Below are 576,716 nucleotides of genomic sequence, written 5' to 3'. Positions count from 1 at the left end.
TATATGTGATTTCTTAGTTTTTTATTTTTAATAAAATTTGCAAAAATCACAAAAAACTTTTTTCACATTGTCATTATGGGGTATTGTGTGTGGAATTTTGAGAGAAAAAAATGATTTTTTCTATTTTGAAATAAGGCTGTAATATAACAAAATGTGGAAAAAGTGAAGCGCTGTAAATACTTTCCAGATGCACTGTGTATGCACAATAAGGTTTGCATACATCTCTGAATTAGGCCCTATGTCCTTTAATTTTGCATTACTTCTGCCTTGTATTATGATTATCACATTTATTGCTTTACCTTTCTAACTTCTCTATATAGTTCTTATAGTTCCGGACTAGAATGTATTGCTATTGGTTAGATGTAAAGTACTGGTAATGGTAAAACACAAGTGTAAAGCCCCATACACATTACTCGATCCCCGCTGATGCCGATATTGGTGGCGGCGGGGACCCGGCGGGGGCGTCATCGGCAAGTGCATACACACTTGTCGATGCGGCTGGGACAGGCAGCGACGGCTGGGGGGGTGGCAGGTAAAATGACGGATGCAGCATGACTGTCATTAAGGAGGATCTCCCTTGTCTGTACATGTTCAGACGAGGGAGGGGGTCGTTACGATGCGCGGGAGCGTGTATCGTTAACGACATTTAGTGTACACACTGGATGAGATTGTGAAAGATCTCGCTCAGATCGGCCCTTCTGAGCGAGATCTTTCATTTTCTCATCTAGTGTGTATGGGGTTTAAGATTATGTCATTTGCTCCCTCTGGAATGTCTGCTTTAGAAATACAGCATAATAATCCACTTAGTTACTGCTGAGAGTAAACTGATTTGTTTTATTTGTACTTATGTCAAGAAGACGTGCTCGCTGTATAATGTATAGATGTGATGCAGAGAAAAAACAGTGTCAGCGTGAATGAACCTTGAATTCATTTAATAATGTACAGAATTTGATGTTTGGAAGTCAGCAATGACACTAGTCATAAAGATAAATTATGGACATATTCTTAGGTGGTTAAGAAGAGCCTCCAGCCAACAGCTAGGAATAGATTTTAACCCTGAGAACAGCTTAGGGCCAGGTGACAAGAACTTCCAGCCTTAGACACCAGGATTCATGCATTTTTATACCAACCTCCTAAATGGAATGCTGTTCTTGGGCACCATTCAGTTTTCCCAGTTGATAATATTTTACCGTTTATCATAATACCAAAATGTTAATTAAAATTGCTAGAAAAAAAATAACCAATATATTTTACCAGTGAGCCAATAAAGCATTTAACATATTGGTATCACTCTGCATAGGTTCGTTTGGGGTGTATCTGCCTTAAGCATATGGAACACAAAGCCTAGATTTACTTATCAGTCACCTGCTACAAAGCTAGCGTCCCAATAGCTGAAAACTCACAATTACAAGTACAGTGTAAATGTAAGACAGTTGTCAGCACTATACAGTTGATCCACACAAACAGCTGATACAAGCTTTATGACACCCGGCATTTAAATTGACAAAATAACCCGTTGTTTCCAATGAATTTCACACCATCTACACATATTAAGAACACTTTCAGAAAGTAAACTAGCACAATAGCTTCAATTCAGATACATTAATGCATCTTTTCCACCAAATGTCTTATTAGTCTTAATAGAAAACCCTATGTTTTCTCACTGAGGCAGACTACAGAACATGTAATTGTATAATACTTTCTGTATAACGTTGAATGAAAGGTTTGATGTTTCATCGCAATAAAGGAATTGTTTGATGAAGCTTAAAATTTACAGCAGATGCATAGGAAGCCAATAGATGATTTAACAGTAATGTGTTCATACGCCATGCCTCTCAGATAGAGATCTCTGCAGAACACACTGTTGGTTCAGAATTCTATCTTCAGGCACTAATACATTATTCATCTTCTACAATGACATATTTTAGAGGTGAAACAGCACAGAGAAAAATGTGTATATATATCGCATCTCCTCTGTGTTTGCATGGTTACGTGGTAGAATATTTCTCTTAAATGGTGCAGGCGGTCTATGTTCAATTGATGCTTTGTTCACAAATGAATTCTATATATGTAACAAGAGCAAAGTACAAGGTTTGGTACTTCTGTATTGGCGCTGACAGATATAACAAAAGCCCACTAATTCCTTGCTGTTCAATTACACCAATTAAAGTGTACTACATAGCTTTACACCTTTACAGCTGAGCCATAAGCGGTCCATCTATGTAGATGAAGAAAACTGTACAGTTTCTATGGAGCGGGCAAGCTAAAGGATGAAATGTACTGGAATACAGCCATTATTCTTTATAATGAGTCATCAACTGCATATTTAGAAAACTGTTTAAGCCCCCATGGAGCTATTTATTATAGCAGAAGAATCTAAAGTTCAGCTGTGTTGACATTTAAATGGGTCGGTCTTTCTAAGTCAAAGCCCTCATGGCAGTGGCATTTCCATAAATAAAATGTGAATGATTGGCACTTCCTATTATTAAAAAAGAGCCCTTTAAAACTTGTTTAAATGTCTTCTTTTTCAGCAAACAAATGGGTCCCTCTACAGACTCTCTCTGTATGATTATGATATTTCATATGTGCTGTATGTGCTGAAGATCATTTTTCGTTTGAGTTTGAAAATAAATTTTTCACACCGCATTGGCTGTCACTTCCTTACAGGGGCGTAACCAGAACTTTGGGAGCCCATAGCAGCATACTGAAAGAGCACAGTCCAAATATCGCTCCACAACAGTTATTCATTTTATTCCCCGTAATAGTGCCCTAGTTCCTTTTTTGAACCATAGCAGTGCCCTAGTCAATATTATCCCCCATAGTAGTGCCCTAGTTTATTTTATGAATGATTGCAGTGCCCTAGTTCATATTATATTGTAGGGCAAATTCAGGGATCAGTACTAAATGCCACCGGACGGAATCCCGGCGGTCGAAATACCGACGCCGGAATCCCGACCACACAATCCCGACAGGGGTGGCGAGCGGAACGCAGCCCCTTGCGGGCGCGGTGCCTCGCTACGCTCGGCACACTATTATATTCTCCCTCTATGGGTGTCGTGGACACCCACGGAGGTAGAATATGTCGGGATTGTGGCGGTCGGGATTCCGGCGTCGGTATTTCGACCGCCGGGATTCCGGCCGGCGGCATATTGACCGCATCCCCAAATTCAGATGTGGCTGGAGTTGCTATCACTCCCTAGGATGCAACATTGGATCACTCACTCACATTTCAGACGGCTTGCAGCACCCATTGCAGAGGTCAGGAAATCTCTATGCAACCACAGAGATCCATGGCCTCTTCCCTCCCGCTAAACAGTGGTGACGCGCCTCCGTTTTGGGAAACAGAGGTCATCACTTCCCCCTCCCCGCCCTCCCCAAATGGCAGCAGATTGTCAATCACTGATGGTCTGCTGCCATCCTGCTTCATACATCGCAGGACGCATTCTCGCACACTTAGAACAGGCCCTGCACATGCGTAGACTACCAACCATCGGTACAGTGCATGATGTTGCAGATCCTTCGTGATTTGAATGACTCATTATGCCACACAGTATTCCCAATTTACATGTGGATGCGATTCAATTGTTTTGTGCGTCTATTTTACCAGTCTAAATGGAAGAGTATAGACGCCTAAACAATTGTCAAGATTCAATTGTGTTTCTGTGTCAATGCATATAGTGCAAGTCGCGCTCAAAAAGCCTGTGTTTAGCCACGTAAAATGGCTAAACACCTCTAAAGTCCTGCTTTGAGCATACAAACTCCTGTTTGGATGTTGAAATTGCTAACTTAGCCCACATTTCTTCTCGCACCTTAGGAGGCTGCAAGAATAAATGTCACCTCCGTAGCTAGAATGAAGCAACAATGTAATTGACCTTCTAAAAAGTGGAGAAGTGGACCAGTGGAGAAGTTTCCCATACAGATGTGGCCACACTCATTGTAGCTGGTAAGTGACCCCACGTGCACTCCCGCCACGGCTAGGAGCAGTTGGTTGGTTGGTTGGTAGGATATCACTAACACAACCAGCCAATCACAAGTGTATGCCGATTGTCATGATTACCAGTGTGAATTTTGCACCGGGGGTCAAGCACCCACAAGAGAAACACTTTGTGACTAGCGCATACACTATTGAGTGAACATACCCTTACACCCCTTTCACACAGAGCCGACCCAGGTTTTGCATCCCAGGTAGCGACTCGGTTATTTCTGGGTCAGCTGCAGTGTGAAAGGCAAACCTGAGTCATTAATGACCTGGGTCATGCTTAAAAGGCTGCTAATTGGCTGGCTTAGGAGCGCTTGGAGATGACATCATTTCCAAGCATCCTGTGTGAGAAGCAACGATGTGTGAAAGGGATAAATATAGCTGAAGCCCCAGCTCTGACCTGAGTTCAGTATCCTTGGTCGGACACGGGTTGGAGCTGGGCTTCAGCGTGAAAGGGGTATCACTGTACTACACACCTTCTGTCTCTTTTTCTGCCATTTTAATCAGACGGTAAATGTGTAAGTATTGGATGCAACAGAATCAGCATATGGATAGAAGCGTATGCACAATATGCAGATATTTATTTTACACAAAACAAAGACTCATGACCAATTCTGCATGAGCTACTATTGGTAACTCCTGGGAGCCATTACATTGGTGTGCCGCAAGGGTTTGTACTCGGACCACTATTGTTCAACATCTTCATTAATGACCTAACAGTAGGTCTAGAGAGCATGGTGTCAATTTTTGCTGACGATACCAAATTATGTAAGGTTATAAATACGGAGGGGGATGCTGAGTCTCTTCAGAACGACTTTGTTAAACTAGAAGCATGGGCAGCAAAATGGAGAATGAGATTCAATACAGACAAGTGTAAGGTAATGCACTGTGGTAGCAAGAACAAAAATAACACCTACATACTAAATGGAGTAATATTAGGAGATTCTGTACTGGAAAAAGACTTAGGTGTTCACATAGACAACAAACTAAGCAGCAGTACCCAAAATAGGATTGCAGCAAAAAAGGCTAATAAGATATTAGCATGCATAAAACGGGGAATTGATGCAAGGGACGAAAGTGTTATACTCCCATTATATAAATCACTAGTGAGGCCACACCTTGAAATCTGTGTGCAATTTTGGGCACCATACTACAAAAAGGATATCCTGGAGCTAGAAAAGGTTCAGAGGCGGGCGACCAAACTAATTAAGGGCATGGAGATGCTGGAATACGAGGAAAGGCTTGCAAGGCTAGGCATGTTTACACTGGAAAAGAGGAGACTAAGAGGGGACATGATCAACATCTACAAATATATAAAGGGACAATACACAGAACTTGCGAGGGACCTGTTTTAATAAGATCAGCACAGAGGACACGTGGACACTCGCTTAGGTTAGAGGAGTTTCTGCACAATGAGGCGAAAAGGTTTTTTCACAGTAAGGACAATACGTGTTTGGAATTCCCTGCCTGAGAGAGTAGTAACGGCAGACTCAGTTAACACTTTTAAGAATAGGTTAGATAAATTCCTATTGGATAAAGATATTCAGGGATATGGTGCTAGACAAGTTTTATAGTTAATATAACTAGTCCTAAACTAAAATAACTAGTCCTAAAATAAACTGCATAGGAGACCACAATCAGGTTGAACACGATGGCCAAATTGTCTTTTTTCAATCTTAGATACTATGTTACTATGAATACGCTAAATGTCTTTTTTACTTAATTATTTATTAACAGTTTCTTATATAGCGCAGCAAATTCCGTTGCGCTTTACAATTTGAAATAACAATAACAAACTGGGTGATAACAAACAGTCATAGAGGTAGGAAGGCCCTGCTCGCAAGCTTACAATCTATAGGGAAATAGGCATGTGTACACAAGGAAAGGTGCTATCTGTTGCATAGAATGAGAAGACGTGAGGATGTGTGTGGACTGTACAGAGTGGATGCAATTTGATAGGAAGGTTTATGACAGTTATGTGGGTGGTTCTGGAATTTGATATGCTTGCCTAAAGAGGTGAGTTTTCAGGGAACGCTTGAAGGTTTGGAGACTAGAGGAGAGTCTTATTGTGCGTGGTAGGGCATTCCACAGAGTGGGTGCAGCCCGATGAAAGTCCTGCAATCGTGAGTGGGAGCGAGTAATGAGTGTGGATGAGAGACGCAGGTCTTGTGAAGAGCGAAGAGGTCGGGTTGGGAGATATTTTGAGATAAGCGAAGTGATGTACGTTGGTGGAGTTTGGTTAATGGCCTTGTGTGTGAGCAAAAGTATTTTATATTGAATGCGGTAGAGTACAGGTAACCAATGGAGGGACTGACAGAGTGGATCTGCAGATGATGAACGTCTAGCGAGGAAGATAAGCCTCGCCGCTGCATTCAGAATGGATTGTAGTGGTGAGAGTCTTGTTTTGGGAAGACCAGTTAGGAAACTATTGCAATAATCAATGCGGGAGATAATGAGAGCGTGGATTAGAGTTTTAGCAGTGTCTTGTGTAAGGTATGGTCGTATTTTGGATATGTTTTTTAGATGCATGTAACATGATCTTGATACTTAGCTACTGATTTGACCTTGCTTATCAAAAAGGTAGTTTATTAAACAAGTGGTATCCCTTACATAATGGGTGAAGAGCATTGGGGGTAATTCCAAGTTTATCGCAGCAGGAATTTTGTTAGCAGTTGGGCAAAACCATGTGCACTGCAGGGGAGGTAGATATAACATGTGCAGAGAGAGTTAGATTTGGGTGGGTTATTTTATTTCTGTGCAGGGTAAATACTAGAGATGAGCGCCTGAAATTTTTCGGGTTTTGTGTTTTGGTTTTGGGTTCGGTTCCGCGGCCGTGTTTTGGGTTCGACCGCGTTTTGGCAAAACCTCACCGAATTTTTTTTGTTGGATTCGGGTGTGTTTTGGATTCGGGTGTTTTTTTCAAAAAACCCTAAAAAACAGCTTAAATCATAGAATTTGGGGGTCATTTTGATCCCATATTATTATTAACCTCAAAAACCATAATTTCCACTCATTTTCAGTCTATTCTGAATACCTCACACCTCACAATATTATTTTTAGTCCTAAAATTTGCACCGAGGTCGCTGGATGACTAAGCTAAGCGACCCTAGTGGCCGACACAAACACCTGGCCCATCTAGGAGTGGCACTGCAGTGTCACGCAGGATGGCCCTTCCAAAAAACACTCCCCAAACAGCACATGACGCAAAGAAAAAAAGAGGTGCAATGAGGTAGCTGTGTGACTAAGCTCAGCGACCCAAGTGCCCGACACAAACACCTGGCCCATCTAGGAGTGGCACTGCAGTGTCACGCAGGATGTCCCTTCCAAAAAACCCTCCCCAAACAGCACATGACGCAAAGAAAAAAAGAGGCGCAATGAGGTAGCTGTGTGAGTAAGATTAGCGACCCTAGTGGCCGACACAAACACCGGGCCCATCTAGGAGTGGCACTGCAGTGTCACGCAGGATGTCCCCTCCAAAAAACCCTCCCAAAACAACACATGACGCAAAGAAAAATAAAAGAAAAAAGAGGTGCAAGATGGAATTGTCCTTGGGCCCTCCCACCCACCCTTATGTTGTATAAACAGGACATGCACACTTTAACCAACCCATCATTTCAGTGACAGGGTCTGCCACACGACTGTGACTGATATGACGGGTTGGTTTGGACCCCCACCAAAAAAGAAGCAATTAATCTCTCCTTGCACAAACTGGCTCTACAGAGGCAAGATGTCCACCTCATCATCATCCTCCGATATATCACCGTGTACATCCCCCTCCTCACAGATTATCAATTCGTCCCCACTGGAATCCACCATCTCAGCTCCCTGTGTACTTTGTGGAGGCAATTGCTGCTGGTCAATGTCTCCGCGGAGGAATTGATTATAATTCATTTTAATGAACATCATCTTCTCCACATTTTCTGGATGTAACCTCGTACGCCGATTGCTGACAAGGTGAGCGGCGGCACTAAACACTCTTTCGGAGTACACACTTGTGGGAGGGCAACTTAGGTAGAATAAAGCCAGTTTGTGCAAGGGCCTCCAAATTGCCTCTTTTTCCTGCCAGTATAAGTACGGACTGTGTGACGTGCCTACTTGGATGCGGTCACTCATATAATCCTCCACCATTCTTTCAATGTTGAGAGAATCATATGCAGTGACAGTAGACGACATGTCCGTAATCGTTGTCAGGTCCTTCAGTCCGGACCAGATGTCAGCATCAGCAGTCGCTCCAGACTGCCCTGCATCACCGCCAGCGGGTGGGCTCGGAATTCTGAGCCTTTTCCTCGCACCCCCAGTTGCGGGAGAATGTGAAGGAGGAGATGTTGACAGGTCGCGTTCCGCTTGACTTGACAATTTTGTCACCAGCAGGTCTTTGCACCCCAGCAGACTTGTGTCTGCCGGAAAGAGAGATCCAAGGTAGGTTTTAAATCTAGGATCGAGCACGGTGGCCAAAATGTAGTGCTCTGATTTCAACAGATTGACCACCCGTGAATCCTTGTTAAGCGAATTAAGGGCTGCATCCACAAGTCCCACATGCCTAGCGGAATCGCTCCCTTTTAGCTCCTTCTTCAATGCCTCCAGCTTCTTCTGCAAAAGCCTGATGAGGGGAATGACCTGACTCAGGCTGGCAGTGTCTGAACTGACTTCACGTGTGGCAAGTTCAAAGGGCATCAGAACCTTGCACAACGTTGAAATCATTCTCCACTGCACTTGAGACAGGTGCATTCCACCTCCTATATCGTGCTCAATTGTATAGGCTTGAATGGCCTTTTGCTGCTCCTCCAACCTCTGAAGCATATAGAGGGTTGAATTCCACCTCGTTACCACTTCTTGCTTCAGATGATGGCAGGGCAGGTTCAGTAGTTTTTGGTGGTGCTCCAGTCTTCTGTACGTGGTGCCTGTACGCCGAAAGTGTCCCGCAATTCTTCTGGCCACCGACAGCATCTCTTGCACGCCCCTGTCGTTTTTAAAAAAATTCTGCACCACCAAATTCAAGGTATGTGCAAAACATGGGACGTGCTGGAATTTGCCCATATTTAATGCACACACAATATTGCTGGCGTTGTCCGATGCCACAAATCCACAGGAGAGTCCAATTGGGGTAAGCCATTCTGCGATGATCTTCCTCAGTTGCCGTAAGAGGTTTTCAGCTGTGTGCGTATTCTGGAAAGCGGTGATACAAAGCGTAGCCTGCCTAGGAAAGAGTTGGCGTTTGCGAGATGCTGCTACTGGTGCCGCCGCTGCTGTTCTTGCGGCGGGAGTCCATACATCTACCCAGTGGGCTGTCACAGTCATATAGTCCTGACCCTGCCCTGCTCCACTTGTCCACATGTCCGTGGTTAAGTGGACATTGGGTACAACTGCATTTTTTAGGACACTGGTGAGTCTTTTTCTGACGTCCGTGTACATTCTCGGTATCGCCTGCCTACAGAAGTGGAACCTAGATGGTATTTGGTAACGGGGGCACACTGCCTCAATAAATTGTCTAGTTCCCTGTGAACTAACGGCGGATACCGGACGCACGTCTAACACCAACATAGTTGTCAAGGACTCAGTTATCCGCTTTGCAACAGGATGACTGCTGTGATATTTCATCTTCCTCGCAAAGGACTGTTGGACAGTCAATTGCTTACTGGAAGTAGTACAAGTGGGCTTACGACTTCCCCTCTGGGATGACCATCGACTCCCAGCAGCAACAACAGCAGCGCCAGCAGCAGTAGGCGTTACACGCAAGGATGCATCGGAGGAATCCCAGGCAGGAGAGGACTCGTCAGAATTGCCAGTGACATGGCCTGCAGGACTATTGGCATTCCTGGGGAAGGAGGAAATTGACACTGAGGGAGTTGGTGGGGTGGTTTGCGTGAGCTTGGTTACAAGAGGAAGGGATTTACTGGTCAGTGGACTGCTTCCGCTGTCGGCCCAAGTTTTTGAACTTGTCACTGACTTATTATGAATGCGCTGCAGGTGACGTATAAGGGAGGATGTTCCGAGGTGGTTAACATCCTTACCCCTACTTATTACAGCTTGACAAAGGGAACACACGGCTTGACACCTGTTGTCCGCATTTCTGGTGAAATACTTCCACACCGAAGAGCTGATTTTTTTGGTATTTTCACCAGGCATGTCAACGGCCCTATTCCTCCCACGGACAACAGGTGTCTCCCCGGGTGCCTGACTTAAACAAACCACCTCACCATCAGAATCCTCCTGGTCAATTTCCTCCCCAGCGCCAGCAACACCCATATCCTCCTCATCCTGGTGTACTTCAACACTGACATCTTCAATCTGACTATCAGGAACTGGACTGCGGGTGCTCCTTCCAGCACTTGCAGGGGGCGTGCAAATGGTGGAAGGCGCATGCTCTTCACGTCCAGTGTTGGGAAGGTCAGGCATCGCAACCGACACAATTGGACTCTCCTTGTGGATTTGGGATTTCGAAGAACGCACAGTTCTTTGCGGTGCTACTGCTTTTGCCAGCTTGAGTCTTTTCATTTTTCTAGCGAGAGGCTGAGTGCCTCCATCCTCATGTGAAGCTGAACCACTAGCCATGAACATAGGCCAGGGCCTCAGCCGTTCCTTGCCACTCCGTGTGGTAAATGGCATATTGGCAAGTTTACGCTTCTCCTCCGACAATTTTATTTTAGGTTTTGGAGTCCTTTTTTTACTGATATTTGGTGTTTTGGATTTGACATGCTCTGTACTATGACATTGGGCATCGGCCTTGGCAGACGACGTTGCTGGCATTTCATCGTCTCGGCCATGACTAGTGGCAGCAGCTTCAGCACGAGGTGGAAGTGGATCTTGATCTTTCCCTAATTTTGGAACCTCAACATTTTTGTTCTCCATATTTTAATAGGCACAACTAAAAGGCACCTCAGGTAAACAATGGAGATGGATGGATACTAGTATACAATTATGGATGGACTGCCGAGTGCCGACACAGAGGTAGCTACAGCCTTTGTGTACAGGACTACCGTACTGTACTGTGTCTGCTGCTAATATAGACTGGTTGATAAAGAGATGTAGTAGTAGTATGTATGTATAAAGAAGAAAGAAAAAAAAACCACGGGTAGGTGGTATACAATTATGGACGGACTGCCGAGTGCCGACACAGAGGTAGCTACAGCCGTGGACTACCGTACTGTACTGTGTCTGCTGCTAATATAGACTGGTTGATAAAGAGATGTAGTAGTAGTATGTATGTATAAAGAAGAAAGAAAAAAAAACCACGGGTAGGTGGTATACAATTATGGACGGACTGCCCAGTGCCGACACAGAGGTAGCTACAGCCGTGGACTACCGTACTGTACTGTGTCTGCTGCTAATATAGACTGGTTGATAAAGAGATGTAGTAGTAGTATGTATGTATAAAGAAGAAAGAAAAAAAAAACACGGGTAGGTGGTATACAATTATGGACGGACTGCCCAGTGCCGACACAGAGGTAGCTACAGCCGTGGACTACCGTACTGTACTGTGTCTGCTGCTAATATAGACTGGTTGATAAAGAGATGTAGTAGTAGTAGTATGTATGTATAAAGAAGAAAGAAAAAAAAACCACGGGTAGGTGGTATACAATTATGGACGGACTGCCCAGTGCCGACACAGAGGTAGCTACAGCCGTGGACTACCGTACTGTACTGTGTCTGCTGCTAATATAGACTGGTTGATAAAGAGATGTAGTAGTAGTATGTATGTATAAAGAAGAAAGAAAAAAAAACCACGGGTAGGTGGTATACAATTATGGACGGACTGCCCAGTGCCGACACAGAGGTAGCTACAGCCGTGGACTACCGTACTGTACTGTGTCTGCTGCTAATATAGACTGGTTGATAAAGAGATGTAGTAGTAGTATGTATGTATAAAGAAGAAAGAAAAAAAAAACACGGGTAGGTGGTATACAATTATGGACGGACTGCCCAGTGCCGACACAGAGGTAGCTACAGCCGTGGACTACCGTACTGTACTGTGTCTGCTGCTAATATAGACTGGTTGATAAAGAGATGTAGTAGTAGTAGTATGTATGCATAAAGAAGAAAGAAAAAAAACCACGGGTAGGTGGTATACAATTATGGACGGACTGCCGAGTGCCGACACAGAGGTAGCTACAGCCGTGGACTACCGTACTGTACTGTGTCTGCTGCTAATATAGACTGGTTGATAAAGAGATGTAGTAGTAGTATGTATGTATAAAGAAGAAAGAAAAAAAAACCACGGGTAGGTGGTATACAATTATGGACGGACTGCCGAGTGCCGACACAGAGGTAGCTACAGCCGTGAACTACCGTACTGTGTCTGCTGCGACTGGATGATAAATAATGATATAAAATATATATATATATATCACTACTGCAGCCGGACAGGTATATATTATATAATGATGGACCTGCTGGACACTGTCTGCCAGCAGAATGAGTTTTTTATAGAATAAAAAAAAAAACACCACACAAGTGAAGTCACACGACGAGTGTTTAACTTTTTCAGGCAATCACAATATAGTATACTATACTACTAACTATACTGGTGGTCAGTGTGGTCAGGTCACTGGTCAGTCACACTGGCAGTGGCACTCCTGCAGCAAAAGTGTGCACTGTTTAATTTTAATAATAATATGTACTCCTGGCTCCTGCTATAACCTATAACTGGCACTGCAGTGCTCCCCAGTCTCCCCCACAATTATAAGATGTGTGAGCTGAGCACAGTCAGATATGAGTGTTTAACTTTTTCAGGCAATCACAATATAGTATACTATACTACTAACTATACTGGTGGTCAGTGTGGTCAGGTCACTGGTCAGTCACACTGGCAGTGGCACTCCTGCAGCAAAAGTGTGCACTGTTTAATTTTAATAATAATATGTACTCCTGGCTCCTGCTATAACCTATAACTGGCACTGCAGTGCTCCCCAGTCTCCCCCACAATTATAAGATGTGTGAGCTGAGCACAGTCAGATATATACATAGATGATGCAGCACACTGGGCTGAGCAGTGCACACAGATATGGTATGTGACTGAGTCACTGTGTATCGTTTTTTTCAGGCAGAGAACGGATATATTAAATAAAACTGCACTGTCTGGTGGTCACTGTGGTCAGTCACTAGTAAACTCTGCACTCTCTACAGTTCTACAGTACTCCTAAGCTCCAGTAAATCAGGTCAATCTCTCTCTCTCTCTCTTCTAATCTAAATGGAGAGGACGCCAGCCACGTCCTCTCCCTATCAATCTCGATGCACGTGTGAAAATGGCGGCGACGCGCGGCTCCTTATATAGAATCCGAGTCTCGCGAGAATCCGACAGCGTCATGATGACGTTCGGGGCGCGCTCGGGTTAACCGAGCAAGGCGGGAAGATCCGAGTCGCTCGGACCCGTGAAAAAAAACATGAAGTTCGTGCGGGTTCGGATTCAGAGAAACCGAACCCGCTCATCTCTAGTAAATACTGGCTGCTTTATTTTTACGCTGCAAATTAGATTGCAGATTGAACACACCACACCCAAATCTAACTCTCTCTGCACATGTTATATCTGCCTCCCCTGCACTGCACATGGTTTTGCCCAACTGCTAACAAAATTCCTGCTGCAATCAACTTGGAATTACCCCCATTGAGTTTTACCAAGACAGTCTTCAGTGATGAGAACAAAGAACAAAGACAAATAATGGTTACTATGGAAACCCTGCCAGAGAGTTTTACTAACCGGCAATGGTTTTACACTGATTAGCTGGGCAGCAATGTGTACCAAATTAAAAGTAAGACAATAAAGAACAATTGTAGTGTAGTGGGTACATAAAAGATTTGATGCACTGTGGTGCCAGGTTTAAAAGAATATCATGGATGGAGGGGTTTAGAGAAAACATCAGGACTGATGTCGCACTAGGGATGCCAGAAGGTGGGATACATGAATTTCTCCTAACCAGTGCTATTTTCCTAGAAATATAGGCTCAGGAATTCCTGGAGGGTGGGTGGGGGGGGATGGGGAGGGGGATGTGGATAGGGTGTAAGGCATAGGTGGATAATGCTGGTTGAGCGTCAGTTGGTGCGTAAACCAATTTTTTTTTTAAACCGGCAAAGTTTGTGCTGTGGGGGTGGGTGTAACAACACTTAAATCTATCATACTATATATATATATATATATATATATATATATATATATAAACTATACAGATATAGATATACCTGTATAGTAGACAAATTTAAAAACACATACAGAAAACCAAAATCTATATTAATATATAGAGTCATATTACATATGTATAAAAAATAAAGTGGGATTCACATAAAATACATTGAAAAAGTCAGATCCACATAAAATAGGTATTATGGCAATACAAGCACCACAACTTGTGCCATTCATATGAGGAAGCCTTCAATGGCAAAAAAAACTGGCTAATTTTACTGCTGTCAGGGCTGCTTGCTTTGTTGCTTTACATACAAGCATGAAGCAGCCCCATGTTCTCTAATCATGCAGTAACAGCATGCACTGGTATGGTTCAACTACATCAACTGTAATACGAAGGAAAAGCCATGGGGCGCATACATCAACAAGTCTGATTCCCCAATCCCCGACCTGAGTACCTGATCTCCAATTCTTGGTAGAGTGGTAAAGTTCATTTACAGGTTTTTGTCGGAATTTGCGCATGGAAGATTTTTTACACAATTGTCAAAACGCTTAGTTGTGCCGATTAATTGTACATGTATGATCTCCTTAGCAGTGAATGAGTCTTTCTAGAAGATGATGATGATGATGATGATGATGATGATGATGTTGATGATGATGATGTTGGTGGTAGTAGTCCTAAAATTATTTATTACTGTTGATATTAATGTCAGTAGCTGCCCTAACAACAGGGTAGGCAAATGTGTCCAGACAATGAGGAGAGGGGATGGTTTAATGAGAGCAATGCCAAAAGTTTGGAAAGGCTTGCTCCGATGCCCACTGCTACACCCTTGCAGCTTTCGCAGATTTTAATCTGAGGGGTCTATGTACTAAGCATTGGAGAAAGATAAAGTGCAGAGAGATAAAGTACCAGCCAATCTACTTCCTAACTGCCATGTTACAGGCTGTGTTTGGATCTGGTTGGCTGGTACTTTATCACTCTTTATCCGTCCTCACTCTATCACTTTTTAAGGCTTAATACATTTGGACCTTTATCTCTGTCCATGTCATCTCTCTCCAAGGCTTAGTACATGGAGCCCTATGTCACACTTATTCCTCATGTATCAATTCTGCATTTTTCAAACAAGCAGGGCCCACCAATGCCTGTTCTGTCACTTCTGCACTTCATTTGTCTACATTATCCAGTACTGCATGTCACTGTGCCATTTATAACCTGTTGTCCTCACTGTCCACTGCTGCAGAATTTCAGAGAGGACAATATAAATAAGTTAAAATATGACAAAAACAGAAGAGAAACAGAGATAATAAGAGTAGTTCCATTATCCGCTAACTCCAAGAATTAATTCCAGACATAAATGAGGATAAACTGGAAAGTACAGTATGTAAGGACAAAAAAATCTAAACGATGAAATTAATGAAGGATGTTGGCTTAACGAGTTAGTAGATTGGATTTATCACCATGGACAATTATTTCTGTAAATCCAGAGATGTAAGTGCATGCCCCTTTGTGCAGACTCTGTCTGGGCTCCCTCTTCTCTAGCTGTCAGTGCTGTAGATTCTGGCACTAGGGTCACTAGGGGATGGCCATTTTCCCAGAGATTTCCTTACTGTGCATGCACAAGTCTCTGGAAAAATGGCCACCGTGCCATTTACTGGATATTTTCTTAGAGATGCTGGCGCCAACGGGGGACTCTGGAGAGGTGAGAATTTAAACAATGGGTGCAGGGTGTGCAGTGTGGGTCCCCCTGGACCACGGAGGCCCGTGTGCACTGCACATACTGCACCAATTGTAAATACACCAGTGTGGTAACTGGTTGTGAACATTATAATATGCTTGGCATACAATTAGGTGAACTTTCACCAACAAAGCAGGTCTGGGTTAGTATTACTTATGGTAGGCAAATGACCCTGAATGTTGCACAAGCTATTCTTAATAATCATGACCACATTCCCACTTTGTATGGGGCAAAAATATTTCACACGAGTTCTACAGTAAATTGGAAGAAATTAAATGAAATCTTCACAGCCCTAGAGAAACTTGTTTTACAGTGTACAGGCATTTAAGGATAAATAGAACTCTGACTGAAAGTTCCACAGAGCATTAAATGTATGACACACTTAGCACAGTGTCAATAACGTTGAACTCACTAAACTGTTTTTTTAAACTTGAACTTTAGAGGCCAAACTAAGATTAAAATTTTTAAATAAAAACTATAAAATCTATGGGACCTGCCAGTTCAAACATACTAAAGTTTAGGCTGCAAAATGTTGTAGCATCTTAGAGAGTTTTGATACAAAAATAAGTTATTGTTTTCTAGTTCTAACTATACATTTTCAAACTACTTTGAAGAAGCAATTTTGAGCTCCACTACTCTTTTTTTTAAATAAGGTATTTTTATTGAGTTTAAGTTACACAAAAACAAATGCTAACACATATATATAAAAAAAGAAAAGTGTAAATGCATATTAGAAGTCAAAAAATATTATAAAAATTAAAATCCACAATGAGCCTTTAAAAAACATAATTAGCATTATTTTCACAGGGCCAGATTATGGGACCAGAGGTGGAAATGGATCTGTACATGACTTGCCAGCAGAGCTATATGGGGAATCTAACCAAATGCACTAAAAATTCAACAGTATTACAAGAGGTACAGTATATATAAATATCTTATGGGCAACAGTGTTATTTACCAAAACAACCCAGTCATTGAAGACAGGACCTTAAACCAATGCTATGCACAGGCTGAGAAACTTATTAAATTGGCGGTCATCTAGGGTACCCAAAAGACTCATCATTGAGAGAGACACCCCTGTGGAGGATATAAGCCCGGGTTACATTATCCCAGAAATCAGAAACCTGTGAGCAGGACAAGAGGAGATGCCAAAATGTGCCCTCCACTACTGAGCACTTGGTGCATATAGAGGAATCTCTCCCTCCATATCAAAATAAGTGACTTCAATATATTTTCATGTAGTTGCCTTATGGACACCACTCCCTAGCGTCTTCAAGCAAAATTAATCTGCAGGTTCCGAAATTCCCTCTACTTGTCCGGTCCGCATAAAGGAGTATCAGGGTCTAATTAAAGAAGACTAGGACCGCAGGCTACTAACTAGACGCCAACCCACATGACTTGGGAAATAAGAGACAAATCCGAAATCGCAACATGACACCCCCCCCCCCCCGCCCCCCCAAGAGGACCTTAAAAGGAGATTGGCCCAAACCAGACTGGGCAACCAATAACAAAGGTATATCATCTGACTCCCCAACCCGCACCCACTCCTGGAGACGTGCCAACTTTGATGTAACATAGTATAATTTAAAATTAGATAAACCACCAGAAGTACAGGGCCTTGTAAGAGTATGCCATTTAATGCGAGGGCGACGGCCAATCCAGATCAGAGAGGATATATTGCTGTCAATTTGCTGGAATATAAGCAGAGGAAGAAGAACTGGAGAGTTGTGAAAGCCATACTGTACAGCAACTTAGGTTGTATAACCATTTTAACAAGGTTCACCTTACCAGTTAAATTTAGTGGAAGCCTGCGCAAGGCATGCAGTCTAGACTTAAGATGCTACAGTTGCGGGTAAATCTTCAAAGTGATATAGTCAGACGGTTTATTGGAGACCCAAATTCCCAAGTATTTAAAGGTAATAACCCATTGCAGATGTATAGAGCCAGAAGGGGTCGTGGGGCAGCCCCCTCGCAGAGGAATACTATGGGACTTACTCCAATAAATGGAAAGGCCTGAGAAAGAAGTAAATTGATCCATGACTTGTAAAAAGAAAGTAGTGAGCACTTGTTGTCAGCAAGAAATATGAGGAGGTCGTCGGCATAAAGAGCAACTCTGCCCTCCCTACCACATAGACAAAGCCCTTTAATGGAAGGGTGAGTGCGAAGTTTCCACATTAATGGCTCTATGACCAAGGCAAAGAGAAAGGGCACCAAAGGACAGCCCTGTCTCGCCCCCTAGACAAATTAAAAGTTGCAGAGACAAAGTCATTTACACTGACACGGGCAGTGAGAGCTGAGTATAGCAATTTAATCCAACTAGAGCCGACACCGAACCAAGCTCTACTTCTCTTAGTTGCGCAGTAGCCAAGGCATGAAAAGAATGGGGTCAGTAATTATGAGGCCTGTTGGGAAATACCACTTATCTGGCTAAAACTCAAATACATTCACAAAAGAGCCTGAGATCTGTGACACTGCAATGAGTAAACGTTACAAAATATAAATAAAAAAGTTTGAGAGTTATCTGAAGTGCAGCGTAGTTCAAGCATGATAAATGAGAATCATGAGGTTTTCCATGCAGAAAAACAGTCAGTGATAGACCAGCAGAGGAGGCTGGCTAAGATGATTAAGACAGATACCCAAGGAACAAAATAATTAGTTTTTTATTCTGGCTGCCAGACGAGTAAAACCTATGATAATGAAAAAATAAATTGAGTATCAGCAGCCATCTGTACTTTCTGAGAATTTTTAGAAACTCATCTACTTAGGATGGATACATTTTGTGGCGGTGAAATGTCATTCAGAATAGATAGCTAACAGAATATGGAGTTTCACAAAGCGAACCAAGGTTTTGTATTATCTTGGATGAAAATATTTGACATTATACATACTATTGTACCTAAGAAATAATTTACCTTTGAACTCTTCACTTCCTCTTATAATCTACTTACTGTGAGAGCATAAAATCATAATTTCAACCCCATCGGCAAATCATTTTAGGTGACCCCAGCAATACATTATTTTACAATGAGCTTGACTTTCTTGGAGGTCATAACTATATGTACTTGTTTTAGATCAGTGACTGAAGCTGTGATAAATAGAGATAATTAATCTACTGTATATAGCAGCGTGCCAGTACACACTGAAGATTCCTACAATACTTGAAATCTCTCAAAAGTACATATGAGAGCCAGCATAAAAAGTTACCTCCAAAGCAGTGTGTATTATTTCAGTCAGTCCGTTGCTTCTATACTCTTATTTTGTTTGTAGTTTGCACTTGGAGTAAGATGTCTGTTCACAATTTTGGAAGCCAAATATTACACAGGAGTTTAGTTTGATGTTTTTTTATTCAGATTTTGCTTTCAAAAATAGATTTTCACTTTTTTAATTTATAAATAGGCTCTAGGTATTTTAAACAGTAAGTGAAAGAAAATGTACACTGACTTAATGTAGAAATGCCCCACAGTACTTCGAGAAAATTTGGCTACTGAAACACTACTTTGTAACTATCTCATAGAAATTTTCTGAGGTAAAAATAATAAGAATTTACTTACCGATAATTCTATTTCTCGTAGTCCGTAGTGGATGCTGGGGACTCCGTAAGGACCATGGGGAATAGCGGCTCCGCAGGAGACTGGGCACATCTAAAGAAAGCTTTAGGATCACCTGGTGTGCACTGGCTCCTCCCCCTATGAGCCTCCTCCAAGCCTCAGTTAGGATACTGTGCCCGGACGAGCGTACACAATAAGGAAGGATTTTGAATCCCGGGTAAGACTCATACCAGCCACACCAATCACACTGTACAACTTGTGATCTGAACCCAGTTAACAGCATGATAATAGAGGAGCCTCTAGAAAAGATGGCTCACTACAACAATAACCCGAATTTTTTTTTTTTTTTTTTTTTTGGTAACAATAATTATGTACCAGTATTGCAGACAATCCGCACTTGGGATGGGCGCCCAGCATCCACTACGGACTACGAGAAATAGAATTATCGGTAAGTAAATTCTTATTTTCTCTGACGTCCTAGTGGATGCTGGGGACTCCGTAAGGACCATGGGGATTATACCAAAGCTCCCAAACGGGCGGGAGAGTGCGGATGACTCTGCAGCACCGAATGAGAGAACTCCAGGTCCTCTTTAGCCAGGGTATCAAATTTGTAGAATTTTACAAACGTATTTGCTCCTGACCAAGTAACTGCTCGGCAAAGTTGTAAAGCCGAGACCCCTCGGGCAGCTGCCCAAGATGAGCCCACCTTCCTTGTGGAGTGGGCATTTTAAGATTTTTGGCTGTGGCAGGCCTGCCACAGAATGTGCAAGCTGAATTGTACTACAAATCCAACGAGCAATCGTCTGCTTAGAAGCAGGAGCACCCAGTTTGTTGGGTGCATACAGGATAAACAGCGAGTCAGATTTTCTGACTCCAGCCGTCCTGGAAACATGTATTTTCAGGGTCCTGACCACGTCAAGCAACTTGGAATCCTCCAAGTCCTTAGTAGCCGCAGGCACCACAATAGGTTGGTTCATGTGAAATGCAGAAACCACCTTAGGTAGAAAATTTGAGGACGAGTCCTCAATTCTGCCCTTTCAGAATGAAATATTAAGTAAGGGCTTTTATATGATAAAGCCGCCAATTCTGACACACGCCTGGCTGAAAACCAGGGCTAACTCGTCACTTCCATGTGAGATATTTTAAGTATACAGTGGTGAGTGGTTCAAACCAATGTGACTTTAGGAAACTCAACACAACATTGAGATCCCCAAGGTGCCACTGGAGGCACAAAAGGAGACTGTATATGCAGCACCCCTTTTACAAATGTCTGAACTTCAGGCACTGAAGCCAGTTCTTTTTGGAAGAAAATCGACAGGGCCGAAATTTGAACCTTAATGGACCCTAATTTTAGGCCCATAGACAGTCCTGTTTGCAGGAAATGGAGGAAACGACCCAGTTGAAATTCCTCTGTAGGGGCCTTCTTGGCCTCACCCCACGCAACATATTTTCGCCAAATGCGGTGATAATGTTTTGCGGTTACGTCTTTCCTGGCCTTGACCAGGGTAGGGATCTTCAGGATCCGGCATTCAACCGCCATGCCGTCAAACGCAGCCGCGGTAAGTCTTGGAACAGACAAGGCCCTTGCTGGAGCAGGTCCTTTCTTAGAGGTAGAGGCCACGGTTCGTCCGTGAGCATCTCTTGAAGTTCCGGATACCAAGTCCTTCTTGGCCAATCCGGAACCACGAGTATAGTTCTTACTCCTCTCCTTCTTATGATTCTCTGTACTTTTGGTATGAGGGGCAGAGGAGGGAACACATACACTGACTGGTACACCCACGGTGTTACCAGAGCGTCCACCGTTATTGCCTGAGGGTCCCTTGACCTGGCGCAATATCTGTCTAGTTTTTTGTTTAGACGGGACGCCATTATGTCCACCTTTTGTTTTTCCCAACGGTTTACAATCAGGTGGAAGACTTCTGGGTGAAGTCCCCACTCTCCCGGGTGAAGGTCGTGTCTGCTGAGGAAGTCTGCTTCCCAGTTGTCCACTCCCGGAATGAACACTGCTGACAGTGCTATCACATGATTTTCCGCCCAGCTAAAATCCTTGCAGCTTCTGCCATTGCCCTCCTGCTTCTCGTGCCGCCCTGTCTGTTTACGTGGGCGACTGACGTGATGTTGTCCGATTGGATCAATACCGCCTGACCCTGAAGCAGGGGTTTCGCTTGACTTAGGGCATTGTAAATGGCCCTTAGTTCCAGAATGTTTATATGAAGAGATGTCTCCAGGCTTGACCATAAGCCCTGGAAATTCCTTCCCTGTGTGACTGCTCCCCAGCCTCGCAGGCTGGCATCCGTGGCCACCAGGACCCAGTCCCGAATGCCGAATCTGCGGCCCTCTAGAAGATGAGCACTCTGCAACCACCACAGGAGGGATACCCTTGTCCCTGGTGACAGGGTTATCCGCTGAAGCATCTGAAGATGCGACCCGGACCATTTGTCCAGAAGGTTCCACTGTGCGTGGAATCTGCCGAATGGGATTGCTTCGTAGGAAGCCACCATTTTTACCCAGAACCCTTGTGCATTGATGCACTGAGACTTGGTTCGGTTTTAGGAGGTTCCTGACTAGCTCGGATAACTCCCTGGCTTTCTCCTCCGGGAGAAGCACCTTCTTTCTGGACTATGTCCAGAATCATCCCTAGGAACAGAAGACAAGTCGTCGGAATCAGCTGCGATTTTGGAATATTGAAAATCCAATCGTGCTGCCGCAACACTACCTGATATAGTGCTACACCGAACTCCAACTGTTCCCTGGATCTTACCCTTATCAGGGAATCGTCCAAGTAAAGGATAACTAAAATTCCCTTCCTTCGAAGGAATATCATCATTTCGGTCATTACTTCAGTAAAGACCCGGGGTGCCGTGGACCATCCCTACGGCAGCGTCCGAACTGATACAGTTCTGTACCATAACCTGAAATACCCTTGGTGAGAAGGGTAAATTTTGACATGAAGGTAAGCATCTTTGATGTCCCGAGACATCATGTAGTCCCCTTCTTCCAGGTTTGCAATCACTGCTCTGAGTGACTCAATTTTGAATTTGAACCTCTGTATGCAAGTGTTCAAAGATTTTAGATTTTAAAATCGGTCTCACCGAGCCGTCTGGCTTCGGTACCACAATAGTGTGGAATAATACCCCGTTCCCTGTTGCAGGAGGGGTACCTTGATTATCACCTGCTGGGAATACAGCTTGTGAATGGCTTCCAAAACTGCCTCCCTGTCAGCGGGAGACGTCGGTAAAACAGACTTTTGGAAACGGCGAGGGGAATACGTCTCGAATTCCAATTTGTACCCCTGAAATATTATCTGAAGGATCCAGGGGTCTACTTGCGAGTGAGCCCACTGCGCACTGAAATTCATTGAGAACGGGACCCCACCGTGCCTGAACTTGTAAAGCCCTAGCGTCATACTGAGGGCTTGGCAGAGGCGGAAAAGGGTTTCTGTTCCTTGGAACTGGCTGATCTCTGCAGCCATTTTCCTCTCCCTCTGTCACGAGCAGAAAAGAGGAACCCTTTTGTCCGCTTGCCAACCAGGACTGCGCCTGATAATACGGCGTCTTATTTTGAGAGGTGACCTGGGGTACATCCCCTCTTTTAAGGCAATACTTCCAAATGCCGTTTGGAATCCGCATCACCTGACCACTTTACTGGAATAATTGGACAACGCACTTATACTTGATGCCAGTCGGCAAATATTCCGCTGTGCATCATGCATATATAGAAATGCATCTTTTAATTGCTCTATAGGCAATAATATACTGTCCTTATCTAGGATATCATATTTCCAGTCAGGGAATCCGACCACGCCAACCCAGCACTGCACATCCAGGCTGAGGCGATTGCTGGTCGCAGTATAACACCAGTATGTGTGTAAAAAATACATTTTTGGATACGCTCCTGCTTTCTATCAGCAGGATCCTTAAGGGCGGCCATCTCAGGAGAGGGTAGAGCCCTTGTTTTTACAAGCGTGTGAGCGCTTTATCCACCCTAGGGGGTGTTTCCCAACGCACCCTAACCTCTGGCGGGAAAAGGTATACTGCCAATAACTTTTTAGAAATTATCAATTGTTATCGGGGGGGAAACCCACGCATCATCACACACCTCATTTTATTTCTCAGATTCAGGAAAACTACAGGAAGTTTTTCCTCACCAAACATAATACCCCTTTTTTTGGTGGTATTCATATTATCAGAAAAGTGTAAACTTTTTCCTTTGCCTCAATCATGCAATGTGTGGCCCTATTGGAAATCACGGTTGTCTCTTCACCGTCGACACAGGAGTCAGTACCCTTGTCGGTGTCTGTATCTGAGGTAACGGGCGCTTTAGGGCCCCTGTATGAGACGTCTGGACATGCACAAGCTGAGTAGCCGGCTGTCTCATGTCAACCACTGTCTTTTATACAAAGCTGACACTGTCACGCAATTTCAACAGTACATCCACTCAGGTGTTGACCCCCTAGGGGGTGACAACACTATTTCAGACACTCTACTCCGTCTCCTCATCATTTTTCTCCTCATACATGTCGACACCAACGTACCGACACACAGCACACACACAGGGAATGCTCTGATAGAGGACAGGACCCCACTAGCCCTTTGGGGAGACAGAGGGAGAGTTTGCCAGCACACACCAGAGCGCTATATATATATACAGGGATAACCTTATATAAGTGTTTTTCCCTTTATAGCTGCTGTATTGTTATATACTGCGCCTAATTTGTGCCCCCCTCTCTTTTTTAACCCCTTTCTGTAGTGTAGTGACTGCAGGGGAGAGCCAGGGAGCTTCCCTCCAACTGAGCTGTGAGGGAAAATGGCGCCAGTGTGCTGAGGAGATAGGCTCCGCCCCTTTCTCGGCGTCCTTATCATCCTTTTTCTGTATGTTTTGGCAGGGGTTAAATGCATCCATATAGCCCAGGAGTTATATGTGATGCATTTATTTTAGCCATATAAGGTTTTTTTATCGATTTATTGCGTCTCAGGGCGCTGCCCCCCCCAGCGCCCTGCACCCTCAGTGACCGGAGTGTGAAGTGTGCTGAGAGCAATGGCGCACAGCTGCGGTGCTGTGCGCTACCTTATCTGAAGACAGGATCGTCTTCTGACGCCGATTTTTCCAGACCTCTTCGCTCTTCTGGCTCTGTAAGGGGGACGGCGGCGCGGCTCCGGTGACCCATCCAGGCTGAACCTGTGATCGTCCCTCTGGAGCTAATGTCCAGTAGCCTAAGAAGCCCAATCCACTCTGCACGCAGGTGAGTTCGCTTCTTCTCCCCTTAGTCCCTCGATGCAGTGAGCCTGTTGCCAGCAGGTCTCACTGAAAATATAAACCTAAACTAAAACTTTCACAAAGAGCTCAGGAGAGCCCCTAGTGTGCACCCTTCTCGTCGGGCACAGAAATCTAACTGAGGCTTGGAGGAGGGTCATAGGGGGAGGAGCCAGTGCACACCAGGTGATCCTAAAGCTTTCTTTAGATGTGCCCAGTCTCCTGCGGAGCCGCTATTCCCCATGGTCCTTACGGAGTCCCCAGCATCCACTAGGACGTCAGAGAAAATAGATTTTTGGGATACATGTCAACAGAATTTATGTAGCAGGTAGAGTGGGAGAACAATGTGCGCCACAAAGGACATTGTCTAGTGTCACGGGACGTGCCCTGTGCTTTCAGTGTTCTGGAACACCCCACTCTGGTTTCCTTTTCTTTTTTCAAAGCCTGTTAACTACTGTGAGTGGTCCCCTATTGTCCAGCCTATCTCTTTAATGAAGTTCCCATCCAAAAGCTGGAACAGAGACCTCAAATCAGAACAGTTGGTTGGTGCAGATTGAAAGGAACAATTTAAAGATATTGGCGATGTGAATGACACTACGGTCTATGCCAGTGGATCCCAAATGTGTTCCTCAAGGCACCACAACTGTTCAGGTTTTGAGAATCTCCATGCTTAGTAACAGGTGACTTATTTACTAACTCAGACAGTTTGATTATGCCATCTGTGCACAAGCAGGGATTTCCCTAAAACCTGGACTGTTGGGGTGCCTTAAGGACCGTATTTGGGAACCAGTGGTCTATGCCTTCCTGTACCTTTAACACTTCAGTGAAGAAACTGCCACTGACTCCATTGCTTTGATACATGTATTAGGTGTTTCTTGTGTGACCTGAGCAGGGAATGGTTTTGCCCATCCTACTGTGCAATAAAATGCTGGCAAGTTGTAACTCAGTCATCTCTGACCTTCTGCAACATAATGTACAGCTGTAATCAATAATGTCAACTCCTATTTTAAGGAAGGCAATTTCCAGAGCTTTCAGATTATCAGATATTAACCTCTCCATGGACAAAAGGAGCGTTTAGTCAGCTCACAGGAATAAGTAATTATCTACAACCTTGACTAGTCATTGATTGATATTCTAAATATTAAGAGCTATAGACAAATACATACAGGCATAATTTGATTGACATTCAGTAGAACACAGTAGACAGTGTAATACAGCAAGGCAGAGACTATGGTGACATGGATCTGATTTTTTGTACAGCATTTATATGTTGAATGATCAATTAATTAAAGCCCATATCAGTATATACATACATTTTACCATTTTGCTGGGATCACAGCTTTCATGATCCACACCCATAGAGGGAGAAAAGCCTGTGGCGCCGGTATTGCAGCGGCTGCATTTTACCACCTATCGGGATTTCGGCATTGGCATTGTGACCGCCGGGATCCCGACAGGCGGTCTCGTGATTGCCTCCCATATCCCGGTGTTATCAAGTTAATTTAAGATATGGAATTTGAGGTAATTGCACTCTAACCCCCCAAAACAATATATACCTAATTGTGGGGTAAATTCTCCACAACTGGGGGGTGGTGGTGGGGTGAGTTGTATTGATAGAACATAGAGCAGTTACCTCTACCCCCAACCCAGTATTTACATAGTTTTCCCAAAAGATCTGGGATTTCAGTTATAAAGCACTTCATATTATTTTCCAAATGACAGTTTCATCACTGGCAGTCATTTTTTTAAACCTAACTTTTGAATTGGATTCTTGCTCCAGTTGGTCACTCCTGTACATCTGTAGTATTACCTCCATCAACCTACCCACCCACTGCCAACATGACATGCAGCGCATGGTACTGTGTATCCTCTAATTCCTATTGTGACTATCAGTGTAGGGACACTTACTTTCTAGCATGATCAGGCACAGTCAGGGTACCGTGATCAAATGGTAGACGCCAACTGACCACTTGGGCGCAACTGATGGACGCTGGCTAATTTAAAAGTTGCAAAAACAGATTAAAGGTAGAAACTGACATACTCAGTAACTGCAATCTGTACTTTTAAGCAATCAGTTGTCATCTGTCAGTAAATGTTTTATCTGTTAGTAAAATTATGACAAAATTACACAACTGAATAACGCTAGTTGCTGGAGGACTCATAGAAGTACTCTAACTCCGAGATTGCAGATTATGGGAATTGAAGGCACTTCAGACTGTGATATACAGTAGGGGTACATTCAGGTGCGCTCTTTAGTGCGCTATCATGTGTAAAGTGTGCATGTGCAGGAGCCATTCTGCGTGTGTGCAAATGGGTCCTGCGATATGAGAAGCAGAATGCAGAAGAATGTCAGTGATTGACAATCTGCTGCCATTTGATGGGCGGAGAGGGGGAGGCAACGGCCTCTATTTGTGAAAATGGAGGCGTGTTGCTGCCGTTTAGAGGGGGGGGGTCAGGGATCTCCATCGTAGTATGGAGATTTCCTTGCCTCTGCAACAGGTGGCTTGCGCAACACCATACATGCCATAAGCCACCCGATGGTGACTGAGTGATCTGAAGCTGCGTCCTAGGGTGCAGGTCAGATACTACTGCACCCTCCTGCTGCATTACCATACAGGATTATCACTGCTGTTTCTAAGGAAGCATCTCCAACCAGGGGCATTATAACTGAGGAGTGGGCCCGTGTGCAGACTCCAAGTGGGCCCCTTCCTCTCCACAGTGCAGTAGGCCCCGCATTGTGCCGGAGTGTACTACACATGCGCAGGTCTCTGGAAAAATGTCACCAGGGACGTGCAGTCAGAGGAGGCAGTGCCTCCCCTGTCATTAATGATTAAAATAATACAAAGATACTTATGACATATAAGCTGTGTGCTAAGTATCTGCTTTAGCCTTTATAGTATTTTAATTATTTTTTCCTTTTTAAAAAAATGTTTTAATAGTGTTCCAGAGGCACCGCTCTCGGTGCCTCCCGTTGTCAATGGTAAAAGAGCTGAAGTGGGAGGCGGGGCCAAACATCGGGCAGTAAAAGCCCATTCAAAAAAAAATCACAGAAAGCGGTACTAGTACAAGTGCCTCTTTGACAGCGGCGTGCTTTCAGACCATATGAATGCACGCCCCTGTCACTGAGGAAGATGTGATTGGGCAGTGGTGGCTTGGGCGGGGGACACCAAAGCATGCTTTTCATATTTACATTACTATATGCTGCCCGCCCACCCTCTAGCCCATTCCGCCTCGTCATTTTCAGACTTATTAAAATGTACAGTATTTTGTATTGTTTGTGCTGCCGCTGCGCTGCCAGTTACACAGCAGCAGCATGCACGGAGGTGCGAGCTTCCCGGCTGTGAATTGGTGTCAGTCTCTCTCCTCGCGTGACGTGCGGTGGGTGGGATGCGGACCTGTTGAGCCCAGACAGGTGAGAGGGGAAGGGGAGGGGGAGGAGGCCGGCTGTGCCTATGCCGCTGAGAGTCATCCTCTGTGACAGCGGGGGAAGAGGGGATGGAGGGCTGCCTGTGTAGATTGAGGCATGCCCTGTGACTTGTGGGGGTGGGAGACTGTGCTGCTGGGACACCCCCTGTGACGGGAAGGGGGGACGTTGTTTGAGGAGCCTGGCTGTACCCTGTCACCCACTACCTCCATCACCCACTATCTCCATGTCACCCTAATCATGTTACCCGCTATCTCCCTGTCACCCTGACCTTGTCACCCACTACCTCCATCACCCGCTATCTCCCTGTCACCCTAATCATGTCACCCGCTATCTCCCTGTCACCCAATGTTTCCCTGTCACCCTGACCATGTCACCCACTACCTCCACCACCCACTATCTTCCTGTCACCCTAACCATGTCACCCACTATCTCCCAGTCACCCAATGTCTTCTTGTCACCCTCACCATGTCACACACTATCTCCCTGTTGCACAGTGTCTCCCTGTCACCCAATGTCTCCCTGTCACCCATCATCTTCCTGTCACCCTTCCCCTGTCACACACTTTCTCCGTCACCCTTTTTCTGCACCCAATGTCTCCCTGACACCTTCTATCTCCCTGTCACCCAATGTCTCCCTGTCATCCTCTCCCTCTCATTCAATGTCTGTCTGTCACCCACTTTCTCCCTGTCACTCTCACAATGTCACCCACTGTCTCTCTGTCACCTCTGCGTTGCCAGTCACCAACTATCTTCCTGTCACCCTGTCTCAGTCACTCACTATCTCTGGGGGGGCACCAGCCAGAATATTGCCTAGGGCATCAAAATAGTCTGCCCAGTCCCGTACCTTGCGCCCACCTCCACCTCACTTTCACAGCCTGTCTTTGGCCTACTCTGGCAGACTCCGCGGCCAGTAACTAAAATCATGAGCTTCAGTTGTCCCCTAATGCAGTGGCCAGAGGGGTGAGGAGAGGCCACGATCCACGCTCATCCCAGCTCCTCCCCTCTTCTCTCAGTCTACCTCCGACCCTGGATTCCTGGCTGCAATTTCCACCGGCGATCCCTGGAGTTAACATCATAGGAGGAGCCACGCTGCAGTTCTAGGCCCTGGACCAGGTAAGTAAATAGCAATATAATTGTCACTCACTGCCGGTCCCCATCACCCTTTCCTTCTATCTGTCACATTCTCACCCACTGCTATTGCTGTTATGCTTTCCCTGGTATCACCCACTGCTGTCACCCTCTACCTGTCGTCACCCTCTCCCTGTCACCCACTGCTGTCACCCTTGTCCAGGACTTCCATTGACTAAATAGTGCTGCATCCATGGCGCTATTAAGTTAATGGAAGCCCTGTACAAAAAAATTGTATTCATGTCCTCCTTCCACTCCCTCCCCAGTCCCAAAGACTAGTTTTTTTATTTGATAAAATTTTACAATATATTACCCACCTATTCATCACAAGTTTGATGAGCAGGCAGGCTGCAGGCGGCGGCATCATCGGACTGATATGCGAATTAGTGGTGGGGGGCAGTTGATGGTGGGTGATTTTGTAAGCCATTGGTGGGGGTGGTGGCCATTGGTGGCGGGGGTAACAGACATCAGGGACGGTGGGAGTAGCAGACATCGGCTCAGGGGCAGTAGTGGGCATTGGCTCGGTGGCGGTCGGGATTATCGGCGGGACACAGCGGACATTATGGCTGCAGTGCCTCACCAGCCACTGACCTCACCGCACGCCACTGTACGTCACCCACCACTTGGCTGTGATTTTTGCCATGGCTGCAGCACCTGATGTGGGACTGCGGAAAGGCAAGTATTAAAACATGGGTGCAGTGTGGGCCCCCCTGAATCCAGGGGCCCATGTGCACCACACACATTGCACCCATTATAGAAAAGCCAATGCAGGGCTGGTGCTAGGGTGTTTTGCGCCCCCCTGCAAATGATGAATTTGCACCCTCCCTCCTATATGTAATAAAGGGACATTACTCGTTACATAACAGTAGTTCCTCTTGTAATGTGGTGCTACACAGTAGAGCCTCTTGTACACAATGCCCATAGTCATATTTGTCACACACATAATGTCCACAATAGTAGTGCCTCTTACACATATGTCCACAGGAGGGGAGAAAGGGGGAATTGTGGTACCCACACGGGAGATCAGCGCCGAGTGGCCTGGTGATAGAAGAGCCCTTTCACGCTGCCGGCACAGGTGCAGACAGTGAGGAGGAGGGAGGGAGGTAGCGGATGCCTAAAGAGCCCGTTCATGCTGCCGGCGCCACTGCCATCATACAGGTGCCCGCAGCGAGGAGGAGAGAGGAGGGAGGAGGCTGACACCAGAAGAGCCCCTTCATGTTGCTGGCGCCACTGTCATCATACAGGTGCTGGCAACGGGAAGGAGGGGGAGCAGAGAGGAGAGAGGGAGGTAGCGGACGTCAGAAGAGCCCTTTCATGCTGCCGGCCCAACTGCCACCATACAGGTGCCGGCAATGAAGAGGAGGGGGAGGAGGGAGGGAGGTAGCTGACACCAGAAGAGCCCCTTCATGTTGCTGGCGCCACTGTCATCATACAGGTGCTGGCAACGGGAAGGAGGGGGAGCAGAGAGGAGAGAGGGAGGTAGCGGACGCCTGAAGAGCCCTTTCACGCTGCCAGCACCACTGCCATCATACAGGTGCTGGTAGCAGGGAGGAGAGAGGAGGTAGCTGAAGCCTGAAGACCCCTTTTTCACTACCAGCACCACTGCCGTCATGCAGGTGCAGGTAGCAGGGAGGATAGTGGAGGGAGGGAGGGAGGTAGCTGATGCCAGAAGGAAGGTTGCACCACCCCTTACTACACCCTAAAACATAAAAATGCAAACTTCAAAGTACATATCACTGACAACTACAAGTTACATTAATAGACACCCCCCACCCAACCCCACCCCATTTACTTACCTCAGCAGGCAGAACTTGAAAGATCTCTGGTCTCTGCACAGTGTGTATACTACGAAGCCCAGAAGACTGGAGACAGCACATTGGGTGGAGAAAAGGAGGAGGAAGGGACTTGGGGAGGAGACTGAGCAGGGATAGTGAACTGGTATAGGAGGCTAGAGATAAGTTAAAGATGAGAAGGGGTGGAGCCTCGGGGGAGAAGGGGTGGGGCCTCAGGGGAGAAGGGGCAGAGCATTGGTATGGGCTGAGAGTGTGACTGACATGGGGAGGGGGGCAGTCTCTCACAGCACAGTGCACACTGACACGGAGCACTAGCCAGTCAGCTACAGCTGCAGCACGTAATAAAAGAGGGAGCCTGTGTGAGAGCAGCATCTGGTCAGTGCCAGTATTTCCCCCGCTCTCACCCTACACAGTGTGGTGCCACTGGTTCTAGATCCGCAGCCCCTTGCCAGAAACATCTGTGGGCGGGCCCTCCAGTCTGTGCAGATGAATTGTGATTTATTTATGCTGTCTGCGCCGCTACCTCTAATACAGTAGGCGTAGCACAGCTGGCAGCAGCAGTCATGTACAGCAGTAGAGCAGGGAGAGCGCCTCTCCATTCCGGCGCCTCCCTGCTTTGCAGGACTTTGCTGAGCGGGTAGCACCAGCCCTGCGCCAATGCCTCCAACAACATCTGAATTAGCAGATGTAAAAGTCATTTTGCTTTCTAACAAATATTTAAGATGCCAGCTCTATTATATTCTATGGACGCCTGCGCATCTTATTACCATGTGCTATGAATGTGCGCTATACATCGCATAACACTGCATCCCATAAGAGAAAACAATACACCCACACATTATCTGAGTTCCAAAGCTCATTGATGTATATATCTGTTATTAAAAGGATATATATTCAATATATCATGATGTACAGTGTATATATATATATATATATATATATATATATAGTTACATGGTTACAATTTACACAGTAAGCAGTTATTACAAACTAATTCAATTACATACATGGCCAGCAATACATCACCATATTTTGCTCAAATAAAGTCTCCACTCCATATCACTCTCTCTCTCTCTCTCTCTCAGTAAAATCATGCAGCCACTGGACAGTCAGCATCTCCACCATCATCTGGGACAAAGAGGCAGCCGGCTCTGTGTGTGATCACCTATACACTGAGTCTCTTGGGGGCATATACAGATCTCTTGTTACTAGTCTAGGGGAGGGAACTTTCTCATTCATGATGAGTCACTGATCAGTTCATATGCAAGCAATGTCCAGCCTTGATGGTGTAATTACAGGAGATAGCCACTGGTCAGGCATGCTGTCTTCCAGGAAATCCATTGTTCTAATAAGAGTGACTTTAGCTTTCATACATTTAATCATATCTACTAATGGCAATGTGCTACAACTTAATAACAGGCATCAAATGAATCTACACATTAATCTGGTTACTGTGACACCAAGCACGACATGTCCATCTTGCTCCATTTCAATAATACACATACATGACGTTACTCCATTATATAATTTAAAACATTATGATGTCTGGCGCTTGATATGTTCAAATTATGTGCTGTATGAAATATGTGTTGAATATATCTTTGTGGCATGTCTGTGTAAATGCGTATGTTACCATATATGCCCTCATTCCGAGTTGTTCGCTCGCAAGCTGCTTTTAGCAGCATTGCACACGCTAAGCCGCCGCCTACTGGGAGTGAATCTTAGCTTAGCAAAATTGCGAACGAAAGGTTCTCAAAATTGCGAATAGAAATTTCTAAGCAGTTTCTGAGTAGCTCGACACTTACTCTGCCACTGCGATCAGTTCAGTCAGTTTCGTTCCTGGTTTGACGTCACAAACACACCCAGTGTTCGCCCAGACACTCCCCCGTTTCTCCAGCCACTCCTGCGTTTTTCCCAGAAACGGCAGCGTTTTTTCACACACTCCCATAAAACGGCCAGTTTCCGCCCAGAAACACCCACTTCCTGTCAATCACCAGAACGAAGAAAAAACCTCGTAATGCCGTGAGTAAAATACCAAACTTCTTAGCAAATTTACTTGGCGCAGCCGCAGTGCGAACATTGCGCATGCGCAGTTTGCAGAAAATCGCTGCGATGCGATGAAAAAGAACGAGCGAACAACTCGGAATGAGGGCCATATTGCGGTGCGCGCTGTGCGTATTTGCAAGCATAGCGACTCAATATGTGTGGAGTCTGTATGTTCTCTCTATGTAATATTTTTGACTTCAACACAGAAAAAAATGTTTAGGGAGTAGTCCAAACTGGCACTGTGCAGCTTAGATGTAACAGATTTCAGAAAATGTCACCACATTTAGATATGCAAACAGAAACCAGAAATTTGAAAACTGCAATACACCACAAGCGCTCAAATAATTCATACGATATCACCATTACATCCCTTTTGGGTTGAATGTAGGGTTTTCTTTATCTAGGTTGTTTCCTCAATTCAGACCATTTGGATGTGAAGTATCCAATATAGATAACATGAAAGAAAACAAAATAACAAAAGGCGACCAATGTGTAGTAGGTTTTGTTGACACTTTTTATAATCAATAAAGTAAATATTAGTGCCTCTAAAAGACTGGAGTGATTCCAAAGTGTACCCCACTCACATTTTAAATGGGGGCAATAAGCGCATCAGGGTTTCTTTATAGAGGTGATGACTTCTACCACTCGTATTGCACTCAGTGTGGAACTCAAGGAACTCAATCAAACAGAGATAATATTTACTTTATGGATTATAAAAAGTGTCAACAAAACATACTACACATTAGTCGCCTTTTGTTATTTTGTTTTCTTTCATGTTATCTATATTGGAGACTTCACATCCAAATGGTCTGAATTGAGGAAACAACCTAGATAAAGAAAACCCTACATTCAACCCAAAAGGGATGTAATGGTGATATCGTATTAATTATTTGAGCGCTTGTGGTGTATTGCAGTTTTCAAATTTCTGGTTTCTGTTAACATCTGAATTAGGCCCATAAACTTTAAGTTCAACTGACTGATGATTTTAAATATTTTTTGTGTGGTATTACACTCTGGAAGTAATTCAATTGTCTGCAAAAACACCTTACTTTCTTGCAGATCAACTTTTCGCGCATATCGCGCAAGAGGTGCAGTGGAAATGCCTATTCAAGCTCCCATTTTTCAACCTCTCCACTTGCAAAATGGGATTCGCGTGACCATTCTTGCTGGTAAAACCAGTGAAAATGGGGAAATCTGTCTGTACATCAAAAAAAGCAAAACTAATATATAGAATAACAGCATAGACGTGTATTAGTGGTTATAATAAAAGTATTTTGGGTACTTAAATTGGCTCAAATAAAAAAAATTTAAAAAGTGAAAAAATGATAGAAAGCACGTGTTTTACAGCAAAATAAGTGCTCAAATTAAATTAGGGGTACGTAAAATGGGTAAAAGCAAATATTTGGGTCATTGTAAGCTACTTTTTAAAAAAAGTTACAAAAACAATTATTACTTCCACCTGCAGGCCTAAATAAAATCTTGTCCCACTCATAAAGCACGGCAATATGCCTGTTCCATACCTTGTACCCCAATTTCCATCATTTTGCTCTTTTTTACCCCAAAAATGACATGTAATTATTATTGGCCAATTAATGCTTAAAAACTTCTGAGTGCCTAATTAGTAATTCAGGGGGGTGTCCCAGGTGTTCTGAACCAAATCCTGACATTTTTCTCCTGTTCAGGAGGTGACGAAAAGAACTTTGCAGTAAACCTATGGAGAATTATCACCGATCATTTTATGCAGACGATTCAGTAGTGGCTTTGCGTGTTTGAGATAAAACCATCATTATTTTTGTGAAAACAGGATTTCATGGCTAGTTGAATTCCTCCTACAGTACAGTATATTGCTTTTTCTAAACTACTGTTACTACACTAAAAAAAACTCCAACTAATTATATGGAAATCAATGAATAACTGAATTCTTGATTTGAAGACCTTAAAAAGGTGAGCACCAAATTATATTGATATCAACACACAGAACAAACTGGGCCTAACACAGAGTTGGAGTTAAACTGGAGGTTTGTTACTTCAAGATCCTGCTCATTGTGTCTATAGGCAGGCAACAGGTGTCTCTGTTAAGTCACATCCTGTTTTTGCAAACATGATGGAGCCCCAAGTTGCGCAGAGCCTGCAAGTGAGCTGAGGAAGGGGGAGGGTCTCTCTGGTTGGAGTGGACGAAAGCAGAAGTTTGGCTGCAATTAAATCATGAAGCATGGACTGTGCAAAGGAGTGAAGAACATGGCTTGGCAACTGGCACTGAGTATCAAAGTGACTGTGACAAAGACACCAGTTAGGTATAATAATGTATAGTTTGGAGTATAGTGAGCCCCATGATATTTTTCCTATTGTTGTGTGCTGTTTGTGCTTATATGTAATAAAAGGGTGTGTCTTTAACCCACTATTTGTCTAGGTGAATTATTTAACCCACGTCAAGGTAACGGAAAGTAAAGAAGCAATGTTTAGGGCTGACCTATGCAGTAGGCTGGCATTGCTAAAAGACCTAAATATTACTCTGGTATACTCACAGGTATGTGTTTAATCTAATGCTAGGGTGGTTGTAGTGGTGGGGATTGTGCAGTAGAATGGTGAGATCATGGCTGTGACTGATAATTTAAGATGTGGTGATGGGACTATTCATTTAATGTTGGATGGTTGGGGTGCTTAAAATTCAATGTCCTACGTTGGAAACAGGAAGGGCTTTTGTACAATGTGAATACTGTTCATTAGATTTTGGAAAATGCCTAATTATTAAACATAGATGGCTTTGCTATTGAGTTAATGCATGGACTGATTAGGTGTAAGGAGTCCAGGAGCTGAGCAGTTCCTGTCTCTTTACCAAGCAAGTTCCCACATATCAGGATCCTGCAAAGCACCAGGTAGTCACAGCATGCAGGAAGAGCACAGCAGTCAGCCTGTTGTCCCAGTCATGGTGGTTCAGTACTGTCCCACACATGCTAAATAGGTTGGTGCATTGCTCCCCTGTGACAAATTAAATATTTTCATTGTGCAAAATGAAATCTTGTTCTGCATGTGGATGCAAAAATAGGCGAGGTTCTGTTCCTATTGTGTGCTAATAAATGGAGGGACATACCCATTGCTCCATAATTCTCCCAGCAAACTTGTACATCCCCTGAGATGTGACAATATTAATCATTAACACCTGCACATACTCACATAAACAGGTGCAACTCAACAATACCTGCTTCTCTGTCCCATAGTGAGTAGGAGCAGTTGAGATTCTCCACAGCTTGGGTAGTATTTGTTAGAAATTGCCCCAAAGAAACGTGCTCCAGCTGTACTTTACTGTAGATTTTACCTTCAGTTTCAGCTTCTCACTTTCAGCGACAACCCATAAAGTCCTAAATGCAGCTTTTCTGAATGCGACTATGTTTAGTAAGTTACCCTGTATTTTCTTTCATTTAAATGAAAGCTGTTTTATTGTGTTGATGAAAGAATATTTTTAGGTAGTTAGAAGAGAGTGTGCATTTATTTTCTGTGGAGACAAATTTCACATGGTGGTAGTACAGATGTGATGTCTCAGTGGTCGAACTTTCCTTTCTACAGACAGAAGAGCCAGAACAAACAGTCTCACTACAAACATTACTGTGAAGCAGCAACAGAACACGCTGGGAAGCATAATGCTATCATTGTGGCATCATTTCCCTGGCAGTTCTTCATAACAACACTGAAACACTTTGGTAAATTGCTACAATAAAAAAAGATATTCGTCAGCTGAGCCTTTCGAGCAACCGTAATTTTTTTTTTCTCACTCTAAAATGATATTGAGAATATACTACACATAAACTTCTGTGTTGTGTCCTTCCAGTTCTTCATATGACAACATTAGACTATAGCTACTATTACTTGTTAACATACAACTCAAATTTTTATCTTTTGAGAAGAGAAATTATCCTTCTTGCGCTTCCTTGTCCTATAAGCTGTAATTTTGCACACATAATGGCAGTTGCACACGACACTGCCAAAATTTTGCAGGGCTACGATCATGACCATAGACATGCGGGGGGACGCCCAGCACAGGGCTATCCCGCCCCACATGTCAGTGCTGGCCCACCCTCTGCAGAAGTGCAAAAGCATCGCATAGCAGCCATGCTTTTGCACTTTAGGAGTAGCTCCCGGCCAGCGCAGCTTTAGCGTGCTGGCTGGGAGCAACTCGTCGCTCCCCGGCCTGCAGCGGCTGCGTGTGACGTCACGCAGCCGCTGCGGTCCGCCCTGCACGGTCCGGCCACGGTGAAGGGATATGCCTTCCATCCTCCGAGTGGCCGCTCCAGCGGTGGGGCTGCAGCACAGTCTAAAGTTCTAATAAGGGAAACACACCTAAGGGCACCAACTGTCATCCCAAACGGACTCACTGGCAGTTGGTGTGGCTCCCCTATTTGAACTAAAGGTGTGTACACACGGTACGATTTTTTCTTCCGATTCTGACTATATAGTCAGAATCGGAAGAAAAGATAGTGCAGATCGCAAGGTGAAAGTCACCTTGCGATCCCGATCCTATCCCGATGCGCGTCCCCGCTAGGTCGGCATCGCAAGAAAAGATAGACCGTGCTGGCAAGTCAATCCTTGCTAGATCGGTGTCCTATCTAGTTCATATCGCAAGTGTTTCTAGCACCTTGCGATATGAGCTTGCGATGCCGATCAGCGTCATCCAGCCACTCCCCGCCGGGTCCATTTTCAACGCGCGGAGGAAGAAGCAGCAGCAGCGGCAGCACGTGGAGGAGAAGACAATCAAAGGAAACATAAGTATATCAGCAGCGGGGTTGGGGGGCAGCACTGGGGGGCACCGTATCTGCACTGGGGGGCACCGTAGGGGGACATATCTGAAACCGTGGAGGGAAATATCTGGCACCGTGGGGGGAAATATCTGGCACCGTAGGGAGACATATCTGGCACCGTGGGGCAATGTATACTGGCACTGGGGGGGCATATCTGGCACCGTGGGGCAATGTATACTGGCACTGGGGGGGGGCATATCTGGCACTGTGGGGCAATGTATACTGGCAGTGGGGGGCCATGTCTGGCACTGTGGGGCAATGTATACTGGCACTGGGGGGGCATATCTGGCACTGTGGGGCAATGTATACTGGCACTGGGGGGCCATGTCTGGCACTGTGGGGCAATGTATACTGGCAGTGGGGGGCCATGTCTGGCACTGTGGGGCAATGTATACTGGCACTGGGGGGGCATATCTGGCACTGTGGGGCAATGTATACTGGCACTGGGGGGGCATATCTGGCACTGTGGGGCAATGTATACTGGCACTGGGGGGCCATATCTGGCACTGTGGGGCAATGTATACTGGCACTGGGGGGGCATATCTGGCACTGTGGGGCAATGTATACTGGCACTGGGGGGCATATCTGGCACTGTGGGCAATGTATACTGGCACTGGGGGGGCATATCTGGCACTGTGGGGCAATGTATACTGGCACTGGGGGGGCATATCTGGCACTGTGGGGCACCGTATGTGGCACTGTGGGGCACCGTATCTGGCACTGGGGGGCACCGTATCTGGCACTGTGGGGCAATTTATCTGGCACTGTGGGGCACTGTATATGGCACTGGGGGGCACCGTATATGGCACTGGGGAGCAATGTATCTGACACTAGGGGGGGCACCGTATCTGGCACTGTGGGGCAATTTATCTGGCACTGTGGGGCACTGTATATGGCACTGGGGGGCACCGTATATGGCACTGGGGGGCAATGTATCTGACACTAGGGGGGGGGCACCGTATCTGGCACTCTGGGGCAATTTATCTGGCACTGTGGGGCACCGTATATGGCACTGGGGGGCAATGTATCTGACACTAGGGGGGGCACCATATCTGGCACTGTGGGGCAATTTATCTGGCACTGTGGGGCACTGTATATGGCACTGGGGGGCACCGTATATGGCACTGGGGAGCAATGTATCTGACACTAGGGGGGGCACCGAATCTGGCACTGTGGGTCAATTTATCTGGCACTGTGGGGCACTGTATATGGCACTGGGGGGCACCGTATATGGCACTGGGGGGCAATGTATGTGACACTAGGTGAGCAATGTATCTGGGACTGTGGGGCAATTTGTATCTGGCACTGTGGGGCAATGTATCTGGCACTGGGGGGCTCTCCCACATGCGGCTCTCCCCCCTCCTCCACCGGCTCTGTCCTCCCACTGACAGGAGCAGCGGCATGGGCCTGCAGTGTATGCGGCTCTCCCCAGCAGCAGCAGGTTAGTCTCTCTCTCTCTCTCTCTCTCTCCTGTGGATGTGTTAAGTTTAATTTTCATTTTTACAGGTACCCCTACCCTATTGGATTCTACTGGACAAGTGGACGTGATCGGCGTGGGATGTAGGTAAGTAATCTCTCTCTCATTTTTACAGATACCCCTATTGGATTCTACTGGACAAGTGGACGTGACCGGCGTGGGATGTAGGTAAGTACGTGTGAGTGTGCAAGTGTGTTTTAATAAATTTTTACTGTCACGGTGTGCGAGTTGTGTTTTTATTTGGGTATTTTTTTTGTTGTAGAACTACAGGTACCAGCGACCCCGTTATTTCCCTGCATGCTGGTACTTGAGGTTCTCCAAGTACCAGCAAGCGGGGGAGGCTTGCTGGGCCAAGTAGTTCCACAACAAAAGACAATATTCTCTTCTTTACACACATGACTATCAGCCTCCCATCCACCACCCACGGATGGGGGGACAGCCTCGGGCTTCACCCCTGGTCCTTGGGTGCCTGGAGGGGGGGTGACCCCTTGATTTAAGGGGTCCCCACTCCTCCAGGGAACCCCGGCCAGGGGTGACTAGTTGGGGGGGTAATGCCACGGCCGCAGGGACCTCCATAAATGTGTCCCCCGGCTGTGGCATTATGTCCCTGGCTAGTGGAGCCCGGTGCTGGTTTTAAAAATACGGGGGACCCCTACATCTTTTGTCCCCCATATTTTTAGAACCAGGACCAGGACCAGGACTAAGAACCAGGACTAAGAGCCCGGTGCTGGTTGTCGAAATACGGGGAACCTCTGTCCAATTTTTTACCAGTATTTAAACAACCAGGACTGGCTCAAAGAGCCCGAGGCTGGTTATACTTAGGAGGGGGGACCCCACGCATTTTTTTTTTTACTTTTTTAACACATTCAGACCCTTCTCCATTAATTTAATGGAAGCCCTGGACAACAACATTGCATTCATGTCCTCCTCCCACTCCCTTCCCAATCAGTAATTATTATTTTTTTCTATAAAAATGTACAATATATTACTAGTATGATGAGCACGCAGGCCTGGAGATGCAAATTAGTGGCGGAGGGCTGGGTGAGTTGATGGTGGGCGCACATCGGCTCATAGGCAGTAGTGGGCATTGGCTCGGCAGCGGTAGGGGTCATCGGCAGGATTCGGTGAACATTATGGCTGTAGTGCCTCACTAGTCACTGACCTCACCGCACGCCACTGGTAAAAAGTGGACTCTTGCCTGCCGTGATGTATAAAATGGGGACAATTGCCTGCAGTAATGTATAAAATGGGCATTCTGCCCTGATGTATAAAATGGGGACACGTGCCAGCCATAATGTGTAAAAAGGGGGACACTTGCCTGCAGTAATGTATAAAATGTGGGCTCTTGCCTGCCATAATGTGTAAAATGCGGACTCTTGCCTGCCATAATGTGGGGATTTAATGTATCAAGGGCATTGCGGAGTGTGGCATAATATGGTGCAGGGGGCATTACTGTGTGGGGCTTAAGATGGTTGAATTTTTATTTCCCTATGGTGGGCGTGATCTGTTGGTACACGGTCAAATACTGGGGTTTGAGGTAGTCTTTTCAGATGAGGCACGCCCATTAAAATGAGGCCAGCACATTTAAATAATGAGGACACGCCCCCTTGCCGGGGGGATGCTGGCGACACATTAAGGGATGCATTTTTGGGGTAGATAGATATATATAGAGATAGATATATATAGAGATAGATAGATATATAGAGATATATATATATATAGAGATAGATAGATATAGATAGATAGATAGATAGATAGATAGATAGATAGATAGATAGATAGATAGATAGATAGATAGATAGATAGATAGATAGATAGTATTTTTAGGCTTTTTGTATGTGACGGTTGTATTTTGTCGGCTAATTGTGTTATTTTATTTTCAACCAGCAATGTCATCTGAGGAGTACCGCCAATTCTGGTCAGGATTCATTGATCTGTACCATCAGAACGAGTGCCTGTGGCGTGTCAGAAGCCCGGACTATGCCAACAGAATCAAGCGGAATCGGGCATATCAGCAGCTTATTGAGTACAGTAGAGGCAAAAACTCTGATGTTGATGTGAATTGGGTGAAGAAAAAAATTTCAAATTTCCGAACAGTGTTCGTGAAGGAACGCAAGAAGGTGCAAGATTCACAGCGATCCGGAGCCGGGACTGATGAGGTCTATAAACCGACGAAATTATGACCAAATTCAGTTCATTATAGAGCAAGAGGCGCGGGTAAGGTCACGGGACGCTCTAGATCCAGAGTCTCCAGTTCTTGTCGAAGAGGAGGCCCAGGAGAGTCTGGATCTGGTAAGTACACACACATTTGTTTCATATGCCACCCACCAATTTTGACATAGACCTAATTTTTGTTCTTCTTATATTGCAGGATGCTACCCTGGAGCTGGAGGTGGAGCCTACCACAGGCCAAGGGGCAGAAGTGGAGGAGCCGGTAGCGGAGCCGGTGGCACCCCCACAGGCGCGCCCAGGAAGACCGTGGCGCACGGCAAGGAGGACCACTTCTGCACCCTATAGCACCCCCTCTGGCTCCCAGCAGTTTTTTCAACGCGCTGAGGAGGTTTTGCATAGGCCCCCGGATGCCGAACAACAATTTGGCAATTTTATTGCATCGGAAATGCGCCTGATGACGGATGAACAAAAATTCATCCTCCAACGGTTAGTCAATGAGGTTGTCTCACGCGGCAGGCGCCAAACACTGGTGTCGGCGTGTGAGATAGTGCCAACTGACCCTTGGTATCACCCAAATTTGGCCCGTCCCCTCTTCCCAAACAACCCCCACATGGAGCATGCGCCGGTAAACCCCCCTCAGCAACCGTATTTTTTTCCGTCAGGAGCCACACAGCCCAGCCCCTCTCCCCAATGTAGCACCTCGTCCAGTGGCATGTACTCTGACATGCAGAGTACACAGTCCTCTGTGCTGGGCGACCCACGCTTTTTTTATTTATAATTAGTTTTTTGGACCCGGTTTTTTAGTTTTGTTGGAAAAATCTGCTGGTGACCTTATCCTACGCTCTTGCTCAAAGTGAACTGTATTGAGGTCATTAGTACTGCAGCGTCGGTTTTGTGACCTCACTGTCCCGGACTACGGATCGTTGTGAAGACTGCACTTCTTGTGTTCCTTCAAGACTGTTTGGAAATTTGATGATGTTCTTCACCCAAGGCAAAATTGCACTGTTTACCTCTACTGTACTCGGATATGCCCGTTTCCTGTTCTGTTGGCATAGTCCCTGTCCAAAGGCACTCGTTCTCATGGTACAGCTTATGAATCCTGGCCAAAGTTGGCGTTGGCATTTAATATTTTTTTTGGGAAAAAACAAACTGTGTGGTGTATTTTTTTTTAAATGTAAAGGGGCTTATATTGTGTTATCGGCAGGTAGTAAAAACGCCCTATAGCATTTTTAGGTGGGGAGGTGGTGGGTTTTTTTTTTGTTTGTTTTTTGGGGGGGGGGGTGGATGGGAGTTGAGTGTTGCTGAGGTGGGGGGGGGGGGGGGGGATACTGCCGAAAACCACATATTTTTTATGTTTTTTTGTGGTCATGTTTTATTAGAGGCTAATTCAGACCTGATCGTAGCCCTGCATAATTTTGCAGGTCTACGATCAGGCACAATGACATGCAGGGGGACGCCCAGCACAGGGCTAGTCTGCCCAGCATGTCAGGCCCACATAAGTGCAAAAGCATCATACAGCTGCAATGCTTTTGCACTTCAGTAGTAACTCCCAGCCAGCACAACTTTTGCGTGCTAGGCCGGAGCTACTCGTCGTTGGCCGGGTCACATCGGCTCCGTGTGATGCCACGCTGCTGCGGCCTGCCCCCCCGCACAGTCTGGCCACGCCTGCGTTGGCTGGACCGCGCCCACAAAACGGCAGCCAAACGCCGCCGTGCCGCCCCCTCCCGCCTCAGCCTGTGAATCAGGCTGAGGTGATCTCAAGGCCACGACAGCTGTCGGCCATTCTGCGTACTTCTGACCTGATCGCTGAGATGAACTGCAGCAAGCAATCAGGTCAGAATGACCCCCTTACTCAGAAGCATACACAGACCAGTAAGATCCGTGCATGCTTCTGTGTAAAAATGTTAAGTGTTAAAAATAAAAATAAAATTATGTGCAGGTCCCCCCAAAAACATAACCAGCCTCGGGCTCTTTGAGCCGGTCCTGGTTTCAAAAATATGAGGGAAAAATGGAGTAGGGGTCCCCCATATTTAATCAACCAGCAGCAGGCTCTTGGTCCGGTCCTGGTTCCAAAAATACGGGGGACAAAAAGAGTAGGGGTCCCCCATATTTTTGAAACCAGCACCGGGCTCCACTAGCCAGGGAGGTGATGCCGCAGCCGGGGGACACTTTTATACAGGTCCCTGCGGCCGCAGCATCACACACCCTAACTAGTCACCCCTGGCCGGGGTTCCCTGGGGGGTTGGGGACCCATTAAATAAAGGGCCCCCCCACCTCCAGGCACCCAAGGGCCAGAGGTGAAGCCCGAGGCTGTCCCCAGCACCCCTGGGCGGTGGGTGCCGGGCTGATAGTCAAAATTGTGTCAGAAAAGAATATTGTCTTTTGCTGTGGAACTACAAGTCCCAGCAAGCCTCCCCACATGCTGGTACTTGGAGAACCACAAGTACCAGCATGCAGAGAATTAAAAGGCCTGCTGGTACCTATAGTTCCACAACAAAAGAAATACCCCAAGAAAGACAAAACACACACACCGTGAAGGTAAAAGTTTATTGACACACACACCAACACACTCGCACATACTTACCTAGTGTCCCACGCAGCCCCTCGGTCCTCTTGTCCATGTAGAATCCATAGGTTAACTGGAAAAAAATGTAAACAAAAATCAGCCACAGAGCAGAAATGCACTGTTTTAAAAATGGCTGACAGTCGAAAAAGACACTCCCCCCAACCCTGTAATGCCATCCCACTATTATAATGAGATAGTCAAAATCTCACATAAGCCGAAATCTCACATAAGCCAAAATCTTAAGCACACAAACACAGATCTCAAGAAAAGTTAGTCAAAATCTGTCCTATCTGGCCTCCGGGGAGTTCAAGGGAAATCTCAAGAAAAAATAGGACATAGCAAGGATCTCACCGTGTGTACACACCTTAAGAACTGAGCTGCAGCCCCACCTCTGGAGCCACCACTTCATCCTCCCTGTTTCCGAATGGAAGAGAGGGAGAAAGACCCAGGGCTGCCATCAGAAATTCTGGGGCCCGGGACTCGCAAAATAGGCAGCACCCCCCCCCCCCCACCCCCAAAATAAAATAAAAAAAATAAAGAAAGAAAAAACAAATATATATATCTCCATACAAAATAAATATATATACACACACACACTCTTTCTCTCTCCCACTCACTCTCCCTCAACTTACCTATCACAGGTTGGCCAGAGATGTAGTAGCCTGGTCCAGTGTAGCTCCGCCCCCTCCGTTTCATGTACAGTAGCTCTGCCCCCTTCTCATGACCAAGATCTGGCACTGTCGCAGGAGAGGGGAGAGTACGCTGCAAGCTTCTATTGAAAAGATGGTTATTAAAGATACTAGAGGAGGTCCGGGACATATGTGCCCGCAGCACCCCCTTGATGGCGGGCCTGCCCACTACCTCCAGCAGCCTCTCTCCTCCACCGGTCCATCCAGCAGCCTCTCATCTTTCCCTGTGTCCCACCAGGCCTCTAGCTGGTTTTGGCAGGCAAACCAGCAGGAAGCCATGAAGAGACAGCATTAGTGGCATTTTCGAATATGCTGCCAGTCGCAGGCTATTCAGAGCTCGCAGGGCGGAAGCTGGTGGCCTGGTGCCAAATCCACACAGCTGCACCTGGGCACCTTGTCTGGGCCCGGGACTGCAGTACCAGCAGTCCACCCCCTGATGGCTACCCTGGTCAAGTAGATGTTTGAACTGTTTTTAGATCCTAATATTAATTTTTGGACCAAATATGATATGCTCAGTTTCATTGATATATCTGTAATTAACCAACTTTAACATATACAGAAGGATTAATAATTATTGTCTTGACTGTGCACTAATACCAGCTAGGTGGATAAAGAATTTCTCACCAGAGCCTTAACTACTGTAGGGTGGTGCGGATGGTGCTCAGCACACAGCGCATTTGCCATGTGGATGCACCGTCTGCATCCACCCACAATTGCTCACCTGTGTATTTACTGAAGCCATGCCCGCTGTAATGTCGCAAAGTCTATATTTTAAATGTGGGTGGGAGGGAGCACCAATTCTCTTTCTGGCACAGGGCTCCAAAATGCCTTGCTTTGTTTCTCACTGTGTATTTCTCAAAATCCTGTCTTTACAGATGGGTTCTAGATGATAGGTTGACAGTCAATAGGTCGACAAGTTCAAATTAGTGACATGACAATGGTCGACACAAGGTTTTTTTTCCCCATCAATTACCATCCACGTGGACTACCTTGCTCAAAAATGAAACAAAGTGAGGGGACGCGATCCACTAATTGGAGTCACATGTGCTTTAAGACAGTAAAATGACAGTAAAATGACACCCAAAAAAAACACAATTGTGTTGGACTTTTCTGTGTCTACCTTTTGTACCGGTCAACCTTTTCAAGTGTCTACCTAATGACCCTGTCAACATATTGCATGAAGACTATATGGGGTCAATATATTAACTGTTAACCTAATTCTGGTTGAATGTAATGATCCAGGGGAATATTCAATGAAACAAAAAAAAATTTTAATCTGGATATTGTTTTTTTAGCACCATTTTTTTTTTTTGGACTATACAATTAGTCTGTTCTTTTGCGCCCAAATAAAATTGTATTTTTCGGGCAAAGAGACACAGAATTTGAAAAGTAAGGTTACAGATATAGAGGATGTTATGCTCCTAGTAAAGTTACAGGTATAGATACTGCAGTAGCAATTTCCTCTTAACAATAGTCCTATGTAATGGCCCTAGTAATTGGTTTATATTGTACCAATGTGCAGAGGTACCTTGAAAAAACACGCCTGTTTGGTGTCTAATATTGTATTTAAAATGCTTTTGTTTCATTATAGTTATCATCAGTTTGCACCCCCAATGTAGTTATACGGTGTACATTCAGGATACCAGCTGTCAGGATCCCGGCAGCAGGAAAACCAATGCCGGAATCCCGACACCCGTCAGAACACTGATGCCGGAATCCTGAACAGGTCAACATCCAGATGCTGGAATCTTGACAGCCAGAATACCAAAGGTAAGTATAGCAGGGAAGGGTCAGGGTTTGGCTGTGGGGGGTAGGGGGCTTGGGTTTAGGCTCCACACGGTTGGTATGGTTAGGCTGCGGAAATGGGGGGGGGGGGTAGGTTTAGGCACTAAGGGAGAGGTGGTCATGAATACTGATCTAAATTATAAATGTAATAAGACAAATGGGCAGATATAATGGCCAATATTGGCAGATAATATGGTGTGCAGAAGTTTCCTTTGTATTTTTAGCACCTGATTCTAGAGCACCCAGAGTGTTAGGGTCAGTAAAATAGAGTCCACCTGGGGCTCATTAGCATAATTTCCATTAGTGCAGGGGTAGCCAACCCTGGTCCTCGATAGCTACCAACAGGTAACATTTTCCAGGTCTCCCCACAGAACCACAAGTTAAGTAATTAGCTACACACGTTGGTCTTTTAAAATGTTTCAGGGAGTAATGACTACACCTGTGCACCTGCTAGGTGAGCTGGAAAACGTGAATTGCTGGTAGCTCTCGAGTACCGGGGTTGGCTGCCACTGCATTAGTGCATAATTTTTCTGATATAACATGAGTTTGATAAGAAAAAATGACCAAAAAACAACAGGAAATGCAAAGGAGCTAGAGCAGGGGTGGGCAATTATTTCAGCTGAGGGGCCACTTGACATTTCCTGTCAGTATCCGAGGGCCACATACAAAATAGCAGCTCCCCCCACTTGCCAAAAATATAGGGACGTGCTTCATGTGGAAGGGGTGTGGGCAAAAAATAATAGATTCATATTAGGCTGCACAATAGTCTCCATTATTCAAATTGCGTCACACAGCGCCACTTACACACATTACACCAGATAGAGCCCCTTTTACACAGTATGGAAGGTAGAGCCCCTTTTACACATTACAGCAGTTAGAGCCCCCTTTTACACATTAACATTTTATTTAGGATAATTATTGTGCAGCAAGCAAATTATCCAGTGTCTTATGGCCCCTGGGGAAAGGTGTGACACAGTGACAGAACACGGGGAGGGGGGGGGGTGACAGTGACAGAACACGGGGTGTGTGACACGGTGACAGAACACGGGGTAATTGACACGGTGACAGAACACGGTGGGGGTGACACGGTGACAGAACACGGGGGTGACACGGTGACAGAACACGGGGGGGTGACACGGTGACAGAACACGGGGGGTGTGACACGGTGACAGAACACGGGGGGGTGACACGGTGACAGTCACAGAACACAGGGGGTGTGACACGGTGACAGAACACGGTGGGGGTGACACGGTGACAGAACACGGGGGGTCTGACACAGTGACAGAACAAGGGGGGGGGGGGTGACAGAACACGGGGGGGGGTTATACATGACAGAACACGGGGGTGACATGGTGACAGAACACGGGGGGTGTGACACAGTGACAGAACACGGGGGGGGTGACACGGTGACAGAACACGGTGGGGGTGACACGGTGACAGAACACGGGGGGGGGGTGACTAGTGATGAGCGGGTTCGGTTTCTCGGAAACCGAACCCCCCCGAACTTCACCCTTTTTACACGGGTCCGAGCCATACTCGGATTCTCCTGTATGGCTCGGTTAACCCGAGCGCGCCCGAACGTCATCATCCCGCTGTCGGATTCTCGCGAGATTCGGATTCTATATAAGCAGCCGCGCATCGCCGCCATTTTCACTCGTGCATTGGAAATGTTAGGGAGAGGACGTGGCTGGCGTCCTCTCCGTTATTGTTGAACTTGATTGTGCATTATTGCTTAATTGTGGGGAGGGCTGGGGAGCAGCTGTATAATATAGGAGGAGTACAGTGCAGAGTTTTGCTGATCAGTGACCACCAGTTATCCGTTCTCTGCCTGAAAAAAACGCTCCATATCTGTGCTCAGTATATAGCAGTACGGTACGGAAGGCCACTGCTGTACCTACCTCTGTGTCGTCATTAAGTATACTATCCATCTACATTCTATACCTGTGGTGCATTTTAGTTTTGCAGTTTGCTGACACAGTGACCACCAGTATACTATATATAGTAGTACGGTACGGAAGGCCACTGCTGTACCTACCTCTGTGTCGTCATTAAGTATACTATCCATCTACATTCTATACCTGTGGTGCATTTTAGTTTTGCAGTTTGCTGACACAGTGACCACCAGTATACTATATATAGCAGTACGGTACGGAAGGCCACTGCTGTACCTACCTCTGTGTCGTCATTAAGTATACTATCCATCTACATTCTATACCTGTGGTGCATTTTAGTTTTGCAGTTTGCGGACACAGTGACCACCAGTATACTATATATAGCAGTACGGTACGGTAGGCCACTGCTGTACCTACCTCTGTGTCGTCATTAAGTATACTATCCATCTACATTCTTTACCTGTGGTGCATTTTAGTTTTGCAGTTTGCGGACACAGTGACCACCAGTATACTATATATAGCAGTACGGTACGGAAGGCCACTGCTGTACCTACCTCTGTGTCGTCATTAAGTATACTATCCATCTACATTCTATACCTGTGGTGCATTTTAGTTTTGCAGTTTGCTGACACAGTGACCACCAGTATACTATATATAGCAGTACGGTATGGAAGGCTACTGCTGTACCTACCTCTGTGTCGTCATTAAGTATACAATCCATCTAGATTCTATACCTGTGGTGCATTTTAGTTTTGCAGTTTGCTGACAGTGACCACCAGTATATATAGCAGTACGGTACGGAAGGCCACTGCTCTACCTACCTCTGTGTCGTCAAGTATACTATCCATCCATACCTGTGGTGCATTTCAGTTGTGCGCAGTATATATAGTAGTAGGCCATTGCTATTGATACTGGCATATAATTCCACACATTAAAAAATGGAGAACAAAAATGTGGAGGTTAAAATAGGGAAAGATCAAGATCCACTTCCACCTCGTGCTGAAGCTGCTGCCACTAGTCATGGCCGAGACGATGAAATGCCATCAACGTCGTCTGCCAAGGCCGATGCCCAATGTCATAGTAGAGAGCATGTAAAATCCAAAAAACAAAAGTTCAGTAAAATGACCCAAAAATCAAAATTGAAAGCATCTGATGAGAAGCGTAAACTTGCCAATATGCCATTTACGACACGGAGTGGCAAGGAACGGCTGAGGCCCTGGCCTATGTTCATGGCTAGTGGTTCAGATTCACATGAGGATGGAAGCACTCATCCTCTCGCTAGAAAAATTAAAAGACTTAAGCTGGCAAAAGCACAGCAAAGAACTGTGCGTTCTTCTAAATCACAAATCCCCAAGGAGAGTCCAATTGTGTTGGTTGCGATGCCTGACCTTCCCAACACTGGACGGGAAGAGTATGCGCCTTCCACCATTTGCACGCCCCCTGCAAGTGCTGGAAGGAGCACCCGCAGTCCAGTTCCTGATAGTCAAATTGAAGATGTCACTGTTGAAGTACACCAGGATGAGGATATGGGTGTTGCTGGCGCTGGGGAGGAAATTGACAAGGAGGATTCTGATGGTGAGGTGGTTTGTTTAAGTCAGGCACCCGGGGAGACACCTGTTGTCCGTGGGACGAATATGGCCATTGACATGCCTGGTCAAAATACAAAAAAAATCAGCTCTTCGGTGTGGAATTATTTCAACACAAATGCGGACAACAGGTGTCAAGCCGTGTGTTGCCTTTGTCAAGCTGTAATAAGTAGGGGGAAGGACGTTAACCACCTCGGAACATCCTCCCTTATACGTCACCTGCAGCGCATTCATCATGTCAGTGACAAGTTCAAAAACTTTGGGTGACAGCGGAAGCAGTCCACTGACCACTAAATCCCTTCCTCTTGTAACCAAGCTCCTGCAAACCACACCACCAACTCCCTCAGTGTCAATTTCCTCCTTACCCAGGAAAGCCAATAGTCCTGCAGGCCATGTCACTGGCAAGTCTGACGAGTCCTCTCCTGCCTGGGATTCCTCCGATGCATCCTTGAGTGTAACGCCTACTGCTGCTGGCGCTGCTGTTGTAGCTGCTGGGAGTCGATCGTCATCCCAGAGGGGAAGTCGGAAGACCACTTGTACTACTTCCAGTAAGCAATTGACTGTCCAACAGTCCTTTGCGAGGAAGATGAAATATCACAGCAATCATCCTGCTGCAAAGCAGATAACTCAGGCCTTGGCAGCCTGGGCGGTGAGAAACGTGGTTCCGGTATCCACCGTTAATTCAGAGGCAACTAGAGACTTGATTGAGGTACTGTGTCCCCGGTACCAAATACCATCTAGGTTCCATTTCTCTAGGCAGGCGATACAGAAAATGTACACAGACCTCAGAAAAAGAGTCACCAGTGTCCTAAAAAATGCAGTTGTACCCAATGTCCACTTAACCACGGACATGTGGACAAGTGGAGCAGGGCAGACTCAGGACTATATGACTGTGACAGCCCACTGGGTAGATGTATTGCCTCCCGCAGCAAGAACAGCAGCGGCGGCACCAGTAGCAGCATCTCGCAAACGCCAACTCGTTCCTAGGCAGGCTACGCTTTGTATCACCGCTTTCCAGAGAAGGCACACAGCTGACAACCTCTTACGGAAACTGAGGAAGATCATCGCAGAATGGCTTACCCCAATTGGACTCTCCTGGGGATTTGTGACATTGGACAACGCCAGCAATATTGTGCGTGCATTACATCTGGGCAAATTCCAGCACGTCCCATGTTTTGCACATACATTGAATTTGGTCGTGCAGAATTATTTAAAAAATGACAGGGGCGTGCAAGAGATGCTGTCGGTGGCCTGAAGAATTGCGGGCCACTTTCGGCATTCAGCCACCGCGTACAGAAGACTGGAGCACCTCCAAACAGTCCTGAACCTGCCCTGCCATCATCTGAAGCAAGAGGTGGTAACGAGGTGGAATTCAACCCTCTATATGCTTCAGAGGATGGAGGAGCAGCAAAAGGCCATTCAAGCCTATACATCTGGCCACGATATAGGCAAAGGAGGGGGAATGCACCTGACTCAAGCGCAGTGGAGAATGATTTCAACGTTGTGCAAGGTTCTGCAACCCTTTGAACTTGCCACACGTGAAGTCAGTTCAGACACTGCCAGCCTGAGTCAGGTCATTCCCCTCATCAGGCTTTTGCAGAAGAAGCTGGAGACATTGAAGGAGGAGCTAAAACAGAGCGATTCCGCTAGGCATGTGGGACTTGTGGATGGAGCCCTTCATTCGCTTAACCAGGATTCACGGGTGGTCAATCTGTTGAAATCAGAGCACTACATTTTGGCCACCGTGCTCGATCCTAGATTTAAAACCTACGTTGTATCTCTCTTTCCGGCAGACACAAGTCTGCAGAGGTTCAAAGACCTGCTGGTGAGAAAATTGTCAAGTCAAGCGGAACGTGACCCGTCAACATCTCCACCTTCACATTCTCCCGCAACTGGGGGTGCGAGGAAAAGGCTAAGAATTCCAAGCCCACCCGCTGGCGGTGATGCAGGGCAGTCTGAAGCGAGTGCTGACATCTGGTCCGGACTGAAGGACCTGCCAACGATTACTGACATGTCGTCTACTGTCACTTCATATGATTCTCTCACCATTGAAAGAATGGTGGAGGATTATATGAGTGACCGCATCCAAGTAGGCACGTCAGACAGTCCGTACGTATACTGGCAGGAAAAAGAGGCAATTTGGAGGCCCTTGCACAAACTGGCTTTATTCTACCTAAGTTGCCCTCCCTCCAGTGTGTACTCCGAAAGAGTGTTTAGTGCAGCCGCTCACCTTGTCAGCAATCAGCGTACGAGGTTACTTCCAGAAAATGTGGAGAAGATGATGTTCATCAAAATGAATTATAATCAATTCCTCCGTGGAGACATTCACCAGCAGTAATTGCCTCCACAAAGTACACAGGGACCTGAGATGGTGGATTCCAGTGGGGACGAATTAATAATCTGTGAGGAGGGGGATGTACACAGTGAAAGGGGTGAGGAATCGGAGGATGATGATGAGGTGGACATCTTGCCTCTGTAGAGCCAGTTTGTGCAAGGAGAGATTGATTGCTTCTTTTTTTGTTGGGGGCCCAAACCAACCAGTCATTTCAATCACAGTCGTGTGGCAGACCCTGTTGCTGAAATGATGGGTTCGTTAAAGTGTGCATGTCCTGTTTATACAACATACGGGTGGGTGGGAGGGCCCAAGGACAATTCCATCTTGCACCTCTTTTTTCTTTAATTTTTCTTTGCATCATGTGCTGTTTTGGGACAATTTTTTTGAAGTGCCATCCTGCCTGACACTGCAGTGCCACTCCTAGATGGGCCAGGTGTTTGTGTCGGCCACTTGTGTCGCTTAGCTTAGTCACAAAGCGACCTTGGTGCGCCTCTTTTTTTCTTTGCATCATGCACTGTTTGGGGACAATTTTTTTGAAGTGCCATCCTGCCTGACACTGCAGTGCCACTCCTAGATGGGCCAGGTGTTTGTGTCGGCCACTTGTGTCGCTTAGCTTAGTCACACAGCGACCTTGGTGCGCCTCTTTTTTTCTTTGCATCATGCACTGTTTGGGGACTATTTTTTTGAAGTGCCATCCTGCCTGACACTGCAGTGCCACTCCTAGATGGGCCAGGTGTTTATGTCGGCCACTTGTGTCGCTTAGCTTAGCCATCCAGCGACCTCGGTGCAAATTTTAGGACTAAAAATAATATTGTGAGGTGTTCAGAATAGACTGGAAATGAGTGGAAATCATGGTTATTGAGGTTATTAATACTATGGGATCAAAATGACCCCCAAATTCTATGATTTAAGCTGTTTTTTTAGGGTTTTTTGTAAAAAACACCCGAATCCAAAACACACCCGAATCCGACAAAAAATTTTCGGTGAGGTTTTGCCAAAACGCGTCCGAATCCAAAACACGGCCGCGGAACCGAATCCAAAACCAAAACACAAAACCCGAAAAATGTCCGGTGCACATCACTAGGTGTGACACAGTGACAGAACACGGGGGGGGGGAGGGGGGGTGACAGTGACAGAACACGGGGGGGGTTATACGTGACAGAACACGGGGGTGACATGGTGACAGAACACGGGAGGGGTTGGTACAGCGAGAGCTAAAGATCTCTCCCCCAAACCTAAAAACAGACTGACGCCACTGCCCGCACACACAAATACACACACACACCCCTTTCTTTCTCTCACTCACTTTTCCCATTAACTTTACTGATCTGGCTGGCTGGCAGTGACAGGAAGGATGGATCTATTCTGTACAAGTCTGGCTCTTGTCCCGTGTAGCTCCGCCCCCTGAGGTCCTGTGTAGCCCCGCCCCCTCCTCTGCACGTAGCTCCGCCCCTTTTCGGCTGAACCCAGCCGTTGTCACTGGGGACTCTGGAGGAGGGAGGAGGCTGCTACAACGCAGCAGCAGGGGAGAGAGGCACCGCCGGCAGCTTGGAGGTACTGCAGCTCAGAGCAATGACAAGCAGCTCAGCCGTTCGGGCCGCTTGTCATTGCTGGCTGATGGGAGGCAGTGGGCCGGACAGGATCGGTTTGCGGGCCGCATCCGGCCCGCGGGCCGTATTTTGCCCACCCCTAAGCTAGAGGCTCCTAGCAAGAGGAATAAAAAGGAGGATGTATGTGAGGGGAGAGGTGATTATTCCAAAATCTTAGTAGTAGGAGACATTCAGGTGAGTGAGGAGAACAAGACAACCGAGGTGGCTTCAAAGACTAATCAAAAGAAGAGAAAGGGAAGACATCAGATGAGGCCCCATATAAGAGAAGGAGGGTGGAAACGACTAGCAGTAGAAGAATTGACGGTAGAATATGCAGCAAATGGCTTAAGCAAGGCTGGGGAGAGGGTCTAAGGGGTCTATTTACCAAGTCTTGAATGGAGATAAAGTGGACGAAGATAAAGTACTGGCCAATCATCTCCTAACTGCCATGTCACAGGTTGGGTTTGAAAAAGGACAGTTAGGAGCTGGTTGGCTGGTACTTTATCTCCGTCCACTTTATCTCCATTCAAGCCTTAATAAATAGACCCCCAAGTGTCTTACAGGCCCAAAGCCTCTTTGTCAGTGAGACACTCCAGTCAGACGATAGTTGGTCTAAGAAAGCGGCCCTTGGACAGGGGACAGTAGGAGGAGTAACCAAAAAAATGGGAGGAACACCATGACAGTCCAGACAAGGGACCCAGCGTGCCCATCAATATGGTTATGAACTCCCCTGGGTTACAGAGAAATCAAACTTGACAGGAGATTGCAGTGAGCACAAAAGGATGTTTATTGTGGAACACAGCTAACCAAGAAGTGCAGAAAAACCTGTGGTACAGATTTACACTTGATGAGGCAATAGTTTATGAAAACAGGAATACTTGATGTGCAGATGCTGGGCAATATAGATGAACACTGATAAAACAGGAGTCTTGTATACACACAGGTAATGAAGAAGTGCAAATAAACTTAATGGTACAGACTCACACTTGACGAGGCAAAGGTTCATTAAAAGAGGAATACTTGATATGCAGGGACTGGTATAAATAATAAGCAAACTAGAGTCCAGAATCACAGCAGGATGCAATCAAACTTGAATATGCTGGGCTATCATATGCAGATAAATTGGAGTCTTGAAATTAATGAAAACCAAACGAAACATGCAAAAATAGCAGTAGAATGATAACCTGAGCAGTCGCAGGAATTCCTTAAGGATTGCAAACTTGATACAGATGCTAGAGTCCAATATGAATGAATAAATTAATTAATGAATAAATAAAGGAATTAAACTGTAAGCATGAGAGCACCAAATACAGGCCCAACCACAAACCCTCGGACCTCTGGCAGGTAGTGGCGGACTGGGGCATGTAGGGCCCACCGGGGAATGCAGTGGTAGGGGCCCATGTTTAGGGTGTGGCCTGCCACCTCATTGGTTTGACTAACCATTAGAGCAGGCCTGGCCAACCTGTGGCTCTCCAGATGTTGTGAAACTAAACATCCCAGCATGCCCTGCCACAGTTTTAGCATTCCCTAATAGCAAATCTGTGGCAAAGCATGATGGGATTTGTAGTTTTACAGCAGCTGGAGAGCCACATGTTGGCCAGGCCTGCATTAGAGAGTGCAACATCTGGGCCCCTTCATAAATATATACAGTAAATTCAGCTGCTGCATGCATGATAATGTACCAGATTAATAACAGATTAATAACAGCAATGCACTGTAGAAAATACACCATAGTCCAGTATAAGGTAACATATGTATGATGTATAATTCAAGTGCACAGTCTGGAACCTGATCCTTAGAGCAGGAGATGGGCCCCCAGACAGTGGGGCCCACCGGTGGTTTCCCCTGTACCCCTGTGGGCCAGTCCAAGCCTGCTGGCAGGTAACATTAATGACCCAGCACTGACTACTGAGCCTAGGGAGAATAAATAGACCAGGAACCAGGTGTTTCCTATACTAGTAATAATTGGATAAGAATACCTGACACCTGACCCCAATTCCAAGACAGAAATGCAGTGTCTATGCAGAATCCAGAACTGCAGCAGAAAAATAATCTCCCTAGTGACCTCTGGTGGTGAGGCAGCATACAACAGGGACACACTACAAACAGACAGGAATGTTTTAACAAATACCATCACACACAGAGTTGTCATATCGAAGGGCCATAAGAGAGGAAAAAAAAGAAGAGATTAGCAGGTAAAATGCTTTTTACTTGAAAGCACTAAATGTATTATCACAGAGAAGCAGGTGATGTGTAAGGTAGTACTTACATGGGAAATGTGGCATTTGCACCTACTGTGTGTAAGTGCCAAGAACAGGCCTATATGATGCAAGTAACTGTTCTGCACTTGCTCACGAAACACCCTGATTGCGACACATAATAATGCTCTCATGTCTGACTGTAAATCAGGTCCTATGTGCACAGTAGAAACTGGTAACATTTTACACTAAATCATTGTGGACTAGTAGCCAATCTGCTACATTTCTACTATACCTTGGGGCATATTTATCACAATCTGCATCTCCAACCATGTGCTCTGAGCTATTAAATCTACTGCTGACTGATCAGGGCATCACTCATGCCAATCACATAAATGAATAACACATAAAAGCTATTCTGATTCGTTTGATTCGTTTTATTAGAAATCTGAACTTACCTGAATTTAGGGCATCAGCGTTGAACCAAGTCCTGGTTCAGATCCGTTTAGGGAATCCAAGTCAAACTGAGTCCCAAAAGAATAATTTAAGATCTGAATCTTGGGTTTTGGATTGCTTGTAAATCCCTGCCTCGTGATTTCAGGTGCCATTTAACACAGCAGAGCTTGGTCAAAATTGACTGGAAAATGGAAATTACTGGAAATGAATGTTATTGATGTTAATAATACTGTAGGAACATACATATGTCCAAATTACATGATTTTAGCTGTTTTTATCAATTTTTAAGAAAACCAAAACCAAATCCGAACCAAAATACTTGAGCATAATTTTGCCAAAACCCAAAACCAAAACACTGAGGGTAAAAAATAACAAGCTGATGGGTTTATCTCTCTCCAAACTTTGATACATCTCCCCTGGTATCTCTGTAACAATTAACAGCTTTAAGGCCCTAGAGCCTACCTGAAAATGTACATAGATGTTAAAGTCACAATTTAAATTTCCTACTAATTCAACTTATTGAAGACATTCTAAAATAATCAGGAGTAATGTCGTTAAAAAAACATGCCAATTTTGTCACAGCAACTCAAAACTTGTAGAAGTCTTAACAAGGGAGCCTGTGAATTATGTGAAATTCTGAGTTTCCAATTTAGTACTATTGATTTATAAGGTCTTTTCAATTACTGAATTCTACTTGGTGGAACTATGCACAGCACGGTTACGTGAGGATCATACTGTATTGAATCCAGGTACTTATAAAGGGGTAGTTTGTGTCTCTGCTTAAGATTGATGAAGCCACAAATAATGAGGATTTTCTAAGAATAATTTATTAAAGGAGAATCTAAAAATCATTAACACAAGAATGAGTTGTGTATAGAAAAAAGTAACTGAAGGAAATAGGAAGTGCGATAGTTATTGTGAACATACTGTAATATATGAACATATTTGAATTCTGAAGAAAAGCAATTTGGATTCTTATTAAATTTCCTGCATTTATATTGTGTGTTCATGCTTGGCTGACTCCAATGGGAGCTGTGGATCATAACTAAAAACAATTTCAGCTACTCTAACTTGTTTTTGTTATTAAACTGGATGGTGTTTTTATGCATTATACAGGGTATTTTGATTTCTATCTATGTTATAAAAGTTTTGTAGGGGGTGTAATTATGGTACTCTGTCAGCACCCAGGGCTAAACATGGGTAAAATTCCTCCTCTTCTTTTATATGTTAATTTCTTTGCAGCAACTGCCCTGAACAGAGTATACAGATTATTCATGTCTATTTGCTTTATGCTATGAATGGATGGTTTACCAGTATTTAAGAAATGTCATTTCTTTCACCATTGTATTCTGTATAGTCCTGCATATGGTAGGTTTTGCTTTTCACTCTGGGGGAAGTTTACTAAGCGTTGGTGTTTGGCCAAATCGCCAGATTTTGGTGATTGTACTGACGATTTAGTGATCTGCCAGACAGAGAGAAGTATATATTGCTCATGCACTTGGGTCTACTTTCTCCCTTCCAAAACGGGGCATACAGTACATTACAGCAGCATGAAAACATTTTGTAAGGAGAAACGTAGAAAAAAAACGGTAGTATTTAATTAAAAAATGTGAGACTCTTTAGCTAATCCACTCACTTTTGTACATTAAAAGTAGTGATGAGCGGGTTCGGATCGTCGGGATCCGAACCCGCCCGAACTTCACCTTTTTTTCCACGGGTCCGAGAAACTCGGATCCTCCCGCCTTGCTCGGTTAACCCGAGCGCGCCCGAACGTCATCATCCCGCGGTCGGATTCTCGCGAGATTCGTATTCTATATAAGGAGCCGCGCGTCGCCGCCATTTTTCCCTCGTGCATTGGAGATGATCGTGAGAGGACGTGGCTGGCGTCCTCTCAGTTTCTATGTTCAGTGGGCTGCAAATATCTGTGCTCAGTGTGCTGCAAATATCTGTGCTCAGTGTGCTGCAAATATCTGTGCTCAGTGTGCTGCAAGTGCAAATATCTACGTTCTCTGCCTGAAAAACGCTCCATATCTGTGCTCAGTGTGCTGCAAATATCTGTGCTCAGTGTGCTAATTGCTTTATTGTGGGGACTGGGGACCAGCAGTATTATATAGTAGGAGGACAGTGCAGAGGTTTGCTGACCAGTGACCACCAGTATTATACGTTCTCTGCCTGAAAAACGCTCCATATCTGTGCTCAGTGTGCTGCAAATATCTGTGCTCAGTGTGCTAATTGCTTTATTGTGGGGACTGGGGACCAGCAGTATTATATAGTAGGAGGACAGTGCAGAGTTTTGCTGACCAGTGACCACCAGTATTATACGTTCTCTGCCTGAAAAACGCTCCATATCTGTGCTGCATTGTAGTATATAGTAGGAGGACAGTGCAGAATTTTGCTGACCACCAGTATAACTATTTATATATAGCAGTACGGTACAGTAGTCCACTGCTCTACCTCTGTGTCATCAAGTATACTATCCCATCCATACCTGTGGTGCATTTCAGCTTTGCACAGTTTGCTGACCACCAGTATATATAATGTATAGCAGTACGGTACAGAAGGCCACTGCTCTACCTACCTCTGTGTCGTCAAGTATACTATCCATCCATACCTGTGGTGCATTTCAGTTTTGTACAGTTTGCTGACCACCAGTATATATAATATATAGCAGTACAGTACAGTAGGCCACTGCTCTACCTACCTCTGTGTCGTCAAGTATACTATCCATCCATACCTGTGGTGCATTTCAATTTTGCACAGTTTGCTGACCACCAGTATATATAATATATAGCAGTACGGTACAGTAGGCCACTGCTCTACCTACCTCTGTGTCGTCAAGTATACTATCCATCCATACCTGTGGTGCATTTCAGTTTTGCACAGTTTGCTGACCACCAGTATATATAATATATAGCAGTACGGTACAGTAGGCCACTGCTCTACCTACCTCTGTGTCGTCAAGTATACTATAGATCCATACCTGTGGTGCATTTCAGTTTTGCACAGTTTGCTGACCACCAGTATATATAATATATAGCAGTACGGTACAGTAGGCCACTGCTCTACCTACCTCTGTGTCGTCAAGTATACTATCCATCCATACCTGTGGTGCATTTCAGTTTTGCACAGTTTGCTGACCACCAGTATATATAATATATAGCAGTACGGTACAGTAGGCCACTGCTCTACCTACCTCTGTGTCGTCAAGTATACTATCCATCCATACCTGTGGTGCATTTCAGTTTTGCACAGTTTGCTGACCACCAGTATATATAATATATAGCAGTACGATACAGTAGGCCACTGCTCTACCTACCTCTGTGTCGTCAAGTATACTATCCATCCATACGTGTGGTGCATTTCAGTTTTGCACAGTTTGCTGACCACCAGTATATATAATATATAGCAGTACGGTACAGTAGGCCACTGCTCTACCTACCTCTGTGTCGTCATCCATACTATCCATCCATACCTGTGGTGCATTTCAGTTGTGCGCAGTATATATAGTAGTAGGTCATTGCTATTGATATATTACTGGCATATAATTCCACACATTAAAAAATGGAGAACAAAAATGTGGAGGGTAAAATAGGGAAAGATCAAGATCCATCCATACCTGTGGTGCATTTCAGTTTTGCACAGTTTGCTGACCACCAGTATATATAATATATAGCAGTACGGTACAGAAGGCCACTGCTCTACCTACCTCTGTGTCGTCATCCATACTATCCATCCATACCTGTGGTGCATTTCAGTTGTGCGCAGTATATATAGTAGTAGGCCATTGCTATTGATATATTACTGGCATATAATTCCACACATTCAAAAATGGAGAACAAAAATGTGGAGGGTAAAATAGGGAAAGATCAAGATCCACTTCCACCTCGTGCTGAAGCTGCTGCCACTAGTCATGGCCGAGACGATGAAATGCCATCAACGTCGTCTGCCAAGGCCGATGCCTAATGTCATAGTAGAGAGCATGTAAAATAAAAAAAAATAAAGCTCAGTAAAATGACCCAAAATTCTAAATCAAAATCGTCTGAGGAGAAGCGTAAACTTGCCAATGTGCCATTTATGACACGGAGTGGCAAGGAACGGCTGAGGGCCTGGCCTATGTTCATGGCTAGTGGTTCAGCTTCACATGAGGATGGAAGCACTCATCCTCCTGCTAGAAAACTTAAAAGAGTTAAGATGGCAAAAGCACAGCAAAGAATTGTGCGTTCTTCTAAATCACAAATCCCCAAGGAAAGTCCAATTGTGTCGGTTGCAATGCCTGACCTTCCCAACACTGGACGGGAAGAGGTTGTGCCTTCCACCATTTGCACGCCCCCTGCAAGTGCTGGAAGGAGCACCCACAGTCCAGTTCCTGATAGTCAAATTGAAGATGTCACTGTTGAAGTACACCAGGATTAGGATATGGGTGTTGCTGGCGCTGGGGAGGAAATTGACAAGGAGGATTCTGATGGTGAGGTGGTTTGTTTAAGTCAGGCATCCGGGGAGACACCTGTTGTCCATGGGACGAATATGGCCATTGACATGCCTGGTCAAAATACAAAAAAAAAATCACCTCTTCGGTGTGGAATTATTTCAACAGAAATGCGGACAACTGGTGTCAAGCCGTGTGTTGCCTTTGTCAAGCTGTAATAAGTAGGGGTAAGGACGTTAACCACCTAGGAACATCCTCCCTTATACGTCACCTGGACCGCATTCATCAGAAGTCAGTGACAAGTTCAAAAACTTTGGATGACAGCGGAAGCAGTCCACTGCCAACTAAATCCCTTCCTCTTGTAACCAAGCTCCTGCAAACCACACCACCAACTCCCTAAGTGTCAATTTCCTCCTTAGACAGGAAAGCCAATAGTCCTGCAGGCCATGTCACTGTCAAGTCTGACGAGTCCTCTCCTGCCTGGGATCCCTCCGATGCATCCTTGAGTGTAACGCCTACTGCTGCTGGCGCTGCTGTTGTAGCTGCTGGGAGTCGGAAGACCACTTGTACTACTTCCAGTAAGCAATTGACTGTCCAACAGTCCTTTGCGAGGAAGATGAAATATCACAGCAGTCATCCTGCTGCAAAGCGAATTACTCAGGCCTTGGCAGCCTGGGTGGTGAGAAATGTGTTTCCGGTAACCACCGTTAATTCACAGGGAACTAGAGACTTGATTGAGGTACTGTATCCCCGGTACCAAATACCATCTAGGTTCCATTTCTCTAGGCAGGCGATACCGAAAATGTACACAGACGTCAGAAAAAGAGTCACCGGTGTCCTAAAAAATGCAGTTGTACCCAATGTCCACTTAACCACGGACAAGTGGAGCAGGGCAGACTCAGGACTATATGACTGACAGCCCACTGGGTAGATGTATTGCCTCCCGCAGCAAGAAGAGCAGCGTCTCGCAAACGCCAACTCGTTCCTAGGCAGGCTACGCTTTGTATCACCGCTTTCCATAAGAGGCACACAGCTGACAACCTCTTACGGAAACTGAGGAACATCATCGCAGAATGGCTTACCCCAATTGAACTCTCCTGGGGATTTGTGACATCGGACAACGCCACCAATATTGTGCGTGCATTACATCTGGGCAAATTCCAGCACGTCCCATGTTTTGCCCATACATTAAATTTGGTGATGCAGAATTATTTAAAAAACGACAGGGGCGTGCAAGAGATGCTCTCGGTGGCCCAAAGAATTGCAGGCCACTTTCGGCATTCAGCTACCGCGTGCCGAAGACTGGAGCACCAGCAAACAGTCCTGAACCTGCCCTGCCATCATCTGAAGCAAGAGGTGGTAACGAGGTGGAATTCAACCCTCTATATGCTTCAGAGGATGGAGGAGAAGCAAAAGGCCATTCAAGCCTATACATCTGCCTACAATATAGGCAAAGGAGGAGGAATGCACCTGACTCAAGCGCAGTGGAGAATGATTTCAATGTTGTGCAAGGTTCTGCAACCCTTTGAACTTGCCACACGTGAAGTCAGTTCAGACACTGCCAGACTGAGTCAGGTCATTCCCCTCATCAGGCTTTTGCAGAAGAAGCTGGAGACATTGAAGGAGGAGCTAAAACAGAGCGATTCCGCTAGGCATGTGGGACTTGTGGATGGAGCCCTAAATTCGCTTAACCAGGATTCACGGGTGGTTAATCTGTTGAAATCAGAGCACTACATTTTGGCCACCGTGCTCGATCCTAGATTTAAAACCTTCGTTGTATCTCTCTTTCCAGCAGACACAAGTCTGCAGAGGTTCAAAGACCTGCTGGTGAGAAAATTGTCAAGTCAAGCGGAACGTGACCCGTCAACTGCTCCTCCTTCACATTCTCCCACAACTGGGGGTGCGAGGAAAAGGCTAAGAATTCCGAGCCCACCCGCTGGCGGTGATGCAGGGCAGTCTGGAGAAAGTGCTGACATCTGGTCCGGACTGAAGGACCTGCCAACGATTACTGACATGTCGTCTACTGTCACTGCATATGATTCTGTCACCATTGAAAGAATGGTGGAGGATTATATGAGTGACCGCATCCAAGTAGGCACATCAGACAGTCCGCACGTATACTGGCAGGAAAAAGAGGGAATTTGGAGGCCCTTGCACAAACTGGCTTTATTTTACCTAAGTTGCCCCCCCTCCAGTGTGTACTCTGAAAGAGTGTTTAGTGCAGCCGCTCACCTTGTCAGCAATCGGCGTACGAGGTTACTTCCAGAAAATGTGGAGAAGATGATGTTCATCAAAATGAATTATAATCAATTCCTCCGTGGAGACATTCACCAGCAATTGCCTCCTGAAAGTACACAGGGACCTGAGATGGTGGATTCCAGTGGGGACGAATTAATAATCTGTGAGGAGGGGGATGTACACAGTGAAAGGGGTGAGGAATCGGAGGAAGAGGAGGAGGTGGACATCTTGCCTCTGTAGAGCCAGTTTGTGCAAGGAGAGATTGATTGCTTCTTTTTTTGGTGGGGGCCCAAACCAACCAGTCATTTCAGTCACAGTCGTGTGGCAGACCCTGTCGCTGAAATGATGGGTTTGTTAAAGTGTGCATGTCCTGTTTATACAACATAAGGGTGGGTGGGAGGGCCCAAGGACAATTCCATCTTGCACCTCTTTTTTCATTCATTTTTCTTTGCATCATGTGCTGTTTGGGGACTATTTTTGGAAGTGCCATCCTGTCTGACACTGCAGTGCCACTCCAAGATGGGCCAGGTGTTTGTGTCGGCCACTTGTGTCGCTTAGCTTAGCCATCCAGCGACCTTGGTGCACCTCTTTTTTTCTTTGCATCATGTGCTCTTTGGGGACTATTTTTTAAATCTGCCATCCTGTCTGACACTGCAGTGCCACTCCTAGATGGGCCAGGTGTTTGTGTCGGCCACTTGGGTCGCTTAGCTTAGTCACACAGCTACCTCATTGCACCTCTTTTTTTCTTTGCATCATGTGCTGTTTGGGGACTATTTTTTTGAAGTGCCATCCTGTCTGACACTGCAGTGCCACTCCTAGATGGGCCAGGTGTTTGTGTCGGCCACTTGGGTCGCTTAGCTTAGTCACACAGCTACCTCATTGCGCCTCTTTTTTTCTTTGCATCATGTGCTGTTTGGGACTATTTTTTTGAAGTGCCATCCTGTCTGACACTGCAGTGCCACTCCTAGATGGGCCAGGTGTTTGTGTCGGCCACTTGGGTCGCTTAGCTTAGTCATCCAGCGACCTCGGTGCAAATTTTAGGACTAAAAATAATATTGTGAGGTGTGAGGTGTTCAGAATAGACTGAAAATGAGTGGAAATTATGGTAATTGAGGTTAATAATACTATAGGATCAAAATGACCCCCAAATTCTATGATTTAAGCGGTTTTTGAGGGTTTTTTGTAAAAAAAACACCCAAATCCAAAACACACCCGAATCCGACAAAATATTTTCAGGGAGGTTTTGCCAAAACGCGTCCGAATCCAAAACACGGCCGCGGAACCGAATCCAAAACCAAAACACAAAACCCGAAAAATGTCCGGTGCACATCACTAATTAAAAGATGAACAGATAACTGTTAGAGGGGAGTGCACTCCTGTTCTGTCTCCTCTCCGCTGTGTGTCACTGACCCCGGTGAGATAACGTCACTATGGATGAGTGACCCGGTGCACGCAACTGTGTAGATCAGGCCTGGCCAACCTGTGGCTCTCCCAACAGCTAGCCAGGCCTGGTGTAGAGTGTCACAGTGCTGCACAGGGTGAGACCTGTTATCCTGCATTTCCGCTCTAGCGGCTATCACCAGAGACCACAGTTGTATATGTAGCCCCCTACAATGACAACCATCTCAGGAATAAAGGAATGTAAATATCATAGGCCAGATACTATGGGATATAGGGATATGAATAAACAAATGTGTAAATATAGGAATATGACTCTTATATGTATGTTATTAATTAGTAACAACTTTAATCCCCATGAAAGTTAAATAAGGGAAACAAAGGGGGTACATTGGAGCTATGATGCTGGACAATTGCAGGGAGGATTTTTCCAGAATCCCCTCGTGCTGGAGATGTAGGAAGGCAGCGCGAGGAAGGAGACAGTTATTACCGTGAGGGGAGGAGAGCGAGACCGCTGGGGAAAAAAAACGGTAACGTAGATGCGACGGGGAGAGTCGGGACGGAGAGACTCTCCCGGACTCCAGAATCTACCGTAAGTTCAACCCTCCTTTCCGCCGTCCACCAGTCCCGACATCTGAAGACTAAGGCGCTAATTGAAGGAGCGGAGGAGGGCAAGGGGGCGGAACGCGCCGAGATGTGACCCGGCCCATTCAGATATCTCGGACGGGAGGAGGCGGAAGGCGGTCTTAGAGGAGGGACTCCGGACGTCGCCTACACAGGAGGTGGCCAGCCTTCTGAGTGACGGAGCAGAGGCGTCCCTGTGCATCAGGGCCGGGGGAGTGGACCACCGTACCCCTCGGATCAGTGTGACAATTATATCAGAGGTCCAGCTCTCCCCAGCCAGGTTAGTTCCAGATACCTTGGCAGCGGGGTGGCCAGCAGTAGAAATTGAATAGGGGGAGCAGCTCCATGTAGAGAAGAGGGGGACCCAAGCTAAGCAGCCAGAATTCTCCCCACCTCACAGCTATTATTACAAGCTCCTTATTGAATATAGACTCTGTGGTGATTTCAGAGTTAGAAAGAGAGACACTGAAGTTAACTACAGCGGGGCTATATAAACGCTCAGGTAACTACTGTGCGTCATCGGACCCGCTAACCAGATCGTCTGGCAGCTAGCTAATGATGATTAATTGAAGCAATGAGCTACACGTTTAGAGATGTAATTGTCAGCCAGAAATTAATAGTGGGACAGTCATTTATATCTTCACAGATAGAGGACATAGTGGAGATCACCAACAGCTGCCGTGAGGGTTCTAATAAAGGGATGAGGAGCAAACCGGTATCCCTAGTAAACTAGCAAATAGTCCCATTTAGGAAAGACTGACAATACAAGAGAATCATAAATTAGTAGCCAATTGGATATTTATGAACTAGTTAAGAGGCTTAGTGGCAACAGAACGACATCTGCACCGACCAATGTTGTTTCCCTTTGGATAATCGTCTATGGTACCCAACTGTGCACCAACGTAAGCTTACATTCCGATTATATGGATACAATATAACTGAGGGATATTTCTCCTTGTTAGCTAGTATTTTCTGGAACCTTGGGACTGAGGTAACTCTACCTGAGAGATCTAAGGCAGGTTAATGCTAAATTTTTTCAGTAAACCGGTTTTCTGTTATAATTTTTTGTGTAATGCATGCAAGGGAAAATGTAAATAGGAAGGGAAATTTAGAAAGGCTATAAAGCTTAGCACTATTAGAACAGCTAATGTGTTGTATTGTGATATCTTACTATTGTTGAACTAGCCTGGGTAGGAAATTTGTTTTGATTCCAGTGTAATAAAAACTTACCAACATATCCCAACGTCCAGTGAATCCGTAAAGGCACGACCTGTAAAACAAAGACCACAAAGGTAGGGGTGAATGAAAGTGACCAGACTATGTAAAAGTAAAGAGTACTATCAGGAACCATTTGCTGGCTTTCCCAAGCAAGCCCCTCAATTCATAAGCGCTTGGGTGGAGGCACGCCTAGTACAAACTAATAGTAACCTATTTACACAGAGCTATATAGAGGGAAAAAAGGGTTACATCTGGAGGCACTGCTGAGATCCCGGAGGCTCAGACTTAGTTGGTACTCCTCAGGTGAAATATGGAAGTAGTATCTGGTAATGATGTCTACCGCTGGTGTGGGGAAAAGGGAGTAGAGCCCATGTGTAGTTTCGGACTAGGGGGAAACCTGTCTGAGGTCAGTGACAATGCAGTATTAAAAGCCATGGTTAACCTGTATGGTGTTAGCCAGCCCTGTCTGGTTGACCGGTGGAAAGGGCAGAGGGGCGACACGTTCGCCATGCTGGTCAGTAATTGAAATCCACTGGACCGGACGTTAATACCAAGCAGGGTGGTAGTGGGAGATACTCCAGGTTGGTAGATTCAGGTAATATGGCCGGAATGGAACAGTAGTGTTGATGAGGAAGCTACCTCTGGGGGAGACCATGTGATAGATGTACCCACCGCGGGGGAGTGTCTGACTACCTTTGCTTTGGAAATGGGACCCCCAGAGAATAAGGATGATGCTGTGGGAACAGGGGTTGAAAGAGTGGTCGATAAGATGGTCAGTCAGTTGGAACGCTGGCACTATGAAGGTGGCTATCGTAGGTTACGGATATTCTCTGGGATTATCCCTGTGCCAGCTGGTAAAGAGACATATGACACCTGGAGGGAAGCAGCTGTTCAGCATTCGGAGGAATGGCAGTGCCCTGAACATATAAAAAAACAGCGAATAGTGGAAAGCCTCCGAGGACCAGCCATGGGGGTGATTCAGGCTACTAGACGAAGCAAGTCAACCACCACTCTAAAAGATTATATAGAAGCTTTAGATTTTTCATTCGGTACCCTCGAGGATGTGGGGGATTTGATGGCGAGATTGAACCGAACTTATCAAGAGCCTGGAGAGACGTTGACCCATTATATCTATAGGGTCGATAGGTTGATCTACAAAATTGTAGACAAAGGAGGTATAGCCCCTGCATCTGTCGATGAGAGTCGAATGAGACAAGTGTTAAAAGGGGCCTTGACCAACAATCCTGTGGCCCAGAGATTGCGATGTACTAGGACTACCGGACCTCCCCCTACGTTAACGGAATTAGTAAAAGAGGTCAAACTGGAAGAAGTCCAAATTGAAAATAGAGAAACTACCATCAAGAAAGTGAGGGTTGTTTTACCTACTCCTTCCCCTTCCACTGCAGACGAAAGATTGCTAAAATTGCTTGAAGAACAGAACAAAAAAATAGATCAGCTGATTGCGTTACAGACTGATGTCAATTCTAGTCAGTATTGGCCCCCGAGAACGGAACGAAGAATGATGCGGGGGAGTGGAAGCCGACCCCCCATTACCTGTTATAGCTGTGGGCAGATTGGTCAAAGATCCTTCGAGTGCATGGTTACCGGACCAAGAAGGAGGGGGAGCTCCAACAACTCCAATAATTCGGAACAGAGAGGAACAACTTCGTTGGAAAACTCCAATGGGAGTGCTGTGACCCCCTCACAGACTCCCCAATTATAAATATTTATGCAATGGGGAGTGCCCAGTGGTCGGCCACCATACCAGAAAGTCTAATGGGACAGGCACCACTGGTGAAAGCCATGATTAATGGGCAGGACTGCACCATTTTAATGGATAGTGGCTCACAAGTATCCATTGTATTCGAATCATGGTACCGTGAACATTTGTCGGACGTCCCCATACAGCCACTCCATGGCCTTACTGTTTGGGGTCTAAGTGAGCAGAAATACCCCTATTTAGGGTATATAGCCACCCAAATCACATTTGAACCCGGATTGATTTCGCCAAATGATACAGTGCCGTTCATCGCATTAGTCTGTCCAGATTCACCTGGGGACAATGGACAGTTATCTGCAATTGTGGGAACCAATACGAACATGTTTAGAAATCTTTGTCGATGGTGTGAGAGGCAGGACAAAGACAAGTCTGATTCACTAACCCGTCAAACCTGTTACGAGGGACCCAGATGTCTTCGCCTAGAGGGCAATATAACTACCGATGTGGCTGAGGTCTGCCCTGGAGGTACTCTACCACCAGTGTTTACTGATCTGGAATTGTGTTTTCAGGGAAGTGATGTTGGTGAGGGAAATAAACAACAATTATTGGAACTACTTCGGAAGATGGATGCTGTTTTTTCCAAAAGTGATTGGGATTTAGGGACTGCCTCAGGGGTAGAGCATCACATCAAGCTGACTGATAATACGCCGTTTCGGGAAAGATCGAGGAGGTTAGCTCCCACCGATTTTGAGGACGTAAGGGCCCACCTACGGAGTTTAATTGGAAAACATCGTCATTGCCGATTCAGAGAGCCCTTATGCCTCCCCTATCGTAGTCGTCCGTAAGAAGAGCGGAGAGATAAGACTTTGCATTGACTATCGCACCCTGAATAATCGCACGGTACCAGACCAGTACACTGTACCTAAAGTTGACGAGGCATTAGACTGTCTTCGGGGAAGTCAATGGTTTTCGGTTCTCGATCTGCGCTGTGGATACTATTAGATTCCGATGAGTGTGGCTGATCGATCCAAAACCGCTTTTATTTGCCCTATAGGTTTCTTTGAGTTTTTGAAGATGCCCCAAGGTATAAAAGGAGCCCCTGCCACATATCAGAGAACTATGGAAAAGATGGTAGGAGATATGTGCTACCGTGAAGTGCTGGTATATCTGGACGACATCATCGTCTTTGGTAAAGATTTGCAGGAACATAATGAGCGTTTACTCAAGGTATTAGATCGACTGCAGGCTCGAGGACTGAAGTTGTCGGTTGAGAAATGTAAGTTTTGTCGATCCTCGGATAAAAACCTCGGGCATATAGTGAGTCGACAAGGGATATCCACCGACCCAGATAAAGTAGCCACAGTAAGGAATTGGCCCAGACCCGATAACCTTAAAGACTTAAGATCTTTTCTCGGATTCTGCGGGTATTATAGAAAATTTGTGCCACAGTATTCCATAGTAGCAAAACCATTAACTGAGCTGACACGAGGGTATCCTCCGGTCCAGAATAATAACCATCGTAAACCGCAGGGAGATGGGCCCTATTACAAACCTAAGGAGCCCTTTGGAGAAAGGTGGACTGTGAAGTGTGAAGCATTCATCAACTTGAAACATCAGTTAACCCACTCTCCAGTACTAGCCTATGTCAAACCAGGACTCCCTTATGAAGTGCATATAGATGCCTCATTCGATGGGCTGGGGGGGGGGTTTGTATCAAGTACAGGATCAGCAGTTAAGGCCTATTTCCTATATCAGCCGAGGTCTATCCCCTAGTGAGAGGAACTATCCAGTTCATAAATTGGAATTCCTAGCCTTAAAGTGGGCTGTTAGTGAGAAGTTCCATGACTACCTATATGGAGTCCCTTTCACTGTACAAACCGATAACAATCCCTTAACCTATATCCATTCCTCAGCTAAGTTGGATGCTACCGGACATAGGTGGTTGGCTGCTCTAACCAACTATGATTTTAAGATCAAATACCGTCCAGGAGCCAATAATCAAGATGCTGATGCCTTGTCACAAATGCCCCGTGGAGACGAATATTGTGTAAATGATGACTGGATCGAGGTACCAGATGCCACCGTGAGAGGATTGTGTCAGCATATCAGTACCAACCGACACTCAGGGATGGCGGCTATATTAACGACAGGAGCCTCAGACCGAGCCATATCGTCAGCATATTGCTGGCTGAGTAAGGCGCAAATGGAAGGACTGGGGAAGATATCCCGAGAGAGTATGGCCCAAGAGCAAAGGGATGATCCAGACATATATCCCCTATTACAAGTGGTGGAAGACCCTAATCTGAACCTTAATCGATCTCAGTTGTCCGGGGTGTCGAGAGTTTTACTGAGACAAAAGAAAAAGCTGATCATGAGTAAGGGAGTCTTGTATCGGAGAATCCAGAAAAATTATGGGACAGTTAGAATGCAGATGATACTGCCTACCAGGTACAAACAGATGGTGTTGGAATCGCTACACAATAAGCACGGTCATTTAGGGTATGACAAGACACAAGGACTAGTAGCAGACCGATTTTTCTGGCCCTTTATGAATCAAGACATTGACAACTTCTGTCGAACGTGTGGAAGCTGTATTCTCCGGAAGACCCTCCCTACGAAATCTACTCCAATGGTGCATGTTAGTAGTTCCGGTCCAATGGAATTAGTATGCATCGATTTCCTGACCTTTGAGAGTCCTGGAGGACAGGATTGTCACATCCTGGTGGTAACCGATCACTTTACACGGTATGCTCAGGCCTATATAACCACCAATCAGAAAGCTGTGACCGTTGCCAAGACATTATGGGAGAAATTCTTTGTCCATTATGGCTTGCCCGCCAGGTTACACTCGGACCAGGGAAGAGAATTTGAGAGTAGGTTAATTCACGAGCTGTGTAAATGCTGTGGAATCCAGAAGTCGCGAACGACTCCCTACCACCCCCAAGGGGATCCCCAGCCAGAGAGATTCAATCGGACTCTACTAAACATGCTAGGTACTCTAAGCTTCAAACGAAAACATCAGTGGCGTGGTCATGTGTCCCCGTTGGTCCACGCCTATAACTGTACCCGGAATGAAGCCACAGGGTATACGCCTTATTACCTCATGTTTGGTCGGGAGGCCCGATAACCGATCGATGTGTGTTTGGGAACTCAGCCTAATTCAATCTCGGCCCCTTCCCATACTAAGTATGTGAAGCAACTTAAACAGCAGCTAAAGGATGCATATCAATTGGTGCAAACGACTGCACAAAAGATGGGAAGAAGGAATGAAGCCCAATTTGATCGCACTGTGAAAAAGCAGTGTTTACAGCCGGGAGATAAGGTACTAATTAGATCCCTCGGCGTACCTAGGAAGCAAAAATTACATAATAGATGGAGAACTGAACATTATACTGTGTTGAAACAGTTGCCCAACCTTCCAGTATACCAATTAGTCTCAGCGGACGGGAGGGGACCGGTACTGACCTACCATAGGAATCACTTGCTTCCGATTGCGCAGGACATCCGGTGGGAGGAGATGGACAATAAGAAGGATGACATTAGACTTCCAGAGGGTCAGATACCCCGACATAAGATGTCCATCTCGGATCATATTGCTGAGAGGGAAGAGGAGAATGAAGTCAATGCTGAAGGGTATGCCTCGGGATATTACTATCAAAATAATGATGAGCCGAGGGTCCCTTCCGTTGTAACAGGTGGCTCTCCAGAACCCTCAGTACCCTATTCTTCCCCTCCGAGGGAATCAGAGGATGAGGTTGTAGTGGATGATGGGGGATGGGGAGTAAATGACGAATCTGAGAATATAGGTGATTCTGGGGAAGGCTTAATCACTGGGTCTAATCAACCTGTGAGGTTACCTAGGCCTCAACGGGTTCGCAAGCCACCTAGTATACTCACCTATGATCAATTAGGAACTCCAACCGAAAGTCCATTAGTATTAAATCCATACATGGTAGCGTCATGGCCGTACTTTGGGTATATCCCAGGTCATTAACAGATGGAACTATATTGCGCTGGGGTAGATGGTGATGTCCACTATTCCAGTAAGTGTACTCACCAGGAGAAGAGTGTAGCCCCCTACAATGACAACCATCTCAGGAATAAAGGAATGTAAATATCATAGGCCAGATACTATGGGATATAGGGATATGAATAAACAAATGTGTAAATATAGGAATATGACTCTTATATGTATGTTATTAATTAGTAACAACTTTAATCCCCATGAAAGTTAAATAAGGGAAACAAAGGGGGTACATTGGAGCTATGATGCTGGACAATTGCAGGGAGGATTTTTCCAAAATCCCCTCGTGCTGGAGATGTAGGAAGGCAGCGCGAGGAAGGAGACAGTTATTACCGTGAGGGGAGGAGAGCGAGACCGCTGGGAAAAAAAACGGTAACGTAGATGCGACGGGGAGAGTCGGGACGGAGAGACTCTCCCGGACTCCAGAATCTACCGTAAGATCAACCCTCCTTTCCGCCGTCCACCAGTCCCGACATCTGAAGACTAAGGCGCTAATTGAAGGAGCGGAGGAGGGCCAGGGGGCGGAACGCGCCGAGATGTGACCCGGCCCATTCAGATATCTCGGACGGGAGGAGGCAGAAGGCGGTCTTAGAGGAGGGACTCCGGACGTCGCCTACAAAGGAGGTGGCCACCCTTCTGAGTGACGGAGCAGAGGCGTCCCTGTGCATCAGGGCCGGGGGAGTGGACCACCGTACCCCTCGTATCAGTGTGACAATTACATCAGAGGTCCAGCTCTCCCCAGCCAGGTTAGTTCCAGATACCTTGGCAGCGGGGTGGCCAGCAGTAGAAATTGAATAGGGGGAGCAGCTCCATGTAGAGAAGAGGGGGACCCAAGCTAAGCAGCCAGAATTCTCCCCACCTCACAGCTATTATTACAAGCTCCTTATTGAATATAGTCTCTGTGGTGATTTCAGAGTTAGAAAGAGAGACACTGAAGTTAACTACAGCGGGGCTATATAAACGCTCAGGTAACTACTGTGCGTCATTGGACCCACTAACCAGATCGTCTGGCAGCTAGCTAATGATGATTAATTGAAGCAACGAGCTACACATTTAGAGATGTAATTGTCAGCCAGAAATTAATAGTGGGACAGTCATTTATATCTTCACAGATAGAGGACATAGTGGAGATCACCAACAGCTGCCGTGAGGGTTCTAATAAAGGGATGAGGAGCAAACCGGTATCCCTAGTAAACTAGCAAATAGTCCCATTTAGGAAAGACTGACAATACAAGAGAATCGTAAATTAGTAGCCAATTGGATATTTATGAACTAGTTAAGAGGCTTAGTGGCAACAGAACGACATCTGCATCGACCAGTGTTGTTTCCCTTTGGATAATCGTCTATGGTACCCAACTGTCCACCAACGTAAGCTTACATTCCAATTATATGGATACAATATAACTGAGGGATATTTCTCCTTGTTAGCTAGTATTTTCTGGAACCTTGGGACTGAGGTAACTCTACCTGAGATATCTAAGGCAGGTTAATGCTAAATTTTTTCAGTAAACCGGTTTTCTGTTATAATTTTTTGTGTAATGCATGCAAGGGAAAATGTAAATAGGAAGGGAAATTTAGAAAGGCTATAAAGCTTAGCACTATTAGAACAGCTAATGTGTTGTATTGTGATATCTTACTATTGTTGAACTAGCCTGGGTAGGAAATTTGTTTTGATTCCAGTGTAATAAAAACTTACCAACATATCCCAACGTCCAGTGAATCCGTCAAGGCACGACCAGTAAAACAAAGACCACAAAGGTAGGGGTGAATGAAAGTGACCAGACTATGTAAAAGTAAAGAGTACTATCAGGTACCATTTGCTGGCTTTCCCAAGCAAGCCCCTCAATTCATAAGCGCTTGGGTTGAGGCATGCCTAGTACAAACTAATAGTAACCCATTTACACAGAGCTATATAGAGGGAAAAAAGGGTTACATATACTTCTGTTATCACTGTGTGTACCACTGTTACCAATACACCTGCAAGCCTAGTTAAGGACCCGCTGTGTGCAATAACCTCCATTTCACATTCCACTGGTACCTATTGAAACCACCCAGATTCTACACCAATAGGGCTTATCAATAATAAGTCATAGGAGAAAAATGAAGGTTTGAAGCATGCCACAAAAGGTCTCTAGATCATACAATATGAGTCTCACGTTCCACTGCAGTACTTATCCTGAAAGGTTCCCCGATGCTTGTAAGAAAAGCTGCTACTGTCTCCACAATGGGCCTAATTCATGTTTGTATGCTGTGGCTGATGGTCACACAAGTGAGCGATAGGCCTACCCTAACAGTCTATGTTTCTTGTTCTTGCGTATAGGCTGTGAATGTCTACACAATTATTAATGTAATTGTAAGGGTCTCCTCCCCAATGCTTCTAGAGAGACATCTCTCTCCACAGGGGTTGTTCAGTGTATGCTCCAAAGACACAGCTGTTGTACCAACTGCGTCCATCTCTGAATCACGACCTTATTAGTAATTGCTAAAGTCCCAATACTTGTTTGTGCACAATATAATAATATTATGCTGGGGTTTTTATTGTTCCTAGAGAGGTTGTAGAATTCATCTCCGCTGCTACTAAGGTCCTTAGAAACTTTAGAGTTATGATAGTGTGAAATACATTTTAGATGTTTTTTTTAACACGCCTGCCACCATCTGAGACTACAGTGTTAGGTCACATAGAAAGAAATGATTATCTAAGCTATCAGTTATTTTTCTGCCACCACTATGAGTTTTTCTGAAGAAATGTAGCCTTGATAGGCAGACAGTGTCTTGTGCCGGTAGTCAGTATGCATGAGACTGTGTGGTACAGAAGTCTGCGTTGGAATATTATGTAATCTTCATACAACTGAGGTTCTTCCAGATAATACATAGTAATTTTGGGGCAGGGTTGTAAATGCATGCTGTGCATCATGGGAGATGATGTCATGCCGAGGTGACTCACTTCCTGTTTGTCTCCTGTTACTTCCACTTGGTGTCTGGCTCATGCTGAGTAAAGACCTGTATTACACTGATGCTGCAAGTGTCGTCCTGAGTTTGTTGTTACACATCTACATGGTGTCAGAACTGGGATGCCATGGCACAAGGTCTGAGGAGAATAGATCTGCTGATATTTGATGAAAACATGGCTGACAAGTGGCTGAGGTTTAAAAGGGAATGGCACGTATACTCCATAGCAGGCCTTTCAGACAAATCAAAAAAAGTCCAGGCATACATGCTGCTGAACCTCCAGATCATTACTACACTGGGTAACACAAAGTTAAAGTTTACCCGTGCTTTGTGGATCAAAAGGTCAAACCATTGCTAGGCCTCCCTGACAGTATGAAGCTAGGCCTTCTCAAATTGGGGCCTGAGGTACACACAATACAGAGGACCGTCCCGGAAATAAAAGACCTTCAGGATTTATTTGATTGCAGTTCACTTGGCAAGCTCCCTGTTGTGTACCATATGAGGCTGGATGACTCTATTGTACCTACTGTCTGTGCCCCCCGGAGGGTTCCTATCGTAATGAAAGACAAAATCATTAAAGAGATCCACAGAATGACTCAATTGGGTGTCATTGCCCCCATAGAGGAAGCAACACAGTGGGTGTTCGCCATGGTGGCCGCATCAAAAAAAGATGGGACTGTACGTCTTTGCATTGATTCAGTACACTTGAGCAAAGCACTCCTGCGTCCATATCACCCTCTCCACACCATCAAGCAAGTGATTGCTGACATGCCAGGTGCCACAGTTTTCAGTACCCTGGATGCAAAGTGCGGATTCTGGCAAATCCCTTTGGACAGAGCTTCGTCCCTACTCACCGCATTCATGACCCCGATAGGGCGCTATGTCTTCCTTCGCATGCCCTATGGAATCACTACGGGCAGGGAGGTCTTCCAGCACTGCATGAAGCAACTGTTTGCAGGCTATCCCTGTGAAATCATCGTCGATGACATCTTGGTATGGGGCTGCACCAAGGAAGAAAACGACCAGTGGCTGCACCAGGTACTTGAAAGGGCCCGTGCTTTGAACCTCAAGCTCAACCCAGACAAATGCAAGTTTAGATTCACTGAAGTGGCGTACGTGGGCCATGTGCTCGCCAGTCAAAGCGTCAAACTGGACCCGAATAAAATCACTGCCATCCAGAAAATGCCGCTTCTGGCTGACCAACAGGCACTGCAACGTTTCCTGGGGATGACCAACTAGCTGTCTAAATTTGTTCCGCAGTACAGTGAAACCACAGCACCTTTGGGGCAGCTACTCCACCAGGACTCAGAATGGTGCTGGCTGGACACACACACAGCTGCTGTTGATCGATGAAAGACCATGCTAACCAATCCACCGGTCCTGCAATACTTTAACATGCGTGATTCGGTAGTCCTCTCTGCAGACACTTCACAGAGTGGTCTCGGGGCCGTGTGCCTCCAACACTGCAGACCGGTGGCTTTTGCTTCCAGGGCCCTTACTGACACTGAAACCAGGTATGCACAATTTGAGAAAGAACTGTTGGCACTGGTGTTCGCCTGCAACCGCTTCCATGACTTCATCTATGGCCATCCTGTCACAGTGGAAACCGACCATGAGCCTCTCATCACCATACTGAAGAAGCCCATCCACTCTGCTTCTTCCCGTATTCAGGGCAGGATGCTCAAGCTGCAGTGGTACAACCTGGATAAGCGAGGCAAAGAAATGTACGTTGCTGATGCTCTGTCTCGAGCCTTCCTTCTGACTACTGACATGAACACTGCTGAGGATGACTATGAGGTCATGGCTGTGGAGGTGCTCCCTACCAAGCGGCTGGAAGAGCTGCCTGCTGCTACACTTGCAGATGATCTTTGCCAGCGTCTCTCTGCTGTGATTATCAAAGGCTAGCCATCCTCTTCTAAGGAACTGCCACACTGAGTTCGCCCCTTCTACTGTATGAGAGATGAGCTCACCGTGTCTGATGGTGTCATCCTGCGGGGTCATCGCTTCGTGATTCCGGCTGTCCTTCAGATGTTCTACACCCAATAGATGCACCAGGGCCATGCCGGCCTGGAGGCTACCAAGCGTAGGGCCCGTGAAACTACGTTCTGGCCCTCCATGTACGGTGACATTGACCGTGCTGTCTCGTTTTGTGCACCCTGCAATGCCTTGCGTCCACACCTGCCACGGGAGCCCATGCTGCTCCATGATATTCCTGATCTTCCGTGGTCCTTTCTTGCAGCTGATTTATTTGAATGGAGGGGGAAGGAGTACCTGGTACTAGTAGACTCCTATTCAGGATAGTTCGAGATAAACTACTTGCCCAGCACCACAAGTCAAATGGTAATTGCAAAGCTGAAGAGACACTTTACCGCACATGGCACCCCATAGCAGCTGATCACTGATAATGCCATGCAATTCAAGAGTAGACAGTTCAAGGACTTTGCGAGAACATGGGACTTCCAGCACATCACTAGTAGTCCCCACTACCCACAGTCAAATGGATTGGCAGAATTTGCCTGATCAAAAATCCTGGAGAAGTGCCATTCTCCTACATCTCCCCTGCACCCCCCCCCCCCTGCATCTCTACAGTACCATCCCCCCTGCATCTCTACAGTGCCACCTACTCTGCATCTCTACAGTGTCACCTCCTTACATCTCTACAGTGCCACCCCTCCTGCGTCTCTACAGTGCCACCCCCTGCGTCTCTACAGTGCCACCTACCCTGCATCTCTACAGTGCCACCCCTGCAACTCTACAGTGCCACCCCCTGCATCTCTACAGTGCCACCACTATGCATCCTACAGTGCCACCCCCACTGCATCTCTACAGTGCCATCCCCACTGCATCTCTACAGCATCCCTCCCCCTTCATCTCTACATCATCTCTCCCCTTGCATTTCTACAGTGCTACAGTGACACCACCCTTCGACATCGTGCAAGAATCACCCCTCCCCCACATCTCACCAGCATCGCCCCCTTCTCCCCGTATCTCCGTAATATGTACAATATATTTACTGATTTCCTGCCCTAGTCACTGCTGCCCCCACATTCAATGATTACATTCTTTCAGCCCTAGTCACTGATCTAATGCAAGCACCCTGATCCTTTTTTTGTTGTGGACAAGCCTGCTAAACTCTGTCTACAGTCTCTCTGTGATAAACTCAGTCGGCTCTGGGTGGCTTTCATTCTTGTTGTAAGGAAATGAGAAGTATGTGACAATTAATGTAGTTATGCCACATTTCCCACATCAAATATGTACTTTTTACCCCATAGTATTTCCCTGCTCCCCCCATACTTTGTTTAAATCAGCCTTAATATTGTAATGTATGCCTTGTGTTATGTTATCTGTTACAATGTGGGTTATTCCTGTTAGCATTAGAGTTTCCTTTTGTTTACTTACACCACAGTGGACACATAAAGATGAGTCATATAAAGTACCATTGTCCCTTTTGTTTTATTCCCCATTGTCCTACAGTAAAATGGCCAGACAAGGAAGCTGATTTAGACTTGATCGCTGCTGTGCGTTTTCTCACAGGCCGCGATCAGGTCTGAACTGTGCATGCGTATGTACCGCTATGCACAGGAGCAACGGACCGCAGCAGCGGCGATCACAAGGAGATTGACAGGAAGCACGCTGGGGGAAGGCAAACATTAGCGTTTGCATATCAACATTCCTGCTGTTCCGTTAGCATCCACTATTGTGGACACAGCATCATCTACCTCTGAATCAGGCCCACTGTCTCCGCAGTGTTATTATTAAGAGAATGTTGTATTTTCAGTATGAAATATAATTAAATATTAAAACACAAATACAAAATATAAATAAAATCAATTAAATAATATACAGGTATCTGTTTCCCCTTTAACAATGCCATTGGTAGAACAAGTACAAATGTCAAGCAATGGTTTAATTATTAATAATTATTATAAACAGACTCACCCTAATATAATATATCCACCAATGAATTTAGTGCTGTCAGTTATGGTTCTCAGTACGCAAACAACCAATCAGAAACTGCAGGACAGTAATGCTGATAGCTATCGTCACTGCACCATCTTTCAGCTCTGCATGTACTGTGCTATGCCGATGTTCCAGGCTGCTGAGCGATTATTGGCAGACTGTGCACGTGCAGCGATTACATTGCGCATACGCCAAGGTGCAGCTGTGATCTTGCACACAATGAGGATTTATTTGTAATGTGATTGACAGGAAGTGACCGTTTGGGGGAGGTAACGGGGAGTGCTTGTAAAAACACAAGCATGTCATGGCTGTTTTCAAGGCGTTTATCTGACGTCAACCGCAAGCTCTTATGTACATAAGCATGGCGCCTACGTCGCTACTGCTGGGTCCAGTCTGTGTAGTCCTAGGTCTAATCTTATCCCAAATTTCCTTGTCCTTGCGCGCAGGCTGCGAATGTGTACGCAATTGCGAATGAGTTGTGATAGCTTTGGTAGGCATCTCTTCACATTTCTGGGCAGCAGCTTCACTTGCTGATATCTACAGTTATGTTGTAAAGAAATTCGCACTAGCAATTACATAAGAGTACTTCTCTGAATCAGGCCCTTTGTCACAATTACGTGAATCAACTAGAGATGTGAGGCGGAGACTTTTCAGGTTTTGTGTTTTGGTATTGGATCTGGATCTCCGTTCGTGTTTTGGATCTGGATTGGTTTTGCCAAAATCACCCACTGAGTTTTGTTTTTGGATCTGGATTTTTTGGGAAAAAAACTAAAAACAGCTAAAATCACAGAATTTGGGGGTGTTTTTGATCCTACGGTATTATTAATCTCAATAACATTCATTTCCACTCATTTCCAGTCTATTCTGAACACCACACACCTTACGGTATCCGGACTCCAGGTCGACAACAAAAAGGTCGACACACCTTAGGTCGACGCCAATTGGTCGACGCACCTTAGGTCGACATGGACAAAAGGATGACAGGAACAAGGGCGACATGGAAAAAGGTCGACATGAGTTTTTCACACGTGGACTACGATTGGAACGGTAATCTGTGCCGAGCAAAGCGGAGCGGAGCGAAGGCACCATGCCCGAAGCATGGCGAGCGAAGCGAGCCATGCGAGGGGACGCGGTGCACTAATTGGGGTTCCCGGTCACTCTACGAAGAAAACGACACCAAAAAAACCATAAAAAACCCATGTCGACCTTTTGTCCATGTCGACCTTTTGTCCATGTCGACCTTTTGTCCATGTCGACCTACGGTGTGTCGACCAATTGGTGTCGACCTAAGGTGTGTCGACCTTTTTGTTGTCGACCTGGAGTCCCAGACCCCACCTTACAATATTGTTTTAGGCCAAAAAGTTGCACAGAGGCAGCTGGATGACTAAGCTAAGTGACACAAGTCGGCAGCACAAACACCTGGCCCATCTAGGAGTGGCACTGCAGTGGTAGACAGGATGACAGTTTTAAAAACTAGGCCCCAAAGAGCACATAATGCAAAGGGGGGAAAAAGAGGTGCAAGATAGACTTGTCCTTGTGCCATCCCACCCAAACAGGGCATGCACACGTTAACAAACCAATCATTTCAGCGACAGGGTCTGCCACACGACTGTGGCTGAAATGATTGGTTTGTTCGGGCCCCCCACCAAAAAAGAAGCAATTAATCTCTACTTGCACAAACTGGTTCTACAGAGGCAAATATGTCATGCTCATCCTCCGATTCCTCACCCCTTTCAGTGTTTACATCCTCATACTCACATAGTATTAATTCGTCCCCACTGGAATCCACCATCACAGGTCCCTGGGTAATTTATGGAGGCAATTGCTGAAAAAGGTCTTCCTGGAGGAATTTATTATTCATTTTGATGAATATCATCTCCACATTTTGTGGAAGCAACCTCCTATGCCAATCAACAAGGTTACCTGCTGCACTAAACCCTCTTTCGGAGTACACACTGTGTTATGAACCACAAGTAGTGGTTCATTCCTGTTTGCTTTCCGTGTATGTATTTTATGTTATAGTTCTCTTGCAGGCCAGGATTTCCTTTGCTCTGGTTTAGAAAGATTCTTGTTGGCTGCCGGTGGTGAGTCTATGTAATTGCAGCCTGTTTCCATGTGTTTAGCCTCACCTGTCTGTTAATTGCACCTGTCAGTTTGGAATCATGCAGCAGGGCAGCTGCACGACATAATTAATTAGGGTCCCTGCTGTGATTGGAAGAAATCCTTGTTATATTCTGTCTCAGTGCATTACAAAGACGCCGGTGATAGCTTCTGTCTAGCTGCTTCCTGCCTTGAAGCATTCCTGTCCAGGAGTCCTGTGGCTTTGCCTGTGTCTGATCCAGTCTCCTGCCTAGAAGCATTCCTGTCCAGGAGTCCTGTGGCTTTGCCTGTGTCTGATCCAGTATCCTGCTTCTTGGTGTCCACTGGTCTGTCATTTGGAATTCTGCTTGTTCTCCGGTCCTGAGAGCCTGTGTCAGCTACTTTGGGGGTTCCTGTCCTTTTGCCAGTATTCGTACTGGTTTCGTGAGTAGCAGCTCTGCCGCATTCCTCGGCCTAGGCCGCAGCGTCTTGTTATATTTGTTTTGGAGTTTCTGCAGAGTTTCTGCGTTGGCTGTCCCCACCGGTATATGACAGTGTCGTGTAGGCATGTGGACAGCATTGCCTTTGTTGTTAGTCTTGGCGCCTGAGCCGTGCATACTTTCATTTAGTTCTGTAGCGCCCCTAACACTGTATTTCTGTCTTTAGTTAGAGGTTCCCCTTGTCATCATCCCGTCTCAGTTTACGCCTTGTCTCCAAATAAGACCAGGGGGCATCGGAGTTGGGCAGACATAATCCGCCCTTCAAATGCGGCTGCCGTGGGCCCAAGAAGCCATAGTCTCGCAGGCGTAAGCTGACTACGAGGGTGAGACAACGGAGTCAGGTTTCCATAGGGGTTGCTGCTGACCTCCGTATCTTTTGCAGCATCACGTTCCTGTACTTGGGGCTCATTCACCCTGTCTCTGGAGTACCAAGTACAGTGAACGTAACACACTGGAGGGGGAGCAACTTAGGTAAAATAAAGCCAGTTTGTGCAAGGGCCTCCAAATTGCCTCTTTTTCCTGTCAGTATACATACGGACTGTCTGACATGCCTACTTGGATACTGTCACCAATATAATCCTCCACCATTCTTTCAATGGTGACAGGATCATATGCAGTGACAGTAGACATGTCAGTAAATGTTGGCAGCTCCTTCAGTCCGGACCAGGTGTCAACACTTGTTCCTGACTGCCCTGCATCACCAACAGCGGGTGGGCTAGGAAATTTTATTTTTTTCCTTGCAGCCCCAGTTGTGGGAGAAAATGAAGGAGGAGCTGTTGACGGGTCACGTTCCGCTTGACTTGACAATTTTCTCACCAGCAGGTCTTTGCACCTCAGCAGACTTGTGTCCACCAGAAAGAGAGAGATACAGCGTAGGCTTTAAACCTAGGATCGAGCACGGTAGCCAAAATCTAGTGCTCTGATTTCAACAGATTGACCACCCTTGAATCCTGGCAAAGTGAATGAAGGGCTCCATCCACAAGTCCCACATACTTATCAGAATCACTCTGTCTTAGCTCCTCCTTCAATTTCTCCAGCTGCTTCTGCAAAATCCTGATGAGGGGAATGACCTAACTCAAGCTGGCAGTGTCTGAACTGACTTCACGTGGGGCAAGTTCAAAGGGTTGGAGAACCTTGCACAAGATGGAAATCATTCTCTACTGCGCTTCAGGTGCATTCCCCCTCCTTTGCCTATATCATAGGAGGATGTATAGGCTTGAATGGCCTTTTGCTGCTCCTCCATCCTCTGAAGCATATAGAGGGTTGAGTTCCACCTTGTTACTACTTCTTGATTCAGGTGATGGCAGGGCAGGTTCAGGAGTGTTTGTTGGTGCTCCAGTCTTTGGCACGCAGTAGCTGAATGTTGAAAGTGGTTGCATCTCCTGCATGCCCATGTCATTTTTCAAAAAATTATGCTCCACCAAATGAATTGTATGTGCAAAACATGGGATGTGCTGGAATTTGCCCAGATGTAATCACGCACAATATTTGATATCACAAATCCCCAGGAGATTCTAAGTGCAATAGGCCATTTGCGATGATGTCCCTCAGTTTCCGTAAGAGGTTGTCAGCGGTGTGCCTCTTACAGAAACCAGTGATACACAGCGTAACCTGCCTAGGAAAGAGTTGGTGTTTATGAGATGCTGCTGCTGGTGACGCTGCTGTTGTTGCTGTGGAAGGCAATACATCTACCCAGTGGGCTGTCACAGTCATGTAGCCCTTAGTTTTCCCTGCTCTACTTGTCCACACGTCCGTGGTTAAGTGGACAGTGGGTACAACCGCATTTTTCAGGACACTGAGGACACTTTTCTTAATGTTCCTGTACAGTCCGGGAATTGCTTGCCTAGTGAAGTGGAATCTAGAAGGGATTTGGTACCGGGGACACAGTGGGGGAGATTCAGTTGTTTGAAAAGTCAGTTGGGTGTCTGTTTTTTCCTATCTAATAGACAGGGGGAAAAAAGACATCCAACCGACTTTTCAAACATTTGAATTCCCCTCAGTATGTCCATCAACTGTCTAAATCCCACTGCACTAATTGCGGATATCGGACGCACATCTAACACCAGCATAGTTGTTATGGCCTCAGTAATCCACTTTGCAACAGGGTGACTGTTGTCATATTTAATCTTCCTCGCAAAGGACTGTTGGACAGTCCATTGCTTAGTTGAAGTAGTACAAGTGGTCTTTCGACTTCCTCTCTGGGCTGATGATCGACTCCCAGAAGCAACAACAGCAGCAGTAAGCGTAGCACTCAAGGATCCTCCGGAGGAATCCTGGATAGTATAGGACTCATCAGTCATGCCAGTGACATGGCCTGCAGGACTACTTACTGTCACGCCTGAGGGTTGGGTTTGGTTTGGACAGGCGTTTGTGGATGCAGCTGACACAGAGGGAGTATAAATGAATTGAGGAGGCTTTAACAAGGTATGGTGCATGTACTTGAATGAATCGTTGGTGTTCTAGAAGTGACAACCCCAGAGGTAGATATATAAATTAAACTTTTATTAAAGAACAACATCCATGATTCACTGCAGAACTGTATGCTGACAAAAGATACCAAGTTAGCCACAGAGATGATGTCAGGAATGGAACCGGATTGGACTGAAAAGACAAATAATATCCAGAATGGAACTGGAACGGACTGGAGTGCTCACTGGGCTTGATCCAGAATATTAACACTGATAGCAATGAAGAAAGACACAGTTCAAATATAATAGCATCCGGAATGGGACCAGAACGGACTGGAGTGCTCACCGGGCTTGATCCAGAATATTAACACTGATAGCAATGAAGAAAGACACAGTTCAAATATAATAGCATCCGGAATGGGACCAGAACGGACTGGAGTGCTCACCGGGCTTGATCCAGAATATTAACACTGATACAGTAGCATTGAAATATAATAGTATGAGCAGTTCAAATATAATAGTATCCTGAATGGAACCAGAACGGACTGGAGTGCTCACCGAGCTTGATCCAGAATATGAACACTGATCGCATTGAAGAAAGACAAAGTCCATATAACAATGGTAGCCAGAGTAGAATTGGGACGACTGGATCATACAAAGTCACTGGAATGAAGGAGCTCAACACAGAGTTGTTACTTCCTGGATAGAGACTGTTGTACTGACGAATTGGTAATCCCAGGAAGTTACCTTTATACCTTGCAGTGTGGATTCATTGGATGTTGCAGTCAGCTGATGAAAGGGGTTCCAGGATTGGACAGTGGAGGATCAGCTGATGGAATCTAAGATGGCAGCGTCCATGTCCGGACTTGGAGGGAAACTCTGACTAGGCCCAAACACCAAGAAGTGAGCATAATGTGAAATAAACACTGAAACAATGGAAGACAGCGCTGTTAAGTACTATGCACATAAGCTGCTGCAGGAGACTTCATGCTGAATCAGTGCTGGCAGACCTCTGGGAGCGATCTGTGGATACAGCCAGGGCCGGCGCTACCATTAGGCAGCTGCCTAGAGCGCCGGCCGCTGGAGGGCGGCACTTGGTCAGCAGCTCAACATTGAAATGAGAGACAAGCTGCCTCCACTGTTCCCCCGCAACCCACCACAGCACCGTTTTTGTTTATAAATAATTTTGCGGGTTCTGGAGGGGCGAGGGGGGGAGTGAGGATAAGTGCAGGCAATTAATTAGAGCCAGCAGCCGCCCACCCCTCGCCAGCAGCAGCGCCCGCCCCTCGCCAGCAGCAGCTGTCCCCTCCTCGCCAGCAGCAGCCGCCCGCCCATCGCCAGCAGCAGCCGTCCGCACTTCACTTATGGAGCCGGCGGCAGCAACGGCAGCAGTGCCTCTCCACCAGCAGCAGCAGCAGTACTAACCCGGGAGATGATGGCAGCAGCAGTGGGTAGCAATAATCCCTTCATGGCTTCCAGCGGTAAGATGGTAAGGTTTTATTGTGCAGGTGGAAGGGGGTGGATCCCAGTGGCTGGTAGCCAGGCTCAACAGGTTGCAGTAAGAGGCTAAGCTACAGTAAAAGATGGTCGCAGGTTTGATGTAGTGTGGTTCAGTGGCAGGTAGTGTGGACTGAAATGCAGGGGGCTCAGGAAACAAGGTAGTCAGGGTAGATCACAAAGCTGGGATCTGAGGTGCCAGTGATTGACATATATAGCTAAGGGAAGCGCACCTAGAGTAGTGGCTGCCTGGAGTCACACCCGGGGGAAGTGGTAGTGACCAAAGTCTGCCCTGGATGGGGTAGGAGGGGGGCTGGATTTATGTATAAAGACAGTGTTTATATGTATGTAGGCAGTGTATGGCTGTATGTATGGAGGCAGTGTATGGATGGATATATGCAGGCAGTATATGGGTGTGTATATATGTATGTATGTATGTATGTATGTATGTATTTATTGGAGAGGTAGTGTATAGATGTATATATGTATGAAAGGGGCAGTGTATGGATGTATGTATTGGAGAGGCAGTGTATGGATGTATATATGTATGAAAGGGGCAGTGTATGTATGTATGTAATGGAGAGGCAGTGTATGGATGTATATATGTATGAAAGGGGCAGTGTATGTATGTATGTATTGGAGAGGCAGTGTATGATGTATATATGTATGAAAGGGGCAGTGTGTGTATGTATGTATGTATTTGAGAGGCAGTGTATGGATGTATATATGTATGAAAGGGGCAGTGTATGTATGTATGCAGCGCTGTAACTACCTGTGTGCCAGGTGTGCCTGGCACACAGCGCAGTTGCACTGAGGGCGCACGGCCAGCGGCTTGTAATGAGTCAAATTGACTCATTACAAGCCCCCTGTTCTGTGCCATGCTGGAGGAGAGCAGCAGCGCCGAAGGCAGGGAAGGAGGAGGAGGGAGGGGGACTGGAGCCGCAGCAGCGCTATGTTATTGGTAGTAGCGCCGCTGCAGCAGTCCCCTCTCCTTCCGTATTGGCTGCCCAGCGCTACTGTGAATGCTGGGATACGGTTCCCTCATCCCAGCATTCACAGCGGCGGGCAGCCAATGCGGAAGGAGAGGGGGCTGCTGCAGCAGCGCCTCCACCAATTACATAGCGCTGCTGCGGCTCCGGTCCCCCTCCCTCCTCCTCCTTCTCCACTGGCCGTGAATGGATTTGCCTGCACGAAGAGCCTGACTGCCAGCGGGGAGAGATGGTAAGTATCTCGCTCTCTTTCTCTCTCTTTCTCTTCTGTCTGCCACAATGTGTAAAAAGGGGGACGCTGTCTGCCGTAATGTGTAAAAAGGGGGATGCTGTCTGCCGTAATGTGTAAAAAGGGGGACGCTGTCTGCCGTAATGTGTAAAAAGGGGGACGCTGTCTGCCGTAATGTGTAAAAAGGGGGACGCTGTCTGCCATAATGTGTAATAAGGGGACGCTGTCTGCCGTAATGTGTAAAAAGGGGAATCAGTGGCGCGCACTGCCCCTATCTTGCATGGGGGGGGGGGGGGGCGCCGATGTCGTTTCTTGCACACAGCGCTAAAATGTCTAGTTACAGCACTGTATGTATGTATGTATGTGCTGTATGTATGAGAGAGGCAGTGTATGGATGTACTGTATGTAAGTATGAGAGAGACAGTGTGTGTATGTATGTTTGTATGTATGTATGTATGTATGTATGAGAGAGGCAGTGTATGTAAGTATGAGAGAGACAGTGTTTGTATGTATGCATGAAAGATGCAGTGTATGGATGTGTGTGTGTGTGTGTGTGTGTGTGTGTGTGTGTGTGTGTGTGTGTGTGTGTGTGTATGTGTATATATATATATATATATATATGTATGTATGAGAGACAGAATTAAATAGAAAGATAGGCAGCTGGGTAGGGTGCCAGGATCTGGGAACGGGGTGCCGCTGAGTGTACCCATCAAATAATTAAGGATGTCTTTGAGAGATACAGCCTTGTTGTACTCAATGCAGTCAGACGGCTGGGTATTTGGTGGTGTTGGGGGGCAATAGGCAGAAGTTTTGCCTAGGGTGTCAAAAAACCTTGCACCGGCCCTGGATACAGCACGCACAGACAGGAAGAAGGGGATTTAGGAGTCAGTGGACTGCTTATGCTATTACCCAAAGTTTCTGAACTTGACAATGACTTATGATGAATGCGCTGCAGGTGACATATAAGGGAGGATATTCCTAGGTGGTTAACATCCTTACCCCTACTTATTATGGATTGACAAAGGCAACACATGGCTTGACACCTGTTGTCCATATTTGTGGAGAAATTATTCCACACTGAAGAGGTGGCTTTTTTTGTATTTTGCCCAAGCACGACAATGGGCTTTTTCATCCCATAGCCAGCAACTGTCTCCACTGGTGCCTTTTTCAAACAAACCACATCACCATCAGAATATTTATCTTCAACTTCTTCCTCAGCGCCAGCTACACCAATATCCTCCTCATCCTGGGGTGCTTCTACAGTGACATCCTCAATCTTAATATCAGCGACTGGACTGGTGGTGCTCCTCCCAGCACTTGCTGGTGGCATGCAAATGGTGGTAGGAGCCTCTTCTTCCCATACAGTCTTGAGAAGGTCAGGCCTAGACATCGCAACCCGGACACACTTGGACTCTCCTTGGGGATTTGTGATATCTCTAAACGCACAGTTGTTTTTTCCTGTGCTTTAACAAGCTTAATTTTTTTAATTTTTCGAGAGGGAGGAGGGCCTCCATCCTCATGAGAAGCTAAACCACCAGTTATGAACATATAGGTAAAACAATAATACACTAGCGCACCTCATTGAGGAAAGGCTGCTGAATTCAGGTGTGGATCTCACCAATCCCACAAAGACAGATGAACTAATAATAAAAAAATATTCCTGCACTCTCTCACAAAGGTAGATTAAACGTAATTCATCAATGAGTTATAATCTTCAATCAGTCTGCATGGCACAATTAAGTGATAATGATAATAGTTTGTCTATTTAAACAATATGCAGTTCATATAACCTGTTCGCTGTGTCCATGAACAAGTCCAATCAGTCAACAGTAAACATCAATTTATCACAATGGATTTCCGGTTCTTCAATTTCGGTAATACATCCACTGGGTCAAATTCCTTCACCTTTGTTCTATCGACCTCTCAGGGTGAATTATGCAAAACAAAAAGGTGGAAAGACCCCAGAGTATACCATAACACATTTATTGTTTAAAAAGATTACTGAATACCAAGACATGCGTACCACAAATAACCTTCTAAGGAAGGCACAGAACAAAGCATATAGGGTTTTTTTTTAGTAGCTCTCCCTACTAAGCTGTACTTTCTTTTAGTGATGAGCGAGGTTCGGTTTTACTCGGTTTTACTCGGTTCTCAAAACGGCATCTTATTGGCTATCCAAAACACGTGACATCCGTGAGCCAATAAGATGCCGTTTTGAGAACCGAGTAAAACCGAGTAAAACCGAGTAAAACCGAATCCGCTCATCACTACTTTCTTTGGATCACGGGAAGCAGTGGCAGTCAGAACAACAACGCGTTTCAACCTCAATATGGTCTTTTTCAAGGTGTAATTAGGATCTGAAGTACTGGATATTTATGGTGCTTTTACTAGACATACCTACTTCCCGTTAATAGGGGTGTGTTAAGAACATAATATAAAAATATGGTATTTATCCACTGTTTTATGTGGTCATCAAATTGCTTTATATACACTTAAATTGAACTAGGGCACTGAAATGTGGCACAATATGAAAAGAAACCCTATTAGTGTGGTATAATATGAAGTGGGGGCTGCACTGTAATGTGGCATAATATGAACTATAAACATTGTATGTCATAATTTAAATTGGGTGTACTAAGTTGCATAAATATTATTATTATTATTATTATTATTATTATTATTATTATTATCATCCTTTATTTATTTTGGGCCAGAAGGGATCTGCAGCGCCCAATTACAGGCTGCATAAGTGAAAAAATCAAAACGGGACAATAGTGACTTACAGTTGAAGACAATATTGGACAAGTAAAGGGTAAATAAGCATAGTTGCATCAGCAGAGGACACTGACATAAGCATCAGGGTGGCAGAAACCATGGGATTAGGTGCCATTGAGGATGTTTAAGTAAGAGAAGGATAAGCACATGAGGGTTGAGGGCTCTGCTCGTGAGAGCTTACATTCTAAAGGGGAGGGGCAGACAGGCAGGGGTGGCACAGATGGGGTATACAGTGAGCATGGAACAGAGGGCTAGAATGAGATTAGGCTGGGTTTGGTGAAGAAGTATGTCTTTAGAGCCTGTTTTAAGTTTTGTAGAGAGGTGGAGAGGTAGAGAATACCAAAGAAAGGGAGCAGCACGTGAGAAATCTTGAAGGTAGGAGTGAGAAGTAATCAGTCGTCAGGAAAGGTGGCGTGCATTAGCAGAGCGAAGAGGACGGGTGGGAGAGTAAAGGAAGATAAGGTCAGAGGTGTAAATGGGAGAGGAGTGTGTGAGGGTTTTGTAAGTGAGTGTGAGAAGTTTGAATTGGATTCTGAAAGGGAAGGGAAGCCAGTGAAGGGCTAGTAGGAGAGGGGAGGTGGATGTAGTGCATTTGGTGAGGAAGATGAGCCGGGCTGCAGTGTTGAGGACAGTTTGGAGTGGAGAGAGGTATATGTCAGGGATGCCAGACAGGAGAAGATTACAGTACTCCAGTCTGGAAATGACCAGTGAGTGGATAATGGTCTTGGTGGCATCCTGGGTGAGAAAGGGACTAATCCTGGAAATGTGTTTGAGATAAAAATGACAGGTTTGTGAGAGGTGTTGAATGTGCGGTTTGAAGGATATGGAGGAGTCAAGGATTACTCCAAGACAGCGCACCTGGGGGGCTAGAGGAGATAGTCGTGCCATCTATAGGTAATGAGATTTTGGGAGGTGAGGTTATGCAGGAGGGTGGGAAGATGATCAGCTCAGTCTTAGACATGTTGAGTTTAAGAAAGTGCTGGAACATCCAAGAAGAGATAGCAGAGAGACAGTTGGATACACGAGTGAGGAGAGCAGGGGAGAGGTCAGGGGAAGAGAGGTAGAGTTGAGTGTCATCAGCATAGAGATAATATAATGTGTACTGGCAGCGCTACAATGTGACATCATGTAAACTATGGAACTACAATGGTTCATAAATAAACTCGGGCACAACTATGGTTCAGAAAATGAACTAGGGCACTATTATGGGGCATAAAATTAACAACTGCTGCAAAAGAGATTTCTATCTAGAAGCATGTTGCTATGGGGCCCAGAGAGTTCTGGCTATGACCCTACCCCTGCCCACCCATATTCTACCACTCAAGGCATAATGGGCCTAATTCAAACCTGGCCACAAGCAGGCGTGTTTTGCACTGCTGCGACCAGGTAGTCAACGCCTACAGGGGGAGGGGTAATCGCTGTGCAGGGGTGCGAATGCATGTGCAGAGAGCTGCACAAGTCACTGCACAACTCAGGACTTACTCTTGCAGTGCAATGATCCGGCCCGGAGCTGACGTCAGGAACCCTCCCTTCAAACGGCTGGACACGCCTGCGTTTCTCTGGACACTTCTAGGAAACGGTCACTTGACACCCACAAACGGCCTCTTCTGATCGCCGGTGCGATCACTTTCTTCGCCCATCCCGTCGCTGTCCTGCACTCCCCGTCGCTGGGGGGACCTCATGCCTGCGCATTGCGGTGCATGCGCAGTTCATACCCGATCGCTGCTGAGCGAAAACGCACAGCAGCAATCGGGTCTAAATGACCCCCAATGAGTCTAATGTCACCCATATGCAAAACAACATGTGGCTGTGCCTTTTAAATTAACATTTTTATAGTGCATGCTCAATACAGAAATTTGTTATCTTTTGCAAAAGATCAAATATGCTTCCATAAGGTTAGCCCTACAGAAAATAACAAATTGCTCCTGTAGTTACATTCGGTAAATGAGATATCCTGTATATGGTATTACAGCTAGAAATTCATTTAAATTAGAACCTATTCCTGATACATCTAAACCATGGCCATTTTAAGTAGGACACTTCTGCCCTATGTAATAATTGAGATTGGGACTTTCTTGAACCATTTTTTTTTATTATTGGAGGCTTCATTTAGTGTTAGCAGCAAATCCAGCTAAAATGTGCAAATTTGCGATTGAACAAACCATGGGGGTAATTCCAAGTTGATCGCAGCAGGATTTTTGATAGCAATTGGACAAAACCATGGCCCTCATTCCGAGTCGTTCGCTCTGTATTTTTCATCGCATCGCAGTGAAATTCCGCTTAGTGCGCATGCGCAATATTCGCACTGCGACTGCGCCAAGTATCTTTGCTATGAAGAAAGTATTTTTACTCACGGCTTTTTCATCGCTCCGGCGATCGTAATGTGATTGACAGGAAATGGGTGTTACTGGGCGGAAACACGGCGTTTTATGGGCGTGTGGCTGAAAACGCTACCGTTTCCGGAAAAAACGCAGGAGTGGGCGGAGAAACGGGGGAGTGGTTGGGCGAACGCTGGGTGTGTTTGTGACGTCAAACCAGGAACGACAAGCACTGAACTGATCGCACAGGCAGAGTAAGTCTGGAGCTACTCTAAAACTGCTAAGTAGTTTGTGATCGCAATATTGCGAATACATCGGTCGCAATTTTAAGATGCTAAGATACACTCCCAGTAGGCGGCGGCTTAGTGTGTGTAACTCTGCTAAATTCGCCTTGCGACCGATCAACTCGGAATGAGGGCCCATGTGCACTGCAGGGGAGGCAGATATAACATGTGCAGAAAGAGTTAGATTTGGGTCGGTTATTTTATTTCTGTGCAGGGTAAATACTGACTGCTTTATTTTTACACTGCAAATTAGATTGCAGATTGAACACAACACACCCAAATCTAACTCTCTCTGCACATGTTATATCTGCCTCCCCTGCAGTGCACATGGTTTTGCCCAATTGCTATCAAAAATCCTGCTGCGATCAACTTGGAATTACCCCCCATGGGTCTAATTCAGATCTGATTGCAGCAGCAAAATTGTTCACTAATGGGCAAAACCATGGGGGTAATTCTGAGTTGATCGCAGCACTAAGTTTGTTAGCAATTGGGCAAAACCATGGGGGTCATTCCGAGTTGTTCGCGTGTTATTTTTTTTTTGCTACGGAGCGATTAGTCGCAAACTGCGCATGCGCAATGCATGCAGTGCGCCTGCACCAAGTAAATTAGCACAAAAGTTTGGTATTTTACTCACGGCGTAACAAAGTTTTTTCATCGTTCTGCTGATTGTAGTGTGATTGACAGGAAGTTGGTGTTTCTGGGCGGAAACTGACCGTTTTCTGGGAGTGTGCGGAAAAACGCAGGCGTTTCAGGGGAAAAACGCGGGAGTGTCTGGAGAAACGGGGGAGTGGCTGGCCGAACGCTGGGCGTGTGTGTGACGTCAAACCAGGAACGAAACTGACTGAACTGATCGCTATGTGTGAGTAAGTCTCGAGCTACTCAGAAACTGCTAAGAAATTTCTATTCGCGATTCTGCTAATCTTTCGTTCGCAATTCTGCTAAGCTAAGATACACTCCCAGAGGGCGGCGGCTGAGCGTGTGCAATGCTGCTAAAAGCAGCTAGCGAGCGAACAACTTGGAATCACCCCCCATGTGCACTGCAGGGGGGGGGGGGGCAGATATAACATGTGCAGAGAGAGTTAGATTTGGGTGGGTTATTTTGTTTCTGTGCAGGGTAAATACTGGCTGCTTTATTTTTACAATGCAATTTAGATTTCAGTTTCTTCACTCCCCCTGTCACCCGGCTCCATAGCAGTGCAGGCAAATATGGACGAGATCGTTCATCGCTGGTGCCTCCACACTAAAAGATATGAACGGTATCTCGTTCATTAATGAACGAGATTGTTCATATCTTTCATTACTATCGCGCAGTGTGTAGGGCCTATAACTCTCTTTGCACATGTTATATCTGCGCCCCCCTGTAGTGCACATGGGGGTCATTCCGAGTTGATCGCTCGCTGGCAACTTTTTGCAGCGCTGCGATCAGTTTAAATCTCGGCAAAACTGCGCATGCGTAAGCACCGCAATGCGCAGGCACGTCATACGGGTACAAAGAGGATCGGTGCTGGGCGATGGATTTAATGAAGAATCCATTCGCACAGCCGATCGCGAGGTAATTGACAGAAAGAGGGCGTTTGTGGGTGTCAATTGACCATTTTTTGGGAGTGTTTGGAAAAACGCAGGCATGTCCAGCTGTTTGCAGGGCGGGTGTCTGAGGTCAATTCCGGGACCAAAAAAACTGAAGTGATCACAGCGGCTGAGTAAGTCCAGAGCTACTCGGTAAGGGCAACAAACTTTTTTGTGTGGCGTCGGCTGCAAAAGAGTTTGCACACTTGCAAAGCTAAAATACACTCCCCCATATCTGATCGCAGCGCTGCAAAAAGTTGCTAACGAGCGATCAACTCGCTAGCTAGGGTTTTGCCCATTAGAGAACAATTTTGCTGCTGCGATCAGGTCTGAATTATGCCCCATGTTGTGACGCAAGGGGTTATTTGTCTGTCTGTTTGTTTGTTTATTTATTAATGTATATGGAGAGACAATGGGGCTCATTCCGACCCGTTCGCACACAGCGGTTTGTCGCTGCGGTGCGAACGGGTCAAGAATGCGCATGCGCGGCGGCCATCGCAGAGCCGACCGCAAGAAGATTGACAGAAAGAAGGCGTCACCGGACAATTGGAGACCGTTTTCAGGGAGTGGTAAGGAAAACGCAGGCGTGTCCAGAAGAACGGAGGGCAGATATCTGATGTCAAAGTCGGCTCCAGCATCGCAGAGATCGTCGCACAGGGTAAGTATGTCCAGGGCTGGTCTAGTTTTACTTGAATTTTTTTTAGCTTTGTAGGGCTGCACAGGCGTTCGCAGCCCTGCTAAGCTAAAATACACTCCCCCATAGGCTCGTACTAGTTGATCACAGCAGCAGCAAAAAGTTGCTGGCTGCGATCAACTCGGAATGACCACCAATAGCACCAAAAATACTGAGCAGCTTCATCTCCCACTGTGATTTAGAGTTAAGGCAGAAGCTCCCTGCAGCTCAGCATGGTTTTGCTAAGGTGTAAAATTGCCTATTGTAGCTGGATTGAACTCATAACCTGATACTTATGCTCACTATATTCTACCCGCTTGTATAGCCTTACAGAATGTTAGTGATTTATAATAAAATATAAAATATAATTTAAAAAAGTCTCCAGGTGACTTTTTTTTTCATTCTCCTAAACTCTCATTTCATGTGGAATAATTTACATAAATCTGCATAGAATATTTTCCACTTGCAGTATTACTTTCTCTGAGAAAAAATAGCCTTTAATTGTTCCTCTAGGGGCTCAGCTTCTTTATTACTTGGATCACATCTAAAGTGCTGTAACAGGAAGGATGCACCGCTGAGACTTTTCTGTTCTCCTTGGCTTCCAGCTATCAGACATGACTTTTATCTTTTAGATTTTGAAATTATTTATAATTCGCATACTCATTAAAACATATGTATCTAGATACCTATTTTCTTTACCCATGGGAGTAACTACAGTGGGTGCATGAGGTGCCATTGCTATTGGGACCAGAGACTTAGGGGGTCTGGAACCTAGTTGTCGACCAAGAAACAACCCATTGCCTGGCCTGAATAGGGTGACATGATGGGTGCAGTAAATGTTATAATGGTATATAAACTTGGGGCACTGCAATGTGGCATAATATGAACTGGAGGGCAGTGTAATATGGCACATAAAGAACTGGAGGAACTATAGTGTGGCATAATATGGACTAGAGGCACTACAATGTGGCATATTGCGATCTATGGCACTATTGTGGGGTATTAAATGAACTAGGGCACTACTATGTGGTATCACATAAACTAATGTAGGGCCCTATCATGGGGTATAAAATGAACTAGGTCATTACTGTGTGACAGAAACTGAACAACTGCTACAAAATGCAGCTATGGGGACCACATCCCTATAAGTGTTGATTAATTCTGTAGTCAGTGTCTGTTACAGATAACTTAGCTTTGATAAGCATAGATGTGACTTGATTAGAATAGGAATGAGCAGTGGCGGAACTGTGGGAGGCAATGGAGTCGGCTGCCACCGGGCTCCTGACCTGCAGGGGGCTCTTCTCCATTGCCTCCCACTGCCCAACAGTCCATCGCCGCATCTGACTGGAGTAGACGGAGGAGCCAGTGGCGTAAGTTCGCCCCAGTCACCCGGAGTCATGATAAAATGTTGGTGCCCCACCCTCACCCCTATACATATAGGGATATACAGGTTGAGTATCCCATATCCAAATATTCCGAAATACGGAATATTCCGAAATACGGACTTTTTTGAGTGAGAGTGAGATAGTGAAACCTTTGTTTTTTGATGGCTCAATTTACACGAACTTTGTTTAATACACAAAGTTATTAAAAATATTGTATTAAATGACCTTCGGGCTGTGTGTAAAAGGTGTATATGAAATATAAATGAATTGTGTGAATATACACACACTTTGGGGTATATTTACTAAAATTCGTATTTTTCAGAATGAGGTTAAAGTTCAAACACGAATGACATCGCAAGTGTAAATTTGCAACTTTTTGAATTTATTACGACTAATTTACTAAGCTGTCGTATTCTGCATTTTCGTGTTTTCCGATGTCGATGTCATTCGTATTTTTTGGCAGTGTTTTACGGGAGTGAATAGTAAAACACTGCCGACAATAACACAATGAATCTCGGCCGGATCTGTGAGATCCGTGCAGGGCTTCATTGTGCACCTTTAGTAAAAAAAATAACATTGTTACAAATCTAAAAAAAAAAAAATGCGTGGGGTCCCCCCCCTAAGCTAAACCAGCCTCGGGCTTTTTGAGCCGGTCCTGGTTGACAAAATATGGGGGGTGAAGTGACAGGGGTTCCCCCATATTTAATCAACCAGCACCGGGCTCTGAGCCTGGTCCTGGTTCCAAAAATACGGGGGACAAAAAGCATAGGGGTCCCCCGTATTTTTGAAACCAGCACCGGGCTCCACTAGCCAGGTACATAATGCCACAGCCGGGGGACACTTTTATACTGGTCCCGGCGGCCCTGGCATTACATACCCAACTAGTCACCCCTGGCCGGGGTACCCTGGAGGAGTGGGAACCCCTTAAATCAAGGGGACCCCCCTCCAGCCACCTAAGGGCCAGGGGTGAAGCCCGAGGCTGTCCCCCCCATCCAAGGGCGGCGGATGGGGGGCTGATAGCCTTTTGAAAAAAAATTGAATATTGTTTTTAGTAGCAGTACTACAAGTCCCAGCAAGCCTCCCCCGCTGTGTCACTGTCATGACATGCACAGCACACAGCTGATCACAGGACTTAGAGCTGGCCAGCTGAAGCTCTCTCTTCCTCCGTCATGGGGTTGGCAACAGGTAGGCACTGGCACCACCTGCTTCAGGCTGCTGGTGTGTGTGTGTGTGTGTGTGTGTGTGTGTGTGTGTGTGTGTGTGTGTGTGTGTGTGTGTGTGTGTGTGTGTGTGTGTGTGTGTGTGTTGTATAGGTGTATATGTGTGTGTTATGTGTGTGAACATTTTTAAGTGAGGTGTGTATGTCTGTGTTTTTTAAAAGAAAGTTGTGTGTCTAAGTGAAAGAGGCGTGTGTGTGTGTGTGTGTGTGTGTGTGTGTGTGTGTGTGTGTGTGTGTGTGTGTGTGTGTAAGTAAAAGTGGTGTGTGTGTGTGTGTGTGTGTGTGTGTAAGTGAAAGAGGCATGTTTGTGTAATTGTGTTTGTCTAAGTGAAAGTGACGTGTGTGTAAGTGAAAGTGGCGTGTGTGTAATTGTGTGTACGTAAAAGTGGTGTGTGTGTGTGTGTGTGTAAGTGAAAGAGGCATTTGTGTTTGTGTAATTGTGTGTAAGTGAAAGTGACGTGTGTGTGTGTGTGTGTGTGTGTGTGTGTAATTGTGTGTGTGTGTGTGTTTAAGTAAAAGTGGTGTGTGTGTGTGTGTGTGTGTGTGTGTGTGTGTGTGTGTGTGTGTAATTGTGTGCGTGTGTGTAAGTGAAAGAGGCATGTGTGTGTTTGTGTAATTGTGTGTGTGTGTAAGGGAAAGTGACGTGTGTGTAATTGTCAGTGAAAGTGGCGTGTGTGTAAGTGAAAGAGGCATGTGTGTGTAATTGTGTGTAAGTGAAGGTGACGTGTGTGTGTAATTGTGTGAAAGTGGCGTGTGTGTGTGTGTGTAAGTGAAAGTGGCGTGTGTAATTGTGTGTAAGTGAAAGTGACGTGTGTGTATAATTGTGTGCAAGTGAAAAAGGCGCATGTAAGTGAAAAAGGCGTGTGTGTGTAAATGAAAAAGGTGTGTGTGCAAGTGAAAGAGGTGTGTGAGTTAGTGAATGAGGTGTGTGTGTGTGTGTGTGTGTGCAAGGAAAAGAGGCATGTGTGTGTAAGTGAAAGAGGTGTTTGTGTGTGTGTGTGTGTGTGTGTGTGTGTGTGTGTGTGTGTGTGTGTGTGTGTGTGTGTGTGTGTGCTATTGTGAAAGGTACCTGTTCACCCTGTGTACCAGATATCTACACATGGCGTATATAACTATATATATATATATATATAAAATGGAAAAAACGAGGCGGCACTCAGAGACTTTCACTTCTATAATATAATTGTGCAAATGGTGCAAAAGGTCACATTGATGTGACCTTTTGCCCCATTTGCACAATTATATTATAGAAGTGAAAGTCTCTGAGTGCCGCCTCGTTTTTTCCATTGTGTACCACCGGTTCCCGGTTGGGGAGGGCACCAGAGCAGTATCAGTCCAGCATTATAATAATAATAATAATAATTTTATTTATATAGCGCTCTTTCTCCAATAGGACTCAAGGCGCTTAACAGATACACAGCATAATATAGTACAGAAAAATAATGAAGTACATTTTTCATAAAATACAGAAGCATGAAGATACTAAAAGAGACACTATGGAAATGCTTGAGTAAACAGGAAAGTCTTGAGTCTACTTTTGAAGGATTCTATAGTTGGGGCCTCTCGCACTGTGCTGGGAAGTGAGTTCCATAGAGTCGGAGCCGCATGACTAAAAGCTCGACCCCCAGATGAATTACGGTAGATTCTAGGTACTGCTAAAAGTCCTTCATCTACAGATCGCAGTAATCGAGTGGGGCAGTATGGGATCAGAAGCTGTTTCAGGTACCTTGGGCCTTGGTCATGTAATGCTTTGAAACTCAGTAAGCCAATCTTGAAGAGGATTCGCCATTTTACAGGCAGCCAGTGAAGGGAGTAGAGGATGGGTGTTATGTGGCTAGAACGGGGCTGGTTGGTTAATAGCCTGGCAGCTGTGTTTTGCACCAGCTGTAAGCGTTGCAATTCTTTTGCTGGTAGACCAAGGTAGAGGGCATTACAGTAGTCTAATCGAGATGATACAAATGCATGTATGACTTTTGGCATATCATCTGAGGGAATTAGGTGCTTGATTCTGGCTATGTTCCTCAGGTGAAAGAATGAGGATTTGATTGTGGCTGATATCTGATGTTTAAGTGTCAAGCCATCATCCAGGACAACGCCAAGATTCCGCACATGATCACTGGTCTGTAATTCTGAATCCCCGAGTGTAAGTCCAGTTGGTTGGCTATGCTGCAGTCTTGTCCTTTGATGTTGCGGTCGTATTATAAGGACCTCTGTTTTATCCGGGTTCAGTCGCAGCCAACTGGCATTGGACTTTGTGGAGTGCCGGAGCAGCTATACTTATATATATATATATATATATATATATATATATATATATACACACATATATCCCTATATGTATAGGGTTGGGGTGGGGCACCAACATTTTATCATGCCTCCGGGCGACTGGGGCGAACTTACGCCACTGGGAATGAGGGTTTGGTGAGCTTAATTTGAGAGATGGGGTAGTGGGTAGACATAGTTTTGATAGAGGACATTCTAACCTTTCACCAAAATATTCTCTCTATAATTGTATATTATTCACATATTAATTGTACTGTATATAGCAAAGCTTCCGGGTGGGTAAAGCTTACAAGTCACACTATCTTGCACAAAAGTCATTGTAAGTGCTCATACAGTGGGGGTCATTCTGACCCATTCGCTCGCTGCTTTTTATCGCAGCCGAGCGAACGGGTACCCACTGAGCATGCACCGGCGCCGTAGTGCGTCGGCGATGCCAGGCGGCCTAAGGCCGCAGCAGACTGACAGGCAGAGGGGGTCGCTGGGCGGGAGGGGGCAGAACGGTGGCGCTTGGCCGCCGTTGCATGGGTGCGCGGGCCGGGGAGCGACTAGTAGCTTCTGGCCAGCACGCTAAAGCTGCGCTGGTCGGGAGCTACTCTTGAAGTGCATTGTGCGATGCCTCTGCACTTCTACAGGGGGGGGGGGGGGGGGGCGGCACTGACATGCGGGGCGGACTAGCCCTGTGCTGGGCGTCCCCCCGCATGTCAGTGTGAATGATCGTAGCCGTGCTAAATTTAGCACAGCTATGATCATCTCGGAATGAGGGCCTGTGTTAGAAATAGTAGACTGGGCTTTGGGTAATCCAAAAGCACAATGTAATAGCCTGCACCTTGGTAAGCTCGAGGCTATTGCAATGTGCCTAATTTAGGTCTGATCGCAGCAGCAAATTTGTTAGCTAATGGGCAAAACCATGTGCACTGCAGGGGGGGGGGAGATATAACATGTGCAGAGAGAGTTAGATTTGGGTGGGTTATATTGTTTCTGTGCAGGGTAAATACTGGCTGCTTTAGTTTTACACTGCAATTCAGTTTGAACACACCCACCCAAATCTAAATCTCTCTGCACGTTATATCTGCCACTCCTGCAGTGCACATGGGGGGTCATTCCGAGTTGTTCGCTCGCAAGCTGCTTTTAGCAGCTTTGCACACGCTAAGCCGCCGCCTACTGGGAGTGAATCTTAGCTTAGCAAAATTGCGAACGAAAGATTCGCAATATTGCGAAAAGACTTCTCTGTGCAGTTTCTGAGTAGCTCGAGACTTACTCTGCCAGTGCGATCAGTTCAGTGCTTGTCGTTCCTGGTTTGATGTCACAAACACACCCAGTGTTCGCCCAGACACTCCTCCGTTTCTCCAGCCACTCCCGCGTTTTTCCCAGAAACGGTAGCGTTTTTTCACACACTCCCATAAAACGTCCAGTTTCCGCCCAGAAACACCCACTTCCTGTCAATCACATTACGATCACCAGAACGAAGAAAAAACCTTGTAATGCCGTGAGTAAAATACCTACCTGCATAGCAAATTTACTTGGCGCAGTCGCACTGCGGACATTGCGCATGCGCATTAGCGACTAATCGCTCCGTTGCGAGAAAAAAATAATGAGCGAACAACTCGGAATGACCCCCATGGTTTTGCCCATTAGCTAACAAATTTACAGTAAAATCTGTGCGTCCTTCTGTCTGTTAACAGATAGTTCAAAATAAAAAAATAAAAATGTTGTGAGGTCCTCCCCAAAAAGCATAGCCAGCCCCGGGCTTTTTGAGATGGTTCTGGCAGTGGAAAAATGAATAAGGTCCCCCTGTAATTTAACAACCAGCACTGGGCTCTTGGACCAGTCCTGGTTCCAAAAATACGGGGGCAAAAAAGACATAGGGGTCCCCCTTTTGTTTTGAAATCTGTACTGGGCTCCACTAGCCAGGGAGGTAATGCCACGGCTGGGGGATATGTTTATATTGATCTTGATGGATGTAGCATTACCTTCCCAACTAGTCAGCCCTGGCCGGGGATTCCTGGGGGAGTGGGGATCCCCATCCAGGGCACCCAAGGCCAGGCTGAATACCAATGGCTGAATACCAATGGCACCTGTGGGATGTGGGTTCCGAGTTGATAGCATTAAAGTGTTAAATTTAGAAATATTATTGGCTATTACAGGTGTAACTACAGGTCCCAGCAAGCTTCCCCTGCATGCTGGTACTTGGAGAACCACAAATACCAGCATGCGGGATATTAAAGGGCTCGCTGTTCCCAGTAAAATAATTATTTAAAAAAAGACAGTACAGACACCGTGAAAGTAAAAGTTTATTAAAGAAAGCATGCACATTCACATATATACTCATACTTACATATACTTACCTACACCCCTTTGTAGCCATTCAGGTCCACTTGTCCAGTTGAATTCACGGTAACCTGTAAAAAATGAATAAAAATACTCAGCTTTTCCAGTGTAAATCGGTACTCTTTGTTCCAAACTCGGCATCCAGGGGTTGAAGAAACAAACACACCAAAAACCCGAACCACCAGACCGAGAATGTGTATGTGTGTCCACATACACATTTTCTGCGTGACTGAGCGGCACCCGGGTGACTCTTGTCATTATGGAGCCGCCAACCAATCAGCAACCACTAACATAGCAACAGGCTGATGGCTGTGTGCAGCCAGGCTGTCAATCACAGCTTCCCCATTGAAGTGTATGGAGCGCTCCACTCCATACACTTCAATGGTGAGAACCACTACATTAAATCCTATGTGAACCACAAGGGTCACCTCTACTGCCCTTGTGATTTCCATCTCTGACCACAATACTCGGACCCTGTTACACCTAGCCAATCTACTTAAATGCACTTTTCTCTGACGTCCTAGTGGATGCTGGGAACTCCGTAAGGACCATGGGGAATAGCGGGCTCCGAAGGAGGCTGGGCACTCTAGAAAGATTTATGACTACCTGGTGTGCACTGGCTCCTCCCACTATGACCCTCCTCCAAGCCTCAGTTAGATTTTGTGCCCGGCCGAGGTTGGATGCACACTAGGGGCTCTCCTGAGCCCTTAGAAAGAAAGTATAGTTTAGGTTTTTTATTTTCAGTGAGACCTGCTGGCAACAGGCTCACTGCAGCGAGGGACTAAGGGGAGAAGAAGCGAACTCGCCTGCTTGCAGCCGGATTGGGCTTCTTAGGCTACTGGACACCATTAGCTCCAGAGGGATCGACCGCAGGCCCAGTCCTTGGTGTTCGGTCCCGGAGCCGCGCCGCCGTCCCCCTTACAGAGCCAGAAGCAAGAAGAGGTCCGGAAAAACGGCGGCAGAAGACATCAGTAGCACTGCAGCTGTGCGCCATTGCTCCTCATACACACTTCATACTCCGGTCACTGAGGGTGCAGGGCGCTGGGGGGGGGGGGTGCCCTGAGAAGCAATAATAACACCTTGGCTGGCAAAAACTACACAATATATAGTCCTAGAGGCTATATATGTGGAAAATACCCCTGCCAGAATATGGAAAAAAGATGGAGAATAGTCCGCGGAAAAGGGGCGGAGCTATCTCTCACAGCACACTGGCGCCATTTCTCCTTCACAGATCCGCTGGAAGGAAGCTCCCTGGCTCTCCCCTGCAGTCTACACTACAGAACAGGGTAAAAACAGAGAGGGGGGGCACTAAATTTAGGCGCAATATATATTATATAGAAAAAGCAGCTATAGGGGACATAACTCAGTTAGTCCCTGCATTATATAGCGCTCTGGTGTGTGCTGGCATACTCTCACTCTGTCCCCCCAAAGGGCTTTTGTGGGTCCTGTCCTCATTCGGAGCATTCCTTGTGTGTGTGCAGTGTGTCGGTACGGCTGTGTCGACATGTTTGATGAGGATAATGATGTGGAGGCGGAGCAGATGCCTTTAGAAGGGATGTCACCCCCTGCGGGGCAGACACCTGAGTGGATGGGCTTATGGAAAGTAATGAGTGCACGTATAGACTCCTTACATAAGAAAATTGACGACATGCCAAATGTGGGACAGCCGACTTCTCAGCTCGTGCCTGCCCAGGCGTCGCATGGGTCGTCAGGGGCTCTAAAACGCCCGCTACCTCAAGCAGACCCAGATGTCGACACTGATACTGACACCAGTGTCGACGACGATGAGTCTAACCTGATGCCCACTAAGGCCATTCACTGCATGATTGAGGCAATGAAAGAGGTGTTACACATTTCTGATATAACTACAGGTACCACTAAAAAGGGTATTATGTTTGGAGAGAAAAAACTACCCGTAGTTTTTCCCCCATCAGATGAATTAAATGAAGTGTGTGAAGAAGCGTGGGCTTTCCCTGATAAAAAATTGGTAATTCCTAAGAAGGTACTAATGGCGTTCCCTTTCCCGCCAGAGGATAGGTCACGTTGGGAAACACCCCCTAGAGTGGATAAAGCGCTCACACGTTTGTCTAAAAAGGTGGCACTACCGTCTCCGGATACGGCCGCCCTCAAGGAACCTGCTGATAGAAAGCAGGAGGCGATCCTGAAGTCTGTATATACACACACAGGCATTATACTTAGGCCAGCTATTGCGTCAGATTGGATGTGCAGTGCTGCCGCTGCGTGGTCAGATAAACTGTCAGAAAATATTGACACATTAGACAGAGACACGATCCTGTTAACCATAGACCATATAAAAGACTCAGTCTTATATATGAGAGATGCACAGAGGGAAATCTGCCGACTGGCATCTAAAGTAAGTGCATTGTCCATTTCTGCTAGGAGAGGCTTATGGACTCGCCAGTGGACAGGAGATGCAGATTCAAAAAAGCACATGGAAGTGTTGCCATATAAGGGTGAGGAATTATTTGGGGATGGTCTCTCGGACCTAGTTTCCACAGCAACGTCTGGGAAGTCAGCATTTTTACCCCATGTCCCCTCACAGCCTAAGAAGGCGCCGTTTTATCAGGTTCAGTCCTTTCGGACCCAGAAAAACAGGCGTGGAAAAGGCGGGTCCTTTCTGTCCAGAGGCAGAGGTAGGGGAAAAAGGCTGCAACAAACAGCAGGTTCCCAGGAGCAAAAGTCCTCCCCCGCTTCTTCTTCCAAGTCCGCCGCATGACGGTGGGGCTCCACAGGCGGAGCCAGGTACGGTGGGGGGTCGCCTCAAAAATTTCAGCGATCAGTGGGCTCGCTCACAGGTGGATCCCTGGATCCTGCAAATAGTAGAGATGAGCGCCTGAAATTTTTCGGGTTTTGTGTTTTGGTTTTGGGTTCGGTTCCGCGGCCGTGTTTTGGGTTCGACCGCGTTTTGGCAAAACCTCACCGAATTTTTTTTGTCGGATTCGGGTGTGTTTTGGATTCGGGTGTTTTTTTTAAAAAACACTAAAAAACAGCTTAAATCATAGAATTTGGGGGTCATTTTGATCCCATATTATTATTAACCTCAAAAACCATAATTTCCACTCATTTTCAGTCTATTCTGAATACCTCACACCTCACAATATTATTTTTAGTCCTAAAATTTGCACCAAGGTCGCTGGATGACTAAGCTAAGCGACACTAGTGGCCGACACAAACACCTGGCCCATCTAGGAGTGGCACTGCAGTGTCACGCAGGATGTCCCTTCCAAAAAACCCTCCCCAATCAGCACATGACGCAAAGAAAAAAAGAGGCGCAATGAGGTAGCTGACTGTGTGAGTAAGATAAGCGACCCTAGTGGCCGACACAAACACCGGGCCCATTTAGGAGTGGCACTGCAGTGTCACGCAGGATGTCCCTTCCAAAAAACCCTCCCCAATCAGCACATGACGCAAAGAAAAAAAGAGGCGCAATGAGGTAGCTGACTGTGTGAGTAAGATTAGCGACCCTAGTGGCCGACACAAACACCGGGCCCATTTAGGAGTGGCACTGCAGTGTCACGCAGGATGTCCCTTCCAAAAAACCCTCCCCAATCAGCACATGACGCAAAGAAAAAAAGAGGCGCAATGAGGTAGCTGACTGTGTGAGTAAGATTAGCGACCCTAGTGGCCGACACAAACACCGGGCCCATTTAGGAGTGGCACTGCAGTGTCACGCAGGATGTCCCTTCCAAAAAACCCTCCCCAATCAGCACATGACGCAAAGAAAAAAAGAGGCGCAATGAGGTAGCTGACTGTGTGAGTAAGATTAGCGACCCTAGTGGCCGACACAAACACCGGGCCCATTTAGGAGTGGCACTGCAGTGTCACGCAGGATGTCCCTTCCAAAAAACCCTCCCCAATCAGCACATGACGCAAAGAAAAAAAGAGGCGCAATGAGGTAGCTGACTGTGTGAGTAAGATTAGCGACCCTAGTGGCCGACACAAACACCGGGCCCATTTAGGAGTGGCACTGCAGTGTCACGCAGGATGTCCCTTCCAAAAAACCCTCCCCAATCAGCACATGACGCAAAGAAAAAAAGAGGCGCAATGAGGTAGCTGACTGTGTGAGTAAGATTAGCGACCCTAGTGGCCGACACAAACACCGGGCCCATTTAGGAGTGGCACTGCAGTGTCACGCAGGATGTCCCTTCCAAAAAACCCTCCCCAATCAGCACATGACGCAAAGAAAAAAAGAGGCGCAATGAGGTAGCTGACTGTGTGAGTAAGATTAGCGACCCTAGTGGCCGACACAAACACCGGGCCCATTTAGGAGTGGCACTGCAGTGTCACGCAGGATGTCCCTTCCAAAAAACCCTCCCCAAACAGCACATGACGCAAAGAAAAAGAAAAGAAAAAAGAGGTGCAAGATGGAATTGTCCTTGGGCCCTCCCACCCACCCTTATGTTGTATAAACAAAACAGGACATGCACACTTTAACCAACCCATCATTTCAGTGACAGGGTCTGCCACACGACTGTGACTGATATGACGGGTTGGTTTGGACCCCCCCCAAAAAAGAAGCAATTAATCTCTCCTTGCACAAACTGGCTCTACAGAGGCAAGATGTCCACCTCATCATCATCCTCCGATATATCACCGTGTACATCCCCCTCCTCACAGATTATCAATTCGTCCCCACTGGAATCCACCATCTCAGCTCCCTGTGTACTTTGTGGAGGCAATTGCTGCTGGTCAATGTCTCCGCGGAGGAATTGATTATAATTCATTTTAATGAACATCATCTTCTCCACATTTTCTGGATGTAACCTCGTACGCCGATTGCTGACAAGGTGAGCGGCGGCACTAAACACTCTTTCGGAGTACACACTTGTGGGAGGGCAACTTAGGTAGAATAAAGCCAGTTTGTGCAATGGCCTCCAAATTGCCTCTTTTTCCTGCCAGTATAAGTATGGACTGTGTGACGTGCCTACTTGGATGCGGTCACTCATATAATCCTCCACCATTCTTTCAATGGTGAGAGAATCATATGCAGTGACAGTAGACGACATGTCCGTAATCGTTGCCAGGTCCTTCAGTCCGGACCAGATGTCAGCATCAGCAGTCGCTCCAGACTGCCCTGCATCACCGCCAGCGGGTGGGCTCGGAATTCTGAGCCTTTTCCTCGCACCCCCAGTTGCGGGAGAATGTGAAGGAGGAGATGTTGACAGGTCGCGTTCCGCTTGACTTGACAATTTTCTCACCAGCAGGTCTTTCAACCCCAGCAGACTTGTGTCTGCCGGAAAGAGAGATCCAAGGTAGGCTTTAAATCTAGGATCGAGCACGGTGGCCAAAATGTAGTGCTCTGATTTCAACAGATTGACCACCCGTGAATCCTTGTTAAGCGAATTAAGGGCTCCATCCACAAGTCCCACATGCCTAGCGGAATCGCTCCGTGTTAGCTCCTCCTTCAATGTCTCCAGCTTCTTCTGCAAAAGCCTGATGAGGGGAATGACCTGACTCAGGCTGGCAGTGTCTGAACTGACTTCACGTGTGGCAAGTTCAAAGGGCATCAGAACCTTGCACAACGTTGAAATCATTCTCCACTGCGCTTGAGACAGGTGCATTCCACCTCCTATATCGTGCTCAATTGTATAGGCTTGAATGGCCTTTTGCTGCTCCTCCAACCTCTGAAGCATATAGAGGGTTGAATTCCACCTCGTTACCACTTCTTGCTTCAGATGATGGCAGGGCAGGTTCAGTAGTTTTTGGTGGTGCTCCAGTCTTCTGTACGTGGTGCCTGTACGCCGAAAGTGTCCCGCAATTTTTCTGGCCACCGACAGCATCTCTTGCACGCCCCTGTCGTTTTTTAAAAAATTCTGCACCACCAAATTCAAAGTATGTGCAAAACATGGGACGTGCTGGAATTTGCCCATATTTAATGCACACACAATATTGCTGGCGTTGTCCGATGCCACAAATCCACAGGAGAGTCCAATTGGGGTAAGCCATTCCGCGATGATCTTCCTCAGTTGCCGTAAGAGGTTTTCAGCTGTGTGCGTATTCTGGAAACCGGTGATACAAAGCGTAGCCTGCCTAGGAAAGAGTTGGCGTTTGCGAGATGCTGCTACTGGTGCCGCCGCTGCTGTTCTTGCGGCGGGAGTCCATACATCTACCCAGTGGGCTGTCACAGTCATATAGTCCTGACCCTGCCCTGCTCCACTTGTCCACATGTCCGTGGTTAAGTGGACATTGGGTACAACTGCATTTTTTAGGACACTGGTGAGTCTTTTTCTGACGTCCGTGTACATTCTCGGTATCGCCTGCCTAGAGAAGTGGAACCTAGATGGTATTTGGTAACGGGGGCACACTGCCTCAATAAATTGTCTAGTTCCCTGTGAACTAACGGCGGATACCGGACGCACGTCTAACACCAACATAGTTGTCAAGGCCTCAGTTATCCGCTTTGCAGCAGGATGACTGCTGTGATATTTCATCTTCCTCGCAAAGGACTGTTGAACAGTCAATTGCTTACTGGAAGTAGTACAAGTGGGCTTACGACTTCCCCTCTGGGATGACCATCGACTCCCAGCAGCAACAACAGCAGCGCCAGCAGCAGTAGGCGTTACACGCAAGGATGCATCGGAGGAATCCCAGGCAGGAGAGGACTCGTCAGAATTGCCAGTGACATTGCCTGCAGGACTATTGGCATTCCTGGGGAAGGAGGAAATTGACACTGAGGGAGTTGGTGGGGTGGTTTGCGTGAGCTTGGTTACAAGAGGAAGGGATTTACTGGTCAGTGGACTGCTTCCGCTGTCACCCAAAGTTTTTGAACTTGTCACTGACTTATTATGAATGCGCTGCAGGTGACGTATAAGGGAGGATGTTCCGAGGTGGTTAACGTCCTTACCCCTACTTATTACAGCTTGACAAAGGGAACACACGGCTTGACACCTGTTGTCCGCATTTCTGTTGAAATAGTTCCACACCGAAGAGCTGATTTTTTTGGTATTTTCACCAGGCATGTCAACGGCCATATTCCTCCCACGGACAACAGGTGTCTCCCCGGGTGCCTGACTTAAACAAACCACCTCACCATCAGAATCCTCCTGGTCAATTTCCTCCCCAGCGCCAGCAACACCCATATCCTCCTCATCCTGGTGTACTTCAACACTGACATCTTCAATCTGACTATCAGGAACTGGACTGCGGGTGCTCCTTCCAGCACTTGCAGGGGGCGTGCAAATGGTGGAAGGCGCATGCTCTTCACGTCCAGTGTTGGGAAGGTCAGGCATCGCAACCGACACAATTGGACTCTCCTTGTGGATTTGGGATTTCGAAGAACGCACAGTTCTTTGCGGTGCTACTGCTTTTGCCAGCTTGAGTCTTTTCATTTTTCTAGCGAGAGGCTGAGTGCCTCCATCCTCAAGTGAAGCTGAACCACTAGCCATGAACATAGGCCAGGGCCTCAGCCGTTCCTTGCCACTCCGTGTGGTAAATGGCATATTGGCAAGTTTACGCTTCTCCTCCGACAATTTTATTTTAGGTTTTGGAGTCCTTTTTTTACTGATATTTGGTGTTTTGGATTTGACATGCTCTGTACTATGACATTGGGCATCGGCCTTGGCAGACAACGTTGCTGGCATTTCATCGTCTCGGCCATGACTAGTGGCAGCAGCTTCAGCACGAGGTGGAAGTGGATCTTGATCTTTCCCTAATTTTGGAACCTCAACATTTTTGTTCTCCATATTTTAATAGGCACAACTAAAAGGCACCTCAGGTAAACAATGGAGATGGATGGATACTAGTATACAATTATGGACGGACTGCCGAGTGCCGACACAGAGGTAGCTACAGCCATGAACTACCGTACTGTGTCTGCTGCTAATATAGACTGGTTGATAAAGAGATGTCGTAGTATGTATGTATGAAGAAGAAAGAAAAAAAAACCACGGTTAGGTGGTATACAATTATGGACGGACTGCCGAGTGCCGACACAGAGGTAGCCACAGCCGTGAACTACCGTACTGTACTGTGTCTGCTGCTAATATAGACTGGTTGATAAAGAGATGTCGTAGTATGTATGTATGAAGAAGAAAGAAAAAAAAACCACGGGTAGGTGGTATACAATTATGGACGGACTGCCGAGTGCCGACACAGAGGTAGCCACAGCCGTGAACTACCGTACTGTACTGTGTCTGCTGCTAATATAGACTGGTTGATAAAGAGATGCAGTAGTATGTATGTATAAAGAAGAAAGAAAAAAAAACCACGGGTAGGTGGTATACAATTATGGACGGACTGCCGAGTGCCGACACAGAGGTAGCCACAGCCGTGAACTACCGTACTGTACTGTGTCTGCTGCTAATATAGACTGGTTGATAAAGAGATGTCGTAGTATGTATGTATGAAGAAGAAAGAAAAAAAAACCACGGTTAGGTGGTATACAATTATGGACGGACTGCCGAGTGCCGACACAGAGGTAGCCACAGCCGTGAACTACCGTACTGTACTGTGTCTGCTGCTAATATAGACTGGTTGATAAAGAGATGTCGTAGTATGTATGTATAAAGAAGAAAGAAAAAAAAACCACGGTTAGGTGGTATACAATTATGGACGGACTGCCGAGTGCCGACACAGAGGTAGCCACAGCCGTGAACTACCGTACTGTACTGTGTCTGCTGCTAATATAGACTGGTTGATAAAGAGATGTCATAGTATGTATGTATGAAGAAGAAAGAAAAAAAAAACACGGTTAGGTGGTATAGAATTATGGACGGACTGCCGAGTGCCGACACAGAGGTAGCCACAGCCGTGAACTACCGTACTGTACTGTGTCTGCTGCTAATATAGACTGGTTGATAAAGAGATGTCGTAGTATGTATGTATAAAGAAGAAAAAAAAACCACGGTTAGGTGGTATACAATTATGGACGGACTGCCGAGTGCCGACACAGAGGTAGCCACAGCCGTGAACTACCGTACTGTACTGTGTCTGCTGCTAATATAGACTGGTTGATAAAGAGATGTAGTAGTATGTATGTATAAAGAAGAAAGAAAAAAAAGCCACGGGTAGGTGGTATACAATTATGGATGGACTGCCGAGTGCCGACACAGAGGTAGCTACAGCCGTGAACTACCGTACTGTGTCTGCTGCGACTGGATGATAAATAATGATATAAAAAATATATATATATCACTACTGCAGCCGGACAGGTATATATATTATATAATGACGGACCTGCTGGAATCTGTCTGTCAGCAGAATGAGTTTTTTATAGAATAAAAAAAAAAACACCACACAAGTGAAGTCACACGACGAGTGTTTAACTTTTTCAGGCAATCACAATATAGTATACTACTAACTATACTGGTGGTCAGTGTGGTCAGGTCACTGGTCAGTCACACTGGCAGTGGCACTCCTGCAGCAAAAGTGTGCACTGTTTAATTTTAATATAATATGTACTCCTGGCTCCTGCTATAACCTATAACTGGCACTATAACTGCAGTGCTCCCCAGTCTCCCCCACAATTATAAGCTGTGTGAGCTGAGCACAGTCAGATATATAATATATACATAGATGATGCAGCACACTGGGCTGAGCAGTGCACACAGATATGGTATGTGACTGTCTTGTACTCCTGGCTCTTGCTATAACCTATAACTGGCACTGCAGTGCTCCCCAGTCTCCCCCACAATTATAAGCTGTGTGAGCTGAGCACAGTCAGATATATAATATATACATAGATGATGCAGGCATGCAGCACACTGGGCTGAGCAGTGCACACAGATATGGTATGTGACTGAGTCACTGTGTGTACCGTTTTTTTCAGGCAGAGAACGGATATATTAAATAAAACAACTGCACTGCTGGTGGTCACTGTGGTCAGTCACTAAACTCTGCACTCTCTTCTACAGTATCAGCCTCAGGTCAATCTCTCTCTCTCTCCTAATCTAAATGGAGAGGACGCCAGCCACGTCCTCTCCCTATCAATCTCAATGCACGTGTGAAAATGGCGGCGACGCGCGGCTCCTTATATAGAATCCGAGTCTCGCGAGAATCCGACAGCGTCATGATGACGTTCGGGCGCGCTCGGGTTAACCGAGCAAGGCGGGAAGATCCGAGTCGCTCGGACCCGTGAAAAAAAACATGAAGTTCGTGCGGGTTCGGATTCAGAGAAACCGAACCCGCTCATCTCTAGCAAATAGTATCTCAGGGGTACAAGCTGGAATTCGAGGCGTCCCCACCCCACCGGTTCCTAAAATCTGCCTTGCCGATTGCTCCCTCAGACAGGGAGGCGGTGCTAGCGGCAATTCACAAGCTGTATTCCCAGCAGGTGATAATCAAGGTACCCCTACTTCAACAAGGCCGGGGTTATTATTCCACACTATTTGTGGTACCGAAACCGGACGGTTCGGTGAGACCCATTCTAAATTTAAAATCCTTGAACACGTACATAAAGAAATTCAAGTTCAAGATGGAATCGCTCAGGGCGGTTATTGCAAGCCTGGACGAGGGGGATTACATGGTATCCCTGGACATCAAGGATGCTTACTTGCATGTCCCCATTTACCATCCTCACCAGGAGTACCTCAGATTTGTGGTACAGGATTGCCATTACCAATTCCAGACGCTGCCGTTTGGACTGTCCACGGCACCGAGGGTATTTACCAAGGTTATGGCGGAAATGATGATACTCCTTCGAAGAAAGGGAGTTTTAATTATCCCGTACTTGGACGATCTCCTAATAAAAGCAAGGTCCAAGGAACAGTTGTTGGTGGGAGTAGCACTATCTCAGGAGGTGCTGCACCAGCACGGCTGGATTCTGAATATCCCAAAGTCACAGCTGGTTCCGACGACACGGCTACTGTTCCTGGGTATGATTCTGGATACAGTCCAGAAGAAAGTGTTTCTCCCGGAGGAGAAAGCCAGGGAGTTGTCATCTCTAGTCAGAGACCTCCTGAAACCAAAACAGGTATCAGTGCATCGCTGCACACGGGTCCTGGGAAAGATGGTGGCTTCTTACGAAGCAATTCCCTTCGGCAGGTTCCATGCCAGAATCTTTCAGTGGGACCTGTTGGACCAGTGGTCCGGATCGCATCTTCAGATGCATCGCTTAATAACCCTGTCTCCAAGAACCAGGGTGTCTCTACTGTGGTGGCTGCAGAGTGCCCATCTTCTAGAGGGCCGCAGGTTCGGAATACAGGACTGGGTCCTGGTGACCACGGATGCCAGCCTTCGAGGCTGGGGGGCAGTCATACAGGGAAGAAACTTCCAAGGACTATGGTCGAGTCAGGAGACTTCCCTTCACATAAATATTCTGGAACTAAGGGCCATCTACAATGCCCTAAGTCAAGCAAGATCCCTGCTCCTACACCAGCCGGTGCTGATACAGTCAGACAACATCACGGCAGTCGCCCATGTAAATCGACAGGGCGGCACAAGAAGCAGGATGGCGATGGCAGAAGCCACAAGAATTCTCCGATGGGCGGAGAATCATGTACTAGCACTGTCAGCAGTGTTCATTCCGGGAGTGGACAACTGGGAAGCAGACTTCCTCAGCAGACACGATCTCCACCCGGGAGAGTGGGGACTTCACCCAGAAGTCTTCCAGATGCTGGTAAACCGTTGGGAAAAACCACAGGTGGACATGATGGCGTCCCGTCTCAACAAAAAGTTAAAAAGATATTGCGCCAGGTCAAGGGACCCTCAGGCGATAGCTGTGGACGCTCTAGTGACACCGTGGGTGTACCAGTCGCTTTATGTGTTCCCTCCTCTGCCTCTCATTCCAAAGGTATTGAGAATAATAAGAAAGCGAGGAGTAAACACAATTCTCGTGGTTCCGGATTGGCCAAGACGAGCGTGGTACCCGGAACTTCAAGAGATGCTCTCAGAGGACCCGTGGCCTCTACCGCTCAGACAGGACCTGATACAGCAGGGGCCCTGTCTGTTCCAAGACTTACCGCGGCTGCATTTGACGGCATGGCGGTTAAACACCGGATCCTAAAGGAAAAGGGTATTCCGGAAGAAGTCATTCCTACGCTTATTAAGGCCAGGAAAGATGTTACGGCAACGCATTATCACCGCATATGGCGAAAATATGTTGCATGGTGCGAGGTCAATAAGGCCCCAGCAGAGGAATTTCTACTAGGTCGATTTCTGCATTTCCTGCAAGCAGGAGTGGATATGGGCCTAAAACTAGGCTCCATTAAAGTACAGATCTCGGCTCTGTCGATTTTCTTTCAAAAAGAACTAGCTCCTTGGGATCTCAACGTGATGTTGAGTTTCTTAAAATCACATTGGTTTGAGCCACTAAAAACCATGGATCTGAAATATCTCACGTGGAAAGTGGTCATGTTATTAGCCTTGGCTTCAGCCAGGCGAGTGTCAGAATTGGCGGCTTTATCATGTAAAAGCCCTTATCTGATTTTCCATATGGATAGGGCAGAGTTGAGGACTCGTCCCCAATTTCTCCCTAAGGTGGTGTCAGCGTTTCACCTGAACCAGCCTATTGTGGTGCCGGCGGCTACTAGTGAATTGGAGGACTCCAAGTTGCTAGACGTTGTCAGGGCCCTAAAAATATATGTTTCCAGGACGGCTGGAGTCAGAAAATCTAACTCGCTGTTTATCCTGTATGCACCCAACAAGCTGGGTGCTCCTGCTTCTAAGCAGTCTATTGCTCGCTGGATTTGTAGTACAATTCAGCTTGCACATTCTGTGGCAGGCATACCACAGCCAAAATCTGTAAATGCCCATTCCACAAGGAAGGTGGGCTCATCTTGGGCGGCTGCCCGAGGGGTCTCGGCTTTACAACTTTGCCGAGCAGCTACTTGGTCAGGGGCAAACACGTTTGCAAAATTCTACAAATTTGATACCCTGGCTGAGGAGGACCTGGAGTTCTCTCATTCGGTGCTACAGAGTCATCCGCACTCTCCCGCCCGTTTGGGAGCTTTGGTATAATCCCCATGGTCCTTACGGAGTTCCCAGCATCCACTAGGACGTCAGAGAAAATAAGAATTTACTCACCGGTAATTCTATTTCTCGTAGTCCGTAGTGGATGCTGGGCGCCCATCCCAAGTGCGGATTGTCTGCAATACTTGTAAATAGTTATTGTTAACTAAAGGGTTATTGTTGAGCCATCTGTTGAGAGGCTCAGTTGTTTTCATACTGTCAAACTGGATATAGTATCACGAGTTGTACGGTGTGATTGGTGTGGCTGGTAAGAGTCTTACCCGGGATTCTAAATCCTTCCTTATTATGTCTGCTCGTCCGGGCACAGTGTCCTAACTGAGGCTTGGAGGAGGGTCATAGTGGGAGGAGCCAGTGCACACCAGGTAGTCCTAAATCTTTCTAGAGTGCCCAGCCTCCTTCGGAGCCCGCTATTCCCCATGGTCCTTACGGAGTTCCCAGCATCCACTACGGACTACGAGAAATAGAATTACCGGTGAGTAAATTCTTATTTTCGTATGCATGTACGAAACTTAAATGTGCTCAATACAACATGAGTCCCTCTAGGTCAGTGATGGCTAACCTTGACACTCCAGCTGTTGTTGAACTACACACCCCAGCATGCCCTGCATCAGTTTTAGCAAGGCCAAATAGCAAAACTGTAGCAGGGCATGCTGGGATGTGTAGTTCAACAACAGCTGGAGTGTCAAGGTTAGCCATCACTGCTCTAGGTCTTCTGATAACTGCATTGTCGAGTTTGTAAAGTCAGCTCTGAAAGAGGTGCCCTTGATATCATAGATATAATCAATTGTATATCATCACAGCAGTTGTGAGGCAACTAAAGATTTGCTTTGTCTGTCACTAATTAAGGACTTTATAATGATCATGGTGGGACTTCTCTCTCTTAGAGGCCCATTTAACATTGAATATTTATGGCTTATTCCCCAAAACACTCATTTTTGGGAGGTAACTACAAATATTTAGTATAAGTATTTAGTATCTGCTGAATATTTCATAGAGGAACAGCAGCAGATATTTTCAATAACTGAGCACATTTGAGATTTTGCTCTTGATGAAAAGCCCATAAATAACCCATATAATGTATGAATAGGTTCCATATAATGTATGAATAGGTTTCATATAATGTATCCATAGGTTCCTATTCTGTACATTAGAAAAATTCTTAAAATCAAAAGATTATGCTTACCTGCCTTATTGGCGCCCAGTAATGTAGTGTTGGACACAGCTGTACATATATTTGTCCACATCGCTTCTGGTCAGCAGCCACCAGGACACAATCAACTTCAGAAGAAGAGGAGGAAACAGGTAACGGGTGAAGAGAGCAGAAGAGGAATAAGAACGAGGAGCCTAGACAAGGTGCAAGGCAAAAAAGAAAAGTGGATTGGGGGAAGCACAATGGAAAAGTGGTCTTTCAGACAAATGATAGAAGGATGGGGAAAAACAGATGGGGATATATACTGTAGACAGGAGCGGTTCTAGGCGCGGGAAAGCCAGAGGCACCCGCCGCCCAACCGCACAACGCAACCCGGCTGCAGCAGGCGCCATGGGCTGTGTGGCAGCCCGCTGCAGCCAGCGCCATTGTCAGATGCTAGAGGTCCTAATTGACTTCTAGTGTCTGTGCAGCGCTATGGGAGAGACGTCATGACATCTTTCCCATAGATCCGAGGAGCGGGCAGTCAGTGATGGAGGGCTGCAGCAGTCGTGAAGCAGGAGTGGGGCTGGTGAGTATTGTGTGTGGGTTTTTGTGTGTGTGTGTGTGTGAGCGGCGCTACTAGGGGGCATAACTACAGGGGGCACATCCTCAGGGGGTACATCTACAGGGGGAAAATATATTGGGGGCAAATCTACTGGGGGCACAACTGCTGGGGGCATATCCACAGGGTGCACAACTACAAGGAGCACATCTACTGAGGGCACATCTGTTGGGGGCAAAACTACTGGGGGCACAAATGCTGGGGGCATATCTACAGGGGGCACATCTACTGGGAGCACATCTACATGGGGCATAACTACTGGGGACACATCTACTGGGGGCACACCTGATGGTGTAATGTGACTGACGGACACTACTGTGTGGTGTAATGTGACTAACGGACACTGCTGTGCGGTGTAATGTAAATCGGTACTATTCTGTGGCCACACCCCTTCCCTATGAGGCCATGCCCCTATTTTTTGGCACGCACTAACGCTATTTTACCTGTCGGGAGGGGGGGCGCCAAAGGAAACTTTGCCCTGGCCGCCAAAAGGTCTAGAACCGGCCTTGACTGTAGGGATAAGCACATATAGAGATGCACAAAGTGGGGGTGGCAGAGGCATACATGGGGATGAAAGATACAAATACAAAATTGAAGACAAGGAGGAAAACGGAAAGGGGAAACAGACAGGGAAGTGATACATGGAGACATACACAAAGATGAGGGACAAAATGCAGACAGTTGACCAATGCAGAAAACAAGGAGAAGAGTACAGGAGCTGTACACTCAGTGGAACAGTTGTAGAGGTAGGGGGTTTTGCATACAAGAGAGCTTTGAACACTTTGGGGCAGATTCAATTGACGGTGGGAAAATTAAAAAAAAACTTGCAGCGAGAGCTTTTGCCCGCAGCTGCAGAGCTTTGCTGTTCAATTAGGGTACTAAAAATGGGATGCAGTGATTTATATAGAAATCACTGCGTCTTTTTTCTCGCACCCCCAGAGTCTGATTTTTAATAAAAAAAATTAATTTTAGGAGAAATCAGCGGGACTTGCTCTGGGACCCCGGTGGCATCCCCCCTAAGGACCAATAAAGCAATTGGAAGCTTCCAATTAGCTTAATTAGTCAGTAATTACTTACCTTCCGAAGCAGTGTCCTCTCCTCCAACGTCGGGAGCCATGTATTCTGCAGCAAGTTGAGTATGTGAGTGTGTGTAAGATTTTTGAAGTGTACATACGAGCGTGACCCCGAAGCTCCCCCCCCCCCCCTCTGCCATGTCAGTGTTTTCCCACCGAGATCCAGTCACTGGGAGAACTACATATCACAGCAGCCCTTGCACCTCCCTGCAGCCACAGACTCTGCCAGCAGCACCCTGGGACTCCCAGTAGCCCCCTCCACAGTGGATAGATGGAGGGGAGACCACCGGGAGACTGCAGGTATCGGGACCGCGCATGCCCATGGTAATCCAAAATTGGGCGCAGGGTACGCAAGGTTTTTTACCTCGCTAAACCTCGTGCCCAGTTGAATTCCCCTCTTTGTCTACAAAGTATCTGCTTTCTGACAATTGTGGTGGGCTAATTGGCAAATGCTCTGTAGAGAAAGACCGGCATAAACTAGGCAGAGATGGGGAGACACATGCAGGAGAGGGACTGAGAGGAGAAGACACATGCAGGGGAGGGACTGAGAGGGGAAGACACATGCAGGGGAGGGACTGAGAGGGGAAGACACATGCAGGGGAGGGACTGAGAGGGGAAGACACATGTGGAGAGGGACTGAGAGGGGAAGACACATGCAGGTGAGGGACTGAGAGGGGAAGACACATGCAGGGGAGGGACTGAGAGGGGAAGACACATGGTGGGGAGGGACTGAGAGGGGAAGACACATGCAGGAGAGGGACTGAGAGGGGAAGACACATACAGAAGAGGGACTGAGAGGGGAAGACACATGCAGGGGAGGGACTGAGAGGGGAAGATACATGCAGGGGAGGGACTGAGAGGGGAAAACACATGCAGGGGAGGGACTGAGAGTGGAAGACACAAACTGAAGAAGGACTGAGAAGGGAAGACCCATGCATGAGAGGGACTGAGAGGGAAAGACACATGCAGGGGTGGGTCGGAGAAGGGGAGACACATGCAGGAGAGGGAGAGAGACACATGCAGGAAAGGAGGAGACACGTGCAGGAGAGAGACTGAGAGGGGGAGACACATGCATGAGAGGGACTGAGAGGTGGAGACACATGCATGAGAGGGGGAGACACATGCAGGGGAGGGGCTGAGAGGGGGGAGACATATGCAGGAGAGGGATTGAGAAGGGGAGACACATGCAAGGGAGGGACTGAGAGGGGAAAACACATGCAGGAGGGGGACTGAAAGGGGGAGACACATGCACAAAATGGAATGAGAAGGAGAGACACTTGCAGGAGAGGGACTGAGAGGGGAAGAAACATGCAGGGGAGTGACTGAGAGGGGAAAACACATGCAGGGGAGGGACTGAAAGGGGAGACACATGCAAGGGAGGGAATGAGAGGGGAAAACACATGCAGGAGGGGGACTGAAAGTGGGGGAGACATGCCCAAAATGGACTGAGAGGGGGAGACAGTTGCAGGTGTTGTGCAGGGAGGCTGGGAGATATGCAGGAATTGGCCTTGGTGGGGATATAGTCAGAAGACTGACTGAGAAGGAGTGACACATGTAGGAGATGTCCTGAAAGAAGGATGAGACACATGCAGGAGATGACTGAGGGAGGGGGGGTACAGACAGGAGATGGAGAGGCAAATGCTGGACCTGTAGAGGGAGACTGGGAGACACAAGCTGGAGATGGACTAAGGAGGTAGAGACAGGAGCTGGGAGAAACAGAGACAGGAAATGGAGTGTGTGGGGAGAAAAGACAGGAACTGGAGCTGTGGATACAGTGGAGATACAAGTACTTCTCACAGTTCTAAGGGTCGGAGAGCAGCTCCACTCATCAGAGACTCATCCAGCTCAGCACATACCATTGTGCCGAAACTCATGGGAGTGACTTTTCAGTGTGAGAGCTGGAGGGACATCTGCTGCTCTCTCAACCCTTACTGAGTGCAGCACGTACATTCCAGCCATGCTGGGTCCAAGTGCATGGTGGTTGCTGAGTGTATGTATGTACTGTATGCGTTTCACTGTATATTCTGTATGTGTATATGTATGTCACTGTTTATACGTCTTTGTAAATGTAGGCTTAGCATACTATCCCTTTAAACCAGGCCACTCATGAATTACAAAGGTTCTGTGGCTGGTTTAATTCAAGCCTGCATTTCATCTGGTTTTATTCAGCCACGGAACCTGTGTAATCCATGAGACCACTAAGCCCCCTTTTTGCATGCATGCCGAAGGCTTGCACACAAGGACCCGATCCTCAAGTCCCAAATGTTGCTATTTAGGGCACCACAGTTTCAAGTGCCCCGGGGCCCCCTAAAGCCTTAATCCAGCTCTATTTATGGGTTTTCAGGAATACATTGTATAGACATACAAGCAAGCCATGGAGTGTGCATGTGGGTAGTTGCCATTCTCATTGTATGATACATTAGTAACTTCATTTGTTAATCATGTTTTGAACTAAAAGATGTTTCGATGCATCTGAAGAAACAGAAACATGTGCGCAAAGCTGAGGAAATAATACATTGAAGGTCTACAAGGTTACACGTTTGCTACAGTCACAGTGTTGACATACTGTATGTGTGCAGGTGTACAGGTTTATACTGTATTTTTTGTACAATTACTAGGTGTTTTCAAATGGTTTCAGATGCTTAGCCAATGGTAGTCAGGTTTCTAAACCTACAACCATAGAGTGTGGGTTCACACAACATAACACCCAAGAGATCTCGCTATCAAAATGATTGAACTCATTGTTCTAGAACCCATCAATCATGATCACAGATAGATTCATTACCCCTGAGACACTAAGGGGTTTTGCAATGTCATGAGGTCTTTTCTTACCCATGAGCTGTCAATGAATTTCACATTGCCATTGTGATTAGAGAGAAATGGACTTGTATAGAAATGCTGAGTTCAGAAGACCTTTGGACGTAAAACGTCACAATTAATTCTGTCATGCTGTGGTCATTTTCCCAGTAAAGCAACTACAGGCTACAAAATGTAACCCAAAAGCTGAATCAATATTAACCCTAAGATCACACATAAATAAGATACTGTGGAGTTTAAAGTTTCTTCCAGATATACTATATTTCAGGCTTAAAAACTGTAAATATTCAGCTGTTAACTGTAAGTCCCTTGCCTGCCATGCCAAGATGCCAGGACATGCTGGAACCTGTAGTTTGACAGCGACTGAAATAAAAAATGGACTTGTATAAAAATGCTGTTTAGAATAGCTTTAATGTAAGGATTTGTCAAGAGATATTTATTTTATTCTAGAACAATTACAGGTTAGAAAATATAACATGATAGCTGAATTCATATTTAACCTTTCAGAATCAAACAAAAATGCATATTCTAAAGTAGCTTAAAAGTTCAAATACAATATATTCAAGGCTTAAATACCTTGTGGCTCTACAGCTGTTGTGAAATTCAAAAGTCCCAAAATGTCCAGCCAGGATGCTAGGGCATGATGGAACTTATAGTTCTACAGCAATTAATTGGTTACATTTTTTCTGATTTTAAATGCTAATTTCTGAGTGCCAGGTGTAGGAGAGAGGGGGGCAGCTGGAGTGCTGACAGGTGGTTATAGTGGTGAATAAATATGGGGACACAACCTAGGACACTGGGGCTTGGTCATCTTCAGTGTTGGACTGGGGTATGAAGGGCCCACCGGGGGAATGCAGTGATAGGGGACCATACTTTGGGGTGTAGACAGCCTACAAAGGGGGTGTGGCCAGCCTCCACAGAGTCTTGAAATGCACAATAGTCTTGTGCAGTGTAATGCAACATATCTACCATGTATAATACAAGTGCACAGTCTGGAACCTGATTCCTAGAGGAAGGAGTGGGCCCTCAGGCAGTGGGGCCCACCAGTGGTTTTCCCTGTACCCCTGTTGGCGAGTCCGACCCTGGTCATCTTTGTTGTCTGGGTCTATGTAGAAAGTAGGAAGTCTCTACAAGCCAGTAAGAAATGAATGGGAGGATCTTGGCTTCGGGAGACAGAGATAAAATTCCTCCACTTATTAAGCTGAAATCTAAATCATTCAGATATGGAAATCTTAACATCCACACCTTTATGCAAGATGTTTTAAAGCAGGCCTGGCTAACCTGTGGCTCTCCAGTTGTTGTAAAACTTTGAATCCCAGCATGGCTTGCAACAGTTTTGCTATTAGGGAATGCTGAAACTGAAGCAGGGCATGCTGGGATGTGCAGTTTAACAACAGCTGGAGAGCCACAGGTTGGCCGGGCCTGTTTTAAAGTTTGCCAGAAAGTAAGTTATACAGTAAGTACATAATTTTATCTGCAATAGCTACAGGTTGTTGTGCCTCATAGTATACAGATTAAGTTTTGAGCAGCTAATGCTGGACACATACTCTGTAATATCGGGATGCGGTGAAGATCCTGTTAGTCGCAATACCAACGCCAGTATCCCGACACTCATCATCGCTAGTATCCCGAACAGAGACACAATCCCAGCACCGGAATCCCAACTGCCAGGATCCCGAACAAGGCTGCATGGGAGAGGGTTAGGCTGCAGGGCAGGGGCGGTTAGTAGGTTTAGGCTGCGGGGAGGTTAGGATTAGGCTCCCCTAGGGAGGGTTAGACTGTGGAGGTGGGAGGGAGGAGGGTTAGGTTTAGGTTGAGGGATGGGGAGGTTAGGTTTATGCACCTCCTGGGAGGGTTAGGGTCAGGCTGTGTGGGGGGAGGGTTACTGTTAGGCTGCGGTTAGGGAGGTTTAGAGTTAGGCATTTTGAACCCAAACCATAATATCACAGGACAGTATTCAGAGTAAGTCTTAAATTCGTTTTTTACAGTGCATGCAAAATTTTTCATCATCTTTGTCTTTTTTGTCTCAAGTCTGACTTAAGAATTGCTGTGACAAAGGGACAGAGACTGGGGCTCGAATGAGTGTGAAATCAAAGGAATTGGACGTGAACGCAACTGCCTCCCACAACACCCACCTATGCCGCACCACAAACCTCCACTGTGTCCGCTTGGCTGCCCCCTTCCATAATGTGTTCAATATAATTTTAGTGTGTGCAGCAATTTTTAGCATTCCTGTACTGTCCATGACTCTAAATAAGGCTCACAATGCATTTGACACAAAATTATGCAATACCAATAAAATAAAATAAAAGCCAAGTGAAGTCAGTCCACAAAGCGCTCCAACAGTCCAGGTTTTAGGGATATCCCTGCATGTGCACAGATAGTATCATTATACTGACCAAGGTACTAATTAATTCACCTGTACCTAAGCATGGAAATCCTTAAAACCTAGGCTGTTGGGGTGCCATGAGGAATCGCATTTGGGAATAACTGATATAGTATAAAAAAGGTTCTTACTGCAGATGAGTGCTTGTTTTTACAGAGAACCTGCCACAGTTTTGAGAACGTTGTCACTCTGAGGTTGATGCATAGCATGGCTGGCTATCCTAATGGAATGAGTTTCATAAAACGGAAGTCAGCAAGTGTGATGCAGAGTTGGTGGTAGGGCACAGTTTGTGCACAGGAAAAGTGAACACAAAAGTGGCATATTGTCATACGGAGTAGAGCACATCGCTTAGACACAGCTTTCTCCATATGTGACACATTAACGCTAACTGCAAAAATCACAGAAACATGAATATATGCAGAGTAGTATATACAACTGTAAATTGGTAACAGGTGCACCACACTTACGACAACCAAATCTATACGCAAATACACTGTACTGTGTCTTCAATTTGGCTCATTGCTTAATAAACAGTTCTGACTCTTCATAATTAAAGAATAATAAAGGACCTATGTATTACACAAAATACAGTGGATTTCATGAATCACTAATCATATCTGTCACATTCCACTCCTTGACACACAGTTAGCGAGGGAAATATGGGTAATGATTGAAAGGAAAATAGAAAACACCAATAATATAATGATCATCAGATAAGACAACAGCAGTCATATCACCTGAACCATAGGCTTTCCTTTCCATCTGCCTACCCATTCTACAACGTGTGTCTTTGATAGATGTGGTAACCCATTCCTTCTAATATATGGTATCTATAGGAATAATACTCTTTCTGTAACACAATATTACCCAGTTCATGTTTTGCCACATGCTTCTCCTAATTCCAGTCATCCTTGTATTACTTTGGTGCGTACAGAAGTATAGTATGAGGCAATGTCATATATAACCATTGGAATCTACGGGTTTGTGCTACAGCTTCTGGATTAATATAATCACAGCATAAATTTATAACAATGCCTTCTTTCCTTTATTTTCACTGACATATTTATATGTTATATGTATATTTATTATTAACAGCTACTTATATAGCGCAGCATATTCCTTTGCGCTTTACAATTGGAACAACAGTGATAGAACAAAACTGGGTAATAACAGACAGACATAGAGGTAGGAAGGCCCTGCTTGCAAGCTTACAATCTGTAGAGAAATAGGCATTGATACACAAGGATAGGTGCTACTGTGATAAACAGGTAAGGTGTTGTGCTGGTAAAGATGTCGGTGTTGGTAGTACCCGATTCCCGATGATGTCGGCTTCCTCCGGATGTCATCTACCAGCTTCAGGCGGAAGGACCGAGGACCCCAAGAAACAAACCCCAGAAATCACCTCATGTGTAGACGGTGATTCAATATTTATTTATTTGTCTGGCATTTGACTAGTGATCGCAGCAGCAAAATTGTTCTATAATGGGCAAAACCATGTGGGTTATTTTGTTTCTGTGCAGGGTAAATACTGGCTGCTTTATTTTTACAGTGCAATTTAGATTTCTCTAACGTCCTAAGTGGATGCTGGGGACTCCGTAAGGACCATGGGGAATAACGGCTCCGCAGGAGACTGGGCACATCTAAAGAAAGCTTTAGGACTATCTGGTGTGCACTGGCTCCTCCCCCTATGACCCTCCTCCAAGCCTCAGTTAGATATCTGTGCCCGAACGAGAAGGGTGCACACTAGGGGCTCTCCTGAGCTTCTTAGTGAAATTTTTAGTTTAGGGTTTTGATTTTCAGTGAGACCTGCTGGCAACAGGCTCACTGCATCGAGGGACTAAGGGGAGAAGAAGCGAACTCACCTGCGTGCAGAGTGGATTGGGCTTCTTAGGCTACTGGACATTAGCTCCAGAGGGACGATCACAGGCCCAGCTTGGATGGGTCCCAGAGCCGCGCCGCCGGCCCCCTTACAGAGCCAGAAGGCAGAAGAGGTCCGGAAAATCGGCGGCAGTAGACGTCCTGTCTTCAACAAGGTAGCGCACAGCACTGCAGCTGTGCGCCATTGCTCTCAGCACACTTCACACTCCGGTCACTGAGGGTGCAGGGCGCTGGGGGGGGGGGGCGCCCTGAGACGCAATAATAAACACCTTGGATGGCAAAAAAATGCATCACATATAGCTCCTGGGCTATATGGATGCATTTAACCCCTGCCAAAATACATAAAAAAACGGGAGATAAGGCCGCCGATAAGGGGGCGGAGCCTATCTCCTCAGCACACTGGCGCCATTTTCCCTCACAGCTCCGTTGGAGGGAAGCTCCCTGGCTCTCCCCTGCAGTCACTACACTACAGAAAGGGTTAAAAAAGAGAGGGGGGCACAAATTAGGCGCAGTATTAACTATACAGCAGCTGTAAGGGAAAAAACACTTATATAAGGTTATCCCTGTATATATATAGCGCTCTGGTGTGTGCTGGCAAACTCTCCCTCTGTCTCCCCAAAGGGCTAGTGGGGTCCTGTCCTCTATCAGAGCATTCCCTGTGTGTGTGCTGTATGTCGGTACTTTTGTGTCGACATGTATGAGGAGAAAAATGATGTGGAGACGGAGCAGATTGCCTGTAATAGTGATGTCACCCCCTAGGGGGTCGACACCTGAGTGGATGAACTGTTGGAAGAAATTACGTGACAGTGTCAGCTCTGTATAAAAGGCAGTGGTTGACATGAGACAGCCGGCTACTCAGCTTGTGCCTGTCCAGACGTCTCATAGGCCGTCAGGGGCTCTAAAGCGCCCGTTACCTCAGATGGCAGATATAGACGCCGACACGGATACTGACTCCAGTGTCGACGGTGAAGAGACAAATGTGACTTCCAGTAGGGCCACACGTTACATGATTGAGGCAATGAAAAATGTTTTACACATTTCTGATAATACGAGTACCACCAAAAAGGGGTATTATGTTCGGTGAGGAAAAACTACCTTTAGTTTTCCTGAATCTGAGAAATTAAATGAGGTGTGTGATGATGCGTGGGTTTCCCCCGATAACAACTGATAATTTCTAAAATGTTATTGGCATTATATCCTTTCCCGCCAGAGGTTAGGGTGCGTTGGGAAACACCCCCTAGGGTGGATAAAGTGCTCACACGCTTGTAAGGGCTCTATCCTCTCCTGAGATGGCCGCCCTTAAGGATCCTGCTGATAGAAAGCAGGAGGGTATCCTAAAATGTATTTACACACATACTGGTGTTATACTGCGACCAGCAATCGCCTCAGCCTGGATGTGCAGTGCTGGGTTGGCGTGGTCGGATTCCCTGACTGAAAATATTGATACCCTAGATAGGGACAGTATATTTTTGCCTATAGAGCATTTGAAAGATACATTTCTATATATGCGTGATGCACAGCGGAATATTTGCCGACTGGCATCAAGTCTAAGTGCGTTGTCCATTTCTACCAGTAGAGGGTTATGGACACGTCAGTGGTCAGGTGATGCGTATTCCAAACGGCATTTGGAAGTATTGCCGTATTAAGGGGAGGAGTTATTTGGGGTCGGTCTTTCAGACCTGGTGGCCACGGCAACAGCTGGGAAATCCACGTTTGTACCCCAGGTCGCCTCTCAACATGAGAAGACGCCGTATTATCAGGCGCAGTCTTTTCGTGGATAAGCGGGCAAAAGGTTCCTAATTTCTGCCCCGTGACAGAGGGAGAGGAAAAAGGCTGCAGAAATCAGCCAGTTCCCTGGAACAGAAACCCTCTCCCGCCTCTGCCAAGCCCTCAGTATACGCTGGGGCTTTACAAGCAGAATCAGGCACGGTGGGGGGCCCGTCTCAATGAATTTCAGCGCGCAGTGGGCTCACTCGCAAGTAGACCCCTGGATCCTTCAGGTGATATCTCAGGGGTACAAATTAGAATTCGAGACGTCTCCCCCTCGCCGTTTCCTATAGTCAGCTTTACCGATGTCTCCTTCTGACAGGGAGACAGTTTTGGAAGCCATTCACAAGCTGTATTCCCAGCAGGTGATAATCAAGATACCCCTCCTGCAACAGGGAATGGGGTATTATTCCACACTGTTGTGGTACCGAAGCCGGACGGCTCGGTGAGACCGATTCTAAATCTAAAATCTTTGAACACTTACATACAGAGGTTCAAATTCAAGATTGAGTCACTCAGAGCAGTGATTGCGAACCTGGAAGAAGGGGACTACATGATGTCTCGGGACATCAAGGATGCTTACCTTCATGTCAAAATTTACCCTTCTCACCAAGGGTACCTCAGGTTTATGGTACAGAACTGTCACTATCAGTTCAGACGCTGCCGTATGGATGGTCCACGGCACCCCGGGTCTTTACCAAGGTAATGGCCGAAATGATGATATTCCTTCAAAGGAAGGGAATTTTAGTTATCCCTTACTTGGACGATTCCCTGATAAGGGTAAGATCCAGGGAACAGTTGGAGGTCGGTGTAGCACTATCTCAGGTAGTGTTGCTGCAGCACGGTTGGATTCTCAATATTCCAAAATCGCAGCTGGTTCCGACGACTTGTCTTCTGTTCCTAGGGATGATCCTGGACACAGTCCAGAAAAAGGTGTTTCTCCCGGAGGAGAAAGCCAGGGAGTTATCCGAGCTAGTCAGGAACCTCCTAAAACCGAGCCAAGTCTCAGTGCATCAATGCACAAGGGTTCTGGGTAAAATGGTGGCTTCCTACGAAGCAATCCCATTCGGCAGATTCCACGCAAGAACTTTCCAGTGGGACCTGCTGGACAAATGGTCCGGGTCGCATCTTCAGATGCATCAGCGGATAACCCTGTCACCAAGGACAAGGGTGTCCCTCCTGTGGTGGTTGCAGAGTGCTCATCTTCTAGAGGGCCGCAGATTCGGCATTCAGGACTGGGTCCTGGTAACCACGGATGCCAGCCTGCGAGGCTGGGGAGCAGTCACACAGGGAAGGAATATCCAGGACTTATGGTCAAGCCTGGAGACATCACTTCACATAAATATCCTGAAGCTAAGGGACATTTACAATGCTCTAAGCTTAGCAAGACCTCTGCTTCAAGGTCAGCCGGTGTTGATCCAGTCGGACAACATCACGGCAGTCACCCACGTAAACAGACAGGGTGGCACAAGAAGCAGGAGGGCAATGGCAGAAGCTGCAAGGATTCTTCGCTGGGCGGAAAATCATGTGATAGCACTGTCAGCAGTATTCATTCCGGGAGTGGACAACTGGGAAGCAGACTTCCTCAGCATGACCTCCACCCGGGAGAGTGGGGACTTCACCCAGAAGTCTTCCACATGATTATAAACCGTTGGGAAAAACTCGACAGGTATTGCGCCAGGTCCAGGGACCCTCAGGCAATAGCTGTAGACGCTCTGGTAACACCGTGGGTGTACCAGTCAGGGTATGTGTTCCCTCCTCTGCCTCTCATACCCAAGGTACTGAGATTGATAAGATGGAGAGGAGTAAGCACTATATTCGTGGCTCCGGATTGGCCAAGAAGGATTTGGTAACCGGAACTTCAAGAGATGCTCACGGAGGATCCGTGGCCTCTACCTCTAAGAAGGGACCTGCTCCAGCAAGGACCCTGTCTGTTCCAAGACTTACCGCGGCTGCGTTTGACGGCATGGCGGTTGAACGCCGGATCCTGAAGGAAAAAAGGCATTCCGGATGAAGTCATCCCTATCCTGATCAAAGCCAGGAAGGATGTAACCTCAAAAACATTATCACCGCAATTGGCGAAAATATGTTGCGTGGTGCGAGGCCAGTAAGGCCCGACGGTGGAAATTCAACTGGGTCGATTCCTACATTTCCTGCAAACAGGAGTGTCTATGGGCCTGAAATTGGGGTCCATTAAGGTTCAAATTTCGGCCCTGTCAATTTTCTTCCAAAAAGAACTAGCTTCAGTCCCTGAAGTTCAGACGTTTGTAAAAGGGGTACTGCATATACAGCCTCCTTTTGTGCCTCCAGTGGCACTTTGGGATCTCAATGTAGTTTTGGGTTCCAAAAGTCACATTGGTTTGAACCACTTAAATCTGTGGAGTTAAAATATCTCACATGGAAAGTGGTCATGCTGTTGGCCCTGGCATGGGCCAGGCGCGTGTCAGAATTGGCGGCTTTATCCTGAAAAAGCCCTTATCTGATGTTCCATTCGGACAGGGCGGAATTGAGGACTCGTCCTCAGTTTCTCCCTAAGGTGGTTTCAGCGTTTCACCTGAACCAACCTATTTGTGGTGCCTGCGGCTACTAGGGACTTGGAGGACTCCAAGTTGCTAGACGTTGTCAGGGCCCTGAAAATATATGTTTCCAGGAGGGCTGGAGTCAGGAAATCTGACTCGCTGTTTATCCTGTATGCACCCAACAAGCTGAGTGCTCCTGCTTCTAAGCAGACTATTGCTCGTTGGATTTGTAGTACAATTCAGCTTGCACATTCTGTGGCAGGCCTGCCACAGCCAAAAATCTGTAAATGCCCACTCCACAAGGAAGGTGGGCTCATCTTGGGCGGCTGCCCGAGGGGTCTCGGCATTACAACTCTGCCGAGCAGCTACGTGGTCAGGGGAGAACACGTTTGTAAAATTCTACAAATTTGATACCCTGGCTAAGGAGGACCTGGAGTTCTCTCATTCGGTGCTGCAGAGTCATCCGCACTCTCCCGCCCGTTTGGGAGCTTTGGTATAATCCCCATGGTCCTGACGGAGTCCCCAGCATCCACTAGGACGTCAGAGAAAATAAGAATTTACTCACCGGTAATTCTATTTCTCGTAGTCCGTAGTGGATGCTGGGCGCCCATCCCAAGTGCGGATTGTCTGCAATACTTGTACATAGTTATTGTTACAAAAAAATCGGGTTGTTTATTGTTGTGAGCCATCTTTTCAGAGGCTCCTGCGTTATCATACTGTTAACTGGGTTCAGATCACAAGTTGTACGGTGTGATTGGTGTGGCTGGTATGAGTCTTACCCGGGATTCAAAATCCTTCCTTATTGTGTACGCTCGTCCGGGCACAGTATCCTAACTGAGGCTTGGAGGAGGGTCATAGGGGGAGGAGCCAGTACACACCACCTAGTGGTCAAACTTTTAAATTTTGTGCCCTGTCTCCTGCGGAGCCGCTATTCCCCATGGTCCTGACGGAGTCCCCAGCATCCACTACGGACTACGAGAAATAGAATTACCGGTGAGTAAATTCTTATTTTCTCTAGGTTGTCAGGGACACTGAGCATAGCTCTGCCCCCCCAAACACCCGCAAAGCCATGCCCCCGGGCCCTGACTGGCCGCGACTCAATATCAAAGTAAGGGTGACCATCAATGGTTAAAAAACATTGATGGTTCCCTTGCAGATGGTTTCCCACCATCGAGGTTATCCATCACTGGTACCATCGATGGTAACTATTGACGGATAACCCACCGATGGACATCCCTACTTCAAGGCTCTGCTGAGCGGTAACCCTGCCTACTGGCTTGCTGCTCTTTAGGCTCCTCCCAAGTGCAGAAGAGTCAGCCACTCACGCTGCTCCTGTGACTGCAGCTATGTCTCTCCCGGGTCCTGCTGCCCGCTGGATTACTGCTGCAGCAGGCATTACCAGCATGGTAAGAAGGGGCTTGTTAACCCTGCAGCTCTGGTCCCTACATATGGCCAGCAACAGGGGATTCAAATAAAGAATATGGAGCCCAGACTTGTGGCTGGTTAGGGCCTTCAAGGGGGGTACCACAGTAAATATTGCATAATGGTCTTGCCAGTTTGTAAAGGTTCTTAATGAGCTGTATGACATGGTCACTCAGCAATGTTGGCCTGTGGTCTGGAGGATGTGAAAGTGAAGAAAGGCAAAATTTGAGAGGTTTATTTGTGGACTGTACAGTGGGGATGTAATTAGATGGAGGAGGGAGGCACTGAAGGTTATGTGGGTCAGTCTGGAATTTGATAAACTTGTCTGAAGAGGTGAGTTTTCAGGGAATGCTTGAAGGTTTGGAGACTAGAGGCAAGTCTTATTGTGCGTGAGTGTAGCCCAGAAAAAGTTCTGTAATTTTAAGTGGGAGTGAGTAATGCCTGTGGTTGAGAGACGCAGATCTTGTGCAGAGCGGAGAGGACGGGAATGGAGAAATTTTGAGATCAATGAAGAAGTGTATGTTTTGTGATGTTTGGTTAATAGCCTTGTATGTAAGTAGAAGTATTTTATATTGAATACAGTAGAATACCGGTAACCAATAGAGAGACTGACGTCTAGCGAGGAAAATCAGCCTCGCAGCTGCATTCAAAATGGATTGTAATGGTGAGAGCCTATTTTTGGGAAGACCAGTAAGGAGACTATTGCAATAATCAATGCAAGAGATAATGAGTGCATGGATTAGAGTTTCTGCTCTGTCATATGTAAGATATTGTCATATTTTGGATATGTTTCTTGGATGTATGTAACATGATTCTGAGACAGATTGAATGTGGGGAACAACTCAAGAATGACACCTAGGCAGTGAGCTTGTGGGATAGGGTTGATTGTTGAGTTATCAACAGTGATAGAGATATCAGGTTGGTAACTATTATTGACCGGTGGAAATATAAATAATTCTGTTTTGGAAATATTAAGTTTGATGTGGCAAGATGACAACCAACATGAAATGGAAGAAAGGCATTCAGTGACACAGTTCAATACAGATTGTAACAAATCTGGGGGGATAGGAGGATCTAAGTATCATCCACATACAGATGATACTGAAATCAGAAAGAGCTAATTAGTTTGCCAAGAGATGTGGTATAGATTGAGAAAAGCAGAGGACCTAAGACTGAGCCTTGCGGTACTCCAACAAATAGAGGTAGTGAAGAGGAGGTGGAATCAGAGAGATGAACACTGAAAGAGCAATTAGATAGGTAGGATGAGAACCAAGAACGGGCATTTAATGTTTCTGGACCTTCTGTTGTTCTTGTCACTGTTACCACCTATTGCTGAAGTTGATTTCTCCCTAACCAGTTACTTTCCAAAATAGAATATACAGTATGAGATATGAGTCTCCCATATAATAATAAAATGTTTGGGACCAGAAGTATTTTGGATATCAGATTTGTCCGTATTTGTGAATATTTGCATTATATAATATTTTGGGGATGGGACCCAAGTCTACACACAGAATACATTTATGTTTCATATACACCTTATACACATAGCCCAAAGGTCATTTTATACAATATTTTTAATAATTTTGTGCATTAAATACTTTTTGCATACACTTTATACACATGGCCTAAATATAATTGTATACAAAATATTTAATAAGTGTGTGCATTAAACAAAACTTTTGTACATTGAACCTTTTAGAAATCAAAAGTTTCACTATCTCAGTCACACTCCAAAAATTCTGTATTTTGGAATATACTGTATATTAGAATATTGGATATGGGAGACTCAGCCTGTACCAGCTAATTGCTTATTGTTCAGACATGTCATAGGATTGCCCCACCCCTCAGAGAATGTGTTTGTGTATACAGTATGTGTTGGGTTGGCTCAAGGATCTACTCCTTTAACAAACCTTTCACGCGCTTATCAAACCAGGAGCTTGTGGATGGTAATGCACATGGAAGAATAAGGGCAGAACATAACGGGGCTGATGCAGAGGTTACTATGATTTGCATAGCGTATCTTACTGGCACATGCTCAGAAAATGAGTGTGGATACACAATTTTGGTTGGCCTTTACAATTGAATTATTATTACCATTATTATTACCAGTTATTTATATAGCGCACACATATTCCGCAGCGCTTTACAGAGAATATTTGTTCATTCACATCAGTCCCTGCCCCAGTAGAGCTTACACTCTATATTCCCTATCACATGTACACGCACATTCACGCTAGGGTTAATTTTGTTGGGAGCCAATTAAACTACCAGTATATTTTTGGATTGTGGGAAGAAATCGGAGTACCCGGAGGAAACCCACGCACGTACGGGGATAATATACAAACTCCGCACAGTTAGAGCCATGGTGGTAGTTGAACCCATGACCTCAGTGCTGTGAGGCAGTAATGCTAACCATTACACCAACCAAACTGAAATTAGGTGGGAAGATGCATTCTCACGTAGGCAAAGTAAGCTAAAATATGCCCTTCTTATAGATCGACATGTGAACTGCCGACATTCTGCATAATGCTGACATTATGTTTAGAGATAGGTTGCTGGGAGGAGGGATCGGGGTAGGTATAGGGATTAGCATACTCACCATTGGATCTGCTGGATCAGATGACACAGCCAGAACTTAGCATCACCTGGCAGGGGAAGCAGTCAGGATCCCGGCAGTCAGAATCCTGACACCGGAATCCCAACACCATTCTGAATGCCAACACCGGCATCCAGAATGGGTTCACCATCCTGGCGCCGGAATCCCAAAAGCCGGGATGCTGAACGAATAGACACCGTGGTGATGGAGAGGTAAGCCGCAGGGGGTGGGAGGTTAGGTTTAGGCTGCGTTCTGGGGGGTTAGGCTGTATCCCAGGGGGTTAGGTTATGGAGAGGGGGGTTAGGGTTAGGCACCCCCCTCAGTAGGTTAGGCACTAAGGGGAGAGGTTAGGGTTAGGCTGTGGGTAGGGAAGGTTAGGGGGGTTGGGAGGGGGTAGAACACACTTTACCCACCCTGTCAGCTTTTTTATCATGATGATCCCGGTGTTGGTAGTTCAAACACCGGAATCCTTTGCGCCGGGTTCTCATAATGATCCCCCTGGCAGCACTGGACCCAGAAGACACCACTGTAGGGAGCCACAGTTTTGTCTAAGCATGCCCATATTTTATCAGTGTCAACATGTTTAATGTCGACAGTCAACCTAATGTGATCTTAGTCTTATGTGACTATTCAACAGTATTCTAATGTGACACTCCTCAGGATTAAATGCTGCAGGTACCTGAGACAGAGGGGCAGATGTATTAAGCCTGGAGAACTAATAAAGCAGTGATAATTGGAAGGTGATAACGCACCAGCCAGTCAGCTCCTAATTGTCATTTTTCAAACCCATAATGATTGGCTGGTGCGTTATCACCTTCCACTTATCACTGCTTTATCACTTCTCCAGGCATAATACATCTGCCCCAGTATCTCTCTATCCTTTGAGTGATGGATGTGGGTAATATAGTATGTCTGCTCTATCCTCGCTCTCCCTTTTACCCTAGCTGTAGCTGGACACTATTATGGCATAGAATTGTCACTATAGGATTGGTGATAAGTTCTGTCAGTATCTCTGCATTGCTCTGTGGCAGATGCAAAGCAAATCTGCGACTCACACACCTGTCTGTGCCTGTCTGACTGAGGAATACTGTGCAGCCTGTGCTAAAATTATATCTAAGTTAAAGGGGTGTGGTTCGTTTTATCGACAGTATCTAGGTCGACAATGTTTAGGTCGACCACTATAGGTCGACAGTCACTAGGTCGACATGGATGGAAGGTCGACAGGGTTTCTAGGTCGACAGGTCTAAAGGTCGACATGAGGAAATATTTTTTTTTTTGTGTCGTTTTCTTCGTAGAGTGACCGGGATCCCAAATTAGTGCACCGCGTCCCCTCGCATGGCTCGCTCCGCTCGCCATGCTTCGGGCATGGTGCCTTCGCTCCGCTACCGCTTCGCTCGGCACACTTTACCATTCCAATCGTAGTCCACGTGGATCGTTAAGTATGAAAAAATCCAAAAAAAAAAAAGAATGTGAAAAACTCATGTCGACCTTTAGACCTGTCGACCTAGCACATGTCGACCTAGAAACCCTGTCGACCTTCCATCCATGTCGACCTAGTGACTGTCGACCTATAGTGGTCGACCTAAACATTGTCGACCTAGACACTGTCGATCTTCAGACCGGATCCCAAGTTAAAGTCTGTAAAGTGTCAGGTGGGAGACTTTAAAGATGACTCTGCCCCTTTTTCTCTGACAAAATCACAGGAGTCATCCAGTAAACCGATGTAGCCACGCTCATTGTTGCCGCGATGCGTACGCACGCCTTGCGGCAAAATCCGAACGTGCCGCTTTGCAAATGGCTGCAGCGGACATTCGCTTCATAAGCTTTAATGTGCGCTTGTGCGTACACACGCAAGAGCACACAGTTGCGGGCACACTAGCCGCTATGCAACGATGAGCGTGACTACATCTGTAGCTTCAAAATATAGGGGAAGATATAACAACGAGTAATATTCTTGTTATCACTAATTAGTTAGGAGCTGATTGGCTGGAGCACCAATTAACATTTGAATATCACTTGTTGTTAAATCTTTCCCATATTTCCCAGAGTGGTTTTATACAGAGGCATGTGCCCCCTCTGTTAAATGATGCCTCTTCTTACCCTTCCTTGACAATGTCTCTCAGAAGTCTGAACCTGCACTTGCAGAGCTGCGTGTGGAGGAGTGGGGAAGAGAAGAGATGGAGGGAGTGGGGATTCTGAACCTATTGGCTCCCGCATCCTCTGATAGTCTGACCATGTGCCTCCCACCCAAGTGAGTGACAGAGCCACAGAACCTCCCCTGTCCATGACTGCAACAGTGTAACAGCCGAGGCCTCTGCTAAATGCATGATGGCCTCAGCAGTGCTGAGAGTGCACTTAACAACATAAGCCTATCCTCCTTTTCCCCGTGCGGGTAGCTTCATTGGGCGGTTAAAGAATTGTACTTAAAAAAAAGTATTAAAAGATATGCTATTGCTGGATGGCTGACAGGCCCCCTACAACTCAGCGGGCCCTAGATGGCTGCCTACTTGAAGATCCATCCTTGTGGGTGCCATACATCTGCTGCACCCATCCTTGTTGGTGCGATACGTCTGCATGCTCAGTTTGCAATATATCACTAGATGCTGCCACATTTGTACTTGATGCATAGTTTATTATCTTATACTCTCATGTCTATACAGGGTAGCCCAAAAGTAGGTATACAGTATTGTACATTGGCCTAAAGGACAATACATTCAATAGTTTCTGTCCTTTTAGTCTCTTAGGTGCTCAAAATGTCCTCCTTCTCCATCAACATTGCAACAATCCTGCAACCTGTCCTTTACACTGTGACGCACAGTAACACACAAACCTCAGTTAGTAGCAATGTCAATAAAAGCTTGAGAGATGAACTCCTTCAATTCATCCACTGTAAGAGGCTAACGCTGAAATACTGTCCTTTACTACGTCCCAGAAAAAGATTCCATTGGTGTGAAGTCGGATGAACGTGGTGGCCATTGGATCGAGAGAAAAAAATGGCCCAGGACACCATTGCTGGACAGTCCACCCCACACAGTAATGTCTGGCTGGTTCAGTTGAGTTGTGATAGTCAAGTGAGGATTTGTATCTGCCCAGCACACACAATTATGCCTGTTCATCTGGCCTTACAGCTCGAAACAAGCTTCATCTGACCAGAAGATCTTATCAGAAAGATCTGGTTGGTGAGAAATTTGGTTAACAAAAATTAAAGAATAATGAAAGATCATTACTGTATACCTACTTTTGAGCCACCCTGTATATAAAGACCTGTACATGTATTGTACAAAATTCTGCACAGCATGCATTGCTACTGTCAATAGTTTCTGTGTGTAACAGTGACATCTTCTGGATTTTGTTAGTATTACATGTCAACATTATTTTTACATTTCCAGAAGACTGTAATTTGCACTTTGTTCTCAAGAAATAAGAGCTTTTGTTTTAATAAAAAAAATTAGTTGCACAACATTTTGCTTTGTAACATGAGCTAGTATGCAAATGATGCATATATTGGCATATATCAACCTTTCTTGTATCCACACAGGCAAGATTGTGCCCAGTGTATTACTTAATGCCTCAAGATCATATGGTCGGTAGCATAATTTTGCTTCTCCTAATTATAAGAATATGTCTGAATAAAAGGTAGCTCTATGTATTGTGTTTAACTGGACAAAATATTTTTTTTGTGGTATAAAATACTGTGCTGTAATATATATAAAAACGTGATGAGAATACATTTAATGAGGCATACCCAGTTCAGTTGCTGCCCACAAAACCTCAATTGCCCCACAAAGCATAATTACATACTGCTGTCTGGGTGCATGATTCACCAATGTACACACATACCATCACAGTTTCATTGTGTATGCAGCTGCTGTGCGACATTATGTAAGTGTTGCAGCTGCCGGGATTTGTATTAAGATGATCCAATGTCAGCTATCATTTCCAGTAGAGCATCCTGGCATACTCAATATGGGAAGCACATTTATATTGCGTGTTCTCCCGGAAAATTTTGGCAGCCTGGTGACATCAAGTAGCAGCTGTGTGGGAGCCTTTGTGCAAAAAAAGGGGTGTGGCCTCACATGGAAGAGGCGTGGCCACACAATAGTACCAATTCACATTATGTCCACACAGTATGGCCCCTTATTGCACATTATGCCCACACAGTATGGCCCCTTTTACACCACTGCATAGTAGTAGACGCTTCTATCAGGATACATACATCTAAGTAACCTGGTGGCATTGCCAGCGTGAAGAGGGTAGGTAAACCTACGAATGATCCATGCAATACACAACTGAACACACTCAAGGCATCTTACCCTAAGGTGGGGGACATCTGCCAACTTAGCCGTAACACCAGGTCAGCTCTCAGGTCCACCGGGAGCTTCACGCTCCCTTCCAGCTTACTAATATGGCTGAAGAGAACTTTGCACTGGGGTGTGAGGTAGTACCAGAGGCGGATTGGCCATAGGGTTTACAGGGAAGATTCCCGGTGGGCCGACGCACCCGTGGGGCCTGTTTTGTTTGTGGACATGTGGTCCTTTTTATAGACATAATGAATAAGATGCAAAATAATTTGTATATATGAAAATGACTTTGCCACTTAGCCTGTGATTGTAGATGATTAGTGTATGCTCTGTCTGCCTGCTTGGCTGACATATAAGATTGAGTGAATAGTGATTGGGATACGGTTGGTGTAATAAGCAAGAAAATATATCTTTCTAAAGAATGATATAGTTTCCTAAATTCTGAAGGTGTATCATATAATGTGCTCATAATATTTAATTTTATTTCTTTTTAACTTCCCCCCCTTGATGCTGGACATGCCCACTATCTGGAAAGTCTTGGGGGGAGGGTCCTTACATCTCTGGTGCTACCCATGTGGGGCCACTAGTACAAATTTTTCCAGGGCCACTTTTTGTTCCCAATCCGCCCCTGGGTAGTACCTCAGCCTGTCCTCCACCTGCACGACAGTGCTCAGGTCCCTCTTCTGCTGAGCCTGCACCAGCTTGCTGTTGATTTCTGCCACCTGGGCATGTATCATCAAAAACTCAGCTGCCCTAGCAGCAGTGCCCTCTCCCCCTTCTCCAGGGACCCGAAGATCTGGATGAAGTGCAAGCTCTGCAGCTCAAGGGGTGGGGGGCTCATCTCCTTCATCTCATAGGGCGGCAGAGGGGGCACAGACTTGCTTAGGAGCTCCTCCATGACTGTGGGCGAAGAGCTGACCTTCCTGCATGAGAGGTTACATGAGACCAGGGAGAGCCCTTGCAGGGCAACCTCCGCCTGCAGCTTGCTACGGCTGCGATTCCCTGCAAGACGTGTGGCTACAGGAGGTGCATTAGTCTCATCATGAAACAGGGCGTAAGCCAAGGGGCCGGGTTACCCCGCGACAGCCGGGGACCTGTGGGAGAGCAAGGGTGGTCAGGTGGCATGTCTGACATCAGGGCATGAGTGGGGCAGCCAATCGCGGGAAAGAAGTATTGTGTGTCAGCGCCAACGCCACAGTGCAGTGGGACTTTAAGCCATGTAAAAGTGCTGGGAGAACCACCCGAAAAATAAAGCGTGGGGAGAACACTGATGCATAACACTCAATCAAATCAGAACATTTATGGGCCGGTGGGGGTTATTTTGTTTCTGTGCAGGGTAAATACTGGCTGCTTTATTTTTACACTGTAATTTAGATTTCAGTTTGAGCACACCCCATCTAAATCTAACTCTCTCTGCACGTTACATTGCCCCATCTGCAGCGCACATTGGGGATCATTCCGAGTTGATCGCCCGCTAGCTACTTTTAGCAGCTGTGCAAACGCATTGTCGCCGCCCACTGGGGAGTGTATTTTCACTTTGCAGGAGTGCGAACGCTTGTGCAGTAGAGCGCCTGCAAAATCATTTTGTGAAAAACAAGACTCTTCGTGTGCGTTGATTCTAATGACAGAGGGATGGTTTTTGATGTCACACACCCACCCAGCATTCGCCCAGCCACGCCTGCATTTTTCCTGACACGCCTCGTTTTTCTAAGCACTCCCTGAAAACGGTCTGTTGACAGCCAGAAACGCCCCCTTCCTGTCAAACTTCCTGCGTTCGGCCGTGCGACTGTATGCTTCGCTAGAACATGTGCAAAACCACAATGCGCTTTGTACCTGTACGTCGCGCGTGCGCATTGCGGTGCATGCATGTGCAGATTAGCCATTTTTTTCACTGATTGTTGCACTGCAAACAACGGCAGCTAGCGATCAACTCGGAATGACCCCCATTGTTTTACCCAATTGCTAACTTTTTTGGTTAGCTAACAACTCTGAATAACCCCCTAAGCCTTAGAGAGTGATAACGTGGACAGAGATAAGGAACCAACCACACTTGTAGGGAGGACAACCAGTCCAAGGGGACGATGCACAGGTCTATTATGTGATTCAGAACAATTAAAAAGATTAACCAACCAATTTAAGATGATATTGTAGCTATATGCAATATCTACTGGGTTACCTGCAAAACATGCACTGTGTGGGGTCCTGAGGACCCCTGGAATAGAGCAAAGGTTCTCAAACTCGGTCCTCAGGACCCCACACAGTGCACGTTTTGCAGGTAACCCAGCAGGTGCACAGGTGTATTAATTACTCACTGACACATTTTAAAAGGTCCACAGGTGGAACTAATTATTTCACTTGCGATTCTGTGAGGAGACCTGCAAAACATGCACTGTGTGGGGTCCTGAGGACCGAGTTTGAGAACCTGTGGAATAGAGGGTTGGAGGTGCGCCCCTAAGTTATATATGACATATTTTATAAAGAAGATTGGTGGAAACCACTAGTGGGTTTTCACCTAAAGAGACTTAGTGTGTGGCGCACTCTTTTAAATATGTTATTCATATATTACTAAAATAAGTAACAGGTATGAGAGCAGTAATTTGGTAGTCTGAAAGTATAAAAAGTTGAGTAATAAGTTTGTAGTGCCCCCTTACTGACTCATAATTTCATAATTGGGGGCCATTACTTATACTCTATTATGCCAAAAACATTTTTTTATATTTAAAGAACAAATTGAATTTAGCATATGTGAATAATGCGAAAATATAAAAGGAAATTGATGGTATTGTGGTATTAATTACCAATTAATTTAATAACATTGTGGTATTAGTTACCTATTCCAGTTAAATCCTTAAGATCTATTTGTAAATTCTGATCCTTTTAGGTAATCTAATTCCTGCGGCTCCCTGTGGCTCCCTGTGGGATATTCACCTCAACATGTATTAATGATAGTGCACAAGCTTACTTCTATCTTCTGAGGGGATTGTATTAGCTCATATGAGGATAATTATATAGTAACAGTGATTCCCATGAGTCAGTTTGAATGTAGTAATAGACTTGGATAGCACGTGGATATAGAGAGATTATTGGACTGTGGATGACACAGTGATTAGTTTGTTTAGAACTCCTCAATATATTAGTTAGCTATCAATTGTTATTGACACCAACAGATCTATACATCAGATAAAACATATATATCCCTGTCTTACAAATTTAAGTTCTCCTATACAGGAGAAAATGTTAATACAGTACTGTTGAGCTGAATGATATCACCTCTCGCCATAGAACAGCACATATATATATTGCAAACCAGGTGTTGTATAATGAGCACTGGTTCTCGAAACCCTAGCCCTGGCATGTCCAAACTGCGGCCCTCCAGCTGTTGTGAAACTAAATATCCCAGCATGCCCTGCCACAGTTTTGCTGTCAGAGAATGCTAAAGCTGTGTCAGGGCATGCTGGGATGTGTAGTTTCTCAACAGCTGGAGGGCCGCAGTTTGGACATGCCTGCCCTAGCCAATAATCGGTATGCCTCAGGGAAGGTTTGCAAATATATTCCAAGTTCATATGTCAGATACACACTTCTTTTTATATCCCAGACGTTTGATATGATTACCTCCAACTGTCATCAACCGCAGACTTATACATCAAGATGCAATTACATAAATATTTGTTGGTTTCAAAGGGTGTAAAGGCCCATACACACTTGCCAATAAAATGAGCGACGTCGCTCAATTTCCCCTTCCCTGAGCGATGTCGCTCATTTTATCAGCAAGTGTGTATGCCGCCAGTGACGACCGATGCGCGGCCCCGCGGGTCGGCAACGATCGCTGCTGTCTCCAGTGCATGCATGCAGGATCTGGACTGTCGTCCACGACCTGCATGCAGGGCTGGCGGAGGCGTGACGTCACTGAGCGATATGAGCGGTCATATCGCTCAGTGTGTACAGTCGGCTGCCGACCGGCCGGCCCGGGAGGGGAAACATTAGACGACGTTGCTCACAGAGTGACATCGTCTAATGTGTACGGACCTTAACACATATAATCCTTCCTGCAGGTTTGAGGTATCGTACGGCAAACAGAACGATTTTTTCAATTGTACAAATTGAACAATTTACTGTATCCAATTTAGAAACAGCAGGAAATCACAACTGTATGTTAATAAATGCAAATAGCAATGTAATTTCAGTGTGATATTTCTAGAATAGAGAGGATAAAAGTGTCCCGGTGTATAGGCGGACCCCTCTTCTACTGTTGCTCCAGGTGCATTGGCAGTGAATGGAGGCAATGAGAGCGGGGAGAGACGTCTGCACCGGGACGGAAAAACAGTGAAGTGCGAGCAGCTTCTGCTGTCCCTCAACCATGTGCTTGCACCCCTGGTGTGCTGTCACATTGCAGTGGGGACTGGCAGATGGCGGGGATGAGAGAGCCGCTCTGAATGCCTGGAAGCTGCGGCCGCTGACAGTGTGTGGCCGCCGTGTGGGAGAAGCCGTGAGGTGCAGGCAGCCGCTGGAGACCTAGATGCCGGATCGGACGTACACTTTCCTCGCCCATCCGAGGAAAGTGTACGTCCAGGCTGGATTCAAAACTTTGACTCATGTGAATCACTGTTACTATATAATTATCCTCATATGAGCTAATACAATCCCCTCTGGAGATAGAAGTAAGCTTGTACTAATTTCGCTATTCTTCAGCCGAACAGTCACACTATCAGAATTTACAAATAGATCTTAAGGATTTACCTGGAATAGGTAACTAATACCACAATGTTATTAAATTAATTGGTAATTAATACCACAATACCAACAATCAATTTCCTTTTATATTTTCACATTATTCACATGTACTAAATTCAATGGGTGGGATTCAAATCTTCTCTGCCCCAATCGCGCCCTCCGGCAGTATTCAAATGTTACTGCCGATGGGTGCGATATCAGCATTTCAGCTCGCCAACCCCAGGGGTAGCGAGCTGCAATGCGTGAAAAGTGGCCCGTTTGGATGCCCAAACGGGACTTTTCACGGGACGCCCAAACAGGACTTTAGTCGGGTTTAGCTGCTTTACGCAGCTAAATCCGTCTCTTATGGGTGCGATCAGCTCGAAAACGGGGGTCCTTAGAATATCGCCCCGCGATCTCCCATCACTTTAGACGGGAGATCGGGGGCAATAGAAGATTTGAATCGCGCCCAATTTGTTCTTTAAATACAAATTTTTTTTTTGCCATAATAGAGTATAAGTAATGGCCCCCAATTATGAAATGATGAGTCAGTAAGGGGGCACTACAAACTTATTACTCAACTTTTTATACTTTCAGGCTACCAAATTACTGCTCTCATACCTGTTACTTATTTTAGTAATATATGAATAAAAGTTAAGTTTTAACTTGTTTATCATAACATTTAAAAGAGTGCGCCACACACTAAGGGGTAAATTTACTAAGATGGGAGTTCTATTTAAGATGGGATGTTGCCCATAGCAACCAATCAGATTCCAGGTATTATCTTCTAGAAGGTGCTAGATAAATGAGTAGTAGAAGCTGATTGGTTGCTATGGGCAACATCCCATCTTAAATAGAACTCCCATCTTAGTAAATTTACCCCTAAGTCTCTTTAGGTGAAAACCCACCAATGGTTTCCACCAATCTTCTTTATAAAATAAGGAACCAACCAACCAGCTACTAACTGCCATGTTACAGGCTGTGTTTGAAAAATGACAGGAGCTTATTGGCTGATACTTTATCTCCATCCACTTTATCTTTTTCCAAGTCCAAAGGGGTCTACACAACTAGCGATTGGCCGATGAGGTGCCCGAAAGCCGATACAGCCAGCGGGCGACCCGACGGCGGTGGGAGGTGACGGGGGGAGTGAAGTTTCTTCACTCCCCACGTCATCCGGCTCCATAGCCCTGCATGCTATTATGGATGAGATTGTCCATATTGGCTTGCATGTTTAAACGAGCCGGCACCAACGATGAACAAGCACGGGGCCGCGCATCGTTCATCGTTGGTGCATACACACAGAAATATGAACGATATCTCGTTCATTAATGAACAAGATCGTTCATATCTTTAAGTGAAATCACTAAGTGTGTAGGGCCTATTAGTACATAGACCACATGTGACAGATAAAATAAAGACTTTTCTGATGTCCCCTTACTCTCATGATTTATTTACAGTGGAACTGAAGCTCATGAGCAATATTAGCAAAAGAAAAATGTGCAATCGGTTAAAGGGGTGGACCATAGTTTTAACAGTTAGATTATGACATGTACACTGATTCATGAATCACAATTCTGCATACTGTATGTACTCATTAAGGATCTACATTGCATTAGTCGTGTGCACTGGTTGTTATATGTGTGCAAGGAATAATAGGGCTAAGGGCCTAAATCAGACTTTTATGGGCAAAAATTGCAATAAAGCATTTTTTGCACAACTGCGCATGCACGGACACTGGTATGCGCATGTGCAAGGTCCTAAACTACGTTCTCCTCAGAATGCAGTTTAAGACTTGGAGGGGGCAGGAACGGGGCGTCAACGCCATAGTTTAAGGGGCATGGTCCAGACAACGGAGGCGTGTCCGGACTGTTGCTGGGGCAGGTTGCGGCGGCTGTGTGACATCACATGCAGCCGCTGTGACCCTTAACATGGTGGGTAGCTGTCTGCATTCGTAGCTAGGCTGCATAGGCAGAGGGCTACCCTAAACAAATGCGAAAGCACCGCCGCCGTGTGATGCTTTTGCATGTCTGCGGGGGGGGGGGGAGGGAGGGGAAGGCCTGGCATGCAGGGCGGACTTGCCCTGTGCTGGGCGGCCCCCCACATGTCTAAGAATTTGATTGTAGGTGTGCATTTTTTCGCACATCTACAATCAGGTCTACCCCCTAATTCAGATGTGGTTAAAGTAGCTATGACTGCTGCTTCCTTGGAAGCAGCAGTCATAGCTCTGTATGTAAATGCAGGCATCTATTACAATTAGACACCTCCTGCTACAATTCTGCATCCTAGTATGCAATAGGGACGTCATAGGGTCGCGCAAGCCACCCATCGCAGATCATCATAAGAGCCCAGGAAATCTCCATCTAACGGAGATCCTTGGCCTCTTCCCTCTCCCCAAATGTTTTCACAAATGGAGGCCGTCGTCAACCCCTCCCCACCCCCAATTGGCATCAGACTGTCAATCACTGACAAAAAACAAGAATGGAGGCTGCGCTAATTTAAAAGATGTAACAACAATGATCTAAATGTAATAATAACTAGAGATGTGCACTTGAAATTTTTCGGGTTTTGTGTTTTGGTTTTGGGTTCGGTTCCGCGGCCGTGTTTTGGGTTCGACCGCGTTTTGGCAAAACCTCACCGAATTTTTTTTGTCGGATTCGGGTGTGTTTTGGATTCGGTGTTTTTTTCAAAAAACACTAAAAAACAGCTTAAATCATAGAATTTGGGGGTCATTTTGATCCCAAAGTATTATTAACCTCAAAAACCATAATTTCCACTCATTTTCAGTCTATTCTGAACACCTCACACCTCACAATATTATTTTTAGTCCTAAAATTTGCACCGAGGTCGCTGGATGACTAAGCTAAGCGACCCTAGTGGCCGACACAAACACCTGGCCCATCTAGGAGTGGCACTGCAGTGTCACGCAGGATGGCCCTTCCAAAAAACACTCCCCAAACAGCACATGACGCAAAGAAAAAAAGAGGCGCAATGAGGTAGCTGTGTGAGTAAGCTAAGCGACCCTAGTGGCCGACACAAACACCTGGCCCATCTAGGAGTGGCACTGCAGTGTCACGCAGGATGGCCCTTCCAAAAAACACTCCCCAAACAGCACATGACGCAAAGAAAAAAAGAGGCGCAATGAGGTAGCTGTGTGAGTAAGATAAGCGACCCTAGTGGCCGACACAAACACCTGGCCCATCTAGGAGTGGCACTGCAGTGTCACGCAGGATGGCCCTTCCAAAAAACACTCCCCGGCGACTGCCGACACAGAGGTAGCTACAGCCGTGGACTACCGTACTGTGTCTGCTGCTAATATAGACTGGATGATAATGAGATAAAATTAAAATATATATATATATATCACACTAGTACTGCAGCCGGACAGGTATATATTATGTAATGACGGACCTGCTGGACACTGTCTGTCAGACTCAGCACTGCAGACTCCTAAAGTAAGCTACTAGTATCAAGAAGATAGAAAAAAAAAACCACGGGTAGGTGGTATACAATTATGGATGGACGAGCGACTGCCGACACAGAGGTAGCTACAGCCGTGGACTACCGTACTGTGTCTGCTGCTAATATAGACTGGATGATAATGAGATAAAATTAAAATATATATATATCACACTAGTACTGCAGCCGGACAGGTATATATTATGTAATGACGGACCTGCTGGACACTGTCTGTCAGCACTGCAGACTCCTAAAGTAAGCTACTAGTATCAAGAAGATAGAAAAAAAAAAAAACACGGGTAGGTGGTATACAATTATGGATGGACGAGCGACTGCCGACACAGAGGTAGCTACAGCCGTGGACTACCGTACTGTGTCTGCTGCTAATATAGACTGGATGATAATGAGATAAAATTAAAATATATATATATCACACTAGTACTGCAGCCGGACAGGTATATATTATGTAATGACGGACCTGCTGGACACTGTCTGTCAGACTCAGCACTGCAGACTCCTAAAGTAAGCTACTAGTATCAAGAAGATAGAAAAAAAAAACCACGGGTAGGTGGTATACAATTATGGATGGACGAGCGACTGCCGACACAGAGGTAGCTACAGCCGTGGACTACCGTACTGTGTCTGCTGCTAATATAGACTGGATGATAATGAGATAAAATTAAAATATATATATATATATCACACTAGTACTGCAGCCGGACAGGTATATATTATGTAATGACGGACCTGCTGGACACTGTCTGTCAGCACTGCAGACTCCCAAAGTAAGCTACTAGTATCAAGAAGATAGAAAGAAAAAAAACCACGGGTAGGTGGTATACAATTATGGATGGACGAGCGACTGCCGACACAGAGGAAGCTACAGCCGTGGACTACCGTACTGTGTCTGCTGCTAATATAGACTGGATGATAATGAGATAAAATTAATATATATATATATATATATCACACTAGTACTGCAGCCGGACAGGTATATTATGTAATGACGGACCTGCTGGACACTGTCTGTCAGACTCAGCACTGCAGACTCCTAAAGTAAGCTACTAGTATCAAGAAGATAGAAAAAAAAAAACACGGGTAGGTGGTATACAATTATGGATGGACGAGCGACTGCCGACACAGAGGTAGCTACAGCCGTGGACTACCGTACTGTGTCTGCTGCTAATATAGACTGGATGATAATGAGATAAAATTAAAATATATATATATCACACTAGTACTGCAGCCAGACAGGTATATATTATGTAATGACGGACCTGCTGGACACTGTCTGCAGAATGCGTTTATAAAAACACCACACGACGAGTGTTTAACTTTTTCAGGCAGACGATCACAATATACTGGTGGTCAGCAGACAATCACAATACTGGTGGTCAGTGGTCACTGGTCAGTCACACTGGCAGTGGCACTCTGGCAGCAAAAGTGTGCACTGTACTTAAAATATGTACTCCTGCTATAACTGCTCCCCAGTCTCCCCCACAATTAAGCTGTGTGAGCAGTGAGCACTCAGCACAGTCAGATAATGATATACAGTATTACATATGATGCAGCACACTGGGCTGAGCACAGATATGGTATGTGACTGTGTCACACTGTGTATCGTTTTTTTTCAGGCAGAGAACGGATTAATTAAACTGGTGGTCACTGGTCACACTATCAGCAGCAAGTAGTACTCCTCCTAATAATATGCTCCCCAAAATTTGTGTCTCTCTCTAGTACTCTAGTCTAAACGGAGAGGACGCCAGCCACGTCCTCTCCCTATCAATCTCAATGCACGTGTGAAAATGGCGGCGACGCGCGGCTCCTTATATAGAATCCGAGTCTCGCGATAGAATACGAGCCTCGCGAGAATCCGACAGCGGGATGATGACGTTCGGGCGCGCTCAGGTTAACCGAGCAAGGCGGGAAGATCCGAGTCGCTCGGCCCCGTGTAAAAAAAACTGAAGTTCGGGCGGGTTCGGATTCCGAGGAACCGAACCCGCTCATCTCTAATAATAACACTTTTTAATATTAAAAAATAATAATCTAAAATATTGTAGTGAATGCACCATGTGCATGCAACATATTAAAAATAAAGAATAAAAAGCATACAATTTTATAAAATATGCATTAGTAGGGTTACCCAAGTTAGCAGGAATTGGAGAAGATTGGAGAATGGAAAGTCCGTTCCTAAATAGTCCCCCAATTTGTAGTGTCCAGTTCAAGCAATTTTAGGAGATAAGCAATGTCCGATTTAGTAGCAAATTACCGCTAGAGGTTGTAATGCTCCAGATTTGTAAGTGGTGAGCTCCTCATGCGATGCGGTGGAAAGAAATCATCAGTTCAGCTTGCTATTAGAGTCCTCCATAAGCAGATAGTGATCTGGATTAGGATGGGGGTGGTTTGGTCTTCCAGCAATGAAATCCTGGCTTGGGTCCCGGTGTACCTGACGCGTTTTGCTGCTGTCAGCTAGCAGCTTTGAAAAATTTTTAAATGTTTTATCAGTGTGCCCACACACTATACAATAAATGAGGCCGAGCACCCGATTATTGCTTAAGTGATGGTAATAAAGCCCTAGTTCCACCAGTTTGTAACTGGGAACATAGACAGACAACGTGTTCCTGTATAAACAGAGGATCAAGAATGTGGGCCTGATTCAGAGATGGATGTAGTACACACAGCAGTGTTAGGGTCTCCTGCCCTGTGCTGCCACGTCGTCATGGCAACCGGGAGACAAGTGCTAGCGGAGTAACCTGAGCACAGCTGATACTCCGGTTCGGGTCTTTTGCTGTGCAGTGGTTATAGGCTCTGTGCACGGCAGGGGATCCGGTGCTGGTTTTTGTGCTCACAGTCTGTGAGGTCTGAGTGGGGCGTGGACAGCACCTGCTTTATAAGGCCTCTTCTCAGGGTAAGCAGATGCTGCTGAATCTTTGTTGGTTAGTCAGTTCCTGAAAGTTAGCCAGTACTGTGTAGCTTTGTATTTGTTTGTTGCTTACTGCAAATAGGCCTGGGGATTTGGTATTACACTCTGCCAATCCAGACCTAGCAGTAAGACTGGAGTCAGTCGTTTAGCTTGCTGGGGTTCTGTTACTACTCTGTGAACTTAGCAAGTTTGCGGCTGTATTCTAAGACTTGCCTGTCTAATCCTGTCTCACTGTGCTAGGTGTCAGGGGTCAGTTTAGTGGCAGTAAGCTGAACCTGTGCACTGCAAGTGAGAATTAGGATTGTGGAGACTCTCCTTGTGTCTATCATTCCATCTCTGACCAAGGAGTTTACTGCCACACCCGTTGGTAACCTTTTAGGGTTTTGCTGTTGCCCTTAGCAACAGCATTTCGGGTTCTCTACGTATTAAAACACAACATCTTGCTTTTCCCATCTGAGCATTTCTAATACAAGGGAGATACCCAGTTCCTTAGCCTCTGGGCTTCTCTGTTCACTTTGTGTGTATTTTGTTACCCTATCACCTTCTGTGTACGTTATGTCATATTCCCCAGTCTGTCTGTGAGTCCATTTGTTTTGCATAACAGTTCAAACACCAGTACATTCCTGCAGGCACTGGAGTGCATAACAGTTCTGACACCAGTACTTTCCTGCAGGCACTGGTGTGCATAACATATTCAGCAGCCTAATACTCCTGTTGAAATTTTGTGGGAATATGGAGCATACCCCTCAAAATACGTTGCAACAGGTGGTCGATCAGGTGCAGGTCCTGACTCGACAATTTAATGATTTGTCCATTAAAATGCACACCTCCCAGGCTGCTGGCGGAGCTCCCGCAGCAGCAGCACCTGCAGGGGTTAAGGAGCCGAAAGTAAATCTCCCGGATCGTTTTTCTGGAGATCGCTCGCAGTTCTTTTGTTTCAAGGAGAGCTGCAAGCTATACTTCCGGCTTAAGCCTCAGTCTTCTGGGTCAGAGATTCAGCGGGTGGGCATAGTGATTTCCTTGCTACAAGGAGACCCACCGGTCTGGGCATATGGGTTGCAGCCTGACTGTCCGTCGCTTAAAAGTGTTGATGCTTTTTTTACGGCACTGGGCATGTTGTATGATGACCCTGACAAGACGGCCTCAGCCGAGGCTCAGATTTCGATCCTTAAGCAAGGGCGAAGGCCAGTTGAGGTTTACTGTACGGAGTTTCGGAGGTTGGCCCATGATACCCAGTGGAATGACCCAGCCCTGAGACGCCAGTACCGAAGAGGTCTTTCTAACCAGATAAAGGACCAACTGGTACAATATCCCTTGCCTGATAGCTTGGATCAGCTCATGCAGTTATCCATCCGGGTGGATAGACGGCTGAGAGAGCGTAGGCTTGAAAGGGAGACTGAGATTTCCTTCCTTCCCAAGGGAACCTCAGACTCTGAGGAATTTTCCGAGGAGCCTATGCAGATTGGGGCTACCCGCCTCTCCTCGCGTGAGAAGACGCGGAGGAGACAGCAGGGGTTGTGTTTGTACTGTGGGAATAAAGGTCATGTGGTAGTATCATGCCCAGAAAAGCCGGAAAACTTCAGGGCCTGAGGGTGATGGGAAATATCCTGTCAGGCCAGAAGTCAGAATTTCCCAAGAAGACTTTTATCATTCCGGTGACCTTGAAGATCCTCGGTCAAACTGTCAAGACTGAGGCCTTTGTGGACAGTGGGGCCGACGGGGTTTTTATGGACCGCCAATTCGCCCTGAAACACTCTGTTCCCTTAGTACCCTTGGCATCGGAAATTGAGATTTGTGGGTTAAACGGGGAACCATTATCCCAAGGTAAAATTACCTCTTGCACTAGCCAGATTTCTTTGTTTATTGGAGCCACACACTCTGAAAAATTGTCCTTTTATCTGACTGTCTGTACTTTTGCCCCATTGGTGTTGGGGTTACCCTGGTTAAGGGCCCACAATCCTCAATTTGACTGGGTCTCTGGGGAGATTCTTAGTTGGGGTACTGATTGTTTCAGGAGTTGCTTGAGCCTTCCAGTCAGGCTCTCGCAGCTAAGTTTGCCAGGATTGCCAGGGTGTTATGCAGATTTTGCGGACGTGTTCTCCAAAAAAGTTGCAGAGGTACTACCTCCCCATCGCCCCTATGACTGTGCCATTGATTTGTTGCCAAATGCTAAGCTTCCCAAGAGCAGGTTGTACTCCCTGTCACGTCCTGAGACTCAGGCTATGGCAGAGTACATTCAGGAGAACTTGGCTAAGGGATTTATCAGACCTTCACAGTCTCCAGTTGGGTCGGGGTTCTTCTTTGTGGGTAAAAAGGACGGTTCGTTGCGACCCTGCATCAACTTCAGGGAATTGAACCGTATCACGATTAAAAACTCATACCCACTGCCTCTCATTTCGGTCTTGTTTGACCAGCTTCGTACTGCCACCATTTTTTCTAAGATTGACCTACGCGGTGCGTACAATCTAATCCGAATAAGAGAGGGGGATGAATGGAAGACTGCCTTTAATACCCACTCAGGGCATTATGAATATTTGGTGATGCCTTTTGGGCTCTGTAATGCCCCGGCAGTCTTCCAGGATTTCATGAATGATGTGCTCAGGGAATATTTGGATAGATTCTTAGTTGTATACTTAGATGACATCCTAATCTTCTCCCATTCCCTGGAGGAACATCGGAAGCATGTACGCTTAGTCCTCCAGAAACTCAGAGACCACCGGCTTGGGGCGAAGCTGGAGAAGTGCGAATTTGAAGTTCAGCAAATCGCATTTCTAGGATATATTATCTCCCCAGAAGGTTTCCAAATGGAGGGTTCCAAGGTACAGGCAGTCCTGGATTGGGTGCAGCCCACTAGTTTGAAGGCGCTTCAGCGTTTCCTGGGCTTTGCGAATTTTTATAGACGATTTATCGCTGGATTTTCGTCTATAGTGGCGCCCTTGGTGGCACTCACTAAGAAAGGGGCGGATGTTGCTCACTGGTCTAGTGAGGCTAAAGCGGCTTTTGCCCGTCTTTAAAGGGCATTTGTTTCGGCCAAGGTGCTGCGACACCCAGATCCAGAGCGTCCTTTTGTGGTGGAGGTGGATGCCTCTGAGATGGGTATTGGGGCAGTGCTTTCTCAGATGGGAGTGTCTGATAATCGCCTTCATCCCTGTGCTTACTTTTCCCGTAAATTTTCGCCTGCCGAGATGAATTATGACGTGGGTAACCGGGAATTGTTGGCTATTAAGGATGCACTCGAGGAGTGGAGACACTGGCTTGAGGGGGCTAAGTTTGTGGTCTCAATTCTCACTGACCATAAGAATCTGGCATACTTAGAGTCAGCGAAGCGTCTCAATGCCATGCAGGCACGATGGGCTTTGTTTTTTGCTCGCTTTAATTTTTTGATAACATATCGCCCTGGGTCAAAAAACATCAAGGCTGATGCGCTCTCGCGGAGTTTTGCTCCAATCCAGGAGACCACCGAGGAGCCGTTGCCCATTGTTTCCCCATCATGTATTAAAGTGGGCATTACCCAGGACCTCTTATCATTAGTCCTTAGAGCACAGGAGCAGGCTCCTCCAGACCTTCCGGTAGGTCTTTTGTTTGTGCCTCCTAGGTTAAGACAGCGAGTGTTCCTGGAATTCCATGCCAAGAAGTCGGCAGGTCACCCGGGTATTGCCAGAACTCGGGAGTTGCTATCTAGGGCGGTGTGGTGGCCCTCGGTGGCTAAGGATGTGGATCAGTGGGTTCGGGCATGTGACATCTGTGCCCGAAATAAGACTCCTAGTGGGGTTCCTGTTGGCCCATTACATCCACTCTCTATCCCATCTAAGCCATGGACCCACATTTCAATGGATTTTGTGGTGGACTTACCCAAATCCTCGGGGATGACAGCCATCTGGGTTGTCGTTGACAGGTTTTCGAAGATGGCGCACTTTGTTCCACTGGTTGGGCTGCCATCGGCCAGACGCCTGTCTGAATTATTTATGCTGCATGTTGTGCGTCTCCACGGGTTGCCACTTGATGTGGTCTCTGACCGCGGATCCCAGTTTGTGGCCAAATTCTGGAGGGCATTTTTTTCCGATCTCCAGATTTCTGTCAGCTTGTCGTCAGGCTACCATCCGCAGTCTAATGGGCAGACTGAAAGCGTGAACCAGTCCTTGGAGCAGTTCCTCAGGTGTTATGTCTCCAAGTGTCAGACTGACTGGGTTGCTCATCTGTCCATGGCGGAGTTTGCCTATAACAACGCGGCTCACTCTGCTACAGGGATCTCTCCCTTCCTTTGTGTGTATGGGCATCATCCTAAGGCCAATTCTTTTGACCCCCTGGACTCCACGCCTGGTGGTTCCTCTGTGGTTTCGGTCCTTAGAGGTATTTGGCGGAAAGTGAAGAAAGCCCTTGTGTCTGTGTCATTAGTGACCAAAAGGGTTTTTGATAAGCGGAAAAGACCCTGCAGCTTCAAATTAGGAGACTTCGTCTGGTTGTCTACCAAGAATTTGAAGTTGAGACAGCCATCTCATAAGTTAGGCCCCCGGTTCATCGGCCCTTATAAGATCACCAGGGTTATCAATCCGGTGGCATTTCAGTTAGATCTGCCCCGTTCTTTGGGTATCAATAAAACATTTCATTGTTCCCTTTTAAAACGGGCGATTAGTAATCCTTCTTCCAGTGGAAGACCTTCCCCTCTTCTGATACGTGGCCAGAGGGAGTTTGTTGTTGAAAGGATTCTTGACTCCAAGGTGGTTCGGGGTCGGCTGTCATTTTTGGTGCACTGGAAGGGGTATGGCCCGGAGGAGCGGTCGTGGGTGCGCAGTTGTGATCTTCATGCCCCCAGACTGATACGCTCTTTCTTCTCGCAGTTCCCCGATAAACCCGGTGGTAGGGGTTCTTTGACCCCTCGTCAGAGGGGGGGTACTGTTAGGGTCTCCTGCCCTGTGCTGCCACGTCGTCATGGCAACCGGGAGACAAGTGCTAGCGGAGTAACCTGAGCGCAGCTGATACTCCGGTTCGGGTCTTTTGCTGTGCAGTGGTTATAGGCTCTGTGCACGGCAGGGGATCCGGTGCTGGTTTTTGTGCTCACAGTCTGTGAGGTCTGAGTGGGGCGTGGACAGCACCTGCTTTATAAGGCCTCTTCTCAGGGTAAGCAGATGCTGCTGAATCTTTGTTGGTTAGTCAGTTCCTGAAAGTTAGCCAGTACTGTGTAGCTTTGTATTTGTTTGTTGCTTACTGCAAATAGGCCTGGGGATTTGGTATTACACTCTGCCAATCCAGACCTAGCAGTAAGACTGGAGTCAGTCGTTTAGCTTGCTGGGGTTCTGTTACTACTCTGTGAACTTAGCAAGTTTGCGGCTGTATTCTAAGACTTGCCTGTCTAATCCTGTCTCACTGTGCTAGGTGTCAGGGGTCAGTTTAGTGGCAGTAAGCTGAACCTGTGCACTGCAAGTGAGAATTAGGATTGTGAAGAATCTCCTTGTGTCTATCATTCCATCTCTGACCAAGGAGTTTACTGCCACACCCGTTGGTAACCTTTTAGGGTTTTGCTGTTGCCCTTAGCAACAGCATTTCGGGTTCTCTACGTATTAAAACACAACATCTTGCTTTTCCCATCTGAGCATTTCTAATACAAGGGAGATACCCAGTTCCTTAGCCTCTGGGCTTCTCTGTTCACTTTGTGTGTATTTTGTTACCCTATCACCTTCTGTGTACGTTATGTCATATTCCCCAGTCTGTCTGTGAGTCCATTTGTTTTGCATAACAGTTCAAACACCAGTACATTCCTGCAGGCACTGGAGTGCATAACAGTTCTGACACCAGTACTTTCCTGCAGGCACTGGTGTGCATAACAAGCAGCTGCATTTTCGGACTTAGCAGCGATGTGTAGATATGCTAATGCTGCAGGAGGCAGCTGGTGTAAATAGACGCATCCTGTATTCTTCTGTGATCCGCTGCTGCATCCAAAGATTCAGCATCAAATCACTGCAAGAACACTTGCCATCTGAGTAACCCTCAGGTTACTAAAATGGTCATCCAAAATCTGTAGCCAAGGCCAGTAAATCTGTGTTGGAAGATGAAGACACTGGCCACTGCACTCCCAGAAAACAGGGGCGGCACAACCCCATTTTTAGGAACACTGCCCGGCACCACACCCTCCCTGTCCACGCAGCAACAAAATGGATCATGATGCACCGCCCTCCTGCCATAGGGGATGTACGCAAACCATCAGTATAATGTAGTGCAATTGCAGATTAAGGTTCCCTTAATCAAGGGGTGATCCTCTAGCTCTCCTTCTGACAAGACGTTTGGTTCTCCCCGCTTCCAGGCAGAGAGGCAAGGGTTGCCACTACCCAAACACAGTAAATACAGATTTTAAAAGGTATTTATTATTATTTGAATTAACTCTCATCAACCTATGCAATATTTTAACTGGATCAATTTGCTTAAACTGATATCAAACCAATTTCTTTACCATTAGAAGTCTGCACAAAATTACTATTAGCCAGAAAACATCAGTACCATTTATTAAAAAACAATTAGCACAATCTTACATATGTAAGTAGTAGTAAAATAAATAATTTAAGAATGCAAGCTTTACATACAGGGTGCTGCAGCTTTTTAACTACTAACTAAACTGATATAAACCAGTACCTTTTCTAAGAAACTTAATAAATAAGTCTTGCTATTCTGTACTCTTAAATTTCTATCCTAAATACAGGTTAAAGCATATGATATACTAACAACTGTGAACTTGGTGGTGCACGTTGGTGCTACCGAGATTTATTTTAGACCTGTGTCTGTTTCTCCAAGTTTAATTGTAAACCATAACGGTATGAGATCCAGCTGAAATGTTGTTGGGGGAAAATGGAACGTTAACTGCTAACTTATTGATGTCAAATTGATGTCTTAGGGCCTAATTCAGTAAGAATTGCAAATTCTGCTAATTAGCAGAATTTGCAATCCTTCTGAATGCATGCTGGGGGCCGCCCATCACAGCATGCTGACCACCGCCTCCCGCCCTTGATGAAGCAGAAATTGAAATTAAGGTGGTCTCCTGCCGATGCATCTTGGCTACACCCGCAGGATGCCAGCCCCATCTCACTGACTGCGCAGCTGCATGTGACGTAATCACGCCCACACCGCAATCATGCCCATGCTGCACCACCCGTTTCCACGACGCTGCCCGTTTGTCTGCCTTCGCCCCCCGCAACATTCGGTCTCCGTCTATGAAACGGAGCGTTGCCACCCCCACCCCTGCCCGCCTCTACCTGATAGACAGAGGCGTTCGCATAGTCTGCATCCCCCCGCAGAAAAAGGGGCGCATGTGCAGGACGGGTGCTGTGCATGTGCCCGCATCCTTTTAGCATATTTGCGGTTGGCTCGCGTTTTGCTGAATTAGGCCTTAAATCCACTGTCCTGTATTTTCCCATTAGTCAATACAGTATGTTCCAAAAACTTAAATTGAATCTTTCTTGTAGATCCTTCATTAATAATAATTTGCACCCTTTAATAGGTTCAAAAGTAGTACTCCTGGCTGTAACAAGGACTACAGTATGGACTATTTCAGTGAGCTGAGGCTCCTTATTAAGTTTTCCAGGTCTGTGGTGAAACAGGGAGCTCCAAAAATAGAGTTGACTAATTGGCAGTATCTTTCCTATGCAGGATTTCGCTTTATGCTTGTGCCAAGTAATTCTTAATAGACAAGAGAGCTTTTTCTAACTGCATTTCTGCCTTTCCTGAGCTAAATGGTAACCCCTACTTGATAAAGAGTAATAAGTGTTTAAACGTGTCCTCTGTACCTCTCAGTTGTTTGAAAGATTCAGCACCTGGGGGGTGATTCAGACCTGATCGTAGATGTGCTAAATTTAGCACATCTACGATCAGCTTCCCTGACATGCGGGGGGACGCCCAGCACAGGGCTAGTCCACCCCACATGTCAGGCCATACCCCGTCATACAAGTACAAAAGCATCGCACAGTGGCAATGCTTTTGTATTGTAGGTGTAGCTCCCAGCCAGCGCAGCTCTTGTGCGCTGTCAGGGAGCTACTCTTCCCTGCCCGGGGTGCAGCAGCTGTGTGTGATGTCACGCAGCCACCCTGGCCCGCCCCCCAACGGTCCGTGAACGCCTGCATTGCCTGGACCGCGCCCCCTAAACGGCGTACAAATGCCGCCAGCCAGCCCCCTCCCGCCCAGCGAACACCTCTGCCTATCAATCAGGCAGAGGCGATCGCAGGGCTAAGACAGCCTTCGGCTGTCTGCCATGGGCCGGCGTATGCGCACTTCAGACCTGTGTTCGCACAGCAGCGATCAGGTATGAATTAGCCCCCTGGTTAGCTCCTCAGTCCATTCCAGAAGTCATCTGCTGACACCTTGTTGTTATATACATGAGGGAGGGCCATGCTTATTCCTTCCTCCCTCTTAACTGCCAGACCGTCATCCTGGTGGATTTCACAGGATGTAGTCAAGATACCGGCGGCATACTGATGCCGGGACCCTGCCCGCCAGAATGCCGGTTCCTTACAGGTACTTTAGTGGCTGACATGGACCCCTTTCTCTGAGCTCTCTATCTCTTCGGCATTTGCCCATCTGTCCAGCAGGGGTGGTATTCAGCATGCCAGCTGTTGGGATCCCGGCGCTCGGTATACTGGCACCGGAATCCTGACACCCGACACCTATTCTCCCTCTTGGGGGTCCACGACTCCCCTGGAGGGAGAATAAATATGCGTGCCACCGTGCCCGCTGCGTGGTGAGCACAGCGAGCCCGCAAGGGGCTCATTTGTGCTCGCCCAGCTGTCGGTATGCCGGCGGTCAGGATTCCGGCGCCGGTATGCTAGCCGGCGGGATCCCGGCTGCCGGCAGACCATACTACATCCGTCCAACAGCTTTCCTCTTTTATATCTCCTGGCATGCGCTAAGACCACAAGCCCTGTCTTCTTACTGCAGCCATGACTCCTCTGCGGCTGCAGCCCTTCACAGCAGGGATCATCAATGTGTGATACCTCAATGCAACAGGGTATGACATTTATACCATACATTAGGGAACACTTACTTTTTAGGTGCTACTGCCCAGTGCGGTAAAGAGAGGTTTTAATGTGTGCTGGGGAGGACCACCTATGAGTAATGGTGCAAAATCAAGATGTTCTTCTATGTGCATTGGGTACATTTCATAAATAAGATCCACAAAGTGCCCTGCAAGGAAATCATTTATTGAAAGAGTCTTGTTAACTGGCAATCAAAGAGAACTACCATTTATGTACAGTATATGAACAGGAGAATGAATACCCCACCAGGTTCAAAGAAGGATATGCTGGTGCCATAAAAGTGCATCCTTGTAGATAGCAAAAGAAAAGTAAGTAATAGGAGAACCTTAGTATACACTGACTGAGCACCACGGCCTGCGGGACATAGATCTGTTCTCAAGGTCACTTATCTTTGCTCATGCACCTGGAGCTCTGTGCTGCTTTCCGCACCATTTGTCACTTCTGCATTCGGCACACTCTTTTATTTTATTGAGCTTGGTGACACAGTGGTTAAATTTCCATCTATTGCATCGATTCCTTACCTCTTCTACATCCAGCACATAATCCAGGTATGGATATAACAAACTGCAATTCATGTTACCAAAGCTTGTGCTTCCTGTCCTGCTCACTGTTGTCTGGACTGAAAGCATATCCTGTCTCACAACAGCACCAAGGGCCTAATTCAGACCTGATTGCTAGCAAGCGATTTTTGCACTGCTGCGATCAGATAGTCGCCGCCTACAGGGGGAGGGTATGTTAGCTGTGCAAGTGTGCGAACGCATCTGTAGCAGAGCTGTACAAACAGATTTTGTGCAGTCTTTGCGCAGCCCAGGACTTACTCAGCCGCTGCAATCACATCAGCCTGTCCGGGGCCGGAATTGACGTCAGGAACCCTCCCTGCAAATGCATGGACACGCCTGCGTTTTTCCAGACACCCCCTGAAAATGGTCAGTTGACATCCACGAACGCCTTCTTCCTGTCAATCTCCTTGCAAACTCCCATGCAAATGGATCAATCACACAAACCAATTGCTGAGCGCCAATCCGCTTTGTACCCGTGCGACGCGCCTGCGAATTGCGGTGCATACGCATGCTCAGTTTGGACCTGATTGCCCGCTGTGCATAAACGCACAGCAGCGATCAGGTCTGAATTACCCCCCATGGGGGTAATTCCAAGTTGATCGCAGCAGGATTTTTGTTAGCAGTTGGGCAAAAACATTGTGCACTGCAGGGGAGGCAGATATAACATGTGCAGAGAGAGTTAGATATGGGTGGGTTATTTTGTTTCTGTGCAGGGTAAATACTGGCTGCTTTATTTTTACACTGCAATTGGGGGGTAATTCCAAGTTGATCGCAGAAGGAAATTTTTTAGCAGTTGGGCAAAACCATGTGCACTGCAGGGGAGGCAGATATAACATGTGCAGAGAGAGTTAGATTTGGGTGTGGTGCGTTCAATCTGCAATCTAATTTGCAGTGTAATAATAAAGCAGCCAGTATTTACCCTGCACAGAAACAAAATAACCCACCCAAATCTAACTCTCTCTGCAAATGTTATATCCGCCCCCCCTGCAGTGCACATGGTTTTGCCCAACTGCTAAAAAAATTCCTGCTGCGATCAACTTGGAATTACCCCCATGGTTTTGCCCAACTGCTAACAAAATTCCTGCTGCGATCAACTTGGAATTACCCCCCATGTCTGTAAGCTTTACACATATATTTCCTAAGTCTCTATCAAAGTCCAAATGCAACATTTATCTGCAGAACATTACTTTTGGTATAGAATGTCACATGATCCTTGCTCATTTTTACATTGCTAAATTAATGCCAAAATGTGTGATACCTTAAGTGTATAATTACTGTATGTATGAATAGAACCTACAGTTCTTGTTACAGCATTGAATTGCTTCCAGATTGTGCCGTTCATCATGGACTTATACGCCTAATTAGCAGGAATTTGGATTCTACAGGAGTATATTAGTCTCATTTGAATATTATTTTATTGCATTTAATACTGTTACATTACTATTAAATAATATGTCATGTATCACTGATATTATAATTGGCGGAGAATGGCTTTCTATTCCAAGGTCAAGTCTACATCAAAAGATTATTCTTTATTGCCGAAGGATGCAGAATCAAAGGTTAATACAAGCAGTGCAGTAAAGTTGCTTGCAAAATGATTCTCCAGCTCTGGCGGATAATAAGTTGATAAATCTTCTAATAAACCCTTAAGTGGAAACATCCACTTCCTCAGTAGCACAGCAATTTAAGTGACACTTATTTTAAACTTTATTTTTATGCTTTACTTTTGTTTTTAGAAAAATACTTTTTTATCCTTCACTGCCGAGAGCTTTCTCACCCTTGTGCAGAGGCAATTTTTAGACGTTAGCGCTTGACACATTCCAACATCAATATTAATGATTTTTACATACACATATTATACCTTGTTTTTTCAGAAGACTGTGTTTTGTCAGAAAATACCATTAGTCTTTTTACTCATTCTAACCCAAATGGCCCAAAAAGTATTTTGTTTGATCGACATTTCAAGAAAGGGATCCAAAAGCTAATGTTCTTATAAACTCAACAAATAAATACTTTGCGGTTATTTTAATAATAATCCACCTTTCCAAAGTAGTACAAAGCAGGATCCTACGTAGGTTTTGAAAAAATAAATAAATAAATAATATATATATATATATATCTCCTATATATTAGCCCAGATCTGTGACTTTGTGCCTCATTTGCTAACGCTGGGCGGAGTCACATCGCTTGGCGGAGTCAAGCCATAGCTCTGCCCTAAAAGCCATAACTCTGCCCTAATATATATAGGAGATAGCCATAGATATGTGAGAATTGGATACATAACTCTAAACTGACCGCAGGTTAGATAACAGAGTGGCCGCTGGATTGTGCAGACACAGCAGCAGAAAGTTAAGGCTCCGTCGCGGCACCGTTCCCCCCTCGCCAGCCATTGGTTACAGCTCCGACGCGGACCCAGCCCCTCTGCCACCCGCCCGTTTCACACCACTCCAGCACATGAGCGGCTGATCAGCGGCGTGTGGTGCTGGGTGCCGGTAACAGCCGTCCGCCTCCTTCCCTCACCCGGCCTGCCTGCTGCTGCTGCCTGCATGTCCGATGGGTGCCAACCGTCACTCACGGCGGCTGTGTCTCAGGGGCCGCCCGCTCCTACAGGGTAAGCTCCAAAGCCGCCCTCCCTGCTCTGGACACAGAGGGGGGGGGGGGGCTGGAGCAGCACTATAACAGCAGGTATGTGCCTCTGCATGGCTGCCAGCTCCCCCTGTATACTGTGTGTGCATATGTCACTGTGCCCCTGTACACCCTCCCCTCCCTCACCCGCAGTGCTTCTGGACCCCCTCCCCCATCCACCACACCCCCGTTCCCCATCCACAGCAACCGCCCCTCCACCACCCACGGCCTCTCCTTATCCCCTACCCCAACCGCATAACCCCTGCACCTGGCCCTGCTCCACCTGCACCACCCATGCTCCTCCCCCACCCACGGCACCTCCGGACCCTGTACCCCACTCGCGGCACCCCCCCACCTGTGGCATCCCTGCACCCTCACCACCCACAGCGCCCCCTGACCCCATATGCTGCACCCCATGCAACCGCCCCTATCCCACCCGCAGCACCCCCGGACCCCTCCACCATCCACCGCACCTGCCCCTCCACCATCCGCAGCACTCCCCTCCTTCCCCACGTCACCTCTGGATCTTCTACCCCACCCGCATCATCCCCGCAACCTGCCCCTTCCCTCCCCCAGCACCCCCTCCCCTCTACCACTCGCAGCCCCTACAGACCCCCTCCCACATCCGCGGCCCCCACTCCCCCCCCACCTGCATCACAACCCACCCCCTCCCCCATCCGCGCACCCCCCGCTTCCACCCCCACCACCTGCAGCATCTACTGACACCCTCCACCATCCGCGGTCACCCACACACCCGCTACATTCTGTACATCGTCTCCAGCAGGCGCTGTTCACCCCATTGCTAGGAGCTACGCCCCCTTCACCATCGGACGCCCTTTTGTCGTCCAATATTTAACCACTGACAAAACTAGGAACGCAGGTAATACTCCATATAATACAAATATTGACCCCACAAAGGCGTGCAGAGGTCAAGGGGGTGTAGCCCCTTACGACGGCGTAAAGAGCGTGTCTGTAGCTGCATGTGTATGTAGCCCAGTACTGTCTGTGGTACAATGTAAAATTACTCAACATAATAGTATGTAGATGTTTATATATTATAGCTCCACCTCCCTCCGCGCCATTCCCGCACCCACCTCTCCCCCACCCGCACCAGCTCCGGAACCCCTACCCCACCGCCAGCACCCCCGCACCAGCCCCTCCACCAACCGCCTGTCACCAATAGTGTGCCTATGTCCCCTATACTGTCAACTCTGCCGGGCCCCAGCTGGATGCACCTCATGCAATCCCACACCTCCACCAACCGCAGCACAACCGCACCCTCCCCCACCCATGGTGGCTCTGTACCCCCTCCCCCACCGCCGCACCCACCCTACCACCAATCACGCAACTCCCGCACTTGGCCCTTACCCACCCACCGAACCCCCTCAACCACTTCTACACCACCCGCGGCACCACCACCACCATGGTTGATCAGGACTCTGTCCCCCACTCGACGCACCCCAGGACACCCTCCCCCATCTGGCTCGATCCCGCACCCCACTCTCCCCCATCCACAATATCTCCGCCCCCCCCCCCCTTCACCCACAGCATCTACAGACACCCTCCTCCATCTCCAGTACCACCCGCCCACCCCTCCACCACCCAAAGCACCCCTGCAACTTCTCCACCCGCAACACCCCTGGCCCCTCTCCACCATCCATGTCTCTCCCGCACCCGCCACTCCCCCAACCACAGAACCTACTAAGTGATTCATTGTCCCCTGCGTACGCTGTTCACACAGTCACAAGGCCCTTGTCTCCACAATATGCAACCAATGATAAAATTAGGTTTGGAGGTAATACTCCATATATTCAACATATTGCACGCCCAAAGCCCGTGCTATGCTTAAGGGGGCGTAGCCCCTTGCGAGGGTGTGAAGAGCGCCCGTAGGTCGCAATGAATCACCTAGTATATATATATATATATATATATATCGGCATTTAAGATGAAAATAATAATTTACTCACCGGTAATTCTATTTCTCGTAGTCCGTAGTGGATGCTGGGAACTCCGTAAGGACCATGGGGTATAGACGGGCTCCGCAGGAGACTGGGCACTCTTAAAAGAAAGATTAGGTACTATATCTGGTGTGCACTGGCTCCTCCCTCTATGCCCCTCCTCCAGACCTCAGTTAGGGAAACTGTGCCCGGAAGAGCTGACATTACTAGGAAAGGATTTGGAATCCAGGGTAAGACTCATACCAGCCACACCAATCACACCGTACAACTCGTGATAACTATACCCAGTTAACCGTATGAACAATAACTGAGCCTCTCTCAACAGATGGCTCATACAATAACCCTTTAGTTAAGCAATAACTATATACATGTATTGCAGAGAGTCCGCACTTGGGACGGGCTCCAAGCATCCACTACGGACTACGAGAAATAGAATTACCGGAGAGTAAATTCTTATTTTCTCTGACGTCCTAGTGGATGCTGGGAACTCCGTAAGGACCATGGGGATTATACCAAAGCTCCCAAACGGGCGGGAGAGTGCGGATGACTCTGCAGCACCGAATGAGCAAACTCAAGGTCCTCCTCAGCCAGGGTATCAAACTTGTAGAATTTTGCAAAAGTGTTTGAACCCGACCAAGTAGCAGCTCGGCAAAGTTGTAAAGCCGAGACCCCTCGGGCAGCCACCCAAGAAGAGCCCACCTTCCTCGTGGAATGGGCTTTTACTAATTTAGGATGCGGCAGTCCAGCCGCAGAATGTGCAAGCTGAATCGTGCTACAGATCCAGCGAGCAATAGTCTGCTTGTTGGGTGCATGCAGGATAAATAGCGAGTCAGTTTTTCTGACTCTAGCCGTCCTGGAAACATAAAGTTTCAGGGCCCGGACTACGTCCAGCAACTTGGAATCCTCCAAGTCCCTAGTAGCCGCAGGCACCACAATAGGTTGGTTCAAATGAAACGATGATACCACCTTAGGGATAAATTGGGGACGAGTCCTCCATTCTGCCCTTTCCATATGGAAGATCAGATATGGGCTTTTACATGACAAAGCCGCCAATTCTGACACACGCCTAGTCCAAGCTAAGGCCAAAAACATGACCACTTTCCACGTGAGATATTTTAGCTCCACGGTCTTAAGTGGCTCAAACCAGTGGGATTTTAGGAATCCAACACACGTTAAGATCCCAAGGTGCCACTGGAGGCACAAAAGGGGCTGAATATGCAGCACCCCTGTAACAACGTCCGAACTTCAGGCAGTGAAGCCAGTTCTTTTTGAGAGAAAAAGGGATAGGGCCGAAATCTTGGCCTTTATGGATCCTAATTTTAGGCCCATAGTCACTCCTGACTGTAGGAAGTGCAGGAATCGACCCCCTGGAATTCCTCTGTAGGGCCTTCCCGGCCACACACCAAGCAACCTATTTTCGCCATATACAGTGAAAAAGTCTTGCTGTCACGTCTTTCCTAGCCTTTATCAGCGTAGGAATAACTGCATCCGGAATGCCCTTTTCCGCTAGGATCCGGCGTTCAACCGCCATGCCGTCCAACGCAGCCGCGGTAAGTCTTGGATCAGACAGGGTCCCGGTTGCAACATGTCCTGACTGAGAGGCAGAGGCCATGGGTCCTCTGAGAGCATTTCTTGCAGTTCCGGGTACCGAGTCCTTCTTGGCCAATCCGGAGCAAAGAATATTGTTCACACTCCTCCGTTTATTACAATTCTCAGCCCTTGGGTCTGAGAGGAAGAGGAGGGAATATATAGACCGACTGGAACACCCACGGTGTTACTAGTGCGACCACAGCTATCGCCTGAGAGTCCCTTGACCCAGCGTAAAACCTTTTTTATCTTTTTATTGAGGTGGGACGCCATGTAGTCCACCTGAGGCAGTTTCCATCAATTTGCAAAACTGCGTGAAAACTTCCTGATGAAGTCACCACTTTCCCGGGTGGAGGTTGTGTCCACTCCCGGAATGAACACTGCTGACAGTGCGCTTACTTGATTCTCCGCCCAGCGAAGAATTCTGGTGGCTTCTACCCTCGCCACCCTGCTCCTTGTGCCGCCCTGGCGGTTTACATGAGTCCCTGTGGTCTGACTGGATCAGAACCGGTTGGTCGCGAAGCAGGAACTCCGCTTGACTTAGGGCGTTGTATATGGCCCTTAGTTCCAGGATATTGATGTGAAGGCAAGTCTGTTGGCTTGACCACAAACCTTGGAATTTTCTTCTCTGTGTAACTGCCCCCCACCCTCGGAGGCTTGCATCCGTGGTCACCAGGACCCAGTCCTGAATGCCGAATCTGCGGCCCTCGAGAAGGTGAGCACTCCGCAGCCACCACAGGAGAGACACCCTGGCCCTGGGGGATAGGGTGATTAACCGATGCATCTGAAGATGTGATCCGGACCACTTGTCCAGTAAGTTCCATTGTCCTTGCATGGAACCAGCCGAAGGGGATGGCCTCGTATGATGCCATCATCCTTCCCAGGACTCGAGTGCAGTGATGCACTGACACCTGTTTTGGTTTTCAATGGATTCCTGACCAGTGTCATGAGCTCCTGAGCTCTCTCTATCGGGAGATAAACCCTCTTCTGGTCTGTGTCTAGGATCATGCCTAGGCGAGGCAGATGAGCTGTAGGAAGCAACTGCGACTTTGGAATATATAGAATCCAGTCGTGTTGCCGTTTTACTTCCAGAGAAGGTGATACGCTGTCCAGCAACTGCTCTCTTGATCTCGCTTTTATGAGATCATCCAAGTATGTGATAATAGTGACACCTTGCTTCCGCAGGAGCACCATCATATCCGCCATTACCTTGGTGAAATTGGTAATGACAATCCCGTACCGCAATTCTGAGGTACGCCTGATGAGGTGGATAAATGGGGACACGAAGGTATGCATCCCTTATGTCCCGATTCATTTCAGGCTTGCAATGACCGCTCTTAGCGATTCCATCTTGAACCTGAACCTTTTCAGGTATATGTTCAGGGATTTTAATACAATATGGGTCTAACCGAACCGTCTGGTTTCGGGATTATAACATGGTCGAATAATAACACCCTCTTGTTGAAGGAGGGGACCCTTGACCACCACCTGTTGAAGATACAATTTACGAATTGCAGTTAACACTGGCTCCCTCTCTTGGGGGGAAGCCCGCCGGGTCCTCGGTGAGGGGGCATCTTCTCACAGTCCAGCCTGTATCCCTGCGATACAATTTCTATTGCCCAGGGATCTAACAGGGAGTGAACCCACTTGTGGCTGAACTTACGAAGGCGTGTCCCCACCGGGCCTAGCTCCGCCTGTGGAGCCCCAGCGACATGCAGTGGATTTTTGTAGAGGCCGGGGAGGACTTCTGTTCCTGGGGACTAGCTGTGTTGTACAGCTTCTTTCCTCTGCCCCCGGCTCTGTCAAGAAAGGACGCACCTCAGACTTTCTTGTTTCTTTATTCGAAAAGCTGCATTTAATAATGTTGTGCTTTCCTAGGCTGTGCAGGAATATAAGGCAAAATATCAGAATTACCAGCTATAGCTGTGGAGACCAGGCCCGAGAACCTTTCTCCACACAATCCTCAGCCTTCCATATGCCTCTTAAGTCGGCATCATCTGTCCAATGTATATTCTACAGGACACGTCAAGCAGAAATCGACATAGCTTTTGTCTCTAGGACCCAGTATACTCATGTCCCTTTGGGCATGCTTTAAAATTATATATCTATCACTTAAGACAGCATCTTAAAATATTTATATGCATACTAGGGTCTCAATCTCTGCTGATAAGGTACCTGTCCACGCTGCCACAGCGCTATAAAACCATGCCGACACAATCGCCGGTCTGGGTAGTATACTAGAATGTGCACACTATCTGCAGGATCCCTGAGAATAGCTAGTGCAAACAGGACACCCAAGGGGAAGATTCTCAACACATCCTGGCCCTAGTGGGGAAAGGATACAGCCTGAGAATTCTCTTGTGGGAAGCTGCCGTCTCTTGTCTGGAGATTCCCGCTCTTTTTCCTCATGAGAGGAGGGAAATTTACCTCAGCATCCTTCCCCTTAACATGTGTACTCTCGTGTCAGGGACAGATGAGTCATCAGTGATATGCAAATCATCTTTTATTCCAATAATCATATATTGAATATCTTTTAGCCCTCTTGGCTGTAACTTTGCATTATCGTAGTCGACAGTGGAGTTAAACTCTGTGTCGATACTTTGTTATTTTGGATAGTGAACATAGAGAGACTCTGAAGGACTCTGTGACATAGGGACAGACCAGGGTAGATTTCCTTTCTGTTCCCTAACCTTTTGTGCAATAATTTTACCTCAGCACTTACACATATCCAAACAGGTGTCGGCGTTGTCGACGGAGACACCCTCCCACACACATATCCGCTCTATCACCTCCCTAGAGGAGCCTTTTACCTCAGACATGTCGACACACACGTACAGACACACACCACACACAGGGGATGCTCTATTTGAAGACAGTTCCCCCACCAGGCCATTTGGAGAGACAGAGAGAGAGTATGCCAGCACACACCACAGCGCTATATAATACAGGGATGTACACTATACTGAGTGATTTTTCCCCTATAGCAGCTTATATACACAGTTTTGCGCCTAAATTTATGTGCCCCCCCTCTCTTTTTTACCCTTTGTGTACCAGGATACTGCAGGGGAGAGCCTGGGGAGCTTCCTTCCAGCTGAGCTGTGAAGAGAAAATGGCGCCGGTGTGCTGAGGAAGAAGGCCCGGTCCCCTCAGCGGCGGGCTTCTGTCCTTTTATGTACTTTAATGGCAGGGGTTAATGCACATATACAGTTTATCAGACTGTATTATGTGCTTTTCGCCAAGTAAGGTAATCTAATTGCTGCCCAGGGCGCGCCCCCCCCCCCCCCCCCCCCAGCACCCTGCACCCATCAGTGACCGGAGTGTGTGGTGTGCTAAGGGAGCAATGGCGCACAGCTGCAGTGCTGTGCGCTACCTTAATGAAGACCGGAGTCTTCAGCCGCCGATTTTCAACTTCTCTTCGTTCTTCTGGCTCTGCAAGGGGGACGGCGGCGCGGCTCCGGGACCGGACGACCGAGGACTGGGCCTGTGTTCGATCCCTCTGGAGCTAATGGTGTCCAGTAGCCTTAGAAGCCCAAGCTAGCTGCAAGCAGGTAGGTTCGCTTCTCTCCCCTCAGTCCCACGTAGCAGTGAGTCTGTTGCCAGCAGATCTCACTGAAAATAAAAAACCTAACAAATACTTTCTTTTCTAGGAAGCTCAGGAGAGCCCCTAGGGTGCATCCAGCTCTGGCCGGGCACAGATACTAACTGAGGTCTGGAGGAGGGCCATAGAGGGAGGAGCCAGTGCACACCAGACATACTCTCCAACTGTACCTTTTTAATAGGTACAGTACCTTTTTTTTATGGTCTGTACCGATTTTTGCCTCTCCAAACTTCCATTGAAAGTATAGGAAAAGGGGAGTGGCCACGCCCCCTTTACCCGCGGCCACGCCCATTTTTCGGATTTGTACCGATTTTTCTGTGTAAGATGTTGGAGGGTATGCACCAGATATAGTACCTAATCTTTCTTTTAAGAGTGCCCAGTCTCCTGCGGAGCCAGTCTATACCCCATGGTCCTTACGGAGTTTCCAGCATCCACTAGGACGTCAGAGAAAATGCATTATTAGATTTTTTTGCTGTCTTGATTTAAATGCTTCCTATGCATAGGAAGGGTTCAGTATGATTTAACGATGGATGGGATGCTGGGGGTCAGAATAACGACAGCAGCATCCCATCCATCAGGATCCCGACAGCCCCTCTAAAAGTACCCTAACCTCCCTTGTGGGTGCCTAAACCTAACCCTCCCAGGTGGTGCCTAACCCTAAACCTCCCTGGTGGTGTTTAACCCTAACCCTCCCATCCCCGCTGCCTAAACCTAACTCTCCCTGGTCCCTAACCCTTGTTCTCCTGCCTAAACCTAACCTCCCCTCACCCCCGCGGTAGGACGCCAGTGTGTCCCGCTGGATGGACATTTGGGATTCCGGCTGTCGGTATTGTGACGCCGATATCTTGAGCAGCGTTGGTATTTAGCGCTGGGCTTGCAGCGTCCCTTGGGATCCCATCCATCAGGAAGCTAACTGCATTCCCATAGGAAGCTTATTGTAACCCAAAAGAGTGTACCATTTTAGGGCAACCTATTGCATTAAACAAGGGATCAATTAGTTTTATTTATGCGACAACAAAATTGGAGAGATGAGGGCTTTAGATCACCCCATCAATGGAAAATGTTATTTATTTGTGAACTGTTTCAGTTATTGTCTGGTGATCACCAAACAAACAATAACTAATATGGGGGCACATCTTTTGAAAGTGGAGACTCCCCACTGTCAAGCCAGGGTGCCTAAATGTGTGCACAGTGTGGAATCTAACTCTCTCTGCACATGTTATATCTGCTCCCCCTGCAGTGCACATAGTTTTGCCCAACTGCTAAAAAATTTCCTGCTGCGATCAACTTGGAATTACCCCCATAGCTCAGACTCTTCAGTTTTAGTTAACATGCTCAAAGCAGTAGCTGGAGAGGAGAGAAGGAAGGATGGTACACACAGAAAACACGATCTCACAATCAGGAGATGAGAACTGGTGACCGAGAAGAGTAACCCATTAAAGGTAGATGCATCAGGGTGAGGGCACCCTGTGGATCCTACTGGACTTCAAAGAAAAAGAGTTTTAAGAGTTTTACCATCATTCTTATTTTTTTCTTCAGGGCCCATAGTCTCCACAGGGTTACCTTGAGAACTTGGGAATGTTCCAAAGCAGTTGTTATAGGGAGAGTACACTTCTAAGCTGAAAGGAGGACATTGCGGCCAAAGTTTGCATCCCAAGGGGCAAATGTATCAAAGGTATAGAACCTAAGAAACGTGTGGGCAGAAGACCATATTGCAGCCTTGCATAGTTGTTCAGCGGATGCGCCACAGCAGACTGCTCATGGAGATCCCACAGAGCGAGTCGAGTGAGCAGAGACTGTAATAGGTACTGGAAGATCTGTGTAAGCCTATGAGATGGTTAAGCGGAGCCGGTGAGCCAAAGTTTGCTTTATGAGCCGGCCAGCCACACTTGTGGAATCCATAGAGAATGAACAAGGAATCTGTTTTTCTAATGGCACTAGTACAGTCTACGTCGATCTTTAGAGCACGGACCACATCCAATGAACCCCTTCAGGTGAAAGGCCAGGTGTATGGAAGGCCGGTACCACAATTGCCTCGTTGATATGGAATTTGGATACTACCTTGGGGAGGTATCCCTACTTAGTCCTACAGCCATGTTGTGATGAAAAATCAAAAAGGGTGGGGGCGGAAGGAAAGGACCCCCAAGTTAGAGACTTTGCGGGCCGAGGCGATGGCCACGAGGAAATTAGTTTTCATGATCAACATTTTGAGGTCAACAGTATTCAGCGGTTCATAGGGAGGCTGTTGTAAGGCCCGAAGAACAAGGACAAATCTCAAAGAGCCACTGGAGGAACTAAGGGAGGCTGAATCCAGAGTAACCCCTGAAGGAAGGTACTTACATCTGGCAATGGAGCAAGTCTTTTCTGGAACCAGACGGACAGAGATGAGACCTGAACTTTAAGAGAAGCAATGAGGAGGCCCATGTCAAGGCCCACCTGTAGAAATGCCAGGAGTCGAGAAATCCGAAACAACAAAGGATGATAGTGCCGATGAGCACACTACTGAAAGTAAGAGTGCCATATATGGTAATATATGCGAGCTGATGCCAGTTTCCAAGCATGAAGCATAGTTTGAATAACCGAACTGGAAAAACCCTTATACCTTAGGATGGATGACTCAAGAGCCACACCACCCAGGTGTAGACAGGGACCTTGTGATAAGAGGTCCAGTCGAAGAAGTGGGAAGGGCACATCTATGGAGAGGCACTGGAGAACTGTGAACCAATGGTGTCTGGGCCATACAGGAACCACCAGGATGATCGTGCCGACTTACCTCTTTGAATTTGTGTAGCACTCGGGCAAGGAGAGATACCGGAGAAAAGAGATATGCCAGACGAAAGGATCATGGGACTGTCAAGATGTCCACGAAGATTGTGTCTTGCTCCATCGTCCTGCACCCGTACACGGGAACCTAGTGGTGTCTGGAGGCCACAAGGTCCACTTCCGTGAAACCTATTTGTTCACCAGAAGCTAAAAGACGTCTGGGTGTAGAGACCACTCTCCGGCGTGCATATCCTGCCAACTGAGGAAGTCTGCTTCCCTGTTGAGGACCCCTGGGATGAAGATCGTGGAGATGGGCGGAAGATGGTGTTCTGCCGATTGATATAAGGCACTGCCATGGTGTTGTCTGACTGAACTTTCATTGAAGAGTCGTGAAGAAGGTCCTGAGACATTTGGAGGGCACGGTAATCTGCAGAAGTTTCAGGACGTTGAACTACAAAAATATACAGCATTCCTATATTCTATGTGCAACTGCGCACAAAGAATATAGGCATGCCGTATATCACTGTAATCAGCAGAGTCTGCTTGTCTATTTCGTTATGCACAATGGGGGTAATACCTAGTTGATCGCAGCAGGATATTTTTTAGCAGTTGGGCAAAACCATGTGCACTGCAGGGGGGGGCAGATATAACATGTGCAGAGAGAGTTAGATTTGGGTGGGTTATTTTGTTTCTGTGCAGGGTAAATACTGGCTGCTTTATTTTTACACTGCAAATTAGATTGCAGATTGAACTCACCACACGCAAATCTATCTTTCTCTGCACATGTTATATCTGCCCCCCTGCAGTGCACATGGTTTTGCCCAACTGCTAAAAAATTTCCTGCTGCGATCAACTTGGAATTATCCCCAATATCATAGTGTCCCCGGTGCAGCTTTACATGGCTTGCTCATGAGTTAGTAGCTCCAAGCATCTTTTTGTGTTAATCCCTGAAGGAAAAACTGCAAATACGGTTTACAATGAAATTGTGTGATCACTGTGTATAATATAGAACATTCATCACAATACTAGATTGCACTACTGTCTTTGGAAAGTTAGTTCCACTGAGCAATAACAGACATTCAAGTGAGCGAAGCCGCATACAAATGCTAGTAATGGATAAAATACCAGCATATAAACTACTAAAGTCTCAACTCAATATTGATACGAGTCCCGATCTGCACAGTTATATTAATGTGTCAGTTGCTGACAAGTTGTTTCTTTGTAGAAGCAGTGTTTGATCCTGCTAGATGCTGTGGAGATTCAGATGTTGCCGTCAGTTTCTACACAGCCACATAGTGAAAGCAATCAGTTTACAATAGTAAAGTTATTATCTAGTTTTGCTTTTGCTCTACTTTTGCCACCGGAACCAGTAGTGCCGCATGTATAGAGTGGCCGTGGACAGTTGTAGTGATCACTTTTAGGAGCGGGAGAGTAGTCGACGGTGCTCGGAGGAAATTTCCTTCAGTAGCTGCAGTGGCTGGAGCGAAAACAGAGGCTCCAAAGTCCCGATGCTCATCACAGCATTGCCCCGCAGCGGGTATACCTGGAAAGGCTTGTGGAGACAGTGGGAGATGGGTATCAATAGTACATTGGCTGATAAATCTGTATCCTTCAACACATTTCACCGCATCCAGGGCGGCTTGACCAGGCCACCCTGGATGTGGTCATGTGACTAATCAAAATTTTACAATCATTGTAATGGAGAGTCAACAAATCTAACTAGTGTTCATTCTAGCACCCTGTACCTGTTGCAACCTGTGCAGTTCCTCATTCCTGCTTGGGGTGTCGCTCTCTGCTCTGGTGCTTCAAGAACACTCTGCTCTGTACAGTAGCTCAGTGCTGAGCAGAAAGAGCCACCTCAGGCAGGAAAGAGGAACTGCATAGGTTGAGCTGGTACAAAAAATGGTGAGCTGCTCAATCAGATAGTGATGTCACTCAGGTGCTAAAAGGGAGGGGTAATTCTGTGTAGGAAGGAACAATGGTTCCCTAATGCACACCGAGTGAAAAATATTACTACATAATAGTCAGATTATACGGAGATCTTGGTTGCGTATATCTGCAGATATAGGGTTAAGCCCCCAGGCCGATCGACAAGGCCTCTCCGTCACTGGGGGTCCCTAATACTAGGTATGGGTCCGGGGTGCAGGACCCCATCATGTCGGCACAGGTCGGCTACCCCAGGTCAGCACACAGGTGAAAATTAATAAGGGTTAATAGGAAGCACAGAAGTGCTTCCTATTAACCCTTATTAATTGTCACCTGTGTGCTGACCTGGGGTAGCCGACCTGTGCCGACATGATGGGGTCCTGCACCCCGGACCCATACCTAGTATTAGGGACCCCCAGTGACGGAGAGGCCTTGTCGATCGGCCTGGGGGCTTAACCCTATATCTGCAGATATACGCAACCAAGATCTCCGTATAATCTGACTATTATGTAGTAATATTTTTCACTCGGTGTGCATTAGGGAACCATTGTTTTTTCCTACATAGGTTGAGCTGGTGCAGGCTGCTAGAATGAGCACTACTAACCATAGAAAATTTTCAATAGATCAACATTAACATAGGGAAAAACGTTAAGTGACTCCAGGAAGTTATGTTTAGCATTTTGTCATATTGCAATTTAGATTAAATTCCAGTAAAAAGAACTTTACGCTCACCCCCTGATGCCAGCTGAACTTTCCACGGAAAGTAAAGAGAACACTAAACAGAAGTGTTTAAAATGAGAGTAAAAAAAAAAATGGAATACATGTAAATGGTATTGTGTATTATGCTGTTTTCCAAATTGTAGTACAATGCACACATAAATGCAAAAGTATTTCTGTTTTGTTAATAAACTGTATACAGAGCTTACACACTAAAAAATAATGTTCCTCTGCCTTCTGTCTTGCTCAGAGTAATCATTAACATGTTGCTTTTCTGTTTTGCAAAAGTCAAAGAGCAAACATTTGCAGTAATTACAAATATGCAAAAATGGCAAACGCATCTTATTCAGAACATTATGGTAATCTAATTTTAACGTAGGCCAACATGTTCTCACATAACTGGAACCTTCTGATGGATTGCAGGTGGACATTCTTTAAGATGACACTTCCACCTACTTCCATCTGTCTGATTGCCCAAGAATGCCAAAGGCATTACCAAGCTACTATAGGAGAACATTATCATTTTTCCAGGAAAGATTGCATTATAAACAGTGACAATGAGATGTGGGAGAATGCAGGGAGGATGAACCTGTAAATCTGTCCCTGTCATTAATCAACCGAGTGGAATTTGGCAGAAAGAGGAGGACAGGAAGAGTGAGGCTATTGTGTTACAGAGCAAATTAATCAGTCTCTTAGAAGAGGCAGATTTAAGGCGTTGCACCATGTGTGCCATCTAACAGCTAAACATAATGATGGCAACTCTTGAAATGTCATCAATTTGGGATCTACATTATCACTATACAGAATCTTGGAAAACAAGTATTGCATTTAGTTAAAATGTCACGGATACCATTCCCAAGTCATTTCTGAAATTAAACAGATTATCATTCAAACACCATATGTATACTCAGCTATGTCATAAAATATGCTGGAAGAATGTTCCAGTAGAGAAGTATAGGTCTAATATAAAATCTCAGCTACACAATCTGCGCTTAGGAAGAACACACATTTGGGGGAAGTTTTTAGCAAACCTAGAAATTGGCATATTACAGTATAGGGGGTAATTCAGACCTAATCGCTCCTCTGCGAATATGCAGAGGTGTGCAATCAGATAGTCGCTGCCCACACAGAGACCTGTAAAAAAAAATGTGCTGGATTTTTTTCGCAGTTTGGCCTCGCGCGTGCGCACTATGATCTGTACGCATGCGCAGTCGATCGATAATTACCCGATTTTGCGTATTCGCACAGCAGCGTTCAGGTCTGAATCGGGCCCATAATACTTACTGTCAATTCAATTTACCAGCTTTCTGTTTCAGTTTTTATTGATAATAAGCACAAATAAAATGCCATAGAACAAAACAAATAACATACATTTAATAAATTATACCAATAACTTACAACAAAAATTCTACATGGAAACAAAAATAAAAAAAATACCTGGGAAAACAAAATCACAAATGTTTCAGAATATACATAAGACTCCATTCTTTAATTATTTAGTCCTTGAAAAGTAGAAGCATCTTCTGTAAGTTCTTGTCCATTATAAACTCATTAAATGTTCTGTGAACTGTATACTGCACTCGGTGCATACCATGAAATATGGAAACATTGTCTGTACATCATTTATTATAGGTAGACTGTGTCCATGGAACACTATTTGGGGGGCATTAAGAATGCCCCAACTTAACAAGTCTTATGGTGTGTACTGTAAACTCCTATTGTAGTTTCTACATTACAATTGGCATATGTACCCGTAGTATTCTGTATAGCACTTTGCTGAGCAGCAGATGTTGCAGGAAGACGAGATTTATCCTTTGTTCTTAGTCACATTGTTGATCACATGGGGAGCAGCTCTGGGGGGCTTTCTCCATAGCAGTACTTGGCGACTGGATTCCTGTACGTATTCTCATGTTGAACACTCTAAAAGGGGGAAGGCAAGGAAAAAAAGAAACAGCCTGAGAAAGTTTTATATGTAGTGGTAAAAAAAAAAAAAAAAAAAAAGTTGATAGGGATGTAATATTAAGATGTAAAATTCTCTCTCGTAACTATTTTCAAAAACAAAGCTAGCAAGTTGGGATTTTGCCATCAAATAAACACATTATCTTACATTTAACTGGGGATAGTTTTCACTAATTGTAGACATTTGGCAAGAAATCTATGAACAGCATCTCATGTCAGGGCATGGAGGGCTTTCATTAAGTAACCATCTGTGAGCTTACAACCCTGGACAACAACTGCTATAGGTACAGGCTTCTGAAGCATAGGTATTCAGCATCGCACTTTTACACTTACAAGGTGACATAACCATCACACTTGTGTACAATCCTAAATTAGGTCTAAACATAGCTTTTTAGAATCTATTATTATGTGTAGACAGAACTAGAATTTAAAAATACAATACAGAATGTACTTTTGATACATTCTTATTGTAGTGATGGTAGGGGATCAAAATCTTCAGAGCCAGATTGTAGGTTTAATCAAATGAAGAATGTACTTATAAAACAATTAAAACATTATTTAATAAAGCCCAACAGGAAAGAAGAGATGCAGTATAACATAAAAAGAAAAAAGAAAGTAACACACAACATGTAAAAGTAAAGCAGTCAGTATTTACCCTGCAGAGAAACAAATATAACCCACCAAAATCTAACTCTTTGCAAATGTTATATCTGCCCCACCTGCAGTGCACATGGTTTTACCCATTAGAGAAAGATTTTTGCGATCCAAGCTGAATTAGGCCTAATGGCCGTGATATAATGCGGTGCGAGTTTGTAGTCACATTACAACTTGCACCTTCTCGCACTTTGAGAAGGTGCGAGTTGGCGGCGCAACTCGCAAATGTAATGCAATGCAAGTTTTTAGTACAAACCGGAAAAAAAACAGACCACGTAACTGAAGGGGATCCATGTTTACACATGGATCTCCTTTCGCCAAATGCCGTGACTCCTGTCACTAGGGGACTCGCCAGCCAATTAGGCAGTGCCAGGTCATAGTGCTCTCCTGATTGGCTATGCGCTCCTGGCCTGTCAATCAGGCGGAGCGCATAGGCTATAATGGAAGATCGAAATCCCCAGTATAGTCTGTGGTGGGAACTCTGCGGTCGACAGCAGGGTTAATTGTTGTCACCCACCCAGAGTTAATTGAGGTCACAGCATCAAAATTCGCTTCCCCTGCGGCCTGATCTTGCCCTCGACTCGTGGCCTTTTGTACGCAGCTCTACGAACAAAACATCCGAGTGCCCAGTGATACCGTAAGTTTAGAATACAGCTGCACTTACTCATGCAGCAACTCCATTTAGTATAGTAGAATTGACGCCCAAATGTTATAAAAAAACAAGGTGTGATGGAGTTTTTCTAAGACCTGTCTATTTCATATGGTCTAAAGATCTGTGGCGTCACCTGAAGAAAGAGGACAATGGATAAAATACTGAAAGCACAAATCAAAGCATAATGTTTATACATGCTGTGACATCAATAGCACTGCCCCTGTATATAAGTCTACTAAACAGAGCACTGCGTTTACCTAGAAAAGTACTTGGAACAGCCTGTTCTTCCAGTAATATATTATTTAAGCAGTATTTAGTACTGGCAATGTTAAGGCATGGGATAGGGCCATTTTAGGGCACGTAGTAAAGTTATCATGAATAAATTGATAACAGTTTAAGGAAACACTTTCAGAATGGGACACCACAATGATAAATACACTTTCTAATTAGATTTAAAAAAAAATAATCCTAGTCACCAAAATACAGTTGTATATGCAAAAGCAATGCCAATCCACATACAGGCAGTCTCCACACTTTCCCCCGCAATTCAGGAGTACATGACATGCATATTTTGGGATCAATCTTAGAATGGTAAAGGATGACTGTCCCATAGACCTTAAATAAATAGCACCAATATACTTATAGGGGGGATTCAATTATTTTCACCCCTTTCCACACTCGTTCTGTTTCTGCCCTCAAGGGCATGGTATCATTATTTCAGCTCGCTACCCCCGAAGTAGGGAGGCACCAAACCCTTTACACAGCTAAACCTGATTACTATGGGCGCAATATGCGCGATAACGGAGATCATTTTAGAAAGGAAATTGGGCGTGATATATCATTTGAATCCCACCCAGAGAATGAGGAACCGTTTATGTAAAACTACAGAAATGGACAATATAAGTGTGTTCTTAGGACTTACATCTGAAATTCATTTTTGTAAACAATCCCTTTAGTAAATACACGTGGCAATATAAAATAATCAGAAAGTATTCCGGAAAAAAAAATGCAATTTAAGCTGAACTCTTTACCTGTGAGGATGTGCGACATTTGGCCAAACACAACTCAAAGTGGTCTTCTACCGCCATGAATAAGTTCTGGAAACCCACTGCAGCTCGTTTTAAAAAACGTTCCAGTACATGTTGCTGTGCAGCAAGGCAAGAGGAAATCAAATAAATTCATAAAAAGGTAAAAGTTATCAGCAGCCTTAAAAATTCTTATTACATTTAAGGGCAGATCCAAGTAATGTAAACTCCCACATTACATTAACTTGCATATTGCATGAGATTTTAATGAAGTCAATTAGAAACTGCTTTGCACCAATGTCACCCGCTAACTCTGCAGTATTCAACCTGTGTGAAGGTGATGATACAGTGGCGAAATTATCCTGAACCCCAATATAGCGGAAAATAAGTGTAGATGGATGTTAGTAGCCATAAGCACAATATTGGAGCCAATTAAATGGGATCAAATGGTTGCTCTCTGGAATTGTTATAAATAATGGAAAAATGATAGTTGACGTTAAAAAAACCCATTTCCTGTCATTTTGACAACTCAACATACATGTCCTACATCTGATTATTAGAGAAAACTGCCTGTCTTCATTGGCCAGATTTTACGATTTAAAAACCACTAAATATATTATTATTCGCTGGGAAGGGTGCACAGTACTAAATAAGGAATTTCCCCAACAGTACATTTCATCTGCTCTTTGAGACCTAAGTCGCAGCTAATTAAATCTGCCTGTTAGAATTCTAACAACGCAAAAAATGTTTAGCGATAATCTTGCTCATGTGGGTGCAGTACGCCACCAAACCATACAGATCATGTACAAGAAAAGAACTCTGGTACATTGATTTCATATCAGTAAGCATACAAATACAGCAAACGGCAGACTGAGAACAAACCTTGTTAGGCTGCAGGCAACAAGACACACAATACTCATAAACACTGCAACATCCATTGGATAAGCAGCTCTCACAGTTATACTGCCTTGTGCTGGCCACGTTAATGTTGCAGCAGCCATTTGCCAGAAGTTCTTTACGCTCACAGACGTATCCTTTACATGGGAAAGAGAAAAGACATGCAGACACCAATGAGAATATCAGCATTACCTTTTAGTAGGCTACAGAAATAAACATTTTCAAGAACATTTCAGGAGATAACATATCTATAAAAAAATATATGAATTTCACGCTCATTCTGCAGACACGTACAATACATTCAGGCAATATTATTTCTTTCAAATCGCTTTGTTAACCATACATTAAATGATAATAATATAGATCTCATTATGGCATGTAGTACTACTAGATCGGTAACCATGTTAAATTGCTTGATTAATTCCTCGCTGTGTGTCTTGCTATAGTTTTTAATTGCCTTGTACGTGCCATCATACCCATAAAAGTGGCATCAATAATTATTTAACTTTATTTGTAAAGTGCCTTTTATTACAGTATCAGTACAATGATTATATGAAGATATATGTTGTTACCTAGATCATCTGTAATAAGGTGTTTTCCTTGCACTGAGTTGCGACACCGATTACTGATCCTGCTACTGTTTCCAAGATTGAACTGAATTCGCCATTGAATATTTCTATCTTGATCATTCGTCTGAAGGAGTGTTCGGTCTCTCACTGTTCTCTCTTCCTGGTGAAGGCAGAAAACATTTTTATTAAGAAGCGCATTGTGGTCAGTATCCTAAAGTGAGGAGTATGCATTACACACAGAAAAATGACAACACAATCAAATGAACTCCAATGTCTGGGCTATTCTTTGCTGAAGCAATTACTTAGTTAAGCAAGCACAAGCCAGAATCGGAGGACATTTGGTTGCACTTGATTTGTGGTCAAATAATGATATTCAACCTTGATTCCTATTCAGTCTATTCAATCATTATTGCTATAGTAAACACAATGTATACAATACGATGAGTCAGTGTCCAATTAGCAGGACTATCCCTCTGTATTCGGAACAGTTGGTAGGAAGGGAATGATTCCCTGTAAAAATTGTTACCTTAGCCAAGTTCTAGGTCTTTAGTTATACTCTCATTCATTGTTTTGTAGCGAGTGCACTTAGGGCCTAATTCAGGCCTGATCATAGCAGCAAATTTGTTAGCACATGGGCAAAACCACGTGCACTGCAGGGGGAGGCAGATATAACATGTGCAGAGAGAGAGTTAGATTTGGGTGGGTTATATTGTTTCTCTGCAGGGTAAATACTGGCTGCTTTATTTTTACACTGCAATTTAGATTTCAGTTTGAACATACCACACCCAAATCTAACTCTCTCTGCACATGTTATATCTGCCTCCCCTGCAGTGAACATGGGGACTAATTCAGACCTGATCGTAGCAGCAAATTTGTTAGCAGGTGGGCAAAACCATGTGCACTGCAGAGGGGAGGGGGAGGGGGGGGGGGGCAGATATAACATGTGCAGAGAGTTAGATTTGGGTGGGTTATAGTGTTTCGGTGCAGGGTAAATACTGGCTGCTTTATTTTTACACTGTAATTTAGATTTCAGTTTTAACACACCCCACCCAAATCTAACTCTCTCTGCACATGTTAAATCCCCCCTTAAGTGCACATGGTTTTGCCCATCTGCTAACAAATTTGCAGCTACGATCAGCTCTGAATTAGGGGGGTAATTCCAAGTTGATCGCAGCAGGAAATTTTTTAGCAGTTGGGCAAAACCATGTGCACTGCAGGGGGGCAGATATAACATGTGCAGGGAGAGTTAGATTTGGGTGTGGTGAGTTCAATCTGCAATCTAATTTGCAGTGTAAAAATAAAGCAGCCAGTATTTAGCCTGCACAGAAACAATATAACCCACCCAAATCTAACTCTCTCTACACATGTTATATCTGCCTCCCCTGCAGTGCACATGGTTTTGCCCAATTGCTATCAAAAATCCTGCTGCGATCAACTTGGAATTACCCCCTAGGCGCATGGTTTTGCCCATCTGATAACAAATTTGCTGCTACGATCAGGTCTGATTTAGGACCTTAAACATAAGGCATCCTCCTCTACAGTCATGAAAATCTTTCAAACACACAGGTTCTGTAGTATAATAATAACAACCACAAGAAAATAACGGCTTTAGTGTTTCCTTTTAATATTTAAATTAAAACATGTAATATACATTTTTCTGTCTAAACTCAATGGGACAAATTTTAATCTTTTGTGATTTGTGGGAGCAAATCCCACAATTCCACTGAAATAGTCACTAAATGTAAAGTGACACCTATAGTAGTTTAAAGACAGAGCCCACCTGGTTTCCTTTAAAATTGTCGCTTTAAATCTAGTTACTATCTCCCAATAACTGCGACAGCACCCACAAATTAAATGCTATTACATATGTAAACTTATATTTTGAAATCCTGATTTGATGCTTCTTAATAAATCTGAACTAAACTGGCAAACACAGAAATAGACTTAAAGGGCCGTACTCACCTGCTTGAAAGTACTGGTGAGAAAATATATCAGAGAGAGGCCAAAAACCACGCCAAGCACCCATCTCTTTCGTAGGATCTTCCTCCACACCATAGATAATAAATGGACCATTCCAACCCTATATATGACAGTCGAAAAAAGTCTGATTGCAATTACTATAATATGTGTCCTAGATAGATTTATCTTTCACGGGTATATATTGTGAGCTTCAATTATTGTTAATCAGCAAGTAATTCACTGCTCTCATCACTCTGCCAAGTGATGTGTAAAATCTCTCTAGTCTAAAAATGTGAAGTGCTTTTAAGTAGAAAATTATGATTGCTCCAATGAAATGACAAGTTGTAGTTTAACATATTACACTGAAAACTAAATCAGTATTAAAAATATGTTTTAGTTCAATGTAACTAGGGAACCACAGTGTTCATACTTACAAAAGCATCTGTCATGCTGTGAAGCGTTTCAGTACAGTGTATGTGTGTTCCTTGCTTTCCTGTATGCAGTGTGTCTTTCTTGCAGCGTATTATTGCAATACTATGCAGCGTGTGTTGTTTGCCAGCAGTGAACTTATGTACTGGTTGTACTACTATGTGCATTACTTGCCTACAATGACCTTCTGTACTCCTGTGCAGTGTGTGTGTGTGTGTGTGTGTGTGTGTGTGTGTGTGTGTGTGTGTGTGTGTGTGTGTGGCCTGCACTGCAGTGACCTCCTGTACTACTATGTGTGTGCCTTACCTGCAATGACCTCCTGTACTCCCACAGTGTTCGTAAATATATGCCATTGCGCATATTTTACACAATATTGAGGACCAGGGACTCACACTTTCAGAATGGGTGGTTCCCCCGAGGACGCGCTCCACTGGGATTTGCTGCAGGTTAAATGATTAAAGTCTCCCTTGCCCGGCTGCAGAGAGGACTATAAAAGTGGAGGAGGAGCCAGCTGGGCATTGGAGACATCAATCATAGCCAATAGCCAATCCCAGTCCAGTGGAGATTACACAGCCCCCCCAAAATTGAGGAACAGCGCCCTCACATCACCCTCCACCGGTGCTGTTGTTCCAGTACAGTACACAGAGACCATGATTGTGTCCCAGTCCCTAGATGCTAGAGGAGCAGCGGCAGACAGGGAGTGATTGGGGACAGGGTCAGGGTGTGCTACACACACTGATCAGTGCTGCGTGGCCCACTCTGTGCGCAGTGTGCTGTGATCCCTGCTGCCTCTTTTCATGTGCTGTATACTGTGCTTGTGGCAGGTGGCAGTGGTGCTGGTCCCGAGGTCAGTGGAGTGTGTAAGGACAATCCGAGGTGTCTAGCGCTCTCATTAGGTTGTTTTAGCAGGGCGCAGCATCCTGACTATTTTTTACATGCTGATTGGCACTCGCACACCGGGCAGGGTGCATGTTTGCAGGGTACTCGCATCTGCACTTTTCCCCAAGCAAGCTGACACAGACTGGGAGCAGGAGGGGCGAGGGACTGGAGGCGGGACAGACGCTAATCAAAGAATAAGTGGGAGGTCTTTGAATGCCCAGTCCCACTCAATATTGCTGGCGCGGTCCTGCTGCCCCCACAAGCCGACACTGAAGCCTGTACACACGGGGGAGAGACGGGGGCTTCATACACAGACTGGTGTGCAAACTCTGGAGGAGCCCAGGACCAAGTGACTCCTGCCTCTGTACTGTCATCTGGTCCAAGCATATCGGCTCCGGGGACCCTAAGCAGCAGCATGCAGTGGTAGCGGAGATAGTTGAGGAGGAGGTGGGCTGTTGCCATTCCTGATTTGCCTCAACAGCAGTTGTATGGCATGCCCTGTGTGACCCACTACCACCGCCAGCTCCAGAGCCCACCATCTCTTCCAAATTATCTCCTCTGCCCTGCATGGGCCAGGTATGGACAAAAATAACCCCTAGAGGAAGCCCTCCATTAGGGACAAGAAGGAGAGTAAAAACAGTACCATAAACAACGACCAGCACCATCACTGCATGCTGTCCAGAGCAGGTAGGGGTGCATGTTACTTCTGCTATTTTACAATTTGTATAGAGAACTAGCACTGTAAAATATACAGGGGACACAGTTAATTTCCCGTCTGTCGGGATCCCGGCGGTCGAAATACCGACGACCGTTGCAAGGCCGGAAATCCCCACTTGGGTGGTGGAGGGACATGTTGCGCTTGAGGTCGGGATTCCAGCATCGGTATTTCAACCATCAGGATCCCGACAGTCGGGATTTTATACTGAATCCATATACAGTAATGCCTGACAAGTTTACAGTATTCATACAGTTTATATAGTCACTTACTCTGTCTCCAAGTTATGTGTGCGCTGTACACATGAGATCATGGAAGGTAGTGAAGGCTTGAGTATTGGTAAAACTGTATTTGGTGTCAGCAGAGGCATATGGGGTGGAATGGTGGGGCATGTGAGTTTTGAGGGGCATATGCGGTGGTCAATTGCTGGGCACAAGTGGCGTGCGGTGAGGTCAGTGGCTGGTGAGGCACTACAGCCATAATGTCCGCCGAATCCTGCCGATGACCCCTACCGCCGCCGAGCCAATGCCCGCTACTGCCCCTGCTCAGATGCCTGCTGCCACTGCCAATGACTTACAAACTCGCCCACCATCAACTGACCCAGACCTCCGTCACTAATTTGCATCTCAGTCCGATGCCACCAAGTCCCGCTGCCTGCCTGCTCACCATACTTGTGATATATTGTACATTTTTATAGAAAATAAATAAATAAATGTGTTTGGAACTAGGAAGGGAGTGGGAGGAGGACATGAATGCAATTTTGTTGTCCAGGGCTTCCATTAGTCAAATTACGCCACATAGTAGCGCCACTTACACAAATTACGCCAGGCAGAGCTCCCTTTTACACATTACGGCAGGTAGAGATCCCTTTTTTCACATTATGGCAGGTACAGCCCCCTATTACACATTACAGCAGGTAGAGCCAGTGGCGGAACTAGCGAGCGGTGGGCCCAGGTGCAACAAAATGCTTTGGACCCCATCCCATCCAAGTCCACCCCCTCACCCCTGGAGAGGATATGGTGAAGGGGAACTGCTCAGGGCCAGGGAAATGGATACCTAGCAACAGTGCCGTAACTAGACATTTTAGTGCTGTGTGCAAGAAACGGCATCAGAGCCACCCACCTTTATGTAAAACAGGAGCAGTGCGCGCGCAAAATATATAGGGGCGTGGCTTCGTGGGGAAGGGGTGTGGCCACAAAATAATACCAATTCATATAACGGTGCACAGTAGTCTCTGTTATTCAAATTACGCCGCACAGTAGCACCACTACACCAGGTAGAGCCCCTTTTACACATTACGGCAGACAGCGTCCCCTTTTTACACATTACGGTGGACAACGTCCACCTTTTTACACATTATGGCAGACAACGTCCACCTTTTTACACATTACGGCAGACAGCGTCCCCTTTTTACACATTACGGCAGACAACGTCCACCTTTTTACACATTACGGCAGTCAGCGTCCCCTTTTTACACATTACGGCAGACAACGTCCCCATTTTTACACATTACGGCAGACAGCGTCCACCTTTTTACACATTACGGCGGACAGCGTCTTCTTTTTACACGTTACGGCAGACAACGTCCACCTTTTTACACGTTACGGCAGACAACATCCCCCTTTACACATTACGGCAGACAGCGTCCACCTTTTTACACATTACGGCGGACAAATTGCCCTTTTTTACACATTACGGCAGACAGCGTCCACCTTTTTACACATTACGGCAGACAACGTCCACCTTTTTACACATTACGGCAGACAACGTCCCCTGTTTTACACATTACGGCAGACAGCGTCCCCTTTTTTACACATTACGGCAGACAGCGTCCCCTTTTTACACATTACAGCAGACAGCGTCCCCTTTTTACACATTACAGCAGACAGCGTCCCCTTTTTTTACATATTACGGCAGACAGCGTCCCCTTTTTACACATTGCGGCAGACAGCGTCCCCTTTTTTACACATTACAGCAGACAGTCTCCCGTTTTTGTACACATTACGACAGGTAGAGCACTTTACACCCCCCCCCCCCCTCTACCCTTAGGGTGTAGTGTAGTGCAGTGAAGTGCAGTGTAGGTGTAGTGTAGTGTAGTGTAGTGTAGTGTAGGTGTAGTGTAGTGCAGAGTAGTGACAGCCACTTACATGATTTCTTCTTCCGGCTGCAGGCTCCTGACCTGGCACTCCCTCGGTCTGTACATTGCACTGCAGGCCAAGGGGAGTGGGGGGGGCCGCGGGAGCTCAGCAGTCAGCTCAGGGGTCCAGGAGAGGAGGCCGGCCATTGAGCACAGGGGGGACAGAGCGGGGGGCCGAGGCCGAAAACACGGGGTCTAAGGGAGCGGGGGGGAGGGGGCGCGGGAGCGCAGCTGAGTTTGCGGGGGTTAAGGGAAGGGGGTGCCGAGACAGCACAGTACACAGCGGCTCCCACTGGTCCTGTAAGAGCGGATCGGGGACGGGAGGATCGGCTGAAAGCAGTGTGGATATGCGGCCACTAAGAATGGGGGCATCTGACTCTGCCCATCCGTTCCAGCCCATCCGCTGCTGCTGTCAAATGATTGACAGGGGTGTGCCTTGATGTGAGCTCAAGGCACAACCCCCTGTCAATGAGGCAAATCTGCTGTTGCCGCAGTTCATTCAATTTTCAATGGGCTTTTCCAGCCCGTGATTTGGCTCCGCCCCCCTCTTCAGAAACTTTATAATTGTCACTGGGAGGCAGCGCTCTCGCTGCCTCCCATAGAGATTTAGCTGCATTCTCAGGTTAAAAATGATTAAAATAATACAAAGTATAATGTGTTATTATCTTTGTATTATTTTAATCATAATGACAGGGGAGGCACTGCTTCCCCTGCCTGCACGTCCCTGCTGGGCACAGCCCCAGAGTGATGGTCATTAAACTACACAGGTAAAATGTGCCCTGCAAAATGGAAAAGTGCCCTCCTTGTTGATTGCGGTAGCTGCTGGGGCCAATATTGATACATCGGACAGCATTACATCCCCCATAGAAACCTATGAAGGATGCGGTTGCGTGCGTGTGGCAATGGAGAAATCACCTGCTGCGATCGGACATACCTGCTGTGATCCCTCCTTCATACATACCAGGGATACGGCTAATAGATACAAATACTGTTTGTTAAATGAGCAACTTGTAGGTGATGTCCTGGGACATTGTATGTGAGTGATTCTGCTGCCAATCTTCCTGGACCTCAAGATTACTGTCCCCAACCACGCCCTTCCTCGCTCAGCCACAACCCCTTTTCAGCAAGGGTGCCCTCTCGGCACCTCAGCACGCTGCCCTGTCCCCAATCTAGAGTTAACACTACTTGCCTCAGAACTGCTATAGATTGTAAGCTTGCGAGCAGGGCCTTCCTACCTCTATGTCTGTCTGTTTTTACCCAGTTTTGTTGTATTACTGTTGTTCTAATTGTAAAGCGCAACGGAATATGCTGCGCTATATAAGAAACTGTTAATAAATAAATAAATAACTGCTCCAATCTACCCTTTCCTCCTTCTTACTCCTTGTACTGCCTGCACCTAACTACCTCCTTACCTTTGCCCCCTAGTAATACCACAGCTGTATCTACCCTTAGCCCCTCACTACCCCCAACACTGCCTGCCTCTAACCCCTTCCTTGTCCCTCAGCACTATTCCAACTGCTGTCTGCACTTACCTCCTTCCCTACCCCAAGTACCGCCCCAGCTGTTGTCTGCACTTACCCACTCCCTACTCCCAGCACTGTCTGCCCTTACTCTCTCTACCCCCAGCTCTACCCCAACTTCTCCCTGCCTCTACCTCCCAGCTCTAACCAACTTCTCCCTGCCTCTCTACATAAAATGTGATGGGACTCAGAAACAGTGGAGTAGGACTCCAATTTTTTTTTACCTTAATGGGTCCCTGGGACCCACAATTTTTTTCCGATCACCGTGATTACTGCTCCCATGCAGAGTGAGAGTGTGTGTGTGTGTGTGTGTGTGTGTGTGTGTGTGTGTGTGTGTGTGTGTGTGTGTGTCTGTGTCTGTGTCCTGCACTGCAGTGTCCTCCCCCTGTACTACTATGCAGCTATGCGTGTTCCTTATCTGCAATGACCTACTGTACTCCTATGCAGTTTGCAGTACCAGTTTTTATCCCTACAGTATGTAGAGTCTTGTCTGCCTGCAATGACCTATAGTAATACTACCCAGTGTACTGTATGTTGCATGTCTGCAGTAACATACTAAACTACTTTGCAGTGTGTGCTCCATGCCAGCAGTGACCTCCTGTAGTACAGTATACAGTGTGTGCTCCATGCCTGCAGTGACCTCCTGTAGTACAGTATAGTGTGTGCTCCATGCCTGCAGTGACCTCCTGTAGTACAGTATAGTGTGTGCTCCATGCCTGCAGTGACCTCCTGTAGTACAGTATAGTGTGTGCTCCATGCCTGCAGTGACCTCCTGTAGTATAGTGTGTGCTCCATGCCTGCAGTGACCTACTGTAGTACAGTATACAGTATGTGCTCCATGCCTGCAGTGACCACCTGTAGTACAGTATAGTGTGTGCTCCATGCCTGCAGTGACCTACTGTAGTACAGTATAGTGTGTGCTCCATGCCTGCAGTGACCTACTGTAGTACAGTATACAGTGTGTGCTCCATGCCTGCAGTGACCTACTGTAGTACAGTATACAGTGTGTGCTCCATGCCTGCAGTGACCTCCTGTAGTACAGTATACAGTGTGTGCTCCATGCCTGCAGTGACCTCCTGTAGTACAGTATACAGTGTGTGCTCCATGCCTGCAGTGACCTCTTGTAGTACAGTATAGTGTGTGCTCCATGCCTGCAGTGACCTACTGTAGTACAGTATAGTGTGTGCTCCATGCCTGCAGTGACCTCCTGTAGTACAGTATAGTGTGTGCTCCATGCCTGCAGTGACCTCCTGTAGTACAGTATAGTGTGTGCTCCATGCCTGCAGTGACCTCCTGTAGTACAGTATAGTGTGTGCTCCATGCCTGCAGTGACCTCCTGTAGTACAGTATAGTGTGTGCTCCATGCCTGCAGTGACCTCCTGTAGTACAGTATAGTGTGTGCTCCATGCCTGCAGTGACCTCCTGTAGTATAGTATAGTGTGTGCTCCATGCCTGCAGTGACCTAATGTAGTACAGTATACATTATGTGCTCCATGCCTGCAGTGACCTACTGTAGTACAGTATAGTGTGTGCTCCATGCCTGCAGTGACCTACTGTAGTACAGTATACAGTGTGTGCTCCATGCCTGCAGTGACCTCCTGTAATACAGTATACAGTGTGTGCTCCATGCCTGCAGTGACCTCCTGTAGTACAGTATACAGTGTGTGCTCCATGCCTGCAGTGACCTCCTGTAGTACAGTATACAGTGTGTGCTCCATTCCTGCAGTGACCTCCTGTAGTACAGTATAGTGTGTGCTCCATGCCTGCAGTGACCTACTGTAGTACAGTATACAGTGTGTGCTCCATGCCTGCAGTGACCTCCTGTAGTACAGTATACAGTGTGTGCTCCATGCCTGCAGTGACCTCCTGTAGTACAGTATAGTGTGTGCTCCATGCCTGCAGTGACCTACTGTAGTACAGTATACAGTGTGTGCTCCATGCCTGCAGTGACCTCCTGTAGTACAGTATACAGTGTGTGCTCCATGCCTGCAGTGACCTCCTGTAGTACAGTATAGTGTGTGCTCCATGCCAGCAGTGACCTACTGTAGTACAGTATACAGTGTGTGCTCCATGCCTGCAGTGACCTCCTGTAGTACAGTATACAGTGTGCTCCATGCCTGCAGTGACTTACTGTAGTACAGTATACAGTGTGTGCTCCATGCCTGCAGTGACCTCCTGTAGTACAGTATACAGTGTGTGCTCCATGCCTGCAGTGACCTCCTGTAGTACAGTATACAGTGTGTGCTCCATGCCTGCAGTGACCTCTTGTAGTACAGTATAGTGTGTGCTCCATGCCTGCAGTGACCTCCTGTAGTACAGTATAGTGTGTGCTCCATGCCTGCAGTGACCTCCTGTAGTACAGTATAGTGTGTGCTCCATGCCTGCAGTGACCTCCTGTAGTACAGTATAGTGTGTGCTCCATGCCTGCAGTGACCTCCTGTAGTACAGTATAGTGTGTGCTCCATGCCTGCAGTGACCTCCTGTAGTACAGTATAGTGTGTGCTCCATGCCTGCATTGACCTACTGTAGTACAGTATACAGTGTGTGCTCCATGCCTGCAGTGACCTCCTGTAGTACAGTATAGTGTGTGCTCCATGCCTGCAGTGACTTACTGTAGTACAGTATACAGTGTGTGCTCCATGCCTGCAGTGACCTCCTGTAGTACAGTATAGTGTGTGCTCCATGCCTGCAGTGACCTCCTGTAGTAGAGTATACAGTATGTGCTCCATGCCTGCAGTGACCTCCTGTAGTACAGTATACAGTGTGTGCTCCATGCCTGCAGTGACCTCCTGTAGTACAGTATAGTGTGTGCTCCATGCCTGCAGTGACCTCCAGTATCCTACGCAGTGTGTAGCTACAGTAAGTGACCTCCTAGGCAGTGTGCACGCCTTGCCTGCAGTAGGAAACTATTATGATACTAAGCAGTGGCACCTCGTGTAATGTGTAAGACCAGTACACACACGGTGTATAAACAGATATACAGTACTATGCAGCTATTGGAAGCGAATAACGGAGCAGTGCCCGAAAGTACCTGCTGGCAGCGCCTCCTGTCGGCGGAGGACGATGTTGTTAACCGAAAACGTCCGATTCCTGCAGGGGTACGCTTGTTTCCGCCAGGGATCAGCGCCCGGGCCGGGAGTCAGTGTACAGCACGGAGCTCCCTGCAGCCGCCTCCATAGGACATGTATCTGTAGTGTAACATTATTGTGCCCCGGAAATCATCCTCTGAGGTCGTACTTCCTGAGCAGCTGCTGTCTGCTGTTCCTATAGTGACGGGATCGGAGTCGCCGGTCTGTGCAGCGCCCTCCCAGCTCATTTACTTACATTGTCTTCCGCAGCCGCCCGGAAATCATTGACCAGCGAGCCGCCTGAGATGGGGTGAGAGCTGTGGTGGGGACAGTGCTGAGATGGCGTCAGAGCTGGAGAGGGGACAGTGCTGAGATGAGGTGACAGCTGGGCTGTGGACATTAATGAGATGGAATGACAGCTGGGAAGGGGACAGTGCTGAGATGGGGTGAGAGCTGGGGTGGGGACAATGCTGAGATGGGGTGAGAGCTGGGCAGGGGTCAGTGCTGAGATGGAGACAGCGCAGAGATGGGGTGACAGCTGGAGTGTGTACAGTGCTGGGATGAGTGAGAGCTGGGGTGGGGACAATGCTGAGATGGGGTGAGAGCTGGGGAGGGGACAATGCTGAGATGGGGTCAGAGCTGGGGTGGGGACAGTGCTGAGATGGGGTGAGAGCTGGGGAGGGGACAATGCTGAGATGAGGTGAGAGCTGGGAAGGGGACACTGCTGAGCTGGGTTGACAGCTGGGGTGGGGACAGTGCTGAGCTGGGTTGACAGCTGGGGTGGGAATAGTGCTGATATGGTATGAAAGCTGAGGAGGGTACAGTGCTGAGATGGGGTGAGAGCTGAGGAGGGTACAGTGCTGAGACGGGGTGAGAGCTGGGGAGGGGACAGTGCTGAGATGGGGTGACAGCTGGGGTGGGAATAGTGCTGAGATGGTGTGAGAGCTGAGGAGGGTACAGTGCTGAGATGGGGTGAGAGCTGGGGAGAGAACAATGCTGAGATGAGGTGAGAGCTGGGCAGGGGTCAGTGCTGAGATGGAGACAGCGCAGAGATGGGGTGACAGCTGGAGTGTGTACAGTGCTGGGATGAGTGAGAGCTGGGGTGGGGACAATGCTGAGATGGGGTGAGAGCTGGGGAGGGGACAATGCTGAGATGGGGTCAGAGCTGGGGTGGGGACAGTGCTGAGATGGGGTGAGAGCTGGGGAGGGGACAATGCTGAGATGAGGTGAGAGCTGGGAAGGGGACACTGCTGAGATGGGGTGACAGCTGGGGTGGGGACAGTGCTGAGCTGGGTTGACAGCTGGGGTGGGAATAGTGCTGATATGGTGTGAAAGCTGAGGAGGGTACAGTGCTAAGATGGGGTGAGAGCTGAGGAGGGTACAGTGCTGAGACGGGGTGAGAGCTGGGGAGGGGACAGTGCTGAGATGGGGTGACAGCTGGGGTGGGAATAGTGCTGAGATGGTGTGAGAGCTGAGGAGGGTACAGTGCTGAGATGGGGTGAGAGCTGGGGAGAGAACAATGCTGAGATGAGGTGAGAGCTGGGCAGGGGTCAGTGCTGAGATGGAGACAGCGCAGAGATGGGGTGACAGCTGGAGTGTGTACAGTGCTGGGATGAGTGAGAGCTGGGGTGGGGACAATGCTGAGATGGAATGACAGCTGGGAAGGGGACAGTGCTGAGATGGGGTGACAGCTGGAGTGTGTACAGTGCTGAGATGGAATGAGAGCTGGGGTGGGGACAATGCTGAGATGGAATGACAGCTGGGAAGGGGACAGTGCTGGGATGGGGTGACAGCTAGGGTGGGGACAGTGCTGAGATGGGGTGACAGCTAGTGTGGGGACAGTGCTGAGATGGGGTGACAGCTGAGGGGGGTACAGTGCTGACATGGGGTGAGAGCTGGGGAGGGGGCAGTGCTGAGATTGGGTGAGAGCTGAGGAGGGTACAGTGATGAGATGGGATGAGAGCTGGGGTGGGGACAGTGCTGAGATGGGAGGACAGCTGGGGTGGGGACAGTAATGAGATGGAATGACAGCTGGGAAGGGGTCAGTGCTGAGATGGGGTGGCAGCTGGGATGGGGACAGTAATGAGATGGAATGACAGCTGGGAAGGGGACACTGCTGAGATAGAATGACAGCTGGGAAGGGGACACTGCTGAGATGGGGTGACAGCTGGGGTGGGGACACTGCTGAGATGGGGTGAGAGCTGGGGAGGGGACAGTGCTGAGATGGGGTGAGAGCTGGGGAGGGACAGTGATGAGATGGGGTGACCGCTGGGGTGGGAATAGTGCTGAGATGGGTTGAGATCTGAGGAGGGTACAGTGCTGAGATGGGGTGAGACTTGAGGAGGGTACAGTGCTGAGATAGGGTGAGAGCTGGGGAGGGGCCAGTGATGAGTTGAGAGCTGGGCAGGGGACATTGCTGAGATGGGTGAGAGCTGGGGTGGAGATAGTGCTGAGATGGGGTGACAGCTGGAGTGTGTACAGTGTTGAGATGGAGTGAGAGCTGGGGTGGGGACAATGCTGAGATGGAGTGAGAGCTGGGGTGGGGACAATGCTGAGATGGAATGACAGCTGGGAAGGGGACAGTGCTGGGATGGGGTGACAGCTAGGGTGGGGACAGTGCTGAGATGGGGTGACAGCTGGTGTGGGGACAGTGCAGAGATGGGGTGACAGCTGAGGGGGGTACAGTGCTGACATGGGGTGAGAGCTGGGGAGGGGGCAGTGCTGAGATTGGGTGAGAGCTGAGGAGGGTACAGTGATGAGATGGGATGAGAGCTGGGGTGGGGACAGTGCTGAGATGGTGTGACAGCTGGGGTGGGGACAGTCATGAGATGGAATGACAGCTGGGAAGGGGTCAGTGCTGAGATGGGGTGGCAGCTGGGATGGGGACAGTAATGAGATGGAATGACAGCTGGGAAGGGGACACTGCTGAGATAGAATGACAGCTGGGAAGGGGACACTGCTGAGATGGGGTGACAGCTGGGGTGGGGACACTGCTGAGATGGGGTGAGAGCTGGGGAGGGGACAGTGCTGAGATGGGGTGAGAGCTGGGGAGGGACAGTGATGAGATGGGGTGACCGCTGGGGTGGGAATAGTGCTGAGATGGGTTGAGATCTGAGGAGGGTACAGTGCTGAGATGGGGTGAGACTTGAGGAGGGTACAGTGCTGAGATAGGGTGAGAGCTGGGGAGGGGCCAGTGATGAGTTGAGAGCTGGGCAGGGGACATTGCTGAGATGGGTGAGAGCTGGGGTGGAGATAGTGCTGAGATGGGGTGACAGCTGGAGTGTGTACAGTGTTGAGATGGAGTGAGAGCTGGGGTGGGGACAATGCTGAGATGGAGTGAGAGCTGGGGTGGGGACAATGCTGAGATGGAATGACAGCTGGGAAGGGGACAGTGCTGGGATGGGGTGACAGCTAGGGTGGGGACAGTGCTGAGATGGGGTGACAGCTGGTGTGGGGACAGTGCAGAGATGGGGTGACAGCTGAGGGGGGTACAGTGCTGACATGGGGTGAGAGCTGGGGAGGGGGCAGTGCTGAGATTGGGTGAGAGCTGAGGAGGGTACAGTGATGAGATGGGATGAGAGCTGGGGTGGGGACAGTGCTGAGATGGTGTGACAGCTGGGGTGGGGACAGTCATGAGATGGAATGACAGCTGGGAAGGGGACAGTGCTGAGATGGGGTGACAGCTGGGATGGGGACAGTAATGAGATAGAATGACAGCTGGGAAGGGGACACTGCTGAGATGGGGTGACAGCTGGGGTGGGGACACTGCTGAGATGGGGTGACAGCTGGGGTGGGGACAGTGCAGAGATGGGGTGACAGCTGGGGAGGGTACAGTGCTGAGATGGGGTGAGAGCTGAGCAGGGTACAGTGCTGAGATGGGGTGAGAGCTGGGGAGGGGAGAGTGCTGAGATGGCGTGAGAGCTGGGGAGGGGACACTGCTGAGATAGAATGACAGCTGGGAAGGGGACACTGCTGAGATGGGGTGACAGCTGGGAAGGGGACACTGTTGAGATGGGGTGACAGCTGGGGTGGGGACACTGCTGAGATGGGGTGACAGCTGGGGTGGGGACAGTGCAGAGATGGGGTGACAGCTGGGGAGGGTACAGTGTTGAGATGGGGTGAGAGCTGAGCAGGGTACAGTGCTGAGATGGGGTGAGAGCTGGGGAGGGGAGAGTGCTGAGATGGGGTGAGAGCTAGGGAGGGGACACTGCTGAGATAGAATGACAGCTGGGAAGGGGACACTGCTGAGATGGGGTGACAGCTGGGGTGGGGACACTGCTGAGATGGGGTGACAGCTGGGGTGAGGACAGTGCAGAGATGGGGTGACAGCTGGGGAGGGTACAGTGCTGAGATGGGGTGAGAGCTGAGCAGGGTACAGTGCTGAGATGGGGTGAGAGCTGGGGAGGGGAGAGTGCTGAGATGGGGTGAGAGCTGGGGTGGGAATAGTGCTGAGATGGGGTGAGATCTGAGGAGGGTACAGTGCTGAGATGGGGTGAGACTTGAGGAGGGTGAGAGCTGGGGTGGAGATAGTGCTGAGATGGAGTGAGAGCTGGAGTGTGTACAGTGTTGAGATGGAGTGAGAGCTGGGGTGGGGACAATGCTGAGATGGAATGACAGCTGGGAAGGGGACTGTGCTGAGATGGGGTGACAGCTGGGGTGAGGACAGTGCAGAGATGGGGTGACAGCTGAGAAGGGTACAGTGCTGACATGGGGTGAAAGCTGGTAAGGGGACAGTTCTGAGATGGGATGACAGCTGGGAAGGGGACACTGCTGAGATGGGGTGAGAGCTGGGGTGGGGACAGTGCTGAGATGGGGTGACAGCTGGGGTGGGGACAGTAATGAGATGGAATGACAGCTGGGAAGGGGACACTGCTGAGATGGGGTGACAACTGGGTTGGAGACAGTGCTGAGATGGGGTGACAGCTGGGGTGGGGACAGTGCTGAGATGGGTTGACAGCTGAGAGTTAACTATGCTGAGATGAGGTGATAGCTGGTGATGAGATAGGATGATAATACTGCTGAGATGAGGAGGAATCTGGGAAGGGGACATTGTTGAGATAGGGTGGGAACTGGGGAGGTGGCAGTGCTGAGATGGTGTGACAGCTGGGTAGGGAACAGTGCTTAGATGATGTGGAAGCTAAGGAGGGGACAGTGCTGAGATGGTGTGACAGCTGGATATGGAACAGTGCTTAGATGATGTGGAAGCTAAGGAGGGGACAGCGCTGAGAAGGCGTTGTAGCTAGGGAAGGGACAGTGCTGAGATGTGTTGAGAGCTGGGGTTAGGACATGCTGATATGAGGAGAGAGTTGGGGTGGGTGCAGTGGTTTGATGATGACAAGAGTGCTGAAATGAGGTGAGAGCTGATGAGGGGGCAGTGATGAGATGCGTTAAGAGCGTGGAAGGTGACAATACTGACATAGGATGAGAACACTGCTGAGAAGAGAGCTGAGAAGGGGACAGTGATGAGATGAGGTGAGAGCTGGGGTGGGGACAGTACTGACAAGAGTGCTGAGATGAGGTGAGAGCTGAGGAGGGGGCAGTGATGAGATGCGGTAAGAGCTTGGAAGGTGACAATACTGACATAGGATGAGAACACTGCTGAGAAGAGAGCTGGGTAGGGGACAGTGATGAGATGAGGAGAGAGCTGGGGTTAGGACAGCGCTGATATGAGGAGAAAGTTGGGGCGGGGACAGTGCTGACAAGAGTGCTGAGATGAGGTGTGAGCTGATGAGATGTGGTAAGAGCTTGGAAGGTGACAATACTGACATAGGATGAGAACACTGCTGGGAAGGGGACAGTGATGAGATGAGGCGAGAGCTGGGGAGGGTATAATGCTGGCATGAGGTGAGAGCAGGGTAGGGGGACAATGATGAGGTGAGAGCTGGGGAGGGCATAATGCTGGCATGAGGTGAGAGCAGGGTAGGGGGACAGTGATGAGGTGAGAGCTGGGGAGGGTATAATGCTGGCATGAGGTGAGAGCAGGGTAGGGGAACAGTGATGAGATGAGGTGAGAGCTGGGGAGGGCATAATTCTGGCATGAGGTGAGAGCAGGGTAGGGGGACAGTGATGAGGTGAGAGCTGGGGAGGGCATCATGCTGGCATGAGGTGAGAGCAGGGTAGGGGTACAGTGATGAGATGAGGTGAGAGCTGGGGAGGGCATAATGCTGGCATGAGGTGAGAGCAGGGTAGGGGGACAGTACTGAGATGGGAGCTGGGGGAGACAGTAATATTTAATATTTGTGGGACTTTATAGATGAATTATTCAGCACGCATCGCTAATGCAATCGCCTTTTCCCGAATTTTCGGCCAGTATGTGTGCGCAGCCTGTGAAATGCGAACGCCTCTGTCTGATTGACAGGCAGGGGCATTCGTGTGGCGCTCGGGGGCAGCGTTGCGGCGAAACAAGACTTGACTCTGGTGCATCTGCTATAACAGCCAGGCTGCGCAGACAGGGGTCAACCATAGTTACTGCGAACACGATCTAATTAGGATTCAGTCGCAATTAGATTGCGATCACAGTGCTGGACAGCCCCCAGCATGCGATCGTATGCAGTTGCAGTTTTGCTAACAGCAAAACTGCACTTGAAGCTGAATAATGTCCTGAGCTCATTTTCATTCATTAATTTACATTAAGCATTTCACAAGAGTGAATGGTCCACGTCCAGAACAGGTAGGGCTGAATATAAATGGGTCAGCTTGGCATTAGAGTAAATTCACCCTTGTAGTAAGTTTACTGTTTTATAATGCCTCTAGATGACATGTAAGCTACTGATCTATACTTATACTGCAAGTGGATCTTGTTTCAGTACTTTCTGGATATTTAGATGGTTTTTCAGGTCATGGGAACAGTAATTAAGGTTTTCTCTGACGTCCTAGTGGATGCTGGGACTCCGTAAGGACCATGGGGAATAGCGGCTCCGCAGGAGACAGGGCACAAAATAAAAGCTTAAGGATCAAGTGGTGTGCACTGGCTCCTCCCCCTATGACCCTCCTCCAAGCCTCAGTTAGATTTTTGTGCCCGGCCGAGAAGGGTGCAATCTAGGTGGCTCTCCTGAGCTGCTTAGAATAAAAGTTTAGTTAGGTTTTTTTTATTTTCAGTGAGTCCTGCTGGCAGAGCGCCCTGAGACGCAATATAACAGAATACCTTAGGTGGCAAAACAGAATACATCACATATAGCTCCTGGGCTATATGGATGTATTTTAATCCCCTGCCATTTTACACAAAAAAGCGGGAGATAAGGACGTCGTGAAGGGGCGGAGCCTATCTCCTCAGCACACAAGCGCCATTTTCCCTCACAGCTCCGCTGGAAGGACGGCTCCCTGACTCTCCCCTGCAGTCCTGCTTCAGAATCAGGGTAAAAAAGAGAAGGGGGGGCACGTTTGGCAGCAAATAAATATATTAACAGCAGCTATAAGGGAATAACACTTATATAAGGCTATCCCTATATATATATATATAGCGCTGGGTGTGTGCTGGCAGACTCTCCCTCTGTCTCTCCAAAGGGCTAAGTGGGGTCCTGTCCTCTATCAGAGCATTCCCGGTGTGTGTGCTGTGTGTCGGTACGCGTGTGTCGACATGTATGAGGAGGAAAATGATGTGGAGGCGGAGCAGTTGCCTGTGTTGGTGATGTCACCCCCTAGGGAGTCGACACCTGACTGGATGATTGTATTTAAACAATTAAGTGATAATGTCAGCAATTTACAAAAAACTGTTGACGACATGAGACAGCCGGCAAATCAATTAGTGCCTGTCCAGGCGTCTCAAACACTGTCAGGGGCGCTAAAACGCCCGTTACCTCAGTGGGTCGACACAGACCCTGACACAGATACTGAGTCTAGTGTCGACGGTGACGAGACAAACGTAATGTCCAGTAGGGCCACACGTTACATGATCACGGCAATGAAAGAGGCATTGAACCTTTCTGACACTACAAGTACCACAAAGAAGGGTATTATGTGGGGTGAGAAAAAACTACCAATATTTTTTCCTGAGTCAGAGGAAATAAATGAGGTGTGTGAAAAAGCGTGGGTTTCCCCCGATAAAAAACAGCTAATTTCTAAAAAATTATTAGCATTATATCCTTTCCCGCCAGAGGTTAGGGCGCGTTGGGAAACACCCCCTAGGGTAGATAAGGCGCTCACACGTTTATCAAAACAAGTAGCGTTACCGTCTCCTGATACGGCTACCCTCAAAGAACCAGCTGATAGAAGGCTGGAAAATATCCTAAAAAGTTTATACACACATACTGGTGTTATACTGCGACCAGCAATCGCCTCAGCCTGGATGTGCAGTGCTGGAGTCGCATGGTCGGATTCCCTGACCGAGAATATTGATACCCTGGATAGGGACAATATTTTGTTAACTATAGAACATTTAAAGGATGCATTACTATATATGCGTGATGCACAGAGGGATATTTGCACCCTGGCATCAAGAGTAAGTGCTATGTCCATCTCTGCCAGAAGAGCGTTATGGACGCGACAGTGGTCAGGGGATGCGGATTCCAAACGGCACATGGAAGTATTGCCGTATAAAGGGGAGGAGTTATTTGGGGCTGGTCTATCGGACCTGGTGGCCACGGCAACGGCTGGAAAATCCACCTTTTTACCCCAGGTCACTCCACATCAGCAGAAAAAGACACCGTCTTTTCAAACTCAGTCCTTTCGTTCCCATAAGTACAAGCGAGCAAAAGGCCACTCCTTTCTGCCCCGGGGCAGAGGAAGAGGAAAAAGACTGCACCATGCAGCCGCTTCCCAGGAGCAGAAGCCCTCCCCTGCTTCTGCCAAGTCTTCAGCATGACGCTGGGGCTTTACAAGCAGACTCAGATATGGTGGGGGCCCGTCTCAAGAATTTCAACGCGCAGTGGGCTCACTCGCAAGTGGATCCCTGGATTCTACAGGTAGTATCGCAGGGGTACAAACTGGAATTCGAGACGTTTCCCACTCATCGGTTCCTGAAGTCTGCTTTACCAAAGTCTCCCTCCGACAGGGAGGCAGTTTTGGAAGCCATTCACAAGCTGTATTCCCAGCAGGTGATAATCAAGGTACCCCTCCTGCAACAGGGAAAGGGGTATTATTCCACGCTGTTTGTGGTACCGAAGCCGGACGGCTCGGTGAGACCAATTTTAAATCTGAAATCCTTGAACACTTACATAAAAAGGTTCAAATTCAAGATGGAGTCACTCAGAGCAGTGATAGCGAACCTGGAAGAAGGGGACTATATGGTGTCTCTGGACATCAAAGATGCTTATCTCCACGTCCCAATATACCCTTCTCACCAAGGGTACCTCAGGTTTGTAGTACAAAACTGTCATTATCAGTTTCAGACGCTGCCGTTTGGATTGTCCACGGCACCTCGGGTCTTTACCAAGGTAATGGCCGAAATGATGATTCTTCTACGAAGAAAAGGCATTTTAATTATCCCTTACTTGGACGATCTCCTGATAAGGGCAAGATCCAGGGAACAGTTAGAAGTCGGAGTAGCACTATCTCAGGTAGTGTTACGTCAGCACGGGTGGATTCTAAATATTCCAAAATCGCAGCTGATTCCAACGACACGTCTACTGTTCCTAGGAATGATTTTGGACACAGTCCAGAAGAAGGTGTTTCTCCCGGAGGAGAAGGCCAGGGAGTTATCCGAGCTAGTCAGGAACCTCCTAAAACCAGGACAGGTCTCAGTGCATCAGTGCACGAGGGTCCTGGGAAAAATGGTGGCTTCTTACGAAGCGATTCCATTCGGAAGATTCCATGCAAGAACTTTTCAGTGGGATCTACTGGACAAATGGTCCGGATCGCATCTGCAGATGCATCAGCGGATAACCCTGTCGCCAAGGACAAGGGTGTCTCTCCTGTGGTGGCTGCAGAGTGCTCATCTACTAGAGGGCCGCAGATTTGGCATTCAGGATTGGATCCTGGTAACCACGGATGCCAGCCTGAGAGGCTGGGGAGCAGTCACACAGGGAAGGAATTTCCAGGGCTTGTGGTCAAGCATGGAAACATCTCTTCATATAAACATTCTGGAACTAAGGGCCATTTACAATGCCCTAAGTCAAGCAAAACCTCTGCTTCAGGGTCAGGCGGTGTTGATCCAATCGGACAACATCACGTCAGTCGCCCACGTAAACAGACAGGGCGGCACGAGAAGCAGGAGGGCAATGGCAGAAGCTGCAAGGATTCTTCGCTGGGCGGAAAATCATGTGATAGCACTGTCAGCAGTGTTCATTCCGGGAGTGGACAACTGGGAAGCAGACTTCCTCAGCAGACACGACCTTCACCCGGGAGAGTGGGGACTTCACCCAGAAGTCTTCCACCTGATTGTAAACCGTTGGGAAAAACCAAAGGTGGACATGATGGCGTCACGTCTAAACAAAAAACTGGACAGATATTGCGCCAGGTCAAGGGACCCTCAGGCAATAGCAGTGGACGCTCTGGTAACGCCGTGGGTGTACCAGTCAGTGTATGTGTTCCCTCCTCTGCCTCTCATACCAAAAGTACTGAGAATCATAAGAAGGAGAGGAGTAAGAACTATACTCGTGGTTCCGGATTGGCCAAGAAGGACTTGGTACCCGGAACTTCAAGAGATGATCACGGACGAACCGTGGCCTCTACCTCTAAGAAAGGACCTGCTACTGCAGGGGCCTTGTCTGTTCCAAGACTTACCGCGGCTGCGTTTGACGGCATGGCGGTTGAACGCCGGATCCTGAGGGAAAAAGGCATTCCAGAAGAAGTCATCCCTACTCTGGTCAAAGCCAGGAAGGACGTAACCGCAAAACATTATCACCGCATTTGGCGTAAATATGTTGCGTGGTGTGAGGCCAAGAAGGCCCCTACAGAGGAATTTCAACTGGGTCGTTTCCTTCATTTCCTGCAAACAGGACTGTCTATGGGCCTAAAATTGGGGTCCATTAAGGTTCAAATTTCGGCCCTGTCGATTTTCTTCCAGAAAGAACTGGCTTCAGTACCTGAAGTTCAGACTTTTGTAAAAGGGGTGCTGCACATACAGCCTCCTTTTGTGCCTCCAGTGGCACCTTGGGATCTCAATGTTGTGTTGAGTTTTCTAAAGTCACATTGGTTTGAACCACTTTCCACTGTGGACTTAAAATATCTCACATGGAAGGTGTCGATGCTGTTAGCCTTGGCTTCAGCCAGGCGTGTGTCAGAATTGGCGGCTTTATCATATAAAAGCCCTTACTTAATTTTTCATTCTGACAGGGCGGAATTGAGGACTCGTCCTCAATTTCTACCTAAGGTGGTTTCTGCATTTCACATGAACCAACCTATTGTGGTACCTGCGGCTACCAGGGACTTAGAGGACTCTAAGTTGCTTGACGTTGTCAGGGCCTTGAAAATATATGTTTCCAGGACGGCTGGAGTCAGAAAATCTGACTCGCTGTTTATCCTGTATGCACCCAACAAGCTGGGTGCTCCTGCTTCAAAGCAGACGATTGCTCGTTGGATTTGTAGTACAATTCAGCTTGCACATTCTGTGGCAGGATTGCCACAACCAAAATCAGTAAAAGCCCATTCCACAAGGAAAGTGGGCTCATCTTGGGCGGCTGCCCGAGGGGTCTCGGCTTTACAACTTTGCCGAGCAGCTACTTGGTCAGGGGCAAACACGTTTGCTAAATTCTACAAATTTGATACCCTGGCTGAGGAGGACCTGGAGTTCTCTCATTCGGTGCTGCAGAGTCATCCGCACTCTCCCGCCCGTTTGGGAGCTTTGGTATAATCCCCATGGTCCTTACGGAGTCCCAGCATCCACTAGGACGTCAGAGAAAATAAGATTTTACTTACCGATAAATCTATTTCTCGTAGTCCGTAGTGGATGCTGGGCGCCCATCCCTAGTGCGGATTGTCTGCAATACTTGTATATAGTTATTGTTACAAAAATTCGGGTTATTATTGTTGTGAGCCATCTTTTCAGAGGCTCCTTTGCGTTTATCATACTGTTAACTGGGTTCAGATCACGAGTTGTACGGTGTGATTGGTGTGGCTGGTATGAGTCTTACCCGGGATTCAATATCCTTCCTTATTATGTACGCTCGTCCGGGCACAGTATCCTAACTGAGGCTTGGAGGAGGGTCATAGGGGGAGGGGCCAGTGCACACCACCTGATCCTTAAGCTTTTATTTTGTGCCCTGTCTCCTGCGGAGCCGCTATTCCCCATGGTCCTTACGGAGTCCCAGCATCCACTACGGACTACGAGAAATAGATTTATCGGTAAGTAAAATCTTATTATCTGTTTTATGGGCAGTAAAGTGAGACTTGTAACCCTTAGTTTTTTTTTTCATTATTATTGGTTTAGCTAAATCATACATGTCTAAATAATGTTACACTATTCTAACTATATATTATATTAATATTTATGTATGATGTTACTCAGCGGTACCACCATGTTACTGGTTTATCTTGAGAAAACAAATTGATCATTGTTACTCTCTCTTGTTTTGTTCCCGATTACATGTCCAGTTGGCGGGCTTAAGCAATGTTGAAGAGGCTCTGGTATGGTCTCGGAACTCTATCTGCAAAGTCATCAACACGAAGACCACTCATGTGTTCAAGGCCTACTAACAAAAATATTGCAGCCTGCTCACCCTACCCATAGACAGTACCCTTAAATGTATTGTTTCAAGGTCCTGAGGACAATGCAGAGAAGACACAGCAGCCTAACAGACAACCCTCCTCCAGATAGGTAAAATGAAAAGTCACTTGTTTTTTTATGAATATATGAATTATTTCTTGTAAAAGTTCACAAGAACTTGTGTCAAAGTTTTGGTTGTAAATCACTTCCATATTGTTAGCACTTACATCATTCAGTTATTCAGTGGTTTATATTTGTGAGATAATTTCACTTAAGTTTCGATCAGTAGAGGCTAGAAAAATTGCTGTTTTACATTATAAAAAGTCTTCGTAAGATGACTTTACAACATCCAAGGCTAATACAATATTTGTCTAATGACTTTATCATGTGTAAACTGTGCCAATAACCAGAGACATCCACTTTGCATGGACATAAAACCGTTTCAGTATTCTATAAGGTTGGGATGTCTTATAGAATACGTTACCAAGAGAGGGGTGATTGCTATCGTATCCTCAGATATAATTATTAGAATGCATTATAGGGCTGAATACATTATGAAGTTAACCCAGTTGCCATTTCTGTGAATCAGGAGGTATTTTTATATTTTATTAATTTTCTCTAGCAACCATAAGGGATATTGGGGACAGATTAGTACAATGGGGTATAGACGGGTCCAAAGGAGCCAGTGCACTTTAAATTTCTTCAACTGGGTGTGCTGGCTCCTCCCCTCTATGCCCCCTCCCACAGGCAGTTTAGAAAAAAGTACCCTCAGGAGAGGATGCACACTCTGCAAGCTCCAGAGTTTTTCTTCAATTTCATTTAAACTTTTACTTATTTCGGTATGCTGTTTGGGCAACAGCATACCTGCACCGTGGGAATAAGGTGGGGAGACGGTCACCGGCCTCATTAGGTGCAGAGCTGCTTCTCCGCTGCAGGACCACCGTCCTGAGAGGCTGTTTGTTCAGCGGGGCACTGCGCCTTAGCTGCCGCAGTCTACCGCACACCCCTAGCAGAGCCTGAAGGTGATCGTTGTGCTGAGTACAAACCGGGGGCCCCGTTGGGGGGGCCCCCCGGTTCATTGTGCGGCAGAAGCGTGGGTGAGGCATACGGGTCCCTCCTGGGGGGAACCCGCGGGTGCCCCTGCGTGAGACTGGCTGGTGGTGTGTTCTACCAATCATTTAAGTGAGGCTACACAGCCTGTAGAGACATAACCAGTATAAAACTTATTAGTAGCTCCTGCGCCATAGTGAGGGGCGGAGCTACATCAGAGCAGGCTCAGCTGCATTTTGGTGCCTTCCTCTGCATAAGCAGCAGCAGCAGCCTCCTACAGCTCCTCCAAACTGTCACAGGATCACTGGTACCAGGTATAGAGGGGGAGAGTCGCTATTCATGCACAGTTTGCATTCCTCTGGGGAATTTTTTGTACAGCAGTATAACGGTTATATATTACTACATAAAACGCTGACAGTCTCACTGGGGCTGTACAGCACTGGTGTCCTCTCATCTGTGTCTTCTCTCACATGCAGTGGGGCAGGCTTGTATTGTATTCAGTCTGTGTTATATGTGTATTTTTTTCTGTATTTCATTATGGTGAAACAGAAGTCATGCATTGTATGTTATGCCAGATTCTCCCCTATTTCATCGGGCTCCATATCCTGTGAGCAGTGTAGTCAGTCATCACAAAATGCTAATAAAGAGCCTTCCTGTCTGGGGGCTATAAAAACTATGATGTCGGATATGTCATCTCAGCTCACTGCCAATGCCAATAAAACACAAGAACTGCAACAAGCAGTGGCTAGCCTAACTGCTAAGGCTGATGCTTCCTATCGCCCCGCTGTCAGCTACAGGTGCACAAAAATTAGCTTTACCAGCAATTTTATCAGATTCTGATGATGATGTACAGGGGGATGGGGATGATGGGGATCCCATTAGTAGGGATTCCACCCCTACACAGGGTATCGAACCCCTCATGTTGGCCATACGGGATGTGTTAAAGCTCCCCCTGGAAGACGCTACTAATCACTTCCACAAGACAAACTGACAGTCACTTTTCCTGATTCCAAGGAATTGGATGATTTATTTAAAATATCCTGGAAAAATCCAGATAAAAAATATCAGGTGTCCAAAAGGTTTTTAAATACCTTCCCATTTCCCCCTGAAGGCAGGAAACTCTGGGAAGAATCTCCAGCAGTAGATGTCTCAGTCTCTCACCTTTCTAAAAAGGCGGTGCTCCCTGCTCCGGGTTCTTGTACGGTAAAGGACTCGGGGGATAGGAAAATTTACACCACTCTGAAATCTATCTACACTGCTGCAGGTGTAGCTCAAAGACCGGTCATTGCTGGTTGCTGGATGGCACATGCCATTCATACATGGGCTACTCAGATTCAAGCGGGTCTTTCGGGTGATATGACCTTGGTTACTACTGTAACTTTCCTAAAACACATTCTGGACACGGCAAGAATCCTCTGTGACTCCCTTAAAGAGATTGGCAATATAAATGCTAGAACCACTGCTATGGCTGTGTCTGCATGCAGAGCCATATGGTTGCGTCAGTGGATGGCAGACGCTGACTCCAAATGTAATGTGGAGTCTCTTCCCTTCACAGGTGAATGGCTCTTCGGAGCTGAATTGGACGCATGGATCTCCAAAGCTACTGCTGGGAAACCCACGTTTCATCCTTCAGGGGCTCCGCCTGCTAAATGTTCCTACCCGGGACCGTCTACTCCAGGCATGTCCAAACTGCGGCCCTCCAGCTGTTGAGAAATTACAAATCCCAGCATGCTCTGACACTGCTTTAGCATTCTCTGACAGCAAAACTGTGTCAGGACATGCTGGGATATGTAGTTTCACAACAGCTGGGGGGCCACAATTTGGACATGCCTGGTCTACTCAGTCCTTTCGGTCCTCCAGATTTCGATCTAGGGCCCGGGTGCCTCCAATGCAGCCAGAGGCTCCAGAGGTAAGCCTAAGAAACCAGCCGTTGCTGGCTCTCAGGAACAGAGCACAAGTTCAGCTCCCACAAAGGCTTCGGCATGACGGTGCCCTCCCACCCCGAAGGGATCTCATGGTGGGAGCTCGGTTACGTCACTACAGCCACGTCTGGGAGGGTTCCTGCCAAGATGCATAGGTAAGGGACCTTATCTCTCAGGGTTACAAGCTGGAGTTCGACGGTGCTCCTCCCCAACGATTTTTCAAATAAGACTTGCCAGGTTTGGAAGATATGCGTGTTACTCTACTACTGGCCATCAATAAGTTGGTCCAGTCCCAGGTCATTGTTCCAGTACCCCTACTATAGCAAGGACAAGGTTACTACTCCAGTCTGTTCGTAGTACCAAAACCAGACGGGTCTGTGAGACCCATTTTGAATCTGAAGTCCTTGAATCCTTACCTGAAGGTTTTCAAATTCCAGATGGAATCTTTGAGATCGGTGATCGCTGGCCTGTAACAACAGGAATTCCTCGTGTCCCTGAATATCAAGGACGCCTACCTACATATCCCAATTTGGCTTCCTCATCAGGCCTATGTGCGGTTCGCCCTACTGAACGATCACTACCAGTTTCAGGCCTGTCTACAGCTCCGAGGGTGTTCACGAAGGTGATGGCGGAAATTATGTTCCAGCCCAGACTCCAGGGGGTCAACATTGTCCCTTACCTGGACGATCTCCTGATAAAAGCAAGTTCCAGGGAGCTTCTACTGCTCCATATAGATGGCACTATCCAACTTCTGTCTTACCACGGGTGGATCCTCAATCTACAGAAGTCTCAACTGGAACCATCTGAAAGGCTACTGTTTCTGGATATGATACTGGATACTGTAGCTCAAAGAGTGTTCCTCCCAGAGGACAAGGTGAGAACACTTCAAGTGATGGTTCGCATGGTTCTCCGACCTGCTTGAGTTTCCATTCATCTTTGCATAAAATTATTGGGAAAAATGGTAGCCTCGTACGAGGCGATACAGTTCAGAAGGTTCCATGCCAGACCCTTCCAATTGGACATCCTGAACAAGTGGTCCGGTTCACATCTTCAGATGCACCGGATGATTCAACTGGCACCCCAGGCCAGGATTTTACTCCTGTGGTGGTTACGGTCTTCCAACCTGCTGGAAGGTCGATATTTCGGGATTCAGGATTGGATCCTCCTCACGACGCATGAGGAGTCTGCGATTTTCATTCCAGGAGTGGATAACTGGGAAGCAGACTTACTGAGTCACCACGACCTCCACCCGGGGGAGTGGGGATTACATCCTCAGGTGTTTCAACAGATTGTCGACAGGTGGGGATACCCGCAGATTGACATGATGGCGTCTCGTTTCAACAAGAAGCTTCGCTGCTACTGCTCGCGAACCAGAGACCCTCAGGCGAGTGCAGTGGATGCGCTGACGTCGCCTTGGCCTTACCGGCTGGTCTACCTATTCCCTCCAATTCCATTGATCCCAAGGGTGCTCCAGCGGATCAGACAACACAGAGTACAAGCAATCCTGATTGCGCCGGATTGGCCCCTGAAGGGCGTGGTACGCAACTCTACTGGACATGTCCATAGAAGACCTTTGGCCTCTGCCGCTAAGAAAGGATCTTCTTCAGCAAGGGCCGTTCGTCTACTGGGACTTACGGGGGCTTCATTTGACGGCATGGAAGTTGAGCGGAACATCCTATCTCACAAAGGGCTTTCCAAAAAAGTAATTACCACTATGGTGCAAAGACAAAAAGGTTTTTTGGGAGTGTGTAAACACTCCCACTCCTGGCGCACCTTGATTAAATAAATTCAAAGAAAGCTGGACAACAGCTGCAAGCACTGGGGGACTGCTATTTCCCCCAAAAGACAGAAATAAAATATATATACAAGTGCTGCGCTTGAGGTGAGCTAGGTTAATTGGTACTTAGTGAAAAAATAAGTATATAAATAGGTGTCTGCTCCAATCAATCAACAGCTCACACGGAACTTGCTGATAAACAAATTTAATAATACACACAAGATAAATAAAAAGACAATTGTAAAAACAAATGTTTAAAACTAGCTCAAGCACACTGATACATTTGCTGAATGGATCACTGAAATAAAAAGTTTGTAAATAGTGTCACTTCAATGTTGCCACAATAGACCTGATTGTGGTCTCTTTGTATCAATTGGAACTGATAAATGACAGTTAGTACAGCCTGTTGGAGAATGAATGTAAGAAACTCTTGTACCTCTAAGCTACTGGCGTCCCAGTGCAGAGGAGAAGCCGCTGATTATAATTACCCGTCCTGCGGGAAATGCAATGACGCGGCACAAGAGGTACCGGAGCAGCTACCGTGCGTCCGCCGTTGGCACTAGCAAAGTGCAGATGGTAGGATCTTGGCGAGCCGGTAGTGGTGCTGCAGTGATACGCTGGGCTGGCGTTCCGGTTAAAAGTTCTCCACAGCTGATTGAGCAGGTTCAAGAAGCACCACTGCGGGTGAAAGTGACTGGCAACACTCAGTGCGTCCGTGAGCAATACGAAGGAGTGACGTCAACGCGTTTCGTCCCGTATCCCGGGACTTCCTCAAGACGATGGGGCTCACACTATGGAGGCCCGTATTTAACTCCTCAAAAGGACCCACCTCTAAATTCATTAGGGGTCCTGGTGTGCATACTTGATTGATTACTAAGATAAAATTAAATAAAACAAAAGACATGCAAGTTCCGCCTGATTGTAATGATCAAATCTAAAATTAATAATCGTGATACTATATAATAGAATTAAGAAACGATTACCAAAATGAGGTAAATAAAGAGATGGTAGAATGAATTAATTAATTAACCAGGATGATATTTTCTTCTGAGCGTAGTAACATCTATAGTCGGTTTCATACTAAAAGGGTAACATAATAATAAGCTCCACACTGGTCAACAGGTGCACATAATTGGCAATGACCCAAGATTAGTTAGTATACCCAAGAAACAGCAATGTAATAATTTTCCCAATTTATGAAGAACATAGTAAGAAACAGCAAATTATCATTGATTTATATGTGTTTAGATAGATACTGAATGTAAAAATATAAACCTAAATATACTCATAGACATATGTGTATATAAAAATAAAAATAAATAAACATACCTACACATTTATTCGTATTAATTAATGGTTTATAACAGATAAGATGATTCAGAAATAATAATAACTCATAATAATAATAAAGGTAATAATGATCAAAAATAAATAAATGATATATATATATATAAATAAAATCGATAGATACACATATAAATATATAAATAAAAAAATTGTAAAAAAGTATAATTTAGATATAATAATAATGAATACATATATATAATAAAAAAATCTTTTGATAATAAAAAAAAAAAAAAAAAAATATAAATAAATAAATAAATAAAAAATATATATATAAAAATATATAAATAATAATAAAAAAATGTTTTCTAAAATTAATGGAATAAATAAAATGAATAGAAGGCAGAGACATAAGGACCATCAGGCAAGATCCCAATAATTAGAATCCAGCTAGAATAATTTAATCTATGCATGAATAATCGATAGCTTCATTTAACCCTCTAGGGTTGAGAGTATCGAGTTTGAAAATCCATGCAGATTCACCCAAACAAAGCTGTCTAAATCTATTCCCTCCTCTTTTTGTTTGACTGAACTGTTCAACTCCCATCACTGATAGACCATTGGGGTCTCCATTATGACATTTGGCAAAGTGTCGAGAGACACTATGTTTAAAGGATTTATTAAGAATATTGCACCTATGTTCCCTGAAACGGGTCTTTATGGATCTAATGGTCCTGCCTACATATTGTAGTTGGCAGGGACACTGGAGAACATACACGGAGTATGTAGAATCACAATTGAGAAATTGTTTAATTGGAAAACTTACTCCATTGCTAGTAGAGGTGACCTTAGTTGCCCTATTTCTCATGTAACTGCAGGTCAAACAAACAGATCTGTTACATTTAAAATTACCTGCAGGCCTATTGGGGAGCCAAGTATTGAAAGTAGCTTCATTACTCTTAGCAGATTTTTCAGATCTTAAATCACTGGGAGCTAGTATATTGCCAAGGTTGGTATTCTTCTTATAGATCATCCTTGGTTTAAAACCAATGGAATTGCTTAATATGGGATCCTGTTTCAGAATATCGAAATTGGTGTTAACAATTTTCTTAATTGTATGTGATTTGGAATTGAACTTAGAGATGAACTTCAGCTCACCCATAGTAGAGTCACCTCGGTCCAATTTTGCAGAGTGAACACTCCCCAAGGTGTCGGCAGGATTTATTGATGTAGAGATGGGTTCTGAGGGCGTCAATGATGAAACTGACGTGAGGGCTTCAACCAAAAGGTTATGTGGATAGCCCCTTCTTTCAAAATGTCCAATCATAATTTTGGATTGTGCAAAGAAATCTTCATCACGAATACAATTGCGTCTTAAACGCATTAATTGGTTTCTGGGAATATTCTTAATCCATGGTTTAAAGTGGGCACTATCGTAATGTAAATAATTACTCGTGCCCACTGGTTTGGCATAGTTGTTAGAGATAATCAGATTGTTCTGAATAGAGAAAGTGACATCAAGATAGTTGATTGAGTCAAAATCAAAAGTGTAAGTGAAGGTGAGATTGTAAGTGTTGTGATTAAGAAAATTAACAAATTCCTGTGCTAAAGAAGGGCCCCCGTTCCAAATAATAAGCAAATCATCAATAAAGCGGCTATAGAGGACCAGGTTCTCTCTATAGGGGCCGCTCCAAATAAGCTCTTCCTCAAAGCGGCCCATATAGAGATTCGCAAAGCTTGGTGCGAACCTGGTCCCCATAGCTGTGCCCAGTGCCTGTAAATAATAGGTGTCACCAAAAAGAAAATAATTGTGAGTGAGAATAAACAGAATAGAACTATTGACAAAATCACGTCTTTCCTTACTTAAATTGGGATCTCTCCTTAAATAGTAATCAACTGCTTCAATCCCAGCTGTGTGGGGAATATTGGTGTACAGGGCCTGGACGTCAAGGGTGAGGAAACCCCACCCTTCCGTCCAGCTTCGTCCCACCATTTTTTGTAAAATATGCTTGGTGTCTTTAATATGTGACTGTAAATTGGTCACATGATTTTGCAAGTGCTCATCAACAAAATGTGACAAATTAGACGTGAGGGAACCCACACCAGAAATTATGGGGCGACCGGGTGGTGACAAAAGTGTTTTGTGAATTTTGGGAAGGTGATAAAAAACTGGAGTGATAGGATGTGTACACTGTAAAAAATAAAACTCATCTTCTGATATCACCTTCTCACTTCTTGCACAATCCAATAGGCTAATGAAATCTTTCTGAAACGGGACAGTAGGATTAGCCGACAAAACAGTGTAATATTGAGTGTCCTGCAGTTGTCTAAGCGCTTCTGAGGTATAGTCTGCTCTACTTTGAAGTACAATACCCCCTCCCTTGTCTGCTGGTCTGATGACAAGGGAGAGGGTTTCCCTCAATTCCTTGAGGGCTGTTCTCTCTTTTTTGGACAAGTTGGAGGAAAAATTCAAATGGTGGAAATTGGGTTTTTTTGGAGGTTTTTGACAAAGAGATTTAAGATCACTTAGGGTCTTATTATAAAATATAGTGATAGCTGGACTTTTATGCTCAAGAGGAAAAAATTGAGATTTCCTCTTGAATTTGGAAAAATGTGTAGAATCCTTCAATGAATCTATATCAAACAGTTTAACTTCATCATTAGATTCACTGTATAATTGTTCTAAATAATGTAACCCCAATTTGTCAGAATCATCCAAAATAATCGGTATTTGTAACTGATCTTGTTGATCAGAATTACGGTTAAGTTTTTTAGATGCGAAAAAACGTTTTCTGCATAAATCTCTCGTAAATCTATTAAGATCTAAAAAAAGCTCGAAAATGTTGGGTTCTTTAGTAGGGGCAACTAACTATGAATCTAGGGCCAATACCTATCAAGATACTGGTACTAGACCTAAAACCAAGCAAATTGGTGAGGGTACACAATCTGATCAGCCAAAGGATTTTTACCAGTTGTCCAAATACCACCATCCAAATCCATACGATCCCCTCGACAGCTCAACCTCAAAAAAACGCAGAGTAAGAGAGGAAGCAGAGGAGGAAGAAAAAGAAAGAATAAACAGAAGGGCGAGATTCAGATAGCTGAGAGCGGTATATTCAATCTATCACCCCATAAACTTTCTAATGATCAAATCTCCCTTTTACAAAAAGGGTTAAATTTTGCCCCTACTAAAGAACCCAACATTTTCGAGCTTTTTTTAGATCTTAATAGATTTACGAGAGATTTATGCAGAAAACGTTTTTTCGCATCTAAAAAACTTAACCGTAATTCTGATCAACAAGATCAGTTACAAATACCGATTATTTTGGATGATTCTGACAAATTGGGGTTACATTATTTAGAACAATTATACAGTGAATCTAATGATGAAGTTAAACTGTTTGATATAGATTCATTGAAGGATTCTACACATTTTTCCAAATTCAAGAGGAAATCTCAATTTTTTCCTCTTGAGCATAAAAGTCCAGCTATCACTATATTTTATAATAAGACCCTAAGTGATCTTAAATCTCTTTGTCAAAAACCTCCAAAAAAACCCAATTTCCACCATTTGAATTTTTCCTCCAACTTGTCCAAAAAAGAGAGAACAGCCCTCAAGGAATTGAGGGAAACCCTCTCCCTTGTCATCAGACCAGCAGACAAGGGAGGGGGTATTGTACTTCAAAGTAGAGCAGACTATACCTCAGAAGCGCTTAGACAACTGCAGGACACTCAATATTACACTGTTTTGTCGGCTAATCCTACTGTCCCGTTTCAGAAAGATTTCATTAGCCTATTGGATTGTGCAAGAAGTGAGAAGGTGATATCAGAAGATGAGTTTTATTTTTTACAGTGTACACATCCTATCACTCCAGTTTTTTATCACCTTCCCAAAATTCACAAAACACTTTTGTCACCACCCGGTCGCCCCATAATTTCTGGTGTGGGTTCCCTCACGTCTAATTTGTCACATTTTGTTGATGAGCACTTGCAAAATCATGTGACCAATTTACAGTCACATATTAAAGACACCAAGCATATTTTACAAAAAATGGTGGGACGAAGCTGGACGGAAGGGTGGGGTTTCCTCACCCTTGACGTCCAGGCCCTGTACACCAATATTCCCCACACAGCTGGGATTGAAGCAGTTGATTACTATTTAAGGAGAGATCCCAATTTAAGTAAGGAAAGACGTGATTTTGTCAATAGTTCTATTCTGTTTATTCTCACTCACAATTATTTTCTTTTTGGTGACACCTATTATTTACAGGCACTGGGCACAGCTATGGGGACCAGGTTCGCACCAAGCTTTGCGAATCTCTATATGGGCCGCTTTGAGGAAGAGCTTATTTGGAGCGGCCCCTATAGAGAGAACCTGGTCCTCTATAGCCGCTTTATTGATGATTTGCTTATTATTTGGAACGGGGGCCCTTCTTTAGCACAGGAATTTGTTAATTTTCTTAATCACAACACTTACAATCTCACCTTCACTTACACTTTTGATTTTGACTCAATCAACTATCTTGATGTCACTTTCTCTATTCAGAACAATCTGATTATCTCTAACAACTATGCCAAACCAGTGGGCACGAGTAATTATTTACATTACGATAGTGCCCACTTTAAACCATGGATTAAGAATATTCCCAGAAACCAATTAATGCGTTTAAGACGCAATTGTATTCGTGATGAAGATTTCTTTGCACAATCCAAAATTATGATTGGACATTTTGAAAGAAGGGGCTATCCACATAACCTTTTGGTTGAAGCCCTCACGTCAGTTTCATCATTGACGCCCTCAGAACCCATCTCTACATCAATAAATCCTGCCGACACCTTGGGGAGTGTTCACTCTGCAAAATTGGACCGAGGTGACTCTACTATGGGTGAGCTGAAGTTCATCTCTAAGTTCAATTCCAAATCACATACAATTAAGAAAATTGTTAACACCAATTTCGATATTCTGAAACAGGATCCCATATTAAGCAATTCCATTGGTTTTAAACCAAGGATGATCTATAAGAAGAATACCAACCTTGGCAATATACTAGCTCCCAGTGATTTAAGATCTGAAAAATCTGCTAAGAGTAATGAAGCTACTTTCAATACTTGGCTCCCCAATAGGCCTGCAGGTAATTTTAAATGTAACAGATCTGTTTGTTTGACCTGCAGTTACATGAGAAATAGGGCAACTAAGGTCACCTCTACTAGCAATGGAGTAAGTTTTCCAATTAAACAATTTCTCAATTGTGATTCTACATACTCCGTGTATGTTCTCCAGTGTCCCTGCCAACTACAATATGTAGGCAGGACCATTAGATCCATAAAGACCCGTTTCAGGGAACATAGGTGCAATATTCTTAATAAATCCTTTAAACATAGTGTCTCTCGACACTTTGCCAAATGTCATAATGGAGACCCCAATGGTCTATCAGTGATGGGAGTTGAACAGTTCAGTCAAACAAAAAGAGGAGGGAATAGATTTAGACAGCTTTGTTTGGGTGAATCTGCATGGATTTTCAAACTCGATACTCTCAACCCTAGAGGGTTAAATGAAGCTATCGATTATTCATGCATAGATTAAATTATTCTAGCTGGATTCTAATTATTGGGATCTTGCCTGATGGTCCTTATGTCTCTGCCTTCTATTCATTTTATTTATTCCATTAATTTTAGAAAACATTTTTTTATTATTATTTATATATTTTTATATATATATTTTTTATTTATTTATTTATATATTTTTTTTTTATTTTTTTTTTATTATCAAAAGATTTTTTTATTATATATATGTATTCATTATTATTATATCTAAATTATACTTTTTTACAATTTTTTTATTTATATATTTATATGTGTATCTATCGATTTTATTTATATATATATATATATCATTTATTTATTTTTGATCATTATTACCTTTATTATTATTATGAGTTATTATTATTTCTGAATCATCTTATCTGTTATAAACCATTAATTAATACGAATAAATGTGTAGGTATGTTTATTTATTTTTATATACACATATGTCTATGAGTATATTTAGGTTTATATTTTTACATTCAGTATCTATCTAAACACATATAAATCAATGATAATTTGCTGTTTCTTACTATGTTCTTCATAAATTGGGAAAATTATTACATTGCTGTTTCTTGGGTATACTAACTAATCTTGGGTCATTGCCAATTATGTGCACCTGTTGACCAGTGTGGAGCTTATTATTATGTTACCCTTTTAGTATGAAACCGACTATAGATGTTACTACGCTCAGAAGAAAATATCATCCTGGTTAATTAATTAATTCATTCTACCATCTCTTTATTTACCTCATTTTGGTAATCGTTTCTTAATTCTATTATATAGTATCACGATTATTAATTTTAGATTTGATCATTACAATCAGGCGGAACTTGCATGTCTTTTGTTTTATTTAATTTTATCTTAGTAATCAATCAAGTATGCACACCAGGACCCCTAATGAATTTAGAGGTGGGTCCTTTTGAGGAGTTAAATACGGGCCTCCATAGTGTGAGCCCCATCGTCTTGAGGAAGTCCCGGGATACGGGACGAAACGCGTTGACGTCACTCCTTCGTATTGCTCACGGACGCACTGAGTGTTGCCAGTCACTTTCACCCGCAGTGGTGCTTCTTGAACCTGCTCAATCAGCTGTGGAGAACTTTTAACCGGAACGCCAGCCCAGCGTATCACTGCAGCACCACTACCGGCTCGCCAAGATCCTACCATCTGCACTTTGCTAGTGCCAACGGCGGACGCACGGTAGCTGCTCCGGTACCTCTTGTGCCGCGTCATTGCATTTCCCGCAGGACGGGTAATTATAATCAGCGGCTTCTCCTCTGCACTGGGACGCCAGTAGCTTAGAGGTACAAGAGTTTCTTACATTCATTCTCCAACAGGCTGTACTAACTGTCATTTATCAGTTCCAATTGATACAAAGAGACCACAATCAGGTCTATTGTGGCAACATTGAAGTGACACTATTTACAAACTTTTTATTTCAGTGATCCATTCAGCAAATGTATCAGTGTGCTTGAGCTAGTTTTAAACATTTGTTTTTACAATTGTCTTTTTATTTATCTTGTGTGTATTATTAAATTTGTTTATCAGCAAGTTCCGTGTGAGCTGTTGATTGATTGGAGCAGACACCTATTTATATACTTATTTTTTCACTAAGTACCAATTAACCTAGCTCACCTCAAGCGCAGCACTTGTATATATATTTTACCACTATGGTGCAAGCCAGAAAACCTGTGACATCAAAACACTATCATATCTGGAGGAGATATGTCTCTTGGTGCGAGGAAGGCACGTATCTGCCTGCAGAGTTTCACTTGGAACGTTTCCTCCATTTCCTGCAGGCTGGTGTGGATAAGGGCTTACGTCTGGGTTCCGTTAAGGTCCAGATTTCAGCTCTCTCAATTTTCTTTCAGAAGATATTGGCTGTGTTGCCAGAAGTTCAGACCTTTTTACAAGGGGTACTCCACATACTACCTCCCTTTGTGCCGCCTACGGCACCCTGGGCTTTGGATGTAGTGTTGAAATTTCTACTGGTTTGAGCCTCTGATGACTGTAGAAGACAAGTACCTCACGTGGAAGACAGTGATGTTACTGGCCTTGGCTTCTGCTAGACGCGTCTCAGAATTGGGGGCCTTATCGTGTAAAAGTCCCTACTTGGTCTTTTACAAGGACAGAGCGGAGCTCCGGACTAGACGGCAATTCCTGCCGAAGGTTGTCTCCGCATTCCACCTGAATCAACCTATTGTGGTTCCGTCCTGTTCTGAAGCTTTGGCTCCTCCGGAGTCTTTGGATGTTGTGCATGCTTTGAAGATCTATGTCAGGCGCACAGCTCGGGTCAGGAAGACTGATTCCTTATTCGTGCTTTATGATGCACAGAAAAAGGGTTGTCCTACTTCAAAGCAGACCATTGCTCGCTGGTTTAGGCTTACTATCCAACAGGCCTATGTGTTGGCAGCCTTACGTGTTCCCCACTCTACAAGGTCAGGGTGAGCTCTTCCTGGGCGGCTGCCCATGGAGTCTCGGCCTTGCAACTATGCCGAGCGGCTACCTGGTCGGGGAAGAACACTTTTGTGAAATATTACAAATTTGATACCCTGGCCAAAGAGGATACCCAGTTTGGGCAGGCGGTGCTGCAGCAATCTCCGCACGTTCCCGCCCATTCTGGAAGCTTTGGGACATCCCCATTGAACTAATCTGTCCCCATTATCTCTTATGGATGCTAGAGAAAATAGAATTTTAAATACCTACCGGTAAATCCTTTTTTCGTAGTCCATAAGGGATATTGGGCGCCCGCCTCGGTGCGGTGACTTTCTGCAGGTTCTCTGTTATGTGTTACCTGTTCAGCGGTTGCTGTTTCTGTTGCCAGCTGTTGCTGGCCCGGTTATGTTATGGTGTGCTGGTGTGTAAATCTCACCACACTTCTTGTCGTTATGTTCCTTCTCTCAAGTATGTCCTTTCTCCTTCGGGCACTGTTTTACCTATAACTGCTTGTGGGAGGGGGCATAGAGGTGACGAGCCAGCACACCCAGTTGAAGAAATTTAAAGTGCATTGGCTCTTTTGGACCCGTCTAAACCCCATCGTACCAATCTGTCCCTAATATCCCTTATGGACTACGAGAAAAGGATTTACCAGTAGGTATTTAAAATAGAGATGAGCGGGTTCGGTTCCTCGGAATCCGAACCCGCCCGAACTTCAGTTTTTTTTACACGGGGCCGAGCGACTCGGATCTTCCCGCCTTGCTCGGTTAACCCGAGCGCGCCCGAACGTCATCATCCCGCTGTCGGATTCTCGCGAGGCTCGGATTCTATCGCGAGACTCGGATTCTATATAAGGAGCCGCGCGTCGCCGCCATTTTCACACGTGCATTGAGATTGATAGGGAGAGGACGTGGCTGGCGTCCTCTCCGTTTAGACTAGATACTAGAGAGAGACACAAATTTTGGGGAGCATATTATTAGGAGGAGTACTACTTGCTGCTGATAGTGTGACCAGTGACCACCAGTTTAATTAATCCGTTCTCTGCCTGAAAAAAAACGATACACAGTGTGACACAGTCACATACACATACCATATCTGTGCTCAGCCCAGTGTGCTGCATCATATGTAATACTGTATATCATTATCTGACTGTGCTGAGTGCTCACTGCTCACACAGCTTAATAGTGGGGGAGACTGGGGAGCAGTTATAGCAGGAGTACATATTTAAGTACAGTGCACACTTTTGCTGCCAGAGTGCCACTGCCAGTGTGACTGACCAGTGACCACTGACCACCAGTATTGTGATTGTCTGCTGACCACCAGTATATTGTGATTGTCTGCCTGAAAAAGTTAAACACTCGTCGTGTGGTGTTTTTATAAACGCATTCTGCAGACAGTGTCCAGCAGGTCCGTCATTACATAATATATACCTGTCCGGCTGCAGTACTAGTGTGATATATATATATTTTAATTTTATCTCATTATCATCCAGTCTATATTAGCAGCAGACACAGTACGGTAGTCCACGGCTGTAGCTACCTCTGTGTCGGCAGTCGCTCGTCCATCCATAATTGTATACCACCTACCCGTGTTTTTTTTTTTTTTCTATCATTTTGATACTAGTAGCTTACTTTAGGAGTCTGCAGTGCTGAGTCTGACAGACAGTGTCCAGCAGGTCCGTCATTACATAATATATACCTGTCCGGCTGCAGTACTAGTGTGATATATATATATATATATATTTTAATTTTATCTCATTATCATCCAGTCTATATTAGCAGCAGACACAGTACGGTAGTCCACGGCTGTAGCTACCTCTGTGTCGGCAGTCGCTCGTCCATCCATAATTGTATACCACCTACCCGTGGTTTTTTTTTTTTCTATCTTCTTGATACTAGTAGCTTACTTTAGGAGTCTGCACAGTGCTGACAGACAGTGTCCAGCAGGTCCGTCATTACATAATATATACCTGTCCGGCTGCAGTACTAGTGTGATATATATATATATATTTTAATTTTATCTCATTATCATCCAGTCTATATTAGCAGCAGACACAGTACGGTAGTCCACGGCTGTAGCTACCTCTGTGTCGGCAGTCGCTCGTCCATCCATAATTGTATACCACCTACCCGTGGTTTGTTTTTTTTTCTATCTTCTTGATACTAGTAGCTTACTTTAGGAGTCTGCAGTGCTGACAGACAGTGTCCAGCAGGTCCGTCATTACATAATATATACCTGTCCGGCTGCAGTACTAGTGTGATATATATATATATATTTTAATTTTATCTCATTATCATCCAGTCTATATTAGCAGCAGACACAGTACGGTAGTCCACGGCTGTAGCTACCTCTGTGTCGGCAGTCGCTCGTCCATCCATAATTGTATACCACCTACCCGTGGTTTTTTTTTTTTCTATCTTCTTGATACTAGTAGCTTACTTTAGGAGTCTGCAGTGCTGACAGACAGTGTCCAGCAGGTCCGTCATTACATAATATATACCTGTCCGGCTGCAGTACTAGTGTGATATATATATATATTTTAATTTTATCTCATTATCATCCAGTCTATATTAGCAGCAGACACAGTACGGTAGTCCACGGCTGTAGCTACCTCTGTGTCGGCAGTCGCTCGTCCATCCATAATTGTATACCACCTACCCGTGGTTTTTTTTTTTTTTTTCTATCTTCTTGATACTAGTAGCTTACTTTAGGAGTCTGCAGTGCTGACAGACAGTGTCCAGCAGGTCCGTCATTACATAATATATACCTGTCCGGCTGCAGTACTAGTGTGATATATATATATTTCTCTGACGTCCTAGTGGATGCTGGGGACTCCGTCAGGACCATGGGGATTAGCGGCTCCGCAGGAGACAGGGCACAAAAATAAAGCTTTAGGATCAGGTGGTGTGCACTGGCTCCTCCCCCTATGACCCTCCTCCAAGCCTCAGTTAGGTTTTTGTGCCCGTCCGAGCAGGGTGCAATCTAGGTGGCTCTCCTAAAGAGTTGCTTAGAAAAAGTTTTTAGGTTTTTTATTTTACAGTGAGTCCTGCTGGCAACAGGCTCACTGCAACGAGGGAGGAGAAGAAGTGAACTCACCTGCGTGCAGGATGGATTGGCTTCTTAGGCTACTCACAGGCCCAGCCATGGAGTCCGGTCCCGGAGCCGCGCCGCCGACCCCCTTGCAGATGCCGAAAAGTGAAGAGGTCCAGAAACCGGCGGCAGAAGACTTTTCAGTCTTCATGAGGTAGCGCACAGCACTGCAGCTGTGCGCCATTGTTGTCACACACTTCACACCAGCGGTCACGGAGGGTGCAGGGCGCTGCAGGGGGCGCCCTGGGCAGCAATGAGAATACCTTATTCTGGCTAAAAAATACATCACATATAGCCCCTGGGGCTATATGGATGTATTTAACCCCTGCCAGGTCTCAGAAAAACGGGAGAAGAAGCCCGCCGAAAAGGGGGCGTGGCCTATTCTCCTCAGCACACAGCGCCATTTTCCCTCACAGAAATGCTGGTGGGAAGGCTCCCAGGCTCTCCCCTGCACTGCACTACAGAAACAGGGTTAAAACAGAGAGGGGGGGCACTTATTTGGCGATATGATTATATATATTAAGATGCTATAAGGGAAAAACACTTATATAAAGGTTGTCCCTGTATAATTATAGCGTTTTGGTGTGTGCTGGCAAACTCTCCCTCTGTCTCTCCAAAGGGCTAGTGGGGTCCTGTCCTCTATCAGAGCATTCCCTGTGTGTGTGCTGTGTGTCGGTACGTGTGTGTCGACATGTATGAGGACGATGTTGGTGAGGAGGCGGAGCAATTGCCTGTAATGGTGATGTCACTCTCTAGGGAGTCGACACCGGAATGGATGGCTTATTTAAGAAATTACGTGATAATGTCAACACGCTGCAAGGTCGGTTGACGACATGAGACGGCCGGCAAACCAATTAGTACCTGTCCAGGCGTCTCAAACACCGTCAGGGGCGTTAAAACGTCCTTTTACCTCAGTCGGTCGACACAGACACAGACACGGACACTGACTCCAGTGTCGACGGTGAAGAAACAAACGTATTTTCCTTTAGGGCCACACGTTACTTGTTAAGGGCAATGAAGGAGGTGTTACATATTTCTGATACTACAAGTACCACAAAAAAGGGTATTATGTGGAGTGTGAAAAAACTACCTGTAGTTTTTCCTGAATCAGATAAATTAACTGAAGTGTGTGATGATGCGTGGGTTTCCCCCGATAGAAAATTATTGGCGGTATACCCTTTCCCGCCAGAAGTTAGGGCGCGTTGGGAAACACCCCTTAGGGTGGATAAGGCGCTCACACGCTTATCAAAACAAGTGGCGGTACCGTCTCCAGATAGGGCCGCCCTCAAGGAGCCAGCTGATAGGAGGCTGGAAAATATCCTAAAAAGTATATACACACATACTGGTGTTATACTGCGACCAGCGATCGCCTCAGCCTGGATGTGCAGCGCTGGGGTGGCTTGGTCGGATTCCTTGACTGAAAATATTGATACCCTTGACAGGGACAGTGTTTTATTGACTATAGAGCATTTAAAGGATGCATTTCTATATATGCGAGATGCACAGAGGGATATTTGCACTCTGGCATCAAGAGTAAGTGCGATGTCCATATCTGCCAGAAGTTGTTTATGGACACGACAGTGGTCAGGTGATGCAGATTCCAAACGGCACATGGAAGTATTGCCGTATAAAGGAGAAAAAGACAACGTCTTTTCAGCCTCAGTCCTTTCATCCCCATAAGGGCAAGCGGGAAAAAGGCCAGTCATATCTGCCTTGGGATAGAGGAAAGGGAAGAAGACTGCAGCAGGCAGCCCATTCCCAGGAACAGAAGCCCTCCACCGCTTCTGCCAAGTCCTCAGCATGACGCTGGGGCCGTACAAGCGGACTCAGGTGCGGTGGGGGGGTCGTCTCAAGAGTTTCAGCACGCAGTGGGCTCACTCGCAAGTGGACCCCTGGATCCTACAAGTAGTATCCCAGGGGTACAGATTGGAAATTCGAGACGTCTCCCCCTCGCAGGTTCCTGAAGTCTACTTTACCAACGTCTCCCTCCGACAGGGAGGCAGTAGTGAAAACAATTCACAAGCTGTATTCCCAGCAGGTGATAATCAAAGTACCCCTCCTACAACAAGGAAAGGGGTATTATTCCACACTATATTGTGGTACTGAAGCCAGACGGCTCGGTGAGACCTAGTCTAAATCTGAAATATTTGAACACTTACATACAAAGGTTCAAATCAAGATGGAGTCACTCAGAGCAGTGATAGCGAACCAGGAAGAAGGGGACTACATGGTGTCCCGGGACATCAGGGATGCTTACCTCCATGTCCCAATTTGCCTTTCTCACCAAGGGTACCTCAGGTTCGTGGTACAGAACTGTCACTATCAGTTTCAGACGCTGCCGGTTGGATTGTCCACGGCACCCCGGGTCCTTACCAAGGTAATGGCCGAAATGATGATTCTTCTTCAAAGAAAATGGACGATCTCCTGATAGGGGCAAGGTCCAGAGAACAGTTGGAGGTCGGAGTAGCACTATCTCAAGTAGTTCTACGACAGCACGGGTGGATTCTAAATATTCCAAAACCGCAGCTGTTTCCGACGACACGTCTGCTGTTCCTAGGGATGATTCTGGACACAGTCCAGAAAAAGGTGTTTCTCCCGGAGAAGAAAGCCAGGGAGTTATCCGAGCTAGTCAGGAACCTCCTAAAACCAGGAAAAGTGTCAGTGCATCATTGCACAAGGGTCCTGGGAAAAATGGTGGCTTCTTACGAAGCGATTCCATTCGGCAGATTTCACGCAAGAATTTTTCAGTGGAATCTGCTGGAAAAATGGTCTGGATCGCATCTTCAGATGCATCAGCGGATAACCCTGTCTCCAAGGACAAGGGTGTTTCTTCTGCGGTGGCTGCAGAGTGCTCATCTACTAAAGGGCCGCAGATTCGGCATTCAGGACTGGATCCTGGTGACCACGGATGCCAGCCTGAGAGGCTGGGGAGCAGTCACACAGGGAAAAAAATTTCCAGGGAGTGTGATCAAGTCTGGAGACTTCTCTCCACATAAATATACTGGAGCTAAGGGCAATTTACAATGTTCTAGGCTTAGCAAGACCTCTGCTTCAAGGTCAGCCGGTATTGATCCAGTGGGACAACATCACGGCAGTCGCCCACGTAAACAGACAGGGCGGCACAAGAAGCAGGAGGGCAATGGCAGAAACTGCAAGGATTCTTCGCTGGGCGAAAAATCATGTGATAGCACTGTCAGCAGTGTTCATTCCGGGAGTGGACAACTGGGAAGCAGACTTCCTCAGCAGGCACGACCTCCACCCGGGAGAGTGGGGACTTCATCGGGAAGTATTCCACATGATTGTGAACCGTTGGGAAAGACCAAAGGTGGACATGATGGCGTCCCGCCTGAACAAAAAACTGGATAGGTATTGCGCCAGGTCAAGAGACCCTCAAGCAATAGCTGTGGACATTCTGGTAACACCGTGGGTGTACCAGTCGGTGTATGTGTTCCCTCCTCTGCTTCTCATACCCAAGGTACTGAGAATTATAAGACGTAGAGGAGTAAGAACTATACTCGTGGCTCCGGATTGGCCAAGAAGGACGTGGCACCCGGAACTTCAAGAAATGCTCACAGAGGACTCATGGCCTCTGCCGCTAAGAAGGGACTTGCTTCAGCAAGTACCAGGTCTGTTCCAAGACTTACCGCGGCTGCGTTTGACGGCATGGCGGTGGAACGCCAGATCCTAAGGGAAAAAGGCATTCCGGAAGAGGTCATTCCTACCCTGGTCAAAGCCAGGAAGGAGGTGACCGCACAACATTATCACCACATGTGGCGAAAATATGTTGCGTGGTGTGAGGCCAGGAAGGCCCCACGAAGAAATTTCAACTCGGCGATTCCTGCATTTCCTGCAAACAGGAGTGTCTATGGGCCTCAAATTGGGGTCCATTAAGGTTCAAATTTCGGCCCTGTCAATTTTCTTCCAGAAAGAATTGGCTTCAGTTCCTGAAGTCCAGAAGTTTGTCAAGGGAGTATTGCATATACAACCCCCTTTTTGTGCCTCCAGTGGCACTGTGGGATCTCAACGTAGTTCTGGGATTCCTCAAATCACATTTTAAACCGCTCAAATCTGTGGATTTGAAATATCTCACATGAAAAGTGACCATGCTGTTGGCCCTGGCCTCGGCCAGGCGAGTGTCAGAATTGGCGGCTTTGTCTCACAAAAGCCATATCTGATTGTCCATTCGGACAGGGCAGAGCTGCGGACTCGTCCCCAGTTTCTTCCTAAGGTGGTGTCAGCGTTTCACCTGAACCAGCTTATTGTGGTACCTGCGGCTACTAGGGACTTGGAGGACTCCAAGTTGCTAGATGTTGTCAGGGCCCTGAAAATATAGGTTTCCAGGACGGCTGGAGTCAGGAAAACTGACTTGCTGTTATCCTGTATGCACCCAACAAACTGGGTGCTCTTGCTTCTAAGCAGACGATTGCTCGTTGGATTTGTAGCACATTTCAACTTGCACATTCTGTGGCAGGCCTGCCACAGCCTAAATCTGTCAAGGCCCATTCCACAAGGAAGGTGGGCTCATCTTGGGCGGCTGCCCGAGGGGTCTCGGCATTACAACTCTGCCGAGCAGCTACGTGGTCGGGGGAGAACACGTTTGTAAAATTCTACAAATTTGATACCCTGGCTAAAGAGGACCTGGAGTTCTCTCATTCGGTGCTGCAGAGTCATCCGCACTCTCCCGCCCGTTTGGGAGCTTTGGTATAATCCCCATGGTCCTGACGGAGTCCCCAGCATCCACTAGGACGTCAGAGAAAATAAGATTTTACTTACCGATAAATCTATTTCTCGTAGTCCGTAGTGGATGCTGGGCGCCCATCCCAAGTGCGGATTGTCTGCAATACTTGTACATAGTTATTGTTACAAAAAAATCGGGTTGTTATTGTTGTGAGCCGTCTGTTCAGAGGCTCCTACGTTTGTCATACTGTTAACTGGGTTCAGATCACAAGTTGTACGGTGTGATTGGTGTGGCTGGTATGAGTCTTACCCGGGATTCAAAATCCTTCCTTATTGTGTACGCTCGTCCGGGCACAGTATCCTAACTGAGGCTTGGAGGAGGGTCATAGGGGGAGGAGCCAGTGCACACCACCTGATCCTAAAGCTTTATTTTTGTGCCCTGTCTCCTGCGGAGCCGCTAATCCCCATGGTCCTGACGGAGTCCCCAGCATCCACTACGGACTACGAGAAATAGATTTATCGGTAAGTAAAATCTTATTATTTTAATTTTATCTCATTATCATCCAGTCTATATTAGCAGCAGACACAGTACGGTAGTCCACGGCTGTAGCTACCTCTGTGTCGGCAGTCGCTCGTCCATCCATAATTGTATACCACCTACCCGTGTTTTTTTTTTTTTTATCTTCTTGATACTAGTAGCTTACTTTAGGTGTCTGCAGTGCTGACAGACAGTGTCCAGCAGGTCCGTCATTACATAATATATACCTGTCCGGCTGCAGTACTAGTGTGATATATATATATATATATATATATTTTAATTTTATCTCATTATCATCCAGTCTATATTAGCAGCAGACACAGTACGGTAGTCCACGGCTGTAGCTACCTCTGTGTCGGCAGTCGCTCGTCATCCATAAGTATACTAGTATCCATCCATCTCCATTGTTTACCTGAGGTGCCTTTTAGTTGTGCCTATTAAAATATGGAGAACAAAAATGTTGAGGTTCCAAAAATAGGGAAAGATCAAGATCGACTTCCACCTCGTGCTGAAGCTGCTGCCACTAGTCATGGCCGAGACGATGAAATGCCAGCAACGTCGTCTGCGAAGGCCGATGCCCAATGTCATAGTACAGAGCATGTAAAATCCAAAACACCAAATATCAGTAAAAAAAGGACTCAAAAATCTAAAATAAAATTGTCGGAGGAGAAGCGTAAACTTGCCAATATGCCATTTACCACACGGAGTGGCAAGGAACGGCTGAGGCCCTGGCCTATGTTCATGGCTAGTGGTTCAGCTTCACATGAGGATTGAAGCACTCAGCCTCTCGCTAGAAAAATGAAAAGACTCAAGCTGGCAAAAGCACAGCAAAGAACTGTGCGTTCTTCGAAATCCCAAATCCACAAGGAGAGTCCAATTGTGTCGGTTGCGATGCCTGACCTTCCCAACACTGGACGTGAAGAGCATGCGCCTTCCACCATTTGCACGCCCCCTGCAAGTGCTGGAAGGAGCACCCGCAGTCCAGTTCCTGATAGTCAGATTGAAGATGTCAGTGTTGAAGTACACCAGGATGAGGAGGATATGGGTGTTGCTGGCGCTGGGGAGGAAATTGACAAGGAGGATTCTGATGGTGAGGTGGTTTGTTTAAGTCAGGCACCCGGGGAGACACCTGTTGTCCGTGGGAGGAATATGGCTATTGACATGCCTGGTGAAAATACCAAAAAAATCAGCTCTTCGGTGTGGAAGTATTTCAACAGAAATGCGGACAACATTTGTCAAGCCGTGTGTTGCCTTTGTCAAGCTGTAATAAGTAGGGGTAAGGACGTTAACCACCTCGGAACATCCTCCCTTATACGTCACCTGCAGCGCATTCATAATAAGTCAGTGACAAGTTCAAAAACTTTGGGCGACAGCGGAAGCAGTCCACTGACCAGTAAATCCCTTCCTCTTGTAACCAAGCTCACGCAAACCACCCCACCAACTCCCTCAGTGTCAATTTCCTCCTTCCCCAGGAATGCCAATAGTCCTGCAGGCCATGTCACTGGCAATTCTGACGAGTCCTCTCCTGCCTGGGATTCCTCCGATGCATCCTTGCGTGTAACACCTACTGCTGCTGGCGCTGCTGTTGTTGCTGCTGGGAGTCGATGGTCATCCCAGAGGGGAAGTCGTAAGACCACTTTTACTACTTCCACCAAGCAATTGACTGTCCAACAGTCCTTTGCGAGGAAGATGAAATATCACAGCAGTCATCCTGTTGCAAAGCGGATAACTGAGGCCTTGACAACTATGTTGGTGTTAGACGTGCGTCCGGTATCCGCCGTTAGTTCACAGGGAACTAGACAATTTCTTGAGGTAGTGTGCCCCCGTTACCAAATACCATCTAGGTTCCACTTCTCTAGGCAGGCGATACCGAGAATGTACACGGACGTCAGAAAAAGACTCACCAGTGTCCTAAAAAATGCAGTTGTACCCAATGTCCACTTAACCACGGACATGTGGACAAGTGGAGCAGGGCAGGGTCAGGACTATATGACTGTGACAGCCCACTGGGTAGATGTATGGACTCCCGCCGCAAGAACAGCAGCGGCGGCACCAGTAGCAGCATCTCGCAAACGCCAACTCTTTCCTAGGCAGGCTACGCTTTGTATCACCGGTTTCCAGAATACGCACACAGCTGAAAACCTCTTACGGCAACTGAGGAAGATCATCGCGGAATGGCTTACCCCAATTGGACTCTCCTGTGGATTTGTGGCATCGGACAACGCCAGCAATATTGTGTGTGCATTAAATATGGGCAAATTCCAGCACGTCCCATGTTTTGCACATACCTTGAATTTGGTGGTGCAGAATTATTTAAAAAACGAGAGGGGCGTGCAAGAGATGCTGTCGGTGGCCAGAAGAATTGCGGGACACTTTCGGCGTACAGGCACCACGTACAGAAGGCTGGAGCAACACCAAAAACGCCTGAACCTGCCCTGCCATCATCTGAAGCAAGAAGTGGTAACGAGGTGGAATTCAACCCTATATATGCTTCAGAGGTTGGAGGAGCAGCAAAAGGCCATTCAAGCCTATATAATTGAGCACGATATAGGAGGTGGAATGCACCTGTCTCAAGCGCAGTGGAGAATGATTTCAACGTTGTGCAAGGTTCTGCTGCCCTTTGAACTTGCCACACGTGAAGTCAGTTCAGACACTGCCAGCCTGAGTCAGGTCATTCCCCTCATCAGGCTTTTGCAGAAGAAGCTGGAGACATTGAAGGAGGAGCTAACACAGAGCGATTCCGCTAGGCATGTGGGACTTGTGGATGGAGCCCTTAATTGGCTTTACAAGGATTCACGGGTGGTCAATCTGTTGAAATCAGAGCACTACATTTTGGCCACCGTGCTCGATCCTAGATTTAAAACCTACCTTGGATCTCTCTTTCCGGCACACACAAGTCTGCTGGGGTTCAAAGACCTGCTGGTGAGAAAATTGTCAAGTCAAGCGGAACGCGACCTGTCAACATCTCCTCCTTCACATTCTCCCGCAACTGGGGGTGCGAGGAAAAGGCTCAGAATTCCGAGCCCACCCGCTGGCGGTGATGCAGGGCAGTCTGGAGCGACTGCTGATGCTGACATCTGGTCCGGACTGAAGGACCTGACAACGATTACGGACATGTCGTCTACTGTCACTGCATATGATTCTCTCCCCATTGAAAGAATGGTGGAGGATTATATGAGTGACCGCATCCAAGTAGGCACGTCAGACAGTCCGTACTTATACTGGCAGGAAAAAGAGGCAATTTGGAGGCCCTTGCACAAACTGGCTTTATTCTACCTAAGTTGCCCTCCCACAAGTGTGTACTCCGAAAGAGTGTTTAGTGCCGCCGCTCACCTTGTCAGCAATCGGCGTACGAGGTTACTTCCAGAAAATGTGGAGAAGATGATGTTCATTAAAATGAATTATAATCAATTCCTCCGTGGAGACATTGACCAGCAGCAATTGCCTCCACAAAGTACACAGGGAGCTGAGATGGTGGATTCCAGTGGGGACGAATTGATAATCTGTGAGGAGGGGGATGTACACGGTGATATATCGGAGGATGATGATGAGGTGGACATCTTGCCTCTGTAGAGCCAGTTTGTGCAAGGAGAGATTAATTGCTTCTTTTTTGGTGGGGGTCCAAACCAACCCGTCATTTCAGTCACAGTCGTGTGGCAGACCCTGTCACTGAAATGATGGGTTGGTTAAAGTGTGCATGTCCTGTTTATACAACATATGGGTGGGTGGGAGGGCCCAAGGACAATTCCATCTTGCACCTCTTTTTTCTTTAATTTTTCTTTGCGTCATGTGCTGTTTGGGGAGTATTTTTTTGAAGGGCCATCCTGCGTGACACTGCAGTGCCACTCCTAGATGGGCCAGGTGTTTGTGTCGGCCACTAGGGTCGCTTATCTTACTCACACAGCTACCTCATTGCGCCTCTTTTTTTCTTTGCGTCATGTGCTGTTTGGGGAGTGTTTTTTGGAAGGGCCATCCTGCGTGACACTGCAGTGCCACTCCTAGATGGGCCAGGTGTTTGTGTCGGCCACTAGGGTCGCTTATCTTACTCACACAGCTACCTCATTGCGCCTCTTTTTTTCTTTGCGTCATGTGCTGTTTGGGGAGTGTTTTTTGGAAGGGCCATCCTGCGTGACACTGCAGTGCCACTCCTAGATGGGCCAGGTGTTTGTGTCGGCCACTAGGGTCGCTTATCTTACTCACACAGCTACCTCATTGCGCCTCTTTTTTTCTTTGCGTCATGTGCTGTTTGGGGAGTGTTTTTTGGAAGGGCCATCCTGCGTGACACTGCAGTGCCACTCCTAGATGGGCCAGGTGTTTGTGTCGGCCACTAGGGTCGCTTATCTTACTCACACAGCTACCTCATTGCGCCTCTTTTTTTCTTTGCGTCATGTGCTGTTTGGGGAGTGTTTTTTGGAAGGGCCATCCTGCGTGACACTGCAGTGCCACTCCTAGATGGGCCAGGTGTTTGTGTCGGCCACTAGGGTCGCTTATCTTACTCACACAGATACCTCATTGCGCCTCTTTTTTTTCTTTGCGTCATGTGCTGTTTGGGGAGTGTTTTTTGGATGGGCCATCCTGCGTGACACTGCAGTGCCACTCCTAGATGGGCCAGGTGTTTGTGTCGGCCACTAGGGTCGCTTAGCTTACTCACACAGCTACCTCATTGCGCCTCTTTTTTTCTTTGCGTCATGTGCTGTTTGGGGAGTGTTTTTTGGAAGGGCCATCCTGCGTGACACTGCAGTGCCACTCCTACATGGGCCAGGTGTTTGTGTCGGCCACTAGGGTCGCTGAGCTTAGTCATCCAGCGACCTCGGTGCAAATTTTAGGACTAAAAATAATATTGTGAAGTGTGAGGTGTTCAGAATAGACTGAAAATGAGTGGAAATTATGGTTTTTGAGGTTAATAATACTTTGGGATCAAAATGACCCCCAAATTCTATGATTTAAGCAGTTTTTTAGTGTTTTTTGAAAAAAACACCCGAATCCAAAACACACCCGAATCCGACAAAAAAAATTCGGTGAGGTTTTGCCAAAACGCGGTCGAACCCAAAACACGGCCGCGGAACCAAACCCAAAACCAAAACACAAAACCCGAAAAATTTCAAGTGCACATCTCTAATTTAAAACCCTTTTGATTTTCTTTCCTCTGGATCAACACTGCTAGAACATATAGGAATGACACTGTTGTATCTTCGTCTGTCCTCAGCCTTGTTAGAATATCACTTGGTGATACATTTTTTCTTTAAGCCGTTCATATGATAAGGCAAGCTTTGAAGAAATCTACTATCTAGAATGCTGATTGCTGGAGTTTACATAAAATACATAGAAAGTGTCCAAAAAAGATATATACAAACTTCGAAGACTTCTAAACCAGTGTCTTTTTGTATACAGTGTGTTGTCACACACTCTTGCACCCCAGTCATTAGCCCTTTACATTTTATTCAATAATTGTGGTAGAGCACGATACTTTATATGAGTCCATCCCAGTTTCACCACTTAAAAGGCCTAATTCAGTAAGGATTGCAAATTTTGCTAATTAGCGGAATCTGTAATCCTTTTGCTAGCATGCTGGGGGCCGCCTAGCTTGCTGACCGCCGCCTCCCACCCAACGCTGCATCGCCACCCCATTCTGACCTGCAAACACCTCTGTCAATTGGGCAGAGGCGTTCGCATAATGAGATGCAATTGCAGTTCCCCGGCAGGCTTAGTACGAGTCCCGCACGTGCGCACTGCAGCGAGACACGGGGGATTGCGATCGCATATCAGTAGCGACTTCTACTGAACAGGGTCCTGTGGGCCTCATTTAGCTGCAGTTGCGGTTTTACGATTTTAGCAAAACTGCAACTGGCTGCGAACGCATCCTGGGGGCCGCCCAGCACAGGGCAAGGTAGCCCAGCATGCAAATACCCGAATATTCCGAACGCATCACTGATTTGTCCTCAGTGTCTGCAGCAGTGTCTTCATTTTCATCCCCTCCATTTTTCCATTCTATCCCAGTGATTCCCACCCACTGTATAAAGACACATTTATATGTCTTGTTACCAGGCCGAATGTACAGTATAGCAAGCATTGAGAGGTACAGTATCGGGGACATAGCTCTTACAATATGTTGAACAAATGCAGTTGAGATTATACAGTCAGAGCCGGCCTTAGGCATAGGCAAACTAGGCAATTGCCTAGGGCATTTGGTATGCTTAGGGGCACCAGCAGCTTCTGCTGATTAAAATGATATGCGGCATGCCTATATTCTGTGTGTGACTGCGTTAGTATCTGCATACGAAATGCTACGTTGCAGTGTATTCCTGGAAATCACTGTAATGGAGTATTTCGTATGCAGATACAGCCGCAGTCGCACACAGAATATAGGCATGCTGCATATCATTTTAATCAGCAGAAGCTGCTTGTGCAACCTAGCCACATAGCAATGCAAATAAGATGCAGTTTCATAAACAAAAGGCGCCCGACGTTAGCAGAGCTGCCAGCTGACTCATGCCAGGCATCTCCTGCAGAACTAGTGGCGGTGCTAGGGGGCACCAGCCAAAATCTTGCCTAGGGCATCATATTGGTTAGGGCCAGCTCTGTATACAGTACATGAACTATATTGTTTTGTTTTTTAATTTACTTCTTTGTTAGCATTTACATTTCATGTGATACATTTTGGTTATTTGATTATTCACGGGTTTCTTTTTCTCATGGTGCCACTGAACTTCTTTGTTATAGATGCATACTGTGCTCCCTTCAAATGTGTATAATTTGCCACCTCTACTAATGTATACTTTCCAGACGGAGCTGATGGAATGTGTTGGCATTGAAGAAATTACTGAGCCTGTGTTCTCATATTGGGAGCATATCCATCTCTGTTACCCCAGCTGCTGCTGTTACAGTGCTCTTTATACAATGACTGCGTCAGCCCATTAATAGAGAGATAGTCAGCAGCTGCACTACACCCCTCCCCTGCCACTGTCCTACTTTCTGCCACTGCCAATAACCGTCCTGTGTGTTTCTGAAATATGCAGTGACTCTAGCGGCCGGGATATGTCACGTTGTATACACACCTGTACTGTATGTCTTTCACTCCGAGTACCGCCTGAAAAGTGCACTGATTCTAGCGGCCGGTATATCCACTTTGTATACGGAGCTGTACTGTATCTCTCCCAGTCCCAGTACCTCCTGTGTTCCTTGCTTCTGCAGTCACCACACTGTACGTATACTGATAGTACCGGTAGCAGTCAAAAGTAGATAGAAAGGGGAGAGAGTGGTGTTCTGTACAGATATATATTAGACTTGGCACACTTCCCCTTCCCCCTTACATCTTGTACTCTTGGCTGCTGTTCATACACTGGCAGCTCCAGAAAGTGGCATGGGGGGGGGGGGGTATGCTGTGCTGCAGTATATTACATTTGGTATCAAGTCAAGCTTGTCATAGTGTACTGGGTATCAGCCGTGACTCTGCATATTAGATCAAGCACCAGGTATGGCTCTGCACACTGCAGTAAATGCAGTGTGGGGGATTCTCTATTTGGAAACTTGTGACCAGGGGATCTGTTCAAGTGTATGATCAAATACCAACATCTATATAACAAGTTACTATGTTTTCTTTCAAATATTCTTCTTTCTGTACAAATGAATAGTTTGCATTTACATGATTAATATATATGTGTATATGTGTGTGTATGTATATATATATATATATATATATATATATAAATGATTTTTATTGGCAACATTGTTACACCACTCTTTATCCACTATTATTTTTATATATATATATATACACAGAGTATCCTTCCCCACCTGTGGCTCAGGTGTTTTGCGGCGAAGGAACAGGCGGCACTCCAAGGGCTTGTGTAAAAGCTGATTTAGTATTCAAAACATGGTGACAAAAAGCAAAAAACAAAATACAGGTATCTTACAACGTTTCAAGGCATGGTAGCCTTTTCATCAGGTAAGTAAACCCTGGTGCTGTGAAGAAAAGCATAAAAACGTTTTTATGTTTTTCTTCACAGCACCAGGGTTTACTTACCTGATGAAAAGGCTACCATGCCTTGAAACGTTGTAAGATACCTGTATTTTGTTTTTTGCTTTTTGTCACCATGTTTTGAATACTAAATCAGCTTTTACACAAGCCCTTGGAGTGCCGCCTGTTCCTTCACCGCAAAACACCTGAGCCACAGGTGGGGAAGGATACTCTGTGTATACGATTATTTGGAGGGCACCCAGGCAATTTGTCCTTTTAATCAGAGTGCCGGATGCTTTTTTCCTGTGTGTGTGTATATATATATATATATAATAGTGGATAAAGAATGGTGTAACAATGTTGCCAATAAAAATCATTGAGACATTGAGATCAGATGGAAGGTCCAATATAATCACACACATCATTACATAATATATACCTGTCCGGCTGCAGTACTAGTGTGATATATATATATATTTTAATTTTATCTCATTATCATCCAGTCTATATTAGCAGCAGACACAGTACGGTAGTCCACGGCTGTAGCTACCTCTGTGTCGGCAGTCGCTCGTCATCCATAAGTATACTAGTATCCATCCATCTCCATTGTTTACCTGAGGTGCCTTTTAGTTGTGCCTATTAAAATATGGAGAACAAAAATGTTGAGGTTCCAAAAATAGGGAAAGATCAAGATCGACTTCCACCTCGTGCTGAAGCTGCTGCCACTAGTCATGGCCGAGACGATGAAATGCCAGCAACGTCGTCTGCCAAGGCCGATGCCCAATGTCATAGTACAGAGCATGTAAAATCCAAAACACCAAATATCAGTAAAAAAAGGACTCAAAAATCTAAAATAAAATTGTCGGAGGAGAAGCGTAAACTTGCCAATATGCCATTTACCACACGGAGTGGCAAGGAACGGCTGAGGCCCTGGCCTATGTTCATGGCTAGTGGTTCAGCTTCACATGAGGATGGAAGCACTCAGCCTCTCGCTAGAAAAATGAAAAGACTCAAGCTGGCAAAAGCACAGCAAAGAACTGTGCGTTCTTCGAAATCCCAAATCCACAAGGAGAGTCCAATTGTGTCGGTTGCGATGCCTGACCTTCCCAACACTGGACGTGAAGAGCATGCGCCTTCCACCATTTGCACGCCCCCTGCAAGTGCTGGAAGGAGCACCCGCAGTCCAGTTCCTGATAGTCAGATTGAAGATGTCAGTGTTGAAGTACACCAGGATGAGGAGGATATGGGTGTTGCTGGCGCTGGGGAGGAAATTGACAAGGAGGATTCTGATGGTGAGGTGGTTTGTTTAAGTCAGGCACCCGGGGAGACACCTGTTGTCCGTGGGAGGAATATGGCTATTGACATGCCTGGTGAAAATACCAAAAAAATCAGCTCTTCGGTGTGGAAGTATTTCAACAGAAATGCGGACAACATTTGTCAAGCCGTGTGTTGCCTTTGTCAAGCTGTAATAAGTAGGGGTAAGGACGTTAACCACCTCGGAACATCCTCCCTTATACGTCACCTGCAGCGCATTCATAATAAGTCAGTGACAAGTTCAAAAACTTTGGGCGACAGCGGAAGCAGTCCACTGACCAGTAAATCCCTTCCTCTTGTAACCAAGCTCACGCAAACCACCCCACCTACTCCCTCAGTGTCAATTTCCTCCTTCCCCAGGAATGCCAATAGTCCTGCAGGCCATGTCACTGGCAATTCTGACGAGTCCTCTCCTGCCTGGGATTCCTCCGATGCATCCTTGCGTGTAACGCCTACTGCTGCTGGCGCTGCTGTTGTTGCTGCTGGGAGTCGATGGTCATCCCAGAGGGGAAGTCGTAAGACCACTTTTACTACTTCCACCAAGCAATTGACTGTCCAACAGTCCTTTGCGAGGAAGATGAAATATCACAGCAGTCATCCTGTTGCAAAGCGGATAACTGAGGCCTTGACAACTATGTTGGTGTTAGACGTGCGTCCGGTATCCGCCGTTAGTTCACAGGGAACTAGACAATTTCTTGAGGTAGTGTGCCCCCGTTACCAAATACCATCTAGGTTCCACTTCTCTAGGCAGGCGATACCGAGAATGTACACGGACGTCAGAAAAAGACTCACCAGTGTCCTAAAAAATGCAGTTGTACCCAATGTCCACTTAACCACGGACATGTGGACAAGTGGAGCAGGGCAGGGTCAGGACTATATGACTGTGACAGCCCACTGGGTAGATGTATGGACTCCCGCCGCAAGAACAGCAGCGGCGGCACCAGTAGCAGCATCTCGCAAACGCCAACTCTTTCCTAGGCAGGCTACGCTTTGTATCACCGGTTTCCAGAATACGCACACAGCTGAAAACCTCTTACGGCAACTGAGGAAGATCATCGCGGAATGGCTTACCCCAATTGGACTCTCCTGTGGATTTGTGGCATCGGACAACGCCAGCAATATTGTGTGTGCATTAAATATGGGCAAATTCCAGCACGTCCCATGTTTTGCACATACCTTGAATTTGGTGGTGCAGAATTATTTAAAAAACGAGAGGGGCGTGCAAGAGATGCTGTCGGTGGCCAGAAGAATTGCGGGACACTTTCGGCGTACAGGCACCACGTACAGAAGACTGGAGCAACACCAAAAACGCCTGAACCTGCCCTGCCATCATCTGAAGCAAGAAGTGGTAACGAGGTGGAATTCAACCCTATATATGCTTCAGAGGTTGGAGGAGCAGCAAAAGGCCATTCAAGCCTATATAATTGAGCACGATATAGGAGGTGGAATGCACATGTCTCAAGCGCAGTGGAGAATGATTTCAACGTTGTGCAAGGTTCTGCTGCCCTTTGAACTTGCCACACGTGAAGTCAGTTCAGACACTGCCAGCCTGAGTCAGGTCATTCCCCTCATCAGGCTTTTGCAGAAGAAGCTGGAGACATTGAAGGAGGAGCTAACACAGAGCGATTCCGCTAGGCATGTGGGACTTGTGGATGGAGCCCTTAATTGGCTTTACAAGGATTCACGGGTGGTCAATCTGTTGAAATCAGAGCACTACATTTTGGCCACCGTGCTCGATCCTAGATTTAAAACCTACCTTGGATCTCTCTTTCCGGCACACACAAGTCTGCTGGGGTTCAAAGACCTGCTGGTGAGAAAATTGTCAAGTCAAGCGGAACGCGACCTGTCAACATCTCCTCCTTCACATTCTCCCGCAACTGGGGGTGCGAGGAAAAGGCTCAGAATTCCGAGCCCACCCGCTGGCGGTGATGCAGGGCAGTCTGGAGCGACTGCTGATGCTGACATCTGGTCCGGACTGAAGGACCTGACAACGATTACGGACATGTCGTCTACTGTCACTGCATATGATTCTCTCCCCATTGAAAGAATGGTGGAGGATTATATGAGTGACCGCATCCAAGTAGGCACGTCAGACAGTCCGTACTTATACTGGCAGGAAAAAGAGGCAATTTGGAGGCCCTTGCACAAACTGGCTTTATTCTACCTAAGTTGCCCTCCCACAAGTGTGTACTCCGAAAGAGTGTTTAGTGCCGCCGCTCACCTTGTCAGCAATCGGCGTACGAGGTTACTTCCAGAAAATGTGGAGAAGATGATGTTCATTAAAATGAATTATAATCAATTCCTCCGTGGAGACATTGACCAGCAGCAATTGCCTCCACAAAGTACACAGGGAGCTGAGATGGTGGATTCCAGTGGGGACGAATTGATAATCTGTGAGGAGGGGGATGTACACGGTGATATATCGGAGGATGATGATGAGGTGGACATCTTGCCTCTGTAGAGCCAGTTTGTGCAAGGAGAGATTAATTGCTTCTTTTTTGGTGGGGGTCCAAACCAACCCGTCATTTCAGTCACAGTCGTGTGGCAGACCCTGTCACTGAAATGATGGGTTGGTTAAAGTGTGCATGTCCTGTTTATACAACATATGGGTGGGTGGGAGGGCCCAAGGACAATTCCATCTTGCACCTCTTTTTTCTTTAATTTTTCTTTGCGTCATGTGCTGTTTGGGGAGTATTTTTTTGAAGGGCCATCCTGCGTGACACTGCAGTGCCACTCCTAGATGGGCCAGGTGTTTGTGTCGGCCACTAGGGTCGCTTATCTTACTCACACAGCTACCTCATTGCGCCTCTTTTTTTCTTTGCGTCATGTGCTGTTTGGGGAGTGTTTTTTGGAAGGGCCATCCTGCGTGACACTGCAGTGCCACTCCTAGATGGGCCAGGTGTTTGTGTCGGCCACTAGGGTCGCTTATCTTACTCACACAGCTACCTCATTGCGCCTCTTTTTTTCTTTGCGTCATGTGCTGTTTGGGGAGTGTTTTTTGGAAGGGCCATCCTGCGTGACACTGCAGTGCCACTCCTAGATGGGCCAGGTGTTTGTGTCGGCCACTAGGGTCGCTTATCTTACTCACACAGCTACCTCATTGCGCCTCTTTTTTTCTTTGCGTCATGTGCTGTTTGGGGAGTGTTTTTTGGAAGGGCCATCCTGCGTGACACTGCAGTGCCACTCCTAGATGGGCCAGGTGTTTGTGTCGGCCACTAGGGTCGCTTATCTTACTCACACAGCTACCTCATTGCGCCTCTTTTTTTTTCTTTGCGTCATGTGCTGTTTGGGGAGTGTTTTTTGGATGGGCCATCCTGCGTGACACTGCAGTGCCACTCCTACATGGGCCAGGTGTTTGTGTCGGCCACTAGGGTCGCTGAGCTTAGTCATCCAGCGACCTCGGTGCAAATTTTAGGACTAAAAATAATATTGTGAGGTGTGAGGTGTTCAGAATAGACTGAAAATGAGTGGAAATTATGGTTTTTGAGGTTAATAATACTTTGGGATCAAAATGACCCCCAAATTCTATGATTTAAGCTGTTTTTTAGTGTTTTTTGAAAAAAACACCCGAATCCAAAACACACCCGAATCCGACAAAAAAAATTCGGTGAGGTTTTGCCAAAACGCGGTCGAACCCAAAACACGGCCGCGGAACCGAAACCAAAACCAAAACACAAAACCCGAAAAATTTCAAGTGCACATCTCTAATTTAAAACCCTTTTGATTTTCTTTCCTCTGGATCAACACTGCTAGAACATATAGGAATGACACTGTTGTATCTTCGTCTGTCCTCAGCCTTGTTAGAATATCACTTGGTGATACATTTTTTCTTTAAGCCGTTCATATGATAAGGCAAGCTTTGAAGAAATCTACTATCTAGAATGCTGATTGCTGGAGTTTACATAAAATACATAGAAAGTGTCCAAAAAAGATATATACAAACTTCGAAGACTTCTAAACCAGTGTCTTTTTGTATACAGTGTGTTGTCACACACTCTTGCACCCCAGTCATTAGCCCTTTACATTTTATTCAATAATTGTGGTAGAGCACGATACTTTATATGAGTCCATCCCAGTTTCACCACTTAAAAGGCCTAATTCAGTAAGGATTGCAAATTTTGCTAATTAGCGGAATCTGTAATCCTTTTGCTAGCATGCTGGGGGCCGCCTAGCTTGCTGACCGCCGCCTCCCACCCAACGCTGCATCGCCACCCCATTCTGACCTGCAAACACCTCTGTCAATTGGGCAGAGGCGTTCGCATAATGAGATGCAATTGCAGTTCCCCGGCAGGCTTAGTACGAGTCCCGCACGTGCGCACTGCAGCGAGACACGGGGGATTGCGATCGCATATCAGTAGCGACTTCTACTGAACAGGGTCCTGTGGGCCTCATTTAGCTGCAGTTGCGGTTTTACGATTTTAGCAAAACTGCAACTGGCTGCGAACGCATCCTGGGGGCCGCCCAGCACAGGGCAAGGTAGCCCAGCATGCAAATACCCGAATATTCCGAACGCATCACTGATTTGTCCTCAGTGTCTGCAGCAGTGTCTTCATTTTCATCCCCTCCATTTTTCCATTCTATCCCAGTGATTCCCACCCACTGTATAAAGACACATTTATATGTCTTGTTACCAGGCCGAATGTACAGTATAGCAAGCATTGAGAGGTACAGTATCGGGGACATAGCTCTTACAATATGTTGAACAAATGCAGTTGAGATTATACAGTACATGAACTATATTGTTTTGTTTTTTAATTTACTTCTTTGTTAGCATTTACATTTCATGTGATACATTTTGGTTATTTGATTATTCGCGGGTTTCTTTTTCTCATGGTGCCACTGAACTTCTTTGTTATAGATGCATACTGTGCTCCCTTCAAATGTGTATAATTTGCCACCTCTACTAATGTATACTTTCCAGACGGAGCTGATGGAATGTGTTGGCATTGAAGAAATTACTGAGCCTGTGTTCTCATATTGGGAGCATATCCATCTCTGTTACCCCAGCTGCTGCTGTTACAGTGCTCTTTATACAATGACTGCGTCAGCCCATTAATAGAGAGATAGTCAGCAGCTGCACTACACCCCTCCCCTGCCACTGTCCTACTTTCTGCCACTGCCAATAACCGTCCTGTGTGTTTCTGAAATATGCAGTGACTCTAGCGGCCGGGATATGTCACGTTGTATACACACCTGTACTGTATGTCTTTCACTCCGAGTACCGCCTGAAAAGTGCACTGATTCTAGCGGCCGGTATATCCACTTTGCATACGGAGCTGTACTGTATCTCTCCCAGTCCCAGTACCTCCTGTGTTCCTTGCTTCTGCAGTCACCACACTGTACGTATACTGATAGTACCGGTAGCAGTCAAAAGTAGATAGAAAGGGGAGAGAGTGGTGTTCTGTACAGATATATATTAGACTTGGCACACTTCCCCTTCCCCCTTACATCTTGTACTCTTGGCTGCTGTTCATACACTGGCAGCTCCAGAAAGTGGCATGGGGGGGGGGGGGTATGCTGTGCTGCAGTATATTACATTTGGTATCAAGTCAAGCTTGTCATAGTGTACTGGGTATCAGCCGTGACTCTGCATATTAGATCAAGCACCAGGTATGGCTCTGCACACTGCAGTAAATGCAGTGTGGGGGATTCTCTATTTGGAAACTTGTGACCAGGGGATCTGTTCAAGTGTATGATCAAATACCAACATCTATATAACAAGTTACTATGTTTTCTTTCAAATATTCTTCTTTCTGTACAAATGAATAGTTTGCATTTACATGATTAATATATATGTGTATATGTGTGTGTATATATATATATATATATATATATATATATATATAAATGATTTTTATTGGCAACATTGTTACACCACTCTTTATCCACTATTATTTTTATATATATATATATACACAGAGTATCCTTCCCCACCTGTGGCTCAGGTGTTTTGCGGCGAAGGAACAGGCGGCACTCCAAGGGCTTGTGTAAAAGCTGATTTAGTATTCAAAACATGGTGACAAAAAGCAAAAAACAAAATACAGGTATCTTACAACGTTTCAAGGCATGGTAGCCTTTTCATCAGGTAAGTAAACCCTGGTGCTGTGAAGAAAAACATAAAAACGTTTTTAGGTTTTTCTTCACAGCACCAGGGTTTACTTACCTGATGAAAAGGCTACCATGCCTTGAAACGTTGTAAGATACCTGTATTTTGTTTTTTGCTTTTTGTCACCATGTTTTGAATACTAAATCAGCTTTTACACAAGCCCTTGGAGTGCCGCCTGTTCCTTCACCGCAAAACACCTGAGCCACAGGTGGGGAAGGATACTCTGTGTATATATATATATAAAAATAATAGTGGATAAAGAGTGGTGTAACAATGTTGCCAATAAAAATCATTTATATATATATATATATATATATATACATATATATATATACATACACACACATATACACATATATATTAATCATGTAAATGCAAACTATTCATTTGTACAGAAAGAAGAATATTTGAAAGAAAACATAGTAACTTGTTATATAGATGTTGGTATTTGATCATACACTTGAACAGATCCCCTGGTCACAAGTTTCCAAATAGAGAATCCCCCACACTGCATTTACTGCAGTGTGCAGAGCCATACCTGGTGCTTGGGGAAGGATACTCTGTGTATACGATTATTTGGAGGGCACCCAGGCAATTTGTCCTTTTAATCAGAGTGCCGGATGCTTTTTTCCTGTGTGTGTGTATGTATATGTATATATATATATATATATATATATATATATATATATATATATATATATATATATATAATACTGGATAAAGAATGGTGTAACAATGTTGCCAATAAAAATCATTGAGACATTGAGATCAGATGGAAGGTCCAATATAATCACACACAAAATTAAATTCTTCATTCCAGTGCACCAAAGGAGCAATCTAATCAATGGGCCTGAATCCGGTCCCAACGGAGATGTGGCGCATGCCAGAAAAGAACCAATGTTCGGGACTTTGCACATGCACCAGACCTGTACTGCAATGTTGGTTGTACCATGGCATTAGACTGTCAGTGAATTACAGCCTGATGCTGTTTAGGGGCGGGGAGGGGACGGCGACACCCTCCGTTTCTCAAAACGGAGGCGTGTTGTCACAGTTGTTGGGTCAGAATGAGGCCAGGATCTCCGTCAGAGGATGGCTAATTCCTGGCCTCTTGCTCATTCATGTGGCACCTGACTGGCACGACCCTGTAGGTCACGCAGTTGGCTTGGATGTAAGCAGCATCGATAGCTACTTGGCCCACATCTGAATCATACCCCATGTCTGTAGAAAACCTGTAATATCACCATGTGTTGTATTGAGATATAGAAGAGAAATCAATAGTACAGGCATTCCCAACCACGGCCCTCAAGGCACACTAACAGTCCTGGTTTTAGTGATATCCAGGCTTGAGCACAGGTGACTTAATTAGTAGCTCAGTTATTTTGATTTAATCTGTGCTGCAGCCTGGATATCACTAAAACCTGCACTGTTGGTGTGCCTTGAGGACCGTGGTTGGGAATGCCTGCAATAGTATGTGCATGAAACTCTACGACAAACACACATGGCAGCAAGTGGTTCTAAACAGAATTCATAACGTGTCCAGTTCTCCATAGTCAGATAATCAACAGGTGAGAGTATATTAAATATTGATGATGTGTAATAGGCTCACAGAGTTACCCTGATTATTAGTCTAGTCCTCAAGCTAAATAGTTTACTGGTGCAGCTATAATTAAAAAAAATTATAATTATTATCAACTCACATTTTATAATTGACGATTATGAGATAGTTCAATAAACCTGCTGAACTCAGTAAATGTGATGAGACAGTTGTTGTATTTATCAGCCTGATTCAATTATGTAATATGGTACACTGATGGAATGTACTGTATGAGGCTGCCAGCCGCCTCGTTAAATGAGGCCTTTAGACGTTGTATATTTGTACACATTCATGATTTTACAGTGCAGTAATTATAATGGCAACCATTATTATATCAGAAAATTCATCGGTATCCAACAAAGGGAATGTAGTCACAAACCAATAATTTATATAGTAGCCAAATATTACGCAGCGCTTTCCCCTACAGCATCTAATGAAATGTTAAGGCGACTAAACTCTCAGCAAGTAGGTGGGACATTCACTGCATTGAGAACTTCCTCACAGCAGTGCTGTTATACAAGGATATATATTATAATTCAATACAGAAATGTGTACCACATAATGACGGCAGATACTATTTTAAAATAATCTTTTATATAAAATATTATAAAAATTATGAACTCCATATTTTTCTAGAAAATGGTCAAACATTTTTCTATGTAGAAAAAAAGAGAGATAATGAGGAGTATGCAATTAGCTCCGTTTTTTCCTCCTAGGTGAAAGAACAGAGCTTTTCGCTATTTTTAGGGCGAATGGGGATTCACCCTATGCAATAGCAGGGCCGGATTTTAGCCTAGGCGAAAAATGTGGCTGGGGCGGAAAACACGTGGATTGGCGAATCCACATGTTTTCTTTCGAAAACGCAGGCCATTTTTCGACGATTTTGAGGCATTTTTCGCCAATGCCTTTTTACTTAAAAAAAAGGTGAAAAGGCATTGGCGAAAATGCCTTCAAAACAGACGAAAACGTCCCTAATTGTATACTCAATGGGGTGAATACATTAGCTCTGAAATTATCTAATTGTGAGTGAAATACAAATGAATCATTTTATTATAATCTCATTCACTGTTTTCATCTCCAAGGCATATTTCTCTGCAATCCACTTAGATGTTCATCTTGTACCACTGCAGGCATAAACACAATGCGTGCCAAGTAAATGTCCATGGTACAGTATCTACTCCTACACATCCTTGTTTGACCAGACCTTTACTACCCAAGCATAACATGTCAGCAGTGTATTAGAAGTATATACAAACCAGTCATTGTTTCCCTCAGTTATCACACACATATCAATACATAATTCAAAATATTTAACTGCAAGATTACATTGAGATCATATAGACAGTCCATAGAAAATGCTTACATACAATACAGTATAGTTCTATGGGTCAGATATAACATCATACCAATAAGCCACTCTTATAAGTGAGTTAACATTTTAAATTACCAAAAAACGTGTTTCCCCATTCTGGTTGATGAAACTCTTTGTGTTTTATCATTCGTTCAGTAATAAATTCTAGGTTTCTTTGAAGTGTATGCATATAAGTGTGTAATACTGGCAGTGACTGCAGTTTTCCTCATACTTTGAGACATATTCATCATCGCTTTTAAAAATTAAATGTAAAATTGGGTCCATTCACCATGAAGGTAACGCTGTGATATCTCCTGCTTACCTTTTTCTCCCGAGCTAGCGCGGCATCCACATACACTAATATGGGGGACCCTAGTTCACGCAGACGCACTAGTGCTAGCCCTGACAATTTTTTCACTGCTACGAAAGTAATTAGTGGAGACAGTTGATTTTCGGATCAGCTGTCTCTGCGTTAGAGCAATGATGACTTGCTCTGGCGCTTGCTACGAGTCGGAATGTAAATTATCGGGGTCCGTCTGGCCCCCAATAATTAACATGATGAATATGCCCCTAAGTGTAATGGATTTGTAGGACTCATAGCATGGACTGAGGACTGCAGTTAGGGTTAAATAATAGTAATGAAGGATTGCCGGTATAAAAAGTATTGCAGAGTTGGGGTAAACTAATACAAACATATAGATTGCTGGAAAAGGTTGAGTAAAATAACAGAGTGAAGCATTAAATACTAAACAGTATTGCAGAGTTAGGGAAGAAATACCTGGAAGTGGGTTGGAGCATTTAAGAGTTGATACTGCAGGAGTGAGTGAGTGAGTGAGTGAGTGAGTGAGAGATCTGGCCTTATAAAGCTCTGCACTCGCACTCACCATTCCCTGAGACTACGTGTTGGGGGGCCATTCTTGCCCGAACATGAACACATAACTGATGATTCACTACAGAGAGACAGCCATTACTAGCCCTCCATCACTGTAATGGCCATGTCATGCCACCTGTGTCATGGTGTCTTTATTGGCGGCATGTGTAGGCCAATTGCTCCCTCACAATTATTAGCAAATATAATATGGCAGGAAACTCAGTGGTACATTTCCTTAAATAATAAATGACACAAAACAACTGTAATTCACATTAGCTTTAAACATAATTATTTGTGATTCTGGTTTTATTTCCTACTGTTTTTTCTTACCTTGGCGTCACAGAAATGTATATGTATGATGCATGAGAACCACTGGTCTAGCTTTTTCCAACCCGATTAGTCATGTTTTTGTTTTGTTGTTAATTTGAATGGATGATTATAACTTGTACTTCAACAATTTTTACTAAAACTCAGCAAATGTAGAAACTCTTGGATCATAGGATCAATCCTCGCCAGAAACTACTTTTTTTTCGTTACGTTCTCTTAAATGAACCTTAAAGTTGTGAACATTGCACAGAGCTGTCATGAGTTTGATTCCCAATCAGGGAACTGTGTGGAGTTTGTATGTTCACCCGTATATGCATCTCTGTCTTCCTGATGTTTTAGTTTCCTCTCACATTCTGGTAGGTTAAGTGGTTAAATGTTATCCTAATGTGAATACTTGGGTTGCTCCAGTGGGACTAATGTGACTAATATTCTCTGTGTTTCGCTGCCTAGATAAATTGCAGAAGTTGATAATCTTGAACAATAGTTTGAATATTTTTGCATAGAAAATGCAAAGAGCCAGACATCTCAAGTTCTTCCAGAGGAAACTCCAAAGCTGGCCACACACTAAGCTATTAGGATTCCAACTTGCCAACTAAACAGTATTGTGTGGTACCGGCGGCCGGGATGCCAGCTGTCAATATACCGACAGCGGCATCCCGGACGCCAGTGTGCTGACAGTGGGACGACCCCTTTCCCCGAATGTGCCGGGACCCCACGTGACTCCTGTCACTGAGGTCCCTTCAGCCAATCAGGAAGCGCTACTTCCGTGGCGCTCACCTGATTGGCTGTATGCGCGTGTGACCTCAGACAGCGCATCGCACAGCTCCCTCCATTACATTCAATGGTGGAAACTTTGCCGTCAGCGGTGGAGTTACCCGCGGTAAGCCGCTGACCGCGGGTGACCTCACCGCTAACCACAAAGTTCCCACCATTGAGTATAATGGAGAGGCTTTGCGAGGCGCTGTCTGACAGCTCAGACGTCCAGCCAATCAGCAGAGTGCCAGGACGTTGCGCTCGCTGATTGGCTGAAGGGACCTCGGTGACAGCAGTCACGTGGTGTCCCGGCATTCGGGGAAAGGGGTCTTATGTGTAAACATGGGACCCCTTTCAGTACGTGGTTCGGGTAAATGCGGTTTGTTTTTTTGCCAAGTACGTGGATTTATATCTGGACACTGGATTGAGGTGAGTATAATTTTATTCACAGGTACCCCGGATCGTCGGATCAGGAGACGTGGCAGTCGGCGTGTCAACATAGGTAAGTATGTGTGTGTCGGCAGGTGTGTAATAAAGTTTTACTATCAAGGTGTGTGTCTCCTGTTTTTATTTGGGTATTTTTTCCCAGTAGTACTACAGGTACCAGCGGGCCCGTTTTTCTCCCGCATGCTGGTACTTGTGGTTCTCCAAGTACCAGCTTGCGGGGGAGGCTTGCTGGAACTTGTAGTACTACAGGAAAAAACAATATTCTTTACATTTTCTCAAGGCTATCAGCCTCCCATCCGCAGCCCTTGGATACCCCGGCCAGGGGTGACTAGTTGGATATTTAATGCCACGGCCGCAGGGCGCTGTATAAAAGTGACCCCCGGCTGTGGCATTATCTGTCCAGCTCGTGGAGCCCGATGCTGGTGTATAAAATACGGGGGACCCCTACTCTTTTTGTCCCCCGTATTTTTTGCACCAGGCGCAGAGCCCGGTGCTGGTTTTAAAAATACGGGGGATCCCCTGTCATTTTTCCCCCCGGATTTTTAGAACCAGGACCGGCTCGAAGAGCCCGAGGCTGGTTATGCTTTGGAGGGGGGACCCCACGCCATTTTTTACCGGGATTTTACCATTCCATCTAAAAAAATATATATATATATTATTTTTAAAAATATATAAAAAATACTTGTGCCTCCAAAAAAGACAAACCAAGTACCTAATCCCTTCTAATATAAATAGATATGCTATTACCAATAAAAAAAACACAAAAAAAAACATGTTTTAAATTTTTTTTATTAGTTTCACCCACCAAAGTGTGGCGGATTGAAAATGACGAATTTACTGTCTAAAAGCACTGTTGTTGAATTTCCAAACTTCAATTGAATATACTTTGGTCGAATTGCAGCACTTGTATCATTGCAGAAAAGTCGAATTTGACAAAAGTCGAATTTCAAAAAGTCGAATTTTTAAAGTCCGTTTTTTTGACGGAAAGTACTGAATTGCATTGACGATTTTTTTTTTTTTTGGTGAAAAAGTCCCGTTTTTCGCCAATTTCGGGAATTCGACCGCAATTGCATATACCTCTATTTCTCTCAAATGTGCGTCTAAATGGCAATGTGATGCCACAAAACTGCTTCATGAGACTGCACTGATTAATGTGATATGGGTCTGAATACTTGTATACAAACAGCTTTTTTCCACGGAAAGTTCAGTACACAGATTCAGACTCAGTCGCACACAGATATACAGTCTAGTCTCGAGAAGTGGTTTTGTCACATCGCATTGCGATTACTACATGACTCGGCGCAGCTCACTCACAGCAGGTGTATCGCGCCACAGGGCATATTGAGGCTTGGTGTATGAGGAGACATCTGTAATAGCCTGTTTGAAACTTGCTTCTCCCGGTCTCACTCTACAGAGAAGGTAACAGAAAACGGAGTTTGAATTTGGCATGTAGGTGTGTCATACAGTCCCAAGTGTGCGTATAATTGTCTGTTACACTGAGCAATGAAACTATTACTCCACAGAAGGCCAGGCAGTGCTGTATCTTGTAGAGCAGGCATTCCCATCCTTGGTCTGTAAGGCACACTTATACCCCTTTCACATGGCCAATTTCGGATCCCACCCGGTAATTGGAAACGGGTCCTTTCCGGGTGGGATGCAGCATTGGACCCTAACGGCAGGCTTCCCAACTAGGGTTAGCACCTCATCCCTTTAATTCTGGACACATTAATTACACAGGTTCTGTGGCTGATTAAAACCAGGTGAAATGGAGTTTTGAAGTCAGCCACAGAACCTGTGTACTTAATGTGTCCAGAATTCAAGGGATGAGATGGTAACCCTATTTCCGACCCGGTAATATGCCGGGTCAGTTGCCATAGCGGCATGGGGCGGAGCCAGCAGTGAAGGCGGCGCTGGGAGATGAGCTCATCTCCGCGCCACCTCTCCCTGTGCTGTGAACGGGTCCCGGGTCGCAGCAACCGGGAAACCCGTTCACGCTGCCACTGACCCGGTATTGAACCTGGTAATAACACTGCTTTTTTCCCGGGTTGAATTACTGGGTCAGGTGACCCAGGAATTTGACCATGGCCCCTTGAGCCGGCAATATGCCGGGTCGATACCAGGTTATTTGTGCGGCGTGAAAGGGGTATAACAGTCCAGGATTTTGTGCTATCCATACTTGAGCACAGGTGACTTAATTAGTACCTCAGTTATTTAATTTAATCTGTGCTGAAGCCTGGATATCACTAAAACCTGCACTGTTAGTGTGCATTGAGGACCGAGGTTGGGAATGCTTGTTCTAGACTAAAACTCACTATTATTATGGGAAATATGGATGTTTGGGCTTAATGTATTTAATGAAAGCCACTTGTTTAAATGTGAACATGTATTTCAATCTACGTTTACACTGCTACGCACCCATTGCTTTCATTGTGTTTACTTAGGAGTCGAAGCCAGAACTTGAGCTCTGATACCAGTATCGACGATGGTGTGTTTAATGGATTAAAACAAGAAACTCCTTCCTCTCAGCATCTGTTCTCCAGTTTAGCAGGTCTCCAGCCTGGTCCCATCACAGTGCAGTCTGGTTTGGTTTTGGGCTCCAAAGCAGGAGGAGGCGATGTGTTTATTCAAATGCCTGCACCACTTAGGGAGGAAGCAGGTGGCCGCTCAGACACAAGCACTTTTGCTCATCATCATCACCATCATCCTCATCACAGGCAGCAGCCCCAGCCACCAGCACACCATCCTGTGCATCACTTTCAACACTCACATTCCCGACCATCACTGCTACACGCAGCTACTACAGAAAGTAATAGAGAGGAAAACAATGAGGAACCAGGCACCCCGGCTCCAGCTCTTTCTGAACTTAAAGCTATCGTCTCGTGGTTACAGAAGGGGCTACCATTCATTCTTATTCTACTTGCTAAAGTCTGCTTTCAGCATAAACTTGGTAAGTGTACAACTGTTTCCTAATGCAAACTCAGGGCCTCATTCTGAGTCGTGCATAATGTGAGCACAATTCCGGGCAAACTGAATGCTGATGCGACTGTCAGCCCGTATTCCGATAAGTACAAATCTGTTCAATTACACCTCCCCCCCTTCCTCTGTCCACAACAGCAGCTGTCCACATTATCTTAGGAACATATACATACCATATACTCAGTGCAGCAGATACATCTGAGCTTGGTGCCTGTTTTGCATACACACGACTCTGGAGCGCACACACAATAGAGTTCTCTTCCATGTGTATGTATTGCTGCTGACCGTTTGCCACCCAGTGATGGCCATTCAGCCGTTGCAGGGAAAAGTCTGAGCTGCAGTCATAAATTTCCAAAGATGCATCTGCAGCAACATTGGAATATGCACATGTCTCAGAATCAGGCCCTCTGTGGGTTCAGGTTTTGTTTATTTAACACAACAATGCCTTATAGTGTTAAGAAAGAAAACTACATTACCATCTTGGAAAATATTTTACTGTGCGGCATTCGGAGCTTTGAGAAGTAGAACCAAGCACAAATCACAATCTCGGAATGACGGTTGCCTTACTCTCAAGCGCACTCAACACAATTGCAATAAGTATTTTAAGAGGCAAGACAAAGCTTGGCAATTCCATTTGGTGCCTAGGTGCATAAATGTAATACTGAGCATGTGTGCAAATTGTGTGTTTGTGTGTGTATATATAATTGTATTACTAGTTTAGAGGTAGCATATTATTGCTAATAATGTCCAAAATTACAGATACCCAGATTATCCACCAGGTGGCAGTGCATACGTATACTTAACCATAATCCTTACAAAACATTCTGAGGCCCTGTTTAAACAACTAACAAGCAATACTATAGATTCAGTTACAGTAGTTTCATACATATTTGCAATATTGTGATTGCATTGGGTGAAACCTGGAAAAAAAAACAGTATTCTGTATATCACAGTATTGATACTCACTCTCCACTGACTATGGTGTTTTATAGTCGAGTTAAGCATATACATTATATAGATCACTGATGAAGTAGACAATCAATCAAGCTAGCTGAGTAGTATAAAAGCGACCCAAATACTGTTGCACTTAAACAATACAAATGCAAAAATAAACATTTCTTTTGTTAGATGATCTATATTTCTCTGACGTCCTAAGTGGATGCTGGGGACTCCGTCAGGACCATGGGGGATTAGCGGCTCCGCAGGAGACAGGGCACAAAAGTAAAAGCTTTAGGATCAGGTGGTGTGCACTGGCTCCTCCCCCTATGACCCTCCTCCAAGCCTCAGTTAGATTTTTGTGCCCGGCCGAGAAGGGTGCAATCTAGGTGGCTCTCCTAAAGAGCTGCTTAGAGTAAAAGTTTGTTAGGTTTTTTATTTTCAGTGAGTCCTGCTGGCAACAGGCTCACTGCTACGAGGGACTTAGGGGAGAGAAGTGAACTCACCTGCGTGCAGGATGGATTGGCTTCTTAGGCTACTGGACACCATTAGCTCCAGAGGGAGTCGGAACACAGGTCTCACCCTGGGGTTCGTCCCGGAGCCGCGCCGCCGACCCCCCTTGCAGATGCCGAAAAGTGAAGGTCCAGAAACGGCGGCAGAAGACTCTTCAGTCTTCATAAGGTAGCGCACAGCACTGCAGCTGTGCGCCATTGTTGTCAGCACACTTCATAGCAGCGGTCACTGAGGGTGCAGGGCGCTGGGGGGGGGGCGCCCTGGGCAGCAATGATAGTACCTTATTCTGGCTAAAAATACATCACATATAGCCCCTGGGGGCTATATGGATGTATTTAACCCCTGCCAGGTCTCAGAAAAACGGGAGAAGAAGCCCGCCGAAAAGGGGGCGGGGCCTATTCTCCTCAGCACACAGCGCCATTTTCCCTCACAGAAATGCTGGTGGGAAGGCTCCCAGGCTCTCCCCTGCACTGCACTACAGAAACAGGGTTAAAACAGAGAGGGGGGGCACTTATTTGGCGATATGTATATATATATTAAAATGCTATAAGGGAAAAACACTTATATAAAGGTTGTCCCTGTATAATTATAGCGTTTTTGGTGTGTGCTGGCAAACTCTCCCTCTGTCTCCCCAAAGGGCTAGTGGGGTCCTGTCCTCTATCAGAGCATTCCCTGTGTGTGTGCTGTGTGTCGGTACGTGTGTGTCGACATGTATGAGGACGATGTTGGTGAGGAGGCGGAGCAATTGCCAGAAATGGTGATGTCACTCTCTAGGGAGTCGACACCGGAATGGATGGCTTATTTAAGGAATTACGTGATAATGTCAACACGCTGCAAGGTCGGTTGACGACATGAGACGGCCGGCAAACAAATTAGTACCTGTCCAGGCGTCTCAAACACCGTCAGGGGCTGTAAAACGCTCATTTACCTCAGTCGGTCGACACAGACACGGACACTGACTCCAGTGTCGACGGTGAAGAAACAAACGTATTTTCCTTTAGGGCCACACGTTACATGTTAAGGGCAATGAAGGAGGTGTTACATATTTCTGATACTACAAATACCACAAGAAGGGTATTATGTGGGGTGTGAAAAAACTACCTGTAGTTTTTCCTGAATCAGATAAATTAAATGAAGTGTGTGATGAGGCGTGGGTTTCCCCCGATAGAAAATTATTGGCGGTATACCCTTTCCCGCCAGAAGTTAGGGCGCGTTGGGAAACACCCTTTAGGGTGGATAAGGCGCTCACACGCTTATCAAAACAAGTGGCGGTACCGTCTCCAGATAGGGCCGCCCTCAAGGAGCCAGCTGAGAGGCTGGAAAATATCTTAAAAAGGTATATACACACATACTGGTGTTATACTGCGACCAGCGATCGCCTCAGCCTGGATGTGCAGCGCTGGGGTAGCTTGGTCGGATTCCCTGACTAAAAATATTGATACCCTTGACAGGGACAGTATTTTATTGACTATAGAGCATTTAAAGGATGCATTTCTATATATGCGAGATGCACAGAGGGATATTTGCACTCTGGCATCAAGAGTAAGTGCGATGTCCATATCTGCCAGAAGATGTTTATGGACACGACAGTGGTCAGGTGATGCAGATTCCAAACGGCACATGGAAGTATTGCCGTATAAAGGGGAGGAGTTATTTGGGGTCGGTCCATCGGACCTGGTGGCCTCGGCAACAGCTGGAAAATCCACCTTTTTTACCCCAAATCACATCTCAGCAGAAAAAGACACCGTCTTTTCAGCCTCAGTCCTTTCGTCCCCATAAGGGCAAGCGGGCAAAAGGCCAGTCATATCTGCCCAGGGATAGAGGAAAGGGAAGAAGACTGCAGCAGGCAGCCCATTCCCAAGAACAGAAGCCCTCCACAGCTTCTGCCAAGTCCTCAGCATGACGCTGGGGCCGTACAAGCGGACTCAAGTGCGGTGGGGGGTCGTCTCAAGAGTTTCAGCGCGTAGTGGGCTCACTCGCAAGTGGACCCCTGGATCCTACAAGTAGTATCCCAGGGGTACAGACTGGAGATTCGAGACGTCTCCCCCTCGCAGGCTCCTGATGTCTGCTTTACCAACGTCTTCCTCCGACAGGGAGGCAGTATTGGAAACAATTCACAAGCTGTATTCCCAGCAGGTGATAATCAAAGTACCCCTCCTACAACAAGGAAAGGGGTATTATTCCACACTATATTGTGGTACTGAAGCCAGACGGCTCGGTGAGACCTATTCTAAATGGGAAATCTTTGAACACTTACATACAAAGGTTCAAATCAAGATGGAGTCACTCAGAGCAGTGATAGCGAACCAGGAAGAAGGGGACTATATGGTGTCCCTGGACATCAAGGATGCTTACCTCCATGTCCCAAATTGCCCTTCTCACCAAGGGTACCTCAGGTTCGTGGTACGGAACTGTCACTATCAGTTTCAGACGCTGCCGTTTGGATTGTCCACGGCACCCCGGGTCTTTACCAAAGTAATGGCCGAAATGATGATTCTTCTTCAAAGAAAAGGCGTCTTAATTATCCCTTACTTGGACGATCTCCTGATAAGGGCAAGGTCCAGAGAACAGTTGGAAGTCGGAGTAGCACTATCTCAAGTAGTTCTACGACAGCACGGGTGGATTCTAAATATCCAAAATCGCAGCCGTTTCCGACGACACGTCTGCTGTTCCTAGGGATGGTTCTGGACACAGTCCAGAAAAAGGTGTTTCTCCCGGAGGAGAAAGCCAGGGAGTTATCCGAGCTAGTCAGGAACCTCCTAAAACCAGGAAAAGTGTCAGTGCATCATTGCACAAGAGTCCTGGGAAAAATGGTGGCTTATTACGAAGCGATTCCATTCGGCAGATTCCACGCAAGAACTTTTCAGTGGGATCTGCTGGACAAATGGTCCGGATCGCATTTTCAGATGCATCAGCGGATAACCCTATCTCCAAGGACAAGGGTGTCTCTCCTGTGGTGGTTACAGAGTGCTCATCTTCTAGAGGGCCGCAGATTCGGCATTCAGGATTGGATGCTGGTGACCACGGAGGCCAGCCTGAGAGGCTGGGGAGCAGTCACACAGGGAAAAAATTTCCAGGGAGTGTGATCAAGTCTGGAGATTTTTCTCCACATAAATATACTGGAGCTAAGGGCAATTTACAATGCTCTAAGCTTAGCAAGACCTCTGCTTCAAGGTCAGCCGGTATTGATCCAGTGGGACAACATCACGGCAGTCGCCCACGTAAACAGACAGGGCGGCACAAGAAGCAGGAGGGCAATGGCAGAAACTGCAAGGATTTTTCGCTGGGCGGAAAATCATGTGATAGCGCTGTCAGCAGTGTTCATTCCGGGAGTGGACAACTGGGAAGCAGACTTCCTCAGCAGGCACAACCTCCACCCGGGAGAGTGGGGACTTCATCGGGAAGTCTTCCACATGATTGTGAACCGTTGGAAAAGACCAAAGGTGGACATGATGGCGTCCCGCCTGAACAAAAAACTGGACAAGTATTGCGCCAGGTCAAAAGACCCTCAGGCAATAGCTGTGGACGTTCTGGTAACACCGTGGGTGTACCAGTCGGTGTATGTGTTCCCTCCTCTGCTTCTCATACCCAAGGTATTGAAAATTATAAGACGTAGAGGAGTAAGAACTATACTCGTGGCTCCGGATTGGCCAAGAAGGACTTGGTACCCGGAACTTCAAGAGATGCTCACAGAGGACTCATGGCCTCTGCCGCTAAGAAGGGACTTGCTTCAGCAAGTACCATGTCTGTTCCAAGACTTACCGCGGCTGCGTTTGACGGCATGGCGGTTGAACGCCGGATCCTAAGGGAAAAAGGCATTCCGGAAGAGGTCATTCCTACCCTGGGCAAAGCCAGGAAGGAGGTGACCGCACAACATTATCACCACATGTGGCGAAAATATGTTGCGTGGTGTGAGGCCAGGAAGGCCCCATGAAGAAAATTCAACTCGGTCGTTTCCTGCATTTCCTGCAAACAGGAGTGTCTATGGGCCTCAAATTGGGGTCCATTAAGGTTCAAATTTCGGCCCTGTCGATTTTCTTCCAGAAAGAATTGGCTTCAGTTCCTGAAGTCCAGAAGTTTGTCAAGGGAGTACTGCATATACAACCCCCTTTTGTGCCTCCAGTGGCACTGTGGGATCTCAACGTAGTTCTGGGATTCCTAAAATCACATTGGTTTAAACCGCTCAAATCTGTGGATTTGAAATATCTCACAGGGAAAGTGACAATGCTGTTGGCCCTGGCCTCGGCCAGGCGAGTGTCAGAATTGGCGGCGTTTGTCTCAAAAAAGCCCATATCTGATTGTCCATTCGGACAGGGCAGAGCTGCGGACTCATCCCCAGTTTCTCCCTAAGGTGGTGTCAGTGTTTCACCCGAACCAGCTTATTGTGGTACCTGCGGCTACTAGGGACTTGGAGGACTCCAAGTTGCTAGATGTTGTCAGGGCCCTGAAAATATAGTTTCCAGGACGGCTGGAGTCAGGAAAACTGACTTGCTGTTATCCTGTATGCACCCAACAAACTGGGTGCTCTTGCTTCTAAGCAGACGATTGCTAGTTGGATGTGTAGTACAATTCAGCTTGCACATTCTGTGGCAGGCCTGCCACAGCCAAAATATGTAAATGCCCATTCCACAAGGAAGGTGGGCTCATCTTGGGCGGCTGCCCGAGGGGTCTCGGCTTTACAACTTTGCCGAGCTGATACTTGGTCAGGGGCACACCCTGACTGAGGAGGACCTGGAGTTCTCTCATTCGGTGCTGCAGAGTCATCCGCACTCTCCCGCCCGTTTGGGAGCTTTGGTATAATCCCCATGGTCCTGACGGAGTCCCCAGCATCCACTTAGGACGTCAGAGAAAATAAGAATTTACTTACCGATAATTCTATTTCTCGTAGTCCGTAGTGGATGCTGGGCGCCCATCCCAAGTGCGGATTGTCTGCAATACTTGTACATAGTTATTGTTACAAAAATCGGGTTATTATTGTTGTGAGCCATCTTTTCAGATGCTCCGCTGTTATCATGCTGTTAACTGGGTTCAGATCACAGGTTGTACAGTGTGATTGGTGTGGCTGGTATGAGTCTTACCCGGGATTCAAAATCCTTCCTTATTGTGTACGCTCGTCCGGGCACAGTATCCTAACTGAGGCTTGGAGGAGGGTCATAGGGGGAGGAGCCAGTGCACACCACCTGATCCTAAAGCTTTTACTTTTGTGCCCTGTCTCCTGCGGAGCCGCTAATCCCCCATGGTCCTGACGGAGTCCCCAGCATCCACTACGGACTACGAGAAATAGAATTATCGGTAAGTAAATTCTTATTATTTTTTAGTGCAAATTGTTTTTATTGGTTTTCATAAAGAAAGGAGAATAAGCAAAATTCATGCAAAATAATCTTAAAGGCAGTCGCAGTTGCACAGCACATCAAAAATAGGCAAAGCTGACAAGGAATAAATGCCAGGATGGTTAATAAACCTAGAACAAGTGCGAGTAGGACAAGGAATAAACCATATCAATCAGGCCTAGGCAAGGTTAAGTATGTAAGTAAGTAAATCAGTATCCATAAGAAGAAAAAAGTCCTAATACAGGGAAAAGGAAACAAAACTATAGAGGAACAGGTAAGGGATTTGTATGTGTTTTTAATTACAAGCAAATTGCTTTCTATTGTCAGATAGCTGTAGAACACAGATATTTAATTTTCCTGTTGTATTGTCCTTGGTTTTAAAAAAAAGTTATTTTATTTTTCTCTAACGTCCTAAGTGGATGCTGGGGACTTTGTAAGGACCATGGGGAATAGCGGCTCCGCAGGAGACTGGGCACATCTAAAGAAAGCTTTAGGACTATCTGGTGTGCACTGGCTCCTCCCCCTATGACCCTCCTCCAAGCCTCAGTTAGATCTCTGTGCCCGAACGAGAAGGGTGCACACTAGGGGCTCTCCTGAGCTTCTTAGTGAAAGTTTTAGATTAGGTTTTTTATTTTCAGTGAGACCTGCTGGCAACAGGCTCACTGCATCGAGGGACTAAGGGGAGAAGAAGCGAACTCACCTGCGTGCAGAGTGGATTGGGCTTCTTAGGCTACTGGACATTAGCACCAGAGGGACGATCACAGGCCCAGCTTGGATGGGTCCCAGAGCCGCGCCGCCGGCCCCCTTACAGAGCCAGAAGGCAGAAGAGGTCAGGAAAATCGGCGGCAGAAGACGTCCTGTCTTCAACAAGGTAGCGCACAGCACTGCAGCTGTGCGCCATTGCTCTCAGCACACTTCACACTTCGGTCACTGAGGGTGCAGGGCGCTGGGGGGGGGCGCCCTGAGACGCAATAAAAACACCTTGGATGGCAAAAAAATGCATCACATATAGCTCCTGGGCTATATGGATGCATTTAACCCCTGCCAGAATCCATAAAAAAGCAGGAGAAAAGTCCGCGAAAAAGGGGCGGAGCCTATCGCCTCAGCACACTGGCGCCATTTTCCCTCACAGCTCCGTTGGAGGGAAGCTCCCTGTCTCTCCCCTGCAGTCACTACACTACAGAAATGGTTAAAAAAAAAAAGAGAGGGGGGCACTAATTAGGCGCAGTATTAACTATACAGCAGCTATAAGGGGAAAAACACTTATATAAGGTTATCCCTGTATATATATATAGCGCTCTGGTGTGTGCTGGCAAACTCTCCCTCTGTCTCCCCAAAGGGCTAGTGGGGTCCTGTCCTCTATCAGAGCATTCCCTGTGTGTGTGCTGTATGTCGGTACTTTTGTGTCGACATGTATGAGGAGAAAAATTATGTGGAGACGGAGCAGATTGCCTGTAATAGTGATGTCACCCCCTAGGGGGTCGACACCTGAGTGGATGAACTGTTGGAAGGAATTACGTGACAGTGTCAGCTCTGTATAAAAGACAGTGGTTGACATGAGACAGCCGGCTACTCAGCTTGTGCCTGTCCAGACGTCTCATAGGCCGTCAGGGGCTCTAAAGCGCCCGTTACCTCAGATGGCAGATATAGACGCCGACACGGATACTGACTCCAGTGTCGACGGTGAAGAGACGAATGTGACTTCCAGTAGGGCCACACGTTACATGATTGAGGCAATGAAAAATGTTTTACACATTTCTGATAATACGAGTACCACCAAAAAAAGGGGTATTATGTTCGGTGAGGAAAAACTACCTGTAGTTTTCCTGAATCGGAGAAATTAAATGAGGTGTGTGATGATGCGTGGGTTTCCCCCGATAACAACGGATAATTTCTAAAATGTTATTGGCATTATATCCTTTCCCGCCAGAGGTTAGGGTGCGTTGGGAAACACCCCCTAGGGGGGATAAAGCGCTCACACGCTTGTAAGGGCTCTACCTTCGCCTGAGATGGCCGCCCTTAAGGATCCTGCTGATAGTAAGCAGGAGGGTATCCTAAAAGGTATTTACACACATACTGGTGTTATACTGCGACCAGCAATCGCCTCAGCCTGGATGTGCAGTGCTGGGTTGGCGTGGTCGGATTCCCTGACTGAAAATATTGATACCCTAGATAGGGACAGTATATTTTTGCCTATAGAGCATTTAAAAGATGCATTTTTATATATGCGTGATGCACAGCGGAATATTTGCCGACTGGCATCAAGTCTAAGCGCGTTGTCCATTTCTACCAGTAGAGGGTTATGGACACGTCAGTGGTCAGGTGATGCGTATTCCAAACGGCATTTGGAAGTATTGCTTTATTAAGGGAGGAGTTATTTGGGGTCGGTCTTTCAGACCTGGTGGCCACGGCAACAGCTGGGAATTCCACGTTTGTACCCCAGGTCGCCTCTCAACATGAGAAGACGCCGTATTATCAGGCGCAGTCTTTTCGTGGACAAGCGGGCAAAAGGTTCCTCATTTCTGCCCCGTGACAGAGGGAGAGGAAAAAGGCTGCAGAAATCAGCCAGTTCCCAGGAACAGAAACCCTCTCCCGCCTCTACCAAGCCCTCAGTATACGCTGGGGCTTTACAAGCAGAATCAGGCACGGTGGGGGGCCCGTCTCAATGAATTTCAGCGCGCAGTGGGCTCACTCGCAAGTAGACCCCTGGATCCTTCAGGTGATATCTCAGGGGTACAAATTAGAATTCGAGACGTCTCCCCCTCGCCGTTTCCTAAAGTCGGCTTTACCGATGTCTCCTTCTGACAGGGAGACAGTTTTGGAAGCCATTCACAAGCTGTATTCCCAGCAGGTGATAATCAAGATACCCCTCCTGCAACAGGGAACGGGGTATTATTCCACACTGTTGTGGTACCGAAGCCGGACGGCTCGGTGAGACCGATTCTAAATCTAAAATCTTTGAACACTTACGTACAGAGGTTCAAATTCAAGATTGAGTCACTCAGAGCAGTGATTGCGAACCTGGAAGAAGGGGACTACATGATGTCTCGGGACATCAAGGATGCTTACCTTCATGTCAAAATTTACCCTTCTCACCAAGGGTACCTCAGGTTTATGGTACAGAACTGTCACTATCAGTTCAGACGCTGCCGTATGGATGGTACACGGCACCCCGGGTCTTTACCAAGGTAATGGCCGAAATGATGATATTCCTTCGAAGGAAGTGAATTTTAGTTATCCCTTCCTTGGACAATTCCCTGATTAAGGGTAAGATCCAGGGAACAGTTGGAGGTCGGTGTAGCACTATCTCAGGTAGTGTTGCGGCAGCACGTTTGGATTCTCAATATTCCAAAATCGCACCTGGTTCCGACGACGTGTCTTCTGTTCCTAGGGATGATCCTGGACACAGTCCAGAAAAAGGTGTTTCTCCCGGAGGAGAAAGCCAGGGAGTTATCCGAGCTAGTCAGGAACCTCCTAAAACCGAGCCAAGTCTCAGTGCATCAATGCACAAGGGTTCTGGGTAAAATGGTGGCTTCCTACGAAGCAATCCCATTCGGCAGATTCCACGCAAGAACTTTCCAGTGGGACCTGCTGGACAAATGGTCCGGATCGCATCTTCAGATGCATCAGCGGATAACCCTGTCACCAAGGACAAGGGTGTCCCTCCTGTGGTGGTTGCAGAGTGCTCATCTTCTAGAGGGCCGCAGATTAGGCATTCAGGACTGGGTCCTGGTGACCACGGATGCCAGCCTGCGAGGCTGGGGAGCAGTCACACAGGGAAGGAATATCCAGGGCTTATGGTCAAGCCTGGAGACATCACTTCACATAAATATCCTGAAGCTAAGGGACATTTACAATGCTCTAAGCTTAGCAAGACCTCTGCTTCAAGGTCAGCCGGTGTTGATCCAGTCGGACAACATCACGGCAGTCACCCACGTAAACAAACAGGGTGGCACAAGAAGCAGGAGGGCAATGGCAGAAGCTGCAAGGATTCTTCGCTGGGCGGAAAATCATGTGATAGCACTGTCAGCAGTATTCATTCCGGGAGTGGACAACTGGGAAGCAGACTTCCTCAGCACGACCTCCACCCGGGAGAGTGGGGACTTCACCCAGAAGTCTTCCACATGATTAAAAACTCGACAGGTATTGCGCCAGGTCCAGGGACCCTCAGGCAATAAGCTGTAGACGCTCTGGTAACACCGTGGGTGTACCAGTCAGGGTATGTGTTCCCTCCTCTGCCTCTCATACCCAAGGTACTGAGATTGATAAGATGGAGAGGAGTAAGCACTATATTCGTGGTTCCGGATTGGCCAAGAAGGACTTGGTAACCGGAACTTCAAGAGATGCTCACGGAGGATCCGTGGCCTCTACCTCTAAGAAGGGACCTGCTCCAGCAAGGACCCTGTCTGTTCCAAGACTTACCGCGGCTGCGTTTGACGGCATGGCGGTAGAACGCCGGATCCTGAAGGAAAAAAGGCATTCCGGATGAAGTCATCCCTATCCTGATCAAAGCCAGGAAGGATGTAACCGCAAAAACATTATCACCGCAATTGGCGAAAATATGTTGCGTGGTGCGAGGCCAGTAAGGCCCGACGGAGGAAATTCAACTGGGTCGATTCCTACATTTCCTGCAAACAGGAGTGTCTGTGGGCCTGAAATTGGGGTCCATTAAGGTTCAAATTTCGGCCCTGTCAATTTTCTTCCAAAAAGAACTAGCTTCAGTCCCTGAAGTTCAGACGTTTGTAAAAGGGGTACTGCATATACAGCCTCCTTTTGTGCCTCCAGTGGCACTTTGGGATCTCAGTGTAGTTTTGGGTTCCAAAAGTCACATTGGTTTGAACCACTTAAATCTGTGGAGTTAAAATATCTCACATGGAAAGTGGTCATGCTGTTGGCCCTGGCCTGGGCCAGGCGCGTGTCAAAATTGGCGGCTTTATCCTGAAAAAGCCCTTATCTGATTTTCCATTCGGACAGGGCGGAATTGAGGACTCGTCCTCAGTTTCTCCCCAAGGTGGTTTCAGCGTCTCACCTGAACCAACCTATTGGTGGTGCCTGCGGCTACTAGGGACTTGGAGGCCTCCAAGTTGCTAGACGTTGTCAGTGCCCTGAAAATATATGTTTCCAGGACGGCTGGAGTCAGGAAATCTGACTCGCTGTTTATCCTGTGTGCACCCAACAAGCTGGGTGCTCCTGCTTCTAAGCAGACTATTGCTAGTTGGATTTGTAGTACAATTCAGCTTGCACATTCTGTGGCAGGCCTGCCACAGCCAAAAATCTGTAAATGCCCACTCCACAAGGAAGGTGGGCTCATCTTGGGCGGCTGCCCGAGGGGTCTCGGCTTTACAACTTTGCCGAGCAGCTACTTGGTCAGGAGCAAATACGTTTGTAAAATTCTACAAAATTGATATCCTGGCTGAGGAGGACCTGGAGTTCTCTCATTTGGTGCTGCAGAGTCATCCGCACTCTCCCGCCCGTTTGGGAGCTTTGGTATAATCCCCATGGTCCTTACGGAGTCCCCAGCATCCACTTAGGACGTTAGAGAAAATAAGAATTTACTTACCGATAATTCTATTTCTCATAGTCCGTAGTGGATGCTGGGCGCCCATCCCAAGTGCGGATTGTCTGCAATACTTGTACATAGTTATTGTTACAAAAATCGGGTTATTATTGTTGTGAGCCATCTTTCAGAGGCTCCTCTGTTATCATGCTGTTAACTGGGTTCAGATCACAGGTTATACGGTGTGATTGGTGTGGCTGGTATGAGTCTTACCCGGGATTCAAAATCCTTCCTTATTGTGTACGCTCGTCCGGGCACAGTATCCTAACTGAGGCTTGGAGGAGGGTCATAGGGGGAGGAGCCAGTGCACACCAGATAGTCCTAAAGCTTTCTTTAGATGTGCCCAGTCTCCTGCGGAGCCGCTATTCCCCATGGTCCTTACGGAGTCCCCAGCATCCACTACGGACTATGAGAAATAGAATTATCGGTAAGTAAATTCTTATTTTTTTTTACCTCTAAAGGCCCCCATCCACTAGGCTGCATGTCGCAACAGATTTATCTTGAACTCTCCCAGTAGCTTCCCGGGAATCGGATCAGATCCTGGGCTTAATTTTCACTAGATTCACTTCAGATATATCTTATGCACGCATGCTACATGTGATTGGTCTGATCCGATATTTAAACATTAATATAACCTCGTGGTGGGCAGGAGTGGCGAGGGAGATGCCAATCAAGTGACGCTTCAGATGAATCTGATGCGATACGTCTAAAGTTAAAAAAAACACTCCGATGTGCACCTGATTTCTTCAGATTCAGATAAATCCTTGGTGCAGCACCAGAGATCTATAGCTCAGACATACCTGACACGGGACCGAGCATCGGATCGTAGGAGCTGTCCGATGTGACACTTTTCATCAGATTTTTCGGTCAGATGCGTTGAAAGCTGATAAGTGTCCAAATCAGACTAGTGGATGGAGACCTTTAGGTCCACATCATTGTCAGTCTCAGATAACATCCCTTGCTGGGGAATCTATCATTTCTCTTAATGATAAATCCCTTATTCTAAAAGTTTGTGCTATAGAATGACTTTGTATTGATTGCCAGTTTTAGAAGTGAAGAAGTCACAGGTAAGACATCTTTATTTCAAATCCTCCTACTGATCAACTAACACTTGTTATAATGTCTCCTTGCAGGCATAGCTGTGTGCATTGGAATGGCCAGTACCTTTGCCTATGCCAATTCCTCTGTCAAACACCAGGTGTCTCTAAAGGTAAGAAGACATGATCTAAAGGCCCATATACACTTAACGAGCCTTCACCGACACCGATATTGGCAGTGGCGGTGACCCTTCGGGGTGCCAGCATGGGCAAGTGCATACACATGGCTGTCGTTAACAAGGACCACCTTCGTCTGTACATGTTCAGACGAGGGAGCGGGTCGTTAACGATGTGCGGGAGCGTGCATTGAATTTTGCATGTAAAATATTTAGAGGACACCATTTGTGTTTTGCTTTACTGTAAAACTTTTGGATAAATCCTTATTAATAACTGATAATTGTAGTGATTGAAGAAAATGTTTGTTTTTTTCTTTACTCTTTAGGAGAAGCGTTCTGTGTTTACAGTATTTTGGATTGTGGTGTTCCTGATTGGAAACACCATTTACCTACTATATAGCTTCCGGTCCCAGCAGCTGTATTACAGGTGAGTATTGTCTCCTATATAGAATTATTATAGTTGCATGTATACCTTCTTGGTTTAGATGTATATGTCAGTATTTCCATATATATATTTTTCATGTGAATAGAGCCACTGCAATGTACGCACACTTGTGTATATATAGGACACTCGTAGATGTTCTCCGGGGATCTATATAGTCTGACAATCTAATTAAGTGAGTACAGAAGCATTAGTATAATTATTAGCCTTTATTTATATGGTGTCACAGGGTTTCAACGGTGCTATCCACAGTGGATATAATATACAACATAGTGCATATGTACACAACAGCTACAGACATACAGAACATTACATATACACATCTTTATCCTGAACAAATAACATTATTGTGACAGAAATCAAAGGGAATCGAGTCCTGGCTCATGAGAACCAAGGGATTGGTATGGGATCCCGCAAGGGGTCAGGAACCCGGCAGCCAGAATCCCCGTAGCGAGCGCAACGTGTGTGCTCGCCACGCTTCAGGCCCGGGTGGTGGCGTGGACCACCACCTAAGTGGGAATACCAGGCTTGGGTTGGGATTCCGACCGTTGGCATTTTCCCGGCTGTCGGGACTCCGGCGTCGCTATCCTGACCGCCGGGATCCCGACAGCCGGTAATTTAACCGCATACCCACACCCATAAGCAGTGCAGTACCATGGTAGATTGATTTATTTTAAGCACAATGTACAATGGCTACTAATTAAGTGGAAATTGATTCTGTCCTGTAAAAGATTTCTTATTATTTTAATGTAAAAAACAAAACAAAAAACTGAAGACATGGAGGGGGAGGGGATCTATCAAACCTTGAAGTGAGAGAAAGTGGAGAGAGATAAAGTACCAATTAATCTGCTTCTGTCATTTTTCAAATACAGAGGTAGATGTACCAAGCCTTGAAAAGTGATACATTTCACGATGATAAAGTACCAGCCAAGCAGCTCCTAATTGCCATTTTTCAAACCGAGCCTGTAACATGGCAGTTAGGAGCTGATTGGCTGGTATTTTCTCCACTTTCTCTCTCTCTAATGCTAGCCATACATCAGACCAACTTTTCTCCAACACGCCAAACTTCCAACCATCCAACTTGTCTGTTCAACTAAAACAGTGCCCCACACATCTCACCAACTTTTTACCAGTGCTCCACACATCTAACCAACTTTTCATCAGACCAACCAACCTTCCAACTTCTGTCCAACTTGTGATGTCACCGAAGTAGGCGGACAGTGCCTGCCTACAGTTCTTCAGTTTTGTTTTGTTTTTTAATTTCAAAACATGCAGAAGTGTCTTTTTTTCAGTGAAACTGGGCTTTTCTTTCACCACCATACATTTATTAGATTTACTTATTTTTATACTGAACTATGGATACCAGCATGGTTGGGCTGCCAAGGCAAATATATATATATATATATATATATATATATATATAAGATGTAGATATTCGGCACTCCCAATGTAGTAAAATGTACAGCTTGCCTGGTGCCCTCTTTTTTGGAGGCACAAGTATTATTTATATATTTTTTAAAAGATTATTATATATATATATTTTTTTTTAAATGGAATGGGAAAAACCCGAAAAAAAATTGCGTGGGGTCCCCCCTCCAAAGCATAACCAGCCTCGGGCTCTTCGAGCCGGTCCTGGTTCTAAAAATCCGGGGAAAAAACGGACAGGGGATCCCCCGTATTTTTAAAACCAGCACCGGGCTCTGCGCCTGGTGCTGGTGCAAAAAATACGGGGGACAAAAAGAGTACGGGTCCCCCATATTTTTTACACCAGCATCAGGCTCCACTAGCTGGACAGATAATGCCACAGCCGGGGGTCACTTTTATACAGTGCCCTGCGGCCATGGCATTAAATATCCAACTAGTCACCCCTGGCCGGGGTACCCTGGGGGAGTGGGGACCACTTCAATCAAGGGGTGCCCCCCCCCCCAGCCACCCAAGGGCCAGGGGTGAAGCCCGAGGCTGTCCCCCCCATCCAAGGGCTGCGGATGGGGGGCTGATAGCCTTGAGAAAATTGAAAGAATATTGTTTTTTCCAGTAGTACTACAAATCCCAGCAAGCCTCCCCCGCAAGCTGGTACTTGAAGAACCACAAGTACCAGCATGCGGGAGAAAAACGGGCCCGATGGTACCTGTAGTTCTAATGGAAAAAAGATACCCAAATAAAAACAGGAGACACACACCGTGACAGTAAAACTTTATTTCACACATGTCGACACACACATACTTACCTATGTTGACACGAAGCAGTCGGTCCTCTTCTCCAAGTAGAATCCACGGGTACCTGAAAATAAAAGATAATTATACTCATCTGATCCAGCGTCCTTATACGTAATGCCACCCCTGTAGTAGTAGCATCCTTATACGTAATGTGCCCCCAGTAGTAGTACCGTCCTTATACATAATGCCCCCCCAGTAGTAGTAGCATCCTTATACATAATGCCCCCCCAGTAGTAGTAGCATCCTTACATGTAATGCCCTCCCAGTAGTAGTAGCACCGTCCTTATACATAATGCCCCCCAGTAGTAAGAGTCCTTATACATAATGCCCCCCCAGTAGTAGCGTCCTTATATGTAATGCCCCCCCAGTATTAGTAGCCTCCTTATACATAATGCCCTCCCAGTAGTAGTAGCATCGTTATATGTAATGCCCACCTGTAGTAGTAGCGTTCTTATACATAATGCCCCCCCAGTAGTAGTAGCATCGTTATATGTATTGCCCCCATGTAGTAGTAGCGTTCTTATACATAATGCCCCCCAGTAGTAGTAGCATTGTTATAGGTAATGCCCCCCCAGTAATAGTAGCGTCCTTATACATAATGCCCCCCCAGCAGTAGTATCGTTATATGTAATGCCCCCCCCCCCCAGCAATAGTAGCGTCCTTATACGTAATGCCCCCCCTATAGTAGTAGCGTCCTTGCATGTAATGGCCCCCCCAGCAGTGGCGTCCATAAAGCGCGCACACACAGACATACCTCACACACACACAATTCACACATACACACACACACACACACACACACACCACCACACACACACACCACCACACACACACACCACCACACACACACACACACACACACACTCACTTCTCTCTCACCCTCCACTTACCAAGTCTGGCTGGCCGTCACTGCAAAGCTGTCTGGTCCCGTATAGCTCCGCCCCTCTATTCCGTGTAGCTCCGCCCCCTCGTGCCGCCGTAGCTCCGCCCCCTTTTCAGGCCCCGCACTGCACAGCCCGCTGTCACAGGTAATTGGGGGGGGGGTTTCATGCTGCCGGCGCAGTAGGCGGACACTGGCAGGCAGTGTCCGCCTACTTATCGTTCAGTTGGGGGGAAAGTTTCCCCTACACCTGAACGATTGGTTGGGAAAATCAAACAGGTTTGATTTTCCCAACTAGTTGGACAGACCGTTTCTGTCCGTTTTTCAGCGTGTGGAAGCAAACGGCTGATAATCGTTTGCTCCCACACACTGCCACATTATCTTTCCAACCAGCCAACTAGTTGGCTGGTTGGAAAGATATCGTCCTGATGTATGGCCAGCTTAAGGCTTGATACATATCCCCCTGGGAGCTATTTGCAAAAAGTTGGTTTTAAACTATAATTCACTGCCATACACTTATCTGTGCTTTGAAAGTGTACTACGAGATATGGGGTCTATTTACTAAGCATTGGAGAAAGATAAAGTATCAACCAACCAGCAGTTAGGAGCTGCTTGACTGGTATCTTATCTCTCTCCAAGGCTTTGTAAATAGACCCCGTGGTGTCTATTAGTGTGTTGGTAGACATATGGGTATATTCAATAAAAGTCGGAGCCATTCCAACATACAGTTGTCGGAATGGATCCGACAACCCCTATTCAATGGACGGCCGCTGCTGTCAGCGGCTGCGAATGCGCTGACAGCAGCGGCCAGGAGTGCAGATGGTGGCAGGCGTGAGTGGGACGGCAGCGGGGGTAAGCTGGGCCGCGGAGGGAGCAGAGATCGTGGCTGCGGGGGGACATGTCTGCGGCGGCGGGGGGAGGCGCTGCAGGGAGAGAGGTCTCCCTGCAGCGCCTCCCCCCGCCGCAGCAGACATGTGTCCCCCGCAGCCAGCTCCCCCCGCTGGCCTCCGATCTCTGCTCCCCCCGCGGCCCACAGCACCGCTTGTCTCCTCACCTAAATCCAACTTGTTTTCAAGTCGATTTGAGTTTGTCGGAAAGGGGGCCAAAACCTGTCGGATTTGGCCCCATTTCCGACAGAAGCACGTGGATCGGCAGCTATTCCGCCGATCCACGTGTTTTCCGACAAGTCGGGAATTCCCGACTTGTCGGAAAAAATCAGCCCCTATTGAATAGGTCGGAACCCCTTCTGACCTATTTTTGTAGGCAGCTTCCGACAGTTATTGAATACAGGCCTTAATCACTAGTTTACATTGAGATGATTTAGAGTATGGCCCGCAGCGGGCTAAGGTCACCTACTACAACTACACTCCAGTCAAGGGGTATACCCAGGGACCTTACTTCAGTCACTACAGCATAAGACTGTTCCAGACCATGTGCCAGGAGAGCAGCAAAGTAGGTATCTCCCTATTCCAGTAAAGTGGGGAGTTGGCTGCAGAGACCAGGGGGTAGATTTACTATAGCTTCTAAAACAGTGGCAGTGTTGCACAGAATACTCTGTATTATTTTCTAGAATTCAATAGTGAAATGATAGCTAGAATCTGATTGATTGCAATGGACAACACAACACTTGTCTAGCTTTAAGAAGCTATAGTAAACCTACCCCAAGGTACCTATGCTTGGGTCATGTTAGGGTGTAGTTTTTGCAAAGACTCCACCCACTAAGAACAGTCATAGCTCATGGGGGGAGGTCATCTTCTCCAGAACGGCTGATGACGTGCTGGACCATAAGGGTAGTAGCAAACCACAGGCAGCTTAAATTGCACCTCCCTTTGACTGGTTTGTTGCTTACTAAACAGCCATCTAAAGCAGACACAGTCCTTATTATGCCTTATGTACAGCTTGTGTGGTGGGAGGCAACCTGTCACACACATGCAGAGTACGCCTCTGATCTGGTATAACCAAGTTTACCAGTTTACATGGAATGTAAAGTCACTTATGGTTAAGTCAGTTTAAGGTCTGCTTTAATGTGCCCTCCTCCTTTAAAGTGTGTGTGGTAGGGAAGGAATCGGATATTGAGGATTACTTTGGATTTTCGAGGATTCTATAACACTGCATAAAATAGATGATTTAGTGTGGATGATTTTTCAGGTTCCAGGAATCAAGATAGTGTTGATTTAACAGATTTTGGCAATATGTCCATGGATGTCAAGGATGCTTACTTGCATGTTAAAGTATGGGAAGGTCACTAATGTATTCTCAGATTTGCGGTTTAGTCCCAACAATTTCAAGTTTGGCTTTACCCTTTGGTCAGGTGGAAGCTTCATGGGTGTTCACATAATGATGGCTGTCATGACTGCTTTCTTGAGGTTGAAAAAGACATTGATCCTCCCATGTCTGGGCAATCTCCAAATCAAGGCAGAGTCTCTGACTTTACTTCATTTGCGCTATCAAAGGACAAAACACTGGAGTTCCATGGTTGGATTATCAGCTTTCAAAAAATAGTCTGTCCTACTTTTCTGCAAGTTGCACTTGCAGAAAAGGGTGATTGATCTGTCTCCAAGAACATATCAGCCAATTCTCTTTTGGTTCACAGAAAACCCTGTTTTCTTCCCGAAGAAGGTGTCACTTCTACTGGAAGTTCCAATTTATTTATTTTTCCTTTGGTGGGGCATATTTGCGACTGTCCTCCAGTCTTCCACTAGTCCCTTGTTTCTTAAACTCAGGGTTTTTCACTTGGAAAACAGAAACTCTTGACCATGTTCCAGTCATGCCCCCCATGGGATAATAGAGAAAGTAGGATACATATCTAAAATCCTTTACTCTGAATCCATTGGGTACACCAAGGATAGGCAAACTGTGGCATTCCAGCTGCTGTGGAACTACACATCCAAGCATGCCTTGGCACAGTGTTGTTATTAGGGCATGCTGTGGCAGGGCATGCTGCAGTTTCCCAGGTTGCCTAGCCCTGGAGTACACCAAGCTCCCACTCAGTTACTCCCTAGTTCTCATGTTAAAAGTAAAAAAAAAAAAAGTTTTGTTTTTATCCAGGGAAGAAGTGGTTTTACTTTTTTTTGGGTAGTTTTATTTTCTTTCTGCTCTGTCCTTTGTGACTTATTTAGACAAATAACTGTGTCCCCTGCAAGATGTTAAGTATAGGATTGATAAGCATAAAATATTTGAGGTTCTGTGCCAATGTCCTAAAGGAGGCTCTATACCCCATGGCCCACTGTCTCTAATGGATTTAGAGAAAAGGTTTTAAGATACGTATAAAAATACCTTTTTCTTGCGATTTTATTTGCCAGCAGATACTTTCATGTGGTAGAAAAATACCAAACAGGATTTAGAAGCAGTACCTTTACTGGCATCAAAACACTTCAATGCCAACTTTCATTTCAAGAGGCCCTTTTATCAAATAAGTGTACAAATGAAAGCTGAACTGGCAGCGTACATAATTGGCTGAACAAGGACTTTGTATATAAAATGTTACGAGTTGAATGGCACAGGATAATGAAATGCAAATTAAATTGCCACAGGTGGAGAGGAATAAAAAGTAATGTCTGTTCATCAGATGTAAAGTTTTAAAGCAACCATACTATGAAAAAATGAGTGTGGTTATTATAACAAATGATTGTGATGGACTATAAGTACAGTCTGCATAGTTACAATTGCTCCATTTGTTTCTTCAGAATGTCAGACTGCTATAAATGACTGTTAAATCTTCAGCATTTTCTTAGTGTTATGTACTTACCTTGACAAAATCAGTCACATGAGGGCCTGATTCAGATGTGGTTGTTCGGTACTTTGAGCATGTGCTGCACGGGGCTGTGACATTGGTAGCAGATCGATTGCAGACTGTCAGTAATTGACAGTATGCTGCCTTTGAGGGTGAAGAGGGGGCAGCGATGCCTTCCAATTCCCAAAACGGAGGCTTGTCGCTTCCATTTTGGTGGAGTGGCAAGACCAGGATCTCTTTGGAAAGATGGAGATTTCCTGGCCTCTTGGTAGAACTGCACCGGCCGGATTGCGCAAGCTCATGGGTCATGTAGCCAGCCGATGATATTGCAGGTGATCCGATGCTGCATCCTAGGACGCAGCGTGGATCACTAATGCAAGCAAGGGTCATCTACGTATATCAGATGCCTCCTGCTGCATTACCATACTAGTGCATCGCTGCTGCTTTCAAGGAAGCAGCAGCGATGCACTCTCCAACCATATCTGAATCAGCCCCAGTGAGCAGAGAGGCTTTGTATTGCCCTTCTGAGCTCTCACTTTAGTGTGGCATCCTTCCCCTTCCTCTTTCCGCTCTGCCTTCACATGAAATGATGATCTGGTAGCCTATATTTACTTGATCATGTCTGGCATGCAGATGATGTATTTTGTGTCTGCTCTGTGACATTCTTCCCCCTTTGTCATAACATGGCATTCTGAGGGCTGTGACCCTGTGTTAGCCATATTTTGTTGCCCAATAGAGACGTATTGATTAGAGATGGTGAGAAAGATAATGTAACAAAAATGATGCATGCTTCAGAATGAAAACCTATGTGGGAATGCTTTTTTTAAAGGTATCACAAGTACTGCAGTATATTCTATTCTTACCCATCTGTTTGATTCAAACAGTGGTATCTAAGACTACTTTATATGATTACACATTTGTCCTACAAATAAGATGCAATAAAATGTTCATGGTTGCTCTGTCTCCTGTTTTTTATGAATGCTTTAATTTTATGAATCCTTTAACTTTAGCTATAGTTCAGTTATGGGTTTGTTGTTTAGAGGCTGTTATATGGTATCAGAAATAATGGGGCAGATGTATTAACCTGGAGAAGGCATAAGGAAGTGATAAACCAGTGATATGTGCAAGGTGATAAAGGCACCAGCCGATCAGATCCTAACTGTTAATTTACATATTGGAGCTGATTGGTTGGTGCCTTTATCACCTTGCACATATCACTGGTTTATCACTTCCTTATGCCTTCTCCAGGTTAATACATCTGCCCCAATATTGTTTGGCTCAATAAGGTGGTCAAATTTTATAAGGTATGTAGTGTACAAAAACAAATCAACACAGTAGTATAGTATCTGAGGATAGAAATACTGTAGTTCTAAGAGCTCAATCTTGCAACTTTATTGCAGTCGAAGCCTTTATAAATTCTGTTTTGTTTTGTTTTTTATTAATAATTATTAACAATAGAAATTTACTTTTCATTGTTTTTCCTTTTCGTGTTTATTGGCCCTTTTTTTTATTACTTTTTCACTTTTATGTTTTAGGTTATCATTTAGTCCAGTGTGATGTGTGAGTATTTTTAAGTTCTAATTTCTATTTATTTGCTTATGATTTTGTTTTGCAACCCTTTTCTTTAATATTTAATCTTTTTACTTGTTTTGAGAGCTTACCAAGAGCATATCACAGGGAGGGCGGGTAGAGTATTGTGAGGGAATATACTGAAACAGGAGGAAAGATGAGCTCCGAGTCAAAGATCAGCAGAGGAAGATTAAGAACATGCCTATCGTCCTGAGTTTGGACACATTGTTCAGTGCTCAGTGAAGGTCGCTTCCATAGCATTTCTTTGTTGTAATTGGGACAGCAAGACATGGAACTCACAGTGGGAGCTTGCATGGTGATCACTCTTTGTCTGTATTGGATTTCTAAAACTAAACTGTAGATGAAAAATGAAAATGGCACAGCCTCTCACTGCAAAACAAGGTCTCGTAGCACATGCAGAGAACCTTGTGCTTGCTATTACCGACCTATAAATGAGCTATACTGTAGACTAATTACACACCTTTGCTCAACATTGTGTGTTAGCAAAACAATTGTGACTTTAGAGGCCTGTTACTAGATTTATGCATCTACAGTACAATACAGAAGTAACGTTTTTAGTGCGGTGGTGGTGATGGATGGTGGCATATTCAGTGACATACTGCAGTATTGCAAAACAAAGACATGATTATGGGGGTCATTCCAAGTTGATCGTTAGCTGCCGTCGTTCGCAGCCCAGCGATCAGGCTAAAAATCGGCATTTCTGCGCATGCGTATGCACAGGTGCGTCGTACAGGTACAATGAGCATCGTGGGTTTGCACAGAGTCCAACGAACATTCCTGTCGCACGGCCGAACACAGGAAGATTGACATGAAGTGGGCGTTTCTGGGTGGCAACTGACCGTTTTCAGGGAGTGTTTGGAAAAACGCAGGCATGGCTGGGCGTTTGCTGGGCTGGTGTGTGACTTCAAAAGCCGTCCCTCCATCGATAGAATCAACGCACACGAAGAGTAACTACAGGGCTGGTCTTGTTTTGCACAAAAAGATTTTGCAGGCGCTCTGCTGCACAAGCATTCGCACTTCTGCAAAGCAAAAATACACTCCCCAGTGGGCAGCGACAATGCGTTTGCACGGCTGCTAAAAACTGCTAGCGAGCGATCAACTCGGAATGACCCCCTATATCTCTATAGCTCTACGTGTACATGGTTTGTTTTTGTGTGTTGCATGAATCATGAATTTCTTGCATAGTTTTATATGTCTTTTCTCTACTAGTAGTGGCAATATTAAGTTCACATCATAAACACAGACCTGTCTTATATTTTATTGCAGAAAAACAGAAGAATAGAAAAACAAACATAGCATAAATGAAAACATGCAATAACCATAAGATACAAGTATAATAAAGTAATACATTACAGCTATGGGGTCTATTCAATTAGTGTCGGAATTTCCGACAAGTCGGAAAAACTGCACTTTTTCGACTTTTTTAGGTTGAATCTGGATTTGACCTATTCAATTCCAGTGCCGTTTTTCAGACTTGTCGGAAAATACGTGGATTGGCGGATTAGCCACGGATTAACGTTTTTTGTTGATTTTGCGAGTGCTTCCGACAGGTTTTTGGCCCGTTTTCGACAATGCATAAAAAAAATGCATTTAAAAAAAGGCGGATTGGCATTGTCGAAAACGGGCAAAAATCTGTCAGAAATGCCCGCAAATTTAATAGTGAAGTGTCAGAGAGGATCCAACACTAATTGAATGTACCCCATATGAAAGCTGCACTTAATACCGAATAAAATGTACAGACCACCCTTCTTTTCTAATCTTAATACAAACCCAGAAAATCAAACCAGTTTACCCACTTAAAATTTCATTTGAGCGGTGTTCTATGGATTACAGCTTGTGAGTGGTTGTCTATTTTACTAGGAGGTAATGTAGGTTTAAAATGAATAATCATTAATTTTAATTCTAGATGTGATTTACGGGAATGCTGCCACCATAGTTCTCTTCATGCATATTTTATTCATAGGTGCAATTACTGCATTCCAACATGGGCCACATCCACATATGCAAGGGACATGTATATAGGTATAGATCAATCTTGTATACATACAGGTTATATGTATCATCTGTGGTAGATACATTTTTCTATTTCTTAGATTCTTAAACTACTTTGTAACATTTTTCACTTGAAAAAGGGCTGAGAAACTTACTTGACAGTTTTATTTACCAGGACAAGGGTAAGATTGTCCTCTATTAAGGTGTTGAATATGCATTATGTTCTGCTTCGCAGACAAACAATCACACTGACATAGACAATTTGTTTAGTTGTCTCCTCAATGCTTCTGATCCCCTTAGTTTATCAGAGCCGTGAAACTGATGAAGGATAATTTCATTGTCTCTTCTGACAGGTTATTGTGCCATATAGTGTGCACTATACCTGAGACTAAATCTTTTTAGATAGGATAGTTTCATCTTTACAACAATGCTGATTACAGGTATAGAAGTAATGGGCAATTTGCAGAGGCAGCGAATCCCTGGAGGCCAGCACTTCAGCATTACAATTCTCTAATTGGCTTATTTGTGGATGATGTCAGGGACAGTAAACCAAGGCATTTAGGGACATGTAACTTCTGTTTTCTTTATGTGTCTGTCTAACATTATTCCTCTCTTTGACTGTTAATTGATGGCGAAGTTTAGTCCCATTTTATGTGTAAAAAGTCTTCCCTCATTGTAGCCTTTCAACATGTTAACTTGTTTTTTATCGATTCCACAGTCTCATCTTCCTGAAACCCAACTTAGACAGCATGGATTTCTTTGAGCTCATGTGGTTCGTGGGGATCTCAGACTTTGTCCTGAAATACATCACAGTGTCACTGAAGTGTCTTATTCTGGCTCTTCCTAGAATTGTGATAGCTGTTAAATCCAAGGTATCTATAAGCATGTGCTCATTGACTGTGTGGTCTCCTGCACCACCACCATGATTTAACTTCCTTACTTGTCAATGGCATGTAATAATATATGTTTTTTACTTGTTAGGTCATGGCATTTACAGGGATGTAAATGTCATTTATATCATTTATATTGATTGATTGACAGCGTGTTATGTCTACACATGCATGCTGTTCATTGTCTAGATGTACACTTTGGCATCGAAGGTTATTGCACTTTAGCCAGTGTAATTATAGATGAATACACTTTCAGATTTCTAGGTCACAGAAATACTAATGTTACAAAAATGACGGTCTTTTTTAAATCCTCCTCAGGGGATGTGGTTAGCACTGGACACTGGAATCCCAGGGGTCGGGACACTGACATCCCGAGGATAAGTATCAGGGTGACAGTTAGGATTAGGGTCAGTGGGGAGAAGGTTTAGGGTTCAGCACTACTGTAGAGGGGGTTAGCCCTAGCCGCCACCCCCCACTATCTTAGCCCTAGTCGCCCCCCCATGCAGGTTAGGGGAGGGGTAAATTAATTATACCCCATCCCCTGTCGGCATAGTCTAAAGGTCAGGGATCGGGTATCACAACCCTCCTCAGAGGTGGTGGAACCCAGATGTTGGTCTATACTTTCAATTGGATGCCATTCATATATTTATGCCAGGATAATATTATGTGATAATATTCAAGCATACATTACAGTTTGCTTTAATTTTTAAATGAAAAACATGGTTTTGGGGTGGTGTAATCCTTTAATAACATCAATTAATTCAGAAAAACAGTAAGGGATTCTTGTATCTCTTTCTCATTAAGAAAACATTCAAAATGCTGAAAACATTAAAAATATTTTGATATTGGTTTGGATTGGCATCAACTATTTCTAGATCTCTTAGACCAGTGGTTCCCATAACTGAACCTAAGGATGACTTATAAGCACAACTTATTTAATGTGATTTATATTTTCTGAATTGAAGACTCCGCATCAGATCACCATCACGTGGGCCACTAGACATGTGCACAACCCTAAGTTTGCTCAGAACGTCCTGTCCAGCTGCTGATACCAGTGAAGCTGCACCCAGCAACGCAATCGCTGGCTTCAGCACAACCCCAAAATCTGACAACACACCTGCATTTAGATGCTCCTCTCCTTCGCCTCCCCAAAATGGCGGCTTCACCCACATTGTCACTGGAGCCGCAGCAGCATCACGGCACATGCACACTGTGGCTCCAAAGCAGGCGCAGTAAAAGAAAACATTGGACGGCTGCAACCTAATAGATCCATCATCCAATTCTGAATCAGGTCCAAAGTTAGAATGTTTGCTGCAACCTTAGAGAACATGGCAGTACCATACAAGGACAAGCAACCAAGAATAGATTATTAATACTTATGCTTGGATGCATTCTCCTTGTTCAATTCCTGTTCTCAAATACAATAAAGACCAGTTTCAAAGATCAACAAATGGATGAGGTTCATCAATGTGTGCAAAACAATCTCATAACAGAATATTATACTGTAACATGTGCACGGCTGACATTTATTAGCACTATAGTATGAGCAAGCAGTAGAGCAGGTAACGATTATGCTTATTAATGCAAATGCTCACAGTGAGGTATACTCATACAGATATTATTGTTATGAATATTAACAGCGGCAGTGTATATGGTGTAATTTTACATGTCTGTTTGGACAATTATCATTAATATATAATTCCATACAATATATCTATACAGCATAAGTGTACTCTTTTTGCATAAGAGCTTTTCTGGCAAAGCATTAAACATAAAACATAGGTTGTGCTTCCAATGTAGTAATTAAAAATATATCATAAAAACACCAAATCGGTGATTGCGTAATAGGAGCTCCATTATCTCATCACATGAAATAATGAATACATGACTGCCGATACTGCTGTGCTCTGTAAGGTGAATGTCAGTGTTGCTGAAACCTGATTGAAATCACTGAGTAATGGGGAGTTCCAAATCAGCCGTTTCAGTCCAGGTTAGTGTTTAAGAGTGTGCTACAATATCCCAGCGGTTGGGATGCCGGAGGTCACATGACCAACCTTGGCATTCCGAACCCGGGTATACCGACAAGTTTGGGGCGGGGGGAGGGGTGGCTATGGCTAACCACCTCCCTTGTGCCTAACCCTAGCCCTACAATCCAACATATTTATGGTATGTTTTAGGCATGTCATATAATGTCATCATTCACCTAAGAGACATATCTGAATCTTGATACTGCATTGTTGCCTAACTGTGAGTGATAGGTTTTTTTTGTAAAGTAGTTAATATGGCCTTCTTATTAAGCATTACAGTACAATGCCTGAAAGCTCTCATGAAAGCCTAGCACAAACTTACATATTAATAAATAAAACATAACCATAGCCAGGGCAGTATTAACCCATGGATGAGCCCCTAGGCTTTCAGGTAATTCGGTTGTCCTCCAGCACTTCAATCCTTCACCTTTTGCCATCATTTACACATTCAGTATTTATACATACACCAATACACAGTTGAAATATAGTCGGCTGACCTTTTTTCGCACAGCGTAATCGGTCTTCCCTTTATTTTGTCTCTTGAAATAGTGCTAGTGAGCTACTGGTTCACTTTACCCCCCATTGTCTCATAACAAACCACAGCGTACTAGGGGGGTAATTCCAAGTTGATCGCAGCAGGAATTCTGTTAGCAATTGGGCAAAACCATGTGCACTGCAGGGGAGGCAGATATAACATGTGCAGAGAGAGTTAGATTTGGGTGTGGTGTGTTCAATCTGCAATCTAATTTGCAGTGTAAAAATAAAGCAGCCAGTATTTACCCTGCACAGAAATAAAATAACCCACCAAATCTAACTCTCTCTGCAAATGTATATATATCTGCCACACCTGCAGTGCACATGGCTTTGCCCAACTGCTAAAAAATTTCCTGCTGCGATCAACTTGGAATTACCCCCTATGAGTGTACTTTGCTACAGCACAGAGTGCAAGGTGCCTTTATACATTGGAGCCCTTGTGCGCAGGTAACAGTGCAAAAAGAAATGGATAGCCCCTAGTCCCTGCTTGGCCTCTAGGCTTCAGCCTAGTCAGCCTGTTGGATAATAACGGCCCTGACCACAGCTAATCTGTAAATTTAAGTACAAATGAAGCCTACTTATTAAAGGGGTATACGTCCATTTATAGCAGTTAGCTAATTAAGAAAGGAAACTAATAAGGAATAAAGGGATAGTTTGCAAATGCAGTTCTACTCTTCTACTACTAATAAAAATGGAAAAACCTCTCCATACAGCATTTTAAATGTACTAGGCGTTTTTGTCTCTTTTATTTCCTTTTGCATTTAGATTAGAATAGTTTGATATTGGACTCTTGCCTCCTTAACTGCATTGATTGTCTTTTAAAATAGAAATAGCCTTTGTCTTGTAAGTAGACCTGGTCCCTTTGAAGTTCACCGATGGTGGGTTTTGATTGGTTCACAATTCCCAGCTTATCATTGGCAGACAAGTGCCACCGGCAGCTCAATTAACTTTTGGCACACAAGGAATACGGCCAGGCAGCTCTTCATTTGTTCCTGGCCCTGCTCCAACCTAAGCTCCCCCCTCCTTTCTCTCTTTCTTTAGCATCTTTTTGTTTTTGGTTAGAATTAATATGCTAAAGCTGAACAGACAGGAGTGATCTCTCCTGAGATAAATTGCTTCATCGAAAAAAGGTTGAGAGTCGCTCCACAACCCCCACCGCCATCTACCGACAAATGGGAGCAGTCATTAATCCTTGTCATTTTGCTAGTGGATGATAGGAAGGAAAGGCACCCCAGATTCCCACCAAGGCTTTGTCTAACATGAAGGATTCATCTTTTTTAGATGAAATCAGCATTGGACTGAGCCGCTATAATGGGAGGTTTTATTAACTCTCCACACTGCACCACATCAGATAACTGAGATCCTGGCAGTACGTAATGTAGCAATGTTTCACGCCACGCAAAACCCTAATTTCTTTCATTCTTAATGTAGGAATTGTAACATTTTCTAAACAGGATTTCTGATTTTCTATTTTAATCAACTGCATTTTATTTATTTTTCATTTTCTAGCACAAACCACTCTATAATTGTCCATGCATACATCACAATAACATAATAGAAACATGAACAGATCACAACTGCTTTCTATAGCAGTGTGATGTGTCTGTACCAGTCTTCTTACCAAATAATCCGCCCTCCGCTGAACACTTATACTTCTGGATGGCACGAGAATGTAAAATGTAAGGTGTACATGTCCAGAACATATTCTTGGCTTAGGGGTGCATGGCATACAGTCTGCTTAGAATGCAGTTGCTCTATGTTCCCTATGAGTTCTGATGCTGTATTTCAATTTCTCACTGCTTATAATATATACAGTTAAAGGGACATTATTACTACTTTTTGGAAAGGAACATTGGGGGTAATTCAGACCTGATCGCTAGGCTGTAGGTCCGAACAGCACATGCGTATGCACTGCAATGCGCAGGCGTGACGGACCTCAGCAACGGGGAATGATGCATAGTGACGGGATGGTGAGAAAAAAGCGATTGCATCGGCGATCGCAAGGTGATTGACAGGAAGAGGGGGTTTGTGGGTGGCAACTGACCGTTTTCAGGGAGTGTCCAAGAGTTGCAAGGGCGGGTGTCTGACGTCAGTTCTGGTCCCGGTCAGGCTGATGTGATCGCAGCAGCTGAGTAAGTCCTGGGCTGTACAGAGACTGCACAAAATCTGTTTGTACAGCTCTGCTACACATGCGTTCGCACACTTGCACAGCTAAAATACACTCCCCTAGTGGGCGGCGACTATCTATTCGCAGGGCTGCAAAAATCGCTGCCCAGTGCTCAGGTCTGAATTAGGCTCATTATTACAATCTGAGTTGATTGTATTCTTGGCTCTGCTTAAGCTTCTGATGAGTGTGTGGCCTTAAAGCCGCATTTCTATGTAAGAAACATTTATTCTAAGGTGGCTGTTTATACTAGCCAGAGCCCCAAGAGCTACTTATTTGCAGTTATGCCCAGGGCTCTTCATTTTCTAACCATCTTTGCATGGCTGGTGGCATATAGAGGCTTGTGTTTTGCCTCTCTACACACCTGCCACCTACAGTTTTTGGCCTGATTCAGGGAAAACTGGCTTCCATGGCTAACTGTGGATATTAGGATGCAAACAAAAATATTCTTTCAAGAATACAATAGTCTGCAAACCATACTCATATTGTGCTCCCTTTACAAAGTTAATGAAGGAGATAGCATTCAAATGCCATGTCATACCAATACTAATACAGTCAAATGATGAGATAATTTCCTGACATGTTGATAAATGCTGTCGAAAGATAACTTCTGATGAGCTCTACTGACCATCTTCCAAACCACAACGATAGGCCCCAGTGATTGCAAAGTCTACTGAATGCTAGTCCCCAGCACCAAATGGCAGAATGTCACATAATTTGGCCACTTACATGTACGGCCACATTGGACTGTAGCTAACCAGGGGTGGTCTTCTGTATGCCGACTGACGGGATCCCGGCGCACAGTATACCGGCGCCGGGATCCCGACAGCCGGCATACCGACACTTATTCTCCCTCGTGGGGGTCCACAAAATAGTGTGGCGCGCGTAGCGCGGCACCGTGCCCGTAGCGTGGCGAGCGCAGCGAGCCCGCAAGGGGCTCATTTGCGCTCGCCACACTGTCGGTAAGCCGGCGGTCGGGCTCCCGGCGCCGGTATGCTGGTCGCCAGGAGCCCGACTGCCGGCATATCGTAGTGAACCCCTAACCAGTGCAGCCAAACTGCAGGATGACACTGTGTGTTCTGCATTACATATTCTCATGATGTGGGTCCTTACTAGTGATGTGCACCGGAAATTTTTCGGGTTTTGTCTTTTGGTTTTGGATTCGGACGCGTTTTGGCAAAACCTCCCTGAAAATTTTTTGTCGGATTCGGGTGTGTTTTGGATTCGGGTGTCTTTTTACAAAAAACCCTCAAAAACAGCTTAAATCATAGAATTTGGGGGTCATTTTGATCCCATAGTATTATTAACCTCAATAACCATAATTTCCATTCATTTTCAGTCTATTCTGAACACCTCACAATATTATTTTTAGTCCTAAAATTTGCACCGAGGTCGCTGGATGACTAAGCTAAGCGACCCAAGTGGCCAACACAAACACCTGGCCCATCTAGGAGTGGCACTGCAGTGTCAGACAGGATGGCAGATTTAAAAAATAGTCCCCAAACAGCACATGATGCAAAGAAAAAAAGAGGTGCACCAAGGTCGCTGGATGGCTAAGCTAAGCGACACAAGTGGCCGATACAAACACCTGGCCCATCTAGGAGTGGCACTACAGTGTCAGGCAGGATGGCACTTAAAAAAAATAGTCCCCAAACAGCACATGATGCAAAGAAAAAAGAGGTGCAAGATGGAATTGTCCTTGGCCCTCCCACCCACCCTTATGTTATATAAACAGGACATGCACACTTTAACAAACCCATCATTTCAGCGACAGGGTCTGCCACACGACTGTGACTAAAATGACTGGTTGGTTTGGGCCCCCCACCAAAAAAGAAGCAATCATTCTCTCCTTGCACAAACTGGCTCTACAGAGGCAAGATGTCCACCTCCTCCTCATCGTCCGATTCCTCACCCCTTTCACTGTGTACATCCCCCGCCTCACAGATTATTAATTCATCCCCACTGGAATCCACCATCTCAGGTCCCTGTGTACCTTCTGGAGGCAATTGCTGCTGGTGAATGTCTCCACGGAGGAATTGATTATAATTCATTTTGATGAACATCATCTTCTCCAAATTTTCTGGAAGTAACCTCGTACGCTGATTGCTGACAAGGTGAGCGGCTGCACTAAACACTCTTTCGGAGTACACACTGGAGGGGGGGCAACTTATGTAAAATAAAGCCAGTTTGTGCAAGGGCCTCCAAATTGACTCTTTTTCCTGCCAGTATACGTACGGACTGTCTGACGTGCCTACTTGGATGCGGTCACTCATATAATCCTCCACCATTCTTTCAATGGTAACAGAATCATATGCAGTGACAGTAGACGACATGTCAGTAATCGTTGGCAGGTCCTTCAGTCCGGACCAGATGTCAGCACTCGCTCCAGACTGCCCTGCATCACTGCCAGCGGGTGGGCTCGGAATTCTTAGCCTTTTCCTCGCAGGCCCAGTTGCAGGAGAATGTGAAGGAGGAGCTGTTGACGGGTCACGTTCCGCTTGACTTGACAATTTTCTCACCAGCAGGTCTTTGAACCTCTGCAGACTTGTGTCTGCCGGAAAGAGAGATACAACGTAGGTTTTAAATCTAGGATCGAGCACGGTGGCCAAAATGTAGTGCTCTGATTTTAACAGATTGACCACCCGTGAATCCTGGTTAAGCGAATTAAGGGCTCCATCCACAAGTCCCACATGCCTAGCGGAATCGCTCTGTTTTAGCTCCTCCTTCAATGTCTCCAGCTTCTTCTGCAAAAGCCTGATGAGGGGAATGACCTGACTCAGGCTGGCAGTGTCTGAACTGACTTCACGTGTGGCATGTTCAAAGGGTTGCAGAACCTTGCACAACGTTGAAATCATTCTCCACTGCGCTTGAGTCAGGTGTATTCCCCCTCCTTTGTCTATATCATAGGCAGATGTATAGGCTTGAATGTCCTTTTGCTGCTCCTCCATCCTCTGAAGCATATAGAGGGTTGAATTCCACCTCGTTACCACCTCTTGCTTCAGATGATGGCAGGGCAGGTTCAGGACTGTTTGCTGGTGCTCCAGTCTTCGGCACGCGGTGGCTGAATGCCGAAAGTGGCCTGCAATTCTTCGGGCCACCGACAGCATCTCTTGCACGCCCCTGTCGTTTTTTAAATAATTCTGCACCACCAAATTCAATGTATGTGCAAAACATGGGACGTGCTGGAATTTGCCCAGATGTAATGCACGCACAATATTGGTGGCGTTGTCCGATGTCACAAATCCCCAGGAGAGTCCAATTGGGGTAAGCCATTCTGCGATGATGTTCCTCAGTTTCCGTAAGAGGTTGTCAGCTGTGTGCCTCTTATGGAAAGCGGTGATACAAACCATAGCCTGCCTAGGAACGAGTTGGCGTTTGCGAGATGCTGCTACTGGTGCCGCCGCTGCTGTTCTTGCTGCGGGAGGCAATACATCTACCCAGTGGGCTGTCACAGTCATATAGTCCTGAGTCTGCCCTGCTCCACTTGTCCACATGTCCGTGGTTAAGTGGACATTGGGTACAACTGCATTTTTTAGGACACTGGTGACTCTTTTTCTGACGTCTGTGTACATTTTCGGTATCGCCTGCCTAGAGAAATGGAACCTAGATGGTATTTGGTACCGGGGACACAGTACCTCAATCAAGTCTCTAGTCCCCTGTGAATTAACGGTGGATACCGGAAACACTTTTCTCACCACCCAGGCTGCCAAGGCCTGAGTTATCCGCTTTGCAGCAGGATGACTGCTGTGATATTTCATCTTCCTCGCAAAGGACTGTTGGACAGTCAATTGCTTACTGGAAGTAGTACAAGTGGTCTTCCGACTTCCCCTCTGGGATGACGATCGACTCCCAGCAGCAACAACAGCAGCGCCAGCAGCAGTAGGCGTTACACTCAAGGATGCATCGGAGGAATCCCAGGCAGGAGAGGACTCGTCAGACTTGACAGTGACAGGGCCTGCAGGACTATTGGCTTTCCTGTCTAAGGAGGAAATTGACACTGAGGGAGTTGGTGGTGTGGTTTGCAGGAGCTTAGTTACAAGAGGAAGGGATTTAGTGGTCAGTGGACTGCTTCCGCTGTCATCCAAAGTTTTTGAACTTGTCACTGACTCCTGATGAATGCGGTCCAGGTGACGTATAAGGGAGGATGTTCCTAGGTGGTTAACGTCCTTACCCCTACTTATTACAGCTTGACAAAGGCAACACACGGCTTGACACCAGTTGTCCGCATTTCTGTTGAAATAATTCCACACCGAAGAGGTGATTTTTTTTTTCTGTATTTTGACCAGGCATGTCAATGGCCATATTCGTCCCACGGACAACAGGTGTCTCCCCGGGTGCCTGACTTAAACAAACCACCTCACCATCAGAATCCTCCTTGTCAATTTCCTCCCCAGCGCCAGCAACACCCATATCCTCATACTGGTGTACTTCAACAGTGACATCTTCAATTTGACTATCAGGAACTGGACTGCGGGTGCTCTTTCCAGCACTTGCAGGGGGCGTGCAAATGGTGGAAGGCGCAACCTCTTCCCGTCCAGTGTTGGGAAGGTCAGGCATCGCAACCGACACAATTGGACTCTCCTTGGGGATTTGTGATTTAGAAGAACGCACAGTTCTTTGCTGTGCTTTTGCCATCTTAACTCTTTTAAGTTTTCTAGCAGGAGGATGAGTGCTTCCATCCTCAGGTGAAGCTGAACCACTAGCCTTGAACATAGGCCAGGGCCTCAGCCGTTCCTTGCCACTCCGTGTCGTAAATGGCACATTGGCAAGTTTACGCTTCTCCTCAGACGATTTTGATTTAGATTTTTGGGTCATTTTACTGAGCTTTATTTTTTGGGATTTTACATGCTCTCTACTATGACATTTGGCATCGGCCTTGGCAGACGACGTTGATGGCATTTCATCGTCTCGGCCATGACTAGTGGCAGCAGCTTCAGCACGAGGTGGAAGTGGATCTTGATCTTTCCCTATTTTGCCCTCCACATTTTTGTTCTCCATTTTTTAATATGTGGAATTATATGCCAGTAATATATCAATAGCAATGGCCTACTACTATATATACTGCGCACAACTAAAATGCACCACAGGTATGGATGGATAGTATACTTGACGACACAGAGGTAGGTAGTGGCCTACTGTACCGTACTGCTATATATTATATACTGGTGGTCAGCAAACTGTGCAAAACTGAAATGCACCACAGGTATGGATGGATAGTATACTTAACGACACAGAGGTAGGTAGAGCAGTGGCCTACTGTACCGTACTGCTATATATTATATACTGGTGGACAGCAAACTGTGCAAAACTGAAATGCACCACAGGTATGGATGGATAGTATACTTGACGACACAGAGGTAGGTAGAGCAGTGGCCTACTGTAACGTACTACTATATATTATATACTGGTGGACAGCAATCTGTGCAAAACTGAAATAGATCACAGGTATGGATGGATAGTATACTTGACGACACAGAGGTAGGTAGAGCAGTGGCCTACTGTACCATACTGCTATATAGTATATACTGGTGGTCAGCAAACTGTGCAAAACTGAAATGCACCACAGGTATGGATGGATAGTATACTTGACGACACAGAGGTAGGTAGAGCAGTGGCCTACTGTACCGTACTGCTATATAGTATATACTGGTGGTCAGCAAACTGTGCAAAACTGAAATGCACCACAGGTATGGATGGATAGTATACTTGACGACACAGAGGTAGGTAGAGCAGTGGCCTACTGTACCGTACTGCTATATAGTATATACTGGTGGACAGCAAACTGTGCAAAACTGAAATGCACCACAGGTATGGATGAATAGTATACTTGACGACACAGAGGTAGGTAGAGCAGTGGCCTACTGTACCGTACTGCTATATATTATATACTGGTGGTCAGCAAACTGTGCAAAACTGAAATGCACCACAGGTATAGATGGATAGTATACTTGACGACACAGAGGTAGGTAGAGCAGTGGACTTCTGTACCGTACTGCTATATATATAGTTATACTGGTGGTCAGCAAAATTCTGCACTGTCCTCCTACTATATACTACAATGCAGCACAGATATGGAGCGTTTTTCAGGCAGAGAACGTATAATACTGGTGGTCACTGGTCAGCAAAACTCTGCACTGTCCTCCTACTATATAATACTGCTGGTCCCCAGTCCCCACAATAAAGCAATTAGCACACTGAGCACAGATATTTGCAGCACACTGAGCACAGTCAGATATGGAGCGTTTTTCAGGCAGAGAACGTAGATATTTGCACTTGCAGCACACTGAGCACAGATATTTGCAGCACACTGAGCACAGATATTTGCAGCCCACTGAACATAGAAACTGAGAGGACGCCAGCCACGTCCTCTCACGATCATCTCCAATGCACGAGTGAAAAATGGCAGCGACGCGCGGCTCCTTATATAGAATACGAATCTCGCGAGAATCCCACCGCGGGATGATGACGTTCGGGCGCGCTCGGGTTAACCGAGCAAGGCGGGAGGATCCGAGTTGCTCGGACCCGTGAAAAAAAAGGATCCGAACCCGCTCATCACTAGTCCTTACATCATCTAATCTATCAACTGGAGCTTGCTGAGAAAATAAATCATTTGCGCATTGCTTGACTTACCTAATAATGACTGTGTCATTTAAATAATTGTGCAGATTGATAACTCTCCATCAGGGGTATGTATTTGTTTTTAGAGTGTTACTCCAGATTAGCATTATGCATCAGGCAATATTCCTATATACTGCATGGGTGTACTACGGTATGCCGGCGCTCGGATTCCCAACCGCCGGTATACTGGCAGCGGGGCGAGCACAAAAGAGCTCCTTGCGGGCTCGGTGGCGGGCTAAGCGTGCCACGCTATTTATTCTCCCTCCAGGGTTGTCGTGGACACCCCAAGAGGGAAAATAGTTGCTGGTATGCCGGCTGTCGGGACTCCGGCGCTGGTATGCTGAGCGCCAGGATCCCGACAGCCGTCATATCAAGTGCCACCCATACCGCATACAGCAAATAGTAGTGGTAGGCTGTAATCTAAAAGCAGAACTTAAATGCTACTGTGCATCAGGCCACAGTTTTCCTTCATGATTTAAATATAAAATTGTATTAAATTTCGTCTCATTCATGTCTATATAACCAGTTCTTTAGAAATTATTTGTGGAGTTTTTCAGCTTTTGTACAACTACAAGTAATAGTATTCCATGCCATTGTATATTTTTGTATAGGACTGATCTGTGATATACCTCAGATATGAGCAAATACCAAGCATACCCAACCTCTTTGTAAACTCCTTTTTATTTTTTGCCTGTGTGTTTTTTTGGCCTCTGGGACAAAATGAGTTTGATTATTGTGTATTATCTTCTACCCTCATATAACATAGTCCTTTTCATTGTTGTGCTGTTTTGTTTTGTGTGGAGAACAGTTTTAAACAACAACCTTATCTGCAGCTGGTAACCCACATGCGGACACTGATGGTCTTTTTAGCTGGCCGTGGGTTTGTGGGGCTTGATGCCCCAGCTCGTTGGAACGCAGAGGGTATTTTAAAACCAGGAGGAAATGGCTCATTGAATTACTAAGCAGACAATTAAGTAGCAAAATAATAGAGGTATATTCATTTTAGCCACACAAACACATCTGGTCGGCACTCGATCACAATACAAACTTATTGGGTGCCACTAGCAGAGAGCCCAGTACAGTCACAGATGCTGTTTGATGATTAAAGGTTGAGAGCTTCCAGGTTTCTGCATGGTGATTTTGGTGTCCCTTTAGCCAACGTTTTGATTAATAAGTAGTCTTCAGCAGAGCTGCCAGCTGACTGTGTTTTGTTTTTGTAGCAATTGTTTCCACTGGTACATCTTCATTTGCACTGATGGAAAATGATGATGATCACTTAGTCATTTAAATAATGTTCTAGGTTTTCAGTTGAAAATGACTTGCTTAGTCATTTGTTTGCGCTTTCCACGTCTGTTGCATGATATCTGCTGTAAAAGTGGCATAAATCACAAATGCTATCTCTAGATCTGATTTACTAAGTCACAATATCTTAGCCAGCCAGCCAGAATACAAGGGATTTTTTTTTCTTTTTCCTGTAATAGCTTTTTATGTAGTCTGAGAGAAATAGGAATTACAAGTTATAGATAACGTAATGCTATTTATTCATGTTTATTTCTAATCTGGCGATCTTTACGTGTTTGTAAAATATTGTCACAATCATTATTAAATGTCACTACCCATTAAATATCAGTTTGTATAAAAGGAAACGGTATCTTGTACCGGTCACTGAGATACATTGAGAAGTTCTTCTACCACGGTAGATATTGAGGGATCTGTTATGTTAGTTACACTAGCTGTGTACAAGTTAATTGCAGGAAAATAATACATATTGTGTTTAGTAATAATTACAAAGGATAGTAGCTTACTTTTGGCAGTCCACAGTCCATTATATCAAACATTACATCCCCAGTACTGTTCAACGCGTGTTCCCCTGACTCACAAGCTGTGGTGAGCTGTGACGTACATAGCCAGCCACCTGGGAGTGAAAATAGAGCAGTTTGCGTCACTACATTTGCATGCATTGTTTTCCTGTGCCCTTTCCCAAGCTCAGGAAATATACATAAAATATATCTATATTTCCTGAAAAGCAGCTGCCTCATACATGTGTGTGTGTGTGTGTGTGTGTGTGTGTGTGTGTGTGTGTGTGTGTGTGTGTATATATATACACACACACACACACACACACACACACACACACACTGCATCCAGAAAGTATTCAGTGTTTCACTTTTTCCACATTTTGTTATGTTACAGCCTCATTCCAAAATGGAATAAATTCATTTTTTCCCTCAATATTCTACACACAGTACCCCATAATGACAACATGAAAAATGTTTTTTGGGGATTTTTACAAATTTATTAAAAATAAAAAACATGTACATAAGTATTCACAGCCTTTGTTCAATACTTTGTTGATGCACCTTTGGCAGAAATTAAATCCTCAAGTCTTTTGAATATGATGCCACAAGCTTGGCACACCTGTCTTTGGGCAGTTTCACCCATTCCTCTTTGCTCCATCAGGTTAGATGGGAAGCGTCGGTGCACAGCCATTTTCAGATATCTCCAGAGATGTTCAATCGGATTCAAGTCTGGGCTCTGGCTGGGCCACTCAAGGACATTCACAGAGTTGTCCTGAAGCCACTCCTTTGATATCTTGGCTGTGTGCTTAGGGTAGTTGTCCTTCTGAAAGATGAACCGTCGCCCCAGTCTGAGGTTAGGAGCACTCTGGATCAGGTTTTCATCCATGATGTCTCTTTACATTGCTGCATTCATCTTTCCCTCTATCCTGATTGGTCTCCCAGTTCCTGCCGCTGAAAAACATCCCCACAACATGATGCTGCCACCACCATGCTTCACTGTAGGGATGTTATTGGACTGGTGATGAGCAGTGCCTGGTTTCCTCCAAACATGAGGCCTGACATTCGCGCCAAAGAGTTCAATCATTGTCTCATCAGACCAGAGAATTTTGTTTCTCATGGTCTGAGAGTCCTTCAGGTGCATTTTGGCAAACTCCAGGCGGGCTGCCATGTGCTTTTTTCTTAAGGAATGGCTTCCATCTGGCCACTCTACCATACAGGCCTGATTGGTGGATTGCTGCAGAGATGGTTGTCCTTCTGGAAGGTTCTCCTTTTTCCACAGAGGAATGCCGTAGCTCTGACATCAGGTTCTTGGTGACCTCCCTGAATAGGGCCCTTTTTCCCCAATCGCTTGGTTTAGACGGCCGGCCAGCTCTAGGAAGAGCAGAAATAAACTAGCAGCTTCCTTTAGTGCGCAAAGCTGCCCTCACAACAAATGCATGTAGAAGAGTGACTCCCTCACTCTAAATCAAAACAATACACAAAAAATTATGCAAATATCACAAGAAGGCGTTTTCTAACATTAGACGTAGATAGATAATACAAATCAGTAGTTACGTTCCTGTTATAAAACAGTATTCCAGCACGTATCTCCTTTCTTTGAATAGTAGAATCTTCTTAGACTCTTCCCTTTTCCAAACACCTCATTCCCGATGATTATAAAAGATAAAAAGTGTCGGATTTTCGTGTAATACGTTCATTTATTCACATAAAACATACAGGACAAAATCTCCATAAAAATACAATAAAAAGCCACAAGAGTCCTGGATAGGGACTTGTAAAGCACACTCAGCAGTCAGTGATATCCTTAAATGGTGAAAAGTGAAATAATTACCGGATAATCTGAGAACAGAAGTGTTCTCAAATAGATGTAAACCAATTTCCAGGAAGGCTTCCGGGTAAGCAATACTCTGGATACCGGTATCCAATTCCTCTGGTCACCACTGTGGACGGCACTTCAGCTGCACCGACGCATTTCAAACCCTTCCTGGGTTCTTTATAAAGGTAAGTGTGCTGATACAGCCTTCTAACAATCTATTTAAACCTTGTCCCTCCAATCCGATCCCTAATTGTAAAATCCAAACACCTGAAGAAACATGGCCGCCCCCATATGTTTACTCTGGTTGTTCTGGAGATGACCAGTCTCACAAAGAACATGAACAGACTGTGTAAAAAACTCAATAAAGAGATGACCTTATACAGGTTGAGTATCCCATATCCAAATATTCCAAAATACGGAATATTCCGAAATACAGACTTTTTTGAGTGAGATAGTGAAACCTTTGATTTTTGATGGCTCAATGTACACAAACTTTGTTTAGTACACAAAGTTATTAAAAATATTGTATTAAATGACCTTCAGGCTGTGTATATAAGGTGTATATGAAACATAAATGAATTGTATGAATGTACACACACTTTGTTTAATACACAAAGTTATAAAAATATTGGCTAAAATTACCTTCAGGCTGTGTGTATAAGGTGTATATGAAACATAAATGCATTCTGTGCTTGGATTTAGGGCCCATCACCATGATATCTCATTATGGTATGCAATTATTCCAAAATACGGAAAAATCCCATATCCAAAATACCTCTGGTCCCAAGCATTTTGGATAAGGGATACTCAACCTGTATTCAGTAAATTTAAAAACATATAGCTCCCAAAGTACACCTTTATATTAATCGTCCTACATCACATAATAGTTATGAATATCTCTCCCAAATAGCGATGTGTCCGTTACCGGAAGTCACGTATATGCGTAACGTCACATGAATAGAAACAGGGAGGAGATTAAAGAAGTGACATGACGAGATGCTTATATAGCATTTCTCTGTCCGGTTTCCTAGCAACAGGCTATTCTCCGGATGCCCATAATATAAAAGTAATGTGACACAATATACAACTCGCTTCCTGGAGTATTACCCTATTACCTAGCAGCGCAACCACCGGAAGTGACGTTACGTCTATTCCCGAGCGTCCTAGCATAGAAGTACGTTATGCTATTTAGAACCCGCTCCCCACAGCGTCTCCCTTTTGCCAAGCAGCACAATTACCGGAAGTGACGTTACGCATATACGTGACTTCCGGTAACGGACACATCGCTATTTGGGAGAGATATTCATAACTATTATGTGATGTAGGACGATTAATATAAAGGTGTACTTTGGGAGCTGCATGTTTTTAAATTTACTGAATATAAGGTCATCTCTTTGTTGAGTTTTTTACTCACTCTGTTCACGTTCTTTGTGAGACTGGTCATCTCCATGACAACGAGTAAACATATGGGGGCGGCTATGTTTCTGCTGCGGGGTACACTGGGCTCCACAAGTCTGGACAATGGGGTGTAGAGTAGGATCTTGATCCGAGGCACCAACAGGTTCAAAGCTTTGACTGTTCCCAGAATGCACAGCGCCGCCTCCTATATCACCCCGCCTCCCAGCACAGGAGCTCAGTTTGTCAGTTGGTGCTGCAGTAAGCAGGCACTCAACAGAGGGGCTGCTCCAAGCAGCCCTGAGAAAAGCTTTTTATGAGGTAAAAAGTGAAGACTTCAAGGGCAGCAGCGGTGGTAAATGTCTTGTGACATTCACTGCTGCAGCTCCAGCTCTCCCCAGCGGCGCTGTACACTCCCGAGCCCTGGTTGCCGGGTACCTACAGCGGAGGCTCCGGTTTTCTTCATGTTAGACACACACGGCTGGGGCTCTCCAGGATCGCGTGGCCGCGCTTCGGGAGGTGGTAAGTGGGTTCCGCTCGCGGGACCCGGTCTTTATCGCGATCTGGCGCGGTCAGTGGGAGACGGGCCGTGCGCGCTGGCAGTGGACACTGTGGATACAGGCGATCCCACTAGATCACCAGGGCATGGGCGCAGGTCAGGTTTTCTCTTAAAACCGATTTCTCTAACGTCCTTGAGGATGCTGGGACTCCGTAAGGACCATGGGGAATAGACGGGCTCCGCAGGAGATAGGGCACTTTAAGAAAGCTTTGGACTCTGGGTGTGCACTGGCTCCTCCCTCTATGCCCCTCCTCCAGACCTCAGTTTTACACTGTGCCCAGAGCTAGATGGGTGCACTGCAGAGAGCTCTCCAGAGTTCTCTGCCTAGAAGCATTTTTGTTTGGATTTTTTTTCTACCTTTTACTACTTTTTCACAGGGAGCACTGCTGGCAACAGGCTCCCTGCATCGAGGGACTGAGGAGAGAGGAGCAGACCTTCTTGTCAAAGATAGGCTCTGCTTCCTCGGCTACTGGACACCATTAGCTCCAGAGGGGGTGAACGCAGGTTCTTACTGGGCGTCCACCCCCGGAGCCGCGCCGCAGTTCTCCTCACAGAGCTAGAAGTACAGAAGACAGAAGTCGTCAGGCGGCAGAAGCCTTCAGCTTCACTGAGGTAACGCACAGCACTGCAGCTGTGCGTCATTGCTCCCATACACCTCACATACTCCGGTCACTGTAAGGGTGCAGGGCGCAGGATTGGGGGGGCGCCCTGGGCAGCAATATAAACCTCTGCATGGCAAAAAGACTATATACATGTACAGGTGAGCTCTGTACATGTATATAAAAGAGCCCCCGCCATATTTTACTAAGTTTGAGCGGGACAGCAGCTCGCTGCCGAGGGGGCGGGGCTTCTCCCTCAGCACTCACCAGCGCCATTTTCTCTCCACAGCACTGCTGAGAGGAAGCTCACCGGACTCTCCCCTGCTTACACACGGTGAAAGGGTGCTTAAAAGAGAGGGGGGGGGGGCACATAATTGGCAGTTTACATATTATACAGCGCTGCTGGGGAAAAACATTTTGTGTTGGTCTCCAGGGTTATTGCGCTGGGGTGTGTGCTGCATACTCTCTCTCTGTCTCTCCAAAGGGCCTTGACAGGGATACTGTCTTCAGGAAAGGGGTTCCCTGTGTGTGTGTGAAGTGTGTCGGTACGCGTGTGTCGACATGTTTGACGAGGAAGGCTCGCTTAATGTGGAGGGGGAGTGCTTGAATGTCAGGTCGCCGTCGGCAACGCCGACACCGGAATGGGTGGATATGCTGAATGTCTTGAATGCAACTGTCAATCTATTGCATATAAGATTAGACAAGGCAGAAGCTAGGGATCAGTCAGGTAGCCAGTCCATGCCTGTCCCTGGGGCGCCAGGTCCTTCAGGGTCTCAGAAGCGCACCATATCCCAGATCGATGACACAGATACCGACACAGATACTGACTCTAGTGTCGACTATGAAGATGCAAAATTACAGCCAAAGGTGGCTAAGGGTATACGGTACATGATTATTGCCATTAAAGAGGTTTTGCATATTACTGAGGAACCCCCTGTCCCTGACACGAGGGTACACATGTATAAAGGGAAAAAGCCTGAAGTCACTTTTCCATCCTCATTTGAATTAAGTGACTTGTGCGAAAAGGCTTGGGAATCTCCGGATAGGAGACCACAAGTTCCCAAAAGTATTCTCATAGCGTATCCTTTTCCACAAACTGATAGGATACGCTGGGAATCTTCGCCAAAAGTTGACAAGGCGCTGACACGTTTGTCCAAAAAGGTGGCACTGCCTTCTCAGGATACGGCTTCCCTCAAGGAACCTGCTGATCGCAGACAGGAAATTACCTTAAAGCACATCTACAATCATTTCGGTACTATTACTCGACCGGCTATGGCGTCGGCCTGGGTTTGTAGTGCGGTTGTGGCATGGGCAGATTCCTTATCTACGGAAATTGACACCTTAGATAGGGACGCTATTCAAATGACCATAGAGCATATCAGAGATGCTGCCTTGTATATGAGGGATGCTCAAAGAGACATTTGTTTATTAAACTCCAGAATAAATGCTATGTCTATTTCTGCTAGGCGGCTCTTGTGGACCCGACAGTGGACGGGAGATGCCGATTCAAAGCGGCATATGGAGTCCTTGCCTTACAAAGGGGTGGAGTTGTTTGGAGACGGCCTCTCGGATCTTGTCTCTACGGCTACGGCTGGTAAGTCAAATGTCTTACCTTATGTCCCCCCGCAGCATACAAAAAAGGCACCTCATTATCAAATGCAGTCCTTTCGTTCCAATAAAAACAAGAAGGTACGTGGATCATCCTTTGTTGCCAGAGGGAAAGGCAGGGGAAAAAAGCTGCACACAGCTAGTTCCCAAGAGCAGAAGTCCTCCCCTGCGTCTGCAAAGTCCACCGCATGACGCTGGGGTTTTCCGAGGGGAGGCAGATCTGGTGGGGGCTCGTCTTCGGTTTTTCAGCCACGTCTGGGTTCACTCGCAGGTGGATCCCTGGGCATTAGAGATTGTTTCTCAGGGATACAGGCTGGAATTCGAAGACTTGCCTCCTCGCCGATTTTTCAAATTGGCTCTGCCGGCTTCCCTGTCAGAGAGGGAGCTAGTGTTGGCAGCAATCCAAAAATTGTATATTCAACAGGTGATTGTCACATTTCCTCATCTCCAGCAAGGAGAGGGATATTACTCAACCCTGTTTGTGGTCTCGAAACCGGACAGTTCGGTCAGACCCATTTTAAACCTGAAATCTCTGAACCAGTACTTGAAGAGGTTCAAGTTCAAAATGGAATCACTCAGGGCGGTCATCGCCAGCTTGGAGGGGGGGGATTGGATGGTGTCCCTGGACATAAAGGATGCTTACCTTCATGTTCCAATATTCCCCCCGCATCAGGCGTTCCTGAGATTTGCAGTGCAGGACTGTCGCTACCAATTTCAGATGTTGCCGTTTGGGCTTTCCACGGCCCCGAGAATTTTCACCAAGGTAATGGCGGAAATTATGGTGCTCCTGCGCAGGCAGGGGGTCACAATTATCCCATACTTGGACGATCTCCTCATAAAGGCGAGATCTCGGGAGAGGTTGCTGGACAGCGTGTCTCTGTCCATGAAGACGTTGCAGATACACGGCTGGATTCTCAATATACCGAAGTCCCAGCTAGTCCCTACAACGCGTCTGACCTTTTTGGGGCTGATTCTAGACACAGACCAGAAAAAGGTTTTTCTTCCGATCGAAAAGGTTCAGGAACTCATAGCCGTGGTCAGAAACCTATTAAAACCAAAAAAGGTTTCAGTGCATCATTGCACGCGGGTCCTGGGGAAGATGGTGGCTTCCTACGAGGCCATCCCTTTCGGCAGGTTCCATGCGAGGACTTTTCAATGGGACCTCTTGGACAAGTGGTCCGGGTCCCATTTACAAATGCATCAAAGGATCACCCTGTCTCCCAGGACCAGGGTATTTCTCCTGTGGTGGCTGAACAGTGCTCACCTACTAGAAGGTCGCAGGTTCGGCATTCAGGACTGGGTCCTGGTGACCACAGTGGCAAGCCTCCGAGGCTGGGGAGCAGTGACACTGGGAAGAAATTTCCAAGGTCTCTGGTCAAGCCTAGAGTCTTGTCTCCACATCAACGTCCTGGAGTTGAGGGCCATATACAAGCCCTGCGTCAAGCGGAGAAATTGCTTCGGAGAAAACCGGTTCTGATTCAGTCAGACAATGTCACGGCAGTGGCTCATATAAACCGCCAAGGTGGAACAAGGAGCAGAATGGCCATGGCAGAAGCGACCAGGATTCTACACTGGGCGGAAGGCCATGTAAGCGCGCTGTCAGCGGTGTTCATCCGGGGGTGGACAACTGGGAGGCGGACTTCCTCAGCAGGCACGACCTGCATCCGGGAGAGTGGGGACTTCATCAAGAAGTCTTCGCACAGATCACGGATCGTTGGGGACTGCCTCAAATCGACATGATGGCATCCCGTCTCAACAAAAAGCTAAAGCGGTATTGCGCCAGGTCAAGGGACCCTCAGGCGGTAGCGGTAGACGCTCTGGTGACACCTTGGGTGTTCAGATCGGTCTATGTGTTTCCTCCTCTTCCTCTCATACCCAAGGTGTTGAGAATAATACGAAGAAGCAGGGTCAGAACAATACTCATTGTTCCGGATTGGCCACGGAGGACTTGGTATCCGGAGCTGCAAGAGTTGCTCGCAGGGGATCCGTGGCCTCTTCCTCTAAGGCAGGACCTGCTGCGGCAGGGGCCCTGTCTGTTCCAAGACTTACCGCGGCTGCGTTTAACAGCATGGCGGTTGAACGCCGGATCCTAGCGGAAAAAGGGATTCCGGAGGAAGTCATTACTACCCTGATCAAGGCTAGGAAAGACGTGACGTTAAAACATTATCACCGTATATGGCGGAAATATGTTTCTTGGTGTGAGGCCAGAGCTGCTCCTACGGAGGAGTTCCATTTGGGCCGTCTACTTCACTTCCTTCAAACAGGAGTGACTTTGGGCCTAAAATTAGGATCCATAAAGGTCCAGATTTCGGCCTTATCCATTTTCTTTCAAAGAGAATTGGCCTCTATTCCTGAAGTACAGACCTTTGTGAAGGGAGTGCTGCATATTCAGCCTCCCTTTGTGCCTCCGGTGGCGCCTTGGGATCTTAACGTGGTGTTACGTTTCCTCAAGTCACCTTGGTTTGAACCACTCAAAACTGTGGAGTTGAAATACCTCACGTGGAAAGTGGTCATGTTGTTGGCTTCGGCAAGACGTGTTTCCGAATTGGCGGCTTTATCACATAAAAGCCCATACTTGGTTTTTCATGTGGATAGGGCAGAGTTGAGGACTCGCCCTCACTTTCTGCCAAAAGTGGTCTCATCTTTTCATGTGAACCAACCTATTGTCGTGCCTGTGGCTACACGGGACTTGGAGTATTCCGAGTCCCTGGATGTAGTCAGGGCTTTGAAGATTTATGTGACCAGAACGGCTAGAATCAGGAAGACTGAAGCTTTGTTCATTCTGTATGCGGCCAACAAGGTTGGCGCTCCTGCTTCAAAGCAGACTATTGCTCGCTGGATCTGTAACACGATTCAGCAGGCGCATTCTACGGCAGGATTGCCGTTACCAAAATCGGTTAAGGCCCACTCCACTAGGAAAGTGAGCTCTTCTTGGTCGGCTGCCCGAGGGGTCTCAGCATTACAGTTGTGCCGAGCAGCTACTTGGTCGGGGACAAACACCTTTGCAAAGTTCTATAAGTTTGATACCCTGGCTGAGGAGGACCTCCTGTTTGCTCAATCGGTGCTGCAGAGTCATCCGCACTCTCCCGCCCGTTTGGGAGCTTTGGTATAATCCCCATGGTCCTTACGGAGTCCCAGCATCCTCAAGGACGTTAGAGAAAATAAGATTTTACTTACCGGTAAATCTATTTCTCGTAGTCCGTAGAGGATGCTGGGCGCCCTTCCCAAGTGCGGACTTCTTCTGCAAGACTTGTATATAGTTATTGCTTACATAAGGGTTATGTTATAGTTTTTCGGTGGAACCGTGGCTATGTTGTTGTTCATATTGTTAACTGGGTAAGTTTATCACAAGTTATACGGTGTGATTGGTGTGGCTGGTATGAATCTCGCCCTTAGATTTACAAAAATCCTTCCTTGTACTGTCCATCTCCTCTGGGCACAGTTTCCTAACTGAGGTCTGGAGGAGGGGCATAGAGGGAGGAGCCAGTGCACACCCAGAGTCCAAAGCTTTCTTAAAGTGCCCTATCTCCTGCAGAGCCCGTCTATTCCCCATGGTCCTTACGGAGTCCCAGCATCCTCTACGGACTACGAGAAATAGATTTACCGGTAAGTAAAATCTTATTTTTAATATTGCCCACAGTACCCGGTGGTTTTGCCAGCAAGGGGGATAAGGCTTAGACCTGAAGCCCCAGCCCCAGGGCGCCATTTTCAGCAAGTGTTCCCGCCCTGGAGCTGCATCTCTGTCTTTTCCCCACTCCCTGTCAGTGTCTGCGGCGCCATTACTCCTCAGCTCACTGTTCCTGGGACTGCTTGGGCAAATCCTCCTATGTAAAGCCGCGTGGTTGTCAGCGCTGTACCTTTACATGACACTTAAGTATTCTACCTGCCTTTTTAGTCAGTGTTAGTAAGAAAGAGTGCATTTAGTCAGGGGTTTGTAGTACAATTACCCTGTGATATACATCCAGTTTCTTACTGTGTAGTGTTATATCTATTGACTATATAGCTTTGTAAGCTAGTCCAGTGCAGTATTATTGTCTGTAATAACCTCTGCATTGTACAAACTGTGACCATTTGTGTGTGCATTGATAGCTGAGTGGTGTCCATCTCGTGTCTTTCACTCAACTTGCTATCCCTATATTCTATAACCTGAGGGGGCTTGGTGCGTCAGGTGTTATTTAATATAGGATTTTCACAAAGATATACTGTATTACGTATTTCTCTAACGTCCTAGTGGATGCTGGGAACTCCGTAAGGACCATGGGGAATAGCGGGCTCCGAAGGAGGCTGGGCACTCTAGAAAGATTTATGACTACCTGGTGTGCACTGGCTCCTCCCACTATGACCCTCCTCCAAGCCTCAGTTAGATTTCGTGCCCGGCCGAGGTTGGATGCACACTAGGGGCTCTCCTGAGCCCTTAGAAAGAAAGTATAGTTTAGGTTTTTTATTTTCAGTGAGACCTGCTGGCAACAGGCTCACTGCAGCGAGGGACTAAGGGGAGAAGAAGCGAACTCGCCTGCTTGCAGCCGGATTGGGCTTCTTAGGCTACTGGACACCATTAGCTCCAGAGGGATCGACCGCAGGCCCAGTCCTTGGTGTTCGGTCCCGGAGCCGCGCCGCCGTCCCCCTTACAGAGCCAGAAGCAAGAAGAGGTCCGGAAAAACGGCGGCAGAAGACATCAGTCTTCACCAAGGTAGCGCACAGCATTGCAGCTGTGCGCCATTGCTCCTCATACACACTTCATACTCCGGTCACTGAGGGTGCAGGGCGCTGGGGGGGGCGCCCTGAGAAGCAATAATAACACCTTGGCTGGCAAAAACTCCACAATATATAGTCCCAGAGGCTATATATGTGGAAAATACCCCTGCCAGAATATGGAAAAAAGCGGGAGAATAGTCCGCGGAAAAGGGGCGGAGCTATCTCCTGCAGCACACTGGCGCCATTTCTCCTTCACAGATCCGCTGGAAGGAAGCTCCCTGGCTCTCCCCTGCAGTCTACACTACAGAACAGGGTAAAAACAGAGAGGGGGGGCACTAAATTTAGGCGCAATATATATATATATATAGCATAAAAAGCAGCTATAGGGGACATAACTCAGTTAGTCCCTGCATTATATAGCGCTCTGGTGTGTGCTGGCATACTCTCACTCTGTCCCCCCAAAGGGCTTTTGTGGGTCCTGTCCTCATTCGGAGCATTCCTTGTGTGTGTGCGGTGTGTCGGTACGGCTGTGTCGACATGTTTGATGAGGATAATGATGTGGAGGCGGAGTAGATGCCTTTAGAAGGGATGTCACCCCCTGCGGGGCAGACACCTGAGTGGATGGGCTTATGGAAAGTAATGAGTGCACGTATAGACTCCTTATATAAGAAAATCGACGACATGCCAAATGTGGGACAGCCGACTTCTCAGCTCGTGCCTGCCCAGGCGTCGCATGGGTCGTCAGGGGCTCTAAAACGCCCGCTACCTCAAGCAGACCCAGATGTCGACACTGATACTGACACCAGTGTCGACGACGATGAGTCTAACCTGATGCCCACTAAGGCCATTCACTGCATGATTGAGGCAATGAAAGAGGTGTTACACATTTCTGATATAACTACAGGTACCACTAAAAAGGGTATTATGTTTGGAGAGAAAAAACTACCCGTAGTTTTTCCCCCATCAGATGAATTAAATGATAAAAAAATTGGTAATTCCTAAGAAGGTACTAATGGCGTTCCCTTTCCCGCCAGAGGATAGGTCACGTTGGGAAACACCCCCTAGAGTGGATAAAGCGCTCACACGTTTGTCTAAAAAGGTGGCACTACCGTCTCCGGATACGGCCGCCCTCAAGGAACCTGCTGATAGAAAGCAGGAGGCGATCCTGAAGTCTATATATACACACACAGGCATTATACTTAGGCCAGCTATTGCGTCAGCTTGGATGTGCAGTGCTGCCGCTGCGTGGTCAGATAAACTGTCAGAAAATATTGACACATTAGACAGAGACACGATCCTGTTAACCATATAAAAGACTCAGTCTTATATATGAGAGATGCACAAAGGGAAATCTGCCGACTGGCATCTAAAGTAAGTGCATTGTCCATTTCTGCTAGGAGAGGCTTATGGACTCGCCAGTGGACAGGAGATACAGATTCAAAAAAGCACATGGAAGTGTTACCATATAAGGGTGAGGAATTATTTGGGGATGGTCTCTCGGACCTAGTTTCCACAGCAACGTCTGGGAAGTCAGCATTTTTACCCCATTTCCCCTCACAGCCTAAAAAGGCACCGTTTTATCAGGTTCGGTCCTTTCGGACCCAGAAAAACAGGCGTGGAAAAGGCGGGTCCTTTCTGTCCAGAGGCAGAGGTAGGGGAAAAAGGCTGCAACAAACAGCAGGTTCCCAGGAGCAAAAGTCCTCCCCCGCTTCTTCTTCCAAGTCCGCCGCATGACGGTGGGGCTCCACAGGCGGAGCCAGGTACGGTGGGGGGTCGCCTCAAAAATTTCAGCGATCAGTGGTTTCGCTCACAGGTGGATCCCTGGATCCTGCAAATAGTATCTCAGGGGTACAAGCTGGAATTCGAGGCGTCCCCACCCCACCGGTTCCTAAAATCTGCCTTGCCGATTGCTCCCTCAGACAGGGAGGCGGTGCTAGCGGCAATTCACAAGCTGTATTCCCAGCAGGTGATAATCAAGGTACCCCTACTTCAACAAGGCCGGGGTTATTATTCCACACTATTTGTGGTACCGAAACCGGACGGTTCGGTGAGACCCATTCTAAATTTGAAATCCTTGAACACGTACATAAAGAAATTCAAGTTCAAGATGGAATCGCTCAGGGCGGTTATTGCAAGCCTGGACGAGGGGGATTACATGGTATCCCTGGACATCAAGGATGCTTACTTGCATGTCCCCATTTACCATCCTCACCAGGAGTACCTCAGATTTGTGGTACAGGATTGCCATTACCAATTCCAGACGCTGCCGTTTGGACTGTCCACGGCACCGAGGGTATTTACCAAGGTTATGGCGGAAATGATGATACTCCTTCGAAGAAAGGGAGTTTTAATTATCCCGTACTTGGACGATCTCCTAATAAAAGCGAGGTCCAAGGAACAGTTATTGGTGGGAGTAGCACTATCTCAGGAGGTGCTGCACCAGCACGGCTGGATTCTGAATATCCCAAAGTCACAGCTGGTTCAGACGACACGACTACTGTTCCTGGGTATGATTCTGGATACAGTCCAGAAGAAAGTGTTTCTCCCGGAGGAGAAAGCCAGGGAGTTGTCATCTCTAGTCAGAGACCTCCTGAAACCAAAACAGGTATCAGTGCATCGCTGCACACGGGTCCTGGGAAAGATGGTAGCTTCTTACGAAGCAATTCCCTTCGGCAGGTTCCATGCCAGAATCTTTCAGTGGGACCTGTTGGACCAGTGGTCCGGATCTCATCTTCAGATGCATCGCTTAATAACCCTGTCTCCAAGAACCAGGGTGTCTCTACTGTGGTGGCTGCAGAGTGCCCATCTTCTAGAGGGCCGCAGGTTCGGAATACAGGACTGGGTCCTGGTGACCACGGATGCCAGCCTTCGAGGCTGGGGGGCAGTCATACAGGGAAGAAACTTCCAAGGACTATGGTCGAGTCAGGAGACTTCCCTTCACATAATATTCTGGAACTAAGGGCCATCTACAATTCCCTAAGTCGAGCAAAAGCCCTGCTCCTACACCAGCCGGTGCTGATCCAGTCAGACAACATCACGGCAGTCGCCCATGTAAATCGACAGGGCGGCACAAGAAGCAGGATGGCGATGGCAGAAGCCACAAAAATTCTCCGATGGGCGGAGAATCATGTACTAGCACTGTCAGCAGTGTTCATTCCGGGAGTGGACAACTGGGAAGCAGACTTCCTCAGCAGACACGACCTCCACCCGGGAGAGTGGGGACTTCACCCAGAAGTCTTCCAGATGCTGGTAAACCGTTGGGAAAAACCACAGGTGGACATGATGGCGTCCCGTCTCAACAAAAAGTTAAAAAGATATTGCGCCAGGTCAAGGGACCCTCAGGCGATAGCTGTGGACGCTCTAGTGACACCGTGGGTGTACCAGTCGGTTTATGTGTTCCCTCCTCTGCCTCTCATTCCAAAGGTATTGAGAATAATAAGAAAGCGAGGAGTAAACACAATTCTCGTGGTTCCGGATTGGCCAAGACGAGCGTGGTACCCGGAACTTCAAGAGATGCTCTCAGAGGACCCGTGGCCTCTACCGCTCAGACAGGACCTGATACAGCAGGGGCCCTGTCTGTTCCAAGACTTACCGCGGCTGCGTTTGACGGCATGGCGGTTGAACACCGGATCCTAAAGGAAAAGGGTATTCCGGAAGAAGTCATTCCTACGCTTATTAAAGATGTTACGGCAACGCATTATCACCGCATATGGCGAAAATATGTTGCATGGTGCGAGGCCAATAAGGCCCCAACAGAGGAATTTCAACTAGGTCGATTTCTGCATTTCCTGCAAGCAGGAGTGGATATGGGCCTAAAACTAGGCTCCATTAAAGTACAGATCTCGGCTCTGTCGATTTTCTTTCAAAAAGAACTAGCTTCAGTACCTGAAGTTCAGACTTTTGTAAAAGGAGTGCTGCATATTCAGCCCCCGTTTGTGCCTCCGGTGGCACCTTGGGATCTCAACGTGATGTTGAGTTTCTTAAAATCACATTGGTTTGAGCCACTAAAAACCGTGGATCTAAAATATCTCACGTGGAAAGTGGTCATGTTATTAGCCTTGGCTTCAGCCAGGCGAGTGTCAGAATTGGCGGCTTTATCATGTAAAAGCCCTTATCTGATTTTCCATATGGATAGGGCAGAGTTGAGGACTCGTCCCCAATTTCTCCCTAAGGTGGTGTCAGCGTTTCACCTGAACCAGCCTATTGTGGTGCCGGCGGCTACTAGTGAATTGGAGGACTCCAAGTTGCTAGACGTTGTCAGGGCCCTGAAAATATGTTTCCAGGACGGCTGGAGTCAGAAAATCTGACTCGCTGTTTATCCTGTATGCACCCAACAAGCTGGGTGCTCCTGCTTCTAAGCAGTCTATTGCTCGCTGGATTTGTAGTACAATTCAGCTTGCACATTCTGTGGCAGGCCTGCCACAGCCAAAATCTGTAAATGCCCATTCCACAAGGAAGGTGGGCTCATCTTGGGCGGCTGCCCGAGGGGTCTCGGCTTTACAACTTTGCCGAGCAGCTACTTGGTCAGGGGCAAACACATTTGCAAAATTCTACAAATTTGATACCCTGGCTGAGGAGGACCTGGAGTTCTCTCATTCGGTGCTACAGAGTCATCCGCACTCTCCCGCCCGTTTGGGAGCTTTGGTATAATCCCCATGGTCCTTACGGAGTTCCCAGCATCCACTAGGACGTTAGAGAAAATAAGAATTTACTCACCGGTAATTCTATTTCTCGTAGTCCGTAGTGGATGCTGGGCGCCCATCCCAAGTGCGGATTGTCTGCAATACTTGTAAATAGTTATTGTTAACTAAAGGGTTATTGTTGAGCCATCTGTTGAGAGGCTCAGTTGTTTTCATACTGTCAAACTGGATATAGTATCACGAGTTGTACGGTGTGATTGGTGTGGCTGGTAAGAGTCTTACCCGGGATTCTAAATCCTTCCTTATTATGTCTGCTCGTCCGGGCACAGTGTCCTAACTGAGGCTTGGAGGAGGGTCATAGTGGGAGGAGCCAGTGCACACCAGGTAGTCATAAATCTTTCTAGAGTGCCCAGCCTCCTTCGGAGCCTGCTATTCCCCATGGTCCTTACGGAGTTCCCAGCATCCACTACGGACTACAAGAAATAGAATTACCGGTGAGTAAATTCTTATTTTTTCTCTGTGATTTAGTCACCATATCTCTCCTTTATCTCTGCTGGTGCTGACTACACTGCGCAGGGGTTTGGGTTTAGGGATATAGTGCTGCTAATAATTGTACTGTGTTACCTCATACTGCAAGTTATATCATATCTGCTTCTGAGGGTAACGGTTCTGGGGCGGAACACACTGCTGGTGTTGCTGAAGCCACAGGCACATATGGGGAGAATATAGCAGCTGTGGGCTCTGGTTCTGGGGGCTCCTTGCCCCCCAGTGGGACTGTGGCAACGGAGGCACATACTGACCCTCCGTGGGCCGCTTTTTCTACGCTTCTGCATACGCTAGTTCATAAACTAACACCCCCTATGGGACCCCCAATGCCGGTACAACCGTATGTGGTCCCTGCAGCTAACCCGCCGTGGGCGGACGATTTATCTGCTCAATTAAAGAAGTTGAACCAGTCCCTGACTACTAAAAAGTCTGACCATCGCTCGCCTAAGTCCAATAGGTTCTCTAAGCGAGCGCTCGTCTCCTCACAATCCACTGCTGTCACTGACACCTTGTCTGATGAAGACAGCACATACACTGACCCCACAGGTTCTGACTCAGATACGGCTGATGGGGAGGGTAGTTCACATGTGGATGTTCCTGATCTTTTGGAGGCTATTAAGTTAATTCTGCAGATTACGGATGATCCCGAGCCATCCGTTCCTCCTAAGAAACCAGATAGGTTCAAGCGTCAGAAGGTGATTAAACAAGTTTTACCTCACTCTGACCACCTAGTGGATATACATCAGGAACCCTGGCAAAGCCCGGGTACGAAGTTTGTGCCTCAAAAGAAGATGCTGGCTCGCTATCCCCTCGCGCCAGAGCTGTCTAAGAATTGGGAAAAGCCTCCTCCAGTAGACTCACATGTGGCTAGGATGGTGGTTTCCTCAGCTCTACCTGTCACTACCGTCACGTCTCTAAAAGAGCCTACGGATAAACGTGTCGAGGGTTGTCTAAAAGCGATTTACACCCTCACGGGTGCTGCACAAAGGCCCACTATTGCAGCTACATGGGCGGCAGAGGCTATTGAAGCATGGGCCTTGGAGTTAGAAGCTGAAATCTCCTCTGACCATGCTAGACAATGCTTGTCATATATTGTCACAGCTTCTCGCTATATTAAAGAGGTGGCTTCTGATGCCGGTATCCTAGCAGCCAAGGCCTCTACTATGTCAGTCCTGGCTCGCAGGATATTGTGGCTGAGATCCTGGTCTGTGGATCTGGACTCTAGAAAAACCCTGGAGGTACTCCCTTTCAAGGGGGATATTCTGTTTGGGGAGGACTTAAATAAGATAGTGGCTGACTTGGCTACTGTCAAAACTGCCTGTCTGCCTAATACAGCTCCTTCTGTGTCGAAGGCCAAAGGCATGTCCTTTCGTCCTTCAGGTAAAGCAAAAGGTCAGGCGTACCATAAGCAGGCCCGCACTTCCAAACCTGGTAAGCCGAAGCCCAAAAGAGCCTGGGCTGCCCATCAGCCAGCAGCCAAGACCGATAAGCCTGCCGCATGACGGGGCGGGGATCCAAGGGTGGGGGGCCAGCTTCTAGGGTATACCCAGGAATGGTTGAAGACCACTTCAGATGCCTGGGTACGGGAAGTCGTCACTCGAGGTTATGCCATAGCCTTCAAAAACCGACCCCCTCATCGATTTTGCCAGACAGACGTCCCGTCAGACCAGACAAAGGCAAACACTCTGCATTCGGTGGTACAGACCCTCCTGGATACAGGAGTCATAGTACAGGTGCCTCTTGCTCAGAGGGGCCGGGGGTACTATTCTCCGCTGTTTCTAGTCCCGAAACCGAATGGGTCCTCCCGGCCCATTCTCAACCTCAAGGCACTGATCAAGTTTGTGAAGGTTTCCAAGTTCCGTATGGAAACCCTTCGCTCTATAGTTCTCGCCTTGGAACCTGGGGACTACATGGTCTCCCTGGATATACAGGATGCTTACTTGCATATTCCTATAACAGTGTCACATCAACACTGAGGTTCGCTATTGGCAACCTCCATTACCAGTTTCGGGCGTTACCTTTTGGTTTAAGAACGGCTCCGCGAGTCTTCACCAAAGTTATGGCGGTGATGACAGTGGTACTCCGCCGTCAAGGGGTCAAGATACTGCCGTTGTTGACGACAGATGCCAGTCTAAGAGGTTGAGGCGCGGTGCTGGAGCAGCACTCCTTGCAGGGTCGGTGGACCAAGGAGGAATCTCTCCTCTCGATCAACATTCTGCAATTGCGGGCGGTCTTCAATGCGTTGAACCTAGCCCAGCATTTGATTCAGAACCGTCCTGTTCAAGTACAGTCGGACAACGCCACCACAGTGGCTTACATAAATCATCAAGGCGGCACTCTAAGCCGTTTGGCAATGAAGGAAGCCTCACGGATTCTACGTTGGGCAGAACGCCATCTACCGGCAATATCGGCAATATTCATTCCGGGAGTCCTGAATTGGGAAGCGGACTTTCTCAGTCGTCAGGACGTGCATGCTGGCGAGTGGGGCCTCCATCCATAAGTGTTACAACTCTTCGTGGAAAGGTGGGGTCTTCCAGATGTGGATCTGATGGCGTCTCGACACAATCACAAGGTTCCGGCCTTCGGAGCAAGGACATGGGATCTTCAAGCAGCATTCGTGGATGCGCTGGCAGTGCCGTGGAGGTTTCGGCTGCCGTACGTGTTCCCTCCGGTGTCACTCCTGCCCAGTGTAATTCGGAAGTTCAAGCAAGAAAAAGGAAATCTGCTTCTCATAGCTCCGGCGTGGCCCAGACGGCACTGATTCTCAGACCTGCAAGGCCTATAGTCAGAGCGTCCAAGGTTCATATTTCTGCCTTGTCGGTGTGGTTTCAGAGAAAAATTGCGACTTTACCTGATGTTCATACTTTCACTCAGGGTGTGTTGCGTATCCAACCTCCCTATGTCCCGCCTGTGGCTCCTTGGGACTTGTCGGTGGTTTTGGAGGCGTTGCAGGAGCCTCCATTTGAACCTCTTGGTTCAGCTGACCTTAAGTGGCTTTCCCTTAAGGTGGTGTTCTTGCTGGCTATTGCCTCTGCTAGAAGAGTGTCGGATTTGGGTGCCTTGTCTTGTAGTTCCCCATATCTGATTTTTCACCGTGACCGGGCGGTTCTTAGGACTCGTCCTGGATATTTACCTAAGGTGGTTTCTTCGTTCCACCTTAATCAGGAGATTGTGCTTCCAGCTTTTGTCTCTCCTGATTTGTCTCCCAAAGAGCGGTCTTTGGATGTGGTACGGGCTCTCCGTATCTATGTGAAGAGAACTGCTTCTATTCGAAAGTCTGATTCTCTCTTTGTTTTGTTTGGATTTCACAAACGTGGCTGGCCTGCTCACAAGCAGACCGTGGGCAGGTGGATTAGAATTGTGATTGCGCATGCTTATGTGAAGGCTGGTCTGTCAGCTCCTGTTCACATTACGGCCCATTCTACTCGGTCTGTTGGACCTTCTTGGGCGGCCCAACGTGGTGCGACCCTTGATCAATTGTGCAAGGCGGCTACGTGGTCCTCCGGGAACACGTTCATAAGGTTCTATGCCTTCGATACTGCTGCTTCCCAGGATGCGTCCTTTGGACGCCGGGTTCTTGTGCCCGCTACAATGCGTCCCCTCCCATAAGGAACTGCTTTAGGACATCCCCATTGTTCAGACTTGTGGAGCCCAATGTACCCGCAGCAGAAAACGAGTTTTATGGTAAGAACTTACCCTTGTTAAAACTCTTTATGCGAGGTACACTGGGCTCCACAAGGCGCCCACCCTGACGCACTTAGCTTCTTTGGGTTGATATGGCATTTGCCGCTGACACTTCTCTTGTCGTGAGAGTGTGGTGTATGTGGCTACTAACCGTTGTCGTCTCTTTTCCTGCATTGGGCTGGTTAACTAAACTGAGCTCCTGTGCTGGGAGGCGGGGTGATATAGGAGGCGGCGCTGTGCATTCTGGGAACAGTCAAAGCTTTGAGCCTGTTGGTGCCTCGGATCAAGATCCTACTCTACACCCCATTGTCCAGACTTGTGGAGCCCAGTGTACCTCGCAGAAAGAGTTTTAACAAGGGTAAGTTCTTACCATAAAACTCGTTTTCTTCAGGTGTTTGGATTTTACAATTAGGGATCGGATTGGAGGGACAAGGTTTAAATAGATTGTTAGAAGGCTGTATCAGCACACTTACCTTGATAAAGAACCCAGGAAGAGTTTGAAACGCGTCAGTGCAGCTGAAGTGCCGTCCATACTGGTGACTAGACTAATTGGATACCGGTATCCAGAGTATTGCTTACCCGGGAGCCTTCCTGGAAATTGGTTTACATCTATTTGAGAACACTTCTGTTCTCAGATTATCCGGTAATTATTTAACTTTTCACGATTTAAGGATATCACTGATTGCTGAGTGTGCTTTACAAGTCCCTATCCAGGACTCTGGCTTTGTATTGTATTTTTATGCAGCTCTAGGAGGAGTCCTGGCGGCTCCCATTTACGGAAGATGGAGGCCACTGTGCTCATTGGGACCTTCAAAGCAGCAGATATTTTTCTGTACCCTTCTTCAGATTTGTGCCTCGAGACAATCCTGTCTTGGAGGTCTACAGAAAATTCCTTTGACTTGGTTTGTGTTCAGACGTGCACTGTCAAGTGTGGGACCTTATATAGACAGGTGTGTGCCTTTCCAAATCATGTCCAATCAACTAAATTTACCACAGGTGGACTCCAATTAAGCTGTAGGTACATCTCAAGGATGATCAGTGGAAACAGGATGCACCTGAGCTCAGTTTTGAGCTTCATAGCAACAGCTGTGAATACTTATGTACATGTGATGTCTTCGTTTTTTATTTTTAAGAAATTTGCAAAAGTCTAAAAAAAACTATTTTCTCTTACGTCCTAGAGGATGTTGGGGACTCCGTAAGGACCATGGGGTATAGACGGGCTCCGCAGGAGACATGGGCACCTATAAAGAACTTTTAGTATGGGTGTGCACTGGCTCCTCCCTCTTTGCCCCTCCTCCAGACCTCAGTTAGATCTTGTGCCCAGAGGAGATAGGGTGCATTACAGGGAGCTTTCCTGAGTTTCTCTGTTTAAAGAATTTTGGGGGTAATTCCAAGTTGATCGCAGCAGGAATTTTGATAGCAGTTGGGCAAAACCATGTGCACTGCAGGGGAGGCAGATTTAATATGTGCAGAGAGAGTTAGATTTGGGTGTGGTGTGTTCAATCTGCAATCTAAATTGCAGTGTAAAACTAAAGCAGTCAGTATTTACCCTGCACAGAAACAAAATAACCCACCCACATCTAACTCTTTCTGCACAGAGGCACAGATGGGCGCAGGGGGGCGCCCTGGGCAGCAATAAACCTCAGAACTGGCATATTGGGAGATATTAGGCTGCAGAGGCAGTAAATATGTGAAACTATAGAGAAATAGATAATTGAAAATATCTTTGGCGCTACCACCTTTATGTTAAGTTGCAAAGAAATAACATAATTTAAATTAAAATAAATCTGGAGGAGTGATGAGAAAGTCTATGCAAGTGTCCCAGATGGTTTCTCTGTGAGTAACTTTAATCTTGCTTTCCTCCAAGATTCTTCAGACCTTGAAATTCCTTATAGGTATATGTCCATGCAAACAGAGGGGAAAAAAGATGACATATAGTGTAGTATTTTTCTTAAAAAAATTTTGTTCAAATTTATTTCATATAACAAGAAGATAGAAAACATATAAAAAGGATTTTTCTTCCATCCAATTAAAAGTATGGTCCTTCACTTTATGTGTATATGGTTGGAACCGTACCGTGTCAAGCTCCCAGCATGGAGCAATGGAAAGAGCAAAAGATTGGAGTCTCCGGAATTCCTCCTTACTCCTTCCAGGCTAAACACCGGCAGCTGGACCAGGCAAGTTCCTTTCCAGATGTGGATGCAGGTGGATGGATCAAATGGCCTCCAACGCGTTTCGAGTTCTGGTAAACTCTTCCTCAGGGCAGAATCGATTCCACATTTGGAAAGGAACTTGCCTGGTCCATGACGCTGGGGCTCCCCTGAGGGAGTCCGCACCGGTGGGGGCGCGCCTTCGATTATTCAGCCAGGTCTGGGTTCGGTCAGACGTGGATCCTTGGGCGATGGAAATTATTTCCCAAGGCTACAGGCTGGATTTCGAAGAGGTGCCCCCTCGCCGATTTTTCAAGTCGGCCTTACCAGCTTCTCCCCAAGGGAGGGAAGTAGTGTTAGCTGCAATTCAAACGCTGTACCAGCAGCAAGTGATTGTCAAGGTCCCCCTGGCCTAACAGGGAAAGGGGTATTATTCGACCCTGTTTGTGGTTCCAAAGCCGGATGGTTCGGTCAGACCCATTTTGAATCTAAAATCCCTGAACCTGTACATGAAAAAATTCAAATTCAAGATGGAATCGCTCCGAGCTGGAATATCCAGCCTAGAAGGGGGGGATTTTATGGTGTCGCTAGACATAAAGGATGCTTACCTTCATGTCCCCATACATCCCTCTCATCAGGAGTACCTGAGATTCGCTGTACAGGACTGTCATTACCAGTTTCAGACGTTGCCGTTTGGGCTTTCCACGGCCCCGAGGATTTTCACCAAGGTGATGGCGGAGATGATGGTGCTCCTGCACAAACAAGGATTCACAATTATCCCATACTTGGACGATCTCCTGATAAAGGCGAGATCAAGAGATCGGTTGCTGAAGAACGTGGTGCTCTCCCTGAGAGTGCTCCAACAGCACGGTTGGATTCTAAATCTGCCAAAGTCTCAATTGGTTCCAACGACTCGACTATTGTTCCTAGGCATGATTCTGGACACGGAACGAAAGAAGGTTTTTCTCCCGTCGGAAAAAGCCCAGGATCTCCAGACCATGGTCAGAGACCTGCTAAAGCCAAAAAGAGTGTCAGTTCAACAGCCTACAAGGCCATCCCCTTCGGCAGGTTTCATGCAAGGACTTTTCAGTGGGACCTTCTGGACAAGTGGTCCGGGTCCCATCTACAAATACATCAGACGATAACTCTGTCCCCCAGGGCCAGAGTGTCTCTCCTGTGGTGGCTGCACAGTGCTCACCTTCTAGAGGGTCGCAGGTTCGGCATTCAGGACTGGGTTCTGGTGACCACGGACGCGAGCCTCCGAGGGTGGGGAGCAGTCACACAAGGTAGAAACTTTCAGGGACTGTGGTCAAGCGAGGAGGCTTGTCTGCACATCAACGTCCTGGAATTAAGAGCCATATACAACGGCCTACGACAAGCAGGAGGCTCTTCTTCGCGACCTACCAGTTCTGATTCAATCAGACAATGTCACAGCAGTGGCTCATGTGAACCGCCAAGGCGGGACAAGGAGCAGAGTCGCGATGGCGGAGGCCACCAGGATTCTTCGCTGGGCGGAAAATCACGTAAGCGCTCTGTCAGCTGTCTTTATTCCGATTCCGGGAGTGGACAACTGGGAAGCAGACTTCCTCAGCAGACACGATCTCCATCCAGGAGAGTGGGGACTTCATCAAGAAGTCTTTGCAGAGATAACAGGTTTCTGGGGAATTCCTCAAATAGACATGATGGCGTCACGCCTCAACAAGAAGCTTCAGAGGTACTGTGCCAGGTCCAGGGACCCTCAGGCAGTAGCGCTAGATGCCCTGGTGACACCGTGGGTGTTTCAATCGGTCTATGTGTTTCCTTCTCTTCCTCTCATCGCAAAAGTTTTGAGGTTCATAAGACAAAAAAAAGAGTACAGACAATACTCATTGTTCCAGACTGGCCTCGAAGGGCCTGGTACTCAGATCTTCAGGAAATGATCACAGAAGATCCTTGGTCCCTTCCTCTCAGGGAGGACCTGTTGCAGCAGGGGCCCTGCGTGTTCCAAGACTTACCGCGGTTGCGTTTGACGGCATGGCGGTTGAACGCCGAATCCTAGCTGGGAAAGGTATTCCGGATCATACCTACTCTGATAAAGGCTAGGAAGGAGGTGACGGTGAAACATTATCACCGTATCTGGCGAAAGTATGTCTCTTGGTGTGAAACCAAGAATGCTCCTACGGAAGATTTCCATCTGGGCCGTTTTCTCCACTTCCTACAGACAGGAGTGGATATGGGCCTGAAGTTAGGCTCTATTAAAGTACAGATTTCGGCCCTATCTATATTCTTTCAGAAGGAATTGGCTTCTCTACCAGAAGTCCAGACTTTTGTAAAGGGAGTGCTGCACATCCAGCCTCCTTTTGTGCCCCCAGTGGCACCCTGGGACCTTAACGTGGTGTTACAGTTCCTTAAATCTCACTGGTTTGAGCCCCTTCAAACGGTTGAATTGAAATTTCTCACCTGGAAGGTGGTCATGTTATTGGCCTTGGCATCTGCAAGGCGTGTGTCAGAATTGGCGGCCTTGTCTCACAAGAGCCCCTACTTGATTTTTCATGTGGATAGAGCGGAATTGAGGACTCGTCCTCAATTTCTGCCTCATGTGGTGACTTCATTTCATATGAACCAACCTACTGTGGTGCCTGTGGCTACGAGTGACTTGGAGGACTCCAAGTCCTTGGATGTAGTCAGGGCCTTAAAAATGTATGTGGCTGGGGGGCGTGGCTTGAGGCCTGACTGGGAGGTAGTACACTCAGAGAGCTCCTGCTGAACTAAAATCAAATAACCCTTAAAAACAGCTTTTACCCCACCTGCCTTTTCCCCACACCACCCCACAATTGCCCCTGTGGACTGGGGCACGTTGGGAGTGAGCTGCAGAGCCGGAGCACGGGCTTGCCCAGTGCTTGCGGGTTGTTGCCTTCCCAGTGAGCTGAAGCCGGGGCCTAAATTTGCTATCATCCCCGCCCGGAGTCACCCGCTGCCCGGCCGCCAAAGCGCTGCTCCCCGGCCTTCCCCGCTTTCACACCAAATACCCCTTACCTAGGAGGCCTTAGCAACACTGCAGAGACACAGATACGTGTCCCTGAACGAGCGGGGCCGGAGCCGAATAACCTCGAGGAGCTCCGGTAGCGGCGGCCATATTGGATGTGGCGCCTGACGGAATTCAGGCGCTACACCACTGCACAACACCTGCGGACCGCGGAGGTGGTCGGGGGGGGGCGAGCGGAGGTCGCTGAGAGGCCTGGGGACACCCAATATTAAATAAACGCCTGGGGGCAAAGCATAGAAACTTCATAAAAGGGCACTCCACTCACTTTTGACGGCGGCCATCTTGGAGGTGGCAGAACAGGCCTATCTTATCTTATATGCCCTATGCTGCCCCTACAGGAGCTGTGGGGAAATGATCTTCCTATTTTAATAGGGAATTAAATTAAAACCTCACCTCCGCAGCTGCTGTTTCATATCTCCTACACTACATCCCATACAACCACAAAAAAGTGTATGGTGAATCAGGACGCTCTCCCGTGAACTCCTCTCACTGCTTTCACAGATTAATAGGACCTAAGTCCTATAAATGATGTAATTTCACGAATGCCTGACTTCCCCCCCACCCGGACCAACTGTTGAATACGTAACATCCAGGTGGACCATCCCTGTTATCACTCCTTAAAAGGACGTTCTCCGCTCACCAGATATTATGAGCAGAGCGAACACCAGAGCAAAAAAATCAGGAGCTACACAAGATATCTCACAACATTTCTCACGCCGGGAAAAACCGTCAGAAGCTTCATCTCCATCCTCACCGATGCCTACACCCACCATGGACCAGACGGACGCACCCTCAACTAAGGCGGACATTCAATCCCTCCAGAGCATGATTCTAGACCTTAAGAATTCATTTACGACAGCTCTCCAGACAGCGATTGGAGAATTAAAATCTGATATGGCGACACTAGACTCTCGCACTACCGCACTGGAAACACGGGTGGATCACCAACAAAATTTTCACAAACAAATAGGTGAAGACATGAGTTACCTATCCAGCGAACTGGAACTTCTTAAGGATAAAGTCGAGGATAGTGAAAATCGCGAAAGACGGAACAATTTGCGTATCCGCAATGTCCCTGAATCTATCACTGCCTCCGACCTGGAACCATACCTCCAACGCTTGTTTATACACCTGGTCCCGTCGCTTTCAAATACTGACATCTCGATAGAAAGAGCTCATCGCGCCCTGAGACCTAAACCGAAAGACTCGGAACCTCCCCGCGATGTTATCCTCCGATTTCTGTCCTTCAGGATTAAGAATAGTATCACGTTGGCGTGTAGAAATTCAACCTCAATCTTATTCGAAGAATCCCGGCTTCAGATCTATCAAGACCTGTCACCGGTGACCATTGCTAAACGACGCGATTTACGCGCTGTTACTTCCACATTACGTGACAATGGATATAAATATCGATGGGGATTCCCTTTCCGCCTCATTGTGGAGATTGATAGCAAAATTCACACCATCCGCTCTCCTGATGACGGAGACAAATTGCTTCGAAAGCTGCAGCTGTCTCCAGCTGCTACCTCATAGACATGAAGTTCCTTTCGTTTAATTTCAATGTTTTAGTAACGTTTAATATACTCGATGTTATTCTCATTCTTGCTCAAATGCTATGTAAGCTTTGTTGTAGGTCCCGCTCCACACGCTAATGTCCATTTATTTTCTTTTTAGAAGATTCCTGCTGGCGGACATTTATACCTCATGTAATGCTATGTTGCTATCTCGCTGGGCTGGTCGGCGGCTTGGAGACATTGCCATATAGAGAGAATACTGGATTGAATCCTTTCCCGTTATCGTGTGGGATGTCTCGGACCGACGGCCAGGCCGGCGATCTTACCACTTGTTATATTGTTATCACTAATTTGATACTATTTGTTATATGATCAGCCATGTTATAGTGCTCTATATTAGGGAATATACCGCCCCTGAGGTATAAAGAGAACTTCGTTTGTTACAAGACGGTCCGCCCATTCTGTATATTAGTGGTTTCGGGTGGGGGGCGTCAGTGCTCTATCTTGATACCTCTTCCCCCGAATTTTAGGGATTAAAGTTATTAACTAGCGTAGAGGGTCATCACCCTCGTCTGTTATATTGCATTTGTATCCCACCAGTGGGCTCTCATCTTTCTTTTCTTTGAGAGCTCAAACTTGGCAACCGAGTATCCTGCCTGCTGGATACTACGTCTGCTTTACTCTTTTTTGTTTCTCTTTCTTCTGTCCCCTTCCTCTCTCTTAGACCCCGATTGCAGTACACATAGTCTGGGTCCCTAGGGATTTCCAGCGAATTACTCCCTCTTCAGTTTCAAACATGCCGCTAAAATGCCTGTCCATTAACGTTAAAGGGCTGAACACTCCCCAGAAACGCTCTCATCTCCACAGATCTCTCAAAACATTAAAAGGAGACGTGATTTTCTTACAGGAGACACACTTGAAATCGGATTCCCATCCCTCCCTGACATCTAAACAATTTCCTATGGCATGGTATTCTAATCATACAGCAAAAAAACATGGGGTGGCTATCTTAATAAGGGGGTCCATTCCTTTCCAACTCATAGACTGTAAACACGACAATGAAGGTCGTTATGTAATGGTGAGGGGGAAAATCGGACACGAGGAGGTTACCTTGGCTAATTTGTACTCTCCAAACACGGCCCAATCCAAATTCTTTCGCAAGTTTTTCTATGACCTCTACTCATATAGACGGGGCAAAGTACTTGTTGGTGGAGATTTCAATATGGCTCTCACGGGCATGGACAGGTCCGGACCCTTGCGTAGTAGTCAAACCCCGAATTCCTCCGCATTACACAGGGGCATGGCCGAGGCTGGTTTGTTCGACGTCTGGCGATTTCTTAACCCGACCACCAGGGACTATACTTTCTACTCCAATCCGCACGATGTGTACTCCCGTATCGACTTGTTCTTGAGTTGTGCACCTCTCTCCCGCACCGCTCGCTTTTCTTCGATAATCCCACTTACCTGGACTGACCATGCGGCTTTAACCGCGACATTTGACATTTTTGACATACCTGACGGTAGACCGACATGGAGACTAAATGAGACGCTATTGAAGATCCCTAAGTTTCAGGACTTGATTAAAACAGAGCTTAAAGAATATTTCACGACTAACGTAGAGGGTGACTGCAGTATAGCCACTATATGGGAAGCCCATAAGGCGGTCATCAGGGGATTCATTATCCAATTTGCATCCCACCGTAAGAGAAACCGAGAAAACCAAATCACCCTATTAACCGATAAGATTGCAACGTTGGACCAGGAACATAAACGCACATTTTCTAAAAAAACTCTTGCCGAACTTTCTAAAGCACGAGATGACCTACAATCTCTCTTGGCGGAGAATATTGAGCGCAAGCTTCGGTGGGCTAATCAATCGTTTTACGATAAAAGTAACAAGGCACATACTTTATTAGCTAACCAACTACGCGCCAAAAAGGCTAACCAATGCATACATACTATCAGACAACCTTCAGGCAACATTACCTACGACCCCAAAAAAATTAATAATGTCTTTTTTGACTATTACAGGAAACTCTATAACCTTGACCCCCCGTCCGACCCCCTAGCACAAGCTGACCAGACACAACAGTATTTAGATTCATGCGCTCTTCCTCGTATAGACGAAGCAACTAACTCTACTCTCAATGCTGATATTTCTGTTGAGGAAGTTGAAGCGGCATTGAAAACCCAGAAACCATCCAAAGCCCCTGGCCCGGATGGCTATCCGATGGTGTATTACAAGACTTTTGCTCCTCAACTCGTCCCTCATATGGTCTCCCTATATAATAAAATATTACGAGGCGCGCCCTTTCATACCGATTCTACGACATCCCGCATTATTGTAATTCCGAAGCCCGGAAAAGATCCCTTGCATTGCACAAATTACAGACCCATATCTTTGATAAACACCGACCTCAAACTTTTTGCCAAAATATTAGCAACCCGTCTGAATGCTGTGTTGCCATCATTAATAGACCCTGACCAAGTGGGATTTATCCCTGGCCGGCAGGCCTCGGATAACACCAGACGCACCATTAATCTGATTCACCAAATAAACGCGACAAAAACACCAGCGATTGCCTTGGCGCTAGACGCCGAAAAGGCATTTGATCGCATTTCCTGGCCTTTTTTGTTTTCTACCTTATCAATGTTTGGCCTCCACGGCCATTTCACCACTGCAATAGAGGCCCTCTATTCCAACCCTACATCTATGGTCCTGACCAATGGACTGAGTTCACCTCGATTTAGTTTGAAAAATGGCACTCGTCAGGGCTGCCCTCTCTCGCCCCTACTGTTTGCTCTATGCATCGAACCTCTCGCGGCCCGTATTAGACTTAATGCAGACATCGGGGGGATTACAGTGGGGCAGAAATCATACAAAATATCATTATTTGCAGACGACGTGCTCCTGACATTGTCCAACCCTTTGATTTCTCTTCCTAATCTACAAAAAGAATTACTCCTATATGGAACCCTCTCTGGTTATAAAATAAATCACACCAAATCTGAGGCCCTCGCATTTAATATCCCATCCCAAACCCATTTGATTCTAACTTCATCTTTCCCTTTTCTTTGGAGACCTTCGGCTATCAAATACCTCGGCATATTCATTACTAGATCCTATACCAACCTATACCAGGCTAATTATGTCCCTATGATTAAAACTCTCGCCCAAGACCTGGACAAATGGGACAGGTTATTCATTTCATGGATTGGACGAATCAATGCCCTGAAAATGAATCTCCTTCCCCGTATTCTTTACCTATTTCAGACCATTCCGATAATGGTGCCCCGAGTGACTCTGGCTTCATTGCAATCATCGTGCAACAAATTTATTTGGGCTCACCGTAAATCTCGATTAAGACGAACTCTGTTGACTAAAAGTGCTACTTCAGGCGGATTGGGGTACCCTAACCTTCAGGCTTATTTCAATGCCTGTCACCTTAATCACATGGTGTCTTGGCATTCCCCACAAGGGAACAGAAAATGGGTCGATATTGAGAATTCAATATATCAGGGCGTCCCCCTCGACTCTCTTCTATGGCTCCCCAGGTCCTGCAGACCAGCCTCGGCCTACTCAATCCCTACGATTAAATTCACCCTGGGACTGTGGGACAAACTCCGCAGTACCTACAATCTATCCTCACACCCCTCACCCTTAACACCTATCTGGGGACACCCTGCCTTCCCCCCTGGCTGCGAGCGAAAAATAGCGGCCCCATGGCAATCTCAGGGCATCACGAGATTCATCCATGTCAAAGGCCGTTCAGCACCGACATCGTTTGGAGATTTTCAGGAGCGCCTTGGTGTGCCATCCTCGTGTCATTACCATTACATTCAAATTCTCAGCTTCCTCAAATCTCAGCTTAAAAATACACCTTTGAAACCACCGACCTCCTTTGAACATATGTGCTTACTTTCAATTGGCAAAAAAAGGGAACATCTCAACAATATACAACTCTATTCTGACCCCAGATCCCCCTGACCGCGAACCACATGAACTAGCCTGGGAATCAGATCTCTCCCATCCGTTGGAAGATGATCTATGGGAAGAAATCAGAATGCGCATAGCTAAAGCGTCTATTAGTGTGGCACTCAGGGAAACGTGCTATAAGGTCTACACCAGGTGGTACTTGGTTCCCTCCAGACTACATTCCATCTACCCCACGACATCAAATATGTGTTGGAGACTCTGTGGAGAGGAGGGCACCTTTTACCACATATGGTGGACGTGCCCCTCGATTCGCCCATTTTGGAAAATGGTAGGAGCACTTGTTGCCCAAACATGCGGACATAATTTAGACCTCTCCCCTGAAACTGCTCTACTTCAAGCCCCCATACCAATGTTACCCAAAACCCAGGACAAGCTTGCTATGATACTTTGCATGGCGGCAAAATCTCTGATAGCTAAATGCTGGAAAGACCATAAACCTCCCTCCAAGACATTACTGATATCCAAGATCAATTATATAGCCAGTATGGAATATATTACAAGCCTAAGAAATAACACGGTGGCCCAGTTCCACAACATCTGGTCTCCTTGGTACCTCGCTCGGTCTTTATTGATGCCCGGACTATGTTGATGCTACTATTACTGCTAACTCTGCTAATACCTCTATCATCTATGTTGTCTCTCCCTCTCCTATTGATACGGGGAACTGTTCCCACCCTCTGGCCTCCCTATAGGTAATTTACCCTATGATTTCCCTCAGTTAAGCTATATACTCTATCGTCCTTTCTCCCTGCCCTTTCTTTTTCTCTTTTACTTTTACTCTTCACAGGTTTACTCTCAGTTTTAGTATAAAATTTATACTATATATATAAAATAAAACGAGACAGGTCAAGCACGCGCTTAGAAATTAGCAGGGAGTATATTATTAATAATAGCTGTTGGTCTATGATTTCATAGAATTGTTTTTATATTTCTAACTTGATGTGTGAAACGGTTGTTTTCATGTTCCATTTCCATAACCTGCACAAGTCTGTTCTTGTTAACCTTGTGATTACTGACCACTCTCAATAAAAATTCTAACTTTAAAAAAAAAAAAATGTATGTGGCTAGGACAGCTAGAGTGAGGCAAACAGAAGCCCTGTTTGTCCTGTATGCGGCCGACAAGGTTGGCGCACTTGCTTCTAAGCAGACTATTGCTCGCTGGATCTGTAACACGATTTAGCAGGCTCATTCTACGGCTGGATTGCCGTTACCAAATTCGGTAAAGGCCCATTCCACTAGGAAGGTGGGCTCTTCTTGGGTGGCTGCCCGAGGCGTCTCAGCATTACAGCTTTGCCGAGCAGCTACTTGGTCAGGTTCAAACACTTTTGCTAAATTCTACAAGTTGATACCCTGGCTGACGAGGACCTCGCATTTGCTCAGTCGGTGCTGCAGAGTCATCCGCACTCTCCCGCCCGGTCTGGAGCTTTGGTATAAACCCCATGATCCTTACGGAGTCCCCAGCATCCTCTAGGACGTAAGAGAAAATAAGATTTTAAACCTACCGGTAAATCTTTTTCTCCTAGTCCGTAGAGGATGCTGAGCGCCCGTCCCAGTGCGGACTACCTCTGCAAGACTTGTATAGAGTTGTTACTTACATAAGGGTTATGTTACAGTTGGAATCGGTCTTTGACTGATACTGTTTTTTGTTCATACTGTTAACTGGTTATGTGTACTCCAGGTTATATGGTATGATTGGTGTGGGCTGGTATGAATCTTGCCCTTAGGTTAACAAAATCCTTTCCTCATATTGTCCATCCTCTCTGGGCACAGTTCTCTAACTGAGGTCTGGAGGAGGGGCATAGAGGGAGGAGCCAGTTCATACCCAGTAAAAGTCTTAGAGTGTGCCCATGTCTCCTGCGGATCCCGTCTATACCCCATGGTGTGTGTGTGTGTGTGTGTGTGTGTGTGTGTGTGTGTGTGTGTGTGTGTGTGTGTGTGTGTGTGTGTGTGTATATATATGTGTATATATATATATAAAGTTTTTTATAGATCAGTGCGCTTATCCAGCAATCGGAAATTCCCTCTAGGGGTCAGTCACTAGCGGTTTATAAAGTCTCAAGAACCGTCACTGCCCTCAGTGAATTGGTCGGATCATCAAAATCCTATGGGCCCACTCCAGACTTCCTGGCGGCAGCTCAGTTCCTCAGTAAATGACCCGGGTATACTCAGTCATGGAATTTAAATGGTACTAGGAAAGAAGAACAAGCGCCTTATGGTGCAGTAATTTTGTTAATAGTGTATTTACAAACACAAATAATGGAGAGATCCGTACCAGATAGCAACTTGTGTCAAGGCCTATCAATTCCTTATCCAGTGGCTGTTCTCCACCTATATATCAGGAGACATAGAACATCGCCATATAGTGTAGTATCTTAATGTATCAACCAGGGGTCCCACCCCTATAAATCACGCGTACCAAATCAAATCTTTAACCTGCACGTGTCAGATAAACCTTTATCCAATCCGTATAAAGCAATGGAAGACTCCTTGACTGGCCTTAAAAACTGCCGTGCACCAGCCTTTTCCCAGGGTGCCACCCCATCCAGATTGCGGCTACCCAGAGGAGTATACGCTGAGTATAGATAATAAACTAACACCTTGGAACAAAATAACAAACAACTACACTGTCCTGACTAAGTGGGCAGTCCCTGAAGTGTGAAAAAACTTCCTGTCTAGATGGATAGTATGCCATAGAGGAGATGGACAGCTGCAGCGGCGCCGCCACCAATTACATAGCGCTGCTGCGGCTCCCTCCTCCTTCTTCTCCTCTGCCTCCGGAGCCGCTCCTCTCCTCTTTAGCAGCAGCACACTCAGTTTGACTCATTACAAGCCGCTGATGATTTTAGGGAAAGTGGGCAGTTTCGCCCTCAGGGCAACTGCGCTGTGTGCCAAGCACACCTGGCACACACCTAGTTACGGCTCTGCCCTGCACTAATGAAGCGCCTTTTAAAAGTACCTTTAAATATTTTCTCTGACGTCCTAGTGGATGCTGGGAACTCCGTAAGGACCATGGGGAATAGACGGGCTCCGCAGGAGACTGGGCACTCTAAAAGAAAGATTAGGTACTATCTGGTGTGCACTGGCTCCTCCCTCTATGACCCTCCTCCAGACCTCAATTAGATTTCTGTGCCCGGCCGAGCTGGATGCACACTAGGGGCTCTCCTGAGCTCCTAGAAAGAAAGTATAGTTTAGGTTTTTTATTTTACAGTGAGACCTGCTGGCAACAGGCTCACTGCATCGAGGGACTAAGGGGAGAAGAAGCGAACCTACCTGCTTGCAGCTAGCTTGGGCTTCTTAGGCTACTGGACACCATTAGCTCCAGAGGGATCGACCGCATGGAACTGGCCTTGGTGTTCGTTCCCGGAGCCGCGCCGCCGTCCCCCTTACAGAAGCAAGAAGAGGTCCGGAAAATCGGCGGCAGAAGACTTCGGTCTTCACCAAGGTAGCGCACAGCACTGCAGCTGTGCGCCATTGCTCCTCATGCACACTTCACACTCCGGTCACTGAGGGTGCAGGGCGCTGGGGGGGGCGCCCTGAGGGCAATATATGACACCTTGGCTGGCAAATCTACATCATATATAGTCCTAGAGGCTATATAGATGTAAAATTACCCCTGCCAGTATTCCAGAAAAAGCGGGAGAAAGTCAGTTGAAAAAGGGGCGGGGCTTCTCCCTCAGCACACTGGCGCCATTTTCTCTTCACAGTGCAGCTGGAAGACAGCTCCCCAGGCTCTCCCCTGTAGTTTTCAGGCTCAAAGGGTTAAAAAGAGAGGGGGGGCACAAAATTTAGGCGCAATATTGTATATACAAGCAGCTATTGGGAAAAATTCACTCAATATAGTGTTAATCCCAAAATTATATAGCGCTCTGGTGTGTGCTGGCATACTCTCTCTCTGTCTCCCCAAAGGGCTGTGTGGGGTCCTGTCCTCAGTCAGAGCATTCCGTGTGTGTGTGTGTGTGTGTGTGTGTGTGTGTGTGTGTGTGTGTGTGTGTGCGGTGTGTCGGTACGGCTGTGTCGACACGTTTGATGAGGAGGCTTATGTGATGGCAGAGCAGATGCCGATAAATGTGATGTCGCCCCCTGTGGGGCCGACACCAGAGTGGATGGATAGGTGGAAGGTATAAACTGACAGTGTCAACTCCTTACATAAAAGGCTGGATGACGTAACAGCTATGGGACAGCCGGCTTCTCAGCCCGCGCCTGCCCAGGCGTCTCAAAGGCCATCAGGGGCTCAAAAACGCCCGCTCCCTCAGATGGCAGACACAGATGTCGACACGGAGTCTGACTCCAGTGTCGACGAGGTTGAGACATATACACAATCCACTAGGAACATCCGTTACATGATCCCGGCAATAAAAAATGTGTTACACATTTCTGACATTAACCCAAGTACCACTAAAAAAGGGTTTTATGTTTGGGGAGAAAAAGCAGGCAGTGTTTTCTTCCCCCATCAAATGAGTGAATGAAGTGTGAAAAAGCGTGGGTTCCCCCGATAAGAAACTGGTAATTTCTAAAAAGTTACTGATGGCGTACCCTTTCCCGCCAGAGGATAAGTTACGCTGGGAGATATCCCCTAGGGTGGATAAGGCGCTCACACGTTTGTCAAAAAAGGTGGCACTGCCGTCTTAGGATACGGCCACTTTGAAGGTACCTGCTGATAAAAAGCAGGAGGCTATCCTGAAGTCTGTATTTACACACTCAGGTACTAGACTGAGACCTGCAGATAGTGCTGCTGCAGCGTGGTCTGTAACCCTGTCAAACAGGGATACTATTTTGCGAACATAAGACGTCGTCTTATATATGAGGGATGCACAGAGGGATATTTTGCCGGCTGGCATCCAGAATTAATGCAATGTCCATTCTGTCAGGAGGGTATTAGAGACCCGACACTGGACAGGTGATGCTGACTTTAAAAGGCACATAGAGCCTTATAAGGGTGAAGAATTGTTTGGGGATGGTCTCTGGGACCTCGTATCCACAGCAACAGCTGGGAAGAACATTTTTTACCTCAGGTTTCCTCACAGCCTAAGAAAGCACTGTATTATCAGGTACAGTCCTTTCGGCTTCAGAAAAGCAAGCGGGTCAAAGGCGCTTCCTTTCTGCACAGAGACGAGGGAAGAGGGAAAAAGCTGCACCAGACAGCCAGTTCCCAGAATCAAAATTCTTCCCCCGCTTCCTCTGAGTCCACCGCATGACGCGGGGGCTCCACAGGCGTAGCCAGGTATGGTGGGGGGCCGTCTCAAAAATTTCAGCGATCAGTGGGCTCGCTCACAGGTGGATCCCTGGATCCTTCAAGTAGTATCTCAGGGGTACAAGCTGGAATTCAAGGCGTCTCCCCCCCGCCGTTTCCTCAAATCTGCCTTGCCGACAACTCCCTCAGGCAGGGAGGCTGTGCTAGAGGCAATTCACAAGCTGTATTCCCAGCAGGTGATAGTCAAGGTGCCCCTACTTCAACAAGGACGGGGTTACTATTCCACACTGTTTGTGGTACCGAAACCGGACGGTTCGATGAGACCCATTTTAAATTTGAAATCCTTGAACACATACATAAAAAAATTCAAGTTCAAGATGGAATCGCTCAGGGCGGTTATTGCAAGCCTGGAGGAGGGGGATTACATGGTATCCCTGGACATCAAGGATGCTTACCTACATGTCCCCATTTACCATCCTCACCAGGAGTACCTCAGATTTGTGGTACAGGATTGCCATTACCAATTCCAAACACTGCCGTTTGGACTGTCCACGGCACCGAGGGTCTTTACCAAGGTAATGGCAGAAATGATGATACTCCTTCGAAAAAAGGGAGTTTTAATTATCCCGTACTTGGACGATCTCCTTATAAAGGCGAGGTCCAAGGAGCAGTTGTTGGTCGGAGTAGCACTATCTCGGGAAGTGCTACAACAGCACGGATAGATTCTATACATTCCAAAGTCACAGCTGGTTCCTACCACACGCCTACTGTTCCTGGGGATGGTTCTGGACACAGAACAGAAAAAAGTGTTTCTCCCGCAGGAGAAAGCCAAGGAGCTGTCATCTATAGTCAGAGACCTCCTGAAACCAAAACAGGTATCGGTGCATCACTGCACACGAGTCCTGGGAAAAATGGTAGCTTCTTACGAAGCAAAATTCCATTCGGCAGGTTCCATGCAAGAACCTTTCAGTGGGACCTCTTGGACAAGTGGTCGGGATCGCATCTTCAGATGCATCGGCTGATAACCCTGTCTCCAAGGACCAGGGTATCTCTACTGTGGTGGCTGCAGAGTGCTCATCTTCAAGAGGGCCGCAGGTTCGGCATACAGGACTGGGTCCTGGTAACCACGGATGCCAGCCTTCGAGGCTGGGGGGCAGTCACACAGGGAAGAAATTTCCAAGGACTTTGGTCAAGTCAGGAGTCGTCCCTACACATAAATATTCTGGAACTGAGGGCCATTTACAATGCCCTAAGTCTGGCAAAGCCTCTGCTTCAAAACCAGCCGGTACTGATCCAATCAGACAACATCACGGCAGTCGCCCATGTAAACCGACAGGGCGGCACAAGAAGCAGGATGGCGATGGCAGAAGCACAAGGATTCTCAGATGGGTGGAAAATCACGTCTTAGCACTGTCAGCAGTGTTTATTCCGGGAGTGGACAACTGGGAAGCAGACTTCCTCAGCAGACACGACCTACACCCGGGAGAGTGGGGACTTCATCCAGAAGTCTTCCAACTGTTGGTAAACCGTTGGGAAAGGCCACAGGTGGACATGATGGCGTCCCGCCTAAACAAAAAACTAGATATTGCGCCAGGTCAAGGGACCCTCAGGCAATAGCTGTGGACGCTCTAGTGACACCGTGGGTGTACCAGTCGGTTTATGTATTCCCTCCTCTGCCTCTCATACCAAAGGTACTGAGAATAATAAGAAAACGAGGAGTAAGAACGATACTCGTGGTTCCGGATGGGCCAAGAAGAGCTTGGTACCCAGAACTTCAAGAAATGATATCAGAGGACCCATGGCCTCTACCGCTCAGACAGGATCTGCTACAGCAGGGGCCCTGTCTGTTCCAAGACTTACCGTGGCTGCGTTTGACGGCATGGCGGTTGAATTCCGGATCCTAAAGGAAAAGGGCATTCCGGAACAAGTCATTCCTACGCTGATAAAAGCCAGGAAAGAAGTAACCGCAAACCATTATCACCGTATTTGGCGAAAATATGTTGCGTGGTGTGAGGCCAGGAAGGCCCCAACAGAGGAATTTCAGCTGGGTCGTTTTCTGCACTTCCTACAGTCAGGGGTGACTATGGGCCTAAAATTGAGTTCCATTAAGGTCCAGATTTCGGCTCTGTCGATTTTCTTCCAGAAAGAACTGGCTTCACTGCCTGTAGTTCAGACATTTGTAAAGGGAGTGCTACATATTCAGCCCCCTTTTGTGCCTCCTGTGGCACCTTGGGATCTCAACGTGGTGTTGAGTTTCTTAAAATCACATTGAGCCACTTAAAACTGTGGATTTGAAATATCTCATGTGGAAAGTGGTCATGTTATTGGCCTTGGCTTCGGCCAGGCGTGTGTCAGAATTGGCGGCTTTGTCATGTAAAAGCCCTTATCTGATTTTCCATATGGATAGGGCAGAATTGAGGACTCGTCCCCAGTTTCTCCCTAAGGTGGTATCAGCTTTTCACTTGAACCAACCTATTGTAGTGCCTGCGGCTACTAGGGACTTGGAAGATTCCAAGTTACTGGACATAGTCAGGGCCTTAAAAATTGATATTTCCAGGACGGCTGGAGTCAGGAAAACTGACTCGCTTTTTATCCTGTAGGCACCCAACAAAATAGGTGCTCCTGCTTCTAAGCAGACTATTGCTCGCTCAATTTGTAGCACAATTCAGCTGGAGCATTCTGCGGCTGGATTGCCGCATCCTAAATCAGTAAAAGCCCATTCCACGGGGAAAGTGGGCTCATCTTGGGCGGCTGCCCGAGGGGTCTCGGCTTTACAATTTTGCCGAGCTGCAACTTGGTCAGGGGCAAACACGTTTGCTAAATTCTACAAAATTGATACCCTGGCTGAGGAGGACCTTGAGTTCTCTCATTCGGTGCTGCAGAGTCATCCGCACTCTCCCGCCCGTTTGGGAGCTTTGGTATAATCCCCATGGTCCTTACGGAGTTCCCAGCATCCACTAGGACGTCAGAGAAAATAAGATTTTACTCACCGGTAAATCTATTTCTCGTAGTCCGTAGTGGATGCTGGGCGCCCATCCCAAGTGCGGATTGTCTGCAATACTTGTATGTAATTATTGCCTAACTAAGGGTTATTGTTGAGCCATCTGTTGAGAGGCTCAGTTATATTTCATACTGTTAACTGGGTGTAGTATCACGAGTTATACGGTATGATTGGTGTGGCTGGTATGAGTCTTACCCGGGATTCAAAATCCTTCCTTATTGTGTCAGCTCTTCCGGGCACAGTATCCTAACTGAGGTCTGGAGGAGGGTCATAGTGGGAGGAGCCAGTGCACACCAGATAGTACCTAATCTTTCTTTTAGAGTGCCCAGTCTCCTGCGGAGCCCGTCTATTCCCCATGGTCCTTACGGAGTTCCCAGCATCCACTACGGACTACGAGAAATAGATTTACCGGTGAGTAAAATCTTATTTTTCCCACAAATTCTCCAGTGTGCAAAAGTACCAGGTGTGAACTTGCAAATAGCATTTCTGAAATGGTAACACCAGCTGTACTCCATCTCTCTGTTGTAGGCAACTTCAAATGTGTCAGGTGTGTACTCTATATCGACTCACATGGAGTAAATGACATCAAAAAGGGAAAAATAATAAAGTAATACTATTAAACTTAGTATTCATTAATTGTGAATAGTGGAAAACTGCTTATACAGTATGTGATATATAATCAGGCCTCAGAGAGCAGAACCTAGCACTTAGTGCTCTAGTGTTAGTGACCATACTGTATGTGTGCAACAATACAGAGATGCTCACAGTAGTAATCTCTCACAGTCACCTATGTGCATTGTGCTAAAAACCATAGTTAGAAAAGGTAAGATGTATAGTATAATAATGGTGTCGCTGACCTATGTCCTAAGGGGTGTGCTCATTGTAGGGAGTTAAATAGATTTGTAACTGTTGGATTGTACTGTACACAACTGCTATATACTAGTTACCAGCCCATCAAAATGACGGAACAACCTAACAGTATTGTCAGTGGAGGCGGCTGTGCCCGAATAGAGCAACACTTGAATTGCTTTGTCTGGTACCATCCAGTGGCCGTCGGCGCACAAAACACTTGAATTCCCTCCATAGAGACGTGGAGCAGCATTAGCATTTTAGCATTAGCCCTCACTCTTAAATCCACCCCTGCAGGCGACCTATCACACACCTTATATACCCACCAAGCCAGCGCGCGGCATGTGACATACTTCATGGGCGTACACGCTGCCGACATCAAATGTAGGCGATATTCATAATAATCTTGCCTATTTACAGATTGTTGGAATTTTCCTAACATTCAGTTATAAAGATTATTAAGGTTTTCCTTCGAAAAAAAACATTTTTCTTTAGCTAAAAATAAGTTACATGCCTCGGTCTTGCCGTGCAGAAAGTAGAAAAAGTATTGATTTCTGCACAAAAAGATGCTGCTGCTGCTGCTGCTGCTGCATCAAGGCCAGTAGAGGGCGAGCATGAGTCAGATACTAGTATCTATAAGGAGCAAATTACCTAATGCTGCTGCTTTGTGATAGCAACCCAAGTGCTTAGTTGATTGGTGCATTGCAAATTTCAGCCCTTTCACTTTAGTCTTGGATATGATTGATGTGACTTGGGGTTAGTCTACAACTGGCCACACAATATCCCAAACCATTACACGTCCTAATGCATTTACATTTACTTCATTTCTTTAAGTCTGCCCTCGCATACACTGCACTCTATCATAATACCACCTGATAGAGGATCCCCTGTCTACTTCTCTGCTTGTAACTCCTTTCCATGCATATTATGTTTAAAGCTATCAGTAATATATGCCATGCATGTGGCTACTACATGCTGTGCTGTTCTGCTTGGCAGACTGAAAACACTGGTCACAGCGGATTACATGTTCACTAAAGCTGCGTCTTTGCACAATAGTGAAACGTATTTCATACATCAGATCCAATGAAAAATGTGGCAATCCCAATAATACTGTAAATATTTGTACAAGCCTGCATCATATGTCCCAGGGTTCAGCTATATAATACTTTTTGGGTTTATTTTGAGTATATGCAGTGCCGTTTCTTGCAGCAGGCGAGCCGTGCAACCGCACGGGGCGCCCGCCGCGGCACTTCTTGAGGACTTTCAATCCCCCCTCTCCTCCCGAGTGCCCAGCTCGGGGGGCGGGGTTTCGTGGAATGACGCAATTGCGTAGTGACGTCACGACGCAATCGCGTCATTCCGCAAAACCCCGCCCCCCGAGCTGGGCACTCGGGAGGAGGGAGAACGGGGAGCCAAGCCGGCCGGCGGTGGCGCCGCGCAGACGAGGGAGAGGCGGCTGAAGAGCGGGAAGAACCGCTTCAAATGTAAGTCAGTCCCTCTCCCTCTCTCTCTCTCCCTCCCTCACCCCCACTACCACCACCTGCCGTACTGTGTAAAATGGGGACACCTGTCTGCCGGAATGTGTAAAATGGGGACTCTTGTCTGCCGGAATGTGTAAAATGGGGACTCTTGCCTGCCGGAATGTGTAAAATGGGGACGCAGTCTGCCGGAATGTGTAAAATGGGGGTACATGCCTGCCGTACTGTGTAAAATGGGGACACGTGCCTGCCGGAATGTGTAAAATGGGGATGCAGTCTGCCATAATGTGTAAAATGGGGGCACGTGCCTGCCGCAATGTGTAAAATGGGGGCACGTGCCTGCCGCAATGTGTAAAATGGGGACACTTTCCTGCCGTACTGTGTGAAATGGGGGCACGTGCCTGCCGCAATGTGTAAAATGGGGGCACGTGCCTGCCGCAATGTGTAAAATGGAGACACTTTCCTGCCGTACTGTGTGAAATGGGGGCACGTGCCTGCCGCAATGTGTAAAATGGGGACACTTTCCTGCCGCAATGTGTAAAATGGGGACACTTGCCTACCATGCTGTGTAAAATGGGGTCGCGTGCCTGCTGTAATGTGTAAAATTAGGACTTTTTCTCTAACGTCCTAAGTGGATGCTGGGGACTCCGTAAGGACCATGGGGAATAGCGGCTCTGCAGGAGACTGGGCACATCTAAAGAAAGCTTTAGGACTATCTGGTGTGCACTGGCTCCTCCCCCTATGACCCTCCTCCAAGCCTCAGTTAGATCTCTGTGCCCGAACGAGAAGGGTGCACACTAGGGGCTCTCCTGAGCTTCTTAGTGAAAGTTTTAGATTAGGTTTTTTATTTTCAGTGAGACCTGCTGGCAACAGGCTCACTGCATCGAGGGACTAAGGGGAGAAGAAGCGAACTCACCTGCGTGCAGAGTGGATTGGGCTTCTTAGGCTACTGGACATTAGCTCCAGAGGGACGATCACAGGCCCAGCTTGGATGGGTCCCAGAGCCGCGCCGCCGGCCCCCTTACAGAGCCAGAAGGCAGAAGAGGTCCGGAAAATCGGCGGCAGAAGACGTCCTGTCTTCAACAAGGTAGCGCACAGCACTGCAGCTGTGCGCCATTGCTCTCAGCACACTTCACACTCCGGTCACTGAGGGTGCAGGGCGCTGGGGGGGGGGGGCGCCCTGAGACGCAATAAAAACACCTTGGATGGCAAAAAATGCATCACATATAGCTCCTGGGCTATATGGATGCATTTAACCCCTGCCAGAATCCATAAAAAAGCAGGAGAAAAGTCCGCGAAAAAGGGGCGGAGCCTATCTCCTCAGCACACTGGCGCCATTTTCCCTCACAGCTCCGTTGGAGGGAAGCTCCCTGGCTCTCCCCTGCAGTCACTACACTACAGAAAGGGTTAAAAAAGAGAGGGGGGCACTAATTAGGCGCAGTATTAACTATACAGCAGCTATAAGGGGAAAAACACTTATATAAGGTTATCCCTGTATATATATAGCGCTCTGGTGTGTGCTGGCAAACTCTCCCTCTGTCTCCCCAAAGGGCTAGTGGGGTCCCGTCCTCTATCAGAGCATTCCCTGTGTGTGTGCTGTATGTCGGTACTTTTGTGTCGACATGTATGAGGAGAAAAATGATGTGGAGACGGAGCAGATTGCCTGTAATAGTGATGTCACCCCCTAGGGGGTCGACACCTGAGTGGATGAACTGTTGGAAGGAATTACGTGACAGTGTCAGCTCTGTATAAAAGACAGTGGTTGACATGAGACAGCCGGCTACTCAGCTTGTGCCTGTCCAGACGTCTCATAGGCCGTCAGGGGCTCTAAAGCGCCCGTTACCTCAGATGGCAGATATAGACGCCGACACGGATACTGACTCCAGTGTCGACGGTGAAGAGACGAATGTGACTTCCAGTAGGGCCACACGTTACATGATTGAGGCAATGAAAAATGTTTTACACATTTCTGATAATACGAGTACCACCAAAAAAGGGGTATTATGTTCGGTGAGGAAAAACTACCTGTAGTTTTCCTGAATCTGAGAAATTAAATGAGGTGTGTGATGATGCGTGGGTTTCCCCCGATAACAACTGATAATTTCTAAAATGTTATTGGCATTATATCCTTTCCCGCCAGAGGTTAGGGTGCGTTGGGAAACACCCCCTAGGGTGGATAAAGCGCTCACACGCTTGTAAGGGCTCTACCTTCGCCTGAGATGGCCGCCCTTAAGGATCCTGCTGAATAGAAAGCAGGAGGGTATCCTAAAAGGTATTTACACACATATTGGTGTTATACTGCGACCAGCAATCGCCTCAGCCTGGATGTGCAGTGCTGGGTTGGCGTGGTCGGATTCCCTGACTGAAAATATTGATACCCTAGATAGGGACAGTATATTTTTGCCTATAGAGCATTTAAAAGATGCATTTCTATATATGCGTGATGCACAGCGGAATATTTGCCGACTGGCATCAAGTCTAAGCGCGTTGTCCATTTCTACCAGTAGAGGGTTATGGACACGTCAGTGGTCAGGTGATGCGTATTCCAAACGGCATTTGGAAGTATTGCTTTGTTAAGGGGAGGAGTTATTTGGGGTCGGTCTTTCAGACCTGGTGGCCACGGCAACAGCTGGGAATTCCACGTTTGTACCCCAGGTCGCCTCTCAACATGAGAAGACGCCGTATTATCAGGCGCAGTCTTTTCGTGGACAAGGTTCCTCATTTCTGCCCCGTGACAGAGGGAGAGGAAAAAGGCTGCAGAAATCAGCCAGTTCCCAGGAACAGAAACCCTCTCCCGCCTCTGCCAAGCCCTCAGTATACGCTGGGGCTTTACAAGCAGAATCGGGCACGGTGGGGGGCCCGTCTCAATGAATTTCAGCGCGCAGTGGGCTCACTCGCAAGTAGACCCCTGGATCCTTCAGGTGATATCTCAGGGGTACAAATTAGAATTCGAGACGTCTCCTCCTCGCCGTTTCCTAAAGTCGGCTTTACCGATGTCTCCTTCTGACAGGGAGACAGTTTTGGAAGCCATTCACAAGCTGTATTCCCAGCAGGTGATAATCAAGATACCCCTCCTGCAACAGGGAACGGGGTATTATTCCACACTGTTGTGGTACCGAAGCCGGACGGCTCGGTGAGACCGATTCTAAATCTAAAATCTTTGAACACTTACATACAGAGGTTCAAATTCAAGATTGAGTCACTCAGAGCAGTGATTGCGAACCTGGAGGAAGGGGACTACATGATGTCTCGGGACATCAAGGATGCTTACCTTCATGTCAAAATTTACCCTTCTCACCAAGGGTACCTCAGGTTTATGGTACAGAACTGTCACTATCAGTTCAGACGCTGCCGTATGGATGGTCCACGGCACCCCGGGTCTTTACCAAGGTAATGGCCGAAATGATGATATTCCTTCGAAGGAAGTGAATTTTAGTTATCCCTTACTTGGACAATTCCCTGATAAGGGTAAGATCCAGGGAACAGTTGGAGGTCGGTATAGCACTATCTCAGGTAGTGTTGCGGCAGCACGATTGGATTCTCAATATTCCAAAATCGCACCTGGTTCCGACGACGTGTCTTCTGTTCCTAGGGATGATCCTGGACACAGTCCAGAAAAATGTGTTTCTCCCGGAGGAGAAAGCCAGGGAGTTATCCGAGCTAGTCAGGAACCTCCTAAAACCGAGCCAAGTCTCAGTGCATCAATGCACAAGGGTTCTGGGTAAAATGGTGGCTTCCTACGAAGCAATCCCATTCGACAGATTCCACGCACCAGTGGGACCTGCTGGACAAATGGTCCGGGTCGCATCTTCAGATGCATCAGCGGATAACCCTGTCACCAAGGACAATGGTGTCCCTCCTGTGGTGGTTGCAGAGTGCTCATCTTCTAGAGGGCCGCAGATTAGGCATTCAGGACTGGGTCCTGGTGACCACGGATGCCAGCCTGCGAGGCTGGGGAGCAGTCACACAGGGAAGGAATATCCAAGGCTTATGGTCAAGCCTGGAGACATCACTTCACATAAATATCCTGAAGCTAAGGGACATTTACAATGCTCTAAGCTTAGCAAGACCTCTGCTTCAAGGTCAGCCGGTGTTGATCCAGTCGGACAACATCACGGCAGTCACCCACGTAAACAGACAGGGTGGCACAAGAAGCAGGAGGGCAATGGCAGAAGCTGCAAGGATTCTTCGCTGGGCGGAAAATCATGTGATAGCACTGTCAGCAGTATTCATTCCGGGAGTGGACAACTGGGAAGCAGACTTCCTCAGCACGACCTCCACCCGGGAGAGTGGGGACTTCACCCAGAAGTCTTCCACATGATTAAAAACTCGACAGGTATTGCGCCAGGTCCAGGGACCCTCAGGCAATAAGCTGTAGACGCTCTGGTAACACCGTGGGTGTACCAGTCAGGGTATGTGTTCCCTCCTCTGCCTCTCATACCCAAGATACTGAGATTGATAAGATGGAGAGGAGTAAGCTCTATATTCGTGGTTCCGGATTGGCCAAGAAGGACTTGGTAACCGGAACTTCAAGAGATGCTCACGGAAGATCCGTGGCCTCTACCTCTAAGAAGGGACCTGCTCCAGCAAGGACCCTGTCTGTTCCAAGACTTACCGCGGCTGCGTTTGACGGCATGGCGGTTGAACGCCGGATCCTGAAAGAAAAAAGGCATTCCGGATGAAGTCATCCCTATCCTGATCAAAGCCAGGAAGGATGTAACCGCAAAAACATTATCACCGCAATTGGCGAAAATATGTTGCGTGGTGCGAGGCCAGTAAGGCCCGACGGAGGAAATTCAACTGGGTCGATTCCTACATTTCCTGCAAACAGGAGTGTCTATGGGCCTGAAATTGGGGTCCATTAAGGTTCAAATTTCGGCCCTGTCAATTTTCTTCCAAAAAAGAACTAGCTTCAGTCCCTGAAGTTCAGACGTTTGTAAAAGGGGTACTGCATATACAGCCTCCTTTTGTGCCTCCAGTGGCACTTTGGGTTCTCAATGTAGTTTTGGGTTCCAAAAGTCACATTGGTTTGAACCACTTAAATCTGTGGAGTTAAAATATCTCACATGAAAAGTGGTCATGCTGTTGGCCCTGGCCTGGGCCAGGCGCGTGTCAGAATTGGCGGCTTTATCCTGAAAAAGCCCTTATCTGATTTTCCATCCGGACAGGGCGGAATTGAGGACTCGTCCTCAGTTTCTCCCCAAGGTGGTTTCAGCGTTTCACCTGAACCAACCTATTGGCGGTGCCTGCGGCTACTAGGGACTTGGAGGCCTCCAAGTTGCTAGACGTTGTCAGTGCCCTGAAAATATATGTTTCCAGGACGGCTGGAGTCAGGAAATCTGACTCGCTGTTTATTCTGTATGCACCCAACAAGCTGGGTGCTCCTGCTTCTAAGCAGACTATTGCTCGTTGGATTTGTAGTACAATTCAGCTTGCACATTCTGTGGCAGGCCTGCCACAGCCAAAAATCTGTAAATGCCCACTCCACAAGGAAGGTGGGCTCATCTTGGGCGGCTGCCCGAGGGGTCTCGGCTTTACAACTTTGCCGAGCAGCTACTTGGTCAGGAGCAAATACGTTTGTAAAATTCTACAAAATTGATATCCTGGCTGAGGAGGACCTGGAGTTCTCTCATTCGGTGCTGCAGAGTCATCCGCACTCTCCCGCCCGTTTGGGAGCTTTGGTATAATCCCCATGGTCCTTACGGAGTCCCCAGCATCCACTTAGGACGTTATAGAAAATAAGAATTTACTTACCGATAATTCTATTTCTCATAGTCCGTAGTGGATGCTGGGCGCCCATCCCAAGTGCGGATTGTCTGCAATACTTGTACATAGTTATTGTTACAAAAATCGGGTTATTATTGTTGTGAGCCATCTTTCAGAGGCTCCTCTGTTATCATGCTGTTAACTGGGTTCAGATCACAGGTTATACGGTGTGATTGGTGTGGCTGGTATGAGTCTTACCCGGGATTCAAAATCCTTCCTTATTGTGTACGCTCGTCCGGGCACAGTATCCTAACTGAGGCTTGGAGGAGGGTCATAGGGGGAGGAGCCAGTGCACACCAGATAGTCCTAAAGCTTTCTTTAGATGTGCCCAGTCTCCTGCGGAGCCGCTATTCCCCATGGTCCTTACGGAGTCCCCAGCATCCACTACGGACTATGAGAAATAGAATTATCGGTAAGTAAATTCTTATTTTTTTTATTATTATTATCCTGTGGTGGCCGTGATGATGAGATCAGATGAGGCCACGGCCATTTTAACGAGGCCACGCCCATTTTAACGAGGTCACGCCCCCTTGCTGGGAGCGCACGCGCCTTCGCCGCGCGCATGCTTTTACTCTTTATGTCTATGGGGGGGGGCGCATTTTTTTTTTATGTGAATGGGGGGGGGGTGCATTTTTAAATCTCGCACTGGGAGCCAAATTGGCTAGAAACGGCCCTGAGTATATGGGTCTAGTTCTAGTTGTTTAGGGGCGGGGAACCGTTGGCCCTCCAGCTGTTGTTGAACTACACATACCAGCATGCCCTGCAATTCGGCCATGCTAAAACTGTTGCAGGGCATGCTGGGATGTATAGTTCATCAACGGCTGGAGGGCCACAGGTTCCCCACCACTGTAATTTACACTGTCCTTCGTTTGGGTCTCTAGTGAATTCATTGATACATTTCTACCACCCATGAGATTGCCGATCAGTCATACATAGTTTAGGCCAGGCATGTCCAAACTGCGGCCCTCCAGCTGTTGAGAAACTACACATCCCAGCATGCCCTGACACAGCTTTAGCATTCTCTGACAGCAAAACTGTGTCAGGGCATGCTGGGATATGTAGTTTCATAACAGCTGGAGGGCCGCAGTTTGGACATGCCTGGTTTAGGCATTCAGTATATAGATATGCTATCCACTGCCATTAAATTAAACTGAGCTTTTTATTGTACAGTGCTAAAATGAAGGCACCGTGATATCTCTGCTTATTCAGTTGTTTGTACATTGGAGATTTAGAATTTAATTTGAAGGTTAGAGTTGGGGTGCTGTGAATGGTTTCAACAAAGCCGTCACCAGGTGCTTCCATTCAGCGACAAAGGTTTTAGCAGCAATTAGGCAAGTGAATGCAAATGTTTTAACGTTATAATTTAGTTTATTTCACTCCTATGGAGTGAATAGTAAATGAAAACAATGCAAGCGAGGTTCTGTAAACAGATGAAAATGTGACCTCGCTCACAGCTCACTGGAGGGCTATGAGATCATATGAATGCCAAAGCCCTGAGCAATGAGACTTATTCCTAGCAGCGGGACTGTAAAACACAAGGCATGCAGTATGATCTCACCTTCTTTTTCCCTCAGCCTCTAAACACAGGCATAAACACACACTCCTCCTCTTACAGAGATCTCAGGGGATGCTAGGACGGAGAAGGCTCTAATCCGTGTCTGAGTCGTTAATCAGTGTAGCACACGCTCTGGTCTTTTCATCTGCAGCACAGCAGTATATGCAGTACTCTATACAATGCCACAGCACATGTCCCTGTACTGGAGAGATCTTTGGTGCCAGTTTCCTGAGATGCTAATGAGCTGATGTCAGCATGTGTAGCAGACGCACATGCTCGTCAGTAATTGGTGCCATCTTTAGTTCACAAGCCAGTATTAGGACATAGCCTGTAAACCTATTGAATGCAAATTCATAAAACTCCGGGAATTTTTAATTTTTTTAATTTTAATGCGGAGCTTTTTAATATATTCTGTGGTATTATATATAATTATGCAGGCATTGTTCTTGAAGTGGTGTTTTCAGATGTAACTTTGGGGGTAATTCAGACCTGATCGCTCGCTAGCAGTTTTTTGCAGCGCTGCGATCAGATAGTCGCCGTCTACAGGGGAATGTATTTTAGTTGTGCAAGTGTGCGATCGCATGTGCAGCCGAGCAGTACACAAAGATCTTTTGCAGTTTCTGAGTAGCTCTGGACTTACTCAGCCGCTGCGATCACTTCAGCCTGTCCGGGACCGGAATTGACGTCAGACACCCGCCCTGCAAACGCCTGGACATGCCTGCGTTTTTCCAACCACTCCCAGAAAACGGTCAGTTGACACCCACAAATGCCCTCTTCCTGTCAATCTTCTTGCGATCGGCTGTGCGAATGGATTCTTTGTAAAACCCATCGCATAGCAACGATCCGCTTTGTACCTGAGCGACGTGCCGGCGCATTGCGGTGCATACGCATGCGCAGTTCTGACCTGATCGTAGCGCAGCGAAAAAAGCTAGCGTGCAATCAGGTCGGAATTACCCCCTTTATCAATTAGTTTACAACTAATCCTTGTGCCACCTTTACTTTGAGACTAGCACGTTACAGTATGCCTATTTAAGAACGTGTCTAACAAAGTAAAACAATAGTTTATCAGCAAGCTTTACTTGTGATTACTATAGCTGCACCAATGAGTTGTCATTTACTATAATGCAAATAAATTAAATAGCAAATTTATAAAATGCTGATATATGAATAGAGATATAAACCTTTATAACCTTTTATATGTATGTAAGTGTTGTTGTGCAGCTCCCATTAAACACTCTGGGGTGTCAAAATAAACATATAAGTTGATAGTATAATACAATAGTGAGGGAGCGCATTCAAATATAAAATTTCATTTTTAATATGCTAAAAAATATATCTATAAAAATAAACACAAATTAATTAATAGCATATGTTTTACAATATGGGTCTACCCATTTTATTGTAAAACATATGCTGCTATTAATTCATTTATGTTTATTTTTAAATATGTTAATTTAGCATGTTAAAATTGAATTTACTATACTAATATGTACCTGTTGCCTATACACGCAGGAGGGTAAACAAGTTTCTGGGCTTATCTACTGTTCATGAGAGTATGAATGGGCTATTAACTAGTGACATCACTGAGGCGTGAAGGCACAAAGTGGCCACATCATGTTACTTATTCCTAGTAAATATATAGACTGCATTCTCATCATCAGTGTTTAGAAGCGTTTTAAGGGGGAATTCATTTGAGAGCAGTGTACTGTCTGATATTACCTCAACGTCCGGCCACGCACTTCACTGTTTCATACGGTAAGCAATCTTCACTCATTCTTCCTCTCTTCTCACAGATGTGCGCAGGAAAAAAGCTAAGGTATTAGTTGTCTGGTTTGCAGGATTTTACAGACATTTTGTTCTTTTTTGGGAGGGTTCTCACCCTCTGTAGCCCATGGTCATGGGTCACTTCTACTGAGCCATCAGATACACACTGCCTGTGTTAGCTGTGCACCATCTTGTTACCGCCAGATGTAGGAGCATAGTTGCTGTTACCATCCGGCTTAATCACTGACCAGACCTGCTGAGTAGCTGGCAAATCACTGACAGGCCTTCCTCCTGAGTGGATAGCTGGCAAATCACTGACAGACCTTACCCCTATGTGGGTAGCAGGCAAATCACTGACAGGCCTTCCTCCTGAGTGGATATCTGGCAAATCACTGACAGACCTTACCCCTATGTGGGTAGCAGGCAAATCACTGACAGGCCTCCACCATGTTTGAGTAGCTGGCAAATCACTGACAGGCCTTACCGCTGTGTGGGTAGCCGGCAAATCGCTGACAGACCTCCACCCTGTGTTGGTAGCAGGCAAATCACTGACAGGCCTTTCTCTTGACTGGATAGCTGGCAAATCACTGACAGGCCTTATCCCTGTGTGGGTAACAGGAAAATCACTTACAGACCTTGCCCCTGTGTGGGTAGCAAGCAAATTACTGACAGACCTTATCTATGTGTGGATAGCAGACAAATCATTGACAGACCTTGGGGTCTATTCATGAAGCAGTGAGGAGTGGAGAAGTGAGCCTGTGGAGAAGTTGCCCATGGCAACCAATCAGCTGCTCCATACAATTGTATAGTATGCAAATTATAAATGTTACTTAAATGCTGATTGGTTGTCATGGGCAACTTCTCCACTGGCTCACTTCTCCACACTTTTCAATGCTTCATGAATAGACCCCCTTATCTTTGTTTTGGGAGCATGCAAATCGCTGACAGGACTTACCCTTGTGTGAGTAGTAGGCAAATAACTGACAAGCCTTCCTCCTGAGTGGATAGCTGGCGTATCACTGACAGACCTTACCGCTATGTGGGTAGCAGGAAAATCACAGACAGGCCTTACCCCTGGGTGGGTAGCAGGCAAATTTATGACCGGCCTTACCCTGTGTGTGATTCAACCAATCCACACAGTGCATTTCTACATAGCAACTATACAAAGTGAAATTTGCCTGTATACAGGGTCCTCATCATCTTGCCTCAGTATGCCACATAATGGGAGATGCCTAGCGTAAGTGAGCTGACAGGTCCTCTGCAACTCTGTTAGCGTCGGGCAGAGTCATAACTAGACATTTTAGTGCCCTGTGCCAGAAAGAAAAATTGGTGCCCCCTCCCCTCCATATATAAAATAGGAACAGTGCGTGCCGAATAATATAGGGTGGTGGCTTCATGGGGAAAGGGCATGGCCACAGACTAGTACCAATTTGCATTACACTGCACTGAAGTGTCCACAAGTCATATTACGCCGCACAGTAGTGTCACTTATACATGTTACACCACAGAAATACCCCGTATACACATTATATAAGGTAGAGCCCCTACACCTTATTCCTCCTCATCATTCCTCTCTCCCACAGGAAGCGGGAGAGGAGGAAAGAGAGAGGTGTGGGTGTGTATATAGGACTGGCAATAGGGGAGAACAAAGGCGACACCCATACAGGGCTCCTGGGGTCAGAGGGCCTAGACAATCAGGGAACAGAAATGGGACTGTATTTCCCAATAGTAATTTTTTAATTAACCGAGCTGGCCTCCTGCACATTAACTACGCTGGCAACAGTAAAAAACAACACATTTTCTCTTACATCCTAGAGGATGCTAGGGTCCACATTAGTACCATGGGGTATAGACTGGTCCCTTGGGAGCCATGGGCACTTTAAGAGTTTTATAGTGTGGGCTGGCTCCTCCCTCCTACCAGACTCAGTTTAGAAAATGTGCCCAGTGGAGCCGGTCACAGCTACGGGAGCTCCTAGGAGTTTTTTTCGTTTTGTTGTTTTTTCTAAGAGTTAGGTACAGGAAGGCTGCTGGCAACAGCCTCCCTGCTTCGTGGGACTTAGGGGGGGGAGTAGGAACCAACTCTAGAAGTTAATGGTTCTCTATCTCTGCTGACAGGACACTGAGCTCCTGAGGGTGCTTATCGCAAGCCCACGAGGCGACCGCTCACTCCCGCAGCACGGCCGCCATCCACTAACAGAGCCAAAAGATGGAGTGGTGAGTATGACGCCGGCGTCCCGGTAAGCGGGTCGCCGGTGGGAATGGCGGCACAAGGGTAGGAGCGCAGCTCTGACAGGCTGCGCTCCGGAGGGCTCAGCGGTACTGATGTGCTGCGCTGCGCTGTGAGGGGCGCCCTGGGCCAGCGCAAATACCCTACACTGGTCACTGATGCTAACAGGTGCTAATCCCACTGTTAGCAGCCAAATCACCTCAGCCAGTATAATCCTTAACAGCGGGAAGACGCGCCATTACTGGGGGCGGGGCTTCTTCCTCAGAGCGGATCCAGCACTCACCAGCGCCATTTTCTCCCTGCAGATCACACTGAAGAGACGCTGACAGGGAGCGCTGCCCTCCACATAACTCCAGCATACCTCTGCGGTACCATGGTGTTATAGACAGGGGGGGGAGAGTGTAGAATTAACTGTTTAATCTATTAAGGTTATTCAGTCAGCGCCGGCCATTTACTTTATAAACTGCCTACTGAGGCGCTGTGTCGCTGGCTCCTTATACTCTGTGTCTCTCTGAAGTTACTCTGGGGGAAGCTGTCTGCATTTGTGTGTGTGTGTGTGTGTGTGTGTGTGCGTGCGTGCGTGCGTGCGTGTGTGTGTTGGTGTTGTCAGCTCACATAAACATGTCTAGGAACTGTATATTGTGCTGCAGAGTGTGTATCTTCTCCTGAAGAGTCTATTCCATGTACTCAGGTCTGTCATATACTGTCTAAGCCTTCTGAATCCGAACCCCCAAGGGTGGATTCTATTAGGGGAATGATATCCCAGATTTTATCTCGGATAGCTCAAAATGAGACTGAAACACAGTTTTAAAAAAGAGTCTGTTGAAGTTTTGTCGTATTCAGCTCCCACTACCTCTTTAAGGACCCAAATTGTTTACCCTAAGAAGCGTGCTCTTGCCCAGATAATGCAAGTTGACACGGATACCGACTCTGATACAGGGGACGGTGATGGGGATATGCAGGAAGGGGATGCATCCCTTGCTAAGGGAGTGCAACTCATGATTGAGGCTATTAGGGACATTTTACACATTACTGATAAGGTACCTGAGCAAGTAGTGGAGGCTTATTTTACTGACAATAAGACATCCTCCCTTACATTCCCTGCGTCTAAGGAATTAAACGCATTGTTTGAAAAATCCTGTGAAAACCCAAAGGAAAAAATTCCTGATCCCGAAAAGGGTTCTCATTGCTTTTCCTTTCCCTGAGGAGGACAGGAAAAAGTGGGAAATCCCACCTGTAGTAGACGCTTCTGTGTCTAGGTTGTCTAAAAAAGTGGTTTTACCTGTCCCTGGGTCCACCACTTTAAAAGAGCCAGCTGACCGTAGCATTGAGACTACACTCAAATCCTTATACACCACTACTGGTGTAGCGTTAAGACCCACTATTGCTTGTGCGTGGATTTCTAAATCCATAGTGAAGTGGTCAGGCACATTACTAGAGGAATTAGATTCTATGGATAGAAGTGACATTGAATTGTTTTTACGTCACATACAGGACTCTGCAGATTTCATGGTGGAGGCCATGAAGGACCTTGGCCATCTTAATGCGAGGGCCTCTTCCATGGCTGTCTCGGCACACAGGGGACTCTGGCTGCGCCAATGGTCTGCAAATGCGGAATCCAAGAAGCGTGTGGATAACCTACCCTTCACAGGTCAGGCTCTGTTTGGGGAAGCGTTAGATGTGTGGATCTCCACGGCAACTGCGGGTAAGTCAACATTTCTTCCCTCAGCAACACCGCCGAGTAGGAAATCTTATCCTACATCTGCTATACAGTCCTTTCGGACCACGAAAGTTAAAAAGTCCAAACCCCCTTCCACTTTTTTTAGAGGAGGTCGGGGGAAGTCCAGAAAACCTGCACCAACAGGTTCACAGGAACAGAAACCTGGTTCTGCTTCCTCAAAATCCTCAGCATGATGGTGGACCTCCCAGCCTGGAGATCGGGCAGGTGGGAGCAAGATTGAGAAATTTCATTCATGTCTGAGCGTCATCAGGCCTGGACCTCTGGGTAAAAGATATTGTTACCCAGGGGTACAGACTGGAGTTTCAAGTACTCCCACCTCACAGATTCTTCAAATCAGGCTTACTAGCTCTGCTGACAGAAAGTGCTATCCTACAGGAAGCCATTCAAAAATTGCCGAGGTCAAATGTCATTGTTCCAGTTCCAGCTCACCTAATGAACAAGGATTATTATTCAAACCTGTTTGTGGTACCGAAACCGGATGGTTTGGTCAGGCCAATATTGAATCTAAAGTCATTGAACCCTTATTTGAGGGAATTCAAATTCAAAATGGAGTCTCTGAGAGCGGTGATTTCCTGGTATCCCTAGATATCAAGGATGTGTACCTTCACATTCCGATCTGGCCGCCTCATCAGGCTTATCTAAGATTTGCGCTGCTGGACTGTCACTATCAGTTCCAGGCACTGCCGTTTGGACTCTCCACGGCACCGAGGGTGTTCACCAAGGTCATGGCGGAGATGATGATACTCCTCCGCAAGCAGAGTGTGAACATAATTCCTTATCTGGATGATCTGCTGATAGAAGCGTCTTCCAGGGAGAAGCTGTTGCAGAGCATTGCTCTCTCTACTCAACTACTCCAGGATCATGGATGGATCCTGAATCTTCCAAAGTCGCATCTGGAGCCGACAAGGAGACTATCCTTCCTGGGGATGATCTTCGACACGGAAGTACAGAGGGTGTTTTTGCCGTTAGAGAAAGCGTTGGTGATACAAACAATGGTCCAGGATGTCCTGAAGCCAACCCGGGTATCGGTTCATCAGTGCATTCACCTTCTGGGAAAGATGGTTGCCTCCTATGAGGCGCTACAGTATGGAAGATTTCATGCACGGTCTTTCCAACTGATCTCCTGATCAAATGGTCGGGATCTCATCTTCACATGCACCAGAGGATAGGTCTGTCACCGAAAGCCAGAATCTCGCTCCTCTGGTGGCTGCAAACTTCTCATTTACTAGAGGGCCGCAGGTTTGGAATTGAGATTTGGATCCTAACCACGGATCAGAGGTTGAGGAGCAGTCACCCAAGGGGAAAACTTCCAAGGAAGGTGGTCAAGTCTGGAATCCATCCTTCCGATAAACATTCTGGAACTAAAGGCCGTGTACAACGGTCTTCTATATCAGGCTCCGGAGTCTTACCTCCGGTGGGTGCTCCCGCAGGTTACCATCCTGCTGGTTGGCGCGGCTGCGGCGGCAGGGAGCTGCTGGCGGTGGGTCCTTCTGGATGGATGTGCGGCTGCTAAGGGCCGGGGGGGCCAAGGGTCTGGAGAGCCGGGCACTGCGGCGGGGATCGCTGCGGTAAGGTCCTCTAGTGGTGACACAGTATAGTGTGTCAGAGACAGAAGCTGGCTAAAGCTGTGTGTAACAGCTAAGTATGTCTCCTGTGCTGGGGGCAGCCATGTTGGAGACCAGAGTATTACCAATGAAGTTCCTAATCTGTGTCCAGCCAATCCTGCGTGTTCTCCCCTTACAAAAGGGGGCTGACTCAGAGGGAGAGTGCCAGTGCTTCATGTTACCTCCTTGTGAAAGGTTCTCCAGCTCTGTGCTCCCAGGTTACTGCTGGTTCCCTGGTCCTGGTTGCTCTCATCCATCGGTTACCTAAACGCTGCTGCAGTCCTGCTGTCGAAGTCCGTTGCCACTTGTGGAAGCGCTCACGGGGTCCCAGGTCGTAGAGGAGCTCCAGGTGCTAACGGCAGTTCCCGCAGACGTCTTTCAATCACAAACCACAGTCCTCATTTCTTCAAAGTCCAAGTTCTTCAGCCTCGTCTTTCAATCACAAACCACAGTCCTCATTTCTTCAAAGTCCAAGTTCTTCAGCCTCATCTTTTAATCATAAAACACAGCCTTCAGTTCTTCTTTACCGGAGTTCTTCACTCTTCAAGTCATTTAACTCTTCAAGTCATTTAACCGTAGACTAATTCGAACAGTTTCTTCAATTGCTCCAATATTCGTGTACAGCCTGTTTATTCATTAAAACTACAGTTATCTTCCTACGGAGTCCTCCTTTTCTTTACGCCCTCCGGCCAACGTTAACACTTAGTTAGGCTTCCACCCCATGAGGAGGAATTATATTCAGCCACCTCGTTTACTCTCCTCACTGGTAGCTGTCCCTTCAGCCAAAACTCGGTTGTTGGAACCCCAACTTACGCCGAGCGTGAAATTCTACAAGCGGCACATCTTCTGAAAGATCAGGCCATTCAGGTTCAGCCGGACAATGTAACGACAGTGGCCTACATAAACCGACAAGGCGGAACTAAGAGCAGAGCTACAAAGTCAGAGGTAACAAGAATCATCCTTTGGGCGGAAAAGCATGCAGTGGCGCTGTCAGCAATCTTCATTCCGGGAGTGGACAACTGGGAAGCGGACTTCCTCAGCAGACACAATCTCCATCAAGGAGAGTGGGGCCTCCATCCAGAGGTGTTCGCAGAGGTGACAAGTCTTTGGGGCGTACTTCAAATAGACATGATGGCCTCCCGCCTCAACAAGAAGCTTCAGAGGTACTGTTCCAGTTCGAGGGACCCACAGGCAGAGACCGTGGATGCCCTGGTAACTCAGTGCATGTTCAAGTCAGTGTATGTGTTCCCTCCACTTCCACTCATCCCAAGGATTCTCAAACTAATAAAAATAAATAGAGTTCAGGCGATCCTCATTGCTCCGGACTGGCCAAGAAGGGCTTGGTACGCGGATCTTCTGGAGTTACTACTGGAAGATCTGAGGCCTCTTCCTCTTCAAGAGGACCTTCTACAACAGGGGCCATTCGCTTATCAAGACTTACCACGGCTACGTTTGACGGCATGGAGGTTGAATGCCAGATCTTAGCTCCGAACAAAGTTATTCCTACCCTGATACAGGCTAGGAAAGGAGTAACGTCTAAACACTACCATCGGATTTGGAAAAAGTATGTGTCTTGGTGTGAATCCAAGAAGTTTCCTACGGTGGAGTTTCAACTAGGGCGGTTTCTCCTTTTTGCAAGCAGGTGTGGATGTGGGCCTGCATTTGGGCTCCATTTAAAGTCCAGATTTCGGCTTTGTCCATTTTCTTCCAGAAACAATTGGCTGTCCACCATGAGGTTCAGACTTTCTTGAAAGGGGTTCTGCACATCCAGCCTTCCTTTGTGCCTCCTACGGCACCTTGGGATCTTAATGTGGTGCTGCAGTCTTTGCAGTCGGATTGGTTTGAGCCTTTACAGGAAGTTGATGTCAAGTTTCTGACTTGGAAGGCGGTCACACTATTGGTATTGGCATCTGCTAGACATGTGTCAGAATTGGGGGCATTGTCATGCAAGAGCCCCTACTTGATTTTCCATGAAGATAGAGCTGAGCTCAGGACGCGTCAGCAATTTCTTCCTAAGGTTGTGTCGGCTTTTCATATCAACCAACCTATTGTGGTGCCAGTGGCTACTGACCTCAATTACTTCAAAATCCTTGGACATTGTGAGGGCTTTGAAGATTTATGTGAAGAGAACTTCTCGTCACAGAAAGTCAGACGCTCTGTTTGTCCTTTATGATCCCAACAAGGTTGGGTATCCTGCTTCAAAGCATACGATTTCTCGCTGGACCAGGTTTACTATCCAGCATGCTTATTCTACGGCAGGCTTGCCGTGTCCAAAATCTGTTAAGGCCCACTCTACTCGTAAAGTGAGTTCTTCCTAGGCAGGTGCCCGTGGTGTCTCGGCTTTACAACTTTGCCGAGCGGCTACTTGGTCAGGATCACGTTTGCTAAGTTCTACAAGTTCGATATTTTGGCCTTTGAGGACCTAAAGTTTGGTCAATCGGTTCTGCAGGAGCCTCCGTGCTCTCCCTCCCGAACTGGGAGAAAATAGGATTTCTGCTGCGGGGTACACTGGGCTCCACAAGTCTGGACAATGGGGTGTAGAGTAGGATCTTGATCCGAGGCACCAACAGGCTCAAAGCTTTAACCTTCTTCCCAAGATGCATAGCGCCGCCTCCTATATCACCCCGCCTCCCAGCACAGGAGCTCAGTTTGCCAGTTGGTGCTGCATTAAGCAGGCACTTAACAGAGAGGCTGCTCCAAGCAGCCCTAAGAAAAGCTTTTTATGAGGTAAAAAGTGAAGACTTCAAGGGCAACAGCGGTGGTAAATGTCTTGTGACATTCACTGCTGCAGCTCCAGCTCTCCCCAGCGGCGCTGTACACTCCCGAGCCCTGGTTGCCGGGTACCTACAGCGGAGGCTCCGGTTTTCTTCATGTTAGACACACACGGCTGGGGCTCTCCAGGATCGCGTGGCCGTGCTTTGGGAGGTGGTAAGTGGGTCCCGCTCGCGGGACCTGGTCTTTATCGCGATCCGGCGCGGTCAGTGGGAGGCGGGCCGCGCGCGCTGGCGGTGGACACTGTGGATACGGCGATCCCACTAGATCACCAGGGCATGGGCGCAGGTCAGGTTTTCTCTTAAAACCGATTTTAATATCGCCCACAGTACCCGGTGGTTTTGCCAGCAAGGGGGATAAGGCTTAGACCTGAAGCCCCTCCCCCAGCCCCAGGGCGCCATTTCTAGCAATTGTTCCCGCCCTGGAGCTGCATCTCTGTCTTTTCCTCACTCCCTGTCAGTGTATGTGGCGCCATTACTCCTCAGCTCACTGTTCCTGGGACTGCTTGGGCAAATCCTCCTATGTAAAGCCGCCTGGTTGTCAGCGCTGTGCCTTTACATGACACTTAAGTATTCTACCTGCCTTTTTAGTCAGTGTTAATAAGAAAGAGTGCATTTAGTCAGGGGTTTATAGTACAATTACCCTGTGATATACATCCAGTTTCTTACTGTGTAGTGTTATATCTATTGACTATATAGCTGTGTAAGCTAGTCCAGTGCAGTATTATTGTCTGTAATAACCTCTGCATTGTACAAACTGTGACTATTTGTGTGTGCATTGATTTTATTTATTTATTTATTATTATTTATTAACAGTTTCTTATATAGCGCAGCATATTCCGTTGCGCTTTACAATTAGAACAACAGTAATAGAACAAAACTGGGCAAAAACAGACAGACAGAGGTAGGAAGGCTCTGCTCGCAAGCTTACAATCTATAGGGAAATAGGCATAGATACACAAGGATAGATGCTACCTATTGCATAATGGTCCACCAGATTGCTAGGTTCTTAATGGGTTGTATGATGATACCCCGCAAAGTTATCCAAGTGTCAGGAGGGTGTGAGACTAAAGAAAGACAAGATATGTGATGTTATGAATATTCTACAGAGGATGTAATTAGATAGGGAAGCACTGAAGGTTATGTGGGTGGGTCTGGAATTTGATAGGCTTGTCTGAAGAGGTGAGTTTTCAGGGAACATTTAAAGGTTTGGAGACTAGAGGCGAGTCTTACTGTGCGTGGGAGGGCATTCCACAGAGTGGGTGAAGCCCGGATAAAGTCCTGTAATTTTGAGTGTGAACAAGTAATGCGTGTGGATGAGAGACGTAGATCTTGTGCAGAGCGGAGAGGTCGGGTAGGGAGATATTTTGAGATGAGTGAAGAGATGTATGTTGGTGCAGTTTGGTTAATAGCCTTGTATGTGAGTAAAAGTATTTTATATTTAATACGGTAGAATACCGGTAACCAATGGAGGGACTGACAGAGCGGATCTGCAGACGATGAACGTCTGGCAAGGAAGATTAGCCTCGCAGCTGCATTCAAAATGGATTGTAGTGGTGAGAGCCTATGTTTGGAAAGACCGGTCAGGAGACTATTACAATAATCAGTGCGGGAGATAATGAGAGCATGGATTAGAGTTTTTGCTGTGTCTTGTGTAAGATAAGGGCGTATTTTGGATATGTTTCTTAGATGTATGTAACATGATCTTGAGACAGATTGAATGTGGGTAACAAAGGACAGTTCAGAGTCAAGAATGACACCTAGGCAGCGAGCTTGTGGGGTAGGGGTGATTGCAGAGTTTTCAACAGTGATAGAGATATCAGGTTGGAAACTACTATTGGCCGGTGGAAATATAATTAATTCTGTTTTGGAAATATTAAGTTTGAGGTGGCGAGATGTCATCCAAGATGAAATGGCAGAAAGGCATTCAGTGACACGGCCCAATACAGATGGTGACAAATCAGGGGAGGATAGGTAGATTTGAGTATCATCCGCATACAGATGGTGCTGAAATCCGAAAGAGTTGATTAGTTTGCCAAGAGATGTGGTATAGATAGAGAAAAGCAGAGGACCTAGGACTGAGCCTTGCGGTACTCCAACTGAGAGAGGTAGCGAAGGAGAGGTGGAATCAGAGAAACGAACACTGAAGGAGCGATTAGATAGGTAGGATGAGAACCAAGAAAGGGCTGTGTCCTGAAGGCCTAGGGATTGTAGTGTTTGTATGAAAAGAGAGTGGTCAGCAGTGTCAAAAGCAGCAGAGAGATCAAGGAGAATAAGTAGAGAGTAATGTCCTTAAGATTTAGCAGTGACCAAATCATTCACTACCTTAGTCAGTGCCGTCTCTGTGGAGTGTGGGGCACGAAATCCTGACTGAAGCGGTTCCAGTAGGCTGTGTGAGTTAAGAAAGTGTGTGAGGCGAGTGTAGGCAAGTCTCTCCAGTAGCTTGGAGGGGCATGGGAGCTGAGAGATGGGACGGTAGTTAGAGAGAGAGTTCGGGTCAGAGTTTTGTTTTTTCAGAATGGGAGTAATCACTGCATGCTTGTATAGAGAAGGAAAGATACCAGTAGACAGGGAGAGATTACAGATTTTCGTTAAGCTTGGGATGAGCACAGTAGACAGAGCTTTACTAATTTGTGAGGGTATAGAGTCATGGGGAGAGGTATTAGAGTAGGCAGATGAAAAGAGTGCAGATACTTCATCTTCATTTGTAGGATCAAAGGAAGAGAAGGTGTTAGAGGGTTCAGGCAGGGAATTGAGCAGGTCACTTGCTGTGGAAGAGCATACCATTTCATTTCGGATCTTGTCAATCTTGTCCTTGAAATAGGAAGCAAGATCTTGCGCACTGACAGTGGCTGGTGGGTTAGGTGAGGGAGGGACAAGAAGTGATTTAAATGTATTAAAAAGTCGCTTGGGGTTAGAGGCTTGAGCAGAGATGAGAGATTGAAAATATGTTTGTTTGGCAGTGTCCAGAGCAGTACGATAAGAGTGGTAGGTGGTCTTATATGTGAGAAAGTCACTTGAACTACGAGATTTACGCCACTGGCGTTCAACTTTTCGTGAGAGTTTTTGTAAGTGTCTAGTGTATTTAGAGTGCCACGGTTGACATCTAAGTGTACGTGGAGTGTGATGGGTAGCTGGAGCCACTTCATCAAGTGCTGTTACTAGAGTTTGGTTAAGGTGTGACACAGCAGTCTCTGGAGAGGTGAATGTAGAAATTGGTGAAAGCAGTGGTTGCAGAGAGGTAGATAGTTGTTGAAAATTAATAGCGTTAATATTTCTGCGGGTAAGAGGTGTCCTTGTAGACTTTAGGGACATGGAGTTTGAAGTAATGGAGGAGAGCATGCATGTGATAAGGTTGTGATCTGAGAGAGGGAAAGGAGTGTTAGTGAGTTCAGAAACAGAGCATAGTCTGGTGAATACAAGATCAAGGCAGTGGCCCTCCTGATGAGTAGGGGAGTCAGTCCATTGGGAGAGGCCAAGAGAGGAGGTTAGAGAGAGTAGTTTAGAGGCATGGGGAGATTGTGGACTGTCAATAGAGAGATTGAAATCACCCATAATGATGGTGGAGATGTCAGAGGATAGAAAGTGAGGGAGCCATGCAGAAAAATCTTCCAGAAACTTTTTGGGTTGCCCAGGTGGGCGATAGATAGCTGCAACACGCAGAGAGAAAGGGGTGAAAATCCTAATAGAGTGTACTTCAAAGGATGTAAATGTGAGTGAGGGAACAGGTGATAAAACAATGTGTGTGTAACATTTGGACAGTAATATTCCAACACCCCCTCCTTTGATGTTACCAGGCCTGGGGGTGTGTGTGAAGTGGAGGCCACCATGTGACAGTGCTGCAGGGGAGGCAGTGTCTGATTGTGTGAGCCAGGTTTCTGTTATAGCCAGCAGATTGAATTTTTTTGCTATGAAAAGGTCATGAATAGCTGTTAATTTGTTGCAAACAGAGCGTGCATTCCATAAAGCACATTTTAGTGAATTGGAGGTAGATGGGAGACAAGTGATGTTGATAAGGTTTGTTGATTTTATATTCCGTTGTGAATCAGCTGAATGTGAGCGTGGTATGTGGATGGGACCTGGATTTGGGGATATGTCACCAGCTAGTAGAAGCAGAAGAAGAGAGAGATAGGTATAGTTGGGGGAGGTGTGTGATAGGTAGAGGACAGGTAGAGGATGTGACAGGTGACAGGTAGAGGATGTCACAGTTATGGTGACAGGTAGAGGATGTGACAGTTAGTGTACATAGATAGGTTAAAAGCTCATGAGTGTTAATAAGAGGGGAGTGGATTAATGAGGCTGCAATGTGTACAGAGCGATACATAACAGGAATAGTGAAGGACAATGTCATTTTATAGAGGATACCATGAAGTGCTATGAGGAAAAACAGTTTGTGGAGCATGGTATTTATAAAGAGAAAATTATAGATAGGAAAATGCTTATGGAAATTGTTAATCAAATGGTAGATTTACCTGCTTTCCAATGTTTTTCAATGTTTGTTCAACTGTTGGTTTAACTGTTCTTTTTAAAATTTCCTAACTTTGTAATTTCCAAACTTTGTATATTTCTAAACTTCTGACAACTGCCCCGCAGACAACTGCCCCATAACTGAATGCTAACATATACTAGTTCTAATTTACAAAGGCTTCAGCTGAAGCTAATTGGACATCTAATCAAAGATGGTGACAGGTAGAGGATGTGACAGTTAGTGTACATAGATAGGTTAAAAGCTCATGAGTGTTAATAAGAGGGGAGTGGATTAATGAGGCTGCAATGTGTACAGAGCGATACATAACAGGAATAGTGAAGGACAATGTCATTTTATAGAGGATACCATGAAGTGCTATGAGGAAAAACAGTTTGTGGAGCATGGTATTTATAAAGAGAAAATTATAGATAGGAAAATGCTTATGGAAATTGTTAATCAAATGGTAGATTTACCTGCTTTCCAATGTTTTTCAATGTTTGTTCAACTGTTGGTTTAACTGTTCTTTTTAAAATTTCCTAACTTTGTAATTTCCAAACTTTGTATATTTCTAAACTTCTGACAACTGCCCCGCAGACAACTGCCCCATAACTGAATGCTAACATATACTAGTTCTAATTTACAAAGGCTTCAGCTGAAGCTAATTGGACATCTAATCAAAGATGGTGACAGGTAGAGGATGTGACAGTTAGTGTACATAGATAGTAGAGATGAGCGCCTGAAATTTTTCGGGTTTTGTGTTTTGGTTTTGGGTTCGGTTCCGCGGCCGTGTTTTGGGTTCGAACGCGTTTTGGCAAAACCTCACCGAATTTTTTTTGTCGGATTCGGGTGTGTTTTGGATTCGGGTGTTTTTTTCAAAAAACACTAAAAAACAGCTTAAATCATAGAATTTGGGGGTCATTTTGATCCCAAAGTATTATTAACCTCAAAAACCATAATTTACACTCATTTTCAGTCTATTCTGAATACCTCACACCTCACAATATTATTTTTAGTCCTAAAATTTGCACCGAGGTCGCTGTGTGAGTAAGATAAGCGACCCTAGTGGCCGACACAAACACCGGGCCCATCTAGGAGTGGCACTGCAGTGTCACGCAGGATGTCCCTTCCAAAAAACCCTCCCCAAACAGCACATGACGCAAAGAAAAAAAGAGGCGCAATGAGGTAGCTGTGTGAGTAAGATTAGCGACCCTAGTGGCCGACACAAACACCAGGCCCATCTAGGAGTGGCACTGCAGTGTCACGCAGGATGGCCCTTCCAAAAAACCCTCCCCAAACAGCACATGACGCAAAGAAAAAAAGAGGCGCAATGAGGTAGCTGTGTGAGTAAGATTAGCGACCCTAGCGGCCGACACAAACACCGGGCCCATCTAGGAGTGGCACTGCAGTGTCACGCAGGATGTCCCTTCCAAAAAACCCTCCCCAAACAGCACATGACGCAAAGAAAAAAAAAAAGAGGCGCAATGAGGTAGCTGACTGTGTGAGTAAGATTAGCGACCCTAGTGGCCGACACAAACACCGGGCCCATTTAGGAGTGGCACTGCAGTGTCACGCAGGATGTCCCTTCCAAAAAACCCTCCCCAATCAGCACATGATGCAAAGAAAAAGAAAAGAAAAAAGAGGTGCAAGATGGAATTGTCCTTGGGCCCTCCCACCCACCCTTATGTTGTATAAACAAAACAGGACATGCACACTTTAACCAACCCATCATTTCAGTGACAGGGTCTGCCACACGACTGTGACTGATATGACGGGTTGGTTTGGACCCCCCCCAAAAAAGAAGCAATTAATCTCTCCTTGCACAAACTGGCTCTACAGAGGCAAGATGTCCACCTCATCATCACCCTCCGATATATCACCGTGTACATCCCCCTCCTCACAGATTATCAATTCGTCCCCACTGGAATCCACCATCTCAGCTCCCTGTGTACTTTGTGGAGGCAATTGCTGCTGGTCAATGTCTCCGCGGAGGAATTGATTATAATTCATTTTAATGAACATCATCTTCTCCACATTTTCTGGATGTAACCTCGTACGCCGATTGCTGACAAGGTGAGCGGCGGCACTAAACACTCTTTCGGAGTACACACTTGTGGGAGGGCAACTTAGGTAGAATAAAGCCAGTTTGTGCAAGGGCCTCCAAATTGCCTCTTTTTCCTGCCAGTATAAGTACGGACTGTGTGACGTGCCTACTTGGATGCGGTCACTCATATAATCCTCCACCATTCTATCAATGTTGAGAGAATCATATGCAGTGACAGTAGACGACATGTCCGTAATCGTTGTCAGGTCCTTCAGTCCGGACCAGATGTCAGCATCAGCAGTCGCTCCAGACTGCCCTGCATCACCGCCAGCGGGTGGGCTCGGAATTCTGAGCCTTTTCCTCGCACCCCCAGTTGCGGGAGAATGTGAAGGAGGAGATGTTGACAGGTCGCGTTCCGCTTGACTTGACAATTTTGTCACCAGCAGGTCTTTCAACCCCAGCAGACTTGTGTCTGCCGGAAAGAGAGATCCAAGGTAGGCTTTAAATCTAGGATCGAGCACGGTGGCCAAAATGTAGTGCTCTGATTTCAACAGATTGACCACCCGTGAATCCTTGTTAAGCGAATTAAGGGCTCCATCCACAAGTCCCACATGCCTAGCGGAATCGCTCCGTGTTAGCTCCTCCTTCAATGTCTCCAGCTTCTTCTGCAAAAGCCTGATGAGGGGAATGACCTGACTCAGGCTGGCAGTGTCTGAACTGACTTCACGTGTGGCAAGTTCAAAGGGCATCAGAACCTTGCACAACGTTGAAATCATTCTCCACTGCGCTTGAGACAGGTGCATTCCACCTACTATATCGTGCTCAATTGTATAGGCTTGAATGGCCTTTTGCTGCTCCTCCAACCTCTGAAGCATATAGAGGGTTGAATTCCACCTCGTTACCACTTCTTGCTTCAGATGATGGCAGGGCAGGTTCAGTAGTTTTTGGTGGTGCTCCAGTCTTCTGTACGTGGTGCCTGTACGCCGAAAGTGTCCCGCAATTCTTCTGGCCACCGACAGCATCTCTTGCACGCCCCTGTCGTTTTTTAAATAATTCTGCACCACCAAATTCAAGGTATGTGCAAAACATGGGACGTGCTGGAATTTGCCCATATTTAATGCACACACAATATTGCTGGCGTTGTCCGATGCCACAAATCCACAGGAGAGTCCAATTGGGGTAAGCCATTCCGCGATGATCTTCCTCAGTTGCCGTAAGAGGTTTTCAGCTGTGTGCGTATTCTGGAAAGCGGTGATACAAAGCGTAGCCTGCCTAGGAAAGAGTTGGCGTTTGCGAGATGCTGCTACTGGTGCCGCCGCTGCTGTTCTTGCGGCGGGAGTCCATACATCTACCCAGTGGGCTGTCACAGTCATATAGTCCTGACCCTGCCCTGCTCCACTTGTCCACATGTCCGTGGTTAAGTGGACATTGGGTACAACTGCATTTTTTAGGACACTGGTGAGTCTTTTTCTGACGTCCGTGTACATTCTCGGTATCGCCTGCCTAGAGAAGTGGAACCTAGATGGTATTTGGTAACGGGGGCACACTGCCTCAATAAATTGTCTAGTTCCCTGTGAACTAACGGCGGATACCGGGCGCACGTCTAACACCAACATAGTTGTCAAGGCCTCAGTTATCCGCTTTGCAGCAGGATGACTGCTGTGATATTTCATCTTCCTCGCAAAGGACTGTTGGACAGTCAGTTGCTTACTGGAAGTAGTACAAGTGGGCTTACGACTTCCCCTCTGGGATGACCATCGACTCCCAGCAGCAATAACAACAGCGCCAGCAGCAGTAGGCGTTACACGCAAGGATGCATCGGAGGAATCCCAGGCAGGAGAGGACTCGTCAGAATTGCCAGTGACATGGCCTGCAGGACTATTGGCATTCCTGGGGAAGGAGGAAATTGACACTGAGGGAGTTGGTGGGGTGGTTTGCGTGAGCTTGGTTACAAGAGGAAGGGATTTACTGGTCAGTGGACTGCTTCCGCTGTCGCCCAAAGTTTTTGAACTTGTCACTGACTTATTATGAATGCGCTGCAGGTGACGTATAAGGGAGGATGTTCCGAGGTGGTTAACGTCCTTACCCCTACTTATTACAGCTTGACAAAGGCAACACACGGCTTGACACCTGTTGTCCGCTTTTCTGTTGAAATACCTCCACACTGAAGAGCTGATTTTTTTTGGTATTTTCACCAGGCATGTCAACGGCCATATTCCTTCCACGGACAACAGGTGTCTCCCCGGGTGCCTGACTTAAACAAACCACCTCACCATCAGAATCCTCCTGGTCAATTTCCTCCCCAGCGCCAGCAACACCCATATCCTCCTTATCCTGGTGTACTTCAACATCTTCATCTTCAATCTGACTATCAGGAACTGGACTGCGGGTGCTCCTTCCAGCACTTGCAGGGGGCGTGCAAATGGTGGAAGGCGCATGCTCTTCACGTCCAGTGTTGGGAAGGTCAGGCATCGCAACCGACACAATTGGACTCTCCTTGTGGATTTGGGATTTCGAAGAACGCACAGTTCTTTGCGGTGCTTTTGCCAGCTTGAGTCTTTTCAGTTTTCTAGCGAGAGGCTGAGTGCTTCCATCCTCATGTGAAGCTGAACCACTAGCCATGAACATAGGCCAGGGCCTCAGCCGTTCCTTGCCACTCCGTGTGGTAAATGGCATATTGGCAAGTTTACGCTTCTCCTCCGACAATTTTATTTTAGGTTTTGGAGTCCTTTTTTTACTGATATTTGGTGTTTTGGATTTGACATGCTCTGTACTATGACATTGGGCATCGGCCTTGGCAGACGACGTTGCTGGCATTTCATCGTCTCGGCCATGACTAGTGGCAGCAGCTTCAGCACGAGGTGGAAGTGGATCTTGATCTTTCCCTAATTTTGGAACCTCAACATTTTTGTTCTCCATATTTTAATAGGCACAACTAAAAGGCACCTCAGGTAAACAATGGAGATGGATACTAGTATACAATTATGGACTGCCTGCCGAGTGCAGACACAGAGGTAGCCACAGCCGTGAACTACCGTACTGTACTGTGTCTGCTGCTAATATAGACTGGTTGATAAAGAGATGTCTATGTAACTATGTATGTATAAAGAAGAAAGAAAAAAAAACCACGGTTAGGTGGTATACAGTTATGGACGGACTGCCTGCCGAGTGCAGACACAGAGGTAGCCACAGCCGTGAACTACCGTACTGTACTGTGTCTGCTGCTAATAATATAGACTGGTTGATAAAGAGATGTCGTAGTAGTATGTATGTATAAAGAAGAAAGAAAAAAAAACCACGGTTAGGTGGTATACAATTATGGACGGACTGCCTGCCGAGTGCAGACACAGAGGTAGCCACAGCCGTGAACTACCGTACTGTACTGTGTCTGCTGCTAATATAGACTGGTTGATAAAGAGATGTCTATGTAACTATGTATGTATAAAGAAGAAAGAAAAAAAAACCACGGTTAGGTGGTATACAATTATGGACGGACTGCCTGCCGAGTGCAGACACAGAGGTAGCCACAGCCGTGAACTACCGTACTGTACTGTGTCTGCTGCTAATATAGACTGGTTGATAAAGAGATGTCGTAGTAGTATGTATGTATAAAGAAGAAAAAAAAACCACGGTTAGGTGGTATACAATTATGGACGGACTGCCTGCCGAGTGCAGACACAGAGGTAGCCACAGCCGTGAACTACCGTACTGTGTCTGCTGCGACTGGATGATAAATGATATAAAAAATATATATATATCACTACTGCAGCCGGACAGGTATATATTATATATTATATAATGACGGACCTGCTGGACACTGTCTGTCAGCAGAATGAGTTTTATTTTTATAGAATAAAAAAAAAAACAACACACAAGTGAAGTCACACGACGAGTGTTTAACTTTTTCAGGCAATCACAATATAAGTATACTACTAACTATACTGGTGGTCAGTGTGGTCAGGTCACTGGTCAGTCACACTGGCAGTGGCACTCCTGCAGCAAAAGTGTGCACTGTTTAATTTTAATATAATATTATGTACTCCTGGCTCCTGCTATAACCTATAACTGGCACTGCAGTGCTCCCCAGTCTCCCCCACAATTATAAGCTGTGTGAGCTGAGCAGTCAGACAGATATATAATATATATAGATGATGCAGCACACTGGGCTGAGCCTGAGCAGTGCACACAGATATGGTATGTGACTGAGTCACTGTGTGTATCGCTTTTTTCAGGCAGAGAACGGATATATTAAATAAACTGCACTGTCTGGTGGTCACTCACTATATAATATTATGTACTCCTGGCTCCTGCTATAACCTATAACTGGCACTGCAGTGCTCCCCAGTCTCCCCCACAATTATAAGCTGTGTGAGCTGAGCAGTCAGACAGATATATAATATATATAGATGATGCAGCACACTGGGCTGAGCCTGAGCAGTGCACACAGATATGGTATGTGACTGAGTCACTGTGTGTATCGCTTTTTTCAGGCAGAGAACGGATATATTAAATAAACTGCACTGTCTGGTGGTCACTCACTAGTAAACTCTCTGCACTCTCTACACTTCTACAGTACTCCTCCTAGTCCTAAGCTCCAGTAAATCTCTCTCTCTTATAATCTAAATGGAGAGGACGCCAGCCACGTCCTCTCCCTATCAATCTCAATGCACGTGTGAAAATGGCGGCGACGCGCGGCTCCTTATATAGAATCCGAGTCTCGCGATAGAATCCGAGCCTCGCGAGAATCCGACAGCGTCATGATGACGTTCGGGCGCGCTCGGGTTAACCGAGCAAGGCGGGAAGATCCGAGTCGCTCGGACCCGTGAAAAAAAACATGAAGTTCGGGCGGGTTCGGATTCAGAGAAACCGAACCCGCTCATCTCTAATAGATAGGTTAAAAGCTCATGAGTGTTAATAAGAGGGGAGTGGATTAATGAGGCTGCAATGTGTACAGAGCGATACATAACAGGAATAGTGAAGGACAATGTCATTTTATAGAGGATACCATGAAGTGCTATGAGGAAAAACAGTTTGTGGAGCATGGTATTTATAAAGAGAAAATTATAGATAGGAAAATGCTTATGGAAATTGTTAATCAAATGGTAGATTTACCTGCTTTCCAATGTTTTTCAATGTTTGTTCAACTGTTGGTTTAACTGTTCTTTTTAAAATTTCCTAACTTTGTAATTTCCAAACTTTGTATATTTCTAAATTTCTGACAACTGCCCCGCAGACAACTGCCCCATAACTGAATGCTAACATATACTAGTTCTAATTTACAAAGGCTTCAGCTGAAGCTAATTGGACATCTAATCAAAGGGCTTATATTACCCTGTGTTAAGTAAACACCAGTCCATGTATGCTAATAAACTCCACTCCACTGACCAGCATCTATACAAGAGATAATATCAGCTATAAGCAAGTACTAATATTCTACAAATACAATTACATACACTGCTAAAATATACATTGGTGTGAATAGAGATCAAGAGTTATAGTTTGCAGGAATCAGCAAGCAGAAATCAACATACTTTTGAAAATACAGCATGAAGATGTCTGTGGGTTAATGCAGAGGTGTAGGGATCAGCAAGCAGAAATCAACATACTTTTGAAAATACAGCATGTAGATGTCTGTGGGTTAATGCAGAGGTGTAGGGATCAGCAAGCAGAAATAAACATACTTTTGAAAATACAGCATGAAGATGTCTGATTGATAGCTGAGTGGTGTCCATCTCGTGTCTTTCACTCAACTTGCTATCCCTATATTCTATAACCTGAGGGGGCTTGGTGCGTCAGGTGTAATTTAATATAGGATTTTCACAAAGATATACTGTATTACGTAGTTTTCTCTGTGATTTAGTCACCATATCTCTCCTTTATCTCTGCTGGTGCTGACTACACTGCACAGGGGTTTGGGTTTAGGGATATAGTGCTGCTAATAATTGTACTGTGTTACCTCATACTGCAAGTTATATCATGTCTGCTTCTGAGGGTAACGGTTCTGGGGCGGAACACACTGCTGGTGTTGCTGAAGCCACAGGCACATATGGGGAGAATATAGCAGCTGTGGGCTCTGGTTCTGGGGGCTCCTTGCCCCCCAGTGGGACTATGGCAACGGAGGCACATACTGACCCTCCGTGGGACATTTTTTCCACGCTTCTACATACGCTAGTTCATAAACTAACACCCCCTATGGGACCCCCAATGCCGGTACAACCGTATGTGGTCCCTGCAGCTAACCCGCCGTGGGCGGACGATTTATCTGCTCAATTAAAGAAGTTGAACCAGTCCCTGACTACTAAAAAGTCTGACCAACACTCGCCTAAGTCCAAGAGGTCCTCTAAGCGAGCACTCGTCTCCTCACAATCCACTGCTGTCACTGACATTTCGTCTGATGAAGACAGCACATACACTGACCCACCAGGTTCTGACTCCGATACGGCTGATGGGGAGGGTAGTTCACATGTGGATGTTCCTGATCTTGTGGAGGCTATTAAGTTAATTCTGCAGATTACGGATGATCCCGAGCCATCCGTTCCTCCTAAGAAACCAGATAGGTTCAAGCGTCAGAAGATGATTAAACAAGTTTTACCTCACTCTGACCACCTAGTGGATATACGTCAGGAACCCTGGCAAAGCCCGGGTACGAAGTTTGTGCCTCAAAAGAAGATGCTGGCTCGCTATCCCCTCGCGCCAGAGCGGTCTAAGAATTGGGAAACGCCTCCTCCAGTAGACTCACATGTGGCTAGGATGGTGGTTTCCTCAGCTCTACCTGTCACTACCGTCACGTCTCTAAAAGAGCCTACGGATAAACGTGTCGAGGGTTGTCTAAAAGCGATTTACACCCTCACGGGTGCTGCACAAAGGCCCACTATTGCAGCTACATGGGCGGCAGAGGCTATTGAAGCATGGGCCTTGGAGTTAGAAGCTGAAATCTCCTCTGACCATGCTAGACAATGCTTGTCATATAATGTCACAGCTTCTCGCTATATTAAAGAGGCGGCTTCTGATGCCGGTATCCTAGCAGCCAAGGCCTCTACTACGTCAGTCCTGGCTCGCAGGATATTGTGGCTGAGATCCTGGTCTGTGGATCTGGACTCTAGAAAAACCCTGGAGGTACTCCCTTTCAAGGGGGATATTCTGTTTGGGGAGGAATTAAATAAGATAGTGGCTGACTTGGCTACTGCCAAAACTGCCTGTCTGCCTAATACAGCTCCTTCTGTGTCGAAGGCCAAAGGCACGTCCTTTCGCCCCTTTCGTCCTTCAGGTAAAGCAAAAGGTCAGGCATACCATAAGCAGGCCCGCACTTCCAAACCTGGTAAGCCGAAGCCCAAAAGAGCCTGGGCTGCCCATCAGCCAGCAGCCAAGACCGATAAGCCTGCCGCATGACGGGGCGGGCTTCCCCCTGGGGGATCCCAGGTTGGGGGGCCGGCTTCTAGGGTATACCCAGGAATGGTTGAAGACCACTTCAGATGCCTGGATACGGGAAGTCGTCACTCGAGGTTACGCCATAGCCTTCAAAAACCGACCCCTTCATCGATTTTGCCAGACAGACGTACCGTCGGACCAGACAAAGGCAAACACTCTGCATTCGGTGGTACAGACCCTCCTGGATACAGGAGTCATAGTACAGGTGCCTCTTGCTCAGAGGGGCCGGGTGTACTATTCTCCGCTGTTTCTAGTCCCGAAACCGAATGGGTCCTCCCGGCCCATTCTCAACCTCAAGGGACTGAACAAGTTTGTGAAGGTTTCCAAGTTCCGTATGGAAACCCTTCGCTCTATAGTTCTAGCCTTGGAACCTGGGGACTACATTGTCTCCCTGGACATACAGGATGCTTACCTGCATATTCCTATAGCAGTGTCACATCAACAATACCTGAGGTTCGCTATTGGCAACCTCCATTACCAGTTTCGGGCGTTACCCTTTGGTTTAACAACGGCTCCGCGAGTCTTCACCAAAGTTATGGCGGTGATGATGGTGGTACTCCGCCGTCAAGGGGTCAGGATACTGCCGTATCTGGACGACTTGTTAATCCTGGCAAATTCCCCAGATCTTCTCCTGCGTCATCTGGATATGACGGTCCGGTTTCTACAAGCCCAAGGGTGGCTCATCAACTGGAAGAAATCCTCCCTGGTCCCTGCTCAGAGCATGGTGCATCTGGGAGCGCTGTTGGACACTCACAACCAGAGGTGGTTGTTGTCTCGGGAGAAAGTCCTGAAACTTCAGGACAGGATTCGTTGCTACCTTTCTCGTCCGCAAGTGTCGATACATTCGGCAATGCAGCTGCTGGGCCTTATGGTATCAGCATTCGACATGGTGGAGTATGCTCAATTCCATTCTTGCCCCCTCCAGAAGCTGATTCTAGCCAAGTGGGACGGCCTGCCTCACCGGATCAGGTCTCAAATGATCTCTTTGACGCCGGAGGTCCGTCTGTCGCTGCTCTGGTGGCTCCAGGACCGACAATTATGCAGAGGCCGTCCCTTCTGGATATCCAACTGGGTCCTGTTGACGACAGATGCCAGTCTAAGAGGTTGGGGCGCGGTGCTGGAGCAGCACTCCTTGCAGGGTCGGTGGACCAAGGAGGAATCTCTCCTCTCGATCAACATTCTGCAATTGCGGGCGGTCTTCAATGCGTTGAACCTAGCCCAGCATTTGATTCAGAACCGTCCTGTTCAAGTACAGTCGGACAACGCCACCACAGTGGCTTACATAAATCATCAGGGCGGCACTCGAAGCCGTTTGGCAATGAAGGAAGCCTCACGGATTCTATGTTGGGCAGAACGCCATCTACCGGCAATATCGGCAATATTCATTCCAGGAGTCCTGAATTGGGAAACGGACTTTCTCAGTCGACAGGACGTGCATGCCGGCGAGTGGGGCCTCCATCCAGAAATGATTCAACTCCTCGTGGAAAAGTGGGGTCTTCCAGATGTGGATCTGATGGCGTCTCAACACAATCACAAGGTTCCGGTCTTCGGAGCAAGAACAAGGGATCCTCAAGCAGCATTCGTGGATGCGCTGGCAGTGCCGTGGAGGTTTCGGCTGCCGTACGTGTTCCCTCCGGTGTCACTCCTGCCCAGGGTAATTCGGAAGTTCAAGCAAGAAAAAGGAAATCTGCTTCTCATAGCTCCGGCGTGGCCCAGACGGCACTGGTTCTCAGACCTGCAAGGCCTATCGTCAGAGCGTCCACTTCTACTTCCACAACGCCCAGACCTCCTCATTCAGGGCCCCTGTGTCTACCAGGACCTAGCCCGGCTGTCTTTGACGGCGTGGCTCTTGAAGCTTCCGTCTTAAGAGCTAAGGGTTTTTCTGAAGAGGTCATTAAAACTGTGTTGCGGGCCCGGAAACCGGCCTCTGCTCGGATTTACCATTGGGTCTGGCATTCCTACTTTGTTTGGTGCGCATCTAACCATTATGACGCTTCCAAGTTTAGTACAGCCAAACTTTTGGCTTTTCTACAGCAGGGCCTAGATTTAGGCCTGCGTCTGGCCTCCCTCAAGGTTCATATTTCTGCCTTGTCGGTGTGGTTTCAGAGAAAAATTGCGACTTTACCTGATGTTCATACTTTCACTCAGGGTGTGTTGCGTATCCAACCTCCCTATGTCCCGCCTGTGGCTCCTTGGGACTTGTCAGTGGTTTGGAGGCATTATAAGAGTCTCCATTTGAACCTCTTGGTTCAGCTGACCTTAAGTGGCTTTCCCTTAAGGTGGTGTTTCTGTTGGTTATTGCCTCTGCTAGAAGAATGTCGGATTTGGGTGCCTTGTCTTGTAGTTCCCCATATCTGATTTTTCACCGTGACCGGGCGGTTCTTAGGACTCGTCCCGGATATTTTCCTAAGGTGGTTTCTTCGTTCCACCTTAATCAGGAGATTGTGGTTCCAGGTTTTGTCTCTCCTGATTGGTCTCCCAAAGAGCGGTCTTTGGATGTGGTACGGGCTCTACGTATCTATGTGAAGAGAACTGCTTCTATTCGAAAGCCTGATTCTCTCTTTGTTTTGTTTGGATTTCACAAACGTGGCTGGCCTGCTCACAAGCAGACCCTGGCCAGGTGGATCAGAATGGTGATTGCGCATGCTTATGTGAAGGCTGGTCTGTCAGCTCCTGATCACATTACGGCCCATTCTACTTTGTCTGTTGGACCTTCTTGGGTGGCCCAACGTGGTGCGACCCTTGATCATTTGTGCAAGGCGGCTACGTGGTCCTCCGGGAACACGTTCATAAGGTTCTATGCCTTCGATACTGCCGCTTCCCAGGATGCTTTCTTTGGACGCCGGGTTCTTGTGCCCGCTACAGTGCGTCCCCTCCCATAAGGAACTGCTTTAGGACATCCCCATTGTCCAGACTTGTGGAGCCCAGTGTACCCCGCAGCAGAAAACGAGTTTTATGGTAAGAACTTACCCTTGTTAAAACTCTTTCTGCGAGGTACACAGGGCTCCACAAGGCACCCACCCTGACGCACTTAGCTTCTTTGGGTTGATATTGCATTAGCCGCTGACACTTCTCTTGTCGTGAGAGTGTGGTGTATGTGGCTACTAACCGTTGTCGTCTCTTTTCCTGCTACTGCATTGGGCTGGTTAACTAAACTGAGCTCCTGTGCTGGGAGGCGGGGTGATATAGGAGACGGCGCTATGCATCTTGGGAAGAAGGTTAAAGCTTTGAGCCTGTTGGTGCCTCGGATCAAGATCCTACTCTACACCCTATTGTCCAGACTTGTGGAGCCCAATGTACCTCGCAGAAAGAGTTTTAACAAGGGTAAGTTCTTACTATAAAACTCGTTTTTAATTACCTACTGATAAATCCTTTTCTCTGACGTCCTAGTGGATGTGGGAACTCCGTAAGGACCACTGGGAATAGCGGCTCCGCAGGAGACTGGGCACAAAAAGAAAAGCTTTAGGACTACCTGGTGTGCACTGGCTCCTCCCCCTATGACCCTCCTCCAAGCCTCAGTTAGATTTTTGTGCCCGACCGAGCTGGGTGCAATCTAGGAGGCTCTCCTGAGCTTTTTAGGAAAAGTTAGTTTTAGGTTTTTTATTTTCAGTGAGACCTGCTGGCAACAGGCTCACTGCATCGAGGGACTAAAGGGGAGAAGAAGCGAACCTGCCTGCTTGCAGCCAGCTTGGGCTTCTTAGGCTACTGGACACCATTAGCTCCAGAGGGACCGAACACAGGCCCAGCCTCGGAGTCCGGTCCCAGAGCCGCGCCGCCGGCCCCCTTACAGAGCCAGAAGCAAGAAGAGGTCCGGAAAATCGGCGGCAGAAGACATCAGTCTTCACCAAGGTAGCGCACAGCACTGCAGCTGTGCGCCATTGCTCCTCATGCACCACACGCTCCGGTCACTGATGGGTGCAGGGCGCTGGGGGGGGGGGCGCCCTGAGCAGCAATATAAACACCTTGGCTGGCTAAATTACATCACATATAACCCCCAGGGCTATATGGATGTATATTAACCCCTGCCAGATTCCTGAAAAAAGCGGGAGAAAAGTCAGCCGAGAAGGGGGCGGAGCCTATCTCCTCAGCACACTGGCGCCATTTTCCCTCACAGCTCCGCTGGAAGGACGTCTCCCTGACTCTCCCCTGCAGTCCTGCACTACAGAAAAGGGTAAAACAAGAGGGGGGGCACTAATTAGGCGCAGTATAATATACACAGCAGCTATAAAGGGAAAAACACTCTGTTTGGTGTTATCCCAACATATATATAGCGCTCTGGTGTGTGCTGGCATACTCTCGCTCTGTCTCCCCAAAGGGCTAGTGGGGTCCTGTCCTCTATCAGAGCATTCCCTGTGTGTGTGCTATGTGTCAGTACGACTGTGTCGACATGTATGAAGAGGAAAATGATGTGGAGGCGGAGCAATTGCCTGTAATGGTGATGTCACCCCCTAGGGAGTCGACACCTGAGTGGATGAGCTTATGGAAGGATTTACGTGAAAGTGTCAGCTCTTTACAAAAGACAGTTGATGACATGAGACAGCCGGCTACTCAGCTGGTGCCTGTCCAGGCGTCTCAAAGACCATCAGGGGCTCTAAAACGCCCGCTACCTCAGGTGGCAGATACAGACGCCGACACGGATACTGACTCCAGTGTCGACGATGAAGAGACGAATGTGACTTCCAGTAGGGCCACACGTTACATGATTGAGGCAATGAAAAATGTTTTACACATTTCTGATAGTACAAGTACCACTAAAAAGGGTATTATGTTTGGTGAGAAAAAACTACCTGTAGTTTTTCCTGCATCTGAGGAATTAAATGAAGTGTGTGATGAAGCGTGGGTTTCTCCCGATAAAAAAACTGATAATTCCTAAAAAGTTATTGGCATCATACCCCTTCCCGCCAGAGGATAGGGCACGTTGGGAAACACCTCCTAGGGTGGATAAAGCACTCACACGCTTGTCAAAACAGGTGGCACTACCGTCTCCGGATACGGCCGCCCTTAAGGAACCTGCTGACAGAAAGCAGGAGAATTTCCTAAAATGTATATACACTCACACGGGTGTTATACTGCGACCAGCAATCGCCTCAGCCTGGATGTGCAGTGCTGGGGTGGCTTGGTCGGATTCCCTGACTGAAAATATTGATACCCTGGATAGGGACAGTATATTACTGACTATAGAGCATTTAAAAGATGCATTTTTATATATGCGTGATGCACAGAGGGATATTTGCCGACTGGCATCAAGAGTAAGTGCGCTGTCCATATCTGCCAGAAGAGGGTTATGGACGCGGCAGTGGTCAGGTGATGCTGATTCCAAAAGGCATATGGAAGTATTGCCTTATAAAGGGGAGGAGTTATTTGGGGTAGGTCTATCGGACCTGGTATCCACGGCAACTGCTGGGAAATCCAAATTTTTACCCCAGGTAGCCTCTCAACATAAAAAGACGCCGTATTATCAGGCGCAGTCCTTTCGGCCCCATAAGGGCAAGCGGGCGAAAGGCTCCTCATTTCTCTGACGTCCTAGTGGATGCTGGGACTCCGTCAGGACCATGGGGAATAGCGGCTCCGCAGGAGACTGGGCACAAAAGTAAAAGCTTGAACTAGCTGGTGTGCACTGGCTACTCCCCCTATGACCCTCCTCCAAGCCTCAGTTAGGTTTTTGTGCCCGTCCGAGCAGGGTGCAATCTAGGTGGCTCTCATAAAGAGCTGCTTAGAGTAAAAGTTTTGATAGGTTTCTTATTTTCAGTGAGTCCTGCTGGCAACAGGCTCACTGCAACGAGGGACCTAGGGGAGAAGGAGTGAACTCACCTGCGTGCAGGATGGATTTGCTTCTTAGGCTACTGGACACTAGCTCCAGAGGGACGATCACAGGTACAGCCTGGATGGGTCACCGGAGCCGCGCCGCCGACCCCCTTGCAGATGCCGAAGTAAGAAGAGGTCCAGAAACCGGCGGCTGAAGGCTTTTCAGTCTTCATGAGGTAGCGCACAGCACTGCAGCTGTGCGCCATTGCGCTCAGGCACACTTCACACCAGCGGTCACTGAGGGTGCAGGGCGCTGGGGGGGGCGCCCTGGGCAGCAATAAGATTACCTTTCTGGCTAAAAGATTACCCTGAGGCTATATGGATGTATTTCACCCCTGCCAGGTCTCAGAAAAACCGGGAGAAGAGCCCGCCGAAATAGGGGGCGGGGCCTATCTCCTCAGCACACAGCGCCATTTTCCTACACAGCTCCGCTGCTAGGAAGGCTCCCAGGCTCTCCCCTGCACTGCACTACAGAAACAGGGTAAAAAACAGAGAGGGGGGGCATTTTTTGGCGATATTATATATATTTAAGCAGCTATAAGGAAACAACACTTATATAAGGTTGTTCCTATATAATTATAGCGCTTTGGTGTGTGCTGGCAAACTCTCCCTCTGTCTCCCCAAAGGGCTAGTGGGGTCCTGTCTTCTATCAGAGCATTCCCTGTGTGTCTGCTGTGTGTCGGTACGTGTATGTCGACATGTATGAGGACGATGTTGGTGTGGAGGCGGAGCAATTGCCGGTAATGGTGATGTCACCCCCTAGGGAGTCGACACCGGGATGGATGGCTTTGTTTATGGAATTACGTGATAATGTCAGCACGCTGCAAAAGTCGGTTGACGACATGAGACGGCCGACAAACCAATTAGCACCTGTACAGGCGTCTCAAACACCGTCAGGGGCTGTAAAACGCCCTTTGCCTCAGTCGGTCGACACAGACCCAGACACGAACACCGAATCTAGTGTCGACGGTGAAGAAACGAACGTATTTTCCAGTAGGGCCACACGTTATATGATCACGGCAATGAAGGAGGCTTTGCATATCTCTGATACTGCAAGTACCACAAAAAGGGGTATTATGTGGGGTCTGAAAAACTACCTGTAGTTTTTCCTGAATCAGAGGAATTGAATGACGTGTGTGATGAAGCGTGGGTTACCCCTGATAAAAAACTGCTAATTTCAAAGAAGTTATTGGCATTATACCCTTTCCCGCCAGAGGTTAGGGCGCGCTGGGAAACACCCCCTAGGGTGGACAAGGCGCTCACACGTTTATCCAAACAAGTGGCGTTACCGTCTCCTGATACGGCCGCCCTCAAGGATCCAGCTGATAGGAGGCTGGAAAATACTCTAAAAAGTATATACACACATACTGGTGTTATACTGCGACCAGCAATCGCCTCAGCCTGGATGTGCAGTGCTGGGGTGGCTTGGTCGGAGTCCCTGACTGAAAATATTGATACCCTGGATAGGGACAGTATTTTATTGACTATAGAGCAATTAAAGGATGCATTCCTTTATATGCGAGATGCACAGAGAGATATCTGCACTCTGGCATCAAGAGTAAGTGCGATGTCCATATCTGCCAGAAGAAGTCTATGGACACGACAGTGGTCAGGCGATGCGGATTCCAAACGGCATATGGAAGTATTACCGTATAAAGGGGAGGAATTATTTGGGGTCGGTCTATCGGATTTGGTAGCCACGGCAACAGCCGGGAAGTCCACCTTTTTACCTCAAGTCCCCTCCCAACAGAAAAAGACGCAGTCTTTTCAGCCGCAGTCCTTTCGTTCCTATAAGAACAAGCGAGCAAAAGGACATTCATATTTGCCCCGAGGCAAAGGAAAGGGTAAGAGACTGCACCAAGCAGCCCCTTCCCAGGAGCAGAAGTCCTCCCCGGCTTCTGCAAAGGCCTCAGCATGACGCTGGGACCTTACAAGCGGACTCAGGGGCGGTGGGGGGTCGCCTCAAGAATTTCAGCGCACAGTGGGCTCACTCGCAGGTGGACCCCTGGATCCTGCAGGTAGTATCTCAGGGTTACAGGTTGGAATTCGAGAAGTCTCCCCCTCGCCGGTTCCTAAAGTCTGCTTTGCCAACGTCTCCCTCCGACAGGGCGACGGTATTGGAAGCCATTCACAAGCTGTATTCTCAGCAGGTGATAGTCAAGGTACCCCTTCTACAACAGGGAAAGGGGTATTACTCCACGCTATTTGTGGTACCGAAGCCGGACGGCTCGGTAAGACCTATTTTAAATCTGAAATCTCTGAACCTGTACATACAAAAATTCAAGTTCAAGATGGAGTCACTCAGAGCAGTGATAGCGAATCTGGAAGAAGGGGATTTTATGGTGTCCTTGGACATCAAGGATGCTTACCTTCATGTCCCAATTTGCCCTTCACACCAAGGGTTCCTCAGGTTCGTGGTACAAAACTGTCATTATCAGTTTCAGACGCTGCCGTTTGGATTGTCCACGGCACCCAGGGTCTTTACCAAGGTGATGGCCGAAATGATGATCCTTCTTCGAAGAGAAGGCGTATTAATTATCCCTTACTTGGACGATCTCCTGATAAGGGCAAGATCCAGAGAACAGCTGGAGGTCGGAGTAGCACTAACTCAAGTAGTGCTCCAACAGCACGAGTGGATTCTGAATTTTCCAAAATCCCAACTGATCCCGACGACACGTCTGCTGTTCCTAGGGATGATTCTGGACACTGTTCAGAAAAAGGTATTTCTTCCAGAGGAGAAAGCCAGGGAGTTATCCGAACTAGTCAGGAACCTCCTAAAACCAGGGACAGTGTCTGTGCATCAATGCACAAGAGTCCTGGGAAAAATGGTGGCTTCTTACGAAGCGATTCCATTCGGCAGATTCCATGCACGAATTTTTCAGTGGGATCTGCTAGACAAATGGTCCGGATCGCATCTGCAGATGCATCAGCGGATAAAATTGTCGACAAGGACAAGGGTCTCTCTGCTATGGTGGTTGCAGAGTGCTCATCTGTTGGAGGGCCGCAGATTCGGCATACAGAACTGGGTCCTAGTGACCACGGATGCCAGCCTGAGAGGCTGGGGAGCGGTCACACAAGGAAGAAACTTCCAGGGCGTGTGGTCAAGCCTGGAAACGTCTCTTCACATAAATATACTGGAACTAAGAGCAATCTACAATGCTCTAAGCCTGGCAAAACCTCTGCTTCAGGGTCAGCCGGTGTTGATCCAGTCGGACAACATCACGGCAGTCGCCCACGTAAACAGACAGGGCGGCACAAGAAGCAGGAGGGCAATGGCAGAAGCTGCAAGGATTCTTCGCTGGGCGGAAAATCATGTGATAGCACTGTCGGCAGTGTTCATTCCGGGAGTGGACAACTGGGAAGCAGACTTCCTCAGCAGACACGATCTTCACCCGGGAGAGTGGGGACTTCATCCAGAAGTCTTCCACATGATTGTGGTCCAGTGGGAAAGACCAATGGTGGACATGATGGCGTCCCGCCTCAACAAAAAACTGGACAGGTATTGCGCCAGGTCAAGAGATCCTCAGGCAATAGCTGTGGACGCTCTGGTAACACCATGGGTGTACCAGTCAGTGTATGTGTTCCCTCCTCTGCCTCTCATACCCAAGGTACTGAGAATTATACGGCAAAGGGGAGTAAGAACGATACTAGTGGCTCCGGACTGGCCAAGAAGGACTTGGTACCCGGAACTTCAGGAGATGCTCACGGAAGATCCGTGGCCTCTACCTCTAAGAAGGGATCTGCTTCAGCAGGGACCGTGTCTATTCCAAGACTTACCGCGGCTGCGTTTGACGGCATGGCGGTTGAACGCCGGATCATAAAGGAAAAAGGCATTCCGGAAGAGGTCATCCCTACCCTGGTCAAAGCCAGGAAGGAGGTGACTGCACAACATTATCACCGCATTTGGAGAAAATATGTTGCATGGTGTGAGGCCAGGAAGGCCCCGACAGAGGAATTTCAACTGGGTCGATTCCTACATTTCCTGCAAACAGGATTATCTATGGGCCTCAAATTAGGGTCCATTAAGGTTCAAATTTCGTCCCTGTCGATTTTCTTCCAGAAAGAATTGGCTTCAGTTCCTGAAGTCCAGACTTTTGTAAAAGGAGTACTACATATACAGCCCCCGGTTGTGCCCCCAGTGGCACCGTGGGATCTCAATGTAGTTTTGGATTTTCTCAAATCCCATTGGTTTGAGCCACTCAAATCGGTAGATTTGAAATATCTTACATGGAAAGTAACCATGCTACTGGCTCTGGCTTCAGCCAGGAGAGTGTCAGAATTGGCGGCTTTGTCGTATAAAAGCCCATATCTGATTTTCCATTCGGACAGGGCAGAATTTCTGCCTAAGGTGGTATCAGCGTTTCACCTGAACCAGCCTATTGTGGTGCCTGCGGCTACTAGCGATTTGGAGGATTCCAAGTTGCTGGACGTTGTCAGAGCATTGAAAATATATATTTCAAGGACGGCTGGAGTCAGAAAATCTGACTCGCTGTTTATACTATATGCACCCAACAAGATGGGTGCTCCTGCTTCTAAGCAGACGATTGCTCGTTGGATTTGTAGCACAATTCAACTGGCACATTCTGTGGCAGGCCTGCCACAGCCTAAATCTGTCAATGCCCACTCCACAAGGAAGGTGGGCTCATCTTGGGCGGCTGCCCGAGGGGTCTCGGCATTACAACTCTGCCGAGCAGCTACGTGGTCAGGGGAGAACACGTTTGTAAAATTCTACAAATTTGATACCCTGGCTAAGGAGGACCTGGAGTTCTCTCATTCGGTGCTGCAGAGTCATCCGCACTCTCCCGCCCGTTTGGGAGCTTTGGTATAATCCCCATGGTCCTGACGGAGTCCCAGCATCCACTAGGACGTCAGAGAAAATAAGATTTTACTTACCGATAAATCTATTTCTCATAGTCCGTAGTGGATGCTGGGCGCCCATCCCAAGTGCGGATTGTCTGCAATACTTGTACATAGTTATTGTTACAAAAAAATCGGGTTGTTTATTGTTGTGAGTCATCTTTTCAGAGGCTCCTTCGTTTATCATACTGTTAACTGGGTTCAGATCACAGGTTGTACGGTGTGATTGGTGTGGCTGGTATGAGTCTTACCCGGGATTCAATATCCTTCCTTATTATGTACGCTCGTCCGGGCACAGTATCCTAACTGAGGCTTGGAGGAGGGTCATAGGGGGAGGAGCCAGTGCACACCAGCTAGTTCAAGCTTTTACTTTTGTGCCCAGTCTCCTGCGGAGCCGCTATTCCCCATGGTCCTGACGGAGTCCCAGCATCCACTACGGACTATGAGAAATAGATTTATCGGTAAGTAAAATCTTATTTTCTGCCCCGTGGCAGAGGGAGAGGAAAAAGGCTGCAGCAAACAGCCAGTTCCCAGGAACAGAAGCCCTCTCCCGCTTCTGCCAAGTCCTCAGCATGACGCTGGGGCTCTACAAGCGGACTCAGGCACGGTGGGGGCCCGTCTCAAGAATTTCAGCGCGCAGTGGGCTCACTCACAAGTGGACCCCTGGATCCTTCAGGTGGTATCTCAGGGGTACAAATTGGAATTCGAGACGTCTCCCCCTCGCCGTTTCCTAAAGTCTGCCTTACCGACGTCTCCCTCCGACAGGGAGGCGGTATTGGAAGCCATTCACAAGCTGTATTCACAGCAGGTGATAATCAAGGTACCCCTCCTGCAACAGGGAAAGGGGTATTATTCCACGCTGTTTGTGGTACCGAAGCCGGATGGCTCGGTGAGACCTATTTTAAATCTAAAATCTTTGAACACTTACATACAGAGGTTCAAATTCAAGATGGAGTCACTCAGAGCGGTGATCGCGAACCTGGAAGAAGGGGATTATATGGTGTCTCTGGACATCAAGGATGCTTACCTCCATGTCCCAATTTACCCTTCTCACCAAGGGTACCTCAGGTTTGTGGTACAGAACTGCCACTATCAGTTTCAGACGCTGACGTTTGGATTGTCCACGGCGCCCCGGGTCTTTACCAAAGTAATGGCCGAAATGATGATACTCCTTCGAAGGAAAGGAGTTTTAATTATCCATTACTTGGACGTTCTCCTGATAAGGGCAAGATCCAAGGAACAGTTGGTAGTCGGAGTAGCACTATCTCAAGTAGTGCTGCGGCAGCACGGTTGGATTCTCAATATCCCAAAATCGCAGCTGATCCCGACGACACGTCTTCTGTTCCTAGGGATGATCCTGGACACAGTCCAGAAAAAGGTGTTTCTCCCGGAAGAGAAAGCCAGAGAGTTATCCGAGCTAGTCAGAAACCTCCTAAAACCAGGCCAAGTATCAGTGCACCAATGCACAAGGGTCCTGGGAAAAATGGTAGCTTCCTACGAAGCAATCCCATTCGGCAGATTCCACGCAAGAACATTCCAGTGGGACCTGCTGGACAAATGGTCCGGATCGCATCTTCAGATGCATCAGCGGATAACCCTGTCCCCAAGGACAAGGGTGTCTCTCCTGTGGTGGTTGCAGAGTGCTCATCTTCTAGTGGGCCGCAGATTCGGCATTCAGGACTGGGTCCTGGTGACCACGGATGCCAGCCTGCGAGGCTGGGGAGCAGTCACACAGGGAAGAAACTTCCAGGGCTTGTGGTCAAGCCTGGAGACATCACTTCACATAAATATCCTGGAGTTAAGAGCCATTTACAATGCTCTAAGCCAAGCAAGACCTCTGCTTCAAGGTCAGCCGGTGCTGATCCAGTCGGACAACATCACGGCAGTCGCCCACGTAAACAGACAGGGCGGCACAAGAAGCAGGAGGGCAATGGCAGAAGCTGCAAGGATTCTTCGCTGGGCGGAAAATCATGTGATAGCACTGTCGGCAGTGTTCATTCCGGGAGTGGACAACTGGGAAGCAGACTTCCTCAGCATGGACAGGTATTGCGCCAGGTCAAGGGACCCTCAAGCAATAGCTGTGGACGCTCTGGTAACACCGTGGGTGTACCAGTCAGTGTATGTGTTCCCTCCTCTGCCTCTCATACCCAAGGTGCTGAGAATTATACGGCGGGGAGGAGTAAGATCTATTCTCGTGGCTCCGGATTGGCCAAGAAGGACTTGGTACCCGGAACTTCAAGAGATGCTCACAGAGGACCCGTGGCCTCTACCTCTGAGAAGGGACCTGCTTCAGCAGGGACCCTGTCTGTTCCAAGACTTACCGCGGCTGCGTTTGACGGCATAGCGGTTGAACGCCGGATCCTAAAGGAAAAAGGCATTCCAGAAGAAGTCATCCCTACTTTGATAAAAGCCAGAAAGGATGTAACCGCAAAGCATTATCACCGCATCTGGCGGAAATATGTTGCGTGGTGCGAGGCCAAAAAGGCCCCGACGGAGGAATTTCAATTGGGTCGATTCCTGCATTTCCTGCAAGCAGGAGTGTCTATGGGCCTAAAATTAGGATCCATTAAGGTCCAGATTTCGGCCCTGTCGATTTTCTTTCAGAGAGAACTGGCTTCAGTGCCTGAAGTCCAGACGTTTGTTAAGGGAGTGCTACATATACAGCCTCTTTTTGTGCCTCCAGTGGCACCCTGGGATCTGAATGTTGTTTTGGATTTCCTAAAATCACATTGGTTTGAACCACTCAACACTGTGGACTTAAAATATCTCACATGGAAAGTGGTCATGTTGTTGACCCTGGCTTCAGCCAGGCGTGTGTCCGAATTGGCGGCTTTATCCTGTAAAAGCCCTTACCTGATTTTTCATACGGACAGGGCAGAATTGAGGACTCGTCCTCAATTTCTCCCAAAGGTGGTTTCAGCGTTTCATCTGAACCAGCCTATTGTGGTACCTGCGGCTACTAAGGACTTGGAGGACTCCAAGTTGCTGGACGTTGTCAGGGCCCTGAAAATATATGTTTCCAGGACGGCTGGAGTCAGAAAATCTGACTCGCTATTTATCCTATACGCACCCAACAAGCTGGGTGCTCCTGCTTCTAAGCAGACTATTGCTCGCTGGATTTGTAGTGCAATTCAGCTTGCGCATTCTGTGGCAGGCCTGCCACAGCCAAAATCTGTAAAAGCCCACTCCACAAGGAAGGTGGGCTCATCTTGGGCGGCTGCCCGAGGGGTCTCGGCTTTACAACTCTGCCGAGCTGCTACTTGGTCAGGGTCAAATACTTTTGTAAAATTTTACAAATTTGACACTCTGGCTGAGGAGGACCTGGAGTTTTCTCACTCGGTGCTGCAGAGTCATCCGCACTCTCCCGCCCGTTTGGGAGCTTTGGTATAATCCCCATGGTCCTGACGGAGTCCCAGCATCCACTAGGACGTCAGAGAAAATAAGAATTTACTTACCGATAATTCTATTTCTCGTAGTCCGTAGTGGATGCTGGGCGCCCATCTCAAGTGCGGATTATCTGCAATACTTGTACATAGTTATTGTTAACAAATCGGGTTATTGTTGTTGTGAGCCATCTATCCAGAGGCTCCTCTGTTATCATGCTGTTAACTGGGTTCATATCACAAGTTGTACGGTGTGATCGGTGTGGCTGGTATGAGTCTTACCCGGGATTCAAAATCCTTCCTTATTGTGTACGCTCGTCCGGGCACAGTATCCTAACTGAGGCTTGGAGGAGGGTCATAGGGGGAGGAGCCAGTGCACACCAGGTAGTCCTAAAGCTTTTCTTTTTGTGCCCAGTCTCCTGCGGAGCCGCTATTCCCCATGGTCCTTACGGAGTTCCCAGCATCCACTACGGACTACGAGAAATAGAATTATCGGTAAGTAAATTCTTATTTTCTCGTAGTCCGTAGAGGATGCTGGGCGCCCTCCCAGCGCTTCGATTTCCTGCATTTGTTACTTAGTTAAGTACTGCGGTGTTACTTGGTTAAGTACTGCATGGTTACTTGTTTAAGTACTGTTGTTCAGCCGTTGCTGAATTGTTTCAAGCTAGTTAGCTTGGTTTTCTGTTATGTGTGAGCTGGTGTGAATCTCACCACTATCTGTGTATTTCCTTCTCTCGAAGTATGTCCGTCTCCTCGGGCACAGTTTCTAGACTGAGTCTGGTAGGAGGGGCATAGAGGCCATAGAGCCAGCCCACACTATTAAACTTTTAATTTGCCCATGGCTCCCAAGGGACCCGTCTATACCCAATGGTACTAATGTGAACCCCAGCATCCTCTATGGACTACAAGAAAAGGATTTACCGGTAGGTAATTAAAATCCTATTTTCAAGCTGCAACCCCCTATCCTGCTTGCCCCCTGTCACTTAATACGGTCCCGACTCCCGGAGGTCCTTGCTGTACTATTGTTGAATGTCATTGCAAAGTCATTGCGCATGATGCTGCTCAGGCCCTTTTCTGCTTGTTCCTGCCACTGCGGCCCGGGCCATCTAAGAAGAGGAGCTGGCAGCCGGCAAGAAGAACCCCCACTCACCGCGTCTATTACAGGAAGCAGCACCACTAAGTAGCACTGCATTAAGACTGTGGTTTGGAATGTAAAGTCACAGTCTACTTTTACTTTATTTCATTTTGCATTGGATGTTTTTACTGTATATGTGAGACTGGTTGTGGTGAGCAGCCATGGCAGTGAATGGGTAAACACTTAGCGTGCACAAATGAGATGGTTGCGTCAGGGGGGAGATGTTTGGAGGGAAGGGGTCCCCAGAATGATGATTGTACCATGCCCCAAAATTTTGTGTCCTCATCCCGACCCCTACCTAAAACCTAAACCACCGATCTATGACTCACATAGCGGGGAAATTCTACTTCACAGCAGGCGGCTAGCGCTGTGTGTGTTTCCCTATCCCTCACTTAACCACCGAACTACTCGCATAACGGCAAACATCTCCTTAACAGCAGCGCTAGCCACCTCCTGTACCCGGAAGCAGGGACGAATCCAGAAGAAAATTACAGGGAGAGCACTGTGTTAGGGAAACGGTAATAAGGGGTGTGGACAATATATTTATATCTGTGTCTATGTATCTAATATATATATATATATATATATATATACACACACATATATACACACATATCCAAGCTCCCATAACCAACAAGCGGCACTCCAACTGACTGTGCAAGGTGCAAAAATGCTGGTTTATTGCTAACGTGTCACTCTGATGAATAGACCGGATTGGGTCTGAAACGTGGCAATAAACCAGTATTTTTGCAACTTGTAAAGACCGTTGGAGTGCCGCTTGTTCCATTGATTATGGCAGCCTGGATATGTATATTATTTTAAGGAAGGTGCCCCAGTATTACCTATTCTGTCACAAATCAATAAATGTAACAGTCAGTGGTAGGTGCAGCATACCTTTATCACAGGCACTCAGGCTGCAGAACACATTCTGCCGATCCTCCATTAGCAGAAGCAGCAGCAGAAATCTACAGGACAGCCCTGTCATAATCATGCCTTCTCGGAGCTCAGTGTGAGCTTTGCTGTACCTGGCATGGTCGTGTAGGAAGTGGTGCCGGAAGCGTTGGAAACTGCCTTCTTTTGTGCCGCCATTTGTAACAGTCATATGCACCAACATTTGAACCCTGCGCCGTGGCCAGCCTGTGGGAGATGTGTTGTAGTGTGAACAGGGTGGCCTGGAGCTGCATCTTCAGCCACCCCATTTGTTGCCTCACACACCTGCTGGTAGAGCCACAGCATGTCCTAGTGCCCGCCGGCTCATTATCAAATCTGACGGGGCCAGCAGCGGCGCTGCTGTTCTGCTTTGAAAAGTAAGTCAGAAATTACTGGGGGACACATGCCTGAGTATATGCTTCCCCCCAATCCGACTGTGCACGGAAGGAAGTCGGTGATGGAAGGGTGGGCGAATCACTCCAGGAGCACAGGGTGACCTCTCAGCGCTGGAAGCTGTCATATAGACAGCGGCCGATGCTGCAGCTCTCGGCTCTTCCACAAATGGCCGTTCGGGGTGAGTGCATACGGTGCACCCGCACGGCAAATGTGCGGATGCAAGGCACAGTCTGCACTGCCCTAATTACGGCTTAGGCGTCGGGCATCTTTTTGTGCCAAAAATGCACCTTATTTGCATCATTATATGTACAGAACACACAAGCAAGCTCTGCTGATTAAAATGATATGCGGCATAACGATATTCTCTGTGCGTCTGTGGCTGTAACTGCATACGAAATTGTACATTACATTGTTCTCTAGGTAAACACTGTTACGTATCATTTCGTATGCAGATACAGCCACGGACGTACACAGAATATTGGCATGCCGCAGATCATTATAACTAGCATAAACTGCTTGTTCGCATTGGTTTGTGAATAATAATTTTAATGATAAAAGATGTACATAAAGATGCTCAGCACTACCGAGTCATGGCATGACTAGAAGGTCTGTTTAACGTGCAGGGAACCTAGATGTACAGCAAGTGGACACATCTGTACTTAAGATATCCCTGACCTAACTTGGCAACCTGTAACAATTTGAGGATATATATATATATATATATATATCTATATCACTCCATAAACGGATCAATTAAGGAGGCAAAACAGTGTAAACAAAGCTGGTGTATTGAAGTCGACGTTTCGGAACGGGCGCTCCTTTATCAAGACATACATACATATGTGATACTAGGATACACAGCAGCCTCCACTTGTTGATCCACCAGGTTGAATTTATTCAAAATATTTCTGCGAACCAGAGTCCCTAAATATCATATGTCCTATTTTAGAAACTGTCAGGCATTTTTTGCCCACGTTCTATTGCTTTGTGGCCTGTCTGGTGGATAAGAGTGTCCAAGAACCATTTCCCGTATGGTTTAGTCCTTTAATGGTAATTTTTAAACAAGATGTACCCCTGATGAAGTCTCGACAAGTGACAAAACGCGTTGGGTTGTCTTTTGTGATGCGATCTCCAATCGACATTGATTGAAAAAGGAGGTCGCAAAAGAAATATCTGTTCACGTATATACACCTTGATCCCAATTCCTGGGAGATAGGAAGCAAGTTTTATCAAAGAATATTTACATGTACAATGGACACTGATGTTGTTTTTTAAACAATTTTAAAAAAAATTTGTGTATTGGAACCTACTGCTTAATTTTAGATTTTATAAGGTCCTACATTGTATCATTACCTAGTGTTGTTAAATGATGTGATCAATCCTAAGTGTGGTAAGAATCTTTGGGCACCAATTTCACTCCTGCAATACATATATGTGTGTGTATGTATGTGTATATATATATATATATATATATATATATATATTTATATCGTGTGTGTGTGTGTGTGTATATATATATATTTATATCTATGTACTATGTACAAATATATGTACTGGGTATATATACAAAAAACATTTTTTTTCTTATTGTGTTGCTACTAAATAGTAAACTGTAAATCTCCAGTATTGGTGGCTGGGTGCCCCCCATTTTTAGATTTGCCTTCATTTAGTAATAAGGAAATGCGGAGGTGGTGATCCAGAAGACCGTGATATTTGTGTTGGTAAATGCCCTTGTTTTATTCCATGCATTATTATACTCAGAATCATGTTTAGTAATCTGTAGAGTAATTGCTCTGGACCTCATAGTGTTGCAGTTCCTTATTAGATATTCTCAATAGATTCATAATACCACATGAAGTACAGTAATCAAAGACTCTGTGTTTGAGTCTGCCTTGTCTCTCTGGCATTAAATGTTTACCTGTGTCTCTACAGGGCAAGTTTTACCTGCTGATTGAAGAGCTAAGCCAGCTGGTCCGTTCCCTGGTGCCCATCCAGCTGTGGTATAAATATATCATAGGTGACAATCCTTCAAGCACCTATTTCTTAGGTGGCATCCTGATAATCCTGTATAGTCTCTGTAAGGTGAGCTAGAATGGGAACATCACATTTGGAATCTGTTCGGATAAAGTATTGTTATATTCCCTATAAATGTCTAAAAACATCTATTACAATAACAGACTTTCTGTTCTTCAGCGTGACTGCCAGCAAGACGCATTTCACCTGCTACACACTTTTCTCCACCAATTTATTACATTATTTTTAAACTGCAATAATCTGTGCTAGATTGATGTTACACATTATAATCAACATCTGTTTAATTCATTACATGTCAAAGGTGGTCAAGACACTGCATCTAGATCTATGTCCAGGTTGGTCATTCAGATATGTGGCCAGGTAGGATGGGTCCAGCTTTTCAGAAGTCAAGCACAATAGTCAAATCCTTTGGGAGTAATGCAGTTAAACAGTATCCACAATCGTTGTCAGATCGTCCTTTTCTTCCATTCCGAATTAACATTTGAATGATGTTAGGCAATGGGGCCTATTCAATTAGCTGCAGTTAATTACTGCGGGTTAATTGATCTGCCGGGGCTATTCGGTCATAGCCCACAATCAGGCTGCAGTAAACTGAGGAAGCTCGAACAGAAATCCACGTTAAATGTCTTGATTTCCGATACTGTGAAGCTGTTAACACATAGCTTCAAGAATTTATACTGGATTCTGTGGGTTTCCGCGTGGGGGAAAGGGACTGTAATTGAATAACTACCACCGGGTGCAGTAAATTACTACATATATTTGAATTTGGCCCAATGTCTGATAGACTTTATGGCATTGAATTGAATTGCTGCTTGTACGGGTGTTACTGAAGCAAGTAGAATAAGAGCAAACCATAAATTTGTAAATAACATTTTCATATTTTCCCCTATTGTGCCACTTCCTCAGATTACTGTGAATTGTAGTCTTCATTATAGTTAATTCAGTAGTATTCTATTGAAAAATACAAACTCTTCTACAAAACCCACCAAAAACAAAGCCTGATTTGTGTGGGCTTTACACAGAGAGATTACGGATATTGATGTTGTAATAAGATGATTCCAATATTGCCAGAATAGGCTCCATCAGCAAAGTGATTACTGTATCCCCTGGTGGTGGCTGACATTGTATATCCCCTAGTAGGAGCAGACACGTGTTTTAAAAAGGGTACTTTAGGAAACGCCCTGGCAAAGTTTCGGTTTACACGTTCTTGTAGATAGGGAATACTTCTGCTAATGCTGTCTGGACAGACAATTACTCAGTATAGAGAATCAGACAATGGAACAGTGTTATTGGATCTAGTAGGAGTTTACTTGTCCAGTAATATTACTGTGTCTCTTTCTAAATGGCCTGTACAGTATGTACACACACAAACCTGTGTATCTAGCAGGAGGCACGTATAGGCTAACTGTTCATATGTTCATCAAAACGTCTAAGCTTGCAGCCTACGGGATGTAGTTGATCTGCCGGCGGTCAGGATCCAGGCGGTCAGGACACGGACACCGGAATCCCGACCACTGACAATGCCGGAATGCCGACTAGCAGGGGCTATTCCCACTCGTGGGTGTCCACAAGAGCCATAGAGTGGGAATAGAACCTGTGGTGAGTGCAGTGAGCCATCGAACCCGCTGCATGGCGAGCACAGCGAACCTGCAAGGGGCTCCGTTGCGCTCGCAAACCCCCCCACCTCTGGCATTACGGCGGCCGGGATCCCGGGGTTGGTATGCTGACTTCTGGTATCCCGACCGCCGGCATTACAGCCCCAACCCCAGCCTATGTGTATCTTATATTGTCAGTAATTGTTTGTGAACCAATAAATTGATAGGAAACTTCTTCTTTCTTACGACTAAATATTTATCATTTAATCTAGTTGTGAATCTGCATAACGTATTGTAGTATTTGTGCATTACCTTTCCCAGTCATAGAGCTTCTTCTTTATCTTCTAGTCTTTTGACATCTGTGGGCGTATTGGAGGCTTAAGGAAAGCGTTAAGAGTTCTCTGCTATCCGCAGGTAATTGTTTAAAAATCCCAGACATACCCATTCATTTCCATATAAGCCTGTTACACCATACCCATTCATTTCCATATAAGCCTGTTACACCATACCCATTCATTTCCATATAAACCTGTTACACCATACCCATTCATTTCCATATAAACCTGTTACACCATACCCATTCATTTCCATATAAGCCTGTTACATCATACCCATTCATTTCCATATAAGCCTGTTACACCATACCCATTCATTTCCATATAAGCCTGTTACACCATACCCATTCATTTCCATATAAGCCTGTTACATCATACCCATTCATTTCCATATAAGCCTGTTACATCATACCCATTCATTTCCATATAAGCCTGTTACACCATACCCATTCATTTCCATATAAGCCTGTTACACCATACCCATTCATTTCCATATAAGCCTGTTACATCATACCCATTCATTTCCATATAAGCCTGTTACATCATACCCATTCATTTTTATGTTAGCATGTCACGCCATACCTATACCCCTTAACTGCATACTGCACTCATGTTTTCTATATTGGCATGCCCAACCATATCCTTTTCCAAAAATGTACCCATTTATTTGTCAAGCCATACATGTACCCGAAAATAACATACCCATTCATTTCTCTATTAGCATGGTATGCCATACCCAAAAATAACATACCCTTTCGTTTCTGTATTAGTGTGCCTAGTCATACCTGTGCCTGACAATAAGAGCCCAATAATTTCTATATTATCGTGTAAAGCAGGGGTGGGGAACCTCCGGCCGTATAAGGCCCGCAAAGCCGTTTGTTCCGGCCCACCCGCTTGTGTCAGCGAGACATGCCGCCACTCAGTCCAGCGGCGGCGTCTCAGCTGTCAGGGCAGGGAGGAGAGCGCAGCTAAATGTCCGGCGACAGTGGCAGGTAGGATCTCAAACCAGCCGCTGGTTTGTGAGCCAATCAGAGCTCGCGGACCGGCAGCCAATTAGGAGCCGCCGCTGCCGGTCCGCGAGCTCTGATTGGCTCTCGAACCAGCAGCTGGTTTGAGATCCTACACGCCGCCGCTGCCCGACATAGCCGCGCCATGCCGCCGGATGGAGCAGCAGCGGTGAGCAGCACAGTGGGGTGGGGGTGGGGGAGCACTGTGGGGGCATTTGTGGATCTGGCGCTGTGAGGGCATATGTATATCTGGCACTGTGGGGGCATTTGTATACCTGGCACTGTGGGGGCATATGTATATCTGGCACTGTGGGGGAATTTGTGGATCTGGCACTGTGGGGACATTTCTGGATCTGGCACTGTGGGGGCATTTGTGTATCTGGCACTGGGGCGGCATTTGTGTATCTGGCACTGCACTGGCATGTGTATCTGGCACTGCACTATTGGGGGCATATGTGTATCACGTCCCATGTTAATTGGCCACACCCTCTAAGGGGCAGAACTACTGGGGGGGGCAGGGTAATTTTTAAGTTGATAATTTTTGTATGGCCCCCAAAGGATTTTATAAATATCCAAATGGCCCTTGGTAGAAAAAAGGTTCCCCACCCCTGGTGTAAAGTCATACCCATACCCTATAAGACATACTCGTACATTTCTATATTAGTATGTCAAGCCATATAGGTATTTATATGACGCAATCTGCTCTGCTACATCTTTGGTCTGACAATTATTATTTTTCTCAGAATATGATGTTTCTACCAAAGTGTAGTTTGATTCTAGAACACCCCAGAGTGACAGACGTGGCCAATTAAAACCTCATCATTCCTGCACAATGCCCAAGCCATTGCCTAATCCTCATACATTTTTATATGTGATTGCCCATTGAAATGCTTCAAATTCTTCCTTATCCACTCTGGACAACTTGTGTGTTTAGATTTTTATTAGAAGAAGCGTACTGTTCTGTACCCCTTCTGTACTGTTTATGCATAGCATTTACAGTGATTGGCAAGGGGACCTTCCATGCATCAACCCCCCTCACTCAAGCTCATGTTATCTTACCCATAATGCACAGCTATGTTGGAAAGGTCTGGCCCCTCCAGGCTACAGCCACTGTGATTGTCTGTATACACTATTATACAGCTCTCCATTTATTGCCAAACTACAGCTACAATTCTAAAAAATGTAGTTATATATTATTAGCTGGACACCTGAACACTACATAATGTTCATGATGTTTGAAATCTCTCATGAACTGTTGACATACTTAAATCTCAAAATTGATAAATACCAGATAATTACGGTCTTCTCCAAATGGCACAATATGCAGATACGCAGTTCAGTTCTATTTGTGGGGTGTAGTACGGGTGACCGGCGGTCTCCTGACCGCCGGTCACCTTACCGACGCCGGGATCCCGGCAGCATACCGACGCCGGGATCCTGGCGGGGAAGGGCGAGTGCAGCAAGCCCCTTGCGGGCTCGCTGCGCTCGCCACGCTGCGGGCTCGGTGGCGACCTGCGGTCGCCACGGGTTCTATTCCCACTCTATGGGTGTCGTGGACACCCACGAGTGGAAATAGTCCCTGTTGGTCGGCATGCCGACCATCGGGATAGTGAGCCATCGGGCTCACGGAGGAGGTCATGTGACTGTCGGTCAGCCGACCGGCGGTCACATGACTACCACCCCTATTTGTGCACAGTCACAGTGTGTCTACATCACAGTTTTTGGAAAATGCTCAGAGTGACAGGATTGCAGGCCTGTATTTGTACATGGAGGAAACAGAACAAGTGTCACTACAAAGTCCCATCTAACCTCTTCAGTAATTTTGTGTCACTCGTGTGTTTTTTTAATATTTCTCTGACGTCCTAGTGGATGCTGGGACTCCGTAAGGACCATGGGGAATAGCGGCTCCGCAGGAGACAGGGCACAAAATAAAAGCTTAAGGATCAGGTGGTGTGCACTGGCTCCTCCCCCTATGACCCTCCTCCAAGCCTCAGTTAGATTTTTGTGCCCGGCCGAGAAGGGTGCAATCTAGGTGGCTCTCCTGAGCTGCTTAGAATAAAAGTTTAGTTTAGGATTTTTTATTTTCAGTGAGTCCTGCTGGCAACAGGCTCACTGCATCGTGGGACTAAGGGGAGAAGAAACGGACTCACCTGAGTGCAGAGTGGATCGGGTTTCTTAGGCTACTGGACATTAGCTCCAGAGGGACGATCACAGGTTCAGCCTGGATGGGTCACCGGAGCCGCGCCGCCGTCCCCCTTACAGAGCCAGAAGAGACGAAGAGGTCCGGTGAAATCGGCGGCAGAAGACGATCCTGTCTTCAGACTAAGGTAGCGCACAGCACCGCAGCTGTGCGCCATTGCTCTCAGCACACTTCACACTCCGGTCACTGAGGGTGCAGGGCGCTGGGGGGGGAGCGCCCTGAGATGCAATATTACAGTATATACCTTAGGTGGCTAAAAAGAATACATCACATATAGCTCCTGGGCTATATGGATGTATTTTACCCCTGCCATTTTACACAGAAAAAGCGGGAGATAAGGACGTCGTGAAGGGGCGGAGCCTATCTCCTCAGCACACAAGCGCCATTTTCCCTCACAGCTCCGCTGGAAGGACGGCTCCCTGACTCTCCCCTGCAGTCCTGCTTCAGAATCAGGGTAAAAAAGAGAAGGGGGGGCACGTTTGGCAGCAAATAAATATATTAACAGCAGCTATAAGGGAGTAACACTTATATAAGGTTATCCCTGTATATATATATAGCGCTGGGTGTGTGCTGGCAGACTCTCCCTCTGTCTCTCCAAAGGGCTAAGTGGGGTCCTGTCCTCTATCAGAGCATTCCCGGTGTGTGTGCTGTGTGTCGGTACGCGTGTGTCGACATGTATGAGGAGGAAAATGAGGTGGAAGCGGAGCAGTTGCCTGTGTTAGTGATGTCACCCCCTAGGGAGTCGACACCTGACTGGATGATTGTATTTAAACAATTAAGTGATAATGTCAGCAATTTGCAAAAAACTGTTGACGACATGAGACAGCCGGCAAATCAATTAGTGCCTGTCCAGGCGTCTCAGACACCGTCAGGGGCCCTAAAACGCCCGTTACCTCAGTGGGTCGACACAGACCCAGACACAGATACTGAGTCTAGTGTCGACGGTGACGAGACAAACGTGATGTCCAGCAGGGCCACACGTTACATGATCACAGCAATGAAAGAGGCATTGAACCTTTCTGACACTACAAGTACCACAAAGAAGGGTATTATGTGGGGGGTGAAAAAACTACCAATAGTTTTTCCTGAGTCAGATGAAATAAATGAGGTGTGTGATAAAGCGTGGGTTTTCCCCGATAAAAAACAGCTAATTTCTAATAAATTATTAGCACTATATCCTTTCCCGCCAGAGGTTAGGACGCGCTGGGAAACACCCCCTAGGGTAGATAAGGCGCTCACACGTTTATCTAAACAAGTAGCGTTACCGTCCCCTGATACGGCCACCCTCAAAGAACCGGCTGATAGAAGACTGGAAAATATCCTAAAGAGTATATACACACATACTGGTGTTATACTGCGACCAGCAATCGCCTCAGCCTGGATGTGTAGTGCTGGAGTCGCATGGTCGGATTCCCTGACTGAGAATATTGATACCCTGGATAGGGACAGTATTTTGTTAACTATAGAGCATTTAAAGGATGCATTGCTATATATGCGTGATGCACAGAGGGATATTTGCACCCTGGCATCAAGAGTCAGTGCTATGTCCATCTCTGCCAGAAGAGCGTTATGGACGCGACAGTGGTCAGGGGATGCAGATTCCAAACGGCACATGGAAGTATTGCCGTATAAAGGGGAGGAGTTATTTGGGGCTGGTCTATCGGACCTGGTGGCCACGGCAACGGCTGGAAAATCCACCTTTTTACCCCAGGTCACTTCACATCAACAGAAAAAGACACCGTCTTTTCAAACTCAGTCCTTTCGTTCCCATAAATACAAGCGAGCAAAAGGCCACTCTTTTCTGCCCCGGGGCAGAGGAAGGGGAAAAAGACTGCACCATGCAGCCGCTTCCCAGGAGCAGAAGCCCTCCTCTGCTTCTGCCAAGTCTTCAGCATGACGCTGGGGCTTTACAAGCAGGCTCAGATATGGTGGGGGCCCGTCTCAAGAATTTCAACGCGCAGTGGGCTCACTCGCAAGTGGATCCCTGGATTCTACAGGTAGTATCACAGGGGTACAAACTGGAATTCGAGGCGTTTCCCCCTCATCGGTTCCTGAAGTCTGCTTTACCAAAGTCTCCCTCCGACAGGGAGGCAGTTTTGGAAGCCATTCACAAGCTGTATTCCCAGCAGGTGATAATCAAGGTACCCCTCTTACAACAGGGAAAGGGGTATTATTCCACGCTGTTTGTGGTACCGAAGCCGGACGGCTCGGTGAGACCAATCTTAAATCTGAAATCTTTGAACACTTACATAAAAAGGTTCAAATTCAAGATGGAGTCACTCAGAGCAGTGATAGCGAACCTGGAAGAAGGGGACTATATGGTGTCTCTGGACATCAAAGATGCTTATCTCCACGTCCCAATATACCCTTCTCACCAAGGGTACCTCAGGTTTGTAGTACAAAACTGTCATTATCAGTTTCAGACGCTGCCGTTTGGATTGTCCACGGCACCTCGGGTCTTTACCAAGGTAATGGCCGAAATGATGATTCTTCTACGAAGAAAAGGCATCTTAATTATCCCTTACTTGGACGATCTCCTGATAAGGGCAAGAACCAGGGAACAGTTAGAAGTCGGAGTGGCACTACCTCAGGTAGTGTTACGTCAGCACGGGTGGATTCTAAATATTCCAAAATCGCAGCTGATTCCAACGACACGTCTACTGTTCCTAGGAATGATTCTGGACACAGTCCAGAAGAAGGTGTTTCTCCCGGAGGAGAAGGCCAGGGAGTTATCCGAGCTAGTCAGGAACCTCCTAAAACCAGGACAGGTCTCAGTACATCAGTGCACGAGGGTCCTGGGAAAAATGGTGGCTTCTTACGAAGCGATTCCATTCGGAAGATTCCATGCAAGAACGTTTCAGTGGGATCTACTGGACAAATGGTCCGGATCACATCTTCAGATGCATCAGCGGATAACCCTGTCGCCAAGGACAAGGGTGTCTCTCCTGTGGTGGCTGCAGAGTGCTCATCTTCTAGAGGGCCGCAGATTTGGCATTCAGGATTGGATCCTGGTAACCACGGATGCCAGCCTGAGAGGCTGGGGAGCAGTCACACGGGGAAGGAATTTCCAGGGCTTGTGGTCAAGCATGGAAACATCTCTTCATATAAACATTCTGGAACTAAGGGCCATTTACAATGCCTTAAGTCAAGCAAAACCTCTGCTTCAGGGTCAGGCGGTGTTGATCCAATCGGACAACATCACGTCAGTCGCCCACGTAAACAGACAGGGCGGCACGAGAAGCAGGAGGGCAATGACAGAAGCTGCAAGGATTCTTCGCTGGGCGGAAAATCATGTGATAGCACTGTCAGCAGTGTTCATTCCGGGAGTGGACAACTGGGAAGCAGACTTCCTCAGCAGACACGACCTTCACCCGGGAGAGTGGGGACTTCACCCGGAAGTCTTCCACCTGATTGTAAACCGTTGGGAAAAACCAAAGGTGGACATGATGGCGTCACGTCTAAACAAAAAACTGGACAGATATTGCGCCAGGTCAAGGGACCCTCAGGCAATAGCAGTGGACGCTCTGGTAACGCCGTGGGTGTACCAGTCAGTGTATGTGTTCCCTCCTCTGCCTCTCATACCAAAAGTATTGAGAATCATAAGAAGGAGAGGAGTAAGAACTATACTCGTGGTTCCGGATTGGCCAAGAAGGACTTGGTACCCGGAACTTCAAGAGATGCTCACGGACGAACCGTGGCCTCTACCTCTAAGAAAGGACCTGCTACTGCAGGGGCCTTGTCTGTTCCAAGACTTACCGCGGCTGCGTTTGACGGCATGGCGGTTGAACGCCGGATCCTAAAGGAAAAGGGCATTCCAGAAGAAGTCATCCCTACTCTGGTCAAAGCCAGGAAGGAAGTAACCGCAAAACATTATCACCGCATTTGGCGTAAATATGTTGCGTGGTGTGAGGCCAAGAAGGCCCCTACAGAGGAATTTCAACTGGGTCGTTTCCTGCATTTCCTGCAAACAGGACTGTCTATGGGCCTAAAATTAGGGTCCATTAAGGTTCAAATTTCGGCCTTGTCGATTTTCTTCCAGAAAGAACTGGCTTCAGTACCTGAAGTTCAGACATTTGTGAAAGGGGTGCTGCACATACAGCCTCCTTTTGTGCCTCCAGTGGCACCTTGGGATCTCAATGTTGTATTGAGTTTTCTAAAATCACATTGGTTTGAACCACTTTCCACTGTGGACTTAAAATATCTCACGTGGAAGGTGTCGATGCTGTTAGCCTTGGCTTCAGCCAGGCGTGTGTCAGAATTGGCGGCTTTATCATATAAAAGCCCTTACTTAATTTTTCATTCTGACAGGGCGGAATTGAGGACTCGTCCTCAATTTCTACCTAAGGTGGTTTCTGCATTTCACATGAACCAACCTATTGTGGTGCCTGCGGCTACTAGGGACTTGGAGGACTCCAAGTTGCTAGACGTTGTCAGGGCCCTGAAAATATATGTTTCCAGGACGGCTGGAGTCAGGAAAACTGACTCGCTGTTTATCCTGTATGCACCCAACAAGCTGGGTGCTCCTGCTTCAAAGCAGACGATTGCTCGTTGGATTTGTAGTACAATTCAGCTTGCACATTCCGTGGCAGGATTGCCACAGCCAAAATCAGTAAAAGCCCATTCCACAAGGAAAGTGGGCTCATCTTGGGCGGCTGCCCGAGGGGTCTCGGCTTTACAACTTTGCCGAGCAGCTACTTGGTCAGGGGCAAACACGTTTGCTAAATTCTACAAATTTGATACCCTGGCTGAGGAGGACCTGGAGTTCTCTCATTCGGTGCTGCAGAGTCATCCGCACTCTCCCGCCCGTTTGGGAGCTTTGGTATAATCCCCATGGTCCTTACGGAGTCCCAGCATCCACTAGGACGTCAGAGAAAATAAGATTTTACTTACCGATAAATCTATTTCTCGTAGTCCGTAGTGGATGCTGGGCGCCCATCCCTAGTGCGGATTGTCTGCAATACTTGTATATAGTTATTGTTACAAAAATTCGGGTTATTATTGTTTGAGCCATCTTTTCAGAGGCTCCTTTGCATTTATCATACTGTTAACTGGTTTCAGATCACGAGTTGTACGGTGTGATTGGTGTGGCTGGTATGAGTCTTACCCGGGATTCAAGATCCTTCCTTATTATGTACGCTCGTCCGGGCACAGTATCCTAACTGAGGCTTGGAGGAGGGTCATAGGGGGAGGAGCCAGTGCACACCACCTGATCCTTAAGCTTTTATTTTGTGCCCTGTCTCCTGCGGAGCCGCTATTCCCCATGGTCCTTACGGAGTCCCAGCATCCACTACGGACTACGAGAAATAGATTTATCGGTAAGTAAAATCTTATTTTTTATTATGTTGGCAATTATATAGATCAGGCATCTCCAAAGTCTGGCCCAGGGGCTAATTGTGTCCGTGCTCAAATTTCCACCGGCCTGCAGCCTTTGTGAAAGCTATTTTAGGGGCGTGGCCTGGCGTCTGAAGGCTAGAGAGTCGTGTCTCTGCTGAGCTCCTACAAGGGCTACCCATAAACAGCTAAAGCAGACATCTTCTCCCCTCTAAGCCCACTCTACTGCTAACCCGATATTGAGGAGACCGGAGGGGACTAAGCAGCGGAGCTGGAGCTGAGGAGTGTATAAACTTGCTCCTGCGGGCTGTGGCCTTCCCCTCTACTTTAGACCGGGATCCACAGCACAGCGCGCCCCGTCCGCGGGCATCCCGGACCACACGGAGAAACCCAGCATGCCGTGAAGCGGCTAGCGGTGTCTTCCACTAGATGTCCCCGCTCTGCTGGACCCCTGCTTCTGCCGTGGATTGGCGGCGAATGGCCGGCTAGTTTACTCTGCTCCCCTGTGACTCTGCAGTGCAACTGGGACGGAACACATGCGGTGGTGGCCATCTTGAAAAGGTCCGTGATCCTAATTTTATGCTCTCCCCCAACTAAACAATATATATATATCAATGTGCACTATTACTGGGACCCCCTCTTCTATATCTGGATAGGTGTGTGCTATATCTGGATCCTTTATAACTGAACAGTGCCAGCCCTTATTTACATGTTATATATATATGTTGTGCCATCCTGGCACTCTGACCATAATAACCAGGCACCGAATGACACTCTGCGGGCTAGTGTTTTTCCCTGTCTTGTCACTCTGCTCAGGGTTTCATGTGTTATACTGTATATGGCTGGATAAAGGCAGGTTCCAAGAGGCTCGAACAAGAAAATGCTGAGCTTGTTTGGCTCGACATACTTGTGCGAGAAGACATTCTCGGTTATGAACTGTAACAAAAAACGTGTGAGGACAAGACTAATTGACTCTCACCTGCGTGACATCTTGCACATCAAACCACTGTATTTTAGCCAGAAATGGCCTATTTACTGCAGTTGAGATCTCAGTATCACCCTTCACATAATAGCAGGTAAGACAAGTTATTTGTTTAGTCTTCTGAGGTGATTAATGGTTCAAAGAATGTCAGGCTGAATGGTCGGCCCCCACACATTTTCACCTCGCCAAATCTGGCCCTCTTTGCAAAAAGTTTGGACACCCCTGATGTAGATGGAATAGATCCTAAATAAAATGTTTCCCATTGAAAGTATGCTTTGGCTTCCTGCTAAGACGCTAAAGTGACGAAGTCAGGATCTCGGTTGAATTTTTTTCTCGTTTTAAGTATAGCACTACTCTGGGCATGCTGCCAGTCACCTCGGCTAGTGCTTTATAACTCCCCCTCTGATTAAACTCCCTACCTACACACTTTTTTCACATCATTAGTGGATACTGCTATGAGCAGTTCATACGTAATAAGCTTGCTGTTATTATTATTTATTATTACTGTAATGCTTGCTTGCATGTACAGATGTGTTCTCATACATCTAGGTTCTATACGCCACGCATCGTTAGATGCCTGGCACAAGTGAGCTGACTGGTCCCATGTAACTGCTAATGTGGAATGTCTTTTTTGCCGATGTGACTAAGACTCACCAGGAGACCAGGCTGATATGTAATGCTTGTGCATTGTGTGTGACTGAGTCTCTATACAGAGCGCAACAGAACTTGTATTGGGAAAAAGCTGCGGCTGCTACATTGTATCACTTCATGTACAGATTCAGAGACTCAGTCGTACACAGATACACAAGTGTTGCATATCAAATTAAGCAACATTATGCATCCTAGCCGCACAGCGTCACGCCTGAGGTGCAGTTTCCACAAAAAAAGTCACCCGATATTAGCAGAGTCTGACGCGCCTAGAGGGACTGTTTGGCGTGACTGCAGCAATGATGTACGAGGACACATCTGTATATGTGTTATGATAGTGTGTCCTCTATGAAAGCTACCTGGTGATACCCTTGGGTCAACCACCTAGTTGTAGTTCCAGAATACATATGGGTGTGATATAGATGAACAAGTGTAAAAAGCTGAAGTGTTGTGAGAATACAGTTGGGGAAAATAACGAGGTAATCTTCTCATGCAAAGGAGTTACTGTAGTTTGCATTTATTTATATGATAGTAGTTTCTCTGAAAGTAGAGTTTTATTATTTTCACAGATAATGAGTATAGAGGTATATGCAATTAGCGGCGAATCGCGGCAATTTTTCGCCCGTTTTTTAATTCGACACAATTCGACCGTCGAATTCCGGCAAGTTGGTGCCGGAATTCAACATATTCAATAAAAAACGTATTCGACAGTCCCGCTGTCGAAAAACGGACGATTTGACGGATTTTGATCCGATTTTTAAAAAAACGGAAAAAACTGTAAAAAACCCGGAAAAAAATTGCGTGGGGTCCCCCTTCCAAAGCATAACCAGCCTCGGGCTCTTCGAGCCGGTGTTGGTTCTAAAAATCCGGGGGGGGGGAAATGACAGGGGATCCCCCGTATTTTTAAAACCAGCACCGGGCTCTGCGCCTGGTGCTGGTGCAAAAAATACGGGGGACAAAAAGAGTAGGGGTCCCCCGTATTTTTTACACCAGCATCGGGCTCCACTAGCTGTGTAAAAGAAAAGAATATTATTTTATGCAGAAGAACTACATGTCCCAGCAAGCCCCCCCCCCCGCAAGCTGGCACTTGGAGAACCACAAGTACCAGCATGCGGGGGAAACGGGCCCGCTTGTACCTGTAGTTCTTCTGCAAAAAATAAAATACCCAAATAAAAACAGGACACGCACACCGTGATAGTAAAACTTTATTTCATACATGTCGACACATACATACTTACCTATGTTCACACGCCGACCTCTGTCCACTTGTCCAAGTAGAATCCACGTGTACCTGTGAATAAAATTATACTCACCTGATCCAGTGTCCAGATTATAATCCACGTACTTGGCAAAAAAAAAAAAAACGAACACCCGGACCAAACGGACTGAAAGGGGTCCCATATTTACACATGGGACCCCTTTCCACGAATGCCGGGACCCCACGTGACTGCTGTCACAGAAAGGTCCCTTCAGCCAATCAGGAAGCGCTACTTCGTGGCACTCACCTGATTGGCTGTATGCGCGTCTGCTGGCAGACAGCGCATCGCACAGCTCCCTCCATTAGTTTCAATGGTGGGAACTTTGCCTTCAGCGGTGGGGTTACCCGCGGTCAGCCGCTGACCGCGGGTGACCTCACCGCTGACCGCAAAGTTCCCACCATTGAATATAATGGAGAGGCTTTGCGATGCGCTGTCTGACAGCTCAGACGCGCATAGCCAATCAGCAGAGTGCCAGGACGTTGCGCTCGCTGATTGGCTGAAGAGACCTTTCTGTGACAGCAGTCACGTGGGGTCCCGGCATTCGTGGAAAGGGGTCCCATGTGTAAACATGGGACCCCTTTCAGTCCGTTTGGTCCGGGTGTTCGTTTTTTTTTTTGCCAAGTACGTGGATTATAATCTGGACACTGGATCAGGTGAGTATAATTTTATTCACAGGTACACGTGGATTCTACTTGGACAAGTGGACAGAGGTCGGCGTGTGAACATAGGTAAGTATGTATGTGTCGACATGTGTGAAATAAAGTTTTACTATCACGGTGTGCGTGTCCTGTTTTTATTTGGGTGTTTTTTTCAGTAGAACTACAGGTACCAGCGGGCCCATTTTTCTCCCGCATGCTGGTACTTGTGGTTCTCCAAGTACCAGCTTGCAGGGGAGGCTTGCTGGGACTTGTAGTACTACTGGAAAAAACAATATTCTTTCAATTTTCTCAAGGCTATCAGCCCCCCATCCGCAGCCCTTGGATGGGGGGACAGCCTCGGCCTTCACCCCTGGCCCTTGGGTGGCTGGGGGGGGGACCCCTTGATTGAAGGGGTCCCCACTCCCCCAGGGTACCCCGGCCAGGGGTGACAAGATGGATATTTAATGCCACGGCCGCAGGGCGCTGTATAAAAGTGACCCCCGGCTGTGGCATTATCTGTCCAGCTAGTGGAGCCCGATGCTGGTGTAAAAAATACGGAGGACCCCTAATCTTTTGGTCCCCCGTATTTTTTGCACCAGGCGCAGAGCCCGGTGCTGGTTTTAAAAATACGGGGGATCCCCTGTCATTTTTTCCCCCGGATTTTTAGAACCAGGACCGGCTCGAAGAGCCCGAGGCTGGTTATGCTTAGGAGGGGGGACCCCACGCAATTTTTTTTTATTTTTACCATTCCATTTAAAAAAAAATAATATTTTAAAAAACATATAAATAATACTTGTGCCTCCAAAATAGACAAACCAAGTACCTAATCCCTTCTAATATAAATAGATATGCTATTACCAATAAAAAAAACACCAAAAAAAAAACGTTTTTAAATTTTTTTATTAGATTCCGCCACCAAAGTGTGGCGGATTGAAAATGACGAATTTACTGTCTAAAAGCACTGTTGTCGAATTTCCAAACTTCAATTGAATATACTTTTGGCGAATTGCCGCATTTGTACCATTGCAGAAATGTCGAATTTCAAAAAGTCGAATTTGGAAAGTCCGTTTTTTTGACGGAAAGTACTGAATTGCATTGTCGATTTCTCTGACGTCCTAAGTGGATGCTGGGGACTCCGTCAGGACCATGGGGATTAGCGGCTCCGCAGGAGACAGGGCACAAAACTAAAGCTTTAGGATCAGGTGGTGTGTACTGGCTCCTCCCCCTATGACCCTCCTCCAAGCCTCAGTTAGGTTTTTGTGCCCGTCCGAGCAGGGTGCAATCTAGGTGGCTCTCTTAAGGAGCTGCTTAGAAAAAGTTTTTAGGTTTATTATTTTCAGTGAGTCCTGCTGGCAACAGGCTCACTGCATCGAGGGACTTAGGGGAGAGAAGTTCAACTCACCTGCGTGCAGGATGGATTGGCTTCTTAGGCTACTGGACACCATTAGCTCCAGAGGGAGTCGGAACACAGGTCTCACCCTGGGGTTCGTCCCGGAGCCGCGCCGCCGACCCCCCTTGCAGATGCTGAAGATTGAAGGTCCAGAAACCGGCGGCAGAAGGCTCTTCAGTCTTCTTGAAGGTAGCGCACAGCACTGCAGCTGTGCGCCATTGTTTGTCACACACTTCTCACCAACGGTCACGGAGGGTGCAGGGCGCTGCTGGGGGCGCCCTGGGCAGCAATGTAAATACCTTTTATGGCTAAAAAATACATCACATATAGCCCTTGAGGCTATATGGATGTATTTAACCCCTGCCAGATATTACAAACTACGGGAGAAAAGCCCGCCGGAATAGGGGGCGGGGCTTATTCTCCTCAGCACACAGCGCCATTTTCCTGCTCAGCTCCGCTGTGAGGAAGGCTCCCAGGACTCTCCCCTGCACTGCACTACAGAAACAGGGTAAAACAGAGAGGGGGGGCACTTTTTATGGCGATATTTTATATATTTAAGCTGCTATAAGGATACAACACTTATATAAGGTTGTTCCCATATATATTATAGCGCTTGGGTGTGTGCTGGCAAACTCTCCCTCTGTCTCCCCAAAGGGCTAGTGGGGTCCTGTCTTCGATAAGAGCATTCCCTGTGTGTCTGCTGTGTGTCGGTACGTGTGTGTCGACATGTATGAGGACGATGTTGGTGTGGAGGCAGAGCAATTGCCGGTAATGGTGATGTCACCCCCCAGGGAGTCGACACCGGAATGGATGGCTTTGTTTATGGAATTACGTGATAATGTCAGCACATTACAAAAATCAGTTGACGACATGAGACGGCCGGAAAACCAGTTGGTACCTGCCCAGGCGTCTCAGACACCGTCAGGGGCTGTAAAACGCCCTTTACCTCAGTCGGTCGACACAGACCCAGACACTGAATCTAGTGTCGACGGTGAAGAAACAAACGTATTTTCAAGTAGAGCCACACATTATATGATCACGGCAATGAAGGAGGCTTTGCATATCTCTGATACTGCAAGTACCACAAAAAGGGGTATTATGTGGGGGGTGAAAAAACTACCTGTAGTTTTTCCTGAATCAGAGGAATTGAATGATGTATGTGATGAAGCGTGGGTTAACCCAGATAGAAAAGTGCTAATTTCAAAAAAGTTATTGGCATTATACCCTTTCCCGCCAGAGGTTAGGGCGCGCTGGGAAACACCCCCTAGGGTGGATAAGGCGCTCACACGCTTATCAAAACAAGTAGCGTTACCGTCTCCTGATACGGCCGCCCTCAAGGATCCAGCTGATAGGAGGCTGGAAACTACCCTAAAGAGTATATACACACATACTGGTGTTATACTGCGACCAGCCATCGCCTCAGCCTGGATGTGCAGTGCTGGGGTGGTCTGGTCGGATTCCCTGACTAAAAATATTGATACCCTGGATAGGGACAGTATTTTATTGACTATAGAGCAATTAAAGGATGCTTTTCTTTATATGCGAGATGCTCAGAGGGATATTTGCACTCTGGCATCGAGAGTAAGTGCGATGTCCATATCTGCCAGAAGAAGTTTATGGACGCGACAGTGGTCAGGTGATGCGGATTCCAAACGACATATGGAAGTATTGCCGTATAAAGGGGAGGAATTATTTGGCGTAGGTCTATCGGATCTGGTGGCCACGGCAACTGCCGGAAAATCCACCTTTTTACCTCAGACCCCCTCCCAACAGAAAAAGACACCGTCTTTTCAGCCGCAGTCCTTTCGGTCCTATAAGAACAAGAGGGCAAAAGGACAGTCATATCTGCCCCGGGGCAGAGGAAGGGGTAAGAGAGGGCAGCAAGCAGCCCCTGCCCAGGAACAGAAGCCCTCCCAGGGTTCTGCAAAGCCCTCAGCATGACGCTGGGGCTGTACAAGCGGACTCAGGAGCGGTGGGGGGTCGACTCAGGAATTTCAGCGCACAGTGGGCTTGCTCACAGGTGGACCCTTGGATCCTGCAGGTAGTATCTCAGGGTTACAGGTTGGAATTCGAGAAGTCTCCCCCTCGCCGGTTCCTAAAGTCTGCTTTGCCAACGTCTCCCTCAGACAGGGCGACGGTATTGGAAGCCATTCACAAGCTGTTTTCTCAGCAGGTGATAGTCATGGTACCCCTCCTACAACAGGGAAAGGGGTATTACTCCACGCTATTTGTGGTACCGAAGCCGGACGGCTCGGTAAGACCTATTCTAAATCTGAAATCTTTGAACCTGTACATACAAAAATTCAAGTTCAAGATGGAATCACTCAGAGCAGTGATAGCGAATCTGGAAGAAGGGGACTTTATGGTGTCCCTGGACATAAAGGATGCTTACCTGCATGTCCCAATTTGCCCTTCACATCAAGGGTACCTCAGGTTCGTGGTGCAAAACTGTCATTATCAGTTTCAGACGCTGCCGTTTGGATTGTCCACGGCACCTCGGGTCTTTACCAAGGTAATGGCCGAAATGATGATTCTTCTGCGAAGAAGAGGCGTATTAATTATCCCTTACTTGGACGATCTCCTGATAAGGGCAAGGTCCAGAGAACAGCTGGAGGACGGAGTAGCACTAACCCAAGTAGTGCTGCAACAACACGGGTGGATTCTGAATTTTCCAAAATCTCAGTTGACCCCGACAACACGTCTGCTGTTCCTGGGAATGATTCTGGACACGGTTCAGAAAAAGGTGTTTCTTCCGGAGGAGAAAGCCAAGGAGTTATCCGAACTTGTCAGGAACCTCCTAAAACCAGGAAAAGTGTCTGTGCATCAATGCACAAGAGTCCTGGAAAAGATGGTGGCTTCTTACGAAGCAATTCCATTCGGCAGATTCCACGCACGAACTTTTCAGTGGGATCTGCTGGACAAATGGTCCGGATCGCATCTGCAGATGCATCAGCGGATAACCTTATCGCCACGGACAAGGGTGTCTCTTCTGTGGTGGTTGCAGAGTGCTCATCTGTTAGAGGGCCGCAGATTCGGCATACAGGACTGGGTCTTGGTGACCACGGATGCCAGTCTGAGAGGCTGGGGAGCGGTCACACAGGGAAGAAACTTCCAGGGAGTATGGTCAAGCCTGGAGATGTCTCTTCATATAAATATACTGGAGCTGAGAGCAATTTACAATGCTCTAAGCCTGGCAAAACCCCTGCTTCAGGGTCAGCCGGTGTTGATCCAGTCGGACAACATCACGGCAGTCGCCCACGTAAACAGACAGGGCGGCACAAGAAGCAGGAGAGCAATGGCAGAAGCTGCAAGGATTCTTCGCTGGGCGGAAGATCATGTGATAGCACTGTCAGCAGTGTTCATTCCGGGAGTAGACAACTGGGAAGCAGACTTCCTCAGCAGACACGATCTACACCCGGGAGAGTGGGGACTTCATCCAGAAGTCTTCCACATGATTGTGAACCGTTGGGAAAAACTAAAGGTGGATATGTTGGCGTCTCGCCTGAACAAAAAACTGGACAGGTATTGCGCCAGGTCAAGAGACCCTCAGGCAATAGCTGTGGACGCTCTGGTAACACCGTGGGTGTACCAGTCAGTGTATGTGTTTCCTCCTCTGCCTCTCATACCCAAAGTACTGAGAATTATACGGCAAAGGGAAATAAGAACGATACTCGTGGCTCCGGATTGGCCAAGAAGAACTTGGTACCCGGAACTTCAGGAGATGCTCACGGAAAATCCGTGGTCTCTACCTCTAAGACGGGACCTGATTCAGCAGGGACCGTGTCTATTCCAAGACTTACCGCGGCTGCGTTTGACGGCATGGCGGTTGAACGCCGAATTCTAAAGGAAAAAGGCATTCCAGAAGAGGTCATTCCTACACTGGTTAAAGCCAGGAAGGAGGTGACTGCACAACATTATCACCGCATTTGGAGAAAATATGTTGCGTGGTGTGAGGCCAGGAAGGCCCCCACGGAGGAATTTCAACTGGGTCGATTCCTACATTTCCTGCAAACAGGATTGTCTATGGGCCTCAAATTGGGGTCCATTAAGGTTCAAATTTCGGCCCTGTCGATTTTCTTCCAGAAAGAATTGGCTTCAGTTCCTGAAGTCCAGACTTTTGTAAAAGGAGTACTACATATACAGCCCCCGGTTGTGCCCCCAGTGGCTCCGTGGGACCTGAATGTAGTTTTGGATTTTCTCAAATCCCATTGGTTTGAGCCACTCAAATCGGTGGATTTGAAATATCTTACATGGAAAGTAACCATGCTACTGGCCCTGGCTTCAGCCAGGAGAGTATCAGAATTGGCGGCTTTATCGTATAAGAGCCCATATCTGATTTTCCATTCGGACAGGGCAGAACTGCGGACGCGTCCTCAGTTTCTGCCTAAGGTGGTGTCAGCGTTTCACCTGAACCAGCCTATTGTGGTGCCTGCGGCTACTAGCGATTTGGAAGATTCCAAGTTGCTGGACGTTGTCAGGGCATTGAAAATATACATTTCAAGGACGGCTGGAGTCAGAAAATCTGACTCGCTGTTTATACTGTATGCACCCAACAAGCTGGGTGCTCCTGCTTCTAAGCAGACGATTGCTCGTTGGATTTGTAGCACAATTCAACTTGCACATTCTGTGGCAGGCCTGCCACAGCCTAAATCTGTCAAGGCCCATTCCACAAGGAAGGTGGGCTCATCCTGGGCGGCTGCCCGAGGGGTCTCGGCATTACAACTCTGCCGAGCAGCTACGTGGTCGGGGGAGAACACGTTTGTAAAATTCTACAAATTTGATACCCTGGCTAAAGAGGACCTGGAGTTCTCTCATTCGGTGCTGCAGAGTCATCCGCACTCTCCCGCCCGTTTGGGAGCTTTGGTATAATCCCCATGGTCCTGACGGAGTCCCCAGCATCCACTTAGGACGTCAGAGAAAATAAGATTTTACTTACCGATAAATCTATTTCTCGTAGTCCGTAGTGGATGCTGGGCGCCCATCCCAAGTGCGGATTGTCTGCAATAATTGTACATAGTTATTGTTACAAAAAAATCGGGTTGTTATTTGTTGTGAGCCGTCTGTTCAGAGGCTCCTACGTTTGTCATACTGTTAACTGGGTTTAGATCACAAGTTATACGGTGTGATTGGTGTGGCTGGTATGAGTCTTACCCGGGATTCAATATCCTTCCTTATTGTGTACGCTCGTCCGGGCACAGTATCCTAACTGAGGCTTGGAGGAGGGTCATAGGGGGAGGAGCCAGTACACACCACCTGATCCTAAAGCTTTAGTTTTGTGCCCTGTCTCCTGCGGAGCCGCTAATCCCCATGGTCCTGACGGAGTCCCCAGCATCCACTACGGACTACGAGAAATAGATTTATTTGTAAGTAAAATCTTATTATTATTTTTTTTGGGCGAAAATGTCCCGTTTTTCGACTTTCGGGAATTCGACCGCAATTGCATATACCCCATAATCTCTAATTAACATCCTTCCAGGATTGTTTTGCATTTAATACTATTGCTCTGTTACATTTTATGGCCAGAAACACCAAAAAGCAGCAGCTTTGAAATATGCTGCAGCTGTTTACTAAATATTCCCCAAAATGTGACAGTGGGAAAAGCATCATATAATCTTCAACCACTGACTCCTCTTTCCTCTTCCAGTCCTTTGGTGACTGTGACCTGAATGTTACTTCCCTGGACATGTTAATCTCTTTGGCTGGGATACTAACCATCTCCATTCTAGAACCCTCATAAGTCTCTCAGAGTACGCCCAGGTGCTGTCTGTTTCCCACTCTACCATACCTGTGCCTGGACGTACTCTGCCACAACACTGCAATAACACAGCCATTGTTCCACTTCTCTCCTACTTTGTATTGCTCTATTCCTCAAGTCCTTTCTTGTTCTTAACTCCACCTACTCCACAACTGGGCACATTATAACTTTTGCTTATAAAGACTGATATACTATGCAGCGCTTAATAGTTGCCAAAAAACACAGTGATAAACCAGACAGGGATTAACAAATAAAGAAGACGATAAGGAGGCGCTGCGTGCAAGTTTACAATCTGCAGGCAATGATTTGTATATGGAGGTTATAGAATTTGGAGATAAGACTACAGATTCAGTAATATTCTAGACTGACACTTAGGCAGCAAGCTTGTAAAGTACATTTTATGGTCATGTTGTATGCAGTGATAAAGATTTTGTGTACGTAGCTGCTGTTGGCTAGTAGAAATATTATTATAGCTCAATTTTCGAAAGCTTGACTTTGAGGTGGTATGAGGATATCCAAGATGAAATGGCAGAAAGACATGCAGTAACCCAAGCCAGCACAGATGGTGTAATATCTGGAGAGTATAGACACATTTGGATGCCATCCACAAGATGTGATATTGAAACTTAAAGGAGCTTGTTAGTTTTCCAAGAGAAGAATTATACTGGAAATAGAGGAGAGGGCCTAGATCTGAGCCTTGTAGTACTCTAAATGATGGAAAAAAGTGGAGCTATGGTGGATCCAGGGAAACGAAAACCGAACAAGCCATCTGATGGAAGGTATGATAAGATAAATGGCCTGAAAACCTAGACAATAAAGCTTTTTTTATGAGGCGAGTGGTCTATTAGGGTCACAGACAGCAGTGCTGTCAAGGAAATGTAGAAGTTCATAGTGGCCTTTAGATTAACTGTGATCAAACCACTGTCCACCTAGTTAGTCCAGCCTGTGTGGAATCTTGGGAATGGAAGCCTGGCTGAAGTGAGCCCAGTAGTTTGTGTGAGGTTAGGAGGTGGGTGAGATAAGTGTACATGGAAGCTGAGATATGGGCTAGTAAACTTGCACATGCCTAAGAGATTTGCAAAGACACTCCTTCTTAAAGGCATCCCTAACCCACCTCTCCATTTGTCCCAAAATCTAAGAAATTCTAAATTCCAAATGCAGGGTTAATGCAGCGTTTAGGACATATGTTTTTGCTGTCACACATTCTGTAACTGTGGGGAATGGTTGGAGGCGTAACATATGCACTATGATGTACTCTACCTGCATGTGCCCGTGTAAAAGCTTGGTATAAATGGCATAGGTGGGCAGTACATAGTAGCAGAACCTGAAAGCAACCAATTAGATTTGTACTATTTACACTGGACTGATCTAAAGTTAGATTTCTTTGTATGCCAGTCTTGATGACCATACACTTATTTTCTGTGTACCATTTTTATTAAATCTTCAAAATTATTTCATAACCGTCACGTAGACACAGCAATCTATTACTGGAAACCAAACAAGTATGGAAAAAATATATATATAGAAAATGTATGCAAAAGGCAAATGCTTTCCTATGTTCAATTATAGCCTGCTTTTCTTTAATATCTAAAATAGTAAATGTGTAATATAATGAATAAATTACCCCTTGTGTGAAATGATTTCCGATATTACATACAGTATATGAGTAATAGCGAGAGACAGGGGGTTAAGAGGAATAAGTGGTCTACCTATATAAATGTTTGGTTTTTTAGATCTATTTACGGCTTATAGTAATACTGTTATACAGTAAATATGTCAAACACTCACTGAATAGTTTTTTTAGCGTATCACAATTTCTCTAACGTCCTAGTGGATGCTGGGGACTCCGTAAGGACCATGGGGAATAGACGGGCTCCGCAGGAGACATGGGCACTTTAAGAAAGAATTTAGGTTCTGGTGTGCTCTGGCTCCTCCCTCTATGTCCCTCCTCCAGACCTCAGTTTGAATCTGTGCCCGGACGAGCTGGGTGCTGTTCAGTGAATTCTCCTGAGCTTGCTGTAAGAAAGTATTTTGTTAGGTTTTTTTTATTTTCAGGGAGCTCTGCTGGCAACAGACTCCCTGCATCGTGGGACAGAGGGGAGAGAAGCAGCCCTACTACTCTCTGAAGCTAGGTCCTGCTTCTTAGGCTTCTGGACACCATTAGCTCCAGAGGGATCGTACACAGGATCTCACCCTCGTCGTCCGATCCCAGAGCCGCGCCGTCGTCCCCCTCGCAGAGCCGGAAGACAGAAGCGGGGTGAGTATGAGAAGCAAGAAGACTTCAAAATCGGCGGCAGAAGACTCCGTTCTTCACATGAGGTAACGCACAGCACTGCAGCTGTGCGCCATTGCTCCAAACACACCTCACATACTCCGGTCACTGTAAGGGTGCAGGGCGCAGGGGGGGGCGCCCTGGGCAGCATATGGACCTCTGTTGGCAAAAGTACTCATATATACAGTTGGGCACTGTATATATGTATGAGCCCCCGCCAAAGAGATATGTATTTTAGCGGGACAGAAGCCCGCCGTCGAGGGGGCGGGGCTTCTCCCTCAGCACTCACCAGCGCCATTTTTTCTCCACAGCTCCGCTGAGAAGAAGCTCCCTAGGCTCTCCCCTGCAGATCACGGTAGAAAAGGGTAAAAGGAGAGGGGGGGCACATAATTAGGCGCTAAAAACACAATATACAGCAGCTACTGGGTTAACATTAAGTTACTGTGTTATTCCTGGGTTATATAGCGCTGGGGTGTGTGCTGGCATACTCTCTCTCTGTCTCACCAAAGGGCCTTGTGGGGGAACTGTCTTCAAAAAGGGCATTCCCTGTGTGTGTGGTGTGTCGGTACGCTTGTGTCGACATGTCTGATGAGAAAGGCTATGTGGAAGCAGAGCGGGAGCAAATGAATGTGGTGTCTCTGCCGACGGCACCGACACCTGATTGGATGGATATGTGGAAGGTTTTAAATGATAATGTTAATTCCTTGCATAAAAGGTTAGACAAAGCTGAAACCTCAGGACAGTCAGGGTCCCAACCCATGCCTGATCCTATGTCGCAGAAGCCGACAGGGTCTCAGAAGCGCTGACAATGCTAAATTCCCTTGTCGTATAAACAACCCTTTATGAAGTCTAAGAACACTGTACGCTGTTTACTTAAGAAGTACCGTAATGGTACGCTAGTTGCGTAACGATCGCTCAGCCGTAGGCGAGACGCTCAAGCGTCACGTTCGCTCACGGCCCAGTGATCACAGGACACGTTATTGGCTATGACTAGAGTAATGATTCGCTATGGCGTAGCGGACGCTCGAGACCACGAGGAGATCACCAGCGGCGCAGACGCTCACAACGCTATACCTTTATGTCTAAACCTTATACCAATAAAATTCACAGAATACCTTAATGTGAGTACAGGGTGTAAGTGCAACCTTGTGTAACCTGACTAACTACAAAGCTGCTTGAGCGTCACCGACGCTCAAGTGAACACTTAACACTATAGGAAATACACAGATACTGGTTTAGGGTCCAAAGCCTATTAACTGTATTATATCTAATGTATTTGTAAAAGGGGATAACAGTACAAATGATACATTACAATATAACAGAGACTTCCTAACCAAAATACAATACTATCTAATACAATACAATACTAGTCTAGGGGAGATACGAGAGAAAGAGAAGGGAAAGAGAGAGAGAGACGGAGAGAGATGAGAGAAATTGGCTCACAGAAAGACAATGATTACGGAGAGAAACTTACGCACAAGGGGAAACGATCGCATGCGCCTGGACATCCAGCACCCGATTTTCAGCAATGAGAACCGTTGAAGAGTGAGAGCTGGATGTGGTCGGCCTGCCTATTTATGCCCCACACACAATGCAATCTCATAGTCCCTACAATCCCATTGTCCATTGGACGTCGGAATTCGGCCCTGCATCATAACAAAAGGTCATAGGTTGATTCATACAGGTGGGCTGTGCCGATTTCAAACAGCTCAGGTGGGTGGGGAACTAGGTTTCCCGCCGCATACCTGAGCATGAGTAAATAATAGAAATGGACATAAACTTCTTATGTCCATAACTATTCGCACGAGCGATTAATACGCTCCAAACCAACACCGGAATATTGCTAATTAAATACTCTTCCGATGGGTACCAAACACTGCTGTATGATTCCTGTTAGACCCTTCGTACAATACAAAGAGGGATTACTTTAAACAGGGACCTTCTATATTAACCAAACTTTCAGAAACTATCAAAGGGATCATGATCTATAAACTACATTAATTGTGAAAATATGTAACGAATGAGTCGCACGCTACGACTACATAAACTCTACCGTAAATACGCATACCGCGCCTGCGAGTGCACGCTATTGCGGGTATGCGCCTTCACGGGAGAGCGTACGCATGCGCAGCACGGACCAGTGTGCGGTGCAAATATGGCAACGTGCATGGGGATATTTTTCTGACTTTGACAGTCCACCCTTTGGCAGTCAATAATAACTGCCACCTTCTAAAACATTTCAAAAGGAGAAAAATATATGTCAGGGGTTAATTCATTTCCATGGTTGGGTGAGGGAGGAGAGAGGAGTAGGTGTGAAGAGGGTATGACCTAGTGTGATAGCAGAAGCATGTGTGTATGAGTCCATGTTTGGAGGGTCATGTATCATCGTGCCGTACGTGTTGTAAATCAAGCTTCGAGGTATTGCGAAGTATACATTTGAATTCCTTCTTATCCTGTGGTACAGGTCTGTGGATGGGCTGTCAAACTTTACCGAGCTCTTTTCGGATTTTGAACAAAATGGGGAGCACATTTTAGTTGATGATACATGAATGGGGGAGGTATGTGGTTGCTGATATCTGTGCCTGTATTCCCTATCGTCTATGTGTGTCATTACCTGAGGGTTGTAGAGATGAAGATAAAGAACACTTATGGAAAATGCAATGATATTCTATGTCAGGGAAATGTACATCTGTCGTCGAAGTTGTGTTCGGTATCTGTTGAGAGTCGTCTTCTTTGCGCTGTATTGCTCCTTGGGCATGAGCAAATAGCTTTGTCAGAGCCATCGGATTTACAAAAAAATGTTGGGCTAGCGTGAGTTTAAAAGTACTAGGGAAACTGGGGATCCATGGCAAAGTTCATCAAATGTCCATTTCTCAAGTGGTCAAAACTTCATCTTTGGTGCTTGTCTGTTGTCTGTATAGCGTCTCGTCAACTTCCTCGTCCAAGGGGGTCTTTGTATCTTGGAGAAAAGCAGAAAAACAGGTGAAAGAAACGGACCGTATAATCGCATTTTCATCACATTCTGGTTTCTATTATTGGGTCATAAATCAAATCCAGGTTAATTACAGTTTCCTCACTCCTCACGCTCATCACTTTTGTACTTTGTTTGCACCTCATTAAAGCCTGCCCGCATCTAAATATCAATCCAATAAATATAACAACACCTAAGATACATAGTAGAAACTTTCCAACATCCATTATGACTCCTTGAGCCCAGTCTCCTAAACCGGAGAACCAATTTCGCGGGTTCAACCATGACACCCAACCAGTCAGCTCATTACCTACAGCAGCAAGGGTGAGATTGTGTTTTCGACGAAATTCCCACTTTAATTGCAGAATATCGTCCATCTTTTGGTCTATGACCTCTACCGGATCCTCGGTGCTATTCGTGATATAAGTGCAACACTTTATGCCGTACTGTGTTGCCAATGTAACACAATATCCGCCTGTTACTGCTGTAAGATAATTAAGAACCATCCTATGCTGAACTAGTTCCGTTTTGTAAGCTTGAAGTTCTCTTCCAGTGTATCTAAACGTGTCATCATACATTTCAGTGATATTATCTAACAAATTGGCGAGTGCGGAAATGTATCTATAATTCATCACTCCTCGAGCGGTACGAGTGAAATCTAACGCTACCAGAACCTGAATCCCGGTGGATTCATGGATAAGATCAGAGGCCGGATGCTCTAACCTTTCTGACAGTTGTCTTTTAACTCGGTGCTCGTAATGAGTGTGAGTATAAGGAGCTGGGGCACCACGGTGTATGTCCTTCATTTTGTCATGTGTAACAGTCATCACTTCAGGCAATACTTTTCCAATATAACACAATCCTTCAGAGTTTGGGGCAAGCCACTTGTACGCCTTTCTCCCGCATATGAAATATGCATCATCGGGGAGAACATATGGGACGGAGAAGGACATTACCATGTTACAAACCTTCTAGGTGAAATCTCCTGACCCTAATTCTTCCATCTGCTTAATGCACGTATCAGTTTGTACGATATGTGCACAGTATCCTGGTGATACCTCTCCAACTCTAGTAATCCTATTTCCTAAGGTATATCGATACCGGAAAGATTTTCCTCTACTGGCTATGTGGCGTACAAGTTCTGTATCTGTAGGCATTCTATCTGCTCTGTGTGAGAAGGTCATGGTAAGGTTGCTCCATGACACTTCCCAATTTCCCGGCTTACGGGGATTGGAGATATTAAAACATAAGAGGGACCTATCCACATGGTATTGGTGGAGCTTCAAACTAGGAGGGCTGGAGATGTTAAATCTCCGGTCCACCGGTCTCCCACCACTTAGCTCAAGTACCTCCCCTAACGTTAAAGGAAATGGTACTAGCCCTGATTTGCTATGACCCTGAGGTACTTGAGAGCATACCCAACAATCTGTTTTGTTTAACACATTACCCACTAAAGAGTGATAGTCACTCAATGGATGCCGGTCCATATGGATATTAAAACTGGATTGGCATTTCTTTATGCATCCATCTTCAACCAGATTATCACAGAGCCTACAGATACAATTTTCTTCAGCTAACAATCCATCACAATTTCTTCTATCGGATCGTTTTCTGATACTCGCCTTTGCTTGTTGGTTTGGTTGATCTTGGAAAACTACGCCTCCATCATCATAATCGGAACCCATTCCAGATCCTCTCTCGACCTCTATGGTACTCTCGCCGGAACAGACTGCTCTGGTCAACATCACGGTTAACATCAAAATCCGGATCACAGTCTCTTGGGGCAAGTCCATCTTTGAGGAGGAAATAGAGAAGAATGAGAAGGGGGAAAAAAGAAATTTCAAGGAAGAGGGGATGGGAAGTGGAGAAAAACAATAAAAGGGAGAGGGGAGTCGACAACTGCTTTCGGTCTTCAAGGCTCAGGTGCCGCCTCAGTCCTCCTGGAACAGACACTCCAGTGATACAACCTCTACCGTCTGTTCCTTATCACGGGACTTCTCTGGATCAGCAATCTTTTTGCAGTGGGATGAATGGACCCAAGTCTCTCTCTCAGCCACCTTCAATGCTGTGGTGCTAGTCAATAAGACCTGGTATGGTCCTTCCCATCTATCAATAAGACAACCTGAGCGTAGAAAATTTCGTATCATTACATAATCCCCAGGTTCAATGTCATGACAATTACTATCTGGTAAATCAGGAATCACCAACTTCAGATTATCATTTTGATTCCTCAACTGTTTACTCATGTTAATCAAGTACTTTACAGTTACTTCATTGTTACATTTCAAATCATCCTGAGGGTTAATCATGACATGCGGTTGTCGACCAAACAGAATTTCAAAAGGGGACAGATTAAGAGGGGACCTGGGAGTGGTTCTGATGCTATACAAAACAATGGGTAAAGCTTCTGGCCACGTCAATCCTGTCTCTGCCATTACTTTACTCAATTTATTTTTAATAGTGCTGTTCACTCTTTCGACCTTCGCGCTCGCCTGTGGACGGTACGGAGTGTGCAGCTTGCTATCAATTCCCATCAACTTACACATTCCTTGAAAGACATCACCTGTAAAATGGGTACCCCTATCACTTTCAATGATTCTAGGGATACCATATCTACATACAAATTCCTGCACAATTTTCTTAGCTGTAAACATAGCGGTATTTGTAGCTGCTGGAAAAGCTTCGACCCAATTCGAGAAAACATCTATACAGACAAGTACATATTTCAAATTTCGACATGGGGGTAATTGAATGAAGTCGATTTGTATTACCTGGAAAGGGCCGCCGGCAGGTGGGATATGGGATGGTTCTGTAGGTATTGCTTTTCCAATATTCTTTCTCAGACAGGTAAGGCATGACATTGCTCTTTTACTCGCATGAGAGGAGAATCCTGGGGCGCACCAGTATGCTCTTACCAATTTGCACATCCCCTCCTTGCCTAGATGAGTCAGCCCGTGAGCTGCTTCAGCCAGACATGGAAGGTATGCCCTGGGGGCCACTGGTTTACCATGTCCATCCTTCCAGAGCCCTGAGGACTCCTGGCCATATCCCTTTGCCTTCCAGACTGCTCTTTCCTGTGTGGAACACAAATTCTGCATCTCACACAACTTTTGTGTGTTGATGGTATTAAATACCATCAGTTGTGTGGTGTCTGTCTGTATGGGGGTAGCAGCTGCAAGCTTTGCGGCTTCGTCTGCTCGGCTGTTACCAAGGGATACTGGGTCTTGGCTATATGTATGTGCTTTACATTTGATAACAGCCACTCTGTTGGGTTCCTGTATCGCTGTTAGAAGCCTTTTTATATATGCTGCATGCGCTATCGGTGTACCAGCCGCCGTCATGAAATTTCTGAGGCGCCATAAGGCTCCGAAATCATGTACTACCCCGAAGGCGTATCTAGAATCGGTGTAGATATTGGCTGACTTACCCTTAGCCAATTCACATGCTCTGGTTAGGGCGACCAGTTCAGCAACCTGGGCTGAGTGAGGTGGGCCTAGCGGTTCCGCTTCTATGGTGTCTTGGTCATCTACGACTGCGTATCCAGTACACAAGTCTCCCGAGTCTGACTGTCTATGACAACTACCGTCAGTGTAGAACGTGAGTTCTGCATCTTCCAGTGGATTGTCACTGATGTCAGGCCTTGCGGTAAAATTTTGGGTCAAATATTCCATACAATCATGTGTATCTTCCTTTGCATTAAATCCTCCTTCCCCATCACTCTCACCTTCCACCCTTTGTGTCTGACCAGGCACACCTGGTAGAAATGTTGCAGGATTTAATGCGCTGCATCTCCTTATGGTGATGTTTACTGGGGCCATTAATGCCAATTCCCATCTTGTAAACCTTGCTGATGAGACGTGTCTGGTTTGGGCAGAATTCAATAAGGCAGATACCGCATGTGGTGTATGGATTGTGAGGTTGTGGCCTAGCACGACATCTTCGCTTTTTGTCACTAGCAATGCTATCGCCGCAACGCTACGCAAGCATGTGGGGAGAGATCGCGCTACCGTGTCTAGCTGGGCGCTGTAGTATGCGACTGGCCTGCTGGCGTCACCGTGTTTTTGGGTTAGTACACCTGCTGCGCACCCAGCACTTTCTGTTCCGTATAGTTCAAAGGGTTTCCCATAGTCTGGCATACCTAGTGCTGGTGCCTGCGTTAGGCACTGTTTGAGTCTCTCAAATGCTGTTTCGGATTCGTCTGTATGCGAAATCCGATCAGGTTTGTTTGAAGAGACCATTTCCTGCAAAGGTAACGCCAATATGGAAAACCCTGGGATCCAATTACGGCAATACCCACACATTCCTAAAAACGTCCTGATCTGTTGCTGGGTTTGTGGCAGTGTCATGTCTCTAATGGCTTGGATTCTATCAGCGGTCAGGTGTCTCAGTCCTTGTGTTAGACAGTGTCCCAAATATTTTACCTTAGTTTGGCATAATTGTAACTTGTCTTTGGAAACCTTGTGACCTGTGTCTGAAAGATGAAACAGGAGCTGTTTCGTATCCTTCAGGGAAGCTTCCAGTGAATCTGAACACAGTAATAAATCGTCCACATACTGTATCAATACTGATCCACTGTCTGGTTGGAAAGACTGTAAACAATCATGCAAAGCCTGAGAAAATATACTTGGACTATCTATGAAACCTTGGGGTAACCGAGTCCACGTGTATTGGACTCCTCTGTATGTGAATGCAAACAAATATTGGCTGTCAGGGTGCAGAGGTACCGAAAAGAAAGCGGAGCAGAGGTCAATAACAGTGAAAAATTTGGCAGTGGGAGGAATTTGCATTAGGATGACAGCTGGATTAGGCACTACGGGGAACTGACTCTCAACTATTTTGTTAATCCCCCTTAGATCCTGCACTAGCCTGTAACCCCTCCCCCCACTCTTTTTAACAGGGAAGATGGGACTATTTGCTGTGCTGGACGTTCTTACTAGAATGCCCTGTTGTAGCAAGCGCTCTATTACGGGAAAAACTCCTAACTCCACCTCTGGCTTCAGAGGATACTGTGGGATTTTTGGAGCTATCCTACCATCTTTTACTTGTACAATTACTGGAGCTACGTTTGCCATTAATCCAGTGTCCTGTCCATCTTTTGTCCAAAGTGACTCTGGTATCTGAGATATCATCTCTTCTACTTGGGATGGATTCCTATTTGTCATAATGGAATGTGACATTAATTTTGATGGGGAGTCTAACATGTCTCGTACCTCCTGAGCGTGATTCTCAGGAATGTCCAAGAATACACCTTCAGGAGTACAATAAATGACGCAACCCATTTTACATAGTAAGTCTCTACCCAGGAGATTAGTTGGTGCCGATGCAGCCAGCAAAAAGGAATGCTTGGTATGCAAAGGCCCTATTGTAATCTCGGCTGGTTTGCTAACAGGGTAGTGCTGGACTACTCCTGTTACTCCCATGGCTGGAATTGTCCTACCAGTGGTTCTCATGCCCACTGTCGAATTTATCACTGACTTGGCCGCCCCTGTGTCTACAAGAAAGTTTAAAGTTTTACCAGCTACATTGATTGCAATCTCTGGTTCACTTCCAAGACTGGCAATCAACTTAACTGGCTGCAGATTACAGGTATGGCCACACCCCTATTGGGTATGTTGACCTCCCTGAATCCCGCTGGCAGCGACTACTTGTGAGGGGGTTAGCTGGGAACTACCAGAGGCATGCCAATCTCTGTTCGGGGGATATCTTTTTGTTTCCCCTGTATGTGGCTCGAAACTCCGCCTCTGTGGACCCTGCTCCCAATGTCGTGTGTCGTGTCGTTGTCTAGGGGGTTGAAAAGATCTTTGTACACTCTTTGTTCTACAGTCTCGTGCATAGTGTCCCGGTCTGTTACAAGAAAAACATGTTATTACACTTGCCTTACCCACAGGATTCGGTGGTACATACGCAGGCTGCCTTGTGGTCAGCGCCTGTATACTTACGGACATCAACTTATCACTTTGCGACTCCCTGTGCCTAGTGATGTTTCTGTCGTGATCAATAGCAGCCTCTCTCAATGTGGACACTGACAGACCTCGCCAACATGGTTGTGTGGTCTGTACCCTAGCTTTTAATGTTTCTTTCAAACCATCCATCAGTACAGATACTGCTACTTCTCGATGGTTTGGGTTGGTCTTAATGTCTTCTATACCAGTGTACTTTGCCATTTCTAATAGTGCCCGGTGAAAATATTCTGTTGCCGTTTCGGACTCCTTTTGCTTAATGGAGAATATCTTGTTCCATTTAACAACGGCTGGGAAATACTCCTTTAGCTGTAAATTTATCCTTTTTACATTATCCTTGTTGTACACGTCTGTAAGCGGTACATCTTTATCCAATGCGCAGTCAACTAAGAATTGAGTTGCGTCGACATTGGAAGGTAAACAAGCTCTTAGCAGTATCTGCCAATCCTTGTTGTTGGGTTCTACAGTGTTGCCTAGATCCCTGATGTATTTTTGGCTAGCAACTAAGTCCTTCCTGGGGTCAGGAAATTCGGACACTATTGTTCTTAATTCCATTCGGGAAAATGGAGTGTACATGGCAATGTTCCTTATGGGAGTGGCTCCAGACACATCTGTTTTTCCATTGGGAACTGCTATTACCCTTACAGGAGCAATTCTAACAGCCTCATTCTGCGTAGATTCTACAACTTGTGGTACAATTGTTTCAGTGTAGTGCATGGTGCCGTACTTACCCGTTGACACGACCTCACCTATCCCTCCGCTAGGGGCTTTCACTAATCTCGTGGGTGTCGCTGTGCCTACTGTGGTCTCTGCTATGGTGGCCGCAAGAGAGAGAGCTGAAATTGTTGCCGAATCTTCTTCTTGATCACACTCCTGAGGAAGGTTCAAAACAGGGTACAACTTGCACGGGTTAATAATTGCATGAGTTACTTGGTTAACATCATTTACATTTACAGGGTTACTAAGTGTTTGTGTTTTACAACCCAGTGCGTTTCTCTCCGCAATCAACTTCTCTCCTGCAATGTATGGTGGAGGAGGAGCTGTGGCTATCAGCTTCCTGACTGCCCCAGATCCTGCCGCCAGAGCCAAACCTCTCTGTATCTCACCTTCCTGGTGCCATAACTGTAAATAATCATGATGTTGAATTCGTCTCTTTGTTGATTTTACGAGACATATCCTCCTCCTTAAATTTTGTAACACGTCTGGACTGAAGCTACCTATTCTTGGGAATTTGTCCCTGTCTTGTACAGTCATTCTTTCCCATTCATCACATAAAGATTCTGTGTGACTTCCGTATTTTTCACACATGATGTATCTTGCCGACCCGACTGGTCGGTTCTCTGAATCAACCCGAACCGAGGTTGATCGCCCCCTACCTGAACAACTGGCCCCCATAATCTGCAGGTGTTGCTTATTCCTCCTTGGATCTTTATATCAAGGTTTTCAGCGAACCCTTACAAACAAACCAAGATGTCCTGGGCAGGCCGGCGGTGGCGGTTTACCAAGTACCCCACTTACTTCTCGCCCACGTTGGCCAGTACTGCAATCACTGTAACCAGAGCTGCTGTACCCAACCCAGGGCCCCTGTGAACCTTCTGTTTACTGGAACATATGAGGGTTACCCGAAGGACACTTACTCTTTCCAGTAAAGTTGGGGTTGTTAGATAGTTCCTGAGTGACCAGCGAACTTCCCTTTAAAAATAAAAAATTACACAAATCACGTCAGAATGTACAAATAGCGTTTGTGACCACTTTACTCTAATGGTATTAGGTCAGATTACTAACTACTGCACACAATTACGTGCGGTCCAATCGTTCAGTACATAAGCACTACTTGTCATGTACTGAAAGATCAATGGAATCGATGTTTCCGGCCGCGATTCCTTCAGCAAGAGCTTATGGCCTATATGGGTTCTGCACCAACACCCCAGGCGTTGTGCCTCTTGTACCTTTATAGCGGACCTCTTTGTCTATTTTACCTGTTACCTTATGACCTCCTGGTCTGTTACCGTCTGTTAATGACCTCCTGGTCTGTTACCTTATGACCTCCTGGTCTGTTACCTTATGGTCCGCTATACTCTAATGCTCAAATATTATTTAACCAAGGATGCCTCCCTAGCCACCGTATATGTCACTTACACGTGTGTCCCTTGACGAGTACCCGACTTTCCTTTTGGTTCAACCTCTTAAGTTATATAAACTTATGTGATAAAAACACACTCACTCAACACATGTACACTTTGTTTCTATATCTATTTCTGCGCAGAAATTGTCTTCAGTCCAACTGTGTTACCAATTAGGAGCAGGATCTGTTAAACTAAATTTCAGATTTTTCCAAAAATAGATTTGCGTTATTTACCGCGTCGCGTTACTTATCGCCTTTGCGCTAATTATCGCTTTGCGCTAATTCAACTTTTCGTGACTTGAGCTACGTGGGCGTAACCAGACGCTACGTTGCGTAATGTACGCTGCGTGCGTCTGCCGTTTGGATTGCGTACGCAAGTCTTTTGTTAGGGACACGTGTACGCAAAACAAAGATCCACCGTAACACAATTTCTACCTTTATCAATGTAGATGATCCCTGATCATCTACCGCACACCACACTGACTGCCTTATCTCCCAGACAAGCCGTGTGTTGGTCTATACTTTAACTATTACCTCTACTATGAAATAACAGCAAATCTCTTTTAGCACTTTCTATCAACTATAAAACTTGGCAAACAGGAATAGTGATATACGAAATTTGAAAAAGAAATGCAGATAAATGTATGCGTGCGTGTATACGCAAGACAGAAGAGAAATAAAACAGTTTTAAAAGACACAAGCGTTTTGTTCTTACTTCCGGTTCCCGGATTCCTTCAGCACTCTTTATCTAAGCGAAGCAGACGCTTATCCCGTCAGCACTGCGAGACAACCTCCCACCCTTTGCTGGGGGGATAATGTCTGCTGATCTACCTAGTGCAGATATGAGAAGGATAGGACGAGTCCCCAATTGACAATGCTAAATTCCCGGATGAGCCCCCAATTGACAATGCTAAATTCCCTTGTCGTATAAACAACCCTTTATGAAGTCTAAGAACACTGTACGCTGTTTACTTAAGAAGTACCGTAATGGTACGCTAGTTGCGTAACGATCGCTCAGCCGTAGGCGAGACGCTCAAGCGTCACGTTCGCTCACGGCCCAGTGATCACAGGACACGTTATTGGCTATGACTAGAGTAATGATTCGCTATGGCGTAGCGGACGCTCGAGACCACGAGGAGATCACCAGCGGCGCAGACGCTCACAACGCTATACCTTTATGTCTAAACCTTATACCAATAAAATTCACAGAATACCTTAATGTGAGTACAGGGTGTAAGTGCAACCTTGTGTAACCTGACTAACTACAAAGCTGCTTGAGCGTCACCGACGCTCAAGTGAACACTTAACACTATAGGAAATACACAGATACTGGTTTAGGGTCCAAAGCCTATTAACTGTATTATATCTAATGTATTTGTAAAAGGGGATAACAGTACAAATGATACACTACAATATAACAGAGACTTCCTAACCAAAATACAATACTATCTAATACAATACAATACTAGTCTAGGGGAGATACGAGAGAAAGAGAAGGGAAAGAGAGAGAGAGACGGAGAGAGATGAGAGAAATTGGCTCACAGAAAGACAATGATTACGGAGAGAAACTTACGCACAAGGGGAAACGATCGCATGCGCCTGGACATCCAGCACCCGATTTTCAGCAATGAGAACCGTTGAAGAGTGAGAGCTGGATGTGGTCGGCCTGCCTATTTATGCCCCACACACAATGCAATCTCATAGTCCCTACAATCCCATTGTCCATTGGACGTCGGAATTCGGCCCTGCATCATAACAAAAGGTCATAGGTTGATTCATACAGGTGGGCTGTGCCGATTTCAAACAGCTCAGGTGGGTGGGGAACTAGGTTTCCCGCCGCATACCTGAGCATGAGTAAATAATAGAAATGGACATAAACTTCTTATGTCCATAACTATTCGCACGAGCGATTAATACGCTCCAAACCAACACCGGAATATTGCTAATTAAATACTCTTCCGATGGGTACCAAACACTGCTGTATGATTCCTGTTAGACCCTTCGTACAATACAAAGAGGGATTACTTTAAACAGGGACCTTCTATATTAACCAAACTTTCAGAAACTATCAAAGGGATCATGATCTATAAACTACATTAATTGTGAAAATATGTAACGAATGAGTCGCACGCTACGACTACATAAACTCTACCGTAAATACGCATACCGCGCCTGCGAGTGCACGCTATTGCGGGTATGCGCCTTCACGGGAGAGCGTACGCATGCGCAGCACGGACCAGTGTGCGGTGCAAATATGGCAACGTGCATGGGGATATTTTTCTGACTTTGACAGCGCCCACTATCCCAAATTATTGACACGGATACCGACATGGATTCTTACTCCAGTGTCGATTACGATGATGCAAAGTTACAGCCAAAATTGGCTAAATCCATCCGTTATATGATTATAGCTATTAAGGATGTGTTGCACATCACAGAGGAAACCCCAGTCCCTGACAGGAGGGTTCATATGTATGGGGAAAAGAAGCTGCAGGTAACTTTTCCTCCCTCACACGAGCTCAATGAGTTATGTGAAAAGGCTTGGGAATCTCCAGATAAAAAACTGCAGATTTCCAAAAAGATTCTTATGGCGTTTCCTTTCCCGCCAACGGACAGGTTACGCTGGGAATCCTCCCCTAGGGTGGACAAAGCTTTGACACGCTTATCCAAGAAGGTAGCCCTGCCGTCACAGGATACGGCTACCCTCAAAGATGCTGCGGATTGCAAACAGGAGGTTACCTTGAAGTCCATTTATACACATTCAGGTACCTTACTGAGGCCGGCAATCGCATCGGCTTGGGTGTGTAGTGCTGTAGCAGCATGGACGGATACTTTATCTGAGGAACTTGATACCTTAGACAAGGATACTATATTAATGACCCTGGGGCATATTAAAGACACTATCCTTTATATGAGTGATGCTCAGAGAGACATTAGCCTACTAGGTTCTAGAATAAATGCTATGTCGATTTCTGCCAGAAGGGTCCTGTGGACTCGGCAATGGACAGGTGATGCCGACTCAAAAAGGCACATGGAGGTTTTACCTTACAAGGGTGAGGAATTGTTTGGGGAGGGTCTCTCGGACCTGGTCTCCACAGCTACGGCTGGAAAGTCAAAGTTTTTGCCATATGTTCCTCACAACCTAAGAAAGCACCGTATTACCAAATGCAGTCCTTTCGATCACAGAAAAACAAGAAAGTCCGAGGTGCGTCCTTTCTTGCCAGAGACAGGGGCAGAGGAAAGAAGCTGCACAACACAGCTAGTTCCCAGGAACAGAAGTCCTCCCCAGCTTCCACTAAATCCACCGCATGATGCTGGGGCTCCACAGGCGGAGCTAGGCCCGGTGGTGGCGCGTCTCCGAAATTTCAGCCACAAGTGGGTTCACTCCCAGTTGGATCCCTGGGCAATAGATATTGTGTCTCAGGGATACAAGCTGGAATTCGAAGAGATGCCCCCTCACCGATACCTCAAGTCGGCCCTGCCAACTTCCCCCTTAGAGAGGGAAATAGTGTTAACTGCAATTCACAAATTGTATCTTCAACAGGTGGTGGTCAAGGTTCCCCTCCTTCAACAAGGAAAGGGTTATTATTCGACCATGTTTGTGGTACCGAAACCGGACGGTTCGGTCAGACCCATATTGAATTTAAAATCCCTGAACATGTACCTAAAAAGGTTCCGGTTCAAGATGGAATCGCTGAGAGCGGTCATTGCAAGCCTGGAAGGGGGGGATTTTATGGTGTCTCTGGACATAAAGGATGCATACCTTCATGTCCCCATTTATCCACCTCATCAGGCGTACCTCAGATTTGTGGTACAGGATTGTCATTACCAATTTCAGACGTTGCCGTTTGGTCTCTCCACGGCTCAGAGAATATTTACCAAGGTAATGGGAGAAATGATGGTACTCCTGCGGAAGCAAGGGGTCACAATTATCCCATACTTGGATGATCTCCTCATAAAAGCGAGGTCAAGAGAGCAGTTGCTGATCAGCGTAGCACGTTCTCTGGAAGTGTTACGGGAACACGGCTGGATTCTGAATATTCCAAAGTCGCAGTTGGTTCCTAAGACTCGTCTGCCTTTCCTGGGCATGATTCTGGACACAGGCCAGAAAAGGGTTTATCTCCCGATAGAGAAGGTTCAGGAACTCATGACACTGGTCAGGGACCTATTAAAACCAAAACAGGTGTCAGTGCATCACTGCACTCGAGTCCTGGGAAAGATGGTGGCATCATACAAGGCCATTCCCTTCGGCAGGTTCCATGCGAGGACCTTTCAATGGGACTTACTGGACAAATGGTCCGGATCACATCTTCAGATGCATCGGTTAATCACCCTATCCCCCAGGGCCAGGGTGTCTCTCCTGTGGTGGCTGCAGAGTGCTCACCTTCTCGAGGGCCGCAGATTCGTCTTTCAGGACTGCGTCCTGGTGACCACGGATGCAAGCCTCCGAGGGTGGGGAGCAGTCACACAGGGAAGAAATTTCCAAGGTCTGTGGTCAAGTCAGGAGACTTGCCTTCACATCAACATCCTGGAACTAAGGGCCATTTACAACGCCCTACGTCAAGCAGAGACCCTGCTTCACGGTCAACCAGTTCTGATTCAGTCAGACAACATCACCGCTGTGGCTCATGTAAACCGACAAGGCGGCACAAGGAGCAGGGTGGCGATGGCGGAAGCCACCAGAATTCTTCGCTGGGCGGAGAATCATGTAAGCGCACTGTCAGCAGTGTTCATCCCGGGGGTAGACAACTGGGAAGCAGACTTCGTCAGCAGGCACGACCTCCACCCGGGGGAGTGGGGACTTCATCAAGAAGTCTTCGCACAGGTTGCAAGTCGGTGGGAACTGCCACAGGTGGACATGATGGCATCCCGCCTCAACAAGAAACTACAGAGGTATTGCGCCAGGTCAAGAGACCCTCAGGCGATAGTTGTAGACGCCCTGGTGACACCGTGGGTGTTCCAATCGGTCTATGTATTTCCTCCTCTTCCTCTCATACTCAAGGTGTTGAGAATCATAAGAAAAAGAGGAGTGAGAACAATACTCATTGTTCCGGATTGGCCAAGAAGGACTTGGTATCCAGATCTGCAAGAAATGCTCACAGAGAACCCGTGGCCTCTTCCTCTAAGACAGGACTTGTTGCAACAAGGGCCCTGTCTGTTCCAAGACTTACCGCGGCTGCGTTTGACAGCATGGCGGTTGAACGCCGGATCCTAGCGGAAAAAGGCATTCCAGATGAGGTCATTCCTACGCTGATAAAGGCTAGGAAGAACGTGACAGCTCAACATTATCACCGTATATGGCGAAAATATGTTGCTTGGTGTGAGGCCAGGAATGCCCCTACGGAGGAATTCCAGCTGGGCCGTTTCCTTCACTTCCTACAGTCAGGAGTGACTTTGGGCCTAAAATTGGGTTCTATTAAGGTCCAGATTTCGGCCCTATCCATTTTCTTTCAAAAAGAGCTGGCTTCTCTACCTGAAGTTCAGACGTTTGTGAAGGGAGTGCTGCGTATTCAGCCCCCTTTTGTGCCCCCGGTGGCACCTTGGGATCTTAACGTGGTGTTAAGTTTCCTGAAATCCCACTGGTTTGAACCACTCAAAACAGTGGAATTGAAATATCTCACGTGGAAGGTGGTCATGCTACTAGCATTGGCTTCGGCTAGGCGTGTGTCAGAATTAGCGGCTTTCTCACATAAATGCCCCTATCTGGTTTTCCATGCGGATAGAGCAGAGTTGCGGACCCGTCCACAATTTCTGCCAAAAGTGGTTTCATCCTTTCATATAAACCAACCTATTGTGGTGCCTGTGGCTACTACTGACTTGGAGGATTCCGAGTTACTTGATGTGGTCAGGGCTTTGAAGGTTTATGTAGCCAGAACGGCTAGGGTCAGGAAAACAGAATCTTTGTTTATCCTGTATGCTTCCAACAAGCTTGGTGCTCCTGCTTCAAAGCAAACTATTGCTCGCTGGATCTGTAACACGATTCAGCAGGCTCATTCTGCGGCTGGATTTCCGCTGCCAAAATCAGTTAAGGCCCATTCCACTAGGAAGGTGGGCTCTTCTTGGGCGGCTGCCCGAGGGGTCTCGGCATTACAGCTGTGCCGAGCGGCTACTTGGTCAGGTTCAAACACTTTTGCAAAGTTCTACAAGTTTGATGCCCTGGCTGAGGAGGACCTTGTTTGCTCAATCGGTGCTGCAGAGTCATCCGCACTCTCACGCCCGTTTGGGAGCTTTGGTATAATCCCCATGGTCCTTACGGAGTCCCCAGCATCCACTAGGACGTTAGAGAAAATAAGGTTTTTACTTACCGGTAAATCTATTTCTCGTAGTCCGTAGTGGATGCTGGGTGCCCGTCCCAAGTGCGGACTTCTTCTGCAATACTTCTATATAGTTATTGCTGCAATAAGGGCTATGTTATTGTTGCATCAGGGTTGAACTGATGCTCTGTTGTTGTTCATACTGCTGACTGGGTAAGTTTATCACAAGTTATACGGTGTGATTGGTGTGGCTGGTATGAGTCTTGCCCTGGATTCCAAAATCCTTTCCTTGTACTGTCAGCTCTTCCGGGCACAGTTTCTCTAACTGAGGTCTGGAGGAGGGACATAGAGGGAGGAGCCAGAGCACACCGGAATCTAAATTCTTTCTTAAAGTGCCCATGTCTCCTGCGGAGCTTGTCTATTCCCCATGGTCCTTACGGAGTCCCCAGCATCCACTACGGACTACGAGAAATAGATTTACCGGTAAGTAAAATCTTATTATCACAGGGTGAACCTCCCGTCATCGGGCTGTACCATTATTCTCTTGTGTTTCCGCTGCGGTAGTTCTGACTGTGCCTAAGTTCATAATGGTGCCTCTGAATAATGTACATTGTATTTTGTAATATTATTACCTCTTAGTGGGTTGGTGCTTCATTTCATGGTAAGGTTAACACTTAATGACACTGTATTGATTTAACCTGCTACAGTGAGTTATAGTTCTATGTCATGTTTACCCCCCTCCTTCTGTGCAGAAGTATGGTGTCCGAGCCAGCAGCCAGCAATGCAGTGAAGTCGGGGATACTTGTGCAATTTGCCAGACAGACTTCAAAGATCCCATCATTTTAATATGTCAGGTAAAATTTCAGGAGATAAAGGTAGACTTCATGTAATTAACTTTTATTTCTGTTTCATATATATTTAAAAAAAATGGTTTGTTAAATTAGAGAGAATTCTGATTATTTTAGGAGTTTTTACTGAAATATTCCTAAGCTCACATAATGTAAACTGAATGCTGAATAACAATTAAAATGTGCACAAACTTAAAAATTGATTCTGATGTTTTTGAAGGTAGACTTCTGTCCCTATAAGTAACCAGTCAGTAAGCTCACAATATAGATGTGTAACATAGAGAATTATATTATACAAAGCTTTCACATTTGAGTTTTAAACGCTATTGTATTACATCACATATTTGGGCTTCTGTGTTAGCGGGTTTCATTCCTGTTATAAAACTGGTCATCATGTACAGAGATGTCTTCATACACCTAACCTCAGTACGCCATGTGGTGCGAGTGAGCTGCGCCAAGCTTCGTTTTGCGCAAATGTGCATCTTAATCGCATTGAGATGTGACAAAACCGCTTCACAAGACTGCAGATACAGACTCGGTCACACAGAAATGTCACATATATTTATCAGTGCAGTCTCGTGAAGCCATTCTGTGGCATTACAGCATAATTAAGATGCAAAAAAGACACTCAGCGCAAGTCGAGTCACACAGGATTTGGCGGCCCAAGAATGGATGTTTGACGTGACTACAGCAAATAGTGTATGAGGACACTTCTGTACTTAGATGTTTTGTTCTCCATTTTACATGCAAATAGGTTGAAGTCATCTATTGGTTTCTTTATATTATTGTTGTTACATAGAATATTGTAATACATACTAAGCAATGTTTCTGTCTCCCATCTCCCAGCACGTGTTCTGTGAGGAGTGCTTGTGTCTTTGGTTTGACAGAGAAAGAACCTGTCCCCTCTGCCGCTCTGTGGCTGTGGAAACTCTGCGCTTGTGGAAGGACGGTTCCACCTCTGCCCACTTCCAGGTGTACTGACATACAGTATACTGCTATCATATAAATAATAAAGTGGGTAAATGTCGGTACCTGTACTGACCAAGCCGTACAACAGTTCTGGCACTTCCACCAGAACTGAACAGCGGAGCTTCATCCGGGATAAATCCAGCAGCCTCTTTTTGCTTTTTAAAAATGTACTGGATGAAATGTGTTGTCTGATATCTGTTTGTGGTGTACTGACATTCTGTGTACACTGTTACCAACCCAAAAGCAAATGTGCTTGTGTCATATCCAGATGATGGTTAATAGTTGCCGGTAGTAGAAACAGTATGAAAATCTATTGTGCATATAAATAGATTAATCCAAGTTCCAGATCTAAGTGACATGGAAGAAATAATGTCTGTATGTTACCCTGTTTAGCACCTATGATCTTAATTCTTGGATTGTATACCAATTAAAAAATACAAAAACTAACTACATTGTGAATTGTGAATTCTGTAATGAAAAGTTCCTGTAGATTTATTTAGCTGTGTATTTAATCTTTGCCATTGGCCATTAAGGTAACTAGATAATTAATGGAATCTGCTTACCAAAGGTTCGAAGGCAATTTCATTGGTTGCTTCTACATATTTTGGGTTTCTGTGGTAATGAAGCAGTGTACATCCCAGCATGCTTAGTAGTTTATAGAAATGTTCCACAGGCACAGCTGCCAAATATGAGGGTGTAAATTTACTAAGATGGGAGTTCTATTTAAGGTGGGATGTTGCCCATAGCAACCAATCAGATTCCAGGTATTATCTTTTAGAAGGTGCTAGATAAATGAGAAGTAGAAACTGATTGGTTGCTATGGGCAACATCCCACCTTAAATAGAACTCCCATCTTAGTAAATTTACCCCGAGGTCTGTTGTGGCTACATTAAGAGACCTTAATGAGATGTGATCTTTAGTGCACACCAAATGGGAGTGATGTTGATTTGTGAGGAATACTGGCTAAGCCCATTATGGAAGTTTGGGGGAAAGGTATCATCAACTGATGAAAGATATTATAGAATGCTGCCATACAGTAGATATGAATTCACACTGTCATAAGTTCCAGCTGAAGAAATGAAGATGGTATTTGAAAACCTTACAATAGTGCTAAAGTCATATGTAAAATCTATCGTACAAAGTCTTTAAGGTGTCTTGGTGTCTCATGATGTCCCACAGCCTTATTAAAAATGTTTCCAAGTGAGTTAATTAGTGTTCTCATTATACTCTACTGAATGCGTTAGTCCAGAGGTTCCCAAACATGGTCCTCAAGACACCCCAACAGTCCAGGTTTTAAGGATATCCATGGCTGAGCACAGAAGGCTAAATCATATTACTAGTACTAATTAAGTCACCTGTGCCTAAGCAGTGTTATTCTTAAAACCTGGACCATTAGGGTGCCTTGAGGACCAAGTTTGGGAACCTCTGTGTTAGTTGTATAATGGTGTAGAGAAGTGGTTCCCAGACGTGGTCCTCAAGGCACCCCAACAGTCCATGCTTTAAGAATATCCATCCTTAGGCACAGTTGACTTAATTAGTACCTAAGTCAGTTTGATTATACCATCTGTGCACAAGCAGGGATAAACCAAAAACCTGGACTGTTGGGGTGACTTGAGGACCGCATTTGTGAACCTGTGGTATAGAGTGTTGGGCATATGTCAGTGTGATCTATGTAGTTATGTTCTATAAATATAGCAAAGAACAAGAGAAGAATTTCAAGTTTTTATTAACATCTGTATTCAGAATTTTTGTATACAGTAATTACTTTTTGAAAAAAGTTGTTTTTTTTATTTTGTTTTTTTTACATTTATCATAAAACAGGCAGGAGAATTGTATCTGAAAGGATTCTCCTTATGTTTATTACAACACACTGGAAAAAAAAACATATAGTAAAATAAAAACATTGTACATTTAGTGTACATGTATACATGTATCCATAATAAATATAAATTTCTCATACATTTGACAGCAAAACAAAGCCATCCTTTAGTGTTCTTCATCTTTCACCCAAATGGAGCCTTTTTCTCTCGTGTAAGGACATGATAAAGTAGAATGATAAATAATAATAGAAATAGTGCTCTGGCGAGAATTAAGGGTCACTATAAAAAAATTACATTCAGCAATTCAAACAATATTGATAAAAATAATATATCATTACAAAAAATAAGTGCCATTCAAACTTGAAAGCTGTACACTTCTTTCAGAATGTTACCCCATATTGGATTCAAGAAGAAAAGTGTACTCATCACTTTAAGACAATGGGTGCAGCCATTCTGCTGTCTAAACCAGTGTTCATGCATAAGCAGTTTACTAGTTTCCGATTAGATCGTGACATCACCGAGTTATGTGGTACAAACATTCAGAAGAATTCATCTTACTACTTCTGGAGGAACTAGTGATTTCACCGAGGCAAAGCTTTTCTGGTTCCTAGTCAACTGATAGACTGCAAGTATACTTTAAATGATTATTAATTAAAAATATATGTTTTCACGTGAAGCATATACGTAGATAAAGAGCACTAATTGGACCTTCCCCACTCATATTTATTAAAAGTAAAGTGTACAGTACTTAAGTGTTTTCTACTCACACCATCATAAAACACTAAATGCCACAAGTATTCAACAAAGTGAAATCTAATATAGGGCACAAACATAGCATGCCCGTCATGCTTTTGTGGCATTAATTACTAACATCACAGTTCACAGACCTGCACAGTATTTTAACGTAATGCCTAGATTTTTGCATTGCCTCCGAGCAATACAAGAGATAGGGGCTCTATTCCCTAAGTAGCTGTTTCAAAATGTCTACTTACAAACACTTTGATGGAGCATTGTGCTATACACATTCAGTACAGTACAGTACAGTATAAACTCTGAAGTTATTGCACGAATATTAGTTTGTTCAGTACTGCATAAGGTTTGGTTTGTATATAGTAGTACAAGAGTAGGTTTATTTGTTCCTTTAAAATATTGAAACGATCTCATTGTCAAAGTGAAACAATTGATTATCCATAAATTAGACATGGAATCTTTGTTGGTCACTTCGAGAAATAAATTTTGAAATTTCCAATATACTGTATCATTTTTTTAATAAAAGCAGATAGAATTTCACTTGTTCAGCAATGTCCCATCTACGGTTTGGATATTTTTCCACTCATATGTACAGAAAAAATAGGTGGTTAAAATCTGTACTAATTTGCAATAACTATTAAGAAAGTTATTGATTTATTACCCAGCTCTTGTGCTTTAACGAGGGAGAAATTATTTTGTACCATCGCACAAAAACATTTTTCTTTTAATGTGCCCAGTCTGGTATATACAATAAGAGCATCAGTCTTGTATTATTTCCACTGTGACAATCCTCCAGCAGAGCATCTGATTGGTCTTTTCTTCCTGCTCATTTACATGTTACAAGAAATTGTATATGATGAATACAACAGATTTCTACAAAGGTAGTAGTATGAATGGCAGAAAAATAAAGATATGTGGCTGATGCTGAGTTGGGTGCATTAATACAAATGAATATAATATAGGCGCAATTAACGAAGAAAGCGCCAGATTCAGAGATAAATTAACGAGATGCAGTTGGCATCCCGCGGTCACAATCCCGACCAAAAGAATACTGGTGGCAGAATCCCGATAGGTGGAAATTCAGACAACTTTGAACAGTAAGTGCAAGGGTTAGAGATAGGCCGCTGGGGGGGTGGGGTGGGGGGGGGGGCATTAGGGTAAGGCTGCTGGAAGGAAGAGAGGATTAGACTGCTGGGGGGGGGGGCACTAATGTTAGGCTGCGGGAGGGGTGGGTTGGGAATAGGGTTAGCCATACAGAATACTTACCAAAGATTGCCAGCAATTTCACCTTCGGGATTCTGCTGCCTGCATTTTGACCGTCGGGATTCTTTACCCAACCCAAATTAACAGTCCATCAGGAGCAGCTAGCTAGCACTGGCAGGCATTGTTGTTGTCTTCATCATTATTGTGTATACATACCACCAGCCCTCAGCTACACATGAAGTAGCTAGCGACAGACGTATCTGGGTCTGTGCAGTCCTACCTTAGTTTCAATGAGGCAAACGCTTCCTTGCTGTAAATGGAGTGCGTCTGACCACCTCTATTTCCCCTGTTTTGCCTTTCCAGTTATTAAGCAGCGCAAGTGTTTGATGCAAACAAATCTCCTTACGGATGTGGTATTTAGACAATTTTTGGGAACGTATCAGTACAAATTCATGTATTATACACTAAACAAGTGGGTGTACAATCAACTCAGCATGAACCCCAATGTCTCACAACAATGGAATTGCAAAACACTTTGAGCTTCTGAAACGGATTTATGGTCAGGGGACAAATAAAATATCCTTTTTGTATATTACTATAAATAGCAATTACAATCATCTCTAACACAATGAAATAATGTTTTTAATCAAAATATTAAAAAAAAATTTTTATTGCAATTAACATTAAGCAAATTCTGCCAATGTAATTTTACTGTCACTCTGCTCCCCATCATGTAATGAAAACAAAATGCAAATATAACAGCAGTGTGCTAATGTGAACTGTTGTTGGTATTAGGGATAGTTGGGGAGTTTTGGTTAGGGTATTAGGGACAGGATATTAGGATTGGTTTAGTGGTATGGGTTAAGATATTAGCATTACTTGCCTTGAGGGACTTTAACTTGTGATCTATTTAGCAATACTAAACGTAATGGAAATAAAACCCCAACAAATAGTTGTTGATTCCAGAGAAAAGCATAAAAACACTAACATAAGACATCTTCCATATAAATCCCTTTAATGATCAGAATATTGTATTCTGGACAGCCTGAACACATCATTTTTAATAGTATATAATAGTTTAACTGTATATACTCAAGAAAAAAGAAATGTCTTACAACCAGACAGAGTGGGTGTAAGGGTTAGTTCATCCCAAAAAAATGTAAGTACAATACAGGTATATACATTGTCTACCTGCAGTAGCTAAAAAGTTTTTGTATGTTTTCTGTTTTGTTATAAATGGTTTCTGCTTGCCTGATTAATGATTGGCTTGCATGAAGACAACTATTTAAAAAAAATCTATCATAATAGGAAGATGGCTTAAAGGAAAAAAAAATGAAATCGATTTTTTTTTTATGTTGTCTTTTTGTTATTACATTGGTTCTTCTATTAAAAACGTTTATCTTTGTGCTAGTTCATACACCGACTTTGTCACCACTTAGAAGCATGAAGAATCAAAATGACTTGTAGTCCCTAATCTTTTTTGTATCACACGACTAAGATGTATTCTGTTTTTGTTTGATTTTTTTGTTTTTATTAACCTATTCAACAGCCCTTGAAATGTTCAAGAGAACATAGCACCACAAATCACAGGAATTAGCACCAGGCCAAAAACAGTCTATTAATTACCATGAAGCTACTCCAGCCTCAGTCGTTGTTGCCAGTTCTATATATAAGTCGTCAGTAAAACTGAAGTTTGATTTGGATTCGGTATAATCTACTCTGATTTTCAGCACAAGCCTTTATTCATAAATCTCTCTACTACGCTTCTTCTTCTTCATGATAACAGCCTAGATTTGAAGGCCTCACTGAAACAGTAGAACCAGCTTTGATGTAGGAGGCTACACCTAGGCTCTAGCACCAACACACTGGCTCTTTTCAAGTCCCATCCCCAGCCTAATGCAAATCCCAGGACCAGCCTAGACTTATAGGGATCTCCCTTCCCACCTGACTCTCCAGCACCAGCCTAGTTTTATAAGGCAAAACAACAGACCCATAGCACACTGTAAAGAAAATACATGTTTGGTTAATATTGTACAGCTCTAACAGTCATGTTGTAACATTATATATTTATCCTTAGTGGTATATATACCAAGGTGATCAAATCAGGCACTTACATCCAATTATTCTATTTCGTCTTATCAATAATGGTTATATAACCAGAGCTATAAGCTATCATAATGTTTTATACAGCACCAAACACCAGTCATAAAGCAATGATTATTATATCAAAAGCTCTTCTGCATCCAAAACTATCCATAGGTAAATTCCTTGGTACCTGCAATATACACTGTAAGAAAGCCTTCTATTGCTTTAAGGAATAAGTCATAATTTGAAATACTAGGAAACAATTACCAGTCACTGTTACATTAGAAACTTACCTACTAATCAATTATATATAAATATATATATATATATATATATATATATATATATATATATATAAAATCAGTAGCTTTTCTAGGTGTTTAGTGGTAGGTATTTTCTTTATGTTGTTTGATGAATTATTGTGTGTTTTAGAGACATTATAAATAGAATTGTATATCTATGTCCAGAACTATGCATTTAATACTACACACTGGAAAACAATGTTAGATAAGCATTAGTTAAGTTGGTAGAGATCTTATTCTGTATCTACATTTAAATAGCTTGGGGTATTCCAGTGAAAACGGAAAGACACTAGATACACTCTATGCAATTAAGGTTAAATTATACATGGTAAGTGTAAACACAATATGTTGCTATTCGTGATCATTGAACTTTTTATGTAATCAGTAAATAAACATGTCAGAAATAAGTGTGACTAATGTATTTTCATGTAGTGTACAGGAACTAGAGAATAAATGTCAACATGTTCTAATTGTTTTTAATTCACCATAGCTCCAGTGAATGTATGAAATGCGCAATGTAGCAGCGTTGATTGCAGTGGACGGTCACCGTGACTAAGGACGAGTAAAGTATACACGCTATACGCACTATCGGTCATGGTGTGCCATTCATTGCAGTAATCTCTGCTCCATCGCTAATGTATTTTCTTTCTATACATTCTAATGTGCATGTAAGATATGCATGAAATCTTGTTAGAAACAGCAGAGATGTGAATTAGTGCTGTATACAGAGCTGATTATTACATGGCAAGTCTTGTCATTTATTTTGGTCTTTTTAATTTAATATTCTTATGTATAACATAATTGGTAATCCTGCAAAACATATTGTTGTAAGAATACAGGTCTTACAACAATATATGCTTGCTTTTAAAGTTACTTGTTTTCATGAATATAAATGTTTAGGATAATAGACTTTTTTTTTTTAATACAAGCTCAGGATTTGTTTTGCTTTTATTTTATTGATTTTGTTTTTTGTTTATGAGCACAAAATGTTATAATAGCATAGTTTCTGATTAACGTAGCAGTTTTACACAGGGGTAGATACAATTTGTTTGTTGTGTGGTGGGTTGACCTGACTCTGCGTCCAATCACCCACCTGGGAGTGACAAAAATATCCACATTGCTCTGTATACGTGACTCAGCATTAGAAATCCTACACATAAAAGGTATTGTCCCCCAGTAAGTTTTGTGTGTGTGTGTGTGTGTGTGTGTGTGTGTGTGTGTGTGTGTGTGTGTGTGTGTGTGTATATACATATATATATATATATATATATATATCTTCAAACGTACAGAGCGAAAGACTGTATTATTATATAAATCTAACCTAGTTTGTGGTTGTATCTGATTTTTAGTTTTTATATATATATATATATACATATATATATATATAGAATCCCAAGTTGTGGAGGATATATATATATATATATATATATATATATATATATATATACATATACATACAGGTTGAGTATCCCATATCCAAATATTCCGAAATACAGAATATTCCGAAATACAGACTTTTTTGAGTGAGAGTGAGATAGTGAAACCTTTGTTTTTTGATGGCTCAATGTACACAAACTTTGTTTAATACACAAAGTTATTAAAAATATTGTATTAAATGACCTACAGGCTGTGTGTATAAGGTGTATATGAAACATAAATGAATTGTGTGAATGTAGACACACTTTGTTTAATGCACAAAGTTATAAAAAATATTGGCTAAAATTACCTTCAGGCTGTGTGTTTAAGGTGTATATGTAACATAAATGCATTCTGTGCTTAGATTTAGGTCCCATCACCATGATATCTCATTATGGTATGCAATTATTCCAAAATACGGAAAAATCCCATATCCAAAATACCTCTGGTCCCAAGCATTTTGGATAAGGGAGACTCAACCTGTGTATATATATATATATATATATATATATATATATATATATATATATATAGGAGCCAAAGCACAAAGTGCAAGTTATCCGGGTCAGAGACAGATATTTAGCATTCAATCTGTGTAAAGACTTAATTTAGAATTGAGAAAAGCATTGTGTATTGTGCTGTACAAAAGATTACATTACCACAACCATTTAACTCTTTAAGATAAGTGCCTGTTCGATAATTTATGCACAAGTAAGTCACTTAAAAAAACCACAATATTAAAATTTCAATGTATGTTTGTTACTTCTAATTAAAGATAAAAAGTCACGTTTAAACCATTTACAAAAGAGAATGTAAAAGGTAAAAAGTTTGCGGTAAAAGATGATTTGGTTTGCACAAAACTGTGCTGATTATAACAGTAGTTGAGTGAAAGGTGAGGCTCAGTGTTTGTTATAGAAAAGTACAACATAAACAGTCTCTAGATTGTATTTCCCAGCAGCAGCCAGACACTGTAGACAGCTCAGCTGGGTAATGATAAAATTCAGAGTAAGAGAACATCCTTTAGTAAATCACCTTTTTACAGCACCTAGAAAATCATTAAGGCTGTGTCTGATCTGCAGCACATAAATATAAATAAACATAACATAAACATTAATAAATTGCTTTCTCTTGCTTTTTCCATTAAAGATAATAAATCAATTGGAGTAAATCTGCTTTCTCATGAGCAATATACCTATTCAATATAAATCTTAAAAATGTAATTGTCCGTAATGGTACCGAGTGCATACTGAATGAAAAGCGTAACCACTTTATGTACAATAAATAGACTCTATTATGTACATACAATATGTACACACATTATAGTGTGTCTTATAGAAACCTCAAAAATCCACACACCTGCAAACAAACTTCTGAGACTGGAAGCAGTTGCAACCCTGTAGTGCTTTCTGATTGTGGTTTAACCACTGCACTACAGGTTTACTCTAGAGCCCTCCAGGAGAGCTTCACCACACCACACATTAATCCGCTCATTGCACATTCTTCCAGGACCTTGCTGGCTGGTGGCAGCTACCTACTGAAATGCTGCCCCTCCCCACTCTTAGAGGACAGTAAGGTTGATTGTTCATTGCATGCATTGAGGCCCTGATGGCAGCTGTTGTCAGCCCTCAAAGCCATTCCATGTAACCGCTCCTTCATCTGCACCATATGTACAGCACAGGAATATCCTCTTCATCTTCAGGCACCAATGGCTTCAATTACTCCTCCTCATGAGGATGCCAGACTTCCTAACCTGAAAGTGGAAGAGACAGACAATCAACCATGTATTCTTTATATTTAGAAATTCAATGTACAGTACTATTCCTTTGTAGGATATCTAGGTAATGTATGATCTCTAAAACCATTGTATATTGCTTGTTCCTTCACTTTGGACCTATTGAGGTATTGGTACAATTTCTTATTGACCTCTCAGTGGCTCAGAACAGTGCTTCTAAAATCCAGTCCCAAGGCACACTAAGTCCACATTTCCCAGGTCACCTAGCAGGTACACAGGTGTACACATACACAGTCATTAGAGACTAAAACATTTTAAAAGATCCACAGGTGGAGCTAATTATTTCAACATGCACCATTATACTGCTTTATACCTAAAGAACAGGTCGCACCCAGGAGCCATACATGGATGCTTCCAGGGTGCAATCCACTTGAGACCCCTTTTAGACTGCGGCACTGACCCAGCATACTGCCAGGTTGGTGACATCAGTGGCGACGTGTCCCGGACAGGCGGCGATTGGAGAGGATATGATCTCCAGTCGCCGCCTATTCCCATTTTGTGAGCGGGTGCCAGGTCGCGTTGACCCAGTTAACCCCGTTTACACGACCAGAGTCCTTCCCGGGACCAACCCTGCAAGCTAGACCAGGTTGAATTCCCAGGTAAGTGGACCCGGGTAAACCCATTAAACTACGCCGCTCCCGGGTTATCAAGGCAGTAACCCAGGATTTTAGCGGCAGTGTAAAAGGGGTATAACGGTTTCCCTGAAGACTGGATTTGCGAAGCACTGACTTAGAAAATAAGTTATATACTTTCACTGTAAAAGCATTTCATGCCATGACATTGTGTGTGTTGTTCTTTTTGCAGAATAGTGAGTAATGGTATAATCATGAATCCCAGGAGATGACCTGTTGTGCACAGGGCAGTATGTGTGAGAGGTGTCTGGCACGCTATGGATCACATGAGCACACCAGGGACACCACTTGAGGTTTATCATGTAACTTGGGAGTTTTTTTATTCTAGGGAATGGTTTTGTTTATTTTTCTAACCATTTGGCATTTGTGTAAATGTACGGATTGTGATCTTGCATGAATATGTTACCTCTTTTTGAAGCTGCATTATAAGGATCTTGACAACATTTCATTATTCAGTCAAACTAAAGAAATATTCATGCCAGTCAATATTAAAAAAAACTGCACTAGTGCCTATGACAGAACTGATGTAGCCTAAGCTTGTGATGACTGGCAACTAAGTTTAGCCCAGTGGCTTATGTGATTATGGTGTCAGCTGTGCTTCTGTTGTATAGGAATCATGTCTCTATATACAGGTAGTTTTGAATGGGTTTTTTTTTTCCGTCTGTATTTGTATTCTATATCTAGGGTAGTGGTTCCCACATGCTGTCCCAAGGCTCCCCACCAGTCCAGGTTTTAGGGATATCCCTGCGTGTACACAGATGTTACAATCAAACTGACTGAGGTCACCTGTGCCTAAGCATGGATATCCTTAAAACCTGGACTGTTATGGTGCCTTGGGGATCGTGTTTGGAAACCACTAGTCTAGAATATTCTTCAGGAGATCAGCAGATTCACCCGCCTTGTAGTTTTTGTGTTTTTTTCATATATTTGCCCCTTTGTGTGTGATGCGAGGAACAAGGCAGACTTTGGGATATTGGTAATTAAAAGTATTTGCCTCCTTTTTTATACTCATGTAGCTAAACGTTATCACTGTGACACAGTACTGTATATTTAAATGTGATTCTAAGTGCGGTTGGGTCACATTTATATGTGAAAGTGCTTTTGTCGGCAGCGTAGTAGACACATTCAAACACAACAAATGACACATAATAAATACCGTCCTGATGTTCTTTCACTCATGATTAATTTTAGATATATGGCAGGCAACGATGAGCAGTGTATGAGGAGAGAAAGAGCAAGTTTAGAAGAATGAAGAGGGTGGTCCTAATGTTTTTGTAAGTTGGTCTCTGCAGTGACTTTTTTAACGGTTTTTACCAGATGTATTTCTAGCTGGCCCAGCAAAGCTATAGTATGCTGCAAAATCATCTTTATATAAAAAAAAAAATTAGAATGTGAATGGTAATGAAAGGGATGCTACTTAATATGAGCAAAGCAGCGCATTTATGCAACATCAAACCGCTTTGTACCCTCACATATTCTACATTTCCAAGATTATATATTTTGTCTGTATTCAGTCTGCATGCCAAGTCCATTTGTGAACATGGACAGTGCTAGGTAAGTTTCCTGAAACATCGGATACATCAGAAATGGAATAACATATCAGTCTAAGTGCTTACCTGTTGTAACAAATGCAAATTATTTATAATGCACATATTTAAAAAAAAAATAAAATATATATATATATATATATATATATATGCATTTATGAAAGGTCTGTGAGGTAGATAATTAAAAATAGCTGACACAGGTACTTATGTGATTATTCACTCATCATACCAAACATAGAATTTGAGGGGAAATAAACTCACTCATTGTACCTATAGTCTCTATATATAAAACATCATACAGTGTTTCTGGTGACATCCAATCTTAACTAGGCTGTCTTGCAAGAAAATTTCATCAATGACTGGGATGTACTAACTCAGTGAGATAGGTGCCTGTCATTAGATTGGCACAGGCAGGATGTACACTCAGTGAGATAGGTGCCTGTCATTAGATTGGCACAGGCTGCATATACACTCAGTGAGATAGGTGCCTGTCATTAGATTGGCACAGGCTGGATATACACTAAGTGAGATAGGTGCCTGTCATTAGATTGGCACAGGCTGGATATACACTCAGTGAGATAGGTGCCTGTCATTAGACTGGCACAGGCTGCATATACACTCATTGAGATAGGTGCCTGTCATTAGACTGGCACAGGCTGGATATACACTCAGTGACATAAGTGCCTGTCATTAGATTGGCACAGGCTGGATATACACTCGGTGAGATAGGTGCCTGTCATTAGATTGGCACAGGCTGGATATACACTCAGTGAGATAGGTGCCTGTCATTAGACTGGAACAGGCTGGATATACACTCAGTGAGATAGGTGCCTGTCATTAGATTGGCACAGGCTGCATATACACTCATTGAGATAGGTGCCTGTCATTAGATTGGCACAGGCTGGATGTACACTCAGTGACATAGGTGCCTGTCATTAGATTGCCACAGGCTGGATGTACACTCAGTGAGATAGGTGCCTGTCATTAGATTGGCACCGGCTGGATATACACTCGGTGAGATAGGTGCCTGTCATTAGATTGGCACAGGCTGGATGTACACTCAGTGAGATAGGTGCCTGTCTTTAGATTGGCACAGGCAGGATGTACACTCAGTGAGATAGGTGCCTGTCATTAGATTGGCACAGGCTGGATATACACTCTGTGAGATAGGTGCCTGTCATTAGATTGGCACAGGCTGGATGTACACTCAGTGAGATAGGTGCCTGTCATTATATTGGCACAGGCAGGATGTACACTCAGTGAGATAGGTGCCTGTCATTAGATTGGCACAGGCTGGATATACACTCAGTGAGATAGGTGCCTGTCATTAGATTGGCACAGGCTGCATATACACTCATTGAGATAGGTGCCTGTCATTAGATTGGCACAGGCTGGATGTACACTCAGTGACATAGGTGCCTGTCATTAGATTGCCACAGGCTGGATGTACACTCGGTGAGATAGGTGCCTGTCATTAGATTGGCACAGGCTGGATATACACTCAGTGAGATAGGTGCCTGTCATTAGATTGGCACAGGCTGGATGTACACTCAGTGACATAGGTGCCTGTCATTAGATTGGCACAGGCTGGATATACACTCAGTGAGATAGGTGCCTGTCATTAGATTGGCACAGGCTGGATATACACTCAGTGAGATAGGTGCCTGTCTTTAGATTGGCACAGGCAGGATGTACACTCAGTGAGATAGGTGCCTGTCATTAGATTGGCACAGGCTGGATATACACTCAGTGAGATAGGTGCCTGTCATTAGATTGGCACAGGCTGGATGTACACTCAGTGACATAGGTGCCTGTCATTAGATTGGCACAGGCTGGATATACACTCAGTGAGATAGCTGCCTGTCATTAGATTGGCACAGGCTGGATATACACTCAGTGAGATAGGTGCCTGTCATTAGATTGGCACAGGCAGGATATACACTCAGTGACATAGGTGCCTGTCATTAGATTGGCACAGGCTGGATATACACTCAGTGAGATAGGTGCCTGTCATTAGATTGACACAGGCTGGATGTACACTCAGTGACATAGGTGCCTGTCATTAGACTGGCACAGGCTGGATATACACTCAGTGACATAGGTGCCTGTCATTAGATTTTTTGTAATCCTAACATTAATGTGGTGACTACATCCAGACTGGATGATCCAGCTACTGCCAGACATTACATCAGATGATTCAGTCCAGCACTAGTCTGCTGAAGTCCACATACTATTAATATATGAAGTCCCAGACTATATGGCTATTTGCTATTAACAATTCAGGCTCACAGCTAAGATGATGTTTTTCTTTGTGTATAGAAGTTTAAGCGGAAATTTTAATCACTTTTGGTGCCACATAGAATACCACAAATAAATAGTTTTATGTGTATTAACTTGTTTACATACACTAGCTACCACTGTTTAAGCTGGTTATTGCATGGTTTATAAGCATATACAGGGATTGTAAAGTGCTTATTTTTAAGACAACACTTGTTTTTTTGTTGCTGATTTCAGGATTATGGACATAGCACACATAACTGAGAGATAATAATGGTTCTGGTAAACAGCATGAAAGCTAATAAATTGTATACTGATAAGCAATGGCCGGAAGCTTCTCTTTTTTATATATATTCTGTTTTTATTGAAAACAATGGAAAATACATACATCGGAAAACATATAATGAACCAGAGAAAAGAAAAGGAGACATTGCACACATGGTCCTTGTAAGCAAATTCATAAGATCTGGCAGATCTCTGAATCATATAAAACCGTAAGTCCATTATTAAAGGGAAAAATTTTAGTATCAAGTCCGGTTAAATCGGCACACACTCCAAATTAAAAGACAACAAACTTTAGAGATAAAGAAGGGGGACTAGAGGGGGTAAGGAGGGGGTAAAGGTGTTAAAAAGAGTAAAAAGAAGGAGAAGATATAGTAGGACAGAAAAAATTGGGTCCACTCTGAGGTATCTCAGTCAAAACATATCAAAATACTTGCTGTAAGAAGAAGTTAAGAAAAAAGATGGGGGTATGCAGTCTCATCTACTTCACTGAGAATATATAATCTTTATAGGAAGTTGAAGTTTTATAGGTTAACCAGGGATGCCATGTGGTGTTAAATTCGGCTGTCTTATCTCTAGAAGCAAAAAGTGTATCTTCCATAGCCATGTAATAATCTATCCTGGCAAACCAAGTTTTACGTGTAGGAGGGTTAGTGGATCTCCACAGAGCAGGTATCGTGGCTCTAGCCGCATTGCACAGATGCCGCACCAATGATGTTTTATAATCTGATAAAGCCATAGATGAGTGATTCAACAGCCAGAAGGCCGGGTTAGTGGGAATAGTGATATTAAGAATATCCTGGGAGATTGCTATAACATCATTCCAGTAAGTTTTTAGTAGGGGACAGCTCCACCAGATATGTAGTAATGAGCCCATTGCGTTACAGCACCTCCAACAATTGGCTGAAATTGTGGGATGCCGGAAGCTTCCCTAAGCAAATCTACTCAGCACATTCTATAGTCTGGTCTGTAGTCCTAACTGAGACTGATTTACAGATGAAAGTCCTGTATAACAATGTATTTAGATTGTTTAATATTTTCTTTAAAATAAATCTTTATTTTGTGAGTCAAGATATGCATTATTCTCAGATATTTGAAATAAGTACCTAATGTAATTATGCAGCTAGGTTAATTGGAATAAAAATTATATAAATATATAGAATTTGTGTTATAATTATATCACTTATCTTGATTGTTAATTAGTTTTTCTAAGCCAGGTTCTCTAGCGGTGGCTCAGTAGACCATGTCCGTCATAGATTTCCTGCTGCCTCCATCGTTCCCTGACAACCAACTGCAGTGATTAGTATAGTAAGGTATGTATTCATGTGTTCATTGTCATCAGCACCAATGTCTCTCTAGTTCCTCCAGGTGTCTATGTATACTCAGAAAACTAGCCACACCCCGGCACTAGAGAATCACAAAGTGTAAAAATGTACTTAAATATTAGGTTGTTACAATGTAAACAAAATATCTGTCATATATGTAGCCTTCCATATGAGAAATCAGTTTGGATAGCCATGCACTAAACTCCCTGGAAGTCTGCATTATATAGCCTGTGATTACTAGTGACAGACTTTCTCTGAGATAGACCTGGTTGTTTCAGCAATAGTGCTGTGTCTAAAGACGGATTTTATTACACATCATTTGGACTAGACTCTCTTCAGTCCATAGTAACTCCTTTACTGTTTTTGTTACTTTATAGACTCTTTATGCCTTAATTTTATACTTCATTCTGAAGCCATTTCTCTGTGTGTCCGGCTCCCTAAACATAGGTCAGCATGTCATGTAGGACGAGCCCCTGCAATCCTGCCTTTCTATTTGATTGTGTACCAAGGCCCCCGTTTATCAAGCCTTGGAGAGGCTGATTGGTTGGTACTTTATCACCATGCTATTTATCACTCTCCAAGGCTTGAGAAATTTGGGCCCAAATGCATCTAAACATAGAGTAATCATAAGACAAATGTGAGACCCCAAGCCCTCTCTAATATAACTGAAGATGTGTTTAGATTCTAAACTTTCAAAGTACTGTAAACCTCACATCTACCACTCCACAGTCATTACTGCAGCAGGTTTAAATGTCACCCTTTATTAAAGGAAAGGGTTAAGGTTGTTCTTGTTAAATTGCAATTTGATTACAAAAATAAAACTTCCTTAGAGACAAATGCATTTATAAACTGCCCTGTTAATTCAGCCCACAAGGATTTTATGCACAGCCATGTGGTACAGCGAAACTGCATATAACAAATATATATCTCCATAGGGATTAAATCTACGATTATTTCTAGAAGGGACAAGTCTCCCAGGACTCTCTATGCCGAGAATATTCTCTGTGTGGTCTGTGGAGGAATATTTGTTTATAGGTTGAAGCAAAGAGAGAGGGAATTAGCCATAGGAGAGAGATGTGTAAAGCGATGTCATCTTTTTCCCAGAGAGCACATCATGGATTGTTATTGTGTTCGCATGTTTGTTTATGTTTTTAGGGAACAACCTAAATGGATCTCTTTTGCCATCAAATCTCACATGATGCACAATAGTGTGTTTTGTCATCCTCAGAGTGACCAATGCACCAGTGTCACATGATGTATATACAGTAGGCACATGAGGTTCTCACGCTGCAGCTGCCCAGGCACTAAGTAACTACTGTTACATGGACACCAAACCAATACTCTGTCATCTTTTGCACTTATTTGGAAAGGGGAGAAAAAGAAGGCTCTTGTGTGGGTGCACTCTTAACGTTTAAGATTGTTACATAAAGTGAGTACTGATAAAATTAGTTTTATGTAACAATCTTAAACGTTAAGAGTGCACCCACACAAGAGCCTTCTTTTTCTCCCCTTTCCAAATAAGATATTTGCTACTGGCTCAGGGCGCACCACCATGCGACAGAAATTTAGGAAGATATTCCTAGGTAGGATTTAATACTATTCTTGGTCAATCTCATTTCATGTCATGTTGGTTGACTTGTGCGGAATCACAACTTTTTGGATACATCTTTTGCACTTATCAGATGTCACAAGGAAGAGCATGTGACAACTGATGATAAGTTTTACAGAAGTGTTTTGTGTCGTGTTAACAGATTATAGAGTAGTGTACAGTAGGTTATTCCTACTATAGTAAAGTGTAAACTATCACTGACTCAAAGTTGTTTTACTGTATGCTCTTAAAGTATACACAAGATCCGCAAAACAACCCATAGGATCTTAGTATGGAGTAGTTATGATTGATATATACAGTATCTCATAATAAATTCCATGACTTATTTGCAATTATTGTAAATTGAAGTTAATCAATAGTGTAATACCAGTCCAATTAATATTATTTTAACATAAAGAGAAAAAGCCCTCACACTATACAGTAAATGTTTACGTGTGTGTGTGTGTGTGTGTGTGTGTGTGTGTGTGTGTGTGTGTGTGTGTGTGTGTGTGTGTGTGTGTGTGTGTTACATATTTTTACATATGTTTATACATGACAACATTTAACAACTTATTTGGCTTAATCTTATGTAACTATGTTATATAATACAAGACACTGCAAGCATCCAACCTACGCCTTACCTAATAAGCGCTATATTATCCATGTAATCGCTGGATCACAAGACACAATTAAAATCTTATACACCATAGTAACAAGTCTCAATAGGTCTAGATTACTTTCAGTTAATGAAGACCCCAGGGAACACTTACCTGATGGAGTTCATATTGCACTACATAGAAATAATCAAGAGCTGATTTAATATACAGTAATGTGGCAATGGCTTATTGTTACCATAACACAATGTAATGCAGTGCTGTATGTTATGTGTGCAAACATTTATCTTTAATAAACTTTGTTTTACTGAAATTGGAAAATTTTCAAGAAATCTGTAATTTAAAAATATCACGTCTTAAGGTGTATACTATAAAGTATTTGTTATATACCTTTTCCACTTTTATTTCTAATCTCTTATGTGTAATACGTTTATGAACTTTGCAAAAAAGTTTAACTAACTGTTGCACATGTTATTTTATACATAATTTTCCTAAAATGGTTACACTCTACTAACATAACGTATAACCCCACTTCCTTCTATACAGGCACCTAGGTTACTAGTATCTCATGTAAAGTAAAACTTTGCTCTGAAGAAAATCTAATCAAATATTATCATTAGCGTAAGAAAAAACTTGACCTCAAATCCATAAAACTTCCATGTGCAGTAGAAAAATAGACAGAATGTTGTTTCAAATATTCTATTAATGTGAGAAGTTTTAATAACAAACAATGAGACAATTGCAATAGTTCAATATACTTCATAGGAACCTTGTTTTCAGTTTTCCCATGCCAAAAATGATCACTTCCCATTACCTTGTTCTATTTGAATATGATCTATGAATGGTAAGTGACCTGCGAAAATGCAGTACACGTTACACATATTGATGTGATTTACTAATGCATGGATTTATAGGCAAATAAACAGAAAACAATGTTCTGAATATCAGCAGAGGTGAATGCAGGACAGGATATTTATTTTGCCCTATTCCAAAATGTCAATATTGTTTGTATACTGTATGTGCACTGTAATATATATATATATATATATATATATATATATAATACATACTTAAAAGGTGACATTTTGGTGGGGATTCTGCAATGTCTACGACAGACTAAAAACATAATTACATTGTCCTGTGAAGACAAAGTTGTGTGCACACGTTTATATAACGTGTTGGTTATTATGACATAACATGTATACCAGCTGCAGTCTGGTGTACGCAGTACAGTACCTGTTGCTGGTGCTGAAATGGACAGCTCCATCCTTCCCCGGTTCCTACAGGTTCCTCTTGCCCTGCATGAGTAGTGCCAGTGCTGCCAGGTGAGTGGCAGTGTAGAGCAGGTAGAAGCAAGTGCACAGCCTCTTTCTGCCCAGGTTTGTTTTCCTCTGCACGGTCAGCTGGTGTAGCTCATCCCCGACCATCCTGAGCCGGGCAGCTGTTAGCTGCACCCGGGAACAGAGCTCTCCTGGCCGCTCCGAGCTACAGACACACACCTCTGGCAGGCTGGCATGGAAAGGTAGCGGGCACATGGCTCTCCTCTTCTCCAGCTGAGATCAAAGCTCCAGACATCAGGGGGAACGTGTGATGAGCTGTTATTGTGCTAACAGCTCCATTATTAATTCACGTGTCACATGGTGAGTTTTAGGGGAGGTGAGATAGGGAACATGGGAGGGGAATGAGGAAAGTTTACATCATCTTCCCCCAATGGAACGTTCACATAAGAGCTGGGAGGTGAGTGTAACCCGTGGGTGGCCGATGTGCAGAGTGAGAGGCTCCATGTTGTACACCAGTCTCATTATCCGATGTGCTGAGCAGAAACTGCCTGGCAACAGGATCCTATTCAGACCACTGCATATCAGAGGAGCCCTGCAATTGCACATCACCTGAAAGCGTTTCTGGGTGTATTTATATCCCGCGATCTCTTACAAATCTGCCCAGCAATTGCACTCTTCCCCTGCTGCTGCAGTCTGCAGCTCTTTACACATACAGTACCGGATCTGGATGCATAACCAGCCAGGTACAGGAAAGGAAAGCAATACAGTACTGCATGTGCTTACAAATACAATAGGAGATATTCACAGAGTCGAAAGTGGTGGTAAGTTGGAATGGATCGTTCTTGAGAAGAAAAAGTGTATACGTATATATAAACACACACAAACACATATATACAGTATATACACTTACTACTGTATACAGTATGTATACATATATATTTTTTGTATTTTTGCAGACTACAATTTTGATCTGACCTGAGCTATGTACTAAACAGTGATACATTGTCATTATATACAGAACGTTTCTTCCTTACTTGTGATGTCATGGTCATATTTTGCACAGTTGCGCTAGTTACCATAGGGTCATCCCAAGTGCACATGCGCAAATCATTCAGAAATGGACACGGCAGCCATTTTCCAAGTGATTTATGTCTGCAGCGCAGGGCACCCACCGCGGGTCTCCGGAGTGGTAAATATAATATATGGGTGCAGGGTATGCAGCGTGGGCCCAACTTGCACCCACTATAGGGACACCTATGCATGCAGTGCATAAGCGGCTGCGATTACTCACCTATTCTCAAGTGCAAAAATATGCGAATGTCCGTTTGAGCGTTTCCCTTGTGCGATGGATTGGGCAAGTGGTTCTCAAACTATGTGACTAGGTACCCTTGGGGTGCCTTGAGACACTTACAGGAGTGCCTTGGATTGGTGGTCCAGGACCATTTCAAATTATTTATGGTTAATGCAACAGGCAAAACCGGTACTGGTGGCTGCCAATCATAAAATATGTGACAAACAGATGTGAATCCTGTCCCTCACCACACACAACTGACCCTAAGGATGATATATGAACACAATTTACTTGATTTAATATTTTTAATTTCTCGATAAGAAACTTTTGACCTAGGGGTGCCATGAAAGAAATCCTGATACTCTAGGGTGCCGTGATTCAAAAAAAGTTTGTGAACCACTGGACTGAGCAAACTTTATGATGCCCTTTTTTCTTATCTGAGCGTTGCTCAAGTCGGCTGTTGGATCCAATTTCTCCACCATCGATGCACCATCAGTTGCAACATAAACTCCTTGATCTACCTCTGCCTGGTGCCAAGTCTCCCTTGTAACTTTCTCAAGTAATGGCGACTGTGGCTGCTGTGATGCAAAAGATATCACAGCTGCATACCGAAACACGCCCATGACACTCCCAAAACACTCCCCATTACGCGTCTTTTGTGATGAATTTAAGCCACCTCCCAAGCTCCACTCTGGACCTCCCATGGATCACAGAAGCTGTCTCAAGTAATTGCAGTGACATACGTACACAACTGTTTACGCCATCGCACACATTGGTTCTTGTGTGCACAGTAAGGGTTTTCTATTGCTGAACTGCTCTAAACAACATATTTTGCTATTTTATTTCTATGCTAGACAGTGTAAAACTCTTTTATCTCTATAAAAATATATAGTTTGGCCCCTTTTAGAACACTGTTGAGGGTAGTTTCCAATCTGCTGGACCAAGATGATGGTCGATTGGAAAGTGGTGCTCTAATATCCGGCTCTGGTGGTGAAGGTACTAGCAGTTCCCTAACTTCATACTTATGTTACTTGACTCGGGACAAGGCTTGAACTTTATTTAATAAGCACTAATGTAGTACTGACTAATCCAGACATTACTTTATTATATTTATGATTTATAGAGGAACACTGAAAGACATGTACAAACTAAAATTGTGCCTATATTCTATTGTGCACATTCGTAGATCCATTCTTCAAAGCCACTTGCTTGTAGACACGGCAGAACCTCACTGTCCTGTCTTTCTATCACATATGTACAAAAACAACCCCTTTAATAAAAGTTACTTCTCTTTCCTAAAATGCTGCTCCTTGGACCTTTTTGCTTCATTAACTTTTTATTTATATGGTGTATGTCCTAATTAATAATCTCACAGTATGAAGTGCACTGAGTTGGAGTAAAAGGAGTTCAATTAAAAATATTGGGCTTTATGTTGGGTACACTAGGTCCGATAAATATCGTCCGTTCAAGCGAACGGCAGATATATTATGAGCCTATCGGAAGGTGTGTACCCCCAATATGTGTGTGGACAATGTCATTCACAGACATGTCGCGTCAGCAGTGTAGTAGAGCCGATGGCCAATATCTGCAGATGTATGTATAGGGCCATCTGGCCGTATGTACGGGTGTTCTGTTGACTTGCTGCAAGGGGGCTGACATCACAGTTGGACGGGCAAATTCAAATGCGCACCCAGCTGGGGATCCTGACAGACATATTGAGTGGCCAATCGGTAAGCGAGTACACTAGCCTTGATCGGCGGCTTGGTTGGAGCGTGATGGTCTGCCGACGTGTCGGTCAGGTGTGTACCCACCTTTAATTAGCATAAAAATCTGGATGCTTTTTGCAATCAAAAAGGTCTTGAGAACATCTGCATATTGGAAATGCCTCCTAATGTATGCTTTCTCCACCTCTTAAACAAATGTATTCAACATTTATCTTGTGCACTATGTAAGATACTGTGTTCCCACTTCTTTAACAATGGGGTACACACATTTGGTTTTTACAACAGCAACCACTTCTAGCTACATGAATATTGTCATTATGTGTGATGATCCCTGGCAAGAAATAAAAAGGTGTGTGAGAGGCAAATATAATTTCTTCAAAGTAGGGTACATCTTCAAAGTAAGCTACAGTATTAGGCAACTGTCTGTAAGAAACAAAGGAGAACACGAGAGACATCAATAATACTGCACAATTATATTTATAATGAACAATTTTATTCAGGGTCAGCTCAAAGAGCGGTTTGATGAATTTTTCATATTCAGGACTACGAAAGTAACATTGGCGCACCCATTGTAACTAGAAGAAAAGTGAATTTATAACAAGGCCATGTATTATCGTACAAAGTGAGTTATTAATGGCAGATGTGTACACTAAATACTGAAGATAAATTGGATGCCTTTAATGAAAGGAATTGTATTATTCACTACATAACAGCAGATCCAGAGAGTTAATCTGTCTGACAATTATAATGTTAGGATTGACTTTTTTTTCATTCTGTGACTTTAAATTGTCAGCTACTTAATTATTAACATTTGTTAACATTTACTTATATAGCACCAGCCTGTTTCATTGCACTTTAAAATTGAAATCAAAACAAGACTGGGTACCAATAGACAGACAGGGCGTAGGGCCCTGCTTTCCCACTTACAATTATAGATTTCTTTTGCCCTTGATAAAAAAAAATTGTATTTAACTACGGTATGTTGTTTTAGGAACCTTGTAGCTAAAACACTAACAAAACAGAACAAGAATGTAGACCCTGCAAAATTCTGCACACAGAAAATAACTAATATATACATATATATTACTGCCTCACAGCACTGAGGTCATGGGTTTGATTCCCACCATGGCCCTAACTTTGTGGAGTTTTTATATTCTCCCCATAGTTGCCTCCCATAATCCAAACATATACTGGGGCAGGGACCGATTTGAATGGCCAAATATTCTCTGTAAAGGGATGCAGAATATGTGTGTGCTACATAAATGGTAATAAATTGCGTGTGTGTGTGTGTGTGTGTGTGTGTGTTCGAGGGGAACCAGATGGATGGATTCTCAGAAGAGTACTTCAACAAATAACGTGAATATATGAATTTATTGTATACTTAGCTAAGGTTATTGATCAATTCAGCAGATGTTTAATACAGCAATCAGATCAGCGAACTCAGGAGTCCCGTCCTCTGTGGCTAGAGGCTGAGTTATACTCAGATCATCCTGGCACTTCTGCAATCAGTGTTTTCATCGCGGCAATAGGCTCTTAACACTGCCTTGATTCCATCTTATATAGACCGGAAACCTCAATGGGAATCTGGATTCTGTGCTTTGGTACTAGCTGCCAGCCTTGCTTAGCTTTGGTTAATTTTCCAAGGGTAAGGTACTGCTCAGTCACCACTGCTAACTCCTCAAATGTCTGGGGATCAGCCTGCAGGGCCCAGTTTTGCACCCCATGGTCTAATACCCATATGGCATGGTCCAAAGCAACAATTTCTACTATGCATGGCACTGTACGCTTCTCTGGCTGTAGCCATGCTTTACTCATACCTCTATTATACCAACTGAGGTGGGTTGCATTCGGGAGCCTGACATGGGTGCTTCCCGGGCGCGATCTGCCTCACGCCCCTTTCCCTCCGCAGATTCCAACCTGACATATTGCCGGGTTGGCAACGTTGCTGGTGACATGGTGGGAGCAGCGCTTGGAGATCACATGATCTCCAGGCACCGCACGTACATACACTGTGAATGGGAGCCGGGTCGATACGACCCGGCTACCCTTTTACACAGCCCAGCTTGCCGGGTTGAGCCCTTGTTCAACCCTGCAAACTACCCGAGTTGGAATACCGGGTCACTTGACCCGGATTATTACAACTGGGCCCATTTACACCGCACAACAACATGGATTATGCACGCTCATGTGCAATAACCTGTGTTAGATGCTGGCAGTGTAAAAGGGGTATCAGTCTGGCTAGCTTGGCTAACTGAACTCTTAAGGGCCCCATACACTACAGCGATATGTCTGATGACTGAAGTTGGAGGCAATTTCCCTTGAACTCTCCCGGGAGCTTCCCGGGAGTGGTTCCATACGATTTGGTAAATGTGTGCTTTTTTTTGCATGCGATATGTCATGCGGTGACATATCGCATGCGATTTATTGCAATGCATTCACATGTACCATAAGATATATCTGATGGGCTGGATTAGGGTGCTAGTTGGGCTGGGCCATAAAGGCATATAAATAGCAGCAGCCATTTTAGCCATGTGCACACTGCTGCTCTGTTAATAGTGAGGCTGGTTTATACCTTCTGAGTGTTCCGCATTGCTACCATGCTGTGCTTTGTTTGGTTTTTCTGAACAAAGTGCTTTTTATCCTGTTCTGTGATGAATTCCTACAGGTATCAACTTCTGTTACCCTATGGCTATATGAAGCTGAAGCGTGACAGGGATCTGAAACGGAAGAGGGTGAGTTCTGTTTGGAGCAGCCACTCGCTGCTGAAGAGGGGGACTATCTCTCACATGTCGCTCCTGACCGAGATTAGGGATAATAACCCTGAAGATTATCGCATCTACCTTCGAATGGATGACGATACCTTCCAGGAGTTGCTGGGCCTTGTGACTCCCTACATCGAGAGGCAGGACACCAAGATACGGAGGGCCATCCCTGCTGAGGAGAGGCTGACTGCTACTCTGAGGTTCCTGGCTACAGGGCAGTCGTTGGAGGACCTGAAGTTTGGGAGCCTCATATCGCCCCAGGCTTTGGGTCGGATCATCCCTGACACCCGCAGGCCATTGTGACGGTGCTGCAGTTCCAGTATTTAAAGGTAAATAAAATACACATGACACCTGTTTAGTTACTTTTACACTGTTTATAGAATGAAAGTTTTTTTTTTTCTTGTAAACTGCAAAAACTATGCAATGATTTTGCAATATGGCACATATAAATATAAAACATGACATCACAATTTGGATATATATATATGTTCAATAAAATAATTAAAATGATTAAACAACAGTTTATTTTATTTTGAATTCCCAATAAATATGGTGCGGTACTTTAAGATGGAGGGCTATATGGTGTTTTGGGCACAGATTGGATTGGCGAGAATACACATATGCTGTGCAGAATGAATGGTCCCGGCCCCATTATTATGCACCTACAGCATGCGTGTATCCTACGCAAAAAAATCTGCCCCCAAAACACCATATGGCCTATAACGCTCCATATTTATTGGGAATTATAAGATGCCTACAAATCTTCAAACTGGGGCATGTCCTCCTCTGTCTCCAGCATAGCAGAGTAAATGGCTGAGGAGCAGGTGCGTGGGGGATTAGGCTGTTATTGGGTGGGCGGAATAGGCTGTGGTTGGGTGGGCAGAATGAGATGGGGTTGAGTGGGTGGAGCAGTGAGAGGAAGGTGGTCGAACAGTACGACATTGTCATGTAATTGCGCTTTTCGGGCCTTGTTAATCATCTTTAAATTTAGATGCTCAATCTGCTGCACTTGCCCAGGTGGCAGGTTGCTTATGTCAGAGGCCAAGAATTCCCCAAATCTTGTGTAGTGGTCAGGGGGCTGGGCAAGTCTTGCCTTGATCTCCTCAAAGATGAGGTCTTCACCCTCCTGGCCGGTGTTTTTTCTTTTTTTGGGTTCTCTTCCGGGGGCACGGCGGAGGAACTGGTGCTGCAGAGGTATCAGGGGTAGCTGGTGCTACAGGGGGCGTATCTTGGGTCCGGGATTCCTCGGTATCCAGGATGAGACTTAGGTCTGGGGTGGTGGGAATCTCCACACTTCCTCTCTGTAGTAGATTTTTATTTAAAATACACTGTTTAAATACATGTTTTAATTTTTTATTTCTATTTTTTTTATAGCTCCCTGCAAGTACATCTGAATGGCAAGCCATGGCAAAGGAGTTTGCCACCACATGGCAATTCCCTAACTGTGGGGGAGCGATAGATGGCAAACACGTCCGCATCAACCCTCCTGCAAACAGCAGATCCCTTTATTTTAATTATAAAGGGTATTTCAGCATCGTGCTAATGGCAGTGGTGAAGGCCAACTACGAATTCATCTTCATTGACATTGTCAAAAATGGACGTGCATCAGACGGTGGGTCGCTGAAGAGTACCACCTTCTACGAGCAGCTCACCACAAAGACCCGGAACTTGCCATCTAGGGATCAAACCAAGCACGGCCTCAATTTTGTTTTCGTGGCTGATGAGGCATTCGCACTCCACAAGAACATTATGAAGCAGTACCCCCAAAGGCACCTGACAATGGAGAAGCACATCTACAATTATAGGCTATCCTGGGCATGCTGGATTGTTGAGAACACTTTTGGCATCCTGTCTAGCTGCTTCCGCATATTCCTAATGGCTATCAATTTGCAGGTGGAGAAGATAGATTGGGTGGTGACTGTGTGCTGTGTCCTGCATAACTATTTGCACAGCAAAACCACCCAGCATATGACACTGCCCAGAACAGCGCCAGGAGACCCAGACCACCCAGAGGAGACTTCATCATTTCCCTCTGTGGAACCACCTCCACTCCATTCTAGGGTGAGTCAACGGGCAAAACAGGTCACGGACGAGCACCTGGTCTATTTTAACGGGGTGGGTGCAGTCGATTGGCAGGGGCACCACATTTAAGTGTACTGTGTAGTGTGTAGGACTGATGATGGAACTTGCAAAAACTTAAAAACTTATTCAAAAATATATACTTACAGATACAAAGATAGTTCGCCCTCTTCAGGCTCTGGTATGGCAGTCCAAGGGAGGGAGGTGAAACCTGTCTGGGTAGCCTCCTGGTCCAGGACAAACTCCAGCATGGGGTTGTACCAGAGCGATGTCTTGTAAACCTGGGAGGAACCTGCTCCAGATCTTTTGGACTGTATTTGTGTTCTTTGAGGAACACCATACACAGGTTCTGTATCTCTTTCTTTACCCAGTCCTTGTCAGCACCGGACACAAAGGGCCTGCTGTACTCCACTAGCTCCTCCAAGGCTGCATTCCGCTGCACTTTATCCGAATACCCCGTGGCTTTGATCTTCCACAGACATTCATGGCCACTGTATATTTCTAGTAGTCCGGTAATGAAGTCTATGTCTAGATCCAGAGACATATCTATAATGAAAAAAAAGTGGTGCACAAACTTTTATATATTTTGGTATTAAAAATGGCTTTACTTAAGGTATATGGTTAAATGGTTATATGATTAAATGGTTAAATTTGGTTAAGATATGGTTTTAAAATTAAGTTGTTTTTTTCATTTTCAAAATGTTACTTAAGTTTAAAAATATATTTTCAAAATGTTTTGCTATATGGTTCAATTTGGATAATATATGGTTTTAAAATAAAGTTATTTTTTTAAAAATAGTTTCCTCATTACCCAAACATCAATGGTGCAGCATTGGGGTACAGTGGTGGGGAAAACACATGGCCATTAGGGGGTTTAAAAATAACTTTGGGCCCACAGAAATGAATAAAATGTGAACAATAGAATACATTGATGGTCAGTATGATTACATTGGTGGACAGTGATATTGGTGGTCAGTGTGAATTAAATGCATACAGTACTTGGGGCAATGTGAAATCCAATCAAATCAGATATATCAAGCTCTCCTCCTGCTGCGTCGCTGCTGCTGCCACTGATGGGAGTGTCCTGAGAATGCCAGTCAAACTTCCTACGATATATTGCATGCGATATATCGCAGGCACACAAAAAAACCACACCCTTTCCCATACGATTCCATGCGATTACGATATATCACGAGTGCAGCACTTGCGACCTAGGGGATCCGACACGACACGGGAATGCGCATCGTATCGGATGGAAAACACATACGATGTGACACTTTTCATAAGATGTATCGGACCGAAAGGTCAAATCGCAGGAAATCGACCATTATCATTCTTGTGTATTGGACCCTTTAAAGGCTCAAACAGGTTCAGCTGCCAATCATGGATCTCCTGGGCTTTACTGGGGCCCATCACCCTAACCCTGCTTAGTATGGCTTATTTTACACGAGGATACGAGCTAGCTTCAGCTACCGTCAGGTCAATATAAGCTGGCTGTGATTCCCTGGTAAGACAGGGGGCTAACCTGGCAGCCCATTCCTCCGCTGGCCACTTTAAATGTGCAGCAGTCCAATCAAAAGTGCACAAAAATGCCTCAATATCATCTGAGGCTGTAAGTTTTTGCAAAACGGAGAATGTGGTCTTAAGAAAAGAGCAAAAGAGCAAAGCAGTTTTCTGAACTATTTTCCGGGAGCACCACCAACCCATTGCTGAAATTATTTGATTATGTAGTAGGCACTATGTTGGTTTAATATATTACAGGAGTAATACAAATATCACTAAGTGTATTCTGTGCAGATTTATCAATCCTTTAGCTAGTTTTTGCAAAACCTCACGATCCTGCCCACCTTTCCTTATTTTCTTCAGCTCTTCATACAGTAGCTGGATCTGATTTTGCTGGCCTGTAGCCAATTCAGCAAACACCTTAAAAAATGTGTCCATTTTATTCTGAGGCTTGTACACAAACTTTGCAGGCCTAATTAGCTGACTTGGGTAAGCAAGTTTCCCAGTACACTATCCCACGGGTTCAGTATGGTATGCCGGCGGTCGGGCTCCCGGCGACCAGCATACCAGTGCCGGGAGCCCGACCGCCGGCTTACCAACAGTGTGGCGAGCGCAAATGAGCGCCTTGCGGGCTCGCTGCACTCGCCACACTACGGGCACGGTGGCGCGCTACCACGCTATTTTATTCTCCCTCCAGGGGGGTTGTGGACCCCTACGAGGGAGAATAAGTGTCGGTATGCTGGCTGTCGGGATTCCGGCGCCGGTATACTGTGCCCGGGATCCCGTCAGTCGGCATACTGAAGACCACCCCTATCCCACTTGATTATCCTTAACACTGCATATCATTCCCTAGGCTCAAGCCCTTTACGTAGGAATTAGCAACTATAGAGTGCACACTCCCCAAACTGCCAGACTCTGCTCTCTCTTGGGTCCTTTGTTGCATAGTAGCGTCCAGCAAGGGGCCCATGTTGGGTGCCAAATGTGACAAGAAATCACATATACAGGATGAAAAGTCCAAAACATTTTTATTACCAGCACAGGCAGGTTATAGCTCCATACACCAGGCTTGCAGTTCAGTTTGTTAGGCAGTTCTCCAAACAGCATATGGTACAGCAGTACAGGATCATATCACAGTATAGTTTAGTGACCCCTGACAATCCCACACCCCCTTCTGGATGCTAGTCACCCTCAGAAGCCCCATTCATTATTCTGAACACATCCTTAAAAGCTGATCGCTGGTGCAGTTTAATCAATTAGCTCCTGGCAACACCTGGACTGGACCCTTCAGTCCTGCTGCTTTTGATCTGCTAAACCTGGGATATCTGGACATTCAACATTGACTTCATGTGGAATTACACTGTCCGTTCCACAAAATATATACATACCTCCCAACATTACCCGTTCCAGGAGGAGCAGAATGCTCTGCTCCTGGACTTCCCTCTTAATTTATGATTGGCATTACCTGTGGTGAAACACCTTTCTTGTTCAAAACAGGTGGCAGCAATCATAAATTAAGAGAAAAGTCCAGATGCAGAGCATTTTGCCCCTCCTGGAGAGGGTCATGTTGGGAGTATATATAGTATATACAGTATATATACTGTTCAAGTCAGGGGCGGATCCAGAAGAAAATGATAGGGGGGGCACCATGGAAGGGGCAAGCACATTTGCGTGCGGCTTCGGTGCATGTGAGGTGGCGCTTCTTATACAATGCCCACAGTTGTAGCGCTCATTATGCAATGTCCACTGTACTGGTAGTGCCCCTTATATAGACCCCATAGTAGTGGTGCCCCTTATGCAATGTCCGTATTGCCCCCAGTAGTAATGTTGCCTGTAGTAATGCCCCCAGTCATTATGCCCCCAGTGGTAATGCCCTGCAGTTATGACCCCAGTAGTTTACCCCCCCCCCTTTAGTTTAGCCTCCCAGTGGTAATGCCCCCAGTAGTTTAGCCACCAGTAGTAATGCCCCCCTGTAGTTTGCCCCATTGTAGTTTAACCCCTGTAGTTATGCCCCCCTTGTAGTTTAGCCTCCAGTAGTAATGCCCCCAGTAGTTTGGCCCCTGTAGTTATCCCACAGTAGTTTGGCCCCCCTGTAGTTTAGCCCCCAAGTAGTAATGCCCCTGTAGTTAAGCCACCAGTAGTAATGCCCCTGTAGTTACGCCGCCAGTAGTAATGCCCTCCTGTAGTATGCCTCCAGTAGTTAGCACCTTTGTAGTTGGCCCCCAGTAATAATGTCCCCCAGTAGATGCCACCCAGTAATAATGTCCCCCAGCAGTTTTCCCCCAGTAGATGCCCCCCGTAATAATGTCCCCCAGTAGTTTTCCCCCAGTAGATGCCCCCCAGTTATAATGTCCCCCAGCAGTTTGCCCCCAGTTATAATGTCCTCCAGTAGTTTGCCCCCAGTAGTAATGCCCCCTAGGAGTTTGCCCCCAATAGATGACCCCCCAGTAGTAATGCCCCCAGTAGTAATGCCCCCAGTAGATGCCCCCCAGTAATAATGCCCCCAGTAGATGGACCCCAGTAAAAATGTCCCCCAGTAGCTGCCCCCAATAGATGACCCCCCAGTAGTAATGCCCCCAGTAGATGCCCCCCAGTAATAATGCCCCCAGTAGATGGCCCCAAGTAAAAATGTCCCCCAGTAGCTGCCCCCAATAGATGACCCCCCAGTAATAATGCTGCCTACGAGTTTGCTCCAATAGATGACCCCCCAGTAGTAATGCCCCCAGTAGATGCCCCCAGTAATAATGCCCCCAGTAGATGGCCCCCAGTAAAAATGTCCACCAGTAGCTTCCCCCAATAGATGACCCCTCAGTAGTGATGCCCCCAGTAGATGCCCCTCAGTTATAATGCCCCCAGTAGTTTGCCCCAGTAGTAATGCCCCCCCAGTAGTAATGCCCCTTGTTGATGCCCCCCCCAGTAGTAATGTCCCCCCGTAGTTTGCCCCCAGTAGATGCCCCCGCTGCATTAAGGAAGAAAAAAAATCATACTTACCGAGCCCCGTTCCCGCTTCCAGGCCGCTGCAGTCCTCCTCCTCCCTGGGCATCCGCTCCTCAGTCAGCACTATGAGAGAGACGTCATGACTGACATCTCTCCCATAGCGCACGGCGCACAGTGACAGCGCCGGAAGCCGGAGCTCAGTACTGAGCTCCTGCCTCCGGCTGCCGCTGTGCAGGGAGACGGGCGCCCGCTGGTAACACAATCTCAGCGGGCGCCCGTCATCTCCCTGTGCGGCGCCGGGGGACAGAAGGCCACAAATGACAGGGGGGGGCACGGGCCCGAGTGCCCCCCCCCCCCCCCCCCTGGATCCGCCACTGGTTCAAGTGTGGTACCAACAAAGTGGACCACTTCCTTTACATATTTTGTTTCTTGAAATTGCACTTTTTTTCCCCTTGAAAGATGTACCCCTGATGGTTATACAGGTTGAGTATCCCTTATCCAAAATGCGTGGGACCAGAGGTATTTTGGATATGGGATTTTTCCGTATTTTGGAATAATTGCATACCATAATGAGATATCATGGCGATGGGACCTAAATCTGAGCACAGAATGCATTTATGTTACATATACACCTTATACACACAACCTGAAGGTAATTTTAACCAATATTTTTTATAACTTTGTGCATAAAACAAAGTGTGTCTACATTCACACAATTTATTTATGTTTCATATACACCTTATACACACAGCCTGAAGGTCATTTAATACAATATTTTTAATAACTTTGTGTATTAAACGTTTGTGTACATTGAGCCATCAAAAAACAATGGTTTCACTATCTCACTCTCATTCAAAAAAGTCTGTATTTCTGAATATTCCGTATTTCTGAATATTTGGATATGGGATACTTAACCTGTACATTTTTAAGATACTTATTGATAGACTATAATTGTTTAACTGACGAGCTGGGAAAAGAGACTTACATTGTTATACTTTTACAACTGTGTAGAGAGAAATAGAATACATTGTAACTACTCTCTCAATGTGTATGCCAGCTGGTACACTGTAACTTGTAACTAGCAACTTATTCTGTCATATGAATTGCCTGAGATACTTGTTTTTGACCACACAATGTTATCCAGACAATCGTATCAGTTACTTCAAACTCTAGGGGAGCACCATTAGTTCAGTACTATAGCTCTATGGGATCTTCTATTTCCACCTTCTCATATGTTTTCAGTTATTCTGGTTTATAATGAGATATACAGTGCATCCGGAAAGTATTCACAGCGCTTCACTTTTTCCACATTTTGTTTTGTTACAGTCTTATTCCAAAATGGAGTGAATTCATTTTTTCCCTCCAAATTCTACACACAATACCCCATAATGACAACGTGAAAAATTTTTTTTTGAGATTTTTGTAAATGTATTAAAAATAAAAAAAATCACATGTACATAAGTATTCACAATCTTTGCCATAAAGCTCACAATTGAGCTCAGGTGCATCCTGTTTCCACTGATCATCCTTGAGATGGTCCTACAGCTTAGTTGGAGTCCACCTGGGGTAAATTCAGTTGATTGTACATGATTTGGAAAGGCACACACCTGTCTATATAAGGTCCCACACTTGACAGTGCATGTCTGAGCACAAACCAAGCATGAAGTCAAAAGAATTGTCTCTAGACAAATCTGGGGAAGGGCACAGAAAAATATCTGCTGCTTTGAAGGTCCCAATGAGCACAGTGGCCTCCAGCATCTGTAAATGGAAGGAGTTTGGAACCACCAGGACTCTTCCTAGAGCTGACCGGCCATCCTAACTTAGCGATTGGGGAAGAAGGGCCCTAGTCTGGGAGGTGACCAAGAACTCGATGGTCACTCTATCAGAGCTACAGCATTCCTCTGTGGAGAGAGGAGAACCTTCCAGAAGGACAACCATCTCTGCAGCAATCCACCAATCAGGCCTGTATGGTAGAGTGGCCAGACGGAAGCCACTCCTTTGTAAAAAAAGCACATGGTAGCCCACCTGGAGTTTGCCAAAATGCACCTGAAGGACTCTCAGACCATGAGAAACTAGATTCTCTGGTGTGATGAGGCAAAGATTGAACTCTTTGGCACGAATGCCAGGCATCATGTTTGGAGGAAACCAGGCACCACTCATCACCAGGCCAATACCAGCCCTACAGTGAAGCATGGTGGTAGCAGCATCATGCAGTGGGGATGTTTTTCAGTGGCAGGAACTGGGACACTCGTCAGGATGGAGGGAAAGATGAATACAGCAATTTACAGAGACATCCTGGATGAAAACCTGCCCTAGAGCGCTCTTGTCCTCAGACTGGGGCAACGGTTTATCTTTCAACAGGACAATGACCCTAAGCACACAGCCAAGATATCAAAGGAGTGGCTTCAGGACAACTCTGCGAATGTCCTTGAGTGGCCCAGCCAGAGCCCAGACTTGAATCCGATTGAGAAAAAAACAATTAGCAGCGCTAATAGGTGTATATATAAAAAATATGGTAGGATTGGGTGCTGATATATAGTAATTTAATCGAATTTGATCATTAACACAATAATAAAACACAATAAAATATAAAATGGATTACGTAATGAATAAAAATGATTTGCTAAAAAATTGAGGGATCACAATAAACTGCCTGCTATCTGTGTAGTCCGTTCCCAATTGATATAGACTGGATAGTGCACAAATGAATGACCAACCCTGGACTGACGGCGCAGTCTGTGGGATGATGATTAGTTACCACAATTTAGCCGCTGGAGGAAATAGAGTCCCTTCAAGTTGTTTATTATGGGTCCTCACTGCATCGCGGTGTCTCCTTCATTGTCAAGGAGTGGTGGTGGTTCAGTTGGGTAGAGTGTTCCAAAAGTCCTATTATTAGGCACAATGTCCAGTCCTGGTCCGGATACACGTGGCAGCAAATTTCCAATAGGTGATAGCCCCCAAAAGCTTGGTCCCTGGCGCGTTTCGCTGCAGGTCCTGCAGCTTTTTCAAAGGTGGTTTGTATGGGTGAAGAGACAGGGTTTATATACTGTGTCTAATGATTAGATCAAAAACGGCTGTGCACCCAATCCTTCCTGTTTTACAAATGACAATACAAAACTAATCAAATAAAACAAAAAAATCAAAACCTAGGACAGACTCAATATCATTTATTATAAAACGTGTATTTATCTTAACGAAAATGATTTTATATTCAAACTAATTCAGCTTGTCGTGAAATTACTTCCGGGTCAGAGATTCTCTATTATACAGTTTCTATTTTTTATTATTTATATATATATTAGGATCAGAGTACTTCTTAGATCTAGCTTAACATAATGCAATCAGCCATCGCTTTTATGTTATGGTTCGGTTAAAAATGATATCATAATAACGTTACATATGTTGAGAGAGCAAACATTTTACATTATTGTAGTTATTTCCGGGTTGCGGTTACATCATTTCCGCTTGATGAACCGCAAACCACGGCCTTTCAATAGGTAAGAGAGAGAGTAATCTTCGTCCGTTCAAGCGGAGCTACATAACCGGAACTTCCGGGTGCGGCATAGTGCGTCATAATGCGTCGTTTCCGGTAAATGAAACGCAAGCCGTAATCACTATAAGGAAGTGTCGGATTGTTTCTTATATGCCCCGCTGATAGATGTAGTGTAAAAAATCATTCCTATAGCACTTTTGGAGCAAGAATATTGATCTTATATCTATATTACTCTTGAGGGATTTCCTCAGCATTAAAATGACTTCTGATGTGTGCTGACGTTTGTGAAGGTCTACGACAAACCTTGATCAAACATTGGTTCATTGTATTTGTAATTTCTAACATAGGTAGATACATAATTATCCATTAGTTAGTAAATGCTAAAGACAAATCAACCTATGATCTAAAAAAGATAACCACTTATCATTAAATCACAGCATTTAATTCTACAGATTCATTAAGGCCGTCTGGGAAGATCGTATTCATCCGGTACATCCAAAATACCTCCTGCTTACATAGTTTAATGAATCTGTCCCCACCTCTTGAGGTATGAGGTACCGATTCAAGCCCTACTACTTTTAGACACTTTGGATCTCCATTGTGAGCTACATCATAGTGTTTAGAAACACTATGTGTTTGTATTCTCTTTAGGATATTCCTCCTATGTTCTAGAAATCTAGTTTTAAGGGGTCTGGTTGTACGACCTATATATTTTTTCTCACATCCACATATTAACATGTATATGACATATGTTGTATTGCAGTTAATAAAACTGCCAATTTCGAATGAGGTCTCTTCTGTATTATTAGGAGAGATCTTCTTTGTTCGATTTAGTATGTGGTTACAAGTTATACATTTATTCATCCCACATTTGTGACAGCCCTTTATTCTAGGTTGTTGATAATTTTTTAGCCAGTCCCCTTTAGTAGTACCTTCTTCTCCACTTTCTTTAATATTTCTAAGATGACTAGGAGCCAGTATATTTTTCAGGGACTTACTCTTACGAAAAATAAATCTTGGTTCGGAGGTTAATATAGTAGATAATTGGGGATCATGTTTAAGAATCCCAAAATTTTGGGAAACTATCTTCTTGATTTCTGAATGTGACCTATTAAAAGTAGAGATGAATGCTACCTCATCTATTTCATCTCCTTTTCTTTCTTCCTTGGTTTTTATTTTTAGTAATTCATTCCTGTCTTTATTTCTAACTTCTACAAGGGATGTTCTAATAAGTTCAGCTGGATAACCTCTATTAAGGAATGCCTCCGACATAAATCTTGCTTGATTATCAAAGGAAGTAAGATCTGAGCAATTCCTCCTGAGTCGTAATAATTGGCTCTTTGGGATGCTTTTTTTCCAGGGTATATAATGACTGCTCTTAAAATGCAAATATGAGTCAGTACCCACGTCTTTAATAAAATTTGTAGTCGATATTTGATTATCTCTGATCTCGAGGGAAATGTCAAGGAAATTCATCTTGTGAGAGTGAAAAGAATGAGTGAACGATAAATTATACGGGTTGGAATTTAAGTGAGTGACAAAAGATAAAACTGAATCCGCATCACCATCCCAAATAATAAACAAATCATCAATGTAACGGCCATAGAGAACCAGGTTCGCGTCAAAGCCGCCACCCCACACGAGCAGGTCCTCGACCTCGCCCATGTAGAGATTGGCATAACTAGGCGCGAACCTGGTTCCCATGGCCGTACCCATCACCTGCAGATAGTGCTCATCCAGAAACAAAAAATGGTTGTGTGTTAATATGAATGATATTGAGTCCAAAATGAACTGCTGATGTAGGATATTGAGATCTCCATCATTAGTGAGTTTATTAGCTATTGCCTTAATACCTAAATTGTGTGGAATATTAGTATATAGACTTTGGACGTCAAGAGTGAGAAAACCATAAGTGTCTTTCCATATAACATCTTTAATCAGGTTCAAAAAGTGAGTTGTATCTTTGATATGTGACTTGAGCATAGACACTCGTGGCTGTAAAAAAAAAAATATCTACATAGTGAGAAAGATTAGATGTGAGGGAACCTATACCGTAAATTATGGGACGACCAGGGGGTGCAGTGAGTGACTTATGGATTTTAGGAAGGTGGTAATATGTGGGGACAGTAGGGTGTGAATTATATAGAAATCTAAATTCTTCCCTGGAGATCAGATTATTACGAGCTGCCTTATCTAGAAGGTCATATAGCTCGGAGAGATATTCAGGGGTGGGATCCCTTGTGAGAATTTTATAAAACTTAACATCCTTTAGCTGCCTATTTGCCTCCTTAATGTAGTCAGATCTATCTTGTAAAACAAGTCCCCCCCCTTTATCAGCTTGCTTAATTATAATTGAACTGTCTTTTGTTAGTCTATGCAGGGCTTTTCTCTCCCATTTGCTGAGGTTATCTGATTTCTGCGAATTAGTGGTTTTGGAACATAAGATTTTAAAATCTTCCAGGGTCGTTTTATAAAAGCTGTCAATACTGGACCCCTTTGTTTTAATTGGATAGAATTCAGATTTTATCCTTAGTTCTTTTCTCCCGTTGATGTTAAATAATGGTTGGGTTTTTAAGGGGACATCGCTAGTATTTTCTTCTAAGAGGTCTGTAAGGGCTTCTAAGGCTGTAACTTGTAACTAGCAACTTATTCTGTCATATGAATTGCCTGAGATACTTGTTTTTGACCACACAATGTTATCCAGACAATCGTATCAGTTACTTCAAACTCTAGGGGAGCACCATTAGTTCAGTACTATAGCTCTATGGGATCTTCTATTTCCACCTTCTCATATGTTTTCAGTTATTCTGGTTTATAATGAGATATACAGTGCATCCGGAAAGTATTCACAGCGCTTCACTTTTTCCACATTTTGTTTTGTTACAGTCTTATTCCAAAATGGAGTGAATTCATTTTTTCCCTCCAAATTCTACACACAATACCCCATAATGACAACGTGAAAAATTTTTTTTTGAGATTTTTATAAATGTATTAAAAATAAAAAAAATCACATGTACATAAGTATTCACAATCTTTGCCATAAAGCTCACAATTGAGCTCAGGTGCATCCTGTTTCCACTGATCATCCTTGAGATGGTCCTACAGCTTAGTTGGAGTCCACCTAGGGTAAATTCAGTTGATTGTACATGATTTGGAAAGGCACACACCAGTCTATATAAGGTCCCACACTTGACAGTGCATGTCTGAGCACAAACCAAGCATGAAGTCAAAAGAATTGTCTCTAGACAAATCTGGGGAAGGGCACAGAAAAATATCTGCTGCTTTGAAGGTCCCAATGAGCACAGTGGCCTCCAGCATCTGTAAATGGAAGGAGTTTGGAACCACCAGGACTCTTCCTAGAGCTGACCGGCCATCCTAACTTAGCGATTGGGGAAGAAGGGCCCTAGTCTGGGAGGTGACCAAGAACTCGATGGTCACTCTATCAGAGCTACAGCATTCCTCTGTGGAGAGAGGAGAACCTTCCAGAAGGACAACCATCTCTGCAGCAATCCACCAATCAGGCCTGTATGGTAGAGTGGCCAGACGGAAGCCACTCCTTTGTAAAAAAAAGCACATGGTAGCCCACCTGGAGTTTGCCAAAATGCACCTGAAGGACTCTCAGACCATGAGAAACTAGATTCTCTGGTGTGATGAGGCAAAGATTGAACTCTTTGGCACGAATGCCAGGCATCATGTTTGGAGGAAACCAGGCACCACTCATCACCAGGCCAATACCAGCCCTACAGTGAAGCATGGTGGTAGCAGCATCATGCAGTGGGGATGTTTTTCAGTGGCAGGAACTGGGACACTCGTCAGGATGGAGGGAAAGATGAATACAGCAATTTACAGAGACATCCTGGATGAAAACCTGCCCTAGAGCGCTCTTGTCCTCAGACTGGGGCAACGGTTTATCTTTCAACAGGACAATGACCCTAAGCACACAGCCAAGATATCAAAGGAGTGGCTTCAGGACAACTCTGCGAATGTCCTTGAGTGGCCCAGCCAGAGCCCAGACTTGAATCCGATTGAACATCTCTGGAGAGATCTGAAGATGGCTGTGCACCGACGCTTCCCATCCAACCTGGTGGAGCTTGAGAGGTGCTGCAAAGAGGAATGGGTGAAACTGCCCAAAGATAGGTGTGCCATGCTTGTGGCATCATATTCAAAAAGACTTCAGGCTGTAATTGCTGCCCAAGGTGCATCAACAGAGTATTGAGCAAAAGCTGTGACTACTTATGTACATGTGATTTCTTATTTTTTTATGTTTAATAAATTTGCAAAAATCTCAAAAAAACTTTTTTCACTTTGTCATTATGGAGTATTGTGTATAGAATTTGGAGGGAAAAATGAATTTATTCCAGTTTGGAGTAAGGCTGTAACATAACAAAATGTGGAAAAAGTGAAGCGCTGTGAATACTTTCCGGATGCACTGTACATAGTCAGTGCAGAGGGAATTTAATCCCAAATCCCTCCACTTTCCCTTATGAGTACGAGGACTGCAGATAAACAAGTGAGTTTGTGATCGAGAGAACTGATAACAAGTCAGAATTCATCATGGAAGTGACTATAAACCCTAGTACTACCTTCATGGATGTTCAGTAAAATCACAGCTGGGTCATTTCATATAATCACACCAAAACATTCCACAAGAGGCCACCATGACACCCTAAAACATCAGTAGGTCTACAGTATATGTGTAGCCATGCCCTGTCACTCCAAGCAGCTGAGAGCTGTATCTGAGCCCAGCAGGTAGGCTTTATAAGTATGAAGTTTAAATATATACAATAAGAATGATTGCCTTCTCTTAATTGTACACTGAATATTGGCTGTCTATTTGAAAACAACATAATTCAAAACGCAATGTTCCTAGGGTCTTTACATTTACATTTCCTAACTTTCCTGCTGACAAGGGACAGGACTTGTGAAATTAAAATATTATTAAAATCTACCGAAAACCTTATGGCAAATGTTTATGCCCCACAAAAGATATACAGTACATCTCTAAGTTTTGTTTTAAATTGGGAAATATTTTTATGTCACATTAAGGACTAAAACCTAGTGAACAGTGGTGGTCATTCCGAGTTGTTCGCTCGTTGCCGATTTTCGCTATGCTGCGATTTGTTGCTAAATGCGCATGCACATGGTACGCAGAGCGCATGCGCTAAGTTATTTTACACAAAACTTAGTAGATTTGCTGGTGTTCGTGCGGCGCTTTTCAGTCGCACTGCTGATCGGTGAATGATTGACAGGAAAGGGACGTTTCTGGGTGGTAAATTACCGTTTTCCGGGAGTGTGCTAAAAAATGCAGGCGGGTCAGGGAAAAACGCGGGAGTGTCTGGAGAAATGGGGGAGTGGCTGACCAAACGCAGGGCGTGTTTGTGACGTCAAACCAGGAACTAAATGGACCGGGCTGATCGCAAGCTAGGAGTAGGTCTGGAGCTACTCAGAAACTTCAAGAAAATATTTAGTAGCAGTTCTGCTACTCTTTCGTTCGCTATTCTGCTAAGCTAAGATACACTCCCAGAGGGCGGCGGCCTAGCGTTTGCAATGCTGCTAAAAACAGCTAGCGAGCGAACAACTCGGAATGACCACCAGTATGCCATGATACCAGTGGTAACATTTCAGTTTGTCACCTTTCGGAGCAGCTCAAGTTTTTCATTGGAAATGTTTCTCCTTGGCAGTCCACATTATGTCAGAAAGAAAATCAGCTACATACAGTAGCTAAGCTTTATATATTGCTCAAACATAATGTCCAAAGTTATACAATGGCCCTCATTCAGAGTTGTTCGCTCGTTCTTTTTCATCGCATCGCAGCGATTTTCCGCAAACTGCGCATGCGCAATGTTCGCACTGCGGCTGCGCCAAGTAAATTTGCTAAGAAGTTTGGTATTTTACTCACGGCATTACGAGGTTTTTTCTTTGTTCTGGTGATCGTTGTGTGATTGACAGGAAGTGGGTGTTTCTGGGCGGAAACTGCCCGTTTTATGGGAGTGTGTGAAAAAACGCTGCCGTTTCTGGGAAAAACGCGGGAGTGGCTGGAGAAACGGGGGAGTGTCTGGGCGAACGCTGGGTGTGTTTGTGACGTCAAACCAGGAACGAAACTGACTGAACTGATCGCAGTGGCAGAGTAAGTGTCGAGCTACTCAGAAACTGCTTAGAAATTTCTATTCGCAATTTTGAGATTCTTTCATTCGCAATTTTGCTAAGCTAAGATTCACTCCCAGTAGGCGGTGGCTTAGCGTGTGCATTGCTGCTAAAAGCAGCTTGCGAGCGAACAACTCGGAATGAGGGCCAATATTCTAATGTCATGATGTACCACCAATACATTTCTGCTCTGGTTTCAATTTATCCTGCAACCACCTTTTTCAAACACATTTTATATTTTAGGTGTCCTGATCTATGAGCTATACCACAGATTCTCAGACTCGGTCCTCAGGACCCCACACAGTGCATATTTTGCAGGTGCACAGGTGTATTAATTACTCACTGACACATTTTAAAAGGTCCACACGTAGAGCTAATTATTTCACTTGTGATTCTGTGAGGAGACATGCAAAACATGCACTGTATGGGGTCCGGAGGACCGAGTTTGAGAACCTGTGAGCTAGACTAATGTATCCGTGATGTATTGGCTTTCAACTTCCCTCTGTCACAAAATCAGTAAAGTTATCCAAACCATCTCACAAGAAGTTATCAGGTGTGCTGACAACCAATCTGATACTAGTCTACTTAGGATCAACTGGTGTGCTTCAGAATATTAGTCTTTATCGAGGAGTTATGACAGTGAGGTGAGGAAAACGTAATCTATAGGACAAGGTCTGAGACGTACATCTTCACAGACTTGGATTCAGAGCAAGTGCTAAACAACCATAAAATAGGATTATAATTACCTACCAGTAAATCCTTTTCTCGTAGTCCGTAGAGGATACTGGGGTCCACATTAGTACCATGGGGTATAGACGGGTCCCTTGGGAGCCATGGGCACTTTAAGAGTTTAATAGTGTGGGCTGGCTCCTCCCTCTATGCCCCTCCTACCAGACTCAGTCTAGAAACTGTGCCCGAGGAGACGGACATACTTCGAGAGAAGGAAATACACAGATAATGGTGAGATTCACAATGCAGTACTTAACTAAGTAACAATGCAGGAAAACGAAGCGCTGGGTGGGCGCCCAGCATCCTCTATGGGCTACGAGAAAAGGATTTACCGGTAGGTATTTAAAATCCTATTTTCTCTTACGTCCTAGAGCAGTGATTTTCAACCTTATTTAATTCGCGGCACACCAAACATTATTTGAAAATTGCCAGGGCACACCATCAGTACCGCGCAAAAACAAAAACAAACAAACACACACACACACAAGGATATAAAACAAAGATAATTGCCTCATAGCAATGCCATCACACATTGCCCCATAGCAATGCCACCACACATTGCCCCATAGCAATGCCACCACATATTGCCCCATAGCAATGCGACCACACATTGCCCCATAGCAATGCCACCACACATTGCCCCATAGCAATGCCACCACACATTGCCCCCATAGGAATGCCACCACACATTGCCCCCATAGGAATGCCACCACACATTGCCCCCATAGGAATGCCACCACACATTGCCCCCATAGTAATGCCACCACACATTGCACCCATTGCCCCCATAGGAATGCCACCACACATTGCCCCCATAGGAATGCCACCACACAGTGCCCCCATAGGAATGCCACACTAACCTGTGACTTAAATCTTTCACCGTCAGTGGTGGGAGCAGTGAGGAGCGCTGAGAATGAATGAAGGAAGCAGCACAGATCAGCAGTGGGCGGGCACTCCAGGCGGGAACTCGATGTGGTGTTTGCGTGACCGTGACCTGTGAGTCACGGCTCGTCAGCATAGGTCGCAGGCTGGGCTGCAGAAGTGCCCAGCGCTGGCCGATCTTCTTAATCATCACTGCGGCAGTCAGGCAGCGACATCTCTGGCGGCTGTGCGGCACACTTGAGAACCGCTGGCGGCACACTAGTGTGCCGCGGCACAGCGGTTGGGAATCACTGTCCTAGAGGATGCTGGGGTCCACATTAGTACCATGGGGATGTACCAAAGCTCCCAGTACGGGAGGGAGAGCGCAGAGGCTCCTGCAGAACCGATTGACCAAACTTTAGGTCCTCAGAGGCCAAAGTATCGAACTTGTAGAACTTAGCAAACGTGTTCGATCCTGACCAAGTAGCCGCTCGGCAAAGTTGTAAAGCCGAGACACCCCGGGCAGCCACCCAGGAAGAACCCACTTTACAAGTAGAGTGGGCCTTAACAGATTTTAGACACGGCAAGCCTGCCGTAGAATAAGCATGCTGGATAGTACACCTGATCCAACGAGAAATCGTATGCTTAGAAGCAGGCCACCAACCTTGTTGGGATCATAAAGGACAAACAGAGCGTCCGACTTTCTGTGATGAGAAGTTCTCTTCACATAAATCTTCAAAGCCCTTACAACATCCAAGGATTTTGAAGTAACTGAGGAGTCAGTAGCCACTGGCACCACAATAGGTTGGTTGGTATGAAAAGCCGACACAACCTTAGGAAGAAATTGCTGACACGTCCTGAGCTCAGCTCTATCTTCATGGGAAATCAAGTAGGGGCTCTTGCAGGACAATGCCCCCAATTCCGACACACGTCTAGCAGATACTAATGCCAATAGTGTAACCGCCTTCCAAGTAATGAACTTGACCTCAACCTCCTGTGAAGGTTCAAACCAATCCGACTGCAGTAACTGTAGCACCACTTTAAGATCCCAAGGTGCCGTAGGAGGCACAAGGGGAGGGTGGATGTGCAGAGCCCCTTTCAAGAAAGTCTGAACTTAAGGGAGGGCAGCCAATTGTTTCTGGAAGAAAATGGACAAGGCCGAAACCTGGACTTTTATGGAGCCCAACCTCAGGCCCACATCCACACCTGCTTGCAGAAAGAGGAGAAACCATCCTAGTTGAAACTCCACCGTAAGAAACTTCTTGGATTCACACCAAGACACATACTTTTTCCAAATTCAATGATAATGTTTAGACGTTACTCCTTTCCTAGCCTGTATCAGGGTAGGAATAACCTTGTTCGGAATGCCCTTCCAAGCTAAGATCTGATGTTCAACCTCCATGCCATCAAACGTAGCTGTGGTAAGTCTTGATAAGCGAATGGCCCCTGTTGCAGAAGGAAGAGGCCTCGGATCTTCCAAGAGTAACTCCAGAAGATCTGCGTACCAAGTCCTTCTTGGCCAGTCCAGAACAAAGAGGATCGCCTGAGCTCTTGTTCTTTTATTAGTTTGAGAATCCTTGGGATGAGTGGAAGTGGAGGGAACACATACACTGACTTGAACACCCACGGGGTTACCAGGGCGTCCACCGCCACTGCCTGCGGGTCCCTCGACCTGGAACAGTACCTCCGAAGCTTCTTGTTGAGGCGGGAGGCCATCATGTCTATTTGAGGTACTCCCCAAAAACTTGTCACCTCTGCGAATACCTCTGGGTGGAGGCCCCACTCTCCTGGATGGAGATCGTGTCTGCTGAGGAAGTCCGCTTCCCAGTTGTCCACTCCCGGAATGAAGACTGCTGACAGTGCCACCACGTGCTTTTCCGCCCAGAGGATGATTCTTGTTACCTCTGACATTGCAGCTCTGCTCTTCTTTCCGCCCTGTCAGTTTTTTGTTTGTTTTTTAAATAGAAATTTTATTAGTGAGACGATTTGGACAAGAGTGGGATCACAAACGACCTACGCAGAGGTTATCTACAGTGTGAACTAACAGCCCATAACAAAGTATATATAGAATAAACATCTGGGCCTACTGAACACAGATCAGAAAATACAGTATATCTACACTTGTAAATAATAAAATAGATGTTGCAACTCCATTAAGTCGTCTACACTTTTTTCCTTTTTTCCGAAATGTAACAACAACAAAACATAACAAAAACAATTAAAAAAACAAGGAGTCACTAGAGCTACTAAAGCTCTTATGACAGTACCATATCGAGAACAAAAAAGAGGAGAGAAGAAAGAGAGAAGACGGAGGAGAATGAAAGGTAAAGAAGAGAGAAGAGAGGGGGGGAATCAATCCGACTGGTCAGCCTAAAGTCCAGACAGTAAGTCCGGACAGCTATAGGGTTTTAAACTAGTCTAGTACATATTAAAGGGTGAGCCATCACCTTAAGTAAAAGCCAGTGGGATGTTATAAAAGGAGGTCCATGGACTCCAAACTTTAATGAATGACAGAGAAGAGTTCTTCAGTATACTAGTGGCATGTTCCATTGAGTAGATATGCCATATTTTAGCTATGATCGCGTCTAATTTGGGAAGTTCCGGGGACCGCCATTGCGCTGCTATACAACATCTGGCTGCCAGGACCATATGAGTGAACAATTTATTTTGGTGATGCGTAAACTCAGGAATATCCATTGATAGAAGGAAATAGCCGGCCCTGAAAGGAATAGGGATGGATAAAATCGCAGAAGCCAAGGCCGCCACCTCCCTCCACAAGGGTACCAGAGAAGGACAAGTCCACCAAATATGTAGGAATGTGCCGTCCATTTTTCTACATCTCCAACACAGTGGGGAAATCTCAGGATTCATTTTGTTAAGTCTAGTTGGAACATAATACCACCTGTAGAAAAGTTTATAGGCGTTCTCCTTCAATCTTACGCACAGAGAGCTAGAGGCCACTCTGGAATAAATTGTAGACCAGTCATCCTCATCTAGTGTTTCCCCTAAATCGGATTCCCATGCCCGTTCATGAGAATCTTTAGACCCCAGGGATAAGGGAGATAATAAAGAAACTAGGGTGGATATAAGCCCTTTAGTGTAAGCTCTACAAGATACTAAATTTTCCACTGAGGAGAGAGGTCTAGCACACAGCTGAGAAGAGGCCACAGAGTGAAAGTGTCTAATCTGTAAGTATTGATAAAAGAATTTATGAGGGATAGAATGTTTAGTTTGCAGGTCCGCGAATGTGGGGAAAGATACATTTTGGGTAATATCATTAAGTAGTCTGACTCCGCTATTCAACCATCAATTGAAAGAAGAGCCGAAACATCCCGGTCGAAAACTAGGATAATCAAACAGCGGAATCAGAGGACTAGGAGCAGGGGCTAAGTGAAATTGCCTATTTGCCGTATCCCACACATCTAATGTGTGTGAAACAACAGGGTGACCAATAATCGTTTTAGGTCGGGACGATCTAGGTATCCACAAAAGAGAGGATATGGTGCAGAGATTGAGGTCATTTGATTCTATCTCAACCCATACTCTCTCTGAATTAGGCCTATTCCAGAGGATGCCTTGTGCTAGTCTGGCTGCTTAATAATAGGATTTTAGATTAGGGACACCCAGACCACCCTCGGAAGTGCGTCTTTGAATCACTGAGCGTTTCACTCTGGGTTTCTTCTTTGACCAAATGAATGACATTATATTATGTTGGAGACCTTTGAAGACACAGGGGGGAACTCGGACTGGTAACGCTTGAAATAGGTAAAGAAGCCTTGGCAATAAATTCATTTTAATAGCAGTAATTCTCCCAATCCAAGAAATATGGTACTTTCCCCAGTCCTCAAGATCCGTCTTAAGTTGAGTCAGCAACTTTGGATAGTTAGCCTGGTAAAGTTGGGAATAATTTTTGGTTATGGATACCCCTAAATAGGAAAGGTGTCGACTATTCCAATGAAAATTGAAAGAGTGTTTTAATGAGTCTTTAACAGCTTGAGGAATATAGAAATCTAGCACCTCAGTCTTTCCTGTATTGATCTTATAACCCGAGAGGGCACCATATTCCTCAATTTCACGGAAGAGGTGGGGCAGGGAATGAAGTGGGTCTGAAATGGTTAGCAAGACGTCGTCTGCGTAGAGAGCGATCTTATATTCTTTAGTCCCTATTGTGATACCCTTTATATTTGGGTTAGCCCGAATGCGCGCGGCCAAAGGTTCAATAGATAGTGCAAAAATAAGAGGGGACAGAGGGCTCCGCCCTGTCAGTTTATGTAGGCCACTGTCATTACATTGTCTGACTGAACCAGAATATTTATCGGAAGGATGGATTCCAGACTTGACCACCTTCCTTGGAAGTTTTCCCCTTGGGTGACTGCTCCCCAACCTCTGAGACTTGCATCCGTGGTTAAGAGGATCCAATTCTGAATCCCGAACCTGCGGCCCTCTAGTTGGTGAGAAGTTTGCAGCCACCAGAGGAGCGATATTCTGGCTTTCGGTGACAGACGTATACTCTGGTGCATGTGAAGATGAGATCCCGACCATTTGTCCAGGAGATCCAGTTTGAAAGATTGTGCATGAAATCTTCAATACTGTAGAGCCTCATAGGAGGCAACCATCTTTCCCAGAAGGCGAATGCACTGATGAACCGATACCCGGGCAGGCTTCAGGACATCCCGGACCATTGCTTGTATCACCAACTCTTTCTCCTCCGGCAGAAACACCCTCTGTACTTCTGTGTCGAGGATCATCCCCAGGAAGGACAGTCTCCTTGTCGGCTTCAAATGCGACTTTGGAAGATTCAGGATCCACCCATGATCCTGGAGTAGTTGAGCTGAGAGAGCAATGCTCTGTAACAGCTTCTCCCTGGAAGACGCTTTTATCAGCAGATCATCCGGATAAGGAATTATGTTAACCCCCTGCTTGCGGAGGAGTAGCATCATCTCTGCCATGACCTTGGTGAACACCGTCGGTGCCATGGAGAGGCCAAACGGCAGTGCCTGGAAATGATAGTGACAGTCCATCAGCGCAAATCTGAGATAAGCCCGGTGAGGCGGCCAGATCGGAATGTGAAGGTACGCATCCTTGATATCGAGGGATACTAGAAATTCCTCCTCCTCCAGACCACTCTCAGAGACTCCATGTTGAATTTTAATTCCCTCAAATAAGGGTTCAACGACTTTAGATTCAATATTGGCCTGACCAAATCATCCGGTTTCGGTACCACAAACAGGTTTGAGTAATAACCCTTGTTTGTTAAGTGAGGTGAAACTGGAACAATAACATTTGACTTTAGCAATTTTTGAATGGCTTCCTGTAGGATAGCACTTTCTGTCAGCAAAGCTGGTATGCCTGATTTGAAGAATCTGTGAGGTGGGAGTTCTTGAAACTCCAGTCTGTACCCCTGGGTAACAATATCTTGTACCCAGGAGTCTAGGCCTGATGACGCCCAGACATGACTGACATTTTTTAATCTTGCTCCCACCTGCTCAATCTCCAGGCTGGGAGGTCCACCGTTATGCCGAGGATTTTGAGGAAGCAGAACCAGGTTTCTGTTCCTGTGAACCTGCTGGTGCCGGTTTTCTGGTTTTCCCCCGACCTCCGCTAAAGAAAGTGGAAGAAGGGGGTTTGGACTTTAACTTTCACGGTCTGAAAGGACTGCATGATACAGTAGTTGTAGGATAAGATTTCCTAGCAGGTGGTGTAGCTGAGGGAAGGAATGTTGACTTACCCGCAGTTGCCATGGAGATCCACGCATCTAACGCTTCCCCAAACAGGGCCTGACCTGTGAAGGGTAGGTTCTCCACACTCTTCTTAGATTCCGCATCCGCAGACCATTGGTGCAGCCAGAGTCCCCTGCGTGCCGAGACAGCCATGGAAGAATCCCTTGCATTGAGATGGCCAAGGTACTTCATGGCCTCCACCATGAAACCAGCAGAGTCCTGTATGTGACGTAAGAACAATTCAATGTCACTTCTATCCATAGAATCAAATTTCTCTAGTAATGTGCCTGACCACTTTACTATGGCTTTAGAAATCCATACACAAGCAATAGTAGGCCTTAAAGCTACGCCAGTAGCTGTGTATAATGACTTGAGGGTTGTCTCAATCTTACGGTCAACTGGCTCTTTTAAAGCGGTGGACCCAGGGACAGGTAAAACCACTTTTTTAGACAACCTAGACACAGAAGCATCTACTACAGGCGGGATTTCCCACTTTTTCCTGTCCTCCTCAGGGAAAGGAAAAGCAATGAGAACCCTTTTTGGGATCTGGAATTTTTTCTCTGGGTTTTCCCAGGATTTTTCAAACAATGCGTTTAATTCCTTAGATGCAGGGAATGTAATAGAGGATTTCTTAGTATAAGTAAAGTAAGTCTCCTCTGCAGGCTCAGGTACCTTATCAGTAATGTGTAAAATGTCCCTAATAGCCTCAATCACAGGTTGGACTCCTTTAGCAAGGGATGCATCTCCCCCCTGCATATCTCCATCACCGTCCCCTGTATCAGAGTCGGTATCCGTGTCAAGTTGCATTATCTGGGCAAGAGCACGCTTCTTAGGGTAATTAATTGGGGTCTTTGAAGAGGTAGTGGGAGCTGAATATGACAAAACCTCAAAAGACTTTTTCAAAACCTGTGTTTCAGTCTCATTTTGAACTATCCGAGATGAAATCTGGGATATCAGTCCCCTAATAGAATCCACCCATGGGGGTTTCGGATTCCGAAGACTGAGACAGTATATTACAGTCCTGAGTACATGGAATAGACTGTTCAGGAGAAGATGCACACTCTGCAGCACAGGATACAGAGTTCTTAGACATGTTTATGTGAGTTATACAAACACACACATACACACACACGGGAAAATGCAGACACAGTTTCCTCCAGAGTACCTTCAGAGAGACACAGATTATAAGAAGCCAGCCACACAGTGCCCCAGTAGGCAGTTTATACAGTAAACAGCTGGCACTTCCTGAATAACCTTAATAGATTAAACAGTTAATATCTCACTCTCTCCCCCTGTCTATAACCCTGGTACCGCAGAGGTATGCTGGAGTTATGTGGAGGGCAGCGCTCCCTGTCAGCGTCTCTTCAGCTGTGATCTGCAGGGAGCAAATGGCGCTGGTTGGATCTGCTCTGAGGAAGAAGCCCCGCCCCCAGTAATGGCGTGTCTTCACGCTTTCAGTGTTTATACTGGCCTGAGGTGATTTGACTGGTAACAGTGGGATTAGCCCCTGTTAGCATTAGTGACCAGTGTAGGGTATATGCGCTGGCCCAGGGCGCCCCTCACAGCGCTGCACTACAAGTACTGCTAAGCCCCCCCAGTGGCAAACGCAGGATTTGCATGGGGGGGTTTCCAGAACTGGGCGGAGCCAATCACGGGGGTGGGGACTGAGGTGACCCAGTATATGCTGGGTCCGTAAAACTAGTGTGTCTGTGTGTGTGTGTGTGTGTGTGTGTGTGTATATATATATATATATATACATATATCTACACACATATATATATATATATACATATATATATATATACATACACACACACATACATATACACATATACATAGCATATTAAACATGCATACATATATATATATATATATGTACACACACATACAGTACACATATATATACACATGTATATATATATATATATATATATATCATATGTGTGTGTTTACATGTATGTATGTATATACATGTGTATATATGTATGCACATGGATACATATGTACTATAATTAAAATAAAGTAAACTTTTATTGCACTTGCAAGTACCACCAGGAAGACAGCAGGCTGCAGAGGATGCTAGACAGTCATTAATAATACTCATGCAGCTAAAAAAAAAAAAAAAAAAAAAAAATTTTTTTTTTTTTTTTTTTTTTAGTGGAGGGGGTTTCTGGGTACTCGGAAACCCCCCCTGGGTGCGCCACTGCGCCCCAGAGCGCAGTCTGTCAGAGCTGCACTCCTACCCTTGTGCCGCCATTTCCCGCCGGTGACCCGCTTACCGGGGCACCGGCGTCATACTCACCACTCCATCTTCTGGCTCTGTTAGGGGGTGGCGGCCGTGCTGCGGAAGTGAGCGGTCGCCTCGTAGGCTTGCGTTGAGCACCCTAAGGAGCTCAGTGTCCTGTCAGTGGAGATACAGAACCATTAACCTATAGGGTTGGTTCCTACTCCCCCCCTAAGACCCACGAAGCAGGGAGGCTGTTGCCAGCAGCCTCCCTGTACCTAACACTCTTAAAAAATAAATAAAACTAGAAAAACTCCTAAGAGCTCCTCTAGCTGTGACCAGCTCCTCCGGGCACATTTTCTAAACTAAGTCTGGTAGGAGGGGCATAGAGGGATGAGCCAGCCCACACTATTAAACTCTTAAAGTGCCCAAGGGACCCGTTTATGGCCCTCATTCCGAGTTGATCGCTCGCTAGCTGCTTTTAGCAGCAGTGCAAACGCTAAGCCGCCGCCCTCTGAGAGTGTATCTAAGCTTAGCAGAAGTGCGAACGAAAGGTTAGCAGAACACTGCAGAAATTTTTTCAAGCAGTTTCAGAGTGGCTGCAGACCTACTCCTTCCTTGCGATCACTTCAGTCTGTTTAGTTCCTGCTTTGACGTCACAAACACGCCCTGCGTTCGGCCAGCCACTCCCCCGTTTCCCAAGGCACGCCTGCGTTTTTTCCGGACACGCCTGCGTTTTTTAGCACACTCCCGGAAAACGGTCATTTACCACCCAGAAACACCCACTTCCTGTCAATCATTCACCGATCAACAGAGCGACGGAAAATAAGAATTTACTTACCGATAATTCTATTTCTCGGAGTCCGTAGTGGATGCTGGGGTTCCTGAAAGGACCATGGGGAATAGCGGCTCCGCAGGAGACAGGGCACAAAAAAGTAAAGCTTTACTAGGTCAGGTGGTGTGCACTGGCTCCTCCCCCTATGACCCTCCTCCAGACTCCAGTTAGGTACTGTGCCCGGACGAGCATACACAATAAGGGAGGCATTTTGAATCCCGGGTAAGACTCATACCAGCCACACCAATCACACCGTACAACTTGTGATCTAAACCCAGTTAACAGTATGACAACAGAAAGGGCCTCTTAAAGATGGCTCCTTAACAATAACCCGAATTAGTTAACAATAACTATGTACAAGTATTGCAGATAAACCGCACTTGGGATGGGCGCCCAGCATCCACTACGGACTCCGAGAAATAGAATTATCGGTAAGTAAATTCTTATTTTCTCTATCGTCCTAAGTGGATGCTGGGGTTCCTGAAAGGACCATGGGGATTATACCAAAGCTCCCAAACGGGCGGGAGAGTGCGGATGACTCTGCAGCACCGAATGAGAGAACTCCAGGTCCTCCTTTGCCAGGGTATCAAATTTGTAAAATTTTACAAACGTGTTCTCCCCCGACCACGTAGCTGCTCGGCAGAGTTGTAATGCCGAGACCCCTCGGGCAGCCGCCCAAGATGAGCCCACCTTCCTTGTGGAGTGGGCTTTTACAGTTTTAGGCTGTGGCAGGCCTGCCACAGAATGTGCAAGTTGAATTGTGTTACAAATCCAACGAGCAATCGACTGCTTAGAAGCAGGTGCGCCCAACTTGTTGGGTGCATACAATATAAACAGCGAGTCAGATTTTCTGACTCCAGCCGTCCTTGCAATGTATATTTTTAAGGCTCTGACAACGTCCAACAACTTGGAGTCCTCCAAGTCGCTAGTGGCCGCAGGCACCACAATAGGTTGGTTCAGATGAAATGCTGATACCACTTTAGGGAGAAAATGCGGACGAGTCCGCAGTTCTGCCCTATCCGAATGGAAGATTAGATAAGGACTTTTATAAGATAAAGCCGCCAATTCAGATACTCTCCTGGCAGAGGCCAGGGCTAGTAACATAGTCACTTTCAATGTGAGATATTTCAAATCCACCTTTTTCAATGGTTCAAACCAATGGGATTTGAGGAAATCTAAAACTACATTTAGATCCCACGGTGCCACCGGAGGCACCACAGGAGGCTGTATATGCAGTACTCCCTTGACAAAAGTCTGGACCTCAGGGACAGAGGCCAATTCTTTTTGGAAGAATATTGACAGGGCCGAAATTTGAACCTTAATGGATCCCAATTTGAGACCCATAGATAATCCTGATTGCAGGAAATGTAGGAAACGACCCAGTTGGAATTCCTCCGTCGGAACCCTCCGATCCTCGCACCACGCTACATATTTTCGCCAAATGCGGTGATAATGTTTCACGGTGACTTCCTTCCGTGCCTTAATCAAGGTAGGAATGACTTCTTCTGGAATGCCTTTCCCTTTTAGGATCTGGCGTTCAACCGCCATGCCGTCAAACGCAGCCGCGGTAAGTCTTGAAAAAGACAGGGACCCTGCTGTAGCAGGTCCCTTCTCAGAGGTAGAGGCCACGGTTCGTCCGTGAGCATCTCTTGAAGTTCCGGATACCAAGTCCTTCTCGGCCAATCCGGAACCACTAGTATTGTTCTTACTCTTCTTTGCCGTATGATCTTCAATACCTTTGGTATGAGCGGCAGAGGAGGAAACACATACACTGACTGGTACACCCAAGGAGTTACCAGTGCGTCCACAGCTATTGCCTGTGGATCTCTTGACCTGGCGCAATATTTGTCCAGTTTCTTGTTGAGGCGAGACGCCATCATGTCTACAATTGGTCTTTCCCAACGGTCTATTAACATGTTGAAGACTTCTGGATGTAGACCCCACTCTCCCGGATGAAGATCGTGTCTGCTGAGGAAGTCTGCTTCCCAGTTGTCCACGCCCGGGATGAACACTGCTGACAGTGCTATCACGTGATTCTCCGCCCAGCGAAGAATCTTGGCAGCTTCTGCCATTGCACTCCTGCTTCTTGTGCCGCCCTGCCTGTTTACATGGGCGACCGCCCTGATGTTGTCCGACTGAATCAACACCGGCTTTCCTTGCAGGAGAAGTTCCGCCTGGCTTAGAGCATTGTAGATTGCTCTTAGTTCCAGAATGTTTATGTGAAGAGACTTTTCCAGACTCGTCCATACTCCCTGGAAGTTTCTTCCTTGTGTGACTGCTCCCCAGCCTCTCAGGCTGGCGTCCGTGGTCACCAGGATCCAATCCTGAATGCCGAATCTGCGGCCTTCTAATAGGTGAGCCTTCTGCAACCACCACAGAAGTGACACCCTTGTCTTTGGTGACAGGGTTATTCGCAGGTGCATCTGCAGATGCGACCCTGACCATTTGTCCAACAGATCCCTTTGGAATATTCTTGCATGGAATCTGCCGAATGGAATTGCTTCGTAAGAAGCCACCATTTTTCCCAGGACTCTTGTGCATTGATGTACTGACACTTTTCCTGGTTTTAGGAGGTTCCTGACCAGATCGGATAACTCCTTGGCTTTTTCCTCTGGAAGGAAAACCTTTTTCTGAACCGTGTCCAGAATCATTCCTAGGAACAGCAGACGAGTTGTCGGGATTAAATGGGATTTTGGAATATTCAGAATCCACCCGTGTTGTCTTAGCACCTCTTGAGATAGTGCTAAAGCTGTCTCCAGCTGTTCTCTGGACCTTGCCCTTATTAGGAGATCGTCCAAGTATGGGATAACTAATACGCCTTTTCTTCGAAGAAGAATCATCATCTCGGCCATTACCTTGGTAAAGACCCGAGGCGCCGTGGACAATCCGAACGGCAGCGTCTGAAACTGATAGTGACAGTTTTGAACAATGAACCTGAGGTACCCCTGGTGTGCGGGGTAAATCGGAACGTGTAGATACGCATCCTTGATGTCCAAGGATACCATAAAGTCCCCTTCTTCCAGGTTCGCTATCACTGCTCTGAGTGACTCCATCTTGAACTTGAACTTTTTTATGTAGAGGTTCAAGGACTTCAGATTTAGAATAGGCCTTACCGATCCATCCGGCTTCGGTACCACAAATAGAGTGGAATAATACCCCTTTCTTGTAATAGGGGTACTTTGACTATCACCTGCTGAGCGTACAGCTTGTGAATGGCTTCCAACACCCTCTCCCTTTCGGAAGAGACGGTTGGTAAGGCAGACTTCAGGAAACGATGAGGAGGATCCGTCTCTAATTCCAACCTGTACCCCTGAGATATTATCTGCAGGATCCAGGGGTCTACCTGCGAGTGAGCCCACTGCGCGCTGTAATTTTTGAGACGGCCCCCCACTGTCCCCGAGTCCGCTTGAGAGGCCCCAGCGTCATGCTGAGGTTTTTGCAGGAGCCGGGGAGGGCTTCTGTTCCTGGGAAGGAGCTGCCTGTTGGTGTCTCTTCCCTCTTCCTCTGCCTCGTGGCAGGTACGACAAGCCCTTTGCTCTCTTATTTTTGTAGGAGCGAAAAGGCTGCGGTTGAAAGGTCGGTGCCTTTCTCTGTTGGGGAGTGACTTGAGGTAAAAAAGTGGATTTCCCGGCAGTAGCCGTGGCCACCAAGTCTGATAGACCAACTCCAAATAACTCCTCCCCTTTATACGGCAAAACCTCCATGTGACGTTTTGAATCCGCATCGCCTGTCCACTGTCGTGTCCATAAGGCTCTTCTGGCTGAAATGGACATAGCACTCACCCGAGATGCCAGTGTGCAAATATCCCTCTGTGCATCACGCATATAGATAAATGCATCCTTTATTTGTTCTAACGACAGTAAAACATTGTCCCTATCTAGGGTATCAATATTTTCAATCAGGGATTCTGACCAAACTACTCCAGCACTGCACATCCAGGCAGTTGCTATAGCTGGTCGTAGTATAACACCTGCATGTGTGTATATATTCTTTTGAATAACTTCCATCTTTCTATCTGATGGATCCTTAAGTGCGGCCGTCTCAGGAGAGGGTAACGCCACTTGTTTGGATAAGCGTGTGAGCGCCTTGTCCACCTTAGGGGGTGTTTCCCAGCGCGCCCTAACCTCTGGCGGGAAAGGGTATAATGCCAATAACTTTTTTGAAATTATCAACTTTTTATCAGGAGCAACCCACGCTTCATCACACACGTCATTTAATTCTTCTGATTCAGGAAAAACTGTTTGTAGTTTTTTCACACCATACATAATACCCTGTTTTACGGTATCTGTAGTATCAGCTAAATGTAACGTCTCCTTCATTGCCAAAATCATATAACGTGTGGCTCTACTGGAAAATACGTTTGAATTTCTACCGTCGTCACTGGAATCAGTGCCCGTGTCTGGGTCTGTGTCGACCGACTGAGGCAAAGGGCGTTTTACAGCCCCTGACGGTGTTTGAGGCGCCTGGACAGGCATTAATTGATTGTCCGGCCGCCTCATGTCCTCAACTGACTGTTTAAGGGAAGATAAACCATCACGTAATTCCACAAATAAAGGCATCCATTCTGGTGTCGACCCCCTGGGGGGTGACATCTGCATATTTGGCAATTGCTCCGCCTCCACACCAATATCGTCCTCATACATGTCGACACCACGTACCGACACACACCGCAAACTCACAGGGAATGCTCTAATGAAAACAGGACCCACTAGCCCTTTTGGGGAGACAGAGGGAGAGTCTGCCAGCACACACCACAAAGCGCTATATATACAAGGGATATCCTTATATTAAGTGCTCCCTTATAGCTGCTTTAATATATATATATATAGCCATTAATGTGCCCCCCCTCTCTGTTTTACCCTGTTTCTGTAGTGCAGTGCAGGGGAGAGACCTGGGAGCCGTTCTGACCAGCGGAGCTGTGACAGAAAATGGCGCCGTGTGCTGAGGAGATAGGCCCCGCCCCTTTTTCGGCGGGTTCTTCTCCCGCTATTTTTCCAGTCAGGCAGGGGTTAAATATCTCCATATAGCCCCTATGGGCTATATGTGAGGTATTTTTAGCCTTGTATAAGGTTTATATTTGCCTCTCAGAGCGCCCCCCCCCCAGCGCTCTGCACCCTCAGTGACTGCCCAGTGAAGTGTGCTGAGAGGAAAATGGCGCACAGCTGCAGTGCTGTGCGCTACCTTATGAAGACTGAGGAGTCTTCAGCCGCCGGTTTCCGGACCTCTTCACGCTTCAGCATCTGCAAGGGGGTCGGCGGCGCGGCTCCGGGACCGGACTCCACGGCTGGGCCTGTGTTCGATCCCTCTGGAGCTAATGGTGTCCAGTAGCCAAGCAGCAAATCCACTCTGCATGCAGGTGAGTTTACTACTTTCCCCCTAAGTCCCACGTTGCAGTGATCCTGTTGCCAGCAGGACTCACTGTAAAGAAAAAAACCTAAACTAAACTTTCTCTAAGCAGCTCTTTAGGAGAGCCACCTAGATTGCACCCTTCTCGTTCGGGCACAAAATCTAACTGGAGTCTGGAGGAGGGTCATAGGGGGAGGAGCCAGTGCACACCACCTGACCTAGTAAAGCTTTACTTTTTTGTGCCCTGTCTCCTGCGGAGCCGCTATTCCCCATGGTCCTTTCAGGAACCCCAGCATCCACTTAGGACGATAGAGAAAAGAGTCGCTAGACCCTATGTAAAACTGCATAGTTTTGTGTGAAAGTACGTCGCGCGTGCGCACTGTGGCCCGTACGCATGCGCAGTTTTGCCATTTTTTTAACCTGATCGCTGTGCTGCGAAAATCGTCAGCGAGCGATCAACTCGGAATGACCCCCTATACCCCATGGTACTAATGTGGACCTCAGCATCCTCTAGGACATAAGAGAAAGAACAATACTCCAATGGAGACTAAAGTTTTCGAGATCTTATTCACTTAGCCATATAAACTAGAGAACCTCTGTTGTACAGATTATCCATCTATTGACTATTCTTGGGGCCGCGTGGGACAAACGACTATTTATTATTATTGACTTTCCTTGACTTACATACAATTTATACTCACGCATGTACATACTGTACATAGTTGATCTACGTATTTTCATGTACAACGTAACCAGTTTATAATAAAATATAGAGGATTATAACAGGAGCCCCCCTGGGGCTGCTAAGGGTATTCACCTATCTCAGAGCGTTATATATACAGTTATTTCTACTCAGAATCAATGGTCCAAACACAGAGGAAAAATAATTAATTAATTCATGCAAATAAATTATCCTCAAATTAAGAAATGCACAAAGGTGTCAGAGAGTATCATGATGGGTCAGTAGCAGAAAATGGCACGAAAGGTATTGATATAATGTAATTCAGGAAGCTCCAGATAATTCCTGGATACAGTCAGGGTTCTGATAAATGCCAGTTCTTGGTATGATGTTAACCACCGCAGCCACAGCTTAACATCATACCAAGGGGGTAATTCCAAGTTGATCGCACCAGGATTTTTGATAGCAATTGGGCAAAACCATGTGCATTGCAGGGGAGGCAGATATAACATGTGCAGAGAGAGTTAGATTTGGGTGGGTTATTTTGTTTCTGTGCAGGGTAAATACGGGCTGCTTTATTTTTACACTGCAATTTAGATTGCAGATTGAAAATACCACACCCAAATCTAACTCTCTCTCTGCACATGTTATATCTGCCTCCCCTGCAGTGCACATGGGCCCTCATTCCGAGTTGTTCGCTCGCAAGGCGATTTTAGCAGTATTGCACACGCTAAGCCACCGCCTACTGGGAGTGAATCTTAGCTTCTTAAAATTGCGAACGAAAGATTCGCAATATTGCGATTACACATCTCGTAGCAGTTTCAGAGTAGCTTCAGACTTACTCGGCATCTGCGATCAGTTCAGTGCTTATCGTTCCTGGTTTGACGTCACAAACACACCCAGCGTTCGCCCAGACACTCCTCCGTTTCTCCAGCCACTCCCGCGTTTTTTCCGGAAACGGTAGCGTTTTTTCCCACACGCCCATAAAACGGCCTGTTTCCGCCCAGTAACACCCATTTCTGTCAATCACACTACGATCGCCTGAGCGAAGAAAAAGCCGTGAGTAAAAATCCAAACTTCATAGCAAATTTACTTGGCGCAGTCGCAGTGCGGACATTGCGCATGAGCACTAAGCGGAAAAACGCTGCGATGCGAAGAAATTTTCCGAGCGAACGACTCGGAATGACCTCCATGGTTTTGCCCAATTGCTAACAAAATTCCTGCTGCGATCAACTTGGAATTACCCCCATTATTCACCATCATCGGAACCTCTGATTCATACTACTAGGGTCACTTGTACCACAAATAGCAATTGTAGTACACTATTGGGCCTATTCATCATCACTTATGGGCCTGTTAAACATGCAGAAATGCTAGTTTCAGTATGTTTATTTGTAACTGGCCCATTCATTATCAGGGGCCCGATGAAGCTGCCTAGTATTTAACAGATTCTGAACATTTTCAGAGTTTGCTTGCAGGAATGCATTGCTTTCCAGTGCCCCGCTCCCATTTGCCCGAAAAGCAGCCAATCAGATTCTAGCGATTATCTTCTAGAAGGTGCTAGAAACACGATAACAAGAATCTGATTTGATGCTATGGGCGACATATTCACTTCTATAAACTAGCACTTTAGTAAATATACCACTACTAGTGATCACTGCTAGAGATTAGGGGGCCCCCTACTGCTGGCTAGAGATTTCGGGGGCCCCTCCTCTCTCAATACACCCCTCGTGGGGACAGCTGCTTTCAAAGCAGCTGTCCCCACACCAAAATAATATTGAATAGCTCAGAGAATTCAGTATCCAAGATGATGACTAGGTCCCTATGTGTTTATTTTTGTGTTACTTTATTACACAGTTTGTAAAGATAGACAGTTTATGAGTTGTTAAGGACAACACACTATCTACAAATTAAGATTATTTATTTCTTGGTTTATATGTGTTCAGTCTGTGTTAGTGTCCACTGGGGTTCTCCCATTATGAATACATAATTAAAAATACCCATAAAAGTACTTCTAGAAGATGAGAATGCATCTAATTGAAAGTGAAGGATGTCATGAACTTAAGGGGTCATTCCGAGTTGATCGCTCGCTAGCTGTTTTTAACAGCCGTGCAAACGCTATGCCGCCCCCCACTGGGAGTGTATTTTAGCTTAGCAGAAGTGCGAACGAAAGGATCGCAGAGCGGCTACAAAATAATTTTGTGCAGTTTCAGAGTAGCTTCAGACCTACTCAGCGCCTGCGATCACTTCAGACTGTTCAGTTCCCGTTTTGACGTCACAAACACGACCTGCGTTCGCCCAGCCACGCCTGCGTTTTTCCTGGCACGCCTGCATTTTTTCGAACACTCCCTGAAAACGGTCAGTTGACACCCAGAAACGCCCACTTCATGCCAATCACTCTGCGGCCAGCAGTGCGACTGAAAAGCTTCGCTAGACCTTGTGTGAAACTACATCGGCCGTTGTGAAAGTACGTTTCGCGTGCGCATTACGCCGCATATGCATGCACAGAAGTGCCGTTTTTTTTGCCTCATCGCTGTGCAGCGAACATTTCCAGCTAGCGATCAACTCGGAATGACCCCCTAAGTACCAATAAAATACAAGTATTTCTGTGAGGCGTACCATACTGAGCAGCTCCAATAGAGGATGGTTTGAGACCAAATGGAGCCCAGGGCATATAGGGTCTTTGACATTCCTCCCTACAACATAAACATTAAATGGAGAATGCGCTTCAATACAGACAAGTGTAAGGTAATGCACTGTGGTAACAAGAACAAAAATAACACCTACCTACTAAATGGGGTAAAATTAGGGGATTCTGTACTGGAAAAGGACTTAGGTGTCCTCATAGATAGCAAACTAAGCAGTAGTACCCAAAGTAGGACTGCAGCAAAGAAGGCTAATAAGATATTAGCATGCATAAAACGGGGAATTGATGCTAGGGACGAGAGTATTATACTCCCGTTATATAAATCACTTGTGAGGCCACACCTTGAATACCGTGTACAATTCTGGGCACCTTACTACAAAAAGGATATCCTGGAGCTAGAAAAGGTTCAAAGGTGGGCGACCAAACTAATTAAGGGTATGGAGACGCTGGTATACGAGGAAAGGCTTGCAAGACTAGGCATGTTTACACTGGAAAAGAGGGGATTAAGAGGGGGCATGATCAACATTTACAAATATATAAGGGGACAATATACAGATCTTGCGCAGGACCTGTTTTTGGTTAGATCAACACAGAGAACTCGTGGACACTCGCTCAGGTTAGAGGAGAGGACATTCCCCACAATACGGCGTAAAGGCTTTTTTACGGTAAGGACGATACGTGTTTGGAATTCCCTGCCTGAGGGAGTTGTAATGGCCAACTCAGTCAACACCTTTAAGAATGGGTTAGATAAATTCCTAATGGATAAGGATATCCAGGGTTACGGGGCATAGTCACGCACTATGGTTATTATAAAAAAAGAGGGGTTAATCGGAACGGCAGTCAGCAACTTCAGTCAAAATTTTATACAAAATAATCTTGCATAGGAGACCACAAATAGGTTGAACCCGATAGACAATTGTCTTTTTTCAACCTTAGATACTATATTACTATGTTACTATGTTACTATGTATATAAAATGCAGCTTTCATAGGACAGCGCTTTTAACATTTACATTTTTAGACGTTTTATGTATAGTAGTCTTCAATCCATACAATGATATCAAAATATGATATTCAAGTTATATCATAAACCTTTGTTTAAAATGTAGAAAAAATAAAATGTAAAACATTTAAATAATATTTAAAAACCTTTATACTTTATTCAAAGTATACAATTTGTAATATTTTAATCTGCTATCAGCACACAGATGTCAATAATAGAAGAGAGCCATAAAAGAACTGCTAGAACACTTGTTAAATGGCCATAAATCTTACTGCTGACGGGTTTATGCTTAGCACTGACTCTTTGATGTACAGTATAAGACAAAGAAAAAAAAAATCACTATCACATATGAAAATCGGAATAGTAAGACATTGGGCCGGATGTAATGGCTTCCGAAATGACCAGAGCTCCCAGACTCCGGCTGAACTTGTAAGTTTTTTTAAAGCAGCAAACATTTACAAGGCAAAACCAACCAACCAGGTTTTGCATTGTAAACGTTTGCTGGTTTAAAAAAATGTATGAGTTCGGCTGGAGTCTCAGAGCTCTGGCCGTCTTGCAAGCCATTACATCCGGCCCCTTTTGTCCTTAGATAAATCTGTCTCTATATGCAATTTTTAATGAGAAATCCCTGATGAGTAGTATCTTAAATCTCATTATCAATTGGGGGGCATTGAGCTTGATCGGTAGGGCTCATATTGTATCAAATGTTTACTATTCAGTTGTTCAGCAAAAAGAATGAATTCACAAGACGGTGCCTCCTTAGGTTCAGTTATATGGCACTGGACACAGTTGTGCCTCTGTTTGTTCCCATCACTTCTGATCAGCAGTCACCAGAACTTCTTTGTAAAGTCAAAGCAGAAGAGAAGGATAAAAGCAGAGGCGTAACTAAGGGGGGTCGAGCAGGGCACGTGCCCTGGGCGCTGTGGCAGGCCCAGCAGAAGGGGGCGCCGCCGGCCAGGGCATTGTACCTGCTCGCCCGCCCCCGCCTCCATTAACGTGCTGCTGCTGCCGCCAGGAGCCTGCTGTGTGAGAAAGAACGAGGAGCAGCAGCAGCAGCTCAGCAGCAGCAGAGCGTAACATGTGACAGTGGGGTCAGAGGAGCATGTGCTGAGCCCAGATTGGTGGAGCCCAGCACATGCTCATCTGACCCGAGCAGGGGGCGGGGCTACATCGGGATCTTCTGCAGCTCTGCTGCTCTTCTCCTGGGGCCTGGCTGGCAGTGGAAGAGGAGGGAGGAGCTGTTGGAGGCTGCAATTCATCAAGGTGAGGGCACCTCAGTGTGTGTGTGTCCCTGAGTGTCTCCATGCCCCCCTCCCACAAGCAGTGTGTGTGTGTCTCCATGTCCCCCTCCCCACACCAGAGTGTCTCCATGCCCCCCTACCCCCCTACCCCCCATCAGCAGTGTGTGTGTGTCTCCATGCCCCCCTGCTCCCCTACCCCCCATCAGCAGTGTGTGTGTGTCTCCATGCCCCCCTGCTCCCCTACCCCCCATCAGCAGTGTGTGTGTGTCTCCATGCCCCCTACCCCCCATCAGCAGTGTGTATGTGTCTCCATGCCCCCCACCCCCCATCAGCAGTGTATGTGTGTCTCCATGCCCCCTGCCCCCCATCAGCAGTGTGTGTGTGTCTCCATGCCCCCCTGCTCCCCTACCCCCCATCAGCAGTGTGTATGTGTCTCCATGCCCCCCACCCCCCATCAGCAGTGTGTGTGTGTCTCCATGCCCCCCTGCTCCCCTACCCCCCATCAGCAGTGTGTGTGTCTCCATGCCCCCTACCCCCCATCAGCAGTGTGTGTGTGTCTCCATGCCCCCTACCCCCTATCAGCAGTGTGTGTGTGTCTCCATGCCCCCTACCCCCCATCAGCAGTGTGTGTGTGTCTCCATGCCCCCCACCCCCCATCAGCAGTGTATGTGTGTCTCCATGCCCCCCTACTCCCCTACCCCCCATCAGCAGTGTGTGTGTGTCTCCATGCCCCCCTTCCCCCCATCAGCAGTGTGTGTGTGTCTCCATGCCCCCCTTCCCCCCATCAGCAGTGTGTGTGTGTCTCCATGCCCCCTACCCCCCATCAGCAGTGTGTGTGTGTCTCCATGCCCCCCTTCCCCCCATCAGCAGTGTGTGTGTGTCTCCATGCCCCCCTTCCCCCCATCAGCAGTGTGTGTGTGTCTCCATGCCCCCTACCCCCCATCAGCAGTGTGTGTGTGTCTCCATGCCCCCTACCCCCCATCAGAAGTGTGTATGTGTCTCCATGACCACTACCCCCCATCAGCAGTGTGTATGTGTCTCCATGACCCCTACCCCCCATCAGCAGTGTGTGTGTGTCTCCATGCCCCCCTACCCCCCATCAGCAGTGTGTATGTGTCTCCATGACCCCTACCCCCCATCAGCAGTGTGTGTGTGTCTCCATGCCCCCCTACCCCCCATCAGCAGTGTGTGTGTGTCTCCATGCCCCCTACCCCCCATCAGCAGTGTGTGTGTGTCTCCATGCCCCCCTACCCCCCATCAGCAGTGTGTGTGTGTCTCCATGCCCCCTACCCCCCATCAGCAGTGTGTGTGTGTGTCTCCATGCCCCCTACCCCCCATCAGCAGTGTGTGTCTCCATGTCCCCCTCCCCACACCAGAGTGTCTCCATGCCCCCTACCCCCCATCAGCAGTGTGTGTGTCTCCATGCCCCCCTTCCCCCCATCAGCAGTGTGTGTGTGTGTGTGTGTGTGTGTCCATGCCCCCTACCCCCCATCAGCAGTGTGTGTGTGTCTCCATGCCCCCCTACCCCCCATCAGCAGTGTGTGTGTCTCCATGCCCCCCACCCCCCATCAGCAGTGTGTGTGTGTCTCCATGCCCCCCACACCCCATCAGCAGTGTGTGTGTCTCCATGCCCCCCTACTCCCCTACCCCCCATCAGCAGTGTGTGTGTGTCTCCATGCCCCCCTTCCCCCCATCAGCAGTGTGTGTGTGTCTCCATGCCCCCCTTCCCCCCATCAGCAGTGTGTGTGTCTCCATGCCCCCTACCCCCCATCAGCAGTGTGTGTGTGTCTCCATGCCCCCCTTCCCCCCATCAGCAGTGTGTATGTGTCTCCATGCCCCCCTTCCCCCCATCAGCAGTGTGTGTGTCTCCATGCCCCCTACCCCCCATCAGCAGTGTGTGTGTGTCTCCATGCCCCCTACCCCCCATCAGCAGTGTGTGTGTCTCCATGCCCCCTACCCCCCATCAGCAGTGTGTATGTGTCTCCATGCCCCCTACCCCCCATCAGCAGTGTGTGTGTCTCCATGTCCCCCTCCCCACACCAGAGTGTCTCCATGCCCCCCTACCCCCCATCAGCAGTGTGTGTGTCTCCATGCCCCCCTGCTCCCCTACCCCCATCAGCAGTGTGTGTGTGTCTCCATGCCCCTTACCCCCCATCAGCAGTGTGTGTGTGTCTCCATGCCAGCGGCGCAAGTATGCGGGTACGGGTGGGTACGGCGTACCCTTAAGAATTTCGCCGTGGGTACGCCGTACCCACACCGATGGGCCGCCGCTTGCTACCGCTGATGTGAGGGGAGGAGAGCGCAGCCTGCGCCTCTCATGCCCCTCAGTGTCTTTGCTCAAATCAGCGCCGCCCGTGAGCCAATCAGAGCTCGCAGCAGCGGTGAGCAGGGGAAGGGTAGGGGGGGGGGATTCTGCTGCTGCTTCACGAATACCGGGCACTGTGGGGGGCAATGTATACCTGGCACTGTGGGGGGCAATGTATACCTGGCACTGTGGGGGGCAATGTATACCTGGCACTGTGGGGGGCAATGTATACCGGGCACTGTGGGGGGCAATGTATACCTGGCACTGTGGGGGGCAATGTATAGCTGGCACTGTGGGGGGCAATGTATACCTGGCACTGTGGGGGGCAATGTATACCTGGCACTGTGGGGGGCAATGTATACCTGGCACTGTGGGGGGCAATGTATATCTGGCACTGTCAGTGTGTATCTCCATGTCCGCCTCCCCCCATCAGCAGTGTATATCTCCATGTCCGCCTCCCCCCATCAGCAGTGTGTGTCTCCATGCCCCCCCAACAGCAGTGTGTGTCTCCATGCCACCTCCGCGCCAGCAGTGTGTCTCCATGCCCCCTCCCCGCCAGCAGTGTGAGTATCTCCATTCAACATCACAGGGGGGTTCGTCTACTGCATTGCGATGTTAATCGCATATGTTAGCATCGCTGCGGAAGGCGGCGATTGGTGGCAATGTATGTTTATACATCCCGCCCTCTCTGTCAGAATGCAAGCACAGGACGCTCAGGTGCGGTGCAGTCTCCCTGACATCAGCAGCATGGGTTCCCAGCGCATGGAACACACACAGAGACACAGAGTACGATAGCGTGTGCTGAATGACGACGCAGTGGGAGGTGATGGTGTGCTGAATGGCAACGCAGGGGGGGTTGATGGTGTGCTGAATGATGATGCAGGGGGAGGTGATGGTGTGCTGAGTGACGACACAGGGGGAGGTGATGGTGTGCTGAGTGATGACGCAGGGGGAGGTGATTGTGTGCTGAGTAGTGACGCAGGGGGAGGTGATGGTGTGGCTGAGAGATGATGCAGGGGATGGTGATGGTGTGACTGAGAGATGACACGAGAGGGAGATGATGGTGTGGCTGAGAGATGCAGGGGGCAGGATGTAACACAGGGGACAGTATGTGAGTCTTGTTGAACCACTGTTGCATCATACTGACCTTGTTAATATTCCTACACAAACAGGCATCTTCCGGATGATCGGATCTCCTACATGAATAGTGAATACCGACTGAAGACGCCATCTGCCTCAGAGGATACAGTTCTTCAGAGGTTCCATATTGTGAGAAACCATCACACAGGTAAGGTGCATGTCTAATTGAAAAGAATGTTCCCATTGTGAAGTGAAACAGGTGGCGTGTCATGTTTTCACGCCCCATTTTCGGTAACCACGCCCCTTCTGGTATGTGACCACGCCCATTTCTCTGACATCCTAGTGGATGCTGAGAACTCCGTAAGGACCATGGGGAATAGACGGGCTCCGCAGGAGACTGGGCACACTAAAAGAAAGATTAGGTCCTATCTGGTGTGCACTGGCTCCTCCCTCTATGTCCCTCCTCCAGACCTCAGTTAGAATCTGTGCCCGGCCAGAGCTGGATGCACCTAGTGGGCTCTCCTGAGCTTGCTAGAAAAGAAAGTATTTGTTAGGTTTTTTATTTTCAGTGAGATCTGCTGGCAACAGACTCACTGCTACGAGGGACTGAGGGGAGAGAAGCAAACCTAACTGCTTGCAGCTAGCTTGTGCTTCTAAGGCTACTGGACACCATTAGCTCCAGAGGGATCGAACACAGGGCCCGACCTCGATCGTCCGTTCCCGAAGCCGCGCCGCCGTCCCCCTTGCAGAGCCAGAAGACAGAAGACACAACGAAAACGGCGGCTGAAGACTCCTGTCTTCATTAAGGTAGCGCACAGCACTGCAGCTGTGCGCCATTGCTTTCACAGCACACCACACACTCCGGTCACTGGTGGGTGCAGGGCGCTGGGGGGTGGCGCCCTGGGCAGCAATTAGATTACCTTTTGGCAATAAAAACACACATAATACAGTCTAGCACTGTATATGTGTAAAAACCTACAGTACATAAAAGGACAGAAGCCCGCCGCTGAGGGGGCCGGGCCTTCTTCCTCAGCACAGCGGCGCCATTTTCTCTTCACAGCTCAGCTGGAAGGAAGCTCCCCAGGCTCTCCCCTGCAGTATCCTGGTACACAAAGGGTGAAAAGAGAGGGGGGCACATAAATTTAGGCGCAAAATTTGTATATACAGCAGCTACTGGGTAAACACTGAGTTGTAGTGTAATCCCTGGGTTATATAGCGCTGGGGTGTGTGCTGGCATACTCTCTCTCTGTCTCTCCAAAGGGCCTGGTGGGGGAACTGTCTTCAAATAGAGCATCCCCTGTGTGTGTGGTGTGTCGGTACGCGTGTGTCGACATGTCTGAGGTAAAAGGCTCCTCTAAGGAGGTGATAGAGCGGATATGTGTGTGGGAGGGTGTCTCCGTCGACAACGCCGACACCTGTTTGGATATGTGTAAGTGCTGAGGTAAAATTATTGCACAAAAGGTTAGGGAACAGAAAGGAAATCTACCCTGGTCTGTCCCTATGTCACAGAGACCTTCAGAGTCTCTCTATGCTCACTATCCAAAATAACAAACACTGGTATCGACACGGAGTTTAACTCCACTGTCGACTACGATAATGCAAAGTTACAGCCAAGAGGGCTAAAAGATATTCAATATATGATTATTGGAATAAAAGATGATTTGCATATCACTGATGACTCATCTGTCCCTGACACGAGAGTACACATGTTAAGGGGAAGAATGCTGAGGTAAATTTCCCTCCTCTCATGAGGAAAAAGAGCGGGAATCTCCAGACAAGAGACGGCAGCTTCCCACAAGAGAATTCTCAGGCTGTATCCTTTCTCAACACATCCTGGCCCTAGTGGGGAATCTTCCCCTTGGGTGTCCTGTTTGCACTAGCTATTCTCAGGGATCCTGCAGATAGTGTGCACATTCTAGTATACTACCCAGACCGCGATTGTGTCGGCATGTGGTTTATAGCGCTGTGGCAGCGTGGACAGGTACCTTATCAGCAGAGATTGAGACCCTAGTATGCATATAAATATATTAAGATGCTGTCTTGATAGATATATAATTATAAAGCATGCCCAAAGAGACATGAGTATACTGGGTCCTAGAGTCAAAGCTATGTCGATTTCTGCTTGACGTGTCCTGTAGATTATACATTGGACAGATGATGCTGATTTAAGAGGCATATGGAAGGCTGAGGATTGTGTGGAGAAAGGTTCTCGGGCCTGTCTCCACAGTTATAGTTGGTAATTCTGCTAGTTTGCCCTATATTCCTGCACAGCCTAGGAAAGCACGACATTATTAAATGCAGCTTTTCGAATAAAGAAGCAAGAAAGTCTGAGGTGCGTCCTTTCTTGTCAGAGCCGGGGGCAGAGGAAAGAAGCTGTACAACACAGCTAGTCCCCAGGAACAGAAGTCCTCCCCGGCCTCTACAAAAATCCACCGCATGTCGCTGGGGCTCCACAGGCGGAGCTAGGCCCGGTGGGGACACGCCTTCGTAAGTTTGGCCACAAGTGGGTTTAACTCCCTGTTAGATCCCTGGGCAATAGAAATTGTGTCGCAGGGATACAGGTTGGACTGTGAGAAGATGCCCCCACACCGATGGCCCGGCGGGCTTCCCCCCAAGAGAGGGAGCCAGTGTTAACTGCAATTCGCAAATTGTATCTTCACAGGGCCGGCGCCACCATTAGGCAGCTTTAGGCAGCTGCCTATGGGCGCCGGCCACTAGAGGGCGGCGACTCCCGCTCGCGGAAAAAAAAATGATTACTTTATTATTAGTGTAGCAGTAGCTGAGCTCCTTAAGAGATGAGGAGCGAGCAGGGACGGCCGCCCCAACTGTTTATCAGCCAGCCGCCAGCACAGCCACAGACAGTGTGTGTAACCAATCGGCTCTTATGTGCGCTGTCTGCAGCTGCTCCCTCCCTCCCTCCTCCGCAATCCTCGTCCTCACCTCCCCTTCTGCGCGCCCATAGCCCTCCGGCCGGCACACACCCGTATATGCAGAGTGCAGTGTCCCGCATGTTACCCCGCGCTGGCAGCCGCCGGCGGCCGCGCCCCCCCCCCCCCCCCCCCCGAGATTATGCCTCCCACGACCGCATACCTGCATATATTCTCCCCCCCCCCCTCCCTACCCTTCATGATCCATTCCAAACATGCTACGTGCCTATTTTGTTCAAGAGGCACATGGGGTCTGGGAGTCTAGCACAGGGATTAAAGAAAAGGGGGGCAGCAGTGGCTCTGCGGGTATGTAACAGATAGGGTACCCCTTTCTGTTACCAATGAAATGTATGTATATTTTTGGCTATATACTGAATATATATATATATATATATATATAGGAAGTAGTTGGCGGCACTCTCAGGCAATAATGGAATCCAAAACTGTATGACTTGAAGTCATACTGTTTTGGATTCCATTATTGCCTGTGCGCCACAAACTACTTCCAATATATACAAACAGTGGTAGCTGCCACTTCGTACAGTTTTTGTGCTTCTTAGCTGGCTGGCTGTGGGAGGCAGGTAGAGAGGGATGTAGTTCGTATGCCGGCGCTCGGGATCCCGGGGGTCAGCATGCCGACACCGGAATCCTGAATGCTAAAAATGCCACCCCCTGTCGGCATTCTGTATGCCGGGATCTCGGTGTCGGTATACTGAGCGCCGGGAACCCAGCAGCCGGCATACCATACCCAACCCCCCTAAGCTCCTCTGGCTGAGACTCAGGTGTAATGTGCACGCACGTCAGGCTGCTGTGCGGTGTGTGTGACACTGCTGGGGAGCTGAGCAAGCTGTCATTGGGCAGGAACAGCTGAGCAGCCACGGAAGAACAGGACGCTAGGCCAAAGTACAGCTGGTAAGTTTTCTTATGCTACTGTGGGAGGTGATGTGGTGTTATCAGGGCCGGCGCCACCATTAGGCAGCTTTAGGCAGCTGCCTATGGGCGCCGGCCACTAGAGGGCGGCGACTCCCGCTCGCGGAAAAAAAAATGATTACTTTATTATTAGTGTAGCAGTAGCTGAGCTCCTTAAGAGATGAGGAGCGAGCAGGGACGGCCGCCCAACTGTTTATCAGCCAGCCGCCAGCACAGCCACAGACAGTGTGTGTAACCAATCGGCTCTTATGTGCGCTGTCTGCAGCTGCTCCCTCCCTCCCTCCTCCGCAATCCTCGTCCTCACCTCCCCTTCTGCGCGCCCATAGCACCCGGCCGGCACACACCCGTATATGCAGAGTGCAGTGTCCCGCATGTTACCCCGCGCTGGCAGCCGCCGGCGCGCCCCCCCCCCCCCCCCCGAGATTATGCCTCCCACGACCGCATACCTGCATATATTCTCCCCCCCCCCCCCCCCCCTCCCTACCCTTCATGATCCATTCCAAACATGCTACGTGCCTATTTTGTTCAAGAGGCACATGGGGTCTGGGAGTCTAGCACAGGGATTAAAGAAAAGGGGGCAGCAGTGGCTCTGGGGTATGTAACAGATAGGGTACCCCTTTCTGTTACCAATGAAATGTATGTATATTTTTGGCTATATACTGAATATATATATATATATATATATATATATATATATATATATATAGGAAGTAGTTGGCGGCACTCTCAGGCAATAATGGAATCCAAAACTGTATGACTTGAAGTCATACTGTTTTGGATTCCATTATTGCCTGTGCGCCACAAACTACTTCCAATATATACAAACAGTGGTAGCTGCCACTTCGTACAGTTTTTGTGCTTCTTAGCTGGCTGGCTGTGGGAGGCAGGTAGAGAGGGATGTAGTTCGTATGCCGGCGCTCGGGATCCCGGGGGTCAGCATGCCGACACCGGAATCCTGAATGCTAAAAATGCCACCCCCTGTCGGCATTCTGTATGCCGGGATCTCGGTGTCGGTATACTGAGCGCCGGGAACCCAGCAGCCGGCATACCATACCCAACCCCCCTAAGCTCCTCTGGCTGAGACTCAGGTGTAATGTGCACGCACGTCAGGCTGCTGTGCGGTGTGTGTGACACTGCTGGGGAGCTGAGCAAGCTGTCATTGGGCAGGAACAGCTTGAGCAGCCACGGAAGAACAGGACGCTAGGCCAAAGTACAGCTGGTAAGTTTTCTTATGCTACTGTGGGAGGTGATGTGGTGTTATTATTGTAGGGGCTGTATCTGTCAGTGTGGTCAGTCCTGTATGTATACGTATCAGTGTGGCCAGTCCTCTCTGTATGTGTATCAGTGTTCCTGGTCTGGATGTATGTGTGTCAGTGTGGCCTTTCCTGTCTGTATATGTGTCAGTGTGGCTGGTCCTTTCTGTGTGCATTTCAGTGTGCCCGGTCCTGTGTGTGTATGTGGCCGGTCCTGTGTGTGTATGTGTCAGTGTGACTGGTCCTGTGTGTATATGTATTAGTGTGGCCATCCTGTCTCTGTATATCTGTCAGTGTAGCCATCCCACTTCTGTATATCTGTCAGTGTAGCCGTCCCACTTCTTTATATCTATCAGTGTAGCCGTCCCACTTCTGTATATCTGTCTGTGTGGCCAGTTCCGTCTCTGTATATGTGTCAGTGTGGCCAGTACCATGTCTGTAAATCTTCGTGTGGCCAGTCCTGTGTCTGTGTGGCCGATCCTGTATTTAAATCTGAAAAGCCAGGGCCACTTATTTGCGTTTGCCCCGCTGGCTGAAAGTTGCCCACCCTGCCCCTGGTAATCACCATGTTATATATTTTCACTAATGGCATATAGAGCATTACCCCTCCTGTCACAATCCACGGATGTTTTTCAGATTACATCTCACTCTGGGAATGGAAAAATGTGATAAAACCCTGTTTCCAGGGTTTTACAGCATTTACCGTATGTACTAAGACCTGGCCTCCAGGCTTCCGATAGCGAGGTTAAAGCCAGCTAAACCTGACATCACCCGATAGAAGCCTATGGGATTCTTTCCTCATTAGTGCTCTCTGAGGGATCCATCAAAGAAGTGCAGTCCCAATAGATATTGGTATTATATTGCTGGCTTATTGGCAGGAATAATACAAGTTGATGGTCCCATATCCAAATATTCAGAAATACAGAATTTTTTCCTTTGTTTTTCTGATGGCTCATTGTACACAAACTTTGTTTAATACACAAAGTTATAAAAAATATTGTATTAAATGACCTTCAGGCTGTGTGGATAAGGTGTATATGTAACATAAATGCATTCTGTGCTTAGATTTAGGTCCCATCACCATGATATCTCATTATGGTATACAATTATTCCAAAATACGGAAAAATCCCAAATCCAAAATACCTCTGGTCCCAAGCATTTTGGATATGGGATACTCAACCTGTATTTGTTATATTTTTCTCCTAGTCTTCAAAGTGTTGGTGTAATCTTGATGTTATGAATTTTTTTTTTTTACGGTAGTTGGTATCCAAATTAATATTTTATGAGCTGTCCTATAGTGGTTCTTGTTGTGCAGTGGTGTGAACATGTATGATACCAAAAAGCAGTGTTGCTATATTATGAATGTATATTGGACTTTTCTGGACCCTGAATGCTGTGTGGAGAGATTAGGAGCCATCCCGGTGCGCACTTTGGGAGCTGTTTACCCCGGTGCCACAAATCATTGGGGCTCCACCCCTGATACGTCACACGTCGATGTGCCGATGTGCAGGGAAGACTTCCCTGCACATCGGCCCGCGATTGAGGCAGGGGCAAGCCACCATCTCTGTCCAGGTCTCCACTCCCAGCAGTCCTAACCTGATGGCGGCCTTGTATATATGTGTGTGTGTGTGTGTGTGTGTGTGTGTGTGTGTATGTGTGTGTATATGTGTGTGTGTATATATATATATATATATATATATATATATATATATATATATATATATATATATATATATATATATATATATATATATATATATATATATATATATATATATATATATATATAGAGAGAGAGTGTTAATCGGCTAAGCAAATTTTTGGTGAGAGTAGCAACTCCTGCATGACAACCCTGATTTTGATGGTTTGTGTGTTGTTTGATAGTGTGTTATGTAGATTTGCAATAAATTCAGCGAATGTTAACAAATGGTCAGGTTGTTGAGAAATAATGCATGCTCAATTATGAGCAACTGTTGACTAGTGTGTCTATCTATCTATCTATCTATCTATCTATCTATCTATCTGTCTGTGTGTATATATATATATATATATATATACACACACACACACACGGCCAAGTCACAGTATTATGAGTAATAGCCAGAGTAACTGCTGTGCGCAGCATCATGGAGGGCAGCTAGATGGAGCTGAGCTGTTGTTTTAGCCCCAGATTCACTGTGTCGGTGAGCTGCTCCACTGTAGTGTGTCGGTCGGCCCTCGTGCATCTTCGCAGCCAACATTCACCTCTCACACCAGTGGCACGTAGTGCTCCGCAGTTTCCAGTTTCCACGTCAATTATTTGCAATGTTGCCATTTGTCCAGTCACAGTACACCTGCAGCAGCACATGGACAGTTCACACACTCCGCTGTTTCAGAAATACTGCCGCCCTTGGCCCGAAAGCTAATAATCATCCCTTTTTGCAACTCTGATGAACCGCCTCTTTTACCAATGACAGCAACGAGTGATATGTGTGCAAACCCACCAAGCCAGCGCACAACACGTGCATACTTCATGGTCTACATGCTGCCAACATCACATGTAGGAGGGGGTCATAATAATGTGACTCCACCGTGTATAATTATTTCAAAGGTAAGTGCAAGCTTGCCTTTGGGGTAATTCAAGCTGTTTAACTGACATATGCTGAAGGGTTTTTTTACTTTAAAAAATGTATAAATTGTTCAAGGTTATTGCTGTTACTGTTACAGTGTTATTTATTGTTGTTATAATTTATGTTGTAAATCTAAAAATAAATCTAATACTAATTTAAAAAGTCAAGTGTGTACAGTATGTGAGCAGCTGGGGGGAGGGTTATAGGTGAAGGCAGGGGCACTATTGTGCAGCTTTGCCTAGGGCGCCTAGAAACCTTGCACCGGCCCTGTATCTTCAACAGGTGTGGTCAAGGGTCCCCTCCTTCAACAAGAGGGTGTTATTATTCGACCATGTTGTAATCCCGAAACCAGACGGTTCGGTCAGACCCATATTGAATTAAAATCCCTGAACATATACCTGAAAGGTTCAAGTTCAAGATGGAATCGCTAAGAGCGGTCATTGCAAGCCTGAAAAGGGGGAGACTTTATCTTGAATCGGGACATAAGGGATGCATACCTTCATGTCCCCATTTATCCACCTCATCAGGCGTACCTCAGAATTGCGGTACGGGATTGTCATTACCAATTTCACCAAGGTAATGGCGGATATGATGGTGCCCCTGCGGAAGCAAGGTGTCACTATTATCACAGACTTGGATGATCTCCTCATAAAAGCGAGATCAAGAGAGCAGTTGCTGGACAGCGTATCACTTTCTCTGGAAGTGAAACGGCAACACGACTGGATTCTATATATTCCGAAGTCGCAGTTGGTTCCTACAGCTCATCTGCCTCGCCTAGGCATGATCCTAGACACAGACCAGAAAAGGGTTTATCTCCCAATAGAGAGAGCTCAGGAGCTCCTGACACTGGTCAGGAATCTATTGAAAACCAAAACAGGTGTCAGTGCATCACTGCACTCGAGTCCTGGGAAGGATGGTGGCATCATACGAGGCCATCCCTTTCGGCTGGTTCCATGCAAGGGCAATGGAACTTACTGGATAAGTGGTCCGGATCACATCGTCAGGTTGCATCGGTTAATCACCCTATCCCCAGGGCCAGGGTGTCTCTCCTGTGGTGGCTGCGGAGTGCTCACCTTCTCGAGGGCCGCATATTCGGCATTCAGGACTGGGTCCTGGTGACCACGGATGCAAGCCTCCGAGGGTGGGGGGCAGTTACACAGGGAAGAAAATTCCAAGGTTTGTGGTCAAGTCAACAGATTTGCCTTCACATCAATATCCTGGAACTAAGGGCCATATACAACGCCCTAAGTCAAGCGGAGTTCCTGCTTCGCGACCAACCGGTTCTGATCCAGTCAGACCGCAGGGGCTCATGTAAACCGCCAAGGCGGCACAAGGAGCAGGGTGGCGAGGGTAGAAGCCACCAGAATTCTTCGCTGGGCGGAGAATCAAGTAAGCGCACTGTCAGCAGTGTTCATTCCGGGAGTGGACAACTGGGAAGCAGACTTCCTCAGCAGGCACGACCTCCACCCGGGAAAGTGTTGACTTCATCAGGAAGTCTTCACGCAGTTTTGCAAATTGATGGGAATTGCCTCAGGTGGACTAGATGGCGTCCCACCTCAATAAAAAGATAAAAAGGTTTTACGCCGGGTCAAGGGACTCTCAGGCGATAGCTGTGGTCGCACTAGTAACACCGTGGATGTTCAGTCGGTCTATGTATTCCCTCCTCTTCCTCTCAGACCCAAGGGCTGAGAATTGTAATAAAAGGAGGAGTGTGAACAATATTCTTTGCTCCGGATTGGCCAAGAAGGACTCGGTACCCGGAACTGCAAGAAATGCTCTCAGAGGACCCATGGCCTCTGCCTCTCAGACAGGACATGTTTGCAACAGGGGCTCTGTCTGTTCCAAGACTTACCACGGCTGCGTTTGATGGCATGGCGGTTGAACGCCAGATCCTAGCGGAAAAGGGCATTCCGGATGCAGTTATTCCTACGCTGATAAAGGCTAGGAAAGACGTGATAGCAAGACTTTTTCACTGTATATGGCGAAAATAGGTTGCTTGATGTGTGGCCGGGAAGGCCCTACAAAGGAATTCCAGCGGGGTCGATTCCTGCACTTCCTACAGTCAGGAGTGACTATGGGCCTAAAATTAGGATCCATAAAGGTCAAGATTTCGGCCCTATCCCTTTTTCTCTCAAAAAGAACTGGCTTCACTGCCTGAAGTTCAGACGTTGTTACAGGGGTGCTGCATATTCAGCCTCCTTTTGTGCAACCAGTGGCACCTTGGGATCTTAACGTTGTGTTGGATTCCTAAAATCCCACTGGTTTGAGCCACTTAAGACCGTGGAGCAAAAATATCTCTGGAAAGTGGTCATGCTTTTGGCCTTAGCTTGGGCTAGGCGTGTGTCAGAATTGGCGGCTTTGGCATGTAAAAGCCCTTATCTGATCTTCCATATGGAAAGTGCAGAATTGAGGACTCGTCCCCAATTTCTCCCTAAGGTGGTATCATCGTTTCATTTGAACCAACCTATTGTGGTGCCTGCGGCTACTAGGGACTTGGAGGATTCCAAGTTGCTGGACGTAGTCCGGGCTTTGAAAATGTATGTTTCCAGAACGGCGGGAGTCAGAAAGTCTGACTCGCTGTTTATTCTGTATGCAGCCAACAAGGTTGGCGCTCCTGCTTCGAAGCAGACTATTGCTCGCTGGATCTGTAGCAAGATTCAGCAGGCTCATTCTGCGGCTGGATTGCCGCATCCGAAATCAGTAAAAGCCCATTCCACAAGGAAGGTGGGCTCTTCTTGGGTGGCTGCCCGAGTGGTCTCGGCATTACAGCTTTGCCGAGCTGCTACTTGGTCGGGTTCAAACTAGAGATGAGCGGATTCGGTTTTACTCGGTTGTTTTACTCGGTTCTCAAAACCGAATCTTATTGGCTATCCAAAACACGTGACATCCGTGAGCCAATTAGATGCCGTTTTGAGAACCGAGTAAAACCGAGTAAAACCGAACCCGCTCATCTCTAGTTCAAACACGTTTGCAAAATTCTACAAGTTTGATACCCTGGCTGAGGAGGACCTTGAGTTTGCTCATTCGGTGCTGCAGAGTCATCCGCACTCTCCCGCCCGTTTGGGAGCTTTGGTATAATCCCCATGGTCCTTACGGAGTTCCCAGCATCCACTAGGACTTCAGAGAAAATAAGAATTTACTCACCGGTAATTCTATTTCTCGTAGTCCGTAGTGGATGCTGGGCGCCCGTCCCAAGTGCGGACTATCTGCAATACATGTATATAGTTATTGCTTAACTAAAGAGTTATTGTTATGAGCCATCTGTTGAATGAGGCTCAGTTATTGTTCATACTGTTAACTGGGTATGGTTATCACGAGTTGTACGGTGTGATTGGTGTGGCTGGTATGAGTCTTACCCGGGATTCCAAATCCTTTCCTTGTAATGTCAGCTCTTCCGGGCACAGTTTCCTTAACTGAGGTCTGGAGGAGGGGCATAGAGGGAGGAGCCAGTGCACACCAGATAGGACCTAATCTTTCTTTTAGTTTGCCCAGTCTCCTGCGGAGCCCGTCTATTCCCCATGGTCCTTACGGAGTTCCCAGCACCCACTACGGACTACGAGAAATAGAATTACCGGTGAGTAAATTCTTATTTTTCTTCCCAGCGTGTGCACACAATATGTCGATCTGTTTCTGAGGCTTTTCTTTCCTTCTTTTTCTTTTTTTTTTTTAAGGTGGTGATGTGTGTGTGTGTGTGGGGGGGGGGGGGGGGGGGCGCCCTTCCTAACCTTGCCCTGGGCTCCAAAAACCCTAGTTACGCCTCTGGATAAAAGAAAGGGGTGAAGAGGGGAGAAGTGGAAGAATATTGAGGTGCAAAATAGCGCATAAAAAGAGGGAAAGTGTGTTGAAGGAGACAAACAGTAGAAGAAAGTAGGACACAGATATAATTAGGGGGATAGGAGGAGACAGACACACAAAGGGGTTGCAAAAGAAAAAAAAGGCATCAGAATTCAGAGAGACACATATAGTGGTACATTTACTAAGGTGGGAGTTTTTTTAAAACTGGTTATGTTGCCCATAGGAACCAATCAGAGTCTATCTAATATCTTCTAGCAGCAGCTAAATAAATGTTAAATAGAATGCGATTGGTTGCTATAGGCAACATCACCAGTTCTAAAAAATATCCCACCTTAGTAAATTTACCCCATATAGAGAGATGCAGTCTGTGAAAGTCAGATGGAGTCAGTGACTTACATATAGTTTTCAATAATAGGCCCATCCACTAGAGGGTGGACTCATCTGGCTGCTCCACCTGTAGACCACCACCAAGTCCCTGAACATATGCTCTGAGAAATTAAGTCATTAGTTTAATGTAAATGTAATACATCATGGAATGACAGCTCCACAAAGCCTGCTTCAGAAATATGGCTCTGGCCTGGAATATGCCCAAACTGTGCCGGAGTCTAAGTATTTTTATTTTTGTTACTTTATATTTAATTACTTTAAAAAAAAGATCTGTCATTGTGTCCTGATTCCAAGAAATTAGAGTTTTAGTAGGTATGCTGTACTGTGTTTTCTTTATACAGTGTATACAGTGTTGTAGCGTGATGGGAATACTAGGGCAAATTCAGAGGTGGGCGCAGTAGAACAGCCACTGTATCTTTGTACACAACACCTATGCTAAAGTATGTAAAAGCAACAGGAGGCCTCTGTAGTGAAAGATGCCCCCTGCAGGTTACTGTGATCCACTGCATCCAAAGACTCAGCGTTGGGTCCCTTTGTGTGAACCTCGATCACCTGAGTAATTCTCAGGATGACCGGTGTTCTCGCGCAGCTGGGGCCAGTGAAGCTGCATTGGATGATGCAGACACTGGCCTTGGCGTCCTGTCCGTTACTACCCCGTCCATCATGCCCCCACATGGCCACAGCATGTCAACCAAGAACAAGATCTGCATATTGGCAGTGTGGCATCTGCGCATAAGAGATCTCACACTATCTGCAATGTATGTAAACCATCAGGTTTGTGTACATATCTGTATTAGGCCCACTGTCTGGGTTATACAGTATTCATGTCAGAAGGCAGTGCCGTTTCTTGCAGCGGGCAAACTGTGCGATCGCATGGGATGCCCACTGTGGCACTTTGTAGCTCCTTCTACTCCCCCTCCTCCTCTTCCTTAGTACTCCACTTGTGGGGGTGGAGTTTCACGGAATGACGCGGTTGCATCATGATGTCACAACGCAAATGCATCATTTCATGAAACTCCGCCCCACAAATGGAGTACTACGGCCGGGAGGCGGGAAGAAGAATATCAGCGATGGCAGTCATATACACCCTTGACAATGAGGATTAGCCTTGGCAAGTACCCTTGGAAATGAGCATTACCTATACACCCTTGGCAACAAGCATTACCTATACACCCATGACAATGAGCATTACCCTTGGCAATGGTCATTGCCCTTGGCAACAAGCATTACCCTTGGCAACGAGCATGGTTCCCAGAGCATGAAATCCTTGGCAACGAGAATACTTGCATCTAGGTCTACAAATCTCTAACTGTGGCACAACATGTTTGGTTAAACTGTTAAACTTACACAAGTGTTTGATGACACTGCACGGTTTTATGGTTTAGCTCAAGGGTGGCCAACCAGTCAGAGGCAAAGAGCCAAAAAAGATCTGTGGTCAAGTGAAGCCATTATGATGTGCGCGCCGGCGGTGTGCAAGCAAAAGTGGGGCATGGCCTAGTTGTCAAAAAGCCACACCCCATTTTTGTGCGCACACCTTTCCGTATGACGTTTGTAGGAGTATGACCTTGTGTCACAACCCCATTTTTAGTCACATTGTACAGTGCCACATACATATAATGCCCCCAATAATGCTCACCACTGCTGTCGCTGGGCTGGTCTGGGCTGCTGGTTTGGGCGGCTGCTGAGGGCTGGCCAGGGCGGCTGCTACTGGCTGGTCTGTGCGGCTGCTGCCGGCTGTTCTTGGCAGCTACAGCTGCCGCCCACCTCTGAGCGTGAGGGGAGGAGAGCGCACACCTTCCCTGTGCATATTAATTATGTGCATATTAATTATGGCCAGCGTGTGAGCCAATCAGAATTCATGGTCCGGCAACCGATCAGGGGTAGATGCTGCTGGTCCGCAAGCTCTGATTAGCTCACAGGCCAGCGCCATTAGAAATGCTGCTGTTGCACTTGGGAGCAGTGTGCTGAACAATGGGAGGCAGGAGCAGGGAGCCGAGTCGCATGCGGAGGAAGAAAGAGCTGCATGCGGCTCGAGAGCCGCAGGTTGGCCACCACTGGTCTAGTTCTATTGATTGATCTCGAACTATTTTCATTTTCTAGGTGTCTGCAAGTCTTTTCTAAACAATTCATTCTAAAAGCATCCTTCAGTAAATATTTCTCAGAATGCATAGACTCCTGACACTGGGCCTGATTCACGGGTGGACACAAATGTCACCGCCGCCGCGTTGTATGCAGCAGATGTGCGACAATATGCAGATGCTACAGGAGGTGTCTGTGTAAAAAGATGCCCACTACCGGCTTCTCCGATCTGCTGCTGTGTCCAAAGATACAGCATCGGATCAACATTGTGACCATCAGTCAAAGTCATCGGAATTCTGAGCCAGGATGTCAGGAAAACTACGCGGCTGGTGCCTGTGATGCTGCATCCATGGACATAGGGCCTAATTCAGACCTTATCGTAGCAGCAAATTTGTTAGTAGATGGGCAAAACCATGTGCAGTGCAGGGTGGGGGGGGGGGCAGATATAACATTTGCAGAGAGAGTTAGATTTGGGTGGGTTATATTGTTTCTGTGCAGGGTAAATACTGGCTGCTTTATTTTTACACTGCAATTTAGTTTTCAGTTTGAACACACCCCACCCAAATCTAACTCTCTCTGCACATGTTATATCTGCCCCCCAAAATTTGCTGCTACGATCAGGTCTGAATTAGGCCCATAGTCCCTCATTCTGACCTGATCGCACGCAGCAACTTTTTGCTGCCTGTGCGATCAGGTAGATACCGCCTATGGGGGAGTGGATTTTAGCATAGCAAGGCTGAGATCGCTTGTGCAGCACTGCTATGCCAAAAAGTTTTGTGCAGAATAGGAGTAGATTTGGACTTACTTACCAGTTGCGAACACTTCAGCCTGTCAGGTCCCGGAATTGACGTCAGACATCCGCACTCCAAACGCCTCGACACGCCTGCGCTGGACTCACCACTCCCCGAAAACGGGCAGTTGACACCCGAAACCGCCTTCCTGCTGTCAATCTTCTTGCGGCCCCCGCTGCAACCGCTTTTCGCTGGGCAACGCCGCGTCTGCGCATTGTGCCCACAGCGCATGCGCAGTTTTGACCCGATCGTACGGCTGTGAAAAAGTGCAGCATGCGATCGGGTCGGAATGACCCCCATAGTCTCTGGTTTTGGCATTCTCAGAAATCAAAGCTATTCTATTACAGTTGTTGTGTCTTTTACTTTTGTTTTTATGTACCTATTATGTCTATAGTTTTTATGTGCATTAAATGCTAGTGTTTATAGGGGGTCATTCCGAGTTGATCGCTCACTGACGATTTTCGCAGAGCAGCGATCAGGTGAAAAAATGGCATATATGCGCATGAGCATGTCCCGCAATGTGCACGCACAACGTACGGGTACAAAGCACTTTGTGGTTGTGCTGAGGTTCTAGCAAAGTTTTTCTTCGCACTGGCGGCCGCAAGAAGATTGATAGGAAGGGGGCGTTGCTGGGTGTCAACTGACCGTTTTCAGGGAGTATTTGCAAAAACGCAGGCGTGTCTGAAAAAAGGCAGGCGTGGCTGGGCGTTCGCTGGGCGGGTGTATGACGTCAAATCCGGACACGAATAGGCTGAAGTGATTGCAAGCACTGAGTAGGTTCAGGGCTACTCTGAAACTGCACAAACTGTTTTTGCAGAGCTCGACTGCACATGCGTTCGCACTTCTGCTAAGCTAAAATACACTTCCCAGTGGGCGGTGGCATAGCGTTTGCACGGCTGCTAAAACTAGCTAGCGAGCGATCAACTCGGAATGAACACCATAGTACCGTCACTGTCTGGAATATCCTTAGATACACTATTTCTTTTTTTTTTTTTTTTATGTGTTTTTTTAATGAAGCATCAACATGTATAATAAATATAATATAATAACATATATAGCACCACCATACAGTAGCATTGGACATTTATTCCAAAAGCTCATAGAAACAATAGAAATGTCAATTGTAGATAGAACAATGAGTTATTGCAGGAAACATGTATGGACAATGATCAGTAAACGTACACTATATCAAAATAACGTAAATTAAATTCAAACATAAAAGAAAAAAGTTCTGTCTCTCATCCCCTTCCACACAGACCCCGGAGGAATGTCTCCTACTCTAGTACATAAAAACAAAAAGTTCCACCATCAAGTCAAAATAAAATGGAAGGCTTGTCAGCCACTTCTTGAGTCACTTACCATGAGGTATAGCGATGTCTTACATGAGAGGGCGTAACCAGAAATTTGTGGGCTCCATAGAAACATTTTGAAGGTGCCCTTGTCCTGATGCTTCTAGAGAGTCGCCTCTCTGCAGCAGCTGCTAATGTTATACTCCATAGAAGTGCCCTAGATTATTTTATGAACCATAATAGCGATCTAAGTTCATATTATGCCCCATAATAGTGCCCTAGTTGTGTATTAAACAAAGTGAGTGTAAATTGAGCCATCAGAAAACCAAGGTTTCACTATCTCAGTCTCACTCACTCACTCAAAAAATTCTGTATTTTGGAATATTCCGTATTTCGGAATATTTGGATATGGGATACCCAACCTGTATATAGTTACAATACCCTTTATTAAATAACACATTTCAATATACTGCCATACCCAGGATTCAAACCTATAACTAGTTGAATTCTAATCAAACACCCTACTCATTCAGCTATTTGATCCTGCATAAAAACTATGAACATGATATGAAACTACTGGAAATAATCAGCATTGCAATTGAGCAGATCTCTGTAGTGTGCAGCCACACATCCAATCTCTTGCAGCCACACACTACATAGATCCAGAGGCGTCACCGGGTGTGGGGACACCCGGAGCGCACTCTGTGTTATCACCCCTCCTTTTCTTCCCACCGGAGCCACGGCATCTGAAAGGGGGTGTGGCCTATTCAAAAGGGGCGTGGCCTCTCAGAACTTTTTTTTTCTTCGCACCGGGGGCATGTCCAGCTTCCCCGAAGATGCTGGCTGCCCCCAGAGACTGTTCAGCATGCAGTGCCGGCTCTTCTCTGTGACAGGAGCCAAGTGCTGCAAGAGTTTATCTCACTGCAGCACTCGGCTCCTGTCACTACAGAAGAGCTGGCACTTTTGGTGTCACCCCTTCCGAGGGGGACACCCGGGTGCGGGCCGTACCCCCTGCACTTGCCTTCTGACGCCACTGCATAGATCTGCTCAGCCGCAATGCTGATCATTTTTTCACAAAGTACTAGGTAAGCTTCAAATAGTTAGAATTCTCTAGCTTAGAATTATCTACCTTTCTATACAAGGGCAGATTGCTCAATGAATAGATTGTCTAACTGCAATGCCACAGGCAATGAGTTTGGATCCTGGATATGTCAGCATCTTGAAATGTAATAAAGGACAGTGTGACTGAATAACAAAAAAATCTCAAGTTGAGTTCATGAATGTTGCAATAGTATTGGCAACAGAAGGGGTCAGAGTAGGAGACAGTGGTGGTCAGGAAATGCTGGGCTTCAAAAATGGGGGAAGCTGCAAGTGAAAGTAATTAAAACAGATAATTGACAAGTGCCACCAACAGCACCCCCTACCCTGCAGCGCTACTGCTGCCCCCTCCGCACACACCTAGTTGCAGCCCTGCTATAGTTACGTTATACTATTGAAAGTTTATGAGGGGAATTCAATTAGCGGCGATAACCAGTTTGGCATGAAACACTGGCTTTTATTGTGACTATTGTGCATGAAAACGGACGTACAGATGGGTCCACGGTTATCTTGGCTAGTTTGCTGCGCCTAGTCACGACATGGTTTATTAACATAAACCCTTCATCTTTTGCTCTCAGCTGCAATACAATACAGAGAACAATACAGCAGGGGATTAATTCATTACAGCAGGGGATTAAATCCAACTGCCCAATCTCTGTTAATCCTATTAAAGGTCAAAATAAACATGGACCCATCTGTATCCAATTATTCACTAAACTGTAGCCGCAATAATTCTCCATAGGTTTAAAGGGGATTTCTTTTCACAACCTCCTGAGCAGGTGAAAAGTTGAGGAAAATCCCTATTATCAGGTAAAAATTTCAAAACTTGGTTCAGAACCCCTGGGACAACTCCCTAAATGACTAATTAAGCACTTTTAAATTTTAAATTATTTTTAATTGGTTAATAATGACATCATTTTTGGCTGAAAAAATGCAGGAAATTGGGGCACAATTTATGTTACAGGAATATGGTGGTGCTTTATAAGTGGGACAGGTGTTTTTCAGGCTTGCAGGTGAGTGTTATTGGGTTTTGTGTTTTTGGGTTCTTTGCAAATTGTTTTAAAAATGGCTTAAAATTACCCAAAAATATAGTATACAGTTACCCATTTAATCCACCCCTAATTTAAATAGATCATTTATCAGGGAGGACCCACATCCTTTCCTTAATTAGGATCAGGTGAGGTATAAAAACCAGGCTAGATGAGTTAGTAGTGGGGAATGTGTGGGAAAGGTTGCACCTTTAGCAACTGTCTGTCCTGGAGAAATGTGCACCGTGAAACTGCTGTGAATACTCTGCCTGTTTGCATTGCTGGCTTCAAGTAAGCTGAACTGTTATTTTTTAACTGTTGACTGTAACCTTTGTAAGAAGCTATTATAGTGGTTATGCCTGTCAGCTGGAAATAAATGCTTACTTGTTTGCAATACCTCTGCCTACCATTGGTTGTCTGGAATTTACCCGCTATATTTTGGTGCCAGAAGTGGGATAAGTGTGTCCTGTGCAAAGGTTTCTGAACAGGCGACTATGGAAGTCGTTATGCAACAGCAGCAAGCAGTAGCGAATGCTCAAGTATTCCCCAAAATTCAGGCATCAGATGACGTGGAGGCCTTTCTTACAACCTTTTAAAGGGTTGCTACCTTGCATGCATGGCCCAAAGAATCTTGGGCCCTACAGATTGCCCGTCTGCTAACAGGGGAGGCCCAAGCTTCATATGCTGCCCTGTCGCTGGAAGATGCAAAAGATTATGACAGCATGAAGGCTGCTGTGGCTGACCAATTTGGCCTTTTTCCAGAAGCGTACTGGCGACATTTTGAAATGTTGTGTCCCAGAGGCTAGCCATTCTTGCTGTTAAGTGGCTCCAGCTGGACCAAAATATCTCTGCCCGACTAGTGGAGTTGATCACTTTGGAACAATTTACTGCTCTCCTTCCTGCCAAGATTGCTCACTGGGTCCAGCTGCATTGGGTTGACACTTTAGACTCTGCAGTCTTGCTAGTGGAAAGTGCATTGCTGGAGCAAGAAGGTATGGAGAACTTTTCTACTTTAATTATGCTGGAATCTTCATGTCGGTCCCCACAGCAACTGTTGTCTCGGGTCCCTTTGATGATCAGGGGAAAGACTGCTAAAATACGTGTGGGTGTTTGTCCGTAGTTACCAACTCCTGTGTTAGTAGGTCATGACTGGCCTCACTTCTGGGCCTTTGTTTTGCCAGAGGAACAGGTGCCTGCAGCGACCCTTGGAGAGACATTTACTTTTTCCCCAGATTTGTTTCTATCCCAAGTAAAGGCTTCTAAATCTAAGAAACAAAGGAGAAGGGACCACAGAGACTGGCTTACTCATTATGTTTTGGTGGGACAAAAGATCCCTTCCCATAACAATGCTGACCGTAATGTACCTGCTCATGCTAATGTGCCTATTAGTCCTGGTGAACCTGTCAATGCTATTGTGCCTATTAATCCTGATGAACCTGTCAATGCTGTTGTGCCTAGACATGCGCCTCAGCCTGATATAAGAAAGGCTCAATGGGAAGATCCTGCTTTAAAAAATGTTCTTTCAGTGGATGGTGTCATGTTGTCACATATAACAAAGTAAAAATATCCCCATTTTGAGTTGCTTGGAGAGATTTTATATTGTGTGGACAAGCACAAACGGGGGAGATGTTGCGACAGTTGGTGGTCCCAGGCCCTTTCAGAAAACAGGTATTGGTTTTGGTCCATGCAGTTCCCTGGGGTGGTCATTTGGGACGTGATAAGACGGTGGAGAGAATAAACTCCCGGTTCTATTGGCCGGGTGTTTATGCTGAAGTCTCTCGGTTTTGTGCTGCTTGTTCAGTGTCAAAAAACAGCGGTAAACTGACCATCTCCTGCTCCACTGATACCTCTTCCAATTGTAGGGGTCCCTTTTGAAAAAATAGGGGTTGAACCAGCTTCTAAAGGTTATAAATTCATCTTAGTTGTAGTGGATTATGCCACACGTTATCTGGAGTCATTTCCTTTGAGGGTTGCCACAGCCAAACAGGTCGTGACTAAATTGTTGGAGCTTTTTCCAAGGTTGGGTTACTGAAATACTTACCGACCAAGGAACAAACTTTATGTCCAAGTTAAAGTAGGGGGTGTTAAAATTGTTAAAAATGAAATCTGTCAGAACCTCAGTATATCATCCCCAAACTGATGGCTTAGTGGAACATTTCAATCATACATTAAAATCTATGTTAAAGAAGTTTATGAAGACAAAAAAAATGGTGGGATGAGCTTCTACCCTTTTTGTTTATGTTATGCACACCAGTGCCAGCAGGAATGTACTGGTGTCTGAACGGTGAGGGATGCAAAACAAATGAACTCACAGACAGACTGGGGAATATGACATTACATACACAGAAGGTGATAGGGTAACAAAATAAACACAAAGTGAACAGAGAAGCCCAAAGGCTAAGAAACTGGGTGTCTCCCTAGTATTAGGAATGCTCAGATGTAAAGAAGCGAGATGTAGTGATTTAATACGTAGAGAACCCGAAATGCTGTTGCTAAGGGCAACAGCAAAACCCTAAAGGGTTACCAACGGGGGTGGCAGTAAACTCCTTGGTCAGAGATGGAATAATAGACACAAGGAGAGTCTCCACAATCCTAGTCCTCACTTGCAGTGCACTGGTTCAGCTTACTGCCACTAAACTGACACCTGAACACCTTGCACAGTGAGAAAGGATTTTGGCAGGCAAGTCTGAGAATACAGCCGCAAACTTGCTAGGTTCACAGAGTAGCAAAAGAACCCCAACAGGTTAAACGACTGACTCCAGTCTTACTGCTAGGTCTGGATTGGCAGAGTGTAATACCAAATCCCAAGGCCTATTTGCAGTAAGCAACAAACAAATACAAAGTTTACACAGTACTAGCTAGCTTTCAGGAACTGACTAACCAACAAAGATTCAGCAGCATCTGCCTAACCTGAGAAGAGGGTTTATATAGCAGGTGCTGTCCACGCCCCACTCAGACCTCACAGACTGTGAGCACAAAAACCAGCACCGGATCCCCTGCCGTGCACAGAGCCTGTAACCACTGCACAGCAAAAGACCCGAACCGGAGTATCAGCTACGCTCAGGTTACTCTGCTAGCACTTGTCTCCCTGTTGCCATGATGACGTGGCAGCACAGAGCAGGAGACCCTAACAGTACCCCCCCTCTGACGAGGGGTCAAAGAACCCCTACCACCGGGTTTATCGTGGAACTGCGAGAAGAAAGAGCGTAACAGTCTGGGGGCATGAAGATCACAACTGCGCACCCACGACCGCTCCTCCGGGCCATACCCCTTCCAGTGCACCAAAAATGACAGCCGACCCCGAACATCTTGGAGTCAAGAATCCTTTCAACAACAAACTCCCTCTGGCCACGTATCAGAAGAGGGGAAGGTCTTCCACTGGAAGAAGGATTACTAATCGCCCGTTTTAAAAGGGAACAATGACATTTTTTATTGATACCCAAAGAACGGGGTAGATCTAACTGAAATGCCACCGGATTGATAACCCTAGTGATCTTATAAGGACCGATGAACCGGGGCCTAACTTATGAGATGGCTGTCTCAACTTCAAATTCTTGGTAGACAACCAGACGAAGTCTCCTAATTTGAAGCTGCAGGGTCTTTTCCGCTTATCAAAAACCCTTTTGGTCACTAATGACACAGACACAAGGGCTTTCTTCACTTTCCTCCAAATACCTCTAAGGACCGAAACCACAGAGGAACCACCAGGCGTGGAGTCCAGGGGGTCAAAAGAATTGGCCTTAGGATGATGCCCATACACACATAGGAAGGGAGAGATCCCTGTAGCAGAGTGAGCCGCGTTGTTATAGGCAAACTCCGCCATGGACAGATGAGCCACCCAGTCAGTCTGACACTTGGAGACATAACACCTGAGGAACTGCTCCAAGGACTGGTTCACCCTTTCAGTCTGCCCATTAGACTGCGGATGGTAGCCTGACGACAAGCTGACAGAAATCTGGAGATCGGAACAAAATGCCCTCCAGAATTTGGCCACAAACTGGGATCCGCGGTCAGAGACCACATCAAGTGGCAACCCGTGGAGGCGCACAGCATGCAGCATAAATAATTCAGACAGGCGTCTGGCCAATGGCAGCCCAACCAATGGAACGAAGTGCGCCATCTTCGAAAACCTGTCAACGACAACCCAGATGGCTGTCATCCCCGAGGATTTGGGCAAGTCCACCACAAAATCCATTGAAATGTGGGTCCATGGCTTAGATGGAATAGTGAGTGGATGTAATGGGCCAACAGGAACCCCTCTAGGAGTCTTATTTCGGGCACAGATGTCACATGCCCGAACCCACTGATCCACATCCCTAGCCACCGAGGGCCACCACACCGCCCTAGATAGCAACTCCCGAGTTCTGGCAATACCCGGGTGACCTGACGACTTCTTGGCATGGAATTCCAGGAACACTCGCTGTCTTAACCTAGGAGGCACAAACAAAAGACCAACCGGAAGGTCTGGAGGAGCCTGCTCCTGTGCTCTAAGGACTAATGACAAGAGGTCCTGGGTAATGCCCACTTTAATACATGATGGGGACACAATGGGCAATGGCTCCTTGGTGGTCTCCTGGATTGGAGCAAAACTCAGCGAGAGCGCATCAGCCTTGATGTTTTTTGACCCAGGGCGATATGTTATCAAAAAATTAAAGCGAGCAAAAAACAAAGCCCATCGTGCCTGCCTGGCATTGAGGCGCTTCGCTGACTCTAAATATGCCAAATTCTTATGGTCGGTGAGAATTGAGACCACAAACTTAGCCCCCTCAAGCCAGTGTCTCCACTCCTCGAGTGCATCCTTAATAGCCAACAATTCCCGGTTACCCACGTTATAATTCATCTCGGCAGGCGAAAATTTACGGGAAAAGTAAGCACAGGGCTGAAGGCGATTATCAGACACCCCCATCTGAGAGAGCACTGCCCCAATACCCATCTCAGAGGCATCCACCTCCACCACAAAAGGACGCTCTGGATCTGGGTGTCGCAGCACCTTGGCCGAGACAAATGCCCTTTTGAGACGGGCAAAAGCCGCTTTGGCCTCACAAGACCAGTGAGCAACATCCGCCCCTTTCTTAGTGAGTGGCCACCAAAGGCGCCACTATAGACGAAAATCCAGCGATAAATCGTCTATAAAAATTCGCAAAGCCCAGAAAACGCTGAAGCGCCTTCAAACTAGTGGGCTGCACCCAATCCAGGACTGCCTGTACCTTGGAACCCTCCATTTGGAAACCTTCTGGGGAGATAATATATCCTAGAAATGCGATTTGCTGAACTTCAAATTCGCACTTCTCCAGCTTCGCCCCAAGCCGGTGGTCTCTGAGTTTCTGGAGGACTAAGCGTACATGCTTCCGATGTTCCTCCAGGGAATGGTAGAAGATTAGGATGTCATCTAAGTATACAACTAAGAATCTATCCAAATATTCCCTGAGCACATCGTTCATGAAGTCCTGGAAGACTGCCGGGGCATTACAGAGCCCAAAAGGCATCACCAAATATTCATAATGCCCTGAGTGGGTATTAAAGGCAGTCTTCCATTCATCCCCCTCTCTTATTCGGATTAGATTGTACGCACCGCATAGGTCAATCTTAGAAAAAATGGTGGCAGTACGAAGCTGGTCAAACAAGACCGAAATGAGAGGCAGTGGGTATGAGTTTTTAATCGTGATACGGTTCAATTCCCTGAAGTCGATGCAGGGTCGCAACGAACCGTCCTTTTTACCCACGAAGAAGAACCCCGACCCAACTGGAGACTGTGAAAGTCTGATAAATCCCTTAGCCAAGTTCTCCTGAATGTACTCTGCCATAGCCTGAGTCTCAGGACGTGACAGGGAGTACAACCTGCTCTTGGGAAGCTTAGCATTCGGCAACAAATCAATGGCACAGTCATAGGGGCGATGGGGAGGTAGTACCTCTGCAACTCTTTTGGGGAACACGTCTGCAAAATCTGCATAACATCCTGGCAATCCTGGCAAACTTAGCTGCGAAAGCCTGACTGGAAGGCTCAAGCAACTCCTGAAACAATCAGTACCCCAACTAAGAATCTCCCCAGAGACCCAGTCAAATTGAGGATTGTGGGCCCTTAACCAGGGTAACCCCAACAACAATGGGGCAAAAGTACAGACAGTCACATAAAAGGACAATTTTTCAGAGTGTGTGGCTCCAATAAACAAAGAAATCTGGCTAGTGCAAGAGGTAATTTTACCCTGGGATAATGGTTCCCCGTTTAACCCACAAATCTCAATTTCCAATGCCAAGGGTACAAAGGGAACAGAGTGTTTCAGGTCGAATTGGCGGTCCATAAAAACCCCATCGGCCCCACTGTCCACAAAGGCCTCAGTCTTGACAGTTTGACCGAGGATCTTCAAGGTCACCGGAATGATAAAAGTCTTCTTGGGAAATTCCGACTTCTGACCTGACAGGATATTTCCCATCACCCTCAGGCCCTGAAGTTTTCCGGCTTTTCTGGGCATGATACTACCACATGACCTTTATTCCTACAGTACAAACATAACCCCTGCTGTCTCCTCTGCGTCTTCTCACGCGAGGAGAGGCGGGTAGCCCCAATCTGCATAGGCTCCTCGGAAAATTCCTCATAGTCTGAGGTTCCCTTGGGAAAGAAGGAAACCTCGGTCTCCCTTTCAAGCCTGCGCTCTCTCAGCCGTCTATCCACCCGAATGGATAACTGCATGAGCTGATCCAAGCTATCGGGCAAGGGATATTGTACCAGTTGGTCTTTTAACTGGTTAGAAAGACCTCTTCGGTACTGGTGTCTCAGGGCTGGGTCATTCCACTGGGTATCATGGGCCAACCTCCGAAACTCCGTACAATAAACCTCAACTGGCCTTCGCCCTTGCTTAAGGATCGAAATCTGAGCCTCGGCTGAGGCCGTCTTGTCAGGGTCATCATACAACAGGCCCAGTGCCGTAAAAAAAGCATCAACACTTTTAAGCGACGGACAGTCAGGCTGCAACCCATATGCCCAGACCTGTGGGTCTCCATGTAGCAAGGAAATCACTATGCCCACCCGCTGAATCTCCGACCCAGAAGACTGAGGCCTAAGCTGGAAATATAGCTTGCAGCTCTCCTTGAAACAAAAGAACTGCGAGCGATCTCCAGAAAAACGATCCGGGAGATTTACTTTCGGCTCCTTAACCCCTGAAGGTACTGCTGCTGCGGGAGCTCCGCCAGCGGCCTGCGAGGTGTGCATTTTAATGGACAAATCATTAAATTGTCGAGTCAGGACCTGCACCTGATCAACCACCTGTTGCAAAGTATTTTGAGGGGTATGCTCCATATTCCCACAAAATTTCAACAGGAGTATTAGGCTGCTGAATATGTTATGCACACCAGTGCCAGCAGGAATGTACTGGTGTCTGAACGGTGAGGGATGCAAAACAAATGAACTCACAGACAGACTGGGGAATATGACATTACATACACAGAAGGTGATAGGGTAACAAAATAAACACAAAGTGAACAGAGAAGCCCAAAGGCTAAGAAACTGGGTGTTTCCCTAGTATTAGGAATGCTCAGATGGAAAGAAGCGAGATGTAGTGATTTAATACGTAGAGAACCCGAAATGCTGTTGCTAAGGGCAACAGCAAAACCCTAAAGGGTTACCAACGAGTGTGGCAGTAAACTCCTTGGTCAGAGATGGAATAATAGACACAAGGAGAGTCTCCACAATCCTAGTCCTCACTTGCAGTGCACTGGTTCAGCTTACTGCCACTAAACTGACACCTGAACACCTTGCACAGTGAGAAAGGATTTTGGCAGGCAAGTCTGAGAATACAGCCGCAAACTTGCTAGGTTCACAGAGTAGCAAAAGAACCCCAGCAGGTTAAACGACTGACTCCAGTCTTACTGCTAGGTCTGGATTGGCAGAGTGTAATACCAAATCCCAAGGCCTATTTGCAGTAAGCAACAAACAAATACAAAGTTTACACAGTACTAGCTAGCTTTCAGGAACTGACTAACCAACAAAGATTCAGCAGCATCTGCCTAACCTGAGAAGAGGGTTTATATAGCAGGTGCTGTCCATGCCCCACTCAGACCTCACAGACTGTGAGCACAAAAACCTGCACCGGATCCCCTGCCGTGCACAGAGCCTGTAACCACTGCACAGCAAAAGACCCGAACCGGAGTATCAGCTACGCTCAGGTTACTCCGCTAGCACTTGTCTCCCGGTTGCCATGACGACGTGGCAGCACAGAGCAGGAGACCCTAACAGTTTGCAATCAGGGAAGTTCCCCAGGCTTCTACTGGCATTGCCCCTTTTGAGCTTCTGTATGGGAGGAAACCACACGGTGTTCTTGATCTTTTGTGTCAGACATGGGAAGAACAGCCAATAGTGGGGGAAAGTGTCCTTTAATATGTGGTTCAGATGTGTAATCGCATGGACCTACTAGGTCAATTGGCCCGGGAGAATTTGACAAATGCCCAGGAATCTCAAAAGCTTCTCTATAACCGCAATGCCTGAACTAAAGTTTTTCACCAGGAGATAAGGTCCTTTTGTTGCTGCATATTCAGGGTACTAAACTATTATCAAAGTGGCAGCGGCACGCCACGAGCAGCCGGAGGTTGTCATAGGCAGCACTTCCGGGTCGCAGGTCTCGGCCATCACCATAGGAACGCAGCGGTTTGTGTTCCACTGGAGGCACCTGAAATATCACCGCTGGCCGCAAGGCTGTGGAGAGGGAGGGGAAGGGGATTTAAAGAGCAGTACAAATACACGTTAAGAGACATAAAAACACAGTATACATCCTCAGAAATAGATCACCATAACAGAGCACATATACAAAAAATAAATGACATTATCTACATATACAGCAGTGTGAAGTTAGAGAATCACTATAGTGTCACCAGACCTCTAATATTATAGTATCATTAATAATGAAACATACACTACAGTTCAACAAAGCCTCAATTTGTCATAATGTGAGTACTACTGTACATCTGTAACAAAAACCAGAAGGAAGTATTCCCTATTATGGGTACACTCGGACTTTGTGACACTAAACTTGAAGTCAAATATCAGGTGATATTTGACCACTAATATTAAAGTATAGCTTTTATTTGTTATCTTAAAACATCTGCGAAAATATTGTGCATGTGAAAACAAGTGCAAAAGATAATAAACAAATGTGACATGAAACTAAAAATTCGGTCACTGCTGCCTTTTCATTCTTCACTCTCTCAAGTGTTTAGAATGTATCCATATTTGTTGCAATGATCTTTTCCTTTATATCCTAATAGAAACAATAGTATCCTTTAAATGTACCTCTGTGAGAGCTATTGAGGACTGGGTTCTAACTCTTAATTGACAATCTCTCTCATTCTTGGAGTTCTGCGTACCCCTACTTCCGAATATGGTAATCATAAATAAGTCCTAAATGTTTATCTCACAGAGTTGTCCTTTGTAGCACCCTATTAGATAAATTAAATATTCTTAATATAATCTTCTACCGTGTTGTAAAATTTTGCTTGAGATCACCTGACCAATAGGTAATTGCAAATGTAATATCGTGCCAGTTGTGTTGATGCTGATAATAGTCACAGATATGTGACACTACTAAATTAATCTAATTATGTGAGCATGCTATTTTTGCATGCCTATTATTATCATCTTAGTTCGTGTCACATATATTCAAATGACAGGGTGCATTCCCTGTCAATTATTCGGGAATGTTGCCGATTTGGAATATACCCTATGAAATAACAAGGACTGTGCTATTAGGCAGCTAGTACCCCCTGTTCATGGCTTGTGTTCCCACTTCCATATTTGGTCTAAATAATTATGTCAGTTGGAAGAATGTGACATATGTGTTCTTAGAATGTGTATCCACAGTCGCACCCTGGTCTTAAATCCTGCCAGCTAGAGGGGTGTGGCGGTAGTATATTGCGTTGTCTCATATGATGATATAAACCAAGATAATATGTTACCTTCTCTCACGTACTCCAGCTTATACCTGCTGGTCGTGGCTTATGTCTACAAACCCGCACGTATAGTCAGGAGTTCAAATAGCGTTGCCATTCAATGTAAAGGACTATGTCCCACACAATAACTGCTATTTAAAACTCAAGCTAGATACTTAATGTTAATAGAAATATTTGACAATACACAGTATGGAGGCTACATATTTGTGACACTTTATACACTATTCATTATAAGTGCTTTTCAATTATATTAATATAATGAATGGAATAGGTGTATATTGATATAGAGATGTGGTGCTTTTTAGCATGCATCCATCTGCCGCAGCTCCCAGCTCGCAGGTTATGCACAGTGTAATCACCGTCAATACGGGACCCCCTGGGGCGCAGCCTGTTGGAGCCGCAGACTCATACAGTATGCAGCCGCTGACCGCCGCCTCCCGTATCCCAGGCTACACACACTGCTGGCGGTGTCTGTCAGTGCGGGGCCACCGGGTGTATGTATCGCTGCGGCCGCTAGCCGCCACCTCCCGTATCTCAGGCCACACGCGCTGCTAACAATATCAATCAGTACGAGGCCGCCGGGTGTGTGCCCCGCTCCGGCTGCGGCTGCAAAGTATGCTGCAGCTGTGTCACAAAATAAAATATATGTGGTACATTTATCTACACAATGGATACATTTATATGCAGTGACTGAACATTAAAATGCTAATTGACAGACACACTGCCGTGTGAGCTGTCTCCTAACGATCGTTTCGCATGAGCTTAATCATAGGAAACCCGATTGTCGGGACTCAGAGAGCTAAATACCCAGTCAGGATTCTATGTGACTTATTGGTAATCATTGATTAGCACATATACATGTCTGTGCGACCCCTTCTCTTTCTCTCTACTACTGTACATCCACAGAAAAACTACAGTTATAAGTATTCTCAGAGACTTAAAATAACTGGTACCTATCACATGATGCTATTCCAATTAATTTTATCATTAAGACCATTGGGGCACATCGTGCCAAGTCTAATGGACCATTGGGGCACATCGTGCCAAGTCTAATGGACCATTGGGGCACATCGGCCAAGTCTTGTGAATGGACATTTATATTTGACTCCCAATCAGAGAAGGAAAAAAGGTTCTCTGGGGCATGCACCTAATTTGCGTCTGTACCTGATAATCTCTTTATATTTATTGTTTATGCTGGTGGCCACAGTTTGATGCATCACGGCCTTTTTCACGTCCCACCAACATTGCACTTTATAGAGCTGTTTTGCACTAAATGGTGAAGTTTGGCTTTGTGTATATTCTAAAAGTCCGGGAACTGGTGTTCTTTTTCACACTTCTCTAATATGCTAATCCAGGCATTGTTTACCTGTTCACAGCGATTTGACGCCTCAGGGAGGTGTAATGTGATAGAAGTAGGAGCTGATTGGCTGGTGCTTTATCACAGTGATATTTATCACTTTTCAAGCTTAGTACATCTGGCCCCTGGTGTTTAAGACGGGAGGCGGATTTGTTTACATTTTGGTCTCCGCCCACAAGGTCTCAACATTTGGACCAATGGGAGCGCGGACAGCTCTGGGTCATGCTGGTAACAGGGGGTAGTTTGGCTGTCTTGGAGCCTTTTTTATCTATAAATAAGCACACCTGGTGATGAGTCTCTTTTAGCCCCTGAGGAAAACCACAAAAGCGTGGTTGAAATGGCCGTCAGGCCGCTGCTGTTTATTACTGTGTTATGCTGTTGGACCAATAAACCCTGCTTAAATGTGAGTGCTGTTCCATTATCTTTTCATCCTGCTGTGAAAAGTGAGTGTCTAATATGGAACTGGCACCACTTATTTGAAATATATGTATACTGTACATAGCTATATTCTTTTTATGTAAAGAAGGCACTCTCCAGTCTTCATGTAAGTAAAGTACACATTGATGTTTCAGTCCTTGTCATGGACCTTTTTCAAGTCATGTTACCATATCTCCGGCACCAGAAGAATTAATTCATATGCCTTCCTTATATAGAAAAATTAGCCTGCAGATATGTTCAGTTCCCTACATGGAAGCTGCACCCCAGCAGTTTAATGTTTGAATGTGAGTGCAATATACTTGGACCTATACATATATACATAGATATCTACATGGTTTGTACAATTTTAATCTAATGGTCCATTAAAACAAATGATAAAATCTTTTTTTTTTTTTTTTAAATAATACTTTAACATATTCTGGCTACGTTATTGAATTTACATATTGAATGCATTGAAAACTGCAAAAATAAACAAGAACATAAAAACAGACATAGCAGAATTTGGAAGCAGAAGGTTATACTTTCTGTCTGGCACATTTCCCATCGCTTTTTATATAAACAAAAATAACGTGAGAACAACAGTGCCCAAACAACATTTATTGCTACCTGTCACGCATCCTTCTCTTGTCTACTTATCACTTTCTTATTAGACTATTACCTGTATTATTGTTTCAATAATAACATGTTTTATGCATTGTGATATAAATAATACAAATAATGATAAATCCTCATACAGCAAAATGATGATATCAGTTAGTTGGGGTGATTCCTCCTTTCATTAATGGCCTCAATGCGTAGCAGTTGGGTGGTGAACCCTTTCTTAGGATAATATTTGTTAGTGTTACAATTGTTCCCCGATGTTCTCCAGCATGTAGTGAGGGTAATTCACATCAGGAGAAATAAATCTCCTATCTACATAGCCAGGGGTGGCAGCACACCTGCATGTGTTACATTTACAAACACATTTCCCATCTATATTAGAGTAAAGTGCAAGGATACACATAATGGACGTTGCTCAGAATCAATTTATTGGCCCACCACAGGTACATGTAAGGCAGGGGATAATCTAGACAATAAATAAACAAAACACAAAGTCCCGCAGCACTCTGGAATGGCTCAGCAAAAGAGACCTTCATCCTACATAATAATAAAATGCAGAGGTCTTGGTTACATACATTTGCAAACATATATGCTACCAGCCATGTCAAGGCATTTCCGCTCAGGAGGTCCTTCTCTACATAGTTATAGCCACACTTTGGGTCATATATTCATGTGTCTATAAATTGAGAGCAAACTCACCTGACGGAACCCCAAAATCTTCCAATATGGCAACACTAGGATCAGAAGTCCCTCCAGCTACTGATGCCTCTCAGAATTGTAATACACAGAGTGGAAGTTGCTCAGAATAAATTTATTGGCCCATCACAGGTGCGTGTATGGGAGAGGTTAATCTAGAGAAGAAAAAGACAACACAAATTCCCTCAGCACTCTGCAGTGGGACAGAAAAATTGTGCTCCAATGCTGAAACCTGATCAGCTTGCAAGCTGTGATAAAGGGGGACCAGTCATGATTATAAGTTTCATTGGAAATTATAGGGGAAACTACTGATTTAAAGGGTGTGACTTAATAGAGAGGGGTTTGTTCCAATGTGAGCAACCCATTAATGTGGTCCTATCAGCTCTGCATGAAACTAAACTGGTGTCTTTAAAGGTGAAGTCCAGAAATCAGAGTAATTTTTTTTATTTTATGTCTATATCTTACAGTATGTATTTTGTTTTTTGTTTTTTTACAAATATGTTTGATGGATTGTATGAAGGACACACATATACATGTACACACTAAGCAAAGTGCACAACATGACAAAGACAGAAATAATATGACAGCTAAATATAACAAGTCAAGAATAACAATGACAAAACAAAACAATATTAATGTTAGATGACAAAAGAACAAAATGAAGGAGAGGAACCTAGGAGAGGTAGAACCTGCCTTTGAGGGACAGCAGATAAACTATACACATGCAAAGTGCAGAGATCCTAGACCAAATGGTTTACAATGGTGTTACAGTCCCTCGTCAAGAACGTGGCAACTACAGTTTAATGCTAAAAAATGTCAAATCATTCACTTGGGTCTCAAAAAACCCAAAGGCTAAATATAATATTAATGTCACTATATTGGAAACTTCTGAAGAGGAAAGGGATTTAGGAGTCACTATTTCAGGTGATTTAAAGGCAGGTAAGCAATGTAACAAAGCAATGAGGTAGGCAAGTCAGATGCTTGGTTGCATAGGTAGAGGAATCAGTAGTAGAAAGAAAGAAGTAATAATGCCATCGGTACGGCCTCATCTAGAATACATTGCCCAGTTCTGGTGACAATGGGTGTAATTCAGACCTGGTTGTTCGCAGGCTAGTTTTTGCATTGCTGCAACCAGGTAATCGCCGCCCACAGGGGAGGGGGTAATCGCTGTGCAGGGCTGCAAACGCTTGTGCAGGGCTGCATACGCTTGTGCAGAGAGCTGCACAAACAAAAAGTTTGTGCAGTCTCTGCACAGCTCAGGACTTACTCACCTGCTGTGATGAATCTTGCTGGAGCTGACGTCAGGGTCCCTCCCTGCAAATGGCCGAGCATGCCTGCGTTTTCCTCGACACTCCCAGAAAATGGTGAGTTGACACCCCCAGATGGCCTCAGTCCTGTCAATCTTCTTGCGTTCGCCGCTGCGAACGCTTTCCTCAGTGTTTTCGTCGCTGTCCGTCGCCGGCCAGCGACGTGCCTGCACATTGAGGCCCCCACACATGCGCTGTTCAGACCTGATCACATGGCTCCAAAAAACTGTAGCGTGTGATTGGGTCTGAATGACCCCCCATATCTTCAGAAGGTACAGGAGGGAAACAGACTGGAGGGAGGTAGGTTCAGGAACATTTAAGGGAAAAAAAGACTTAACAGAAAGGGTTGTGGATAAGTGGAATAACCACCCAGCAGAGGTGGTAGAGTAAAGCAATGTAAACATGTTTGAGATAGGAATATGAATATCCTTACAAAGACCGAAGGATCAAAAGGGGTTGATGTTACTTAAAGGATAGGGGCAGACTAGATGGGCCAAGTGGTTCTTTCTGCCGTTAAATTCTATGTTTCTATGTTACAACAATCCAAAGGTTATTTTAGCTTTGATGGACTGAAGTGTTTTTTATAGTTAAGGGGGTAATTCCAAGTTGATCGCAGCAGGATTTTTGATAGCAATTGGGCAAAACCATGTGCACTGCAGGGGAGGCAGATATAACATGTGCAGAGAGAGTTAGATTTGGGTGGGTTATTTTATTTCTGCGCAGGGTAAATACTGTCTGCTTTATTTTTACACTGCAATTTAGATTGCAGATTGAACACACCACACCCAAATCTAACTCTCTCTGCACATGTTATATCTGCCTCCCCTGCAGTGCACATGGTTTTGCCCAATTGCTATCAAAAATCCTGCTGCAATCAACTTGGAATTACCCCCTAAGTTTGAGAAGTTGATAATTTTGGGCCTGATTCAGAGGTGGATGCTAATTGCGTAGTTGCGCAGTAAATGTGAGAACATATGCAAATGTTGCAGCCGCTGTTTTTTGTACTAGATACCCACCATGGTTGTTCAGATTGTGTGTTGCAAGTAAGACAGCAGGACCAGAACCACTGTGTAAGAAGACGCAGTCGTTGGCTATGATAAGCCCCCAACACAGCTATGACGTCTGCATTTGAGTAGCCACACCCCTGTTACTGCCCCCAAATTGTCTCTGGTTGTCAGTCACTCTACATCCTACTCCATACTGTGACCTCCATCACACGACCATTGCAGCACATGTACAGTACGATTCAGACACATGTACAATAGAAACAATATTGTCCATTCACAAAAAAAATCTCTACTATGCCCATTTCTGAATCAGACCCTTTGTCTGATGTTAGAGATGTTTGGGAAATATAGTAGCCCAATGATTAGTGGAGACCTGTGAGATTAATTCACAAAAGCTGCATGTAAAAGATACTTGTTCCTGCAGTTCTGGTTAAGAGTAATGTAAAGAGAGGATCTGCAACACTTAATGGGCTGGTGTTTAAATGCAAAAGTTGCAAAGTTAATGTGGCGTAAAGTCATGCCTGATCCTGCAGGGTATGAATCTTCCTTGTAAGTGCAGGGAATTGGTCTTTGGTCTGAAAGAAAGGTGGCATTGCTCTGTAGCTTCAGGCCATGCCGTGTATTTCTTATTGTGGAAGGGAGCATAAACCAATGAGTCCCCATAATGGAGTTACTGTATATATTCATTCTTGAAGGGATAGTGTGATTTTGCAACACACATTCAGCAACTGAGGAAATTAGGAGGAGACTGGAGAGAGCCATGCATTAAGGTTAATATACTGAAGTCCAAGACATAAGTGATAAATCATTGAGCTTGCAAAGTTCACCTTTAGTTCAAACAACGGATTATATCAGCAACATTGCACAAACCAAGAAATGTAATCCCAAATAACAAACATACATGAGTTATAGACGGCCCTGCCTAGATGACCTTACAGTCTAAAACATACGGGAACAATAGGACATATAAGTCTGAAGAGGAGCTGTGGGAACATGTACTGTAGAATGCTTGTTTATTAAATGCTTTTAACATACTGGTTGTGTATTATGTACAATACATATTTAATAAATGACAACTTTAAAACAAGGATTGGTATAGATCAGGGATGGGGAACCTTTTTTCTACCGAGGGCCATTTGGATATTTATAAAATCCTTCGGGGGCCATACAAAAATGATCAACTTTAAAATGAACCTGCCCCCAGTCAGTAGTTATGCCCCCAGTCACTTGTTATGCCGATTAGATTTTCCCCAGTCAGTTGTTATGCCCCATTAGATATGCCCACTGTCAGTTGTTTTGGCCCATTAGATATGCCCCGTCAGTTGTTATGCCCCATTAAATATGCCCCCTGTAGTTATACCCCATTAGATATGCCCCCTGTAGTTATGCCCCATTAGATATGCCCCCTAGTAGCGCCGCCTACACACACACGTTAAAAGAAAGAAAAAAAAACCCAATGCTCACCAGCCCTGCTCCTGCTTCCGGACCGCTGCCCTCCCTCTCCTCGGAACTATGGAAGAGATGTCGTGACGTCTCTCCCACAGCGCCGCACAGCCACACATGTACACTGCCTGAGCCAGAAGCTGGAGCTCAGGAGTGAGCTCCTGCCTCCGGCTGCTGCTGAGGACAAGCCGGGCGCCCACTGGTAGTAAAATCTCAGCGGGCGCTCGGCATCTCCTCTCGTTTAGGTGAGCCTGGCCGGGCCGGATCAAGTGGCTTTGATGGCCTTATACGGCCCTCGGGCCTGTGGTTCCTCACCAATGGTATAGATGAATGTTTACTACACATAGTGTCAGACTGGGGCAAGAAGGGCCCACTGGTGTAATGCAGTGGTAGGGGCCCATGCTTAAGGGTGTGGCCAGGCAATAGTGGAGGTGTGGCCAACCACAACAGAGGCCTCGCTAACTGTAAGACAGTGCATGGGCTGGGCCCATAGTCCTGTGCAGTATAAGGTAACATATGTATAATGTATAATGAAAGTGCACTAGGATACAGTTTGGAACCTGATCCCTAGAAGAGGAGGAGGGCCGACAGGCAGTGGGGCCCACCGGTGGTATCCCCTGTTCCCCTGTGGGCCAGTCTGACCCTGACTACACCTCTAGGCTCAGTGACAGATGCCATTTATATTTGTATACTGCAAAAACTGTCATTCTATGCATGAGATCATTTGCATATGCATTCTACTGGCATTAGACTACAACCAAAGAGAGGAACCTGTAGACATCATCCGCTCTAAGGACTTTAATTAGATCCTCTGATCCGGATTCAGAGTTGCGTACTTGGAAATACACGTGGATCTTCACCCATATGCAGAGCAGCACCACCCCCATCATCCGCTTGTAATAGTAGCCATCATCACTATCAGCATGTATTTGCACCAGAGCTATACCTGGTGCAGTAGATACAAAATCAGACAGATTACACTTAACTCTAAATAGACCACAATTCTGTTCTTTATGTATGCTTTGTTTCTCCCACAGACAGCACTACTGTTTGTTGTGGAGCCCTACAAATAAAGTTATATACGTACTAATTGTTAATGCGCTATAAAATAATAGTAGCCAATTGTTTGGCTACTTTGGTGGCAACCTTACAATGCACCACCTAATTTATTTTCATAGCAATACAAACTGCAGTTGCTGTTATGCTACATTGAGCCCAATATGGTGTCTACTAAGAAATGCAGACCCTGAAGCCACCAACCATCTGCTAATTTGCCAAGTGGTGGTACTAGGGGGGAGATCTATCAGTAAGGCATATATCGTACTACTAATAATGCTCCTGCTTCATCATTTATGGAGGTCAAGAATGTAGCATTAATGCAGAGATACATATACTGAATTAACATCCCTGATTTCTCTACATTGAGCCTTTTAGTACATTTTAGGGAAGTAGTAATAAACACTTGCTTGGGAGATAATGCGGAAAAAGGGGGTTATCACCATTTGATACATGTCCCCTTGGGTTCTTAGGGGTCTGTTTACTAAGCTTTGGATGGAGATAAAGTACCAGCCAACCAGCTTCTAACTGCCATGTCACAGGATGTATTTGAAAAATGACAGTTAAGAGCCGATTGGCTGGCACTTTATCCTGATAGACTTTACCTCCATCCAAGGCTTAGTAAATAGACCCATGCTATGTGTGCTAGAGGAAGTGACAGGGCTCGACTTCACTACTGAGACAGTTCCATACACTAAAATGAATAATTAGCCATGTCTTATGTTTATACAGTAGACACTTGTGGGCTGCTAGAGTCCACCATACTCATAGCAACCAGCAAGCTGCCAGAGTTTTGAGCCACATAGATAATAACAGTCAGATTAATTAAGTTCCGAAATCAGGGATTCATGGCACTCATTTTTATCTTCAGTTCAGCTAATTATACCCCATTTCCACCAAACTTGTGTTATTATCAGGGCAACCTGGGTCAAGGTTTGGTGGGAAAGGGTCTGAGAAAAAGAATCCAGGTCGTATTATCTGGGAATCCAACCCTTGTAGCCACCAGGATGATGGTGTGGTGTAAACGTGTGACCTGTGTCATACAACACGATTCTCGCTAAAAGCCCAGGGAGAGTCAGATCACCGGCGATTGGAGATGTTGGAGAATTCTTGCTACATTCTACATGAGACTCTACCATAAAGTTGAAACGTATGATGTAGCCGATTGCTGGCCATGCTGACGCTGTACTTGACAGTAGTCCGTATGAAATGTTTTCTTAAGCTCTCCACCAAATGTTGTTGTCATTTTGGTTTAAACTTTTTATTTGGAAATGTTTCAAATACTGAAAATATTGTGTAATTCCTTCCAGGTTGCTAGATTACTAAAGAACTATATATATTTTATTATATTATATATCGCTTTTTATAAATCACTGTTCACAGAGAATTCAATCTAAAACACAGGGTGAGCTCCTTCAGCTGCGGATTTTATGTGGCAGGGTTCTGTGATTTATGCACAGCAATAAAATGTCTCTATTTCTTCCACTTTTTCACCAAGCCCCAACTGTGACATTTATTGACTTAGTAAGCTGGGCAGTGCACAATCTAAAATATTGTTTATCATTTATTTAGCATTAGATTTCATTTACTAGCAGTTTTCTACCAAATCACATTGCTGGTTTGTGTTATTTAAAAGACTATTCAGTAAATGAGATTTTGTATCACAGTTCATAAGTACAATATTACCCTTAAACAAATTATATACCAAATCCTCTATATTTCAGTGTTGTGCCCAGCTGATTCATTTGTGTGTCATCCAGCAGAAGCAGCACATTTAAGATATAACAGGCACATACTGTATATTAAATTTGATAAAATGCTGTTCATGTTTCTCACCGATCTAATAAGAAATACATTGATTGTGATTAAGATGTGATCTCTTTAGTCACAGAGCTTTACTTTTACAAACTTTCTTTGAAGGTACAGTGCTACACTTTCACCTAGATATCCACCAAAGTGCATGGGTTTATGGTTCAAGATGGTGGCATTTGTGGTGGAGAAGACATTTGCACAAGTCTTTGAGGGAAATCAGGGGAAAGGAGAGCATTCCTTGCTGTGTTCTAGGTACAGTAGGTGCCGATTGTCTATACCTAAATTTATTTTCTCCTTTCCAGGATAGTGCCAAGAGAGGAGATGCAACCGATCGCTGATAGGAGTGGAGCCGGGTGCTTCTCATATCCAGGACCTGCCCCTTCTTAGCATAATGATGCAAACAATGGGGCCAAAATTATGCGTTCTCCAAGATTTATGCTCACCATCCCGCTCATTTCAGTGGGAAGCAGGCAGGATGCAGGAGGGTCACCTACTCTTCTGGGAGTCCATGGGCCACACCGAAATTCAAGAGTCTCTCGGATGTTCCAGGAGAATAGGTAGCATGAGATTCTCGGAGTAATGCACAAACAAAATTTCAGTTTGCAGACTGATAGTGTTGAATTTTTAGGACATTTCTTGCTGGGTTCACAACCATTTTCCCTTTGTGAAAAGACATGATTTCTGCACCAACTATGAGATGGAAGAGATTGTCCTATACTGCAATGCATCTTTTGCCTTTCCATTGTACTTCAGCTGTGAAGTGCTTTTCTAGGAACGCTATGATCAATGTAAGACAAAGCCTCAGGAACACAAAAGTGACATCTACAACAAAAGACCCACTCTCGTGATTAGTTTAAGTCATAACTTCGGCTCAACCAAGCAGTATTTTAACAGAAAACCACTCTGCATGTGCCAGCGCAAAGGTGGTTCATACAGAGATTGCACAGGACCCTCTCCTTTGATAAAACACCTCTAGGAAGATGTCAGTTTGTTGATGTGGTGTTTCCACTTGTGCCCCTCTGTATATCATAGTACATCTCTCTGTTTGTTATTTACTAAGAGCAGGATGTAGATATAACATCCCATTAGACTAAGTAATAATGTAGAGTTATAGGGGTCTATTCATGAAACAATGAAAAGTGTTGAGAGAAGGACCAGTGGAGAAGTTGCCCATAGCAACCAATCAGCTTTGAATGAAGCCTTTATCAAGTACATTTTGTAAAATGTAAGGGAGATGCTGATTGGTTGCATGGGCAACTTCACCACTGGTCTGTTTCTCCACTGTTTTCACTGCTTCATGAATAGACCCCATATTAACAGCCATGATTTTTCCACGATGAGGCTTTTAGTACATTTTAGGGCAGCAATAATAACCCCTTGTTCGGTGATGATGCAGAAAATGGGGTTATCACTGTTTTTGATACTTGTCCCCTTGGGTTCCTATTTCCTGCTGTATGTGCTCATTTGTAGAGGAAGTGACGGGGCGACACACTACTGAGAGTTACATACACTAAAATGAATAAGTAGCACTGTCTAACATTTGTACAGTAGACTCTAGTGGGCTGCTGGAGACAAGTCCACCATACATGCAGCAACCAGCATCATTTTACATTTAGCTCTATGCCATGTAGAATATAACAATCATATTAATTAAGTTACGAAATAAGTGGTTCATGACACTCGCTTTTTCATCCTCAGTTTAGTTAATTATACCACTTTTCCACCAATTTTATAACTCCGATTGAGGTTTGGTGGGAAAGGGTCTGAATAATATAACCCATGTAAAGGTGTCAACGTGTGACCTGTGTCATCCAACTCGGTTCTTGCTAAAAGCATAGTTAGAGTTGGACCACCAGCGGATGGAGATGATGTCATCTCCAACTGCCGGCACAGGGAAGACCCGCCAATAACTCTAGACCAGGCTATGGTGTGAATGGCATGGAACCGTGTTCAATCGGGTGGTCTTTAGTATGCCAGCTGTCGGGCTCCCGGCGCCGGTATGCTGGTCGCCGGGAGCCCGACCGCCGGCATACTGAAGACCACCCGTCACAAACCCCAACATGCCTAAGCAAACACTACTAATTATCTTGTGATCTCTAATGAACAGCTAATGGCCAGTAACAATTAACTAAAATACAGCTACTTGATTGAAAATAATATGTGGACCATCCCCAGCATTGTGATATAAATACTGAGACGGATAACTGCACTGTCAGCAATGAGTAGATGGTTGGTCAAGGGATAATTAGTAACAGCACATATTTCTGTATTCATATGTCAGTGCTATTGGTCGGACTAAACCTTCTAGAAGATATTCTCTCTATCTGGCTCCCATCCTGGTATTTAATGCCAAATTATGATGTGATCTCATATCCGAGAAAATACACTATGGATTTTTCTGCTTCTGTAGATTAACTGTAAAGATAATTTATTGTCTTTAAAACTATAGATACTTTAGTAGAGATATCACATAATTCAGTCTGCCTGATTGAATATTGGTGTCTGCACTTGTATTACATTATGTACTGTATTTCAGATAAACAAAATATTGTTTTACAGAATGAACGATTTTGCTTGTTTATTTGTTATGTTGTATTCGCTCATCTCTAGGTTGAGCATTTTAGGGCCTGTTTAGTAAAATAGTAATTATCATGACAATAATTCTGTACAGCTGATGCTTGCACACACCTTTTATGAACCTTATATTATTTAACAATGTGAATTAGATGGCCAACCTTACATGTCAGAAAGTAGATTATTCTCTCCCCTCTGTGTCTTTCCTGTTTATCTTCCACTCCCCTTTAGCTTGTAAACTCTCAGGGGCAGGCTTGTCTTCCCAGATGTGCCTTTCCTTCCCTTACTTATACCATTGTCTCCTTCCCATTGCCCACAATGACACCAATCCTTTGAGTTATGCCAGCCAGCTGCTGCTTTGTGTACTTTGGGGTCTATTCATGAAGCAGTGAAAAGTGTGGAGAAGTGAGCCAGTGGAGAAGTTGCCCATGGCAACCAATCAGCATTGAACTAACATTTATAATTTGCATACTGTACAATTGTATGGAGCAGCTGATTGGTTGCCATGGGCAGAGCCGGCCTTAGGCATAGGCAAACTAGGCAAATGCCTAGGGCATTTGGTATGCTTAGGGGCACCAGCAACTTCTGCTGATTAAAATGATATGCGGCATGCCTATATTCTGTGTGTGACTGCGGTTGTATCTGCATACGAAATGCTACATTGCAGTGTATTCCTGGAAATCACTGTAATGTAGCATTTCATATGCAGATACAGCCGCAGTTGCACATAGAATATAGGCATGCTGCATATCACTTTAATCAGCAGAAGCTGCTTGTGCATCCTAGCCACATAGTATTGCAAATAAGATGCATTTTCATAAACAAAAGGCACCCGACATTAGCAGAGCTGCCAGCTGACTCATGCCAGGCATCTTCTGCAGAGCTAGCGGCGGTGTTAAGGGCACCAGCCAAAATCTTGCCTAGGGCATCATATTGGTTAGGGCCAGCTCTGGCCATGGGCAACTTATCCACCGGCTCGCTTCTCCACTCTTTTCACTGCTTCATGAATAGACCCCTAAGACTGCTGAAGCAGGAATGTTTATAAACATTGTCTATGGCCTGCACTGTAAGTAACTTGTTTTGAACATGGTGTTCCTGATTGTGTACTTTGCAAGGCGCGGCAGATGCCTTTTGGTGCAAGCTAAACAATGGATAATAATAATAATAATAATAATAATAATAATAGTACAGTTTTAAAGGTATGCAGTTATGAGATCAACAGTCACTATGTGTGTACAAGAACTAAAGACAGCATATATAAGTCAAGTGCTGTTATTATAAGGCCATTTTTTAAATACATCGATTATCAATTTAATATATATTTATTAATAACAAGATAATACACACAGCCAGTGTCATGACAATTAAACACAATAAAATACATAAAAACATAAGCATATATACATGGATCTAAAAAATATTTAGTTTGCCTCCAATGATTAATCTAGATATCAAAGTGTCAATTAAGGAACTACTATCTCCAATTCAATTCTGGGTTTAAATATACATAATATTTATTGTTATAGTGTCAAAGATAGAATTGTGTCTATAACTAATTATTCTTATGTATAAGAGTTTTTAATCAGTCATTAGAGGCATAATACATTTTTCAATACAACTGCTTAACTTTGATCTTCAAACAAGGATATTTTGTTGCTTATAGCCAGATTCCAGCCACTTGTTATTAATTGTAAGCTTGAAACAAAAATGCCCTGAAGCAACTGTTGTTAGTGGCACTTTCCAAACAAGAATATTTTGTTACTTGTAGCAACTGTTATTTGTAGCAAACTCCAAACAAGGATATTATTTATTACTTGTATCCACAAAACAGAGCATGTGATTTTCTAAACTCCAAATAGCAGTTTTTTGTTCTGCGACTGGTTAGTGATTATAACATGAAGCTGTTTGCAAAGCATATGTAATTAGTCAGCTGTTTAGCAAGCACACATAGGGGGTCATTCCGGGTTGATCGCTCGCTAGCAGTTTTTAGCAGCCACGCAAACGCTATGCCGCCACCCACTGTGGAGTGTATTTTAGCTTAGCAGAAGTGCTAACGCTTGTGCAGCCGAGCTCTGCAAAACCAGTTTGTGCAGTTTCAGAGTAGCTCTGAACCTACTCAGCGCTTGCGATCACTTCAGCCTATTCGTGTCCGGATTTGACGTCATACACCCGGCCAGCGAACGCCCAGCCATGCCTGCGTTTTTGCAAACACTCCCTGAAAACGGTCAGTTGACACCCAGAGACGCCCCCTTCCTGTCAATCTTCTTGCAGCCGTCAGTGCAAAGGAAAACTTCGGTAGAACCTGTGCACAACCACAAAGAGCTTTGTACCCGCACGTTCCGCATGCGCATTGCGGGGCATACGCATGCACATAAATGACATTTTTTCACCTGATCACTGCGCAAATTGGCAGCGAGTGATCAACTTGGAATGACCCCCATAGTTAGTATATTGTTATTATAAGCACAGTGATTAATGCTCTATGTCATATATTTCCCATGGATTCTTCTCCACCGCAGTGTGAGGGTTAAATAATTAAAATAGAGCATCCAACAATGCTATGGGGTATATGCAATTGCGGTCGAATTGCCGCAAATGTCGAAAAACGGGGCATTTTCTACACAAAAAATGATTCGACAATGCAATACAGTACTTTTCGACGAAAAAACTGACTTTTCAGATTCGACTTTTTGAAATTTGACAGGTGACAAATTCGACATGTCTGCAATGGTAAAAATGCAGCGTTTCGACAAAAGTATATTCAATTGAAAAATGTCGATTCGACAACAGTGCTTTTCGACAGTAAATTCGTCTATTTCATTCCGCCTCACTTTGCTGGCGGAATCTAATAAAAAAAATTAAAACATGTTTTTTTTTAGTGTTTTTTTTTATTGCTAATAGCATATCTATTTTTTATTAGAAGGGATTAGGTACTTGGTTTGTCTATTAGGAGACAACTATTATTTATATATATTTTTAAATAATATTTTTTTTTTAACTGACTAAAATTGAGAGAGCATGGTTTTCAGTGGGAAGGGGCGGGAATGGGTTAAAATTCTGAAAAAAAAATGCGTGGGGTCCCCCCTCCTAAGCATAACCAGCCTCGGATTCTTTGAGCCAGTCCTGGTAGTAAAAATACAAGGGGAAAATTGACTGGGGATCCCCCGTATTTTTAGAACCAGCACCGGGCTCTGCGTCCGGTGCTGGTGCAAAAAATACGGAGGACAAAAAGCGTAGGGGTCCCCCGTATTTTTTGAACCAGCACCGGGCTCCACTAGCTGGGGAGATAATGCCACAGTCGGGGGACACTTTTATACCGGTCCCTGCGGCCGTGGCATTAAATACCCAACTAGTCACCCCTGGCCGCGGTACCCTGGAGGAGTGGGGACCCCTTAAATCAAGGGGTCCCCCCCTCCAGCCACCCAAGGGCCAGGGGTAAAACCCGAGGCTGTCCCCCCCATCCAGGGGCTGCGGATGGGGGGCTGATAGCCTTGTGTAAAATCAAAGAATATTGTTTTTTGCAGAAGAACTACAAGTCCCAGCAAGCCTCCCCCGCAAGCTGGCACTTGGAGAACCACAAGTACCAGCATGCGGGGGAAACGGGCCCGCTGGTACCTGTAGTTCTTCTGCAAAAAAAAATACCCAAATAAAAACAGGACACGCACACCTTGAAAGCAAAACTTTATTACATACATGCCAGCACACACATACTTACCTATGTTCACACGCCGACTGTGTCCATGTCTCCATCTGTCGACGTCTCGGAATCCGGGGTACCTGAAAATAAAATTATACTCGCCTAAATCCAGTGTCCTGTTATTATTTGTAATCCACGTACTTGGCAAAAAAACAAACCGCATGCCCGGACCACACACTGAAAGGGGTCCCATGTTTACACATGGGACCCCTTTCCCCGAATGCTGAGACCCCCTGTGACTCCTGTCACAGAGGGTCCCTTCAGGCAATCAGGGAGCGCCACGTCGTGGCACTCTCCTGATTGCCTATGCGCATCTGAGCTGGCAGACAGCGCATCGCACAGCGGTGAGGTTACCCGCGGTCAGCTGCTGACCGCGAGTAACCTCACCGCTGACCGCAAAGTTCCCACCATTGAATATAATGGAGGGGCTGTGCGATGCGCTGTCTGCCAGCTCAGACGCGCATAGGCAATCAGGAGAGTGCCACGACGTGGCGCTCCCTGATTGCCTGAAGGGACCCTCTGTGACAGGAGTCACAGGGGGTCCCAGCATTCGGGGAAAGGGGTCCCATGTGTAAACATGGGACCCCTTTCAGTCCGTGGTCCGGGTATGCGGTTTGTTTTTTTGCCAAGTACGTGGATTACAAATAATAACAGGACACTGGATTTAGGTGAGTATAATTTTATTTTCAGGTACCCCGGATTCTACTTGGAGACATCAACAGACGGAGATGTGACCAGAGTCGGCGTGTCAACATAGGTAAGTATGTGTGTGTCGGCATGTATGTAATAAAGTTTTACTTTCAAGGTGTGCGTGTCCTGTTTTTATTTGGGATTTTTTTTGCAGAAGAACTACAGGTACCAGCACCCCCCCCCCCGCATGCTGGTACTTGTGGTTCTCCAAGTACCAGCTTGCGGGGGAGGCTTGCTGGGACTTGTAGTTCTTCTGCAAATAACAATATTCTTTGATTTTACACAAGGCTATCAGCCCCCCATCCGCAGCCCTTGGATGGGGGGGACAGCCTCGGGCTTCACCCCTGGCCCTTGGGTGGCTGGAGGGGGGGACCCCTTGATTTAAGGGGTCCCCACTCCTCCAGGGTACCCCGGTCAGGGATGACTAGTTGGGTATTTAATGCCACGGCCGCAGGGACCGGTATAAAAGTGTCCCCCGGCTGTGGCATTATCTCCCCAGCTAGTGGAGCCCGGTGCTGGTTAAAAAAATACGGGGGACCCCTACGCTTTTTGTCCCCCATATTTTTTGCACCAGGACCGGACGCAGAGCCCGGTGCTGGTTCTAATAATACGGGGGATCCCCAGTCAATTTCCCCCCCGTATTTTTACAACCAGAACCGGCTCAAAGAGCCCGAGGCTGGTCATGCTTAGGAGGGGGGACCCCACGCATTTTTTTTCTGTGTTTTTTAACCATTTTTGTGCCGTTGGAAAAGTCGAATCCAGGACGCACTTATCCGTCAATTGGTCCATTTTTTCGACAGCGGGACTGTCGAATCCATTTTTTATTGAATATGTTGAATTCCGGCACCCGCCGGCCGGAATTCGACGGTCGGATTATGTCGAATTAAAAAACGGGCAAAAAAAAGCCGCAATTCACCCGGAATTGCATATACCCCTATATGTGCTCAAGGATTAACTCCTCTTTAATGAGATAATACCTCACAGGTAATTTAGGGTGCGCAGTCTGTATTTAGAGTTGATCCACTATGCATGGGGTTCGGTCAGTGCGGCATTATCTCACCATATCATTCAGAGTTTCCAGCCAGTGATGCTAGACCATTCCTCTGTGGAGAGAGGAGAACCTTCCAGAAGGACAACCATCTCTGCAGCAATCCACCAACCAGGCTTGTATGGTAAAGTGGCCAGACAGAAGCCACTCCTTAATAAAAAAGCACATGACAGCCAGCCTGGAGTTTGCAAAAATGCACCTGAAGGACTCTCAGACTATGGGGTCATTCCGAGTTGATAGCTCGCTGCTGTTTTTCGCAGAACAGCAATCAGGTTACTACTGCGCATGCGTATGCACCACAATGCGTACGTGCATCGTACGTGTACAAAGCGGATCATAGCTGGGCGATGGATTTAACGAAGAATCCATTCGCACAGCCGATCACAAGGAGATTGACAGGAAGAGGGCATTTTTGGAAAAACACAGGCGTGTCCAGGCATTTGCAGGGTGGGTGTCTGACGTCAATTCCGGCACCAAAAAGACTGAAGTGATCGCAAGGGCTGAGTAAGTCCAGAGCTACTCAGAAACTGCAAAAAAACTTTTCTTCCCGCTCAGCTGCACACGCGTTCGCACTCCCCTGTGGGCGGCAACTATGCATTTGCACAGCTGCAAAAAGTAGCTAGTGAGCGATCAATTCGGAATGAGGGCCTATGAGAAAACAGGAATTTGGGACTTACCGATAATTCCCTTTCTCCGAGGCCATAGGGGACACTGAAGTCTTCTTACGATGGGGAAAATAGGTGGTGACAGATAGGAGCCGGCACTTTACACTTTTTTGCTGTGACAGGCTCCTACCCCTCCATTTTTCCCCCCAGACACCAGTCTTGGAAAGGTGCCCGAGTTGAGTCAGAGACCAGGCAATCTCCCGAGAGGAAGGAAGCAGGAGAAGACAGAACAGGATCATAATAGAAGAACACAAGATCTAAACCACGCAGACACAGACATACTGCAACAGGAAGCAGCGCTGGGAGGGCGTTCAGTGTCCCTTATGGCCTCGGAGAAAGGGAATTATCGGTAAGTACCAAATTCCTGTTTTCTCCTGCAGCCCATAGGGGACACTGAAGTCTTCTTATGATAGGGACATCCCAAAGCTACCCCCACGGGCAGGAGAGCGCTGATACCCCTGTAACACAATGCGACCAAAGTGAGAAGCAGAAGCCGCAAAAGTGTCAAACCTGTAGAACCGAATAACAGTGTTCGAGGCAGACCAAGTGGCCACCCTGCACAACTGGGTAAGTGTGGACACACGGGAAGCTGCCCAGGAAGGGCCCACCGAACAAGTAGAATGAACCGAAATGGACTCAGGAGGCGGCTGCAAAGCCGCTAAATATGCCTGATGGATAGTCAGCCTGAACCAACGAGCCAAGGATTGTTTGGGAGCAGGCCAATCACATTTTGATGCACCATACAAGACAAACAGTACGTCCGTCTTGCGAAGAGATGCCATCCGTTCCACATAGGTGCGCAAGGCGTGCACCACATCCAAGGAACTAGAGTGTCCTGACAATGCAGGAACCACAATGGGCTGGTTGATGTGGAACGCTGAAACAACCTTCGGCAAAAATTCCAGATGCGTTCGCAGTTTCCACTCTGTCCTCTTGGAATATCAAATAAGGTGACCTGCAAGACAGGGTGCCGAGGTCCGAAACCCATCTTGCGGATGCCGAGGCTAGCAGCAAAACCTTTTTTCCACGTGAGTAAATGGAGCTCCATAGATTCCAATGGCTCGAACACCGCCAACTGTAGAAAGGAGAGAACCAGGGATAAATCCCATGGCTCCGTTGGTGCAACAAACGGCTGTTGTAGCCGCAGGAGCACCTGTAGAAAAGTCTAAACTTCTGGGATAAGAGCAACCGGTGATGGAAAAAAACAGACATGGCTGGAATCTGGACCTTAAGTGAGCCCAGTCGAAGTACAGTCGAAGCATAAATAATGGGACAAGCTGAACAACATAGTAGGTAACTGACGAGATTCGCACCAGGAGACATAGAACTTCCAGATACGATGGTTATGTGCAGAAGTCACCGGTTTCCGGGTTCATAGCATAGTGGGGATGACCGTACGTGGGATGCCCCGTCTCCTTAAAAGTGTGGTCTCAACAGCCTGAGTAGGAGCTTTTAGGAGGAGGTCGTCCAAGTAGGGGATGACCGTAATTCCTTGTACTCGAAGTTCTCCCACCAAGACCGCCATGATCTTGGTGAAGACTCTGGGTGCAGAAGATAGGAGAATGGAAGGGCCCTGAATTGGTATTGGTCTTCTCGCACTGCGAACGGCAGAAAAGCCTGATGTGGCAGCCAGATTGGGACATGCAATTACGTGTCTTTTATATCCAGTGACACTAGGAATTCCAGCAATTCCAGGCCGGCAATGACCGACTGGATGGACTCCATGTCACTGAGATACAGTACTGGTTGATGGACTTTAAGTTGAGGATGGGACATATGGATCCATCCAGCTTGGGGACAACAAAAAAATTGGAAAAATATCCTTGGTCGCGTTCCAAAACGGGTACGGGTTGGATAACCCTAGAGGTCATCAGTTTTTCTATAGCCGCCTGTAAGACCAATCTTTTTTCCGATAATTGCGGAAGTCCTGTTATGAAGAACCGAGCCGGAGGGTGATAGGCAAAATCTATTTTGTAGCCCCGGGCCACGATATTCTGGACCCAGGTGTCCCGACAAGTCCTCAACTAACTGTTCTGGAAATCCAAAAGATGTGCACCCACCGCAGGATCCCCCAGGTAGGCCGGAAGTCCATCATGCCACTGGCTTGTCGGCCGGTTTAGGCTCCTGAGAACGGGAGGTGGAAGTTGACGCCCCTCTGCCTCTCTTACCCCTAGAGGCAGCGAAAGCTCCTTTTGGCTTGCCTCTGAACTTTGGAGGAACCCCGAAAGGACCAAAAGGACGGTCCAGCAAAAGCTTTGCGAGGAGCCGGAGTTGCCGAGGGTAAGAAAGTGGATTTCCCACCTGTTGCTTGCGAAATCCATTTGTCAAGTTCGGGTCCGAAGAGTATGTCTCCCGAGAATGGTAAGGACTCCGCTGCTTTTTTGGACTCCGCATCTGCGTGCCATGATCGAAGCCAAAGGGCAGCCACAGCCGATGCAGAAATTCTGGAACCGAGGAGACTTATGCCTCTGGAGGCCTCACCCAAGTAAATCGCAGATTCTCTAATATGTTAGGACGGTTGTCTTCCAAACCCCGACCAAGTTCTTCAGCCCAGCTTTCTATGGCTTTGTTGACCCATGATCCTACCAGGGCTGGACAAAGAATAACTCCCGCCATAGTATAAATGGACTTCAAGGTAGTCTCCAAGCGATGGTCAGGTGCCTCCTTTAAGGATGTAGCACATGGGACAGGAAGCGTCATCTTCTTTGACAGACGTGAAACCGAACAGGGGGTGGATTTTCCCATTTGACCCTGGATTCTTCCAGGAATGGATATAAAACTTTAAGGGGTCTGGTAATCTGAAATTTCCTGTCAGGTGTCTTCCAGCTGCTGCCAGAGGCTGCTCCAGTTCCTGGTCCACTGGAAAGGAAACAGAGTTTTTAGGAGACTTACCAAACAATGATGTAGTCATAGGTGCCTCCAGATCTTTAATATCCAAGGTCTGTCTGACCGCCTTTATGATGGTGTCGACTCCTTGTGAGTCCTCATCAGGAGATTCCTCCGGTGGGGGATAGGTATTAGATCTGTAGTGGAAATCTCCTTCTTCTGGGTCTGAGTCTTGGTATTCCGAGGCCTCATATTGTAGAATTGCGGGCACAAATCTCCTCTTAGAAGGACGCAGTGATGGTAAAGTAGACGAATAACCGACTACCTGGACCAATATGTCTACAGGCCGAGCCAAAGCCTGGGCCCATGCCAACTCAGCTGTGTCGACCTGTCTGCGCAACATTTCCCTGTCTCTGCGGAAATGTGCCAGCTCAGATGAAAGATCGACATGACTGTTGTAAGAGAGTGCATCCAGGCTGGACAAGGCTCCTGTATTTGCTCAGGAGTCTGCGCCTCAGCCTGAAGCTCACATGCTTCACAGATCAAAGCACCCTCCCTGTGAGCCTGTGTAAATTTCTCTTTACACTGTCTGCAGGCAAAAAGTTTCTGAGAGCCCTTAGAAACTGCTTTAGCTGCCATCTTTGCACCAAACACACACGCGCACACACACACACACACACACACACACACACACGCACAGAGTATCTGGGGAAGGGGGGGGGGCAAAGGAGGGGGACGACCACTGTCAATTAGATCCCAAATTGCCTAAATAACCCTCCCTTAGTAAACGAGCCCCTCTTTCCCCGCAAAGAAAGACTCACTGTCCTTTAGTGCAGCAGGGCTAATGAGGAGGGAGCACTGGTGGTCACTTGTCACAGCGTGGACCGTGAGCAATGGAGCCTGATCCACAGCCTTAGAAGATGGTGCCTGTAGTGAGGGTTGTGTCTATGTTGCCTTCGTGCTAAGGACCTGGACGTGACAAAACGAGAGGGCAGGAGAGCACTTCCGCCCTTACAGCATCTAAATGTCTCCTTCGTTCTCCGATCGTTTGGGGCAAATTTATTTCTCTATGCAGCATTGGACGCTCGCCACGCATCGGGCTCGGTGTCTCGCTCCGCTCCGCTTCGCTCGCCACACTTTACTATTCCAAATAGATTGTGACATGGACCCAGGGGGTTATGGGAAAGGTCCTTAGTGCAAAGAGAATCTAGACGCTAGCCTGTAGTGAGAGATCACCGGAGTTCTTCAGTGTGGTTAGCTCCACCCCCTTCCTGTCCCGTGGAGCGGTCCGCGGCGGGCTGTTTGAAATGTGTTTTCAGTCTGAGTGCGGCTGTGGATCCCCTCCAGCCAGCCGCGCTAAGCTGACAGGCCTTCTTCTCCATTCCTCCTCCGGGTTTGGCGGCACGGCCATGGACCTGTAACGCTAGCTGCAAGCAGCTGCGTCGGGTCCCCGGGAGAGAGTCCCGCTGGCCGGAGACTTGGGGTGCGCTGCATGCAGAGCCGCCAAGTCTCCTCCCGGAGTCCGCAGGTAGACAGCTGTCTGCTTCAAAGAAAAATAAAAAGTAAAAATAAAAGTACCTTTAAGAGAGACTAAGCGCAGGGTACCGACGACTCCCTCGGGCACTGTGTCTGGGGGGGTGGGGATGGAGGGGGAGGAGCCTGTCATAGAAAAAAAATTTAAAATGTCAGCTCCTATCTGTCACCACCTATTTTCCCCATCGTAAGAAGACTTCAGTGTCCCCTATGGGCTGCAGGAAAAACAAATTCTCTGGTCTGATGAGACAAAGATTGAACTCTTGGGTGTGAATGCCAGGTGTCATGTTTGTAGCAAACCAAGCACCGCTCATCACCAGGCCAATACTATCCCTACAATGAAGCATGGTGGTGGCAGCATCATGCTGTGGGTGTCATGGACCGGGGACTCACCTTCAGTGATGGTCTCCGGGGGCTCTCTGTCAGATGGCTAGCGCTGCAGTGGTGTAGGTCTGTGAGGGCCGCTGGCGTGCTGCAGCTGAGAGGGAGCTGGTGACTGTGCGGCCTGCTGCCACTGGAGCAAGGTGCAGGGAGGCTGCCTGTGTAAGATCCCATGCTCTGGAGCACTGTGCAAGGAAGCTGCCTGAGCAAGAACCTCTTCTCTGGCGTGTCTGCAGTACTGGGGACCGCCATGTTGGAGACCAATTCATATTATGCCAATGGGATTTGGTCTCTGGTCTCTTCCAGTCAATCACAGGCTGAGCCCTCTGGTAAGGGGGCAGTCCAGTTTCAAACCTTCCCAGTGCTTTATGTTTCAGTCCCAGTACAGGTGTCTTAGCTCTGCACTCCCACAGGTCCACCTGTGTGCCTTTCAGTATCTCTTGGATTTTCAGCTCCACGGAATTGTCACCTCAGCTGTCGTTTGCTGCACAACTGCCAGTGGTTCCCCCGGCCCCGCGGGTCACAGCCTGCCACTTAGGACAGTGTCTCCTGTCCGTATAGGATTTCTCAGCAGTGCTCTTCAGCCACGTCTAATAATCATCCATTCTGCAAAACACCTTCAGTGTTCTTCAGTCATGACAATTAACTATCCAACGTACAAACTCTTTCAGTATTCACTAGCCATATCAGACAATCATTTATTATACGGACTCTTTCAATAACTCTGCCCATCAATACTCTGCATCCTAACCTTTTGGAATTCCTTATCTTTGTTCTTTAAATATTTGCTCTTATATCTCTTTTCATCAATAAAAGCATATGAGAAGAAACTACATTTGTCCTCCTCGTTTTCTCCTCGCAGAGGCATGCACTTCTACCCAGAGGTGGATTTAGACCTCAGGCCCTAAGCAAGACACCAATTTGGGGCCCCCTTCCTCAAACATTCCACCCCCCACAACCACTTCCAGTCATTCGGTCGCACAATAGTACCCCTCAATTCAAAATATGCCACATCAGTATTACCCCTTACTCACATTACACCACATAGTAGTGACCCTTATTCACGTTACAACACACAGTAGTACCCCTTATTCACATTACACAACACATTAGACACTTATCAACATGTAAAGCGCAGCAGAATATGCTGCACTATATAAGAAACTGCTAATAATATTTATGCTACAAAGTAGTACCCCTTATACACATTATGTCACACAGTAGTGCAAGCTGGCTAAGCATAGGCAGGACTATGGGCAGTGTTGGGGTAGGGAGGGGGTAAAGATAGCAACTGGGGCAAGGAGGGAGCTTGGGGCAGGCAGTACTGGTGGTAGGGAGCGGTGATGAAGTGCAAATTAAATCATCTTGCCATGATAGGAACAGAAATCTTCACTAGTTGCACTGAAATAAAGACACAACTTTTCGAAGGCCTGCATAGGAAGTCAGGATTCACACCACACATCTATCAAATACAAAGTTATACCCCTTTTGCACCACATGAAATATCCTGGGATTTTGCATGACGGTGTAAAAGGGTCCTTCTCCAAAACCCCGGGTCCATTTTCCCGGGAATCCAACTCGGCTTGTGAGCAGGGTTGTACATGGGTAAGACCCGGGGTAGCAGGCGGTGTAAATGAGTAAGATGGGTCATCCGACCCGATACCCATTTACAGCATGGCAGTCCTCCCGAACTGCAGTGTCCGGCAGGCGGTCGGGAGGCTGGGGGTCTATGCAGACAGCAGCACCGTGTCGGTTGCCATGCAGCGCCTGAGGCTGGGGACACAGCACATGATGTCATCACTAAGCGCCGGCCCACAAGACACTGCACCCGGGTGCAGTGTAAACAGTGCCAATTCGAGAATATCACAGATCGGCACTGCGGTGTAAAAGGGGAAGTCCCGAGTCTGACCCGGCTTGGAACCATGTTCCAAGTCCTGGGTCAGACCCACGATTTTGGTGTAAAAGGTTTATTAATGTACAACCAACATGAATACACTTATGATCAACATCAGAAACATCTGTGTAAACTTATTTCTACATTAACAATACTGCAGACTGATCCTCCCAGGATATACCAGTCACAGATAATACCTTCTCTATAAGGCCTGCTGCACTGCAGACACAGGGAACACACACTGCTCAAGGGGGAAACACACACAATGGTGTCACAATGATCTCAGTAGTGATCTATGTACATAGTACATGCTGTGCACATCACATATTCCTGCCCCCAGGTATCATGTCCACTAGTTACAATGTACCCCGTGCATACCGGTCACAGCCTCTATATGTGAGTCCATCTCCACGGGCACAGTTGCCGACAGGTGCAGTGCAGGCAGTAACAGGTGTACGCTAGGCCGCTGCATGTACACAGTGCACACATCTTGGGGCAGTGACAATGAGATGCCCTCACAGCTCACAGTGGCAGAGGAGGAGGAATGTGGCTGCAATGTACCGGGTGAGCAGGGCCAGTCGCTGCCAGGTGCTGATGCACAGGCAAAGGCATAACTAGAGTGCGCGTGCCAAAGGTGTCTGCCAAAACATGGACATGGCCACTGAAAATGGGGCATGCCAACATGATACGCCAACTGTTTCTTGTCACCGTGGGAATATTCCTTTCCATTTCATATGCATCTTACCTATATGATGGTTTCTCATAATGGGGAACCTCTAAGGAAATGTATCCTCCCTGGGAACACGGCATCTTCAGTCAGTATTCACTATCCATGTAGCAATCACATCGTCAGGAAAATGCCTGTTTGTTTAGGAATATTATCAAGGTCATCATCATACAACAGCAGTTCAACCAGACTCACATCCTGCCCTCTGTGTTACTTCCTGCCCCTGAATCTCTCAGCCACACCATCTCCCTCTTGCATCTCCCAGCCACACCATCTCCCCTTTGTGTCTCTCAGCCACACCATCATTTCCCCTCTTGCGTCTATCAGCCACACCATCATCTCCTCCCTTCATTGCCTCTCAGCCATACCATCTCCTCCCTGAATCTCAGCCACATCATCATCACCCCCCTGCATTATCTCTCAGCCACACCATCATCACACCGATGTCATCTCTCAGCACACCATCTTCCCCACTGTGTCTTCTCTTAGCCACATCATCTCCCCCACTGCATTATCTCTCAACAAACCATCTCCCCCACATGCGTCATCTCTCAGCCACATCCTCATCTTCCAAATGTGTCTCTCTGCAACACCATCATGTTTAGCCTGCGTCCCTCACTATGTCCCCCTACATTCACTCTGTGTCAAACAGCCTCACCCACTTTATTCTGTGTCTCCTCGCCTTCATTCTCTGTCTCTCTGTGCCGTAATCCCCCTTCATTCTATGTCTCTCTGTGTGTCCCCCCCTCCCCCTTCTATGTGTCTTTATGCGTGTCTCCCCTTCCTCTTCTATGTCTCGCTGCACCCCTCTTCTCTGTCTCTCTATGGGTGTATGTCCCCTCCCCCTTCTGTGTCTCTCTGTGCCCCCCCTTCTATGTTTCTCTATGCGTGTCTCCCCTTCCTCTTCTATGTCTCTCTGCGCCCCCTCTTCTATGTCTCTTTATGCGTGTCCCCCTCCCCCTTTTATGTCTCTCTATGCGTGTCCCCCCTTCCACTTCTGTTTCTCTATGCGTGTCCCCCCTCCTCCTGAAATCTATGTCTCTCTGCATCCCCTCTTCTATGTTCCTCTATGTGTGTGTGTCCCCTCCCCCTTCTGTGTCTCTATGTGTCCTGCCAGCGGCCCTCACCTTCAGGTAACAAGGAGCCATTGGACGGTGAGGCCAGGAAGTAGGCTGAGGAACAGGGAGCACTGGCGTTGCACTCCCGCCAGCAGCAGTGACAAAGTAATGAAGTAATGCCGCCGAGCACCACGGGCCTTGCTCGGTGGCGCAATAGTGGGTGGGCGGGGCTATGCGGTGCTGGGCCAGGGTTGCGGGCAGTGCAGGTACAACCCCTGAGGGATGGGAACACTTTAGGGATGGCCATCGACCATCGGCGATATCAAATCATCAATGGTTTATTACCGATGTTGAATGCTTTTGCCATCGATGGGAGAGAACCAGATGGTTTACCCCCATCGATGGCACAGCTGCCCATGTCTCCCCTCTCCCAGTCTGCAGATTTTGGCCCATGTCTCTTCTCCATGCCCACAACTTCTGCCACTGTGTCTCCGCTACCCAGCCACAGACACTGCTCCATGTCTCCTCTCCCTGCCGACAAACCTCTGCCCCATGTCTCCTTTAGCTGCCCGCAACCTCTGCCTTTATTCTCCCCACCCATGGTGTCTCCTCTTCCAGAGCTCCCTGCCCGCAGCCCCCACAACTAACTGTAGTCTCAGCATTCCCAGTCCCGACCCCCGAAGCTTATTGTAGTCCCAGCGCCCCAAGTCCCGCTCCTAGCACAAAGCTGCAGCTGGTGTCAGCGCGGAGGGAGCGAGCAGCAATGGAGAGCCGCCGGTGGTACTGAAGACAGCTTAGCCTGCAGGTGCTGTGGAGGGCTGGAGGGAGAGAGCTGTAGCGGGCAGCCAACGGAGACAGTGGGGATAGAGCAGGGACGGATCTGAGAACACCTGGACTGGCCCAATCCCCCCCTGCGAACTGCATTGCAGGGATCAAACTGAACATAAACTACAACTCCCGACAGCCCTTGCTGCCGAGAGCTTTCGGCAGCAAGGGCTGCTGGGAGCTGTAGTTTCTGTTCAGTTTCTTCACTCAGTGCCGGCTTCTGCTCAGATTCACTGGTGTCACGGGGACCCGTCAAACTCGCCGTACTCTAAGTGGATTTGGCGCCTAGCGGTAAATCCGCCTCTGCTTCTACCGCTAGCACACATCCAACGGATTCACAAATTCTGTAGCAGTGGGGAAGTTTTTCAGCGGCAGGAACTGGGAGACTAGTCAGGATAGAGGGAAAGATGAATGCAGCAATGTACAGAGACATCCTGGATGAAAACCTGCTCAAGAGCGCTCTTGACTTCAGTCTGGGGCGACGGTTCATCTATCAGCAGGACAACGACCCTAAGCACACAGCCAAGATATCAAAGGTTTGGCTTCAGGACAACTCTGTGAATGTCATTGAGTGGCCCAGCCAGAATCCAGACTTGAATCTGATCGAACATCTCTGGAGAGATCTAAAAATGGCTGTGCACCGACGCTTCCCATCCAACCTGACGGAGCTTGAGAGGTGCTACAAAGAGGAATGGGCGAAACTGCCTTAAGATAGGTGTGCCAAGCTTGTGGCACATAGTAAAAAAGACTTGAGGCTGTTATTGGTGCCCATGGTGCATCAACAAAGTATTGAGCAAAGGCTGTGAATACTTTTGTACATGTGATTTCTTATTTTTTTTTTATTTTTTATAAATTTGCAAAAAGCTCAAAAAAAACTATTTTCACGTTGTAATTATAAAGTAATAATGACAATGATAAACGCATTAATGGTTTACACAATTTTTCCCCCCATTACTTATTTGTTTATTTATTTAATTTTGTTTGCTATACTATCCACGTGGACTATGATTGGGAATAGTAATCTGTACTGAGCCCAGCGGTAGCAGAGTGAGGCACTTAACTAATTGTGATCATAAGTGATGAAAAATATACAAACTGACATGCAAAAAATTTCCATGTTGACCTTTTGTACCTGTCAACCCTTTCTACTGTCTACCTTTTTTTCATGTCGACTTTTTGACCCTGTTGACCTTTTGCATGTCTACCATATGGGGTCAACCTATTGACTGTCTATCTAAAACCTGTAGCTCTCTTATACCACACCACTAAAAACACACATTAAAATTAGTGATGTGCACCGGAAATTTTTCGGGTTTTCTGTTTTGGTTTTGGATTCGGTTCCGCGGCCGTGTTTTGGATTCGGATGCGTTTTGGCAAAACCTCCCTGAAATTTTTTTGTCGGATTCAAGTGTGTTTTGGATTCGGGTGTTTTTTTACAAAAAACCCTCAAAAACAGCTTAAATCATAGAATGTGGGGGTCATTTTGATCCCATAGTATTATAAACCTCAATTACCATAATTTCCACTCATTTTCAGTCTATTCTGAACACTGAACACCTCACAATATTATTTTTAGTCCTAAAATTTGCACCGAGGTCGCTGGATGACTAAGCTAAGCGACCCAAGTGGCCGACACAAACACCTGGCCCATCTAGGAGTGGCACTGCAGTGTCAGACAGGATGGCAGATTTAAAAAATAGTCCCCAAACAGCACATGATGCAAAGAAAAAAAGAGGTGCACCAAGGTCGCTGGATGGCTAAGCTAAGCGACCCAAGTGGCCGACACAAATACCTGGCCCATCTAGGAGTGGCACTGCAGTGTCAGACAGGATGGCATATTAAAAAAATAGTCCTCAAACAGCACATGATGCAAAGAAAAAAAGAGGCGCAATGAGGTAGCTGTGTGACTAAGCTAAGCGACCCAAGTGGCCGACACAAACACCTGGCCCATCTAGGAGTGGCACTGCAGTGTCAGACAGGATGGCACTTCCAAAAATAGTCCCCAAACAGCACATGATGCAAAGAAAAATGAAAGAAAATAGAGGTGCAGGCATCGCAACCGACACAATTGGACTCTCCTTGGGGATTTGTGATTTAGAAGAACGCACAGTTCTTTGCTGTGCTTTTGCCATCTTAACTCTTTTAAGTTTTCTAGCAGGAGGATGAGTGCTTCCATCCTCATGTGAAGCTGAACCACTAGCCTTGAACATAGGCCAGGCCCTCAGCCGTTCCTTGCCACTCCGTGTCGTAAATGGCACATTGGCAAGTTTACACTTCTCCTCAGACGATTTTGATTTCGATTTTTGGGTCATTTTACTGAGCTTTATTTTTTGGGATTTTTACATGCTCTCTACTATGACATTGGGCATCGGCCTTGGCAGACGACGTTGATGGCATTTCATCGTCTCGGCCATGACTAGTGGCAGCAGCTTCAGCACGAGGTGGAAGTGGATCTTGATCTTTCCCTATTTTACCCTCCACATTTTTGTTCTCCATTTTTTAATGCGTGGAATTATATGCCAGTAATATATCAATAGAAATGGCCTACTACTATATATACTGCGCACAACTGAAATGCAGCACAGGTATGGATGGATAGTATACTTGACGACACAGAGGTAGGTAGAGCAGTGGCCTTCTGTACCGTACTGCTATATAGTATATACTGTTGGTCAGCAAACTGTGCAAAACTGAAATGCACCACAGGTATGGATGGAAAGTATATTTGACGACACAGAGTCAGGTAGAGCAGTGGCCTACTGTACCGTACTGCTATATATTATATACTGGTGGTCAGCAAACTGTGCAAAACTAAAATGCACCACAGGTATGGATGGATAGTATACTTGACGACACAGAGGTAGGTAGAGCAGTGGCCTACTGTACCGTACTGCTATATAGTATATACTGGTGGTCAGCAAACTGTGCAAAACTGAAATGCACCACAGGTATGGATGGATAGTATACTTGACGACATAGAGGTAGGTAGAGCAGTGGCCTACCATACCGTACTGCTATATATTATATACTGGTGGTCAGCAAACTGTGCAAAACTGAAATGCACCAGAGGTATGGATGGATAGTATACTTGACGACACAGAGGTAGGTAGAGCAGTGGCCTACTGTACCGTACTGCTATATAGTATATACTGGTGGTCAGCAAACTGTGCAAAACTGAAATGCACCACAGGTATGGATGGATAGTATACTTGACGACACAGAGGTAGGTAGAGCAGTGGCCTACTGTACCGTACTGCTATATAGTATATACTGGTAGTCAGCAAACTGTGCAAAACTGAAATGCACCACAGGTATGGATGGATAGTATACTTGACGACACAGAGGTAGGTAGAGCAGTGGCCTACTGTACTGTACTGCTATATAGTATATACTGGTGGTCAGCAAACTGTGCAAAACTGAAATGCACCACAGGTATGGATGGATAGTATACTTGACGACACAGAGGTAGGTAGAGCAGTGGCCTACTGTACCATACTGCTATATATTATATACTGGTGGTCAGCAAACTGTGCAAAACTGAAATGCACCACAGGTATGGATGGATAGTATACTTGACGACACAGAGGTAGGTAGAGCAGTGGCCTACTGTACCGTACTGCTATATAGTATATACTGGTGGTCAGCTAATTGTGCAAAACTGAAATGCACCACAGGTATGGATGGATAGTATACTTGACGACACAGAGGTAGGTAGAGCAGTGGCCTTCTGTACCATACTGCTATATAGTATATACTGGTGGTCAGCAAACTATGCAAAACTGAAATGCACCACAGGTATGGATGGATAGTATACTTGACGACACAGAGGTAGGTAGAGCAGTGGACTACTGTACCGTACTGCTATATATATAGTTATACTGGTGGTCAGCAAAATTCTGCACTGTCCTCCTACTATATACTACAATGCAGCACAGATATGGAGCGTTTTTCAGGCAGAGAACGTATAATACTGGTGGTCACTGGTCAGCAAAACTCTGCATTGTCCTCCAACTATATAATACTGCTGGTCCCCAGTCCCCACAATAAAGCAATTAGCACACTGAGCACAGATATTTGCAGCACACTGAGCACAGATATTTGCAGCACACTGAGCACAGTCAGATATGGAGCGTTTTTCAGGCAAAGAACGTAGATATTTGCACTTGCAGCACACTGAGCACAGATATTTGCAGCACACTGAGCACAGATATTTGCAGCACAATTTGCAGCCTACTGAACATAGAAACGGAGAGGACGCCAGTCACGTCCTCTCACGATCATCTCCAATGCACGAGTGAAAAATGGCGGCGACGTGCGGCTCCTTATATAGAATACGAATCTCGCGAGAATCCGACCGCGGGATGATGACGTTCGGGCGCGCTCGGGTTAACCGAGCAAGGCGGGAGGATCCGAGTCTTCCTCGGACCCGTGTAAAATGGGTGACGTTCGGGGGGGTTCGGATCCCGAGGATCCGAACCCGCTCATCACTAATTAAAACCCACCAGTCATTCTTACACCCTTAACTTACACCCTCTCCCTTCTTCTTTTTTTTTTTTTGTATCAGGGGCGTATCACAGCTTGCGACTGCGATCCCATACACAGTTACAAGAGCTTCAGCGTCATACTGTACTTCCGCCAGCCATGCTTCGCAACCGCAGGGTTACTGAGAAGGTCGATGTTTGACCCATGTGCATCATAATATACAAGTGGTTGTTCAGAGATGCTGCCAGTGGGCATCTCAATACAAATTATGGCAGCTGCACCGACTCTGTGTGCAAATTTGCAGCTGTGGTGGCAATATGGTACATCGCTGAATCCGGCTCATAGGGGAATCTAACAGAAGCTGTGCAGCCATTGTAGAATATTTGAGAACTACAAACCAGAACACTAATACACACAGCCACACAACTCTGCTAAATGCCAGACTTTCCAATTTGCTTGTCTGAGCCTGACCCCCATTGTACAAAATTATTGAATACACCAACAATTTCTAAGTAACTATTAATATCAAATTCTGCTTTCCTGATTTAGTCATTATGCCTGTCATCATAAAAGTCTATTGATTTCACATAAAAAAAAAAAAACATTTAATGCAAACTCGCCTATTAGGTCATAAACTCTAAATTCTGCTGACTGTGGTTTCAAACAGCAACATGCTTTCTAAATAACTAAATAAGGAGGCTAAATACAGTTTGGGACAAGGAGACATTTTCATCCATAAAAACCTTTCTCCCGAACGTCCATTATAACATTCTGAAATCAAATCAATCCCTTCAATTACGTTTTGAAATATGTGTTTCAGACTGCTTACATGGTTAATTATTAATTCATAGCCCAATATATGTTCTATATTTTGATGTATAGCTATATCAACACAAGGGAGCATAAATGTGACATACTGTCATAAAATATATGTAGGAATTTCCTATCTGCAAAGACGTTTCTGAGATTGAATATGAAAGTAACTGCCTTTGCTGAATCTGCTATTGTTGAGTAGATCAATTGCTCTTAGGGCTTGATTCAGGGATGTACGCAAACCAGATTTTTGGACGCAGCTGCTGGGATTTGCAAAGCTGACGGTGGGCGTCTCAATACAAATCCATGCAGCTGTGAAAACATTTGTGTACATATCTGAATCAGGCCCTCAATCTGTAGAGTTTAGCTTTATTTTAGGCCCACTTGCTCCAGATAGAAATATGGGGGTCATTCCGAGATGATCGCTCACTAGCTGTTTTTAGCAGCCGTGCGAAAACATAGTCGCCGCCCACAGGGGAGTGTATTTTAGCAGTGCAAGCATGTGAACGCTTGTGCAGCCGAGCAGTACAAACACAGTTTGTGCAGGTTCTGAGTAGGTCTGAACTTACTCAGCCGCTGTGATCACTTCAGCCTGTCCGCCCACAAACGCCTTCTTCCTGTCAATCTCCTTGCGATCGGCTATGCGAATGGATTCTTTGTACATTCCATCGGCCAGCAATGATCCACTTTGTACCCATACGACGTGCCTGCACATTGCGGCGCATATGCATGCGCAGTAGTGACCTGATCTCTGCGCTGCGAAAAACGGCAGCGTGCAATCAGGTCAGAATGACCCCCTATGTCAAGAAGTCAGAGGTATTTGATCATGAGCTGATGAACGTCCTATGATGCCTTATTGCCTTGAGCAAAAGTTGACCACACCTTAAGTAAACAAAAAAAATGGATTTTAATTACCCACCAGTAAATCCTTTTCTCGTAAGTCCGTAGAGGATACTGGGGTCCACATTAGTACCATGGGGTATAGATGGTCCACTAGGAGCCTTGGGCACTTTTAGAAATCAATATTGTGCACTGGCTCCTCCCTCTATGCCCCTCCTACCAGACTCAGTCTAGAAACTGTGCAAGAGGAGACGGACATATCCTGAGAAAGGATGCAACAGAACAGTGGTGAGATTCGAACCAGCATACACAAACAAGAGGAAAGCCATACTAACCAACTTGAACAGGAACAACAACAGCTGAACCAACAACATTACTTAACAAAGTAACAGTGCAGGAAAAACAAAGCACTGGGTGGGCGCCCAGTATCCTCTACGGACTACGAGAAAAGGATTTACGGTAGGTAATTAAAATCCTATTTTCTCTTATGTCCTAGAGGATACTGGGGTCCACATTAGTACCATGGGGATGTATCAAAGCTCCCAAACCGGGTGGAAGAGTGCTGATGTTCCTGCAGAACTGACTGACCAAACTGAAGGTCCGCAGAGGCCAAAGTATCGAACTTGTATAACTTAGCAAACGCTTTCAAACCCGACCAGGTAACTGCTCAGCAGAGTTGTAAAGCCGAGACACCCCAGGCAGCCGCCCAGGAAGAACCCACCGACCTAGTTGAGTGGGCTTGTACTTTAGGAACCGGCAATCCTGCTGATGCATAAGCATGCTGGATAGTAAGCCTGATCCAGCGAGCAATAGACTGCTTTGAAGCAGGACACCCAATTTTCTTGGGATCATAGAGAACAAACAGCGAGTCAGATTTCCTGTGAAGAGCTGTCCGCGTCACGTAGATCTTCAAAGCCCTCACAACATCCAAGGACTTTGAGGTAGCAGAGGTGTCAGTAAGCACCGGAACCACAATAGGTTGATTGATATGAAACGCAGACACCACCTTAGGAAGAAATTGCTGACGAGTTCTGAGTTCAGCTCTATCTTTATGAAAAATCAAATAGAGGCTATTGTGAGACAACGCCCCCAGTTCGGACACACGCCTTGCAGAAGCTAAGGCCAATAGTGTAACATTCTTCCACGTAAGAAACTTTACGTCAACCTCCTGTAAAGGCTCAAACCATTCCGATTGTAGGAATTGCAACACCACGTTCAGATCCCAAGGTGCCGTGGGAGGCGCAAAGGGCGGTTGGATGTGCAGAACCCCCTTGAAGAACGTCTGAACCTCAGGGAGGGAAGCCAATTGTTTCTGGAAGGAAATGGATAAGGCCGAAATCTGGACCTTCAAGGCGCCCAAACGTAGGCCCACATCCACACCCGACTGTAGAAAAAGGAGAAAACGTCCCAGTTGAAATTCCACTGCAGGAAATTTCCTGTTTTCACACCACGAGACATATTTTTTTCAAATACGGTGGTAATGTTTAGACGTTACCCCTTTCCTGGCTTGGATCAGGGTTGGAATAACCATGTTCTGAATGCCTTTCCGGGCTAAAATTTGATGCTCAGCTTCCATGACGTCAAACATAGCCATGGTAAGTCTTGATAGACGAACGGCCCCTGTTGTAGAAGATCCCTTAGTTCCAGAATGTTGATCGGAAGAATGGTTTCTTGACTTGACCATTTTCCTTGGAACTGTTCCCCCTGGGTGACTGCTCCCCAACCTCTGAGGCTTGCGTCTGTGGTTAGCAGAACCCAATTTGAATCCCGAACCTTCGACCCTCGGTCAGGTGAGAAGTCTGAAGCCACCACAGAAGAGAAATCCTGGCTTTTGGTGACAGACGTATCCTCTGGTGCATGTGAAGATGCGATCCGGACCATTTGTCCAGCAGATTCAGCTGGAAGGGCCTCGCATGAAACCTTCCATACTGCAGAGCCTCTTAAGAGGCGACCATGTTCCCCAGAAAGCGAATGCATAGATGCACTGATATCCGGGCTGGTTTTAGGACATCCGCACCATCGACTGGATTACCAATGCCTTTTCCAATGGAAGGAATACCTTCTGTAACTCCGTATCCAGTATCATTCCCAGAAACGGAAGCCTCCGTGTTGGTTCCAGGTGGGATTTTGGTAGGTTCAGAATCCATCCATGATCCTGAAGTAGTTGTGTTGAGAGGGCAATGCTGTCCAACAACCTATCCCGGGATGGCGCTTTTATCAGCAGGTCGTCCAGGTATGGTAGTATGTTCACTCCCTGCTTGCGAAGGAGAAACATCATCTGCCATAACCTTGGTGATTACCCTCGGTGCCGTGGAGAGGCCAAATGGCAGGGCCTGAAACTGGTAGTGACAGTCATGTAGTGCAAACCTTAGATAAGGTTGATGAGGCGGCCAAATCGGAATATGAAGGTATGCATCCTTGATGTCCAGAGACACCAGGAATTCCCCCTCCCCCAGACCTTAGATCGCCGCTCTCAGAGACTCCATCTTGAAAATGAACACCCTTAAATACGGGTTCAGTGATTTGAGGTTTAAAATGGGCCTTACCAAACCGTACGGTTTCGGTACCACAAACTGGTTGGAGTAATAACCCTTGTTTTGTAGTTGAAGTGGAACTGGGACAATGACCTGAGTCTGTGCCAGTTTTTGAATTGGTGCCTGTAAAGTCATACTTGCTTCCAGAGAAACTGGTAAGCCTTATTTGAAGAATCTGTGACGTGGGAGTTCCTGAAACTCCAGTCTGTATCCCTGGGTGATAAGGTCTGTGACTCAGGGATCCTGGCAAGATGTTGCCCAAACGTGACTGAAATAACGTATCCGAGCTCCACCTGCCTGTCTTCCAGGCAGTGCGGACCACCGTCATGCTGAAGGCTTTGAGGAAGCAGATCCAGAGGTCTGTTACTGAGAACCTGCAGCTGCTGGTTTTCTGGGTTTACCTCTATTATCTTTGAAGGCTGTAGAAGAACCTTCGGATTTGCCTTTGAATTTTGCTGTCCGAAAGGACTGTAGAGTTGGAGCAGAGTAGGTTTTCCTAGCTGGAGGTGCTGTGAAAGGAAGGTACGTAGACTTACCCACCGTAGCCTTGATATTCACTTATCCAGTTCATCTCCAAAAAGGCCCTCACCTGTGAATGGTAGGTTTTCCACGGCTTTCCTGGAATCCGCATCCGCAGTCCACTGGCGTAGCCACAAGCCCTTGCGTGCTGACACTGCCATGGCAGAGGTGCGTGCGTTGAGCAAACCAATTTCCTTTATGGCCTCCACCATAAAGTTAGTAGAGTCTTGAATATGCTGCAGGAGTAAAACTATCTCCCCTCTGGGTAAGGTAGCCAATCCGTCAATTAGGTTACCTGACCACTTGCAATGGCTTTAGTGATCAATGCGCAAGCAATAGTGGATCTCTGGGCCACCCCAGCAGTAGTGTATAATGATTTGAGAGTGTTCTCAATCTTGCGGTCAGCTGTGTCCTTTAAGGATGCTGCCCCAGGAACAGGTAAGACTATCTTACGTGACAACCTAGATACCGATGCGTCCACAATCGGCGGTTTTTCACATTTCTTTCTATCTTCCAGAGGAAAGGGAAAGGATGTAATTAATCTTTTAGGGATCTGAAATTTTTTGTCAGGGTTTTCTTCACACAGTGCATTCAATTCCTTTGATGCAGGAAATGTAGCTGAGGATTTATTTTTTTACATTATAATAAGATTCCTCCTCTACCTCCGCCGTCTTGTTAGGAATGTGCAGGACATTTCTGATAGCCTCTATCAGGGCCTGTATTTCCTGTGACAGGACCGCACCCCCCCCCCCCCCCCTTCCCCATTGCATCCACTTCACCCTCCTCTGGATTCAATGTATCGTCATCAGTATCATCCTGCATGAGCTGGGCCAGAGTATGCTTTTGTGGGCAAATGGCGGGGGTTTGAGACACTGGTATGGGAACTGAATCTCTATTCATCAGGTCATCCATATACTGTCTTAAGAATTACGTCTCTTTCTCATTATGGGATAATTTAGTAGAAATATTAGATATCATCCCTTTAATGGAAGCTAACATGGGTGTTCTGCCAGGGCCGGATTAAGCCCTCGGTGGGCCCAGGGCACCAAAGACAGGGGGGCCCCCACCAGCAACCTCCCCCCGCAGGGGGGCAAACGCAGGATTGGGAAGGGGGGTTTCCTTTGATGCACGCACGTATGTTTGTTTGTGTGTGTGTGTGTGTGTGTATATATATATTTATATATATATATATATATACACAGTATATAATACACACACACACACACACACACACACACACACACGTTACATAGAACGCATATACACAAATGCACACATAGACACCCACATACACACAAATACATACACATAAAACACATATGCACATATAGCAAAATATACACACATACATATAAACGAATAGAACATATACACAAATACATATACACACAATCACACACACATACAGAACACAAACTGTGTGCACACTTACACTCACTGAAGCCTGCCCTGAGGAAAGGGGTGAGGATGCCGCAGGACATATTGCTGGGAGGGAGCCAGGGGCACAGTTCACCATTCTGACGTGAATAGCGGCACACGGCCACGAGGGGGCGGGGCTCCGAATGCCAGCCGTAGGACCATGGCCATTGAAAAAAAAACTTTGGACCCCCCCGACCCGACCCCCCCCCCCCCCCCCCCCCCACCGCACGCACGCACACAAAGCAGCGGGGAGGAGAAAGACTCCCGGCTGCCGGGGAAGGAGGATTCCGCACTGCCAGCGGGCATGCAGTGTCTCGCTCGCGACTGTGCGTGCGGCTCCCTCCTCACGGGCAGCACGGGTCAGGGACTGATACAGGCAACAATCTCTAGCCTCCGCTGCTGCCAGGAGAGCTGCTGCTGGCGGTGGAGGCTGGAGATTGCTGCCTGTATCAGAGCGGGACGGAGCAGCTTTGGTAGGGGGGCCCCTTATGACGGGGATCCCGGGGTACTGACCCCCTGGGCCCCCCCCCTTAATCCGGCTCTGGGTTCTGCCCCACTAGCCTGAGAATGTGCACTATCCTGAGTACAGGGTAGTGAGTCTCCGGGGGAGGAAAGACACTCAGCTGTGCAGGAAACACAGTCCCTGGACATGGTAACGTGAAGGCACTGGCGTAACTACTGCCCCCACAGCCACTGCGGTGGCTTGAAGGCGCAGGGCTGCGTAGGTGCCGCCGTCGCCACTGATTACTGTTTTGGTAAGAAGCCACAGGGGCGGGAGAGCAAAGCGCACACCTCTCCTGTGTGTCCCTCCTGGGTCTCCGGCGGCAGCGGCGTGTCTGTTAAATGAAGTGCCGGTTTGTGAGCTCTGATTGGCTCACGAACCAGCACTTCAATTGACAGACACGCCGCTGGAGACACAGGAGGGATATACAGGAAAGGCGTGCTGTGCCCTCCCGCCCCTCCGGCTCCTTCCCAAAACTCACAGCAGCGGCAGCCCGGGGAGCCCGGGGAGGGTGTGTACCTGGCACGGGTGGGGGGGGGCATATTTGGCACTGGGGGTATATGTGTACCTGGCACTGGGGAGCATATTTGGCACTGCACTGGGGGAATATGTGTACCTAGCACTGGGGGGGCATATTTGCCACTGGGGGTATATGTGTACTTGGCACTGGGGGCAGCACCGTAACTAGTTGTGTGCAGAAGGGGCATTGCCCACAGCGCACACCTAGTTAGAGTAAATATTCCCCCTGCGCTCCCACTGCCTGCCCCTGTCTACTGCGCTCCCGCGGCCCGCCCCCTCTCTTGGCCCCTGTGTACTGTGCAGGTGAGGGAAGCAACGGAGAGACCATGGGGAAGCAGGAGCGATCATACTCCAACTTCAGTGACCCGCTCCTGAAGCTGCCACTGGAAAAGAGCCGCTGCCTCCAGATTATCTGCTTCTGCCCGGGGAGAGCTGCTGCTGCCAGGAGAGAGCCGCAACCTCCGGGTTATCCGCTGCCGCCGTGAAAGAACCGCTTCTGCTGGGGGGGAGAGCTGCTGCCACCTGAGGAGAGCCGCTGCCTCCAGGTTATCCGCTGCCGCCGGGGGAAGATCCACTGCCACCAGGAGAGAACCGCTGCTGCTGGGGAAGAGCTGCTGCCGCCGGGAGGAAGTCGCTGCCGCTAGCATAGCCGCTGCTGCGGGGGGAGAGACACTTCCACCGGGTGAGAGAGCTCAGCCACTGCTAGGCTTGGGGTATGGAGAGCTAAAGGATTGCTCTTTGCTGGCTAGGATATGGGGGGGGGGGGGGGGGAGAGAGAATGTGTAAGGGCATGTGTGGCATAAAGTGTAAGTGCATAATGTGTGGCTGGATATGTAAGGGGCATAGGCATGTGTGGCAGAAGTGTGAGGGGCAAAATGTGTTGCATAATGTTTAAGGCAGGGCTGTAACACACACAAACACACGTGTAAAAAGGGGGACTCTGCTATCTAATGTGTAAAAATGAGGACTGTTGTCTAACATGTAAAAAGGGGGACTCTGCTGTCAAATATGCAAAAAGGGGGACTCTGCTTTCTAATGTGCAAAAAGAGGGACTCTGCTGCCTAATGTGCAAAAAGAGGGACTCTGCTGCCTAATGTGCAAAAAGAGGGACTCTGCTGCCTAATGTGTAAAAGGGAGCTTTGCCTGTCGTACTGTGTAAAAGGGGACTCTACCTGGCATAATGTGTGATAGAGGCTCTACCTGGAGTAATGTGTGTAAGTGGCGCTACTGTGCGGCGTAATTTGAATAATGGAGACTTCTGTACAGCGTAATATGAATTGGTATTATTTTGTGGCCACGCCACTTCTCCATGAAGCCACGCCTCTATACTTTTGGCGCCTGTTTTGTATATTTGTGTGTGTTTGGGGGGGGGGGGATGCGCTGATGCTGTTTCTTGCACACAGCGCTAAAATGTCTAGTTACAGCACTGACTGGGGGAGCATGAAACCCCTGGCAATGAGCAGGTAATTTAAAAGTAATTAGAAGCCTTACTGTAGGGCTTAATGTGTAATGGGCATTGAAGTGTGTGGCATAATGTATCACGGACATTGCGGTGTGTGTCATAATGTGTCACAGGCATTACGGTGTGTGGCATACTATATCACGGGCATTGTGGTATGTGGTATAATGTCTCTGGGGCATTGCAGTGTGTGGCATAATGTATAACGGGCATTGCGGTGTGTGGCATAGGGTATAACGGGCATTGCGGTATGTGTCACAGGCATTACGGTGTGTGGTATACTATATCACAGGCATTGTGGTATGTGGTATAATGGTGGTCATTCCGAGTTGTTCGCTCGCTAGCTGCTTTTAGCAGCATTGCAAACTCTAGGCCGCCGCCCTCTGGGAGTGTATTTTAGCTTAGCAGAATAGCGAACTAAAGAATAGCAGAACTGCTACTGAATAATTTCCTGCAGTTTCTGAGTAGCTCCAGACCTACTCCTAGCTTGTGATCAGTGTTATGCACACCAGTGCCAGCAGGAAAGTACTGGTGTCAGAACTGTTATGCACTCCAGTGTCTGCAGGAATGTACTGGTGTTTGAACTGTTATGCAAAACAGATGGACTCACAGACAAACTGGGGGATATGACATAACGTACACAGAAGGTGATAGGGTAACAAAATACACACAAAGTGAACAGAGAAGCCCAGAGGCTAAGGAACTGGGTATCTCCCTTGTATTAGAACTGCTAAGATGGAAAAAGCAAGATGTTGTGTTTTAATACGTAGAGTACCCGAAATGCTGTTGCTAAGGGCAACAGCAAAACCCTAAAGGGTTACCAACGGGTGTGGCAGTAAACTCCTTGGTCAGAGATGGAATGATAGACACAAGGAGAATCTCCACAATCCTAATTCTCACTTGCAGTGCACAGGTTTTAGCTTACTGCCACTAAACTGACCCCTGACACCTAGCACAGTGAGACAGGATTAGACAGGCAAGTCTTAGAATACAGCCGCAAACTTGCTAAGTTCACAGAGTAGTAACAGAACCCCAGCAAGCTAAACGACTGACTCCAGTCTTACTGCTAGGTCTGGATTGGCAGAGTGTAATACCAAATTCCCAGGCCTATTTGCAGTAAGCAACAAACAAATACAAAGCTACACAGTACTGGCTAACGTTCATGAACTGACTAACCAACAAAGATTCAGCAGCATCTGCTTACCCTGAAAAGAGGCCTTATAAAGCAGGTGCTGTCCACGCCCCACTCAGACCTCACAGACTGTGAGCACAAAAACCAGCACCGGATCCCCTGCCGTGCACAGAGCCTATAACCACTGCACAGCAAAAGACCCGAACCGGAGTATCAGCTGCGCTCAGGTTACTCCACTAGCACTTGTCTCCCGGTTGCCATGACGACGTGGCAGCACAGGGCAGGAGACCCTAACAGTACCCCCCCTCTGACGAGGGGTCAAAGAACCCCTACCACCGGGTTTATCGGGGAACTGCGAGAAGAAAGAGCGTATCAGTCTGGGGGCATGAAGATCACAACTGCGCACCCACGACCGCTCCTCCGGGCCATACCCCTTCCAGTGCACCAAAAATGACAGCCGACCCCGAACCACCTTGGAGTCAAGAATCCTTTCAACAACAAACTCCCTCTGGCCACGTATCAGAAGAGGGGAAGGTCTTCCACTGGTAGAAGGATTACTAATCGCCCGTTTTAAAAGGGAACAATGAAATGTTTTATTGATACCCAAAGAACGGGGCAGATCTAACTGAAATGCCACCGGATTGATAACCCTGGTGATCTTATAAGGGCCGATGAACCGGGGCCCTAACTTATGAGATGGCTGTCTCAACTTCAAATTCTTGGTAGACAACCAGACGAAGTCTCCTAATTTAAAGCTGCAGGGTCTTTTCCGCTTATCAAAAACCCTTTTGGTCACTAATGACACAGACACAAGGGCTTTCTTCACTTTCCGCCAAATACCTCTAAGGACCGAAACCACAGAGGAACCACCAGGCGTGGAGTCCAGGGGGTCAAAAGAATTGGCCTTAGGATGATGCCCATACACACAAAGGAAGGGAGAGATCCCTGTAGCAGAGTGAGCCGCGTTGTTATAGGCAAACTCCGCCATGGACAGATGAGCAACCCAGTCAGTCTGACACTTGGAGACATAACACCTGAGGAACTGCTCCAAGGACTGGTTCACCCTTTCAGTCTGCCCATTAGACTGCGGATGGTAGCCTGACGACAAGCTGACAGAAATCTGGAGATCGGAACAAAATGCCCTCCAGAATTTGGCCACAAACTGGGATCCGCGGTCAGAGACCACATCAAGTGGCAACCCGTGGAGACGCACAACATGCAGCATAAATAATTCAGACAGGCGTCTGGCTGATGGCAGCCCAACCAGTGGAACGAAGTGCGCCATCTTCGAAAACCTGTCAACGACAACCCAGATGGCTGTCATCCCCGAGGATTTGGGCAAGTCCACCACAAAATCCATTGAAATGTGGGTCCATGGCTTAGATGGGATAGAGAGTGGATGTAATGGGCCAACAGGAACCCCTCTAGGAGTCTTATTTCGGGCACAGATGTCACATGCCCGAACCCACTGATCCACATCCTTAGCCACCGAGGGCCACCACACCGCCCTAGATAGCAACTCCCGAGTTCTGGCAATACCCGGGTGACCTGCCGACTTCTTGGCATGGAATTCCAGGAACACTCGCTGTCTTAACCTAGGAGGCACAAACAAAAGACCTACCGGAAGGTCTGGAGGAGCCTGCTCCTGTGCTCTAAGGACTAATGATAAGAGGTCCTGGGTAATGCCCACTTTAATACATGATGGGGAAACAATGGGCAACGGCTCCTCGGTGGTCTCCTGGATTGGAGCAAAACTCCGCGAGAGCGCATCAGCCTTGATGTTTTTTGACCCAGGGCGATATGTTATCAAAAAATTAAAGCGAGCAAAAAACAAAGCCCATCGTGCCTGCCTGGCATTGAGACGCTTCGCTGACTCTAAATATGCCAGATTCTTATGGTCAGTGAGAATTGAGACCACAAACTTAGCCCCCTCAAGCCAGTGTCTCCACTCCTCGAGTGCATCCTTAATAGCCAACAATTCCCGGTTACCCACGTCATAATTCATCTCGGCAGGCGAAAATTTACGGGAAAAGTAAGCACAGGGATGAAGGCGATTATCAGACACTCCCATCTGAGAAAGCACTGCCCCAATACCCATCTCAGAGGCATCCACCTCCACCACAAAAGGACGCTCTGGATCTGGGTGTCGCAGCACCTTGGCCGAAACAAATGCCCTTTTGAGACGGGCAAAAGCCGCTTTAGCCTCACAAGACCAGTGAGCAACATCCGCCCCTTTCTTAGTGAGTGCCACCAAGGGCGCCACTATAGACGAAAATCCAGCGATAAATCGTCTATAAAAATTCGCAAAGCCCAGGAAACGCTGAAGCGCCTTCAAACTAGTGGGCTGCACCCAATCCAGGACTGCCTGTACCTTGGAACCCTCCATTTGGAAACCTTCTGGGGAGATAATATATCCTAGAAATGCGATTTGCTGAACTTCAAATTCGCACTTCTCCAGCTTCGCCCCAAGCCGGTGGTCTCTGAGTTTCTGGAGGACTAAGCGTACATGCTTCCGATGTTCCTCCAGGGAATGGGAGAAGATTAGGATGTCATCTAAGTATACAACTAAGAATCTATCCAAATATTCCCTGAGCACATCATTCATGAAATCCTGGAAGACTGCCGGGGCATTACAGAGCCCAAAAGGCATCACCAAATATTCATAATGCCCTGAGTGGGTATTAAAGGCAGTCTTCCATTCATCCCCCTCTCTTATTCGGATTAGATTGTACGCACCGCGTAGGTCAATCTTAGAAAAAATGGTGGCAGTACGAAGCTGGTCAAACAAGACCGAAATGAGAGGCAGAGGGTATGAGTTTTTAATCGTGATACGGTTCAATTCCCTGAAGTCGATGCAGGGTCGCAACGAACCGTCCTTTTTACCCACGAAGAAGAACCCCGACCCAACTGGAGACTGTGAAGGTCTGATAAATCCCTTAGCCAAGTTCTCCTGAATGTACTCTGCCATAGCCTGAGTCTCAGGACGTGACAGGGAGCACAACCTGCTCTTGGGAAGCTTAGCATTTGGCAACAAATCAATGGCACAGTCATAGGGGCGATGGGGAGGTAGTACCTCTGCAACTTTTTTGGAGAACACGTCCGCAAAATCTGCATAACACCCTGGCAATCCTGGCAAACTTAGCTGCGAGAGCCTGACTGGAAGGCTCAAGCAACTCCTGAAGCAATCAGTACCCCAACTAAGAATCTCCCCAGAGACCCAGTCAAATTGAGGATTGTGGGCCCTTAACCAGGGTAACCCCAACACCAATGGGGCAAAAGTACAGACAGTCACATAAAAGGACAATTTTTCAGAGTGTGTGGCTCCAATAAACAAAGAAATCTGGCTAGTGCAAGAGGTAATTTTACCTTGGGATAATGGTTCCCCGTTTAACCCACAAATCTCAATTTCCGATGCCAAGAGTACTAAGGGAACAGAGTGTTTCAGGGCGAATTGGCGGTCCATAAAAACCCCGTCGGCCCCACTGTCCACAAAGGCCTCAGTCTTGACAGTTTGACCGAGGATCTTCAAGGTCACCGGAATGATAAAAGTCTTCTTGGGAAATTCTGACTTCTGGCCTGACAGGATATTTCCCATCACCCTCAGGCCCTGTAGTTTTCCGGCTTTTCTGGGCATGATACTACCACATGACCTTTATTCCCACAGTACAAACACAACCCCTGCTGTCTCCTCCGCGTCTTCTCACGCGAGGAGAGGCGGGTAGCCCCAATCTGCATAGGCTCCTCAGAAAATTCCTCAGAGTCTGAGGTTCCCTTGGGAAGGAAGGAAATCTCAGTCTCCCTTTCAAGCCTACGCTCTCTCAGCCGTCTATCCACCCGGATGGATAACTGCATGAACTGATCCAAGCTATCAGGCAAGGGATATTGTACCAGTTGGTCCTTTATCTGGTTAGAAAGACCTCTTCGGTACTGGTGTCTCAGGGCTGGGTCATTCCACTGGGTATCATGGGCCAACCTCCGAAACTCCGTACGGTAAACCACAACTGGCCTTCGCCCTTGCTTAAGGATCGAAATCTGAGCCTCGGCTGAGGCCGTCTTGTCAGGGTCATCATACAACATGCCCAGTGCCGTAAAAAAAGCATCAACACTTTTAAGCGACGGACAGTCAGGCTGCAACCCATATGCCCAGACCTGTGGGTCTCCTTGTAGCAAGGAAATCACTATGCCCACCCGCTGAATCTCCGACCCAGAAGACTGAGGCCTAAGCCGGAAGTATAGCTTGCAGCTCTCCTTGAAACAAAAGAACTGCGAGCGATCTCCAGAAAAACGATCCGGGAGATTTACTTTCGGCTCCTTAACCCCTGCAGGTGCTGCTGCTGCGGGAGCTCCGCCAGCAGCCTGGGAGGTGTGCATTTTAATGGACAAATCATTAAATTGTCGAGTCAGGACCTGCACCTGATCGACCACCTGTTGCAACATATTTTGAGGGGTATGCTCCATATTCCCACAAAATTTCAACAGGAGTATTAGGCTGCTGAATATGTTATGCACACCAGTGCCAGCAGGAAAGTACTGGTGTCAGAACTGTTATGCACTCCAGTGTCTGCAGGAATGTACTGGTGTTTGAACTGTTATGCAAAACAGATGGACTCACAGACAAACTGGGGAATATGACATAACGTACACAGAAGGTGATAGGGTAACAAAATACACACAAAGTGAACAGAGAAGCCCAGAGGCTAAGGAACTGGGTATCTCCCTTGTATTAGAACTGCTAAGATGGAAAAAGCAAGATGTTGTGTTTTAATACGTAGAGTACCCGAAATGCTGTTGCTAAGGGCAACAGCAAAACCCTAAAGGGTTACCAACGGGTGTGGCAGTAAACTCCTTGGTCAGAGATGGAATGATAGACACAAGGAGAATCTCCACAATCCTAATTCTCACTTGCAGTGCACAGGTTTTAGCTTACTGCCACTAAACTGACCCCTGACACCTAGCACAGTGAGACAGGATTAGACAGGCAAGTCTTAGAATACAGCCGCAAACTTGCTAAGTTCACAGAGTAGTAACAGAACCCCAGCAAGCTAAACGACTGACTCCAGTCTTACTGCTAGGTCTGGATTGGCAGAGTGTAATACCAAATTCCCAGGCCTATTTGCAGTAAGCAACAAACAAATACAAAGCTACACAGTACTGGCTAACGTTCATGAACTGACTAACCAACAAAGATTCAGCAGCATCTGCTTACCCTGAAAAGAGGCCTTATAAAGCAGGTGCTGTCCACGCCCCACTCAGACCTCACAGACTGTGAGCACAAAAACCAGCACCAGATCCCCTGCCGTGCACAGAGCCTATAACCACTGCACAGCAAAAGACCCGAACCGGAGTATCAGCTGCGCTCAGGTTACTCCACTAGCACTTGTCTCCCGGTTGCCATGACGACGTGGCAGCACAGGGCAGGAGACCCTAACAATCAGCTCAGTCCGTTTAGTTCCTGGTTTGACGTCACAAACACGCCCTGTGTTCGGCCAGCCACTCCCCCGTTTCCCCAGCCACTCCTGCGTTTTTGCCTGACACGCCTGCGTTTTTTAGCACACTCCCGGAAAACGCTCAGTTACCACCCAGAAACGCCCCTTTCCTGTCAATCACTCACCGATCAGCAGTGCGACTGAAAAGCGCCGCACGAACAACAGCAAAACTGCTAAGTTTTTAGTTAAATAACTAAGCGCATGCGCGCTGTGTACCATGCGCATGCGCATTTAGCAGCAAATCGCAAAATAGCGAAAATCGGAAACGAGCGAACAACTCGGAATGACCACCAATGTCTCAGGGTCATTGCAGTGTGTGACATAATGTATCACGGACATTGCGGTGTGTGTCATAATGTGTCACAGGCATTGTATGTGCTATAATGTATCAGGGGCATTGCAGTGTGTAGCATAATGTATAACGGGCATTGCGATGCGTGGCATAATGTGTCACAGGCATTACGGTGTGTGGCATAATGTGTCGGGGGCATTATGGTGTGTGGCATATTATGTTATGGGCATTATTATTACGGTGTGTGGCATAATGTGTCGGGGGCATTATGGTGTGTGGCATATTATGTTATGGGCATTATTGTGTGTGGCATTACTATAAGGAGGAAAAATGACAAATAATGTAAGGGGCATGAATCAGGATTATTTTTTTCCCTGTGGTGGCCAACGTCTGGACGTGTAGGTTGCAAAACTGGGGTATAAGGTAGTCTTTTCCTGCAATGCCACGACCCCTTATGCAAAGTCACGCCCATTTCAGCAAGGCCACGCCCCCTTTTTTGCAGCAGGCGCCTTCGACGCGCACAGATTCATCACTTTACTAGTGCCAATTATGGGGGACTCCAGAGAATGTTTTGGCTTGGGGGAGAACACACACACACACACACACACACACACACACACACACACACACACACACACACACACACACACTTCAACCCACACAGAGCCCTCAGGAAGACACAGAAATTGGAGCCAGCCACACAGCGCCCTTGTAACCGAGTAAAACTTAGCTGGGTCACCACACTAAGGGGTCTATTTACTAAGCCTTGGATGGAGATAAAGTGCATGTAGATAAAGTCCCAGCCAACCAGCTCCTGTCATTTTTCAAACCCAGCCTGTGACATGCCAGGTAGTTGTTGATTGGCTGATACTGTATCCCCGTGCACTTTATCTCCATCCAAGGCTTAGTAAATAGACCCCTAAGTGCCTTAATAGGGCTTAGTACAACACTCCCCCCTTCTAAGACCTCCTGGTACCACTGAGGAGATGTGGAGTCTTTGTGGAGGAGCTGCGCATCCCTGTGATTCCTGTCAGTGTAAGCTGCAGAAGGAAAATGGCGCTGGTGAGCTGCTGGATCCGCTCATAGTGAAGCCCCGCCCCCTTAATGGCGCTCAGCTTCCCGCTTTTTTATACTGGCCTGAGGTCATTTTTATGCCTAACAGAGGGTTAAAACCCTTGTTAGGTATGATAGCCAGTGTGGGTATGCATTGGTGGCTCAGCGCGCCCCTCACAGCGGGACACACGTCTGTATATGTCCTCTGAGTCCCCTGGAGTGCAGTCTGCACTCAGAGCTGCGCTCCTACCCTTGTGCCGCCATTCCCGCTGGCGACCTGTTAACCGGGACGCCGGCGCTGTACTCACCACTCTTCTATCTTCTGGCTCTGTTAGGGGTGGCGGTGTGCTGCGGGAGGGTACGCTCGCCGTGGTGGGGCTTGCGAATGACTCCCTCAGGAGCTCAGTGTCCTGTCAGCGGAGAAACGCAACCATTAACTCTTTAGGAAGTTGGGCCGTTCTCCCCCCTAAGTCCCACAAAGCAGGCAGTCTGGTGCCAATAAGACCTGCCTGAAAACAACAAACAGAAAATAAATGCAGAAAAACTCTTCAGGAGCTTCCCTAAGTGCGAACGGCTCCTCCGGGCACATTTTCTAAACTGAGTCTGGTAGGAGGGGCATAGAGGGAGGAGCCAGTAGCACACTATTGAATTTCTTAAAGTGCCCAAGGCTCCTAGTGGTCCCGTCTATACCCCATGGTGCTAATGTGGACCCCAGTATCCTCTAGGACGTAAGAGAAAAGTAGTCCATTGATCACTTTGGAGATTTTTCTATATGGACTATAATTTCTGTAAACACTGCGATTGCCTTAAACTCTAGTATTCCTATTTTAAGATCTACTTAAATCTCTCTCTTTCATCACTGTCCCCTCATCCTCAACTGTCTCTGGACCAAACTCATGTTTGTATGCACTTGCCAATACAGCTGTGAATTTTTAGGCTACGGAATTGCTTATCATCGCAAGTGAAGCTGGCGCCCCGAAAAGAAGACAAACGTCGATCGTAACCATTGCAAACTCATTTGCATCTGAATACACATACGCAGTCTGTATGCAATAATGAGGTACATCGCCTGCTAGGGTTGCCCTATAGCTAAGCAGACTGGACGCGGCAGTAGTGACACAGGTGCCATATATTTGTACATACATGGTCACAGCTGATGACAGATACACTCCCCAAAAATGGCCATGACACTCATGCGTTTTTGCTGACACTCCCCATTTCCACCCCAAAATGGTAATTTTGGCTTCTGGTGCAGTGTATTCTCTGGGAGCACTTCTATGCTCCCCCTTTGCCATAGTAGTGACTTTGCACTGTTCGTACTGGCTAATAAAAGCCAGAGTAAGTGGGTGGCAGCTTCTGATTGGATGCTGGTCTAAATGCCGTGATTATCTTGTGCCTGATGCCAAATTTTAAAAGCGTTTCCTCTGTCAGCGCTGGGATCTGGTGCCGAATCCCAACACTGGCCACAGATGTGTCCCCATCCAGCCAGGCTGGATGAGTGAGACACATCAATACACTCATCCAGCCTGACTGGTGCATTTCCAGACTGTCCGGAGTAATGTCAGACTCATACTAACCCTAGGCTCCCTCTCTGGAGCTATGTCGCCCTACGCAAGTGCCTAGGTCCCCTGTGCCCAGGGCTGGCCCTGGTGCACACAGGCTCCTGAGAAAGAAGGTCATTTTCTAGTGAAATGGGTGGCACATGATTCCTGGCAAATTATATATTCATGACCTTCTTCCCCCACCCCTCTCTGTGTTAGGCCATGATTTGTGGCACTGCACCACAAAGGGTGGGGCATGATGATATGCTTTGAGTTGCACCAAGTAGTGCTAGCCTGTACTAAATATGTATCGCGTGTACAGTAGGTGCCTTTGTTGGGTACAGTGATTCAATAACGATGGCCTATGACATTTTAACCATGACATTACTTTAGGACACTGGACATTACAACGTTGACCTTTTGACTGTTGACATTGTGATGATTGACATGATGTGTACATCCCAAAGAGGACTCATATTATGTTTAAAAGTTAAAACAATGTTAATGACAATAATGACAACCACTCCAGGAAGACCTGGACCAAGTGTGCTTTTGTATGTCCTAGTGCAGGGCCAGCGTTTGAAAACATGGAGCCTCTGCATTATCCACTGCAGGGCTGTCTATCTCACTGGTGGGCATTGGCACTTCTATGATGTGTACAATGTGTGTGGTGCACACACTGCACCCATGTTGTTTTAATACTTACCTCTCCGGAGTCCCGCGAAGGGCGCTGCAGCCACAGCAGCTGCTTCAAAAATCATACCCAAAATGGCCACTGTGCATGCGCAGTGCAAAATTTGTCTCCAGATCATGGCGGGCCCCATGTTTCCAGTGACCTGCACATGTGCAGTAGATGCTGGGCCGGCATAATGCTGGAGCCTATGGTGTCGTGGAGCGGAGGAAGCCCACCCAGAGTCGGCACACAGTGGCAGGAATAGCACCCCTTCCCCCTCCCACCCCCAAAAGCTGCTCTGGTTAAATAGATTTGGTTGGTGATTTGGGAAGAACGAAATCCTTCCCTGAATTTAGAAAGAAAAGTACATTTAACATATCATTTTAGAAACAGCAAAAGAGTATATAAAGTCTCACACAATAAAAGTATACTTACACCACCAAACATTGCTCACTCTAAATATTAAGGGCTTATGTATAATACTGACAATCACAATGTTGACAGTCGAAATGTCAACACCACAATGTCAACATCACTGATATGTCACCATGGACCATCTACAGAATGTCAACATGTTCAAAATTTCAATATTCTCTAGACTGCTGACGTTACAGTTAGACTTTGGGAGCAGAGGGTTAGTGTTAGGCAGGGCCGGATCCAGGGGGGGGTGAATGGGGCGAACGCCCCCCCTAACAGTCATAACCACGCCCACTTACATGATGGTAATGACGGCAACAATGCCAGCCACAGCCACCAGGTCCAGCAGCGGCATGAGGAAGATCCAGGGCCAGCCTGGCCATCTGGCATTTCTGGCACATACCAGAAGGGCCGAAGGCCAGATGGGCCGGTCTGTCCGTCCGCATACCCACCCGAGCAGCAGTGCCTACTGGATAGCACTGTGCTCTGTGAGCGGAGTTTCTGTGATGTGTGGCTGTGTCGTGCATAGTGACATCATCACACGATCGCGCCATGACATTATGACGCGAGAGCGTCAGGTGTGAAATGTACGGTGCGGGGATTCTGAACTGGGCATTGGCGGTGTGACGACACGTGATGACACAGCCGGCACGTCGTGTCGCACAGTGGTAAAAGACACATGGTTACTTTCCTAGCCCTGGTCCTACACATGGACTTCACCAATTGCCAATATGTTATTAGTTATATGTTAGGCAATATTGTATTATATTCTATGATGTTATTGTTACAAGGGTACAGTTATGTTTTCGATGTATGTATATGAATGTATTGGTTATTGTGTTATAGTTTGTAAAATAATGTTTCCCCCATGTGACTGCTCAGATAACCTGTGTGTTTGCTGTTGGGTAGATACAGCCAGTATCAGATGTCAGGCCATACAACACCCTCATTCTTCCCCACACAATGGATTCCAGGCCACACAATCAGATTAATTAAGTAAGGTTAATTTAGTTAACATCTATTGTGGCCTAGGGGACATGCCTGGACATGTGAAAGTAGGTTTGATCTGAAACTGTTCTGGGGGTGTCGCCTTATGGTAGGAAAGACAAAGGTTTTTATAATAGCAAACAGGGGCCATTGGGAGAGATCTACACAGAAGGTCAGAGAGTGAGTGGCAGGAGACTGGCTAAGAAGTAATGTTCTGTCAGGAGTTCCAGGAGGGAATTGCCGTGTAGAATTGGATCACAGAAGTGTGCTGAGCTGTTTATAACCCATTCTGTTCAATAAACCACTGTTGGTTTTTCATCTACCACCACGACTGAGTGATTTGGAACCCGGTATCCTTACATTTGGTGGCAAGCAGAGGGATCACTCAGGTTACAAGCATGGATGCAAGATATTACAGCAGATTGGAGACAGAAGCACAATATTACAAAGACATCAAGAAGGGAGTCCTGCAAGGACTGTGTCATGGAAACAAAATTGTAATCAATACAGTGGATACCAAGGAATCCCTAATTGGAAAACTGGCTCAATGGGACTTTGAGCACCCTTGTGATAAGGAGGAAGAAGAGGATATGGTCCCGGCCCCAGCGGAGGAGACCAGTAATGGAACCAGGGCAGTGGAGCTTGTGGTTGGAAGTTTGTCAGCATATCGGCAGGCTGGGAAGCCGGATATGTTATTTATAGTTACCAAAATGCAGTACATTTGGGAGTACTGGAATGAAGCTCAGTGGGAAATCAGCAGGTGGAGAGTATCCAGCATACAGGACAAGTTGTGTCATCTGGGGAATGCGTTCATGCACTGCAGAAGTGAAGCAGCCACATGGAATCTGCTGGGGGAGCCAGAGTTTGAGGAATTCAGGGAGGAAGTGATCGCCACAGTGGCCCAAATGACACAAAGGATACAATATACAGAGACGGAAGGGCAAGTGCAGAGTAAATTGTCTTCCCGGACAGAGCCAGAGGAAGTGGCAATGGATCGGGGGTCCCTGGATACCCCAGCATGGCGAGAACAGTGTTACAGGGTGGATGCAGAAAGGCACCACCTGCAACAGCTTCTCCCATACCCAAGGGAAGAAGTTGCCCAGTGGTCTATACGGAAGGAAGCACACGAAGTGAAGACAGCAGTGAGCACAATCCAGGCACCCCAGGAGGAACTGCACTACAACTTCCCTTTTGCTGAGATGGAGGATGAGGACTTAGTGAGAGAGTGTCAAGAACTGTCTGCCCAGTATGTTACACTGGAAGAGAACGACCTTGACCAGGTGGATGCAAGGAAGCACTGTCTGCAACCCATTCTCTTCTCTCTGGGGGAATGTCGCAGTGAAACACTCAGTGACCGGCCTGAGCTGTGTTATAACTGGCCATTTGCAGGCTTGCAGGATATAGAAACCATCCCAGAGTGCCAGCGAGACATTGAGGAAGAAGTTGCCACTATCACCCGACCACCACTTGAGCAACAGAGCCTCCAAGGGAATCCTTCAGGTGAGCACCAACCAGTCCTGGCTACTGAGCCATTTAGAGTGTTGTGTTTGGGGGAGGCTACTGAAAGTGAGAAGGAAGTGGGGTCTGTCATTCAAACACCCCAGGAGAAGATGCACTATGCCTTCCCATTTGCAGAGGTGGAAGAGAAGATCTCTACGAGGGCAGCAGTAGGTGGTAATGTCCCAACTATAAGCATGGCTAGTGCAGACAGTGTCTCACTTCAGGCTGATCAGCATATTCGGCTGAGGGAGGCCTATTATGAAGCTATGTTCATGGCTGCCCCAGTTATTTTACCAGAAAATGATGGTCAGGAAGGGCCCAGTGTATCCCCAGCTACTGTATCTCTCCCAGAAGATTCTGGAGGTCTGTTCCCATTCAGTGAACTTGATGGTAAGGAGCTGCAGTCTGAATGCCAGAATCTTCCCTGTGTCTCAGAGAAAATCCAGGTATCAGACATGGTGAAAATAGCATCAGCTCAGGAACTGGAAGGGAACATGTTGCTCTATTCTAGGGCACCTGAATGTGTTTTGGACTGGCATTGTGTGCAAGGTGAAATGACTGACTCTAACCAGGACAATGGTGTTCAGCCAGGACATGTAACAGTGAATGCAGTGAATGGAGAAGGTAATGCCACTGTCCCTGTGAACCTACATCCATGTTCCAGTACAACCATGGTCGAGTTGATGGGTACACACAAGGAAGCTGAGCAGATTGTACTCCAGGTGTTAGGATCTCCTGCTCTGTGCTGCCACGTCGCCATGGCAACCGGGAGTCAAGTGTTGGCGAAGTAACCTGAGCGCAGCTGATACTCCGGTCCGGGTTTTTACTGTGTAGTGGTTACAGGCTCTGTGCACGGCAGGGAATCCGGCGCTGGTTTTGTGCTCACAGTCTGTGAGGTCTGAGTGGGGCGTGGACAGCACCTGCTATATAAACCATCCTCTCAGGCTAGGCAAATGCTGCTGAATCTTTGTTTGTTAGTCAGTTCCAGAGAGTTAGCTAGTACTGTGTGACTTTGTATTTACTTGTTGCTTACTGCGAATAGGCCTTGGGATTCGGTACTTCATTCTGCCAATCCGGACCTAGCAGTAAGACTGGAGTCAGTTGTTTGACCTGCTGGGGTTCTTTTGCTATTCTGGGAACCCAGCAGGTTTGCGGCTGTACTCTCAGACCTGCTTGCTTAATCCTCCCTCACTGTGCAGGGCGTCCAGGTGTCAGTTTAGTGGCAGTAAGCTGAACCTGTGCCCTGCAAGTGGGGGTTAGGATTGTGGATACTCTCCTTGTGTCTATATTTCTATCTCTGACCAAGGAGTTTATTCCCACACCCGTTGGTAACCCTTTGGGGGGTTTTCTGTTGCTCTTAGCAACATCATTTCAGGTGCTCCACATGTTAAATCACTACACCTCGCTTCATTGTCCGCTCTATTCCATCTGAGCATTCCTGACACTAGGGAGACACCCAATTCCTGAGCCTTTAGGCTTCTCCGTTCACTTTGTGTTTATTAGTTATTCCATCACCTCCAGTGTATGTTATGTTATACTGTCTGTGAGTTCGTTTGCTTCGCTTCCCTCTCTGTTCATACACCGGTATACTCCTGTTAGCACTGGTGTGCGTAACATATTCAGCAGCCCTACTCCTGTTGAAATTTTGTGGGAATATGGAGCATACCCCTCAAAATACTTTGCAACAGGTGGTCGATCAGGTGCAGGTCCTGACTCGACAATTTAATGAGATGTCCATTAAAATAAACACCCCGCAGGCCGCTAGCAGAGCTCCCGCAGCAGCAGCGGCAAGTTCAGGGGTTAAGGAGCCGAAAGTAAATCTCCCGGATCGTTTTTCTGGAGATCGCTCGCAGTTCTTTTGTTTCAAGGAGAGCTGTAAGCTATATTTCAGGCTTAGGCCCCAGTCTTCTGGGTCGGAGATTCAGCGGGTGGGCATGGTGATTTCCTTGCTACAAGGAGACCCACAGGTCTGGGCATATGGGTTACAGCCTTACTGTCCGTCGCTTAGAAGTGTTGATGCTTTTTTTACGGCACTGGGCATTTTGTATGACGACCCTGACAAGATGGCTTCAGCCGAGGCTCAGATTACGGTTCTTAAGCAAGGGCGACGGCCAGCTGAGGTTTATAGTACGGAGTTTCGGAGGTTGGCTCATGATACCCAGTGGAATGACCCAGCCCTGAGAAACCAGTACCGAAGGGGCCTTTCTGACCAGATAAAGGACCAACTGGTACAATATCCCTCGCCTGATAGCTTAGATCAGCTCATGCAGTTATCCATCCGGGTGGATAGACGGCTGAGAGAGCGTAGGCTTGAAAGGGAGACCGCAGTTTCCTTTTTTCCCAAGGGAACCTCAGACTCTGAGGAATATTCCGAGGAGCCTATGCAGATTGGGGCTACCCGCCTCTCCTCGCGTGAGAAGACGCGAAGGAGACAGCAGGGTTTGTGTTTGTACTGTGGGAATAAAGGTCATGTTGTAGTATCATGCCCAGAAAAAACGGAAAACTTCAGGGCCTGAGGGTGATGGGAAATATCCTGTCAGGCCAGAAGTCAGAATTTCCCAAAAAGACTTTTCTCATTCCGGTGACTTTGGAGATCCTCGGTCAAACTGTCAAGACTGAGGCCTTTGTTGACAGTGGGGCAGATGGGGTTTTCATGGACCGTCAATTCGCCCTGGAACACTCTGTTCCCTCAGTACCTTTGGCATCAGAGATTGAGATCTGTGGGTTAAACGGGGAACCATTGTCCCAGGGTAAAATTACCTCCTGCACCAGCCAAATTCCTTTGTTTATTGGAGCCACACACTCTGAAAAATTGTCTTTTTATGTGACTGTCTGTTCTTTTGCCCCATTGGTTTTGGGGTTACCCTGGTTAAGGGCCCATAACCCTCAATTTGACTGGGTCTCTGGGGAGATTCTTTTGTTGGGGTAGTGATTGTTTCCGGAGTTGCTTGAGCCTTCCAGTCAGGCTCTCGCAGCTAAGTTTGCCAGGATTGCCAGGATGTTATGCAGATTTTGCGGATGTGTTCCCCAAAAAAGTTGCGGAGGTACTACCTCCCCATCGCCCCTATGACTGTGCCATTGATTTGTTGCCGGATGCTAAGCTTCCCAAGAGCAGGTTGTACTCCCTGTCATGTCCTGAGACTCAGGCTATGGCAGAGTACATTCAGGAGAACTTGTCTAAGGGATTTATCAGACCCTCACAGTCCCCAGTTGGGTCGGGGTTCTTCATCGTGGGTAAAAAGGACGGTTCGTTGCGACCCTGCATCGACTTCAGGGAATTGAACCGTATCACGATTAAAAACTCGTACCCACTGCCTCTCATTTCGGTTTTGTTTGACCAGCTTCGTACTGCCACCATTTTTTCTAAGATTGACCTACGCGGTGCTTACAATCTAATCCGAATAAGAGAGGGGGATGAATGGAAGACTGCCTTTAATACCCACTCAGGGCATTATGAATATTTGGTGATGCCTTTTGGGCTCTCTAATGCCCTGGCAGTCTTCCAGGAATTCATGAACGATGTGCTCAGGGAATATTTGGATAGATTCTTAGTTGTTTATCTAGATGACATCCTAATCTTCTCTCATTCCCTGGAGGAACATCGGAAGCATGTACGCTTAGTCCTCCAGAAACTCAAAGACCACTAGCTTGGGGCGAAGCTGGAGAAGTGCGAGTTTGAAGTCCAGCAAATCGCATTTCTAGGGTATAGTATCTCCTCAGAAGGTTTCCAAATGGAGGGTTCTAAGGTACAGGCAGTCCTGGATTGGGTGCAGCCCACTAGTTTGAAGGTGCTTCAGCGTTTTCTGGGCTTTGCAAATTTTTATAGACGGTTTATCGCTGGATTTTCGTCTATAGTGGCCCCCTTGGTGGCACTCACTAAGAAAGGGGCGGATGTTGCTCACTGGTATTGTGAGGCCAAAGCGGCCTTTGCCCGTCTCAAAAGGGCATTTGTCTCGGCCAAGGTGCTGCGACACCCAGATCCAGAGCGTCCTTTTGTGGTAGAAGTGGATGCCTCTGAGATAGGTATTGGGGCAGTGCTCTCTCAGATGGGGGTGTCTGACAATCGCCTTCATCCCTGTGCTTACTTTTCCCGTAAATTTTCATCTGCCGAGATGAATTATGATGTGGGTAACCGGGAATTGTTGGCTATAAAGGATGCACTCGGCGAGTGGAGACACTGGCTTGAGGGGCTAAGTTTGTGGTCTCAATTCTCACCGACCATAAGAATCTGGCATATTTAGAGTCAGCGAAGTGGCTCAATGCCAGGCAGGCACGATGTGCTTTGTTTTTTGCTCGCTTTAATTTTTTGATAACATATCGCCCTGGGTCAAAAAACATCAAGGCTGATGCGCTCTCGCAGAGTTTTGCTCCAGTTCAAGAGACCACCAAGGAGCCATTGCCCATTGTGTCCCCATCATGTATTAAAGTGGGCATTACCCAGGACCTCTTGTCATTAGTCCTTAGAGCATAGGAGCAGGCTCCTCCAGACCTTCCGGTAGGTCTCTTGTTTGTGCCTCCTTGGTTAAGACAGCGAGTGTTCCTGGAATTCCATGCCAAGAGGTCGGCAGGGCATCCGGGTATTGCCAGAACTCGGGAGTTGCTGTCTAGGGTGGTGTGGTGGCCCTCGGTGGCTAGGGATGTGGATCAGTGGGTTCGGGCATGTGACGTTTGTGCCCGAAATAAAACTCCTAGAGGGGTTCCTGTCGGCCCATAACATCCACTCTCTATTCCGTCTAAGCCATGGACCCACATTTCCATGGATTTTGTGGTGGACTTGCCCAAATCCTCGGGGATGACAGCCATTTGGGTTGTCGTTGACAGGTTTTCGAAGATGGCGCATTTCGTTCCACTGGTTGGGTTGCCATCGGCCAGACGCCTGTCTGAGTTATTTATGCAGCATGTTGTGCGCCTCCACGGGTTGCCACTTGATGTGGTCTCTGACCGTGGATCCCAGTTTGTGGCCAAATTCTGGAGGGCATTTTGTTCTGATCTCCAGATTTCTGTGAGCTTGTCGTCAGGCTACCATCCACAGTCTAATGGGCAGACTGAGAGGGTGAACCAGTCCTTGGAGCAGTTCCTCAGGTGTTATGTCTCCAAGTGTCATACTGACTGGGTTGCTCATCTGTCCATGGCGGAGTTTGCCTATAACAACGCGGCTCACTCTGCTACAGGGATCTCTCCCTTCCTTTATGTGTATGGGCATCATCCTAAGGCCAATTCTTTTGACCCCCTGGATTCCACGCCTGGTGGTTCCTCTGTTGTTTCGGTCCTTAGGGGTATTTGGAGGAAAGTGAAGAAAGCCCTTGTGTCTGTGTCATTAGTGACCAAAAGGGTTTTTGATAAGCGGAGAAGACCCTGCAGCTTCAAATTAGGAGACTTCGTCTGGTTGTCCACCAAGAATTTGAAGTTGAGACAGCCATCTCATAAGTTAGGCCCCCGGTTCATCGGCCCTTATAAGATCACCAGGGTTATCAATCCGGTGGCATTTCAGTTAGATCTGCCCCGTTCATTGGGTATCAATAAAACATTTCATTGTTCCCTTTTAAAACTGGCGGTTAGTAATCCTTCTTCCAGTGGAAGACCTTCTCCTCTTCTGATACGGGGTCAGAGGGAGTTTGTGGTTAAAAAGGTTCTTGACTCCAAGATGGTTCGGGGTCGGCTGTCATTTTTGGTGCACTGGAAGGGGTATGGCCCGGAGGAGCGGTCGTGGGTGCGCAGTTGTGATCTTCATGCCCCCAGACTGATACGCTCTTTCTTCTCGCAGTTCCCCGATAAACCCGGTGGTAGTGGTTCTATGACCCCTCGTCAGAGGGGGGGTACTGTTAGGATCTCCTGCTCTGTGCTGCCACGTCGCCATGGCAACCGGGAGTCAAGTGTTGGCGAAGTAACCTGAGCGCAGCTGATACTCCGGTCCGGGTTTTTACTGTGTAGTGGTTACAGGCTCTGTGCACGGCAGGGAATCCGGCGCTGGTTTTGTGCTCACAGTCTGTGAGGTCTGAGTGGGGCGTGGACAGCACCTGCTATATAAACCATCCTCTCAGGCTAGGCAAATGCTGCTGAATCTTTGTTTGTTAGTCAGTTCCAGAGAGTTAGCTAGTACTGTGTGACTTTGTATTTACTTGTTGCTTACTGCGAATAGGCCTTGGGATTCGGTACTTCATTCTGCCAATCCGGACCTAGCAGTAAGACTGGAGTCAGTTGTTTGACCTGCTGGGGTTCTTTTGCTATTCTGGGAACCCAGCAGGTTTGCGGCTGTACTCTCAGACCTGCTTGCTTAATCCTCCCTCACTGTGCAGGGCGTCCAGGTGTCAGTTTAGTGGCAGTAAGCTGAACCTGTGCCCTGCAAGTGGGGGTTAGGATTGTGGATACTCTCCTTGTGTCTATATTTCTATCTCTGAACAAGGAGTTTATTCCCACACCCGTTGGTAACCCTTTGGGGTTTTTTCTGTTGCTCTTAGCAACATCATTTCAGGTGCTCCACATGTTAAATCACTACACCTCGCTTCATTGTCCACTCTATTCCATCTGAGCATTCCTGACACTAGGGAGACACCCAATTCCTGAGCCTTTAGGCTTCTCCGTTCACTTTGTGTTTATTAGTTATTCCATCACCTCCTGTGTATGTTATGCTATACTGTCTGTGAGTTCGTTTGCTTCGCTTCCCTCTCTGTTCATACACCGGTATACTCCTGTTAGCACTGGTGTGCGTAACACCAGGCCAAAGCATACAAGACTCAGAGTAGGATCCCACAAGTTACCCAGCCAGCCAGGCTGGAGGAAGCATTTACCCAGGATAGCACAGAAGAAACTTCTGGCATGGAGGAATCCCCATTGTGCCCTGACAATTACCATACCCGTGATTCATGTTTGGGGGAGGGAAGCCACTGTCCTGATGCACCAGAGGTGATGGAAGTGGGGTTCCCATGGAATACATTGTTGGGGAGAGAGAGGGAGGGCCCCAGAGATCAGATTTTGTTTATGGAGGAAGACTGTGACTATCTGAAATTTGAGGTTACCCAGTTGGGTGTAGGGGAATTATTAAGTCCCCAGGTGCAGTTATTGGACTTATTGAATTACACTGTTGCACATGCTGTTACCCCAACCCAGCGGCTGTCTACAAAGGGGACTTTGATTAATGTATTTGGATTGGACACCGGGGGGAAATACAAGAACTATGGACTGCTGATCACGTTTCCACCAGACCCTGGTAAGACTGTATTGAGTTATGTACTGTGGGCCACACACCCACCAGACCGGGGAAAGAAATCCCCACACAAGCCTTGTGACAATTGTTACAGGCTTTGGACATGGGACGCTGGTGGTCTCCGTACAAACTGTAAAATGCTATTCACAAAACCACCAGGCCCACAAGAGAAACCAGCCAGTCATTGTTATGATGGGGCACAGACTGTCTGATGTAGGAGAGCACCACTGCGCTCAGCAAGCTTCAGCTACTTAGGACACAGGCCTAGAAAGCAGGGGAAGGTAATGTGATGACACGTGATGACACAGCCGGCACGTCGTGTCGCACAGTGGTAAAAGACACATGGTTACTTTCCTAGCCCTGGTCCTACACATGGACTTCACAAATTGCCAATATGTTATTAGTTATATGTTATTGTTACAAGGGTACAGTTATGTTTTCGATGTATATATATGAATGTATTGGTTATTGTGTTATAGTTTGTAAAATAATGTTTCCCCCATGTGACTGCTCAGATAACCTGTGTGTTTGCTGTTGGGTAGATACAGCAAGTATCATATGTCAGGCCATACAACACCCTCATTCTTCCCCACACAATGGATTCCAGGCCACACAATCAGATTAATTAAGTAAGGTTAATTTAGTTAACATCTATTGTGGCCTAGGGGACATGCCTGGACATGTGAAAGTAGGTTTGATCTGAAACTGTTCTGGGGGTGTCGCCTTATGGTAGGAAAGACAAAGGTTTTTATAATAGCAAACAGGGGCGATTGGGAGAGATCTACACAGAAGGTCAGAGAGTGAGTGGCAGGAGACTGGCTAAGAAGTAATGTTCTGTCAGGAGTTCCAGGAGGGAATTGCCGTGTAGAATTGGATCACAGAAGTGTGCTGAGCTATTTATAACCCATTATGTTCAATAAACCACTGTTGATTTTTCATCTACCACCACGACTGAGTGATTTGGAACCCAGGATCCTCACAGGCGGGTGCCTTCAACAGCAGACGCCGGCGCCGGACACAGTGTGCAGCAGTTTACAACCCCTTTGGTGGGGTGCTCTGCGCCCACTTGCAGTGACGGCGGTCACCGTATAAGTTAGGTAACAAACACTAAGAACTACATAGAGCATCAGCTAGGTCATGCCAAGCTGTCACTCCTGAAATATTTTTATTCACACTAATTAGAGAGATGGAGGGACTATAATGAGCACTACTAAGAACTAGCAGGATGCCACACTGTGTATTTTATGGATTCCCTTGGTAAATGTTTCCTTTTATTTTTTAAGCAGTAAAAGCTCAATGAATATTTTCATTACATTTTCTGTTTTAAATGCTATTATTTCAATCTGGTAAAGGATTGTATGTATATATAACATTGCTATAATGAATGGTTTATAAGGATTGGGTATATGATCTCTCTATACGTCCTCACTAGGTAAACTCATTAGTTCTTTTGGTTTCCAATATCATCTCTATGCTGATGACACTCAAATCTATCTTTCCTCTCCAGACCTCTCTCCTGCTCTCCTTACTCATATCTCCAACTGTCTCTCTGTTATCTCTGTTTGGATGTCCCAGCGCTTTCTTAAACTTAACATGTCTAAGACCGTGCTGATCATCTTCCCTCCCTCCCGCATAACCTCACATCCTACAATCTCATTATCTATTGATGGCACTACTATCTCCTCTTGCCCCCAAGTACGCTGTCTTGGAGTAATCCTTGATTCATCCCTCTCCTTCAAACCACACATTCAACACCTCTCACAAACCTGCCGTTTTCATCTAAAAAATATTTCCAGGATCAGACCCTTTCTGACCCAGGATGCTACTAAGACTCTTATCCACTCACTGGTCATCTCAAGACTAGACTACTGTAATCTCTTCCTGACTGGCATTCCTGACAAACACCTCTCTCCACTCCAATCTATCCTCAATGCTGCTGCCCGGCTCATTTTCCTCACCAAACGCACTGCGTCCACCTCTCCTCTCTTACAAGACCTTCACTGGCTCCCCTTCCCTTTCAGAATCCATTTCAAGCTTCTCACACTCTCTTACAAAGCCCTCACCCACTCCTCTCCCATCTACATCTCTGACCTTATATCCCTTTACACTCCCACCCGTCCTCTTCGCTCTGCTAATGCACGCCGACTCTCCTGCCTACGGATTACTTCCTCCCACTCCTACCTCCAAGATTTTTCATGTGCTGCATCACCCTCTTCCCCTCAGACTCTCCACCTCTCTACAAAACTACAAACGGGCTCTAAAGACACATTTCTTCACCAAACCCAGCCAAATCTCATCCTAACCCTCTGTTCCACGCTCTCTATGTACCCCGTCTGTGTCACCCTGTCTGTCTACCCCTCCCCTTTAGAATGTAAGCTCTCACGAGTAGGGCCCTCTTCCCTCATGTGCTTATCCTTTTTCTTAC

General features: G+C 46.2%; 2 protein-coding genes and 1 long non-coding RNA gene across 5 annotated transcripts; 2 read left to right on the top strand and 1 right to left on the bottom strand.

Moving 5' to 3' along the window:
• Positions 1–173,035: 173,035 nt before the first annotated feature.
• SPRING1 (SREBF pathway regulator in golgi 1) lies at positions 173,036–189,443 on the bottom strand. Its single transcript, XM_063964344.1, has 6 exons — positions 189,355–189,443; positions 180,647–180,764; positions 178,688–178,844; positions 178,101–178,252; positions 177,225–177,338; positions 173,036–174,848 (listed from the first exon to the last, which is right to left on the bottom strand). The coding sequence occupies exons 2-6, from the start codon at positions 180,755–180,757 to the stop codon at positions 174,765–174,767; spliced, it is 618 nt and encodes a 205-aa protein (XP_063820414.1). The 5' UTR covers positions 180,758–180,764; positions 189,355–189,443; the 3' UTR covers positions 173,036–174,764.
• A 167-nt stretch (positions 189,444–189,610) lies between these two features.
• Positions 189,611–420,097, top strand: RNFT2 (ring finger protein, transmembrane 2). Of its 3 annotated transcripts, none has more exons than XM_063964343.1 (10): positions 189,611–189,701; positions 201,860–202,082; positions 247,491–247,996; positions 261,495–261,571; positions 261,901–262,001; positions 273,146–273,299; positions 377,010–377,159; positions 379,055–379,120; positions 418,586–418,687; positions 419,528–420,097. In XM_063964343.1, the coding sequence occupies exons 2-10, from the start codon at positions 202,009–202,011 to the stop codon at positions 419,660–419,662; spliced, it is 1,365 nt and encodes a 454-aa protein (XP_063820413.1). In that variant the 5' UTR covers positions 189,611–189,701; positions 201,860–202,008; the 3' UTR covers positions 419,663–420,097. The 3 variants fall into 3 exon arrangements, 2 of the variants coding, with proteins under 2 accessions (XP_063820413.1, XP_063820412.1); XR_010251555.1 differs by lacking the exon at positions 419,528–420,097 and adding an exon at positions 398,740–399,030 and having other exon boundaries at positions 189,681–189,769; positions 418,586–418,670; XM_063964342.1 differs by having other exon boundaries at positions 189,681–189,769.
• Positions 420,098–481,623: 61,526 nt separating this feature from the next.
• LOC135058388 (uncharacterized) lies at positions 481,624–525,511 on the top strand. The gene is made up of 3 exons (XR_010244868.1): positions 481,624–481,799; positions 485,255–485,370; positions 523,304–525,511. It is a non-coding gene; the product is annotated as an uncharacterized LOC135058388 (long non-coding RNA).
• Positions 525,512–576,716: the final 51,205 nt, after the last annotated feature.

The sequence above is a fragment of the Pseudophryne corroboree genome, chromosome 1 (assembly GCF_028390025.1).
Source record: "Pseudophryne corroboree isolate aPseCor3 chromosome 1, aPseCor3.hap2, whole genome shotgun sequence".
NCBI lineage: Eukaryota > Metazoa > Chordata > Amphibia > Anura > Myobatrachidae > Pseudophryne > Pseudophryne corroboree.
This window is presented reverse-complemented; position numbering and strand designations above follow the sequence as displayed.

What these genes read in the sequence shown, in the direction of transcription:
- SPRING1 (XM_063964344.1), bottom strand. Translation starts at nt 180,757, where the DNA reads ATGGTCCATTTATTATCTATGGTGTGGAGGAAGATCCTACGAAAGAGA. An exon ending in TCACCAGTACTTTCAAGCAG is followed by an intron (nt 178,845 to 180,646) that starts GTGAGTACGGCC and finishes TGCCTTCACCAG; the next exon opens with GAAGAGAGAACAGTGAGAGA. An exon ending in CCTTATTACAGATGATCTAG is followed by an intron (nt 178,253 to 178,687) that starts GTAACAACATAT and finishes TCCCATGTAAAG; the next exon opens with GATACGTCTGTGAGCGTAAA.
- RNFT2 (XM_063964343.1), top strand. Translation starts at nt 202,009, where the DNA reads ATGTATTGTTTCAAGGTCCTGAGGACAATGCAGAGAAGACACAGCAGC. An exon ending in TGATAGCTGTTAAATCCAAG is followed by an intron (nt 273,300 to 377,009) that starts GTATCTATAAGC and finishes GTGTCTCTACAG; the next exon opens with GGCAAGTTTTACCTGCTGAT. An exon ending in CCATCATTTTAATATGTCAG is followed by an intron (nt 418,688 to 419,527) that starts GTAAAATTTCAG and finishes CCCATCTCCCAG; the next exon opens with CACGTGTTCTGTGAGGAGTG.